This window comes from Mucor velutinosus, assembly GCF_035048745.1.
Source record: "Mucor velutinosus strain NIH1002 chromosome Unknown tig00001564, whole genome shotgun sequence".
NCBI classification, from domain to species: domain Eukaryota; kingdom Fungi; phylum Mucoromycota; class Mucoromycetes; order Mucorales; family Mucoraceae; genus Mucor; species Mucor velutinosus.
In genome coordinates this window covers 2,838,495-3,270,676 of record NW_027041906.1, presented here as the reverse complement: position 1 = coordinate 3,270,676, position 432,182 = coordinate 2,838,495, and the positions used below count along the sequence as shown (strand labels likewise).

Genomic DNA, 432,182 nt, shown 5'->3' with positions numbered 1-432,182 from the left:
GTATTCGGATTTTGTAATACAGGTGAGCACCATCATCATTCTGGTTTGCATTGGGTAATGACATAACAAGGATATACTAGACGGGTATTCGATCATAATTCACTTCATTGAAAAGCAAGCATGGAATTGTATTTACGATGCGTTTTTGCAAGGATGATGTGTATAAAAATCGTATGTTTAAATGCCACCCACATCACACTCAAAACTTTAAACATTGCAAAGGTACAGCAAGAGGTACCACAACCAGCCTCAACTTACACACAGTGATATACTACTTATGCTATTAGCTCTATCGAGTGCTCGTGAAATGAACTTGTAGAAGCGCTGTATTTGCAGTATCAACCAGCAAATCTTGCGATGAAAGCTGTTCTTCTGCTCTACATGTGTTCGCATTTGACAAAGCAAACACGAGCTTTCTACTATACGATAGGGTTTTTTCAGGAACAGAGTAACAAGCTATTTGTATGCTTATAGCACGACATCTGTGATAAAAGATTATGAAAGGGGGATCGAAACTCCCGTTCCTGATCGAACGCGCACGATGAGCTGACAGCATTGCAATATTCACTTACTGCATACTCATCGGGTTGTTTGATTCAGCAAAAATTGAAATAAACTTCCCTTGTACTTCATACCATCCTTAAATCCTAGGGATATAGGCATTGAGGAGATTAAGCAATTAAAGTTATAAACTCGCAAGAGAAACAGGATTTGTCTGTAGCATATTGCTGCAGTAATAAAACAGGCATAGTGGCTTTCATCATAGGCACTATTTGCTGATCAAAAAAGCATATCAAACCTTGCATGCTCGCTTATTGTTGTGTTTGTTTATATACATATAATCTTATTCGAAGCTGAAGGAATGGAATGTTGAAAGAATAAACGTGTCAATTACGATTAAGTTTACAACTCTCTTCTCTCTTCATTTCTAAGTTTCCAAGATTAAATCGATTGCTACCACTGCTACAATCTTGTCCTTGATCTCCTCCGTATTGGCTGCCGGGCAAATATTAGGATCACCTGAAGTTTGGGAATGTGATGCCCCAGGTACAGAAGGTTATTTCATCTCGGAAGATGAGGTATCATTCGACCAAGCTGCTGCTGCTTGTGCAAGCTCTGGCGGTATAGTGGCCGATATCACCAATCAAAACTTCTTGTTTGCTACAGATATGATATTGAGTTGTGTAGGAGAAAATGAAAATGCCTGGATTGGGTGAGTATACACCTTGATAAATGAAATGGGCCCATTCTTAATATCTTGTCCAGCTCTTTGGATTATAATCCAGCCAATCCTCAAGTGCGCGGCTGCTTGGCTATATATGTGTGATTCTCTGGCCCTGGTGGTGGCATTGATCTGGAGTGCGGTGATACTCGTTATGCATTGTGTATGGAACCTGGCAGAAGACACACAAACATCGGCCGTGTCCGCAATTATGGTGCCTGCAATGCAACCCAAACAGTTACAGTGACCCAGACATTAGTGCCACAATTTAGTGGCATCTATAATATACGCTATACGATCCCTGCTAGCAATAATGCGGATGTTACATACTATGGATCTGCCTCAGAGATGGAAACTGAAAATGCCACTACTGTGGTATCAGGGGAGCCTTTTGTCTATACCATACAAACGGTGCTTAGCAACAGTGGAAGTATTGAAAGTTTGAACCCTGCGCCCTCCACCACTTTGGTATCAGATGTACAACCCACTAACTTTGTCTACACTTTCAGCAAGATTCTTCCAGAGAGTGATGCAGGCCAATCAGGCAGCAGTGTACCTGCCGCTCCTTCATTGCAGCAGATTTCCACATACACTCATACTAATAAAGTATTGTTGGTTACTTTCAAAGAATCTCGTCCAATTTGCAATGTATCCAGGATTTTTGGCCAGACTGATCCAATTTTCAGGAACAATCGAGATGCAATCAGTCTCCAAAATGGCATGCCATGCATGATGTTTCTTTATTCGTTTGATAATGAGTTTCTCTATGTTTCCACACAATAATTTACTTTGTCCTTGAAGTGTGCAGTAATCTAAATAGGGTGTTTAAACAGCATATGCCTTCTTGCCATGTTCCTGTGCAAAATATCAATATACGGCTTCCTGTTTATGTGTTCCTCATTCACTTACACTAATGACACAAATATGATCCAAATCACGGAAGTATTCGTTGTAATCCAAAGCATAACCTACGACAAATTCATCAGGGATGGAGAAACCGACGTAATCAGGAATATAGCCGTTGCTTTTAGGTGTCTTCTTGACCAACAAACTGGTCACCTTGACAGATTTGGGAGAGAAGGTTTTTAATTTCTTCAACAATTGGACCATGGTGGCACCCGTATCAATGATATCTTCGACAATCAAAAGGTTCTATAGAGCATACATGGCACATCAGTATATATTTAGCCACCTTACAACCCATGAAACCACACTATTTACCTTTCCTTTGAATTCATTGCACTCCTCATCAGTGATAGACATGGTAACACCCTCTGATTTATCGTTCTTGTATGACTTTACGCGAATGAATTCCAAACTCAAAGGAATTGTCTTACCATCCTTGTTAGTCAACTTCTTTACAGCATTGACGAGATCAGCAAAGTATTGATGACCACCCTTCAAGATACAGCAGACAACTAAAGGTCCAGTAGCTTCTTCAACAATCAGACGGGCCAACTTGTTGACTCTGTCCATAATGACACCATGAGGGATCAAGATGGAGGAAACATCTTGTTCGTAGTGAGTAGGAATCACGAAATGGTCGAGAGAATAGTGGTTTTTCTCGGTTGTAACATCGATCCACTGAGAGGAGTCCATAGGCATTTTGATGGTTTTGTTGTTGCTGTGTGTAGTAAAGAGAAAGGACTTGAATGTGGAGAGAGCCTTCCCATGTCAAAGAAATTTTTTTGTACATTGGAAGAGAGAAAAAAAAGTGACTCGCTCGAATACATGTCCATTAGGTGAGCCATCATGGATCATACTGGCTTGTTCTTGTAGAGAATGTCCACTGATCTGTCTTGTTCTCTACCTGTGGAATCACGGCGCACTGAACCAAATTGTGGTGCTTTGATTTTAAAAAAAAAACTACTTAATTTAGAGTCGTTTTGATGGCATGAAGGTCATTTTACCATTTTGTTGAAATGTAAATCATGCGCTCACGATTTGAGGAGATGTGGAATCCCCACAATCTTGAAGTTTTGTGGCAATAGACTGGTAGCAGATATCATTGGAAGAGATTGTTAATTGTAGTTGGTTTTCTGAAAACATTCAGCATATACTGTCAAAGTTTGAAATGCCCTTATAAAATCAAATTGGTGCCTAGTGCAATGCTTGTGAGATTTAACGTTGCAAACATAAAAAAAAAATAGCCAATGTGTACTGTAAACAGACATTCTATATTGCCGTGCATCTATTCTAGATATAAATCATTGCTAAACAGTTAAAAGTGGATCTATAATTACTACGTTCAGAGTAGATCACAATAGATGGAGGTTAATCTGTCTCAGAGTATAATGCAACTAACAGTTTTATCAGCCAAGGATTACAGCGGCAATAATTGACATCTCATGTTGAAAGTGACATACACGATGACTTCAAGTAAAGCCAACGACCTATTCCTTTGGGATTAACCCAGTCGATTATGTTGATCTGAGGAGGTCTGGTTGTGTAGTTTGAGCACATTAAATGAGGCCGTGAATTGTATAGTGCAGTGCGGCTCGTTCTAAATGCTAATAATCAATCTGAAAAAGGATTTGATCGTTGATGTTCTATGATGCCACTCTTTTTCTTTTGATTGTATGCAACAATCGACAATGTATCAGACAAACAACAAATAAATAAGTTGCCTAACCAAATGTCAAGCATTACAGGGATGCGGGAAAGCGTCCTACTTGCCAAATCAAGTTTAAAATCTAGTCTTGTAAGGTTCAGCCAAAACTTCGAAAATGGTAAAAATATGCAGATCTAAGCTGATAATCTTTGAGACGGACCATCTCTGGCGTATTTTGTTTCTTAATATAATTTAAACTTTTGGTGTATATTCTTATAATTTGCGATATCTTCAACACAGACTTGTGTATCGAAATTTTCAACTATATCCAAGGAAATGCACTCTTTTGCACAAACAAGGCAAGGATGAGAAACAGGAAATAATATTGTATCAAATGACACATGTTCTTTAATCTACATGCTTGTAAATTCGCTTAATTTTCGCAACTATTCTTTAGCAAATTCTCACACAAATTGAGCCATCTTCAAGTTACGGTCTTTGACCATAATGAGACATTGGGTATTCAGGGACTTATAATCGAACAGGATATTGGCTCCTGCATAACTAACAAGTTTTTTTTTCTATAGCCTTTGTTTATAAATTAATGGGTGAGTATTTTAGTCAAGTTTTACAATACATGATATAAATATTCTCATTATTGAAAGTGTCAATAGAGCGTGCACGCACTTGACATCTTTAGTTTAGGTTAATTCATGCACGCTAATAAGTGTTTATTCGCACACAAATGATTGCCTTTTGTCGCAATGATTTGTTGAGCACGTTCATGTTCTTGTGGATAGTTGTATAGTCTTGTTATACAACCTTTGGTAAGAAGAATAAATTACTAAAAGAGAAGCACTACACTGCACTGCCTTGCGTTACTCCTGAGATTTTAATTTGAAGATGGGGCTTATTTTCCACATGCCACCATTACACATCATATATATATATATTTGGTAAAGGGCACTCTACATTGCTCACTCTGTGTAAACAAATCAAGATGGCGTTTGAAATACGTAACGGCGTTTATCAGTGTACCTTCCTTGTGTATTTATAGCTGATTTTGCTGATCATTCGTTTATCATCCTAATTGCATTCAAAGGCAATTTATGATGAGATACACATCCGGCGCTGAAGAACCTTTTTGCTGGGCTGTACCTGCATACGCATATACCGTAACTGCAAATCCTGCAAGGTACGAATTCTAGACTTTGATGTCAATTACTAGAAAGCTGCTTGATTACAACAGGAAGACTTATGGACGTTTCTAGTCTAATCAACTGCCAAAAACGGGTATTTTGGAAGGGTTGCTGTAACACAGTGAAATATAGAAAAACATTACTTTACACAAGCTTATCGTGTTGGTGCTGTTTCTTGGTACTTTATTTTGCCCGTTGAAATCCATGTCAGAGTAATGTAGTGGCGTAAATGTAGATAATTTTGCTATGAATACATACTCGAAAAGCAAATGACCACAGGTTATGTTGGACAAATTCAATGTCGTAATGTATACATGTTGACTTGTGTATACTGTTACAAAGTAAATGTACATTCGACATGTGTGTATGACAAAAAGCTCTAATGTGTCATATTCTGAGATTTTTCCTGGCTTTTCAAATGTGTATCGCTTTGTCATCAAAATGAGCCTTGACCTCTTCCTGCGGCAAAGCCTATCGATGGGCTATCACTTCTTTTGCTCAGTACAATCAAAATCGAATGAGATGGAGGGAGAGAGACATGATTTGTAAAGCACATGTATGGGATGCCTGATTTGTACATTTTGGCTGTGATAATGCATGTATTTGTCTTCTATACGCCATATTATTGAGAGGTATCCGATCTAAGAGTACCATTAACTGAGCTACGACTATAAAATATAGAGTTACATTACTAGCCTGAACAATCGAGAGGAGATGTACTTTTTTGGTATCGTCAATAGACGGTATAGGGGTCCTGTTTATTTTCTCAAATCCGTGCAAAACGCACCTATAGGACTATAGAAGTAGAAGTGCGATTTTGTGTAGTTTGTTTAGCTATCAAATGGATATGTGTAGCAACACCCTTGCCTAAATCCGTATGAATAGTGAAGACATGCAACAAACAGCCAAACATATTTGATTAAAACAAAGGGACTCAATTCATGATCCAAATTGAATCACATAGGACTTGATCTCTTTAGTTGAGCAACAGACATGAGCTGTAGTCTAATGCAAATCCATTTACTTTATTCTCTTCATGCATCTATATTCATTATCAAAGCATTATTTACGATATGTGGTAATGAATCAGAAGAAAAACGTAGGTTTTAAGTGCATACTCCTTTATAATCTAAATTAGATGAGATCTTACCACTAAAAACTGACATTCTTGTTGACAAAAAATCAATCTGTGAAAAATCTTCCTTAGCACCTTGAACGCTAAGTCTGTTTCATTCTTGTTTCAAGGAACTGTAAACAAACAAAAAACCAGAAAATGTTGCACAGTATTTACAAAGTGTGCTGTCAAGTATCCAAATCTGCAATAAAAAATAATATTTGCTGCAGATGCTCTGTAGAAATGAATAATGAAAAGAATATACCATGCTTATCAAGTAGAAGGAGATATAGAGAGAGGGGGAATACAGAAAAAAGCACAGAGATATCGAAATCTCGGGAAGAGCTATACAATGAATTCTTGATTTAATTAACATCTTTGTAAAGAATATAGACTGTGAAAAGAGGAGCATAGCAAATAGTCAATATCTTGAAAGCGGTCTTTGACCATATATAGTCAGATCTTAAGGAGTTGCTCAAAGCGTAATAAACAACAAAAGCATTTTATGTATCTTAGGAGAGATGAGAAGCTGGGGAACGGGTTGAAAAAAAGGGGGAGGGGAGGACGCTACAGCTACTAACCACCTAAAATAATATTAAGCTTTCAATTTTACAACTAGTGGAAGCATTTCGATTGGACGGATGATCACTTTGTACTTCAAACAAATTCCCTCTGCAAAAATAGAATAAATAGAGCCAGATCTTGACCCTCGTTCAATTTCTTGTGTATAACAACCTTTGATAACACTGAAAAAAAAAATGACCAAAATCAATGATAGCTTCAAGTATCAACAGCAACAACAACGACCACAGCCCCAAATTCCAAGACCCTTAAACTGCTTCTTGATGTACCGTCTTGAGAAACAAAAGGAGATCGTTGCCAAATGTCCAACCGCAAATCATCGTGATATCTCCAAAATCATCGCTAAATGGTGGCAGGAAGCAAGTGATGAGGAGAAGGAACCTTTCCGTGAGAGAGCTAGAATTGCAAAGCAAGAGCATAACGCATTGTAAGTAGCACATCTTTCTCTCTCTCCTAATTTGACATCATTATTCATGCCGTACATTTAGGTATCCAGATTATAAATATGCCCCAAAGAAGAAGATGACTCCAAAGCGGGTTTACATTCGCAGAAACAAGAAGCAGCAATTCACCTCCCGTGCAAAGGAAAATAATGTACTCATGGAAATCATTTATGAAGATCCTACTGCTTTGAAGCATCTCTCGCCATCCGACATCAAGAGCAAGAAGACTACCAGTGCTCCTACACCATCGAGAGCTTATGAGCCTCTGTGCCCTGTATCTGACTATTCCGCAACTCAAGTCAACGTTGAAGGCGAAGATGTCTGCTACAGCTCTTCCTGGTCTGCCACTCCTCCAATGTCTTTTGCGTCCTACCACTCCTCTGTTACTACTCCATTTGATTCTCCTCATGTGAGTCCTTACTCGGATTACAGTGAGTTTGACATTTCTAGCCCAGTATCTTCTTGTGAAACTGCTGGTTATTACTCTCCATCTTCAACAACAACAGCAACGACACCTTTCTCTTGTGATAATCTCAACTGCGACAACACGCCCTTTAGTATACTTGATTCGCCTTTTATCAGCGACTCAAACGCTTATGCCACCGATATGAACTACGATATGGGAATGATTGATTACTTTCACTTTGGTCATTCCAACATGGGCAACATCAACAATGTCTTTAAACCTGCCACCACTCAAGAATTCAGCTGGACCGAATCTTGTGAAGCTCTTACTACTACAGAGCAATACCCATTGTGTAATATGACGCAGCAAGTATATGATCCTCCAGTCGAATATATCAACCCTGCTCTTTTGCAATTAATTTAATCAAGGAGAAAAAGCTACATCAACAACCACAATGAAAAAAAAAATAGCACTGACAGCTAATTAATAGTTTACAAACAACAACAATATTTTCTCTCTACATATGACCCTAACGGCCGTTATCTTATTCCTCTCTATATACCACTTTTACATTTATATACTCATATTACCTATGATGCACACTTTTTTTTTTCACTCTTCTTATATACACCTTTTCATACATTATGCGGCTCATTTTTTAGCTGTTCACATAGCACGTACAATGATAATAGATTCTCATAGATTACAACAAATTTAATAAACAAACTAATATCTGTTCCTTTTCATACCTTATTTGAACCTAATTTTTTTTTTAAATTTTGAGATTGAAGATCTGAAGAAACGTCGAATATATGGCCAGTGCTTTAAAGATCATCGAGATCAGTCTTCAAGCACAAATAAGGGCTCATACTCGAGTTGTAAAAGCTTATAATTTCATATCCCACAAAATTCGCATCTAAATGAGCAGCTTGAGATGACTATAGCTTCGATTATGAGAGTATAAACAGTAAAAGCAAAATATAGCAGTTTATTTAAGCTATACCACGTTTCAATTCGCAGCACCCTTCATATTAGATTCAAAAACGTTGGTTGCATTGAAAAAAAATGCATTTTGCCAGCCAAAACTGATTTAATCTCCGGTCTTATTTTTCTCTCTTGAAATGGAAGTTTTTGATCAAGTTTCGACTTCTTTGATCTATTTTGCAAGATTCGATTATGTGAAATGTGATGATTCTTCGAGACTTGCTTAAGCTTTCTTGGAGTACTTTTCAAGGCGCATCTAATGGTGCCGATTAAAGTAAGTGGTTTGAACTAGTTTATTGAGCAATTTATGAAAATATAAAATGAGGTTTTTGATGAAAATGTAGAGATTTTACATATGAAGGTCCCACAAACGTGGTTTCAGGCTTTGCTTTGGATCGAGACAAACATTTTGGTTTGACATATGCCGTAGTAAAAGTCTTCATTTTGGAGGTCAAAAACGCGATCGTTTGATTTTCGACAAAAACCATGGGGTATCACTCATGGTTTTTGGTCGATTTTCAACGATCCTAAAAAAAAGTTGAGCAAAGGTGTCAGACAGTTAGTGCCATATTAGAGCAACTGTTTGGTACTATTCTGACAGTCTAAAACGGCTTCTAACTCGAGAAATCACTACTCAAATGCGCACAAATTTTGCTGTGGTTTGCATATCTGTGAGTAGTAAGAGGCATTGTTAATACCCAGCTTACTTGTATATGTATTCTTCCCATTGCAACAGAGGTAGTGCATCGTAAAATAATCGGATTCACAGTCAGATATCGTTTATAGAAGTAAGAATGGTTGGTTAAACAATGAAATCCCAACTCTGATGGTTAATCATACAGCAGTGGTTTTGAGCGATGTGTCCCTGTCTTTGTGCATCAAGTCTGAGAGTAATTCATGATTGAAAAGTCAAAGAAAACGATATGGATAGTACTGCTATCTCTGGAAAAAAAGAGGACAATATAATTTGGTCTCTTTAAAACTGGCTATAAAGTGCTAGGAAATGCTTGTTTGGGATTTACATTGTAACTTTCTTTAATGTAGATTGCTCATTTACAAGGTATTTCATTATGCTAGATAATAAAGCTTTACATAAGTGTATCTGCTTTGAGCCTATATATCATTATTTATACAAGAAAGTAAAAATGCATCTAATCCAACATTGGGTAGCATTGATCTATAGGGGGGCTTTACCGTAGCGAAGCAAAAGTGCAAAGTCATGGTATTCTGGCGTTTAAATCAATACTTGGTAGTATTGATCTATATGAAGGCTTGATCTCAGCGAAGTGAAGGTTCAAAACCATAGTATTCACCAGCAAATTCGAGTTTTTATTTCCATTGTTAATAAGCTTACCAGCAACATGTCGCATCAAAATTTGCATGAATCAGTTTTACCGAAATCAATATGCCTCCTATTCGAATTAGGAGTTGCACAGGCTATAGAACTGCCCTTCCAGAAGACTTCAGCTACCAAAGATAGGATTCATGCCGTGTAAATAAAAGCTATAAAGCAATACATAACCAAGTTTGACAACTTTCAAGCCTTCATATATTGACATGTAGATCTTTATGAACCACTGGAGTGACACCAAACAATTGTACCTGAGTAGTAGTAACTTCCTGACACCTTTGCTCAACTTTTTGGGCCGAAAAAAAACATGGCCAAAAATCGATTAAAAAGCATGAGGGGTACCTCATGGTTTTTTACGAAAATCAAACGTTCGCGTTTTTCACCTTGAAAACAAAGACTTTTACTATGGTATACGAGCCTTTCAGCACTTCGGGTGGTTTCCTGACCTACGCTTCGCTTCGGTGGAAACCAACCTACGTTCAAACGGCTCGCGCTGCCGCGGGCCTTTGGCTAATATCCCAAAATTAATATAGCTAAAATGTTAGAAGAGGAACCCTGATTGTTGATTGATATATAATCACTAATCATATGAGTGTTTATGCTTCGGATGGTTCTCACCGAAGCGTAGCGAAGGTAGAGAACCAACCTGCGCAGCGGCAGCTCGTGCTACTGATTGCTCTTGCGTATTTTATCAAAATACTGCTACTTTCATTTTGACCCTCCACTTACACATAGTAACCCTTCATATTATCTGTGGATCTGATTCTTATGTGATGTTCTACATCCATATACACGTAGCTACTTCATATACGGGCAAGCAGCATACTGGTATTCCCACTTTTTAGTCCTTAGTGTCCCTAATACAGCAAAGTATGAGTGCATTTGAGCTGAATTTTCTTGCGTTCAAGGCCGTTTTAGATCGTCAGAATAGCCCCAAATGGTTGCTTTCATCTGGCAGTTCCTTTCTGACACTTTTGCTCGACTTTTTGGGGACCAAAAAAACATGGTCAAAAATCGACCAAAAAGCATGAGGTATCCCTCATGGTTTTCATCGAAAATCAAACGATCGCATTTTTCATCTTGAAAATGAAGACTTTTACTATAGTATATCTTGAATCAAAATGTTTCTATCAATCCAAAGCAACCTCTGAAATTATCTTTGTGGGACTTTGATATGTAAAATTTCGACATTTTGGCCATAAATCTCTTTTCATATTTTTACAAATCATTCAATAAGTGATTTCAAAACATCTATTTTACTTAGTACCATTGGAAGCGCCTTGAAAAGTACTCCAGGAAAGCTTAAGGAAGCATGGGGTGATTATCATACTTCACTTAGTCGAATCTGCAAAAATAGCTCGATCGAGTCCAGGATCATCAAAATTTGTCCAATCTGGAACAGACTATGATTCTGGGTTTGAATTAATTTTGGCTGGTAGGGCCAGCTGGAAAACTCATGCCCTTTTCATAAGGCAATACAGTAGTAAATGCCCTCGAAGCGTATAGAAAGTAGGTGGAAGGTCATAGCACTATCGTTTATAATGATATTTTATTGCCTTCTATATCGTTCATAATGATATTTTATTGCATTCTATATTTAATAACGTTAGTCTGGACATTGACAATGCATGGGTTGCATAAAATGTCTGCAGTAAGTAATGAAATCTCTGAGGCTCTGAGACGTCGCTCAAATAAAACATTGACAGCATTGAGCAGAGGAAAGAGGGTAGAAATAACAGTGGTTTTTGTTGATTGATTGTAAAATCATTATTCTCATATGAGCCAGGACAGATAGATGCCTTGAAACTCAGGTTCCATATTAGGATTGTAAAGTGCAAAAGTACTGAACATTTATTATGTTATGATATGAGCCAGGACAGATAGATGCCTTGAAACTCAGGTTCCATATTAGGATTGTAAAGTGCAAAAGTACTGAACATTTATTATGTTATGATATGAGCCAGGACAGATAGATGCCTTGAAACTCAGGTTCCATATTAGGATTGTAAAGTGCAAAAGTACTGAACATTTATTATGTTATGATATGAGCCAGGACAGATAGATGCCTTGAAACTCAGGTTCCATATTAGGATTGTAAAGTGCAAAAGTACTGAACATTTATTATGTTATGATATGAGCCAGGACAGATAGATGCCTTGAAACTCAGGTTCCATATTAGGATTGTAAAGTGCAAAAGTACTGAACATTTATTATGTTATGATATGAGCCAGGACAGATAGATGCCTTGAAACTCAGGTTCCATATTAGGATTGTAAAGTGCAAAAGTACTGAACATTTATTATGTTATGATATGAGCCAGGACAGATAGATGCCTTGAAACTCAGGTTCCATATTAGGATTGTAAAGTGCAAAAGTACTGAACATTTATTATGTTATGATATGAGCCAGGACAGATAGATGCCTTGAAACTCAGGTTCCATATTAGGATTGTAAAGTGCAAAAGTACTGAACATTTATTATGTTATGATATGAGCCAGGACAGATAGATGCCTTGAAACTCAGGTTCCATATTAGGATTGTAAAGTGCAAAAGTACTGAACATTTATTATGTTATGATATCAAATCAAAATGTTTCTCTCGACCCAAAGCAACCTCTGAAACCGCTTTTTTGGGGTCTTCATATGCAAATTTCAACGTTTTGGCCAAAAACGTTATTTCATATTTTCTAAAATTGCTCAATAAGTTCAATCAAAATATTTATTTTATTTGGCACCATTGGAAACGCCTTGAAAAGTACTTCAAGAATGTATTAGGAAGCGTAGGGTGATCATTACAGCTTATATAGTCGAATCTCACAAAATAAATTAAAGAAGTCGAAAAAATACGAAATCTGTCCAATCTTAAAAATAAAAAACAGACTGAATTTGAATCGATTTTGGCGGCGGCTTGCTGCTGGCTGACCTAAATGCATTTCTGTTGATGATAATGATGATTGCAATTCTGATTAAATAAGGATTATTGAATTGAAGGGACAATTGCTTATCGCAAATACTTTTTTTTTTTTTTGGAAACTTTGCCTCATGAAAGTGTTTTTTGCAATGACAATATCTCAAAAAAGTCGCTGTAGATCTTACACAAGTCCTGCATTTACTTACGACCAGCTTTATGTCGCCATCTTATTAAGAGCATCAGCAGGAGTGAATGATATGACAATTTTATTATCAGAAAATGGCGATTGTGATGTACAAATGCTACATGAAACTTGAATTTTCTTTCACATTGTCCCAATAATAAGCTTTGTTTGATATCAGTGTAAGCAAAAAGGATGCTAGGAGAGATACCTCCTCTCCTCCTCCTGGCTCTGACATAACCTTTCTTTCTAATAATGGATTGTTTAAAATCAACTTAATATACCAAAATGTTATAATATCTGATTTAAAATGTCTTTGGCGAGAGCCCACAGCGCGACGCTGACATCGAGCGTAGCGAGATAGATGGGCTAGTCATTAGTATATTAATAATGCCTTTGATGATTGAGTTTGCTGAATGAAGCAATCAACAAATGCTCCTCGAACCTTACACTATGGTACTGATGTATGCATAAACTGATTTTAACAAGGCGTTTGTTCTACCGTGACTGACCATCAATGATCAAAGAGCTTTGTCAAGTTACTAGATATTATTTCTTTGTTTCGTTCTTTCTTTAAAAACCATCAGCAATGTCGAAACAACTGGCTACGATTGAGCATCTTGCACAGCGACTTGTTGTAGCCAACGAAAACCCTCTTCTAAATGAACAAACCATACTACAAATCATCAAGGATTTGGGAACAGAACTCATGTCAAATTTAGCAGAAAAGAACGTTGGTAAATATCGCCAGTGGTTTTGCATGTTGCATAATTTTCTTTTAAACATTCCCCCACCCCCATTTAGATATCGTGTGCTCCATCTTGTTTAAAGGCGATGGACCCATGTATAGTTTCCTCATCAAATGCAAAAATGCAAAGACTGGAGATTTGGCATCTGCTGTAACCAAAGCGCTCGGGATATTGAGCGTCTTTACTGAAGAACGTCAAAAGCAATTTCAGAAATACGCCAACAAATTAATGGTAATTTGGGGATTATCAGAGGTGCGAATATGGGTGCTAATACAAGTTATATAGAAAATTGCAAAGAATATTGCTATGACAGGTGGCAATTCAAACGCAAAGGTAGCAGCATTCGAGGTCATAATGGTGCTCATCAAAGATTCGAACAAGTACGATACCAGTGGTTTTGACATTGTAAACATATACAAAGAGTACGATCCAGGCACCTTATTAGAGGATAGATACTGATGATTTCCATACAATAGTTTTAGCAATGACTACTGTACATCAGGAAAAACAGCTACTGTCAAAGCCAAGATTATTGAATTGTTGGGCTCCATTGCGCGATATCATCCAAAGGTTGTAGAAAAGCAGCAGCTTGAACAATTGAAGCGATGGTGCTTTGAAAGTTTATTGCTGCAAGCCAGCAACACACAGAAATTTGAGCACCAGACGTCTCAAGGCTGTCTCAACTGTCTCAATTCCTTGATCTGTCGAAGAGATGTCGAACTCGTACCCAAAAACTCGAATGAAAGCGAAAAATTGTTCCACATTATGCTCAGAATTTTGCAGAACATGCAAGATACGAACCGATATGGAGCACCTATTGCTGCGATGGGCTTGTTTACTCGACATGCAAGGCTGTTTTCCAACTTGTTGCTTCCAAATTCTGAGAAGTTGTATATTTGCTTATACACTTGGGCGGGACATCACAATAATGAAGCGAGCAAGAACGGATTACTGGCATTTGAAGAGTTCATCAAAGAGGTAGTGTATATGGAGATTGTGGTGTTGGAGTGGATATTAACTGCGAATACTAGTTATCCACTGTGCTGTATCACAATATCCAAGGAGAACGGGAGTTGCAGACGTTTTTTGTGAGTATCCAGAAGCATGCCTAATAGACACCATCATATTCATACTATCGTAGACATTCATGGGACGATTCAACGACATTCTCAAACAAGCAGACAGTGTAGACGACATGTACAAAGTATCCATTGCAATCCGCAGTGTTGGCTATTTCGCCAAAATCTTGACCAAAGTGAAGAATGCAGATGTGGAAGCTTTGAGAAAGAGCCTTGTCAAGATCAGCGAATGGCTGTATTCCGATACCAACAGCAAACAAACCGAATACATTCGTCATTTGCCAGCTTTCATCAAGGCTTATACTTCCTTTGCACAAACTATGAATGCCATTCCTGGAAACCTCCTCAACACACTTGGCCACATGTGCAAAATATTCATCGAGCAAATTCCTTATGCCACAGGTTATTTGAGACGAAGTGGCTGCTCCAATATCTATCAGTTGCTGCTCATGTTGTACAAGAAGGGCGAGGGCCTGGGTCGAAGCTTTACCAATTCATTATGTACGTGTTGGCATTGGTGGAGGTATTGGGTTACTGACATTCCCTCTAGTTGAAAAAGCATTGACATATACAGCAACCAACATTACCATGCCTAACGAAGATCCTGGCCCGGTGTACAAGAAGTTGTTGTATTTCTGGAAAGTCATCTTGGACAAGACGCAATACACTACCTGGGGCGTAAAGACAGAGAATTTCGACGGCGATGACGATAATCTGTATCCAGACAAGGAAGATAAGCCCACAGCTCACATGAAGAAAGAGTTACAAAACATGCTCTACGATATCTTTATCTCCAACATGATGAAGCTCATTCAGCAGCTCAACTTGAATGTAGCCGTCAGCAAGAAAAAGACAACGACAACGACAACGACGGAAGACGAGGACGGCGGCACAGAGGATCAAGTCAACATCGTTTCTAATTTGCGTCCAGTCAATCATAAGGATTTTATCTTGTTTCAGAATCTAGTGGATTTCTGGACTACCATTGTCAAGGACATTGACAACAAACGACTGATGCACTGGGTATATATCTTTGGTGCTGCCTTGATTGAATTGAGCGAACTGCATCCCATGGTCAGTGGTTTTTACCGCATGCTGTCCGAGATTTTAGTGATTTGTGAACAGAAGCAACAGTTTGCTGGATGCGAAGTTTACTTTACCCGTGCCAATGCGGTTACAGCAGCACAAAGCCATGCCAACAAGCCCTCTGAATATGTGACCTACCTTGTCTACAGAGAGTACCTGAAGGAAGTGTGGCATCGACTGCAACAATTTACAGACGAGTTATTGGCATCTAGTCTGCGCTTAATCCTTGCCTACCCTACTGAATTCTTTGATGTCAATGAGTTGATCACACCCCTTGAAAAGGCGCTTCGGATCGGCATCACATACCATCCTTTAGCCACAGTAGCCATGGACAGCTTGGATAAAATGCTAGATCCTAACCTCAATTATGACATTAACAAACACTTTTTGTCACGCATCTTGCCCTGTATCAATGAGTACCTCTTGATTGGCGTAGTCAATTTCACAGAGCAGGAAGCAGAGACCAAAAAGACCTTCAAGGTACTTACAGCCGCTGAGAGAAGGTACAGAATGGTGCACACAAGAGCCACGTCGGATGAAATTGGTGTCGAGAAGCAAGAGTATGCCAATTTGCCTGAACTCCAACGTCGCATGTTGCAGTTTTTGGGTAGACTGGGTGGTAAGAACAAGCAGTTGTTGGCACAAGGCAAAGACGCTATAGAGGACAATGGTATGCTTGCTTGGGATCCAGTCAAGAAGCTCAAGTTGCGAGTGCCATTCTTGACCGTCAAAGTGGATATTTACCTAGACGAATTTTTGCCGCGTATCTGTGAGCTGGCTGAATCCTCGCCTGACAGACAAGTAAAGATTGCCGCGTGTGAGTTGTTGCATGGCCTCGTCACCTACATGATTGGCAACAGTGCATTTGCTGCAAAGACCACCAAAGCCTCAGCGGAATCGCTGTACCACAGATACTATGAACGCGTGTTTCCAGTCATGCTCAAGCTGGCTAATGATGCAGACCCTATTACAAGAGACATGTACCGGCTCTTTTACAACCAAATCATTCATTGGCTCACCAACAATGCGCATGCGGATAACCCAGAGACACTCACTCTTTTACAATCCTTGTTGGATGCTTCCTGCGATACAGATGCTGGTCTTCGCGAGTACGGTGCTGATTGCATTCGTGAGTTTGTTACATGGTCTATCAAGCAGACATCCAGATCCACAGACGGCGCTCAAAACATCAAGTCTTTGCTCAAACGACTGTACAACTTGATGGCCAGCCCCAGTGCTGCGAAACGCTATGGCGCTTCCTTGGTGTTCAACCGTATTTACCGTCAGTTCAGAGAAGAACGTGCGTTGGTGGATGAATACACGATTGAAATCTTGGGCCAGCTCTTCTTGAGTCTAAAGATGGCAGAGGCAGATCACCCTTCCATTGGTACACGCAATCAAATTACAGAGGCCATTACTCATATTACGAGAATCATCAAGAAAAAGGCTGATGTCTTTTTAAGAGGGAATCACGCATCACGTAGACCCTTTATTGGCGCCAGTGAGGTGGCCGCTTTACCACAGCTGGTGCGCTGGACGTTTACTGAAGGGGGCTCTTTGCAGCGCAACTATGTCAAGTTTTGTATCAGCTTCTTTTCAGAATTTGTTGTACTGTTGCCTGGCATCAAGACGAGCAAGCAATGGGTCTCACAAGAGCTGCATGGTAATGCTGACTTTTTGGTGGATATCTTTGAGACAGATCACTTGAAGCCCCCTTCCATGATTTCGGAAGAAGAAGAGGTCCATATTGTCAGTATCTATCTCAACTGGATCAAGCGATTGAACAGTACACTGGATGCGTATGTCTGGCTCATTGAGCGCGATGTTGTTCACTCTCGTGATATTTTGGAGACGCACTCCTCTCATCTCATGCTGGCGATTGCTTTCTTTATCGAAAACAAGCCTGAAGACTACTTGGAAGACACGCTGAAAGTCCACCTGGCAGAAAAAAGCAAGATCAAGTCCATCTACACCTACATTTCAGTGCGTTTGATATACTTTTTCGACCTTGTGTTTGGACCCAAGGGCAGTGACGATTGCTTTAGATATGTGGAACGCGTTTTGTCAGACACGCTGTACCACAAGCACTTTATGGACATGGTTGCTAAGGCCCTGTTATTGCCTAAAGACACGTCAGAAACTATCCAGTCTCATCAAGACAATGTCATCACTCAGTCAGGTACAAAGCGTATGTTTGAGATTTCACAGCGCTACATCTCCACCATGATAGCCAAGAGACCCACCAGCTTCATTGACCAACTGACGCCATCCATCAGTTCTACATTGATCACCAACAAGGTGGACTTGGCTATGGATACAGCAAGACCTATGGAACGGTCCGCTCTGATAGAAATGAGTCAAACAGTCGATGCCATCAAGTATCTACAGTCTATTCAAGCGCTGGACAAGGTCTGTCAACAGGCAGCAGCATTAGACACACAGTATCCAAACAGTGCACTCGCCTATTGTGAGACGCTCCTCAGGAACTTTTTAGCCGGCTGTAAATCTGCTCAGGAACCCCTACTCATCAAGCTTCTGGGCAACATGGCCACCATCTGCTTTGCTCAGCCTGGATTTGCAGAGACACACTGTGAGGTATTTCTGACATTTTCAATCCCTACCAAACGGACTGCCCACAAGGAGAAGATTGAGATCTTTCAAAAGTTTGACAAGCATGTCGCTGAATCCATCACAACTCATCTAGACGTTTTTTCAGCCTTGTTTAAAAAGTATCTGAATTTGGCCACGGACCCAGAAGAGGATACTTACAAGACGATACATGGTTATATCATGGCCTTGTTTGAATATCTTGAAGCCAACAGATTCCCTGACAGAAAGCTGGTATGGAGTTTGACAGATTATGTAAGTGTCCGTTGTGAGGGAAGTGCTGGGTGAGGAGACTAAACATAATTATATGTAGCTGATAAAAGACGAAAGTTTGTTGCGGACAATGTAAGTTGTATAGTAAACACTATTAGACGCAAACTAACATCTTGATAACAGTGTCACTCAATGGAGCAACGAAGATCAACAAGCCCTGGATGTCATCTCTTTATTCAAAAGACTATTTGGCGCTGATCCTGCTTTCATGTCAAGATCCAGAGGAAAGCCTGTTTTTAGTCTCATATGGGACGTGTTCATCAGCTTCTTGAGATACAAAAGCTTTAGTGTTCGTCTGGCTGCGCTTGATCTACTTCCAGTCTTTGTCTGCCTGAATGAGGATGATGTCAAAATTGTATGCATAAAATAGGAAAATGCAAGTTTGTCAGTATCTAATCCTTTTACCTCTTACTTCAGATCATGCACGAAGTGGCAGTGAATTACATTGACCAACTCCCTCGAGTTCAAGGCAAACAGCACATTCGACAAGGCACTTCAGAGTAAAGCAGCATTACCATTCCGAAATAAATGCGCATACTCACTTGTTTGCAAATAGATACAACATGATCACCAGTACCTTGGACAAACTACTGGTTCCTATGGTCACATTCAAATCAGTGGCGTTGTTCAACCTTCTTATGGTGACATTTGTCAAGGAAGCTGATCACGTCCACAAGGATGTCATGGAGTCGAGCATCAAGAGTTTCTCCAATGGCTTGGGTCTCAAGAGCTTTTTGGACATTACGGGGGCTCTCATGGAGTAAGTTTGGTTTTAACGATGTTCTGTCCATGCACTCATCTACTATTTATATAGCTTTTTCAAGGACCCACAATACAGCATCGCCCACAAACAGAACATTACCGAGGTGCTGCTTGTCCTCATTAAAGGCGCAAATAATGGCCATGTCATTGCCTTTTTCAAGGAACATGTGAGCTACATTTTTGGCGTAGTCAGCCAGCCTGTTGATGTGTACACAGCTTCGCTTGACGATCTGTACATGAAGGCCAACTGTCTCTGTTTTATGCAAGCTTACTTCAATCTCATTCCAGAAACGGTAGTTGATCGCCGCAAGGAGTTGGACAATGTATCAGACAATTACAAAGAAATCCGAAGCTTTAAAACAGTCAGAAAGGAAATGAAAGCCTTACTCAAGGTCTTGTATGAAGGGCTGAAGCAAGATGTGACAAGATTGGTTCCCCAGAGACGCGAGGCTATATTCACATTTCATCGAGAAGCGGTCAGCGCTTTCGGTACTTGGGTGATGCGTGTGGAAAAAAGAGAGAAAACCTATGATGCTGTGTTTCGCATAGGAACCAGCGAGTACATTTGGGATGTGTTGGTGGATCCTGAGGTGCTCATTCATCTCGACTCGCAGTTTTCACAGCCAGTACTCAGGACAAAGTTGGACGCGTTTGTCAATCGCAAAGAAAAGAGCAAGGAGAGCCCCAATATCTATTATATGGAGTCAATGGATATCACGGGAAGCAGGTAAGGAGATTTGCAGGGTGTATATACAAAAAGCACTCATTGCTTGCCATCTAGTTTGTCTCAGCAAAGCTTTTCTCAAGTTGTGTTGGAAGAAAATCAACAACCCAATGACCAAGATGCGGACATGGAGGGCGGCGCAACGGTTGAAGTTACTCAATCAAGTGAACCAACAAAGGAGGCAAGCAAAAAGGACACTGAAGATAGGATGGTTGATCTTGACCAACTGAATCGCAATACATTCATGCCTGTGCTGACAGAAATGATCAAAACACTGAGCGAATCCAAAGATGAACAGAACATCACGGAAGCTGATGAGGAAAACATGCCCTCTTGGATGCTTGGCTTGCACTTTGCCTTTGATCACTATCAGTTACCACTTCACGACAAGACCAAATACACTAGACAAGTATACATTGCAAAGCTCATCACCAACTATCCCGACGCCTTTGAAAAATACGCACATGAATGGATTTTGCCCTTGCTGAGATTTGTGGTTAAAGGCTATTTGTTTGGTGAGCCCATCAACTATCTTGTGCATGATATATGTGTCATCCTCGGTGCGTGGGGTGTATACACGTTCAACACTGAGGCAAAGAAAACGGCTCCACCACATTTGCAGCATCTTTACAGACACACGGTGCCTGAGGATTTCCCAAAAGCATTATACAGCTGTTTAGATTACTTGATGCAACACGCCTATCATCCCAATCATAATGTACAGGCAGATAATATCGATGTAATTAAGACATTGTTTGAGAATTGGGGAACAAAAGAAGTTGTGCCAACAGTAAGTACTTGTTAAATCATTTGAAGAGGCTGTAATCTGACCCTTGTATATAGAAAACAATCTACCAGCAATTCACTCATCCTCAGAGCGATTACCGCAAAAACATCATTGGCCTTGAGCTGGCTGCTTTGTGCTATAGTAACAATTGCCATGTGTACAATAGCAAACGTCCTCAAGACCTCTATGACTTACCAGAGGAAAAGTTTTTCGTGGATCTGGCGGATAATCTGATAATGCGAGGTACCAGTACCTCTGTTCTGCGATCCTATACAGCCGAGGTAATGTGCTGTATGTGTGAATGGGTAGCAGTATATGCTCAACAGCGTTTGTTATAGTTGATGGGGTGGTCCTTAGAATTCATTGCAAATAATGGCAACACTCGCTTGTACGAGACACTGCGTGATATATACAGACAAAAGGTAACTTGCATAGCATGGTATTCACTGGAATGCTCATCCACAGTTTCTCCCATAGTTTGTTGAGTTTGCCAACAGCAAAAGCTTCAACTTGACACAATACTTTCGCTGTATCAATCGATTGATTATCCATAACAAAGATATTCCTTACTCCATACTGCACAATGTCTCTCTCATGCTCTACAATGCAACCCAGGATGAAAAAGTAGAGGGATTAAAGTTCATTGAAAAGTGTTACCATACAGATGAAGAGTTCAATAGCTGCCTGTACAACACACTCAAGCAAGCTGGACTCAACCGCATGTTTACCAGTAACGACGAGAATCTTCAGTTGGCCGCACTCAAGGTGGTAGACACGTATTTTGATCATTTTAAAATGGATGAAGTCGATTCTATCTTTCGAATGACTGGAACAGTATTTCCTGAGCACCAGAATGATGACTGCAGAGTAAGCGCAAGGCCTCCTTTGTCTACCTTGTAACTGACTCACTCCCTACACAGGCCACCTACTACAGTTTTGTCAGAAAAACGTATGCAAAAGCAAGTTCAAGAGACAGGGTCAAGTCAAAAGCCAAGGCTCAACTGTTTAGAGGTCTCATTGACAAAAAGACAGAGATTGCGCTTGACATCTTTCACTTTGTGACACGAGACTTTGGCATTGGTGACAACATTCGAGAAACCCTCAAGACGATCACAGGCGACATGTACATCAGTGACACAGAAGACATCTACTTGCTGTACGCCACTCGTATGATCCTGGAAAACACCAAAAAGACTTTTGATTTCAATGAGCCCATCTTTCAGAACTCATTGACAGGCAGCAACACTGACGATGTTTACCGCAAGTTTGATACCACTTGGCATACATCTTCGTCTATGCAGCCACTGTTTGTTGAATCTCAAACAAAGGCCGTAAGTACAGTCTAGTTGGACCTTATGGTGTGCAACGTACTCACTGGAATCCCTTCCCCCCCAGAAAAAACTGAATTTGGACGATATCGAAGCCAACCTGAAAAAAACGCAATCGCAAATGGATTTCACACAAACAGCGGGCAGCCATGAGTCGTTGACAAAGACGTTCAATCCTGCTAGTCAAGATGACGGTGCGTTTATGATTTACGACGATGACGATGCCACCAAGACGGACAGGTAAGTGACAAAGCAGACTGATATTGGAAAGCAAAAAGCACTCAACGCCCAATCTCAAGCCAACTCTTGGAAAAGAAGAACAAGACCAAGAAAGACAAATACAAGTTTCGTCGCCATAATGGTGGATCTGTAGCTGCCCTCAATCGTATGTATGCGGATAGATACGAGAGATTGCGAAAGAGAAAAGAAACGTTGAGCAACCAGAAGGTGGAAGCCAACGAGAAGCAGGTTGTCATGATACGTTCCTACAGAGAAGGCGAGATTCCAGATGTCAAGATTGCGCACAAGGATCTGCTGCTGCCATTGGAGGTGCTTGCTACTGCCGATTACAATATCTCTCGCTTGCTGTACAGTAGTCTTGCTGTCAGTATTTTGAATGAAATGAAGGACGTCTCGTCAGATCAAGAGTACTATGCTTATCAGGACGAATTTATTGAGATGATCATCAAGAATTTGGCCACGAGTGAACTGTATTTTACGCCTACGATTGGCTCCTTTTTGCGCATCATCTTTGAGCTCGGCGCCTGTGTACCTGCTCTGCTTATCAAGGTAGCCAGCAGCAAGAGTGACAACCATCACATTGGTATCGCTATCCTCGAAAATCAACTCATGTATGGAGACCGCGATGAGCGACCTGCCAAGCGAAGCAGTAAGCTGACACCATCATTGGAGAAATGGATCCATCTGTCACTGTTGTATGAGCACATTGATGAATTGGAGATCTTTGAAAATGTGTATCTGACCAACGTCGCTGACAATGACAAGGTCAGACAGGCACTGCGCTATCAGATCGAGGGCAACTTTGCAGTGGCATTTAACAGCTTTGATGAAGCGTTGCAGCAAGTAGGCTCAGCAGTAGATGATACGGAATACAACCTTTGGCAAGAGCAAATGCTGTTTTGCAGAACACAATTAGGCCAGTGGGATCGTATTGGTTCTGACACCAGAGATGCGTTGGGCGACAAGTGGGATTTACTGTGGAGCGAGAAAGAAGACCCCTATCTCGAGTACTTTATTCGAAGTTACTCCAAGGCGGGCGATGAGCGCATCATGACAGGAGAGGAATGGAAAGTGTTCCGTCAGGCAGAGAGAGACAAGAAGATGGAACTTCAGAACGCAGGCGAGTCGAGAAAGGATGTGGAGAAGAAACTTAAAGAGTGGGTGGTCGAAAAGAGGGCATGGCTGCCAAACGAAGTCAACCCCATATTCCAATTTTTAGACGATGCGTACAAGAACCCTGCTCATAAGGAGAAGCTGTTGAACAGATTTGCATGTGGTAAGTCGGCTAGGGTGATGGCGTTTAGATCTGTTTCTGACGCTGTATTTGTTAGATTGGTCCATGGTAAAGATACTTCGCAAGGAATACAATATGGGCAGATTGTTCATTGGAAGATCGTATGATGCACTGCTCTCGGCTTGGACAACATTGCACCCTTTAGCACATACGAGTCGTTTAGCCAGACTTTCGCAATTACAAAGAGTAAGTACGCAAATACAATAACTGACCAGCTACTCACATGTGCTTCTCAATAGACGGTCGAAACGGAGGATTATCTTGAACTGCACAAAAAGATCGAAGAAAAGACAGCTGTGCGTCAAGACATTCGCACCTTCCTCAAGGCGCTTTCATTGAGACATCCTGACAGCCAAAATGATCGCATGGATGTCTGGCATGAGATTTTGTGGTCTCGACTTGAGTATCTCAAAGATCTCAGTCAACCCAAGGACGAGTCGTGTAAGTTACAATATCAAAAGATGTCTTCCAACTGACTGATACAGTGGTTATAGTATCCAATGAGCTCAGCGCAGCCCAAAATCAGTTTGTCAATATCACTGAGGACACAGCCATCAGACAGCACAATATAAGTATTCTGCCCACCATCCGAAAGTACTATGATGATTCAGCCAGATATATGAAAGACATCAACAGCATCCGCTACTTGCAGATCAACTTTGCTGGGAAGAGTCTGAGCGGCAAGGCACTTCCATTTGAGAAGCTGCTGATGAAATCATTCGACAGCAAAGCAGCACCACATGCCAGCAACCAGCAACAATGTGAGCAAAAGTTGATACTTGCAGCATCGTTTGATATCTTGAAACAAGAATTGATTGCTGAGCCTCGACTGTTGCAAAAGGCACTGGAGAGTCGAAATAGCGGCTTACCTAAATTTGTTGCCAAAAACAACCTGAGTGCCATCATTCAAAACCCCAAGACGCTGGTCAATCATCTGGAAGTGCTTGGATTCAACACACTGATAGAAGCAAAGCAACTTGTGAGTAGCCAAACTGCACAGAGAGCTGACTATTTGTGGAAATTGGGAAGATATTGTGACGAATCTTTGCACATGTTACAAGAGGATACGGATACAATCAAGCCCAGTATTGATCCTGTGAAATACACTGACATTGTGATTAGACATTACTTTGAAGCCATGGATTTGGGCCATCTAGAAGCGTCCAATTACTTTCCTCGTTTGCTAGAGTTGATCGAATTGTATCCCGAGACTGGAGAGACCTTCAAAGCATGTGTAAGTAGGCGCTGCTATGTACACTGTACGATACTAACTGTTTGATGGGCATAGTCGCTGCAATTTAGTGCTACCTGGAAGTACATTAGATGGATCCCACAGCTGGTGTCTTCCATGAACGGCCCTATTGCTCCCTACATCTTACCTGCCATTCAAAGATTAGCAGAGACCTATCCCAATGCCTTGTACTATCCTATACAAGTCTCCTGCGAGATTTATGAATTGAGAAAGAGCGCATTGCCGAAGGACATTTGCGATGCTATTGAAAGAATTATGCATATAATCAAATCGCCCATTTTGGAGGAATTCTCAAACGAGCTGAGGCGTTTGACTGATCCCTACCACATTATCAAAGATTTCCTTGCGTACATCAAGGTGAGTTACTACATATAATCAAGCAATGACACACTGCACTAACAAACACACTGCAGAGTGATTTGGCCAACAAGAATGTGCCTCAATCATTCATCACGTCCAAGTACAATGGATTCTATCAACTCATATTAAACAACTATAGTGAGCGACTGGGTACAATTCCAAAGAAACAGGCCGCCAAATTTGCAAACTACTTCATCAGAAGCTTTGGTGAAAATGGTAGCAGGATTAGCATGCTCACAGAAAAAGACATAGCTGAGCTGGAGAGATTCTGTCGAGAGAAGATCAACACAAGCTACGACCCTAGCGAAGAAAGGAACCTAAAGTCTTATTCACCATGGCTCAATGCCTTCAAAAGCATTGAACACGATCAAGAACTTGAGATTCCAGGTCAGTACGATGGATTATCCAAGCCGTATCCCGAGTTACATGCCAAAGTCGCTTCTGTCGACCCTACACTGCTGGTCATGCAATCCATGCGTAGACCCAAGCGTATCAAGATCTACGGCACAGATGAAAAGGAATACTTGTTCCTGGTCAAAGGCGGTGAAGATTTAAGATTGGATGAACGCATTGAACAAGCATTCAGTGTGATGAATGATGCAGTCAAGAAGAACAAGTTTTGCTCCAGTCAAAATATCCAGATTGCTACTTACAAGGTCATCCCCATGGCATCCAGCTTGGGTATCATCGAATGGGTAGAGAACACCAAGCCCCTGAAGGCGTGCATGGAAGAACAAGGTTCTCGGGAACTGCTGATCAGTGCCAAACGAAAGTACAGTCGATGGATCACATCCAACAAGAGAAACTCCAAAAACCTTGCCGAAAGATACCATGCGGCATTTGCTCAGCCCAGAGATACTATCGTGAACAATTTCAAGGAGGCTGAAGCATCTGTGCCTGCTAATTTGGTCAGAGATTACCTGTTTAAACTAGCATCTTCTCCTGAAGCCTTCCTGTTCTCCCGAAAGGAGTTTGCATACAGTTTGGCGTGTATCTCTATCTTTGGTTACATTATGGGTATTGGTGACCGACACATGGACAATTTCTTGGTAGACTTAAAGAGGTAACTAATGTTAGATTGGTGCATCAAAAGTGCTCACATGGTGTTTATAGTGGTCGTTTGATACCAATTGATTTTGGATATGCTTTTGGTGTAGCTTCGGAATTGTTGCCGATCCCGGAAATTGTTCCGTTTAGATTGACGCGCCAATTGGTCGCTGTCTTGGAGCCACTTGGTATATCTGGCATCTTGGAAAATGCAATGACACAGATCCTCAGTGGTAAGTATTTGATAATACCATTTGAGCATGGTATGATGACTAACATGGCAATCTCTCCTTAGCTGTCCAAGCCGAAAAGGAGTTGCTATTGAACATCATGACTGTATTCGTCAAGGAGCCTCATTTGGAATGGAAACAAGTAGCCAAGAGACAGAGCAAATTACAAAGTACGTTACTGTAGTAGCATTTGGATGATGAGACGACTGATGGCATTACATTGTATATAGAACAAGATGAAGGAAAAGGCAGTAGCACCGCATCTTCTACAGATAAGTCAAGTTCTCTGGATCAAGATATTGCTTGGTACCCGCAAAGCAAGATCAACATTGTCAAAAGCAAGCTGAACAAAGGGAACCCTGCTAGTAAGTTGCTCTGTCATTGGAAAAAAGAGAGCACTAAACAAACTAAAACGAATCAGGCATTGCCATCACTGAATTGACAAATGGGCATCGCAACAAAGGCTATTGCAGGGACTTGATTGCCATTGCTAAAGGTGTGTCAAATATAGATATCAGAGCTGATGCTGCTGATATATGCAAAGACACAAATGAGCAAGTACGCTGCTTGATCAATCAAGCAACGGACCCCAGAATTTTAGGTATAGCGTATGAAGGCTGGGCACCATTTTATTGATAAATTGAAAATTGCTGCTACGAATAAAGATAGGATGGGTAAAAGTTTCCTTCAAGTGGTATCTATTCAGGCAATCAATTTATCCGTGCGATTGAAGTACGATTAGTACATGTAGTATACAAAGGCGTTTTAATCATGCTGACTCTGTTGTGCGTTATGGAGACTCTTTGAATGCAAGCGTTGGGTCCTATTGATGTCCTGTGTTCGGTACATGCATATAGTGTTTGATTCATGTTGCGGCTATATAGTTTATGTTTACAGTTTGTAATCAGCAAATGCATTTGCATTGTGTACATGACTTGATGCTACATCAGCCTGCATGTTTTGCTGATTCACATTGTTTTGTAAACTAGCCGTGTAGCATGCATTAATCCCAAATCATGCATTTGGATTGCTGGTGTGCAGATGCATTCTTAACTGGAGAATCTCATTCTTTCAGCATTGCATCAGCATTGCAAAAAGTCATCATGTTTGATCAATACAATGAGATGCTTAGGGTGCTTATGCACTATCGCTGAAACCATGAATGACTCCATCATCTGTTTGCTCGGAGAGTTAGTCCTGCTTATTCCCTTCTCTGCCTCGCAGTAATGGGACAAACCAATGGCACGCCTAAATCGCTGTGGCCAATTATTCACGAAATTCATCTTTCATGGACATTATCAGATCAAGCTTGCCATGCTGACGAGTCACAGATTATATGATTGGCATCAATCATTCATATAAAGCCATCCATCTTTTTTTCATTTCCCATTTTGTACTTCTTTTTCTTTTCTATTTTTAATTTCTCGAGGGAAATATAACCGAGATGCTTCCTCCACCAATTAATTTTCCAAAATGGGTCAAGGAAAACTCGAATAAACTGCAACCACCAGTGAACAATTTCCTGCTCTTCAAAGGACAGGACACCATTATCATGGTTGTAGGCGGACCCAACAAGCGCACAGATTATCACATCAATGAAACAGAGGTAAAGTAGGCTATATCCCCCCCCCCTCCCACACGCTGAATACAACGGAATGACTCATGTCTGAGATTTTCATACGACAAAAAGGAATGGTTTTACCAAGTCAAAGGTAATTTGACAATCAAGGTGGTGGACGATGGTGTGTTTAGGGACATTGAAGTGGAAGAGGGTGACATGTTCCTTCTGCCTCGTAAGTTTAATGAAACTTGACATCTGTGGCACTTGTACATCCACTAATTCTCCTCCCTCCTCCATGTGATATCAACAGCCAACACACCTCATAATCCAGTTCGCTATCAAGATACCATTGGCATTGTTGTCGAAAGGGTCCGGTTATCCCATCATATTGGTAAGCTGTCTGTTGGGATTTTCATCTTGATACAAATATTTATGTTCAGTGTAACATGGATGAGAGAGAGAGAGAGGAACAACAAAAAAAAAAAAAAAAAAAAAAAAAAAAGGGGAGGGGGAGAAGATATCAATGACTAATCTAATTTTCATAGATTCTTTGAGATGGTATTGTGAAAAAGAGAATTGCAGAGAAATTGTATATCAGGAGTCGTTTCACTGTGTGGATCTTGGTACACAATTAAAACCAGTGATTGAAAGATTTGCAGAGAGCGAGGCATTGAGAACTTGCAAGAAATGTGGACATTTGAACTCGCACAAATAAGAGAGACAGGGAGTCTACCTTTTACATATAACCCAAAGACGCAGCTATTATCATCTTAATATTTATCAAAATCTAACCTACAACACAACCCACCCACCTCTTATATACATCATACATTAAACAAAAGGCGTTCATGTTACATACTATTGATAGACATCGCAACAGACATATTACATCTGGCCTCTTCTTTATGAAATGGGGCTGCAAATATTCCAGCCTGAATGCAAACAAGCTTGAAACCTGGACAATTCAATTCATGCTTGCACACATGTACATATTATTTGCTCCACATGAACGCAGTTTTGCAGCAACGTATAATCACTAGATTTGATGATGGTCGTTCCAACTTTTCCAACATAGGTTGTTGAGTCTGTAGGGCTTGCATGAGTTACGACTACTCAGTGGCGCTCAATACAACTGCGATCATGAGCTGCAGATAGTGTTAGCACGATGTTTGGAAGACCAAATGCTGTAGGGGAGATGTTTATGTACTTGACATATGAGCGATTTCTTGCAGACTTTTAATCGTGGTGTATAAGCGGATTTTTCGTGCTTCTCAAGATAGATCCTGTAGCAACCTTCTGCGTATAATCATATATGAAGGATGAAAACTCCAACGTGCTTCCATTCAAAATGTGAAAGACTGAATATGTTTATTTTCATAATAGGTACCGTTGCTGTTTCTATCATCAGCAACACAGACAGAATAAATATGATAGTATAGTACAAAAATGCAGATTGCTTCAAATGTATAACATCTAAGATAATACACGCATGGCCATTTCGAAACTACATAAGCAAGATGAGTATACTCAAGTAACGCCCAGTTCAACCCAATCAACTTACCCCATAAAAGTAACTGCATTGACAGGAGCAGCACGAAGCAAACAGGGACCAATACCTCTAAAGAAACCAGCAGCACCTTCCTTGGCAAATGTCTTGCGAGCACAGTCTAAGGCAGAAGAGTATTTCTTGGTTTGAGGAGTGAAGCCATCTGTTTGCAACTTGGACTTGATGGCATCCATAGGATAAATAGTGAACCACATGGCATAACCAGCAGCAGCACCGAAAGCACAGACCTTCCAGGTAGGTAATTCGGAGCGCTTCTCTAAGTTGTTCTTCTTCATAGCCTCTTGAACGAGGAATTCATAAGCCAAGAAGTAGGCACCATAACCTTGGAACTCACGAGCCATGGTAATGGCTTGGCCCTTATAGATACCTCTGATACCATGAGCATTGTAGATTTGACGAATGCAATCAATAGGACCACTGAATCCAGTTCCTGTCTGAACTTGAAGTCTTGTACGGATGTGTTCCACAGGGCCTGATACAAATGAGTTGGCGAGACCACTAGCAGCACCAGCCAAGTAGAGTTGGCTGTTGCTGAGGAACTCTCCCTTCTTGTTGACACTAGCAAAATGACGCTTCATGGCCTCAAGTACGACAAATTGAATAGATACACAAGCACCGATACCCACTAAAGGCGTCATAGTACCCTGAAACCATTAAAATTGTTAAATGTTGCCCATTATAGTAACATTTAACCCCTTTCCCCCCCCCCACATTACCTTGTAAAATCCGGCAAGTCCTTCCTGTGCACGAGTCTTCTTGACACAGTCCATCATACCAGAGTAGACTGGATTCGTGGTTGATTGTGTTTGGAGACGCTACATGTTTTGGTTAGTGATCTGTACATATCCTGGCTTACAATCTGAAAGCCAAAATCTCATGTTTTTACTCACGACTTTCACCGTGTCAAAAGGCTAAAAAAAAATTAGATGTTGGTTCTTGTTAGTCATTTCTCTCAATTGACACCAAAAGCACCACTGTATAAATACCTGACCGAAAAGAACTTGAGCGATACCGCCTACAGTTCCACTGATACAATCCTTTACGGCTTGCGACATTCTGATCAGGAAATGACGAATATGAGTTTCAAATCAGAGATCATTGCCAGTGAGCTGTTGCTATTCTACTACTCACCCTGGCTGGATGTCATTGATCTCAATCTTTTCTGCGGTTAATGAAGCCATATCAGATAGTATTCTACTAGTGGAAGACGAAAATAAAGTAAAGTTCGAAGAAGGAAAGAAGAAAGAAAAGAGAGAGATGATAGGCAAAAGTCGAATATGTATCAACATTTTTTTCTTTGATGTCGATCTTTGCAACTCAGTCTTGAAGGTATAAATGGTATCTAGAATTATACCAAATCACGTTTTCTTCTTCATCACAGTTCTGTCAAAATATAAGGCATTTGTCACACGTTTGCTCTCGACATCTATCATGGTCAATGCTAGCATTTACTGGCGACAGCAGTCTGCTCGATGATTAAGCACTATACAATTAAGATAAGCTGCGAATGCATTTCACTAGCAGCAACTTCCAAATCACCTAAAATAAACTGTTTGCCATGAAGAAATATATATATATACAAAGTACTGTAAGAGTACATATAACATTATCTGCATAGGAAACAAGGACAACGAAATAGAAACTATTTATAGTATTCACTATGATGCGTAGGAATGGCAGAGGTCAACCTTGGCTGGTACGAAGTGCTATAGGCGACAGGGGAGCGTAACAAAGACGCTGTATTAGTGACCAATTCATGACATAACTCCAATGGGAGCAGAGCATCATTGCATTTCGTGAAGATTGTTTGGCAGTTGAAAATGACAAACTCTGTATATAACGAACAAATAGTCATTAGGAGAGGCCATAATGCTCACAGTTGACAACGATCCTTCTTGCAACATGCCCACCTTATATAAATCATTGTCTGTCAATTTTATGAGCTATAAGTATATGAAATAAACCGCAATAGATATCTCTGTTATGTCAGTTTCTGCTATAGTCGATTTTCAGAGACAAAAGAGAAGAAATAAATGTATTGTACATCATTGTTTTTGCATCAGGAAACTTGATAAATGCGGCCAAATACCGTTGGTTCCTTTCATGCTGATAAATTAAAAGAAAACCAAAAGCATACTCCAAAAAAGAGCAACTTTTGAGCGATTCCTAAGCTTGAATTGTATATTCTTATTTGGATCGATTTTATTCCAAATCGACATTTTTGGAATTTAACAATCTTTTAAGAATTTTTGCGTCCCAATGAAAATACTAATAAACCTCAACAGGTGTTATTACAAAATATATACATTCGAGTGTGCTCTACGTTATGGTATTTTTTGTTTTTTTTAATACCGTTGGAGATTACATAGATAATGTCAAAAAACCGCTCTTCCAGTTTATTGAGGAAAGTCCAAAAATCTGGCTCTCATGCTCCAAACAAACGTTTTCATATGATAAAGACGACGTTTAGATACAATTTCATCTAATACATGTCTTGGTAAAAGTCTCGTTTTCGACCGAAAAAAAAACCGCACTTGTCTAATTTGCGATTTTTTCCTGGCAACTACCAGGCCAAAATCGTCAGATTTTGAGGTAGAAAAAAAGTTCCCAAAATGTTGCACATTGGTTGCAGATCAAATCTACTACCCTGTACCACTCGTTTGGTACCATCTTCAGCTTTGAAAATGGCTTTTACCTACGAGAATTTGACATACAAATCATAAAAATATTGGCTTTTGGTGGTTTTTGTGGTTCAAGACTTGATTCTAGAGCATTGAAAGTAGTATGTTCCTATAGCAATCTGTAGCGAAAAAGGCGATGGTGTGGTTAGACTTTAGATCGGATAGGTTTTTTTGTTGCAGAAAAATAAATGATTTTCGAAATAAGCCAACGTTGAGTAGTGGTGAGCTTCATATAAGAACCTGTTAATGCCAAGTGATGGCGAGCCATGGATGGATGGACTAAGTGTTGGAAAACGTTGTATATTGAAAATCGCTTGGCGATATCTTGCTTCAATGTGATTTGGCAAAGATTTGAAGCTGTGTTGCGTATTTCAGCAAAAGGGGGATGGGGATGGGAGATTGATTTTTCACGCCCCATGTTGATGCTAGAGACTTGATATCAGAGCAGTTATATGCCCACCCTGAGATGTTGTCAAATATATGAACGAAGTAGCCAATATATATAAAAAACACACAGTATGTGTCGACAATATTATTGGTACAACTGCCAATTCAACCAGGCTTTTTCTCTATTGACTAAATTTTGCTTCCCTTTGTCTGCTTTATAAAATGAGACCTCGATTGGGCCACCTACTATTACGATACTTCCTGTCAAAAGTTGGGTTTTCAACCCCCAACTTGGAGTTTACTACAGTAGAGAAACGTCCAAAAGTTGCTCAAGGTTGTAAAGTGAATCCAGGGCGTGCGTTGACTAATGAAGGCGCACAAAGAAGAACTTATATGCACCATTGCAGCAAAACTGGTTAGGTTTGAGCGATTGACTTTGGACAATCTGGCTGGGGCTGACCTTTTCGGCAGTGTAGGTCCGTGAAACCATTTAGAGTCGACTTCACTACAATTTCTTGCTGTTGAATATGGTATTACAGAGTTTGTAGGTATCATAAACCTCTATTCGCTCGACTCTGATACAAAATATCGTTGTTTGCTTCCCCCGTTGTGCTGACACCAACTCAAACTGTAATGTTTAAGCCATTTCTCTTTAAACATGAGTTTTTAACATTGTGGATAGGCTTTAAGTCCAGTTTCACGGCTAGATATGGCCTCTCTATCGTGGACAACCATCAAAAGTGTCCTGCTAACCTAATAAGCATCTCGTCCAATCTGAGCAGGTTGTTAGATTCAGATTTGCATAATATCATTGGTCCTCAAGTTATGAAATTACCGTATTCGTGTATTTCAAAAAGAGAGACCTCCTGAGCCTCAGAATTAGAATAAAAGCGTCGATCGCTTAAGCGTTGAGTTCCGTACAATGCAGAGCATCGGAGACATCATACAGTGCTTTAATTTATTTACTTTTTCGGCGACACAGCCTACTACGCCTTACGTTTACGTCAAATTCTGTCCAAATCTAACTATTCTCAAACATAGATAGCTCATGCTACAAACCATTTTGGACGCTTGGAGTAGCACCAAACAGCTCCCCTTGGTTGCGGATTACTTCCTAAAGCTTTATCTCATTTTTTTTTGGGTCATTGCAAACCCATGAAAATCCTCATTTTTTCATGTGCACTGGTAAGGGAAAAATCTTAAAAATCAAACGATCGTGTTTTTTACCCCAAAAATGAAGACTTTTTCTATAATACATATTAGATCAGATTGATTGTAAAGATGGAACGCAACACTGGAAATACTTTCTATGAGGTTTGATATGCTAAATTTTGACATATCCACGAAAAACCTATTCTCTTATTTTTGCAAATTGCTCATTACTTTCGGTCTGAAAACTGAATGTAATTAACACCATTCGATGCGGCCTTTTTAGTCCTTTAAAGGTATATTAGGAAGTTGGGTATGATAACGAGAGTTTTCATAGTCAAGTTTGACAAAAACGTTCAAAGGATGTCAAATCAAGTCAAGTTTGAACAAGAAAACACCCACTGCACAAATTCAAATTAAATCGCCGCAATTACGGCTGCTACGGTACAAGATTGAGACTAAATCTACTGGGCGTGACGTCGGATAGTGCGTCCTCTCATTCTTCTATATCATCGTTTTTTTTTGCCTTTTTTTTGCAAAGCGCGTTTAGCATGAAACCATGGCTGTTTTGGAAACTGTTTGATTGAGGATAACACTCTAGCTTCTGATAACACTGCCTTGTACTGTTAAAAAGACTTGATGTTGCTTCTTCAAAGTGGAATATATAGGTACCATTCGATAACGAGCAGAGAAAGATGTAGAACAAGCATTAATCGAATTTGTTTATTATTAGGTTTCGATAATTGCTTTGCCTGATTGACATAGGTGCTGCTGCCATTACTTCTCTGCTACCTCTGCTGTTTGCTTCTTTGGTTTATCATGTCTGGTGATTGCTTCTTTGGCCTTTGTCTGGTCTCTGCTGGTGGCATTGTTCGTTCCTCGGTTTGTCTATGATGCTGGTGTTGCTGCTACTGCTGCTAATATGGTCTTTCCTGGTCTACTGTCTTTGGTGCATGCTCTTTGGTTTATATCCGATGGTTTCGAACCCTAGGTCTATCTGTGGATGTAGTAAGTGGTAAGTATCTTTTTTTCTTCTGGTAGCAATGATAAAAGACTTCTTTGAACGTTTATATTATTGCTTCCTTTCTCGTGATAATGCATTCATGATGTTTGCCTTGTTGCGCTTTTTTCTTTTTTTTTCTTTTGTTGGTAGTATTTCCTCTGTTGTAGCTTTACATGAAACAACACTAGTCTTTATGTTGTATTGCATACTGATAATACCACTGTTGCTTTTGCAGTTGTGCGTATTTGTGCCATGTTGCTTTACATCCGACTATTACTACCATGCGCGTTGCTCATGTATGCATTTTTATTGCAAGAACAACGAGCTTTTTTGAGCATCTTTGATGTTGTATTTGATATGCTTTTCTTTTACTCGCTTTGCGTGAGTGTCTCTTTTTTGCCTACATACTACTATACCCTTACAGTAGTATGTTCTTTTCTTCATTATTTTATTTTTATTATGTTTCTTTGAAGCATGCCTTTTTTTTTACGTTGTGTGGATGTGCCTATCCCTGAAGCTCAACAAGACTTTATCCGAGGCTAGGAGGTAGATAGGCTGCCTTCACTTGGTTATCACTACTTACTTTAGTGATGATTGAGGGTCTCAATGCCAGAATTTAGAGCTAGGTGGTGTAAGTAAGACATGCTCTAGCACCTGAGGGAAATTTGATGATAGCAGCGGCTATATTGCTATTATAGCGGCGCTTAAAATTTTGCCTCACATCATAACAGGGGGAAACCCTCGCAAAATTTTTTTCAGGTCAGCGGAGTTTTCAAGCAATCTGATTGGCTCGGAGGTCGAAGCAGCGAAGGGGTACAAGTAGTTGATTTTTTACTGATCTGTCATTTACCATAATTATATGTTTGTAATAAAATGGTGTCCAAAAAGATTAAAATCTTGTTTTATTCCATAGTAAGTTAAAGTGCAGTTGCTCAATCTGGCGTTTATTATACCGTTTGATGTCAGGAGCATCTTTCATATTTACCATGTGGACAAAACTAATACAGTATATGTATATTTTAGCATGGTGTTGTTAATGATGATGTTGTTCCACAGTAGTATTATATTCTGGTCATCCAGCCACTACGATATTTAGAATTACACAGTGGAAATACAAGTAGAACCGAATATATTTATTAAGTTATTCCAGGATTGAATGAGGATTAAACTCGTGTAACTTTCGAGGGTATTTATAGTTATTTGAAAGTACAGCAGCAGTAGGACCTTGATCTTATATCCGGGATGTATGTGTCTTGAACTAGTTAACGAAGATGTGCTGTGTGAAAGCTTATGTACCATCAGTCAGGAACGAGCAACAATGAGGATCCAGAATAGAATGTTCTTCATAGCAAATTTGACGGAAGAAGAACATTTGTCAGAATTGAAACCCGCTTTCAGGGACGATAGGCCATAGAGTACCACACTTCAGGAACCAGGATATTGATTAGTCATTCGATGGCACCACTCTTATTCCTTTGCACTGTCTGAATAAAGAGATCTCAATATACCACGCATCTCTGCTCCTGCTCAAATCTTCTTATATATTATACAACGCATAATACATTCGCCTCTCAGATATAATCTATATCGTAAACAGCTACTACAGGCAAATTTTGGCTAAAAATCGATGATTTTGCAGGACAACAATTCTGGTCATATCTCAAGAAAGACGCATTATATTCAGATAAAATAAGTATTATCCAATAGCTATATTATGGATCTGTCATGATATGAGAATTGTAAGTTCGAAATGTGCCCTCCCTTTACAATTTCACTCAAATTCACAACCGTGAGTGAGAAAACTTGACATACAATTCCGAATAGAGTTATATAAGTCGCGTAACTTGATAAAGGGTCGAAATGCGCAAAGAATGAAGCCACACATTCAAGTGATGCTATAGCTTGTACACAACTATGCTTGGCTTTTATATAGTTTGGAGGTTCTTCAAAGGGATACGTACTGAATTCGAGCCACTTCACCTATAGTACTGTTCATTGTGTGAAAACAAGAAAACAAAACTTTCCCATCTAAATTTGAATGAATCATCGATCTCTTGATGAAGACTTACTGCAACGGCATGCTAATCGCAAAGGTTCTAGCTACAATACATATTTGTATTTTCAATATTTGATTGACCAGATGTTAGATGATCTTGAATGCAAAAGTACAAGTAGAATTCCTGATTACAGAGGTTCCGTGCGACTCTCTGTTACCGTTGCTGTTTTTTGTTTTCAAACACGCAGATCTCTTGGGGTTTCTGGTCTTGACAAAAATGAACGCAGAGAATACTCTGTGCCTTTCAAGTAATTACCAAGCATGTATTGTCAAATGAAATTCTAGGGAGCTTACTATTATATTAGCGATATTGCCGTAGAACAGGCAAGAGCACAGAGGCAAGAAACAGGCAATTAATAGGCTTCAAGAATATACGTGAAATAAAAAGATCACGTTGTCGTTGTAATAGTAAGGAAAACAGGATGTACGATATACGAATTGCTCTATCTTCTCTTTTGAATGTAAAACAAACGAATTTCTTCATTTTTAGTATGCTTGAATCTGCTGCAAATTTTTTATAAGAAGAGGCTTTCAATCCTTTTGACTGATGTGAGTATTAGTTGAATCACCTTGATCGGATCAGTAAACACTCATCAATTCAATTTTGAGTCTCTTATTCGGCTGCAACATTAGAAGCAGATGATGGCTGAGGAGACTCAAGGCTATACTCATGCTTAATGTCCATCTGTTGTGTAACTCACACACCGTATAGATGAATAAGATTAGAGAAGCAAAGGACACGGACAACATTAGTAAATGAATCAGATCAAATCGTGAATGTCGTTTGGGTGTGACATGTCCAATCATACATGTGCTACAATAAACTTGTACTTTCGCAGCTTGTACTTTTCTCTTTTTTTTTTCCTGTTTGGCTTCAAATCTTTAAGTCAAATAAAATCATGTACATAAAGAAGGAGAGAAGTACACCTTGTATTGGTAATACTCGTAGTTTATACTGTCGAGAGTGTCACTAAAAGTACTGATGTAGAATGTAGAAACCAACGTCGCAAATGTATTCGTTCCAGTTTAGATGCTGATTGCCTCAGATGTGAAAAGCTTGGCGAAGCATGTCAACAACCAACACAATCCGGAGAAGAGCACAAGGATTTTGATGCATTGAAGAATCAGGTAAACCAACTTGAGAAAGCCGTTGCATTTATGGAAGAACAGTTGCAGATACATCACAACTATGACAGCAGCAGTTATAGCAATTATGACGGTACACTTGTTCGTAGTGAGAAACAACCATTACCTGAGGTGTCAAACAGAATGATCCAAAGTTTATTCCACACCTGGAAAGTCAAGATCCAGAATGGCACATTTCAGATAGAAACAGGCATTCAAAATATAAGCGAGCTGCTACAGTTTCACCCATCCATAACCTATCTATCGCCCTTAAGCCAGTATTACACCAGTGAATCATCCACCACAGCACCATGGAGTTCCAATGGTAGCAGCTACAGCGATGATAACTCGAGTGATTTCTATAGGGGATGCAATGCTGGTATCGTCATGCGGTTTGGAAGAGAGGGTATAGCCAGTCTAATCCCAAGCACCATCAAGATCCTGACACGGTGCATGAAAACAAGGCTTGTCAATTCACCCGCCACAAACACAATCACACTGCCAAATGCCTTGTTACTGGATCCAAAAGCATTGGTTAATCAACTTTTAGATATATATTTTGAATGCCACAATAAATACAATCCACTGGTGCACGAGCCAACGCATCGAGCTAAACTAGCCACGATAGAGGACCCCCTGACGGATCTTGTTACCCTGGGTATCTGTTCCTACGTCTGCTCAGCTGCCTGCAAACACCTACAACTTCCTTTAAAAGAAAGACGCACGATGGGCGACTACTTCCATGCAAAGGCACGAAGCATCATTATGGACCAGTTCGATCAACCCGAAAAGAGGCTAGAAAACGTCATGGGCATCAATTTGCTCATTGAATACATGCATATGACATTCAAGTTTGACGAGTGCCGTCAATTGCTGGCGATGGCCTTTCAGATTTTACTCGACTTACGGAACGACTATCCCGAATTTAGAACCATTGGTGTCAATGCCTGCTTTGAGGGAGGGCCACACTCTGGATATTACACATTTACGAAATGTGAGGGCCCTATCACCGATGTGAATAAGATGCTGTTTACACGGCATGTCACCATTTCACTCTGGTTCAACCTTTTGATGGATTATATGGCTGATGACATTGCCGACAGTGAGTGTCTGCATTTCCCTATCTGGAAGTACATGGCTGATGAACCAGAGGAGACCAAGCGATCTGTGCAAGCCCAGAACTGGGCCATCAACCTGTATAACCATCCATTTGTGATGAATTTCTCGGTGAGTGTCAATGGGCCACATCGATGCATTTGATGCTGACAATGCTTATGCAGAAACAAACCCTTCGTGTGCTTATGGGAAGAACGTGCACTCTTAGTTTGGAATCAATCGTCAAGCTGGAAACCGTGTTGCGAGAATGGGCCATGGCATTGCCAGCAGAATTCCGTCTTTGCAATAATCTCTATGATAAGGAAGCATGTTATGAAGCAATCGACCAAACAACCGACTCTGTAGTATTGATCACATTTATACATTTTCATATATTTCATGTCAGCATCTATTCTTGTCTGCTACAGCCAAAATCACTGCATGGCGAGAGTCAACAGCCGCTTCTGTCTTGGGTGCAAGAACACTCGCTAAAAAAAGCACTGAGAAGCTGTCAGTTGGCATTGTATGCCATCCACCGTTTGACCATGGCCGAGACGAATTCTTGTGAGTATATCTATAGACTACATCTACTCATATACTAAAAAGGATTTCTCCGTATAGGCAGCTACAAATTGTGTGCCAGTGAGTTTCTGTTCAGTGCACTGGATGTGTTAGCATTGCTGGCGCTGTCACCCAATATGCACATTGCTAAAGAAGCTCGTCCAATAATGAGGTCCTGCTTGAACGAATTAGATACCAACCTCCTCTCGATCCGATTCCGTGTGCAATCAAACTACTCAAAGGGCCCCACTACCTTTAACCTGTCCGAGCTCTTGAATGGTGGTAAATTCGATGTTGATTATTATGATCAATTCCCTCATCCTTGGCTTGAGATGATGTATGATGCCAGTCGTTACATTACTGCAGAATAAAATACGACGCTTGATTCATCAGTGCACATGATGGCTAAACAGGAAAGAGAGATTGCGATTGTTCGGAACATACAGGAGCTTGTCCTGCTAAAGTCGATGGATTTTATTGAGAATGACACATAATGTTTTCGCAGTAAGAGTTATCCATTGAACGCGATCTGTTAAGCTTAATTTTTTTTGAAATCTGCGGAATCAGGGTCTGGAGAGTTGCGCCGAAGTTATTCTCAGTGAGGAGATTTGAGCCGAAGTTGCTGAGATTGGCACTGACGTATTTTCCATAGAATCCGTTTTGAACGTGCTGTGCTACAATCCTGCTTTGATATAAATACAGCGACGCTCATCAATGCAAATCAAGAATCCTCACTTTTTACCTTTTACTTGTAAATATGGCAGATCAAAGCCTATCCTCCCGATCATCTTTTACTAGTCAAACTATCGATACAGAAAAGGAACATCGGAGTCATTCCACACACCCAGACCCTTTGCACCGAAATAACAATGATGAGAAATTGCAGACGCAGGAGATCGAAGCGATAGCAATGAAAACACTGAAATTTGCTGACAACCTCGAATCACAAGACAATGGCAAGAGCAAGAAGCCAAAGAAAGAGAAAGAGTCTGCTGTCCCTATTTACAGATTATTTCGATTTGCTACTCCCCTTGAAGCGCTTATGATTTTTTGTGCCTGTATCCTCTCTGCCGGCGTTGGTGCTGTGCAGCCCATCTCTATCATTGTATTTGGCAAATTCATGGGCACGCTGAGTGCTTCAATTGCTTCTCAAGACTGGGCAACGTTAGCACGCGAAGCACAGCCTCTAATCCTGACATTTGTATACATGGCTACGGGTAACCTGTTTGGAGCTTACATTACAAACTGTCTGTGGGTGCTCACTGGTAAGAACCAAGTGCGTCGTATTCGTTGTCTGTATGTACATGCTGTTCTCCGTCAAGACATGGGTTGGTTTGATAAAGCAGAGGACGGCTCCCTTACTACCCGATTAGCAGCTGGTACGCAATTGATTCAAGATGGTATCAGCGAAAAATTTGGCTATTTGGTCATGTGCATAGGTATATCTAAGAGGTAGCATTCATTTAAGCTTGATTGCTGATTCTTCTATATAATAGGGCAATTCATTGCAGGTTTCATCATCAGTTTTGTCAAGGGCTGGAGATTAGCTGGTAAGCCCATATCATAGTACTGTAGACTTTTGGTATTAACAAATGAACCTAGTTGTAATGCTTGCTACTGTTCCTTTGATGGCGCTTGTTGGCGGTGCTATTGATTACTTGATTACAAAGTATACACTCAGGGCCCAAGATTCCTATGCGCATGCAGGCAGTGTCGCAGAACAAGTGTTTGCTGGTATTCGCACCGTGTATTCGTTCTCACTACAAAAGAGATTTGCTGATCTATATGAGATCAGGCTGGAGAAGGCTATGAAGGACGGCATCAAACGTGGTTTAGCCCTGGGTATTGGATTTGGCGTGTTTATGTAAGACCATTGTATATCCGATTCATTCATACATTAACGCTACTAAATTACAAAGGCTCATCTTGTTTGGCACCTACGGTCTTTCCTTTTGGTATGGCTCCAAGTTGACACGAGACGGTGTGATGACTGGCGAAGACGTGCTCATCGTCCAATTTGCAATGATTATGGGCGCCATGGCACTTTTGATGGTTCCTCAAAATTTGGTGGCAGTGAGCAGTGCTTGCGGTGCAGCTTACCGAATCTTTAGCACTATTGATCGTGTACCTGCCATTGATGTAGATGCTCCTAATGGTGTCGTACTTGACAAGCTCAAAGGCGAGATTGAATTCAAAGATGTCAAGTTTAGTTACCCTACGCGTCCTGATATCACCATCTTGAAGCAGCTTAATCTCAAGATCAAGCCTGGTATGACTGTAGCCTTTTGTGGACCTTCGGGCTCTGGTAAATCTACGAGTGTTCAGCTCTTGCAACGTTTTTATGACCCGTTGGAAGGTGCTGTGCTTATTGACGGCAAAGATCTCAAGGAATACAACGTGGCATGGCTTCGTAGTCAGATTGGTGTTGTGAGGTAAGTTATGAATCATTAGCAGCTTAGACTTGCTCGTGTCTTGACATAAATTGTAGTCAAGAGCCTGTTTTATTCAATTCAACAATCAAGCAAAATTTACTGATGGGTGTCACTGAAGAAGTGACAAACGATGAAATTGTTGCTGCATGCAAGAAATCTAACTGCCATGCCTTCATCTCTGAGCTTCCCGATGGCTATGAAACAATCGTTGGCCAATTTGGTGGTATGCTGTCTGGTGGCCAGAAGCAACGAATTGCCATTGCTCGAGCTATTCTCAAGAATCCTTCGATTCTTTTGTTGGACGAGGTAAAGTAGACATTGCAATACTCTCCAAATGTACAGTAACTAACACCATGTGTCCCATAGGCTACGTCTGCTCTAGATACTCAATCAGAGCGCTTGGTGCAATCTGCACTAGACGCTGCTGCTGCCGATCGCACTACTATCGTAATTGCCCATCGTCTGTCTACCATTAGAAATGCTGATCTTATTGTCGTCATGCAAGCAGGTGATTTGATTGAGCAAGGCAACCACAACGACCTCTTGAAATTGAATGGTGTGTATGCTGATTTGGTTCGAAAGCAAGAGATTGCCACTAGCAAAGTGGGAGAGGCTGTCCATGAACCTGATGCTGACGAACTACTGCAACGTGAACAACTGGCACTTGCTGTTGAGAAGCAACGCGCCGATGATGCCTTGGTCAACGAAAAGGAAACCAATGTCAACCTGTTCAAGATCACCAGTCGTGCTTCTGTGGATGTCTATGAACTCAAGCTTCGAAAAGAAAGACAGGAGCGTAAAGATACAAAGAAAGAAAAGGCGCCTCTGGGCAAGGTTCTGAAGCAAATGTATCCTGAATGGCCTATGTTAGCTCTGGGTATATTGGGTGCTATTATTGCTGGTGCTATCTTTCCTTGCTTCTCTCTAGTTTTTGCTCGCGTGGTCTCTGATCTCATTAATCCTAATCTCGGCTCGCCTGGACCCATGCAAGGCACCAATCTGTACTCCTTCCTATTTCTTGTCATTGCTATTGTAGCTTTCATTGGTTTTACACTACAGTATGCCGCCTTTGAAATGGCTGGTGAGCGATACACAAAACGTCTTCGCGCCAACATCTTTCGTGCTCTCATCAAGATGGAAGTCGCTTTCCATGATCATCCCGATAATTCACTGGGCGCTCTGACCTCCAAGCTTGCTATAGACTCCAAGAATGTCAATGACCTGGTAACCAAGACCATGGGCGATGTCACTCAGATGATTGTCACTGCCATCACTGGTTTGGCAATTGCGTTTTCTCAGAGCTGGATGTTGACCCTGATTGTCTTGTGTATCTCTCCCTTTATTGCTTTCGGTGCCTTTTTTGAAGCCCAAGTGGAAGTCGGGTTTGAAGACGCAACCCGTTCAGCTAATGAGCAGAGCGGTGAAGTGGCCGGCGAAGCCATCAAGGAAATCCGCATAGTAGCTGGTCTCAACAAGCAATCTCACTTTGAAAGCAAGTACTACCAAGCTACCGCATATCCACACAAGCTGGCTCAGCGAAAGGCCTTCAAATCGTCTGTAGGTTACGCTCTGCAACAGGCAGTTACCCTCTATGCCTATGCTATCGCCTTTTATGCCGGTGTTCAACTCATGTTACGCCATGGCCTTGCGTATGATAAAATGTTTACTTGTATGATGGCTATCATGATTACGGCTCAAGGTGTGGGTCGTGCTTTCATGTTCATGACCACCTACGCTAAAGCCAAGTACTCGTCTATCGCTGCCTTCAATATCCTTGAGCGTCAGCCTCTCATTGATCCTGAGTTTGAAGGCATTGAACCATCTCGTTCTCTAATCACGGGCCACGTTGATCTGGAAGACATCACTTTCCGTTATCCTTCTCGTCCTGATATCTCCATCTTTGATGGCGAATTCAATTTTTATAGTAAAGCTGGCCAAACCATAGCCCTCGTTGGTCCAAGTGGTTGTGGTAAGTCAACCACTATCGGCATGCTTCAGCGATGGTATGATCCTGTTGCTGGTTCGGTGCGCTTGGATGACACTAACGTCAAGAGCTATTCCCTTGGTAATCTCCGTAGCCATATGGCCCTAGTTCAACAGGAGCCTGTCCTTTTTGACATGAGTATTTTGGATAACATCAAGTTTGGCGTCGATGATGGCATTGAAGTCTCGCAACAACAAGTGGAAAGCGCGTGTAAAGCAGCCAATATCCACAACTTTATCGTTTCCCTGCCTGATAAATATGCGACTAGAGTAGGAGACAAAGCGAGCCAGCTTTCAGGAGGCCAAAAGCAAAGAGTTGCTATTGCCCGAGCATTGATTCGCAAGCCCAAGGTGCTTTTGTTAGACGAAGCTACGTCGGCATTAGACAGTGAAAGTGAGAAACTCGTACAGCAAGCCATTGATAGCATCCTGGAAGAAGGAGGCCGCACAACTATTACTATTGCTCACCGCCTCTCCACAATTCAAAATGCTGATCTCATTTGTGTCGTCAAGGGCGGTCGTGTCATTGAACAAGGTACACATTGGGAGCTGTTAGACCTGAAGGGCGTTTACTTTGATTTGGTGCGCCAGCAATCATTGAATGCTCATTAAATAAAGAATAGATACAATGTTGATTGATTTGTGTCTTTTTTTTTCAAATATCCATACATCACCAGTACGCGTTAGATGTGAACATGGTTCCTGTAGAAGCATTTGACTCAAGTATCTTATGATCAGCCATTGGAAAATGAAATGGTCACTGTCAAGGCAAAAGTGTCGCGATGATAAATGTGGATGATGTTTTAAAATGTCGCGTTTTGCGATTTAGACAGTTTTTTTCTCTCTCTCTCTCTCTCTCTCTTTCTTTCTTTCATCTCGCATATCAAAAGCAGCACACGCTCTGTAGTTGTCAAGATCATGGGAATCGAGAAATACTTTTCAAAGAAGCCAGTATGTACATATACAATTTGTTTGGAGAAGCATTCAGCCTTACAATCGCTTGTGTTAGGCCACTGAAAAGAAACCAGCAACCACATCTGCTCCTGCTCGCAAGAGGAAAGCTACTGGTAAAGCCTTTTAAACATGGCATTTCAATCAACAATACATCATACTCAGGCATCTTTCTCCCCTGTAGAAGAATTCGACCAAGATCAGGATGATGATTTGTAAGGCATTGGTTATCTTAAACAACGCAGATGCCGTCTTTTATGCGTAGATCACTGATACATATTTCATTTATCTAGCCAACCTTCCTTAGTTTCAAAGCCTGTTTCCAAAGGGAGTAGTGATAAAAAGTAAGAAATAGATACTATTTCCACAGAATATAACAGTGGATTGACATCCTCATGTAGTGCTGTTGATCCAAAGGCATTCTTTGGCGGATCCAAGGTGACATCCAAAAAGCCCACAGCAACCACATCAACTGTAACCAAAGCAACTGAATCAAAGCCCAAAGAATCTGCTATTAAAACCACCAAGCCAGCAACCAAGGCATCAACATCTAAATTGAACCCTGTTATCAAACTTAAATCAGCAACCAAACGCAAAGCACCTGTAGCGTCCAGTACTAAAAAGAAGCGTTCCAATGATGACAGTGAAGATGATTTCAAAGATGATGGTACTAATAGCGACGACGATGATTTTGAGGATGATCATGATGCTAGCCATGATGAAGATGATTTCGAAGACGAGCCTGAAGAAGAGACTCGCCCTCAAAAGAAATCCAAGAAATCTAGTTCACCCGTACCCACCAAAAAACCCGCAGCCAAGAAGGCAGCACCTTCCAAGATCCAAAAAGAGGTGGATGTGGATGCTACAGAAGTTGAAGAGAAGCCCAAAAAGAAGAATTACTTTGCCATGTTGAAGAGTCAAGAGCCTCCTAAAGCTTTAGGCACTCGTCCTGAACCAGTCGGTGCTCCCAACTGTTTTGCAGGAATGACATTTGTTATCTCTGGCCAGTATGAAACATTGACAAAAGAACAAACCAAGGATATCATAATGAGATATGGCGGGTAATGCAGCATTGAACAAGCAATAGAGTCTTGTGCTGATACTTGTAATAGACGAGTTACTTCAGCTGTCAGTGGTAAAACGACCTATCTCTGTTACGGAAGAGATGCCGGTGAGACAAAATTAGCCAAAGCCAAGACCTTAAACACCAAGTTGCTTGATGAAGATGCCTTTTATCATCTTGTTGAGTCATCCAGCGAAAAGAAGGCTGTTCCCATTGTCTCACCCATGCCTGCTAAAGCTACATCCGTTGCTGCCAAAGCTAAAATAGCCACTGTTCCAACGTAAGTCTTCTTGAATGATGGCTCACACAAAATACTAACTGCGATGCATAGTCCAACTAAAGAGGCAAACCAAACACAATTATGGACTGAAAAGTACAAGCCAACTGAAATCAAAGACATTGTTGGTAATAAGGAGATGGTGCGTCGTATCAACGAATGGCTTGAACACTGGCAACAAAACTACTCTCGAGGATTTGAGAATTCTGGTGATAACATAAGCGACTATAGCGCTATTTTGCTTAGTGGTCCTCCTGGTATCGGTAAAACCACAACAGCTACGGTCGTTGCCAATACCAACGGTTATGAGCCTCTCGAGTTCAATGCAAGTGATGTTCGCAGCAAGAAGGTTTTGGAAGAAAGCATTACTGAAATGATGGATAACCATACCATGACTGAATTTTTCCAGCCCAATGGCAAGGATGGAGCAGCAGGAAAGAAGGTAGGTGTCTCTGTGGAGAGGACATGAGAGTGGCACTGTGTCTAATCAAGACACCAAACATCAGAAGGCTGCTGAGCCTAGATTGCTCAAGGGTAAAAAGGTCGTGTTGATCATGGATGAAGTTGATGGCATGTCTGCTGGTGATCGTGGTGGAGCAGCAGAGTTGGCTCAGCTTATCAGAAAAAGCAAGATTCCAGTCATTTGTATATGTAACGATTCGAGATCACAAAAGGTCGCTCCCTTATTGAGAGTATGCTTTGAAGCCAAATTCAGAAGGTACAAGCTATTAAAAAACGTGGTGTCAAACAAAAAAGTTAATGCCATCCTTGTAGAACACCTGCTGCCCAAATTCGTTCTAGAATCCTGACCATTGCATACAAGTAGGACAAAATCTATCGCGTTTCTATATTGCAATATATACTCATTTCTACATCAAATTGATAGGGAGGGTCTTCAACTTCAGCCTAATGCAGTGGACGAATTGGTCGATTCGACTCAAAATGATATCAGACAAGTCATTAACATTTTGTCTACTTATCGCCTAAAAGAAGCTGGTATGGACTACGACCAAGCCAAAAAAGTGTAAGTTGCTCTTGGGTTTGATCAGGCAGGGTCGTTGTTGACATGTGTATCACTTGCAGTGGCAAAGCGAATCAAAAGCATTCCATCCTTGGCTTGTTTGATATTCCCGGCGAGCTCATCACATCTGGAGGTTGGAGATCAAAGACTTTGACTGAAAAGTACGAGATCTATTTCCACGATTATGCTCTCTCGTCTCTGATGATTCAGGTGGGTTCTATGTGGATATCACATCGTGTTTCAAACTGACAGAGGTTGAACCTAGGAAAATTACTTGAAAAGCACACCTGAATTGGCCACCTCACAGACAGGCAATCCAAAAGAAAGAGATTGCAATGAGATGGATTTAATTGCAAAGGCAGCTGACGCTATTGCCGATGGCGATCTCGTCGATACCATGATTCACGGGTGAGTATGCAAATCTTTCCACTTTATTGAAATGGCACTCATCCATATGTATTTTGCAGCACTGTTCAACATTGGTCTCTCATGCCAGTTCATTCCATCTTTTCATGTGTTCGACCAGCAAGTTACATCAGAGGACAAGTCAGAACCAGATACGGTTTTCCTGGGTAAGAGAGCATATACAGCACCTCCTTATCAACACTTACATTGTATGCTATAGATGGCTTGGTCAAAACTCAAAGGCACAAAAGTTTGGTCGATCATTGAGCGATGTACAAACTCGCATGCGATTGAAGGCATCCGGAGACAAGTTTGAAATTAGACAGAATTATATCCCTACACTGAATGATCGTATATTTGGACAGTTGAATGAGGTTTGTTCGTAGATGGTGGTGGTGTAACAAGAACTAATTTTTGAGATTATATTATTTTAGGACAACTTTGAAGGCGCGATAGAAGTGATGGATGCTTATCATCTAGACAGAGAAAATGTCGATGCTCTTAGCGACTTGACATTTGCCCCTGCAGGAAAGCACCCCATGCAACAGGTTCCCAGCAAAACCAAAACTGCATTTACAAGAGCGTAAGTTTGACACTGTTCTTATAAGATGAAAGACTCACAGTTTGGTCATAGCTACAATGCTCAATCGCATCCCATCTTGTTCCAAATTGGCGGGGCCCCAATCAAACGCTCTGTTTCTGGACCTAGAGAAGATGCAGTAGGCACTATTGTCGAGGATGACGAGCCTATTGGTGATGATTTATCAGAGGACGAAGAGGAAACTACAAGCGAACAAGACTTGCAAGAAATCAAAAAGTACTTGAAGGAAGTACCCAAGAAGAAGAAGGCTGCTGCTGCCTCAGGAAGTGGTCGTGGAACAAGCAAGAAATTAAAAACCAAAAAATAATGTTGTGGTTACATCTATTCACCTTTTATATTCTGTGTAATGCTAGAGCCAAGTTTTATTTTCTTTTTTCTATATAAAACATCTGTTTGCCAACATGTATTTAAACCAGCAATAAAAAAAAATCACATCTACAGTTGTACTTGACGATTGAATTCACTTCAAATCAAGCCACAAGGTTTTAACCTCTTTATAAATCCCAGCTCACAGGGGATTTTCCAGAACGAATATGACATTAAAGACAAAGAGATGGTGTAACTTGAATGTCTGGAATAGGTAAATGATAGCTGCCTCCTTATATATAAATTTGGGTCCACATCGTTTTTAGTTTAATTTGCCTTTTTCTTCTGTTTTTCCCTCTTTTTTCCTCCCTCTCCATATCAGACCCGTTCAACATGGCTATTGATTCATTTCTATCAACGCATTCAAGCAAACTAAAGAGCCTGGATACGCCCATGATCTGGCTGGGTATGTACTTTTTCTTCAACCTGTCCCTGACACTGTACAACAAGATCATCTTGGCACTGTACGATTTCCCATTTCCTTGGACATTAACAGCAATCCATACGTTCTGTGGTGCTGTTGGATCTTATATTTTCTGGAAGGGTGATTTGTTTCAACCCGCAAAGTTGGGAGATCAAGAAAACATGGTTATGCTTGCCTTTTCGGTCTTGTACACAATTAATATTGCCATCAGTAATGTATCTCTGTAAGTTTATTTACTTGATTTGATCCCATGTGTATATGAGATACTGACTGTTCACTTTGAATAGCAATCTCGTCACCGTTCCCGTAAGTACATTTCATCCGTATTGAAGAGGCCTCATGCTCATACGATAATCATTGCAGTTTCATCAAGTTGTTCGTGCAATGACCCCTGTTTTCACAGTAATGTTGTCCATCTTGTTTCTGAAAAAGTCGTATTCCACCATGACCTACATTTCCTTGTTGCCTGTAAGTATGCTGTCTGGGAGAGTGGATCGATCTGTGCATCAACGCAGAAGAGAGAGAAAGAGTGAAATGCTGAAAATTGATCTGTAGGTTGTTCTCGGTGTTGCATTTGCTACATTTGGTGAATACAACTACACTCGATTAGGCTTTGTGTTGACTGTATTAGGTACAGTACTGGCAGCCATCAAGACAGTGGTGACCAACAGAGTCCAAGTGGGCCGTCTCAAGTTGCATCCTTTGGATCTCTTGTTGCGCATGTCTCCATTGGCGTTTGTTCAAACCATGGTTTATTCTTACGTTACTGGTGAAATGGCCGAGGTTACTGAATTTTGTCGCACTCGATTGACCATGTCTCTCTGCTTTGCATTGTTGATCAATGGTGTCATGGCCTTCTTTTTGAACGTAGTCAGTTTTACCGCCAACAAAAAGACCAGTGCTTTGACCATGACAGTAGCTGGAAATGTAAAGCAGGTTCTTTCCATTATTTTGGCTGTGATCATCTTTAATTTGAATATTACATTTACCAACTTGATTGGAATCATGTTGACATTGGCTGGTGGCGCATGGTATACGTAAGTTTGGCTGTTGTATATATAAGATACGAATTTGGGAAACTAACGCTGGACATACATTAGAAACGTGAGTATGCAAGAAAAGGCCAACTCGAAAAAGGTTACCGATTTACCCATTGTGAAAGAAGGTGTTGATAGCAAAATGTTGAGATAAACTGCAGAGCATGTTGAAGGCAGCTAAATTACTATCACAATTTAAATCTTGAACAAACAATTTTGCATTTTACTGTTATGATTTCCCTCATTTGCACTCATTTTTACATATATATACTACAATTCACCACTTTAGAAGAGAAAAAGAAATAAACTTGACTCGTACAAAACCAAGTATTCAATTCACTCGAGGGCTGAATCCCAGTGCATCCAAAACCTTTCCCCTTGATTTACTCCACATGTGAGACATACTCCAGACATTGAACCCCTCTGTCGTGTAGGTGTGTGTTAAAGTAATTTATTGATATAATCAACCTAATGTAGCAGGCATGATTTGAAATGTATAAAACTTAAATAAACTTAGTTTTCGTAGAACAAAGAGTGGATGGAGTGGCTACGAGCAACAGTCTTGACACCACGGGGGAACCACAAAGCGATTTCCTTCTCGGCGTTCTCAACAGAGTCAGAACCGTGACAGATGTTACGTCCAACTTCAATACAGAAATCGCCACGGATGGTACCAGGGGCAGAGGCCAAAGGGTTGGTCTCACCGAGCCTACATGGACGCATCAGTATGACAACTCACCTCAAAAAGGGGGTAAACTTCAACTTACATCTTTCTACCAGTCTTGACGGCATCCTTACCAGTCCAAACCATACCAACAACGGGGCCGGAGGACATGTATTCAATCAAAGAAGGGAAGAAACCCTTACCCTTGAGGTCACAGTACTAAAGAAATGCCAATCATTTAGTCTCATATTCCTTGCTTGCTGCCATGTCAACTTACGTGTTCCTCGAGGAGTTCCTTGGTAGGGTGGATCAACTCAAGAGCAGTGAGTTGGAAACCACGTTGTTCGAAACGCTTGATAATTTCACCAACGATACCGCGCTCAACGCCATCGGGCTTAACCATGATATAAGTACGCTCCATTTTTAATAAGTTTTATAGGATTTCTTGTAGAAGAAAAGAGAAAAAGAGGGCGAAGTTTTATGTTTGATTTTATACTAGCCCCCCTCCTTCCCAGCTTAGGATGAAAAAATTTTCTCTTCAAATCAACCAGCAACGTCGGTTAGTCCGAAGAGAATGGTGTAACAGTGTGTTACTAAACATCGCGATTGACAACAAGAAGCAGTACTCTATCGTCGTTAAGGTTAAAGACTTGGATTTACTTGTAAAACAGGCAATAATCGAGTAGATGAGTTGCTTGTATTGCAGTCATTCTACAAGATTTATCGAAATGAAAAGATTATTGATATGGGAATAGATACAACAATAGGTTGAATTATACGTCGACTGCCATTTGACTATCACTGGATGCCGAAGGATTACTTGCATTTAGCGAGCATAGAGACGAAAGCGAGCTTCCTTGGCAAAATTATCTTCTCTGCTATAAGGAGGCTCAGAGTATTTTAGTACTGACGCCTAGAGAGGTAGATGTTTCCCTATCATAAATATCAGACATATCAGCATGGCTCGAATTGCCACTTGCGTTCACTGTGTGCTCAGGGCAGGTGTATGGTATATAACATAAAATGAAATGTCAGACCCTACCAGAATTGAACTTGCAGACATATAACTTGCTAAATTTTGAGCATGGCATGGTGATTATAATGTATTTAGTCGGTTGAAATCAAGCTCTCGGGTTTACTAAAACTCAAAAGGCATGGCTTATTTAAAAGCGATATAAATCAAATTATGAGGAATACTTTAGAACTCCTGCCCAAGGCCTTCTTTAAGATTGCACAATCCTTTTGTGAGTTATTAAATGGTATGTTGCACTGGCTGAATCTAGCATTAAGACGGTGTTAATACTTCAAAACTCCATTTTGAATGGCCCAAGTCTCAAAACCGGAAATACTTTCGTACATCCCGAATCTTTGATATGAGGTAGAGGTTGACAAACCTTGAAATTGACACAACATGCTGGAAATCAACGATAAAAGACACATGCTTGACGAAGCGTTTAGCACTGGGAGGAGCTAATACCGAGTGTACTATCGTATCTATATAATAAATTGTAATGATCCACATTACATATGTTTCAATCATGCAGATTGAAACATTAACATAGTATATAAATAGCCTTTTTTTTGACAGGTATTGAACATTAATGAAAATATATGTCATTACTTCTTACTATTATACTTTTATTACAATAAATCCACACTTAATCTTAATTCTACTTGTCCAATAATATCTACATATATTTTATAAAGTAAGTGTTGCTCAAGGTTAAGGATCTACAAATAGTAACACCAACCTGCCCATTAATAGTATATCTGTCTTCCACACTACAAGGTCATTGTACTCCACATTACATAAATCTCTTGGCATAATGAACTCAATAAACATCCCTCATATAAATCTCTGTAATCGATACCAGATCAAATAATTGCATCTTCTCTTATTTCGAATAGAGAAGAACTTATATTGTAACAGTTTGGATACCCTTTTATTACAAACATACAATTATGATAAATGACAGATCAGTAAAAAATCAACTACTTGTACCCCTTCGCTGCTTCGACCTCCGAGCCAATCAGATTGCTTGAAAACTCCGCTGACCTGAAAAAAATTTTGCGAGGGTTTCCCCCTGTTATGATGTGAGGCAAAATTTTAAGCGCCGCTATAATAGCAATATAGCCGCTGCTATCATCAAACTTCCCCCAGGTGCTAGAGCATGCCTTACTTACACCACCTAGCTTTTAGATTCTGACGTTGAGACCCTCAATCATCACTAAAGTAAGTAGCGATAACCAAGTGGAGGCGGCCTATCTACCTCCTAGCCTCGGATAAAGTCTTGTTGAGCTTCAGGGATAGGCACATCCACACAACGTAAAAAAAAGGCATGCTTCAAAGAAACATAACAAAAATAAAATAATGAAGAAAAGAACATACTACTATAAGAGTATAGTAGTATGTAGGCAAAAAAGAGGCACTCACATGAAAGCGAGTCAAAGAAAAAGCATAACAAACAAAACATCAAAGATGTTTAAAAAGAGCTTTCTGTTGTTGCAACAAAAATGCATACATGAGCAAGGTGCATGATAATAGTCTGATGCAAAGGAACACAAACACACATAGTTGTATGAGCAACGATAGTATAAGTATGTAATGCAACATAATGACTAATGTTGTTTCATGTGAAGCCACAGAGGCAACACAAACAACAATCCACGGCCATATAACAAAGTAGTATTACAGCGGCAATACAGATATATAGCAGTGCATCATGCCTGTTGTTCGTACATAGGAAGCAACAACATTGCAAACATCCATTGAGCTGATGATCATATCACAGCCAACGAAAGAAAAAGAAAGCGCAACAAAGAAAACATCATGAATGCATTATCATGAGAAAGGAAGCAATAACAAAAACGTCCATAGAAGCTTTATGTCATTGCGACCAAAAGAAAAAAGATACTTACGATTTACCACAGCCACAAATAGACTTGAGAATACAGAGCCACCGGAGATACACCAGAGAACGAGCATACACCACAGATAGTAGACCAAAGGAGACCAGATTAGCGGCAGCAACCCCATCAGCAGCAACCCCAGCAAGACCAGCAGCAAGACCATCAGAAATACCAGCAGCAGCAAGACCAGCAAGAACATCAGCAGCAGCAACAACAGCAGCGTAGAAATACCGAAGAACGCGTGACACCGGAGACCAGGCAAAGATTAACGAAGCAACCGCCAGAGATAGAGACCAAAAAATCAGCTAACAAACATAATAAACCAAAGAAGCAAATAGCAGAGAAGTAATGGCAGCAACACCCACGTCTAACAGGAAGAAGAATAACCAAAATCTAATAAACAAATACAATTAGTGTTAATTCTATGCCTTCCAGTGCTCGCTATCGAATGGTACCTACTATATTCCATTTTAAAGAAGCAATATCAAGTATAACAGTGCAAGACCATGTTATCGGAAGCTAGAGTGTTATTCTCATTCAAAAGGATTCCAAAACCAATATGGTTTGATACTACATGCGTTTTGCAAAGGGAAAAAAAACGAGGGCATGGAAAAATGAGAGGGCATCTTATCCGACGTCACGTCCAGTAGATTTAGTCTCAGTCTTGTATCGTAGCAGCCGTAAATGCGGCAATTTAATTTGAAATTGTGCAGTGGTATCTTCGTGTTCAACCTGGTCTTGATCTTCTCACATCCTTCCAACGTTTTTGCTGCATTTGACTATGAAAACTGTCGTTGTCACACTAAACTCTCTAATACATCTCTAAAGAACTAAAAAAGCTGCATCGAATGGTGCTAATTACATTCAGTTTTTAGACTGAAGATAATGAGCAATTTGTGAAAATATGAAAACAGGTTTTCTGCGAATATGTCAATATTTAGCATATACAAGTCTCATAGAAAAAGCTTCCAATGTTGCATTTCATCTGTTGTGCCAGAAGGGCTACAACTGTCTATAAAGATTAAGGTATTCTTGATGGGTAGATATGTCTGTGTTGTGCAACAACATGGACAAGCTATGATAATTGAAGTGCATCTCAGCTATCTAAATACTGAGGCTCACCAGATGTGATAAGCGCTGTACAAGATAAATTGCTACTTTGGCATTCAGAACTTATTATAAATAGAATTACTCTTGTCTTCATCAATAATCCTTTTATTCTTTGTGTTTAACAAATATTATAAAAACAAGAAAAGACTTATTTGAATAAGATCAGACACAAAAAACTAAAGATTTATTGATGAAGACAAGCGTTATTCTATTTATACTAAGTTCTGAATGCCAAAGTAGCAATTTATCTTGTACAGCGCTTATCACATCTGGTGAACCTCAGCATTTAGATAGCTGAGATGCACTTCAATTATCATAGCTTGTCCATTTGGTTGCACAACACAGACATATCTACCTTGTGGAATTTGAGGCTTGATAGGCTAAAATTCACGGAAAAAAAAGAATAAAAAAACAGTAATGTCAACTTGATAAAGGTATATTTTATTACCAAACTGACAGGTGTAAAGTAAAACTGAAGTCTCTCTACTGGCCAGATAGATGATCCTTCTTATATACTATAACAATGGATAAAAGTTCGATTAATTAGATTGACAAATAAGTCAACTCAGATCAACTAATGTCGAATTATGCTAAAAGACAACTCCAGCAAGCTAATCATGATTTAGCTTTTGCCTGGATGAATAACTAGACTCTCATCCGAAGTACCCTGATCTATCCTTTCTATAAGGATAATTAATATCGATCTAGTAGCATGTATCCGATAGGTACAGTCTTCTTAGTCTATATTAATAGTACATATCTGAGTGCATATCGCTGAGCATACATCTTTAGCATGTATCTGGATATATGACATGTCTATAGCATATCGTATGCATGTCTATAGCATGTCTCATATATAGTACAAGTCTGTAGTACATAAAGTATCTGTAGCTAGTATCACGGATATAAGCATGTGTCTTATAGCGTGGATCATAAAGTGCACATCTGAAGCAACAAGCTCATATTGCATTAATCTTGGTGCTTATCCAGATATGGTAAACATCCGTAGTCAATAATGTCGGAATACAAGTATAAGTCTATAGCGCCATCCATGTCCGTGGTGCCATCTATAGCCTATATCTTATATAGTATGAATCTTATAGTACTAGCGTATCTGAAGTCCATATCTTCTTACAGTATAAATCAATATCGTACATCTAATCCAGCGTACATACAGTTTATATCTAAATCTGGTAACTGGATGAACTGTCGGAATGCAGATCATAGTGGCTGTATTCCACGCCTTAATCCTTATAGACAGTTGTAGCCCTTCTGGCACAACAATATTGAACATTTTTTATAAGCTACAAATAATAATAATCTTTTTATTCCTTGTGCTTAACAGGTTTGTTTTTGTCGATTTTTGTATCGCGAAATATGCAGGTATTATGAATCTCTGTTCGCTCGATTTTGATACAAGATTTCATTGTCTGATTCCCCAATCGTTCTGACAACGATTCAACCTGTCTCGTAGTAGTAGTCATTTTTCTTTAATTATAATGGTTCAACGTTATTGAGAAGAATAGACTTTAAGTTTAGTTGTACGGCTAAGCATAATATACTTATTGTAGACCACCATCAAAAGTGTCCTGCTGACTTGATGTGCATCTCTTTCAACTCGAGCAATTTGTTGGATTCAGGTTTACATAATAATACCATCGACGATCAAGCTATAAAATCACTGTACTCGCGCATTTCAAAAAGAGATACCTCCTGAGCCTTAGAATTAGAATAAAAGCGTCAATTGCGTAGACGTTGAGTTTTGTACAGTGCAGAACATTAGAGACATCAAACCATGCTTTAGTTTCTTTGCTATTTCGGTAACAGAACCACATACGCCTTATTTTCAAGTCAAATTCTGTCCAAATTTAGCTATTTTCAAGCTGGAATAACTTATGCCACAATGCGTTTTAAGCGCTTAGTTTAGCACCAAACGATTTCCCTTGGCCACGCTTTACTTACTGATGCTTTATTTCAAAAATTTTTAGGTCATTGCAAATCGATGAAAATCCTCATTTTTTCATGTGTATTGGTAAAGGAAAAATCTTAAAAATCAAACGATCGTGTTTTTTACCCCAAAAATGAAGACTTTTCCTATAATACATATTAGATCAGATTGATTGTAAAGATGGAACACAACACTGGAAAAACTTTCTATGAGGTTTGATATGCTAAATTTTGACATATCCACGGAAAACATATTCTCATATTTTTGCAAATTGCTCATTACTTTCGGTCTGAAAACTGAATGTAATTAACACCATTCGATGCGGCCTTTTTAGTCCTTTAAAGGTATATTAGGAAGTTGGGTATGATAACGAGAGTTTTCATAGTCAAGTTTGACAAAAACGTTCAAAGGATGTCAAATCAAGTCAAGTTTGAACAAGAAAACACCCACTGCACAAATTCAAATTAAATCGCCGCAATTACGGCTGCTACGGTACAGGAATGAGACTAAATCTACTGGCCGTGACGTCGGATAGTGCGTCCTCTCATTCTTCTATATCATCGTTTTTTTTTTACCTTTTTTACCTTTTTTTGCAAAGCGCGTTTAGCTGAAACCATGGCTGTTTTGGAAACTGTTTGATTGAGAATAACACTCTAGCTTCTGATAACACTGCCTTGTACTGTTAAAAAGACTTGATGTTGCTTCTTCAAAGTGGAATATATAGGTACCATTCGATAACGAGCAGAGAAAGATGTAGAACAAGCATTAATCGAATTTGTTTATTATTAGGTTTCGATAATTGCTTTGCCTGATTGACATAGGTGCTGCTGCCATTACTTCTCTGCTACCTCTGCTGTTTGCTTCTTTGGTTTATCATGTCTGGTGATTGCTTCTTTGGCCTTTGTCTGGTCTCTGCTGGTGGCATTGTTCGTTCCTCGGTTTGTCTATGGTGCTGGTGTTGCTGCTATTGCTGCTAATATGGTCTTTCCTGGTCTACTGTCTTTGGTGCATGCTCTTTGGTTTATATCCGATGGTTTCGAACCCTAGGTCTATCTGTGGATGTAGTAAGTGGTAAGTATCTTTTTTTCTTCTGGTAGCAATGATAAAAGACTTCTTTGAACGTTTATATTATTGCTTCCTTTCTCGTGATAATGCATTCATGATGTTTGCCTTGTTGCGCTTTTTTCTTTTTTTTCTTTTGTTGGTAGTATTTCCTCTGTTGTAGCTTTACATGAAACAACACTAGTCTTTATGTTGTATTGCATACTGATAATACCACTGTTGCTTTTGCAGTTGTGCGTATTTGTGCCATGTTGCTTTACATCCGACTATTACTACCATGCGCGTTGCTCATGTATGCATTTTTATTGCAAGAACAACGAGCTTTTTTGAGCATCTTTGATGTTGTATTTGATATGCTTTTCTTTTACTCGCTTTGTGTGAGTGTCTCTTTTTTGCCTACATACTACTATACCCTTACAGTAGTATGTTCTTTTCTTCATTATTTTATTTTTGTTATGTTTCTTTGAAGCATGCCTTTTTTTTACGTTGTGTGGATGTGCCTATCCCTGAAGCTCAACAAGACTCTATCCGAGACTAGGAGGTAGATAGGCTGTCTCCACTTGGTTATCGCTACTTACTTTAGTGATGATTGAGGGTCTCAACGTCAGAATCTAAAAGCTAGGTGGTGTAAGTAAGGCATGCTCTAGCACCTGGGGGAAGTTTGATGATAGCAGCGGCTGTATTGCTATTATAGCGGCGCTTAAAATTTTGCCTCACATCATAACAGGGGGAAACCCTCGCAAAATTTTTTTCAGGTCAGCGGAGTTTTCAAGCAATCTGATTGGCTCGGAGGTCGAAGCAGCGAAGGGGTACAAGTAGTTGATTTTTTACTGATCTGTCATTTACCATAATTATATGTTTGTAATAAAATGGTGTCCAAAAAGATTAAAATCTTGTTTTATTCCATAGTAAGTTAAAGTGCAGTTGTTCAATCTGGCATTCGTTATACCGTTTGATGCCAGGAATGTCTTTTAAATTATATAAGCACTTAAGCACAGAACTTTTTCACGTTATTGTTGCTAGGACAGTGATGCTTTTTGTTCAATCACCTTGATAAGTTGTTACTTTCGAGTTATTGATAGATACTAAATATGTCGGTGAGCCTTAATACGGTTAAGCTAGCAGATGGTTCCAGCCATGTTTGATCTGCGCTTGAACAATTGCGTCTGAGTAAATTAGATGAGAATCTGTATTCTAGATGGTGTCTATATCAAGGCTGCTTCTTTGTGATCATTACTGCACATGATCTGCGAGTTAAATTACAATTGCTACTAGATCTGGTAGATCTGGTAGTGTACATAATAGCAATCTGTAGATACGTGATCTAATCTTACATTATTAATGTTGATTAGAAATCGAGAACAATATGTTTTGCAACAATGAAAATAAGACTATTTTGAATGTCAAATTTGACAAAAATTGCTTCACTGGTTCAGTTGGTAAAGCGCCATTACCATTTAACTAGTAAGCGTTTCGCTTTAGGGTATATATATACTCTCATTGCTTAAAAATACCCGTCGTCCATTACCTTGGGAGCTGAACATTTTCAGTATCAAGTGCCTGGCCAAGGATGCTTTAACATGCATCTACCATATATTTCATTTTTGTGGGGTGCCACTCTTAACCATACATCAGGTCTTGGATATATAAACCAATTCTGGATTCTAACTTTTGGATCGTCCTAAATCGAGTAGTGAAATATCGATGCCAGAGCATTGAAAGTAACATGTTCCTATGCTATTTACTTTTTTTAAAGAACGGTGGTGCGATTGGACTTCAGATAAAAGAAGCTGTCGTTGAGGAATTTGCTAATTTTGAATTCTGCAAATTTCGAGTAAATGCTACTACTAGTAAAAGTCAATGGATTACTCTATAAATGTTGAATGTATGTCTGGTGAAAGTTGCCGAGGGTACTTTGTTTGACTGCGGTGTACTTGATGTGGGCTTGTTGAGAACGATGTTGACGAGTTACAGTGTAAAACAGTAAAAATAGTTAGTCTTCGAAGGTTTGTAGCTCTAGGGTTTCTTGAGGAGCGAGCCCATTCTGACCTTCTGAATTATCCAGCAAAAACCTTGATCCATTCTTCGATCGCTCAATACCATCAGATGTGTACTAAAAAGAAGTTGGCTTGTTTTTTTTATAACTGCTAGTGTCCTTAGAGTACATCATCCAACGAAGACGCAAGCCTTTTTGTTGGTTGTCATTATGAAGGAGATTATGCATTGTTAATCAAGCAAAGATGATCAGAATCTTAGATCACCACCATATTCACTAACAATTAAAAAATACTACTGGGTCTAGTAATAAAAATACCTAACCATCTTGCAACCAAATGACTAATTCATATTGATGTGCCTTCCCATTTGTCGAGTGTGATCAGTAGATGCTCGAGTGGAGTGTAATTATTTTCATGCCTTGCCTTTCCAAGAGTCACATTAGCTAGACTTTTCAATTGATTTTAGCTCGCTTTGCAATGTCGTTTTTCAAGTAGATTGTACACAATTCAACATGTCTGGTTTCGTAAGTTGATGGTAAAATGATCATTTGAGAAGCATTCACTGACATCCATATAAACAGGACGACGATCTATCTAAAATGCTGCCAAAATCCCTTGGTCAAAAGAGCAAAAATAGCAACAGCAACAGTACAGCCGCCGCAGACGCAGACTGGGATGCCTTACGTGCATTTATGCCAAGTTCGTTTGGAAAACAAGAGCAAAAGAAGGACGTCTCTTTCGAATATGAAAAGACCAAACGTGAAGATGCTGTTGCTGCTGCTTCGAAGCAAGCCAGGAAGAAGGAAAAAGATACCACCAACAATGCAAAAAATAAATCTGACGATTCTGACAACGATTCAGACGATGATTCAGACAATGATCCAGAGTATACTTCATCAGACGTATTGCCCACATCACACGAAATTAAGCTCAGTGACCATCATCGCACTGTATCCGCATTGACCTTGGATCCATCTGGCACTCGACTTGTATCTGGCAGCTACGATTACGACATGAAATTTTGGGATTTTGCAGGCATGGATCGATCATTCAAGCCATTCCGTACGGTCCAGCCTTGTGGAGAGCATCAAATTCACAACTTGCAGTATTCTTTATCCGGGGATACCATCCTGGTGATCTCTGGAAGTGCTCGTGCAAAGATTTTTGATCGAGATGGTATCGAAAAAGCAGAATTCGCCAAGGGAGATCCCTACATTCGTGATTTGCGACATACAGACGGCCATGTAGGTGCTTTGACAAGTGGATTCTGGCATCCTAGCGACAAACAAACGTTTGCCACATCATCACAAGATGGCACGATTCGAGAATGGGATGTAGAACGCACAAGAAAACAAAAGACCACCGTTGTATACAAGTCTCGTGAAAGAGGTGGTCGGTCTCCTTGCACAGCACTTGCTTATACAGGTGATGCAAAGTATCTAGCCGGTGCTTATCAAGACGGTACCGTGCAAATTTGGGATACAAAGGGTAATCATATTCGTCCTGCAATTGCTATTGCAGATGCACATCAAAAGGGGTCAGAGACGTCTTGTATATTATTCTCAAGAGATAACAGAACCATGGTGACAAGAGGCGGTGACGACTCTGTCAAGTGTAAGTCTTCAAGTGGATAACGAGTATATTTAATGGCTAATATGTCTATAGTATGGGATCTTCGCAATGCCAAAAAACCCGTGAAAGCTGCATATAATTTGGATATTGTCAATCCAGAAGCCAATGTCATATTCAGTCCTGATGAAAAGCTAATCCTAACAGGCACTGCTTGTCCGAAGGGTAAGGGCCACGGTCAATTGGTATTCTTGAACAGAGAAACGCTTGAAGTTGAGCAATCCACAAGTAAGTGTATTCATGGATCTATGCAAAGCCGTGTACTGATTTGCTCTTGCAGATGTCACGCAATCCAGCGTTGTCAAGGTCTTATGGCATCCCCGTATCAATCAGATTATGACAGGCAGCGCAGATGGCATTGTCACTGTATTTTACAGCCCCACTCATTCATCTCGCGGTGCCAAATTACCCATCGTCAAAGCTGCCAAGAAGAGAGCAGTGGATGATTATGAAATTGATAGACCTATTTTGACTCCTCATGCACTGCCAATGTTCAAGGATGAAGAGAGAACATCCAAGAGAAGAAGAGACAAATTGCGTAAAGATCCTGTTGCATCTCACCGTCCAGGTAAGTGGTGGAAAAGGCCATCTTTTCTTAAGCGTTTACTAATCATGCGAAACAGACCTGCCTGTCAGCGGCCATGGTAAGGGCGGAAGAGTCAACATGAATCAACAACAAGCTGTTATCAAGACATTTGCCAAAGACACAACCAGAGATGAAGATCCCAGAGAAGCCCTTCTTAAATACGCTGATTTGGCCGAGAACGATCCACTTTGGGTATCCAATGGTAAGTGGAAATCAGCGATGCAATGGTCGCAACATATACCAACGACTATTTTTAGTGTATAAAAAGACCCAACCTGATCCAGTGTTCCAAGAAGATGATGAAGAGGAAGAAACCAAATAGACATTTCATTCTCTTGTTTCATGCGCCGTCTGTAAAATAGTTGCCCATATTTCCAAGTTTCATTCAAAGTTACTCTTCTCTTTTTCGTTACTAAATAAAAGCACACTACATATGCCTTCCACTGCAGTAGCGACACCTGCTGATGCCACTACCATCAACCACAGAACTAATGCGACTGATAAAGACACAAAGCACATTCCTCTACTATCGAGAGATTTTGAGAGCTTGACCAACATTGATGATATAAGGGAATGCCTTCGACTACTAGACGAGGAGGAAACACGTATCGACGTTTCGCTCGACGATATGCTTGCAAAAGAAACATCGCTAGAACAATCACTGGATGCGCTTAATGCACTGAGGTTTGTTATGGCGAATCTTGCATGCGAACAGCGCTCCAACTAATACTTGCCAATACAACACAGGCCACAGTTAGGAACGCTCAAGGCCAAATCAGCGCGAGTGATTGGCACTGTAGACAAGACATCCAGACTTGCAGAAGTTATCAGCGACAAAGTTAGACAACTAGATCAGGAACAATCGAAAGCTAGACAAGCCATTCAATATGTGGAAGACGTGCAAGAATTGAAGTTTTGTGTAGCGAGTTTACAAGAAGCAATTCAACAAAAGGAATACGACGAAGCTGCAGTGCTGTTACAAAGAGCATCCAAAATTGATCCAGCCATCTTGAATGGGTCACTAGCAGAGTTCACAGTGGTAAGATATGTCACTGCTTGTATTGAATCAAGGCTAAATGTCAAGGCAGTCGACATCCGAGAATCCAGATCACCCAGCAAAGACATTGGCAGACGCAAAGACAAATCTATTTGCCATCTTTTCCAACAAATTTGACGATGCAGTGGCACAGAGAAATCAAGCTGATATCACTCGGTATTTCAAGCTGTTTCCTCTCATCAACTGCCAAACGGAGGGATTGGACAAATATTCGAGATTTGTATGTAATATCATCAAAGCAAGATGTGCAGAGGAACTCAAGACAGGACTCAGTAAGGATACGAGCATGCGTGCGCTTGGATGGACTAAGCTGATTTTTTGCTTGATTACTAGTTGCGGCACCCACCTACTTTGCTGATGCATTGACGCGATTATTCGAGAATATCGCTGTGATCATTGACCAGCACCAACCTCTGGTCGAGCAGCACTATGGAAAGGGCAAGATGCTGCGAGTGATACAGCGATTACAGGAGGAGAGCGATGTGCAAAGTGTCATTATCCTGGATAGGTTTCTGAAGGCTCGCAAACTAGAGTCAAAAGTAAGTTGGCATGGCCACAGACAAGGGAGACGCGGCTCACATGATGAATAGTTGGTCGAGATTCAAGTTTTGCTCATTGCCATGATGCGCAACAGTGCCACCTACCCAGTGAGCCGACCAGGGGCACCTTCTCCTCAATCACCACAAGCAGAGACAGAATCCACCAATCCACTGGTTGAGCCTCGCCAATTGGATGCCAATCTGTATGAACTGTCATTGATCAGTCAACGAAGTGTACTATTCAACAGTTTCATGAACGAAAGAGCTAGCGATGAAATGGATGTCCTGGAGTCGGATGACAATGAAAAGGAACTGGTCATGAAGGGCAAAGACAGCAAGTTCTATGGTGCCAACGGTCTGCTGCTCTCTTCTGGATTGACCAAACGAGTAAGAGAGTTGATGAGTTCGTACCTGGTGATTGACGAGTACCTGCTGAAGAAGAGCATCGACAAGGCCATGAAACTAGATGACTATGATCCCGCGACTTCGCAGACATCCACTAGTGTGGACGACGTGTTCTTTATTCTCAAGACAGTGATGAAGCGTTGTATATCCACATATGAGCCTGAAGTTGTGTCATCCACTGTGCGAACCACAACCAAGATTTTGGAGATTGGATACTTGAACTTGTTCCAGCAAAAGATGTCGACTGTGTTCACAACTTACGATACAACAGGACGCAATGCAGAAAGAGCAATCGAAATGGCCAAAATCAGCTACATGGTGATTTTGAACAATCTGGATGTCAGTGCTGATTATACCCATCGGTTAGCAAAAGAGGTGGAGCCAAACATCGCCAGTGGCATTTGGTTGGATGAAGAGAACGATGTCAAGAGAACATTGGGGTACATTCAGAATTTCGAGGAATTCGCAGATAAATTCAAGCAGTTACTTCAAGTAAGAATGGCAGATTCTTGGTGAATGCCCCCATTGGCTTGTTGCTAACGTGTATATAGAATGGTATTGAGCAACTCATGAATCAAATATTAAAGCCTAGAATCAGACCTTTGTTTCAAGAAGCCTACAAAGAGGTGAAATATGTACTCGAGGAAGAAGAATACAACGAGGCAGACATAGAGGAGCGATTTGTCAAGCGATTCAGGCGAGGCTTTGAGAGCCTGATCAGCATTTACAGACGCACATTGACAGACAGCAACTTTAGTGCCTTGATGGGACTATTACTGGAAGCATTGACGGCACAATGGGAGAGAATTGTGTTCCAAACCAGATTCAATCAGTATGGCGCACTGAGATTTGACAAGGACTTGCGTTCAGTTATCCACTACCTGTCTACGCTTACTGAATGGCTATCGCGAGACAGGTTTACAAGATTGAATCAAATGTCCATTTTACTGAATTTTGAAGAGGTGAGTTTTTGCGGATCAGAAATCAGGACATGCGTACTCATTCTTGATCCATTCTAGCCTTCTGAGATCTATGATTTCTGGGGACAAAAGGCTGGTCCTGTCAGCTGGAGACTTACAGTGACAGAAGTCAAGAAAATTCTAGCTTTGCGATTAGACTTTGATGCAGATGAAGTTGCTAATTTGCTTCCAAAAAGCAGCAATTAGAATAAAAAGCGTGACACAAAATGTATTTTTAAAAACTTTTCTTTTTACCTTTCATCAGAAAGATGGCCATCGTCAGTTACCGCGAAACTGTAATAGACATATACACTTTCGACTTGATTGACCTCTCTGATTCGTTTTCCTATAGTTGAGCGAAGTGTTATACACAATTGAGGATCCCAATAGCCCCATTGAAAAGGAAGAGATTCCAGCAAAGCAGATTTTAGCTTCGCAGCCTTTACTCGTGGAAATCTATCAATACAAGAACGACGTTACAATCGAGACACGTCTAGACAACAGAATTCAAAAGTATGACCAACTCTCTAGAAAATCACAGCACATGATCATTGATTACTTTGAAGTGGGTCATTGTACGTGCTCTGATGCCCACCAAACTATAAAACAGAGGTATTGACATCTTGTACTAGATAAGGAGGGCATGCAGCTGATAGAGAACCAAGTCGCATCGCACAAGAAACCACCGTTGTAAGCCAAACTAGAACACCTTGACAATGTATATACTCACTCCTCGTCTTTTGCAGCAACATCTTGATTACATTGATCAACTTCATCTTGCAGCCCAAGAACGAGCTACGAAACAAAGACAAATTGGTCAAGCATTGGTTGGAATGCAAGCGAGCACATGCGCTTCTCTTGGATATACTGAGCCTGTATGGACCCGACATCTACTTGCCAGTGTTTAACGAATTCAGATCATTCGAACTCATATCCAGCAAAGACAAAAACAGCCTGCACGATGATATTTACGAGCTATTGAATACCAAGCGACTAAGCGAATACAGAGATTTCTGGAATTTCACAGACAGAGTGCTATCAGCCACTACCACAGATCTAGAGACGAGATGCAGTGGTTTGGTCTTGGATTTCTTTGTCAATGTGCTGCAAATCGATCTCAAGTCAAGAGTGCATTGTGAATCCGAGGTCATGAAGTCCATTTTCATGCGCACTTTAAAGCGAGATGCCCTCAACAAGCTTAGTAAATTTGACCACTACCTCAAGCTGTTATTACGTGATTTTCCAAACCAAAACGAAGATCTGTTTCATTTGACAGGCGACATTTTAAACATGGCAAGGGAAACATCGTTTGACAGGCAAACAAGCATGGCTGACATGAATCTTAGATCATCACCGTATCCAGCTTTGACAAGGTATCCAGCGTGGAGGATCTGGTCTCTCAGACATACATCCACTTTCAAGAGATGACAACGGACGCCTCCCAGCAATTTATGCAAATCATCAAATACCCATCCTTTATCTTAGCTCTTTGCGATTTAGCACTTGCAGATGCAGACGTCTCAATGGTGCCTGAGGAACACAGGCACTATCGTAAACAAAAGCACAGACCTCTCACATTACAAAAGCTGTTCCTTTACGCATTCAAAACACTGCCCCTGCAGCCAGACAACCTGGAAAGCATTTACCGTCATATTGCCGTGGTGTCTAAATACTGTATGTGTGTCTTGTCAACAGCAACTGTCAGCCACAAGAGAGACAATACAGAGACCAACACTGCATTTCCTAGCGATCAATTAGAGTTGCTCATTGGTGAAAAAGACGAGGTGATGGTGGACTGGGAGAATACCATTGAGAAGCTGTTGCGTGATAACAAGTTTACTGGTGACTTACCAACATTGGCCAAGATTCGTTGGTCCATGAAGATGGTCAAAATAACACTGACTGAGTATTTCTAGTCTTTGGATAGAATTTAATAAAAGAGAAAGCTCTGCTGTAGCGTTGTTGGAGCAGTATACCGATATGTTTGCATATGTTTGCATATGTGCAAGCTGTCTTTACAAGCAGCATTAATAGATATTTCACATGGATGGAATGTATCTTTCCTGTTCATTGAGTTCGTTTGAATAGCTCAAATGCTCTGTGACCGTGCCCAGTGCAATTGAAATGAAAAAAAATCGTACTCCAGCCATGAAATGTTGTGTTTCTTCAATATTCAACATGTCTACATTAGCATTGGATCAGTTATTGAACAACAAGAAGTCTTCTTCATTCATCTTTATCAATGACACAATTCGCTTGTCTGCTCTACCCATTTTAGCAGACATTGGTAAACGCGCACTCACCGATGACAAATCGCTAGTAGTTCTTTTGACAGAAACATCACCCAGAGCATGGCGTGAACGCTTTCCCGTGGATAAACGAAACAACATATGCATCATTGATTGCTATTCCGATCCCCATGGTTGGGATGACGATGTAGAGAAGCACGCTGATAATAATACCATTCAAGTAAAGAACATCAAGGACATGGAAAAGCGTATTTTGTCACCTATAATGAAGAAAGTGCTGGAATCACCCAACTGCACAATCCTCGTTGACTCAATCACTCCATTGGCAATGATCTCTCAGCATAGAGCCTACCAACTTGTCAAGGCATTGGAATCATTGACGACTGGTGAGTACATGGTACTTATTGCCAGTGTGTGTTATTAATGCACATCCACAGATGCCATTCGTTTAGCTGTTGGCTATCATTCTGATGTCAAGCTAGTGTCCAAGACTGGATTAGCTTTACAGGATTCACTCAATAGACTTGCATCAGTCATCATTAAATTAGAGGCATTGAAGGAGCGTACAGCATTCGAGACACAAGCTGCATTGACTGGATTTGTGCCTCAAGACACATTTTCTTATTTGACCATCACATCCAATTGCTTGACGAAGGGAGGTATCGCACATATCGAATGGAGAAAGAAGAGCGGGAAAGTGCAGTATGAATCCAATGGGTTCATCATGCAACCAGACACTGGATTACTGCAAGTTGTCGCTGCTAATCAACTGACATTGGAGAAGGAGGAGGAGCCAGAGCCAGAGGCCATGGAAGTTGACAAGAAATCAGATCCTACAGCCAACCTGTCGTTTAATCTGTCTCTGACTGACGAGCAACGTAAGACCAAGGAGAACCTAGTGCTACCATTCATGAAGGCACAGCAGTTGGAAGTGTCCGTGGAGGAGGAAAAGAAGAACAGTGGTCTGATCTACTATGACCCTGATGCAGCAGACGATTTTGATGATGAGGATCCTGATGATGATTTAGACATTTAAATAATATAAGCTTCTGTATTTACAGTAACAATAAACAGTTGAGGTAGCAAAGCAAAGCAAAAAAAAAATTAATCTGCCTCAAGAGAATGAGAAGCTATTACTTTGGTCATCTATATACATCAAGGTCAATCGGAAGCCTATACATGAGAGGGTTCATCTCTCTTGGACGGCTCTTAACATCAAGAAGGGCGACAAAGGGTTAGCGCTAGCAACATGTATGGGGACCAAGTCAAGCTCTGGCAATCTAGCAATTGCTTGAAGCTGATGGCATCTTGTCTGTCGCAAATCGAGCTGAGTAGACAACCTGGGAATAGCTTGGGTATCTCAATGCTTGTGTTTACATTGGCATTGACGGAAATGGATAAACAATTCTACAGGGAATGTGGTACAGTATCGGTCTACTAGCCCTCCGCAATTCGGTCTGTTGGCATGCTTCTTGGCTCACTATTTCTTGGCTGTCGCACAATGCCAGATCAAGATGGCTTATGTATCGTATCAACAAACATATAGAATCACTCTCTTCTAATGGCCCACAGTGGCTCGAAAGTATAAAAAAATAACTTTTAAGCAAGATGATCTATGATTTTATGACTGACAACCACTCACAAGGAGATGATGGGGATTTTTTACCACCAATGCGACGAATCAAAGCAGTAAATCAGATTTCTGTATCACGCTGTCTACTACAAATAGCCAAAATCATTTCTCACCCATTTTCATTTTTCATATATGAATTCATCTTTTTCTTTTCGATAGTTTAACAGATTCATACTAGAGATCAGAAAAATTAATAGAAATATGCAATTTGCTCAAGAAAATCCAGGCACGGATCAAACAATAGTATCAAATGATACTGCTGGACACCTGTCAAATCCAGAAAAGTTAGAATCTCACGTTGTAGAAACGGAAGACGTTGAGGATATTCGAGTAGCAACGAACAGTGTTGACAGCTCTGAACTGACAGCAAAGATAGGTAAACTCCACCGTCGATCCCATGCCGATCATTTTGAATTGATTAGCAACAAATCATCATAGACGCCTTGGCTCCATTTGAAAAAGATGCAGAGAAAGCCTCGGTTCAGTTGCCTTCAGCTACGGAAGAAGAAGAAGGACCCGATGGTGGCTATGGATGGTTTGTCGTCCTCGGAGCATTTGCAGTACAGATCACAAGCTTTGGTGTAGTTTCCAGCTGGTAAATGTAAACAGAATCTCATCAATACATGCCTACTAATCGGAAATTTTGTCTATTCTCGCCTCATTTTCTGTATTCAGGGGTAAGTTTCCCACAAACCGCAGTATATTTTGCAGAAATAATTGAGCCTTGATTCAAACAGGTGTTATGCAAGACTATTACCATCAAAATCTATTTGCGGATAACCCCAAGGCTTTAGTGGACCTCAGTTTTGTAGGCACCTTGGCCTTGGTCTTTATCAACGGCTCCAGTCCTATTGTGCAATACTTTGTTGCTCGATTTGGCCTTCGTCCTGTGATGATTGTGGGCACGCTGTTCATTACGCTTGCCTTGGAAATGGCTGGATTTGCTAGTCAAGTAAGCATTCGTACCTACCATATTGAACTATGTAATCTAATTGTGTATGACTTGCATGTGTAGATTTGGCACTTGTATTTAACGCAAGGTATACTGTTTGGCGTTGGTGCTTCTTGCATGTACGGGACGGTAATGTCAGTGACACCGCAGTGGTTTACAAAGAACAGAGGTGTTGCATTAGGCATTGTTGCAAGCGGCTCTGGCATTGGTGGTCTCCTGGTTCCTTTCATCGTAACACCATTGAATAGCAATTTGAGGCCTGGATGGACGTATCGCATCTTGGGCTTCATCTGTTTGTTTTGCGATGTTATTGCTTGTATTTGCGTCAAGGAAAGAATTGTTCGCAAAAAGGAAAAGAAAAGCTTTTTTAAAATCATTGATGTTAGTGTGCTCAACAATGTCAATTTCCTCCTGTTCATCATTGCATCAGATATTTCATTGCTGGGATATTTTGTGCCATTTTTTTTCTTGCCTGGTAAGTGGAATCTAATCTCTTGCAGGCACATACTTATCAATCTTATTGGCTGCTGCAGCGTATGCCACTTACTTGGGATTGTCTGATTCTCAGGGATCGTCGCTAATTGCTGTTTGTTCTGCTATGAATTTTGTGGGTCGTTTGGCTTCAGGGTACGATCTCAAACTAATGTAATTGAAAACTGGCCTTTAATGTCAATGGATACAGTGTTTTAGCTGATCGCGCTGGACGCATCAACTCCAACATCACATTTACTCTATTAACAACTATCAGTTGCTTCTTTATTTGGACATTTGCATTTGACTATGGTTCGTTGATGGGTTTCGCTGTTGTGTTTGGATTTGGATGTGGTTCGTATGTTACTTTGATGTCACCTATTTCTGCAAGCTTGTTGGGCATGGAAAAGCTGGCTTCTGGTTTGTCCCTGCTGATGTTTTTGAACATGTTCCCTGTATTTGGAACCAACATCTCCAGTGCGATTGAAGCCGGCGTCAGTTCTCAGCCTTTTCTCTCTTACAAACTGTTCTCTGGTGTTGCTTGGCTATTGGGAACTCTGCTACTAGTTTTTTTGAAAGTTAGAATTAACAAAAATCCTTTTGCAAAGGTTTAGCAGCTTAGAAGGCTCCCTCATATATCCTTTCTACCAATATATACTGAAATCTTAAGTTTAACGTGCATAGTTCACTTAAAATATTGCATTAATAACCTATAGCTATGGATCTGACTCTTTTAAGACGCTTCACGTCTGTGTTAATGAAGGCAATATATCTACAGGCACACAACCTCTTTACAATTACGTCCTATTATTCAAAAACGTAAAACACAACGTAAATGGGGTGTATTTGAACCGTGATTTCTCGTGGTGGAAGTCGTTTTAGACTGCCAGAATAGCGCCAAACCATTGCTCTCAACTAGCACTTGCTTCCTGATGCCTTTGCTCAACTTTTTTGGGATCGTCAAAAAAGCATGAGATACCACATGGATTTCGTTGAAAATCAAACGATCGCGTTTTTGGCCACCAAAACAACGACTTCTACTATAACATATATTAAGTTGAAATGTTTCTCTCGATCCAAAGCAACCCCTGAAACCACTTTGGTGGGACCTCCACATGTAAAATCTCAACATTTTCGCCGAAAACCTCATTTTATATCTTCAATAATTGCTCAGTAAGTTTGTTCAAAGCAGCTCTTTTATTTATTACCATTGGATGCGCCTTGAAAAGTACTCCAAGAAAGCTTAAGGATGTATAAGAAAATTAGCACGATTTGTATAGTCGACTCTTGCAAAATAGGTCTTTTTTTTTAAATTTTGTTTATTGATTGATTCGCGTACACTGTGAGTAATAGGTCAGAGTGAAGAGGCGAGTGCAATTTAGATAAAGAATTGGATAACTATAAGCTAAAATATGAAGAATAATATACTAAACTAAACTATATAAAAAAAAACTATCTAATAATTGGCTTTGGATTACAGGAGGGAATGGCACTGATCTTCCGCAATGGTCTGACGAACACTGGTTCGAATACTGGCCAATATCGCTGTATGGTCCATAGGAACATTGTCATAGATGAACCTCATGTGGGCAAGCCACAGTTGACCAAGGGTGATGATGAGGATTCGGAAAGGCTTGATTCCAGCAATTTGGCAATACCAAACATTGGAGAAATCAAGTTGCAGAAGAGCCTCTTTAATATCTAGAATCGAGGTGGTAGGCCACAGAAATGCAAAATAGGTCGACCAAGTCGAAAATAGCCAAAAACTTTCATTTTGAGCGCGAGAAATAGTGAATGGAGATTGAATTGATTTTGGCTGGAGAAAGTTAATGCTATGCTCCTCTGGAGGGCAATTGATGCCGTTGAAAGCTTATGAAGTGCATTGCGAGTTAAAAAAAAAGATACTGAAATTCAGCCAGAATATTCTTTATTACTCCTGCTGAGTATTTTTCATAGCTGATAGATACAATTGCTTTCAGCTGCTCACTTCAAGGCGAGTCCTAATGCTAAATGTACATGGGCACCCTTTTCAAATTGCACATCTGATTCTTAAAGGGAGACTCGCCCGAAACTAAGGGCCAATTCTTTTGACAATGATGCCGTACATTCAAACCGGCGAAACAATGCGAATATGTTCACTGCGTCTATCATTCTCATTTACCGTCGTCTCCTCGAACAAAAATGCCAGGAATATAGCAGATATTTTCTGTATTTCACAACAAACAATGGTACTACAAATCAAATTGCAAGATGGACAAGCAATAATCTTTTTCACTTGCCAATATCAAGCTATGAAGAAGAAGGGCAATGCCTTGAATCAGCAATGATGACTCAGCATTTAACAAGATTTTTGCACATCATTTGCTCGTTGAGGCCAGCTAAAGGCGGGTAAGGCGGCCCGGATCAGATCTCTAACTTGCTTTGTGTGTTCCCATTGTCATGAGTTACTGAAAACGGGTAATCAATTTCACAATTGAATCGTATCTGGTCTGTACTACGTTTGTATCTCCTTGGGTTCGGGGATAAACATTTTGTGATTTGGTATATTTGCCTTGTACTGTTACCCTTCTTTGCTTTATCTTTCTCTCTGTCTCTCCCTTGCAACCTGCACAACCACAAATCAAATTGAGATATGAGATTCTTTCTTCATGCATTGGATTTGCCATCCAAATAGCCGCTTGCTTTTTGTTTAATGACAATCTGTTGATTCGGAATTTAGCAGCCTACAGACGTAAACAAGATGATCTATACTTCTGTCATGACTGACAACCACTCATACGACGCTAAAAGTTTTCAGATTGCGCGACGATGGAGTATTTTTCCACGAATCTAACGAATCAAGGCAATGTATCAAATGTGTATATCTAAACTTCTGTATCACATATACTACATAAATTCAGAATTCCTTGTTCTTGACGATTATTAATATAGACAAGAGAGCCTTTTTTCCTCTCTTTTTTTCTCTTCTCTTTCATATAAAAACCATCGAAAAAAAAAGAAAAGAAACACCAATCTTTTCTTTATTTCGCATTGTCAAAGTTTAACTCAAATCACTCTTCCAAGCCAAATCAAATCAAAAAAGACATGGCATATGTTGAAGAAAACTTAATCCAGAATCAATCAACTTCTTTCAATGATAAAGAAGGTCTTTCATCTGATAAGAAATTGGAATCCAATGTCATTGAAGCTGAGGGTATCAATGATGTTCAAGAAGCAGGAAGCTCTGCTAGCTCTGATCTGACAGCTAGAACAGGTAAATCACATTGCTCATTTTTGTTTGTGGGCAAGGTTGACCAATTTCTTTTAGACACCTTGACTGAAAAAGATGTAGAGAAAGGTTCTGCTCAATTGCCTCCTGTTGTAGACGACGAAGGCCCTGATGGTGGCTATGGATGGCTCGTCGTTTTGGGAGCGTTTGCTGTTCAGATTACCAGTTTTGGTGTTGTTTCTAGTTGGTAAATACAGGCAGATTCTTTCAAATATATGTTTACTCATTGCACATTGAACATTATCAGGGGTAAATCAAAAGCGAGAACGCATGTATTGCATATGCTTGGAGATGTGTATAACTAATGTATTGCTTTGTAACAGGTGTCATGCAAGACTATTTTCACCAACACTTGTTTGCTGATAACCCCAAGGCTTTAGTGGACCTCAGTTTTGTAGGCACCTTGGCCTTGGTCTTTATCAACGGCTCCAGTCCTATTGTGCAATACTTTGTTGCTCGATTTGGCCTTCGTCCTGTGATGATTGTGGGCACGCTGTTCATTACGCTTGCCTTGGAAATGGCTGGATTTGCTAGTCAGGTAAGATTTCTCCCAACCCAACCCCCCCCCCCCCAGACAAATGCCGCAGCGCTTGGATGGACAAGAGCTGCAGAACTCGTCAAGGCTAACAACCGTTCCTATAGATCTGGCACTTGTATTTAACTCAGGGCATCTTGTTTGGAATGGGCGCATCGTGTATGTACGGTACAGTGATGGCAGTTACTCCTCAATGGTTTACAAAGAACAGAGGCGTTGCATTGGGTATTGTAGCAGGTGGTTCTGGTATTGGCGGTCTTGTGGTGCCTTTTATTGTGACACCACTCAATAGAAACTTGGGTCCAGGATGGACTTACCGCATTTTGGGCTTCATTTGCCTGTTCTGTGATATCATTGCCTGTATCTTTGTCAAGGAGAGAATTGTCCGCAAGAAGGAAAAGAAGAGCTTCTCGCAAATCATTGATTTCAGCGTGCTTAAAAACGTCAACTTTCTCATCTTTAGTGTTGCATCTGACATTGGTTTGTTTGGCTATTTTGTGCCATTCTTCTTTTTACCAGGTTTGTGGCATCCAGACTTTTGTGTGTGTATGTGTTTGATACTGATTGTTTTTGTTGATTGATATAGCTGATGCTACCTATCTTGGCTTGTCTGACTCGCAAGGATCTTCACTTATCGCTGTCTGTTCAGCTATGAATTTCCTTGGCCGTTTAGCTGCAGGGTAATGTAGTACATCTTGATCTAATGATAGTTGCCCCGTCTAATCCAAACGATGATGCAGTGCTTTTGCAGATCGAGCTGGACGACTTAATTCCAACATCACCTTCACCTTGCTTACAGCCATCAGTTGCTTGCTTATTTGGACATTTGCATTTGATTATGGATCTTTGATGGGTTTTGCTGCCGTGTTTGGTTTTGGTTGTGGCTCATACTTTGCTTTGATGTCTCCTATTGCTGCAAGTCTGCTTGGCATGGAGAGATTCCCTTCTGGTCTATCCTTGTTGCTCTTTTTGAACATGATCCCAGTTTTTGGATCCAACATTGCTAGTGCCATTGAGACTGGCGTCAGCTCTGCTCCCTTCTTTTCCTACAAAATGTTTGCTGGTGTTGCTTGGTTGGTTGGTGCAATCCTCTTGATCTTTTTGAAGTTTAAGATTAACAAGCATCCTTTTGTAAAGATCTAACATCTAACTGAATAAAACCTCATATTCACGAAGGGATAGTCATGGTTTCACGGGAGAGGAGCCCTTGAGTACAGGCATTTGCAAACAAAAGCAGAACGCGATGCAACATTGGCTTGAGAGTGGCATTTCGCATTTATTTATCCGTTCCTGACTCTGAAGCGGCTTTCAGGGGTAACTTGAAATTCAACATTTCTACATTTGAACAATCACCCCTTTTCTACGAATCCCTCTATAGGCCTTCGACATCCTTTCGAATCCTTTGAAATAGAGTAAATGTCTGGCTTTTGTGTCAAAAAAATGAAATTGCATCAAGAAATGGCTCAACTGTATTTGTCATTCAAACAGATTGTGCGCGTCAGCGATATTGATCACTAGAAAAGGCGTTGGTAGTAGCAAAGGTGCATTGGTAATACTATCAACAGCCATTTCAATGTGGACTTTACGCAAATCCAAACATCCTACCCACCATCATATGAGCTACCAAATTTCAGTCATAGTCTATTACTACCTGTATTCGCACCCAATTTAGCATCACCCCCAAAAACGGGTCTATTTCCAGTCATTTCTCTTTCATCGGTTTTCAACTCTTCTCACACACACACACACATTTACAGACGAGAAAATGCCAGAGCAGTTATCCACCGTAGTGATTGAACCTACCGCAACCCATACAGCCACTGTGATATGGTTGCATGGATTAGGAGATTCAGGTGTAGGATGGCTATTCTTAACAGAGGAATTGGGCTCCAGATTTCCTTACATTAAATGGATATTACCAAATGCGTGAGTTTCCGTCCCTGTTTCATCGCAAGGAAAAGAGCTGCTGTTACTGATGCACACACTTATGAAACAGGCCACTAAAGTCAATTACATCCTTTGGAGAAGGTGCCTTGGTGAATGCATGGTTCAATATCAATAGTTTTGAAAAGAAGGCGCATCTAGAAAAGATTGATGAGGAGGGCATGCTTGAGTCTGTGGGACTAGGTACGTGAAGCAAGTACGTATTTGCTTGAAACCCTACTCATATAGCATCAATACAGTGGATCAATTGATTCAAAATGAACGAAATCAGGGTGTGCCAAGTCAGCGCATCTTGCTGGGCGGTTTCAGTCAAGGTAAACTCTGGGATAGATGGTTTAAATATAGAAATCTGACTGAAACACGTATAGGATGTGTCATTTCCCTGTTGACCGCAGTGTCTACACCTCATCAGTTGGCTGGCGTGGTGGCATGCAGTGGATGGCTTGCCCTGGGCGAAAAATTGGACAGTGTAAGTTGCGTGGATGATGGGGATTGGATCGGCAGTTTGATTCACACCAAACCCCTAGTTTGGCTCTGACATGAACAAGCAAATCCCTATTCTGATGTGCCATGGAGAGGAAGATGCAGTTGTTGCATTTCGATTTGGCAGAGCCACTGCTAAATACTTGACTAAAAAAGGGTACTCGATCCAATTCAACGGCTATCCAGACCTTGCGCATGCTGCTGACCCTAAAGAAATCGCTGATATTAGTGAGTTTATTGCGAAATGTTTGCCTGTGATTAGTAAACTCTAATACGACCTGTGTAACGTTACCTACAACACCATTATACAATTAAACTATTTGCTGTTTAAATGATTTGCGTAAAAAGTGGGGGGTGTTTTTGTTGTCAATGAATAAAGGGTGTATCTCTGGTCAAGACTACAACAAAATAGGTGAGAGATTCTCCTCAAATTCCATCCCAAAGATGTGCCTTGTTTATTGCTTGGACAATGCGTTGTTGTCGACACTGATAGCATTCTTGTTCTAGATTTAGAGTTTTTCTGTTCCTTCTGTTCTTGGGCCGTGTTGAGTCTGATGAGCTACGCAAGCTCAGTAACTCAGCCGTAGTCGGATCATGATTTACATTGTTACTCATTGTCTATGTTGGGACGCAAGGTTCAATAAGAAATGAGTTATATATAGTGATTTGGAGGAGCAGCAATCTGTAATATATTTAGTACAGCCGAATCAAACCTCATCATTTATAAAGACTTAGCTATCACACATTTTCCCTCCTTTCCCTCTTCATAAATTAACATCGTTATAGTGATTATGAAAGTCCGTGCTTGTGCATGACGATGATGGATTGTGGGTCGTATCATCGTAGCTGAACTGCCGATCAGATCCTTCATAATGATCGGTATTGAATATACAGAACTCGATGTATTGACTCATTTAACAATAAGATGGATTGCTGATTTAGCGATGATAATTTAGTATAAATAAGATGTGCTTGAATCAATTAATAAATCTATAAGTTTTCGCATCTGGCTACTTTTAAGTCTTTCTTTTGGTATCTATCTTAATTGGTTAATGTTGCATCTGTTGATACAACCGGCCGTTTAGCCCACCTATAAAAGGCTTGCTCTTGTATATTAAAGGCATTCTCTTTTCTCCCGTTTACTCTGCACAATGACCGTTTATACACTTTTAGAAGAACAGGCCGCTCGACAGAAACCCTCCTACAAAAAATGGTGCATCATTGGCATCAGCTTAACCGCTGTGGCAGTAGCTGGTTACTTTGTATTCACATACCCATCCATTGAAAGTGACCACGATGCTGTGCCAGAGGTGAATACCCCCATTCCAGCCAGATCCATCAACTTTACTGTGCCCACACAAAAACAGCTCTACTTTGTGGACCTGGACAAATACACCATTGAAGACAACCTCATCCAGGCGTTCCAAAAGAACATTGCCGATCATATCAAGCAGATCACCATTGAGAAGCTGCTGCAATTGCACTACAAGAACCAAACAGCTGTAGCCTGGAAGGATCGCTGGCTCAGCCAAACCACCACTGCAGACAAGACAGCCTTTTCTTGCGACAACCAGCCATTACCATACCCCATTCTTCGCCATCTGGCAAAAGAGTACTTTCCCATCCAGAATGCAGACAGCTTTTACGACGACGGCGATGATACAGGATTTAATTACGCTCGGCCCACGCTGATCCTGCCATACGCAAAGCAACCCAAATTGGTTCAGGGTCAGGAGCTATGCATCCGCATCATGGTGCCATATAGGAACGTCGGCAAGGACGATATCCACCGCCTGCTGTACCGACCCTACCCCCAAAACAATGCTCAGCTTTCCAGCCCATGGTGGGACACCATGATGACCACGCTGACCGACAAGGCCACCAATGCTAGTATACCTATTCATATGCAGCCCTGGCGTGAACATCGCATTTTGCGCCAACGAGCTCGAGATCTCAAACAGGTCAACAACCAGATCCCAGAGTGGGCACGACTGAGAGAGGATGAGCTGTATGAGAGAGAGCGTATGCACATTTACGAGGCGCAGATCAACCTGCCTCACCAAGGATCTTGGGAATTGTCCAGTATATTGGAGTTTGTCGAAGCACGTTACAATTTCGAATATGGGCCTGTCTCACCCTACTCACCAATCCAGATACCTGTGTTCCCCACTGGTCTTGAATATATAAATATCACCTCTAATGCGGCACCAAAGCAGAAGCAACCCAAGGGTAATCAGGACATTCTGGAGCAACACCTAGCACTGCCTCTCTGTAAAGGCTTCAATAACCCTGGACGATGGCTGCCGTTCCCTAAAAATAGCTCTTATTCAGGCGAGGCTGCATTAGCGCAAGTGGCAGGTCTAACTCGAGATGGTAAATACTGGGCTCCGTATTCATGTCGTTTGCGCCACCTCTCGTACGAGCAATTTAACCGTTGTGCCTCCAAGAAGTATGCTCGAGGTATCAATCTCTATGGTGACTCCAACATCCGCAGATCCATCAAAAAGTTCTTGAGCCATGGCCAATGGTGCAAGAATTGGGAGCAGCACATCACATCACCCCTCTTGCCTGACAATGAAAAGCCCATCATCAACTCGTCTTACATGGCACGTCGTGATGAGCCAGCAACCATATTCGACGATGGAAGCTACGCATCGCCCAAGGACTACAGATACACCGAAGAGTCACAGACACGCAGTTGCTATTGTGAGGATTTCAGTGAGAATCATTGGAACAGAGAATGGTTTGATCCCATGGCTAGACGGTTTGATCTCGTCTACAGCAACAATGAAACAGAGTCAAAGGCATTGGGCATCACGGAATGGGACGACAAGCCTGCCAATGGATCCACTGTACAGGCTCACAAGGATAGTTTCCGTGTGAGCTCCTACAAGTGGGATGGCCTCACCTACCTCAATATTCCCAGCTGGGATGAAGCTGTGCCCACCAGTCCTCGCGATGTGGATGTGGCCATCTTCTCTCTGGGTAACTGGGACGCTGCCTTTGCCGAGCTGGAGCCCTTTTTAAAGGATGTCGATCGTCTGATCCGCCAAATCAAGGAGTTTTATGACCTCACCAAAACCAAGGTGATCTACCGCACAGCGCAGTATTACTGTTGTAGAATTGATGTCTCTGAACGCACTCGCCAAGTGAGTGGTCCCAGAATGGAGTCATTTGAACAGGAGGTGCAAACTCGCTTCAAGAACGAATTGAAGGCTGACATCTGGGACACGTATACACTGGGAGAGAGCAGAACATGGGATGAAAAGATCATTGGTATTACCTGTCCCTCCAACCATGTGCCAGCTGATCAAGTAGACATTGAAAATCAAATTTTAATGAATGGTCTTTGCAATCTTTAGATTTCTGTATTAATAAAATTACACTATATATGATACACAACATGTTCCTCCTGGTTTTATTGACCATGTACAACAGGCTCTCCATTCTCTGTCAAGGCATGATGGCCAATATCAATCAATTTGTTGTCAGATTTGCGAACCACTGTGAATTCAACCGTAGTCCATTTCTGACCTCCACGTTTTGAAATGAAATGAACTCGAGCCACCTCGCCTGTATTTACTCTTTCGTCAGTGACGCTCTACAATGCCCAATTCTCAAAAAAAAAAAAAAAAAAAAAAAAAAAAAAAAAAGACTTACCAGTGGATCCCTTGACATCAAATCCAATGTCGATTTTGCCTTTCAAGTGGTTGACAGTACCACTAATCCAAGGCCATGAATCTGCATAATCAACATGATCACCTACAAGCGCAATGACACGAGGATCATAACGCACCATAAAGAGAGTGCCATGAACTACACTGCTTGATAGTCGCTGATGATTTAAAGCAGCTCCAAGGCCAACGGCCCAAACAACAGCACCTACACCAACACCTGTCCATAACCAACGTCTTTTGGAAGGTGGTGGGGGCTTGGGTAACTCACGCTCAACGACGACAGTTTTGGATGCGAATTGACGACGGCTTGTTGAACTCAAGAGTGTGCGTGCTAAAGGACGAGCAGATGCTAGTCGAGATGATAAGAATGACATGTTATGAAAAGGTGGAGTGGTTTAAAATGTGTTGCTACCCATGAAGCTTCCAACATTTGGAATGGCACGACATTTGACTGGGATTCATGGTCACATTTGGACCCCAGTGTGGTGTACCAGCAACATTGGAGAGCTTATAGAAGCCCTCCTGATGGCTTTTGACATACCAACACCAAGTGGGTATCATTGCTTTGGCAGAGTGTGTCTGACATCGTTGGTTTTTGGCTACAAATGACGGGGGGTTTTTTTTACGTCAATTAGCCTAGCATGTCTAGATTTTGACAATGCCCAGCTATAAAACATGTCATTGGGTTCCAAGATGTTTTGATTTAGCTTGAAATGACTAGTCTAATGAGGGCAAGCATACACTTGAGCAACCCAAACCGCAATGAAGAAAGCTCTTCAAGTCAATGTGTATACGCTTTGCGTTATTCACTTGATGGCTAAACAGGTATAAAATGACTGAGAGGTTCCTGATTCATTCAGGTCCAAGATTGCTTAAATGCTTGAAGCTCTTGTGTGTTGGGGTCGTGTTGTAACCGATTAGAGTGTATCCTTTTGCCTTCCATTCGTTTATGTATGTATGAACATTTGGAATAGTGCTCAGGGCACTTTTTGCCATCTCGTCTATGAACTTACATTCAACATGTGTTCTATCCTCTCATGTAAGTTAACTCTACCACGAGATTTCGATTCGAGAAAGCTTCCATTTATTTGGCAGCCCTTACCACATCATAGTACCATCAAATCTGTGGAATATATACAACATGATGCCCTTATATTTAGCTGTCATGGATTATTGAGGCTAAATCGCACTTTGAGGGTTAATTATATCAGCAAAAGTAGGATGCATTCTATGTATGAAGAGCTTATTTTGATGGCGCAGACATCATAGCAGTGCATCATTAGCGTTCATTTTGATTGATCTCAGCCCACGATTGCGACATGGAAAACCAGGTTCAAATCATGCCATGTTCACACTTTGGATCAGTTCATGTCGAGTTGACTGTAGACACACATGATACATTTCCGACATGTATCTGGCTTGACATCATGTCATAAAGGAGCACAGATGCTACACGGCACGGTCCATGCTGAGCGAGAACGTGCAGTAGATTTTATGAATGCGCGTTATTTACGTCAGTTGAGAATGGTAACTATTTCAATATGTCATTTCTCAATGTGCATTATGTCATATTTCTCCACACACACACACACACACACACACACACACACACACACACACACAGCACAATGTTAAGATCCGATCAGTTCCCAGCAGAAACATTTGGATGATCGTAAAAAACAAATTTTGCATATAAATAGGAGGTAACAGCCAACACAAATCCAGTAAATCGCCCTTTTCTTTCTGAAAACCCAACCACACAAATATACAAAAATGTCTGATACTACCAAGAACCAACAAGCACAAGATATCGATGCCATGACACATCCTTCCGTCTACAGAGACACCGTGAACGGCAAAAAGTGCGAAAAGATTGATAATGGATTCAAATGCTCCAACACTGACAAGACCAAGCAAGACACTGAGGACTGGGATTTGTATCCTCAAATGATTCGCAAGGTCGAAAACGAAGGCACTGCCAAGGATGTGCAACATCTCCATGACTTGGAGCACACAATTAGTAAATAAGTGTAGCTTGTAAACATTTCTTTTTATTTTTCTGTACATAATGATGCTAATAAATACAGCGCGTGCTTACATGCCAGTTAAATCCTCTCTCTCTTTAACCGTTCGTCTCGCTTTCGCTTCCATGTTTCTTTGATGACCTTGCGCACTTTCTCCAAGTTATCCTTGACATTGGCCTCTGCTAATCCGTGCAATTTATTAACTTGCTCACTGCTGTAAACAAAGTTCCATGTGGAGCAGAACTCTGCTGTTTGAGGATCAAACTCGGGATCGTAGTTTTCATTGACGATGAGAGGGAAATAGACAAGGGTGATGGGGTTTGTATTCTCGGGATAGCTTGTGGTGGTGGCGGATGTATCATCGTCTCTGCTGGATGGGATGGTTTCTGAAGAGCTTGATGCGAACACGGTGCATGTGTCGAGAGCGTATTTAGGCTTTTTTGGCTCTTGCTTGCTGTCCTCCGTAGTTGATGGCTTCTTTTGGTGCTCGACTTTGACAGGGTCCGCATCTGACTTTTCCGATTCATGCGGTTCCTCTTCCTTTTGAGGCCAACCAGCACCCACGGGCCACCCTTTGATACCGCGACGTTTGACATAGCCTTCTGCACGGTCAAAGTAAGGAGCTTCTTGGATATCTGCACTTAAATCAATAGCAAGGATAATGTCCACATCCCGACCTTGTCTCAATAGAGGATAGAAGGGCAAGTTGTTGTCCATGCCCGCGTCCATCAAGCCGATCAATTCAGATTCCACTAGACTTTCAGATCGTAGCACTTCCTCTTTATCTTGAGACGCGTCCTTGCTTTGCACAGTGGTCGACATTTTGTAGAATGGATTAGGGAAGGATGCAGGCGAGATGGGGTGAATGGTAGAGACAGATGCCTGGTAGCTGTTTATCATCTCGTCTGCTTTTTCAATGGCGGATGCGGGTAGCAGTAATCGGATTTCTTGGTAGAAGTGTGCCAGACTAGCCACAAATGCGGAGCCAAACATGCCCATCAGTATACCGAGACTCTGCTCAGGAAGTCTTTCTGTGTTTTTGCCATTCTCGAATTTTCTTCCAAATGCCCAGATAGGAATCCAGGCTACAGATGGAATATGTTGGATCAGATGATGCGTTAGACAAGAAATGCATCGGCTTACCATTGATCTCTTCGCTGCCCATATCATAGGGTGTAAACTCAAACCACTGATACAAATCATTCGTCTCTTGGGCGGCTTCTTGTTTTTGCTGCTCTTCATTTTCGTCATCTTCTACTTCCTTTCTTTCTTCAGCCTTGTCCTCGTTGCCATCCTGTGTCTCTGCTTGGGCGTCGTCGCTCTTGGTATCGTCAGCTTCCACATGTTCAAAGGGCTCGTCTTCTTCTTCACCATCATCCACCTTTTGACATGGCTCCAGACCCTGCTTGGAAGACACAGTTGCAGCTTTGGTGATGCTGGCTAACTCCACTTCATGTCTGACAGCACAATAGATTGGCATGGGCAATGATCCATCTTGGAAATAATCCTTTTGCATGGAAAGTTTGATCTCGTTCTTCTTGAGTAAACGAGGCTTCACTTCAGCGCCATCATCTTCGTGTACCGTGCCTGATTGCGTATGGTCGTCCTTGTTCTTTAGACCCAATTCAGATGGATCCTCAATGCTTTCAGTGTAAGAATGAGCATCATTTTCCATCATTCTTTCACTCTTCTCCTTGTCGGGAGGTGCAACGGTGACCTTCTTTGCGAGCAGCGTGCCACCTAGTAGCATGCCAAAGATGTCCACTAAGCTGATGCTTCCATTTTGCTGGTAATAACGCTGAACAACACCGTGCAACAGGATTTTGGCATTGTGGCGAGATGCATTGAGCACCGTTAAAAAGTTGGATAGGTTGGCAATGTGTGTATGGATGCGACTGGTGAGATGGTCTTTGAGGGTATCCACAGATGCATTGGTCAGAGGACTGTAGAATTGGGACATGGCCCATGTGGATCCAGAGACGCCTGCCATGTACAAGACACAGTCGAGAATGCCTGTTTCGTTGAGTGCATGCAAATAGCCGGAGCAAGCCACCATGGCTCGATATCCACCACCACTGTATACATAAATGAGTACATGGTCAACCTAAATCACTGCTTAAGCAGCTCACCTTGATGCAATGCCAATGTTGGGAATATCTTCAATCTCGACTTCATGTTCATCCACGCCAATGAAGAATGCAAAAGCTGCTCTCATCTTTTGCTTTCTTGCCTCTGTAAACTGGATTTCTTCTTCGGACAATGCTTGGCCTGTTCTCACATAGGCATCCTGCTCGATTTCTGGGTGCATTTCAGGGTTGTCATCTTCTTGTATCGACTCTCGTACAATATTTCTAAACTCTTCCAAGGACAAAAACTCCCAAAACGAATTGTACATTTCTCGAATGGTTTCAAACTGGCTCTGAAAGTTGGGATACAATGATGCCATCTGCTCTTTGAGTTCTTCTATGGATGTGGGGATGAATCCGGGTATGTAGTCAGATGGAGAATAGCTCGAGTTGAAAAGGCTGCTTAAAAAGTTGTCGGCACTGTCATCAATCAGGTTGAGGGAGCTTGGCAAGGAGGCGACGAAATCGTTGTAGAGCGAGTTGTCGTCAATGGTGGCTGCGAGCTTTTTATCAGCAAGTTGGATGGATTTCTTCGTGTTACTCTTGCTGCTCTTGTATCTGCTGTAGTAAACACTGCCGAGCACAGACACACTGATAAGAGTGACAAGAGCTACCTTGGATCGAGTAGAGATGCTGGATGTAACGTTTTTGCTCATGTCGATAGAATTAAGCTTTTTTCTTAAAAACTGGAGATAGACAGGGGTTGATGGAAAAAGAAAGCTGATCAAGTAGGAGAAAAAGAATGGCGATCTTGTTCTTATGCATCTGAAACCACCACACAAAAGCGGCAGCGTCAGGAACGTTCTGATGCCGCTTGAACGTGCCAGCATGACGACATGGACGCCTGGCATTTATGTCATTTTGCTACACAAATTGTAACATGGATCCAATGGTTCAGTTTTTTCATATGAAAACAAGACGTCTAGATCTTTTTTCCGCAGTTTTTGTAGCAACAGACTGATTACATGTTTGGGGCAAATCACCAGCAGATGGCTATTTTGTGATTTTCAAAATGACAAATGAATCTACACACAAATCAAGCAATCAGAGAGTACATCATACGATCTATCTCGCTCTGCTCGATGTTGGCGTCGCCCTGTGGGCTCTCGACAAAGACATTTTAAATTAGTTATAATAAAATTTTAGTATACCAAGTAGATTTTAAACAATCAATCATTAGGTTATATCAGAACTAGAAAGTGGAGAAGAGGAGATATCTCTCTCAGCACCCTTTTTGTTTATACACTGATATCAAACGAAGCCTATTATTAATGAGACAATATGAAAGAAAATTCAGGTTTTATGCAGTATTTGTACATTACAATCGTCATTTTCTGATAGTAGAGTTGTTGTACCATTCGCTGCTGTTGCTGCTGCTCTTAATAAGATGGCGACATAACGCGGGTCATAAGTAAATACAGGTCTTGTGTAAAATCTACAGCGACTTTTTAGAGGTACTGTCATTGCAAAAGGCAGCTTCATGAGGCAAAGCTCCACAAAAAAAGTCTTTGCGCTAAGCAACTGTCCTTTCAATTCCATGATCTCCATTTAATCAGCATCGCAATCATCATTGTCATCATCAGAAAAGCATTTAGGTCAGCCAGCAGCAGCGCCGCCGCTAAAATTGATTCACGCTCAGATCCTTTTTTTTTTCTGTTCAAGATTGGACAGATTTTGTCTTTTGCCGACTTCTTTAATCTATTCTATGGTATTCGACTACATAAACTGTAATGATCACCCTACGCTTCCTAGTACATTCTTGAAGTACTTTTCAAGGCGCTTCCAATAGTGCCAAGTAAAATAGATATTTTGACTGAACTTATTGAGCAATTCAATAAAATTTGAAATGAGGCTTTTAGCGAAAATAGCCATATTTTGCATATGAAGACCCCAAAAAAGCGGTTTTAGAGGTTGCTTTGGATCGAGAGAAACATTTTGATTTGATATATACCGTAGTAAAAGTCTTTGTTTTCAAGGTGAACAATGCGATCGTTTGATTTTCGTCAAAAACCATGAGGGGTACCTCATGGTTTTTGGTCGATTTTTGGCCATGTTTTTTTTTGGCCGAAAAAGTTGAGCAAAGATGTCAGGAAGTTACTACTACTCAAGTACAATTGTTTGGCGTCATTCCGGTGGCTCATAAAGGTCTACATGTCAAGATATGAAGGCTTGAAAACTGTCAAATGTGGTTATGTTTTGTTGTATAGCTTTTATTTACACAGCATGAATTACATCTTTGGTAGCTGCAGTTTACTGGAAGGGCAGTTCTACAGCCTGTGCAGCTTCTAATGCTAGTAGGAGGCATATTGATTTTGGTAGAGCTTATTCATGCAAATTTTGATGCGCTTTGTTGCTGGTAAGCTTGACAATAAAGGAAATGAAAAACCGAATATGCTGCTTGAATACTATGGTTGTGCATATTCGCTTCGTTACAATCAAGCCCTCGTATATATTAATGCTATCAAATGCTGAATTTGATGCTTAGTTGTCATAGGTTTGCACCTTTGCATTGTTGCGATCCAACCCTCATATAGATCAATGTTACCACTTATTGAATTAGATGCATTATTATGTTCTTGTATATAGTGAAAATGGAAGTCAAGAATTCTTGCGTTTGTGGTCCTTTGATCCAACTCTGGACACTCTTGCTAAGACCCTCCACCCTTTGGTCCTTGGGTATTGTCAAGTTTCTGTTGGCCTTTCAATGGAAGCAAGCTCTCACTAAAAGGGCTGACAAGACCAAGCTGCAGGATGTCTTGGCTATCTATGGCAACTGCAAAGCATACTCTCGTTTGGTGGCAATGACCTTCTTGCTTTGACCATTAGATGCTTCGATCTCGTTGGTTCCCTCTCCTCTATATAAGAAATATCAACTAGGGTGTTGAAGGTTACCTGTCTACGATTGACCAAATCATCGCTGATCGCCACGCTGCCTGCAGGGTCTTGTACAACTACTGCATCCAAAACAAAGCCGATCCTGCGTTTGTTTCCATTGCTCCCAAGACATATTTCCTCGCACATCTGGTGGCTGGCATTCATCGCTTTGGTCCTGCGGTAAATTTTGAGAGAGAGCACGGTGAACAGCACAACAAGTCCATCTGCGAGAAGATTGTTCGTACTAGTCGCCAAGTAGTATCGAGAGATGTTGCTGTCAATGTTGTAGTCTACCTTGTTCATATTCAGTTTGAAATTTAGGCTCTTCATATGTCAGAATGAACGAAGCTAAATGCTAGCGCATCAATCATCAGCATTGCATTGCTTGATCAGTTGTAGACACCTCTCTATCCAACCATTGCAAGCACACACGATTTGCATTGTCAAAATACGCGATATCATCATCTACAGCCATCCAACGGCATCTTGGCGCGAAAATTTATTCAAAAAAAAATCCAAAAAAGGATGTATGTGTGTACATTATGGGTGATTTTATGTATATAAGAGAGAGAGAGATATGTATATAATTTGCAAGTGTTTTTACTTCTTCTTGCCAAAAGTCAAAGGGTCGCCAATGTTCTTTCCTCTCAACTTGATACCAAGAGCACGCTCCATCTTACCGAGGACATTTTGGTTGGGGATAGCCTTACCAGACTCATATTCGTTGACAACTTGAGGCTTCTCGTTGATGAGTTGGGCCAAATCCTTTTGAGTAATGTTCTTTTCTTGACGGCCCTTTTGAATGGCCTTACCAACGGAGACATCGACACGAGGAGGAGGAGCAACATCGTTTTCACGATCAATCTTTGCAATACGACGATGATCGGTATCAGCATGACTCGAGTTGGTCAAAGTAGACTTTTTGTCAGTGATAATGGAAGCGCCAGCCTAGTAAGTCATGGCTGTTGGTTTCCTCATCTCAACACGTAAAAATCACTTCTATTACTTACTCTTCTGGCAGCATTGATTTCGGTATCAGAGCGAGTGACCTTGGCCTTTGCAGGATCACGCTTACGGAGAATAGTAGTTTTATCCCAATCTACATCCATCCAAAGCACCCTCTATTAATGCTCCCATTCCATTGCCATGCTCACAAACCAAACTTACCAGACATATTTAGAGATTTATAAAAAAGTGAGTTATATTTGAAGAAGAAGAAAAAATTTCTGGCCGCAGTTTTACGCTCAATTAAATATCAAAATCTACTGACACTAGAGTACCAATGAAATCGAGTCAACAGCTGTTGGTCTTGGAAAGCCATGGAAAGATCTCGCTGCAATTTAATATACTATATTGCTACTACGCCTCTTTGCGCTTTATAATTCAGGGCACACATTGTTTATTTTCTGACAGTTTTAGCTCTCTCAACAAAATAACGAGCTTCTTTGGCTCGATGGATAATGGCTCCACGCATCGTGCCTCTTTTAAGTAACTTGCCGCCTTTTTGAACGGGGATGTTTCTACGTCTTTCATCTCTTCTTTTTTTGAACAGCTCTCTTCTATCGCGAATCTCCTCGTCACTCACTCTTGTTGCTGATGCGTATTGTAGATATGTGCCGTCAATCAGCTTGTGACAATCCACCATGCGTTTTGGCATATTTTGAATCACTTGAAAGACCTCTAATGGATCATGTACAGCCATGATTTCGTTTTCATTCAGTTTGAATATGCCCAGTGCAACTCGAAACAGCACCTTTTGTCCATCACTGCAAAACGAGATGTTGATTAAGACTCTGATCAGCACGCTATCCGCCGCAGCATCCACTTACTAGAACAAGCAATCCCACACACGCAGCACACTCTACATACAGTTGGATGAATAAGCAAAAAAAAAATGGCATGGAAACATGGCTTCCAATCACTAGTTACCTCAATTGGCAGAATGTTGATGAACAGTGTCAGAAACCAATGGCTTGTCACCAAAGAACAAGTGGGCATGCCGGTTCCTTCCTGTTCCTCACACTCCCAAAACGACTTTCCTTCAGACATTCTATTCCACAAATGAGGAAATCTCTCAGAGATCAGAATCATGAGTACATTCTGATCCACGTTTGCGCCTTCCATGGTGACATCGTAGGTATTGGGTGACAGTATATCGTTGATCAACGTAACGAATGTCCAGAACGCTTCTTCTTCGTCCATGAATAGCAGCAGCATGCCAGCAATGTAATTCAGTGATTGACAGTAGCCAATGGAGGGTGTGTAGATGGAGAAGGCAAGTAAAACTCGTCGTAGCGATTTGATGATTGGTATATTCATTTTCTCCTCTGGTGTGCTGTTGTTGTTTTGACAGTGTGATTCAGGGCGAAATCTGTTGTTTTCGGGAAAGGTACGATGTAAATCTAATACTGTCTGTCAGCTGCGTGTGCCTGTTTGATCCAGTGCATCTGTCCACACTATACCTCTCTCAATGATATCAAGATTCTCGTTTTGGCTTCCTATCGCTTCTGCTTGTTGCACTATATCATAATACACGCCCTTGTTTGCGTCCATTTTCGCCTTGGCTCCACTATAATGCAGCCAAGCCTAGCAAGAGCGAGATTGAGTACATGTATTCATGCGAAACGGATGCCATTGACCGACCTGTCCTCTCAATTCGGGTGGAATGCCCTTTCGGATATAGCGTTTGACTGTATGAATATGAGTGCGCTGTTGATTTGCAAACGACATGAACATTTACTTTTACTGCTTCTTGCTGGCCATTGATCATCATTCTCTGCTAGTAGTTGTCGCCATTTCAATGATCTTCGCTTCATAATTGGCGCATAATAGTTCTCAAACCCATTAAAAGCATCTTCAGAAATCCATTGAGAGCTCTTGAGAAAACCGTATTGATCTCTATGTGACATGTGTGCGATATAAGATTTGAATCCGCATGATTGCTAATGGATGACATACCTCTGTCCTGTCTGTTTTTGAGGAGGAGGGTAAATTGCATTTGAGCCATCGTCATACAATTGCTGATTGCTATGTGTAGTCGTTGTGCTGCTACTTCTACTACCAAGGATTGTACCGAATACCCCTCCACCACCTCCTTGGGATCCTCCTTTATCCAAAGAGCTACCATGTGCCCCCTTCCTTGTGTTTTTACGTGAAATAACAAGCTTTTCTTTGAATGAATTTGCAAGGGATCTGTTGTGTTCTTCAGCAGATAATGGAGTCGGTGAGTCTAATGGATGTTTGGTATGAGTAAACCTGTGTGTGCCCACCAACTACCTGACCGACTTACCAACTAAAGTAGTATTGGCGTCTAATTGATGTGTGGAAATAGCAGCTACTGGTATTTGCGGATTTCCATGGTATAGAGAGTCAGTGTCATCGTCGTTTTCTTCTGAGCCTGATTCATCGATGGAAGAAGCACCGCCTACATGATGGTGTGAACTGACTTGTAAAAAGTTGCTATGAGAAGCTTTTGCTTTGATGCGTTGTTGTTGTTGGCGATGTCTGTTCTGATGGGAGTCAAAGCTTGGTCTTCTTCTACTGGCATTGGGTGATGGTGTAGTATTGAACAAGGAATCAGATTGTTGTCTGCGGACAGCTGGATGATTGAATGATGAGGAGCGGGCACGACCATTGTACTTCTTGAGATATTGCTGCTCGTCCACGGTTGCTTCTGACCGAGATGGAAAAGACATTTATAACCAGTAAGTGTGTGTATATGTATCAGGGAACAGGGAACAGGTCTAAGCAAACACCAGCACAAGAAACAGAGAGAGAGAGAGAGAGAGAAAAGAGAAGAAAAAAAAAAGGGAGAAGGGCTTCTGACAATTTAGGTTAATATTAGGGAGATTGGCAACAGAAGACGAGAAAGAACCACTCAGTGACGGTTTGTTAGTGCAAGTTTACTGTCTACAACAAGCTCCATTCAACACAACACAGCACATTAAGCACTCGGAGTCATGGTTGTACATGATATGATTTTATTCGTCTGCATGGCAAATGTACAAATCAAGTAAATGAAAGCTGCTTCCAAGTAGTACAAATCATTCTTGTTTGCCCGTCCGTTTTTTAATGCCCTAGTTGACTAGATCAAATGTCATTTTTGTCATTACAATGGATACGATCCTGTAGATAAAGATGCAGATGAATAGATCTCTGTACCAATAAATGGCCAGGAGATGCTTCTCTCTGCGCGTTGATATGATTAGCATGTAGCTTTAGTCATTTGCCATTTGTTTACATTATGCATTTAATTATCTAAATTAATTTTGGGGCTAGAAGTATCTGTGTAAAGATCATACTTGACAAATCAAGGAACCTTCCAACGGGTCATGTACATGTTCCATTTCCCTTTTCATGTCGTACGCTGTATAATAGACAGTCTACCACCTGGAATTTGGGTCGGGCCGCTTGCATTATATAGACAAATAAAGAAAAGAGTATGGTTCTTTGCACCAATTTGCTCGTTCTTGAACTCATTATCAATGTAACGCCTTTTAGAATATAAGTTTTGGCTCCTTGAATTTATGATCAGCGTGTGTCTCACCAAGAATTCTTGAAATGAGGCGGTCTATAGACAAAAGGAAGTGTCCTCAAAGGACCTATTTCAACACCACTGAGAGCAATACGTTCGTTCTGATCTGCATTCCAATCGTTTATCCAGTGATCTGATTTGACGCAGAATACATCTATTTGTAAAACAGAATTCCAATAGAAGTTTATAGTATGGACTTTGGATACACTAGAGTCAACATTCGAGGCATCATGTACAATCTGAAATAGGGTGACAGCCTGCATTTCATATTAGGTGTCGCTTTTGCAAGAGCATTTTACAACATTCGAAAACACAAAAGTGCAAAACAACAGCAAAATGTTGTATTGAGTCTATGCTATAGTACTTCTCGACTCATAATGCCCCTCTTACCAGCTTTTAACAGCGTCAATTACCTTCAGGATGGGTATGGCATTGATTTTGCCAGCCAAAAGTGGCTAAATCTCCGACGCAATATTTTTGTCTGAATTTGGTGATTTTTGTTCACATTTCGACTTTTTTGATCTATTTTGCTAGATTCGACTATAGAAACTGTGATAATCAGCCCATACTTTCTAAAGCAATCTAGGAGTACTTTTCAAGGCGCTTCTAATGGCACTGTTTATAATAGGTGTCTTGAACAAACTTATTGAGCAATGTTTGAAAATAGGAAACAAGGTTTTTGGCCAAAATGTCGAGATTTTACATACTAAGGCCTTACAAATAAGGTTTCAGGGGCTGCCTTGGATCTAGAGGAACATTTTGATTCAATATATGCTATAGTAAAACTCTTCATTTTCATAGTGAAAAATGCGATTGTTTGATTTTCAATGAAAATCATGAGGTATCCCTCGCGGTTTTTGGTCGATTTTTGGTCGATTTTCGACGATCTCAAAACAGTTGAGCAAAGGTACCGGCAAGCACCAGCCAGTCGAAAGTGATCGTTTGGTGCTACTTAGAAGGTCTAAAACGGCTCCTGACGCGAGAAATCACGGCCCAAATACTTCCAAATTTCGCTGTGGTATGCATTTTTTGAAGAGTTGGAGACAATACGAATAGGCTATCTGCCCGTATATGAATTGTTTCCATAGACACAGACGTGGAACATTGTTGAAGAGTCAAATTCACATTTACACGTCGTCTATAGAGAAACCAAAGGGGTAAAAAAAAATCAAACGTTTAGTGTATAGTAGTAGATCAGTTCAATTAGTATCAATAGATATATTGCACCAAGCATTTTTTGAAGCTTTTCTATACAAGTTTGCTTTTTCGCAAGATGAGCACATGGGTCCGAAAAGAACTATTGAATTGAAATTGTGGCCATGTGGAAATTACAGTAAAACCAAATGTATATGCATCCAAGCTTTGAACCGATGCTGGCTGTTAGACTTCAGAGTCTCTTGTTTCTTTTCTGCATTCTACACACTTGGAACGTTACTGTATCTCTCTCTCCTGCTTGACGAAGCGCAATCTCGTTTAGGATCATGAATTAAGCGAGATACATGACTTCAACTGAAATTTTCATTTTTTATGTCCAAAGGATCAAGGCAAATGGCTGGCAGTACAGTAAAATGAATTGTTCGCATCATCAAGTTGCATTTATGCTAAGCAATGGCCTTTCTTATTCTTGATGATGTGTAACGACCTTTGGCACGTGAAATCTAGAGTTTATAATTACATCCCACGGTGGAAAGGCAACAAAAGGGCCTATAAATCTTTTTTCCGTTGTTTCGGCCACTTCTTTCTTTGTAAAACAAAAGAGAGACAATGCAAAGAGCTTTAAGAAGAGGTCTTGCTCTTCAAAGACACCATTTTTCTATTGTTCAGGAAAATCAGATCATTCGTAGACAGCATTCCAAAGTACAAGCAACAGCAGCAACAGCAACAGCGACACCCTCTAGATCGACACCTTTCGAAAGTGGGTACCAGATTAACTTACAGCTTTACCTTGTCTCATACTAACAATTACACAGTTTTTAATACTGGCAAACATAGAAATTCTGACATGCTCTCCAATCGACTGCATATACAAGAATTATTAGAGAAGATTACTGAAAAGACCAACAACCTGCCACCACCTATATTTACTGAGAAATGTTGCGAGTTTTACAAGCAATTAGATAAGGTACGCCGTAGGAGTGTATGGTGATAATACGTATACTAAGATGATATACGTATAGAATGGCAAATTGGAGTTTTTTGATGTGCTTTCCAAGGAATTTGGTATGCAAAGGCGATGTTGACACAGCTAGAGGCAATCAATAACCTTTCGTTCAAATTAGACGTTGATCGAGAGAATTCATTAAAGCAAGCAAGAGAATACATTAATGCAAAAAGCAAGAGCGATGCTACTCAGGTAATTACCGCACACTTCAAATTGGCATGAAGGCTGCGATCACTCATACATTAGAGACTAGATAGAAAAGAATTTGCAATACTTTTTAGAGCCCAAATACAACATATTCCTAGACAGAATTCATCAATTACCTAACGGGCTCAAGTTTCTGGCAGATATGAGAGCCGATTTACTCGTGAGTAATCACTGAATGGCGGCGAGATGACATCGTTTCATTGAGACTTTAAGTTGCAGGATTTGATGGGACCAAGAGGGAGCGCCACATACAACGAATACATCAGTCTAGAACAAGATATTCGGCTTAAGCTTAAGAAATATGTCATTGGATTTCTCAAGTTGGAAAGGATTACATGGGAAAATAGCTCAGCTGCATTGCTTGAAAAGGTAAATAAGAAATGACAGACAAGGAAGAGGAGAGAAAGAGAACATCGTCGTTGAATGATATGATTAGATTTGCTCATATGAAGCAGTGCATCAAGTCAAGGATTGGAAGGATATCAAGAGACGCTTAGAGCCGGATCGTCGAGTGTATGCGTTTTTCGAGAATAATATACCCAACGAACCGCTTGTATTCGTACATGTTGCTCTTTTGCCATCACTGGCGAACTCTGTCCAAGCCATCCTGGAAGCACCGAGTCCAACAAGGCAAGATTTGCATCCTAACAACTTTGAGTATGCTATATGCTACTCAATCACAACACAGCAAGGATTAGGTGGCATCAATTTAGGCAATTACCTGATCAAGCAAGCAGTGGATGATTTGCAAAGGCACTTTCCAATGCTCAAAGTGTTTGCTACATTAAGCCCAATGCCAGGATATAGACAATGGCTGACGAGTCATGTAGACAATGATCCTACCATTCAAGCAGAGTTGGAGCATATATTAGACTGGAAGAAAGTAGGTGTTTACAAACGAAAGATTGTACAAAGATGACACTCATTTTGGGCCTCAGAAACTGAGTAGATTCAACAGTAAAGACCAAGAAGAACTGAAAGATCCCTTGATGCGCTTATGCTCGAGATACATATTATCGGAGAAGCGTGTAGGCAACAATGCCCTAGATCCAGTAGCCAACTTCCATTTGAGAAACGGTGCTTGTGCGCACCAAATCCATTGGCTGGCCGATACATCCGAGAAGGGCATTCGAGATTCATTTGGCATCATGATCAACTACAATTACATTACTGACAGACTAGAGAGCAATCATCGCTTGTATCAAAAGAACGGTACTATTTCTATAAGTGAGCCAAGTTCAGTATCAGCGGGCGAAGAGAGTTGGCTATCTCAATGGATTGCCCGAAAGCATCAATAAATAAAAATAAAAAAAATAAAAAAATAAAAAAACTATGCTTTATTGATATGTAGTAAATAATTGTGGTATACTATCAAGCGTCTTAAAACCAATAGTAGCGAATAAGAAGCACAGTGAGGATAACAAGAGCAATAGCAACAGGAGGACCGTATTTACGATACAGTGCTTGCAAGTTCAAATGACGAGCTTTATCTTTAAACATCTTTGCACTATCCTTTAACTCGCCAGAAATGGTGCTCATGCGATCCAAACTATCACCACGCCATAATAAATCCTCCATGTTCTTGGTCATGATACGAGTAACATCTTGCAAATCTTCGTTTAGCTTTGTCAAATTGCTTTGAGTTCGGGTATCTTGATAAATTCTCTTTGTCTTTTGCATAAAAGTATCTGATAGCATCATCATGATTTAATAGTGATTCTCCATGATATGTATAAATGTGTTCTTACCAAATTTGACAAATGCATACGGTCTCAATCCAGGCTTATCGACTTCATTACCGTAACTCATGTTGAATTCCTTGGCTAATTCTTCCAAATAGCTGAAAGCAAGCTTGCGAGGATAGGATTGCTCACAGATGCAAAGGTAACAAACGCTGCCTTCGATGATGTAACTATGGCATGCAACATAAGACACCCTCCATAGGTCCGTGCTCTCCATTTACTTACTGAAAGACATATTTTCCAGATTCAATAGAACAACGAGGCTCAGAGTTGATGTTTAAACGTTTAAAGATGGTCTTGGCTTGACCTTTGTATTCGGCCAACTCTGTTTCAACCTACAATATGTTGGTATTTCTTGCATCTTTTTTAGAAGGCGCGACACTACCTGCTCATCATCCATGCTAGCAGCCAAGGGAAGTCCATCCGAGATTCGTGCAATAATAGTAGTTTTGACCATCTTTTGTTGATTTATATGTATTGGAAGAAGAGAAAAAGGACTAGAACAGTGCGCGACCGGTTGATTTTGTCGGTTTGAGAAAATTAAATATCGTTTTGCCACGTTGAAAAGCAATGTCAAACGCTTGGGTAAATGTCGCAACATGGAGCATGTGGTTTATTCAAATAACTAGGTAATGAATAAACATTCATTCCATTGATCGAAACCAAAGATGAAAAAACTGGAAACCAAGGCAATAGCAATTACGAAATGCCCTTTTGCATTTTGACTTTTATTCATTTACATGATTCTCGATGATTTCCAAAGATTTAATACGTATAAACAAAGCATAATGGCTGTACTCCACATGGATCCCATCATAGATATACTTTTGTTTGCTGGCATGTTTATTAAAAGTGCTAATATTGGTAATCTATGCCATTCAATCAATGGCTGGTCAAGTAGGTGAGAGCAGCAACCACATCGTTCTTGTTGCTTCTCAAAGTCGACTCTGCCTCTGCTTTGGTGATTTGCATTTCTTTCATCTACAAGAGAAACAGTGTCAACAAGGTGTCTCGAGTCTGTCTTGGTTATTCTAACTATTTACCAAAAGATCAACATCGGCTTTATTGACAGGTGCCGCAGATGTCTTGACTCTATACAAATGTCAGTAGCGTGTTTTGGACATGACCGAATGGTGCAGCTTACTGAGTGGCCTTTCTGTGTTGGTTAGCTAGCTCTTGCAATTCTACCAGGAACTAAAAGGAGTCAATCCATTGGGTTCAGTCTGATATAAAAATGAAAATGTACCTTGGCGAGTTTATCGGCAGCTTGTTGGCGAAGAGAAAGTTCATCATTGACAGCGTTTACTTTTTTAGCGTCGCCATGGGAATGAGAATGCGAGCCGTGGTCGTGATTACAGTTGGAATGGTCGTGGTGGTCGTGAGACATGATGTATCTGAATGATGAATAGAAAAATAAAAAGTTACAGGTAAAACAATGTGGGTCTTCCTCTTTAGTGCCCTTCAACACACAATGTCGCAGGCAGTCAAAAGCAGTGTCTATCAGCCAATCAAACAGCCTATGAACAAATGCTAGCAAGCTACCACCAACGCGTAAGAGAGAATACGATTCAACATGGCATGAAAACACATGCACTTTTTTGATTTGAACATTTCACATCCAATGTACCTTACATTCTAATTGTCACCTAATTTCCCCTTCCAGATTTCATGCGTACATTTTATTTAATTAAACAGATTCAAGAGATACAAAAAGAAAAAAAAAAAAAAAAAAACTTAGGCGGTGGCATTGACATCTTCCTCGTTCTCTCTCTTCTTGAGAACCAAAGGCTCACCAGTGATACGGCGCCACATGTCATGAACATCATCACAGACTGTCTCAAAGTGAGAAGTAGCATCATAAGAGCGAGAAATGTAGACATTATCCTGCTTGCCATCTTCAATAGGGACCTCTAAAGGAGATTCATGGACGAATCTATAGGATGTAATCAAACCATCAATCACTATCCTGCATATACCCAGATTTCCCTCTACTTACACATCTTGAATGGGGCCTAAAAGCTTCAAACCTTCCTTGATTTCTTCTTGAGGGTTAGAGGTTTCAACAATGGTAGACACAATAGCCAAATAGTAACCCTTGGCACAGACCATATGAGCATCACTGACACAGGCAATGTAAATATCGTGCTTGCGACCCACTTGACTTTGGGGAATAACAATTTGACAAGAATCACTGTCATTTGTGCTGGGAATAGGATGTGTCAAAAGACAGATGGCACGAACAACAGAACCAACCTTCTTGACATTGAGAGGTGCATAAGAAGGATCACAGATAACCATCTTGGCATTGACGGTCTCACCATTAGCCTTGACACCAGTTACCTTGCCTTGATCGTTATAAACCAGCTCCTTGGCATCTGTGTTTAACATGTAGGTACCACCGTAAACAGCGGAAAGTCTATCTCACTGTTAGCCACTATCGAGAACACTCTATCAACAACACTTACCTGGCAAAAGCTTGAGGCAAATCACCAAGACCGTACAAGGGATAAATGTAAGGGGATTTACCATAGCGAAGCACAGAAGCAGCGTACAATCTGACCTTTTCAATGGTGTCACGAGCAGTTTGATTGAGATAGCTATCATCCAAATGAAGAGCCATGGCATGACCAATGAACTCTTGGGTGCCAGTGCTCAAACCGAACTTTTTGTAGACTTCGGTTACTGTGTTACGATCAATATCAAGACCTTGATGCGTGGCAGGTTCGTTGTCCTTGTAAGCTTCGGCCCAAACCAAAAAGTTTTTCATACGACGCTTCTCGAAAATGCCCATCAAAGGAGATGAAAGAGCCTCGGCGGCATTAGCAGGCACTTTGCTCACACGGCCGCCACTGTAGACATAGGAACCAGCAATTTGCTTGAATTCAAGATAACGAGTAACGTCAGTGTGGGTCAAGAAGCGCACAATTTCGCCGTTAGCCATCATGAATTTAGGGATCAAATCAATGTTCCATTCGCGATCACGGCCCAAGCTCTCAGGAGCCTTTTGGCCAGGTCTAAACTTGCTGTAAAACTATATACGCTTACATGTTGAGTCCTTTGGGGTCTCGTTCAAGGATAATGGATACCTACTTGAGTCAAGTTTAAAGAGGCAGATTCAGCACCGTAATAATCGTTACGATCCATGTGGAGCACCTTCTTGCCATCCACGGAGAGAAGACCAGATAAGATACATTCAGTCAAACCTGTGCCTAAAACAATAACGTCGTAATCTGTATCCTACAGATGTGCCAAACCTGTCAGCACTGAGCCCCTTTTCTAGTTCCACTAGCTTACCATTTTATATCAGATGTCTTTAATGATTGAAAGATGTGTGAGAGAGAGAAAAAGAAGAGAAATGAACCTACAGATGGAAAGGATATAAATTGCACTATGACGTGTTTCAATTACCACTTGGCCAATGATGAACTGTACGCATCTCTTGACCCAGTTCCGCAAATCAGAAAGTGATTGGAAACTAGGGAGCTGCTAACCAGCAAATTGCATGAATCATGCTATTTGGAGCCACACATGATCTAGTTCAAATTGGTAAAAAAAAAAAAAAAAAAAAAGGAGGTGGGATAGAGCAGCATCCGTGTACTGCTTATCTCTATTACTGCCAGGCCAGGCTCCCATCCTTACATGATGTTCAATGTCTCGCGGTGTTTCATCGCATTATACAGAGAGACATCATGTTCTATATAAACCCCCGGGTGGAAAATATATATTTCAACCTCTTTTCTTTAGAACTCTCGCTCTCCATAGACACGCACACATTATGACGACTGCAGCAGCCAAAGACAATTTTGTTCGCGTTGTATCGTTTGATACAATGACAGATAAGGATCTCCCCAACTATTCATTCACATTGAGAGCAAGATCACAGACATACAAGCGTACCAGACGCTCGAGAACATTCATGGTGGCTACTGATTTAGCAAATTACAGTGAATATGCGCTCACATGGGCTACAGATGTAAGCAGTGGCTGCAATGACAATTTGCTCGAGAATTGACTGATTTCAACTAGGAAATCATGGATGATGGTGATGAATTGATCGTATTGCGGGTGGTTACTGTTGATATGAATGGTAAGCGCTCTCTTATCTCTGCTACATGTGCCATGAATGTCAAACTATTGAATAGATAAAAAGGCAAATCTCGCAAGTCTATTGGAACACGAAGCCAAGCAATCCAGAGACAAAGCAAATCAGGTCATGAAGAGGATCCTGAAAAACAGTGGCGAGGAAAAGGCAGTAAGTGGTGGATGAACACGACGGATGGAGAGTGTATATTTACAAGAGGCATGCACAGATAAGCGTAGTCATTGAATTCGTCATTGGCAAGGTGCAAGAAACGATCCAACACATGATTACCATGTATCAACCATCGCTCTTGATTGTGGGCACAAGAGGTCTCTCTGAGTTCAAGGGCATGCTCCTCAACAGCGTGTCTAAATACTGTCTCCAGCATTCACCAGTACCAGTGGCTGTGGTCAGACCAGAAGATAAAATCAATAAAGCAAAGAAATTGGGTGGATTAATGCGTATCAGTAGTGCAGGAAGCGCTACTGGTAACACAAGCGAAGAGGACAACAACACAGCCGAAGATGAACGCACAGAGAAAAAGCTTAATAAACTCTCGTTATCTAGCGGTTGGAAGAGATCAAAAGATCGCTCCAGATCAGCTTCTCCCAACACTAGCAATTAATAAATCATGTTCTTTTCTGTATGTGCTGGTTCTCTTGGTGTAACTGCTTTATCTTGTTATTGATGGTGGCATTTCAATCCAACCCCCAGAGTGACACACAACAGATAAATATATAAAGCCCTAAAAAAATATAAGGCAATTTGAGCCTTCCTCTTTCTTTACTACCTCCACTACCACCACAATGATGGTTAAACTCGTCTCTTTCATTTCAGCAGGCTGCCTACTTTTCAGTGGCCTTGTCTCTGCTGCACTATCAGTAGATCAAGATCGTCGCATTGTGGCATTGGGTGATTTACACGGTGATCTAGCAAATACACTGGAAATCCTCAAGTTTTCAAACATCATTGATCAAGACAACCACTGGATTGGTGGTGATACCATCTTTGTTCAAACCGTATGTGCTCTCCAGCAGTAAACATATGTACCATTTACTCATCTGGAGGCTTGTAGGGCGATGTTCTGGATAGAGGATTAGACACCATCAAGCTGTATGATCTTTTGCAGAATTTGCGTGATGAAGCACCATTGCAAGGTGGACTTGTCATTCCTCTCTTGGGCAACCACGAGCTAATGAACTTGGTGGGCGATTGGCGATACGTGTATCCAGGAGAACCAGAGACATTTGGTGGATTGGAAGCTCGCAAAAAGGCCTTTGAAAAGGATGGGTTTATTGGAGAATACCTCAAATTGCTCAACATCACCACCAAAGTAGGCAGCACTGTATTTTGTCACGGCGGCATTACACCACACTTTAGTCGATTGGGCATCAACTGGATCAACGACAAGACACACGAAACCATAGTGACCTACATGGAATCCCAGGGTCGTCGTGGTAAATCGCATGGTATTTTTGGTGGTGTGGGGCCTACTTGGTACAGAGGATATGCACTAGAGGAGGAGGAGGAAATTTGCAGTGTGTTGGATGAAGCATTAGAGCTCTTGGAAGCCAATCGCATGGTGGTTGGGCATACTGTGCAGCATGATGGAGCTATTCGCACGCGTTGTAACGGCAAGGTCATTTTGATTGACATTGGCATCTCAAGAGCATACAACAGCGGCAAAGGGGCATTGGAAATCCGTGGAAATGAGGTCAATGCCCTGTACGCAGACAAACGGGTGAAGTTGGAGTCTCCTCCTCCGTACGCGGGTAGAGCGCCATCGGAATCAGCAAAAGCAAACAAGCATGACCATGAAGAACTATAGAACAATAATAAAAAGAGGCTATTTATTAAACAACTAAGCATTGACTACAGCTGTATGCTTGATGGATCTGGATACATTATCAAACAATCTTTCAATATCGGGAGAACAACGAATAAACTCATGATCCCAAAATTTGGGATCCTTGATAAGTTCAATGAACGAGGCCAGCAATCCCCAAGGATGAGGTCTGTTCACAATTAAACGCTCCAAGAGCACTCTAGTTACTTGCTCTTTGACAGCCTCAGATTGACGGGAGAACAGATGAAGGAATGCAGCACTAAAGAAGCAAGTATGGCTGTTGGGATAACGCAAGTGATCTGCAATGGCACTCAACAAAGTGTAGCGACCTATAACAATGTATAAGTACATGAACAATCTACTGGTCACATGCTTTTACTTTTACCTTCTGATTCCAAAGTGGAGAGCAAATGATCGTAGGCTATGACGGCAGGCGCTTCTGCAATAGCGACATCCTTCCATGGGGCACATTTGGTTCCAATATACAAGACGAAAGCACAGAGCATATCTGCATTGTGGCTGTCGACCTCATGCTCGGTAGCGGCTGCAGCGTTGATTTGACTATCCAAGACCTGGAAGAAAGCAGCGTCCTTGTTTTCAACAAATGCATCAATCTTAGCCTTGAACCCGTTCTCATTTAGAATGTCAGCATAGCTTTGATCAAACACAGGATCCTCTGCTGATTCAGGAATCAATTCCAGCTTGAGATCAGGCGTGAAGGGATCAGGCAAATGCATGACACGAGGGAACGCACTGAGAATCAAGTTGCGAAGTTGCACGCATGAATGAGGAATGGCCTGAGCAAAGATAATGTAATTGCTACACAGGAACTCGGGGAAATCGTGCAGCAAGACAACTAGGACACGCAAAGTACCACGGTAGAACATTTTAGTCGCATGAGGAAGCTCTTGCAGCTTCAAGAGAGGGCCTAAGAACTTGAGCAAGGCAGTGATGAGTTTTTGGCACAGCATAGCACCATTGCTGTCATTGGCCACCAACAATTGAGGCAGGAAGGAGCGACAAGAGATCAACTGAAGCCATGAGAAGGCAAACCCAGGGAAATTGCTGGGTTGCAGCGTGTACAAGGCATCACTGAACGTGATGAGAGCGCTGGCGTCGATGGATTTGGTACGGATCTTGCTGATTTCATTAAAGAGAGAGGCAAACAGTCTCAAGAAGGGCTTTTGATTGAACTCGACGCCTCTGTTTTGATGGTGATGCGATAATACGAGAATCATGACAGACAGAGCGTCGTTCAACAGCTTGACCTTGGCCTTGTCAGACGTCTTTTCTTCAATCACCATGGTAGAGACCAGCTTGGTAAAGGAGTCAATCAGATGCACCATGCGACGATGATGCAGCGAACTGACAGAGCGGAAGGCTAGATAATGGTTGACACAGGTTTCGGTGCAGAGTCTAAAGAAGAAACAACGGCAGTCTTCATCCTTGGTGATATCCATCACACGCTGAGCCAAAGAACGGAAGATGTCGTCTGTCGCCATGGGGTGCTGACATAAACGGATCCATTCAGCCAAGAGCATGCGCAATTCAAGACAATCCATGTCTTGCTTGATCTCCTTATAGGGCTCTTCAATCAGCTTCTTGAGATCATTGATCAGAGAGACAACGGCAGCAGGAGCCTCGTCGTTTTGAACCAGCTTGTACAGAGAGGACACGGTCAGGATGTGGTCCTCCAGGAAGGTAATGGGGCTTTGAGACAGCAGACAGATGCGCATCAAGTTGGCAGCAAACTCAATCACGCTGTCCGCCTTGATGTTGATCAGTTTAGCGAGCTGTACGTCGTATTCCTCCAAGGGCAAGAGCTCATAACGAATCAGCATGGACACAGCAGGTGCATTGTACTTGCGCTCATCATCGGCGTAGATCAACCACGACAGCGTCTCCTTGGTCACTTCACCAGAGATCTCAAACAAAGACTGCAAGAACATGGTGTACACCTCCAATGCAAATGCAGTTGTGCTTTGATACAGCATGAGCACCACCTTTTCCACAAAGGTAATCATGGTCTGCAAAGGAGAGGGGCTTTGAGAAACGAGCAAAGGTATTTGACGGATCAATAGACAAATGTCGTGATTGGGTGGTAGTTGAGAAATCGCATGGATGCCTGATTGACGAATCAAACGGTCCAATTCCAGCAGCATTTGCTCTAATTTAGCGTTCAAGAGATTCGAGTTGCTAGCAAGAGCAGGGCTAGGTGATTCGCTGCCCATGAAGGCTTGCTGAGGAGGTAGCTGATGAGGAGGCAAATGATGATTGATTGCTTCAGGGTGGAAATGAGCAGGCGACAATTGCTGTTGGAGTTGCTGTTGATGGTGTTGTTGTTGCTGAACAGCGAGGAAGGAGCGTTGATCAAAGCTCTCATACAATCGGAATTGCTCAGGGCTAATACCATTACTAGGACGCAAAGGCTCAGGCAATTGAACAGAGTGAGGAGCACCCTTCAAACTCAAGACATCAAAAAATTGTTCACCGTTGCCTTGCTGTTGTTGTTGCTGCTTGCGATACGCTAAACGACTGGCATAAGCAGGTGCTAAAGCGCGGTCCACGTCCTCCAACGCCTTGATCTTGGTCAATTGATCAATATACATACAGAGCACTTCTATGTTTTCATTGGCAATAGTAGAAGCAATCTCTTCAGCGAGTTGCTCGGGAAGTCCATTCTGAGCCAAATTGGCACAAATAACAGTAATGATACCAGTACATAGAGGTTCCTTGCAAGTGACAACAGATAGGCTACAAGCCAAAGGTTGCGCCATGGCATGAGCAGCACGCTGCAAGCGGCTTTCATCTGGCTCAGTAGCAAAGTCCTTCAAGATGAGCTCCTTGGTAGACATGGCAGCAATGTTGGCAGAGGTGGTAATGATGGGGGGCACTACTTCAGAGAAAGCTTCAGAAACACCAGCAAAGATGGTCGCTTTAATGACAGGATGTTGGTTCATTAGTTGACCGATGGCAGGGTTGATTTGAAGCTTGGCCAACACAGGCGTGATATCGATATCTTGACGCACCTCTTGAGCAGCAATAGCAGGACTGGTCAGTGAGCTGGGCATGCCCATAGGTGGTGGTTGCAAAGGCGCTTCTTCCACAGCCGTCTTGTTGGAAGTATCATGGATCGATTTTTGAGACGTAGCAGGGGAATTGGCGACACTGGCAGCCTTGTCAGCAGCAGCAACAGAGATGCCGGGAGGTCCGTTCTTGCCCATCAAAGAAGTAGGCTCAATCTCATTCAAGTCCAGGTTCAATGTCTTGTACAAGATTTCAATTTCAAACTTGAGGTTCAATTTGAGGCCTTCCGTCCAGTACAGTTCAGCAAGCACCTTTAAACTGCCCATCAACCAAGGGTTTGGAGGCTTGAAAATTTTGCTATGGACTGCGTGTTGCAACACCTTGCATGTCAATGGAATAGCAACTACAAGCTGGTTCTTTTCGTAGGCGCTCACGAGCAGATCCTTGAATGAGAGATCTTTATGACGAATAGGCTTGTTCTTTGCAATGGTCAATCGACCCAACCAAGTGCCCAGATTCTTGAGTAAGTTTCTGTCAGAAGAAGACTTGACAATGTTGTCCGATCGCAACAGTAGGTGAATGTTGAGGTAGGTCTCTTCAATGACGGTGTCTGTTAGATGCTGCATTTCGAGTTCGTCCAAAAGAGCAGCGTACAGTTCGTGGTTATTGGGCTCGATACTGACACGACGCACCACCAAGTAATGGCTGAACCATCCCCACGTTGATTTATGTAGCAGCTGCTTCAGTTCCACAGTCTTGCTTCGCATATTGGTAGCAGACAAGTTGTTAATCAGAAAAGACACTCGTTCCTGAACCTTATCAGGCGGATCTTGGTACGATTGCTTGGAGGTGCTCTGCAACAAGATGGCGACATTGAGCGCAGCATCGGCAGATCGTTCAGCTGTCGTATCTCCTCCTCCTCCTCCGGTTCCAGTAGCTGAAGCAGGAGCATTGGCATTGGACATGGTGGGAGTTGACATTTTAGGCGAGGACGATGAAGAAGGCGATGTGTCGAGTCCCATCATCTTTCCTTCAGGGTCTTTTTGTGCCAATTGTTTCAATGTCATTGCAATACTTTCCACAATGGTAGGGAATCCACGCAAACCCTCAATTTTAGACAGCAAAAGAGTGTACTGAGGCCATTCATGCAATCGACCACGGAATTGAGCCAACGCTTGGATACCAAAATTGAACATTTTGGATCCAACAGGGTACTTGAGAGCATCCAGGATGAGCTTGAGTGTCATGCGTAGCTGAGCGTACATGATGAGACGTTGATTGATCAAAAGACCCAGCAATTCACCAGTTGCCATCAATTCATTCTCGGGATATTGACTAAAGAAGCGAGCCTCATCAAGCTATATCCACAATAGGTTAATCACTGCTTACACGTCAACTGCTCCATACGGCTTACCAAAGTGTGAGTAGTACAAGAAAAGAAGTTGGCCTGCCTTTGATCTTTTGAGGAACGGCATGCGTTCAACACCGAGGCAAATCGACTAGCACTGATATCTTTGGTGTACAGTCTCTCGAAATACAAGCGCACCATCTCCTCCACTTCGTCTGAGTAATTTCGCTCGTTTTCTGCAGGCTCTCCTACACTCAAACCAGCCGGCTTCTTTTCCATTTGGCCTCGATTGTCGTTCAATTGAGGGTAAAGTTGAGTGTACAATTGACTCAATTTCGTGAGTTTGGCTGTCTCGGCAGGAGGTAAAGGTCTCTCAGACAGGATGCGAAAGAAGATGCGAATCACTTCCATGGATAGCTGCAGGGTTGGAATCACATTAGCGCCTGATTGTCGAGCCATCTCTATAGCACACTTCTTTTCCAAGAAATTCACACATTCGCCGAAAAAGGCGAAACCATCCTTTGCCAATCTCTCCATTAACCATTTTTCCAAATTCAAATTTTGTCGGCGAGCAGCCAGTGAGGCCAAATCCAGTGTAAAAAAGGGAACATCCGTCTTTAAGATATGAACTACAATCTATTTTAAGCGCAAGTCAGAGCAATTCTTTCAAATAGCATTTGACGCTTACCTTTGCTTCTTGTGCAATGTCTAAAATACGAGAAACAGATGTTGGATCCTTTTTGTACATCTCAAAGAAACCTTCCAGCAATAGATTGGGTTGAACATGCCAGAGTAATCGAATCACAAGTGGTGAGTTGACATGGCCGATGAGAAAGATGTTGAGAAGTTTGGGTAAAAGTGTGCGATGTAATTCATTCTTAATGGGCTGCTCCATTTTCACAGTGAGTCTCGCTGTTTAGCAATGCTATCTCTACTCAATTTACCTGTATCTGTGCCAAGCCAATCATCAGTAACTCGGGCGCTTGAATAGCTAATCTATCCATTAGCACTTTGACATCCTCTGAGGCCACGGTTCCAGCTAAATCCATGATGGCCTCTAATAGCCCCAAACAGTTCAGCTGTTGTGAAGCCAGTTGCGTGGCTGCCTGACGCATACTGATAGGTAGAATAGGAATTAACTCTTTTGGAATCACTTTTTTGGTGGGCGTTTGATTCATATCCAATAACTCGGGTGAAGCGTAGACCATATGATATAAAACGCTGAGTTGACCTCGAACATGCATCCATGGTTGAAGAAAAATGCCAACAGGAAAGGGCTCGTCCTATGTTGAGATCCCATGATTAACCTCTGTTTCGTTTCAAACACACTCTACTGAAAGTACCTTGTGTGCATATTTCCAAGATAAAACAAGTATTTTCAACCCCATGGGATCATACAGCATAAATTCCACTTGATCTAGTTTTGCCAATACAGCTACCCAATTTAAATTAGGATTCTAAATCAAGATCATGTTAGGGTATTGTTTACTCGGATGGCTACGAAAAAGACGTGGGGCCCACCTTGTTTAAAGCTGCTTTTACAAAGTTTTCAATGTTCCAAGTGTGTCCTTCTGCGCTTCCTTGAAGTTTAGCATGCGATCTAATAAGCATGGCTAAAGCTCTTGAGATTGATTCCTCTGATACTTGGACGTTTTCCATGACCTGCATGGCGTTATTTAAGGTAGATAAACTGCCATAGCCTTCATCGAATAGCTTTTTTCCCAGTGAAAGGGTTTCTTGTGAGGTGGATTTCGTCGTCATTTTCGTTTGTGCTCAAATGTTGTTGTTGTCTAAATGATACGGTTGTTGTTGATGGTTTTATTGTCGTCGTCAATGATAGATGGCTTTCTCCTTTGTATTTCTGTAATATGTAGAGAAGAAAAAGAACTACTAAATTAGTTTTTTTTTACGCGCGGTTGTGATTTACTGGCAATTTTTTTTTTCTTTATGTAGGACACCACATCGTAAACAATTTCCATGTACGTCATCTAGAGAATTGATATGGTGAAACACGCACCTTAAATGTGTATCCTATACTGTACAAGATGTGAAGGCATTCATCTACTTAATGTGTGAAGATATAAAGAGCACCGAGATACGTCGATAATAGAAGTTAATCGACCCTGATTGCTGCGTATACTATAATACAGCTGCTTCTCATTTCGCCGTTGATGTGATTTTGTTAACTTTTGATTGAATATAAAGTCATGCTAATAAAGGTTATATGGTCTAAGGATTTTAGTCAGCTGCTTGCTTCGCGTAGGTGCTTTTTGACTGAATGCATTTAAGATGCATTAGAGAAATGCAGTCTGAGCACAACGAACCATTTTAGTAATGTTCAACATTAACAACATGCCATTTGTTTTTAGTTCATCCATTGATTGATCTTAGCATCAATGGGATCAAGGCATTTAGCTTAGTGTTTATGATACCTACCCAATAGCATAATGTCAAAAAGTTAGAAATATTTATACAGCATAGAGTAAGATGCTTGGAGCTCAATCAAACGAAATTCCAGAACCTTTGTATTGGATATGAAGAAGTATTATCATACTCTTGATTTTGATGTCAGTTTTATGCTAACGATACATACTCAAGAAGAAAGTTTCTTATTAAATTAGGTTCAAAAAACTACATATACATGCTTTATAAGGTAATTGCATAGGAAATTTCTTTGGCAATGCGTAGAACTGCACATGCACCTGTTCAAAATCCCTATCAAGCTTTTCTACATGGAATGAAATCAACTGTTTCGCTGACTAAAAGTAACGCCTTTCTCATGCACCAACCTAAAAAGAAGAAGGATTATTGTCTTCTAAAGGGCAAAATTTATGGTAAGCCCTAGAGCAGTAACATGATATAAACACAGAATTATCTTGTTTGCTCAAGATGACTCTCCAAAAAATATTTAGTGCAAGTTAACCAGGAACATATTACTGAGACATATGCATGTCGAGCTGGTACCTTACGTTAGAAAGCCGCCTTGCATGGAAGCTGTAGATTGCAAAAAATGGTCGAAAATTTAATGGATCGGTGCTTAGACGAAAGTGAATTGACAGCTTCTCAGCAAAGCATTGCAGTGGTTCGACATGTGGAAATGGTAATATTGCTAGTTTCCCAATGGCAAAATATTTGTTGGAAAACTTTTAATAAAGAACGTAGTATTGCAGCGTTCGTCAGATAGAACTTATTCCACTTCATGTCATATTATTACCCAATTGACACCATGAGATTATAATTGCAGTTACCACTGGGAACTCTTCAAGCTATATTGTCAAGCAGCGTCAGTATACCAGATCTTTAAACTAGCAAACGATAGCAGTTCAAAAGCAACTACTGCCTCATTCGAACATTGTATGCAAATAGAAGGCAACCGTAATTTCCAACTTCGATAGCGGGGGTTTTGGTTTCAAACCCCGCTATTGCCAAGATGACGATGGTGCAAACGAAATTTGCGTAGGTAGCATGGTTGTTGAGAAAATGGAGATTTTAGAAAATAGTTAATTTTAATAGATGCTGCTAGTAAAACTTTTTAAATTACTATATGAATGTGGGATATATGTGCAGTGAAAGTTGTAGAGGGTACTTTGGTTGAGTAGGGCATGTTTGATGTGGGTTTATTGAAGGGGATGTCGATGAGTAATAACGGAAAATGTTCCAGATGACCGATTTTCAAAGGGCCATACCTCTGTATTTTACAAAGTAAATGAGAGCTTCAAACTTAATAGCTTCTGTTTCTTTTTCAATTATCTATACGATGGTATGGTTATTATAGATAAAAAAAAAAGAATACCCCCTGCTTGTAGCTCATAAAATATATAATTTCAGCAAATTTATGAAGGGAACGTACATTTGGTACTTAAAACCCTCATATTATAATGGATATAACGTAGAGCTATCGAATGGCCTTTGTTTTGTGCGAATCCAGTGAATATTTGTCGAGATATGGTCAAAAAAGGGTATCATGCAAAATCATGGATTTTTCTTCAAAATCTACGTGTGATAGCAAGCAAAAAATCTGTTGACGATTTTTTGGTCAGGACAAGATTGTCAATATTTCATGATAGAGTCATGCCAGAGCTTCAAGCAATAGCTCATTCGATAGGAAATTTTTTGATTTACAATGTGTAGTAATGCTTAACAAAATGTTTTGATAACAGATACTGATTAATCTTTTGAAAACGGTCAAAAAACTGCAAAAACAATCGCATCAAATATCAGGTGAACAATGTACACCAGAGACTTGAAACAAATATCATTGTATTCTCCTTTGAATTCTCTACAAGTTTCATATAAGTTTGAAGGGGTGTTTACTATCAAGAAACGCGTAATTTTAAGGTCGATAGATTTCGGAATCCTATGGATCATCATTCAGAATAATAGAAATTGAATCTCCGTTTAGCCTTGGCATGTGTACACAACACATGTATGCATTTGACTGAGCATTTTAAAAATTGGAGCGTACAAAAAGGGCCATATTAACTTGCTAGTTTCAAGTTATCAATAGATACTTGACATGATGGAGAATTTTGCTTTTAAGGTTAGATAGTTGTAGCTTGCTTTTTTCGATAATAATAAGATTTGCAATTTAAAGCATGCATATTCCCCCGCTTAAAAATAGCATCTCCAATGTTAATTATCTCATGAAGTATGCATTTCCAGTATAATGTTTCCACTAAGAAGTTGCTCCAATATTATTATTCTACAACATATTTAAGTTTGATGAGATTCTAATTTTTTCACCTATGAAGACCTAGATGTACAAAATGTTTTTTGATTTTGAGGTTTTCAACTTTTGGACGATCAAACGTCAATTTTCGAAAAAGTGATGCTAGAGCTTTGAAAGTAGCATGTTCTTATATCAGTTTTTTGCCAAGATGACGATTGTGCAAACGAAATTTGCGTAGGTAGCATGGTTGTTGAGAAAATGGAGATTTTAGAAAATAGTTAATTTTAAATAGATGCTGCTAGTAAAACTTTTTAAATTACTATATACGGTATATATGAAGAAGTTATTTGGCTATTCGCTGCTTCAGTTTGGTTGAGAATATATTTAAATGTATTTATATCATTTAAAATATGGTTGAACGTTAAATTCTCGAATGCATCAATTTATTAACCTAGAGAGCTTTTGAAGAACGTAGCATATACCTGCAAAAAGTGCATAAATACTTTGCCACCTCCAGGGCGATATATGGCAATAAAGCCAGAAGTTGTCGTAATATATATATATATATATATATATAGGCAAGCGGAATATTCAAATAAAAATATTCAATTTTTATATCGTCTTGTGAGATGAATCCAATAGGTAGAGTTAACAAAGAAATAGAGTGTAACTAATACTTAGTGATTATGTTGAAAGATGCTGTTTATTGAATGCATTTACAACTTATATTTATACTATTTCTACGATCAATAATTACTTAATCAATGTAACTTTCGAGTAGATATAATACTTGATGTAGCAACTGATAATCAAATCAATGCCTGCTATCAGTTTCCAGAACCTTCGAGTATACGCTGGCGCCTTTTAATCGCTTTCTTCAAATCTGGCTTAAACCTAAATTTAGGCACGACATTTATGTCAGGGTTAAAGGGTATTCTGATAGTGATTTAGATCTGCAGGATATTATTGACAGGCTAAATACAAACAAGAATAAGAAGCGCAGGTTTAAAACCTAGAGCGCCAGCTACCAGGAACATCAAACAGCGATTAACTTGGATAGCACACAATATTACACAAGCTACATTGGATAAAACCGATATCCAAATCTAATAGTAATAAAGACAACATTTTATCCATTCAACTAAAAGGCTATAACATCTTCCTGCACACTCTTCATATCTACTTCCTTATACATCTCGATCAGATCTCAGATTGCATATACTATCTGTATATATAAGCGTCTGACATTTATGTCGTTTACAATATATATGGATGGTATATATGTATACAATATTAGATGAGATGATAAAGATATTCTTTATTCAATTCAATCAAAACACTGTTTATATCCTAGCTATAGATTACGGCTGACGTCAGTTACTACCGTTAGCTTCTGCTTCTTTCTAAATTGTCTGCGGACCGGAATGGTTGGCTTAAACACTCGCCTCTTATTGGCATTGTGCCGCAATATGGCTTTAGGTACCAGCCGATCAAATATATCAATGACATTTACAGGAATTGCTTTATTAGCTCAGTTTAGTATTGTTTTTTTTATTTATCTACAAATGTAATCAACTGCGGAATCGGTATGATCATATATTGCAAGACTAACAGTGATTCGGCGGGAAAAAGCATGTTTTTAAATTAAAGGTTAGGGGAGCTGCTAAAAGGGAGGGGACGACCAATAAAGTAAACGGCATCAAAACCCACCAGAGAGGAGGAGAAACAGAGGGAGGAATAGCAATGGCCGCGCCGCAAGACGGGGGAGACAAACCGGACTCAAGGTAGAAACCGGCCAGACGCACCGCAGCACACCTAAACGTGCAAACACAAATACCGAGTAACATGCCAGGTTAGAAAGGCGGAAAATATGGATGCGAAGGTGGGAATCGAACCCACGACCTCTCGGCATACTGACTGCTTCCGCATGAAGCTCTAACCAAGTGAGCCATTCAAGCATCCATGCTTTATTAGCTCAGTTGGTAGAGCGTCAGACTTTTAATCTGAATGTCACGGGTTCGAGCCCCGTATAAAGCTTTTGTTTTTGAAAAAGTAATTTTTTTTTTATTTTTTTAATCTGTGGGACGTTATTAAGCGATTTTATTATATTTGATATTTGGTTTTGATTTGATTGTGATGTTACAAGTGAGCCTTCCCTTTGTAACTAGATCTTAATTCAATTTTTAATTTTTGCCCCTAGATCATTTTCAATAAATTGTTGCCTACATTATCTGAAACTCTATCTTTCTCAAAGTGTTATCATTTGTCCATTTTACTTTAGAATCCTCAACAATCAACTTGGAACGTATAGAATCAATCAAAAGTAAAGCACACCTGTGCAACTACATATCAAAATAGAACTTAATTTAACCCAATTGCACTTTCAGTCTTCGGCAGTAACTATTATCCACAACAATGTTACACTTTTAACAGATGTCAAATAGGTCAAACAGTTATTTCTTTCTATATCGTTCTTTTAACTAAAAGGTCATCTCAATTCAACAACTTTCGATATACAAATTGCTTCTGAATAGTTTATCAAGTTATTTTCAACAATCTCAACTGCAAAATTAGATGGAATGTTTTGTTTAAACAACAAAATAATGTGAGATCCTATACATTTTGATCTATACTCATCCACGTCTATCTGTTTATTTCCATTATTATCATTTACATTACTAATCTGCCATCAATTATTCTCTACTTATTTGTTAAAATTAGAACGTGGGCCCAAACCACAGAGAAAACTATTTACGTTAGAGATCTTAACAAAACATACATCCTTTAAGTGGAAAATATTTAAACATCAATTGGTATAAGTACATTCAATCCAATAGACAAAATAAAAGCTTCATCTTACTCTACTATAAAAGCTTAGGCTTGTTTGCTCTTTGTATTCTTCGATTAAACTTATATCTTTGTAAGATCCCTCAAATCTGTCATTTACTTTTATTAATATTGATTCGTTGTACTTTTTATACAGCCTCTACTTTGTTCTACTTTCGTATATTTGCTCTCTTGTATAGTTGGACAGCTATAAACCTAGTGCTCATTCTATAGACAGATCTGTATTGGCTCATTTATTTGTACCTTTTGGATTACTTCATTAAACGGTTCTAGTTACTACAAATCACTTTTTTCTAACAGCAGCGTCAGCAACCCTCTTGTGCATTGGTGGAAGCATCGGAAGCATTTGTCACTATCTATTTGCAACAACAAGTTTATCAGATCTAGATTATACAAGCATAGTTGCTTTACTGATCGATTTGCTTATAAAAATTAAAATGGCAGTAATGTGAGTAGTAAATGCAGTGAAATCAGGTTTGAATAGATTTCACAAAAAAAAAAAATAGTAAAATACAATAGAAATCAACTGTATTTTATTTGTGTATAAAATGAACTGAAGATCCTGGAATTGAGTAAAAAAAGAAGAGTATTGATACATTTGCAACTAGCTTGTAGGATTAGTGATGTTAGAGAGCAATAGGTGCTGCTATTGCGATATCTGGGAAATGTTGTTGATGTTAGATTTAAAGTGGTAATCAATGCAAGAGCACTGGCCATAAGGGTCGATTTGAATAACCTTGATGGTTTAAAGTGTGATGTTTGTTATTGAAGTATGGAACCCTTTATCTGGGATATTGTGCAACTATGGAAGCAGGGCATAGTTGTCATATTTGAATATGCTTGTTATTGATTTGATTTTATTTGGATAAAGATACCATCACTTATTACGACCATCATGGGTGTGATTGAATACACTGTGATCAGGAGTGACTTATTCACACGATGTGCGATATAAGCATGTATCTTTATTTTGGTATGTTTAAATGGTTGTTGATATACATTTGAGCGCTTTTATTAATAGATCCAAATAGCATGAATTTGAATGAGTGCTATTTGGTGAATTTCGGTTTTCAATCAAGTTGCGTTTGGGTGGCTATTTCATTACAGTAAAAAAGCATTTTAGTTAGCCAGCAGCGCCAAAGTATATTTAAACACAGAACATCTTTCCTGCTCAAGATTGGTCAGATTGTGCCTTTTTTCGACTTGATCAATCTATTTTGCAAGATTCGACTATGTGAAATGTGATGATTCTTCGAGACTTCCTTAAGCTTTCCTGGAGTACTTTTCAAGTCGCATCTAAAGGTGCAAATTAAAATAGATGTTTTGAACTAGCTTATTGAGCAGTTTATGAAAATATAAAATGAGGTTTTTGACGAAAATATCGAGATTTTACATATGGGGATCCCTCAAACGTGGTTTCAGAGGTTGCTTTGGATCGAGAGAAACATTTTGATTCAAGATATACTATAGTAAAAGTCTTCATTATCAAGGTCAAAAATGCGATCGTTTAATTTTCGATGAAAACCATGAGGGATACCTCATGCTTTTTTGGCCATGTTTTTTTTGGGTTCCCAAAAAGTTGAGCAAAGGTATCAGAAAGCTACTGCTACTCGAGTACAATTATTTGGCGACATTTCGGTGGCTCAGAAAGGTCTACATGTCAACTCATGAATGCTTAAAAGTTGCTGTATTTCATATATTTGCTTGCCAATAGGCGTGTTTTTGTTATGACACAAAAGCGTAAAGACATCGTATGCATTAATATGTATCATAGCATAATGATAAAGGATATATGTATCTTTATCTTATACTGTAGTGTCTCCTAAAAGTGAAAAACCTTTCCGGATAACCTACTCAAGCAGTGAGATCTGATAAGTACCGCTCATCAGAGATAAAAGCAGTGCCCATCTCTTTAATCATACATCATAAAAAAAGAGTGTATATCCACTGTAATAAGGCGTCAAACGAAAGGTTGTTAATATACGGCCTTATAATCTTTTGCTGATGTGAACCTATGCAGTATAAAATAGATGTGAACCAAAGGGTGGAATCTTCAACTTGAGTACTCATTGAAATGAGTACATTCTAATCAATAATAATGCTTTACCGTCATATGCTGTGATGAGCGCTAATCGAACCTCAAGATAGACATGTAAGGCAGCTGTTGATATCTCACATTAAAGAGCAACATACATTTGGCTCAATATCTTAGGATTATACAAAAGAAAGCTAAAGTTCCACTACAAAATCATCTCGTAATGGCATAAATGTCTTCAATAGAGTCTGTACATGCCAAGAGTGTCGCTCGTTGTACAATTATGATGAGAAACAGCCTTCAAATCCGACATCCCAAACACAATAACAGACGAGAAGGGGTAGATCATGGATGTACCTGATTCAACGAAATCCCAAAAACAAAATGAAGGCCATAGTACAGTATTAACCATCAAGGAGAAAGCTCAAAGAGTTATCTTTTATGCCTCTCCTACTACATGTCAGAGAAGATGACCAAAGAGCTAAAAAAAAAGAAACATTGCATTGAAAACTCAAATGCAAGAAAATGTGACCCCACTGCTTACCAACAATTACAATAAAAATTCATAATCTCAGTGTTATCTAAACAGATGATTTACTAACGTAATGTTCAACTTGTCATCAGGCAATTGCATTACTTGATGATCCATCTGTGTCATCGTCCATGGATTTGAAATTAAAATGGCCTGATCTGACAATGGCAACTGACAGTTGTCCTACTAAAGGTGACGTCTTCAAGTTGAAAATATCCCATGCTTGCAACATCAGTAACAAATTGGATCGGGGAGACGAATCTGAAAAAAACAATAATTTCGACCCACCTTTACCCCTTCTCTTTGTGCCAACATCCATCTCTCTCCCCTCTCTTTATATAAATAAAAATGGCTTCTCGTATTCTCAACTCTCAAGTCGCTGCTTCCATCAAGCGCGCTGGTGTTCGTTTCCAATCCACCGCTGTTGATGGTGGCTTCACCGCCGAGCGTGATGCCATCAAGCACCATGCTGCTGGTAAATAATCTCTAATGTCTAATTTGAATATGTATTGACCAACATGAATGCTAGATGCTGCTGGTACCTGGAAGAAGATCTCCATCTTTGTCACTATTCCTTGGTAAGATCATCAAATGTACAGATATTTCGACTGGCCAACTAAATATAGACACCTTGTTAGTCTTGCCGCTGCTAGTTTCAACGCCTACAACCTTTACGAAGCTCACCACGAACATCAAAAGCACCACCCCAAGGAGTGGGTCAAGTACCCTTATATCAACTTCCGTGCTCGTGATTACTTCTGGGGTAAGGAGTCTCTCTTCTTCAACCCTGATGTCAATCTCTCTGCTCAAGAGGAATAAGCTACTCGACACTCTTAAATAATTATCTACATCTCGCTCAGACATAAAATAAATGGACACAACAGGATTAGAAAATAATAAATCTATTATTTTGGAAGAATCAAGATTGGTTTCATATTAATAAATTTTACAGAAACGCTTCAACCAAAGACCACTTGACTTATCTTTGAATGAAACAATGGGTCGTCTTGACACAGCAGCATAACTCGATACCAGTGATGTAATAGACAAACAAAAAACCTACTCAAATCAGGGTTTCATCAACATACCATGTGTGCTCAAAATGTGCAAATACAACAAGAAATGCTCACATTACATATCTAAAGAATGAAGACCAAGCCATTCATTTAAAAAAGGAGATTTTCATCATCGTTGTCAAATGTCGTCTTTACTTCTCTTTTACAACACATCTGCAAAATGATTTCATACACCCTCCGAAAATGGATGTTCATTATTGCACTAATCTCCATTACAGTAAGTATCTTTAGACAGTGTATATAGGACAATGTCTAATAGATCCGCAAGTGCATCGCTGCCCTGTTGATTTTGCAAGTGATCTGCAGTAGCAGCAACATCAGTACCTCTGTTTATGACCAACAATTTCATAACACACAAAGCATTGAAATTATGCAGTCTTTTCACATCCAAACAGAATGGCTCCACCTGTCTGTAGTCATCTTGTACACTACTGGTCTTGTCATTACAAGTACAGCATATATTCATTGGGTATTAGATCAACTTGATTTGATGATACCATTTCTAATCACTGTACTAACGGTTTGCAGTATTTCGTTCCTCTAGCCGTATTCATCGGCATCCAATGGATATATTCTACCTTTACACTATTGGATCGAGATAATTATATCAAGGATCAGCTGCAATTATCATGGCAAGCAGCTTACAAGGACAATGTGCTTATATTGGAAAACATTCAAAATCAATGGAATTGCCAAGGTTTTAGTACCACTTTTGATGAGCCTGCTTTCACCTCGACTGAAAATGTGGATACTGCTTGCTACCCTATATTATCAGAGACATTTGGGTCCACTATCTACATTTGGGGCATTGGACTATGGGCTGTCAAAGTGATTCAGGTAAGTTTCTTGAGTTGAGTGATACAGCATTTGGTAACAGTGGGAAATCTGATAGATTATTGGTTTAATGGCATGCTATGCCCTTTATATCCACGCTCATCACGAATTTAAACAAAACGATGAAGAGCGAGGTGCTATTCAGCTACCAGAGCATAATTCCGACATTGAAGAGTACACTGACAGTGATGATGACGATGACGATGATGCAGCTACCATTGTGGTGTTACCATTCACACATGTCAATGAAAAGCAGCCTGTACAAAATCATGGCGAATACCCCTTTTGATACCAGTAATTAATAAACAAGCAATCATGATTACATGTAGCATTTCTTTTTACATAAAGACAAGACTTAAATATATAAAAATATACTATTGTTTGCGTCAAGAAAGAGGAAATATACTGTATATGAAAATTAAAATGTGAGCATGGGCAGGTGTGCGAGCGAGTGAGCAAATCAGTTTACTTGAAGTGAAAATATATAAAAAGAAAGAGAGGATATGTATTCAATGAGTTAAACAAAGAAAAGGAAAGGAAAAAGAGAATAAACATTTTTTAAGCATTGATAGGATCATAGCTCCAAATTCTGGCGCGATTATCACCAGAACCTGTAGCAAAGAGAGGTCTTCCCGATGGGCTAATGGCAACAGAAATGACTGCAAAAGATAGTGTCAATACAATGCAATTACAGACAATACGATTGAAACTTACCAGAGTTTTTGTGTCCTTGCAACATGAATTGTGTTTGACCGGTACGAGGGTCCCAGAATTGCACGCCACGATCCTTGGAGCCGGAAACCACCCAACGACCATCTGGAGTACAACCGACAGAGAGAACAAAGTCTTTATGGCCACTAAAGGTCATTTTACAAGGACCTTTGCTTCTGTCTCTATCCATACCCATACCACGACCTTCGTTGGTGCCCAACTGCCATAATTTGAGTGTCTTATCTAAACTACCACTCACAAGCATTTTACCGTCTGGCATAAAAGCAACAGAGTAAACGCTATCCTTATGGCCTTCCAATCTTTCAAAAAGCACACCAGACTGTGTATCCCAGATTCTGACCATTTTATCCAAACTAGCAGCAGCAATGACACGACCATCGGGCGAGAAAGCGACACTCGTCACTCCAGGATCCTTTTGATCATGATCTGTAATGCGAAGCACATGAAGACATTTGCCGTCTGCCATACTCCAAATTCGTGCTGTGCAATCACCAGAACCAGATGCAATCATACGCCCATCACGACTAAAGTCTAGAGAGTAGATGTCTTGTTGATGGCCTACAAGAATGTTTCTAATGCGTTTCTTTTGAATGTCCCAGATTCTAATTTGCATGTCCTCTGCTCCTGTGGCAAGGTAATTGCCATCAGGACTGAAGCAAACGGAGCGAATGTACAAATCTCCTTCAATCTTGATATTGTCGTCTTGCAAGACACTATTCAGGTAAAAAGTCAGCAAAAAAGCAGCTCTAATCAACGCTTTAAAAAAGGAGACTTACGCAACTCTTTGTGATGTGGCAACATCATAGATAAATGTAGCACGGTTACAACCAGCGGCAAGATAGCGGCCATCTGCACTAAATTTAACACAACAAACGACGCTGGGATGATCCAATGTATGAACTAAATCCACCTTCAATTGGCGAGATGTCTTGGGGTTGAATAGTGCAAACCAATCTTGACCTTCCACTTTCATGTTGGCTGGTACGCTTTCGGGATCAACATCAGCTAAACCTCCCTGTTGTTGTGCGTTTGTTGTAGAAGGACTGGCAATCTTGTTGTTAGGTGGAGCACCGGCACCGCGAGGCACCATGGCAGTATTTACAGTTTGGGGTGGAGTAGGTACAGATGAAGTAGATTTACGTTTCATGTTGGGTGAGTCTTGAGAAGGTTGCTGTTGAGGAGGTGGAGGGCCCGCTGATGAACCGGGACGGTTGGGATAGTTGCCGCCATATCCGTTACCCCACTCTTGTTGCTGTTGCTGTCTCTGCTGCTGCTGAGGATGAGCAGACGCAGGTGGTGTCGGTATACCTCGATTAGGTGATTGACCATAGCCAGCATTAGGTGGTTGCTGTTGTAATGGAGGTGGAGGAGCATTGGAGCCACCGTTCATGTAAGCGCCTGCTGAGGAATTGGCAACTGCAGAGGGAGGAGGAGGTTGAGATGATGGATTATAGCCATGTTGAGGTGGAGGCACTTGTTGAGGTCCATTGGGCGATTGCTCGGCCATCTGAGGTGGAGCAACAAGGCCTGGAGGCCCTTGATTGCCATGGGCGTTCATGATGCCACCAAAGTAATTGGAGCCAGGCCCAATGTTGGGAGGTGGTGGTTGATGTGATTGTTGTTGTTGCTGAGGATGGGGTGGTTGCTGCTGCTGCTGTTGTTGCTGCTGCTGCTGAGGGTGAGGTGGTTGCTGAGGATGACCAGACAAAGGCATGCCAGGATGTCCACCACGACTTTCAATTTGCTGACGAAGCCTTGCAATTTCATCCTCGTAACTGCAGAAACGCGAAAACTCAGCATCGTGTTGTCATGATGGCTCTATCAGTACTTACTGCTTCTTTTGGCTCTGTTGAGTGCGCTCAAGCTCTAATAAACTTTGTTGAAAACTGTTCATTTCAGAGATTTGTTGATTCACTGTATAGACATTTAGTGTACGACATCAAGCACTTGATATATCATTACTTTACTCTTGTGTTCGAAATCGTCTCTCTGCGATTTACAGACATACAATTCCTGAGCCAATTGGTCAAATTCACCTCGTATCGAGTCCAACATTTCAACGACACGGCTTTGTGGCGCAGGTACCATGGGACGATGGTTATAGACTGACATTTTTCTTGAAAGGAGATACACAAAGAAGAACTACACAACAATGATTCCAGTTAGAACATCAACATGAAAGCGCGTCCTTTTAGTTATGGACGCTTTCGTGTGGTGGTAACAGAGTCGAACCTTTTGCTACTGTTTCTTGTCACTTGGAAGAGGCAGGATGTGTGGTTTTTACTTTGTAAAGAGGTCTTGAAGTTGATAGAATTACAGAAATAATATGATTAATATCAATTCCTAGTGTTGTTTCTTTCTTTCACTATACGAATGAAATTGAAGAATTTGGACGAGAGAAATTTGTGCAAATTAATCCAGTGTAGTATCAATAAAAGGGAAAACAGGAAACAGAAGAGGAAAAGAGAGAGAAAGAAGGAAAAGAGAGGGAAAGGAAAACAACAAAAAGAGAAAATTTTAGAATACAAGAAAACTACGAGGGGGTGTGCAAATCTTTTTTTAAGGCGCACAACCTTCTTTTCACCACATCACACATAAAAGGTCCTCTTCCATCTCACCTCTCCCCCCCCATAGAAGCCTCATGTGAGCTTGATATGATACATATTTCTCACTCCCCCCCCCCAATGTCCAGTTGCGATCATTGACCCTTATTTTCTTTTTTAATACATTTGCTGTTGTCTTGAAATTCATTTACCGTGAAACTTGTAATGATTGAATTAGGTTTTAGCTCTCAGTCCATTAGAGTCATGACTGATCTGTGGCTCATCGTGATTAGAAGCATGAAGCATGAGTAAATGCTGCTTCAAGCTGTTGATATACTATCAATTATTGATTTGCTGATGTTTAAATGTATAGCAAAACCGTATTGTTGTTGTACAACGGCATTTGTCCGATTTTACAAGGTAAATATAGACATGTAATGTGGGTTTCTCTTGCTTGGAAAACCTCTGAACAGTCTTGTACAACGTAAATCTCTCTTTCTTTAGCTCAATGGAAGACTAGCAAAGAGAAAAGACTGTAAGATTCTGGAGTATCAATCAGAGTCAAATGCTGGATGCAGCTTTTATCAATCACATTTGTTAATGTACCTCTTTTATACAGTTTCCTAATGAAAACAGTTTTTACATGCATTAGTACGTATTTGAGTTTGAAAAGCCAACCCTAAATTGCATGTGTTGATGCCTACATTTGAGCATTTGCAAGGACGCATTGAAGAGGGAATGTTCCAGTGTTGATCGGCTCAGTGTATAGTTTTTATATATAAATCGGATAAATGATCAAGCCAGATTATTGATGGGTACCTGGAAAGATGGCATTGGCCAATGTCCTGATCTATTTTGTGATACTTTGCTACGCAGATGTTCAGTCATTTATACGAGACACCCTCGGAAGCACAATCATACTTTTCAAACATCGGACATCTACATCATGAAATGAGTCAGTTCCTGAGAGAATTTTTCATGTTGTTGGGTGGAAGAAGATTTGACTCTGTACAACTCTACGGAAAATCAAGCAGTCTAGTACAAACAAGTAAGGTTTGCATGTTGCACTTAACCTTAAGTAAGATACTTTACTGTAAATGGTTACTCTAGTCTTAGAATCACCATCTCCCAAAACAGTACACATCACATGTAACATGAAATCTAGAACGCACTGCTGATTCATCTCAAGCATAAAGCCCCTCTGCAGTCTTGTGGGATATTAATTCACTGATGCAGGTTCCCTCAGCAAGAATTTGGAGGTCACTTGGATTATAGATCTTTCGGCTTTTGATGAAATCGGGCATCTCGATATCCAAAATGTCGATTTTTGTGGTTGGATCTGTCAAGAGACACTCAGAGATACTTGACACATGTAAAGTTAATAATAGCTTAAAATATTATATGATAAATTCAGCTATTTATTGCCACCCTCTTATTTTCTGAGATTTTTGTTCCCCTGAACAATATTATCCATATATTTGAAACAAGCAAGTTTTATGGAACTTTTCCAATTTTTCTAGGACTGATATGGCGCGTTTTCGATTTATATATTCTTTGGCATCCTGTAATTAATATGAGCACAATAGATCAGAACTATATCAAGGATAAGTAGGCTGCCCTGAGCATTGTATGCAAACCATTCTCTGTTGACAGTGGGTCTGAGAGTGTCAAATCCCCGATAGATCCGCAAACCATCAAACACAATAGGAGAATTTGGCTAATATAAAAAAAGTAGACATTCAAATTGAGTGCTTTCTTACCAAGAATCGTACTTCTTTCTGAATATCACTATGCTACACATTGACAATCATATTATAATAAATGTTCAGTCCCTAGGCACTTTTACAACCCTCATATGGAGAGTTTCCAGGCATCTGTCAGGCCTGGCTCACATGTGATTAACGATTTTACAACCAATCAACAAAAACCACTTTATTTCTATCCTCTGCTCAATGCTGTCAACGTTTTCTTTGAACGACAATCTAAAGCCTCAGAGATTTCCCTACTTACTGCAGACATGTTATGCAGCCCATGAATTGTCAGTGTCTATATACGTTATTAAATATAGAACGCAAAAAAATAGCATGATTAACGATAGTGCTATGGCTTGCCACCTATTGTCCATACGCTTCAAGGACATTGAGTTTGCCAGTCAGCTCCACCAGCCAAAATTAATTCAAGCCCAGATTAATATTCTGTTCCAGATTGGCCAAATTTCAATAGTTTTGAACTCGATTGAACTATTTTAGCAGATTCGACTAAGTAAGGTATACTGATCATTCTATGCACCTTTAAGCTTTCTTGGAGTGCTTTTCAAGGCGCATTCAATGATACCAAATAAGATAGTTGTTTTGAATAAACTTACTGAATAATTTACGAAAATATGAAAATAGGTTTCTGGCCAAAAAGTCGAAACTTTAAATGTCAAAGTCCCACAAAGATGATTCCAGGCGTTACGTTGAATCGATAGAAACATTTTGAATTAAGATATATCATAGTAAAAGTCTTCGTTATCAAGGTGAAAAGTGCGATCGTTTGATTTTCGATGAAAACCATGAGGGGTACCTCATGCTTTTTGGTCGATTCTTGGCCATGTTTTTTTGGTCCCCAAAAAGTTGAGCAAAGGTGTCAGAAAGTAACTGTTAGATGAGAGCAATTGTTTGGTGCTATTCTGACCATCTAAAACGGCCTTGAACGGAAGAAAACTCAGTTCAAATGCACTCAGATTTTGCTGTATCAGGGGCACTAAGGAATAAAAAGGGGAAATACCGGTATACTGCTTGCCCGTATATGAAGTAGTTACGCGTATATGGATGTAGAGCATCACATAAGAATCAGATTCATAGATAATATAAAGGATTTTTATATGTAAGTAGAGGGACAAAATGAAAGTAGCAGTATTTTGTTAAGATGAGCAAGGGCAATCGGTAGCGCGAACTGCCGCTGTGTAGGTTGGTTTCCACCCGAAGTGTCGAAAGGCTCGTATTCAATAATATGATTCACTGTTAATATCAATTTTAGCTAACCAAGAGACATATATTACCTAGTTCATTAGATGTGTAATCAACACCGAGAGTGATCAGGAGTACAGATACGTCGTTTGAATAAAAGCAATTATTATTTCACAGTGTCATCTAAAACCAATTGATTTATATATCACAGGAGATGTGATTCTCGCTTTTAATTCTGTGATACAGGTCCCTTCTGAAGACAGAAATTGAAATCAGTTCAAGGCAATCAATTAAAGTTTATGAAAAATGATATCATCATTTGCATTTCTGATAATATAATGAGGAATTGCAACCTCTCACAAGACAGACATTGCCAATCCGTATACCTTCAAAAAAAATAAGCTTTTCAGGTTAGATTCAATTTCAATGCTTTTTGTGTTCAGGAAATTCGTATCGAAAGAAGGAGAGAAGCAAACTGCTAGAGTGGTTATATATAGAGTCATGTTTTAAGCTAACAAGTAGGGTGATACGACAAAGCAGAGGCCTCTAACAGTCATGAACAAAAACTTTCTGGGATCGACCATGTGCTTCTAAAGTCTAATCAATTCATTAATAATGTTATCGACACAAAAACATCAACTTAAGGTAAATGACTGAGCGTCTGTGCTTCCTTTTTGTATTGCCAAAACATGATTGAGAAATCATGCGATTCATTTGACAGAATGGGGCCATGGTATTCATTTAAAACAACTTATTAGGTATACCGACGATGTTGTCTACGTGGTACTAGCTTCTTTTTTTTTTTTTTTTTTTTTTTTTTTTTTTTTTTAAAAAAAAAGATTTTCAGTTGACAAAGGAAAGAAGTTAATCTGCGGTGCGCACTTCTCCTTAAATGTGATCACATCAATTGCGCTTTTCACGGCAATGCTATACTGATTGATGTGTATTAAAAGACACATGGAACTGCAAGCACCGACTGCTGTATGCAGACACATACATGACTACATGGGACATTTAGTTTTTGCATTGAAACAAACAAACAAAAGATTTCCAGCATAGAAAGAGAAAAGGTGGCTGAGCGTCTTGGAAAAGAGTTCATGGTTGAAAATATATGGGAACCCCTTTGTATTCCTAAATTAACACAGTTGACAAAATAAATAATAATAAATATAGTATGTACTCTACAGTTTGTATGATTAAGGAGCATCTGCCTTTGCTCGTTTTAAAGTTTAATCGTTTTGATACATAAAAACCATCAACTACTTTCTCTTGTTTTCCTTTCTTCCTCTCTGATTACATACATTAGAAACAAGCTTTAGGCCTGCTTCAATTTAATTTCCCTCTAGACAATGATAAGCAGCAATCAATCAACTTTTCAAGAGTCTACGGCAGCTCCTTTGTTTCCTGATAGGTATATAAATACATTTCCTGGACTTATTATGCTCGTTTTTCTTTCATTCTTCTCATATTCTTTGTAGTTCGTCTTATTCTATCCAAGAAAACCCTCATCAATTGTATCATCATCATCACCATCAACGCTATCACCGCCAGAGCTATTACCACTCACCGTCTTCAACAACAACAACGATCAATAGTCCACTTTCAAGTCCTCAGATCCTGAATCACTACTCCACCACATCATCTCCTTACTGCTCTTTAACAGAGCTCTATCCAACAAATCAATCCATCTCATCCATGCTTTCATTATCGTCACCTTCGCCACCTTCAAATTCCTTGCCTGCGAATAGCTTCAATCAGAGCAATCATAATAATGCTAGGTATGTTGTGTAATCCGGAAAGTAATCCGATCAAAAAGTGCACGAAACATGAATCGTGTAACCCACGCAGAACTTGCATTGGGGAGAGGAAAAAAAAGCTGTTATATAAACATTACTTTGACCTGTACCACTGACCACATTCTATTATCGTGTTTAGTGTAATTCGTTATGATGTAGCCTTAGAAGGTATATAGACAAGCTTCATTTGAGTCAAACAGGCTAATTCAAATCCAATAGCTCCAACGGCAGCATCTCAGAAATTAGAAGAGCCACCTCTAACTTACCTCAATAAAGGTATGACTCCAGCAACTGTAAAGACACAAGCATTACATAACTTCATTTTGAACAGGCCAATACTACAACATCACCCTTAAAGACAAGGACCGTTATGACGGTGATATCATCAGCACAGTAGTCATCACATTTCATGATGAGAGCCATCGAGTAAGTGCAACAGATTACTGGAAATTCTGGTTGACTCAGCAGAAAGACGGAGAGGATGCAAGAGCAGTTGAATTAGGTACTTGAAAAGCACTTAACCTCGTACAAACACTAACAAGTATCTATAGATTTGTCAAGATCGAGTGGAGCACAAGCCATAGAGGGCAGACATTTCGACCGTGTTTCATTTCGATGGAATGGCAAATTAGGTGCTTCCGTGCATATTCGCTTCAATTGCTTGTCTACAGATTTCTCAAGAATCAAAGGTGTCAAGGGCATTCCTTTGCGTCTACAAATAGAAAGTGAACAGGCACATCCATTCGTCACAGCAACTGCTACTACTTCGCATCATCTACGTCAACATCTCCATCAACATCCTTACATCGAAAAGACATATTGCCGTATCAAGCTGTTCCGTGATAAGGTATACATCAAAGCTGTTACCTGGTATACATTAGACTCATCCATTTTTTTTTCTAGGGTGCTGAAAGAAAAAACAAGGACGATGCAAAGCACATTGAGCGTCAACTGGAAAAACTACGGGGCAAAAGTGGTGAGCCACATCCTCTATGGCTAGCTTTCTCTCCAACATCTCCTATCACTCTTTTCGGCGAACTTGTCCCACCTGAAGACGATGAAACTCATCACCAACAACTGCAATCATTGTTTGACGAACGAAACACGCTCCCATCTGCTTCACCGGTCGGTGGTCATCTTCCCCATCATGCACCTGGCAATAGCAGTGCTAGTAACAATATCCATTTGCCACCTCCTGTTCCTACAAAGCGCAGCTTCAGTAATTTAAGTAGTAGTTCAAGCGACATGAACACATTTGCTGCTAATCTTCCAGGCGGACCGCCTATTGGACTTGATCCCACATACATACCGCAACGAAGACGCCGTGTAGCCAGTAAGTTTGTATCAGCTTTTATACATTTCCAAATGCTAATGGTTTATCTCTTTAAAAGAACTCAGTGTGTTGGTCAAATTCCATTCTTGTGAGGTTTATAGAGCAATCTATCTGGAACATCTGACAGTCAAAGAGCTCATTGAAAAGATTATCCAACGCATGAATATCAGCATGTCTGTATCAAATGTTCTTCGCAAGACCACGGGAAAAAACAATAAGTCAATGCTCGTCAAGGTAGAAGATGATGTTATACAAGACATGTCCGAACAGCAAGATATATTGCTCGAAACGGAAGCTGATCCTGATAATGAAAATGCAATCAATCTCATTCTAAACTTTTAGTTGAACGAATATTCTATAAAGACAGTATGTGTCTTTTTCTCGTAAATAGCTCTACCATAATGAAATGTTTATACCAATTAATTCAATCGCTAGTAATAGGTTACTTCATATGCACAATCAATGTGCAATGAAATAAATTGATCACATTGTTACACTTTGAAATATAAACAAAATATATGAGTGGGTGTAGTTGAGGATCACCAACAAACAGAGATTCAATCTAGAGGGTTATGCATTGTTTGTGTCGTATACTACATAATGTTACCTCTGTTCGAAGCGTTTTATTAGATTATGGTAAAAAGTTCATAGTCTATCTTATATATGCTTCTCAAATACGACTATATTAAGTGTAATCAACAGAGCCTGGCATTTCAAGACGGACCCAATGACTACATTCATCACGGAGTTGCGTAGAAATTTATGTCTCCTGCTAATATATGGTACTGTATTGTTTTTTTATAACTCATCATTACGCGTGAAAGCTATTCATAAACCACCTATAATTGTAGATCTAACTCTTGGAATACGATGCTCCAAATCTATCAGTTTGCAAACAGCCAGACATCATATGCGTATTAACTCATACTATTCAAAAGTATGTAAAACACAGCAAAAATCGGACGTATTTGAACCGTGTTTTCTCGCGTTGAAAGCCGTTTTAGACTGCCAGAATAGCATCATACAATTCCTCTCATCCAGCAGTTACTTCCTGACACCTTTGCTCAACTTTTTTGGGATCATCAAAAATCGACCAAAAAGCTTGAGGTATCCCTCATGATTTTCATTGAAAATCAAACGATCGCATTTTTGGCACCAAAAATGAAGACCTCTACTATGGCATATATCAAGTTAAAATGTTCCTCTTGATCCAACGCAACCTCTGAAACTTTGTTTGCGAGATTTTGATAAGTAAAATCTCTACATTTTGGCCAAAAATCCAATTTCATATTTTCTAGCATTGCTCAATAAGTTCACTCAAAGCATATATTATACTTGGTACCATTGGGTGCGCCTTGAAAAGTACTTCTAGATTGCTTTAGAAAGTATAGGATGATCATCATAGTTTGTATAGTCAAATATGGCAAAATAGATCAAAGAAGTCGAAATTCAATCAGAAAGATCTATTTTTTGATTAGTCGGAGATTCAATCAGCTTTGGTGGTGGCTGGCGATAATATATGCATTTCTCTCAACGCAATCAATGTTTCTGAAGCTGATAATAAGATAATTATGCATTGGAATCACTATATTTTGAGTATTTACTTTTTCTTGTATCTTATGCATAGTATGTTTAAATCTTAAACGGTTCTCAAAGTCCAATGTCATAGTACACATACACTAGTCTCCGCAAGAGCTACCTTGAAGTACCACCCGAGCCGTCTGATGGACATTCCGTGCCTGATGCAGCTACAAGATCTTATTAATAACGAGTTCAAAGCTGGTTCACACATGCAAAACCCATAAACTTCGTTCAGATATCATTAAAAGATATATCAATTCCTTTTTGATAGTTTTTAATTTTATTGTAAATCAGTTATAGAGTAAATAAATATAAAAAAAGGCTATTTCAGCAATCTTTTTAATTTTTATATTTTAGTTGGTGTTGTTGCTATTGCATTTATTGGGAACCCATTTCCTTAGCGAGCTCTTCAGCACGCTTTTGAACATCGTTGATATCACCTTGCATGTAGAAAGCAGATTCGGGCAAGTTATCGTGCTTACCACCCAAGATTTCTTGGAAAGAACGGATGGTATCAGCGAGCTTGACGAGACGACCTTCGTAACCAGTGAAGACTTGAGCGACAGCGAAGGGTTGAGACAAGAAACGTTGAATCTTACGAGCACGTTCGACAACGAGCTTATCTTCTTCGGAAAGTTCATCCATACCCAAAATAGCAATGATATCTTGGAGAGACTTGTAGTTTTGGAGGATTTGTTGAACTTCAGTGGCAACCTTGTAGTGCTCATCACCGACAATACGGGGATCGAGGATACGAGACTTGGAATCAAGAGGATCGACAGCGGGGTAGATACCCAATTCAGCGATGGAACGAGACAAGACAGTGGTGGCATCCAAGTGAGCAAAAGTGGTGGCGGGAGCAGGATCGGTCAAATCATCAGCAGGGACGTAGACAGCTTGGACGGAGGTAATGGAACCGTTCTTGGTAGTAGTAATACGCTCTTGCATACCACCCATATCAGTGGAAAGGGTGGGTTGGTAACCGACAGCGGAAGGAATACGACCCAAAAGGGCAGATACCTCAGAACCAGCTTGGGTGAATCTGAAAATGTTATCAATGAAAAGCAAGACATCTTGACCCTCATCGTCACGGAAGTATTCAGCAATAGTCAAACCGGTCAAAGCAACACGGGCACGAGCTCCTGGGGGTTCGTTCATTTGACCAAAGACAAGAGCACACTTGGACTCGCCTTCCAATTGAATGACACCAGTTTCAATCATTTCATGGTACAAATCGTTACCCTCACGAGTACGTTCACCGACACCACAGAAGATGGAGTAACCACCGTGAGCCTTGGCAATGTTGTTGATCAATTCTTGAATCAAGACAGTCTTACCGACACCAGCACCACCGAAAAGACCAATCTTACCACCACGAGCATAAGGAGCGAGCAAATCGACAACCTTGATACCAGTCTCGAGAATTTCGGGAGTGGGGGATTGGTCGACGAATTCAGGAGCTTCAGCGTGGATAGGACGGTGAGTCTTAGCGTCAATGGGACCACGTTCATCAATGGGTTCACCGATAACGTTGATGATACGACCAAGGACCTCCTTACCAACGGGAATGGTAATAGGAGCGCCAGTATCAACAACCTTTTGACCACGGACGAGACCTAGTTATCATTGCATTAGCCAATCGTATCTATAACATCTAATCAGATTTACAGTTGTTTACCTTCGGTACCATCCATAGCAATAGTACGGACGGTGTTCTCACCCAAATGTTGAGAAACTTCAAGAACAAGACGTCCACCGGAGTGGTCCTTGACTTCGAGAGCGTTCAAAATAGCAGGCAAGTTGTCTTGTTCGAATTGGACATCAACGACAGCACCAATAACGGAACTATATGAATACATTAGCATTTGACGTTTCAATCGACATTTCTCCATATATGCAGTTTGCGTGTATGTATTGATTTCTTACCGAATTTGACCAGCACTAGCAGCGGTAGCATAAGTACGAGCTGTTATGATTGTTGATGTTGTTGTTGTTTGTTAGAAATCAAAATAACCAGGGTTGAAAAATCAAAAATCAAAAACTAAACAATACCTGAACGAGCAGCTTGGGCAGCCAAGGGGTTGGCTTGAAGACGGAAGGTGCTTGAAGCAACACGACCGAGAGCACGAGAAATAAACATAGCTTAAATACCGAGGGAAAGGGGTGAAAAAAGGATTTTTGGAACGGTAAAAGGCTTAATTCCTTTTTTTTTCTCTTGTTCATCCCCCCCATCTTGTTCACTTTTTTACACCCCTCCCCGTTTTTTAGACGCTTTTGGGCCTTGATTTCAAAATTCTATTACGTGAATACCCAAGCGGGGGAGGACTGAGTGCCAATAACATCACTAACCAAGTAGCAAACCACAAGGGGTGTTGAGGGGGGTGGTTGTTCTTCACTGAGTGTTAAATTTGACATGGTTGTGGAGAAGGCAGATGGTTTCTGTTTTAGGCTTTTGTATGAAATTTCAATCTAATGTCCTTGAGTTTGAGTGTCATTTCTGTCAGATCACAAAATCAATTCGTTGCCATGGCAACAGAATAAAGACTGTATACATATGAGATTTGATCTGTTAGCAAGTCAATCTGCATTTACTAGCAATATATCATGAATTCATGACCTTTCTTCAACAAGATGTAGCATTGACAGGGTTTTCTGACGTCACCTAGTGTCCTTCTCTCGCCCCCTAATCACTTGTATTTTGAAAGTCCAACTTGATCAAAATGACCACCACCCAAATTTTTTGTAAACCAAATAAGCAAAATAACAAAAAGGAATACCTTCAACTTTTTCTCTTCACCGAAAATATCTTTTTATTGTAAAATGAACGTTCTCGCCAAGTCTGCTCGTGCTGCCATCAAGCCTCTCGCCATGGGTAAATATCAATTTGGCTAGACATGTAAATATTCACAGAGCTCATATCATCAATCTAGCTCGTTTCTACGCTACTGAAGCTCCTGCTGCTTCCGAAGCTCTTCGTTTGACCTTCGTTGTCCCTCACAAGGTAAATCATAGCAGACTTCAACAACTCAATCATTCAGCATATCAGCAAACTTATCTAATATACACAAAAATTATCTACATAGGCTATCTACAAGGCCACTGACGTTCAACAAGTTAACTTGGCTGCCACCTCTGGTGATATGGGTATTCTCGCTAATCACGTTCCTACCATTGAACAATTGAACCCTGGTGTCGTTGAAGTTGTTGAGACCGCTGAACTCACCAAGAAATTCTTTGGTAAAGATCTAGAAATGTTGACATTGGACACCGTTTTGAGCTGTTAAACTTACCCCTGTATATTTTTCATTTTTCAACAGTTTCTGGTGGTTTTGCCACTATCAACCCTGATAACTCTCTCAACATCAACGCTGTTGAGGCTTTCCCTCTTGAAGAACTTTCTCTCGAGGTAAATTATAGTTTGGATTGAATTTGGATTTTGATGTGGGGTAGTGAAGGAGGAATATCAAGAGTATTAACTCGCAATTCTTTCTGTATGTAGCGTGTTCAAGCTGGTCTCGCTGAAGCTCAACGTCAAGCTGGTGCCGCTGCCTCTGATAAGGAGAAGGCTGCTGCCAAGATCGAGGTCGAGGTCTATGAAGCTCTCCAAAGCGCTTTGTCCAAGTAAATTGTATAATACAAACCAAATCAAACAAACTTCCCTTTAGGATCAAAATCTATTATTAAAATACAATTAAAAAGATATGTAAAGAATGTGTGTCGTCTGTCATGTATCTTTGTCTAGAAAGCAGAATTAAAGCGAAGTTGATATCTCTCATTTACAATAAAAAAACTATACTCTTCACTAGTCCACTTGTTATTGAAGGATGCCGACCGGATTTACTGACGATAATCAATAAAGAGCACAAAGCCATGCATAAAACTTGAGTGCACAACACTGCATCTAGGTAACATTGTGCCTTACCATCATTACTTTGTATGGATTACCGAGGTACAGTTTGGGCACATTACATTTCGGCGTCCAGATATGTATGTATGTGCATGGTAGTGATAGCAGATAGTTGATTTGAATAGCATCGTGATTTGATCTCGTACTCTTTATATGATCCAAGTAACCAATCTAATCTATCAAGGTGGAGGATATCTGATAAATAAAACCTTCATAGAATGTTCAGTGAGTGGAAGGCAAAGCATGTGGTTGAGACGTCGATAACATTCTACATCTTTGACAGTGTCCAAAACTTATCAATCGCAATCGTTTCCTGATGCACAATGCAATAGGTAGTGTCAAGAAGAGACGCCATTATCAAGTATAGTTGTTATGAATAAATTCTTGATTAAAAATGTTAGCAAGTTTCATTTCCACTTATGCGAAATAGCTGGGAAGTTGGTACTGTCAAATCGTCCGTATTCCTATCCTGTAGCAGAATACATTTTACTGCCCTGCAAGCAAATAGCATACTTGTATTTTCTCTTACTATTCAAAAGTATGTAAAACACAGCAAAAATCGGACGTATTTGAACCGTGTTTTCTCGCGTTAAAAGCCGTTTTAGACTGCCAGAATAGCATCATACAATTCCTCTCATCCAGTAGTTACTTCCTGACACCTTTGCTCAACTTTTTTGGGATCATCAAAAATCGACCAAAAAGCTTGAGGTATCCCTCATGATTTTCATTGAAAATGAAACGATCGCATTTTTGGCACCAAAAATGAAGACCTCTACTATGGCATATATCAAGTTAAAATGTTCCTCTTGATCCAACGCAACCTCTGAAACTTTGTTTGCGAGATTTTGATAAGTAAAATCTCTACATTTTGGCCAAAAATCCAATTTCATATTTTCTAGCATTGCTCAATAAGCTCATTCAAAACACATATTATACTTGGTACCATTGAGTGCGCCTTGAAAAGTACTCCAAGAGTGCTTTAGAAAGTATAGGATGATCATCACAGTTTGTATAGTCAAATCTGGCGAAATAAGTCGAAGAAGTCGAAATTTGAATAAAACTCCATATGCAGACAAAAAGTAACGTCGGAGAATCAACCAATTTTGGCCAGTAAAATGCTTCTGATAGAAGCAATGAATGTCTTCAAAGCTAATACAAAGTAGATTGCGAATCGAGATGTACATTCGTCTAGCCTAAATATATTCTTTTGGTTTGTTTGTGCAGTTTTATATCTATTAGCACCATTTACTCAGGCTTACCACAGAACATCTGCAAGCTCAATTTGCTTATTAGGGCCTTGAATGCCCAGATACCAGAGATTAGCTATTTCATGATTCCTACAATACACGATCGGCTATGAAGGGCAATCTTTCAATATAACAATTCCACAGACAATATACAAATGCTTTGCGTATTATCGAATACTGATCGTCTGTCTTAAATCAAACTGATGCTGAAAGATGAAACAATTTAACAGCTCGTGCTTCTTGCAATATCTAAATAGAAAACAATACACCATAACTGGCTCAGTCAGAAACCTCGTACCATACTCAAGTATAGCAATTCAAATTCTAAGGAGGCCATGGCCGATTCATTTGAATAGCCGCGCATATTGACAGAACAATGGTCTTTGTATGTCTTCTCCAAGAGATGCACTTTCTGAAATACTTTGTAACAAAAGGAGCAGCAAATCTCTTAAACACGATGCGCAGACCTTAAATCAAATGTAAATAAATAGTTTGATCATTCGGTTACTAAATTTTCAACGAAAATTAGAGTTCTCACAAAGGAACTGAAGACCGAGAAATGAATGGCATCTAAGCATTGAAATCACCGCCATTCTATTGTGTTAAATAAATCAAGCTGAATCAAACAAGCATGCTGTGTTTCTTTCCAATTTTCTTCACACAAATAACTCTTAACTACCTTACCAGAAGATGGCCCCTCAACACACAGTCTACGATGTCATTGTCTGTGGTGCTGGTCCTGTAGGCTTATTCTTTGCCTATCAAATGATTATGCAAGGCCATTCAGTCTACATCTGCGATCAAAAGAAAAGACCTACATCTCAAAGCAGAGCATTCTTTGTCACTGCTCGCTCATTGGAGATCTTTGAAAACAAGGGCATTGCTCATCGTCTTTTGCAGGAGGCATATGTGTTACGTGGTGCTCAATTGTTCATTGAAGGTTGTGAGGTAATTCATTCAATTTATATCTGACATTTCATATCACTAAACTTCTCTCTCAAATAGACCACTTCCATTGAAGCGGACGATGTTGGCGAAACCATATTCCCTCAATTGACAAGCATTCCTCAGTCCAGAACCGAGAGTGTCCTTGCCTCACTGATTGAGGAGCAAGCTAATATCCATTGGAATACCAAGCTGGAATCATACACAACAGGCGATGACAGCGAACTTGTTACTGCCTTCATTGTACATGGAGATGGCAAAACAAAAGAGACAATCCAAGGCAAATACATTATCGGCGCTGATGGTACACACTCTACTGTGCGACAGCTGGATTCAACATGGACATACGAGGGTTATTCTGCGAATACACAATTTGCACTGGCTGATGTAATGCTCTCCGGCCCTAGTTTGAGCGCTGTAAAGGACAAGTTCAACATATTTTACCATTCTGAAGGCATGGTGCTCTTAATACCTATCAATTATGATCATAGCAACCGCAAAAGCAATCTGTTTCGAATTATTGCAAACAAGGGGCCCTATGAGAAGCGAGCCACATCCAAAGAAGACGACACTATTACTCATGGCATTTGTGAGGACGATGCTGAGCACCTATCAATAGAGGAAGTGAATGAAATCTTGAAAACCAGAGCTGATTCACTGGATTTAACTGCCAGTGATCCCGCTTGGCTGACACATTTCTACATCAATGAAAGAAAGGCTAATGGTTTTCGTCGCAGGAAAGCTTTCCTAATCGGAGGTAGGTACAGAGATCGTTCCAAAAGCGCTCCTTTACTGAATCGGCTTCTTTAGATGCCGCTCACTGTCATTCACCTGTTGGAGGTCAAGGCATGAATTTAGGTTTACAAGACGGTAAGTATCGACCTATATTTGCATGAGCCAGACTCTAATTTGCTGTCATTGTATACTTAGCTGACAATCTTGCCTGGAAAATGTCTCTTGTTTTGAAAGGCTCAACATCGAACGCTGAATTACTTCTGAGCTCGTACTCAATTGAGGTAAATTAGATTTTGAAATTTGGTGAGATATTTTTTGCCAACTAACGTTGCATGATATAGCGGGAGCCGGTTGCTGAAAATGTAATTAGCCAGACTGGCAACGCCACAGAGCTTGCAATGAGTGTCAGTTTTGTTATGGGTAATACTTATTGTGATGGCGATTATGCCAACTTATTGACAGGATATGACCATGTAGCTATCTTTAGGTACTTTGTATCGTCCTCCACATTCAGCATGTCAAAATTGAAGGAATACGGCATGTCTACATTGCTTCAGGTAAACGTAGGCTACAGATAGACAAGAATACGCTGCTGACTTGACTTGTAGTTACATTTAGCTCTTGAAGCCTCCTCCCCACTAGTCAACAAGGTACCTGAGCCTCCTCTGCTAGAGGCAGGCAAATTCCTACCAGAAACAGCTTTACTTTTAAAGAGGTCAATAGCTAATGATGGCCCTGAGCATTTACTCGAACGCAAGACACTCCACCAAATCGTCAGTAACACAGGCAAACACACTGCTCTTTGGATCAGCACACATTCTGCTTCATACACTTCCTCTTCATTGACGTCTTTATTCTGGGGTAAGCTTCAGACCAGCTTTGGAAATTCCATCAGACCTGTCATTGTAGAATCCATGTGGCATGTGCCTGAATACAGCTTGGCCAACGATATTGAAGTCAAGATTTCAGAGTTGTGTGAGAATGATGAACAGAGAATAGTTATCGCTGAGAAGCTAGAATCAGAAAACTTCTGGGTTGAATATCAGCCTTCAAGCACATACGACTCCATCACAAAAATGGTTGGGCTTCAGGCACATTTGGATAAATGCTCAACAGACACAGAATACCCACCATCTGCTCTTGTGATCGTTCGTCCTGATCTGTATGTTGCCCACTCGACTCTCGTAACCACTGAAGAAGATATCGACAGAGCATTCGAATTTCTACAGACATACTTGATATAACACTAATTTCTACTAATAAACTAATAGCCAATACTATTATACATCCATGTCACTAGGCACATTGTTTCATTGTTCTCAGCTTTCTAAATTGCTGTTGTAGTGGCTCGATAACTCTTAAATGTACAGTCTAATTTATTACCTCCAAATGTTAAAGCTACTCTTTCCTGATATGAAGAACAAACTCATACTGGAAGTGTTGATGCGTTTGCTTTCCTCTAGGCACACTAGCTTGTAAAAACTCTTCCAATTCCTCATGCGTTGCTTGTCTAAATATCTCTGGATCAATTTTGGGTATAAACGTGTCGCATGGAATAGGCTTCGAGCTGTAAACATTCGTCAAAAGCACATGTGTGCATTCAGGGCGTAGGATGCTCTGACGGTAGATCTGTTCGCCTCCGAGCACAAAAATCCGGCCATCTTCTTTTACTATTCTACTAGCCAATTCAAATGCATGGTCCAAGCTTGGTACTAATTCAGCTATAGGAGAAGGCTCACTTGAATACCGAGTCAAGATTAGTGTTTGTGCACATGATTCGACCCTCCATGCCACCTACATCTCATAATCCTTGTCCCTCGAGACAATCACATTGTATCTATGAAACAAAGGTACACGCAACATGGGCCTTGATTCATACGAATTTCTGCCCATCACCATCACGTTGCTCCAGACAGTAGTGTCGTCTGAGATCTGAGGCTCTCCAAACTGACCATTGTACGCTTTTGATGTTGTCTCTTCGAAGAATTTCCAATCACCAGGGATGCTCCATGGCAAACCATTGTCATAGCCGATGCCTCCATTTTCTGCCAGAGCAGCAGCCATGAAGATGAAAGGCTTTTTCTCGTCTGCTGTCATCTTGGATCAACCTGTATGAAAGAAATAGACAGGAACAGCCGCAAGGGAGGGGGGGGGGGTGGGAGGGTTATGCTCCATTTAAGCACCACACACATACAAGAGATGTCTGAATATGACCAATCAAATGTATGCACATTCAACACAAAACTTCGGGTAGCCAAATACATGTGTCGTCGAAGTTATATCAGTAGAGAGGATTGCCAACACACATTCATACTTATTTTACTCTTTGTTCATCTCTTGTAAAGGAAACAAAAAACAGAAAAGTTTAGCTACCTTTTCACCACTATTTGAATCCTTTCTTTACTCGAGATACTATCAAGAAATCACACGATGGCAACCGACCTTTGCTACACGCTCGTTTATCAAGACGACGCGACAGAAACACCCTCACTTCAAGACTTTCAAAGAGCCTTTGAAAAGGGCTCTGATGACACTCGTATTGAAACAATGAAGAAGCTGCTTGTCATCATGTTGAACGGCGACCCTATGGAGAAGCTCTTGTTGCATGTCATCCGTTTTGTGCTGCCCTCTAGAAACAAGCAGCTGAAGAAGCTGTTGCAGTTTTATTGGGAAATCTGTCCCAAGACAAAGCCAGATGGCAAGCTCAAAGATGAGTTTATTCTAGTCTGGTAAGTGTCTCTATGTGTGCATCTATAGCACGGCGAATCTAACATGCCTTATCGCTGTAGTAATGCGCTTATGAACGATCTTCAGCATCCCAACGAATACATTCGAGGCTCGACCCTTCGTTTCTTGTGCAAAATCAAGGAAGCTGAAGTGCTCGAACCACTTGTGCCTTCTGTCAGAGCTTGTTTGGTAATAGATAAACGCAGAGTCAGTGCAGCAACGCAACCACTAACTGACATCAACCACAGGAACATCGCCATTCTTATGTCAGAAAGAATGCCGTTTTTGCTATTGGCGCCATCTTCAAGGCCTTTGATCACCTCTTTCCTGATGCACCTGAAGTAGTTCAATCATTTTTGCTCTCAGTAAGTCGCAGCGAGTCTAACCGTACCATCGTTTACTGACACGCAACATTAGGAGGCAGACATGACCTGTAGACGCAATGCTTTTGTTGTATTGTGCAATGTCGATCAACCTCTCGCTGTTCAATATCTCTTGCAAGTGATTGATTCTATCCCTACATTCGACGAATTATTACAGTTAGCTGTTATCGAGTTGATTCGTAAAGACTCCAAGGTCAGCTCTGCAAACAAGGTAAGCGATTTTGGAGTGTATTGCTACATGATAATAACACAAGGCATCTTACAGGCTGCTTACATCCGCTGTTTATCTGAGCTCTTGGCAGCCGCTTCTCACTCTGTGAAATACGAAGCTGCTGCTGTGCTCTTGTACTTGACCACTAGTCCTGCCGCTGTCAAAGGTAACCATCCAGCGAAACCATGAATGACAATAGACACTAACTGTTTAATCCAGCCGCTGCTTCATGTTATATCGAACTTATCGTCAAGGAATCAGACAACAATGTCAAGTTGATTGTACTCGACAGACTCGAAGAAATCAGAAACAAGCATGATCGTGTGTTGGATGATTTGGTCATGGATATTCTTCAAGTTTTGTCCAGGTAACTTATTATATGCTGCATCAGGCATGGAAATTAATGCGTTTTATATCATCAGTCCTGATATTGAAGTGCGTCGCAAGGCTATTCGTATTGCCTTGGAGATGGTTTCTTCCAGAAACGTCCAAGAAGTTGTGCTCTTCCTCAAGAAGGAGTTATCCAAGACACAAGATGATGCTTATGAAAAGGTACAGTTGCATGAATCCTCGATGATGAAAAGCACATATTGATCACATCTATGTAGAACACCGAATATCGCCAGCTGCTGATTCAATCCATTCACACGTGTGCTATCAAATTCTCAGAAGTCGCCGCCAATGTTGTTCATGTGCTTATGGAGTTCTTGGGCGATTCCAACAACCCAGCAGCTGTCGATGTAGTTGCCTTTGTACGTGAGGTCGTTGAAAAGTTCCCTGGGTTGAGAGAATCTATTTTGGAAAAGTTGCTGGATACATTTGCTGATATGAAGTCAGGAAAGGTGTTCCGTGGTGCACTTTGGATCATTGGTGAGTACTGTGAAAGTATAAAGGAGATTGACGATGCCTGGAAGCAAATTCGTCATGCTTTGGGCGAGATCCCATTGTTAGCATCAGAGCAAAAGCTGTTGGACGCTACTGAGGCAGCTGATAACGAGGAAGAAAAGACTGACAAGGCTGCTGTTCCATCGGGTGCTGCTGCTCCTCGTCGCATTCTTGCTGATGGTACATACGCTACCGAGAGTGCCTATACTGAATCCTCTGCATCTGCATCCAGATTAGAGGCTGTCAAGGCTGCCAAGAAACCACCACTTCGATCTCTCTTACTTGCTGGCGATTACTTTCTTGGTACCGTTCTATCCACTGCTATCACCAAGTTGGTGCTTCGTTATAACAAGATTGCCTCGGACGCATCCCTCGCCAATGCTCGCAAGGCTGAGGCCATGTTGATTATGACCAGTATTTTGCGTATCGGTCAGTCCAAGTTCGTTGCTTTTGAAATTGATGAAGATTCATACGATCGCATCATGCAAGACTTGCGCATCGTGGGTACTGCTGGTCAAAGCGAAGAAATCAGCACTGTCTACTTGCAAGATACTCGCGAGGTGTACGCGAAGCAACTTCAAGCTGAGGACAAGCGTTTAGCTGATGCCAAGGCCGAAAGTGAAGCCAGTGTTCAAGTTCAAGTCGACGATGCTATTGCCTTTCGTCAATTCTCCAAGAAGTCTGGCGGTGCTACTGATGAGTATGACCAAGACCTCTCTCGCGCTACTGGATCGCTTGATGATAAGGATGATCTAATGTCCAAATTGAATCGTATTGTGCAATTGACCGGTTTCTCTGATAAGGTATACGCCGAAGCTGTCGTCAATGTTCATCAATACGACATTTTGATGGACGTTTTGATTGTGAATCAAACAAACGAGACCTTGCAAAATTTGACAGTCGAATTTGCCACCCTGGGTGATCTCAAGCTTGTTGATCGTCCTGCTACACACAACTTGGCTCCTCACTCTTTCTTGACAGTCAAGGCACCCATCAAGGTCTCTTCCACTGAAACAGGCGTCATTTTCGGTAATATTGTCTACGACTCACATGGATCCACCGAGAACTGCGTTGTTTTGAATGACATTCATATCGACATTATGGACTACATCAACCCTGCCTACTGTAACGAGACTCAGTTCCGTTCCATGTGGACTGAATTCGAATGGGAGAACAAGGTCAATGTTAATACCAATGTTGGGTAAGTGCTGATGGTTTGAATATGGAATGACCTTGACATTTAATATATCTTTTATTCAGTGATCTGAGAGGTTACTTGCAGCATATTATGGATTCTACCAACATGAGCTGTTTAACACCCAAGAAGCAATTAGAAGGAGACTGTGGCTTCTTGTCTGCTAATATGTATGCCAGAAGTATCTTTGGTGAAGACGCACTAGCAAATTTGAGTATCGAAAAGAACGGAGATGGACCCATTACTGGTCATATTCGTATCCGCTCAAAGACTCAAGGCATTGCATTAAGTCTTGGTGATAAAATCACATTAGCACAAAAGACAGTTGCTTAAGCAAAATTATACAGTTTATATCTCTTCTCTTTTCCCCTCTTCTTTATCTACCCTTATTGTCATAAATCAAAATAAACTCACACGTAATAATATTTTGTTTCAATTCATGTTTATTTTGATTCAGGACTCAAGTGCTTTTATGGAAATCAGCAGCACGCATGTCAACATAACGATATTTGAATATTAGTAAGAGCATATCCATTACCATGTCCTTCTCCCCAATATAGACGCGCAACACTTCAGTAATTTGCAGTTTGTTTAAAACACAAGCTTTGTAAATGAACAAACTAAGGCGGTTTGTCGTATTACCAAAAACCTAGCGTTGTTGGTTGTCATGATTTATACTAATTGAGGTTCATGCGGCGTTTTAGCAATAACGAAGCAAATCAGTCAATGCATCATTGGTCTTCACAAATGTATAAAAGAGCATGACATTTAGCGTAGTAGCCTCATTACTCAATCAGCTCTCAATAATAATACTATCAATTTCAATGAAATTTACTCTTCACCTTTCCGTTTTGGCCGCTGCTGTTACTTTGATTTCCATGGTGTCCGCCGCTCCTGGCCAAAAGCCATGTCATGCCCTCTCGGAGGCACATGCTAACGCTGTTTGTAAAGAATACTGTGGCTCTACTGGATACATTCTCGGCGAATGTGGCTCAGAAGGTATCTGTATCTGCAACAACAAGACGACTACTGTCAAAGTGCATCATACTACTCCACATACTTCACATTCCCTGACTCCTGGTGCCTCTGCTTCCAAGGTTTCCACTACATACCATCACTCTACTCAGAAATACACCAGCAAAATACGTTCAAGTGCCTTCAAAAAGCATTCAAAATCTATTTCCACCATCTCTCATACAAGAACTAACAGCAAGCGCCACAGATCAACCAAGACCACCACTACTTACAAGACCGTCAATACGACCATTACCAAAACAATCACCATGAAAGCTTCCGAAGTCTCGGCTCTTGCTGATCATGCCAGCTCTAAGAGCAAGAGAAGAGTAGCAACTGTTTACACAACTGTACCTCGTCGTCGTCATGATTAGAAGATACCCATTACGGTTATTGAAAAATTGAAACGCGAACAATTGACAGCTCTAAAAATTAGCAGCACTAAAAATTGGTATTGGGCCCTTTAATGGCAGAGAAAAGATTTAGAGCATTACTACCGATGAGCCCTATAAAATAAACTATTCGATCACCTTTCAACGTGTAATGAGTGGAAACATAAAGATAACCTGGCTACCAACATAGCTCATACGCTTGCTATTAGCCTGATTTTTCTTCATTTGGGGGTTTAGCCATCCTTTACAGGCAACAGCCATAATGAATGCACACATGCTCTACTTATTAAATGTACGTGGTTGTGATCACAAGCAAAGTACTTTTTGTTTGAATAATAATGCTTTCAAAGAAATTGATGTCACTCTTCTCCTTTTTGCCGTAATAAACACGGTTGCGTCTTATGGACCTTAGAGCATTACCTGTAAGTGAATAGCATTGAGATCAGCATGCAGCCATTTACTAACATTTAACAGTTCGGATTTCAATTTGTAGTAACTGTACAGCAAATGTTTATATAGGTACTCTACTCCCCATGATCGTATTCCCTCCAAACAAGTTGTTATACCTTCCCTTGATGCAACTTACTTACTCCCAAATAGATGCTCACTCAATACATTGATCTGTGCCGACTCTGCTATAAACATTGATTGCCAATGCCAACTTTTACGGCATAAAGCGATTCAAGAGTTACCCTGTCGTGACTATGGTTTGTGCTGTTTCTTGTAGAAAGCTGATGCGATTCCTTTCCTATCCATTCATCTTTTGTAAAGAACAATGTCAAAAGCACCAGAAAACAAGCCAACGCCAATAACAGAGGGGCAAGATGTTGTACCTAAAAAGAACAGACATATTATCACACCATTAGAAGAACAACAGGAGAAATTAAACCGCCTGTTCCAAAAGATTGATAAACCAGTATACATTCCTGAAAGACCTGTCGAGAAGAATGAACTTCAAGCACCCAAGGACTTTGTACGCAATGTGTCAGGTAATCAACAAGAGTAAATGCTTGATACACATTACCTGTATTGATGCCTGAGGATAGGTTCTAGCGCTGGTGCTGGTAGTGGTGATTTCCATGTATACAGAGCCCAGAGAAGACGTGAATACGCTCGTATGAAGAACATGGATGATCAAGAACGAAAAGTAAGACGACTTGTAGGCATTGATTTGACAGTATATTAATAGTTTTTTATTACTAGGAAAGGGAGGATAACGAATATAGTGAGAAATTACGACGTCTTCGTGAAGAGGATGAAGAACGCACAGCAAAGAAAAGAGCAAAGCGTCAAAAACGTAATAAAAATAAGAAATCAGCAGATAAAGATAGTAGTAAGAATAAAGAATAAAAATAGAAGAACATAATTTTTTTAAGTGGAAAGAGAGAGAGAGAGAGAGAGAATCGAGGGCATATAAATGTACATAAGGGGAAAAAAGGTAAATTAACATAAGAGTGAATGAATGTGATTTGGGTATACAAAATTATCGTTTAGACTGTGGTATTAGAAAGTAGTACTTTATATGGTGGAGTTGTAGTTGTAGGGTGGTTGTTGATTATGTTCTTGTACAGTAGTTGGTTTTTGACGCTTTCAGGCTGAGGTAATTAGGATGAGGAGGTTTTGTCACTGTGGTCCAATTTATCCATCCAGTCTTCTGGAATGACAGGAACCAGCAAGATGCGTTCCTTCTGAGACCATCCACCTGCATGTGATAGTTGAGCTGTTGTAGGAACAAAGAAGGGCAGCATGAATCTAGAATCCTTCGTTTCATTGATTTCCTCCTTGTATTCTTCTTCTTCTTCGCTGTTGTGCTTCTTGTCATCTTGCTCTTGCTGCTTCTTTTCCTCTGCGGCATTGACAGCAGGCTTTTCTTCAACCATGTTAAAGATGCTTCCCATAATCTCACTTCCACAGTTTGACAGAGATCTTCTGAGTTGTTGACTGACAGGGATGCTCTTGCGTCTTCTTTCAAAGGATCTTGATTGTCTGGCTTGCTTCAACCGGATGGTCTCGTCGACGGTTGAATTGACCAGCTTTTCGATTTCTTCGGGGATTCGCTGTTCATTCGTTTCATAGCGATAGTTCATGACACAGCGCTTGATTTGAAGTGGGTTGATGGTGTCAAACATTTTGACGGTGGATTGGAAACTTGCTGGTGTGTCCAATTGGGATACACATTGCAGTAACTGAACGAGTTGAATAGAAGGGTTCAAATAGGAGATCAAACTGGGGGGCAAATGGTTATGACGGATCCATTCTTCAAGTGCAGACAGGTTCATGCGCACTTGCACTGCTTTGGAGCGACACAGGTACTTCTTCTTGGACAAGATGTGGTTGAACAATTCGCACGACAAAAAGTGGAAAAACTGAGCGAGTGCTTGAATGATGATGGTGGAATGCACCTCGTAGGATTGGAGCACATAAAATGTCGAAGAGAATAGTTGAGTGATGGTTTTAGGAGAGATGACTCGGGTGGGCAGTTCATTCGTGGCAGTCGTAGCTGCTGTCATTGTCGATGAGTTGGTGTTACTGCGTTGCATCTGCGAGCCGTCTTCTGACTTTCTGCTGCTCGTGCTGCGTCTGAAAAACCGCTGCCAGTCGTCTACGAAATTGACATCCTCGAAGCCAGAGATGGGATCATGTTCCAACATGGCTGGTTCCAAGATTTGAGCAATGCGCTTGCCAATGTCGTTGACCATGTAGTTGTAGGTTTCGGACACAAGTTCAGATAATCGAAGCTGGTATTCTGCTGTGGCCACAACGAGCTCTGCGTCCTTCTTGAGGTAGTACAAGAGGCGAGTAATGTTGGTCATCCAATAAGACAAGATATGCACATTTTGTGTGTTGTTCTATGTTTGCACTGTAAGTATACAAAAGAAAATAGGGCAAATGCAAGCATACCTTGATATTGTTACTGATTCGATGCAAAGCACCTTCCATCACATCCTCTGCTAATTCAGAGCTGGAAAAGTAATGGGCAAATCGAGCACTCAAAAAGACGACGTTGGCAGGTAAGAAAATTTCCTGCACATTGCGTACAGGCAGAGTAAGCTTTGTGATTACTGTATCAAGAATGTAAGGGAGATCATCTGCAGCGAACACAAACATCTGATCAGGCATACATCTGTCCCAGTTGAATTCTATTTCTTTGTCTTGCTCCTCATCCTCGTCCTCCTCATCATCATCGCCGTCGTCGTCACCGTATGGACCATGCTGCTCCCCGTCCTCCTCGTCAGCATCATCGTTGTCCTTGTCATAATTCAAAAACTCTTCGATCAGCTTGGGTCTGCATTCGTTATCATGAGAGAGAAAGTTTTCATAGTTTTCTTCAGTGGAGTATTGGTAGTAGCGATCACAATCACCAGCGTTCGATGAAGTTGAGCTTCTGTTGTCTGCATTGTAACCCATGATGCTGGATGTAGATGAAATACTATCGCGAGGATTGTACAGAATGTCTGCAATCTTTTGTGAATCATTCTTGACGAAATCAAAGACAGTTCTTCCTTTGGCTGACTTGGTTTGAGCTGAAGCACCGTTCTCAAGCAAGAGTTTAACCAAACTTTCATGATTGTTGGTAGTAGCCCACATCAATGCAGTCCAACCATCTATGCAATGGAAAAAAAAAAAAAAATAGTCAGCATCAATGTTTTCATGAGTGCGATCGCCCCAAGTAATCAAGGAGTTTGTTTATCTAATTGCCTATCTATCTATTGTCTACTTTTGATGTGTGTTTCTCTCTCTCTTATCCCCCGCCTCAATTTTCCTCCTGAACTCCCTTGATTCCCTCTCTTCTTTCTCGATAACCAATAGTGCACAAAAAAAGCGGTTACTTACGTGAGTCTTGGTTATCCAGTTTTGCTCCTGCCAACAATAAAGCTTGGGCAATTTCAAATTTTCCAAAACATGCAGCGTAAATTAAAGCGGTTGTATTATCCTCATCTTTGCCATCAATGTCGATCAATGGATTCTTCAAAAATTCATTCACTTTCTCCACATTTCCGCTGGAAACTGACTTGAGAAACAGTTTGTTCAGCATGTGCTTCTTCTCCTCCAACGTCAAGTCAGTGCGTTCAGAGATTTGAGCTTGGTCCTGTTCCATGAAATCAGCGTCATTGGTAGCTGTTGAAGTGCTTGAGTTGTCGGAGAGGCTGATGCGATTGCCAAGTATTTCGGAAAGTTGTTTGTAGCTCTCTGCAAAATGTCGAGACATTTCGTTGCTGGACATGTTCTCAAACTGCTTTCTCATGGCTTCTTGGTCAATTTCTGGTGGTGGAGTTGATAGTTCATTCATATTTGTAGTGCTGGTCATAGTCATTGTATTAGAAATCATTAGAAATTTTGCTGGTTGCAATTGTTTGTTTGGATGAGGCTGATGAAAGAGAAAATCAGTCTTTTTTTTTTCTTCTTCTATGCAAACAGAGGAAAAGAAAAGAGGGAATCAAGGATTCAAAAAAAGAGAAATTTTATGAAAAAAGAAAAAAAAAAAAAGGGGGGGGGGTTAGACAACTGTGAAAAAAAGAGAGGGAAAAAGAAGAAATATCAAATTAGAGAGAGAGAGAGCAACGGAGGCCAAATCAATCTAAGGGTGCACAAAAGCATTGCCATGTGTTTATCTGTTGTCTTCATATTTCAGAATGACATGAATTCCAATTTCATAAACTAAATCTCTCTTTTTGTCAGAAACCCACATGGCAAATTACTAGAAATCGCCCATGCCATCACTTTAAATGATTAAGATCATCCTACTCTTTCGCTCTCCTTGTCTTCTTGAATCTCCTTTCAATGTTGTGGTATATCTCATCATTGACATTTTACTATCCTCAGCAAACATGCTATATTAAGAACCATCGCTAATCTAAATGAGACATATCGCCCGAGTAAATATTATATGAATTAATTGTTTATCAACAACAAAAAGGGCACAGACAAAGAAAATGCATCATCGCCATCAAAAATATTTGGACCTTCAAGTATTGCAATCACCTCAAAGTACAGTGTGGGCTATTGAAATTAGTTTACTATTCAGGTTGTACAATACATTTCAACTTGATATTTGAACCACTTCATGATCTAGAACAGCGTATACATGATAAGCATGGATTTGTATATAGGATCGACGATCAACCTACAGAAAAGAGGAGGCACTTGTGGTAGTCAAATATCGTCTTCTCCAGATAACATTAGTCTGTGCCTCGTCAACTTCTCCTGATTAAATGTAGAGCAGAGTATTTTACATCATTGTTATGTACAATACATTCCTCAGCATCTTGAAATTACATTTGGTTGCATGTAAATAATCAATGTATAGACAACAGTTTGCTTTTTTTTTTTTTCGTAAAAATACGCAAACTTTATGTAGCCCAAGCTGATTTCACACAAGTCTACATGTGCTCTCTTAAGAGTTATACCATATTATGCAAAATAAAAAGGGATTTATTACAAGTCGGCTCTGGTTTGTTTAAGAATCTGTTGCAATAACAGCCTTTATTGCTTGATATTGGCTCATTCATGTGGTTTTGTGGATCAGAAACTAAATTTCAACCCAGATTGTGTGCCTGAATTTCTTTTTGCAGGATCCAGAAATAAGTTTGTACCTTATTCAAAATCAAACTAAAAGCACAATCACTTTTGTAAACATGCTTATCAGCATATACCAAGTGTTTTTAAGCTTTTTAAGCATCAAACAAACAACTTATATTTGGTCGTTTATCAGCAAACAATCGATGATCATGCATCAAGTGAAATTTTTGCGATCTATCGTCATATGGGGGATTTTAATGATAGTCAATGTAGATACATGTAAATAGAATCTATTGAATAGCGCAGATATTGTTGCCATTGCTATTAGCATTGAGCTTATGGCGGGTATCATCATCATGGTCAGTATCATGATCGTCGTCATCATCTTGTTTTACTTTTGGTAAGGACACAACAACGGGAATGAACTTTTTTCCAGTAGCAGCATGGTCTTGTTCATCCTTTTTCACGGTGCGTCTTCTGCGAGATCCATCTGCCATGGGGCGATTCAACTTTTCCGCAGCAGGTTGGTATCCTTTGGAAGCAGCTTTACCAAAATATTCCAAAGCGCGAGGGAAATCAGGTGCAACACCAATACCGTCCTCGTAATATTTACTACATTGGTGGATGTAAGTTGATACGCAGAAGCAAAAATAGACGTTTCCTCTTACCCTAATACATATTCAGCTTGGTCAAAGCCGAGATCAGCTGAACGCTTGCACCATTTGAAAGCAGTGTCCTTTTGGATAGCGAGTAAACCTGAAATACCTTGAGAATAGATACGAGAGAGATCTAGCATAGCACCCGCATGATTGACTTCTGCTGCCTTCATGTAATGCTGATATGCTTGCCACGAATCTTGAAGCTGTCCTAGCATGCCAGTTTCAGACACTTGTCCCATGAAATAGATGGCGTCAGGGTATCCGTGATGAGCTGACTTCTTGAGATATTTAAGAGCTAAACTGTAGTTCACTTTTTCCTTGGTGTTGTGAATAGGCGTCTTTGATGCTTCATCAACATATCTGAAAGATGAGAGATTTAGTACGATGGATTGTTACTAGTAGTATAAGCTTCCTATTCTACCTTTGAATTCCAATGCGATCAAACTCATTAGCGTAGATACAGCCGAGGACAAAAGCAGGCTCTGCACAGGCAGAATCATTCATGTCAGCTGCCTGCTTTAGATATTGCATTCCTTTAATGAGGTCTTTCTTCTTCTTTAACTGGCCACGCAGTAAGATTTTAGCCATTTTCTAATTTTGCAAGATGAATATACTGGCTACATGTTTACCAAGGATGGCAAAAACTTACATAAATAGATAGTGTGTGCTGTTCTTTTGCGCCTTTTTCATAACATTGGATAGCCTTTGCAAAGTTACCTCGCTTTTTCCATAGATGAGCCAGCTCATAGTGGGCTTCAGTCCAACCGCCTTTGGATGCTCTCAAGAAACACTTGAACGCCTTGGTTTCTTGCGCTTTTTCGTAGCCCTTGAGAACGCAATCTTCGGCCTGTGGGCCGAGCAGATACCAGCGACCTTTGATGAACAGGGCTTCGGGCTTCCCAGCCTTTGCTAGACGTTCAATCCAGTAGCCAGCCTCGGATAAAAGTCGATGTCTTGTTTGAGCAGGTGTTTCTTGCAAATGTCTTTTTGTGTTTGTCAAGTTGGCGTCATGATTGCCATGATTGGTGCTACCGGCATTACTACTACTTGCCATAGAGATGGGCGCAATCTTGTTAGATGGTTGTGTTGTACTATGTTTGTCGTACAATTTGGAGATTTGAAGCAGATATTTAGCATATGTCAGTTGAGTTTCGTCATTGCGCGTCTTGAGAGCCATACGACGGTAGAGTTTGGTGTTTGATCTGATGTTGATTAGACTACAAGATGCAATACTAAGCGAGTATTTGGTAGATGCTGGACCTGGCGCTTCTTGTAAATGAGAATCTGTGCTGCTGATGGCTATAGCATCTGATGCAGACGACGCTACAGACTGAATGTTCCCATGTACATTAAAGTACTGCTCCGCTTGGCTCATGTTGCGACCGTTAGCGTCAGTAGTAGCTTCATTACCAATGGAAGACTCCAACGAGATTTCATCTGGAACTTGAGCAGTGTAAATAGCCAAGTTGGGAATTGAACCTGTCGAGATACGGCTGATAATCTTCTTGTTGTTGCCGTTGCTTGCCATAGAGAAGGAGCTCTTGGAGTTGGATGTATCCCAAGGCGAGGGAATTCGAGGTGTAGATACAGAAGAGGCACTTGCAGGTTGATCAAAGTACTTTTCAGCAGCAGAAAAAGCATATGAAGGATCTTCTTCCTCTTGTTGCTGTTGCTCATCAAACTCATTTGCGGCTGTCAGCAGTGGCATTGAGTTGCAGTGTCTTTGTAACTTGTGCTCATTGGAAGAGGAGGTGGATGTGGATGGTCCCGGTCTTTGGTTACACGTATTCAGGGACGTTGTGGAAGTAGATGCCGGATGATAGGAAAAGGAAGAGACCGAATAGGAGGGGGTAGACAGACTACTACTACTATTGCTACTGCTGGATGTAGTAGTGGTATTTAGAGATGTGTCTTTTTCTATTTTGTCGTTAAAGGATAAGAATGTGGCAGCGATCTGAGCACAAGCAGCACCGTTATCTTGCTCATTGCTAGCGTGGACAGGCGTAGTGCGATTTGAGAATTGATTCAACTTTTGGAGCAATATGGAATTTGAATGAGGCGCTTCTTCCTGATCCTCTACAGAGCAAACCTCTTCTTTGGATATCTTCCTTTGTAGCATAGTGGTTTTGATCTGTTGAGAGGCAGTGATCTCCTCGCTGGGTGGCTCATATGGTTTTTCAAAGTGAGTTTCTAATGGTAGCAATCCATTCTTGAGAAAAGGCACAGGTACACTCATGGAGGACTCTATTTTTAGGCTATCGGATCGAGTGATCAATGTGGTGGCAGTAGGGGAAGATCTCGTTGTGGTTGTGCTATTTTTAAACGATGTTTTCCATTCCTGATTCGAATCAAACACATTGTTGCATTGATTCCAGTTGTTGTAGTAGTACTGCTGTGGTGGTGCATAGTAATAAGCATTTGAATCATGGTGGTAAGGTTGAGGTGCTGCTGCTGCCTGTGTCAATAGCAGGTCATTATGCATCATCTGAGGAGATTCAACCACTGCCGTTGTTATCCATGATGGCCCAGGCACAATGGGCGTTGAATGTCGGTGCTTTTGCTGATCTACAGTTAATTTTGGAATCTTTGGCAGAGGCTTTTTCTTTTGCACTGTTTCAGTTGGCGTGGTTTGATGCATCATATCTGTGAATTGATTAGTGCCAACTTGATAGTGTATGCAGTACATGTCATACCTTCTTGTTGTGAATGAGTGGAAGCAATTTGCAACATGATGAATGCCTGATGAGGGAGTTAAGTGAAAAAGTGATAATACCAATTTATTTCGTATTTATACGGTATATAAAGAATTCATCAAAATAATGTCTAAATTTGTAAAGACTTTGGCAGTGATGTTTTCGATTAGAAAAGGAAATGTTGTAACCTTTACTGGATTTGGACATGTTTTCACAATACTTTTATATTATCGTCATCAGTGTGTGGTATTATATTTTAGTGAGTTATAATAGAGAGAGAGAGAGAGAGAGAGGAACAGGGTATAATATCAGTGTCACCTACTGCTGTGGTTGCTGTTGCTTGTAGTAGCATTTATCACATACTCTTTGTTGCTGTGCTGCTAATACACTCACTGACTCCAATGTGCTTTCAGGGTCCTGCAAGATATCAGAAGGATTCAAAAATACCTTCCAAGGCGAGCATTTGTCACACACGACCAGACCACATTTTCGGCAGTGATGCCGTCTTGAAAAGAGGCCAAACTTTCGAGTGCACACCCTGCATGATTTGGCGTCCATATCAGACTCCCAGGCATGCTCCTCCTGCGGCTCTGTGAAGAGATCCACCGTGTTCATTCGTTGTGGTGGCCAGTATTCAGGGCCGCTGCTGGTCCAAGGGTTGTTGTTTTCATCGTGTTGATTTAAATGGCTAAAATTATCCTCATGTAATTGCTGTTGTGCCACAGGAAAAGGTACCTCGATGTCCTCTGCTTCTTCTTCTTCTTCTTCTTCAACCTTATTCTTCAGCCTATCAATTTGTACCAGGTAAGATTTGACCAGTGTCGATGCTTGAAGTTTTCTGAATTCATTGGTATCGTCTAGAGAGTTCAGTTGTTAGGACGGCATGCTCATCATACACACTTTTGCCAGTACTTACTCTGAATAGATATGTTCAACAGCTTGACTGCTTGGTTATACTTTTCCAGATTATGCTTTATAGTTTGAACGGTGTTACCATGATTGGCGTCGTCTTCGGTCGCATCACCCGACTTGATAGTCTGGTGGATGATATTCTCAGCCTGCAAGAGGTAATCCTCTTGCTCTTGTTGGCTGATCTCTTGATCTTCCTCCTCCTCATCGTCATTAGCAAAGGTGACATTTTCTCCCCGATGACTTCCCTTGGTCAAATCCATTCTTCTCTTCATAACTCGTACCCATCTTCTGCGTCTCACCCAATTGTACCCACTTGTTGGTGCTACAGGCGTCCATGCATCGTCATCATCGCTGAATGATTTTGAATATTGCCATCCTGACGTCGGGTCCACGCGAGGGTTGCTGTAATCCAGTTGCCAATCTGTAAGCCAGAACCAGTTGGATAAATTACTGATGCGATGGTTGTTGGTCGATGTTGCTGGTAATGCTACCATGTCTTTGGCTGACGGTGTGCCAGAGGGATGCAATGACCAAGGCCCTCTCGTATCTGCCTTTGTCAAGTAGGTCTCACTGAATTGGGGTCTTGAGAGACCCAGTAAGGATGTTGATCTCTGATTTTCATGTAAAATGACAATGACAGTGACATGAAATTCCAGTAGATCATAGGTAGCACCAAACATGGAGGCACGCTTATTGCTTGGGTTCAATACGCCTATCAGTGACGCTTCATTAAGTGGCATTTCTCGCAGAGAGAGAGAGAGCTTGCAGCTTACCTTCCGTGTGCTGTAGATGCCACCATCTTCTACCTGCCTTTTCCAGCATCTCACAGATGTAGGATTCTCCAGCTGCTGCACTCACATCGTAGGCAGCCTCGCCGAAATTGTTCTTAATCAGTGGGTTTGCATGAGCTTCGTCCAACAGATATTCTACAATGGACATGTATCCCTTGGATGCAGCATTGACTGCCATGTTAAAGATCAGTTTATATGCACCAAACACATGTACAATATCCAACTTACTCAGCGGAGTGTGTCCCATTTTGCTTCTAACGTCCACTTTTGCCTTTCGATCTACTAATAATCTGACAATTCTGAAATAACCTCGTGAACAGGCATTGTGCAATGCAGTCCAGCCATCCTTGTCTTTCTGATGTATATTGGCATTACTGTCCAGTAGATATTCTACAACATGATAATGGCCATTGTACGCAGCTTTTAACAGGGCAGTCTGTAACCATGTCTTGTCAGTAAAGTCATAAATGACGCGCTGCTCCTCCTGGAAACCTACCTCGCCTTCTTTATCTGTAGAATCTACTCGAACGGCGTATTCTTCAACAAGACATTGTATGATTTTCAGGTGGCCCCTTGAAGCAGCGAAATGCAAACAAGTCAATCCAGTTGCTGGGTGAGGATCGTTGACTGCTTGGAGCTGATCAGGTACCATTTGAAGAAACTGTCTCAATAAGGCCAGGTTGCCAGAGAGCGCTACAGATCTCAGCGTTTTGTGCTCTTTAGATTTGCTTGGACTGCGCTTGAATGCAGCGTTTGAAGCAGGTGCGTTCGTTACAGTGTGGACGGGATTGATGTGTGGCAATTTCAGGAACTTGTTGTGTGAATAGCCATAGTACTTGTGGACTTCGCCGGGTACAGCAGGTGTACAGAAATCAATGACTGAAGTCATGGTTGCAAGTGAAAGGAAGAAAGAAGCGCGCAATGGATGCTTGAGTGTGTAGTTTATACAAAAGAGAAAGAGAAAAAGAAGTGTATAGCTCAAAATCAAGGAGTGAAAAATTATAGCATTTAAACATCATCCAATAAAATAGAGAAAAACGATGCCGTGTAACATGTAGAAAAGCCTATGTGGAAGTGATCCATAATACCACATGCCCTAAGTCTAATGCAATTTGATTGCCATTCACTCGTAGCGCATCTGCAAGTTGGTAAATGTACATGTAACGTGGTACCTGATGGGTAAGTTAAATATCGAAGACTAATCATACTATTCATCAGGTTGATGCTTCAAGATGAAACCGGGCCTATCACCAGCAGCTTTTAAATGGTACCTGAACACTACTGCCTCTAGTACATCTGCAAACTGGAGACAGTTCAGTGGACTAATAAAGGCACCGCAATTGATCTTGGAAGGTGATTTTATTTATCTGTTGATTAAAAAAGCTACAATCTGTGCAAACGAAATCATGCAATGTCCATAATTTTTGTGAAATGTCTTCTACACCAGTGACTGAAAGTACTCGGTGATATCAACCTTGGCATGCATGTCATCTACATTCAATTCAAGGCAGTCAAGCGATTTGCAGTATATACGGAGAGTAGTGGTGGTGTCGAGACAAACTGCGTATTCAGCATTAGATATTGGAAGACTATTTGGACAATTAGGCTGTATTTTGAATATGGCGGTTTTGTTATCTTGCAAGCTGAGCATAACATGAATTTCATCAATTGGTTTAATCTGTCCTCCAAGAGAAGAAGGAATCAAACGAGAGTATCCAATATGAGCATTATTGAGTGTGTTATTCAGCAATGTTCTCACTTTTGTCGATGGCATTGAAATGTTGGTTGTTTTCGTTTCATCTTTAACTACATAGCAGTTGGAGAAAATAAGATCATTGATTGTATGAAAAGCACTGTTCAGAAAAAAGAACTGCCTCGGGGCGTACATTGGCACCAGCAATCTCCAATCTACTCAATTGCCTTCTTTGAAATGGTTGCGGTGCTGTTGTCTTGAATGTACGGATACTGTGTGCTCTACATTTTATCTTATCCACTTCACGTGCCTGATTTAATGCCATGAAAAAAATCTCTGATTCAAGAACACACATATAATCCCAATCTTCATCAGCGAAATCATCATCCTCATAGGCTTGTACAGAAGTTACCTGGAGATCTGTTACAAAACTGCCAATTTCCTTCAGAATCTGAACATGTGCGCTGCATGCTGGAAAATTGCCTAGACGCTTACAGGTGGATTCGAGATTTAGTGATGGGCTGCTGATCTTGGTTTACCCGGCTTTCTAAAATACTACCGTCTTCATAGAGGTGCTTATGTGATTCTCCAACAAACATGAGCTGGAACACGTTTTTATCGCCTTTCAAGATGTCGAGACATGGGAAAATATACTGAAAGTTGTTTTGATCCTTCAAGTTATAACTTGATATATTGCTAATTGCTCTGGAAATACGCTCGTCTTCTTTGTTTTGATCGCGGAAGTAGCTTGATTCCATCTTCAAGTACTTCATTTTGGAATATTTATATACCAGATATTCGATTAAGGAAGGATTATGATCAGTGTCCTTTGATAGGTTGATGGCGATTGCATTTTGATTGATTTCTACGCTTTGCTTCATCCATTCAATAGTTTCTTCCATTGGCCAATTATTGCCACTTATTATTATATCGAAATCATAGCTACCAGTTCCAATCTCTTGCAAATGGCGGGCCTTACCAAGTATCGATTCGACATGAGGCAGATTTTCAAAATGGCAATTTAGGATAATCCTCGATAACTGATTAAATTTCTCCAATCCATCGAATGTAAAGTATTCATTCTCTTCATCAGTCGGAATGCCGATAGTTTCAATAGAATCTCTGAATAGTTTTTGTCAGTTGCATCAATGTTATTTAAACAGCTCTACTCAAAAATGCACATTTGATATACTAACTATCGTTTATACATATCAATGCTTGTAGTTGTTCTGGCACATTTTACTAAGTCGCAAAGCAACTTGAGTTTAGGGCGAGTAACTTCAATTTAGGGAATCTTGTCTAAAATGTAATTATTTATTTAGTGAATCAAAAATCACTATCGTGATGCACAAGCTTTTAAAGGCTCTTGGGCAAACGGGATATCCTACCGCCTCCAAGGCTCTGACTCCTTTACAATCCTCTATGTTCAAGATATTGAAAAGAATCTGTATGTGGGCAGACATTATACTTGTGCCGCTTTTTACTACTCAAAAGTGTGCAAACCACAGCAAACTGTGGGTATATTTGACTAAAATTTCTCGAGTTAGAGGCCGCTTTAGGCCATTAGAATAGTACCATACAATTCCTCTCATCCAGCAGTTACTTCTTGATACGTTTGCTCAGCTTTTTTGGGATCATCAAAAATCGACCAAAAAGCTTGAGTGATACCTCATGATTTTCATCGAAAATCAAACGATCGCATTTTTGACACCAAAAATGAAGACCTCTACTATGGCATATATCAAGTTAAAACGTTCCTCTTGATCCAGCGCAACCTCTGAAACTTTGTTTATGAGACATTTCTATGTAAAATCTAGATATTTTGGCCAAAAGCCTCATTTCATATTTTTATACATTGCTCAATAAGCTTAGTCAAAACACCGTTTGGAATTAATGCCATTAAATGCGCCTTGCAAAGTACTTCAAGAAAGCTTAAAGGTGCATGGGATAATTAGCATAATTTACATAGTCAAATCGTACAAAATAATTTAAAGAAGTCGAAATTTAATCAGAAAGTCTCTATTTCAGGCAAAAAAAAAAGGAGGTTTCGGAGTTATAATTGTTTTTTTGTGGTGGTGATGGTAGGTGGTTGGCGGCAGCAGCGGCTGCCAAGGTCAATGCCATACTCTGTTCGAAGGTAATCGACGCTGTTGAAGCTCATACAAAGCATATTTCGAATTGAAAAGTACTTAAAAGTAGCCCGGAGGCTCTTTTTTCTTCTTCAACTCTCATTTTTGATAGGATTAATTGTAACGAATGAGAATCCTGTTCATGCCACTACTATTTGATAAACATCACAGCTATTTTACATTGTCAACTCTGTTCTCAAGTATATTAGTAACCAGTCAATCTATCTCGCTACACTCAATGCCGGCGTTGTTCTGCGGGCTATCGCCGAAGGCATTTTAGATCAGATGTAATAAAACTTTGGTATATCAAGTAGAATTTAAGCAATCAATTGTTAGTAAAGGAAAAGCAAGATCAGAGCCAGGAGGAGGAGAGGAGGTATCTCCCTCAGCATTATTTTTGCTAGCACCGATATTAAGCGAAGCCTATTATTAAGACGATGTGAAAGAAGTTTTGTGCAGCATTTGTACACTACAATCTCCATTTCCTAATCATACTATTCATTGCTGCTGATGCTCTTAATAGATGGCGACATAAAGCTGGTCATAAGTAAATACAGGAATTGTATCAGATCTACAGCAGCTTTTTTTTGAGATACTGTCATTGCAATAGACACCTTTATGAGGCAAAAATTACCATAAAAGTATTTGGACTAAGTAAGTGTCCTTTCAATTCCATGATCCCCATTTAATCAGTATTGCAATCATTATTGTCCTCATCAGAAAGGGGTTTGGACCAGCCAGCAGCAGCGTCGCCTGCAGCCGCCGCCAAAATTGGTTTAAACGCAGCTTATTTTTTTCTGTTCAAGATTGGACAGATTTTGTCATTTTTCGACTTCTTTAATCTATTTTATGGTATCCGACTATATAAATTGTGATGATCACCCTACGCTTCCTAATACATTCTTGAAGTACTTTTCAAGGTGCTTCCAATGATGTTAGTTGTGATATGTGTTTTGAATGAACTTATTGAGCAATTTGATAAAATTTAAAATGAGGTTTTTAGCGAAAATAACCATAATTTACATATGAAAACCTCATAAAAGAGGTTTCAGAGGTTGCTTTGGATCGACAGAAACATTTTGATCCAATATATGCCATAGTAAAAGTCTCCATTTTCAAGGTAAGAAATGCGATCGTTTGATTTTCGATGAAAACCATGAGGTATCCCTCATGCTTTTTGGTTGATTTTTAACCATGTTTTTTGGGTCCTAAAAAAGTTGAGCAAAGGTGTCAGGATGTTACTACTACTCAAGTACAATTGTTTGGCATCATTCCGGTGGCTCAGAACGGTCTACATGTCAAGATATGAAGGCTTGAAAGCTGTAGAATTTGGTTATGTATTGCTTTATAGAGTATATTTATACGGCATAAATCACATCTTTGGTAGCTGCAATTTACTGGAAAGGCAGTGCTGTAACTTGAACAATTTTTAATTCGAATAGGAGGCATATTGATTTTGGTAAGACTAATCCGTGCAAGTTTTGATGCGCTATGTTGTTGGTAAGCTTATTAACAATGGAAATGAAAACCAAAATTTGCTGCTTGAACACTATGGTTTCGCACCTTCACTTCGCTATGGTGGTAAAACCGTCTCATAAGTCCATGTTACCAAATGTTGAATTAGATGCGTTATGTTCTTGGTGGATGGGCGTAGCACCTCCTCCAAACTTCCTTCTCAATGCCGGCTTTGCCGGTGGGTTATTCACCTTGTACAGTACTCAATTCTTTAAATTTTGAAAGAATATGATTTGTTTGTCTTTTTTTTTTTTTTTTTTTTTTTTTTTTTTTTTTGAATGCTCTCAAGTATATTTATGATATTTACAGTAGAACTAGTAATAGTATATTTCAAATCTATAGTACACTCCCATAATCAACCTTTCTACGGGTATGCTAATCCGTCCATATATTGAAGAATTTAGGGGCGAGTCCTTTCCATTATAATGGGTATGCTTTCCCCAAATTTAATAAGCCTTGCGCTGTAGAAAACTTCAGCTCCAAGTTACGGTAATGCCAGCGTCAATAGCAAAGATTTATCAATTGACAGAAATCAAAAAATGCCGTGTTATATGCATCAGTGAACTTGCGAACATGATACCTAGTGTGGACAATAAATCAGAGTTTTCACATCTTTCTTACTAACAATAGTGCCAACGTCCCTTTTTTGATTTTACAGTTCATTCCCAGTAAATTAAACTTCTTTTGCATAGTTACATGAAACAATAAAAGATAAGCTGATGCATGTAATTAACACAGACAAGACTGAAACAGCAATTTATACCAGAATTCCATACTTATTGTTGTGCAAAGGTTGTCATCAATTGACACCTCACACAAACCTCGAGGTGGGAAACTATTCTCTTCCCCTGAGAAATTATAGCTAATAAGCTTGTTGCCTTACAAAGCTGAGTTAATATAGAGAACCACCATTGTGGTAGTTCCAGTGTAGATCAAGCCGTGGAAATTTCCAAATAGCTGTTATTCTGTATACTTTAGGATGCAGAGGACTCAAATCAAGCGAGAAAAATCCAAATTTTCAATGATTTCTGGGCTGCCCTGAAGGATCGACATGGCATATCCATATCAGATCAGGCAGCACTCAAGCTTTTTAAGCGTCTAGTTTCCAGGTAGATCAAGAAACCTTGCACCTAATTATAAAACTATTCAATGCACATTCACAGAAATCTAAATCTATTTATCGATTTGGTAATAATTCAACTGGGGAAGACGAAAACTCAACTCAGGTTCAACAGAATGCAACAAGACCTTACTCTGTATAGACAAAACTCCGTCGTTCATTTAATAATAAAGAGGAATCGAAAATAACACTCTCTTTCACAATTCGCTCTTTAGTCTCCCTTCTTCTCCTTCTTTCTGAGTCTTTCTTTTGACAAAAGGAGACCTTTCACCTTAAATGTATTTGATATTCGCTCTTTTCATTACAGTTCTGATAGACGTTGCATTTTCAGCCATTCCGACTCCGAATCAGCAGTTGAGAAACACCACCACATCACAAACACCAGTATACAACATTGGTGTTATATTTCCCAATGCAACAGACGTTAAAAAAGACGACCCGAGTTTGGGCGATATGATTGTCACTAGCGAGCTAGCTATCCAGCTAGCAAACGAAGCCATAAAGAAGAGCAACATCTTGCCCGGTAGGAATGTTGCATTGCTCCATCAATTCACTCGATGATTTACATAAAAAAAAATGCTAGATGTTCAGCTTAATTTCACTCGCTACTACTCTGATGAATCTAATCCTGGTAAAACAGCCTGGGCAGCAGTGAACATGGTGGAGAATGGAGTCGAGTAAGCATCAAAACTACAGAAAAATTTGTCCTCGCCCTTGCAATTTAGTATCTCATATTACTCTAGTGCTGTTATAGGTGATATGATATCATCCATGACTGAAGCATCAGCATCTATTTCTGGCATTTGGCAAATACCACAATGCTCTTGTGCTTCAGCATCGTATAGTTTGACCGACAAGAGCGTATATCCCTACTTTTTTCGAACAGTGGGAAGTGTTGTACTCTATGGCGAATCATTGGTGGATTGGGTCGACAGTATGGGGTGGAGTATGTTTGCTCTGATTTACACGAATGATGCAGTGGGACAACAAGTTTTGCATTCCATGTTGAATCAAGCAGACAAGCATAAAATTACCGCAATGGCCCAAATTCCACTGTATAGCTTGACTGATGAGCAGATTGAAGGTATGTCGCAAGCATTGACATGCTCCAAAACTTGTATTCTGAATTGTATACATTTTTATAGAATCACTTTCCACGTTGGAATCTTCAGGGTCTCGTGTAGTTATTTTGGCAGATTCAAACACAAACGATCAGATAGCTATCCTTGATAAAGCCATGTAAGTTATCGAAAAAAAGCATGCTAACTTGATTTGATATCTTAACAATTGTTTACATCCATAGGAAGATGGGATTGTTAACAAAAGGTTGGGTGTGGATATTGACAAACGACGTTTCTCCTGTGCTACAAGAGATTATCAGCTCCAGAGAAGAATTAGCCATGTATGACGGACTCATGTTTATTAGTGGATTATGGGATTGTAGGTATAAAACAAACTCATTGTCCTACGAGTCAGTTAACAGCGATTCTTTATCAAAGTGAGTGGAGAGCCCAGTTATGACAGCTTAAACCAAATCTGGCAGAATCAACGTGTTCCTAAGGATTTGTAAGACCCTTGTATAACAGAAATTGACAACGAAATACATGCTGATAGCAAACTCGTATTAATAGTAATCATCCAGACGAATGGAATAAGACAGGACTCAGTTATAATGCTCCCCAAGCGTATGCATGTACAGAATTACTTGCTAGAGGACTTGACCATGTGGGTATCTCCACTGACATTCAAACGACCAGTCAACTCATATCCAGTAGGCTTTAAATACTTATCCCGGCGGTAGATCAGCAGGTTTATCTGATTTATCTAAAGGAACGTTCAATTCTTCAAGGATGACACCTGAATTCTACAACTTGAATTATACTGGACCAGCTGGTACGAATTACAAAGACGATCATGTATAATGTATGACAAGTCTAACCTGATCTTTTCATGTAGGCTATATGGGGTTTTCAGATACTGGTAAACAATGAATTATACTCAGTATGTTATACCTTCTAATGTGTGTACTTTCTATATAGGTGATCTTCAGTCTGGGTAGGTATAACATGTCTGCTGTATACCAAACACCTAACATGTTGTATAGCTACTTTCAGATCCTCTACATGTTGAACGGCTCCTCTGTGCCATATGCCACTGTTAAACTGAATAAATTTGAGTTCATCCCAGACACAAAGATCATATATCTTGGTCATACAACTCAAAAACCGATGGATATGATACCTAGATATGGTAAGACTTGCGAACCTTATATACCTTCCAGAATAACTTTAATTGCTTACCCACGAAATAAGCCCTGAATCCCACAGTCCAACAGGCTACTGGTATTGTTATGGTTGTTATCTGCGGTTTAGGTCTTTTGTGCTCTAAAATCATGATGGTATTTATCTTTTGGTTCCGCCACCTAAAGCCTATCATGGTATCCAGCCCCATCTTTTGCTATCTGCAACTAATTGGTATATCACTGACTTATATCTCAGTGCTGCTCTATCTCGAGAAGCCAAATGTTGCGAAATGTATTGCTCGGCAAATCATTTTAGTCATCGGGTTTGCCCTTGTCATTGGCAGTATCATAGCCAAAAACTACAGGTGAGTTTTATTAGAAAAAATCTCAATACTGATATACTAATAGATGCACATTAGAATCTATCGCATGTAAGATCCATCTTTGCCACATTACGAATAGTTTATTGAAGGATATTGTCTAGTTTTCAGAATGTGTTTACTGTTCGTACATCTCGGTTAAAGTCATATTATCTATGTCGTTTGGTTGCTTTAGTTCTCATCATAGGGCTTGCTCCTCTCATTGTTTGGTACGCTGCTTTCCCTATGCAAGTATCGGATGTCATGATCTCCTCTTCAACATACTGCTGGCTGTGTACTTACCCTACCGTTACGAAAGGAAATTGGGGCCATATCAATATTGCAGAGTTGATTGTGCTGATTTGGTGTGCACTGCTAATCATTGTAGCTGCTTTTCTGGCCTTCAAGGTACGGTTGCATACCATGCTAATCAAGATCATATGACTAATAACTTCTAAAGACACGAAACGTAAATAGAAAATGGTCAGAAACGACACAAATTGCCTATGTGAGCTAGTATGTGTTGCGTGCCTGAATGCCACCGCATGATCCCATTTACTGATTTTTTTCCTATTATAGCAATGCTGGGTTAGCTGCGTGTGTTGCGTCTCCCAGCTTCTTTATCCCTATAGAAAGCTTTGTAACATCCATTTTTCTCAAGATCTCTAGCGTGTTATTTGCGGCAACATTCACGCTGATTGTCTTGTTCCTGCCCAAGTTTCTGCTGATCGTTCGACACATTATCAAGAGCAACAAAAAGTTCAGTCTGTATCGAATGAACACAGAGAGCCATGCAGAACTCACAAAGCAATCGCATTCCGAGTCCTTGGATGAGAACCTAAACTTGAATCTAGTAGCAAAGAATATGCTTGATTTTACCGTGAAGGCACACGAGGGCATGCTGCCGGTCAAGAAATTAGCAAGATTTGAATTCTTTTCCATTTGGGAACTGAAGCATATTGTCTTGGTGCCAATGAAGCGATTCTTTATCCTCTCCACCGTAAGTATTTGTGACATCGCTATTGGCAATAATTACTAAGTATCTTACAGAAGTCTGGCATGAATGCGACAATGCATCATTACATCGATTGGGAGAGATTACCAACGAAAAACGAGAACCATCATACCTTTAGTGTTCGCACAGCTACTGGCTTGACCTTTATGTTTCAGGTCAGCGATCGTGAGGCGCTGGATAGATGGCTCAAATGGTTTGAAGGAGTAGATACCTCACCCAACAGAGGACGGCATGCGCCCATACCAGTAACCGAACAACATCCCCAAAGTAGTAGCGACAGTAGGTCTGATTCTGGGGAAAAATCATCGATCAACCACGACCTGTCCATGCCAAAGATGCAATCAGCAACGTTTGGAGGAGTTAATGATTCATCAAGCATGATACCAAACAGCGCTTCTTTCTTCAACTACACTGCCGATTTCTATACGCCCATGTCTTACTCGGATACCCACCATCAATTGCAAAGTGTAGATAACTCCAACTCTGCGATATATAATAACCGTTCTTCTTCAGTGTACAGCAGCAATATTCCCCATAATAACTATACCACTACTAGTAATAGGAGTGATTTACCCATGGCCAGCAATTCATTTGGCGTTGTCAATCACTCTTCTTCTTGGCAAAGATATCCTTAATCTATAGCTCAAGATAAACTGTACATATACCCATCTCGTTTCAATAAAGTTTCTTGTTTAATTGTAATCTGAAAATGTACAGGAATTTATTCGTGTACAGACATGCAGTATGTTGGATGATCAATGTTGTGTGTGTGTGTGTGTGTGTGTGTGTGTGTGTGGATTAGGAGAGATTAATCAGGGGTATACATTAGAAGGAGAAAATTGCTAGCTCAATGGCACTGTATATCACGACTCGCATTTAATTTACCATTTCCAAATATCAAATGTCCAAAACCTGCTCCTAACACTGTTGCAATCATCAAATACCCATTGTATGTCATGAACACAAGCATCAACCAGAAACTGATGGCGACAAGCACAGCATAGATAATAGATCTCAAAACGTGATGCTTGCTGGAACGTCTATAGCTGATAGTGAGTCTCTCATCCCACCCTCCAGTTACATCGCCCTTACCTAGCTAAAATCATATCCTTTCTCAAGAAGCAGACTGAATCTGAGGTTGTAGTGACATTGGCGCTTTCATACCCATCTTCAGTATGACCACCCACCAATGTTTGCTGGTCGGATAGTTTCTTTTTGTCTGCTTGAGACCATTGATCTTGTAAAGTCATTGTCCAGACACGTAGATATTCGTATCCTGCTGCAATACAGAATACAACAATACATGATATCAGCATCTCAACAGCATTGTGAATATGCCAGCTCTCGAAAACAACGCAGACGTTGTTTATTTGCCAGTTGAAAAGCATCTACAATGGGCATCTGCTTTAGACGACAGCCAGCATGATACAGTATTGGTACCTTACATTCATTGAGCAGCTCGCCTCTGGCATATCGTGGCCTGGCATTGCGTGACCCTCGTGTCCTGACATACTTGACATGTCGTGATTGCCTGGCATCATGTGTCCTTCGTGTCCTTCCATTGTCGATAAATTACAAAAGAGAAAAATGAATTAAAAGCTGGCACAGTTGTTCTAAATCACTACCGGCTATTAAAAAAAGCCAGCTACCCAATGGTCATATTTCAAGAAAAAAAAAAAAAAAAAAAAAAAAAAAACTCCATGCATGGTCCAAACCTGAGATATATGACAATATCTCAAAGGGCCAATTTACTGATAGATGTAATGAAGAATCTCTTGAAATCCAAACTAAAAACGACCACTTAAAAGACTTTTTAAATGCAATCCGTACAACATTTGCTTCAGCAATAGCCAAAGATCAGCTACTGTGCTACATGTACGAAAAAGTGGGAATTCTTTTCGTTGAAGAAGGCCCCCTTTGTTTCTTCTTCATTACTGGCCCCTCAAATGTTGACTATATTGTATTGGATCAAAACAAAACCTCAAGACAGAGAGTAGTTACCCAAGTTTCCGTCGCAAAATCATCAGTAAAGCGCCAATGCCAGCTGAATATAGTCAGCAGAAAAGGCTGTACCGCTGTACTGCCCCAAGCAAAGTACAAATTTAGGAGTCATTGTGGTAAAGGAGTAAACCAGCAGTAACCTCATCATTCGCAAGATCTAGTCCTGAAAATGTCTCTGAAGCTCTTATTTTGCCTATTGATGCATGAGAAATCTCCCGGTTTACGATTTGTCATTGAGATGTGCAATATATTAGATTTGAATGTTCTCTCAACTCATTCAACAGAATACCCTATAAATAATACTTTTCCTTACACAAGCGTGGCTGGAGCGATCATTGCTGCCAACATACGGGCAGATAGTGTATACGTTTTACCTCATACTTATCAAAAGTCTGCAAAACACTGCAAGATTTGGGCAAATTTGAGCCATGATTTCTCATGATAGGAGCCTTTTTAAGCCGTCAGAATAACACCATACAATTCCTCTCATCCAGCAGTTACTTCTTGATACGTTTGCTCAGCTTTTTTGGGATCATCAAAAATCGACCAAAAAGCTTGAGTGATACCTCATGATTTTCATCGAAAATCAAACGATCGCATTTTTGACACCAAAAATGAAGACCTCTACTATGGCATATATCAAGTTAAAACGTTCCTCTTGATCCAGCGCAACCTCTGAAACTTTGTTTATGAGACATTTCTATGTAAAATCTAGATATTTTGGCCAAAAGCCTCATTTCATATTTTTATACATTGCTCAATAAGCTTAGTCAAAACACCGTTTGGAATTAATGCCATTAAATGCGCCTTGCAAAGTACTTCAAGAAAGCTTAAAGGTGCATGGGATAATTAGCATAATTTACATAGTCAAATCGTACAAAATAGTTTAAAAAAGTCGAAAATTGATGGGAAATCAACAAATCGGGACAAAAGGAAATATAGCGGAGTATGCGTTTGTTTTGGCTGGCAAACTGCATTTCTTGTGAAAGTAACCGCTTTTTGTGAAGCTAATGGACAGGGGATTGCTGATTGGAAGGCACTATGACTAAGTTTTGATAGTTTCAACTGTATTCTTGACACAAGTATATATTTGATGGACTCCTTCATTGCACATTGTTTGTTCATGAGCAAATCCTAATGCGAAATGGCAAATTGTCACACTGTCGAAATGGTATACGATACTTTGAGTGGGAAGTTGATGGTATCAAATGCAAAAATCGACGAATTACACGTAAACAGATATTTGAAGCTCTTGTCGTATTAATACGGGCTAATATTTCGAAGTATCACTATTATGCAATTGATTGATATCTTCTGAACCAATGAAAGGAGCAAGTGCAACATTGGAATTAGCTTGGGAGGGAGTCGTGAGAAGCACAAGCGTACTATGGACATCAATTTGTTTTGATAATATGTGTATGTATGTTTGTGTGTGAGAAAAGCCCATCAGCAAGAAGCGTGAAACTACCCGCATGACCAAACATCAACACTATAAATAAGGAGTGAAAAATACAACAAACATTCCTATTTTTCTTATTGATACATCTTTATACCACCCCACTCTATCACACTCTCATCATGGTCTTTATGCAATTCATGCGTCAAAATCTTGCTTTGGCTCCTCTCTTTGCCATTGCTGGTGCCGGCTGTGCTGCCGCTGTTACGTAAGTACTAAAATTACATTGATTGGGCTCAATTAACTAACGTGCGTTCAATTCAAACAGATATCCACGTAAGAAAAACACTTGATGTAGCACACGAGATGTTGAATCTTGGGTTACTAACGTACACTTCTATATAGTCTACTTGCTTAAGACTCATCCTGAAATCCAAATTGACAAGAAGAATAACCCATACCCTTGGCAAAGTGTCCAACAACACCAAAACATCAAGGTAAGTACTATATATCCGAGTGTGAAAATGGGCCTTGTGCTGATTGAGTATGATAGTTGATCAATGCAACTCCTGCTTTCTATGAAGGTCGCAGAGAGCTTAAGCGCCCTCAATACTAAGCTTCTCCTATGTATATACATACACACGTTTTGCCAATACTCATGAATGAAAATATACACAAATAAAATCAGCCATCCCGTTTGCCCACAGAAAACATCCCAATTTAAAGCTGTGGTACATACTCACATTAAGCACTTGCTTGATGGATTACGTATCATATCATGCGTGTGACATTACTTCAATTGAACAACCAACTCCCTTAATTTCACGTCGTAAACATATTAAGACTATGAAGCTAAACTCTAATTTATTATCCATCGGGAATGATGTAAGGCTGTCGTGGACACACCAAGTAAAAGTACATATTCTCAATATGCCACTGTCAGCAGACAGTCTATGTACTTGTAGGAAAACATGGGTAACATGCTGAACATATGTATCTAATAAGTGACATCAAAACTGAGGGTCAATGAGAAAAAAAAACATTCAAGAAAAGTGCATCCAGACATGCTCGCAAAGAAAGATTCAGGGGTAAAATGTTACATCCTATAAATTTTGGCTGTGAAGAGTTATCCAAACATCAAACCGTCAACTTCTCCATTTCACTGTTGATACGATTACAGGTACCAATGGTTTCAGTAACAGGGGACACAGTAGTGCTACTTGTGCATTCGTAGCCACATAGCTTCAGTGTGAAGACGTACCCAGTCAACATTTCATGGAAGAATCAGGGATTTACATCTGGGCGAACAGAAATTAATAGCAATGGAACTAATGCTACATTGATCCATTGCCAAAAAAAAGCGTAAACTGTCATCCGTGCTAGGTTTTGAATAAGATCTAAAATATATATTGCTATTGCATACATGCAACTAAACTGGGTTTTTTATTGCTCTTTGCAGCATTTGCTGCTCGAGCCTTGCTTTAGCCTCCGCCTATACCCGTTTGTTCTGTGACCAAATGTGCAGTTTATTGAGAAAATGAACAGAGCTCTTTCTCTATTATCTACACAATCGAGCGTTTCTAGCAACGCACAACCTCTGTTGAAGCGGTTAGAACGTGTTTACAAAGCAAGGCTATTTACAGGAAGAGTCAGACAACGCACAGAACAAGCCACCGCCATATTTCCTCCTCAACTTTACCACCAGCAATCTTTCACCTGTTTATTCGCGTTTGCTTTTCCTTCCGTAATAACCATGTCAAATCCTATCTCGCATTGCCTTGCGAGACTCAATCTAGAAGACGACATCAAAGTAAAGCAGAGAACAGAAGAGTTTCATGGTCAATTATCCAGTGTGCCAGCAAAGTTTTTCGATAGTGGCCCCAATCTCAAAATTGTTGTGTGCATTCAATTAGCTTATGAGAGGTACGAACGGATAACATCAGCATGCATAACAGTAATTGAACAAACGCCATCATTACCTATAGCCTTGGAAATCTGGATTGGGACGTTGGATTGGGCTCTCGATTGGCAGGTTGTAGCACTCCAGCATACGAAAAAGCGCTCAGTCTATGCCGCAAACGACTCGACATTCGTCCAACTGTTACTTTTGATGCACTGACTATAGCATTAGGCTCTAGTACGATGCTGACTCCTGTCCAGGAACTATGGGACAACTTTGTGCAAGAGTACCCCAAAAAATTCACAGGCGTTGACAGGAGAAATGCGATACAAGACCTCGAGATGGCCGCCTGGAAAGGTGCTGCTGTCTTTTGCTGTGCCAAGGCTCATGGAGTAAGCGTATCAGTATCTGAGCGCGTATCATTGTATGGCTGACAGACTATATATATATAGGACGCTTTGTCCAAGGATAGGCTTCATACACTTTGCTTTTGCACCAAACCTGAATTGAGCCAGTGCATCAAAACTGTCGAGAGAACCTGCCTTACCAAATTGAATGAACTGAAAGTTAGATCTCGCAAATCTTTACGCAATACACAAACTCGCACGCCCAAAAAAGAGGCGAAAGAGAAGAAAGCAGAAACGAGCACTCCACAACCTATGGATATTGATCACACATCAAACGAGGCAAATAATCAACAGGAAGCGGCACCCAGCCCTATTGTAGAATCAAGAAGCTCGCGGAAAGCAGTAGACGATCAAAAGAAAGCAGCAAGCATCCAACAGAAAAGCCCAATCGATCAACGAAAGATTCCAAGTGTACAACAGAAAAGCCCGAGCATTCAACAGAAAGAGGCAAGCACCCAGCAGAAACTTCCAACCGTCAAGGCCAGCAAGCCAAAGCCCAAGAGAAAGGAGTCAGAAATGGATGCAAGTGTGGACAACGTATCCAAGAAAAAGACCAGGACAGTGTCAGGCATTGTCTCTATGATCAATGAGCAAGATTATACAACCAGCAAGAAGTTTCTGGAATTTTGTCAGTGGAAATCTACAATGATTGATCAGCTACAGCGTGCAAGTTAAATTCTCCTTTTTTTTTGTCTCCGTCCCTTTTGCACTGCTACAAAAGATACCCCCCCCCCCCCCTCAGCTAAACATTTATACATTTTGATGAGATTTACATTTGATATACTGCGATTTTAATGACGCTCCTATTCTCTCTCTCTCTCTCTCTCTCTCTCTCTTTCTTTTGGTAGCTTATTTTTACCCGATTTATACGAGATTATGCTACTATAATTGTTTATATGGATTTCAGATAGACGGCACATTTAACGGGATGTGATGTGAATGTATGTATTGATGTAGACACTATTGTCTTTAGTGACGGCAATAAATACTACTTTGCTAGTAACATTCCTCCCCTTTTCCTTTTAAACCAGACTTATAACTAGTTAAATACAATTCGCATCAGCATCTGGCTCTTTCCTTTACTCACTGTTTGATTCCATCTCTTTTCACACATGTCTTTAAACCATACAATATCGCTGACTGAACACTCAACCAGGACATTTTCAGAAATCGAACATGAATATTCTACACAACCGTTCGTTTCATCAGCCGATAGAAGAACCGCAGTGGAAGATGACATCCAACTCAAGCCGTATCCACCTAGTTATACAACACAAGTCATTGAAAAGAGCAAGGCCAGCAGCCATCCAGATAACGATTCCATCATGTCGAAAAAGAAGCGACGCTGGTTTGTATTCAGAAGGATTGCCTATATCGTCATCATGAACGCAGCTATTCCCATTGCCCTGTATTATATATTGAAAGAACATTTGCCTGCTGTGTGGGCATTGGTGTTATCGAGCACGCCTACCATGATATCGGTCATCGTCCAGGCCATGTTCATGAAGCGAATTGACTCTATCGGTGTAGCAGTTATATTTGGTAAACACCATTAGGCACCATGAGGTCATACAGTGTAAGCTGATCATCAACTGTAGGTTTTATATTATCAGTTGTTTTGGCAGTGTTAAATGGAGATCCAAAAATGCTGCTGTTGAGAGAATCCTTTGTGTAAGTGTTTGTTTTTTGCGATCTACATGTACTCCACTGACAAGCCTCCCTTATACAAACAGCACGGCAGGCGTCGGTGTGGTCTGTGCCATCACCCTGCTACCCATCCGTTACAAATCGTTTGTTTTAAAACCAGTGCTGTACTACTTGGCGAGTGATCTCATTCCACTCAAGCCAGTGCAATTTCAGGATCCAGCCAAACCACCACAGAAACGCATGGATTTCTACTGGCATCATTCGGCATTCTGCAGATTTCATTTTAGACTTTTGACAGCCATAGATGTCGTTATTTTAGAACTGGAGTTTGGGTTGAAGCTATTCTACATTTTGCGATTTGACATCGACACCGTGGTCGTTTTGAGCAACTCAACATTATCGGTTATTGGCATCATTGTAAGCTTGTCGACTATTGGGTACATAATGCAAATCAGAAAGCGCCTAAGAAAGGATGAACCACAAATGTTGCAAGAGGCTATGGCGGTTTCTTAATCATATCGCCTCGAGCGGATGCAGATCTCCAATTGTATAGAGTTTTATATTGGGGTTTTTAGATGATTTATCGCTGTTCCTATTTCTTCTTCTTTTCCTTCACTCTTTTTTCCTCTCTTCAATTTTCTTACTATATTACTGTTGTACATTAAACCATATTAAACAGGCCAGAAAAAAAAAGAGACCATCATGACCATGACAATGTACAATATCAACAAAAAGAGCTGTCGGTTTTTAGTTGGGCTGCTGTTCATGGCAGTGCTGGTGTATCTGTTTCAAGCGGGCACATTCAGCAAGAGCACATTCATGACAAAAGGATCTTCAGAGACTACTAATTTATCGAATTGGGATGCCACCAGCAACAATAGAAGCGCTCAGGTTGACATCATCCAGCAGCAACAGCGACCTAATGAAAAGGCCTTTGTTACATTCTTGTGTGATGATGTGATGGTCAGTGGAACCTCAACATTTCCAAATATAAATCTTATTTACCTGTTTTAATAGGGCGAGGCAACCGAAGTGCTGGTCTACTCTCTTAAACAGACCAACACCAAACATGATATCGTTGTGTTGGTACTGGATGATGTGACACAGATGGTTAGAAGCAGACTAGAATATCTTGGCGCAAAGATCATTAATGTCGATCAGGTAATTTAAATTTGTCACTAGTATCAATCGTTTACTTGACATATAAATAGATCAAGTATCCTTGGGATTCCAGTTCCGCTAGAAGAAAAGGTTTCAACAAGGCCTGTCGATATTCCAAGCTAAATCTATGGAATTTGACGCAATATGACAAGGTTTGTATATGCTGCAATCACAGAGTGCATCATGCTAATGCACGGAGGGTTTTAGGTGGTATTTTTGGATGCAGATACAATGGTTGTGAATGTAAGTGAAATGTTGGGTCTGTCACAAACCTTGAGATTGACTTGCAATCTCTCAGAACATCGATGAACTCTTTGGCTATCCTCAATTCACGGCTGCTGTTGATATCGGTGGTGTATTGAACACGGGTGTGTTTGTTGCTGAACCCAATGCCGAGACCTACAAGGACATCATGGCTACTTATGAGAATGCACCCAGTTACAACAAGGGAGACCAAGGTTTCTTAAATTACTATTTTAATCAGACAGCGAATCCATTGCCTGGTAATTACAACTTGATGATCAAATTTACCGTAAGTAGCGCGCTCGCTCTCATCATTATCTTTGCGGACCAGCAATCTAATCTTGTTCCCAATTATAGCATTTCTCAACACTAGCCTCTGAGTTTGTCACCAAGAATACTGTCAAGGTTTTACATTTTACCAGCGAAACGAAGCCTTGGAATTTTTACTTTTTGCATCAACGTGAATGGAGAGAGAATTACGACGGATACCTGTTTGGCTTATGGACTCGATCTCTTCGCAACATGCGCTCTCAATTGATAGAAGGCGGCTTATGGACATCCACCAACGACTGGGAAAACAAGGGTCGTGTAGCAAACATCTGTGATCGCCGTCTCAAGAGCAATTATGGACGCAGATACCCAAGAAAGAATCAATTCACTGTTATCGTCACACTCAACAAGCCTTCCATCAACAAGCAGTATTTAGAGCAGATGCTGCGCATGTACGCATCCTCCAAGAAGGTCCATCAAATATTTATCAATGGAAACTCAATCAAGGATCAGCACGGCGAACGATTTAGTTTGAATCAAGCATATCTCCGTAGTCTGAAGCTTCGCAAGCCTGTCAAAGCCGTTGCTCGTGGGTCCTACAACACCGTGAATTGGAAGTTCAGCCCTATTCAAGGCATTACCACTGATGCCGTCTATCTAGCAGATGAAAATGTAAGTGTGCATTTTGGTCACAGATGGACAACGTCTCACATTATCAAACAGATCATCACATCACTTGAAGATCTTGAATTTGCCTATGATTTGTGGAAAAAAAATATGGATTCCATTGTTGGGTTCAAATCAGATGCCCACAGCCTACAAACCGCTACCAACAGCTATACATTTGTAGAAAATGTTGATAGTGCCAGTCGCTACAGTATGATCAGCAACAACATGTTTTTGAAATCTGACTTTTTGTACGGTTATACGTGTATCATGCCCGAGGAAATCCATCAATACATCGATACATACCCAACATGTCGCGATATTGCTATCAATATGCTTGTGAGTGGACAAACTGGCTCAAGTCCCATCTTGGTGAAGGCTGATTATGTGTTTGAATTCGAAGACAACCATCCTCAAACCATTCGTCAACGCTCTCAATGCATCAACGAATTGTCTGCCCTGTTCAACGGTAAGAATCCACTCAACTTAAATAATGAGGTTGTGTCCAAGATGTCGCCAGACCAAGTGAATACACCAGCGTCTTGGGATACTTGGGCTTCTAGTATAGCGGCTATCAAGGCAGAGAAGAATTCAGCATAAATATCATTTCCCATTCACACTTATAGAACATCCCCTCCTCTTTATTACAATAAAAACATGTATAAATATCTCACACAGTGTGCTTCGGCTACACAGTTGCTGGATAACCCATCACATGACACTATATCATCAAAACGGTTTCAATCCCGAGCCATGCCACACCGTCATTGGTTCTCACAGCAAGATATCTTTGCGTTATATCTCTGTACTTTAGACTCTCGATGTGTTTTGAATGAGCCAAACTAGCTCAGGACAAAAGTCTATAATGATTGAAAGCAGAAACAGGTCTCTGGGCCTCTGTCTTACGAGATGATTGTTTGTTTGTCGAGTCAAAGCAAACATTCTAAAACATCAAATCATAATCATCATTGGGCCGATACACTTGGTAATTGGGGAGCACAGATAGCGAAAAATATCATCATAAGGGTCTTGTAATCAACATCCATTTTTCTATCGCTCCACATCCAAATTTGTCAAGTTTCCTTATCTCCTCGGCTTGATTTAGCACTTGCTCCTTAAGAGCACAAAGGATGATAATGAATCTCAAGTTTCTTTTTTTCTCTCTTCCTTGTTTTCACTTACACTAAGACACCAATGGCTGTATTCTTTAAAAAAGACGCCTTTGGAATGATTCTAGATAGAAAAAAGGTACAGGAGAAATGGACCTCGCAGTTTTTTTTTTTTGCTGTGCGCATGAATTATGAACAAATTTCTCACAGCAATTCTGTTCTTTTTCTTTTGTTCCACTTGATTTCGAATCCTATAGAGCAAAGACATGGTAGTCAAGCATCAAGCCAAAGAATCTACCATTGCCGAATCCATTTTGTCATTGTTCAATTCCTATCTGGGGATCAAACATGCAAAAATGAGACAGCCAAATCATCATAAAAATTTGTTTGTCAGTAGTGGAGGAGGTTTACGACCGCACACACCAACGAGAACGACAGATGCTTACATTACACCACAGACTGTAACTGCTCCAATCACCATTATAGACGATCGACATGACGATCCTCAAGATTGGGCATATCTTAGTAAAAGCGAATCAACCATCTCATCGGCTGGATCCAGCTGGAGTTCAATGCATAGCAATTCTGTAAATCGTCATCATCAGGCCAGCATTAGCTCGATAACATTGTCTGAAATACTGTGCGACCACTACGTACAAACACATTCATCGAATCCATTGAATCAAGAACCGGTGCCTTTAGAGACTTATAGGGTGTTTGAGGCATCTCGTCGCAATTCGGCATCATCCCATCATTCAAATAGCAGCGATAGCTTAACAAGTCCAAATGAAGATGACGATGACGATGATGATGAAAGCTGGTTTATATGGGACAGCCTACAAAAGACCAAAGAGTGGATTCAGGTAGTCGATGAGGAGCTATTCTTACCCAAAGAGAAAGTGACAACAGAGGTGACAATTGCAGTACAGCCAAAATCAAGAGGCATCCGAGCCAATTCAGCCCATTTGCGCATGATTGTAGCTGAAGTCAATATGATGCGTGCTAACAAAATTGTCTGTCCCCTGCGAGCTCGAGGATCACTGCCTGCAAGACTCGATGCATTCACATATAATACACCTAGTCCACTCTCAGATTGATCATACCTTATACCCCTACCATGACTCTCAACTTTTAAAAATAAAGAAGCTCATTATATACACGGTCTATTTTGAGGATATAAAAAAGATCTATTATATTCGCTTCTGTTAGATGTATGTTGCTCAACATCAAGCATAGTAATTTAGCACTTTGGTATTAGTTAGTAATGCCAGTCAATTTTCAAACTACTAATTTGCTCTGGGTGCTTAGTGCAGTGTCAAGAATTCGTTTGATTCTCATGTTGATTTTTCTCGAGTAGCTTGCTGAAATCACTATAGATGTATACATGGACTTTGCCAACGTTTGTCGCTGCAGCGAACACTCAACCATTGGGTCAATGACGGCTTTCAACGCATACAGGCGATGGACCGCTTGAGAGACATGAAGCGTGTATCCTACGGTCTTGACTCAGTTACTATTGATTTGCCACCTAAACCATTATCTAATATATATACTGTAAAACATTCAAAAAAGAAGACAAGCCGATCATATCCTTTCAAAATCTTAAAGAATTGTGTACCGTACAAGGTGAATAAAACCATCGGCAAAGCCGGCAATTGAGAGGGGGTTTGGGGGTAGAACATAGCGCATCTAATTCAACATTTGATAGCACTGATTTATAGGGGGGGGGGGGTACCGTAGTGAAGCAAAGGTGCAAAGCCATGGTAATAAGGCGTTTAATCCAACACTCGGTAACATTGATCTATATGAGGGCTTGATCGCAGCGAAGCAAAGGTGCAAACCTATGACAATTAAGCATCCAATTCAGCATTTGATAGCATTGGTTTATACGAGGGCTTGATTGTAGCGAAGCGAATATGCAAAATCATAGTATCTAAGCAGCAAATTCGGATTTTCATTTCCATTTTTAATAAACATACCAACAACATAGCGCATCAAAATTTGCCATGAATTAGCTTTACCAAAATCAATATGCCTTCTGTTCAAATTAGAAATTACACAGGCTATAGAACTACTCTTCCAGAAGGTTTCAGCTACCGAAGAAGTGGTTCATGCTGTATAAATAAACTTTATAAAGCAATACACAACCAAATTTGACAGCTTTCAAGCCTTCATATCTTGGCATGTAGACCTTTCTGAGCCACCGGAATAATGCCAAACAATTGTACTTGAGTAGTAGTAACATCCTGACACCTTTGCTCAACTTTATTAGGACCTAAAAAACATGGTCAAAAATCAACCAAAAAGCATGAGGGATACCTCATGGTTTTCATCGAAAATCAAACGATCGCATTTTTCACCTTGAAAATGAAGACTTCTACTATGGTATATATTGAATCAAAATGTTCCTTTCGATCCAAAGCAACCCCGGAAACCTCTTTTATGAGGTTTTCATATGTAAATTATGGTTATTTTCGCTAAGAACCTCATTTCAAATTTTACCAAATTGCTCAATAAGTTCATTCAAAACACATATCACAACTAACATCATTGGAAGCACCTTGAAAAGTACTTCAAGAATGTATTAGGAAGCGTAGGGTGATCATCACAATTTATATAGTCGGATACCATAAAATAGATTAAAGAAGTCGAAAAAAGACAAAATCTATCCAATCTTGAACAGAAAAAAAATGAACTGAGTTTAAATTAATTTTGGCAAACAGGCTTCGCTGCTGCTGGCTGACCCAAATACCTTTCTGATGATGACATTGATGATTGCGATGCTGATTAAATGAGGACAATGGAGTGGAAAGCACAACTGAATAGTCCGAATACCTTTTTTGGGGAGCTTTGCCACATAAAAGTGTCTTTTACAATGACAATATCTCAAAAAAGTCGCTATAGACCTTACACAAGTCCTATATTTACTTATGACCAGCTTTGTGTCGCCATCTTATTAAGAGCATCAGCAGCAGTGAGTGATATGACAGTTCTACCATTAGAAAATGACGATTGTGATTTACAAATGCTGCATAAAATTTGAATTTTCTTTCACATTGTCCCAGTAATAGGCTTCATTTGATATCAGTGTAAGCAAAAGAATGCTGAGGGAGATGCCTCCTTTCCTCCTCCTGGCTCTGATATAACCTTTCCTTTTACTAACTAATAATTGGCTGTATAAAATCTAATTGATATACCAAAATGCTAGAATATCTGGTTTAAAATGTCTTCAGTGAGAGCTCTCAGGGCGACGCCGACATCGAGCGTAGCGAGATAGATCGGCTAGTATAAAAGAAAACGATTCAATAGATTGGAAATAGCTGATTCAGTAACTCAACCTGCTGTATTTCATACATTGGGTCATATCTTCCATGCTATTGATATATTGACACTTTCATATTGCTACATCGAGAGAGATCCAACGAGCACAGCAAGCATTTATATGCCATCAATAAAAGTAGGAAAGCTCTCAAAGTACCATGAAATTCAACTTTACTGTCAGCCTTGGTGCTTTTCACGAGCTTCAGCAGAAAATCGCACTGTCATAAGACACTTATGTGATGATCAATCTTCAGCAAGGCGAAACTCTTTATTTCATGGTCAAGCCGTTATGCAGCGATGTTCAGCAGGTGTCCTTTGTTGAATACGTTAATTGCCATAGAATTCCTCTTCATTTTCAATCTTTTGTCAATAGATCGCAAGCGCCATATTCAAACTCGGTCAAATTTGTTCTAACGTTAATGTCAAAAAGTACTGTAAAGCGCTTGATGTAACATTTGATGATAGGAAAGTGTAAATCAGGAACAGAGCTGCTTGTACAACTCGTTGCTTTTGAACAATTTACTCAATAAAATCAAAACAGGATACCGGCAGCTATTAGTGATACTGTAATTGTTCTTGTAAATATCAACACCAACATTAATTGAGGCATGATGTCAATGCTTAGGTCCACCTGCAAGGACATTTTATAAACCATCGCCTACAGCCGCTGCCGCCCTCCAAAATTAATTCAAAATTCGCTTGACATTCTGACTTGATTTGTTAATTCTAAAACGTTTTGAGCAAAATTCGATCTATTTTGCCAAAATTGACTATATAATTTGTGGTGATCATCCCATACTTCCTAATGCATTTATGGAGTACTCTTTTAAGGCGCTTCTAATGGTGCCAACGATAATAGATGTTTTTAATAAATTTGTCGAGCAATTTTGGAAAATTTAAGTTTAGGATTTTGGGGAAAATGTCGTGATTTTACATATGAAGGCCTCGTAAACAAAGTTTCAGCGGTTACTTTGGATCCATAAGATTTCATTTTGATTCAATATATATTTTAGCAAAAGTCTTCATTTTTGAGGTGAAAAACGCAATCATTTGATTTTCGATGAAAATCATGAGGTATCACTCATGCTTTTTGGCCGATTTTTGGTGATCCCAAAAAAGTTGAGCAAAGGTGTCAGAAAGTAACTGTTGGATGAGAGGAATTGTACAGTATTCTGTTATTCTGACGGCTCAAAAAGGCTTCTATCACGAGAAATCACGGCTCAAATTCACCCAAATTTCGCTGCGGTTTGCATATGTTTGAGTAGTTGGAGGTAATGTGAGTAGGCTATCTGTTTGTATATGAGTTGTATCCATTGCGACAAACATAGAGCATCGTAGTAGAGGCAGATGTACAGCTGCAGGTTGTCTATAAAGTTTTCCAGATGATGGTAGACAATCGAAAAACGAGAATTGTGTATAGGTTGATAGGATCCAGGCCAAAGTTCTGTTCTATCAAGTCTGATTTTACGTAAGATTTACCCTCTAAAGAGCTGAATGCTCCTCACTGAACTCAAAGATATATTGTAACAAACTAATCTTGTCTTTATTCGCGCAATATATTTGCCTATGTTCATATTTCACTAATCTCTGTATTTCTCAAATAATGCTGTGGCGTTCACAAAATCCACATTTCCGCCAGAAAGAACAACGCCAATGCGTTTAATGCCCTGTTCCCTAACCATACGTCTGAAGTCCTGGTTATAGAGAGTGACAGCAACACCTACAGCGCCACTTGCTTCCACACAAAGCTTTGTACGGCCCCACATCAACTCCATGGCATTGATAATTTCCTTTTCAGATGCCGTAAACACATCATCCACATGCTTGAAGATTTCAGAATAGGGAATATCTCCCAAATTTGTTAATAATCCATCGGCTACAGACACTGAAGCGGCATTGGTTAAGCGTTGCTTGGATTTAAACGTTCTGTAACAATCGTTGACCAATTCAGGTTCTGCAGCAAATACTTTGATATCGGGCTTCAAGGATTTTGCAGCAATAGCACATCCAGTCAACATGCCTCCACCGCCCACTTGCACCAAGATGGCATCCAAATCCTCGACCTGGGAGAGAAGCTCAAGCGCAATGGTGCCTTGACCTGCAATGACATTGGGATTGTTGAATGGATGAATGAAAAAGGCGTTTTTCTCCACTCTAAGCTTTTCAGCCTACACAAAAAGATTATTTATTTGCTGATCACAGTATCGCGCATTCACACAACTTACGGCTGCTTCACGAGCAGATTGAAAAGGCTCACATTCCACCACATGAGCTCCGTATCCTCGGACTGCAATCTTTTTGATTTCTGGTGTGGTTGTTGGCATCACAACGTAGGCAGGAATACCTCTACTCCTAGCAGCCAAAGCAATTGCTTGAGCATGATTACCACTGGAATGGGCAACAACTCCATTTGCAGCCTCTTGATCCGTCAAAAGAGCAACAGCGTTACTAGCGCCTCTAAACTTGAATGCTGGAGACATACGCCTGTCAGCTTGATCTGCCCCTTAGCAGCTCTGTACCGACTTACATCCAGTTTTCTGTAGCAATTCACACTTGAAGAACACCTCAACTGGGTGATCCTCCACGGATGCCAAGGTATTGATGGCAGTGCTTGATTGCACAGGGGTACGGTGTACATTGATACGCTCTGCTGCTTGAAGGATATGATCAATGGTGATGTTAATTGTCATTTTATAAGAGAGATAAAAAGATAAGTAGACGATGGTGTAAAAAAAAAAAAAAAAAAAAAACGGATTGCATTTTATATCTGTGGTAAGCAGAGTGGCACAATCAACGGTGAATAAATAAGAGTCAGAGATGGAGATGGTATTAGTCTCATCAGATGAGCTGTCCTCCATTCAAGCTACTGTGGGATCTGACAGAATTACCGCTTTAATGGTGAGAGCATAGCTGCGGCGGCCGTTGGTGCAACTGAGCTGCTTGTTTCCAGGCCCTCTCAGCCATCATGAGCAAAATGAAGACGTTCGTTCAATCGGATATAACGCCACACCCAAATGATGTCTTTGCCTGGCAAATTTGTAAGCGAGTATTTTTGTTAGCTACTGTCTTGAAGAAGCCTAACCATCTACCTCTTACAAGCCATGATTGTTGCACCAGTTTCCATGTCAATTTCAAACAGAGGCTTCTTCAGTGGCTCATCATTATTGTCAATAGAGCACCGCTATCATGCAGTTTTTACACTCACCGCATACATTGATCAATTTGCGTCTCCGTTATCAGTCTGTGTGTGTGTGCAACACTTATTTCGTTTTGTTTTCTCCTCCTTCATTTCTTATTCTCTATCTCTCATCAACATGTCTTGCCAAGCACGTCTATGTAGAGAAATTATCAAGGAAGAATTTGGCAGCTATCCTGCGGTAACCACTTGCTTGAATTTATAACAGTGAAAAAGACGCGCTGATAGTCTCTCTTAGCTGATTGCCAATTTGCTCTTACTGAAGGGACGTTTGACCTTGCCAGATCTAGTCAGGTTCAGTCGGTTCAAGGCAAAGCATGTGCGAGAATGCCTTGTTGTGCTTATACAGCATGGCGTCATGTATTTCTCAGAACCTACAACGGATTCAGCGAAATCAGATGCTCCTACGTATTATGAAATTGATCCAGAGAAGATATTAATGAGACTTCGAATGGGGCGTATCATGCGCATTTCTGAAGAGCATTATGGAAAGCCAGTAGGTTGAGTGGCTTTGTGTATTGCAGCATATACTCAAGAGACATTCATTAGGGATCTGCTATATGCAAACTGCTGTTCTTATACGGAAGAGTGCGGTTGAGCCAAGTATTGCAGTGGGCAAAGGTCAACGACGAAAAGCAAAAAGACGGTACATATGACGAAAAGGGATCGGCGTGGCACTTACTGACACAATGGCATAGAGTCAGCATACCTGAGGGCATTCACATTGATGGCTCAGGAACAATTCATTGTAGCTGTATTACCTCAGCACAGCCGATCGGTCACTGACAGATACATGGAAGCAGAGGAAAAAGAGCTTGAAAAGTACACCATCATCACGTCAGGAGACGCAAAACATATCAAAGAAATAGCCAAGGCAAACACAGATGCCATATATCATCAGGAAGAGTTTGTCGGCATGGTAAGTCAGCCGTAGCGCGTATTTGATCTACCGGCTCATTGTATTCAGAAACGACGAGCAAGTGATACATTGCAATCAGAGGCCAAGGTAAGTTTGGCACACAGACACATGAAGAGAGGCAGAGGTGCTGACAAGACGGACGATTAGCGTCGGGCCCAAGAAGCAGGAGACTACACATTTGAAACAGAGGAGGAGAAGTTGGAATCTCAGGGACGAAAGGTACGTATCAAGTTCTTTTGAAAGAAATCTTAACTCAACTTGTGTCCAACATAGAAAAGCAAACCTTTGCTGTTTGACATTGATCCCAATGTGTTCTTTGGATTGAACTATAATCGATACAACATATACTTTCGAAACCATGTAGGAGACACAGGGCTAGAATGAAAATGCGGGTCGATACTGAACATTGGCTTCATTAGATGGTTGTAGAGTTCGCTACAGATAGAATCAACCGCACAGCAGGCGTTGTCATCAAGACATTCTTCAGGCATGGAAAGGAGAAACTAAAAGACATCAAGGACGACTATTCACGTATGTTTTCTTGTAACCAGCTGTTCCTTACCTCATCACTAACGCTCAATACACAGCTGCTGCAACACCTTCACACATTGCCAATATGCTAGATGCCGATGTGTTTCAACGAGACGACTTGCTACTGGACCTAGCACCTGGCAGTGGCAAAAGGAAAGAATTGCCAGATGTCAGTCAAGTAGTGAACGGATACTTTCAACTGCTTTTGTCAGACAATGCAGGGTTTCTCAAGAGACGAGACGAACTTGGCGCCAATCAATACGCTGTCAACTTTCAGCGCGTGCGACAGTTCATGAAGCGGCACTTATTTGAAGGCCTCTTGAAGGAGCGTTTCGGCATTGCGTCGTGTCGCATTGTTCGCATCTTGCTGGAGAAGGGAAAATTGGAAGAATCGCAAATACAGAAGTTGGCCATGCTGCCACCCAAAGACGTCCGATTCAAGCTAGATATGCTGCTGACACATGGCATTGTGGATATTCAAGAGGTGCCTCGATCTGCTGACCGCGCTACCAGTCGCTCATTTCATCTGTGGTTTGTGTCAATTGACAAGTGCTTTGAGGCATTGATCACAGATATTTATCGCACCGTCACAAACCTGCAACAACGCAAAAATGAGGAGCTTGTCAGACGATCTCGACTGTTGGAAAAGTTGGGTCGAATTGACGTGCTTGCCAACATGGAGTTGCTGAATGAAATCGATAAAGCAGAAGTCGGCAAGATGGACGCTATTGTGTCAAGAATTGAAATAGCCAAAGATCGCTTGGACGCCATGCTGATGATCCTTCGAGACTTTTAACAGTTCTCCAACAACATTCGCGTTGCTTGAAAACAGAAAAAACTTGACACGGCGAGTCACCTGGGTTCCTCTTTTGATTGTCTCTTTCATACCTCTCTTCTTTTACTTGTATTGCAAATTCTCTAATAAATAATCACCATAGTACAACCCACCGCCCTCCAAGTTTGGCATGTATAGAATAGCACACAAAGGAATTTTGGCATCCATTCGACCCAGATGTATCGCATTAAAGCCAATACAATCCAATGCCATCCTGTTTCAGCAGCGTAGTAACGCAACACAGCAGATCATCCCCAGGACCGAATCGACAGAACGCACTTCCAGCATGATCAAGTTTCTCTATCAGCACAAGCAAAGACCTATCCCCACTGCAGACAAGCATGTGATTGTGACCAATTGTCCTCATTGTGTCAAACTACGAAAGAACAGTTTTGCTGCGTACCTGGACCTCCACAAAGGGACTTATCACTGCAAGACATGTAGAGCCAAAGGCGGATTTCCCGAGTTCTCCAAGCTACTATTGAAAAAGATGGAATCTCCCCAACACAATGATTATGCCATCTTGTCGACCAGCAATATATTGAGTAGTAGCAACAATGCAAAGCATACATTTACCAGATCACAAGCTGAGATTGACAGTTATGCACAGAACCTCATCCACGATGAAGCCACGTTGCAGAAAATAGAGTCAGAACATCATATCAACAAGGACACATTACGGGCATTTGGCGTGGGCATCACCTCGATCAATGACGGTAAAACACCCTGCCTGACATTTCCACAGACGACGTTGACCTACAAGGAAGTGGAGGGCGACTTTAAAATGGATACAGTGCGGCTCAAGTTGTGCGATCTTGACAACCCCGCACATGTTGTTCAATTGGATCCACCTACCAGTGGTAAAGAGAACACGGAAGGATTATTTGGCTATCAAACAGCCTCGTACCAGGACGATACTGTGATACTCACCCGTCGAGAATTTGACGCCATGGCCGCTCATCAAGCGACTGGATTGCCAGCCATCTCGATTCCCTCTGCCAACTACCAGCTTCAAGAATCCGTGTTGCCCTTGCTGGATCGATTCAGTCGTATTTATCTGTGGTTGGATGATGATGTGGATGGACAGATTGCAGCAGAGCGATTTGCTCGCAAAATTGGAGAGCATAAATGTCTGCTGATCAACACAAGACAAGGTGAGTTGGAGGGCCCCGTCAATGCCCATGATGCTTTGGTGGCAGGCAAAGATTTGCAACATATAGTCGCTGCGGCACGAGGTATCAAGCACGACCAAATTGTGGATTTCCGAGATCTGCGTGAAGAAGTGTACAATGAAGTGCTGCATCCAGAACAAACGCGCGGTGTCCAGAGTAAAGACTTGCCGACATTGAGCAACATTACCAAGGGCCATCGGGCAGGCGAATTGACCATTTTGACAGGCCCTACGGGTGCAGGCAAAACCACCATCATCAGTCAACTGAGCTTGGATTACTGCAAATCAGGCGTACCTACCTTATGGGGATCCTTTGAAATCATGAACAAGCGACTGGCCAAAAAGATGCTGTATCAATTTGCAGAAAAGGACATTAGTCTGAATCCCAAGGAATTTGATGAAATTGCAGATAGATTTGAGCAGGTAAAAAAAAAAAAAGAAAAAAAAAAAAAGAAAAAAAGATGAGCAAGTGGGGGCTGTATGAGATGTCTTCTGACACAGTAAGGCAACTAGTTGCCCTTGTACTTTTTGAAATTCTTTAGCAGCACAGCCATCAGCGATGTCCTTAAGGCATGCCATCATGCAGTGTACGCCTACGACGTCCGCCACATTGTATTGGACAACTTGCAGTTCATGCTATCACAACAAGGAGGAAACAGTCTAGACAAGTGGGATCTTCAGGACAATGCCATTGCAGAGATCCGCAAGTTTGCTACACAACAAGATGTGCATATCACATTGGTGGTGCATCCTCGTAAAGACAGTGGTGCCAATGAAGAACTCGACATTCACTCCATCTTTGGTAGTGCCAAAGTGACACAGGAAGCAGACAATGTCATTATTATACAAAAGTCTCGAGAGGACAGACGCTCCCTGGATGTCAAAAAGAATCGTTTTGATGGCACATTGGGCTACGTGCCTTATAAATTCGACAAGCAAACCTTCAAGATCCACGAACTCTCGCCTGAAGAACTACGCAAAGCCAAGAATGAAAAGTTCAAGTATGGAAGTACGTCTGTCAGGCTTCAAAGAAGCAAATAAACACCAGAGCCAATTCCATAAAGTGTATGAGGAGATGGAATGTCTTTATTAATACAAGGAGGAAAGAGAGGAGAAGGGAGGGGAGGGGGGGATTTCTATAAAATGTACAAAAAATCTATATATACTACTTTGGTGTTGGTGATGGTGATGGCTGTTGATCCCATTTGTTCAATGTCAACTTGAGTTCTTTCAAGCCAGGCTGTGTGATGGGCAATGTAAAATCATCGATCAATTGCCGTGCCTTGGATATCTGTCCTTGACGGTACGCTGATCTGGCCAGATACCACACCGTTTTTTCATCCATCACTACGCCTTTACTTTTAAGCAACTCGACCACCTTTTCAGCCGCCACGAGATCCTTGTTCAAGACAGCCAATCCACGCACCATGATGTTCATTGTCACCAGCGTGGGCCTCAGTTTCTTGATTTCTACAGCTTCGTTCAACAGTTGAAAAACTTGCTTTGGTATCTGGTTCTTGTACGTCTTTGATTTGTGATAGTGTAAAAAGTAAAAGTCCATCATCATGTTGTACGTGTTCATCTCAGAAAGAGGACTATCGCCATGCTGCACTGGTATTTGGGCTCGGTTCTTGTTGCTGATGATGGAATCAAACAGGGAACGTGTCTTTTGGAGGTTTTTGTTATCTTTGGATCGCACGAAGCCATATAAAATGACAGACTGCAGTACATTGTTGGAGCGCAGCTCTTGTTGCTCTAGCTTGTCGTAGAGAGCGCTGATTTGTTTCAAGTCAATCTTATCAGAGTGGCGTATGAGGCCATGGATCACGGTGGTAAAACTGACGATATCGGGTTCGGGTATGCTGTCAGTAGTAATCATGGACGTCAATACATGCTGTGCGCTTTCAATTCGGCCTTGCTGACAAAGAGATCGCAGCAGTAGATTATAAGCGTAGGTCGAGAGTTTGGTTTTCAGTCCAAGTGTTGTTTTTAGCAGATCGGCAGCGGCAATCGTCTTGTGTTGATCCAGTAATGCTGATGTGCCCGCATTTAAAAACTCTTCCTGCTTGGTGGATAAAGGCACAATAGCCGACACTCGATCAAATGCTCGAGTCAATTCGGGTTGATTGGGATTGACACACAACGCTCTGAACAAGATGCGTAGGGTAACAGGGGTAGGTGTGATCCCTTGCTTCTTCATTAGATCCAGCCATTGCTCCAATGTGTTCCATTCCTTGCGCTGTATCGCATGCTTGATGAACGTGTTGAGCGTAGCGTGATTAGGCTGAGCACCCTCGTCTACCATATCTTGATACATCCTTAATCCAGGCACGTCTGCTCCTTCCTGGTTCAGTCGCATCCTTAGCAAAATGTTATACGATGCTGTATCCGGTCTCAAATTGCGTTCCTTCATCATGCTGAATATCAGTCGCATGTGTTGGTATTCCTCGAGGTCTTGACAGGTGTTCAATGCAGCATTGTAGAATGGCATGACATTGGCTGAAGCGCCCTTTTCAGGCAGAGCGTTGATGATGGGCACTATATCTCGGTTAATGACATATTTTTTCAGCAAGATGGATTTCAGAATCTCCAATTGCAGATACAAGTAGTGATTGTTCCAAATCTCTAGCACACGATGAATAGTGGGTACTGGCCAGTAAGCTGCAGCGTCTACTGTCACTCGCACTAGATCTCTGTCATATCCTCTGGCCTTTGCTATTGAGCCCAAAAGATCGGCCAGTTGCTCGGGCGATTGCTTTGACAAGCGTCTATAATAGGATTTTGCCTGTCTGGTTGTGTATTTCTTAGTGAGCACCGAGAATAGCTCTGAATGTGTCTCGGAGAAGGGAGCGTCTTGTTTGTTGTGTAATTGATGTGGTGTGGTGGTAAAGTGTCGAGTGATGGATGGTGCTACTGGGCGAGGGTGTGTTGCTAAAATGCCAGGGTATTTGGATGGACCATAGGAGGATGGCTTTAGTTTGTGCAGAGTAAAAAGAGGTTGATATTTTCTAGAGCATAAACAGGAACGAAATACCATTCCTTATACATGCTGTTTCTTTCAGCCTTTGTTGTTTTTGTTGAATAAATATGAAAGAGAAGGAAGGAGCGTATTGTTTCAATTTTTTTCTTTTGCCATGTCTGTTCTCCCCCCGCCACAGACTACTACTGCTTGCTGCTGCCAATGAATGACAAGTCAAGACAGCGCCCCCATAAACGTGCTACTAGTGGTTTGACCCTGGGCTAGGCACGTCATATGCTTGTAAATAAGGTGGTAGTATTGGAACTCAAAAAACAAGCCGACGTTGCCAACATTGGATCTCTGTTAAATGTCTAGTAGTAGGCATTCTAAGAACCTTATCCATGTAAGGCATTGCATCATGAATGAGGACATATGACGATGACGATCATCTTGAATAGAGAGGCAATGGCATGTCAATATCCAATGCGCTACATGCCTCGACTGTCAAGCATGGCGATCTACAGGTATACTGCAAGCATGTCAGATTGTTCTCTATGAGAATTGAACAAACGAAAATGCCAATGAGCTCTATCAAGTCTATATACATCCAAATGCACACATCCTGAGACATTTATGGTAGCATTTAAGATTTTGCATCTCAAAAGATCAGTAATTATGAGAGCTTCATTTAGTGAGCATCATCTCTGATTCAGGCCAAATCAGTTTACGGGCGAGCCTCAGACGAATCTCCACCAGGACTCACATCTGATAGAATGATACTATTACTAAACATATATCCCAAGATGAGACCTGCATTCCAATCAACATAATGCCCTCACTCTCTCACTCTCTCTCTCTCTCTCTCTGGAATCAGATCGAATGTCGATTTGCTCAGTACCATGGCAGCAACAAAACGATATTCATATTACAATCTTGAGCAAGACAGCTACCGCTATCAATTAAAAAGAGTGCGCCCTTAACAATATAGTTATGGTCTGAATATCAGCAGAAAGATGGTAGTGTAACACTGGAAATCAGGGCCATTGACGAATAGTAGTAAGCGGGCGAAAGTTTAATAAACAAGCTCTCTTTATATTTTGTCCTCTCTTTCTCTCTCTCTCTCTCTCACTTTTTCTTCTCTGTAAACATATGTATCTTGTTGGTTAACTCAACATGACGATAGAAAGGTATTTATGAATGACATATTAAAGACTCATTTGTTCAGGGCTGACATCCTCTGTTTGACTCATAGTGATCTTATTGATACGCATCATGCCCCGCAAAACAACGACATCCATGCTGCAACCATCAACCAAGCAGGAGAAGACGAGGAGGAAATCAAAGCGGGAACAGTGGCCATGGTTGCAGAACAAGACGACATCACTACCGCCACAGATATCAAAGTAATAGAGTGTATACAGAATGTGCAATGGGCTATTTGACTGATCAAATGCGAGTAGTTGTTAGAAGCTCGAAGCGCTATATTGCTGTTAAAGAATGATGCCTATGCCAGTCGACATGAATCCACAATGTGGATTCTAGATCATATGTTTCGACCATTGACAACACGCGATTATAATGTATGTGAGCATGCCCAATGCCATTGTATCTAGAGATTAATCTAAAGGTGCATAGGATTATCAATTTCTACTTTTATCAGCCAGTATGAAACCAGCATGGGAAAGGAAGAAATATCAGCCACCTTTACAGCAACAGCAGCAAGAGGGTCATCTTACTGCTCTTCATCATCAGCATCAAATCGCATCTTGTTCAGGAACAACTACCAATGAAGCAACACCAACCCCGCCATCATCCTCTTGTTCATCCATGCAGCCATTGGCTTCAGCAGCATCGAACCGCCACCACAACAAAGTGTACATCATCACGCCTCGTACTCGCATTTTGACAGTATCCAAAGAGCATTGTATGGTGTTTGTAATTGATCTGAGTTCCAGTTTAGCCACCATTGAAACCAGCACTGGCAAGGTCATGATTGGCAGTGCCTTTACTGTGTTGGAAAATATCATCCAGGGCCTTGTCAAGCCATTCTCGATTTATACGTCAGATACATCACCTCCCATTGTGGTAAGCATGTGGTTTTGACGGAAGAATGCTTGTCAAACTGACGCTTGTATCCTAGATGGAATACATGATTCGGATCACAGTGATTGCGGAATGCTCGCAATTTGGATCCAACATGAATGTCATACCCATTCTAGCAGAATACCCCACCATGCGAGTGCTTTTACAAAACGCACATGTTTCTATCAGCAATGTCACATCGATATTGAGAACTCTTAAAGAGATGATTGACGCATTTAAAAAGGATTTGGGCAAATTTCGCAAAAACCTCACCATCAAGCGATCCAAGATGGGATACGAACTGGACGTCAGAGAAGATCATGCCCAATCTGTGGCTGAAAGCGTAGAATCCAACTTTAAGCTTCAAAATGCGCTGGATTCACCTACATCAGCAACAGCAGCAGCAACAGCAATAGCAGCCAAATCTCGCAAAGGATCGCTGAGTGGTAGTAGCAGACCGAATCAGCCGCCCACTCGACATACCCGAAACAAGTCGATATCGTCCAAACAACAGCCCAAGAAATCGGATACCCATCACACTACACACCATGCGACGAACAAGAAAGCCACGAATACAAGCTCCAACACACATCACCAGCATCATCATCATCATCATCATCATAGACATTCATCTTCCTCTTTATCAGCAACCACCACCGAGGCGGGCCCCACGAGAAGAACCAATGCAAAAGATAAAAAAGATGTGTGGGGTGTTGGCAAAACAGGCAGTAGTTTATCCTACATATTACGAGCAGGATCCTTTGCACTGAGTCTGCTGCCCAAACACAGCGGGCAACCCTCCTTGATTTTACTGACAGATGGAGTGGTGAAATCCAACATACAAGATGAATCTGTGATCCGGCACTTGACAGCGGAGCATATTGCTTGTAGTGTGGTTCAAATTGGCCAAGACAAAGGCTTCTTTCCAGGCCTCAATTTTGGGTTTGTGCCTGATAACGAGATTTTGGAATTTGTAGCTCAAGCAACCAATGGCAACTTTTCATTTGCAGAACATTGTCCCTCTGTCATAGAGGACATCAGTAGTAACAATGTGATGGAGGACCTCTTTTTTATGCCGCCGAATATCTACCACCATCGCTACATGTTGAAAGAAGTCAATTTGGATCATGCCCATACGTCTCGATTACTGCGAAAGAACAAGGAGAGCAACAACAGCCAAAACAAGGCAACCGACAATGATGCCTCTTCAGCAGACAACACAGCCTCGTTGCAGTCCAATGGTGTTGGCACCGTGACGCCTGGCACAGTGCCTCATTTCGGGCGAAGAGCGTTTCCTTGGGATCCCATGTCCATCCCTATTGCCGAGGATCTAGGAAAACTCAAGTTCAAAGAATACTTTCTCCCTACAGAATGCTGGCATTTCATGCGAGCCAGACTTCGACAGGGCTTTGTGTTGCAATCTGTGTCCTTTATCGATGAACCTAAATCAGCTGCCTTAACCAAATCTGTTAGCACGCTCAAACAACAACCTCATACGGTAGAGGGACTACCCAACTTTCAAAGAAAACAAAACGTTGTGATTGTCTTTATACTGCGCTGGCAGCCCAACATCACTGTTCAGTACTCTATCAAAGCCCTGTGGACATCCTCACTACGATATCATTTAAAATCCATGTCACTGACACAGGAAAAACTGATGAATATACCAGAGGAGCCACCCAACATGCTGGATAACGACAATATCTTTAGTTGTATGCGAGCGCCCAAGGCAGAAATCGTGATCAAATCTACCTCCACTTTTTCGCACATGCTGCATAACTGGGATCAGTTTCAGAGAAGAAGCCAGATGATGGCAGTGCAAGGTGGCCATTCCACCATTGATTTAGCAAGCGCGCCAGGGTTTATCAAAGTTGGCAAGATGAAGCGGTTGTTGGAGCGGTTGGCAGATACGGACAGCATGTTAAAGCAGCTGGTGCAGTTTAATATCGCTGACAAGGGACAGCATGCAGCAATGTCTTCTCAGCATGATTACAACAATAGTAGCCTGGATGCTGGTATCATGGAGTGGTCATCTCGGTTGAACTTTATCCAAAAGTTCAGTTCTCACTGGGCCAAATTGGAGCGATCTGAACTGCGTGTGTTTAATGCCTGTTGGTACGATGAACACGACTTTAATGTGATTATCGGCGATGCAACAGACTACTGTAAAGCGAACGCTACGATGATGATGAATGCGATGGATGTTGACCAGGTACAAACTGCGTTGAACGTAATATACGATAAACTGCACCGATGGTCTACGTTTATAAGCGAAGATCAGCAAGTATACATCAAGCTGCTCAATGTGGGTGAGACTATTAGGCACACATCTATCGTGGATACTACTACTAGTAGCAGAAACAACAACAAGCGACTTTCTGGCATGTATAACAATGCATCTCACAGCAGCAGCAAAAAACACATTGTACCTCAATTCTGCGAAGTCAGAGTGGTAAGAGAAACAGACCGTGTGCTGTTGATCAAGCTGATGTTTTTCAATGCGGATATACGTCTTGGTCGTTCTGTAGTGGAGGAACTGCAAGACCTTCTGCAATCCAATCCCATACTGGACAGTGTACAGACACTCAACGTCAAGGGTCCAAGCAGCAGTATTGCAGAAGACGAGTACTACCTGGATACCAGCACCATGACTACAGTAACAAAGCGACCCTTGTCCAGCCTGATGATGAGAGACTGCTCTCATTTCTTGCCTGCTGGACAGCAAGCAGGAGGGCTGTTGGACATCTCTACCAACAAACTCAATAGCCAAAAGAATAGCAGCAGCAAGGCACTATGGTCTGTCAGTCCCAGTATGCAATTGACAGGCGAGTTTCTTGTTCGCAACTACTTGTATCAGTATACGTGGCACTGGGATACTCAAGATGTCCTCAATGACAAGCAAGTGTTCCACCGCTATTTCTCACCCATCATCCATCTGGCGTTTGATCATATCATGGCTGTTCGCTTGGAGCAGGTAAAGTATAGACACTGTCATCTCTGCATGTCTCCTTTACTTACCAGAATATGCCGCACTGTAGAAATGGAGCCTGATCTCTTTCAACAAATCGTTTGCCCATTTCTACAAGGAGGTCAGCTTTACTAATGAAGGCAGCCATACGACACACATCTGTTACTCTGCTCAGTATTTCATCTGGAAAGACGTGCCCAAGAAACGCATCTCGACAGAACTATGGCTGGAACCCATGTATGATCAAACACGGAAGTTGTACGACGCGATCAAGGCCGAGATCTTTGACAAGGACAAGAGCATCTTGTCGCAACTGATTACATTCGACATCATGTATCTGTTTGGTAAGAGTGCTACAGCCTCTATCGCACATACATTATCAGAGCATCTCATGGAGATGGAGGATGAGACGAGAGGTGTGACCAAATGGATGCACAAGACGTCTCTGTTCAATATGACATCTGCATTGAAATTGGGGCAGTTCTTGTTTGCTCTCTATCCATGTCCCAATTACAATCGCCATTTTCATCCAGAGGGAAGTGATTCTGTCGTGGTAGAACAACAACAGCAGCAACAACAGCAGCAACAACAACAGCAGCAACAACAACAGCAGCAACAACAGCAGCATCAAGAGGGTCTCGCCCCAGAATCTTTTGAAAGTGCTGCCACCTACATTCGCCGACGCAATGGCGCCTTTGCCCCCAGTACAACACCCACCACCACTACGCCCACAGGCACATCTCGTTCCCGCACCGTATCTAGATTCAGTCCCATTGGATCGCCATTAACAACTTCCCGAACACCATTAGCATGGCACAGCGACAAGGGCAGCACGACATGCACGTGCCCTCGACCTGATGAACTGTTTTGCACAGAGAAAGACGACATTTCCAAGCTGCGGCCTGTCTTGCGCGACATGGCATTACTTCATTACTATGTAGAACAATCGTTGTCTGCAGTGACGGATCGCAGTATGTCCCTGAACAAGGCTACAACGCATGATGACTTTTGGCCTGCCCTCATGAAGGAGATCTTTGCGCAAGAAAACAATATTGGCGCACATGCAAGCACGTTGTTTGTGGCACAGAACTTTCGTGATTTACAATGCTTTATCAAGCTGTTTGATCCCTCTGTCTTTATTGTCATTCTGATTCCTCGACTGGATGCGATTGTCAAGGGTCTCTGCAAACTGGATCATGTTGCGGGTGCTGTATCCCCGTTTGAGCATATGGGGCTGACAATGTTTGAATGCCAACGTCAAGACAAAGCCATGCACAATCACCACTACGATGTGAATCATCACATCAAGGTCAAGCCTATTGATTTCAACTCGTCCAAGGACTGGCTAGAGAGTCTTCGATCTACACTAAGACCCAGCTTATCCAGGGGCTACTTGTCTGGCACAGCTTTGATCAATGAAGCCCTGTCAGATCGCACACTACGCTTAATGCAGGACATCGCCCAAGTGTATTCCAGAAGCTTTGTCAAATCCATCTTTACCTGTCTTTTGCATGGCAGAGCAGTGGATTCAGAAGACTTTGAAAAGGTGCTCGAGATTTGTGACGAATCCAACCTGGATATTGACTTGACGGGTTATTTAAACGTGCAAACACTGCTCAAACGACGATCAAGAACAAGCGAAGAAGAACTCGTCTCTGCCAATCAACGCTTCATCTCTGTCTTGGGCCACTACTTTGAACCTGTGATCATCTCAAACACCAAATGGTCCAACATGTACTGCTACCGTCCTCCGTTTGCTAAAGTCGGCCAAAAGCTGGGCTTGTCTCTGTCGTCCGGTGAGAAGCCAAGCAATTTGGCTGATGTGGTAGTGTGCGCTCAAAACCCTCTGTTTGTTCGTCTAGATTGTACGTTGCGCAAACCAGCAGCATCCGGTATTGGGTTCGAAGAAATCACTTTCCCGCTTAAAAATCTTCCTGTTTTGTACAAAGGAGAGACAGAGAGCGGCATTGCGTACAATTATGAACCTGAGTCAATTGGCACCAAGTTTTCTCCTGTGGGCTCTGCTGACGGCACTACAGCGACGTTGCATTTAGTGTGTATGACGCTGCCTCAATCCGAATACGATCCTCCCAATGCCTTGTTTTCGCACAAGTCAGGCTGTCCAGCAGACAGTGCAGTGCATCATCAAGCGTAAGTCTATTTGGATACATGTGAATTGGAATGCTAAATTTGTATATAGATCCTTCTTGGATGCCGAGAAAACACATCGCGCCAGACTGCCTTCTCTGAGTCAAGACAAGCAAGACGCATTAGTAGAGACAGAGGCTAGACTGACATGGCTATTTACAGAGGAAATCATGCACGGCTTGCTGCGATCAGGCCCCATCACGCAAAACGTTATTCGCTACATTGAGGCTCAATTGAAAAAGAAGAACCCGTTTGTCGATTTCCCAACTACCATGTTTATCCCACTCGCCTTTGTCAAAAACCAACGAGACAGCCGTCGCATGTTCTTTGAGCAGCTGGAGAAGCACGACAAGACACCCTATCGATTGGTGCGTGTAGGCGATTGCTTTTATGCCAGCGATAATGGATCCAGCTCATTCGCCCTGCCATCAGACCTACTTGTGGAGAGAGAAGCGGATAAACAAGGTCAAGAAGAGGAGGACGAGATGGATGAAACGATATCCCTGTTTGATGGCGAAGGACTGAACATTACAACAGATAGACGCAAAAACACCAACAGCAAGAGAAACAGCGTTAGCGACAGTGGCATTGTACATGATGAAGAAAAGGAGGAGCAACAAAGTGATGAGTTCTGTCAAGGATTAGGTATCAGTATATTAGAACCCGAGACGCCGGATGAAGATGACAGCCATGCTGTCAAACCCGAGCCTGTGAGACCTCAATTGTACTGGTTATTGTTAATACCTCAAGCACAAAATGTACAAATCTACTTTTACTCAAAGATGCAACAGGCTGTCAATCGCTCAGAAATCATCCGTGTCACTAAATCCATGGTAAATGAGGTCATGGAGAGGACCAACAAAATGTCATTATTGCAATACTTGCATGAAACGCGCCGATGCAGGTAAATGACTTTTGATGTGCACGCCAGCGACAGCGCCAATGCTAACTCTCCTTTTCATAGTAAATACCTCTTAGCTTCTGCCGAAGAAGAAAAGCCATTATATTCGTCTTGCGAGGAATCCAGTGACGAAGACGACTATGCTTTATCCACCGCTCTCCCTTCTACTACTACTACTACCATCAACACTACCGCCGCAACAACAGCAGGTAACAACCTTGTAGAGATTTTATCCACATCAGGTGAAGAAACCACCTTTTCACCCCCTAAAAAGTTCTTGCCTGGTCAATTCAGCTGCGATCTCGTGTTTACAAAGCGGTTTCCGCTTCACTGGCGATTAGCACCCAATGCAGCCTATAACAAGCTGATGACAGACACATTGCCTCCGTTCCTGGTGCAAAACAAGCCCGGTATGTTTGTGTGCTCGCATCAAGATGCTGTAGTCTATTGCTTTCTGTCAGAAGTGACGACCATGGTGCACAGTGCTACTTTGTCAGACAGCTTGAATCAGTCGTTCTTGAGCACAGGCAATGCAGATGACAGCAATGGTTACTACATGGCAAATCCAGAGTCTCCTTATGGCGGTGGTGTAGCATTGACCGCGGCAATGACCAATGAGTCGGACGTGGCATCCAATACTACAAGAGCACGGTATCCGTCGCATATGTACAACAACAAGCCGTCGCCTCAAGGAAGTATGACCAGTGAACGTCAACAGTTCAGTCCTCGTCAGAGCCCAAGTTTGACAGATGCAGGCGCCTCCGCCTCATCACCCATCGCTGGCAGAAAACCAGGCACAACACGACATTATGAAGGCCGAGAATTGCTGCTGGAAGTGTATGGCGTAGAGATGGATTACTACATTGTCGATGGTCTGGTGGAAATGATCAATTCTCGCATCACATCTGAAATCACACTGAAGGAAGTGCAGCAGTTTTTGGTACGCAATCCCAACTCAAAGCTCTCTCGTGCTGATATCGATTTCATATTGCCTGTTGACACGGAGCCCTTGGTGCACAGACAGCTTGGCGTGCCTTGTCTCATTGAGAATACAGTGCATTTTCTCAAGATCTTGCGCAAGAACTTGCTGACCGGATCCTCCTTGCATGTATTGCACTCGAATTACTTGCCTGCAGTGCTCAAGAAACAGCATGATTTGAGGTACTCTAGCTATGACTTTAGCAGCAACAACGGCAACAGAGTGCTGGATGAAAGCGGGCCTCGCTCTTCCTCTGCCACGACAGATGAATGGTCCTGTTTGGACTTTGCATTCTACTACAACTATCTCAATAGAGCACCTGGCACATATTTGCCCTTTGAGCAAAAGATTGGTGAAGGTGTTGCTGGTATCTGCTTGTCTGTGCTGGACAATCAAGACATTGCCTACAGACGAATCATCTCAGAGCAAGTAAGCTCATCGAATGCAGACCTTAGTGACTTGGATACTAGTCGACTGATATCATGCTTGACTTCCAAATTTGAGGACACATCTGATTGTGGTGAAAAGGTCAAGATCAGCATCGATATTTGGTCGCATTGCAAGATCAACGTGGACCAAATTTACAGGTACATTTACGATTCGTTCAGGCAGAGTATCTGTGATTACATTATCGAAAATACCGTGTCATGTCTGCCTCTGGTCAAGTACGATGACGATGAGTTCAAGTCGTTGTCTACCTTGCTGGTATTTGCTCTCAAAAAGGCGGCTGAGTGGGAGAGCTCTACTGTCAAGCAGTCCGTGCAGTCGATCAAGATAGCTCCTTGGTATCTGGATGGCATCACCATGCAACTCAAGTCGGACCTCGTCGATATCCATCCATCTTTGGATCCCATTGTCGCCCGAGCTGTCATGACATCTGCCTTGCTCGATGATGATGATAACGAAAAGAAGGACCATACAGAAAACTTTAAACTCTACAATCCCAGCTTGGATAGACCGCGTGCCAGAAAAGACAGCAAGGATAGTCTGGTAGCTCAGTTATCTATCAAGACGGGTCAGAGTGCCTTGTGGAATAGCAAGGGCCAACCACAAGACAGAAAACTGGTCGAGATACCTACATTTGACAACAAAAACTACCGCTATCTTGTTATCAGTGGCTTGCCTGAACAAAACATCCATCATTTCCCTTCGTCCACATCGACTAGCTTCCGAAGATCCAGTGCTGAGGCTGTCGCAGCAGAGCCAAATCACCGTCTTCATGGCCGTGGTATCTATTTTGGCAGTATGGGAACCATCAATGCGATTGGTGAAGACGACGTCCTTCATCCAAGCCTTCATTTGCACAAGACAGACTCCTTCAGCAGCAGTCGACGAGACGACAATGCTAGTTTGCATAGTCGACAAGAGTCGTTGGCATCCAGTATCACAAAGGCACTACCATCTTCTTCGTCCAATGTGTACCCCAAGCAACAGCCCAAACCAATTGAACAGTTCAGCAAAGACTATCCTCATCAGCATAGCTTTATCGTATTCACCATAGATTCAGATGCACTGTGTATTTACGCTTACAACTGCTCGGATCAGTTTGTGGAGCACATTTACAATGCCACCATGAAGAACGTGCTCCAACAAGAGACCAGACACATGGGGTTGAACAACATCTTGCACCAAAAGCTAGGTCTGTTCCATCATTCAGACACCATGATCAACATCCTATCTCGCAACTTGCAAGAGTCTGCGCCATCAGACATGATAACACCACCCGCTTTGGTGCCTGCGACACCACTGCTTCAACACAGTGCCATCACGCAAGTGCAACAGATAGCAGCAGCAGCAGCAGCAACCAACATCACGGGAAGATCCTCGCCCGGTTTAGCCAATACCATTGGACGACTCGTTCAAATGGATTCTTCCTCGTCTATTCCGTCCATTGATAGCCTTGGCAACAACAGCGAAAGAAGGTTCAGCGGCAAAGCAGCTGCATCCACTACGCCTGCGGCTCCTGTGGCTGTGGCCGATTTTGAGAGCCTGCAACACCTTGTTACTAACAATTACGAGTACAAGAATCGCGCTTCTCGCATGATACAAGCTGCCAGACTCGGCCCCACGGATAAACCGCCACTACAACATTCAGCCTCTGTCTTGGATATCTACGACAATGCCAACTTATGCAAATCATACATTAATGGTAATGGAGCAACTACAACTGATCCAGCAGGAGCCGTGTTCACAGCTGTTCGAGGAGCAGATGCCAATACAGTGCTGCGAGATGTCTATGCTGATTCCACAGAGGATAACCGCAACTGGTACGATAAAGACTACTTGTTACGACACGGTGAGCCGTACCTTGAAATGTACCTTGCCAGATCAAAGCCATTAGCAGCACATGAAAAGGCATTTAAAGTGTACACTAAATGGGCAGATCAGTATTACGGCCCTGGACATACAAAGACGATCGATGAAATGATGACCGTGGATGAACTCAAGCAGATCCTCAAGGCATCTCGACTGCTGCATTTCTGCCGAACACCATTGATCTTTTCTGGTACCAACTCGCCCAATTCATTAGAACTGTCCAACAATTATATCGCTAGTGTGGCTAATGGAACAGCAGCAGCAACAGCAGGCACCTTGGGAGGAGTAGGGGGAGTAGGGTACGAGTCATTGTTCAACAAGTCGACCGTCTCCAAGAGTGAGGAAATGACAGCATGGTATGAAAGACTGTCCCGAGGCTTTATGAGGGAATATGCTTCGTATTTGGAGAGCATTGGGATGCATTTGATCGTGTATGGCCCCTCCAATGATCAGCAAGACGAAATAGAAGCCTATCTGTCCAGCTTTACCATCACAGAGGACTATGCTGTCAATTCTCCTGTGGTCTATCTACTCCAGGTATTTGAGGGCGGCTCCATCATGTGTGAAGTGCGTTTGACTGGCGCCTTTGTCTCTGTCACGCTGTACACACTGCACCGTCGCTACGGCCGTTTGCAATTCTCGCCCTATTCACACCAACGCAAGCGCAAGGAAATTGGAAGAGAAAACTTTCAAAACTTCATGACCGAATGCGATCAGTTCAAGCAGCGTATTCACGTCAATTCGTTTGTGTTTGACTTCCACTTGAGATATATTCAACGCAGCTTGGATGATGTGGAGTTACTGCCTCCCAACTTGAATTTGCTGAGCATCATCAAGAACACGGTGTCTGTCTATGATCGCCCTGCTATTTATGCTCGAAATCGCATCATCAATGGTTTGTATGAAGTGGCTGTGGACGATTCCCTGAGGGGACTGACAGCATGGTTTATGAATACGGGATCCAAGCTGGGGCTCAAGACGCTCAAGGTGGACAACGTGCCTGTTGCCTGTTTTGTTTCCTCGGATGATTTGACATTTGAAAGCAACCGGAACGTGAATGAAAACTACAGCAACGAGGATGCGCCTTTCAGGTACACGTTGATCATGTGTCCTGCAGATAAATCAAGCACGGGCAGATGGAAAGACAGTATCAGCGTCCATCGACAAGGCAGTTTTGACATGATGGGCTCCAGCTCTGTTCATAAAATAGTCAATGATCAAACACATGTGGGAGATGCTGATCTGTCACCCAAGATCCACCTGCAGTACTTCATTCTGGTTACGTACCGAGGTATGGATCGCTGTACTTCCACAGACCGATGCCAAAGAGCGTGGTCCAAAGTGCTTAAGGACAAGCCAAAACGATTCACCAACTTTTTGGATGAAGTGCTTTCGCCAGAAGCATTCACGCTAAATGATGTGTTTGAATCAGCCAAAAAGAAGATGGATCACATTGTCAACAAGGTAATGTAGAGTATGCGTGTGTGCGAGTTGTAAGTTTATGAGGATATTTAACTGATGCTAATGGTTAAATAGGCTGTACACTTTTTCCAACGGGAAGCACATTGGAACAAGCTGTATGAAATTGTGCGTCCTAATCTATCCAAGGAACTGCCTCAAGATCTGGTTCATTTAGCTTCGAAATTCAATCCTGTTCAGCTAGGCGACGTGGACCCTGCGTTCAACAAGTTTCTTGCGCTGAAAGGGGTCAACTGGAATGATGTGCTGGACAACCTGAAACTGTTCTACATGATGACTTGCGGCGACATTCATACCAAAGACACCAGACATGTATTTTTATTCATTCCTAACACCACCTTTTTTCATTTCGTGTATACACCAGGCGAGCAATGTCAAGTCAGTATCAACTCAAAGGAGGATCGCGGTAGCTCTGCCACAGCATTGACAGACGATGAAAAGTACTATGCTAGCAATCTAGCAACAAGCTTGTCTTACTACTTGTGGAAGCGTATTCGCTGATGAATGAACAGATAAATCAAATAAAACCAAATTCGTATTTTATGCAAATATTTATGCTTTATTGTTGTGAACGCTTGTTAATCCACATATTGAGCACAGCCAAAGGCACTGCAATAAACACCATTGGCACCTGTACAATCAATACACGCACCCAAAGCCTCTGTAGAACAAGGTTTGTCTTGAGCAGTATTACAGGCGGTTTCCAGTGACGAATTTGAACATGAAGAAGTCCCCATCTCTTTCTTAGCTTTACATCTCGCTTCATTCGCTGTATCACAGGGTCCAAATCTTTGTTGCAGCTGATCTGAAAGGACTTGGGACGGCTGGTAAACCAGATGGTGTTTGAGAAGAGGATGATGCATCTGCATCATTGGAACGGAGATCTACGTTGATAGAATTTCCCTCTGTGTCGATTTGAACATGCAGTGGCAAGTTGGAATTATCTGCAGCCGCAGGGACCTTTACGGGCGGAAATCCAATAGGAGGAACTTGATCTGTACCTGAATCAGCTACATCCTGCTTTGATTCACTGCTTGTGGAAGCATGCACTGAGAATACAAACAGGAAGGATACGATAAAGCAAGTAGCATATTTCATTTTTGACAATGATGAGGAAAGAAAGGCAGCAAGAGGATAAAAAGCAGCTGTCGCTTTGTTTATATAGCACTCTTATGGACGTGTCAATGTCTTTATCGTATTCCAGACTTTCTCGATCCAAGGAATGCCACACAACCACTTTCGTTTTATCATCGAATTATTTCTCCCTTTTGATATACAGGTATGGAACTATATTGACAAGCCGGCAAGCATTGTATCCAGATTGAAATATATACAGAAGCGTGTGTTTTTATTAAGCAGGAGGCAAGAAACTAGAGAATAGCACCACGCCAATCAACCCGTAGATAGCGAAGTAGCCTAGCACAACATTGGCCATCCATGTGTGTTTGCCCTCACAGAATCCTTTGATCCATAAATTCCCCACGTACCAATAAAGTGGTGGCACTGATGTAAAGAATCGAATAATGACTTGAATGTGCATGTTGGTTGTGGCAAATAGCAGTAGAAAAGCCCACAGGTACATGAATACAGCTAATCTGGGGCTGTAATAGCCGTCATTGGCATTGCCCTTGCTCTTCTTTATCCCCAATGTCCAGAATTCAATTGGATTATTATAGATATAAGCTTTCAATCCAGACACACTGAGAGCAATGATGGGTGCCGCAAGAACAAAATTGGGTATCTGCTTGACCTCGTAATACGACATGAATCCAACATCCCTGATAGTGAAATTCAGTATTCTATACGACCCATTGACGTCTCATGTCATACCAGTATTCCTTTTGAACAAATGAATAGATGAGTGGTATCTTGTCTGCACACCATGGTCTATCTAGCGAGCAAAACTCAGTGTATGCAAAGTATTGAAATAGAGCAAACCCGCTTGCTGTAGTCATTGTATATACAATGGACCGAACCAATCCAGTGACAAAGTTCTACTTGTAATGCATCAGTAGCGCTGTCAAATATACCACGCTTGATTTGCTTACCTTGCGACTGATCAAACGAATCCAGACCAAATCATAGAAAAAGAAGCCAGCATATACAATGGCATTGGATCTAACAGCAGATGCGATACCCCAAATCAATGCAGACTGCATGTACTTCTTTTCAATTACCCATCGCATACCAGTAAAAGTCATCAAAGCAAATATCGATTCGGTATAGAATGAGGACATGAACATAGCAGGTGGTGATAAGCAAAATGCAATAGAGGACACATAGGCTAATTGCTTGCTCTTTGGTAATACTGCTAATGTCAATCTACAGATATAATGTCATTAGTCAGGCGTGTACCCCAGCATGTACTGTAATTACTTTACTTGTATAAGGCACCTGCAGCTAATACAAATGATACATTGGCCACTGTAATGCCAGAGAGCAACAATGTGTATCTGCTGCCTAGCAGACTTTGAAGAGGCAAGAACACTACACTAGATGTCATTAGCCTTGTGCCCGCATTGCATTATATATCATATAACATACCTGTGTTTGCTAATAGTTTAGCGAGTAATGGCATCATAGGGAAGAATGCTGTCTCTTGCTCGAACACATATCCTTTCTCTGCAATATGTAAGAAATAAAGTGCATCCCAACGTAAGAACACGTTCAATACACACTTTGCTGATGCATCTAGTTGTATTTCTCCAGATGAGTCATAACTTCCAGTAAAAAAGTAGGTAGCTATTGCTAAACCGATCGTAACTAGACGAGAGATGATTGCAATAGAGTGTATTTGCTTTAACATGTCCTAAAAAACAGGTGCAATCACGAAAATCAAATTGCTGGTAGTGAATCAAGGTGTGGTGAATTAAGATGTGGTGGATTGAATATAGGCCAATGATGAAATTAGCAAATTAACTTTCCTCATAATTTTTTTTTCTCTAAAAAGCTGCTGAGCACGTTTGTTGAGTAAATGCAGTGCTTTGCTCAAGGTATCTCAATGTCTTCGCTTGAGTAAGTTTCTGCATTTTATACGGTTACCATATCAGGCACTGCTTCAATTATCAAATGGGTGATGGTGATATCATCCGTGCTGGGCTTTCAAACTAATATCATTTGATTGAATGCGAGGTTGATTCACTCTTTCTTCGTTCATTTTCCATCTTCAAAATCTCTATCCGTCTAGTATGAGCAGTTCAAAGGATACAATATCATCCAGATAATCGAGAAGGTGACTCTCATCCAGTACTCTGTTGCTAACAATTAACAATGGAAAGCAATTGAAAGCCGTTCTGCGGTGGTTCCCCTTTCCTGGCAAAACAAAGAGCTCCTCATCAAAGTTTTCGAGGTTTTTGCATGTCTCCATCAAGAACTACAGGCACAGGAAAAAGTCATCAAGGAATTGAAAATGAAACACATTGGACTAAACAAAGTCGTTGATGGAGAAAGAGTTGTTGATAGTTTACTTCAAAAATAGCTTTTGTCTTTATGCACAGTATTTAATACAGAAGACGGCATTAATGCTAGTTTGAACAGTTAATGGTATCCTTATTATTCTCTTTACTCTATACGTAACAAGCAAACGCCTGAAATCATACCCCGTTAAATGCCAACTATGATTTGCCATATCTATTCAAGCATCTTTTGTCTCGAATAAATGTGATAAACATAAAAAGAGCTATATATTACAAGACGCTCTGAGAACTTATTTGGTGTTGTTGTCTCATTATTACAGCGGATCTCGTTGGTATAATAATATATTGAAAATCACATTGCCAATGCAAAAATTGGATGTTCTCAAGCCACTCCTTCTTGTTGTATAATAACTCCATCCATATATGTACTGTATTGACTTTTTGACAATCAATATGCCTCCTATTCGAATTAGAAGTTGCATAGGCTGCAGAACTTCCCTTCCAAAAGATTTCAGTTACTAGAGATGTGATTCATGTCGTATAAATAAAAGCTATACAACCAAATTTGGCAGTTTTCAAGCCTTCATATCTTGACATATAGACCTTTCTGGGCCACTGGATTAACGCCAAACAATTGTACTTTAGTAGTAACTTCCTGACACCTTTGCTCTACTTTTTGGGGACCCAAAATACATGGCCAAAAATCGACCAAAAAGCATGAGGGGGTACCTCATGATTTTCATCAAAAATCAAACGATCGCATTTTTCACCTTGAAAATGAAGACTTCTACTATGGTATATATTGAATCAAAGTAATTCTCTCGATCCAAAGCAACCCCTGAAACCTCTTTTATGAGGCTTTCATATGCAAATTATGGTTATTTTCGCTAAAAACCTCATTTCAAATTTTACCAAATTGCTCAATAAGTTCATTCAAAACACATATTACACAAGTCCTGTATTTACTTATGACCAGCTCTATGTCGCCATCTTATTAAGAGCATCAGCAGTAGCGAATGATATGACAATTCTACCATCAGAAAGTGGAGACTGTGGTGTACGAATGCTGCATAAAACTTGAATTTTCGTTCACATCATTTCAATAATAGACTTCGTTTAATACCAATGTAAGCCAAAAGGGTGCTGAGGGAGATCCCTACTCTCCTCCTCCTGGCTCTATATAACCTTTCTTTTACTAACTAATAATTGATTGCTTAAAATCTACTTGGTATACCAAAATTTTATTATATCTGATCTAAAATGTCTTCAGTGAGAACCCGCCGATACCGAGCGTAGCGAGATAGATCAGCTAGTAAAAATTAAATATCCCAAAAATACATCATTTTTGTAGCAATCTCGATATTTGCCTTTCATACTGGCTATCCCACCCTCTCATTGAGATGGCAGCAGCAAATAACAAGCAAGCTATTGAATCAAAATGTCCCATAAACTTGACTCATCCTGTACTGGGAAGGCATTATTATCAGTAACCAGCCAAAAATCATCAAGATTTAAGTTGAGAGTATCCACTGACATGATGCTCCACCTTTTACAAATGACATTTGACAAGCCACCATATAGAGGGAGCCAATTGAACAGGACTGTTGCTAAATTTTTTTCAACTCTCAGAAGGTCCCCGAAGTCCATTACTATCAGCGTCAAGGCAACGCAAATTTTTTTTCTTCCTCTTTCGTTTCTCTACGTAAAATATCATTGTAAGTGTCATTTTTTCCAACTGTAAGAGGAGGAGTAGATAGATTTTGCCATCGAATGACGGGGGGAATCACGCGATTAAACGAGACAATAATGAGAGGAACATCATTCAACATTGGACATTGTGGACTAAATCTTACCATCGCATTAGAAAATGAGTGCCGATTTGGTCTGGGCTATCATCAAGAACAACAACTCTTTCCTCGTTAAGCGTCAACACGTTCAGTTCTCCTCTGAACCCGCTAACTTGATGAACGTCAACTCCTTCAAGTACTCTGGTCTTGCCAACTACAAGGTAAAATTTAACTATATAGAGTTGGTGGATGTGATATTCAATGGTATGAATTAGACTGTCTCTGTTCTCCCTGCTGCCCGTGGTGTCCGTGTTACCACCCGCAAGGCCAACAAGCAAAACTCCCCCAAGAAGTCCATCAACACTGTTGTCATTGCCAAGACCCGTCGTCAAACTTCCAAGTCTGTTGCTAACTTGATCGCCAAGAGCAAGTACAGACCTGATCTCCGTGCTGTAAGTGTTTATTGATGAAATTTGCGAGATGGCACCATGATGTTGACCTGTATTTGTTTTTGATCCAAATAGGCTGCCGTTGCCCGTGCTTCTGCTCTTCTTTCCACTCAACAACCCAAGAAGGTTCATGCCAAGCGTGAGTCCAAGGGTCCTCGTGCTCAAAAGAACTAAGTTTTTGCGCGTAATATACAACAGAAAATGAACTTGATGAATTCTCTTTATTTTTGCTAATAAAATCCAGGGATTTACATATGGAGTAAAATTAAGTAGTGTATTTATTCTGTGCCTGATGAAAGAAGCAGAAATAATAGTAGTTGTATTAGTGTTTAATGTGGCTTGTTGCCATGTAGTAAAGCGGGGTTCTTGTGTAAATGTAAAAAGTAAATTAAGATATGTACGATGGTAGTGAGTATTAGGGATGAAGGGGGAGTCGAATGGAAAGGAGGAAGTGAAGATCTAGTTTATGAGTGCTTCTTACTGCCAGGCATGAGGTGGTCCATCAAATAATGAAACGACACTCTTCCATAATGCGAGTCTTGAAAATGAAGAAACAAGAACCACACCACTAGATGATTTGTCGAAAAATAGATCCAATGTGTATACTTGATGCCATACAGAAAGGCGTAGATAACAATATAGTACATGATTACATATGTTACGACACTCCAAAATCTAAACACAATGAATATCAGTGTTCCAAAGACAATAGCCTACCAACACACGCTACCTGTTCTTTTGACGTGGTAACATCTTGTGGTTGCCTGTCAAAATTTCGATGTATATCATAAAGGGTGCAATAGCCATGACACTATGATCGGATGAGAAGGGCACAAACCAATGCACTGATATGTTTCTGATCCAAACCAGCAGAATGGGCAGATTGAACGGCAACAGTGTAAAGAATAGTAATAATATCGAAAACATGAAATTGTAGCGATTGGATCTTTGATCATCCGAGCGATTTGGCTGTAAGAAGCAAGTTAGCAAAAATAACGCGTTTGACATTGTTATTGAGCATTACCGAAACCTTTGATCTGACAAGTGCTCTAACACAGGTAACTATATGAACGAGAAAGGCAACTACAAACACAAACTGGTAAGGTATGAATGTGGCTACCAGTAAGAACAAGATCAAGGTTGTCACAGCCCGTCTCTGAAACTGCTGCTGCCTCGTTTCGTGGCTGCGAGAGGGCCAACTAGTCAATCCACATTGCTTTGATAAGAAGGCTGATGCATGAGCAGCGATACGAAGGGCGCCATCTACTATCAGCCATAGCAAACTCACCACGCCCACGCTCATGGCCAAACCAGCGAGCGGTATCCACCAAAAGAAGCCATCTGTATTTCCAGTCATGATATCCTGCCAAGAGAGCTTGGATGAAGGCAAATACCACAGATCGTCGAATGTGTAGTGCGTAGACGGCGATGTGCATTGTGCAATACTGCAGAGGGCCACACACATCATCACCAAAGGAAACGATCGCTGAAAGCAGAAGGATAATCCCTGGCCAAAATGGGGATAGATACCTATCAAAGTATAAGGGCATGCTTGTGCGGTTTGTAATGAAAAACTTACCTGTGTCGTTATAGCATTTGATTTGAGCAGCAAACACCAGCATGACAGTGATAAAAGAGAACGTAGCCAGCATAATGCCATTACGAAAGCCTAGTCTTCCCGCACTGCCGTACCAGTCAATGGAAAGGTCCAGCTGCAATGGTTCAGGACATGTAGGATCCATCCACAGCTGAAATGAGAGGCCGTTTTGATCGATATCACGTGAATTGCTGACAATGGATGCAAATGCAGTGCGGCCATGGATAGAGACGTCTGTTTCTGCTTGATTGTTATCTGCTAGATTGACATAAAACTTGGATTCATGCATGGTAGAGATGGACTGTCTAAGGAACGGTGCAAAGTGAGTAGGGTAGTTGCGGCAGTGTGGTCTGGACACCTTTAAATGGTATGCCAAGATGGGGCTTTCTATGGATGGAATGCGGATGCTAGTAAATAGGCCAGGGCCAGTCTTGACATGCACGCCTTCCAGCGCGATGGACAGCATGGATTGTCGAATCACTTGACTGTGCGTGCTCTTTTTGAAGGGCTCTACCACCAAGAATCCGCCACGCTGACCTCCCTTGTCAATGATCGCCAAATAAGAGTAGGCGCCCATTTCTCTGAACTCAACGCTTGCGAATGAAAACGTATTACCAGAAAATGGGGACACGTCGTTCTGCGTTGAAGCAGGGATAGGCACAGCGATTGGGTTTGTAGATCGACAAGCAACACGTGTTGCATTGCTAACGTATCCGTCCACCTTGGAGCACAGCATCAATTCAAACCTGCCGCTGTATCCGATGGCACTGTCAGACAAGATGGAAAATGCATCCGCATTGGCTACTGTGGGCAGCAGTATGATGTTGGCTGCGGGCTCCTGGCCAATGACCCATCTCTCGCCTGGCTTTAGAAAGAGACCCTCGTTTGGCTGAAGGTTGTAAAACGTGAGGTTACCTAAACAAAATAGTTGAGTTGTGCTTCATCTTTGTGCGACACTGCTGGGTTCAATCAACACCTACCTAGCTCCACATCCGAACCATCTCCTTTACGGTCCTCAAGGCCACTCAGAAAGGCATGTCGCATGATCTGCATACGGTCTTCCAAGGGCTTTGTCTGTGTTCCTCGTCTGACATCTACCAAGTCTAGCAATGTCTTTGATACAACTTTGACTAACTGGTTGCACGTCAAAATTGAAACATGATCTGCCCCTGTCCAAACATGCGGTACGGCTGTTGAGAAGACGGTAAATCCGTGCGTTGCTGGAACAATCGAACCCATATTAGTAGAGTCACTGCATACAGTATTATCCAGTGTGCCTCCTGCCATGGAAATAATCGAAATATCCCGAAGAGACACATGTGGTGGAGGCGGGTATTTGTGGCTGTCGTCCACTTGCTGATCGTGGTGCGAGAACCCTTCCTGCCAAAAGTGATTGATGTCGTCGTATAGCTGTGATATTTGCCAGTCAAATGGCACTGGCGGCAGCATGTGGGGTGTAGACATGGTGATGATGGTGTTGATGGTGCCGTGCTGGTAGTTGCTCATGGTGAACATGGTGCGAGCCACGATGCCACCCATCGAGTGGCCGATGATGATAACGGATGTTGGGTCTGGAAGCTTGGTCTCTGCGTCGTATTTTCGAGTCTGTGGGTACAATTTGAGAATATAGTCTATAGCGTCGTTCAAATATTCTGCTTGCTCTAATATTGATTGTCCATGTAGCGCTGAAAATTCCTCATGAAAATCCACTATAGCTATGTAAGTCAGCCTGCTCAGCCTGTGGCATCTCCCTGTGCTGCTTTACCTGTAAAAAAGTCCAGGTTACGGACGCCTTGCTGCCATTTCTCAGCATCATGGACATAGTTTCTATAGTAATAAAATGCGGATTCTGCTGCCAAGGATCTGACTTGTTTATAGCTGCCAGCGTGTCCATGAATGAAGAGGACTGGCACGCCAGTTGGCTGTGGAAGAAAGTGTGAGCATCCAAGCCAAATCCCTCTTCTATCCATTGTCTTACTTGATCAGAAAAGTCCACTCCTTTCTCTCGATACAGATACAAGCCGTATTTTCCTGCAAACCGAGTCATTTCGCTATCAAAATTAGTTTGCTTGATATATTCTGGTCGCATGTAGCTGGTTTGACATCCAGAAACGTCTCTTTGATGATGCTGGAATGAGTCCAGCATAATGTAGATGGAAGCCAAACTGAACAATATCAGAGCAGTTAGCAGTAGTTTGCTTGTCGTCCTGATTCGGTACAGTCGTGGTAGTGATGCACGATTCATGGTAGTTGGTGAGGAGGGCGGTGACGGTGAGGAACCGGGCGAAGAGGACATGATTAGATTGTTGCGTTGCTTTGTATCAAAATAGTGGTCATCCGCTGCGTCTATCCGTAGCTGAGGGTGCGATTTCTCTGTTTTTATACAAGAATTACTAGTTTTCTCTAGCAGATTGGTATCGTTCATATATAATTAAAGAGAAAGCAACCCAAATTAATTGGGTATTCATTTAATTATCAGGCAAAGCTTGACCTCTAGGTGACTCTTTTTCTCATGCTACAAAAGACATGTCAAATGCTTATGGTCTAGTAGGAAACAATCTTTCAAGTTTTTGTGAGTAATTTGGATAGATGGACGGTTGTAGTATTGGTGCTGTTATAGGTGTCTCATTACAAGAGGTTTAAATGATATGGATGCTCAGGAAACTGTGATACATGTTACATTTAGAGGTTTCCATCATTGTCATCATTTTTGAAAGAGTATTCAATGGAAGCTGCTTGCTGGTGATGCTGTAATTACACGAAGCTCTCTTCTAATTGATTCTTTACGCAAACTCCCAAAAGAGCCGTTGCAAATGCACAGATCATCCAAAATTCCACCTCTTACAAATGTCGTACCGTATTAAATGACTGATAAAATCCACAATGATACCATTCCTGACGTCTACAAAGGAAGATTCATGTCTTTGAGTTTTGTACAATGTATAGGTCCTTTGATACAGGTCTGATGATATGAATGCTAGCTTAGAAATAGCCTCAAATCCTTGGTAACTGAAGTGGGGCCCTCTTGTTATATTGTTTGAGATGAGCCAGGCAACTTTCATGGCGCTGCTCGCCTAGTATATTCAGGAACACTTGTCTGGGTTGATAAAACCTGACCAGAAACAATTATGAGATGTAGTAGCACAAAGTAGTTCCACATGGGGATTGCCCCTGCTCTTCTAATGTCAGACACGTTCCTATCACTGTCAGCATTGCCAGAAAGACTGGCTGGTAATTCAAAATACAGATGCAAATGACATTGCCCCCCTTAGCAAGACGCAATACTCTTATCAAACATCATTTGCCATTGAGAGCCAAGTATTTTTCATGATGAAAACTCAATGTGCACATGGCATCAATTGCAAATGACGAATTGATTTACTGAAACGACGATAGAAAACAGCCCAAATAGTAGCGTATCACCACAGCTTACAAACAGAATTCTGCAACTATTGTTTATACGTGAAATACGGATTATTTATGATGTTTTAAGATGATTTTTTATATTTGCCTTTTGAAAAAGAATTCTCCCATTGGATAAGCAACGACACAAACTTATCAAGAAGGGTCTTTTTTTTAGTGTGTTTTTTTTTGCAAGCATCCAGATTTATACCTATATATACCACTATGAAAAATTTTCCCCTTTTTCTTTTCTCTCAGGATATACTATAGCTAAAAATGTCACAACCACAAAGAGGAGGTGTACCTAATTACATGGACAATGTCATGTCAAGATTTGGCCATCACTTGTCTCCAAATCAACGAACATTTATATCAGAATCAATGGTGCCTACTTTGCAATCAGCAAAACCAGGCAGCTATGAATTGCCCTACGAAGCTTCCTCAGCAGCCATTATACAACCTCACATTCATTCAGCTGGTACCACCAATAAAGTAATCAATTCATATGACGCTTCTGTAGACATGAAAACCTAGAGCACACCTATACCTTTGTCATATGGACATTTTATCATTATTTATATACAAATCAATGAATATACTACATTTCATTCATTATCTCATTCCCGAATAAACTGCAAGAATATCTCTGTACTGATCGCTTTCTACATTTTGTGCAAGACAACAAACCTTTGCTTGATCATATTCTGAACATCTACATTTGTAGGTGTTGCAATCTAGCTTGAGGATCCTTGACTCAGGCTATTGATCTCGCTTTGATCATTTGATGTATGATGCAATAGCTGCTAATGTTGCAAATACCAAGTGAAATATTTGCTGCCTTGAAGAACATATGGCCCATAAATGTAGTCCAGGACGTTCATGTTACCAAATTACTGAAGATGGCTTTCAGATGTGAAATGAATATATATTCAATAGGTGTATCGCATAACCATATCCCACCTCAACAGCATACAATACGACTTTGATGGCTTCTTTAGTAGTTTATTCTTCCAATGCTATCGCCTTAAGTCTGTGATAAGTTTGTACAGAAACTCCTTGAGAAACTGTGGCAACCACTTCAATTTGTAGGGGTATTTCGATAGCACTACCCTTTCAATCAGACACTATCGACAGCTTGTTCAAAGATCTGAGTAAGACATTTATTTGTTTATGAATTTTCAGTATAGAAGCTCAAATTTGTCACAAACATCATCATAACATAATAAATCTTCAGTCCCTAGACACTTTTACAACCCTCATATGGAAACTGAATTTTCAGGCATCTGTCAGGCCTGGCTCGTATATGATTAATGATTTTACAATCAATCAACAAAAACCACTTTAATTTTGCCATCTTTCCTCTGTTCAATGCTGTCAATAACACTTTCCTTGAACGACGACCCGAAGCCTCAGAGATTTCCCTATTTACTGAAGACATGTTATGCAGCCCATGAATCGTCAATGTCCAGACTAACGTTATTAAATATAGAATTTAAAAAACTAGCATAATAAACGGTAGTATTATGGCTTGCCACCTACTTTCCATACGCTTCAAGAGCATCTATTACTGTATAGCCTTATGAAAAGGGCATTGAGTTTGTCAGCCAGCCCCACCAGTCAAAAATAATTCAAACGCAGATTCATAGGTTGTTCCAGATTGGCTAAATCTTGATAGTTTTCGACTCGATTGAACTATTCTTGCAGATGCGACTAAGTAAAATATGATTATCATCTTAAGCTTCTTTATGCTTTACTGGAGTGCTTTTCAAGGCGCATTCAATGGTACCAAATAAGAAAGATGTTTTGAATAAACTTATCAAGTAATCTACAAAAATATGAAAAGAGGTTTTTGGCCAAAAAGCCGAAATTTTACATAGCAAGGTCCCACAACGATGATTTCAGCGGTTACGTTAGATTGATAGAAACGTTTTGATTCAAGATATACCATAGTAAAAGTTTTCATTATCAAGGTCAAAAACGCGAATGTTTGATTTCTGATGAAAACCATGAGGGATACCTCATGCTTTTTGGTCGTTTTTTGCTCATGATTTTTTAGTCCCCAAAAAGTTGAGCAAAGATGTCAGAAAGTAACTGCCAGATGAGAGCAACCGTTTGATGCTATTCTGACAACTTAAAACAGCATTGAACGCGAGAAAACGCGGCTCAAATGCACTCAGGTTTTGCTGTATCAGGGAGACTATGGATTGAAAAGAGGAAATACCAGTATGCTGCTTGCCCGTATAGAAGTAGCTACGTGTATATGGATGTAGAGCATCATATAAGAATCAGATCCACAGATAATATAAAGGGGTTTTATGTGTAAGTGGTGGGTCAAATTGAAAGTAGCAGTATTTTGATAAGATACGCAAGAGCAATCAATAGCACGAACTGCCGCTACGTATGTTGACCCTCACCAAGGCGAAGCGAAGGTAGAGAATCATCCGAAGCATAGACTTATATGGTTAGTGATTTTGTATCAATCAACAATCAGGGTTCTTCTAACATTTTAGCTATATTAATTTTGTGATATTAGCCAAAGGCTCGTGTTGATAATGAATGTATGTAAAATATTTAATGAAATATAGTATATAGCATTAACAGTATGTAATCAAGAGCATATAGGCCGTTTGTACCCGTACGTTATGTGAAATGATAGCAAGTGACACTCTTACATGGCAGCAACATGGCGATATCTTGCGTGAAGATTACTTTCTTGTTGTGGCTGTGGCTGTTGCTGCAATCTTGGCTGCAGCCACTTTTTTAATAACGCTCCTGATAGCGATGTTGAGTTTTTGGAAGTGGCAGTGATGATGGATGTAAATGAACATTGTGATTTAGAGCGACGAAGAAAGATTTGCTGCTGCTGTTGTTGCTGCTGCTGTTGATAATCATGAACCCGATTGCGTTTGCTTTTGTACTCTGAAAATTGCTGTCGCATTTGATCTTCCAGACACAATAGAGCTCTTTCGATACCCACAATATGAGACGCATGTATCTTGGCATCATTGGCTTCTTTATCAATCTGCTGATGCTTCTTTCTCTTCTTGAGATCCCAGTCGGAAAATTCTCTCTCTACCATATCGCACACACAATGGATCTGTTCATGTTCTTTTGCTGTGACCCAGACATCTGATTCTACCAACTGGTTTAGTTTGTCGTGGACCTTGGCGACTTCTGTTACAGCTTTGGCAAGGTGATTTCTAATTCTGAAGAGGCCCCGCTCATGTTGCTGCACTCGTTTCTGCTGTTCTTGCAGTAGTTTCAGACGGTGCTCTCTCATCTTTCGTAGCTCGAGATAGTGTTCATATAGTATACAGGCCTGCTGCTGTTTTGATGATGGTAATGTTGGCGTGTTCATGATCAATAAAAGAGACAAGGAGGAGAGAAAGAAAGAGAGAGAGGATCATTATATCCACATCCATGATGACACTCATGATTTATATCAATTTTTCTATAATGACAAGTTAAGCTACAAACTTGCTGTTTGTTTGGTAAATGTAATTTCCTCTTTCTTGGTTGCTACTGCTTTACTGCTATGAAAGAGGAGACAATGAAGCACTGCCTGATGTCAATCAAACGGGAATTTTTCAACATGTATGTACACTTGTTGTATGTATAGTTACAGAACTTGAACCCATCTACACAAGTAAAACAACACATCAGTATAAATAAACCATAATCCAGAAGAAAAAAAAGGGGTCTTCCTTTCTCAAAGACCAAACGATAATGGCAAGAAAAAAGAGACATCCCTCTTTCCCCCCCCATTATAATTATGTTTATTGTTGTTTCTTATTGATGAACAGGTAAGAATACAAACCTATTGTGATTGGGATGACCCTCCTTGCTGTTATTATCGTCATCTTGGTCGTCATCGTCGTCGTCATCTTCATAGTCTTTGGGAACCCATAGATTGAAGCGGCGTGATGTTGAATTTCGATGTGTGGATTGAGGTTTATCTGATATTCTGCTCGAGTATCCGTCTGCCAGGATTTTGTCCGTGTTTACAGTGGTCGTGGTTGTAGCAGGCGTCCATGGTTTGATGGGTGAAGCATTGTTGGTGTAAAAGGAGGAAGGGGCGGTGTTGGTATTGATTGTCGCTGATGTGTATTTGTGCTTCATTATGGACGATGAGAATGGCGCAGGCGTTCTACATCTTCTACTTTCAGGTCTTTTGGCCTCTATTATTTCATGACCATGATCCATTTGATGCGGGAAATGGGGTGGTGCCCATTTGATGAGTTGGTTGCCATAATGAGGTATACGGTCTATACTGAATCCATTGTTAGTCGGGCCCACTTGAGCAGTCGCTGTAGAAGCCGTCACTGTAGTAGCCGTGGTAGGTGGGCGATGGTGATGCTGCTGCTGTTGCTGGTGGTGGTAGTCGTTGTGGTGAGGATGGTGGTGATGATGATGCAGAGGGTGATGGCTTAATCTTCGACTATGTGTGTCTTCTTCATGGCCATAGGAGTATCTTTTGCTTGAAGTGGAGACAGATGGTTTAGCATTGGAAGAGGAGACGTGTTCCACAGCAGGAGTACTGGGCCTCAATTGCTGATGAGCTGCATAGTTGTACTTGTTCCATACATGCGATGAGTTGGGTCGATCTGTAACTGGATGCACCTTTTGATGCGAGCTGTATATAGGTCTGCTTTGAGTCAGCCAGGCATTACTTTCTACGGCGGACTCCGTGTCATGCAAGAAGCGATCGACATGAGTTGCACGGGAACTGGATAATCTATTATCGTCTCTGATAGCAGAGCATAATCGACCATGACGAGACACTGGATGATCTGTATTCCAATCAGGGCATATTTGGTAGGGTGATTGGGGTATAGGCAATAGATCGAGCGGGGTAATATCCTTGAGGATGGCTGACGGCGTCTTTTTGACAGTAGAATGATCAGGTGGCGTAACGGGCTCATTGAGCGCTGCTACTGATGGCACAATGGTATGCTCTGGTTCGTCTGTTTCAGAAAAGAAGACATGTCTCAATGCAGTGTCAGCAGACCATCTTTGGCACGGATTGAAGAAGAGAAAATGCCGGATGAGATCAAGCATGGATTCAGTTGCGTTTGGAATGACTGATTCCAATGGTTTTGGTGAGAGCTGTTCTTTGTCTTGTTACTTCAATTTGCAATTAAACCACGAGATGTGTATTGAAACGTACCTGAGGAAATTTAAACCCTATTTTATACGCCAATTTCACCCCTTCTTTCCATTCTCCACCGCCATCCAGGATCGAAATGGTGGATGTCGTGCTTGTGTTGATGGCTCGGAGGTCTGTATTCAGGTCTTTTGCCTTCTTTCTTGCAAATCCAGGACTCAGTCTCTTTTCTTGTCGTACTACCTTGCTCTTTTGGCCCACAATTTTGTTTCCGGGACTTCCTAATATCTCACAAATACGGTATATTTGATCAATTTCCGATTCACCCGGAAATAGAGGTTCAAGGGTAATAAGTTCTGCAAATATTGCGCCAATGGCCCATAAATCGACAGGTGCAGAATATTCTGTAGAGCGCAATAGCACTTCGGGTGCTCGATACCTATGACATCTTCAGTATAAGGTGGCTATTGAATGCGGCTCTTTGAAGTTTACCATCTCGTACTAACGTATTCTGTATAGGGTGGTTTGCTTTTTAATTCTCTAGCTAGACCGAAATCAGCAAGTTTGATGATTGGTCGTCCAACTGAATAGTCTAATAACAGATTTTCAGGCTTCATGTCTCTGTGGAATACTTGATGGCTGTGTATATGCGAAACAGCTGATAATATTTGGTGTCTGAATGCGCGGGATGGAGCAAATGTGAATAGGGGTGGAGATGGCTATCGTGTGTAGGCACTTACAGTATGTTTCTTAGTTCGCAGTGATTGAACGGCAAGTTGTGGTGTCTCCTTTCTCGCATGAGCTGGTACAGATTACCGCCATCCATATACTCCATGATAAAAGACAAATCGCATGTTGTGGGTGATAGAAAACTGTCATACAATTGCACAATATTGATGTGAGGAGGTATGAGATCCAGTAGCTTGGGCTCGAATTGGCCTTGGCAATCTTCAATCGTGTTGTATTTCTTCTTCATCACCTTTACAGCAACCTGGTAATAAAACAGTGTGATGGTCAGCTTACGCTTAGGCTACCCCGCATTTTCGCTTTTTAGAACCCACAACTTTATGGCTAATTTTGTTCTGTGCTTTGTGAACTGTGCCGAAGGAGCCATCGCCTATTTGTTCTATGAAATCATAAGCATCATGCGGCGATCCCAAGTGAGTCATTTCTCTCTTATTGTATCTTGTATTGGAAAAGATGAAAATACAAAAGAAAGAAAAGAAAAAGGAAAAAGGGAAAAGAAAGGGAAACAAATGGGTTCTTTCAAGCGGGAGGGGAAAATGGATCAAATGAGGGTAACTGTGTGTTGTCCCTGTTTTGCATACATTTCATGTTGTAGGACGCATAAATATATTTAGCGTGAATCATCATATTTATGAGCAAATCGAACCATAAAATTTGGGGGGGGGGGGAAGACATTCATCGAATGATTTATTCTTTTGATACATTCGAATCTGCAACAGAATCACTGCCTTCACCTTCAAACATACGGTAGGCATCGTTCATCTGGTTGAGCATACGTAATAGGATGTAGAAGAAAGAGATCAGCACACAATAATTAGACCCTATCCCGGATAAATTATACCTGCTGTTCGAGAGTATCCTTTTTATGTCCATCCGTATAGTGACGCAGCAATTCAAATGCGATAGTGCACCAATATTGACCTTGTGGCTCTGATCTGCGGCATGCTTGTCAATACCGACATGTTATGAGCAAGCACTGTACATCACCTACTTTAAGTAACATGTGATTCCTTCATTCCAAGCAACAACAATCAGGTAATACAGCTCATTTTGGGGATAAGTTGCCTAAAAATTGGCAGTTGTTGGAAAATCATCGTCTCATTACTCTTTTGAAAAAAAGCTTACTTACACGCTGATACACTTTTTGGTTGATGATCTGGGACATGCACTGATACAAATCGATAGATACTTTTCTCTTCAATGCTACAGATACCAAGATGCGTGTCCATTTTGCATAATCATTAATATTTGCCTGAATAAGCCTAGCTGATGCGTGTAGTTTCTATGTCATTGGCATCAGTCTATGCTATTCACATATGCCTATTTGTAATATCCATGTAGCTTCATACCTTTAGGACGAGAAAAGCACCTGACATCAAACCCATAAGTTGCTTGTTTTTTTTTCCCATTTCAAAAATCACTTACAATCCATAGGACATTCAGGATGGAGTAGTACAATGCCTATATTAGATCAATAACATGGCAGATCAACTGTAGATTTATTGTGTTACCTGCCATGCGCTCTAGTAAAGCATAGGAGCACTCGGGTAAACTTTCTATGGTCTACCGTGTTGGGTTGTTTGTTAGCATAGCTTTCGGCTTGCTATGCCAGCTGTATGCCCTACCTCAAATAATGTATAGGCCATGTCAAAGTCGCCCTGATGTGTGTATATTTCCAGCTCAAATACACTAGCAAGCATGCTAATCGCGTCATTGTTGCTGTCCTTCTTGACAGTCTGAAGCATGTCAACCACTGTTTGACTATTGGCATTCATAGCATGACACCAGCCCTCTCCTTTCTACATGCACTTTATGAGCATATAAGCATCAGCAGGCAGTCTAGTACAAACCTCCAAAGCATTGTTGTACATGAGAATGTAAGATGCTGTAAAGAGAAATGTGCGTACTCGATCTTGCTCTTTGGTAAAGTAGGAGATGTTGTCGAAATACGAAAATAGCTATATAGCAAAAATGAGCACTTGCTTGGTAAAGACACGCTTACAAGTACCTCACTAATCACATCAAACAAGCGCATTCCTTCGGTGTTTTTGCCTGCACTAAAGCAGAATAGACCGAGATTCCATGACGTCTGCAGCATCCATTCGAGATCAGTCATAAGTTTGCAATTGACCTTGTTGTCGTTTATTCCAGGTATGAACTTGTTCATGTCAATGTTTCCCAGCAGAGTAATGACTATACGCATATTAAGCTACAACATCTCAATGTCGAATAATATTGCTGTCTTACCAGAAAGCATGTAATCAGCAATGGATTTAAAGTCGAGTTTTCTATATTTTAGCATTAATATTCAAAAAAAAAAAGAATCCACTCATATCATCGCATTTACTTTGTTGTAGATTTTCCATCGTTTTTGATCTCTTCATACACTGTAGTTTTTATATGAACCAAGCATCTACGCAATTTCAGATAAAAGGAGGGACCATCTTGCAGACACAGACTCACCTTAAAACCCACACAAACACATTGACCTGCAAACACTGAGCATTATACAAAGCGTCTGTATCTCCATCTTCGTTGACATTGTTTGCCGTGTAATAATTTGTAATATACCCCATGACGACTCCCAAGATGGAGCTCTTTTTGCCGTATTGATAACAGTACTCCAAGATGTCGACAAAATATCGAGGCTGAAACGAAGATGACTCAATAACGTCTTCCATAATGCCACTCAACACTAGCAGACCATGTAAATAACTGCGCATGTTTGATTCCTGATTCAATATACAAACACTCATCTTGAGGCAGTGTTGTCTGCATCAATCCATACTTGAGTAGCAAAATAAAGTCTTCAGTAGTCCAGTTCGATGGGTCTTGGTGACACCTTTTCATACACTGATAAGCAGAATAAGGATCATTGCTTTCAACATGGCAAAATGAGAGTTTTCTAGATGCAAGCGTTGTAGGCCTGGAGATTTTTCTAAATCAAAAAATGCTTACTTTGCTAATATAATTGCATTATCCGTCCCGTGAAATGTGGATTGTGTTGCAGTATAAGCATGGCGATACCATGGTAGGGCATCTTTGTAATTGCGTCTCTATGTAGTATGCTCATGGCATTAGTTAACATGCCACACATAGCACTTCAATGTACTCACATTGTAAAAGAAATCACCTGTTCTCCACAAGACAATTTGAATAGCATTTAGATCATCCTCTTCAATGTCCTCTTTGATAAGAAATACAGCTGTAGGCAGCAGTGTTAGGTGGCTACACAAGAGATGATGTTTGACCTTACCATCCATAGAGGAACGAATGACATCGTCATTGCATTGCGCTGAAGATTTACTGTTTTCAATCGTCAGTTCCGATAGTATGAATATCTTGCACAAGTAGAGCGTGCTACTGTCAACAGAAGTTCCCATCAAATTGTTTTCTGCCCTGTGAATCAATAGGTCCAGTCCATCCATAATGGTCGATAGGCTACAATCAAAGGTTAGTATGTACTCCTAAGTAACAGGCTCCTTAAAATGCCATCTCATACCTGATATTTCGATTTTGATTCAGTTTGCGTACAGTAGCAACCAGTCTGTGCGCACGTATTAGCACTCATCTTTATAAAATGTCTTTGGTAATGTACATGTTCAGTTCATCCACAGCAATGACAACATTTTCAACCATTTTGAAGTATTCTACATATCAATATGTCAATCTCATATCAATAGCAGCCATCACACATCACTTACCAGCTTGTAACGCCTTGTGAAGAGACTCGCTTAATAGAGAAACCGCTTTGAGCTGGATATGTATTCTGGATAGATAGAATCTCGTATCGGTTTTCATGCTCTAATTGAGCGCTCCATATGAGTATTAAAATGCTTGATGCTGAAGATCTTACCCTACTTGAGAAAATATTTCGTCGAATGTCGCTAATGCACTTTTCATGGCTTCACATCGTAAGATATGGGTATCCTTTTCGCACACGTGTACTGTAAAAATAACTTAGCGGCAATTCCGATATGTCACAGGATGAAACTCACTAATCAGGTCTAGTAAAGCTATCTACGTATAGAACTGCTTCAGCTTATTGTGGTAATCATAATATGAACCATATTCTTACATGAAGGTACTTTGGCAGCGAGACGCTTCCCTTGCAATTCAGAATCTTAGCAAGCGCATCAAACACCCAAGTAAGCACATCTACGGATGATTTAGACACTGACTTTGACATACTTGTCGCAGTATCGAGAACCAAATAACTGAGATAGGCGACCTAGACAAATATTTAGCTTCCATTCTTAAGAACTGACAGAATACAACACCTACCTCATTACATTTGTCGCTTGAAGACATGGAAAGCACAAGATGAGTGGCCTTTTCAAAGAACTCTGTGCATTCAGGCCATTTTTCAGAATGAGAAGCCTATTTAGTCATGTCAATAAGGTCAGCACTTTGCTCACCAAGGTATACATACGTATTCTGACTGATATATGTAACATTTGATAATATCTCTGATGCAACAATCCGGTAAATCACTGTTCAAATCAATGTCGTTGTACTTTTTCATCTCTTTGATCAGTTTCTCTTCAATGTAGATGATATTATCAGAATCTAACAAGCGTTAGTTTTTGTTCTCTTTCAACTGATGAGACATACCTAACCAGGTTTTGAATAATGCCGTAATAATATGCAAGTAAGTCCATGAATTGGTGTCCTTCCATTGCTGGTCTCTACACAGGACATTGAAGCAGATGTCTTTTACTAGTATATACCTGAGTCAGTCCATAGGAAACAACCTGCCATATATCACCTCTCTAAGTACATGTGGCTACAATGGATAGCTTTTGTGTGTTTTTGGTATTGATGAGCAGAACCATCTCTATTGTCATGTTCCATAGCTTCAATGCTTACAAGACCGTATTAGAAGCGGTATCGTTGCACTGATGCTCAACTCATCTTACCGTATTGTGTTAGTTTTCTGCTTTCATCGTCGTTTTCAGCAGCTTCCAGTTGCTTTGACCTGTCCCATATCCTTTTAATGAATGCTTGGTTGTCAATTAGATTGGTAGCATTCAACGAAGACAGTAGATCCTCTAAAAAGTCTATCATTACGAATGAGTATTCTGACCATTTACACTGAGGAACCACATGAAGCTGGTATTACATGTCAACTGTTTTTGATGCATGATTCAGATGTAGGAACAAGAGAGAGAAGAAAGGTCCGTTTACATCCCCGCATTTAAAGGATCCGGTGTTTTAGAGCCATCAAATCCAAAAAGCCACCAACTTGCAAGGGGTGGAGAAGAAAAAAAAAAAAGACCAGCCAAATTAGCCCAGGTTCTTTTTTTTTTTCATTGCTTTCGTTCAACCTATACACAATCCAACATGTCGAAAAAGACCCAAGCAGCTGAAGTCCTTGTCAAGCTTTTAGTTGGTGCTGGTAAGGCATCACCCTCACCACCTGTTGGTCCTGCATTGGGTGCTCGTGGTGTCAAATCCATGGATTTCTGTAAACAATTCAACGATAAAACCAAGCACATTGTGACAGATACACCTTTACCTACTGTCATCACCATCAAGCCCGATCGTACCTTTACATTCGTTGTCAAATCTCCACCCACAACATATTTCCTCAAGAGAGCTGCTGGTATTACAAAGGGTGCTCAAACACCTGGTACTGAAGTCGTCGGTTCTATCAGTTTAAAGCACATTTACGAAATCGCTAAAATCAAGCAACAAGACGCCAATTTGAAGCATTTGTCACTGGAGAGCATCTCTAGCAGTATCATTGGTGTTGCAAAGAGTGTTGGTATTCAAGTTGTTCACTAATTATTAGATCTGTCCCTGTTTTTATCCACCCAACAACCCCCCCCATGCCCTCCCTTCCACCTCCAACTTAACTGTATTATATAGGAAAACTCACATCTACACAGCACAAGCTATTGTATTCTATTGACGAAATAAAACGTTGATAGTTATTACCAACAGGATAGGGTTTTGCGACCAATTGAATGAGGATGCTATTTTATGCGAGACAGGAACTTAGATTATACTAGTTGCATGGATGTTGCTGTAATTATAGGCTGTATACGAGAGTGTGGGGATCGATGGAGTTTTATATTCGGGATCGATCCTCTTTGTTTCATGCTAATAGACTTTATGAGACGTTAGATTTGCCGCTGTAAGCAGCATTTTATTAAAGGTTTCTGCTGGATTGTTGCATCTCTAAAAGTTGCTTCGGTACAATATATGGATATCGGGATATCAACTTGTCATTCCTTCATACTTCGATACCTTCAATATACTCTTGAAGTCTGCAAAGTATTTATACTGTTGATTTCATTACATTGATCAGAATACAGGCATCTCTCATCTTGTCTTTGTTCGACACAATTTCAAATCAAACTCTTATCTCATCCGCAGAACGAGCAATTAGAGTCAAATGACTTTGTCAGAAATAATTGTGCCGTACATGAGCATCATCACTTGATTACACACGCCATTGATCACAATTTCAATGTCAAATATGCCCATTTGATGTAATTATAAAAATGGGCGTTCATGCACAAAGTTGTTTCTTTTCTTGTGGTGCAATCTGGACCCTACATCTTGCATATTTACAATCATGATGCTCTATCGCACATGGAAAGCGTGCTGGTGCGATAAGCGGGATGCAACCGATACAATTGCCATGAGTGCTAGACACAGATATACTCTATATTGACACAACGCTTAACACAATGGACTGGTCCATGCTCATCATCAAAAGCAGCATTGATGCATTATTGCGATAGCAACTAACACGATTGATTTATTGCAGATATTTTTTTTTCAAAAAAGGTACATGGTATTTAGCAGTTACAGTACAGTGCCTATAAGTTTTTGCTCAGGTTATCAGGGGGTATCATTTGGAGAGCCTTGAAAACCAACGATACCAATTTCATTATTTTTGAATGGCAGGCCTTTGCGAATTCGAATGGGAGGTGGTGATGCTGTTGTGCTTGATGAAACACCACTTTTTTCATCTCTTGCATGATGCTGTGCTGTCATTGGAGACGCATCTGTATAATGAACAAGAAGCAAAGTGATGATGATCAACATCAAGGAACAAGACGATAATTTCATGCCGTGCATTAAAAGTATAGAGTCAAGGAAGAGAAGAGAAGAATGAGCAGAATACACAAATGTCAATCAAGTTCTTATTTAAATAGATATTCGCATTTTTTCAGGGCTAAAACTACAATAAACATAAAAAAAAGGGGGGGGGGGAGCGTATAACACTTTGATAAAACCAAGTGGTTATCATATGCAAGATGTCAGTGATCATCGGAATAGCTCGATTACTTGGTTAAGCATCAAAATACATACGTCGTCTAACATATACTGTAAAACTTTGAAACGAGCATAGCGAGATGGCATCTAATTCAACATTTGGTAACATTGACTTATAATAAAGTTTTACCATAGCAAGACGAAGGTGCAAAACCATAGTGCTCAAGCAGCAAATTCGGGTTTTCATTTCCATTGTTAATAAGCTTACCAGCAACATTGCGCATCAAAATTTGCATGAATCAGCTTTACCAAAATCAATATGCCTCCTATTCGAATTAAAAATTGCTCAAGCTACAGAAATGCCTTTCCAGTTATAGAACTGTCTTCCCAGTTACAGAACTGCCTTTCCAGTAAATTGCAGCTACTAAAGATGTGATTTATGCCGTGTAAATAAACTCTATAAAGCAACACATAACCAAATTTGACAGCTTTCAAGCCTTTATATCTCGACATTTAAATATTTATGAGTCACCGGAATGGCGCCAAACAATTGTATTTGATTAGTAGTAACTTTCTGACACCTTTGCTCAACTTTTTGGGGACCCAAAATACATGGCCAAAAACCGACCAAAAATCATGAGGGGTACCTCATGGTTTTCATCGAAAATCAAACGATCGCATTTTTAACCTCCAAAATGAAGACATTTACTATGACATATATTACATCAAAATGTCTGTTTCGATCGAAAGCAATCCGTGAAACTTTGTTTATGAGACTCTCACATGTAAAATCTCGACATTTTCGCTAAAAACCTCGTTTTATATTTTCACAAATTGCTCAATAAGCCTAGCCAAAACACGCACCTTAATTACTACCATTAGATGCTCCTTGAAAAGTACTCTAAGAAAGCTTAAGGAAGTCTGCAAGAATTATCACATTTCATATAGTCGAATCTCACAAAATAGTTCAAAAAAAGTCGAAATTGGATCAAAAAAATTCCTATTTCGAGCGAGAAAATCAATGTCGGAGATACAACTGGTTTTGGCGGCGGCGACGGCTGGCAATATCAATGCTGAGAGTAACCCATGCTGTTGAAAGCTCTTGAGAAGGCACTGCAGATTAAAAAATACAACAAATCAACTCGAGGATTGTTTTGACGCAAGCTTTACAAGTTTGTTTTCTTAAAATGAGACTTTTAATGCGAAATTTAAACTTGCTACTATTTGTTTATACGTGTGTTACTAGGAATAGTCTGCTTTATTAATGTGTATTCGTGGGCAGAGTTGTAGGAGTGATGCGTATGCCACGTACAGTGTGATAAGAGAATGTATAATATATAAATGCATTTGACTATGACAAGATTTGAAGAATTAACTATAGTCTCCAGGTACAATTCGAAGACATCCATGTGTGGATATCCCAATATTGCAATCTGATTTGTATTGACAGCATCGAATACAAAATGTTTCGCTATCCGGCTCAATCAAATTAACCCAATGCTTCAATCCATTACAAGTGCCATGAGGGAGGTTCTAATACGCCAATAGCATCAATATCTCATTTTACAGTAGCTGGCTTCTGACTTACCTTGTTGTCATATTGACCTCCTCCATCCTCAGTCAAGATATCATACGCGGTATGATTGATCCGACCAGTGACCTGGACATAGGTAGCGGTTCGGTAAAAGTGAGCAGATTTGATAAACCCATCAGGGAAGCAACCAGCATATTGTTTTGTCACGGTGCAAAATGGATCAGCATCATTTTCAGTAGCAGATACAGATTGTCCAGGATGAGGAGGCAAATAGGTACAGAAATCAGAGTTGGAATTGACAGCAATGTCTACACCAGTGCCACGCTTTGTTTTGATGTGAAATGGGATGGCAAATGCGGATTGAAATGATACTACAAACAATATGAATGCCAATTGCATGGTATAGAGAAATGTGCATAATAGTATATAACTTTACTAAAAGCTCATGTAGCACCTATTTATACAAACATCCATCGCCAGTCCGTCGTTATATTTCGGATTTCCTCCTGTCAGGAGGTTGGTTATGCATTTGAATACCTCGTATTCGTGGTGGTCACAAACAATAGCCCAACCCCACGGCTTGTTAAATCATGGTTCGGATGTGCTTTTTCAACCCCCCCTTCACCCCTTTTCTCCTTTCCCTCATATTTCACACATGTCGAAAGTTGGTAAAGCTTTAGCAGTTTCATTTGGTGCGCTAGCAGGTGGTGCAGCCGGTTTTTATGTCTTGGAAATGTACAAAATCAAGTCAAAGGTAGGAAATTAAGATTTGTTCATCCTTGTAAAAAAAAAAAAAAAAAAAAGTGAGCTAATTGAATATGATATCTAATAGGAGAAGAGATTAGCTATGCTTTTAGAAAAGAAGAAGGAATACGAAAGCATACAAGGAGGAGAAAGCTCATCATCACTCTAACGATGAAGGACACAATCTCTATTTATACACAATCACTCATACAGATAGACAGCTTGAATTGGTTTCATTTACGGAATGATGGAGACGATACAGTGGGCATACACCTTATAGCAAGGCTGAATCGTCATATATCCCGGGATGCAACCTCTATATATCATTTCTATTTATTTAAGCAAATAAACCCACGCCATTGACTATAGACTTTCTCTCTCATTTGATCCTTATCAATTTCTATCTTGTCAAAAGCTGATGTTTAAAGCATCGGGCTCCAACAAGTCTGTATCCCGGATGTCACATATAAAGCAGTTGCTAGGGTAAAAAAATATTTGCATTTTCGTCTTGTTTGCCCCCCCCCCAATCATACATCATGCTGTCCAGAGCACATTTATTGAGACGCTCTCAAATGTTGAATAGACAATCTCCCTTGCTAAACATACTGACAAGGACATTTGCTTCCAGGTAATGTCTTTTCGAGGTGCAATTGACATGTTGTATTAACGGTGTGTTGTAGAGGACTCCAGGAAGAGAGAACCAAACAGGTCATTGAGGAAATCAAGAAATTAGAATACCAACTCGAATCCAAATCAAAGCAGGTATGTTGGCTATACCAATCTATCAAGAATATCACTCGCTGATCCTGACAAATTCCTTAGAAATATGCTTCCTTCGAAAGAGTGAATGAGGAGGACATTGCCTCCGTCTACAAGGAATTGGCAGCCCCTATACCTGTCAAACCTAAAATCAGCAGCGACTATTTGGAGAAATTGCGAATCAAGTTTTTGGATACTCGTCAACAACAGCAGCAGATTGGAGGCGATCAACAGGCTGCTCTATTAGCTCAACTGCCCAGTGATGCCAGTGCCGAGACCTCCAAAGATGCACCCACAACTACCACTACTGCGGAAACGGTTCAAAGTCTGACCGTGCAAGATTTTGAGCAATTGATCTACGCCAACGCATTAGCAAAGAGACCTGTGGAAGCAGAGAAAGCATTTGACTTGATGACCAGCTACAACATTACGCCTAGCCTGAGATCAGTGAATCACTTGATGGATGCCTATGCCAGTGCTAAGGATGTCGAGAAAACAGTAGCCACTTTTAAGAAACTGGATGAGCTCGGCATGAAACCAGACATTTATACATACGGCACCCTGGTAAAGGCCTTTGTCACCAACAAACGTTTGGATGATGCATTTGTGATCTTTGAAAAAATGAAGGATGCGTCCATCATTCCATCTCAAGTAGGATCCCTTTCCATTGACACCTTGCATGGAAAAAAAAAACTAACATACACACATATAGCCGATTTTCTCAAATCTGATCAGTGGATGTTTAAAAGCAAACAGGGTGGAAAAAGCATGGGAAGTGTTTGATGCAATGCGACTGTCCTATCACCAGCCCGATGAAGTGAGTTTTACATTGATGCTTCATGCTTGTGCCAAGGTAAGTTTGTCTGTAGAATGGCGCTTGAATAGGTAACTTATAGAATGCTGGTGTTGTAGAGAGGAGAAGTGGAGCGTGCATTGAACTTGTTTGAAGACATGGCGGGATATCAGCTGTACCCAACAGACGTTACTTTCAATGTTCTCATCAACGCTTGCGCTAAACGGCCCGATTATTACGACGAAGCTTTCAGTTTATTGGATCAGATGCAAACGAGCTATGGATTCCAGCCCGACAAGATCACATACAACACACTCTTGACTGCATGTGCGAGAAAGAAGGATTTGAAGCAAGCTCGACTTATTCTACAAAGCATGTGGCAGGATGTTGAAAAGAATGGCAGTGAATCTTTACTGAAACCGGATAGCACAACCTACACCAACCTGTTTTGGTGTTATGCTAGCTATCATCCAACAGCAGTGCCTCAAGACCAACATCAACCCAAGTCGACAACAGCGTCTATCACAGCATTATCCACTGAGCGTCATTTATTGCCTGTCAATGTCCCTAGCAAACGTTCGCTGGTTGTCAAGGAGGCAGAATGGTTGTTTAAGCAGATCGAGCAAGACGTGGAGATGACACCTGCCTTGTTGACATCTTATTTAACTTTGCACATTTCTCAAAAGCAGACCTCCAAATGCGTAGATATTTACACCAAACTGTTTGACCAACATAGCGTTGAAAAGAATGCATTTACCTATCAACAAATGCTTCAATTATGCTACAATACCAAGGACAAGACACTGGCTTGGAAAGTGTGGGAGGATTATCAAGACTTTCTGGAGTCAAGAGCCAAGCAATTTGACGAGGCCCATGCTTCCAGTGAGATTGAGAGGAAGGCGATAGAGGCGGAAAAGAACGCACTTGCCATTAAAGAAGGATGGAAAGATTACCAGCAGCAACACATGGCTGTGCTGATGGCCAATACGTTAGCAAGGTAACTATTCATGTCTACACACTCACACGAACTATATACTAAAATAAGCAAATATTTAGATCAAATGACACGGAAAATGCATTGAGTCTATTAACAAGTGAACTACGTCGTTCGTCTAGTCTACACGCTCCTCGTCTGCGTGAAATGATGCCAGTTTACAACAAATGTATCCAGCTAGAAGACGAGCAAACCAAGAAGGAGCTCGTCCGTATTTGTATTCAAGACCTTAAACGCCCTGGAAATTCCAAGTATAGGCGGGTCAATAGAACTGACTAGAAGATGTGTATAATACTGAATTGATATATATTCCCCCCTCCCTCCTCTCTTCCTTCATACATGTACCATAAAATAAACAACTTAGATGAATGTTGAAATGTAAAGTGCTGTACATGATGCCTTGACGTTTTGAAACGTTCTCGAAAGATCCAAACTTTGAGTTTATGCTCGATGGAATCATTGTAGTTTTCGCTGGGAAGTTGCCATTGTTCATCCTGTCTTGATATCTATAATAGATATTGTGCTCTATTGACTCAAATATAATACAAGGACATTCTTGCATGAATGTGAGGCTCCACATCGCTGTTCAACGGAAAGCTAGCTTATTGGTTTACAGCCCCCCCCCCCCTAGTGGTATCGGCCTACTCCATGGCGTGCTTGTGTACATTAGTTGTCTTGAGTTAAATGTCAATCTTCCTGTTTGTGTCAAGGAAAATGGGTCGTTTTCTAATGAAAGAGCATGAACTAAACTCTTCTTTTTCGCGGATTTATATGGAGTTTATCTTGTATAAACTGGAAAAAAAAAAGCTTATTCCGCCTGTCTCTATGATACCATGAAAAGCTTTTACCTTACGTTTGCGTGCGCAAACCATTGTAAATGCACATTTGTCATGGTATTTGAGTCGATGCACTTCTTCTACACCTTGCCATGAGAGTTCTCTCAGGCAATATGAAAGAGAAATTAGTGTGAAACCAATAAGCGTCATTGCATCCACAATTTCACGGTGCTATAGTAAAAAAGTTGATTTATTTATATTGATTGTGATCATACGATGCAAATGTTTAGCATGTACAGCGCTGTGAACTGAATGAGGAGGGGGTTGGGGCCGCTGTCTCTCGAATCAGAGGTTTGAACCTAAAATGCCAATCAGTTTCTTTGCATAAATTGTTCCCATCTCTTAAAAAAGAAAGAAACATCACAAGATTTATGTGAGAACAAAAGAGACAGAGGGCGTTATGAGCGAGGAAAGTATAAATGCAGGCGAAATTGAGCCTCTTTTTTCTTTCTATATTATATATTTCATTATATATATATATATAAACCTGTTATTCAAAATGCCAATGGTCAAGAATCTTGAGAACGTTCATCAGGAGTTGATGGATATTGCCAGAGAATCCAACCGTCTGTCTCATACCAAATACACTTCTGATGATGTTGAAAAGCTCCAAAACAGACTTCGTCAAATTGACTCTCAATACAATGAAGGCACTTTTAGCAATCCTGAAATGAACTCTGGCCGTTACGAAGAAGATGGCAATGCCCAGGTGGTCCATGAACTCGAAAAGGTTCACAACACGCTTCATCGTATGCTCTCTCGCATTGATTAAACTGAAAGAAGAAGAACAGAAGAACATTGTATATATATAAGTCTTCTCAAGAACATCATTTTACCTCTCCCCGTTGTCTATTTTCACTCCCATGATGAATTCTGGTTCTCTCTCTCTCTCTCTTTCTCTTTCTCTCTCTCTCCCTCTCATTCAAGGTCAACATACACACACACACACACGCCTACCTTTTTTTTTTTTACAAACAAATAAATAAATAAGCAATTTTAAACAGCAGAATGCACCTTTCTTCTCTCTATCAAACTATAACTGTTCAATATGAGTAACTGGAACATGGATGGCTTGCAAGAAAACATGAGTAAAGTTGCTGACATGTTGTGCGATTCTGCACTACCTTGGAAACTAATCTTGTTCATCCAGAAAACTTGAATGTAGATAGTTCCGATAAAGATTCTGAATGGGATAAACCTGCAAAACTTCAATCAAATGACACCAGGTAACGATTTATCATTCAATTACTCAACCAGTCCTGTTGAACTAAAAGGCGCGTCAATGGCAGATGGAGCGCTCGTGTGGATAAAGCAGGTGATTGGGGTAATCGTCCATTAACGGCGCAAGATTTTGAGGGTCGCAATCAACACCAACAGTGTGACAGGAGAGGGGGGTATCAACAAGGAAGAGGTCAAGGCAGAGGCGAATATCAACAAAACTATCAGCGTGGTGGCGACAGAGGAGGCAGAGGAGGAGGCAGTTATCAGCAACAACCATCTAGAGGTGGTAGAGGCAGAGGGAGCTACCAACAACAACAGCCTCGGCGACAACAACAAAATAATTGGCATCAACATCAATCTATCAACAACAGTCAAACAGGCTGGAATACTCCATCAAAGGACGACACTGCTTGGGATCAAAGGCTTACTAGTACATCTTCTTGGGACGCATCACCTTCAAATAGCAGTGCTGACACTTTCTCTACCTGGGATCAAAAGCCCTCAGAATCTCAGTCATCTTGGGATCAACAACCTCAAGCTACCACGACAAAACCTTCTTCATCTGGCTGGGATGCCAAGCCTGCTACCAGTTCTTGGGCTGCTCAAGCAACTCAAGCATCTACATCTGTATCACAAGCACCAGCAACAAAATCAGCCACTCAGCAGCACGAGGATGATGGCTGGAATACGCCTACAGAATCAAACAACAGCGGTCAATGGGGTGCCATGACCATGGACAGTTTAGGGTGGACAGACAAAGGAAAGAAACCCAAAGATACAATTGAGCCTGGTCAAGGTATATGGAAGGATGGCGTGCATCAACTGGGAGAAGAAAGCGAAGAGGCCAAGATCAAGTTGTTTGGCACAGCCACAGGTCATGAAAGCGTTCATTCGGGTATCAACTTTGACAAGTATGAAAACATCCCCGTAGAAACCAAGGGGCAGAATGTACCTGAGGGTATTACTGAGGTAAGCTTTCAATGCAGCAGCTTAATGTGCTGCCTATAATAACATGATGCTAGTTCTCCAACTCTGGTCTTGACAAACACTTGCTGGAGAACATCCAGCACGCTCGTTACACCACACCTACACCTGTTCAAAAACACTCTATTCCCATCGTCATGCAACATCATGATTTAATGGCCTGTGCTCAGACTGGCTCTGGAAAGACAGCTGGCTTTTTGTTCCCCATCTTGTCTGCCATGTTCACAAACGGCCCCTTGGAGGATCCAAAGGAGCCTCGTGTCAAGCAAGGCTATCAATCTTATAAAAAGGCATACCCTCAGGTACTGATTTTAGCTCCTACCAGAGAGCTGGCCTCTCAAATTTACAACGAAGCACGCAAGTTTTGCTACAGATCCTATGTGAGACCTTGTGTTGCGTATGGTGGTGCTGATATTCAGAGACAGTTGCGTTTGATTGACCGTGGATGCCACTTATTGGTAGCTACTCCTGGTCGTCTCGTCGACATCTTGGAGCGTCGTCGATTGTCGTTTCAGAATATTCAATATTTGGTGCTAGACGAAGCAGATCGCATGCTGGACATGGGGTTTGAGCCTCAGGTGCGTCGTATTGTCCAAGGTGAAGACATGCCTCCACCGGCAAAGCGTCAAACCTTGATGTTCTCTGCTACCTTTCCCGACAATATTCAGAAACTGGCCAGTGATTTTATGAACGAATATGTGTTTTTATCGGTGGGTCGTGTAGGTGCTACATCTGAAAATATCACTCAAAAGATTGAGCTTGTGCGTGATGAAGAAAAGCGTCCTCGCTTATTGGAGATCTTGAAACAAGACAAGGATGCCCAAGGCCTGACGTTGATCTTTACAGAAACCAAACGTATGGCGGATACTGTGTGCTCATTCTTGAACGACAATCACCTGCCCGCCACTGCTATCCATGGTGACAGAATTCAGAGTGAACGTGAAGCCGCCTTGGACTCATTCAGAAAGGGCATCACACCCATCATGGTGGCTACTGCTGTTGCAGCAAGAGGTTTGGATATCCCCAATGTCACACATGTCATTTCGTTTGATTTACCTAGTGACATTGATGATTACGTTCATCGCATTGGTCGTACTGGTCGTGCAGGAAATACAGGTATCGCTACTGCATTTTTCACCAATGGAAACCGTTTCATGTCAAAACCCATGGTCAAGCTTTTGCAAGACGCCAAGCAAGAGGTGCCTGGATGGTTATTGAGCATGAGCCAAGACAGCGGCAATGACCCTTCCAACTTCCAACCTACGCATGATAGAAGACGACCCAGACGAAGAGATGATGACGATGATATTGGGCCTCGTGTCAGCTCATTCAGAGTGCAATGGTAATAACAAAAAAACAACGACTGAAAAATGTATGCATTGAAATAAACGAATATGATGTTTACAAGCCTATTTGAAATATTTCCGTTTCCATTGTACAAAACATGCTAAGGAGGTTTATTTAGTTCAAGAATGCTCGTTTGATATTTATATTGCGTTATGCTTGACATCACGGTCGTATTGCTCTTTGTTTCTCTATTTCCTTTATACAGCATGCCATATAACTATCAGAGAATAGCTACACTTTTTGTCTTTTCTCTGTTGATTCTCCAGATATTGGCCGCAACATCCGTTCAAGAAGCTAATACAGGCAAGAAGCTTACATTGACTTTTGATGAGGTCAATAAAAAGATAACTGCAATAACAACAGAGCCTACTCAAACATCCTCCACTGACACTGGCTTGGAAGCTGATGCTGGTGCTGGTACTCCTGAGAAGGATGGAAAGAAGGACAAGATCGAACCTCAGCAAGTCAAGCCGCAATACGATGAAACAGATGAAGAAGAAGAATATGAGGAAATTGAGATTATTTCAGAGGAGGAGGATGCCATGCTCGACGAAGAGGATCCCATGCTCGACGAAGAGGATCCCATGCACGAAGAACAGGATGCCATGCTCGAAGAACAGGATCCCATGCACGAAGAACAGGATTCCATGCTCGAAGAACAGGATTCCATGCACGAAGAACAGGATTCCATGCTTGAAGAACAGGATCCCATGCACGAAGAACAGGATCCCATGCTCGGAGAACAGGATCCCATGCTCGGAGAACAGGATCCCATGCTCGGAGAAGAGGATATGATGGGTGATGAAACGTTGGAAAATCCTCCACCTCCTCAAGAAATAGAGCCATTTGTTGACGAAGAGGCTGAACCCTCCATTACTGTTGACGCTGCTTCAGCATCGGCATCCTTGTACGATGAAGGTGTGTCTAGAGATAGACTATCGGAAAATTTAGTAGTACTAACATAGATTGTACTAGATGCCATCTCTGCACATACCCTCAACCTCCTGCAATCCTCATCAACAAGACCCGCTGTAGCTCAAGTAACAGGCTGTAAAACTCAAGGACAAATTGCATTGACATATGTAGGTTTATATATTGAGCAGCCGGCCTATAGCTCTACTAAATCTATTGAATAGAGCGAAGGACCTAGTGATGTAACAGCAAAGATCGTCCGTCAATTGGCCAAGGCTGATGCTCGCGCCAATTTCTTTGTCAATGCAACATGGCTCTACACTCAACAATATGCCATGGTAGTACAAAACGTTTACAATGCAGGCCATTTCATTGGCATGACATACCGCGTGCCGAATGACAATTCCTCGGCTCTCACTGATGAAGATATTCGTATCGACATCCTGAACAATGCTCATATCATTGAGACCCTGATCAATGTTGCACCCAAGTATGTCCGCCTCCATTACACTGAAGAGAAGGATGTTCGCACAGAAGGCATTTTGAGGGATCTGGGCTTTATCATTGTTGGCTACAATTTGGACAGTCAGGACTACATGAAGAAGGAAGCTACTGGCGCTAATTCAATTCAAGAGATTTACTCGGAAACATTCAAGAAATACAAGGACACTTATGATGCCAAGGGTTCATTCATTTCGATTCAGTATGATTTACCTTATACTGGATCTCTGAATGCTGTGTCTCGCATCATTAACACCATTGATGAAGAGGGTTACACCATGGTGCGATTGGATGGCTGTCTAAATGACCCCAAGCCATATAAACGATGTAAGTTTTGTTAAAGCTCTTGCTTTCTTCAAATCATATTCATCGTCATCTCATTTTTATTTTTACAAATAGTTGCCAACAGCACAGAATACGTTGGGGACAAATTCTCATTTCAGTCAGCCGGTTATCATCAAGGTCAAAAATCAATTGTACTAGATGCTGCTGATGCTGCTGATATTGAGGAGGATGAGTTCAAGATCCAAGGATTAGAAACAAGTCAAGCCGCTGCTCAGTTGGCTCCATTCATGACAGCTACTCTTTGCATCGTCGGTGCCATCTTCACACTGTTCTTCTAGTTTCCTCTTTTTTTTAAATAAAGTAATTTCGCAATTGAGCATAAAATCTGCGCCAGTTTGTACAAGCGTACAGTATTAGCTTTCCAAAGCAATATTCATCTTCATGATGGTATAACATGATTAATTTTGCCGTCATGGTAGCAAAAAAAAATACGTGACAAAAGCATAATAATCTCTGATTCTGATACGAAATATGTAATTGTGAAGGTTTGCATCTAAAATATGTGCACAAATGAATCATATCTAAGTACAGTGGTAGGATTAGATGTTAGATAATGTGCACATAAAATAACATCAAAATCACATCTTTCGTAGAGAAAAATATGTAATGTTCATGTAATTTGATGTAAGTTATAAAAAGAGCAAGGGTTAGTGTTTCCATGCTACATGAAAGCTATTTACACCTCTTGAATCCACCGATAGTATCTCCAACCTATGGGGTACTATGTTAGTTGGTTGGATCTCTATCAATCGTCTTTGATGGATCGATAGATCACAATGAAGTCGACAATTACATCAAGCAATTTCCATAGGAAATACAACAGTGGATATATTAGCGATACTAGCTACAGATACATTATGTAATACAGACTTGTACTATATATGAGATATGCTATGGACATACACACGATATGCAATATATCCAGGTACATGTTAAAGATGTACACTCAGCGATGTAATACACTCAAATGTGTAGTACTATTACTGACATGGGCTAGATAAACTGTATCTATTGGATACATGCTAATAGATTGATATTAATAATCCTCATACAAAGGATAGATCAAGGTACTTCGGATAAGAGTCTAAATATTCGTCTAGACAAAGCGAAATCATGCTTAGTTTGCTGGAATTGCTTTTAGTATGAATAGACAGTAATTGATTTTATTTGATTTGAATGGTATGTCCATTCTCATTAATAGGACTTTTATCCATGTTTAAAGTTTATAAGGAGGCTCACCTACCTTGCTAGTAGTAGTAGAGATTCCTCAGTTTACTGCTCTCCACCTGCCAGTTTGACAGTATGGTATTTTTTTTTTCAAATTCTACAGAACGGTTTAATGGATGACAGAGCAAATACTGTAGGGGGAAAAACTGTCCTGTTCGTTTAAAATTTTGTCTTTCTGCATTAGTTTTTAGTCATCTCCTTGTATACGAAGTCGAGATATATATATCGTTTGAATGAGAGAAGGTAGTGCTATCTATACATAATTATGACTTTTTCAAAAACTGAAATCGAATGATTTTATTGTTTAAAAATAAAGAAAAATGTACATTTTATTATAAAATCATTAATAGTGAGTTGAACCACCTTTGCTCTTGATAAGAGCCTTGGTTCGGGCAGGCATACTATCAATATATTTTTGGCACTCTTTTTCTGTTATTTTGTACTGTTAAGCACAAAGAATAAAAGGATTATTATTTGTAGCTTATAAAAAACGTTCGATACTATAAAAACAAGAAAAGACTTATTTGAATAAGATCAGACACAAAAGCTAAAGATTTATTGATGAAGACAAGAGTTACTCTATTTATACCAAGTTCTGAATGCCAAAATAGCAACTTATCTTGTACAACGCTTATCACATCTGGTGAACCTCAGTGTTTAGATGGCTGAGATGCACTTCAATTTTCATAGCTTGTCCATGTTGTTGCACAACACAGACATATCTACCCATCAAGAATACCTTAATCTTTATAGACAGTTGTAGCCCTTCTGGCACAACACTTGTGTTAAACGAGCAGGCATAATGAAAGTTTTGAAAAAAAAATATGAAAGCAAAGAAATAAAGAAAAAATATGAGAAAACTAGCTTCTTTTATACTTTTAAAATGCTCCTGGGGTATTAAATATCATGAGCATACCGCAGGTAGTTTTTTAGATCTCTCCGATACGTTTATTGGAAGTAAAGATATCAACGATTTTATATCATTTAGAATTACCCACCTAACAGTTTTGACACTTCCCACTTTGGCTAGTTATACTGGGATTAAAATATAGTCCAACCATAAGTTTTTTACGTTACTGTAATTCCTGTTAGCTGTTCTGTCGAACGCAGTATGGGAGGTATTTTCTTTTTGAGTTTTGGCAATACACTGGGTAAAAGTCAAGATTATTTGAACGAACGGGACAGTTTTTCCCCCTATAGTAGTTGCTGCAGTCTAGATTACCTTTGAAAAAGAACTTGAGTTGTATATATTTAGATAACCTTTTATTACAAACATAAAACTATGATAATAAACGACAAATACATACAAAACCGACTGGTTGTAGACCTTCGTTGTTTCAACCTCTTAGCCAATCAGATTGCTTGAAAACTCCGCTGACTAAAAAAAATTTTTGCGAGGGTTTCCCCCTGTCTTGATGTGAGGCAAAATTTTAAGCTCCGCTATATATAGCAATATAGCTGTTACTATCATCAAATTCCCCTCAGGTGCTAGAGCATGCCTTACTTACACCACCTAGCTTTAGATTCTGGCATTGAGACCCTCAATCATCACTAAAGTAAGTAGTGATAATCAAGTGGAGGCGGCCTATCTACCTCCTAGCCTCGGATAAAGTCTTGTTGAGCTTCAGGGATAGGCACATCCACGCAACGTAAAGAAGGTATGCTTCAAAGAAACATAATAATAATAAAAGAATGAAGAAAAGAACATACTACTATAAGAGTATAGTAGTATGTAGGCAAAAAAAGAGGCACTCACATGAAAGCGAGTCAAAGAAAAGCATAACAAACAAAACATCAAAGATGTTCAAAAGAGCTCGCTGTTGTTGCAACAAAAATGCATACATGAGCAAGGTGCATGATAATAGTCTGATGCAAAGGAACACAAACACACATAGTTGTATGAGCAACAGTAGTATAAGTGTGTAATGCAACAAAAAGACTAATATTGTTTCATGTGAAGCCACAGAGGCAACACAAACAACAATCCACGGCCATATAACAAAGTAGTATTACAGCGGCAATACAGATATATAGCAGTGCATCATGCCTGTTGTTCGTACATAGGAAGCAACAACATTGCAAGCATCCGTTGAGCTGATCATATCACAGCCAACAAACGAAAAAGAAAGCGCAACAAAGAAAACATCATGAATGCATCATCATGAGAAAGGAAGCAATAACAAAAACGTCCAAAGAAGAAGCTTTATGTCATTGAGACCACCAGAAGAAAAAAGATACTTACGACTTACCACAGCCACAAATAGACTTGAGAATACAGAGCCACCGGAGATACACCAGAGAACGAGCATACAACACAGATAGTAGATGAAAGGAGACCAGACTAGCGGCAGCAGCACCATCAGCAGCACCATCAAGAAGAGCAGCAACAGCAACACCAGCAACAGCAACAGCAACAGCAGCAGCAACAGCAGCAGCAACAGCAGCAGCAACAGCAACACCAGCAACAGCAACAGCAACAGCAACAGCAACACCAGCAACAGCAACAGCAACAGCAACAGCAACACCAGCAACAGCAACACCAGCAACAGCAACACCAGCAACAGCAACACCAGCAACAGCAACACCAGCAACAGCAACACCAGCAGCATGGAAATACCGAAGAACGACTGACGCCGGAGACCAGGCAAAGATTAACGAAGCAACCGCCAGAGATAGAGACCAAAGAAGCAGCTAACAGACATAATAAACCAAAGAAGCAAACAGCAGAAGTAGCAGAGAAGTAATGGCAGCAACACCCACGTCTAACAGGAAGAAGAATAACCAAAATCTAATAAACAAATACAATTAGTGTTAATTCTATGCCTTCCAGTGCTCGCTATCGAATGGTACCTACTATATTCCATTTTAAAGAAGCAATATCAAGTACCTTTAGCAGTGCAAGACCGTGTTATCAGAAGCTAGAGTGTTGTTTTTAATCAAAAGGATTCCAAAACCAATATGATTTGATACTGCATGCGTTTTGCAAAGGGGAAAAAAAACGAGGGCATGGAAAAATGAGAGGGAACCCTATCCGACGTCACGTCCAGTAGGTTTAGTCTCAGTCTTATACCGTAGCAGCCGTACATGCGGCAATTTAATTTGAAATTGTGCAGTGGTATTTTCGTGTTCAAACTGGTCTTGATCTCACATCCTTCCAACGTTTTTGCTGAATTTGACTATAAAAACTGTCGTTGTCACACTAAACTTTCTAATACATCTTTAAAGAACTAAAAAAGCTGCATCGAATGGTGCTAATTACATTTAGTTTTTAGACCGAAAATAATGAGCAATTTGCGAAAATATGAAAACAGGTTTTCTGCGAATATGTCAAGATTTAGTGCATTGATTACAACTTTAAATCAAACATCAGCAACATTTGCCAGATATCGCAATAGCAGCACCTATTACTCTCTATCATCGTTAATCCTACAAGCTAGTTGCAAATGTATAAATACTCTTCTTTGTTTACTCAATTCCAGGATCTTCAGTTCATTTTATACACAAATAAAATACAGTTGATTTCTATTGTATCTTACTATTACTTTATTTTTTTTGTGAGATCCATTTTAACCCAATTTCACTGCAACAGACATATCTACCCATCAAGAATACCTTAAACCTTAAGGCACTTGTAGCCCTTGTTGAGGATATAGATCATCTCTGAGAGGCAAATGTATTAGGCGTCGTTTATTACATAAGAGGATCTGAGAATGAGCTGAGATGCATAGTAGAAGTGAGAGGTCTTTATTCAAGCAGCACGAAGGAACATGAGTGGTGCCATCAAATGGCTAATCTATATCCTGGTTCCTAGAGAGTGGTAGCCTATGGCCTTTCGTCCCTGGAAGTGGGTTTCAATTCCGACAAATGTTCTTCCGTCAAAGCTATTAGGAAGAACATTCTATTCTGGATCATCTTTGTTGTTTATCCTTGACTGGTGGTTCATGAGTTCTGATGCAGCACATCCTCGTTACTGGTTCAAGGCTTATACAATTATCCCGCATTCAAGATCAAGGTCCTATTGCTGCGGCACTGTCAAATAACTATAAATACCTTTGATATCTACACTAGTTTTGATCCCTATTCAATCTTGGAATAACATAATAAATATATTCAGTTCTAATTGTATTTACTCTGTCTATATTTTGTTATTCTAAACATTTTTTACAATTAATTACTGTACCTCTATATATTGCATTATATTATCCCAATCCTAAATCAAGAATGTCTGCTGGTTCTGTGTCCTCTAATTCTACTGCTGGTTCAGCAAATGGTTCGATTCAAGTCCCTGGGGCTACTGCGGCTGGTCTTCCTGTTATGCTGGAAGATTTCGATCTCAATCCTTCTATGGATGGTCTTACCGAGGTTCTGTCTCAAGACGGTCAAGTGCTTGATGAAGACGAATTGATGGCTGAACTTGGTGGTGGTTCTTCGGCTTTGTCTGCGTTTGAGCCTCTGGAGAGTGTGAGTGGAGAGGTTGGATCTGGGGGGAAGTCCGCAGCTGAGCCATTGAGTGAGGCGATGGAAGCAAGTGAAGAAGCTTCATTAGAGCATGCGTTGAAGGCATTACGTGAAGAAAATGCGAAACTGTTGAAGGTGGTAGCAACGGCACCTACTGCGAGAGAGCGTCATGAGGCTTTGCGAGTGATTAGCAGCAATAAGGATGCGATTGTGGAATTGCGTAGCTATCGGGATGTGGTCAAGCCCAAGACAAGTGCGATGAGTCGTGGAATGATGCGTAGTGAAAATTTGGCTCTGAATCGTCGCGATTTACCCAAATTCCAGTTGGCTTCTGCAGCGGTGAAGGCTTTTCCCAACGAAGAAGTGTTTGAGAGCGTAGATCATTACTTGCGTACTTTTGAGAGCATCTTGAATTCATCATCGTTGGACTTGGAAGCGCAGTGGGCCAAGTTACTTCCGTTGTGTATGCCCAATGGGGATCGTGCGTGGGTCGACAAGACTTTGTTGAAGTGCAGCTCGTGGTGGGAAGCGAAGCAAGTGTTCTCTAGACGCTTTGGGTCTGCAGTGATTACTCGTCGCAATACGGATTTAGTGTTTACGATGGTGATGAGTGCGTCTGAATCCATTATGGATTACTCGTGTCGATTCCAGCAAGCAGTGTACAATGCGGGCCTCCAGTTGGATGATCCAAGAGTGGCTGATCGCTTCATGGCGTCGTTAATCTTGCCGGTACAAACGGCTGTGCGCATTACCTTGGTGAGAGAACAAGGCACTGAGTCGTGGACAGTGGATCGAATTACCCAAGTGGCGCGCGATGTGTTGGGAGATGACAACCGTTTCTATGCGCATGCAACAGCTTTGCTGCCAGGTGCTGCGGTGAATGAGGTGGGGTCTGCGAGTGAGGATCGTCAAGAGCGTCGTGGGTACCAAAGATCGTCAAGAGGGATGTCATCAAGTGGAAGACGTAACTATGGAGGGTTCAAGCGAGTGGAGAGTAGTGGTGGAACCAAGAAGTATCATTGTAAGCAGCATGGTCCGAATGATTCCCATGGATCTAAGGAGTGTCAGTTTTTGAAGTTCGAGAAGGCCAGGAGTGAAGGCAAATGCGTGAAGTGTTGGAAGCCATTTGAAAGAGGACATGATTGCGGCACTCGTCGTCCTCCTGGGGTTGGTCCGTCCAACACGGCTCTGAATCATGAGGTCTTCGCGGCAAGTGTGGTTACCAAGGACAATGAGTCGTCGTCCTCGCCAGGGGCATCAGCTTCGAGGGATGCCAATGCAGACGATGCCAATAGTGTCGCTGATCAAGATCAGCTGATGAGTGAGTTGGCTTTCCAATGTAAGTTGCCTAGTGTGAATGTGAACAAAGCAGAAACTAATTACTTTGCGTTGTTGACCCCGTTGTTGATATGTGTAGAATCTAAGAATATCAAGGTCATTGGCAAGGTGGACACCGGGTCCCAAATTAGTTGTATTAGTTTGAAGTTTCTAATAAATGTGCTTAAGATCAAAAAAGTGAGAAAAGTTGATGGGTACCTGAAATTTTTATCGAAGTCTGTGAAGCGAGTGGCAATGACATTTCCATTGAAATTTAAATATGCTAATGGCATTGTATTTGAACATGCATTAGAAGTGGTTCCGTTTGAGCAAGGGTTGGACTTTGATGTCCTGTTGGGAGTAGATGTGTTGCCAAAGATGAATATTGGGCTTACTGGTGTGGCGTTTCGCATCGACAGTGAGCATCAGCATTCAGATGCTACAGAACATAATGAAAGAATGTTTGAGAATATCAATTTGGACTTTGAGGGCAAACATTTAGAGGCGGATAACTCACCTGCGGGTACTGAGGAAGAGCGTCAGGAGTTTAAGACATATATGAGCGAAGCCTTAAAGAGAAATGAAGAGATACCTATCGAGTCGTGTTGTCCATTGCCAGAAGCTATAGTGAAATTACCTACAAAAGAAGGAGCGACGGCGCATCGTCGTCCCTATCCGATTGCTGAGTCGTTGAAGCCTGTAGTAGAGAGACAAATTCAAAAGTGGTTGGATACCAAGACGATCGGACGTTCGAGAATCAATTCGTCCTTTAATAGCCCTTTGCTGGTAGTACCAAAGCGTGACAAGTTGGGAAATGTAGTGGATCATCGTGTGTGTCTGGATGTGCGTTTGTTGAATAGTATTTTGCCACCTCCCTACAATTTCCCAATTCCTTTAGTAAAAGACATCTTTGAGAACTTGAGTGGTATGAAGTATTTTGGGACCACGGATTTGAAGGATGCTTACCACAGATTTCCCATTGAAAAAGAGAGCCAATTTAAATGTAGCTTTAGTTTTAACGGCCAAGGATATTATTTCTTGAAGGCTTGTTTTGGATTATGCCAGCTGCCAAGCCAGTATCAATTTACACTATCTACGTTGCTAGCAGGATTGCAACAAGTGCGTGACGAGTCAGGACGAGTGGTATCTACTACGCAGAATTTTCTAGACGATATCATTATCGCTGGCGTGGATTTTGAGCATTACAAGGTAGCCGTAAAAACGGTGATTGATCGGCTTACAGAGGCAAAATTGATTTTACAGCCGAGCAAGTGCCATTTTATGCAGAAGAGGTTTAATGACAAGCATATGCTCGTGGACATTCCAGTGGGTGCGCATGTGATGGTAAAGATACGTCAACGACCAAGCAAGTTGAGTCCCATTTATGATGGTCCATATACGGTCATTCGTAGAAATCAAGGCGGGTCATACGAGTTGAAGGATGAAATGAATGAGATTCTTCATCGCAACTATGTACCATCCGAGCTAAAGGTGGTGAACATAGATGAAAAGGCCATTGATGATGAGTATTTCGAAATTGAGGCGATTCGAGATCATAGGGGCAAAGCAGCGAATCGTGAGTATCTCATCAAATGGAAGGGCTATGGTGAACGCATGTGTTCGTGGATAACTGCAGAAGATGTATCGGATCCCCATATTTTGCAAAGATATTGGCAAAAGCATGTGCAGCTGCAGAAGCAAGAAGAAGGACGCATCCGAGAGCGAGTGGCTCAAATGCCGAGTAAGCAACAGAGGAAACGCGCTGCCACTGGGGAAGCAGATCAGGCGGGGGCTCCTCAATCCCCAGCGAAGCGGCGTCGGGCCACTTATGTTAGGAAGAAGACAGGATAAGTGGGAAGGTGAGCGACAGTGGGGACGAGGTAAGAGTGGTGATCGAGAGGGTGTTGTCATGTGTTGTGGTAGCAGTGTACCTTTTTACCTGATCATTGTTTTTTTTTCCCATTGGGTTTTACATTGATTGGGATGTTTTAATGGCCATTGTTCCGAATTCATGATAACACATAGGAAGTATTTCAACGAGCCAAGCTTGTTTGATCTATCTCCTGTGATGTAGTGTTTATCGAATCGACAATTCTTGCAGTATTATCGATTCTGGTGGGGACGAATGTTGAGGATATAGATCATCTCTGAGAGGCAAATGTATTAGGCGTCGTTTATTACATAAGAGGATCTGAGAATGAGCTGAGATGCATAGTAGAAGTGAGAGGTCTTTATTCAAGCAGCACGAAGGAACATGAGTGGTGCCATCAAATGGCTAATCTATATCCTGGTTCCTAGAGAGTGGTAGCCTATGGCCTTTCGTCCCTGGAAGTGGGTTTCAATTCCGACAAATGTTCTTCCGTCAAAGCTATTAGGAAGAACATTCTATCCTGGATCATCTTTGTTGTTTATCCTTGACTGGTGGTTCATGAGTTCTGATGCAGCACATCCTCGTTACTGGTTCAAGGCTTATACAATTATCCCGCATTCAAGATCAAGGTCCTATTGCTGCGGCACTGTCAAATAACTATAAATACCTTTGATATCTACACTAGTTTTGATCCCTATTCAATCTTGGAATAACATAATAAATATATTCAGTTCTAATTGTATTTACTCTGTCTATATTTTGTTATTCTAAACAGCCCTTCTGGTGCAATATATTCTATTCTGGGCCACCTCTGTTTTCTGTTCCTAACTGGTTATCTATGAGCTCTTACGCAGCACATCTTTGTTAACTGGTTCAAGGCTTATACAATCTTTCCACTTCAAGATTTAGGCCCTGTTGCTGCGGCACCCTCGAATAATTATATATACCTTCAAAATTTACCCTAGTTTTAATACTCATTCAATCCTGGATTATCATAATAAATATATTCAGTTGTAATTTTATTTTCTCTGTCTATATTTCGTTGTTATTATATTAGACATGCTCTACAAAATGAGACTTCGTCTCGATACCTACAGCAATACTAGGTATGTGGAATACATCCACTATGATCTGCATTCCGACAGTTCATCCAGTTACCAGATTTAGATATAAACTGTATGTACACTGGATTAGATGTACGATATCGATTTATACTATAAGAAGATATGGACTTCAGATACGCTAGTACTATAAGATTCATACTATATAAGATATAGGCTATAGATGGCACCACGGACATGGATGGCACTATAGACTTATACTTGTATTCCGACATTGACTACGGATGTTTGCCATATCTGAATAAGCACCAAGATTAATGCAATATGAGCTTGTTGCTTCAGATGTGCACTTCATGATCCACGCTATAAGACACATGCTTATATCCGTGATACTAGCTACAGATACGTTATGTACTACAGACTTGTACTATATATGAGACATGCTATAGACATGCATACGATATGCTATAGACATGCATACGATATGCTATAGACATGCCATATATCCAGATACATGCTAAAGATGTATGCTTAGCGATATACACTCAGATATGTACTATTAATATAGACTAAGAAGACTGTACCTATCGGATACATGCTACTAGATCGATATTAATTATCCTTATGGAAAGGATAGATCAGGGTACTTTGGATGAGAGTCTAATCATTCATCCAGACAGAGCTAAATCATGATTAGCTTGCTGGAGTTGTCTTTTAGCATGATTAGACATTAGTTGATCTGAGTTGACTTATTTGTCAATCTAATTAATAGAACTTTTATCCATTGTTATAGTATATAAGAAGGATCATCTACCTGGCCAGTAGAGAGACTTCAGTTTTACTTTACACCTGTCAGTTTGATAGTAAAACATACCTTTATCAAGCTGACTTTACTGTTTTTTTTATTCTTTTTTTTCCGTGAATTTTAGAGTATCAAGCCTCAAATTCCACAAGGTAGTTTCCAGAGTCTGTTTTTTGGTTCCCAAATTTGGAGCTGACACGATATAAAAGGAAATAGCTTATTTCCTGTTACGGAAGATTAGCCTTGAGTCATGTCGGTTACTGAAAGTCTTGCTTCTATTGATAGGTTTGAGGAGGTAATCATGGTCAAATTGATGGACGAGACTTGTTGACAGCTCGCAATTTGGATTTACCTCCTCGTCCTACAATAGAAGCATGCACTTTTAGTGCACCACAGTCCAAGGCTAGCCATAATTCATCATTCCCATCCTTTCAATTCACCACCCTAAACATTCCATCCCTCTAAATGATATTTACAACCGCAAACAATACATATCAGTGCCAATCTAAACACATTCTATCCTTTCCAGCCTTCTGAAAATAATATAAATATGTTGCATACAAGCATGCATCTTAGGCTACATTCACTTTCTCCTCAAGCCACCTTTTACAGTGTAGTAGCATAGATGATGTTTATCGTATCACATCACATCTATGTTTACAAGTCCAGTCAATTGTGTGTGCACAGGTGCCTCAGGAACTACAATACATTCAATCTCCCCAATGTCAAGATATCGAGATCCACCTACACTACATGAAACATATCGACTTAGGTGGCCTCTCAACAAGCTATACCAACAATCCATATGGCCCCAGTGGCCTGCTATTTATATACCATCTCAACGTAGTAGTCATTGACCAGTGATCTACCATATTTAATCAAGCTAGATGCCATGTAATAAAGAAGCTCTTTGCTTTCGTTTTAGATACAGTTGACAACTGATTATTATCATCGACTTATTATTACGAATTCATCAAAATAGCCCATCCAAGACATTTAAAATAAAAAACTCATCTTTCCTTCTTATTTTACATTGTTGATATCAGTTACATTAGATTTGATCTATTGTCATATCTGCACGCTGTGTTACTGTGATTGTAAGTGCGATAATGATGATTGTAGAGAGAATCAAGTGGATAACATTTATTAATATGGCTTTAATTCATTTAATGTTATATAGCCTATTACATATATTTCAATCCAAATTAATCCGAGAAGAAGGATCCATTTTTGATCAAACCGATCAAACATCTGAACATTCTCTCTTTGCTGTTTCAGAGTTTCGCATGACAAAAATACAACTTTCTTCAATGACAATAGTACAGAAGCTTCCATAAGGTCCTTCTCAAGTCTATAAAATAAGTCCCGGATGTCCATTGACTAATGCTGGAGCAAAACAAAAAATTTTATATGTGCCACTACTATAGCAAAAAATAGCGTTCGAGTGATTGATTCTGGATAATTTGCCTTTTCGGCTTTGCAGCTCCGTGAAACCATTCAAACCCGATTCTAATACAGTCTGTGAATGTAGTCCTTTGTATCATAATACAAATTATACATACCTCGGGTCTCTATTCGCTCAAATTTAAAACAAAACTGCGTTGTTTGCTCCCCCTCTCCCCTCATTGCGCTTACAACGACTCAGCGTGTCAGGTAGTATCAGCCATTTCCCCTGAATTATGAGTGTCCAACATTGTAAATAGATTCTTAAATCTAGCTTTACGGCTAGATACGGTGTCTCTGTCGTGGACGACCATCAAAAATATCCTGCTAACCTGATGAGCATTTACTTCAGTCCGAGCAAGTCGTTAGCTTCAAATTTGCATCATAATATTATTGACGCTCAAGTACCAAGATAACTGTCATCGCACATTTCAAGAAGCAAGATCTGAGCGTTGGAATTGGAATAAAAGCGCCTATTACTTGGAAATTGAGTTCTGTACAATGCAGAACATCTGGTTCATGAGATAAAAGCGCAATTTACTTACTCTTCTGGCAATGCAACCCAATACACTTTTGATTAGGCCGAACTCTGTTCAAATCTAGCCATTTTCAGGCACAAATAGCTCAAGCCACAAAGCGTTTTGAGCGCTTGGAATAGCATTACATGCCTCCTCTTGATCACTCTTTATTACCTGACGCTTAATCTCAAAACTTTTTGGGTCATTGCAAATTCATGAAAATCCTCGTTTTTCCATGAGTATTAGCAAGGGAAAATTCTTGAAAATCAAACGATCGCGTTTTTCACCCCAAAAATGAAGACTCCTTCTATAATATATATTAGATCAAATTGATTGTAAGGATGAAATGCAACATTGGAAGCTCTTTCTATGAGACTTGTATATGTTAAATCTTGACATATTCGCAGAAAACCTGTTTTCATATTTTCGCAAATTGCTCATTATTTTCGGTCTAAAAACTAAATGTAATTAGCACCATTCGATGCAGCTTTTTTAGTTCTTTAAAGATGTATTAGAAAGTTTAGTGTGACAACGACAGTTTTCATAGTCAAATTCAGCAAAAACGTTGGAAGGATGTGAGATCAAGACCAGTTTGAACACGAAAATACCACTGCACAATTTCAAATTAAATTGCCGCATGTACGGCTGCTACGGTATAAGACTGAGACTAAACCTACTGGACGTGACGTCGGATAGGGTTCCCTCTCATTTTTCCATGCCCTCGTTTTTTTTCCCCTTTGCAAAACGCATGCAGTATCAAATCATATTGGTTTTGGAATCCTTTTGATTAAAAACAACACTCTAGCTTCTGATAACACGGTCTTGCACTGCTAAAGGTACTTGATATTGCTTCTTTAAAATGGAATATAGTAGGTACCATTCGATAGCGAGCACTGGAAGGCATAGAATTAACACTAATTGTATTTGTTTATTAGATTTTGGTTATTCTTCTTCCTGTTAGACGTGGGTGTTGCTGCCATTACTTCTCTGCTACTTCTGCTGTTTGCTTCTTTGGTTTATTATGTCTGTTAGCTGCTTCTTTGGTCTCTATCTCTGGCGGTTGCTTCGTTAATCTTTGCCTGGTCTCCGGCGTCAGTCGTTCTTCGGTATTTCCATGCTGCTGGTGTTGCTGTTGCTGGTGTTGCTGTTGCTGCTGTTGCTGTTGCTGGTGTTGCTGTTGCTGTTGCTGTTGCTGTTGCTGTTGCTGTTGCTGTTGCTGTTGCTGTTGTTCTTGATGGTGCTGCTGATGGTGCTGCTGCCGCTAGTCTGGTCTCCTTTCATCTACTATCTGTGGTGTATGCTCGTTCTCTGGTGTATCTCCGGTGGCTCTGTATTCTCAAGTCTATTTGTGGCTGTGGTAAGTCGTAAGTATCTTTTTTCTTCTGGTGGTCTCAATGACATAAAGCTTCTTCTTTGGACGTTTTTGTTATTGCTTCCTTTCTCATGATGATGCATTCATGATGTTTTCTTTGTTGCGCTTTCTTTTTCGTTTGTTGGCTGTGATATGATCAGCTCAACGGATGCTTGCAATGTTGTTGCTTCGTATGTACGAACAACAGGCATGATGCACTGCTATATATCTGTATTGCCGCTGTAATACTACTTTGTTATATGGCCGTGGATTGTTGTTTGTGTTGCCTCTGTGGCTTCACATGAAACAATATTAGTCTTTTTGTTGCATTACACACTTATACTACTGTTGCTCATACAACTATGTGTGTTTGTGTTCCTTTGCATCAGACTATTATCATGCACCTTGCTCATGTATGCATTTTTGTTGCAACAACAGCGAGCTCTTTTGAACATCTTTGATGTTTTGTTTGTTATGCTTTTCTTTGACTCGCTTTCATGTGAGTGCCTCTTTTTTTGCCTACATACTACTATACTCTTATAGTAGTATGTTCTTTTCTTCATTCTTTTATTATTATTATGTTTCTTTGAAGCATACCTTCTTTACGTTGCGTGGATGTGCCTATCCCTGAAGCTCAACAAGACTTTATCCGAGGCTAGGAGGTAGATAGGCCGCCTCCACTTGATTATCACTACTTACTTTAGTGATGATTGAGGGTCTCAATGCCAGAATCTAAAGCTAGGTGGTGTAAGTAAGGCATGCTCTAGCACCTGAGGGAAATTTGATGATAGTAACAGCTATATTACTATATATAGCGGAGCTTAAAATTTTGCCTCACATCAAAACAGGGGGAAACCCTCGCAAAATTTTTTTTTGGTCAGCGGAGTTTTCAAGCAATCTGATTGGCTAAGAGGTTGAAACAACGAAGGTCTACAACCAGTCGGCTTTGTATGTATTTGTCATTTATTATCATGGTTTTGTGTTTAATAAAAGGTGCCCAAATAGATACAGTTTAAAACTTTGACGTATCGTTGTTAAGCACAAAGAATAAAAGGATTATTATTTGTAGCTTATAAAAAATGTTCGATATTATAAAAACAAGAAAAGATTTATTTGAATAAGATCAGACACAAAAGCTAAAGATTTATTGATGAAGACAAGAGTTATTCAATTTATACCAAGTTCTGAATGCCAAAGTAGCAACTTATCTTGTACAACGCTTATCACATCTGGTGAACCTCAGTATTTAGATGGCTGAGATGCACTTCAATTTTCATAGCTTATCCATGTTGTTGCACAACACAGACATATCTACCCATCAAGAATACCTTAATCTTTATAGACAGTTGAAGCCCTTCTGGCACAACAATCATATCCAAACCGAATTTCGAAGTGTGAAGAAACAGTCAGTTCAAGCACAGATCACATCAGATCATAAGCTTTGGCATGAAATATAGATTCAGTTACGATCGTAGTTATGGCATGTTCTTCAGGATAATTGATTGAATCTATTATCCTCCTATTACTTAAATGATCGGCGCCTTATCCTCACATTAAATACCTCAGTTTGAATAGTATATAAACCCTCTTATTTCCAATGTAATAAACGATATTCCTTACCTGATTAATTTCATACTCTTTTTTTTTTGCAAATGATTTATTTCTGATAAATCATTCTTTATTCAACAGTAATTTAGGGCGCGGCAACTATTTGATCTGGCACTTATTACACAGTCTCATGTGAGGAATGCTGTAATAAGATAGCCACCTAAAAACAACATCATTGAATGTCAAGCTTCATCATCAATGAATTTCTATTGTATTTTACTGGTACTTTAAACCCGATATCACTACAAGGCGGTGGCCTATCAACATTATGTTAATGCGATGGAAGATGCTTCAAGTAAACCAAGAATGATCATTGGAAGTTGATCATTTTTCATATCTCAATTCAGAAATGGCAATACAAGTGGTGGCGCCAAGTGCATGTTATATTCAATCAATGATTCCTCGCAACGGATGGTCATAGCGATGGGAACTGTTGTGATCAGATAATTTGTGTGCGTCTATTCCGTATTTGACATGTTATATATTATTTCAGCAAGATCCCGGATCTTTCCAATTGTTTATAAATGCACAAAAGTTTATTCATTCTTTTTCTCTATTAATACAGCATCATTTGCTCTCAGTTTGTTTGTAATGCGAAGATATGAATCAACCAAACCAATAAGTGGAATGAAAAAGTAAGGAGAGTAGAGCATGAGCAGAATGTTGCGTTGAAAATCTTCTAAACCAAACGATTTGTTGAAAGCAATTTCAGCAAGACAAGGCACCACAGTGGTCATCACATGTGCACAGTACACTATGGCGAAAAGAAAATGAGTCGTCTATCCATAAGCCATTGACTGGGATCTACAAACCTGCTAATGGCAAGCGAACCCAAGATTTGTCTACAAGCACAATCAAACAAACATCAGCACATGGCACTCTCCATCAGCAACTCGATTTACCTTTGAATACACCATAAGTAGCAAAAAAGAAGAATGGAAGCTGTAAAAAAGCTTCACAGAGCGAAAAGCTCTTGAACCACCATTTGACGGGAATGGTTTTATTCATAAAAGGATCATTTAACAAGGCCATGTAGGATCCATGCAACTGTTGGAAGAATGTAGGAACGATCCAGTCAGGATACAGTGGCTGTAAATCGAAAAGGATGGTGATAGGAATATGAGTGCTAAAGTACAAGAACAAGACCCAGTCCACAGGTCTGTTCATAATAGGGTCCATCTCCTGAGCGAATGTATCGACATGAGGTGCCACTATTTTCACAGCCGGTTCTGCGAATCTCTCTACCCTGCCGTAAACTCTGTTGCCCCAGTTGACCACGACTTCGACCTTGTCCAAGAATGAATCCCAACCCATAGTAATGATATCGTATGTACAAAAAAATAAAAGAGTGTTTCTGAATGAAAAAATCTTGCTTTTAATTTATGACTCTAGTGTGAAACCCTGCCCGCATTTTCCCAGTAGCTCAAAAGTTGATTAACTGTCACTGAAAAAGGATTGCATTGATGAAATGGACTATCAAACAAACTTGCTAATGAAATGCGTGTCTGGGTCCTGCTTTATTTCTAACTATCCATGCTATAGGCCCCAAGATGTGATGGATGGCCCCTATTATTAACTTCAATTACTAACTCCAGCTATTAACTATATTTCATCCGTCCATGTCATCAACTATCATTGCTGGTTGACAATGATCTCAGAAATTGCTTCCAGTGCCTAAACACACAGATGAGTTAGGACTACAAATCAGCTGCTGTCATCCATCACCTTACCATTTTAATGTGTGCTCTGATTTTATCTGCTTCTGCTGTGTGTTTGTCTGCAAGTCTAGTTTTCGAGTACACTGTCAAATGGCATGTCTCTTCCTCCAACTATTCCATACGCTACCCTTGCAAATGTATCACTTTCTTCTCTATAAACTTCTTTGCCTCGTCCAGTGTGAATTGGACATGAAATCCAAATCCAACATTGACGTAGATGTATTTAGTATCAGGTCTATAGAACAGCATGAGTCATTGTCGATTCCCAATGTACTTGACAGCAAGTTGCTTACACGTGAGCTTGAACAAAAAACTGTGATCCAAGATCCACCATCGTCTTCAATTCACCTAGTTTGTTGTCTTGAATGGTCTCGATTTGTGTGTTTAATTTTTGGCTACGAGTTGATGTCAATGTGAGTGTTTATGGTAGCTTTGTCTATCACCCACTATTCCGAAATGCTGTTAAAGATAAGATCTCGCTCGTCTAGTTCCTTTTTTAACGATGGTTTCAACTTTAGTGCTATAAATTCGTCGTATTTCTTGATCAATGCACCCAAATCTTGCTTGACTGTATCCTCCATGTTGTGTAGTAGTTGAAAAAGACTATGCTAAATTCAAATTGAAGATTTTTTTTTTTTTTATGATGAAAATGCTTTTGAATAACCGCCTCTTTCGGATGAAATCATGCTGCAATGATAGGCAAACAGATGTCTGATAAAGGAGAGGCATTGCCGTAATGAACAACTTTGGAAGCTTGTACAAACAATGCTCGGTTAGATCGAGTGCGGTCAATAGGCAACTGATAGCCATGCACTGCGGATCCATCTTAATTTCGCCCTAATGAGATCTGTATAAATATTAGAACTTCGACAGCAAATTGTGTGGACAAAATACACTTCTTTTTTCAAATTTATAAAAACTTTTACTTTATGCATCGTAGAATGATGAAGTTTATTGGTAATTTCCAAGGGCTGCTTACGCATTACGTTCCATGCTAATAATTCATCTAGACATCGGCGCTAATATGACTGATCCCATGTACAGAGGGTTATACCGTGGCAAACAAGCCCATGCAGGTAACAGAGGAATCAGAGGAGTACGAGAGAAGCGTGCTAACATCAAGGTATCAAGATGATCTTGCGCTTGTTCTAAAGCGTGCACGCGAAGGAGGCGTTGAGAGGATCATTATTACAGGCACTAATCTGGAGGAATCAAAGGAAGCCATTGAAGCCATTCAGAGTAGTGATGAAGGTGTGTTGGTTAAGGGCTGATGTATGTCTCGACACTGACACCAAATTACAGCCAGGGGATTCCTGTACTCGACTGTTGGTTGCCATCCCACTCGCAGCTCTGAATTCGAAAAGCATAAAGATGGACCACAGGCCTATTACGATGAGCTCTTGAACTTGGCTACTAGCTCTAAAAGTGTTGTAGCCATTGGTGAATGTGGGCTCGATTACGATCGTCTTCATTTCTGCGATAAAGAGACCCAGAAGAAATACTTTGCTGTCCAGTTTGATCTTGCTGAAAAGACCCAATTGCCTATGTTTTTACATAATCGCAATACGGGTAACGATTTCTTGGAGTTGGTAAAAGCTAATCGTCATAAATTCAAGCATGGCGTAGTGCACTCATTCACAGGTAGTCTAGAAGAGATGCAGATGTTGGTTGACCTGGACCTATACATTGGCGTCAACGGATGTTCCATGAAGACTGCTGAAAACCTAGAGGTAGTTAAGGCTATTCCTCAAGATAAGTTGGTGATTGAAACAGATGCTCCTTGGTGTGATATTCGCCCTACGCATGCCTCCTATGCTCATTTAAAGAATGTGAGTTCTGACGAAATGAAGGTATACTCTCCTCCTAGCAAAAAGAAGGAAAAGTTTGAAATGGGATGCATGGTCAAGAGCAGAAATGAGCCTTGTACATTGGGCCTCGTTTTGCACGCTGTTGCATCAATCCGTAATATGGATCCAGTGGAACTGTCAGAGATCATTTGGAAGAATACCTGTACCGTGTTTGATACATTAGAATAGATGTAGGTTTGGTTGTTTTTTTATTATATCAGTAAAAAAAAATATATATATATTTAAAGATAAAGACCCTCAGGAGTGCCTTCACTCTTTCTATACAGGACCTTCTCCTTTGCCTTACGGAAATCTTCGGCAACAACCTTCATACGACGTTCACGCAATGCCATTAAACCAGCCTCTGTACAGATGGCCTATGATTGAATAGAGTCAGCACTGTATCGTCATTTCTCACAAAACTATCAAAGCTTACCTTGATATCAGCGCCCGATAAATCATCCTTTGACATGACAAATTCCTCCAAATCAACATCATCAGCCAGAGTCATCCTTGAGGTGTGAATGTTGAAAATTCTACGCTTGGTCTTGACATCAGGCAAGGGGAACTCAATCTTACGATCAATACGACCAGGACGAATCAATGCAGGATCCAAACTGTCAATCTTGTTTGTTGCCATAATGACCTTGACATCACCTCTTGAATCGAAACCATCCAACTGATTTAGTAATTCCAACATGGTACGTTGAATTTCACGTTCACCACCCGAAGTCGAATCGTAACGCTTTGTACCCACAGCATCGATTTCGTCAATAAAGACAATAGCAGGTGCATTCTCCTCAGCGACACGGAACAATTCACGCACCAATTTAGGGCCATCACCCAGGTATTTTTGAATCAATTCTGAACCCACGATACGCAAGAACGTAGCGCTGGTTTGGTTAGCAACAGCCTTTGCCAGCAAGGTTTTACCGGTACCAGGAACACCGTACAAGATAACACCCTTGGGAGGCTTGATACCCATCTCTTCGTATAATTCAGGATGTGTTAAAGGCAACTCGACTGCTTCCTTGATTTCTTGCACTTGTTGCTCAAGACCACCAATGTCTGCATAAGATTCAGTAGGTGCCTTTTCCAACTTCATCACGCTGACCATAGGGTCAGTATCATCGCCGAGAACACCAACAACAGACATGGTCTTGTGGTGCAAAAGAACGCTACATCCAGGTTCCAGCAAATCTTTATCGACAAAACTCATGACAGAGACGTAGTATTCGGGTCCAGTAGCTGAAGATACAATAACATGGTCATCATCAATGATTTCCTCTAATGAACCAACTGTCATTGGAGAACCACGCAAGTCGTCCACACGTGTTCTTTCTTCTTGATCTCTTTCTTCTTGAGGCTTGAGTCGTTCTTGGTTCTGTACAAATTCCTCTTCGAGTAACAAGTAATCCTTGATACGTTCCATTTTGAGCATCTTGAGACGACAACGTGTGGTAGGGAAAACTAATCAAGGGGACATGTCAGTCTGCATATGAGTCCTGTAGAAGAGGATCAGATGAATGTGTACCTTGAGGTAATTTGGCAGTTGTATCAGGTCCTCTCTTCTTCTTTTTGCCTACACGAGTAGGAACAGGAGGCTCCCACTTCTTCTTCTTATCCTTATCCTACCGTCCACTTTGTTAACACACTGCCTCGTTCTCGCATTATCAATCCGTGATGATGGTGCTGCTTTACCTTGTCTTTCTTGTCATTGCCTCTAGGCATACCTGATTGAGAATTACCCTACTCATTGGCATGTTTAGTATGCGTCATAGCCTCCTCTTGCCAGCGATGATGTATTACCATTTTGTATTGTTATCTGATTATGATTAGAAAAAGAGAAAAAAAAAAGGTAAAGAGCAGATGAATGGACAGTTGTGCTTGATAAATAGTCTGCGCGTCCAAAATTCGTCACCAAACTATGGTACGTCAGCTATGTGACCATTCACACTGGCTGCAATGGAGCCATTACGGTGCCTCCACTGACATTGGACATCATGTCACTGTCTCCTATGCTGTTGCTGTCAAGTGCTCTTTCTTGAGCATGTGTACTAGGTCGTTAGAAATGAATGGAGGGCCTTTTGTTGGTAAATGTTGCAAATAATCAGTGATTAATACGCTCATTGCAGAAAGAGGTATTGCATTGAATGTTTTCTGGGCTCGAATCTGCTTGGGTCTTGCCTGTTTCCCATTGGCATCAATCTTGTCAATCAAACCCAAGGATCAAAATGCCAATACGATAAAGAACACTCTTAGGAGTGTACTATAACAGCTGTATCACATAATATTGATGCATAGAGACATTGTAGAGCGTAGATCTTGCACATTGCTTTCTTTGGGGATGGCCAAAATCCAACATTTCATTTCAGATTCCATGTGCCTAGTCATGAATGGCCATAATCCACCTCGCCCTATGCGTGAGTATTCAGGTCATGAAAAGCAAAGCACTTTTATGAAATGGCAGCGCGGCTGTTCAGCATTTACTTGACGCATGGCATGTGGGGTAATTGTATTGGAGTGAGATACTAGCAGGGCTTGTACCAAATGTCCATCATTTCATGAAGATTGATAGCAATCATTTGCTAGCATTGAATCATTACTAATTTACAAGTAAATGAGTTCATGTAAGCTAGTGCTTCGATGGCATGTTCAACAGTTCTACCTACTGCCATCGTCAGCGAGCATATGTGATGTAGTCTCAATAAAGGTCACTATCATGGAGAGGGAGCCGCACTCCGCCATGGAATTGCCATGATTCGCGAGTAATCGCTTTTGTTCAAATCTTTTTCTCCAGCACATACACACACACACACACACAAACACAATACAATGTGAGCAAGAAAAAAGCGCCTTCACTCGTCTATACATCACTCACGCTTGAACAATGTAGGGCACCCAAGAAGAGCACAAAGAAATCACATTTTGGAAAGAAGGTGAGTGCAATGTTTTCTTTCAAAACCAACGCATTCTTACACTGTTTGACCTAGTCAAACTTATCCGAGAGCGAAGAAGAGTATGAAGGACCACTCAACTTGCTTTTGGCAAAGAAGCCGTTCAAAAACCCCAACTACAAGACAGTGAAAAAGAACAAAAACCTAAAGCAAATCTTGACAATGGAACGAGACAAAGTATATGCGCTCGATGTCCCTACTTGTAAGTGTGCTTGCTGGCAGCCCTTTGAATAGAATGATTCACCAATTCAAACATGGTATGTATAGATGAAAACATTGAATGCGCACCATCAGTGCTACCACAAAAGAAATATTGCGACATCACTGGATTGAATGCGAAATACACAGACCCCAAGACTGGATTACGATATCACAATGCCGAGATCTATCAATTCATTCGCACATTGGGTGTGCCAAATGTACAAGCTTATTTAGCCAGCAGAAATGCTGCTGTTGTGCTCAAGTAGTCAATAAAAGCATTTATTTGAAAATGACAGTGTGGTCCTCATCATCCGAACCGTCCTCCTACAGTGCCACAGTCAGTCCTTGGATCAAACGCCGGTGTCCACAACGCCACTTACCATATCGTAGCCTGCGACAGCTCGGTCGATCAAATCTCTCATATCATCACTTCGACCAACGACATAATCCTCGACTGTTGACTTTGCGTTATTTTGGATCCTAATTGCAAATTGGTGTATCAGGCAAGGAGAATATCCCCCCCATATGTTGAGCACCTCTACCTTGGATCAGCTCCAGCATCAATCAGTATATCCACCATGTTGAGCGCAACTTCTGGATCCTCTTCATACTGCACTGCTAAATGCAGCGGTGTGTTGCCTTCCTTTTTGTTCTTGAGATTGACATGGATAGTAGGCATCTTTAGCAGTAATTCCATGCATGTCAGTGATCCAAAGCGAGCTCTAATTTCGCAAATAATGAATCAACCGTGCATGCTCTCCTTTGGCAGTTGTATTTACGTGTAATGAAGAGCTGTATCACCTAAATCGTCAGTGTGATTGATGTCAAAATCGCCTTCCTTGACGATATCCTCCAACATTTCATCTAGATCGTTTCTGCAAGCTGCCAACATGAGGTCATCTGTTACAGTCTCTTTAGTATCGTTGGTGCGCGTGATAGTGTCTTTGATAGACTCACTGTCGGTTGTTTTCTCTTCGTCAGCCATCATCCTTTGTTATGGTCGTCTGAAAGAAGTGCGCTTAAACAAACATGTGAGGAAATAAAAGCTTGTCACTGATTGATTGGGAGTCAAAAGCAAGCAAGTGGTACAACATTCCCCTTTGGCTGTTGATGAGCGATGGAATACTGCACCAAAGCGATCAGGAAATAAGACTGACTGCATGATGGCAGTTCATCTCGATGGTATCAAGTGGGTGCTGCAGGCGCTGATTGCTGGCATATTTGGAACCAACAAACAATCCAGATGCCATTTGATGAGTGCAAATTTCTTTGTGTAATGTGGAAGCGGTGTACATCAGACCAATATATATGGATTTTGCCTATTTTTAAGTTATCCACATCAATGAATCCCTTTTCCTCTCTTTTTTTTTTCCTTTTCTTTCCAAGCACACACACACACCCACATGTCGCATAGTAATCGCCATTCTTACAAGGCTGACCCCTACAGAGCAGTAAGAAAGCCTCCCAGTCCAGGTAAGCATGCCATATTCCTCTCTGTCTTTTTGCGCAAAGGCAATCTTGTCTAAAAATACCGCAAACAGATGGCTACTACGATTCTCCTAGTCTGCACTCTGATCAATATCACTCAAGATCACCCTCAGAGAGCAGCACCTCCAAATTAGCCACACCCATAGTAGCAACAGCAGCAGTAAATCAGGACCCCTATGCACCCAAATCACATCATCACAAAAAGAAGAAAAAGTACAAGCCTTCTTCAGCGACGACGACGACGACGACGACGACAATGATGGAAGGAGAAAAGAGAGCAAATTCATACTTACCGTACTCAAACCACAATCGAAACCCCTACGACCCTGTGGAACCCATTTACTTGGATCAAGACGACGATTACCTACCTAGCTTCAATTCGCCAGGCCAATATCGCTCATCATCACATCAGGGCAGAGGCCCTGTAGGCTCTATTCTGCAAGATAATATCGTGATGGATATGATGAGCGATCATCACCACAACAACGACGATGACTATCAAACAAAACCCCATTTGGAGCAAATACAACTACCACCTATCAAAAAGAAAAAGTGGTATGCACGATGCGGCGGTAGTGGCAAGAAATTGCTCATCATTGTGTTTGTGCTTATCATTGCTGTGGCTGTCATCACCTATTTTGTATGGCCAAGAACACCTACATTGCAATACCTCAGTGCTGGCTTAGTTGAAGGCACGCAACCCGTCTACAACGACACACTGATGGTCGCAGAATGGAATGTTAATTTCACCGTGATCAATGACGATAGTTTTATACCTACCAACATACAAAACTTGGCTGTCAATGTCATTGAAAATGGCTCGGGCGATGTCTTTGGTAGGGGGAATTCAGGGCATCTCATGTTGCAAGCAAGGCCCAAAGACAGACAAACCATTACGATACCCATTTCCATCAATTTTCAACGAGACGCAACGAATCCAGCAATTAAAGCCTTATTGACCGCTTGCAAGATCAAGGAGGTGGATTCAGCAAATGCACCGAAACAAAGCTTGAGTCTTACGTTTGAGATTGTGTATTACATTGCTGGTATAGTATGGCATCCTGTAGCAAGAGTGTTTCCAACTGCGTATTTCGATTGTCCTTCTTGAATAAAACCTTTAAACTGTAATAAACCTACTCTGATGATCTGACTACTGCACCCTGTTTAGTTCAAATTCGCCATTGTGCCTTTCATGAAAAGAAGCTTCCATTCTGGACATGCCAAACTACCCTTCACTTCACACTGCAACAAAAAATATAGCTCGAGCTCATTCATATCAATCATTTTAGCACCTGAGCTATATTCTGCTTATTTTTTTATTTTTTTTTTTTTTTTGGGGGGGGGGGGGCAAGGTGGAAGACGCATGCATCTGGTCTAGATCAAAAATGACATAAATGCAAGCTGAATAGAAGGGCTTACACATCAGACGCATCAGCCCTGCATTAGGTTTGCATTTTTTGATCTGTGGATTTTGCATTTTGAAGCACGATTTGCTAAACCAAGGATGGACGTCAATGGTTTGTTTCTACAACTCTTTGATACACTTGCTCGAAAAAATACTCTTCTAATCAGTACATCAAAGAGACATGCACATAAACACCCCTTTCTGCTATACAAATGCCAGCATGTGCTGCGTGCATGTCAGACTCTCGTAAGCAAGAATTTTGGATGCAACACATGAAATTTTGCGTGAAAACCCGAGAGCATCTTAGTTTCAGGTTACAATGAATTGATTGCTTGCATCTGAATGCATTCAAAAAGGCTATAAATATAGATATATAAGCTTTCGCGGACATTTGAGCGTGCTTGTACTGCGCAAGAGCTCTGTGAAGTCATATCCTTTCAATGTTCGAGCCTCTTCTCCACACTTTAGAAAGGAGGGAATCTTCTCACCCTCAGCAAAAGAAAGCCTGCGCTCTATACACAATAATACAGGCCGAGACCACGCTAGCAGCATCATCTGCCTATAATGCAATAGATGTTGCGCATTCGATCGAGACAATCACATGAATCGCATGTTTGTAGTCTGCCATCTAGATGAACAGGCCATTATCTTATCAAAATCGGCCCAAGATGCATAATGTTTCGTTGTGTACTACAAGCAGGTAGAGTGTTCTGCTCTACAGCAACGTTACATTTGACACAAAAGAAGAAATTTCCAACAGAATTGCGAATAAGTAATGTGCACGTTTCTTTTTAATGTCATTTTATACTCTTTCACTCCTGATTTCTCCGCATTTTACAGCGAATATGCCGAATGGAACAACAGACACAACATCTTGGTATGAACAGATGGCGGCAGATGATGCTAGATGCATGATTTATACAGCTTTTAGTATATGACAACTTGGCTGTCTGGCTATAAACGATCCATTCATTCAAAAGGACCAACGTTTGCCTTTGGAAAGGGTCGATCCGTGTTAGATCAGACATATTTAATTTAAACCTGTACACTTGTCCATGTCTGATCCGATCAGATATACCCCGTACATGTATATTGCGTAGTGATATCTCATTGCTTATTTGCTACTGTTGTTGATCTGATACCATGCAATCAGGAAAAATGCACAAACATAGGAAATCATTGATGGCAGTAACAATTTCCATGATCTCGACACAACATGGTAGGAATCCGTATCTTTCGTCTATTCGAAGCAGAAATTGGAATGAATCGTGGTACAAAATATACCTTGTAAAAATACCCTAACCAGCAGACGAGTTACACAGAACGGTTTTCAATTTTCTGATCCCTGGCTTGCCCGCCCTCTTTCATGAGATTGGTGGCAAGCTAAAATCGGCGTGCTTTTGACTGGTCAATGAGATTTTCTTTTTACATAAACGCACTAGTGAGCCTCACATCATCCCATGTTATTATGGTATATATAAGGGTCCCTTTTTTTTTTTTTTCCCTCTTTCTTTTTCCCTTTTTCTTCTTTTCTTTATCTCTCTCTCTCTCTTTAAACATGATAAGCGCTTTTGGTAAAAGTATCGATTTAAAGATCAATGTTCAGTCTGATGAAATTGTACTACTGGGCCACGCAAATGAAGCTGCAGGAAAAATGCTTCAGGGATCTTTAATTTTAAATATCTCTGAGCCTATCAAAGTCAAATCAGTCAACCTGTCATTTGTAGGCAAAATGAAGGTATCATGGTCAGAAGGTAAGTCTGCAGTAAGGGTGTCAATGGCATGGATGCTGATGCATTGGAGACGAATAGGAGTGGGCCATCATCAGCATTATCACAAGCAAGAACGCACCATTTTATCTCACGCTTGGGAATTTGTCAAACCCCAACTGATTTCTCCAACAGCAAACAGTAGTCAGAACGCAACTCCACACAAAAAGAGCACCATTCTATCAGCTGGACAGCACAAGTGGGATTTTGAACTGCTGTTGCCTGGCAATCTAGCACAAACGTTGGATTCTGATGTGGGTAGTGTCAGTTACCGCTTGAAGGCCACCATTGAGCGCTCAGCATTTGTCCAAAACACAATCAAGAAGCGCAACATTCGCATTGTCAGATGCATCCTGCCCTCACAGTTTGAACTGGTGCAGTCATTGGAAATCCACAACACGTGGGCTCAAAAAATGGTGTATGATATCAGTGTGCCCTCCAAACTGTATGCATTCAACGACACCATTCCCATCTCATTCAAGATTCTGCCCATCGCTTCACATCTGCGAGTACATGCGATAATGGCTTCCATCAAGGAGTACTGTACATACACTGCCAACGGCCATACAAAGACAGACACTCGCATTGTTCGTTTGGTCAGAGTCGATCATCCCTTCTCGGAAGCAGTATCCACTACAGCATCGCCACCTACTTGGGATCGTGTGCTTGATCTTCCAGTACCCTCCAAGTCTCCCGTCATATTCGCTGATGCTGAAAATGACATGATCCGTATTCGACATCGACTCAAGTTTGTTATCTCACTAGCAAATGCAGATGGTCACATCTCAGAGCTCCGTTGTGCAGTACAAATCATTGTAGTGGAATCATTTGCAGTGACAGAGGAATTAACAACATTACCAGCGTATGATGAATCATGGCGATCTGTGCCCTATGATCCCCATGTTGTAGAGCAACTTCGTACAAGAACCTCCATTTCAGAGGCAGGCACAAATGAGCCTATCGTATCGGCTGGTGTGGGGTTATCATCTACTCGAGAGTTACAAGACTCACGACAGCCTGTTAGCATCACGGGTTGGTCTCGCATGCTGTCGTTATCATCAGCAGTGGCTGTACCAGACAGAATTAGCGAAGAGTTGGAGGAGAGATCATCGTCTGACTTGACAGCACATTCAAGGCCAATGACAATTCCAGGTTCCAACAGCGGCAGTAGACATCATTCAAGAAGACCTTCCATGGACTTTGAGGAGAGTAGCGCAGGTGATTTGGATATACTAGAAGAAAACTCATCATCACCGAGTCGACCCTTGTGGTGGAATGGTGTTGATCTAGGCAAGGTGCCCTCATATCGCAGTGTATCTACCCTGAATCAAGACTTGTTTTCAGCCTCATTACCACCCGCTTATGATTCTTTGGCAGCAGCATTCGCAAACGCATCACCTCGTAGACATTAATCGCCCATTCTCACAACACTTTTTATCTTGCAAACATATCCGTATCATTTCTTTTTTTCATTTAATGCATGCATTCTTTCAGTAGTTTATTCAGTCTCTATATATACATCCCTATCATTATCCTAATAATTAAATGCATCATCTTTTTCATTTGGCTTATAAATCACTGTTGTTATAAGGATCTCGCGTGTTGGGTATGTGTGATATTCTAGGTAGTTTTGTTTGCTTCGTTGTTTGCTTTTTTTTTTTTTTTTGTATTAAAGCTTCATTGTTTGCCTTGTTGAGTTCATTGGGTGTGCTTGGTTTATCTATTGACAGTGCATCTTCTGTTAACAGAAAGGAAAGCCTTGTTTTGATAGATGGACCGTCTTTGCTTGATATAACGGATATGCAGTCATCACTATCGCAAATCGTGTCAATGATGTTTCGCAATTGAGATTCTGAACCTCGAGCTGAGCAAGCAATATCACCTTTTCTTCTTTTTTCTCTAGTGTCCTTTTCTGCTTGTTCTACCTTGTCTTGTGCTAATTGATAATGTCTCCTCAAGCCCTGAGACTCTTCTTTTGAAAGTGTCGCGCTGTCTTTTCAATCCTGTTGAAATTTGATGTGTTGATTGAGCTTTTTTTTTTTTTTTTTTTTTTTATAGATATGTCTTTGCATCAGGTTGGCCTGCTTCCTGTGCTTTTTGAAACCACTGAATTGATATATCCAGGGCAAAAATGAGACTTCCGTTCAGGTACATGATGCCGAGATGTAGTAGCCCATTTTTGTTGTCCTTCTCTGCTGATTTATTGTAGTATTCTACGGCTTCTGTGTCATCCTATAAGGCTCCAAGTCCATTCTCAAATAGTTACCCAATATTGTCGTTTGCCATTGAGTTGCCTTGGTATAGTGCTTTCAGATGGAAACCCATAGCCTTTTTATAGTCTGTATTCGCTCCAAGTCCCTTCTTATACATACGTCCAATGTTGTTGTAAGCTCCACCAGTTTTATCTCAATCTGCAACTCTTGTGAACCAAGTCAGTGCTTTGGTATAGTCTTGCGGTCGCTATGTCCTTCATGATAGAGTAATCCAATGCATATTGTGCTGACACATGGTCATTTTCTGCTGCAATTTTGAACCATAAATAGGCCATTTTGTAACCTCATCCTGATATCCGATGTTGTATAGAGTAGCTGTGCTGTATTGCAGATCTGCTCAATGCCAATTCCATTGCGGTAGCATACTCCAATGTTTCTTCTGACACTGATAGTATCATTTTCAGATGCCTTCATCTACCATCCTAATGCAGACTCATTGTCTTTTGGGACACCTTTGCCATGCATGTACATGATACCCAGAATGTATTGAGCGTCTTTATGCTCGCACTCGGCAGCAATGTCGAAGAACATCAGTGAGTTTTTGTATTCACCTTTACGATAGTAAAAGAGGCTAGTTCTGTAAAAAACTTTTACTTTTCACTACTCGTGGCGATTAATAAAAAAAAAGCTCAACAAACTTATCTTGTACGCACCTTTAGTTTTTTTTTTTTCACGATCCTCTTTATTACTAGCTGTATTGAGTAGTTGTATCAATGTTTACCTACAAACTGGTACAATAAAACCAATGAGACAGAATGAAAGAATTCTCAGGGAGGAAAAAGAAATGATAGTAATATGGGATTTGGGAACATAGATGAGTAAGTGAATCAACCAAGACACGGCGATGAGCTGTTACAAGTTGCACTATGGAATATCTGACAAGGTATCACAATCACTATTTACAGCAATATTGTACGCTTGTCATAAATTATAGAACAAAGGCTTTCAATAGATGGTGAATCACCTAGAAATCATTCTAAAATAAGCAAAAGCTGTATGCTCGTCTTGGTTGCTCTTGATTTGTATCTAAAGTAAAACTCACCTGCTTACTCAACATTCCAAATTTACAGACAGTGTCGCCAAACAGCTATCTCAGTTGCTCTGTGTAAGGTTGTATTGCTTGATATGCATATATAGCCCGCTATAAGCGTAGTGCACAATCTTCTTGGGTAAGAGAATGTACCTGTAAAGGATATTCCTGCAAAACGTTTGCAAGAGCAGTTCATTGGATGCCGATTGAGTGCAACGTTGGAAAAAGCGTTAGATCACGTCTTGCAGATTATAAAAAAAGTGGGGTCTTTCGCGTCTCACTTTTCTCTTTTCTTCATCATTTGCTCTTGTTTCTAATCAATTGAAAATGGACCCTTTGGATGTGATTAAGGAAAGCCTTTTTTTACGAGGTAAGTATCCATGATATCGTAAGCAAATGTGAAGCTAACCATTCATGCATTGACGTTCAAGACTATTGGATCAGCCAGGAACCTCTCAGTTGGGAAGCCATTGGATATCTCACCAGTTTGATTGAGAAAGCTCCAACCACAGACAAGCGCAGTGCATTTTACAACTTATCTCAAGATCTGGAGAAACTGTACACAGCATTCATTGATGACAGTTTAGTGAAGAAACATATACAAGGAATCAAGAAAAGCCTCAACTTATCAAGTGGCCGTGGTGTTATCAATGAGTTCTGGGAGAAGCATGCTACTACCTTGAAGGATTTATCTCTCAAGAACAGAACTAGCCAATCTGTTGTACTTAGCTCAATGATGAAAACTGCCGCATTTGCTGCTGCGTCTGCTGCTGATGCCCATTCTTCCTCATCTACTGCTATTTTTGCTGATACTGCCCACTCGCCCTCGTCATCTGCTGCTGCTACTGCTCACTCATCATCGTCATCTGCTGTTGATACTGCTCACTCATCATCGTCATCTGCTGCTGCTGCTACGCAATTCTCCACAAATAAGCGAAGCGATCAGACCCATATCGAAACCAGGAGACAGAAAAGACGCAGCCAACAGTCGAATAATGATATTAGTGAATCGGACAACTTTTTTGTTGCCGGCCAAGACGCAAGTGTTGGTACTATTATTAAAAAGGGAGCCATTGACATGCATTCAAAACTACTCTTGAAACAAGCTCTGACTGCACGACAACGCAAGATTATGACCAACGGCCTCTCTTCCATAGTGGACCTCTCTGACAATTCCCTCGCCTCGCAAAGAAGCCTGTTCACAGAATCCGAATGGTCTGAACTACAGCTGTTGTTTGATGAAAGGCTCAAGATTGTTCCTATTGATCTGAATGAAAGAGTCAAGGATGTGATCATTATTGTTGGTGGTACTTTAGGCTTGTCTGGTGACTATGATTGCTGTATATCGCTGGTAAAAAAGGAAGTTAAGAAATCAAGCTGTGATCTTACTATTGCTGCTCTCACCTTTTTTTTTTTAAAAAAAAAAATTTGTTTATTGATTGATTCGCGTACACTGAGAGTAATAGGTCAGAGTGAAGAGGCGAGTGCAATTTAGATAAAGAATTGGGTAACTATAAGCTAAAATATGAAGAATAATATACTAAACTAAACTATATAAAAAAAAAAACTATCTAATAATTGGCTTTGGATTACAGGAGGGAATGGCACTGATCTTCCGCAATGGTCTGACGAACACTGGTTCGAATACTGGCCAATATCGCTGTATGGTCCATAGGAACATTGTCATAGATGAACCTCATGTGGGCAAGCCACAGTTGACCAAGGGTGATGATGAGGATTCGGAAAGGCTTGATTCCAGCAATTTGGCAATACCAAACGTTGGAGAAATCAAGTTGCAGAAGAGCCTCTTTAATATCTAGAATCGAGGTGGTAGGCCACAGAAACTCGAAGATGACTCCCTGCCAAACTTTCTCTTTAGAAGGACAATGAAAGAGGAGGTGACTTGGGGAATCGTTCATAGACAAACAAACTGGACAGAGAGGAGACTCAAAGACTTTGGGCATAATAAAATGCAAAAATCGACGGTGAGGAATTCGACCCAGAATGAGACGGTATATCACATTACGTTGGACAGTGGTAAGAGACAGGGACCAAAAAAATTTCCAGCTGGACGCAGAGATTTTGCGCAATGCCAAAGGAGAGACCACAGACGAAAGGACAGCCCGACGAAATGCCTTAGCCGAGGCCTGAACATTACCAAGAGGTTGATCATCAAGGAGACGAAACTGCTCAATCAAAGGAGCAAATGAGACGACTGAATCCTCTAAAGGAGCTGGGCTACAGACTGGCTCGAAGTAAGGTTGAAACTGTAATTTCCCTGTCGCTAGGCCTTTGAACACTGTGGAGGGAGTTCTTTTCCAGGTGAGCAGAGAGGGGTCGCGAGTATCCTTCCAATGGACGAAATTGAGCCGGGAATCATACTGAAAAACGTCGGCCACCATCATTTCTTTGACACGAAGAGGAAGCACGAAGCTGGAGGAGGGAGGGACAAACACTGCAGCCTGCAGTGGCAACGCCATAGCAGTAGCTGTATTAATGCGGGCAGAGCCAAAAGAACGAGGGAGATAATCAACAGCACGATATATCATATCCACAGTGCCAGTTCGTTGTTTCAGTAACCCTTGAGAACGAGACGAGGGAAAAAGCAAAGGGATTTGGTGAAATTGGCAGTTGTTAACATTTCGAATGTGATGGCTGAGAAGAGATGACACAGGATGGGCATCAATGGTGGATTGATCATACACCAACAAAGGTTGCAACCATCGAAAGTACAACGCCGAAGCTTGTAGCTGGATGTCGATCACCCCGAGACCACCTTGTTCCTTTGGAAGAGTCCAGACAGACCATGGGATGACGGGGAATATGTTCTTTCTCAAAAATTGTATGGCAAGAGATCTCAGCTGTTTGAAGTCTGCCAGAGTCAACGGAGTAACCCGTAGGATGTACCAAAGTTTGGAGAGCAAAAGAGAGTTCAAGACAGTAGCTCGACCGACAACCGACAGTGATCGAGTAGAATGTATTTGAGTGGCAATTTTGATCTTTGTTACCAGCGAGCCCATGAAGTTGACACGTTGGAGACGACTTTGAACCAAAGGAAACCCCAAATAGATTAAAGGTACATCATCTTCGACGGAATGTAGATGATTGATGTGGATTTGAGCCAACGAGGTCTCCCAAATATCCCATGTATCTCTGCCAGATACCGAAAAAGCCTCCACCTTATCGTAGTTGAATTTGGCATTGGAAGCGCCGCAATACCTGGACATATGTATTTGCAACCGAGCGAGATCAGCAGAATCATGGACAAATACCAAGGCATCATCAGCATAACAAAGAAGCTTGGTTCGTTCAGTTCCCATAAGGTACCCTTGGAATTGACGATCGTTAATAATGGCCAACAAGAAGGGTTCAAAAGCTAGATTGTATAGGATTGGAGACAGTGGATCACCCTGCTTCAAACCTCTCAGTTTCGCCACTTCGGACGATAAGTGTCCATTGAGGTTGATGCGAATCAGGTTGTCACCCATTAACTTGTAGATGCATTTCACCAAAGGACGGGGAAGCCAAATTTCAGCAAGACGTGCCGAAGGTAGTCTAAATTTACACGATCATATGCCTTTTCTTGATCAAGGAGAAGGCCAATATCAGCATCCAAAGAGCCAAATGTAGGATCGTCGTCCCGTTGTTCCGCAACTGTCCATTTTCGTTGTGCGTCTTCCATGATTAGTTGACAAATCATACCATTTTCAGCAATATATCGTCCTGGAATGAATCCTAACTGGTGGCGGCTGATAAGCTGGGTAGAGACGTCCATGATACGCCGGTTGATGCATCGAGTAAAAAGCTTGTAATCCGAGTTGGCCAAGGATAAAGGTCGATAGTTTTTCATGTGAGTTGGATCGCCTTTCTTGTACAAAAGACACATAATGGTTTCGTTCCAAGATTTAGGAAACTTACCCTTCTGTAGAGCTGTGTTGAATACATCGGTGACAAGGGCATGCAACGGAGGATATTTCAAAACCTTGCTGCTCTCACCATCCTGAAAGCGTTATTGAAAATCATGAAAAAGTACCCTCACATGTTGATCAAGCCACCAAGCAAAAAAGTGACAGAAAGTGATTACCTTCAATGCATCTGGTCTCGAATCCTTGAAGCAATGTTCCCCCCTGAAAAAAATATCATTAGAATCAAAAGTGGTGAATCGGTCAACTCGGCAAGCAATATCAACAAGAACGAACAATATAATGGTGCCAGCTATATCAAGTCATCGAAGATTGATTTCCGTCTCTTGGTTGATGTTCATAATGATCAGATTGATGTAGGTGCTGGTGAATGTGCTTTGAACAATGCCGATGATAAAGCTATCACTGACGAGGGGAAATTGACTCGCGAGACAAAGGATGCTCTGGACGAAATCATCAAATTAGTACCTGAAGATCTGAATGACGCTACCTGTTGGGGAATGCAATTTGCTGGCTCGCACTGTACGATGACTTCCATTCATCTTGAATCTCAAGGATTGTACGTAAACATGCATAGGCATGAATTTAATATCCCATCATCATATTCTTCGCTGGAGAATTTCGGTCCCACAATTGCTTGGCTGTTGACTATGAGGCAGCACATGTTGCGCTTGGACGAGATTATCAAGAGACACAAAACCCCAGAACACTCAAATTGCGTGTCTTTCAACAGACGTCAGGCCCACTCTCCAAATCACAAGCTGTCGTACATCCGTGATACCTACTACACGCCACCTCGCAACCATAAGTCCAAGCTTCCCATGTTCATGTTTAGAAATGCTCCAGCATCAACACCGGAGTCATCAGCTGCTCCAAGAGCTCCAAGTCAAGCATCGAACACAGCTATTACCATCGTCCCTGGTGAACCGGATAAAAATGGTTATATTGATCAACGCAACGGAACATATTATAACATCCACACCAAGAAGCTGTACGATTACCATCCTCTCATCGATACAAACGTAAATGAGGAAGACGACGATTAATAGCCAACTTATTTCCCACCGCCACCAACAAACACTCAATACCAATACTCTCAATATTAATCACCACTGGCTTATGAGCAATCAACTTGCATGGATTGCAAAATTGGAGTGTGCAAACTATTGTACTTAACTTGTTTGTGTCGCATCTCAATCAAGCAACATCCAAGACAATGTTAAGTTTACTGGCGAATAAAAATTCATATATTACAAATGGCACCTGTCTTTAACTTGATCGACATGAATTTTAAAAAATAACACACACCAAATAAAATGCAATGAGTGTCGTGTCTGCATTGATTCCCCCATCATCAAAATGAAGCACATCTCGAGTATGCACGAAAAAAAATACTGCTTTCATTGCTCAAAAAGACATTATACATGATTAAATATCAATATAATGTTTCTCGCTGCTTTATATAATGAGAGATAATAATTTTCACTATATATACTGTAAAACATTCAAAAAAAGTAGACAAACAAATCATATCCTTTCATAATTTTAAAGAATTGTGTGCTGTACAAGGTGAATAAAACCACCGGCAAAGCCGGTAATGGGGAGGGTGTTTGGGGGAAGAACATAACGCGTCTAATTCAACACTTGATAGCATTGATTTATAGGGGGTTTTACCGCAGCGAAACAAAGGCGCAAAACCATGGTAATAAGGCGTCTAATTCAACACTTGGTAGCATTGATCTATATGAGGGCTTAATTGCATCTATCAAAGGTGTGATTCATACCTTGAAAATAAAAGCTATAAAGCAATACATAACCAAATTTGACAGCTTTCAAGCTTTCATATATTGACATGTAAACCGTTCTGAGCCACCGGAATAATGCCAAACAATTTTACTTGAGTAGTAGTAACATCCTGACACCTTTGCTCAACTTTTTGAGGACCCAAAAAACATGGTCAAAAATCGACCAAAAAGCATGAGGTACCCCTCATGATTTTCATTGAAAATAAAACGATCGCATTTTTCACCTTGATAATGAAGACTTTTACTATAGTATATCTTGAATCAAAATGTTTCTATCGATCGAAAGCAACCTCTGAAATCATCTTCGTGGGACTTTGATATGTAAAATTTCGACTTTTTGGCCAGAAACCTCTTTTCATATTTTTACAAATCATTCAATAAGTTTATTCAAAACATCTATATAATTTGGCACCATTGGAAGCGCCTTGAAAAGTACTTCAAGAATGTATTAGGAAGCATAGAGTGATCATTACAGTTTATATAGTCGAGTATCACAGAATAGATTAAAGAAGTCGAAGAAATGAAATCTGTCCAATCTTGAATGAGTTCACATGTCTCACTAGTTTTGGAGCTCAGGCCAAATTTATAAACGTGACGTGATGGGATTGAAGGATAAACGCATTCCTTTCTTTTTTTTTTCCTTTAATATATAAAATCTTCCGCCTAGCAGAGTTGGGAATGCCAATTGTTGGCACTAGTTTACTTCATTTTCTACATGCTTACACGAGCTATGACCTGCGCCAGTTAATAGCTGCCGAGACAAGCTCTTTCTTCCGCCATTAAGAGTATCAGAGCTACGGCTCGCTTATTGAAGCAAGAAAGAGGTGGGAATGCCAATTGTTGACATTAGCTCGATATGAACACTCAGAGTATAGACAGGAGCAGTAAGTTGTTTTGGTAGTATAGACTATAAATGATGATCTAATTTTTTTTTGTCAATGGGAGATCCAATGTAAGCTCTGCCTTTCCAAACCAAGAACGGCTCGCTTATTAAAGCAAAAAAGATAACTATGATGCGTTAATGGGCAATGCATACTCAATGCAATATACACGTACTTGAGAATATTCAAATGCTAGCTTAGTTATCAAATGTGTTAACATATATCTTGGTATAAATAAACTAACTATCTGCCCACGTTAATGCTCGGAGGGATCCATTGTTTTACCCATTGTTTTAATTATTCTATGTGTGTGGTTCGTTTTCAATAAAAAAAATAGTAATATCAACTAATCCACTTTATTTCATTGCTCCATGCTATGCGTATTACTACAATTAGCGTCAAGATTGTACGATTTCTGATTATGCCATTTGGGGGTTTATACTTGGAGTATCATGTGCAATTCTAGGATTAAGCTCATTTTCATGAAACTGTTTTTATAGAACATATTATAAGAGAAATACGATTTCATGGATACGTGAATACTCTACAAAACTACTATACATATCACGTCCTCTATTCATATTCAGTGCGCTAGATATGTTAATAAGAAGGCTATACCAACTTGTATAAAGGTTTTAAAAATGTTCCATTTGCATGTAAATCACAAAATACAAATCATATACAGGATATGTTCGTCAATGCTGCATTTGAGGTGAATTCTATATACTGGCTCAGAGAGAGTCCTCAACGTGTTATTCAATGTCATGAACATGAATAACTATCTATGATACCCGATCGACTTAAGTATGTGTCTCATTACTTATTTAAAAAAATTACTGCATTAAATTGTGTGATTGAATGTATGTTATGGAGTGAGCGAGCGCCAGTGTCTCTGTGGTGTTTATACTCTGTTTGCACTTCTTAAATCCTCGGATGGCGTCTCCAACCTATGGGGCATTATGTTAGTTGGTCGGATCTCTATCAATCGTCTTTGATGGATCGATAGATCACAATGAAATCGACAATTATATCAAGCAATTTCCATAGGAAATACAACACTGGATATGAGCAATCGTCGGCCCTATCTGTTAATAACAGCCCTAATAATCCATGTGTCCTATTTCTTTCTTCTGTGAGCAATTCAAGTGTCTAGCCATCATTAATAGTTGGAATGTTACCTTGATGATGTGTGGATGAATATACAGGCCCAAGTTCGTAATAAGATTGGTATCAACGACAGTGACAAGCCTTCCTTCAGGAAATCTGAATCTACATCTGTCAATCTCAACTCTTAAATCTTTCATGCGTTGTACAGCATCTCTTCGCGAATTTGAATGGATTATGCACATGGTTCACGGTTTGCTTTGTGTTTCGTTCATTGAGTCCAATGAACCTATCCAACGCTCTAGCAGTGGAGATTCAAACGCTTTCCTGGCTTGAAGAATGTTGTTAGTAGCGCTGTATTGACTGGTTATTAGAGTTTTGATTGAATAAATGGCTGCATTCGCATGATGGGCACCTTACGTAGTGTAAAGTCAATATGATGGACTGCAGGACCACTAGCAAGATTAATATGGAATGGAGAGAGACATATACTTTTAGGGACTAGGTGAACGAATATAGCATGCTCTGCACTGCTTTGTATGACGCTGAATGATTGAATGCTGCTACCACTAGAGCGGACAGGTCTATATTCTTGCTGTAGTAATAAACAAACCCACATTTTGTGAGTAATCAGAAAAACATCTATTATAGCACCAATACAGGCCTATCCACTCTTTTAGAAGCAGCATCAAACCATTCAACCATCATGCAAAGTATTGTATTCGCTCAACACATACATACTACTAATACTATAGTATAATAATACACTAAACGATCAATCTCGTTACGCTCGATGACGGCGTCCCCCTGCCGTCTCTCGCCGAAGACATTTCAAATCAGAGATAATAAGGGGGGGAAGTGTGCACTGGATTAGATTTACGATATGAATTTATACTATAAGAATGATATGAACTTCAGATAAATTAGTACTACAAGATTCATACTATATAAGATGTAGGCTATAGATGGCACCACGGGCGTGGATAGTGCTATAAACTTATACTTGTATTCCGATATTGACTACGGATGTTTGTCGCGTCATATTTGGGTAAACACTAAGAACAATGTAATATGAGCTGGCTGCTTCAAATGTGCACTTCATGGTTCGCACTACAAGACACATGCTTATATTAGCGATACTAGCTACAGATACATTATGTAATACAGACTTGTACTATATATGAGATATGCTATGGACATACACACGATATGCAATATATCCAGGTACATGTTAAAGATGTACACTCAGCGATGTAATACACTCAAATGTGTAGTACTATTACTGACATGGGCTAGATAAACTGTATCTATTGGATACATGCTAATAGATTGATATTAATAATCCTCATACAAAGGATAGATCAAGGTACTTCGGATAAGAGCCTAAATATTCGTCTAGACAAAGCGAAATCATGCTTAGTTTGCTGGAGTTGCTTTTAGTATGAATAGACAGTAATTGATTTTATTTGATTTGAATGTTATGTCCATTCTCATTAATAGGACTTTTATCCATGTTTAAAGTTTATAAGGAGGCTCACCTACCTTGCTAGTAGTAGTAGAGATTCCTCAGTTTACTGCTCTCCACCTGCCAGTTTGACAGTATGGTATTTTTTTTTTCAAATTCTACAGAACGGTTTAATGGATGACAGAGCAAATACTGTAGGGGGAAAAACTGTCCTGTTCGTTTAAAATTTTGTCTTTCTGCATTAGTTTTTAGTCATCTCCTTGTATACGAAGTCGAGATATATATATCGTTTGAATGAGAGAAGGTAGTGCTATCTATACATAATTATGACTTTTTCAAAAACTGAAATCGAATGATTTTATTGTTTAAAAATAAAGAAAAATGTACATTTTATTATAAAATCATTAATAGTGAGTTGAACCACCTTTGCTCTTGATAAGAGCCTTGGTTCGGGCAGGCATACTATCAATATATTTTTGGCACTCTTTTTCTGTTATTTTGTACTGTTAAGCACAAAGAATAAAAGGATTATTATTTGTAGCTTATAAAAAACGTTCGATACTATAAAAACAAGAAAAGACTTATTTGAATAAGATCAGACACAAAAGCTAAAGATTTATTGATGAAGACAAGAGTTACTCTATTTATACCAAGTTCTGAATGCCAAAATAGCAACTTATCTTGCACAACGCTTATCACATCTGGTGAACCTCAGTGTTTAGATGGCTGAGATGCACTTCAATTTTCATAGCTTGTCCATGTTGTTGCACAACACAGACATATCTACCCATCAAGAATACCTTAATCTTTATAGACAGTTGTAGCCCTTCTGGCACAACACTTGTGTTAAACGAGCAGGCATAATGAAAGTTTTGAAAAAAAAATATGAAAGCAAAGAAATAAAGAAAAAATATGAGAAAACTAGCTTCTTTTATACTTTTAAAATGCTCCTGGGGTATTAAATATCATGAGCATACCGCAGGTAGTTTTTTAGATCTCTCCGATACGTTTATTGGAAGTAAAGATATCAACGATTTTATATCATCTAGAATTACCCACCTAACAGTTTTGACACTTCCCACTTTGGCTAGTTATACTGGGATTAAAATATAGTCCAACCATAAGTTTTTTACGTTACTGTAATTCCTGTTAGCTGTGTTGTATTCACACATATAACTGTTCCTGAATCATAATGTCGTAGATTGAATTGAGCAATAAACTATGCACATATGGAGCATATGTAAATAAGCTGTTCAACATGTAAACGATAATCATGATATTCACATAAGCTAAGTTTCGATAAGCTATTCTCTATATGTCAAAAGATAGCAGATAAGGAATGTAAGTAATTAACGTTGCCAAGAGCTACTAAAGATATTTAGACTGATCATCTATATCTGAAATAATTACCATTTAGCATAAGTGAGGATTGACACTAAAACTTAGCATGAGAACACCATTCTAGACGGGTGTGTAAGCAATCCATAAATCATACATATAAATAGCAGTAGACATTCACCCTTCCCTTTTCTCTCTATCTGATTTTACTGAAAATAAAAAGACATATCCATTCTCACGTATTTCAGACAGTTACAACAAGCTGTTCTGTCGAACGCAGTATGGGAGGTATTTTCTTTTTGAGTTTTGGCAATACACTGGGTAAAAGTCAAGATTATTTGAACGAACGGGACAGTTTTTCCCCCTATAGTAGTTGCTGCAGTCTAGATTACCTTTGAAAAAGAACTTGAGTTGTATATATTTAGATAACCTTTTATTACAAACATAAAACTATGATAATAAACGACAAATACATACAAAACCGACTGGTTGTAGACCTTCGTTGTTTCAACCTCTTAGCCAATCAGATTGCTTGAAAACTCCGCTGACCAAAAAAAATTTTGCGAGGGTTTCCCCCTGTTTTGATGTGAGGCAAAATTTTAAGCTCCGCTGTATATAGCAATATAGCTGTTACTATCATCAAATTCCCCTCAGGTGCTAGAGCATGCCTTACTTACACCACCTAGCTTTAGATTCTGGCATTGAGACCCTCAATCATCACTAAAGTAAGTAGTGATAATCAAGTGGAGGCGGCCTATCTACCTCCTAGCCTCGGATAAAGTCTTGTTGAGCTTCAGGGATAGGCACATCCACGCAACATAAAGAAGGTATGCTTCAAAGAAACATAATAATAATAAAAGAATGAAGAAAAGAACATACTACTATAAGAGTATAGTAGTATGTAGGCAAAAAAAGAGGCACTCACATGAAAGCGAGTCAAAGAAAAGCATAACAAACAAAACATCAAAGATGTTCAAAAGAGCTCGCTGTTGTTGCAACAAAAATGCATACATGAGCAAGGTGCATGATAATAGTCTGATGCAAAGGAACACAAACACACATAGTTGTATGAGCAATAGTAGTATAAGTGTGTAATGCAACAAAAAGACTAATATTGTTTCATGTGAAGCCACAGAGGCAACACAAACAACAATCCACGGCCATATAACAAAGTAGTATTACAGCGGCAATACAGATATATAGCAGTGCATCATGCCTGTTGTTTGTACATAGGAAGCAACAACATTGCAAGCATCCGTTGAGCTGATCATATCACAGCCAACAAAAGAAAAAGAAAGCGCAACAAAGAAAACATCATGAATGCATTATCATGAGAAAGGAAGCAATAACAAAAACGTCCATAGAAGCTTTATGTCATTGCGACCAGAAGAAAAAAGATACTTACGACTTACCACAGCCACAAATAGACTTGAGAATACAGAGCCACCGGAGATACACCAGAGAACGAGCATACACCACAGACAGTAGACCAAAGGAGACCAGACTAGCGGCAGCAGCACCATCAGCAACACCAGCAGCAACACCATCAAGAACAGCAGCAACAGCAACAGCAACACCAGCAACAGCAACACCAGCAACAGCAACACCAGCAACAGCAACACCAGCAACAGCAACACCAGCAACAGCAACACCAGCAACAGCAACACCAGCAACAGCAACACCAGCAACAGCAACACCAGCAACAGCAACACCAGCAGCAACACCAGCAGCAGCAACAGCAGCAACAACAGCAGCGTGGAAATACCGAAGAACGGCTGACACCGGAGACCAGGCAAAGATTAACGAAGCAACCGCCAGAGATAGAGACCAAAGAAGCAGCTAACAGACATAATAAACCAAAGAAGCAAACAGCAGAAGTAGCAGAGAAGTAATGGCAGCAACACCCACGTCTAACAGGAAGAAGAATAACCAAAATCTAATAAACAAATACAATTAGTGTTAATTCTATGCCTTCCAGTGCTCGCTATCGAATGGTACCTACTATATTCCATTTTAAAGAAGCAATATCAAGTACCTTTAGCAGTGCAAGACCGTGTTATCAGAAGCTAGAGTGTTATTTTTAATCAAAAGGATTCCAAAACCAATATGGTTTGATACTGCATGCGTTTTGCAAAGGGGGAAAAAAACGAGGGCATGGAAAAATGAGAGGGAACCCTATCCGACGTCACGTCCAGTAGATTTAGTCTCAGTCTTGTACCGTAGCAGCCGTAAATGCGGTAATTTAATTTGAAGTTGTGCAGTGGTATTTTCGTGTTCAAACTGGTCTTGATCTCACATCCTTCCAACGTTTTTGCTGAATTTGACTATGAAAACTGTCGTTGTCACACTAAACTTTCTAATACTTCTTTAAAGAACTAAAAAAGCTGCATCGAATGGTGCTGATTACATTTAGTTTTTAGACCGAAAATAATGAGCAATTTGCGAAAATATGAAAACAGGTTTTCTGCGAATATGTCAAGGTTTAGCATATATAAGTCTCATAGAAAAAGCTTCCAATGTTGCATTTCATCCTTACAATCAATTTGATCTAATATATATTATAGAAGGAGTCTTCATTTTTGGGGTGAAAAACGCGATCGTTTGATTTTCAAGAATTTTCCCTTGCTAATACTCATGGAAAAACGAGGATTTTTATGAATTTGCAACCACCCAAAAAAAAATTGAGATAAAGCATCAGGAAGTAAAGCGTGGCCAAGAGGAGCCGTTTGGTGCTTTTCCAAGCGCTTAAAACGCGTTGTGACATGAGTTATTCGTGCTTGAAAATGGCTAGTGTGGAGTTTGAGGCTTGATAGACTAAAATTCACGGAGAAAAAAAGAATAAAAAAACAGTAATGTCAACTTGATAAAGGTATGTTTTATTATCAAACTGACAGGTGTAAAGTAAACTGAAGTCTCTCTACTGGCCAGGTAGATGATCCTTCTTATATACTATAACAATGGATAAAAGTTCTATTAATTAGATTGACAAATAAGTCAATTTAGATCAACTAATGTCTAATCATGCTAAAAGACAACTCCAGCAAGCTAATCATGATTTAGCTTTGCCTGGATGAATGATTAGACTCTCATCCAAAGTACCCTGATCTATCCTTTCTATAAGAATAACATCGATCTAGTAGCATGTATCCGATAGGTACAGTCTATTTAGTCTATATCAATAGTACATATCTGAGTGTATATCGCTAAGCATACATCTTTAGCATGTATCTGGATATATGGCATGTCTATAGCATATCGTATGCATGTCTATAGCATGTCTCATATATAGTACAAGTCTGTAGTACATAAAGTATCTGTAGCTAGTATCACGGATATAAGCATGTGTCTTATAGCGTGGATCATAAAGTGCACATCTGAAGCAACAAGCTCATATTGCATTAATCTTGGTGCCTATCCAGATATGGTAAACATCCGTAGTCAATGTCGGAATACAAGTATAAGTCTATAGTGCCATCCATGTCCGTGGTGCCATCTATAGCCTATATCTTATACAGTATGAATCTTATAGTACTAGCGTATCTGAAGTCCATATCTTCTTATAGTATAAATCGATATCGTACATCTAATCCAGTGTACATACAGTTTATATCTAAATCTGGTAACTGGATGAACTGTCGGAATGCAGATCATAGTGGATGTATTCCACACCGACAATGGGTTTAACCTAGACGAAATCATGGATTGGCCACCCCAAAGTCCCGATCTTAATCCCATTGAACATGTCTGGCATCTCCTAAAGCTTCGTCTTAATAAGTAACCCACTAGGCCCTCTACAAAAGAAAAATTAGAGCGGCGTATTAACATTTAGTGGTACAAAATAACAGAAAAAGAGTGCCAGAAATATATTGATAGTATGCCTGCCCGAATCAAGGCTGCCATCAAGAGCAAAGGTGGTTCAACTCACTATTAATGATTTTATAATAAAATTGTTAAGCACAAAGAATAAAAGGATTATTATTTGTAGCTTATAAAAAATGTTCGATATTATAAAAACAAGAAAAGACTTATTTGAATAAGATCAGACACAAAAACTAAAGATTTATTGATGAAGACAAGAGTTATTCTATTTATACTAAGTTCTGAATGCCAAAGTAGCAATTTATCTTGTACAACGCTTATCACATCTGGTGAACCTCAGTATTTAGATAGCTGAGATGCACTTCACTTATCATAGCTTGTCCATGTTGTTGCACAACACAGACATATCTACCCATCAAGAATACCTTAATCTTTATAGACAGTTGTAGCCCTTCTGGCACAACAAAAATGTACGTTTTTCTATATTTATTTTTTAACCAATAAAATCATTGGATTTTAGTTTTTGAAAAAGTTATAATTATGTATAGATAGCACTAATTTCTCTCATTCAAACGATATATATTTCGACTTTGTATACAAAGAAATGACCAAAAACTTGTGCAAAAAGACAAAATTTTAAACGAACGGGACAGTTTTTCCCCCTACAGTACTATACTCCTATAGCAGTATGTTCTTTTCTTCTTTCTTTTTTTATTATTATGTTTCTTTGAAGCATACCTTTTTCTTACGTTATGTGGATGTGTCTATCCCTGAAGCTCAACAAGACTCTATCCGAGACTAGGAGGTAGATAGGCTGCCTTCACTTGGTTATCACTACTTACTTTAGTGATGATTGAGGGTCTCAATGCCAGAATTTAGAGCTAGGTGGTGTAAGTAAGGCATGCTCTAGCACCTGAGAGAAATTTGATGATAGCAGCGGCTATATTGCTATTATAGCGGCGCTTAAAATTTTGCCTCACATCAAAACAGGGGGAAACCCTCGCAAATTTTGTTTTAGGTCAGCGGAGTTTTCAAGCGATTTGATTGGCTCAGAGGTTTAGGGACCGAAGGATTCTAGCTAGTTGATCTCCTATTGAGCTTTCATCTTTAATGAGTTTATATTTGTAATAAAAGAGTATCCAAATAGACCTGTAATGAAATAGCCACCCAAACGCAACTTGATTGAAAACCGAAATTCATCAAATAGCACTCATTCAAATTAATGCTATTTGGATTTATTAATAAAAGCGCTAAAGTGTACATCAACAACCATTTAAACATACTAAAAGATACACGCTTATATCGCACATCGTGTGAATGAATTGTTGTAAATCTGAAAGTACATGAGAATGGATATAAGTGTAATGAAATAGCCACCCAAACGCAACTTAATTGAAAACCAAAGTTCATCAAATAGCACTCATTCAAATTCATGCTATTTGGATCTATTAATGAAAGCGCTCAAATGTACATCAAAAAACCATTTAAAATTACTAAAGTAAAGATACACGCTTATATCGCACGTCGTGTGAATGAATCACTCCTGATCACAGTGTATTCAATCACACCCATGATGGTCGTAATAAGTGATGGTATCTTTATCCAAAAAAGAATCAAATCAATAAGCATATTCAAATATGACAACTATGCCCTGCTGCCATAGTTGCACAATATCCCAGATAAAGGATTCCATACTTTAATAACAAACATCACACTTTAAACCATCAAGGTTACATTAAATCATGCTATGACGATAGCTCACCCAAGCCCATCAAGGTTACTCAAATCGACCCTTATGGCCAGTGCTCTTGCATTGATTAACACTTTAAATCAAACATCAACAACATTTGCCAGATATCGCAATAGCAGAACCTATTGCTCTCTATCGTCACTAATCCTACAAGCTAGATGCAAATGTATAAATACTGTGGAATACATCCACTATGATCTGCATTCCGACAGTTCATCCAGTTACCAGATTTAGATATAAACTGTATGTACACTGGATTAGATGTACGATATCGATTTATACTATGATCATGAGAAGATATGGACTTCAGATACGCTAGTACTATAAGATTCATACTATATAAGATATAGGCTATAGATGGCACCACGGACATGGATGGCACTATAGACTTATACTTGTATTCCGACATTGACTACGGATGTTTACCATATCTGGATAGGCACCAAGATTAATGCAATATGAGCTTGTTGCTTCAGATGTGCACTTCATGATCCACGCTATAAGACACATGCTTATATCCGTGATACTAGCTACAGATACTTTATGTACTACAGACTTGTACTATATATGAGACATGCTATAGACATGCATACGATATGCTATAGACATGCCATATATCCAGATACATGCTAAAGATGTATGCTTAGCGATATACACTCAGATATGTACTATTAATATAGACTAAGAAGACTGTACCTATCGGATACATGCTACTAGATCGATATTAATTATCCTTATGGAAAGGATAGATCAGGGTACTTCGGATGAGAGTCTAATTATTCATCCAGACAGAGCTAAATCATGATTAGCTTGCTGGAGTTGTCTTTTAGCATGATTAGACATTAGTTGATCTGAGTTGACTTATTTGTCAATCTAATTAATAGAACTTTTATCCATTGTTATAGTATATAAGAAGGATCATCTACCTGGCCAGTAGAGAGACTTCAGTTTTACTTTACACCTGTCAGTTTGATAATAAAATATACCTTTATCAAGTTGACATTACTGTTTTTTTTTATTCTTTTTTTTCCGTGAATTTTAGTCTATCAAGCCTCAAATTCCACATTTTTTTCAACTCAAAGGTTATCACTTTTACACTTTATCTTATACTCTACATTTTATTATTCTACTTTAAAAACTATTTTTATCATGTCTCACAACCAATACAACGCTACTGAAAACACTCAAGAGGATATTGCTCAAGACTCTGTCCGTGTTTCTTCTCCTTATGACTCATCTATGCAAGTGGATGAGCACGCTCAACTTTCTGCAGTTGATCATCTTCTCAAGAAGATTGACACTGCTCAGGCTCGCTTGGATCAGATCCATCGTAACGCTGGTGATACTTACACTGAGGATGAACGCTTGGCGGCTGATGAAGCATCTGCGTCTGTCGAATGGCTCAGCAAGCAAGTCAGTGCCATTACTAAGAGGGCTGATTCCAAAGCAAGACCTGTCAATCTCAATGAGATCCCTCGTTTCCAGGTGGTAGGACAAGCTAAGCATTGGCCTGACCATCCTCGATTCACCACAGTCGATCATTTCTTCAGTGCTTTTGAGAACGTCATCAGAGCATCCGGTAATGAAGTAAATTTGGTTTGGAAACGCCACGTGCCTGTTTCACTGCCATTTGACTTCGAATCATGGACCAAGAATGATCTTCTGGCATGTAATGATTGGGATCAAGCCAAGGCATTGTTCCGCAAACATTTTGGTGCTCCCATCAACTCTGAGGAATCCATGGCCAAACTCTTCAGCATGCGCATGAAGAACAATGATACTCTACAGGACTATACGAATAAGTTCATGAAGTACGTCAAGGATTGTGGCTTCCCTCCTAACAGCAACATGTTAGCCAAGTTCTATCAGTTCACGCTGTTACGCAAGAATCAGCAAATGATGGTCAACCAAATGTCCGTCAAGCATGGTTTCAACCACAAATGGACTATCAACGAGATCTATGAGTGTGTGTTGCCTTTGTTCCTTGTTGACGAGCAAAATCGTGGTGATGATGATGTTGAGGTCGACATCAGAGGTAAGCGTAAGGGTGGTTCTGGTGGTTCTGGTTCAAGAACAAAGATGGCAAGGGTATCTGCCACTGGGTATTTCTGTGCGAAGCATGGCGGGAGCAATGCCAACCACAACACCATTGACTGTAAGTCAAGATTGAAGCACTTTGGCTCTGACAACAAGCCTAACCGGGCTACTACTGCTGCTCCGTATTCTATGAATTCCTCATCCTCTGATCCCAAAACCTGCAACTTTTGTGGTAAGCCCCGTGCTTACGGTCATCGTTGTCAAGAGTTCTACGACTGGAAGAAGGAGAGAGAATCAAGGAAGAACATTGGTGTGCATACTGTACAAACAACCACTGTTCGCAAGGACAACAAGTCTGGTTCTGGTTCTGAGACCAACGATGTTACCATGGAAAGTAGCACTGATTCTGACATTGGTGATGCTGTTGGAGATGTCACCATGGAGGAAATAGATGCTTGCTTGGACGAGATTGAAGCAGAGGATGCCTCGCTCAACTGTAAGTCTAATGTGAAAAATGTACCTGAAAGTTTCAATCCATTTCAGTTACTGACTCCTATTATTTTAGAGAGCAAAGAAGGAAAACCAGTCCGTTTGATCGCGAAAGTAGATACGGGATCAGATTCCACCTTCTTAAATAAAAACATTTTTCACAATAAATTACTATTCACTTCCCAAGATATTATTTCTGTTGAAGGCAATTTGAACTTTCTGAGTCATTCAGTAAAGAGATTGGGTAAAACACCAGCTATCAAGATAAGATATCTTAATGACATTGCATTTGATCACTCGTTTGAGCTATCCAATTTTATTCAGGACCTAGGCGATTTTGATGTGCTACTGGGTGTAGACACATTGAGTCGACTTAGAATTGGGCTAACTGGCGTTGCTCACAAGTTTGCTGATATTGGACATCTTACAGAGGAAGAGAAATCAGAGCTTCTTGAAAGCATCGATTTCGAAAATGTCAATTTTGATACTAAACATTCTATTGATCCAGAAACCGCATCAATCTTTGAATCCCAAGCTGAGGAGAATAAGTATATGAGCAACATCCAAGATGCTATTGATGAGAATCAGAGAATCAAGCCTGGAACGTTTTGTAACGTGCCTGAATCTGAGATCACTATACCAATCAAGGAGAATGTTGATTACTACGTCAAGCAATATCCGATCGCACATCATGCAATGCCCGAAATCGAAAAGCAATTGAATGAATGGCTGGATGCAGGAATTGTAGAACAGTGTAGACCTAACGGCTTATTCAACAGCCCTCTCATTGCAGTATCAAAGAAGGACAATGATGGCAAACCCACCAAAACACGAGTTTGTATGGATGTGCGGAGGATCAACCAGCATATGCCCAACAATACAAACCAATTTGAGATACCAAATATACAGGATATCTTCACCCGGATCAAGCAGAAGGGGACAATATTTTCGAAAATCGATCTGAAAAACGCATATTTTTCATTTAGAATTTCTGACATATCAAGAAATGTGCTTTTGTTCAATTTTAGAGGAAAATCGTATAGATGGTTAGGCTGCTGTTTCGGGTTGCGCCCAATCACATCTGTCTTTAGCTCTGTCATGAACATTTTGTTTTCTGATATGCCCAACGTGGAGGTCTATGTGGACGACCTATGCCTCGTATCTTCATCCTTATCCAGTCATTGCGAATTGATTAAGGAGGTGCTGAGACGCTTGACACATGCCAACTTAAAGATTGGTGTTGAAAAGTGCTCCTGGTTTCGATCTAGCATCTACTTGCTAGGCTTTGTAGTTGGTCCTCATGTTTCCAAGGTTGACATGCGACGTCTCTCTGACATTGATCATTGGGGTCCATGCAAATCTGCCAAACAGGTTAAACAACTAGCTGGTGTTATTTCATATTTGAGACCACACATCCCAAATCTGTCAAAACTGATGGCGCCTATTGATGCTCTACGAAATGATCCAGATGCTGGTAGCAAATGGACTGAGGAGCACACCAAACGACTTGAGATTATCAAGAAGGTCTTGTTATCTGAAGCTTTACTGACTGCACCAGACATGAATAAGAAATTTTATCTTGAATGTGATGCTAGCTTATATGCAGTTGCAGTCATTTTGACGCAGCGCGACGATCAAGGACGCACAGTCTATGTGGCGATGTTGAGCAAATCTCTGACCAAATCCCAACAGAACTGGCCTGTCCTGAGACGAGAACTGTATGCCGTGTTATTCGGTTTAGTTCGTTTGCGACCCTTATTGTACGGGCATCCTGAGATTGAGGTTATGACAGATCATCGAGCTCTGATTTATATCTACACATGTAAATGTCCTACTAGAGTCATTCAAAATTACATGGAGATTTTAAACGAGTATCCCCAACTGCAATTCACTCATATCAAGGGCTTAGACAACATCTTACCTGACAAACTTAGTCGCTTGTATGAACCTTTAGAAGATCATACAGAGCTGGCGGGAGACAGTGATAAGAAAATTGCTAAATTACAAAAGAATATCATGAGAAGCAAAGGCTCCAAGAAACGATTCATTGACAACAATAAGCAAACAAAGCATTATCCAACCAAGAACAAAGTAGTCTATAACAAAGACAAGCACTTGAATGTACTTGCTATGAAGATCAAGGAGGGCAATTATGAAAGCGTTGCTTACATTGCACCACCTGACAATGAGAGAGACCAACTGCTTCGTGAAACTCATGAATTTGGACACTTTGGTGCCGCTAGTATTGTCAAGAAACTACATGAAGAAGGTATTCATTGGACAGGTCTATATGATGATGCAAAGGCAATTTGTCAATCATGTATGGAATGTGCAAGACATAATGTAGTTCAAAAGGGTTACCATGAACTGAGAAACGTTGTAGCGTATGGTCCATTTGATCATATAGGCATTGACTTTCTTGGTCCGTTAACTCCAACCAACAATGGCAATATATATATATTAGTTGTATGCGACATTTGCACCAGATTTATTATAACTCGTGCATTGCCCAACAAACAAACCGATACTGTCGCTAGAGCTCTGACTACCATCTTTGGAGACTTTGGCGTAGTACAAATACTACAATCTGATAATGGACGTGAATTCAAGAGTGCTTTGATGAGCGAGATCGGTAAAGCACTTGGCATCAATCAAAGATACTCTACGGCTTTCCACGCTAGGGGCAATGGTGCATCCGAATCAGGTGTTAAAAATATTCTTAATGCACTTCGTAAGATGGTCAGTGAACACATCTATGACTGGGACTCGGTTCTACCTGGAACTCAACTGGCTATAAACACAAAAATTAGGTATCGCACTGAGAGTGCACCTTTTCAATTGATGTTTGCTAGACCATTGAATAGATTCGTAGACTACGATGATCCTAAGATCAAGGACAACTTACCAAAGAAGCCAATGACTCTCGGTGAGCTACGCAAGAAGGCAGAGATTATGAACCAGGTTGTCTTTCCAGCTATTAACCAAAGAACACAACGCATTATTGAAGAGCAAGCAACGCGATTCAATAAGCATCACAAGATTACACACTTCAAAGTTGGTGATTGGGTTATGGTAAGACTTCCGCATAGAGAAAGCAAACTTGAGGCCGCTTATGATGGACCTTATCAAGTTGTTCAAAAGAAAAGATCTACATATGTGTTGAAAGACGATATGAATGAACTACTACATCGCGACTATGTGCCATCTGAATTGAAGCTGGTAGCAATCGACGAGTCTATCATCGAACAAGAAGTATATGAGGTTGACGAGATCAGAGCGCATCGTGGTCCTGAACACAATAGAGAGTATTTGGTAAAATGGAAGACATTTGGAGAAGCTGTCAACTCCTGGGAAACTGCTGCATCGTTCAACAACCCTCAAACCATTCGTAAGTACTGGGCAAAGATCAAGGAATACGAGCTGCTTGAGAAGAGAAGACAGGCACTAAATAGTGACACTGCTTCCTCCAAATCAAAGCGTAAGCGTGATGATTCTGACAAGCGTTTGAGAGGCTCTAAGAGACTCAACGTTGCAGAACAGTAAAGTGATGTTTGTCATGGGATATATCAGGGCAACATGCAAATTGCAGTAGCACCTTTAGACTATCACATTGCGTTATATCTTTGTCAGCGAATGCGAAATACAGATCATTGATCGTTTACATAATTCTTTGAATTAGTCAACATGCGTTGAAACTGGTGGGGGCAAATGTGGAATACATCCACTATGATCTGCATTCCGACAGTTCATCCAGTTACCAGATTTAGATATAAACTGTATGTACACTGGATTAGATGTACGATATCGATTTATACTATGATCATGAGAAGATATGGACTTCAGATACGCTAGTACTATAAGATTCATACTATATAAGATATAGGCTATAGATGGCACCACGGACATGGATGGCACTATAGACTTATACTTGTATTCCGACATTGACTACGGATGTTTACCATATCTGGATAGGCACCAAGATTAATGCAATATGAGCTTGTTGCTTCAGATGTGCACTTCATGATCCACGCTATAAGACACATGCTTATATCCGTGATACTAGCTACAGATACTTTATGTACTACAGACTTGTACTATATATGAGACATGCTATAGACATGCATACGATATGCTATAGACATGCCATATATCCAGATACATGCTAAAGATGTATGCTTAGCGATATACACTCAGATATGTACTATTAATATAGACTAAGAAGACTGTACCTATCGGATACATGCTACTAGATCGATATTAATTATCCTTATGGAAAGGATAGATCAGGGTACTTCGGATGAGAGTCTAATTATTCATCCAGACAGAGCTAAATCATGATTAGCTTGCTGGAGTTGTCTTTTAGCATGATTAGACATTAGTTGATCTGAGTTGACTTATTTGTCAATCTAATTAATAGAACTTTTATCCATTGTTATAGTATATAAGAAGGATCATCTACCTGGCCAGTAGAGAGACTTCAGTTTTACTTTACACCTGTCAGTTTGATAATAAAATATACCTTTATCAAGTTGACATTACTGTTTTTTTTTATTCTTTTTTTTCCGTGAATTTTAGTCTATCAAGCCTCAAATTCCACAAATACTCTTCTTTTTTTACTCAATTCCAGGATCTTCAGTTCATTTTATACACAAAATAAAATACAGTTGATTTCTATTGTATTTTACTATTGCTTTATTTTTTTTGTGAAATCTATTTAAACCTGATTTCACTGCAATAAGTTTATTTTCGTAAAATCAGATGAAGAGGAGAGGGAAGAGTGAATGTCTACTGCTATTTATATGTATGATTTATGGATTGCTTACACACCCGTCTAGAATGGTGTTCTCATGCTAAGTTTTAGTGTCAATCCTCACTTATGCTAAATGGTAATTATTTCAGATATAGATGATCAGTCTAAATATCTTTAGTTGCTCTTGGCAACGTTAATTACTTACATTCCTTATCTGCTATCTTTTGACATATAGAGAATAGCTCACTGAAACTTAGCTTATGTGAATATCATGGTTATCGTTTACATGTTGATACAGTTTATTTACATATGCTCCATATGTGCATAGTTTATTACTGAATTCAATCTACGATCTTGTGATTCAGGAACAGTTAGATGTGTGAATACAACATGTTATGTGGGAGGTTATATCGGTACAGCAGTACATTAGGTAACAGGTTTTGAAAATATCAATGTCTCCTTGCCCAACATGCGTCGTTTATCATTGATTTCCAACATGTTTTCATTTCATGAGCTGCTATCTTTTGCTCATATCGTATTTTGAATATATAAAATTGGTATCAATTTAAGCATTTGGGTCATCGAAAATGTTTTAAAATGTTGATGTTAGAACTTCGAGCGTAGCATGTTCCTATAACCAAACCTTGAGGATGCGCTGCGTAAGAGCTCATAGATCACCAGTCATGAGTAAACAACAGAGATGATTCAGGATAGAATGTTCTTACTAGTAGATTTGACGGGAGAACATCTGTCAGAATTGAAACCCGCTTTCAGGGACGAAAGGTCATAGGCTATTACATTTTAGGAACCAGGATGTAGATTAGCTATTTGATGGCACCTCTTATGTTCCCTTGCAATGTTTAAATAAAGCGATCCCAATATACTGTGCATCTCTGATCCTGCTCAGTCGTTCTCATGTATTATACGATGTATAGTACATTTACCTCTCAGATATGATGATCTATATCCTCAACACAAACACTACTATTTTTAAAATCTTGGTTTCGCTACACTTTCCTTGCTTGTTATTGATAACTTGCTTCGTTGTGGTGGTTTGGCAAAGGGTCAAAGGCTTGTTGCGTATTCTGCCAAAAGAGGGAGGAACAGCTCTTTCTAGCCCCATGTTGATGTTAGAGACTTCATATCAAGACGACTATATACCCACTCCGAGGGGTTGCTAAACATATGAGCTGATTTTCAGTTGCTGCATTGTTTGTCAAATAATCAATAAGCGGTTCTAAATACAGCATTCTTCAACATCAGGTCCATCGATCAATCACGGGTAATCACTTTCAATTAAGAGACTTTTATATAAGCTTATCACTCAAAATTGGCTTATTTCGAAATTCTTCTATGTGTCAGCGATAATCTATCCAATTTAAAAGCTAATTACACCATCGTCATTTTTTTTGGTTTTGGTTTTGGTTTCTAGCAAAATTTGGCCCTAGTAGTATGATACTTTCAAAGCTCTAGCATCAATACCTTCAAACTCTATTTTGTATGATTCAAGCATCAACATCGAAAATTGTTTTTTACATTTAGAGCCTGATGTTAAAGAATAGCACCTTACAAGAGTTCAATTCTTTTGAAGTGCCTTTCTCATTTAAAGAGCTCAATATCGAAAGTTGTCATTCAAGCTGATACTAGATTGGAGCATTTTATCCCATCATCTTTATTCTCATTATTGTCGAGCAACGTACACCTAGAGGAGCCTTTGAGTGACTCTGTTTAAAGCATTTAAATCATGACAATTGTGGGGTTGCACGACAAGATTCGCATTTCTTTCTTCGTCAACAGCAAAATGGCACAACAGCAATCAGTGGCGATACTAGGTGGAGGTATATCTGGCCTATCAGCAGCTTACTATCTCTCAAAATCATCACCCAAAACCAAGATTTTGCTTATAGAGGGATCCAAACGAGTTGGAGGCTGGATAAAAAGTCAAAGAGTGTTACCCGGATTTCACGCCTCTCTTCCTTTCCTTACAAAACCAACCGATGACAATGTATTATTTGAAGTTGGGCCTAGAAGCTTAAGACCTGTGGGTGCTGGTGGAGCTGCTATACTTGGCATGGTAAACAGACCTGTCGAAATGAGCGAATTACGAGATACTAACAAGTGAATATAGGCCAACGACTTACAATTGCATAACGACATGCTATTTGTAAGTAAATCGGATCCTTCAGCAAAGAATCGATACATTTACTACAATGATCAAGTCAATACATTGCCCAACTCATTGTCGTCGCTATTACTCAAACAACCGCCCGTCTTTAAGAGTGTAATCAAATCCATTCTATCCGAGCCGTTTGTCCAGCCTGGATCTGGTCAAGATGAGTCGTTGTATTCCTTTATTGCACGTCGATTCAACGATCACATTGCACTGAATTTAGTAGGTGCAATCACACATGGTATCTATGCAGGTGATGCAAAGCAACTCTCGGTGAAATCCACTATGCGCATGCTGTACGATGCAGAGCAAGCCAATGGGAGTGTTGTCAAGAGCATGCTGTCATCCAAACCATCCGCTCCAATCCCCCCAGCAGAGCAAGCTATCTTGAATGAGTTAGCAGACCCCAACATGGCTAAAACTACTAGCGTATTTGGGTTCAAGAACGGAACAGAGACTCTAACAACGCAACTCAAGCAATGGCTTCAACAGCAACCCAATGTCACCCTGATCACTGATAAACAGGTCAAGAAGATGGATAAAACGGCTGATGGTAACCGCATGAAAATCTATTCCGAAGAAGCCTCGGTTACTGTGGATCATGTCATTTCTACTATACCCTCACGAAAGCTGGATCCTTTATTAACCAAGCACAACGCACTCGTCCATCTCAGCGCAAACCCATCTGTCAATGTGGCGGTCGTCAATTTTGCTTTCGAAAAAGAGGACGCAGATCTGAAGTATAATGGATTTGGATTCCTGACGCCACATCCCGATTCAGCATATCAGTTACCTGTGCCTGGTATTTTGGGCGTTGTGTTTGATTCCAATGCCATGCACGGCCAAGAAAACGAACGAAATAGTAAGTTGGTCAAGATGACAGTAATGATGGGTGGACACATGTGGAACTCGACTTTTGGTGGTGTTCAACCAAGTCAAGTGGATCCAGCAAGTGCATTGGAGACAGCCAGCAAAGCATTGAGCGCGTATTTAGGCATTCAGCAAAAGCCGAAATTCAGCATGGCGAACGTGCTGCAAGAGTGCATCCCTCAATACATTGTAGGACATGAATCCAGGCTAGGCGAATTACATCAAGACATCAAGCAGAAATACAGCCACTTATTGAGTGTGACAGGCGCAAGTTACTTGGGCGTCAGTGTACCAGATTGTGTCAAGAACAGTAGACTGTTAGTCAATGATTTATTAGATAAAGGTGCACTAGGCACAAGAGAAAATATCATTACTGGTTTAAACAAGGTTGTTTTATAAAAATAAATTAGAGCTACTCTGTAACAGAGTATACTTTATAATGCGTCTCATGGCTGTTGGAGAGATTGACATTGTCAGTCTTGACAGTCAAATAGCTATCAGTACCAACATCACGCACATGATGATGGCCATCATGCAGTTGGAAGTACCAAGAGGTGCCCTTACATTCACCGAGATCAAGACCGCTTCCCCAGACATTCAAACAGACAGAAGGGTTTGCAACAGATTGTATCTTGAATTGCTTGTCATTGCCCGTCTTGATCAAAGTGAACAGGGCATTCTTTGCAAAAGTAGGCTTGCCATCACGCTTTTGAAGCTTTTGAACTTCCATCTTCTTGGAGTCCGTGGACAAATGGAGAACCATGCCGTCAGCGGTTTGGAAGGCGAGCTTACGGCCCTCAGTGACAGCACCACGAATGAGACGAGCACCTGCTTCCACAGTAGGGTATACTTGCTTACCGTATGGAGGACTTGTCTTGGGAGAAGTGATGATGAGTTCACACATCTCGGTAGGAGCCCATTTACCAAGGACTTGAGCGGGTTTGGGAACAGCCTCAAAAGTAGGGATAGAGTAATCAGGGTTCTCGAAATCAAAAGCATTGATCAAGTTGGAAGAGGTAGAACGAGCCCAAGGAGAGATGTTGTCGGCAGGAGCGAGGTATTTGCCAGTGGCATTGTCCTTACCAACCCATTCTTCCATAAACTTGAGTGTGGAGGTATGGTCTGAGACTTCACTAAAGACATTACCACCGCGAGTCCAGGGAGAGACAATGACCATAGGCACACGAGGACCAAAACCAATAGGCACCTTATTACCGTCAAACTTGTCAGTAACCCATTCGCTGCTAGGTGCTTGAGGAGGAATGACATGATCAAAGTAGCCTCCAGACTCATCGTAATTGATAAACAAGGCAGTATCCTTCCAGTTTTTACCCTTCATGACAGCATTGACTACTTGTTGTTGAAGCCACGAACCAGCCAAAGGAGTATTGTTGGGATGCTCTGACAATTCAGTAGGGCCCACAATAATGGAAAAGGCAGGCAAAGTACCAGCAGCAGCAGCATCGTAAAAAGCTTGCAGACCAAGGAACCCAACGCCCTTGTTCTTCTCGGCACCAGCAGGCAGGCTTTGCCAGTGCTTGAACCAAGCCAATGGGTTGTCATCAAAGTTATCCTTGTCTTGATACACTTGCCAAGTGGTATTGGCCTTGGTCAACATTTCAGGGTAAGTGGTCCATTCAAGGGGAGTACTCTCTGTGTTGTCTTCAAGCACAAGGTCGTTGGGACCACCTCTGTTGGTACCAGACATCCAGACAACACGATTAGGATTAGTAGGGCCAGTGACAGATTGAAAGTACATGTCTGCAATAGTGAATTCGTCAGCAAGACTGTAAAGGAAAGGAATCTGGGATCTGTTGAGATAGCCCATGGAGTTGGGTGAGTTGCCATCAGGCCAGTTATTGTTCTTGCCATTGTTCAAAGCCTTGTGGTTGGCAAGCCAATCGTTGGAGCCACCGGCAGTACAACCAGCACGTTTACCTTCAAGATGATAAGGCAAAAGATACTTGGTGCCGTTCTTGACATCAGTGCTCTTGGAGCAAGGCTGGTAGAGCAAGTTGAGACCGTTGTCCTGGATGCCAATGTTGGGATCAGCGAAACCACGAACACCAGACATGGTACCGTAATAGTTATCAAAGGAGCGGTTTTCCTATAAGTTATTGATGAGATACACTGTTGAATCAATTGTGTCTGAATAACGCTTACCTGCATGAAATAAACAACATGCTTGATCTTTTCCAAACCAGGAACACGAGTGGCACTCGTAGCATCAGCAGCAGAAACTTTGGTAGCGTGAGCTGTAGGAGCAGCATCAACAACAACTGAGCAGGTAGCCATGACCAATATGGTAATAGCTGTCGAGATGGACAACGAGTTTAACATTGAAAAAGTGAATGTAATGGGTGAGTGGATGAGGTTAATCAGGGTGAACACCAACAGCTCGTATTTATATCAAAAATTGACATTGGATAATGCGAATGCTAATATAAAAAACCATCCATGCGTTCTGTCTATGTAGCACGATGTATACTACCCGATCATTCGGTGTGGTAGGCGTTAGATGGTGAATGCTGCTCTATGTTAGCATGATTGGTTTGATGGCCATTAAAATGACGCTTACAATCCTTGGTAATCATATAATGACTATAGTAGGCTACTGGCAATGAAATCGAGTGAACTCTTGTATATTTTGAAGACATGCACACGTGTGCATCAACAATATATCTGAAATGACACCATCTGTTTTTAAGGGTAAAAAAGACGAGATAAGCATACTGTCAGTGTAACGCATCCCTCGATCAAGGCAAACCATGATGTTACATGGCTTCAAAGATATATACCAGGATAAAACGATGGATATCACTGGTGCAATCTGCAGCAGTAATACCAGTACATGTTATAAAGGGGAGGTTTCCGCTTTAATATCGGCAAGCGTCGGGTAGACATGTAGCATGGTCTTTGGCTACTTTGATAAATAAGCAAGGCCAATCTCGTTCCCAAAGCACAGACATTTTTGCCTCGCATAAATTCACTATTAATGGCATACTTTTTTAGACAAAATGCCCTGAAATTGCATCTCTTTTTACAAGCTCTTGTAATAACAATCGGGTGACATGCTTAATAATTGCTCTGCTTGTAACAATTGCAGAATGTGATTCATCTAATAAGTAAAAGATGCGGCAATTACAGAAACCAACAATGCAACTAAAAAGTTCACTAATGCATTTTGGCATAACATGTATCACCCTATTTTTTGTTGTATACGGTATAGAAGGATGTATGCTAATGGTTATTTGCATGATTGGCTTGATTGCCCTGGTTGCAGTAACACTGTAATTAGGACATGATTGTTTATATTACCTGTTTGTAATGATTAACTTACCAAACAAGGTTATTCCCTCTCTTCGTCTCTAAAAGGGTATTGTTACTAGCTTCAAGCAAGAAACAAGAGCTAATAGACATTCGACGGTATCTCTCTGAAGTGTGCACGTGTGGGCAAATGCCACTCCAAGGATGTAGCATTCAGGATGAACATAATTCACCCCCAGATAAGCGCACTGTTTGTGTAACGCATGGGCAGTAATGAACAGATTGATTAGTATGATGAGGAAAAGGTAAATAGCGCTAGTTTTAGAAATATATAATTTGATGGCACACTATAACATGCACATTAATGATCCATTATGATTTGATCGAAAACTGAATATATATATAAAATACCGCGCTGTTATATGTTGATGGCACAAACTATCTCTCTTTTCTTTTTCTCATTCTACTACATTACGCATGAAATCTCACACAGAAGATTATCAATTACTGCCCAAATACCACCATCATCATCATAGCATAGATGAAGCAAGAGATGAGGAATACAGGCTTAGTAGCAGTGGCAGCAGTGGTTCCTCCATGACATTGGATGAAGAAAAAGAAAGAATTCCTCATCGCACACTTCTCAAAGGCGTCAAAGAGCACGTTGAAGAGCATTTCGAACGACCAGAACTTGTGCGTGATTGTATATTGGGTCTATCTGACGGCTTAACTGTTCCTTTTGCTCTTGCCGCTGGTCTCTCGAGTTTAGGTGATAGTCGCATTGTAATCTACGGTGGATTAGCAGAGCTGGTATCTGGTGCTATTTCCATGGGATTAGGCGGTTACTTGGCTGCTAAATCAGAGGCAGATCATTACCATACAGAGCGTGAGCGAGAGGCAAGGGAAGTCGAGTTGTATCCAGATGAAGAAGAGGAGGAAATCATTGAGCTGTTTGAACCCTATGGCTTGGATCGTGAATCCATGGAACCCATGATGGTGCGCTTTAGACAAAATTCAGAGAAATTTGTGGATTTCATGATGAAGTTTGAATTGAATCTAGAATTACCTGATCCCAATCGAAGCTGGGTAAGCCTCTCTCTCTCTCTTGTACACTAAAAAAAATTCGTGCTAAAATAATGAAATGTAGATCTCTGCTCTTACCATTGGCTTATCCTATCTATTTGGTGGCTTGATTCCTCTGTTGCCCTATGTCTTTATTCAAAATACATCAAATGCCCTGTACACATCTTGTCTGGTCACATCACTGACACTCTTTTGCTTTGGCTATCTCAAGAGCATCTATCTGCGACCAAAACAAGCGTTGATCGGAGCCATACAGACATTGGCGATTGGTGCAGTAGCCGCTGCATTTAGTTATGGTATTGTTGCTTTTTTTAACGCTGCAAATGGTGGTGAATCGGCTGTGGAAAAACTATGATAAATTATTTGCACCATCATCTGCTGCAACAATTATAAATATCCCTTGTCCTAAAGAGCAAGAGAAGGGGTTGCATTTGTACATTATTTAAACCTGACATGTCTATTCAATAAAATACCTCGGTTGCCATGGCGACGCATTTCCTTTTTCTTGACACACAGTTTTGTTGATCTCTGATCTACCGTGGTCTCCCTGCTTTGCTTTGTTTGACATGATGCCATGTTTTAAAATGACAACAGGTTTTATGTATGTACAAAAAAAAAGTCTTGGCAGGACACTAAAAATTGATGAATAGAATAGAACGGATTAGCGGTGATTCGGGCAATGTAACTTGCGTGCACACTCGTCAAACACAAAAAGGATATCATCATTATACAGCTTAAGCTTTTAATTTTCAATCATTATTATCACCCCCCTCATTTTTTTAATTTTCCTTTCCTTCGCTTTTCTTCTCTTTCTCTCCCTTCTTTTACCTGAAAAAGAAATGATATTTCTATCCATTGTGATAACAGTATGTCTGTTGTATGCTCATACGGTGACATGTCTCTATTGCGTCAAACATACATCAAGACATGGTGGATACAGTGCGCTAGACACATGCAAAATCAACAAGAATCGACCTATAGCAGCAGCAGCTTTATCCAACAAGATGGACACTTCCACACAGCAAAACAACTTGACATTTGACTTGACTTGTAAGGCAAGTGCGTCTGAATGCCAAGGTGTGAGCGCAACATTATTCAAGGCAACGGATATTATTTCTGATGTATTTCAGTTCGAAACGCCTTTGGTCATCAATGCATCCTATGTCAGTTTCTGTCAAGAGTACCAAGATTGCCATCATGATGCGAAATATGCCTCTATTGGTCAAGCATATCCATCGATATCCTATGTCATGACGGATAACACTGATAAAATGACTCGCTTGTATCCGCAACCACTACTCAAACAATATACAAACATGAGTGTGAAACCATCTTGGACGCAATACGACATTGAAGCACAATTTAATAACGAAATCAATTGGTATTTTGTGGTAAGTCGCTTGAGTAACTTTGTAAGTGTGTTTTCGTATATTGATCTAGCCCTGTATGACGCTCTAGAACAACGACGATCCCATTCAAAGCTCACAAACTGATTTTTTACGAAATGTGATTCATGAATTGATCCACGGCCTCGGTTTCATGACATCCTGGAGCGACGATTTCTATGAGGCGATTTTGCCGCTTTTCGATAGTGGCAAATTAGAGCATTTTATCACACCCACATTACTAGCACAGACCAGTAATCACCAACTCATGTCAGACTACAGCTCCAATCAACCATTTTGGGGCTTTGTCGAATTTCCCTTTGATAAATATATACATTACAAAAGCAACACCACCAATAATTACACCTCTTTTGCAAGCATCACACAGCAACTCAACCATTTCAGTAGCTCCAATACTACCTTTCGCAATATGGTCGATTTAGCCAACGCATGGTATAATTCGGACGAATATACATTTTCCAAACGATTGTACACAAAAACGGTGACTTTTTTAGATGTCTTGGCAGTAATCGATAATGAACCACTGCTATTCCTTGAAACATCAGTCAACCCATTCTCATCGGGCTCCTCTTTGTGTCACGTTGATCAATCTCAATACTTGAATACAACTGAATATCTGATGGTGTATCTGGCAAATGCAGGTGTCGGCATTACTCAGCTGGATCAAGTGTTTCCTCAGGGCCCTGTTGGTCCTAAACTGCTCAAGGTGATGGCGACATTAGGTTACAAGGTCAAGAACAACAACAATACCGACAGACCTTCTCTCAGCTACTGGACACCTCCACAGGGCCTGGTCGGCACTGATTCCAATCCTTCACCGTCGCTTTCCGTTGTTACAGCGGGTCCTGCTCGAATGCCCACTTCATCATACACCACATCCACTGGGGGGTCCACATCCACAAATCAATCCAAATCATCCTCCTCGCCCGCGGCAATACCACAGTATTGGCATCCACTCTTACTCTGTATCATCACTACTACTTTATCCCTGTGTATATAATATACCTCATTCTCGCATATACACTACCATACTACCTATAATTTCTGTACATTTTTTACTCGTCATTGTGTATCACCAAATAGAGCAAAAACAAACATTATGCAACGATAAAATCAAACACTAATAAATTAATTCCTGTTCCTTTTTCTCTTGCTATTTCTTATAAAATGCGTCTTGTTGTGGTGTGGGCCACACTGCTGCTTTTAGCTGCCGTAAGCTGTATAAGTGCGTTCAATGCGTCTGCTGTCTCAAAGGACTATGACAATGATCGCATTATACGCGTTATTGATATGAGCACCAGCGTAATCAAGGAGGAAGTTGGCATCAGGGCAAATTATCTCGGCTCAGAGCCCACACGAACCTATCATTTCGTGTTGCCTGCTGTGCTCCATGACAATGTTGCGTCCATGGAAGCATTTCTCAAGCACAAATCAAAGGATGCATTGGCCATGGCGTTTGCTGGGTTTGATCAGGAACAGTAAGTGCGATTTGCCTGGGTCACTAGTCGTTTCAAATGTATAACTTGTGCACATGCACAGACAACTTTACGTTTACGAGATTCAACTACACGAGCCTCTTGAATACAACAACCAGGTGAAACTAGGCGTCAAGCTTACGTACACCCATCAGATTTATCCTCTGCCCGCAAGAATACCGCAAGTATCCAAGCAGCATGTCATCTATGCCAATAATATCTTTATGTTATCACCATACCATACCAGCGATATCAAGACCACATTCACGTAAGCTTTTTTACCAGTTTAAAACAAGGACGTTTTAGTAATAGTTTTGGGTATCTAGCTTTCCTACAGCAAATATCGTGTCATTCAAAGGCGGTGAGCCCCACCATCAAGGACAACAAACACAAAACAGCATTGTGTATGGCCCATTCAGCGACATTCCGCCTTTGCATGCCAGTGCTTGTAGCTTTCACTATGAATACAAGAGCCCCATTGTCACGATCACTGATTTGAAACGACATGTGCAAGTATCTCATTGGGGAGGAAAGATATCCGTGGAGGAAACTTACGCTGCTCGACATGATGGTGCAGAGTAAGTGCTGATAGCATTTGAAAGAGACTCTAGCGACTTATACGGCACAACACTAGATTGGACAAGAAATTCAGTCGACTACAATATCAATTGACTTCTCATGTTCTGGATCAAACTAATGTCCTCACAAGCTTGGTTTTTGATTTGCCCACTTCTGCAGAAGGTGTTTACTTTCGTGATGAAGTTGGTAATGTATCTACATCACATTTCAGACGAGAAAAGACAAAGTCAGTGCTAGAAATCATTCCGCGATTCCCTCTGTTTGGAGGTTGGGGCACTACGTTTTACTTTGGTTATGACGCAGCTTTGAAGGATTTTGTACACCTTGTCAAGGGGAAATACATGCTCAAACTCGATTTTGTGAACAATGTCAGGGATATGACAGCGGATCAAGTGGAGCTCATGGTGGTCTTGCCTGAAGGAGCGAGGTAAGTATCGTGGTGTACGTAATGCCGGTTGTTGAAAGCTGATCCCAAGGTATACAGCCGTATTGAAGTGACCCCACCATCCACATTTGATATGGACAAGATTGAGCAAGCCAAGTATTACACTTATTTTGACTCAACGGGTCGCCCTGCTGTCGTATTCCACAAGGAGAATGTCATTTCAGAGCACGAGCGTCCTATCTTGGTGAGTTCATAGCGTTTTGCCACTCTTAAATTCACACTCATGTGTATCTTGTAGATCTCTTACGAGTATTCAACCGCCAGATTACTACAAAAACCTGCGATTGCATCCCTCGGCTTCTTTTTGGTATCCTTGATCAGCATTCTCGTTTCCAAAGTTCCCTGGAAGATTGGTTATGAACAGGAGAAGATTACTACCACCCAATTACACAAGCATGAACCTAGTGTCATCATCAAGAAAACCGCTACCGCTCATGTTGCTACCAGAAAGAGAAGTGCTACACCTGCATCTCGCGAATCAAGTCCATTTCCTGTATTTGTGGATGAGAATGCCATTGCTGCCAATACGAGAGCACGAAAATCACATGCTGAGCCTGTTTTACTTGAGGATACCATGCCTAAAAAGTTGACGTCAGCAGCAAGAAGCAAGAAGGTAAGTGTCCTGGAATGAGCAACAATAGCATACCTGACAATATCCACACAGAGAAAATCTAGCAAAAAAGCTGGAAATTAGGAAGCGTTGACAGTTCTGAATAAAGAAGCTTTTTATTTTGTTGTATCGGAAAAGGGGACTATTTACTAGGTCCAACATGGTGGACATAAACAAAGGGAAAGGGTGAGATAATTACAAGATTTTATTACATGGCATCACCAGCGACTTTAGCCATCAAGGGAGTAGCAGCACATGCGTTGGATGCCAAATGCAGAGAGGCAGAGGACAGTCTACGTGATGACTCAGAGGTGAAGGGTGAAAGAGCTTCTCTAGCATCCAGAATCTATGAAAATAATGTCAGTGAATCAAGGCTATAAGCCAACCAAATAATAGCACTTACTCTTTTAGCGAGACGAGCTACACACTTGTCTGTGGCAACCACTTCCCAGGCGAATTCCACCTTGTAAGCAAGCTTGATACATTTGGCCAAATGCTTGGATTCGACTTCACCCATACCCACGTACTCTTCTTCAGCAGTAAAAGGAATGATGTCCTTGTTATTGCCCAGTGTATGTTGCACCCATCTAAGAACACGTTGCTTGGTCGTATCCAAATCAATGATAGAGGGAGCAACAGGAGCCTTGATTTCAAAGGGAGTAGACACGGCCATCACATTGTGCTTGTTGTCATGTTGATATCTAAACTCATACTTGCCCACCTTCCAAGGTAGCTGAGATGCGCCAAAAGTAACTATACCTTGAGTCAAAGCAGGTGTTTCAGGGGGGAAGATGGTATCACCAGATTCACCATGTTTAGCAGCATTAGTCCAATGCCATAAACCACGAGAACTAATGTTGGTGATGTGTTTGCTCTTGTTGGCACCGACTTCAAAGATACCAATCCAATCTTGAGGACCATGGTTTTCAGGTGCTGTCCATTCTACAGTGATGGGCTGGCCCATTTCGAATACATTGCTCTTGGTGCTGTTGCTGGTCAACTTGACAGCGTATTTGGATAAATCAAATGTGCTAATATCGCTTGCTGTTAATGGAATAACGCGCGAACGAGATGTTTCGAGCAGCTGCTTGGTCTCTGACAAAACTTCTTGCAAACGAGGACGTGCTGCATCCACAATGTCTCCAACGGCATCCTTGGTTTCCTCCACTGCCTTTTCCACTTTCTCGACAGTTTCCTTGACGATACGCTCCACATTGTGAGTGCTGTCTTGATTTTCGCGAATGAGTTTGGCAATTTCTTGTTGTAGTTTCTCGGGAATGGTTTTAGGAATAGCAATAGCGGCTGATTTGAGTGTCTTTGTCAAGCCTGCTTCTTTACGGATTTGATCTCCATACAGTTTACGCATGTGAGGACTAGTCGAGTGTTAGTGTTGCTCCATAAACCACATCTACGCATTACTTACTCTTCCACATATTGAAGAAACAAGACGTTACAGATCTGAGAGAACAAGGCCAAGGCAAAGATGGTGCCATTGTTAGCAATTAGTGTCATACCCCAGAAGGCAGCGTGGCCCATGATCTTTTCAGGGTTGTTCAAGAATCTGTAGATACCAGTATACAGTAATTCAGATTGATGATCGTCCATGAAGAAGTCGCCATAGAACCAACCGAAATCACCAATGACTTGGTGGATAGAGACAGATGTCCAGATATGAAGAGAGACAAAGGTGAGGCCAAGAGTGTGTCTGAGCAAGGTGGTACCGTAAGCCCAATTATCAGGCAATGTGTATGTTTTCCAGCAAGCAATAAAGAAGGTAACATAGGTCATACATAATGTGAGGTTGTAGATACTAACACCATCTCGACTCGATTAGCCAAAACCCAATGTACATGATGTGTATATGCACGCTTACCTCTTCCAGTTTTGAAATGCTTCGTGCACGCTGCCACCCCATTTAATGAAATGGCGTGTAAAGAACTTGTTGTTGGATTGAGAGCGAAGGATAGCACCGTTGCCAAGAGAATGGATCGCACGCCAAAAGAATGCTTGTACAATCGAAATGGCGATACCAATCTTGCCGGGAATCAAGAGAGGGGTGATGATGGCGTACGCCACCAACATGGCAGCAACGAAGTCAGTGGCTCTGAACAGGTCAAAGTTTTTAAAGACAATGAGATCTCTGGTGTAACTATAGATGGTGGAAGTAGTGGTGCTAGTAGCATCGTGGGTGGTGGACAAGGAAGAGGAAGGACGCTTCAAAGCAGGTGGTGGGTTGTAGATTTTATCAATGTCTAACAAAACGATGCGTGAGTTATGCCATCATGTAAGTATCGCATCAAGACACACTTACGAGGTGTTTCAACCAAAATGAGAAATGCAAATTGAAGAGCATGAGCAGCAATACTGACAAACAAAACTGTATAGCTTGCACACAACAGAGAGATGCCGTAATATCCAAAATAACCAATGGAGTACATGGGATGAGGAGCCATCTCGAACACACCGTCAAATGTAAGCGATTGCTCGATTAAAAAGAAGAAATCACCCCAATCTATGGAAATTGCACATATAAATTGTTACTATAAGTTCAAGTTACACCACAAAGCAAGTAAACAAAGAAATCACTTACACCAAGCAAAGTCTTTGACGACTCTTTGCGCATCAATCTTGACCCAGATGTTGAACACAATTAAAAAGATACCGCCCAACCATCTCAGAGTGTCGCCCAAAAAGATGGACGATTGTGGCGATGTGTTGAACCAAGACAGGGCAAAGCAGACATAGGTAGTAAAGTCGTTCATCAAGATCAAGTCTACTAATTGTCTGTACAACATCCAAGTGTTATATTCAATAGGAGCCGTCTATATAAATAATTAGTGTGTGTTCTGTGGCATTATGCTAGATAGAACTTACAGCAAAATCATAATCATCGCCCATCTTGATGCTCAATTGGCGTTGAAGCCAATGGTATGCTCTGGGGTTTGCCTCACGATCAAAGAGATGGTACTTTTTAGCCAAGCGAACGAGGCCTCGACTATCAGATTGATATTTAAGCAAGACACCTAATCCAGCATTGTACGCCAAGCGCCAGAAGAAGAAGATAAAGATGAACAATGGACGCTTAATCCAGGATGGCAACAAGAAGAAGAGGCTAATCTGAAACGCCATGGTGCCTAGTGTGATCCAGTCAAAGACTCCCTTCTTTTGCTTGGGATTCAACAGATTAGCAACCATCTCACGGGTGAGAGGTACTCGAAAAACTATTTTTTTTAAAAAAAAAAAAGAGAGAAAGGGTGAGCCTTCTTTGAAGCTCTTGAGAGGGAAACCAAAGTACATACCTTTGCCATCAGGGGTTTTTCCATAAGAGTACCGCATGTCTTTTTTAATGTCGCCGAGGTATTCATCGTTGACTGAGGAAGATGACATGGTATCGCTACTGGTATCATCCTCAATAGTGGTCTTTGTGTCTCTACGACGTATCTCGTAATCCATCCTCGATGTTGTGTTATTTTGTTGAAAAAATAAGTAAAGAGGGAGGAGAAAAAGAAGAGAAGAAATATATAAATGTCAAGTTGCCTCCATGATTAAATTGATGGATCACAGACAAGAAATGAAGGTTTGAATGGAGCTGGTCTGTATGCGCGCACGTGAATATAACAGTCAGTCTTCCTATAGCACAGGAATTGAGAGAGACGCAATGATAGCAATAAAAAATAGATGGGGTCTTTTCGTTCATTGTAACACTGCAACACTGGATATCACTCCATTACTTATGGATCTAGAGCCAATCAATCCCAAACAAGTTTTTTAGGTTTTATTGTAGGGCAAATGTATGCGGACCACCAAATATAGTGCTGTAAGATCTGTTAGAACAACCAAATACATGAATTGGTATTTGGCAATCAAAATAAATAGCCTCCATCTATGAAGCAGTATGGTGGTATGGATGGAATTTATCCTGAAAGATGGGTTCATTTGTATTTGAGGTACTCTCGGTGATCAATTCAATTTTGAGATAGCATTGTAGTTTTACTAAAAGGCGAGCAATAAGTATGTGGCATCATCATCAGTCTTTTCAATGATCGCACTTGCTGGCCGATGTCTGAAATTCTAGGGATTCACCGATTGGCACAGCTAATTGAAATGAAACCCTCTTATCATATCTACAAAAGGCACGATGACCAGCATGCCGTTTTCTTGATACGCGAGCTATGTATTGTGGCTGTCTAGAAGCAATGGATCCATCTACCACTTTATAGCTTTCCAAATAGATTGAACTTTGTGTATTTACATGTCTGTCATGAGACTCAATGTTTATGTTATTTACTTTGGTGGAATATTACCTGAATTGTTGGTATGACAGCATCCTCGAAATCAATGTTGTCCTAGATAGGTTTTTGTAATCTGAGCAATGTATTGATGAAATGAAGCCATGCTACTCTTTTATGTTTTTACAAATATCAAGCGTGGCTGATATTCTTTGAGTAAGATGTTGTAATCATCTGCTTATATCGGGTTTGCCCCGTATGCTTATATCTGTAGTACGAGATATAGCTCGTCGGCAAGATTTGCCAGGCAACTTATACTTATCTCTTTGCTTTTCTTCGTCCTGGCGATGTTCATGTAAATCGTTTTGTTCCTGCATTATCTTATCTTGGCTGCTGGTTTCTCTAGCAACCCATCAATATACTCTTTGAACCCTTGGCGGCATTTCATGTTTTACCGTAAGAAGGATATCCGAGCAGCAATTACTAGAGTTTGACTTGATTGAGATGAACTTTTTCCGAGCACTAGTGCCATCTGTAAACGAATAAGATGATGACGATTTCATGGGAATAGTGATAATAAAAGCTTGATCCGCATAACTAGTTTCAGGGCACATTAGGTCATAAACTGGTCTAATACCATCTTCTACAATACCACCGCCATCATGATAAGATTTAGTATTTTCGTGCCCAAGCATTTACAGCTCTATCGTCATCGTCGCCATTATATTTACTGGAAATCTTTAACATATATACTGGAAAACTAGAACACAAAAGCGTCGTCGCAGCCAATCAGAGATTAAAAAATCCTCTCCCAAGAACATAACGCATCTAATTCAGACAATTTCTTGCCTGCTATTTGGCTGTGAATTGAGTGGTTTTTGGTTTCAAGGCAACATTTGGTAACATTGGCCTTGAGTAGGCTTTACCGTAGCAAAGCGAATATGCAAAACCATAATATGTAAGCAGCAAATTCGGGTTTTCATTTCCATTGTTAATAAGCTTACCAACAACATAGTGCATCAAAACTTGTATGAATTAGCTATACCAGAATCTGTATGCCTCCTATTCGAATTAGGAGTTGCACAGGCTGTATAACTGCCCCTCCAGAAGATTTCAGCTACCAAAGTTATGATTCATGCCGTGTAAATAAAAGCTACGCAGCAAAAGCATAACCAAATATGACAGCTTTCAAGCCTTCATATCTTGACATGTAGACATTTCTGAGCCACTGGAGTGACACTAAATAATTGCTCTCGATTAGTACTTATTTCCTGACACCTTTGCTCAGCTTTTTGGGGATCAAAAAAACATGACCGAAAATCGACCAAAAAGCATGAGGTACTCCTCACGGTTTTCATCGAAAATCAAACGATCGTGTTTTTCACCTTGAAAATGAAGACTTTTATTATGGTAGATATTGAATCAAAATGTTTCTCTCGATCCAAAGCAACCTATGAAATCATTTTTATGAAGCTTTCATATGCAAAATTTCGACATTTTGGCCAAAAGCTGTATTTTATATTTTTTGGAATTGCTCAACAAGTTCAGTCAAAACATCTATTTTACTTGACACCATTGGAAGCGCCTTGAAAAGTACTTCAAGGATGTATTAGGAAGCGTAGGGTGATCATTACAGTTTATATAGTCGAATACTATAGAATAGATTTAAGAAGTCGACAAAAGACGAAATCTGTCCAATCTTGAGCATAAAAAAATATACTGAGTTTGAATAAATTTTGGTGGTGGCATTGTTGCTGGCTGACCCAAAAAGTTGAGCAAAGGTGTCAGGAAATAAGTACTAATCGAGAGCAATTATTTAGTGTCACTCCAGTGGCTCAGAAATGTCTACATGTCAAGATATGAAGGCTTGAAAGCTGTCATATTTGGTTATGCTTTTGCTGCGTAGCTTTTATTTACACGGCATGAATCATAACTTTGGTAGCTGAAATCCTCTGGAGGGGCAGTTATATAGCCTGTGCAACTCCTAATTCGAATAGGAGGCATACAGATTCTGGTATAGCTAATTCATACAAGTTTTGATGCACTATGTTGTTGGTAAGCTTATTAACAATGGAAATGAAAACCCGAATTTGCTGCTTACATATTATGGTTTTGCATATTCGCTTCGCTACAATTAAGTCCTCGTATAGAACAATGCTATCAAATGGTAGATTGGGTGCTTAGTTGTCATAGATTGTACCTTTGCTTCGCTGCGATCAAGCCCTCATATAGATCAATGCTACCAAGTGTTAGATTAGATGCGTTATGTTCTTTTCCCAAACCCCCTTCCCATTGCCGGCTTTGCCGGTGGTTTTATTCGCCTTGTACGGCACACAATTCTTTAAAACATTGAAAGAATATGATCGGTTTGTCTACTTTTTTTGAATGCTTTGCAGTATATATAGTGAAGATACACTATTTAGAGAGTCTATACATTACACCAAGGAACAACCACAGATGGTCGATTTATTGGATGTGTCAACCTGCAGGCTATATTCTAAGGAACCTAAAGCCTCGCCTACCATCTACAGGCGTCCACGCATAAGCATCCTCGTCAAAACCAGCTACCAACCATTGTAATTTTTCATTCTAATTTATATAAATAAACTATTTTCCTTAATCATATGATTGAAAGAAAAATAGATTAAAAAGAGAGAGAGAGGAGACAGAGTAGTCTGAATTGAGTTACCAGTAGAACCGGTCTCATGTATTGCACTTCATAGCATTACCACCCACAGGCCATTACAGTAAACAAACTCGAACCAACCCATCAGAAGCTCTTGCAAGCTCCTTCAACGGTACTAACGGTCCAAGATGATATATTTTCTGGTAGCACTGCCCCCATTTTCACAGGTTATCCAGCAAAGACATTTAGCGGTTTTCCTCAGACCTTCCCACGGGTAAGATTAAAGAACAAGAGTCTTTTAGTATGTTTGCCCGTATACATAAGCTTGCCACCTCTCTTTCTGAAGAAAAAAGAAAAACAGGACAGAATACCATGAAATCCTCAGATTATATACCACTACCCAGCACATGGAAGCGAAAAAATTTTCCATCATGGCTATTTTCTAGGTCACATTGTAGGACTGTTGGCAAACTTGGCCTATAAATTTGAGAAAAAAGTCTGCAAATGATGGTTTCTCTTTAATTCGATCTTAAATAACAAATGCTCTGAGAGACGTTTGTATTTTTGAAATGATTTCGATCATTGATTCAAAAATATAGTCTTCTTGGGTATAAGAACGAAATAAAAAGACGGTCGTATCTATTCGATGTGTAGTTTAATCCATCTGCCATTGAGCTCGAAGGCTAGTCTACATTTTTAAATTTTTTGAAAAAAAAAAAAAAGAAAATATTTGAGGCTTATTTGATTCGTCTTTATTTTTTGAGCTGCCCCTGTGGCCTGTCAATTTTACGGGAGCTCAAATCGCTCATAATGATATGATGTAGATGATCTGATCAAAACTGCTCTCACATTATCAACGTTAACTTTTTGGATCGGTAATGTTTCCCGTTTCATTTCATTGCGTTAGCCTTATCCATCAACTCAAGGGCAATTTTTGGCACTCATCCTTCAGCTTATGCAATGATGATGACCCAACAAAGTGGAAAGATCTAAAAATTTAGGCGCAATTAAGGTTGTCAGTACGCAAGCGTGTAGAACACATTTGGGATCGGAAACCTCTACCGAGCAGCTATGGAGGTGTCTTGTTGGCCGTATATCACTTGAGATGTTATTGTTACAAGCCTGATTCGCACACTAAATCAAAGATGAGCTGATGTGGTTTGTGTCAATCATGTGTTGGCTACCTTGATTGTTTTACAAACTAATTCCAAATGTTTATTGATGTTAATCTCGATTGCATTGGCTGTACTTGAGTAAATTATAGATCCCTGTAGCTTCAATCTTTAAGTTATTTTTATTAACCTCAAAGCCACTTGCACAAACGAGCCATTTGATTTGAATGGAAGAGTTTTTTTTTTTAAAGTTTCGGATGCTCACACAGTGTTTAATGTCTCATACAGACAGCCATGCTCCCCACGCCATTTATTCAAAATACATGGAAAATCTCGTCATGATATGCAGTCTTTAAGAAATCATCTGGTTCTCATTGCTAGGAATACAGATTGAAGATAAGCAGGATGGGTATCATTGCCCACCCCATATTCCTCAGTTGATGTAGATCATGGCTACATTTAGAAGATCTCATCGTCCTCAAAGCAACCTAGCCATATATCAATGCACAACCACCGACGTTACACTGCTGATTTTAGCTAAGAACGGTACTTTACAAATAAGCTTAGAAGAATTTCTTATAGAGGCATAGTGGTTTACGTAGGTTTTGTCAAAAAGATAGCTATTGGCATTTGTATGCTATATAAATGAGCTCATGCATTTGCATATCCTGATATGTAAACAAATGCATTTTATGACATCTTTCGCCAAATATTTTGCTCGAGTCATATCTAATTTGAGAGAGTAATCAAAATCTCAATTTTGAGCTATCATGATACACATTTGGACAATTTTATACATAACTTAAATATGTGTGATACAAATGAAAAGACAGATCATTCTCATTAATTACCTGTTTGATCACATTGGTTTAAGGCAACAAGCTATAGACTTATGTGAACATGGGTCATCTTTAGGTAACGTTATAAACTCTCGTACACTTGGGTCTCAACAATTCAATTAGTTTAGGGCCAAACATTCAAGGGATGTGTTAAGCTTTTTTTTTCGAATGAGTGTACATCAAACCATGCCCCGTATTGTTACTTTAGATGAGAGGAAGAGTAAATGGACAAGTAACCTCTTCAATGAAATATTAAGCATCCTGCATATAAGTGTATTAAATGCCACAGGGATGTGTCATTTGTTCGTTACTCTGCATCGCTACTATTGACATCCGACAGTGCTACTCTAATATTTAATCGGAATGAGATGTCCATGTGTGTTGATTAGGTACAGTTAAGCTTGCTTTATTGAGTCTTAAGAGAGGGCATATAGGGAATACAATCATAAATAAAAAAGAAGCATAGAAGTTGACTATAGTTGAATGAAATCATACAAAAGGGTGTGTATACTAAAGAAAAGAAAATAGGAATAAAGAAATCATAAAATTGTTGATATGAATAGGGAATCAAAGCTAGGCATAAAGACACTTGAAGGAGCAATGTTTGATTGAACCGTTGAGGAGGGCAAGTAAGCCAAACTACCAGTGCACTGTTACAAAATGTATTGATGATTTATACTGTTTCTATTGCTGCTACTATATCTATAAGATTGCTCTTGATGAAAGTAAGCAGGAGTAGATTGCTGGGTATAATCAGGAATACGATAGATTGGTTTATCTGCCATCATACATGCTGAATTAGCAGGAGGAAAAGGCTTGTACATGATAAAATCATGGCTGCCGCTTCTTGTTTGTTGAAAGCTCTCGGTGGGTGATGGTAATGGAGACTCTACATCAGAATCATAGCTACTCGAAGTGGGAGAACTAAGCGGAGATTGCTGTCCTATTACTGCCAAGGTAGTAGTGATAGTAGTAGGAGCGGTAGCAGTGGTAGTAGAGGGCATTTTAGCTGTTGATGCAGCGTTCATACTATAAAGAAAGGTTAGATTTTCTTCTCAGTAGAGTAATTTGGTTAAAGACTTACTCGTAGGACTTCCATTTCGGATCATGACATCTTTGATGTCTTGACAAGGTGGTTTTACGAGTGAATGATTTGCCGCAATCCATGAATAAACACACGTACGGTCTTTTACCCGTATGAGTACGGCGATGCCTGGCCAAAGAGGAGCTCTGATATTTATATGAATTGTTAATAAGCTGCCTACTTTATAAAGACAATCAAAAACTTACATCGCTGAATGATTTGCCGCACATTGGATATTCACAAACATGAGGGCGCTCTCCAGTATGAGTACGATAGTGAACTGTCAATGCTGATCTCTGGATAAACTGCTTTCCACATGTTGGCCACTTGCAATGATAAGGACGTTCTCCGGTGTGAATGCGGATGTGTCTTGAGAGATCGGAACGACGAGAAAACGACTTCGAACATTCGGCCCAGGTACAGCTGAAGGGCTTTTCTTCGATTACAGGGTCGTTTAGTAGATTTCGAATGTCCATAACGTATTAGAGGAACTTTTGTATAAATAGATGTGTTGGTTGGTAATTTGATTTGTACTTGTATGTTTGGGCTTAGGGAGGATATTATTTATTGCAATTACAAATTGTATTTGGCAGTTCTTATGATTTGATGCTTAAAAATATAATAGCAGAAAGAAAATCGTTTGAAAAAAAAAGGAAAAGAGAAAGAAGAAAGAGAGTTTTTTTTGTGGAGAGAAGTTAAAGGTTTTACATCATATTTATATTCGAAAATTTGATAAATATCAAGGAGATACCGATTTCCAAGTTGAGAAATATGGCCTGTACCACAAGAAAATACCACCTTTTACATATTCTCGCTCGATTCTCCACTTTTACTTGTATCTCTTGCTTGTTTTTTTCCTGGAGATGTACTTTGGTTTCAAGTAAGTGGTGAATGTCGTTTTGGTTTTATCAGATAAAACTCTTCGTTTGGATGTCAAATTATTCTACCTATTTCAATTTCATTCTCCAGGCATTGAAATTGCCTTAAATGTGCTTTTGCATCGTGAAATATCTATTTTGTTGTCAATTTAGATTTGGCGTTTAAACATGGTAAAAAATTAAGACCAATTAATTAATGTAAGTCTGCAAGAAATGAAATCCGTTCGAGATACAAAGCGTAGGTCACTGCCACGTTTTTTATTGTTGCCATATTGTAATACAATAAAAACGACACATATCTATATAATCATATTATTGCATTTTTGACTTTTCAATGTTATTTTTCTTCACAAAAATGCACGAGCCATGAAGAATATAATGATAAGGAGACCAGATGTCCAGAACACACTAGCTCATTCAACATAAATTGGCAAGCACACACTCTGCTTTCGGAGTACGATTTTGCAAACATTACCCCTGAATGAATCAAATTACATTAGCCGCATAACTCATGATTTTTCCAGATAGTCAGATGGATATTTTGACTATAATTGATTGCATGAATTTTGATTGAAATTGCATTGAGTATATATGTAGTATGCACACACGGCATCTGAATGAAGAGATGGAAAAAATGTTTGACAAATATGATACATCTAAATCCAGTCAAAAAGGAAAGTGGCATTGCGTTACACTGACCATTTAAAATGCTACTTGCATGTACCCGCGTTGCTCTAATAATGATGCAAGCGGTCCCGCATTGGATATTTTTTTTAAAAATAGGGATCATAGAGTTCTAAAGTTTCAACATTCATATGAGAATTTCATTATAAATCTACGTAATCCAATGGCATTGTCTTCATGAATGGGGGTTTTTGAATGAGGGCAGAAAACAACGCACATCATTTTGAATTATTTGGATATTCAGGTACACAAACTGTCAAGCGACGTAGCATCTCCTTGACTTGCTATTGGATGGAAGATCAAATTTGGATATAGTGTTGTTCACAAGGCTATAAAGAAGAATATCAAAAGAATCATCTCCCCTCCAAGACCTAAATAAAGATTCATTCTCAATCAAATTATTGCTTGTATACCTCTCTTTGAACCCTTTATTTTTTTGTTTAATGAAAGGGACCTTTAAAGTTAATTTCTAATCTTTTCATCTTGATGTGAGAAGAACACTAAAAGTAATTTTCCTAACTTAAATGTCATTAATATATATATATATTACGATGATAAATTTCACTAATGCAGAAGCATCAATACATTGATGGTCTTACAATTATGTATACAAAGATAGAACTATCTCATCAGATGAGCAGGAAAGTGAGAATTGGACAGCGGACAAATGATCATCAAAATTCCACATGGCATGTACAAAATCAAAAGAGAGTACCAATCAAATGGTGGAAACTGAGCCAAATTTGAAAAACGAGGTAAGATCAACGAACACAAAGACGTAATAAGAGAAAGCCCTTGGGTTTTTAATTAGGTTCTTTTGTATAAAATTTGTTCGTCCGCACATCGGTTTACCAATCATTTGATCGAGATAAAGGTGCTCTCCTCGACAGAATACATTTGAGAAATATCTTGTTCTACTGAGAAGTGAGCATGTTGAAAACACTCAGAGATTTCCGTAATCATACCGGTAAAGCAAGCTGAAACGCGCGCTTCCCTATCACTACCAAAAACTAGAGAGAGTTTGTTTCAATTGTATTTGGTGCTAACTGATCTGAATCTATAGTTTCTTTAGTACCTATTTGTCTTTAATGACATCAAGCATTTAGCGAGTTTAGACATTTAGATGATGAGCCGCCATGAATTTAGTACAAATGAAACAATTTAAAGCGTTGCGATATGCTTGACACTACGTTTTAATTCAAGGTGCTTCCAATGTTTTGAAGCGACAGAAGTCAAGAAAGACTAGATATCCAGGGCGAAACAGGTACAATCTATCGTTGAAGAACTTTCATTAGGATGCGATTAACCAAAAAATTCAACTTGACAGTAATTTCAACGAGTTGATTGGAAGCTTGTACCAATACAAGTAATGCTATTTTAGCTGTCAGGCTTTGCATATATGCAAGGTCAAATACTATTCAAATTGCGTGTTAGTGTCGTAAGAAACGCTTTATAAATCATGATTGCAATCTCATGAAATCTAGCGAGTACAGACGGTGCCTCTTTTGACCTCTCCTTTCTGATAGTCATATAGCATGGTACAGATTTGATCTTGTTGCTGTTGACTGTAAGCTATGGTTTCAACAGCAGCAGCAACAGCGCTTTGAATTCTGTCTGCCCAAGTACAAAATTCATGTTGAGATGTAGTAGTAGCCGAGAATTAAAGACCATGTCGTACTAATCCCGCTTCGTGTGTTCAATCGTGTTTCTGGTAATGTCTAAACAAGATGCAAACTTCCTATCACGTCTGAAATGACAAGCGTGCATTACAACCGCCATCACTTCACTAATAAGCTCCATCATTGTGCTATGATACAGCGATACAACAGTACCACTCAATCTAATATTTCCAGCTGAATTCTTATATATAATAACATGCTCTGAATCTAGATGAATGCATACAATATCCTTACCCCTTTGTATCGTAACAAAAACGCGCCTATTGACAAGTAAATGTAAGAAACACAGCCAAATTTGACAGCTTTCAAGCCTTCATATCTTGATATGTAGACCTTTCTGAACCACTGGAGTGACACTAAATAATTGCTCTCGATTAGTACTTGCTTCCTGACACCTTTGCTCAACTTTTTGGGTCAGCCAGCAACAATGCCACCACCAAAATTTATTCAAACTCAGTATATTTTTTTATGCTCAAGATTGGACAGATTTTGTCTTTTGTCGACTTCTTAAATCTATTCTATAGTATTCGACTATATAAGCTGTAATGATCACCCTACGCTTCCTAATACATCCTTGAAGTACTTTTCAAGGCGCTTCCAATGGTGTCAAGTAAAATAGATGTTTTGACTGAACTTGTTGAGCAATTCCAAAAAATATGAAATACGGCTTTTGGCCAAAATGTCGAAATTTTGCATATGAAAGCTTCATAAAAATAATTTCATAGGTTGCTTTGGATCGAGAGAAACATTTTGATTCAATATCTACCATAATAAAAGTCTTCATTTTCAAGGTGAAAAACACGATCGTTTGATTTTCGATGAAAACTTTTTTTTTGGTGGATAATATTAAAGACTTTATTAATAATCTGGCGCCCAATAAAGGCTTTAAGTGTATCAAAATACGAGACAAGTGTATGTGAACAAGGTGGCTTGCAAGAGAAAACTAGAGTGATAATAACTACATAACAACTGTAGACGGAGGGAGATGTTTGTCCCAACACAAACTACCAGGCGAAACCAGACCGGATAGACTTCAAGATTGTAACTTCAGTGGAGATAGTTTTAATGGCTATCTCTCCGCGCGGGCAACCTTGTGTCTCGATTGCGCAGCTCACGACTGAAACGCTTCAGGTGCGAAAACCACTCTGACAGCGATCCCGAAGGGCATTTTCAATGAAAACCATGAGGAGTACCTCATGGTTTGAGCTCAATTTTCGACGATCCCAAAAAAAGTTGAGCAATGATATCAAAAAGTAAGTGCTAGTTGAGGGCAATGATTTGGCGTTATTCCAGCGGCCTAAAACGGCTCCTAACGCGAGAAATCACGGCTCAAATGCATCCAAATTTTGATGTGTTTTGCATACTTCCAAGTAGTAAGAGGTAATGCAAATAGGCTGGCTGCCTTTATATGAGCTTTTTCATTGATACAGTCGTGGAGCACCGCAAAAGAGTCAGATACACGGTTTCATATGATTAATGAAAGGGTTCTCAAGCGAAATGGAAAGGATGAGAAGTAAATGTCAGTATATATTGGTTGGCCCACTTATGCCCTTTGTAAACGGCTTCCAAGAAACATTTGAAGGTGCTGTGTACATGGAAAACATAAAAGGCATTACGGTAGTTCGAAAAGAATCTCCATTGGTGGACAATTTTTGAATTCCAATATATCAGGCGCATATTCGACATCAAGACATACACTGTTCATTTTATGCCCCTTGTTTGCAAATCACTCGAACATTGATTGCATATAAGCATTTCCATTGGTGTAAATGAGATATTCATTACGGTGCAATTCGTTGTTGTCGACATAATCGATCTGTAGAGCAAAGAATTACGCCCCCTTTTTTGCGTGTAATTAAATGCAGGTAGGCCAGAACAATGAATCGCCCAACTCTTGTTCGAGTAAGGGAGACGATCGCGTTTTCTTTCCTCATGGTTACATGACATATGCAAAGTAACGCTACTTTAAGGCACAAATCCAGAGGCCGAGGTTGTTCTATGATCGTTTAAAACTGGTTCCAGACTATGGCAGGGCATGGGAGATGGGCATCCTGCTTTTCAAACATGTGTTTCATATACGTAGCTAATCAAGAGTGATATTCACAACAATCAAAGATAGAGTGTTTGATGCATCTCATTAGTTTGTAGTCTAGTTTTTGTAATTACAATTTCGACATGAACGAACAATGAACCATTGTCTAAGTCATACGGGGCTGTAGCATGTTACAAAGAGGGGTAAAGGCGTTGATTTGATGCTGGCATATTTACAAGTTGTTTATTATTAGAATTAGGTTTTATTTGTATTGTGATCAAAGAGATCAGGAACCGAGATTAAGAGGTTGCTTTTATGTAGTAAGTATGTATAAGTATATGTGCTGGTTTTTTTTTTGTACAGATTATATGGAGATGGTATCAAATTAGGAAAGTTGCAGTGCTCCGAGTGGAACATCATCATCGTCGTCGTCCTCTTGCTCATCGTGCTGGTGTACCAATCCTCTCATTGCTTGTGGTACCCGACGATGAGGTGGGATGCGACAAGTGATATGAATTGGTAAAATTTGGACATGTTGATTTGGTGTCTGTGTATATACAATGGTAGATGAGCCAAAAGAGGGTCGCTTTCGCTTTTGTTGGAAATACATTGGCGGCAGCTTCTTGGAGCGTTTAGGACGATAGAGCGATCCCAGCTTGTCAGGATTGAAGGGCACACGTTTTGATGGAGCAACATAGTGATGGTTTGTGTTACTTGTGAGGTCTGGAAAGGCAAGCTTCTCCAGGTCATCCCAAAAGTGCCTGACATGAATCATATCACCCAAACGAGTCAGCTTGCTATGGTTAGGTCGGAGTTTTTGACAGGTTGATCGATACAGTGATGCTCTTTGCGAAATTGTAGGAACTGTGTTGTGGATAGAGTGAGCCTGGTCATAGTAATTGACTCGGGATCGAATGTCTGTGTCGCGAAAGTGGGCTGTGTCCATCAAAATAAGCTTTCTCTTTCTGGAAGGCGACAATGCAGCCAGAGATGTTGAGGAGGATATCCACACTTTAGCCCAAGCTGTGAACTGCGTCAAGAAATTGGAAGCAGTTGGGCGAGCTGTATAAGATGAATTGTAGCGATGATGTTGACTGACTAGCATTTGACTTATGGGAAACATAAAAAGGAGTCAGATGAAATGTAGACTTGATTGATTTATATACTTTTTTCTTTGTGCAATCTGAAAATCAAAAAGTTATTTCTGTCTATTTACACGTTTCTCATTGCAACACATAGAAACCACCTGCAAAATGGTATTAATAGAAATTGTTCGTGTTATTTTTAAATCTGTGATATATCTGATACATATTTTTACATGGAAAAGCAATCAAGTCGAATGGCAGGGTCATGTTGCATATTTTATGACACTTCCAGGTTCTCATCATTTCTCACTATTGATAGTAGCACAACCAAGCCATGATAACCAATCATGAAAGGATGTATAGCATACAACCAAACGCATTGCGCCAGCCCTGAGGCCCTCATATTGCAATGAGATCATTTCTCCGTGAAATGACAATGATGAACAATATACAATGTTCCGTAAACAAGCCTTTCACTACCGATCCTTGAGCACAGTTTATAGTAATTGCTTTGTAAATGTTCACTCCAGCCACAGCTATCTTCAACAGTGGGCCGCTGCTTTAAAATACAGCTTAAATATTCATAGCAGCCATCGAATTTACCATTCAAACCCCCAGTCGCATTTTCATCTCCATTGTTAAACCATGTCTAAAGCAGCCAAGGCCACATTGACAGCATCTATCGTATTCTGCTGTGCTTCTGTATTTGGTGTGCACTATATACAAAACGAAGAGAAGGAGGTAGAGTATGATTCAAGACTGTATACAGCAACTAGAATATAAATCATGTTTTGCAGAATTTAAGAGCTGGCGTGTTGCGTGATGATGAACGCAGAAAGAAGAAGGAGCAACAGACACTCAACATGAGGGAGCTGAAGGAGCAGCAAGAATTACATGAAGCCTTACTGAAAACTCAAGAAGTATCAAATCTGCCATCGAGTGAACCTATATCAGAAGACGACTAAATGCGCAATGTTGCAATGATAATAGTAGATATCATCAATAGCTCTTCAAGAGACATATTATATTTATGGCATGTATCAATATTAAACAACCATTCAATTCACTGTAACTTGCCGTGTCTCTTTTGCATTTACTGTACATATTATGGTAGCCATTGTAGTCTGGAGGATCAGATCAAATGTCTCCTGGACTCCACTGTCAGCAGCTCTGATACATCAAAAAAGCTGCTTGCTCTTCACTGCTCTTTTTACACAGATATACACCAAAAAGAAGTATAGTATGATAATGAGAAAAAGGTACATGAGCGATACCAATTTTATTCATATAAAAAAAAAAAGGGGGAGGTAGAGGGTGCCTTCATCAATTTTCATTGATTTAAGCGCTTTCGTCCTTCTGGAAGACGTAGGTCAAATGGCATTTACCACAGTATTGACGATCCTTGTGCTTGGCCATGAAGACACCAGCACCGCAAGTGGCGTTAGGACACTCACGACGGAGACGAGTAATCTTGCCAGATTCATCGACCTTGTACATCTTCAAGATAGCCAACTTGACCTTGGTACGCTTGTGCTTGATCTTCTTGGGAGTAGTGTAGGTCTTCTTCTTTCTCTTCTTACCACCACCCAACAATTCAGCGTTCAAGTTCAAGGTGTTGTTGTTACCAATACCATAAGCAGAGAGCTCACCATCAACAAGGGGCTTACCAGCAAAGGACAAGAGTTGAGCATCGGCAGAGAGACCCTCACGCTCTTGGATCATGGACTTGACAACAGCAACAGAAGAGTTGGAAGAGACATCAAGGGCAAGAGTGTTACCCTGAAGAGACTTGACAAAGACTTGCATGTTTAAAATGGATTCAGATAACTCGATTATTTTTCAACAAATATCAATTGTAGTGCAGAAAAAGAATCTATCATTGCGCTGTTAAATCCATGCTCTTTCTTCTCTAATGAGGTTTGCAGAGATACCAACCTTCCTCACTATCTGGTTTAAATGAAAACTAGGAAAGATCAAGAGACATTTGCAAGATTTTGATGGATATATACCTCGTAAAAATTTTTACAGACATTCTTCTAATTGGTCGTAGGATGCGATGACATGGCTTAACTACCCACCACGTGTTTTCCAGTAGCAACCAAAGCTCCTTTTCAAACCGTTGCTCATATGTTTTTGATATGAAATTCAGTCAATGGAATTTGTACTTTTTACTGTGTAATTCGTTGCGATTTTAAATAAAAATGCCATCAGGTTTGTAAAGAGTTGCGAGTGGTCGATGACAAGCAGCTCAAACTGCTCTACATGATGTAGGATACGCGAGTAGTGCACAACACAAGAGAGAACATACACCGAAAAGAAAGAGATCTAGAAGTAGAAGTGGCGGTTTAGACAATGACCTCAACTACGTCGATGAAGATAGCGAATTATCATCTGGAGATGATGCGTTGATTGCTAGCGACATAGAGACTCATCATTACGAACCATCAGGAGCGCAGCACACTAGAAAGAGAGGTCGCCCAAAGACACACTACACGAACGAACGAAGCAAACCTCAAGCGTCAACTTCAGCAGCAGCATTATCATCCCACAACTATATCCCACCAGCGCTTCCAAGTGGATATGAAAGTGATCATGATCCATCTGGAGAAATGAAAGTAGACAAGTATGGTCGATTACTAGGAGGTAAATTTCAAGCATAGCAACCGTTATCCAGTGAACGCTAATGCAGAATCCGCCACGCACAGGTCGCGAATATCGTGTTCCAACTTTTACATTGCCAACCAGAGACAACACACTATTCATGTTTTCAAAAGACCCTGCAGCACTTTTAGGATTCCGTGATAGTTTTGTATTTCTCAAGAAGAACGTCAAGCTTATTAAAGTACACATTGACAATACAGAGAAGGGATACTTGGTAGACTCCAACATGCTGAGATCAACATTTCGTACTCGTGAAATTTCAGTGGTAACAGCTCGTTCTGTATACAAACAGTTTGGACATCGCATTGTGCGTAAAGGACGTAAAGGCAGAGACGATTACTATTATACCGATGAAGTAGATGAGGAGGAGGACATCCAGTCAGAAGAGGAACAGACCGCCAAAGATTTGACAGACAAACCAACACCTTTATTGCCTTTGATCGAGATCGGAAGAAACAACTTGGCTCACAAGCCTACACCACAGGACGCCCATATCACGGATTTGAACTATTTGCATAATGCTGCTGTTTCAGCTAGACAATTCAACTCATCCTTGTTTGCGTATCGTCGTGCCAACCCAACGAATTACGACTTGTTGACCAATGTGTATCAAATACCTGCAAATCGACAAACGCTGAGGGATACTGGTTTGATCCTGCCCGCGGAAAAGAAGGACGACGCACCTACAACAAACGAAAATACCCCCCAAAATGTCGCTGCTGCTATCAACAATGGTGGTGTAATGGACGTAAACGCTGGCTTTGGACAACATCAATTGCAGCAGCAACAGCAACAGCAACATGTATAGCTTTTTTTTTCTATTTTTATTAAATTTGTTTGATTATTCTAGTTTTATATGCGTGTATGGTCCTCTTCTTTACAATCCCAATGTCTTTCTTGCATTTTCAGCTACAATCTCGTTATAACGTTCACGATCTGTTCTCCAAATTTTCTAAAAATTCACGTTTAGGTTATACAAATCACAATATTCCAATAAATACAAAGGGCCAACTTACACATGCATCGATATTAGCACCACTTTCATCATTGGGTTCTACCAACACAGATTGATCAATCACTGTTCACACTGCCCACGGCTGATCTCTGCTTACCTGCCAACATGCTAACAACACTCAACAGGATCTTTTCAACACTTTGAACAGGACTCCATCGCTCTGAACTACTTTCATACATGTTGGGATCATCTCCAGGAGGATGTAGAATAGAGATACACACAGTGCCATTTTGGTATACATTGGGGTGAAAGAAATCGCAGGTGAATCTCATGGTGGGTGGGCTTAGAGGATAGTCTTTGGGAAAAGTAAGCGTTGCTGGGAACAATCCTCCTTCGAAAGGAGTACCTTCAGGTCCACTATATAGAAGAAAGTTTACTACATGTATCAACTTGTTGTAGTATTCGCTTTGTTTACGCAATAAGGGCTTCCCACTCAAAAAAGTTATTTTCATCAACAGGGCCTACATGATTATGTTAGCGTTGAATGTCTGAGCAAGCTCTTTCTAAAGAAACATACCTGCAGTGATGCCCTCAGGTGCGTTCAATGTCAACTCTATGTAGTTCATGTTGGTCAGAACTTCGATTCGAAATGAACACGACGTATGCAAGCGATGAGTACCTCTGTATTCAGTCATGAGACGTTTCAAAGCTGTTGAGCCTGCAGTTCTATTAGCATACATGTTGTTGAATTGAATGGATGAATTATAAAAAAATAAAGAGCGAAGATAAAGGAAACAAAAAGAATAAAACGATCAAGCCAACATTTACATTTCACTACTGCTACTTTATAAGCCAATCCTGATTGGCTCTGCAGGCCAAGCTGAAGAAGTGGGAAATTCCAATTTGCAACTACGTGGTGTGATGCAAGGCATTCATGGCAGCAACTACGGAAAACTACAGGAGACCCGCTAGAAGATCACACAATGATACTTCTATAATGCTAAGAAATTACTATAAAACAGGACATGTAGTTGACTTAATCACTTGAATGAATCAGATAAACACTATGGCTTATTCAAAAAGCCCAAATTGTTTGCTAGCCTTGCATTTTACATAATGATTGACATCAGCATCAATAATTTCAGTCAAATAGCCACAAAAAGCCACTAGTTTGTCATAAAAATTAGGATTAGAACATGCAATTATATATTGAAAGACTTGGAGCGCCTATCTTACACTTCATATTAAGATACGCATTTAGATAAGCCATATGCAACGAGTAAGCCTAGGTACTAAAAACAAAATTACGCAACAAAAACAAAATATATTTGAAATACCAAGTTATAGTACTTTTCAACTTACAGTTCCTTTCCTTATAGCTTCAAAGATATGTATTGTATTCATCAGAAAGACATGTTGGCAGCCATGCCAAAACTTATTTTAATCTCCGATTACTTCTCTCGTGTCAAGATTGGCCAAATTTTGATTAAAACCGACCTGTTTGATCTATTTTGCAAAGTTTGACTATGTAAATTGTGATTATCATCCCATGCTTCTTAATACATCTTAAGAGTACTTTTCGTCCCACATCTAATAGTACCATTCAAAGCAAGTGTTTTGAATAAGCATATTGAGCTATAATAAAAAATACTAAATGAGGTTTTTGGCCAAAATGTTGAGATTTTACATTTGAACATCTCGTAAACAAAGTTTCAGGGGTTGCTTTTGATCGAGACAGACGCTTCGATGTACTATATGCCATAGTAAAAGTCTTCATTTTAGTTGTCAAAAACGCGATCGTTTGATTTTCGATGAAAACCATGAGGTACCCCTCATGCTTTTTGATCGAATTTTGTCCATATTTTTTTGATCCCCAAAACGTTGAGTAATGGTGGCAATAAGTAACTGCCAGAAGAGAGCAATTGTTTGGTGCTATTCTGACCATCTAAAACGGGCTCAAACGCAAGAAAACGCAGCTCAAATGCACTCAGTTTTTGCTGTATCAGGTACACTAAAGACTAGAAAGGGGAAATACTAGTATGCTGCTCGCCCGTGTATGAAGTAGCTACGTGTATATGGATGTAGAGCATCACATCAGAACCAGATCCGCAGATAATATGAAGGGGTTTCATGTGTAAATAGAAAGTAGCAGTATTTTGATAAGATACGCAAGGATAATCGGTAGCGCGAGCTGCGGCTGCGCAGGTTGGTTCTCACCGAAGCAAAGCAAAGGTAGAGGCCCATCCGAAGCATAAACATTTATATCATATAATAATCATTATTCCAACCCGAGTGCCAGAAAGAATTGTAGAGGATTCTTATTCTATTTGGACAACTTTATTCTTTTGCCTAAGTAATAAGTGCTGTAGTTTTTTATCTAACCTTCAGTTCCGAACTAGCATGCTGATGGTATACGCTTCCTTCCGGGTTTCAAGTCGAAAAAGCAGATCTGGATTGTAGGAGCATTTATGCTTTTGCAATGCAACGTTTTACCTGCCGAAAACGTGTCCAATTATCTAGCTTCCACGACAAAGCTTAGCTCAAGCATGAAGGTGGAGTACAAAGCTTGTTATAAATCAACAAATGGGACTCTTTTTCGAGTGATTAATAATACAATATGAATTAATAGCTCTCAATGGATATAGATCTTTAGTCAATGATGAGAACGTAGAGTGAATAGACTTGCTGATTTTGATAGTATTTAGACCCAATATGCTACATCAAGACTTGCTTTGCGTTTAATAAAACTTCAGCATTTGTAATTGGTTTCATTACTGTAGATGATTTCTTTCGCTTTCAATACGCAGATATCAATCATCTCTTGTCGCACTTATACTTAAGGTCTAGCAGACAATAGGGGTTCCCTTCTCCTTTTACTAGCTAATAATATCCTTCCAGGCTTTGGAAATCCCATCTTTATGATTTATACAAGATCCTTCATAGGCCGGGATCAGATCGGTCTTCATATACCACACTTGGGACCTGCCTGACCATTGCTATGAAAGATGGTATACCTGAAAGAAGGCCCAATGATTTTCTACAAACTTTATAGTATTCAACTATTGGGGATATTCTGCATCTCTCACAGACGTTTGGTCTGTTTGCTAAGCATGTTTGTCATCAACTGCATCTTGTTTGTCTGTCATTGATGGAATCGAGTTACACCAACAAGCCCATTTCTGGTGATCTCGACTCAATGGATCCAACATATTGATATTCTGTTGAAATACAAACAATATCTTTCTATAAATCAACACTATTACGACCCAGGGTATTAGTGAAAATCGATTCTGATCCACTGCTATTCAAGTCATCTGAAGCTCTTCTACCCTTAAATATAATGTTATTTAACCTCTCAATTGGATCAATAGCAATGTTAAAGCTGGAAAAACTCTAAAGAAATATATAAATATATAAATATATAAATAGAAAATAACAAATTATCGCTTCTATCTGTTCCTGAGGATTGATTTCACATGGATACCGCTTGTTAGGTATATAAAGACTTGATTTGATTGCCTTTAACTCTTTTTCACTTCTCTATACAATCAAATCAACAAAATGCCTTTCAAATCATTCATATCTGTGCAGCTATTAGAACCAACCATCTATGTCGAGCCTATTTCTAACTCTAATCTCGTGATCCGGGGAACCATCAACATTAACTTGTCAAGCACAACAATTGTGAAATCCATTTCTGTCCGATTTGATGGTAAAATGAAAACCAAGAATTACATTTCTAGCTCTGCGAGTGCTGGCGGATTCGCACAGAAGAGATCTATAGCTCACCATTGTCTAGTCTTGTATCCTGTCGAGGAGCAAACTGACACCAACTGTCCTCTTATCTTGAAAGCAGGTCTTACACACTATGGTTTCGAAATGCAAGTACCATCCAAACTGCCTGAAACCGTTGATTGCTCGGATGTCAAGGTGAACTATCATGTTACTGCTGTCATGGAATATGAAAGCAATTCCTTCTTGCGTGTGGGCCGTAGTAGTACCGCCCAGAGTTGTGCAAAGCAAGATGTGTGCATCGTGCGCTTACCCTCTGGCAATCTTTTTTTCGGTAGCAATACATGCGAATTCATTGATTCTCGAACACATACATCTGATTGGCTTGAGTATCAAGTGTTGGTGGACAAGAAGTCTATCGCACTCGGCTCAGAATTGCCCATCACATTTCGTATGATGCCTGTTCGTGAGGAGGTCTCTGTGGAAGGTGTCAATGTTCAAATATTAGAGCGACGGGATGTATTTAGAAAGTCTACTCGCACAAGCTATGCAGTGCAATCACTTTTAACTGCTGCCACAAATGAAACAGAAATACCTAAAACTGCACTGCCCGAGCTTTGGGAAGGTACCATCCGATACAGTATTCTTGTAGGGAAATCTCTCGTTCACTCAACACTGGCAAATTCCGACTTTGATATCAAGCACACCTTGCTTGTCTCCATTGTTCTCTCGGCCCCCGGCGGTATTGCTGGCCGTATGCGAAAACGGGTAACATTTCAGTCTAAAATCGACCTCTTGAATGAAGCAGTAGGTAAGCTGGGATCACTCAAAGTGCCTACCTATGATTCTCCTCCTCCATTTGATGATTCAACCTTTGTATACGGCGAGTATGATCGCAAGTTTACTGATCCAATTGCTTATTCTGATATTCATAACAACGAGCACAATTAACACGACTGTGTCATAGATATATGCTCTTAATTCTGTATATAATAAACTTGTGAACAACTAGCTATGTTTCTCATTTTCTTTTTACACTGATATTGGATGGCTATCGTCATTTCTACGCTTGAAATAACGAGAAAGAACGCCCTATACGCATATAAAAAAAACACCCTTTATATTTGCGCACACTATTCATCTTCAACCACGCAGTTCCATTCTTGTGCTTCATGAAACTGCATTGTATTTTGTTCAACACAGTATCGCATTGTTTTGATCCGTGCCCTGAGCATAGCAGATTTCTATTACGACCCTTTAATTGGATGTACAGCGCATGCTGAACAATGCTCGCTTTTACTTTACAACGTATACCATTTAGACATAACGAGGTCATCCCTTTTTCAACTACAAATGGTATACATTTCAAAGAATTATCGGTAAAATTTGCGTATAGTTAGCTATAAGAAGCGCTCAGTTATTCATCAAATCAAATACTTGAAAGACCTAAATAGCAACTGATTCGCTGGCAGCTACAATATAATATGGTATGAGAAGGTCGGCAAGATTGCTGAGGTACTTGTTGAGATCGCTGATACTTATGATGGCTATTTCCTTGGGATATAGGTCAATGGTATCTAGAAGCATCCTTTGACTCTGCCACTGAAAGCTTGCAAGCGCGAATGATAGCTTCATCCGGGTTTCGCCTTTTAGTGGTCATATCTAAAGGCGTAATTCGTTTGCTTGCGGTGAGGGAAGTATCACACAAGCCGGTTCATCATCTGCCGATATGACTTTTGGTAGTATAATTGATTTCTAGGCGGTTGCAAGTGATTTCGGTTGCCAATTATCCAGATTTATACATTTAATGATATCTTCGTCTGCACAACAAGTAATTGCCGCAGCTGTGTTTGTCAAAAGCAAGATCGAGTTTCTGTACAATCAAAGTCGCTTACCTGACACGTAAAGCATGTTCTTTGATAATGTGAGTCCTTTTTGCGTTTGGTCTCAGAGACTTTGTTACAGGGTGAGCATACCAATGAAAATTAAAATCTTTCTTTTCTCAACAACTGTGCAACCTACGCAAATTTCGATTACACCATCGTTTAGAGGGCAAAAAATTGGCATAAGAACATGCTAGTCTCATGGCTCTAGTATCAATATTTAGAAAATCGATTTTTGATCGTCCAAAAGTCGAAAACCTCAGAATCAAAAAATATTTTGTACATCCAGGTCCTCATAAGTGAAAAAATTAGAATCATATAAAACTAAAATATGTTGTAGAATAATGATATTGGAGCAACTTCTAAGTGGAAACATTATATTGGAAATGTCTGCTTCATGAGATAATCAACATTGGAGATGCTATTTTTAAGTGGGGGAATATGCATGCTTTAAATTGCAAATCTTATTATTATCGAACAAAGCAAGCTACAACTATCTAACCTTAAAAGCAAAATTCTCCAACATGTCAAGTATCTATTGATAACTTGACACTAGCAAGTTAATATAGCCCTTTTCGTACGCTCCGATTTTTAAAATACTTGGTCAAACGCATGCTTGTGGTGTGGTGTACGCTTGCAAAGGTTAAACGGAGATTGAAATTTTCTGTTCTGAATGATGGTCCATGAGAGTCCTAAATCTATCGACTTTAAAATTACTTGATTCTTGATAGTAACCATCCCCTCAAACTTATATGAAACTTGTGAAGAATTCAAAGGAAAATACAATGGTATCTATATCAAGTGTTTGGTGTATATTGTTCAACTGATATTTGATGAGATAATTTTTGCGATTTTTTGACAGTTTTCTAAAGTATAGTCGGTTTCTGTTATCAAGGCATCATGTTAGGCATTGCTAAATATTGTAAGACACTGATGCATTTAGTATTATCTTTAAAGTTACATATTTTTTTACAGCCATAGTAAGCCTGGTGTTGGGAGTTAGGGATGTCTCATCAGTGGCGAGATTTCTTTGGACGCCACAACATAAAAGATTTATTGTAAGAAAGTGTCAATGAACATTCACTATCATCAGAAATGTGCAAGAGCTCACCTTTGATATATTATTGATGGAATCCTCTGATTTTACTAGTTGACAAACAAGCCGATTCATCAACAACTATCTTCTGTGAACGAGCACCCTCTCCATGCTTCAATATATGAACTGCAATGGCACGAAAAATGGCTGCACCCTATAAGGTATAAAGTTATCACCCTCAAGTAAAGTATGTTGTAGATTATTAATGTTTGGCTAGACACATTTTTCTGGAAAGACCCAGTGGTTCTTTCCATGGCCTTGATCAGCGAGCGAAGGGCCAGTGTACGGTTGGCATGCAAAGATTATAAGCACTGGCAGAGTTAAACTTGCTTCTTAATTGCCACAGTAAGTAGACAGAGGCCAATGCTGAGGTTGCTGGCGTTTCTGGTGCAGTTGACATCGTCCATGCTTCTTTTAAGCTTTCCATCTCCACATAGGTTATTATCCCAAGTGAATCAGCAGTTGTATTTAATTGAAAAAAAGAGGCACTTTGAGCTGATAGAGATTAATAAAAGCATCATCAATCAGTTGAATACAACAACTTATCAACAACAGTGAAAGCAAATATGGCATGTTGAGATTTTACTTCACCACATCCCACTGTCTGACGGAGATGAGCACCATCCTCTCGCATAAGCAGATCACAAATGCAATTTATCACAGCAATTGGTGTTTGGCAGTTTCCCTCAGATAATGCCATACCTTGACTCTGTATTGCATATCTTATTCACTTTATAAGATCAAAAAAAAAAGTTTGCCAAGTATAAGAAAAAAAGGCAAAGGTTTAAGCAATGTATTCAATCAGTAATGGACATTGAGCAGCACTGCAATGCGCTACAAGCTTCATATAGAACGGTCCTCGTCATTCAATGCTTGGCACAGTATAGCGCCCGAATAACTGAATTTACCAGCTATTAAGAGGGGTCCCTATATGTGCCCGTTTTTGTAAGTATCTACTGAAGAAAAGAAACCAACTGCCTACAAGCATAAACCGAAAGACTTGGGATCTCCTTTCCATTTTTCCATGCTACGTAGGACAAGCCACTTTAAGCTCCTTTTTGGGGATGATTGGGAAAAGTTTAAGAGGAGGGGAGGGTGGTTAAAAAGAGTAGATTTTTCCTTCCGTGCATTTCTTTTACTTTCTTTTTCAATTACAACACACCTTACACTTTAGAATGGGCATTTTTGGTGGATTCAGCAACAACAACAGCACTAATGAAGAGAGCACATTAGATGATGTTTACTCTCCTTCATCCGCTGGAAGTTTACCAGAAGAGAACTTTGGAGACAACAGCTTTGAAAAGATCCCCGATTTCATGTCAAGTGTCACTTACGATGCTAACCGACTTCAGCCTGTCGCATTACAAGGAGGTCTTGATTTCTTGCAAGTGGAAGGAGAGCCAACAGGAAATGGTATGGGTGGTGCATCGCTTGCTCCTTCCAGAGGTTGGTCGGATGATTTGTGTTATGGTACTGGCACCACATATCTGGCTGGTTTGACATTGGGTGGTGCTTTTGGTATGGCAGAAGGATTGAAAAAGAGTTCGGGTGCTCCCAACATGAAGGTACGTCTCAACACGACGCTGAATTCCATCACACGTCGGGGCCCTGGTATTGGCAATTCGTTGGGTGTCATTGCTATGATCTATAACGGCACAACTGCCATGATTGATGCTCAACGTGGACAACACGATGTATTCAACAGTTTGGCTGGTGGTGCTGTTTCTGGAGCCATTTTTAAATCGACTGCTGGCCCTCGTGCTGCCTTGGTATCTGCTGGTGTCTGTGCTGGTGTCGCTGGTGCATGGTCCTTGCTCGTTTCCACCTTTACCGACAATTAAATTTAAAATCAAAACATACCACTTTTACACAAAATCAACAACCCTCCCTTCTCCACTGTATGATATATGTTTCTTGTATAGATACAACATTTTTCTTTCTACTGTACAATAATATACACACGGGGATCCCTCTTTAAACAATGGACCCCGTTAAAAACATTTTAATATCCTTGTCAAATGTTTGCACAGAAGCTGATAGTTGATGTTTTTATTCAATGAGCGACCACTCGCTTAGTGTGACACAAAAAGGAGTATAGCATGAATTTCTCTACTCTTCATCTACCCATTCGTCATGATTGATATGATCCTCTTCTTCTTCCTCTTCATCCTCAGTGAAGCCATCAGAGACGCTTGCTGAATCATAGTAGTAATCCTCAGGATCTACCTCTTGTTGTTGCTGTTGTAAAAATTGTTCATGTGCTTCCTGCTCCAAGGGTTCTCGACTATTGTCAAATTCCATGTCATTTGTTTCTCCATTCAACATACGCATTCTATCTTCCATGGTGATTTCCCTCACAAGGTATCCCTCTGAATCTCGTCGCACTAATTTCGGCCCTTCAGAGGTTTGTTCTTGCTCAATTCGTTCAATGAATGATGGTCCCAAATCTTTGAGATCTCGTGGTGGCCAACTATACGGTATCAATGGATCTAACCAACATGTTAGTTTGTATCTTTCAAACAACATGGATCTACTATACCCGTGTTTTGCTTGACAGCATACTTTAACCCGTCGCCTTTCGGTGGAGATGGCCATACCCACAGCAATGGATTGTCTCCCAACACAGAACATATATTCTTATAAAATCCGACATCAAAGGGGAATTCAACCTGCGCCGTTCACACATGTCAATCGATGGTCTCATCTACATCTAAAACTACTTACAGGATCAATCTTTCGTCTGTTAATCAACCTCTTTGTCTTCGTTCTCTCCCAGCCTTCAATCGTTGTTTGTCCCTTGAAAAGACAGTAGCTATGATAGAGTGCCAGCACACCAACAGCCAGCAGCACAATGCCAACAAGTAAGATGTCAATGACAATCATCACCACCTCAGAGGTGCCTGGTTTCACGATCACCTAAGGACTGGGTCAATCAATCAGTCTACCTATGCGTGTTTATGTGTATTACCCATGGATTATTCCAGGCATCCAAAATCCGCTGCAGTCTCCATAGCAACAGATAGCAGCCATACGTACAACAGCCAATGACTGAATATACAAAGCGCACAAAATGGCTGTAATTTCCAAATCCTACGCAATTTCCAATCCACGGACAATGATGATCCATCCTCAGTACGCATTTTCCACAGTGCTTGCAATGATGTGCTCGAGGCGGTTTGTAAGCATCGCATTTTCTGCAGAAACGCGGTCCAGTGATGCCAACTCTGATCACTGCATCTTCATCTGGATTCAAGACAGAAAACGGCGGTTCCTATACGCTGTGTTAGCCATGTTGTTGCCTAGATCCTTCAATACATTTACCCATCCTTCTGGTGTGTGTCCTGGATCAGTTGTACATGCTAAATAGTAGTTGACATAGAGTGAAGCGAGGAATATGTTCATTGGCAAAAGTATTTTTTGTGCTCGGAAACTGGTCCATCCTCCAAGAGCAGGCCCCAGAATATAAAAGTTGGCAGTTGTTTGCAAGTAGGTGATGAGGATAGCGACAAACGCTACTATTAGTCTCTCGGGAATGGCTTCTAGAAGTGCCATTTTTCTATTATGTACAAAAAAAAAAAAAAAAAAAAAAAGAGAAAGAGAGAGAAAGCAAAGTGCTTTTTATTGTTCATGCCACTCCTTTTATTCATTTTATCGGCCGTTGTATTTCGGCGGGAGGGCAGCAGTAACATGAACAGCAAATTATCAAAACCAATGTAAGCAGGCAAATCAAGGTGGCATTTTATTTTACGATGATATTCAAAGAGAGGCTCCAGTTCATCAAGCAACGACTACAGAACCTCTTGCAATTTATTCAAGATGCCTTGGCAAAGAGAAGCAGAACACAAGAGGCCATGCTGAAGAGAAACAGCACTTGGCTCTGTCTTTTGATCCCAAAGTTTACCCGACACATACCAACGATCCATATCTTTTGACTCGAATGAAAAGATCCAAGTCTCCATGGATTTTAGCAGATCAGCAAATTGATCAATAGGCGTGAACTTGAACTGTTGTGCCACTTTGATGGGTTTCATGCCTTCATGCAATGTCACTTGTTGTTGCTGTGGTGGTGCTTGGGCGAGATAGGGCTGTGGTGCAATGAATGTATCGACGGATGTGGTACGAGAAGAATAGTACAAGTGGTGGTATGCTGCATCTGATACACAAATGGTCGCCTTGTCCGTGAATCGAATGTCAATGGCGTGCATGGCAGAGAAGATAACGCGCACTGAATCATAGGCACGTGGTATAATCGATACTTTGCCAATATCACCCTTTTGAGCACATTCAACCTCCAGGCGCTCCAGACAAGCCATCAGAGGCAGCGTTTGAAACAAAATCTAGCTGGTTGTTAGCATTCTCTCCAGTTAAACTGTATATCACACACTTACCTGTACGAAATAGATCAAATCCTTCTTGTCGTTCAACACATCCCTCAAGAAACTAGCGATTCTCCAGTGTGGATTGCGTGAGTTCAAGGTGGGCAGTGCTGTAGGTTTTGCCTTGTTCGTATCATCGGTCGTACCAAGTTCGATATTGTATTGTCGTGGGTGTCCTTTACCCGTTGATGACCATTGGATTGTGCATATAAAATCCTATGAAAAGCCATGTTAATTCACATTCTAACGACAACGCTTACAGGAACACTCACTTTAGCATAAGAAAATGACAGCTCTTGCAGGTTTGTAGCATTAATTGACAATTGCTCGCTGTACTTTTCAAACCAACGCGAGGACACTATGAATGAATACATGTCAGTCAAGGGTTTCTGATGATATAAGCTCACTTACTTTGTCTCGTCAGATTGGCCATCATAAAGATCCTTTCCCAATCCATCAAAAATCTGTCAATGCAAGTATCGATATGGGGGTAGGTAAAGGACAGGACATTGGTCGATTTGTCCAGAGAGATGTGGTCGCCAAGATCGTTTCCTTGCAGCTGTAAATGCTTCCAATCAAACTTCTCCTGCACAACAACATAGCAATCACCACGACCGCAATCCCACCATCCAAATGATCGAATTAGCACATCGTTTTTCAGCGAAGGTAACAGCTTCTCTATCCACGGTATTGTCTCTATGGGGTTTTCGCGTTTGGTGCCGTCGTCAGCAAAGTGATAAGCACATGTTTTAAGCAGGTCCCGTTGAGATACACACACAACTTCCATCTTGTCAGCAGCTGGATGGTTCATGACTTGCGTCTCCATGCTAGACAGTGATTGCAGCAGTGGTCGCATGTGGTATTTTAAAGATCCCTTGAATGATTGCAGTTGCAATTCAATCATACGGTTCGTAATGTAAGCTCTGCATAACGAGTCTAGTTTTGCCAGAAAGCGCAAATCAACAGAAAGACTACCCAACATGGTCAGCAAATCAGTCATCCCCTTCAAATAAGCTACTTACTTGTCAATCTTGGGCAAGAAAGCAGCCTCGCTCTCATCCCTTCGCATGGATACGCGCCGTCTCTTCATGTCTGTGTGTATGGTGGATGGTGCATCCCCTTCGCCAACCTCTATCTTTCGTTTATGTGCGTTTGCTGTCGTTGTTGTTGTGGAGGTGTATGCATCTTCTATGTTTTTACTTGTAGTAGGTAATTTATCAGCAAATTGATCTTTCCAAACTTGATTGCAGTCGAAATGCGCCAGATCCACAATCGCTTGATAAAGACCGTTTTGATCATATGTTTTACTACAAATGAGATTAGTCTTTTTGCACTTTTCCCCTTCTGCCTTTCCTTCATCTATGCAAAACCATACTTTATACAACAAAGCCAGGCTTTGAACTCGTTTTTCACCGTTGCAATGATAAAATACCAGTCTTCGAACTGTGAAAACTGGAGAAACATACAATGGGATGGATATTTAGAACTGCCCGTAGAGGCTGTGGTGGTAGTGGTGGAAGTGGTGGTAGTGGTGGTGGTGGCGGAAGCAGTAGCATCTGACAGAACGTCGCCAAATAGCTTCTGCAAGTCTTCAGGACGAAGATTCATTTGTGAAGGGTGATAAGGCTGTAGGTTGAGCTGTTTAGCAAGTGCAATGACTTCACGAACGACTACTTCGGATCGTAGCCATAATAAATGACGTGCAATATCTTGAGGGTCGTTGTTGAGTCTGTCTTCTAGCCCTCTTAATTTGACTAGAATTGATAGAGAATTAGTATATAATGACAAATATCCACCACATTGCTCTTACAATCGCCTTCGCTGCAGCCATCGCCTGCCTCTGAAGCTTTGACTCGACCTGTGCGAGCATCGCATTCAATGCTGATGTACCTCTGATGACGATAACGCACCACCAATGAAGGTGTGCTATCTGAGGGCTCTATCATTTCAATAGTCAGCATGCAAGTAGCATCGACCTACTTTTGGTTGCTACGTTACCATCCACTAATGTAAACTGAGAGCCACCTCGACTTTCCTCCTCTGCCAAATGCAGCCCATTTTCCTCCAAGAAATCCTTTTGTGAAATCAGCAGTTCTCTAAATCTATCGATAATGCATTTGCCGTGGTAGTTGGTGACATGCAAAACGAGCTGCTCCAAGTTCAAATTTGCAGAATCCAGTAATTTTTTCTCGGTATGAAGGTCGGCAGTATCATCCCAAAGCACGTCCAGACAGTTTTTAGGATATTTCAGCGACGACAGCACTCGTGGTTGTTCATTTGCACTTAGATCAGATAATGCAATCGAGGCACCAATACCTGCTTTTTGAACCAGCCCCTTTAATTCATCACGAACTGCAACAGCTACATTCTCGGGTTGCGGTTGCTGATCCGGATGACTGACACTGATTTCCAAAACTGTACTTTTGATGCCTTTTGAGTTTGCTTGTGGACGAGCCCAGTGAGAAGCAGGTGAACCACCACGCCAATAGACAACAGTGAGTTTTGTTCTGTCTTGGTTCATTTGCACTTTTAGTTGGTTCATCCACCGGGTCTTTGAGAGCATGGCTGCTTGGATATATAGGATTTCCAGTTGCATGTTGAGACAGCAAAGATGGAGGTAATCGTACATGTTGACAAGAGGGAAAAATAGTTTAGTAGGTTCATCTGGATTGGGCGGCACAAGTTGCTTTTGTGCATTGACACGAAGATGTTGCTTTTGGCTGTCGTTTAGCGAGATATCGACGTCCTCTGATGCCCCACCCACTGAAGTAGCCTGAACAAATACATCCAACGACACAATCCACCATCGACGATCGTTACTGTGTCCCATCAACGTCAATGCCACCTCGAATTCGTTCTTTATTGAAAAGTAAATTCTGCCGTTTTCTGTGGTTTATACAGCAAATGAGTGCCACAGTAAGCTTACTGACGGTCAACAAAAGGTACTTACCAATTCGGTATTTTCGCATTGGCGAGGGCAATACTTCGGTCGTGAACATGCGCATTCGGATAACATCATTCATATTTTGGAAGGTTTCCAGCACTTCTTCATCTGTCAACGGTGTCGGTGTCAACATGTCCTAAGAGATCAGGCATCAGTTTGGCTGTCCAATTTATCAACATCAGCACATTACTTTGATCTTTGTAGGCATGCGTTGGTACGTTCCTGTGGTCAGCACATCCACGGCGGTAGGTATATCGAAATTCCTCAATCTAGCTGCTGGTAGTTCAGTGTAAATCTTGTGAAGAAAATCGACGGTGGAGGTGAATATTTGATTTTGATTTGCTAGAAATGCCATGATATTCTGTTGATATTTTGTTAGCTCATCTCGTGTTCAAGTCTGATTGTCATTTGAAAGAGGGAGGATTTACCTGACACATTTGTATGTCGTTGGCATTTTCGGCCCATTTGACAAGGACAAGCAACTTGAGAAACTGCTTTCTCACAAATGTCGTGTAGGTCAATATCTGTCGTTTCTTTTCCACTTCGCTCATGGAGGGTAGTCTAAATTGGAGATGCTCAGTTACATTGAACAAAGACTATAGGCGCATCGTGTCCTTACGTTTCAGTCAATGTGATGAGATCAGCGTGTGCCTTGTGGATCAGTTTTCCAATCAATGCCTTCAAAGGCACCATGCTGGCCATTTCCACAGGCAAAACTACCTTTTCCTCATTTTCGTTGTTGCTGGTCATTGTCTTGGTGGTCTCCTGAACAGCATTCAAGGGCTTTCCATTTATTTCTTCGTGTTTGGTGTATCCATTTGTCTTTGTTGATTCTATCTCTTCTGTAGGTGGCAATATAGGCGGCATACTCTTTTTTTTTTTATAAACAAAGAAAGACAAGAAATGGTTATTTCGCGAAAAAAAAAGAAAGCAAAATGGACACCAAGAAAATGAAAAAGGTCGGCTTCTATTCTCTTCGCCAAAATATGAAAGCGAGACAAGCTCAAATCTACGTCACCGTCCTTCATCTCCTCCAAGCATATTTGAGTATTAGAAAGCTGTGTGCATGGATGGCGAGATCTGAAAGAATCTGTAGGATCATAACGATCGAGAGAAATAGCATTCGAACTCATGGTATTATTATGGGATTAAAGTTCATTTCGATCAATCTGTCATGAGCTTTTCTGTGTAAATTTTTTTTCTTTTTTCTCGACAAAATCCTCAAAATAGCCACAATAGTGAACTCTCTCCTGTTACAAAATAACTTTAGCAAAAAAGTGCTCTGCCTTTCTCTCGTTTTCCTTCTGAAAACAATCACATTTGTATACATTTATAAAAATCACAAGAATGGTATTCTGGAAAGTAAAAGATACAGGAGCATTGCATTGGTATAATGCAAAATATATTAAAATTTACGAGTGTTTATGCTTCGGATGGTTCTCTACCTTTGCTTTGCTTCGGTGAGAACCAACCTGCGCAGCGGCATCTCGTGCTACTGATTGCTCTTGCGTATCTTATCAGAATGCTGCTACTTTCGTGTTGACCTCTACTTACAAATAAAACTCTTTTATCTTATCTGTGGATCTGATTCTTATGTGATGCTCTACATCCATATACACTAGCTATTTCATATACGTGCAAATATCATAAAGATAGTATCCCTTTTTAATCAAGAGTGTGCCTAATACAGCAAAATCTGAGCGCATTTGAGCTGCGTTTTCTCGCGTTCAAGGCCGTTTTAGATCGCCAGAATAGCACCAAACAATTACTCTCATCTGGCAGTTACTTTCTGACACCTTTGCTCAACTTTTTGGGGATCAAAAAATATGGACAAAAATCGACCAAAAAGCATGAGGTACCCCTCATGGTTTTCATTGAAAATCAAACGATTGCATTTTTAACCTTGATAATGAAGACTTTTGCTATGGTATATATTAATTCAAAATGTTTCTATCGATCTAACGTAACCCCTAAAATCATCTTTGTGAGACTTTGATATGGGAAATCTCGACTTTTTGGCCAGAAACCTCATTTTATATTTTCGCAAATTACTCGATAAATTTATTCAAGACAATTATGTTACTTGGTACTATTGGATGCGCCTTGAAAAGTACTTCAAGAATGTATTAGGAAACATCGGGTGAACACCACAATTTATATAGTCGAATATCACAAAATAGTTCGATCAAGTCGAGAACCATCAAGTTTTGGTCAATCTGGAACAGACAAAGAGTCTGGGTTTTAATTGATTTTGGCTGGTGGGGCCAGCTGGCAAACTCAATGCCCTTTTCATAGGGCAATACCGTAATATACGCCCTTGAAGCGTATGGAAAGTAGATGGCAACTCATAACACTATCGTTCATTATGCTATTTTCTTGCATTTTATATTTAATAACGTTAATCTGAACATTGACGATTCATGGGCTGCGTAAGATGTCTGCAGTAAGTAGTGAAATCTCTGAGGCTCCTAGACGTCGTTTAAAGAAAACATTGACAGCATTGAGCAGAGGAAAGAGGGTAGAAATATCTGACGTTTTTGCTGATTGATTGTAAAATCATTAATCATATATGAGCCAGGCTTGACAGATGCCTAGAAACTCAGTTTCCATACTAGTGTTGTAAAAGTGTCTAAGGACTGAACGTTTATTATGATACGATATGTAATCAGGTATACAAACCATACCGCAACTACTCATATGCAATCCATTTTGTACAGTCCCTTGATAATGGCCCTACCGATTTGTCTCTGCGCCAACCCTCCTATGCTCGGCCATGCATTCTGTATCGCAAAGTGCGGCTACATCTACGACTTTTCGTTGAAAGGATGTCTTCCAGCTGCTGTGGGCACGTTTTTTTTGGCTGTCTCTTCACATTTCTGTCGGTAAGGAAACTGAGCCTTGGTAGACTGATTCAAAAGGTGTCAACCAAGGTACAAAAGACATTTGATGCCATGTCAAAAGCCACCAGTAAAGGAGGTCTCAAAATGGCCCTTTTGATACGTTTGTGCCCTCTTCCTTGGCAAGTATCTAGCTCTGTTTTATCATTCTGTGATTCGGTCAGCTATAAAACCTATTGTTTAGCAACGTTATTTGCACCCTTAAAAACAAGCTTGGAGGTTTGGATTGGATCACAATTAGCGGCATTGACTAATGCTACCTTACCTCCTGAAGCTCGCAAAGTTGCAATGATTACAGTGGATATTTGGGTGTATCGGTTGACCATAGGGAAGGTTAAAGAGATGCAAGGTCGCATTTACGTTGACAACGAGGACCAGATGGCCTTTTTAAACTATGAAGAGGAAGATAATAATGAGCTGTAATCGTCATTGGTGAAAGTGCTAGCTATCGTGTAGATTTCATGATTCTGAGCGATAATTTCTTTTCCATCAACAAACTACATATCGAAACTATAAAAAGAACTTTAGCATAACCTCTGAAGCAAAAAATCCTGTGATTTGAATAAATTGTCATTACCCTTACCAAAAATAATATAAGCTAGCACTTCCTGGGCTTATTTACCTTGAATGAAGCGAACATACATTGAAAATTATTTAATTCCGGGTATCACATATGAATATGTAGCAGCTAGTTTAACTATTGTCATAGCCAAACTTTTTACATTTTGCAAATCTAGAAATAAATAATCACCACATGCATAAAGCCTCTTTGCAACCGAACTCAGAAGAGGCTATTTCATTTATCCTAGCACAGCCATTAGAAAATATAAAAAGGCAAATAGCTCCAGAATTTATGAAGCATACAGATGTTGGCAACCGTTAACAACTTGTACTTTATGGTATTTCCTACATCATATCTAATTCTGATTTCTACTATAATATAGATCGGTCGTACTCAACGATCAATGGCTTTAAGTATACAAGATCTATCCGAGAGGCAATATGGAGGCTAACCAGGTCTTGTTTTCATCAGAGGCGCACAATCTTTTAGTGTGTATTCCAATTCGAATTTAGATTTCGCTGTGACCCCATAATACAAAACCTGTTAATTACGAGCACTTAAGCGTAACAGGTCGATGGATCAGATGTTGGAAAGTGTTATATTCAAAACCACTTGGTGCTAACTTGCTTTGTTGTGGTATGGCAAAGGTTTAAAACTGTGTTGCGCATTTTACGAAAAGGGAAGAACAGCTATTTCAAAGTCTAGGTTGATGGTAAACCCTTTATATTAGGACCATTATATACCAAGTTAAGAGCTTGCTAAACATATACTTTTAGTTGCTATTATATTGATTATCAAATAAGTAAGTGAATGAGATATAACGAAACCACTATAGAAAAATCAGTGTTTCGACGCCATTATAGGTACAACTGCCAATTCAACTAGGCTTCTTCTCTATCAGTAGCTAAATGTGGTTTCCCATGGTTTGCTCTACAAAATGAAACCTCGTTTTGGCTTCTACGATGCTTCCTTGTAAAAATTGGTTTTTTGACCCTCAAAATGGAGGTTACAGTAGTGGCAAGCACACGTCTTTCTTTAATAATAGCACCGAGACGTCCATGCGGCGCTCAACTCTGGTAAATAATTTTGGGCGTAGAATGGCTGATAGCAATACACTGCAAGGATTTCATATGCCCCATTGTAGCAAACGCTAGCCTTGATCCGATCGATTTTGGACGGTTTTGGTTAGGGTCGACCTAATGGGCACTGCAAATCCGCGAGAGCTAATACTACGACTTCAGCTGAGATTTTAAACCATAGATGCTTTTGGGTCTGCACAATTGATAATGCTATAAGTGGGGTAGTGCAGCTTCAGTAATCATTTCTCTTAAAAAACCTCCAAAATATAGTATGAAAACATAGGCTTCTTATTTGAATATAAATTGTAAATACACTATCAAGATTGGTATCATTCTAAACAAATTTTTATTCTGCATCAAGTTACGTGGCTAATATGACTCTATCGTCAATAATTGGACCACTTCTCTGCTTAAAGTTCATAAAATACACGATTCTGAGAAAAAATCATGAAGGGAACGTACATTGAAAGCCAAAAGCCCTCACAACCTGACAGATTCAAAGTAAAGCTATCGAATGGTCTCTGTCTTAATTGACTATAATGCGTCTTTTTTTGAGATAAGATCAGTTTTTTTTCGTGCAAAATTGGCCAAAATCGGCCGTCTTTGGATAAGCACCAAGATCAATGCAATATGAGCTTGTTGCTTCAGATGTGCACTTCATGATCCACGCTATAAGACACATGCATATATCCGAGATACTAGCTACAGATACTTTATGTACTACAGACTTGTATTATATATGAGACATGCTGTAGACATGCATACAATATGCTATAGACATACCATATATCCAGATACATGCTAAAGATGTATGCTCAGTGATATACACTTAGATATGTACTACCGATATAGACTAAATAGACTGTACCTATCGGATACATGCTACTAGATCGATGTTATCCTTATAGAAAGGATAGATCAGGGTACTTTGGATAAGAGTCTAAATATTCATCCAGACAGAACTAAATCATGATTAGCTTGCTGGAGTTGTCTTTTAGCATGATTAGACATTAGTTGATCTGAGTTGACTTATTTGTTAATCTAATTAATAGAACTTTTATCCATTGTTATAGTATATAAGAAGGATCATCTACCTGGCCAGTAGAGAGACTTCAGTTTACTTTACACCTGTCAGTTTGATAATAAAATATACCTTTATCAAGTTGACATTACTGTTTTTTTATTCTTTTTTTCTCCGTGAATTTTTGTCTATCAAGCCTCAGACTCCACACTAGCCATTTTCAAGCACGAAGAACTCATGCCACAACGCGTTTTAAGCGCTTGGAAAAGCACCAAACGGCTCCTCTTGGCCACGCTTTACTTCCTGATGCTTTATCTCAATTTTTTTTTGGGTGGTTGCAAATTCATAAAAATCCTCGTTTTTCCATGAGTATTAGCAAGGGAAAATTCTTGAAAATCAAACGATCGCGTTTTTCACCTCAAAAATGAAGGCTTTTTCTACAATATATATTAGATCAAATTGATTGTAAGGATGAAATGCAACATTGGAAGCTCTTTCTATGAGACTTGTATATGCTAAATTTTGATATATTCGCAGAAAACCTGTTTTCATATTTTCGCAAATTGCTCATTATTTTCGGTCTAAAACTGAATGTAATCAGCACCATTCGATGCAGCTTTTTTAGTTCTTTAAAGACGTATTAGAAAGTTTAGTGTGACAACGACAGTTTTCATAGTCAAATTCAGCAAAAAGGTTAGAAGGATGTGAGATCAAGACCAGTTTGAACACGAAAATACCACTGCACAATTTCAAACTAAATTGCCGCATTTACGGCTGCTGCGGTACAAGGCTGAGACTAAATCTACTGGACGTGACGTCGGATAGGGTGCCCTCTCATCTTTCCATGCCCTCGTTTTTTTTCCCTTTGGCACAACGCATGTAGTATCAAACCATACTGGTTTTGGAATCCTTTTGAATGAAAATAACACTCTGGCTTCTGATAACAAGGTCTTGCACTGTTAAAAATGCTTGATACTGCTTCTTTGAAGTGGAATATAGTAGGTACAATTCGATAACGAGCACTGCAAGGCGTAGAATTAACACCAATTGTATTTGTTTGTTAGGTTTGGTTATTCTTCTTCCTGTTAGACGTGGGTGTTGCTGCCATTACTTCTCGTCTGTTTCTGTTGTTTGCTTCTTTGGTTTAATATGTCTGGTAGCTGCTTCTTTGGTTTCTATCTCTGGTGGCTGCTTTGTTAATCTTTGCCTGGTCTCTGGTGTCACTCGTTCTTTGGTATTTTCACACTGTTGTTGTTGCTGCTGTTGTTGCTGATAGTGTTGCTGATAGTGTTGCTGCTGGTGTTGCTGCTGCTGGTATTTCTGATGATACTGCTGCTGCTGTTGCTCATGGTAATGCTGCTGATGGTGCTGCTGCCGCTATTCTGGTTTCCTTTGGTCTACTATCTGTGGTGTATGTTCGTTCTCTGGTGTATCTCCGGTGGCTTCGTATTCTCTGGTCTATCTGTGGATGTGGTAAGTGGTAAGTAGCTTCTTTCCTCTGGTCGCAATGATATAAAACTTCTTTGAACATTTATATCATGGCTTCCTTTCTCGTGATAATGCATTCATGATGTTTGCCTTGTTGCGCTTTTTTCTTCTTTTTCTTTTGTTGGTAGTGTTTCCTCTGTAGCTTTACATGAAACAATATTAGTCGTTATGTTGTATTGCAAACTTATAATACCATTGTTGCTTTTGCAGTTGTGCGTATTTGTGCCATGTTGCTTTACATCCGACTATTACTACCATGCGCGTTGCTCATGTATGCGTTTTTCTTGCAACAGCAACGAGCTTTGTTGGACATCTTTGAGGTTGTGTTTGATATGCTTTTTTTTTGACTCGCTTCGTGTGAGTGTCTCTTTTTTGCCTGCATACTACTACATTCCTATAGTAGTATGTTCGTTTCTTCATTATTTTTATTATTGTTATGTTTCTTTGAAGCATACCTTTTTTACGTTGTGTGGATGTGCCTATCCCTGAAGCTCAACAAGACTTTATCCGAGGCTAGGAGGTAGATAGGCCGCCTCCACTTGGTTATCGCTACTTACTTTAGTGATGATTGAGGGTCTCAATGCCAGAATCTAAAAGCTAGATGGTGTAAGTAAGGCATGCTCTAGCACCTGAGGGAGATTTGATGATAGTAACAGCTATATTGCTATATATAGCGGCGCTTAAAATTTTGCCTCACATCAAAACAGGGGGAAACCCTCGCAAATTTTTTTTAGGTCAGCGGAGTTTTTAAGCAATCTGATTGGCTCAGAAGTTGAAGTGGCGAAGGGTTACAACTTGTTGATTTCCTACTATTGATCTATCAATAAATATGATTTTGTGTTTGTAGTAAAAGGGTATCTAAATGGATACAATTTAAGTTCTTCTTTATTCAGAGATAAGGCAAGATGCAATTATTCGATCTGGCATATAAAAAAGTTTTATGCAAGGAATATTCTTTAACAATTTCACTATTTTGTGAGGAAAGCTTCATAATAAATACTACTCCAGGACAGTAGTGGTGTTTGTATTGTTGCTAAAAAAGTATTACTCTGGCCAATCCACTACCGGAGAACCGTTCTAATTGTTGAAAACTGTAGTGCAACGCTATATGCTTTAAGATGTGGTATACCTTTTCCTCGGCCATAAATGCATAAGGCTATGATAGATTTATTTGATTTCACAATATCTTTGCAGACGAATTGCCTGTATGAGCCCAATGAATCTGTCAGACAGTTGCAGTTGTATCACTTGCGGCATTGATGTTGGGCTGCTACCTGCGATAGAAAGACGCCCTAACAAAAGTAATTTCGATTTCGAGATTGGGGCCATCCCAACTCGAATTTTGAAATGTTGATGCTAGAGCTTTGAAAGTAGCATGTTCCTATGAGAACCTGTTGTCTACAGGTGGTTACGAGTAATAGATCAATGGATGCAATATTTTGAAACGCTGTATTGAAAACTGCTTGGTTATAACTAGCTTCGTCGTGATCTAGCAAAGTGTTGTTGTTGAAAATAAGAAATGATAAGCCAATTTTGACTAATGAGCTCCATATGAAAACCTGTTAATTACCAGTAGTTCCAAGTAATGGATCGATAGATGCAAAGTTGGGAAACGTTGTATTCAATATTGTCTGTTAATATTTTGCTTCACTGTAGTTTGGCAAACGTGCTAAACTATGATGCGCATCTCACGAAGAAGGGGAAGGGGGAGGAACAGCTTTTTCGCGTCTCATGTTGATGCTAAAGGCTTCATATCAGGAAGGTTATATGCTCACTTTGAGGGGTTATCAAGCATATAAAGACGCTTTTAGTCGTTACATTGGTTACCAAATAACTAAGCGAGTACAGTTTAACGAAACCAAATTGTAATCCTTTGGCAGACTCAGTCTTACATTTTGACATAATAACACATTCTTTTGTATATGTTTTTTCAAGCGGTCGACTGTAAAGCTATGTCTCTACATGCGATATGATATTTGTACTTGAAATGAGCAGTGCAGCTTGTATTTCTAACGATACTTCTGTAGTGTAATGGTGGCAACGATGATGTGCTTTAGCATGGCATTGATTTGATCTTGTTGCTGTTGACTATGCGCTATGATTTTCACAACAGCAGCAGCAGCAGCAATTTGAATGCTGTTTGCGCAATCACGCAATCCATGTTGAGATGTAGTGGTAGTAGCCGAGGGTTGGAGGTCATATTGTACAAATCCTGCTCTGTTTATTTAATCATGTTTCTGGTAATATTTATGCAGATCTGTAAATGCCTAGGTAAGAAAATATCAAGCGTTATCATGATGATACTAAAAATATGATTGACTCAGAGCATCTAGTCTATGAATGCCCGTCTATGGAAAAGACATGTATGCACTCTTGATAGACGATGGATGAATGCATACGCACACATCACTTTGTACCAGACAAACACTGATCATTGTATTTGTGATGACAGTTGCAAAAGTGTATTACTGTATATGCAATGGATTAAAGGAGAGAAAGAAGGCCAAGAAAACAAGCAAAATTAAGATTATATACAAAATTGCTACAAAGGCTTTACTGAGACCAACCCAAGAACGCCCACCAAGCAAGGCCAACAGTGAAATAGACAATCAGGTAGAACAAGGCCATTTGGAAGCCCACGATGAACCACTTTGATCTTGCAACATAGCCAGGTACGTAGTACATGGCCGCCGTGCCAGTAGAAAAGTTGGTCATGCAGCCTCCCAGTGCACCAAAATACGATAAGAAGGCAGTCAATATCATGGGTTGAGCACCCAATGCGTGGCCAGCATCCAGAAATGTAGCTACGAAAGCGACAGTATGAGCACTCAGCGAAGAGAACATGAATGTTGTCAGAAAGTAGGAGATGGCAAGACTAGGGACAGGGGGCAAATTGAAATGTTGGATAGCAAAAGAAATCTTATGTCCAAGAAACGAGGATGCTCCTGCTTCTGAGAGCTGCTGAGCGATAGTAACAAATCCTCCCAGCCAAAAGAGTGTGTCCCACTAAGAGAAGAGTATGGTGAGTTTCATAGGCCAACTTGGCATGACGCATCAATGACTTACTGCATTCGTATTACCAGATACATCCTTCCATGTAATGGTACCCATATGTAAGAGAGAAGCAATACCAAGTAATGCAACTAGTGTAGCGTCCAAGTGCGTCATTTCTGATGTTACCCACAAACCAAGACATCCCAACAGCACAACACAGAGTTGCTGTGTAAACTATTAGCACATTTACCTCTACCTGATGCATTGATACGTACCCATTCTTTGACAGAAACAGGGCCCATTTTGTGCAATTCTATCTGAGCATGTTGAATCACATTTTCGCCTCCTCTTGCATGCTTTCCCCTTGTCGGAGTGTCCGTATTCAGGCCTAAACTCCAGCGAATAATTAGAGGGATGCAGAGAGCACAGAAAAGAGACGGTACAATGCTGCCTTGAATCCAAGTCATGAAGCCAAAGTTAATTTCAGGAAACAATTGGTTTGCCTTTGCTACAACAATGGGATTTGCAGCCATTCCTGAACATACAAAGAGGTAAGCATCACTCTTAACTTTTGGGATGTGCTATAATGCATAGTTGCATACATCTAAAATTAAGATTAGCTTACCTGTAAGGTACATGGAGGCAGATAAAAGATTTGCATGGTTGCCAACCAGGATCAAAAAGGCACCAATCTCAGGATTTGTATCTGGTGTGGATCCCAAAGTAGTAGTAATTGAATGGACAACAGGCAACACAATGCCTCCGCCTCTAGCCGTATTACTAGGAATGAATGGTGCCAAGATGAGCTCTATAAAGGAGGCTTTAGCTTTTAGCAGTCAATGGGTTTAGCAATAAGGCATGTACCTGATATCACGATAGCATAGGCAAGGCCTAGTGTGTGTTTGCCAAATACCTTGATCATCACCAAGGACACTCGCCGTCCAAGATTGGTCACTTGCACAGCTTTGCCGAGATGAAAGGCAGCGAAAATAAGCCAAACCACAGAACTCGAGAAACCCTCCAAAGACTGCTTGAATGATTCTTTGCCTGCTTTGCACTCAAACAGATCACCCGTCAGAGGGTTCGTCTCACCGCACAATCGACACTCTGTTAGGAAGCCTGTTGCGTGATCCACACATTCAAAAGAATGTGTCAGAGCCAACAAGATCAGGCCAGTCAATACTAGCATGGATATATCGACAGATGTTGTAATCAATGCAAAGATACAACTACAAACAAGCACGTCAATACACGGCGCTTTCTTCTGGTTTGGTTGCTGTGTGCGTACCTGGAAAATACAGCGAGCAAATGGATAGCTGTCAAAGTGAGTTCTTCGCTGGGTGTAACACCAAACCAGATTGTTGCACCGAGCAGCAGAGACGGTAATAAAGCAAATGTTCTGTTTTTAGATAATTTTGTCCATGTAGAATCTAGATTTTCAGATGGATCTATGAGTTGAGAGTGCCTTAAACTGCTGACACTGCCAATCATTACCTTTCTTCACCGCAATGTCATTCGACGACAGCAATGCAGTGATCTCTGTTGCTGGAGGGAGGTTATCGCGGGAATTGATGTCCACATCAATTGCTTGATAATGACTGACCATGATTTTTAGAAAAGAAGAGAAATACAAAAAGAAATCCAGAAATGAAATGCTAGCTCATATTTAAGCAAATGAAAATATGCAGTTAATACGTTTGCCACAGAGTATAGAAACAGAGGAGATGCAGGGGAGAGACACTGGAAAGCGAAAGTTTAGAATAATCCCTGCTTTCAAAAAACAAACGTATCATGTAATAGCCATCATGGTTCATTTGGTTGTTCAATTCTAATTGACCCTTACACAGTGACACAAATAATGAAATTGAGGAAGTTATCCGCATGGATTCGTGTTACTAAGAAGTATTATTTTTACAACCTTTTAATGATATAAACTTGCATATTCTTTCTTTTTCATCTTTCTACAAGAAAAACAAGATGCAGCCATCTGTGCATGCACCCATTTTACAACGGAAGCATTCAACTGCACATTACTTTACGAACGGCACAGTGTATATTCTTGGCGGCATTGAGTTGGACGCCTTGACAAATAACCACTCTTTGATAGCCCTGCGTCTCGACAAAAAGAATTTTTCCCTTCATTCCAATGCACCAGCAGCAGCAGACTCGCCTGATTTTGACTATCCAACCATTGCTGGCCATACCTCCCATGTAGTGAATGATGCTATCATCTCTGTTTTAGGCCTGCCATTACTGCAAGATCAAGCAGCATCTCCTTTGCCCCTCGTCAGCCTACCACCCTCGGCTCAACCACGTCTCAATATTACACACTTGCCAAATCCGAGATATCTCCATACATCTGTCTTACTTAATCAGACCCTCCATGTCATTGGTGGAAAAGACGCAACAACACACGAACAGGTCAGTGATGTGATGTGGAGCTATTCGTTTGCTTCTCGATCCTGGACACACCAACAACGAGCTGCTAAACACAACAGTATGTCGGGCCATATTACCATTGTGTACCACCAATGGTTGATTTCTTGTTTTGGGGAGAATACAAACAGTCAATTGATTTCGCAGTGTACTTGGTTAGATACAGTCAGCTTCGATATCACTCAGCAGCAGATATCACCACAGATTGAAGAATGGCCGACTGCACGTAAATATGCAAGTATGACTTCACTCACCAGCACCACACATGTCTTATTTGGTGGTCAAAATAACACTGCTATCCTCGACGACATGTGGTTCCTGGATATCAATGCACCCTTCGATATGAAATGGACCAAAACCAACACACTGACAAACTATAAACGATCAGCCCACGCAAGTGCATTGATAGATGAAAATGTGATATTGTATTACGGAGGACAGGATAGTCCCTCTTCTTTAGCAGCCGACCCAATTTACTTTAACATCACTAATAAGGAATGGATGCTCGCTACAAATCAAAATTCAAACCCTCAGACAAACTTGGGTGTTGATCTCGATAACAACTCGACTGGACAAAACGAGCGAAACGGGATCAGCGGCGGCACCATTGCTGGCATTCTGATCGGTATTGCTTGTATTCTCGGTTTAGGCATTGCCTATTTTGTGTGGAGAAGAAGAAATCAACGTCGTCGTCAAAATCTAAATCAGAGCAGAGCTGCAAGATTCAGTCAATCTCCACCATCACAACAACACTATCCAGAAAAGACTGCCAACAGATCATCCGCTTTTCATTATACTTCATCTTCTATTGTAGATGACGATAACGAGAAGAACACTCATAAGCTTCAAGGAGCTGGACTAAAAGAAGGAGGAGCCAATTTCATCAGTCTCCCTGAACTAGCACTCTACAATAATAGTAACCGCATTAGCACCATTTCTCTTGGTACTGAATTTCACTTTTCAGCAGAAGAGTACCGTCGTCAATCACATCATTCTACAGCCTCCTCTGCTGTTGCTGCTGCTTCAGCTTCATCATCGTTAGGACTACAGCACACTATACCCAAATTAGAATTCAACGATCATAGCACTACCACTAAAAGCGATACATCCGACAGCAACAAGTATGAACTGGAGCCACAACAGCTTCAAATGGAGCCATTGACAGAAGGAAAATCAGTCAGCTATAAACGAAGAGGAAGCACTGGATTCAATCGACTTACACTGAACCTCTTTGGCAGTAGTAGTAACGCAGCAACAGACCCACGGCATCCCCAAGACACCAAGAAAAATCGAAGCTCCAGCCTATTCCAGCTGCGATCCTCTCGTTTACTACAACCAAACACACCAACAACGCCCAACATGACAGACAACCGTTATCCTCACCTGCAATCTCGAGTCTCTCTCAGTGCAAAATCGGTTTCCTCGGTGCAATGGGTCGGATTCAATGATAATATGGATGGATGGCGTGACAGTACAGGATCATCACTGCACTTGGCAGTGACAAATGCGCAGAGATCAAGCATGTACCATAGCGACAGTAGCGCACAATCCACGCCAAAGAGCCCCATGTTTCCTCAATATCTAAAAGATTCAGCCATACAACATCAGATGTTTGGGCAAGAGAGCAGCACACGATCATCGCCTGACATGAGCAAGCATTCTTCAACAGCAACATCAGACATGAAAAATCAAATTGTGTAGGCAAAATTAATCACTCAACGTAGAAACAAGAGATACACAGCTCATCATACGTGATCGCTTAATAAATACACACAAAGTTTTCTGGTTGTTGTGCAAAGCAATTCTTGATCTGCAAAACAAAAACTTGATATTCCGCATTGAGATTCGCATTTGGATGAGCAACTTATTGCAAATGTCCTTATCAGATGTAGAAATTTGCAACTGAGACGCCAGAAAGTAGTTGGACTAGACTTAGCACTCTTTATTTCGTAATCGTCTTCTTGTTAACTCCAAAGCATAGACTGCCTTCATGAGGAAGGCATTTTGGCAGCCAAAATCATTTAATCTTCGGTATCGATTTTTTCGCTGGAAATGGGAATTTTTTGATCAAATTTCGACTTCTTTGAACTATTTTGCGAGGTTCGACTATATAAAATGTGATGATTCCTTCAGACATCCTTAAGCTTTCTTGGTGTACTTTTCAAGGCGCATCTAACGGTAATAATTAAAAGTTGTGTTTTGGCCAAGCTTATGGAGCAATTTATAATTTCATAAATTGAGGGTTTTGACGAAAATGTCAAGATTTTACATATGAAAGTATCATAAACATAGCTTCACAGGGTGCTTTGGATTGAGACAAACATTTTGATATAATATATGTCATAGCAGATGCCTCCATTTTGCAGGTCAAAAACGCGATTGTTTGATTTTCGGCAAAATCCATGAGGTATCTACTCATGCTTTTTGGTTGATTTTTGACGTTCCCAAAAAAGTTGAGCAAAAGTGTCAGAAAGTAAGTGCTAGAAGAGAGCAATCGTTTGGTGCCATTCTGGCAGTCTAAAACGGCTTCTAACACGAGAAAACACAACTACAATGCACCTAAATTTTGCTGTGATTTATCTATTTTTTTAATAGTTAAAGGTATACAATTATGCTGTCTACCAATATATGAATTGCTTTCATTGGTACAGATGTGTAGCTTGCATTAATAGCAGATTCTCTAACAAAGCCAGGTTAATTACAACCATTGCTTGTCTAAATGCCGCACTCAAAACCGCAGATAATGCAATTTGTGCTTTTCTTTTGATCTGGATTGAAGAAACTCACGAACATTTACAACCATTGCCTACAAGGCCTTATCCAGGCACTACTTTTCACAAAGATGATTGATCATATCATATTGCGAATCAAAGTTCACCTCTTGATGAATCGTGTTTGATTGAATTTTTTTTACAGATGCTGAATGAAACTCTCTCTCTCTCTCTCTCTCTCTCTCTCTATTTCCTTAATGACTGATAAATTATATCGCATGCCACTGGAGATATGGATCAATGCATTTCAACATTGCAATACAACAGATATGTGTCAGTAAAATCAGCCTATTTCAACACTGCATTCTTTGCGGCATTGATTGACGCAGCTAAGAGCTTGAACGACACAAATCTCAGGCTCAAGAGACTTCCTTCATCAAAAACGACAAGATATACGATGGATGTTACACCAATGCAGCTCACATTTTCAGCCAACCTCTCAGAGAGTTGAAAATTCTACACACAATTCTTTTATCATGGACATCAAGAGCTTCAATCTTCCATCTCAAGTATTTGCGCATTAAATGGTATACCACACAATATAACTGCTAGCTTCAAATACAGTTATATCAGGTATAAGCGAGGATTACGGTGCTTCAATGGTAGCGGAAACCAGCATAAAAGACATCGAGATGCTCCATTTGGATATCGCATTAGATTAACAGTTATCAAGTACTGTATTAAGAGACATCCTGGAGCATCTCCGAACAATGCTTAATGACCGCTACAGCGTTTATAAGCTCTTTGGATGTACTAATGCCTGGAACTCAACGTGTACCTGACAATGCTTACTTTTTACCATATTCTCGACAACTCTCCCATTTTGAAGCACTTGGAACTCGAGATACAACGATACAGTATGGAGATATTATTGCAAACGCCTAATGGTAGACGCTGAAAATTGAATTTACTGAAATCGACACTCAAGTGCTGCCCTAGATAGGTCAGCGACCACCTTATTTGCATCTGTAACTGTTCAATGCTCGATGAGCAGCAACAACATCAAGACCATGGGCACATCAATAGATCACACAGTTCTCTCGCCTTCTTATACGTAGCAGTTGATGGTGAAACATTTTCTGATGTGGATCGCTTGGGAGATGTGCTGAAAAACGGTTATACTTACCAAGTCTGTGCTTTTGAATAAAAATCGAATGACATACCATGGTATTGTCTCTCAAAAAGGACGAGAAAGACGGAAGGTAGCCAATACATATGATTCAAGTGTTGTAGCTAGCAGCGCTACTAACGACTCTTAAAAAGAGCAATCAAAACTAGATCAAAGTAAATGCTCTAGCTCTATCTTGCTGATCAAGCTGTTAGTGATACATCATCAACGTTAACTTGATGTGAGGACTTAAATTCCTCAACTTGGGGTAATATACTAATGATCAATGCCACTCCAATCAACTCCGGTTCAATATCTCGCACCATCATGACGCTGAGGTCTTGTCACTCACACATTGCAAAGCAACATTGCAACGCGCGGGCACTTCCCACATTGCCAATTGTATAACAAAGGGTCTGAATTAATTCCCTTTTTCTCTTTCTTTTTCCTTTTTGCTGTTTGTCAACATAAAATCCTTCTTTATATAGTAAGTTTTCATTAGTTGTAGCATGCACCCTTTCAGTGAGTAACAAGGATATAGTTACGCGATAGCAATTTACAACGAGAAGGCGGCGCATTAAGAAAGAGGGGAAATTTTATACAGATATACCATTCAAACAACTACAACAACACACAAAATGAACATGCTATGGCAGGCCTCGAGGAGGGGTCTGTCCTTTATTTACCTGCTCTTGATCAGTCTGTTATTATTAAAAGGGGTATCAACTCAAACTGTACAGAAAACAGGGTTCGATAAGACTCCAAACAAGTTTTTCTACTTCAAAGATTCACAGGTAAAGAGAGATGGAGGAAAGGGAATGGCTATTTTGAGAGAATGCTAAGCTCACTGTTTTTTTCAACAGGTTGTTCTTTGGCTCGATGCATCAGCACATACCCTATATCGTTCCGAGAATCAAGGCAAACAGTGGGAGAAAGTGAAAGATGTTGGTCAAGATGAGGCCAACTTCTTGTATGAACATCCCTTTGATAGCGATAGAGTAAGGCTTTTGAAAAATATAACGAATGCTTGGCGTGAGTACTTACGGTACGTAGGCTTATATCATTGGCAAAAGCAAAAGACATTGGAAGACAACCGATAAGGGAAAATCATGGCAGGAATTTTCTACACCTGTAGAGCCCGCTGCTGTTGGACCTCATCTCTCATTCCACGCTGAACGACCTGGTTATATCTTGTTCACCGGATTCAAGTGTAAATTGGGTTCTTGGACAGGTGTTGACTGTCATGACGAGGTAGGTTTGCTATATAATATGGCATCCAGTTTCCATGCTGACCGATCGCAATAGACTCATTACACACTCAACAATTTCGAAGAACTGACGTTATTGCGCACACACACCACCACCTGTATTTGGAGCTTATCCAGCCCTCGCTTTGAAAATGCTCCTGTTAAGGAAATCATGTGCGTTGAATCACCTACAAAATCTGGACTGACCAGCGTCTTGAACCCGGATGAATTCCGCCTCGTTCAGACTGAGGATTTCTTCCACACGGAGAAGGTCGTCGATTTCAACACGGGTAGACCAGTAAAGGGCGTCATTGCTGTCAGCGCCATCAATCGTTTTATTGTCGCTGTCGTCAAGCCATCACCCGACAAGTTGGATATGGTGTTTTACATTTCTCAAGACGGTGAAAACTGGCATGAAGCTATTTTCCCAGAAGGTGCTAATTTGCATGAAAAGTCGTTCACCATTGTTGAAAGTCCTGGCGCTTCTCTCATGATTGATGTACTGGGCGGTGGCACAGATCAATTTGGTTCCATGTATAAATCCAATTCCAACGGCACTTTTTTCATCAAGAGTCTGGAAAACACCAACAGAAATGTCATGGGCTATATTGATTTCGAGCGCATCCAAGGCGTGGAAGGCATTTTGATCGCCAATGTCATTATGAACCCTCGACAGGTAGAATCTCAAGGCGTGGGCAAGGAAGTGCGTACACGTATGAGTTTTGATGATGGCGCCAGTTGGAAGGATTTGGCTGTCGTAAAGGACATGAATGGTAACAATATGAGATGCTCAGACAGAGATTGTGCGCTTCATTTGCACTCGGTAACATCAAACCACAATACGGGGCAAGTGTCCTCTGCCGAGTCTGCTGTCGGTGTCATGATGGGCGTAGGCAACTATGGTGCCAATCTGCTGGAGTATGATGAATGCGATACTTTCCTATCAGAGGATTATGGTTTGACTTGGAGAATGGTCCGTGAGGGTGCTCACAAGTATGAATTTGGCGATATGGGTACTTTGTTGGTGCTTGTGGATGATGAAAAGGAAACTGATCATGTTTGGTGGAGCAAGAATCGTGGCCAAACCTGGTAAGTGTAAGGATCAGTTGAAGCATGCACAAAGCACTCAATCTCCACTTGTAGGGATAAACTCGATCTCGGTATCTCTATTCGCGCTCGCATGCTGACCACGGATCCAGAATCCTCTTCTCGCAACTTTTTGTTAGTCGGCAGCTCTGTTCGCTCCTCCTCGGATGCTAAAGTCCAAGCCATCCAACTCGACTTTGCCAACGTGTTCTCCCGCCAATGTGAACTGAACGAAAAGGATGAAAACAAGAGTGATTATGAACGCTTTGTAGCGCGTGATATCACCAGTGGTCCTGACTGTTTGATGGGTCATGAGCAGATCTTTTACCGTCGTAAAGCAGATCGTGATTGCTACGTGGGCCGTGATTACCAAGACCCCATTGTCGAACTAAAGGATTGTCCTTGCACGCGTGCTGATTACGAATGCGATTACAACTTTATGCGCAACCCAGATGGCTCTTGTACCCGTGTGGGTCCTGATCGTATCTCGGAAGACGTCTGTCGCTCCAAGGACGATTTCTATCCTGGGTCCAGCGGCTATCGTCTAATCCCTGGTAATACATGTGTTTTGGGCAACGGAACTCCTTTGGACGAGCCTGTGGACCGCAAATGCAGTGAGAATATTGCCGGTATCACTCCCAACCCTGCAACGCCTGGCCATGGTAATGACATGGCGAAACCCTCTGACGACACCATCTCCAAGTATACTATCGTATTCGATGATGATATTGAACAGTTTATATATTTCCGTGATTCTGAAGTTATTTTGATCCGTCTTCAAAATGGCGAGTTGTGGCGATCCAGCAACCAAGGTGTCAAGTGGGAGTCTGTGCTCAAGGAGAATGGCCGAGTGACTAACGTGGTCTTACATGAATTTGACAACCACCGTGCGTATGCCTTCTTGGAAGACGGTATTCACTTGACGGATGATCAAGGTGCTTCTTGGCGTACCATCAAGCTTCCATTGCCTCCCAGTCGTCGTACCAGCAATGCCCTGGATTTCCATCCTCAAGAAAGAGATTGGCTTTTGTTTGTGGGCGAATCCAACGACCCCGAACCTCATTCTGAAGCATTCATCTCTCGTAACCATGGCAACAGCTGGGATTCCCTCGACATGTATGTGGAAAAGTGTATCTTTGGCCGTGATTCCAAGTACGATATTGAAAAGGAAACCATCTTCTGCTCTGCATATGACAAGAATCGCATTGGGGGTGATTTGAGACTATTGCGCACCACGGATTGGGGCCGCACCACTGAATCCTACTTTGACAATGTGGTCGAGTTCTTTGTGGTAGAGGACTTTATGGCTGTCGCATCCAGTAACAAGGGCGATCTCACCCTGTTTGTCAGTGTCAATGGCAAGACATTTGCTGAAGCTCAGTTCCCTCCTGACCAATACATCAACCGCAATACATTTACCGTACTGCAATCTACCACTCACGCCATCTTGCTCAACATTTTCAAATCCACTGGATTTGGCACTGCTTACGGTTCACTCTACAAGTCAAATGAGAACGGCACGTTTTATCATCTCGCTCTTGATAACACCAATGGCGATGCTTCTGGATACGTTGATTTTGAAAAGATCCAAAGCGTAGATGGCATCATTCTTGCTAACCAAGTGTGGAATGCTGATGACTTGGTTGGCAGCCCTGAAAAGACCAAGAAGGTGCGCACCATGATCAGTTGGGATGATGGAGGCATCTGGCAGCCTCTTCAGCCACCCAAGAACTTTGATTGCTCCACCAAGGAATGCACGCTCAACCTGCACAGTCGCACAGATATTCATGGTCCTGGTGCCATCTTCTCTTCCTCTGGTGCTCCTGGTCTTGCTATGGGCGTCGGCAATGTAGGTGCTTCTATGAACGCCTACACTGAAAGCGACACTTTCTTGACCCGCGATGGTGGCCATACCTGGACCATGATCCAAGAAGGCGAGCATTTTTACGAGTTTGGTGATCAAGGCTCCATTTTGGTACTAATCAACGACGAAAAGCCTACCAAGGAGCTCTTGTATTCATGGGATCAAGGAGAAACGTGGCATTTCTTTGAATTCAGTGCGGATGAGATCCGTGTCAACACGCTTACCACAGACCCCAAGTCTTCCACGCTCAAATTTGTTATCATTGGTCATTCTCGCGGTGTAGAGCGCGCGCAAGTGGTGATTACGGTTGATTTTTCAGAAACCAAGCAACGCAAATGTGTGATTGACAAGCACAATGACGAAAAGAGCGACTTTGAGCGCTGGATTCCTAAAGATGACGATGGCGATGATGCATGCTTGCTCGGTAAAAAGACAGCGCACTGGCGTCGCAAGAAAGACAGAGTGTGTATCGTCAATGCGCAATTCCAAGAACCCGAAATCATTACTGAAAACTGTGAATGTCGTGACATTGATTTTGAATGCGAGTTTGGCTTCTGGCGCAATGAAGAGAACGAGTGCGTGTTCAAGGGACGTCATCCTGATAGACCACCTAAATGCGAAGCTGGAAGCACCTTTAGAGGACGCTCTGGCTACAAGAAGAACGCCAAGAGTACCTGTTCTGGCGGCATCAACCTCGAGGATCAAAAGGAATGGCCCTGCGGTACAACAGGCGGTATTCTCTCCAGCTCCACAGAGTTCACTGATCGTGTGGTAGACTACATTTACTTTACTGACACAGATCGTGTTATTGTACGTACGCAAGATGGCAAAATCTGGCGCAGCGACAATGATGGCTACAGCTGGAAGGAGCTATTCTCTGGACACAAGGTCATTGCAATCTACCAAAACCCTCACTTTGATCAACGTGCCTTCTTTATCACTGAGGGAACCACTCATTTTGTAACCAGCGATAAAGCATCCAACTTTGATGAAATCAGGACGCCTATTCCACCTCTCACCTATCTCTTTGGCTCTGTCATGAGTTTCCACAACGATGATCCTGATTATGTACTTTATTTGGGCGAAAAGAACTGCGACGCCCTTGCCAGCAACTGCCATTCGGAAGCCTTTTACTCTCGTGATCATGGTCGTAGCTGGGCCTCCATTGGCACCTACATGCGTAGCTGTATCTGGGGCAGAGAAGGCGCTATTGATGCTACTCACCGCAATTCTATCTTCTGTGAGCAGTACCGCGAGCAATCTGGCAACCAGTTGACTCTTGCTGGCAACACGGTTCAGTTTGTTTCCTCTCAAAACTATTTCCACGACAAGAAGGTTTTGTTTGAAGACATTGTGGGCGTCACTGTGTTTGGCAAGTACATGGTTGTTGCTGCTTCCAAGAACGGCGGCGCCAATCTTCGTTTGCACGTCAGTTTGGATGGTGATATCTTTGCTGCTGCCTCCTTTCCTGCTTCCTTTGACCTCTCTCCCGAGGCCTTCACTATCATGGAATCTGCCAACTCCATGTGGATCCATGTGTCGACCAACACACACAGAGGCAGTGAATATGGTACCATCTTTACCTCCAACTCCAATGGTACTTACTATGTCACTTCACTTGAGAATGCCAATCGCAATGAAATGGGTATTGTCGACTTTGAAAAGATGCAAGGCATTGAGGGCATTGCCATTGCTAATGTGGTGAGCAATCCTGGCCAAGCCAACAAGGGCGATCCCAAGAAGCTGGTGACTCGAAAGACGGCAGATGCTGGTGGTCATTGGAGCTTATTGGCACCTCCTCACAAGGACAGCAAGGGCCAAGCATATGACTGCCACGGTGCTGATTGCGCTTTGCACTTGCACTGTTACTCTGAGCGACAAAACTCGCGTGATCTGTTTAGTTTGTCCAGTGCAGTCGGTCTCATGGTGGGCGTTGGTAATGTCGGCACCAGCCTGTCTGCTTATCGTGATGGCGACATGTTTTTGACGCGCGATGCTGGCAAGACATGGAACGAAATTGAGAAGGGTGCTCATCTTTGGGAATTCGCTGATCAGGGTGCCTTGTTGATCTTGGTCGATAATGAACAACCTACTAACGTCCTCAAGTACACGACAAACGAAGGCATGACATGGAACATGTTTGAATTTGCCAAGCGCGGTGAAAAGGTCATTATTGAGGATATCATTACTCAACCTGATGGCACCAGCCAGAAATACGTCTTGTTTGGCTTAAAGAACGGCAAGTCTGTTGCTTTCCACGTCGATTTCAGCTCACTGCATCCTACAAAATGTATCTTGGACAGCGATCATCCCAATGATGACGATTTCGAGCTATGGAGCCCTGAAGATACAAGAGGTGAGCAGTGTCTATTTGGTAGAGAAACCAAGTATTTCCGTCGTATTCAGGACCGTGATTGCTACATTGGCGAAAAGTTGGTTCAGCCCAGAGAAATTGTGCGTAATTGTACCTGTACTGAAGAAGACTATGAATGGTAAAAGTTTGCCCTGAAAGCACTGAAACTACATCACATCTAACACCTCTAAATTATACGTAGTGATTTCAACTTTGTTCGTGATTCCAACAACAAGTGTGTTTTGGTGCCTGGATACTCTCCTCTGGAGCCTACGTGCGATGGTACGAGAGATTTTTACTACACACCTACTGGGTAAGTTGCGCATTCATGTATACACGAATACACGCTTACATGGCTGTTATTAGCTATCGTAAGATTGCTGCTTCCACTTGTCAAGGGGGCAAAGAGCTTGAAAAGATTGGTGCTGAGCAAATGTGGTGTCCTGGTGCCAGTCATTCAGGTGGTGGATGGGTTGCCTTCATTTTTGCACCCATCATCGCAGCTGGTCTAGTGTTTGCTGCACTGCACTACCGCAAACGTGGTGGATTTGGGTAAGTAAAAGAGAAAAAGCACATTAAAACTGTTACTCATCTATCATTCACACACATGTACAGTCGTATTCGACTTCCTGACGGCACGCAACAAATGGGTTCAAACTTCTTATCCAGCCCTATTATTACCAAGATAGCTGCTGCTGCTGTGGTTATTCCCGTTGCCATTATTGGCATCCTTTCCCGTATTCAATTACCTCGATCACTATCTGATATCAACTTGTTTAGTAATTGGCATTTACCCTCATTCATGTCTAGACGACGTGGTGGTGTTGGCTATACTGCTTTGGGTCAAGATGAACACACAGATGTTCTGTTAGAGGATTATGATGGATCAGAGGAGCATTTGATTGATGAGGCTGATGAGTTTGACGATGCAGATGAATTCTAAAACATCTACTCTATACACACGATGCTTGTTATCTTATAAAATTCTATACATGCTACATATCTTATGAATCTTGACTCTATTCGTTAAGGCTTAGCTATTCTCTATACTGTTGGGCGAAGAGTGCCTATAGATTGAATAAACATGATGACATGGAAAACAATGAAGCATCATTAAGTAATTTGTCATTCTAGAGCAAGACCAAGCATGTTCCTTGATTTGCTATCCACGGGAGCTTCTCAGAGATGATACACACGCTATTTCTCTTCTGTAAACTCTTTGTACGTAATGCATTGTTCAAATTATATTGCTATGACAGGTGTCTGTATAGAATTATTGCACTTTTAAGGCCGGAGGAGCCGATAGAGACTTTTTAGACAGTACAATTGCATCATATTGCTTTGATATGTCCAATGGTTGGTGTGAATAATGCATTGCAAACACCCTTTGACAAGGTATAGATATACAGGGCATTGTGCTATGGGTGAGAAATCTCCCATCATTTTACACCAACATGTATCTCAAACCAGCATCTACTCACATCGTTCTCATTTATTCTTCTGATTTAGAAGAAAAAGGACCACAGCTGTTATATGTCCATAAGCACAACCTTCCTGGTAACAACAGCATCGAAGGGTAGCATTTCTGTTTAGCCATGCCACAGGATATCACGAGAAAGCCCCATTCTATTATAAAGAAATTCAAGGGCCAGCTTCGCGATCAAAGAGAGTATGGTCAGACTGACATCACTTTTATATATTACTGCCCAGGAACGTTCAGCGGTCTGTGCCTATCTGAACCTCCTGTGCGAGCTTCAATCAAAGAGGCCATTTCTGGTTCACAGATGGTGGCCAAGGGTTTCCAGAAAAGAATAGAGGAATGGGAGGTGACCGAAGTGTTGCATGAATCGCTTTTGTCAAAGGAATTTTATAAGACACTTCATCCAGAAGGTTTTGAACTGTATGCAAGTTACGGGTTGCATGAAACGGATGATCATATATTCAAGCTGAAGTGTGCAAGAAGATCTAAATAAATCATCTTTGGAAACAGTTTCGACGAATCTTATATATGTAGCAAAGCGATCAAAGGGCTCACCATACCAGCGCAATTCTTACTTGCGACAGTCTACCTTTTGCATCCGAAACCTGGAAACTCAATAGCAATTTGCTCAGATTGGATGTTTCGAAGGGCACTCACATGCTCCTTATTGAACAACCTGATGTGGTCATTCCGCACTTGTTGAACTAAACAAAGTGTAGTTACTAAAAGCGAAAAGAGTTTTCCCAAAGCTATGATTTCATACTTGATAAGTTATAATAACATTTTTTAATAAATAAATAAATAAATACAATATACATTTGATTTAGTTTTTGGGTGTGAAAACCAAGGGCTCTTCACAGTTGGTAACAGCGATGTTGGCAATACTAGAAACAGGATGTGGCTTCTTTCCACTGACAGTATCAAAGTCATAGTTCTTCAAGAGATAAACAAGAGACATCATGATTTCTTGAATAGCAAAGAAACGGCCTATAGATCATTGAACGGTGAGTATTCACTTGATAAATCAAAAGCACATTATTATGATTACCTGGACATAAATGTTTACCCATACCAAACGTAAGGAAATCTCTAGCAGGAGCAGAACAAGGCTTGTTGTTGGACATGTCAGGGTTCATCTCCTCGATAGATGAACGACCAGCAGTTTCACCAAAGTTCATTTGACGTGTAGTAGTGTGAATCATGCGTCCCTTGGGTACTTGATAACCGTTGTAATAGGTATAATCATGCATGACCTTCTTTTGCACGGCCAATCTGTCCACACTTTGACGAAGTGATTCACGCACAAAGTTATTCAAGAAGGGCATATCCAGCAAGTTTTGATGAGTGACCCGAGCTTTGCCAGGAGTAACACGGTTGATTTCTTCCAATAGCCTTTGCTTGAGATCAGGACGAGCAATCAACCAGTAGATGCAGTAACTTAAATTGGTGGATGTCGTGTGGACAGCAGCGAAAGCGATCATCAAGACATTGTGAGCGAGCTCCTCCTCAGAGAACAGTGTTTCCTTGCCATCTTCATCGACGTGAACATACTCGGCTAGACCATACAAAAAATCGCGCTCGAGCTCATCTTCTTTACCAGCTTCTTTAGCAAGTCTCTGCTTTTCACGACGCTCGGCAATCATAGGCATGACGTATTTCTCCATGACATGGTGGTGCTTGTAAGATGTTTGCAAGAAGGGTAAAATGTAAGAGTGCATGAATTTGGGAAGGAGTACAAAGTAAGATATATTGCCAATAATGTCGCCCGTAAATTGAGCAAAAGATTGAATGACTTCTGTGTTGGTTGCAATCTCTTCGCCGATCAAGGAGCCAACACTCATGTAGGCAACGTAGTTTTGAAAAAAGATGCTGGGTTTCTTGACAATGGTAGGCTCATTGGACTTGAGTAATACATTGGCACCTCGCTCTAAACCCTCTTGAATGGTGGGAATCAACAAAGGCACTCGTTGGCTAGTAAGTACTGCTCGAACAACAACAGCATTGGCTTTGGATGACAAGATCATTTCTCTGTCTGTGAATAAGTAGTTGAGATGAAGCATGTCTATTATCAAAAGAGTCAGCCAATTACTTGTGTGGCGCATGAATACAGGTGATAGAAACACAAACCATTAACAATGCCTTCGTTGAGAGATAAATCATTTGATTCTGCCTTGAATGTCTCTTCAGCACACTTTTTGCTGGTAACAGTAATTGTTTTGCCCATTAAATTGATGTCGTAGATTTCGCCATAGTTCTTATTGCACCAGTCCACAAACTTGAAGGGCGAAGCCATGAGATACAAGGTGTGGCCCAGCAAAGGCAACCCGTAAGGTACATAGGGTGGCAGGTTCAGCTTTTGTCGTTTCGCATTGACATAAGCCTTGAGATTGTACAGTGTCACAAATGCAGCAGCCCCGACGAATATCAACTCATTTCTAGATGCACGCTTGTAAAATTCTTCTAATTTATGAGTCAAAGGCAAGTTTTGAATGAGTCTAATAGCATTATGAATAGGTGTTGATTGACTGATTGTTTGCAAATAGTCCATCTTGTAAGTGTAGAATATAAATTGGAGATGGAAGAGAAGAAAAGAGTTGGGCATGCCACGAAATCGTCGCTTTTTATAGACGATGAACAATAGATGTTTTCTTCGGGGCGAGGGAGACCGAGCCTATCATAATGTGTTTGTTACATGCGCAATATAAACAGGCAAGCCTATCATGTACACTAGTACTCGTAATATATTTCCAGTTCATTACTCGGTTCTCCATTTCATGGGATATCAACTGCATTTGCTATATATATATATGCTATCTTATGTAACCTTATTGCTTAAAATGTAAACGATTCCAGCAATTAATACTAGGCAGTGTTACCATTATTGCTCTCGGTACTCGGCCCCCCGTGAAAAGAATGCTCATCCATTGGCTTATGGAGTGTGTGTTTTGGCCCTGATCCATGGAAAAATACAAGTTTTATCCACTTTCCCGATCAATGAACGTGCATATCCGACATAGTATGGATAAAAGAACTATTCCATTTGATTGATTTTCAGTGCTGAATACATAGAAGGCATCAATGCATAGTAGAAATTTGTACCTACTCACTTTAAAGTCTCTACATGTGGACCAGATACACTACAGCCGTCTTGAAGCACAAGATCTAAGGTTTTGGTTATGTAATACCAGTCTCGCTATGGTGAAATGTATATATTTATTGCACTCAGTAAAAGGTAAAACGAGAGAAACCAGCAAACAAGGCTCACATTAGGCCAATATGAGCACATGCAATAACAAATACGATAAGCAAACAGCCCTATCTGAAATCAGAAAATCCACCTTGAAAACTGGCGAGTTATAGCAATCGGTATTGTTTCATTCCCCTTTTTTTTTTCTACAATAGAATAGCATCATTCTTGTTGTGTTGTTGTTTCACTGCAGTCAATTGGCTGGATTGGCATAATTTCATTGTCCATGTGTAAGCAGCAAAAGTCGCAGCATTTGAAGGGAAGGCCCTTAAGATTGTTGGTGTAAGCCCTCTGAAAAAGATGCGCCATCCCTCATTTCGATAGGAGCTTTTTATGCAGTCTATAAAGCCTTTGTATCTTTCAGGTTCGGATTGAATACGTGTTTTTACAACATCTACAGGGCAAATGCAAGTTTAACTTGTGTAAATCGAGTTTGTATGTGCAACTAGATCTGCGTTTACCTGCAAAATACGTTGAGCACCAGGCAACAATACCAGCAGATCCGCCTGCTAAAATTATTTTGGGACCAGACAGCTCATAGGTGCTATTGTTGATGCTGTTTGGATCGGATGTGGTCATAATTCTGCAAATAAATTCATAGGTGAGGAAGTAAGGTCCAAAGCTGAGCTCTCGTAGCGTTGTGGGTAGCATGCCTTTAAAGCAGTACCGGATTCCACCTGTTGTATACAAGTTTTTTAGACAATCAATGGGGCCCTTTATTGCAGTTACTTGTGTTTGGCTTTGTAATTGCACTTTGACTAATTCCATTGGACATGTTACAAAGCTATTAAATGAATGAGTCATGACGAACAAAGCTTTATAGCAAGAGTACATTGCTACCTTGTAATGACACCAGCACCCATTCCAGCAAAGAGTACATGCCGTAAAGGTGGCAGTTGCTCTGATGAACTTGAACTGTCCTTATCATATTCTTGCTGATATTGCATCAAAGATGTGTATGACCCAAAGACGAGGGCATTTACACCAGCAACACCCACCTAGTATGAATAGTCAGCTTGTGTAGTTGCCATGTTAAAATCATTCAACTTACGGCAGGAGAGGCCTGAATTCACGTTGATAAGAAAAATATTAGTTTATCTATCTTATCTATTTAAGGACATATCTATACTACCATTCCCTTGTAGAGACCTACAAACTGTAATATACAAATGGCATAAATAAGCAGATCTCTTTTTAGCGTTTCATTCAAATACTAACTTTTTCTTGTTTGATTGTTGTAATAAAGCAGTTCCACGTGCCTTTATATCTAGAAGCCAACTCTCGAGATTGCAATCTTACTTTGACTATAGTAAGTGTTTAGATACAAGATATGATATGGTCAGAATCGTTATGCGATATACCTGTGTCTATAAGTGTGTGTGTGTGTGTGTGTGTGTGTGTATTTGTGTATGTGTATAATAACATGATTAGAATTGACGTTTCGTATCAACCATGGAAATGCAATTTGTTATTACCAAACGGATGACCCACTGCTAAACCCGCTAAACCTAAAAACCAATGTGGTCAACAAGGTCGAAAACAAAATGGTGGAGCGAGTCATCAATTACCTCCAAATAAGCCCGAGATGACGCTATCCAGAGTATTTACATTAGGTTTTTCAGCTATAGTAAGTATGAGTAAAGCGTATATGTGAGTAGATCAACGAGTACCAACGTATTTCATCAACATCCAACATGTTTGTTTCGTTTTTAAAAGAGGTGAAAAAAAAAAGAAAAGAAAAGAAAAGAAGAAAAGAAAAGAAAGAGAAGATCAAGATGCAACATGTCGAAATTTATACCTGCCGTGGTTCTGGTGATATCTACTTGTGCTTTGGCTGTTGCTGCTGCTGCTGCTGCTGCTGCAAGGTAACCAATATGCTAGTGCAGGAGAGAGTAATGTCAAAATAGAAGCAAAATTCCCACGAATTTTGAATTTGTCCCCACGCTTGCTTGCCAACAGTGGACAAAACAAATAAATGGGAGAAAATTACTATATTTGTAGTTGATGCTAGTATTGTTATAAATTATAGAGCGTAATAGAGAAAGCTGTGACCTTTGATGAAAGGACTGGAAGGTGAAAGGAAAGCGAAATTTGACGCGAATCCAGTGATGAGTACAAGATAATGGCAAGTACACATCCGCTTGTCTCACGTAACGAACGGGTGTATAAAGTACTATAAAAAACTGAACCGCAAACAGCTATTTACCTTCTTCAGCACCTGCAATCGATATGACCTTGTGCTTGGCTATCAATGACTGTAGATCAGCAATCTCAAAAATCATGCAGATTGCTAGCATTCGTTGGTCGGTCAACTGTAGTTTGGACGCCGTTATAAATAGCAGCATGATGAAATCGATCCTATTATCATCACACTAGCAATGAGAGTGAAACAACATTGTGAATGCTGAATGATTGAAATCAGGTACAATTCCGAGCTCTGTGCCTGCTTTACATTTCAAGTATTATACTAGTGCAACAGCATCCAATGCTGTGGCAATGTTCATGTATTCGCATCCTCCTACAGCTATCTCCGTTTATTAGGACTCGTCTAAATGTGTATATACTATTCATCAACCTCGTGGCTATATCAATTCCACATAATTTGCAGGAAACTAAAGCAAAACATTGTGTTAGCATTCAAATCTCTGTATAAAATGACAATAGTGTCTACTCACAGATCCAAGTTGTCCATTCAATCTACCTGTCCACCAATCTTCCTGACTTTCAGTCTTTTCAGTAACTGTGATGATATCACCTGCTTGGAATGTCAAATCACCCTCCTGCTCACTTGTAAACGCATACAATGCTCTCGCTCTTTGGGGTTTGGAATGTTGGCTTGGTGGAGGAGGTGGTGGCGGCACAGCCACGCTCTTTTTGATATCTCTACTAAAACTAAGTTGCTGACCTTCATATAATGGTGGTGGCACTGCTTGCTTGTAATCAGGTTTACTGTATGTCGTGTTATTAGTGTAATTAGAAGCAGCGCTGTTGCTGTAGTTGTTATTAATGTTGTATGTAGGAATAGGGCTTGGTGGTGGGTGCGGCTGATAGGGAACTGACGGAGCCGTGTTGTGCTTGTATAGTTGATCCTGTTGTGGTGCAGGCGGAGCAATCATAGGTGCACCGTAACCACCTGCCACTTGTCGCACGCCAGGAATGCGTAGCGTACCTGGTGCAGAGATAGACGTACTTTTATACGTATTTCCTTTACTTTCTTCATGCTGAATGGTACGTTGATACATGGCGCCTGTACTACCCAGTGTGTGAAATTTAGCATTGAGAGCACGATACAATGAGTCGGCTTCACGAGGAGGCGCTACAGTGCCATTCAGTAATTCCTTTGCAGTAACACGCTCCCCATATAACTTCTCGTTGGCGTCGTTACGAGTAAAGATGACTGATCCTTCCAATGACACACCTGCAAACAACCCTCTGGTTTTGCTGTAAGAGTAAATGGCTGAAATATGCTTTAATGTGGCTGATCCAGATGCCTCGGCGTTTCGTCCAACAGGTCCAGCAGCGACTATCATTCACACTGTAAGCATATACTATACCGATCTCGATTTATCTTGTACCCCTACTTACTGGACACATTGCCGCCTAATGTAATATTACCAAAATGACTGAATGTCTTCACAGCTTCTTTGGTGTTGAGTACAAGCACAAAATCGGTCAGCTCGGCACCTAATTTATCGGGATTAATACGTCTGTATGCGCTTAAAAAAAAAAGCCTATTTGGTATTACCAATCTGCCCACCAGCACCCATACCGCCTGTTATAATTGCTGAAGGTGCAGACCATGCTAGTATAAATCAAGGATGAGTTTTCTACATTCTGCAATTACACCATTCAAGATCCGCAATCAGATCCTTACATCCGTCAGGTAATCTAATCAAGGTATATGAGTACAATTAGATGTAAGCATGGGCTTGCTATCTTACCTAGCTACGACTAGACCACTGCCTGCTCTTCCAGAAAAGAGAAACCCAGCCTTCAACACAGTGAAGATGGCCAAACCTTGTGCCTTTTCCAAGATCGAGCTAGGAATAATTTTATCAAGACCTTCTCCTGGGTCTATGACACAGTCGTTCTCTCAGTATCCTCTTCCTTATTAACGCTTGCCATAGTTCTTACCGACAAATGCATTCAGGATCTTTGTGGCTTTCTTGCACTCACCTAGCAAGGATATCAAATCGAGTCAAATCAATTAAATCAACAACACTCACAAGCATGATCTTACCGGCCAAACTTGTTGGCAAGGGTGAGTTGATGGAAGTAGGCATTGAAAACTTCTTTTTCATTTTGAATGCTTGTGATAGATAGCAGAGAAAAGAGAAAAGCACGGAAAACTTTTTTTGCAGCTTGTTTTATACCTTGTGTTTCTTGAATCCCGTTTTAAGTCCCAGATCTCTTGTCATCTCTGTATAGACTCGGCATCAACTCGCCATTGCAGCCAAGATACAGTCTCTCCTGGTACAGTATATCATATGGAATAGCCATGCTAAGCCCCATGCCAAGAAAAGGTTATAACATTGGAAAGACATGTTGACACATTTGCTCACATCATCCAGAACAATAGCGGAACCAAATGTACAGCTTTTGGCATTTGAGTACCTTCAAGTGTATCGCAGCGAGAATATCACACAGCGTGACGCATTATCATTCGTTAAGAACGCTTTATCTCGTTTCAAAACATTGTTTTTTTCCCTCTCTCTTTCAAGTAAACCAACATGCCAGAGCCTACGAAAGAACAAATCCAAACCATCTTTAGAAAACTCAAGCAAAACCGCTACAACAAGGTGGGTCTTTCTGCTCTCTTTTTCTCTAGATGTTCATCATGTAACTCATTTTTCATTTATAAAGGCATGCTTTGACTGCAACGCAAAGAATCCCAACTGGGCTTCTGTTTCATTTGGTGTTTACATTTGTACCGATTGCTCATCTGCTCACCGCAACCTGGGTGTTCATATCAGTTTTGTTCGGTAAGGGTTTCAGTGAAGAAACCAATGGGTACCATACTAAGCCTCTCTCTCTCTCTCTCTCTCAAATAGATCCACTGTGCTCGATTCTTGGAGCTGGGAACAACTTCGCATGATGAAGATGGGTGGCAATCAAGCTGCTTCAGAGTTCTTTTCAAAGAACGGTGGCAGCATGAACACCAATGATGCTAGAATGAAATATACTAGCAGAACCGGACAACAATACAAGGAGCTGTTGGCCAAAAGAACTGCTGAAGATGCTGCTGCGTAAGTGGGATTTATGCAAAATGCAACAAAACTCTAAATCCATGTGATCATTTAGCAATCCAAGAACTGTGGTGATTGATATTTACGATGGCGCAGATTCTGGCATTGAGGAGCCTCCTGCTACACCTCTTCCGCCTATTCAAGAGCCTCAACAGCAGCCAGAGCCCATCAACATCATCAAAGAGGACAGCATCAGCATCACGCCTGTTGAAGAGGATAAACCCGAAACACCTGTGGTTGAAGCAAAGGCACCTGTTGCCAAGGTAATCACACCTACTGCGCGCGCAGCACGCTCTTCTGTTGGTGGCGCTCGTGGTCCTCGCAAGTCTGCAAAATCAGGTAAACTTGGCATCAAAAAGGCACCCGTCAACTTCAATTTTGAGGCTGCTGAAGCTCAGGCAAAGCAAGATTTGGAGCGCAACATCAAATACGGCCAGGACGAAGACGAAGAGACAGAGAAAAGCGACAACGACATTTCCTCATCACCATATACTGCTGATGCTGCTACCAGTAAGCCACTCTCTTCTCGACTAGCCTATATGGACACCAACAGCAAAAACAAAGAAGATGAATACGAAAAGCTTGGATTTGGCATGAGTCGTATGAACATGGATGATAAAAAGAGCAGCATCTCTATGCCATCTCAAAGATCGTATCAGCAACAAGAGGACGATAGTCGAACCGCTCGAGACAAGTTTGGATCTGCAAAGGCTATTTCGTCTGATCAGTACTTTGGCAGAAACGAATACGACCCTGCTATTTCTGCTGCTGAATCCAGTCGATTGTCTCAATTCACCAGCGCCAAGGCTATTTCGTCCGATCAGTATTTTGGCAGAGAGTCTGATATGGACGATCAAAGAAGCAGATCTTATAGCAACAGCAATGATATGGTGTCACTCGGTGATTGGGATAATGTACAGGATCAAGCCGTAGCTATGGCAAGAAAGTTTGTTGATCAAGCTGCGCTGGATTTAGATGCTGTCAAGGATTTGGCTGAAAATGCTACTAGTAAAGTCAGAAACTATTTTAATGCGTAATTTCATTATACAAACTGTGTATATTCCCATTTATTAAAACTATGTAATTTGAATGAAAATGATGTTTATGCATGTAAAAAAGAAATCTAGGCTTCTTGCTTGTACAAGGATAGTCAACCATCAGAATTTGATATTCAAAGTGATTGTACAAGCAACCTTTTTTCATAAAACTTTCAAAGAGCTAGCTTTCAATAAGTGTGCTCGATAGAAGCAATGGTGGTATCCTTCCCATTGTGCCCAAGACATCTTATCACTCAAGCAAGAGGTAAATGCTATGGCAGCACATTTAATCACGTAGATAGTGCTATCAACTATCTACAACAACTGAATGAAGTATTTAATCAATTGTAATGAAAGCTGGTATTTCACTGAGCCTGGACTCATAGACTATACACATAAAAATTAGCATTGAGAAGAATGGATCTGCAAACTATTATATACAAATCAGCAAGGGGAAAGGTAATGCCTGACTACTGCAATGAATATATTCTTGGTATAATGATACTAGCCGACCTATCTCGCTACGCTCGATGTCGGCGTCGCCCTGCGAGCTCTCGTCAAAGACATTTTAAATCAGATATATTAAAATTTTGGTATATCAAGTAGTGTTTAAACAATTTGTTATTATTATTAGTTAGTAAAAGAAAGGTTATATTAGAGCCACCAGGAGGAGGAGAGGAGGTATCTCCCTCAGCATCCTTTTTGCTTACACTGATATCAAACAAAGCCTATTATTGAGACGATATGAAAGAAAATTCAAGTTTTATGCAGCATTTGTACATCATAATCGTCATTTTCTGATAATAGAATTGCCATATCATTCGCTGCTGCTGATGCTCTTAATAGATAACGACATATAGCTGGTGATAAGTAAATATAGGACTTGTGCAAGATTTACAGCCACTTTTTTGAGATATTGCCATTGCAAAAGACATATTCATGAGGCAAAGCTCCCCGAAAAAAGTATTTGTGCTTTTCAATTGTCCTTTTAATTCCATGATCCTCATTCAATCAGCATCGCAATCATCCTTGTCATCAACAGAAACGTATTTAGGTCAGCCAGCATTAGCGAAGCCTGCCAAAATTAATTTAAGCTCAGTTTTTTTTTTTTTGTTTAAGATTGGACAGATGTTGTTTTTTTTCGACTTCTTTAATCTGTTTTGTGATATTCGACTATGCAAATTGTGATAATCACCCCGCTTCCTACTACATTCTTGAAGTACTTTTCAAAGCGCTTCCAATGGTGTTAACTGTAATAAGTGTTTTGACTGAAATTATTGAGCAATTTAATAAAATTTGAAATGAGGTTTTTAGCGAAAATAACCATATTTTGCATATGAAAGCCTCATACAAGTAGTTTCAGAGGTTGCTTTGGATCGAGAGAAACGTTTTGATTTAATATTTACCATAATAAAAGTCTTCATTTTCAAGATGAAAAACGCGATCATTTAATTTTCGATGAAAACCATGAGGTATCCCTCATGCTTTTTGGTCGATTTTTGGCTATGTTTTTTTGACCCAAAAAGTTGAGCAAAGGTGTCAGGAAGTACTAATCGAGAACAATTATTTAGTGTCACTCCAGTGGCTCAGAAAGGTCTACATGTCAAGATATGGAGGTTTGAAAGCTGTCAAATTTAGTTATGTATTGCTTTATAGCTTTTATTTACACGGCATGAATCATATCTTTGGTAGCTGAAATTCTTTTAGAAGGGCAGTTCTATAGCCTGTGCAACTCCTAATTCAAATAGGAGGCATATTGATTTTGGTAAAGCTAATTCATGCAGATTTTGATGCGCTACGTTACTGGTAAGCTTATTAACAATGGAAATGAAAACCCGAATTTGCTGCTTAGATACTATGGTTTTGCATATTCGCTTCGCTACAATCAAGCCCTCGTATAGATCCATGGTATTAAATACTGGATTGGATGCTTAGTTGCCATATATTTGCACTTTTGCTTTGCAGCGATCAAGCCCTCATATAGATCTATGTTACCAAGTATTGGATTAGACGCTTTATTACCATAGCTTTGCACCTTTGCTTTGCTACGGTAAAACCCCCCTATAAATTAATGCTATCAAGTGTTGAATTAGACGCGTTATCCTCTCCCCCCAAACCCTCTCCCATTGCCGGCTTTGCCAGTGGTTTTATTCATCTTGTACGGTACACAATTCTTTAAAATTTTGAAAGAACATGATTTGTTTGTCTACTTTTTTCGAACGTTTTACAGTATATATAGTGGTAGATTAGATTTAGATATAGTGAAGATTAAGAAGGCTTGTCTCGCATATCTTTTACTTAATGATGGCTATGCTTTTTATTAAAATTATTGCTGATAGTAGGAGCACGCCATAGGAGCAATGGCGACTACGGCCATTACAATCTTCTTGAGCAAAATAGACACTACGGTATTGCGATGTGGCTCAGAGGATTGTTTCTCGACGCTATTGACTTGTTTGGTTTTACTAAATGTCACTGTTTCAAATCTAGCAGTTGCTACATTGAATTGTTTAGAGAGCACCACATACGACATGATGACTAAAAGATCCTGGTACGTTTTATGGCTCTTGGTGATGCAGTAGCTTTCTCTGGCTGCCTTAGCTGTGTTATAGTTGATCCAGCCAAGTCTTTCAATCTTTTCCTTTGTAAGATGCTTCTTCAATAATTTGATAAAAGTGCTGTCTGATGATAACGCAGAGTAGGACTGATGGTTAATGCCTTCATAGACGTCTGTTGTCACATAGGGTTTAACCGCTTCTCTCAGGATCCATTTATCGATAAGCGTTCCATCCTTTTCAGCCTTGATTTTGACAGAGGGAGGGAGGCTATTCACGTAATCGCAGAGTTGGTGGTCCAGAAAAGGAATACGGACCTCTACAGAATGAGCCATTGCAGAACGATCACTGAAAGAACTCAACACATGATTTGCAAGCACGGTTGTACATTGAACGCTCATTGCTGTATGAAGAGGATGACACTTGTTGTTTGCGTTATTGCGTGATATACCATTCAATGCTTCTGCCACGGTGAGAGCAGGATCTCGATGGCTGTATTTCTTTATTGCTTCTTCAGAGTAAAATGACCGTGCCAGAGTGATGCTTGTTTCCAGAAAGGCAGGGGCAGTTGAGCCATTCAGCATGCTGCCAGTTACGTGTTTTCTTCCAATGTTGTTCTCTGTAGTGTTCATTTTCTGCGCAGGTGCTGCTCTTTCATCATTGGATACTGAACCAAAGCCATCAGGTACACTACTGCCAGCTTCTCGAGGGTAGTCTTTGATGAAATGAGGGTGTCCAGCAAAGTGCTCGTCAGCCCCGTCACCAGTGAGCATCACCTTGTAGCCTTGATCTCTGACCAATTTCGAAAGCATAAATCTTCCTACACCGTATAAGTTCAAATGAGGTTGCTCCACATACCATATCGACTCTTCAGATTTATCCAGGAGGCCTTCTTCAGACACTTGCAGTATCTCTAAATCAGCATCACAAAGCTCGGCTGTTCTTTTAACAATCGTATTCTCATTCAATTCATTACCACCCGCAATAGCAAGGGAAAATGCTTTGATCTTCTCTTTTGAGTTGGTTTCTTTTCTGATTTGCTTCACAATGCCAGCAATGCAACACGTATTCACATTGTCGTCAAGATAAATTCCCACAGCTACATTTCCCTCCAACCGCTGCTTGACAGCATCCACTAAATGGACTTGGACGCCTTTGATCATGGCCTCGACAGTGCGAGTGTCCTGGATAAGTTTGTTTGCATACTTTTGACACCAATAAGGTCTGATTTGTATACTTCCAGCAGACGAAGCAACCATGTAATGAGCAGTTGGCAGCTTATTAACACCCTTGAAAACTGTTCTGCAATCAAACATCACGCCATTGTTCATCAAAGAATCAACATCCCATTCTGGTTGCCATCCTAACGGAAGAAAAGCCTTGATTTCACTTGCTACCAAGAGCGCTCCCTTGACTATAGTATAATACAGAGGCTTGGCACCAAATCTATCCCTCGCCAAGACGAAGCGACTTTTTCTGGCGTCCCAGATACAAACAGCAAACTCGCCACGCAGATGGTCCAAAAAAAGAGAGGCCGTATTCCTGATACAAACACAGAGCAATCTCACTATCGCTTTCGGTTTTGAACTGGTAGCCCTTTGCTTGAAGCTTGCTTTTGATACGCTTGTAATCGTAAAGTTCACCATTCACAACGACATGAATATCACTTTCTTGATTAGAGAGAGGCTGCTGACCGTTATCCGTGCCTACGACGGATAGTTGAACATAGCCAAGGCCTGCATTACGATCCATTAGCATTTGATCATTCTATGTAATGAGAGAACCGTTTACCTATACGACCACATGCCGAGAAATATATGCCTATGGAATCTGGCCCATGGTGGTTGATATACTCGAGAGACTTGCTGAGATTTTCATCGTCAAGCACAGCCTTATTTTGACTTGAATCAAACTGAAAGTAGCAAGCGATTCCACCCATTTTTAAAAGAAAACAATTGTACAAGAGAAGAAGAGTGACGAAAGCAGGATTCCTCCTATATACCAGCACTAAAATGCATCAGCATCGTGTAAATACGCAATGCGCATTAACTTTCTACTAATGCTGCAATGCGCATTATCTTTCTACTAATGCATGCAATATACAGTTCTGATATCATAAAAGTGTTCTATCTTGTATTCTACGTTGCCATGAGGGCCAGCCGTATATGGCTCTTCTAGAAACTGAGAAGAACTGGCTTGATACATACACATTGGTCGATAGTAGGTGTGCCCCTGAAAGGTATGCAGGTGTACAGCATCGTTATCTACAGAAGTAGTTTATAATATCATCAGTCTGCAAGAAACAAATGTGGTCTCTATATATTCTGAAATGAAGCAACATGGAGACACTTAGAAAACGACAAACATTCGCATGATTTGAAGCAACGCAAAACGTTATGGCCATTGCCGCCAGTATATGAAATAAACTCCTTATCAATTGCTTTTAGTATACAAATCTCTATTTTTATTATTCATTTATCGCAATTCACTAGCCAACAAGGCAGGGTTTTCAATCAGGTTCTTCCAGTGGTTGCCAAAGCGTGCGATGGTAGCGCCGTCAATCACACGATGATCGGCCGACCAACTCACTGGCATCACTTGCTTTGCAACAATATTATCATTAGCATCGAAACGAGGTAATTTCTGCATTTTTCCCAATGCGACAATAGCCAATTCAGAAGACACAATGACAGGGTTTGCATATGTGCCGCCAATGGTGCCGATGTTGGAGAGAGTGATGGTGCCTCCCTTCATGTCAGCCATGGGAATGGCATTCTTCTTGCCTAGTTCTGACAAACGATGGATTTCAGAGGCAATTTCAAAGATGGTCTTGTCTTGTACATTCTTGATGTTGGGGACAACCAGACCTTGAGGTGTGTCCATAGCAATGCCAATGTTATGAGAGGGTCTGTAGGTAATATTGATGGAATTCACATCGTCCAAGTTGCCAGAGAGCTTGGCGTTCATCAGAGGGTAGTGATGAAGAGCAATAGACAGACATTTGACAAAGATGGGCAAGTAAGTCATCTTGGTGAAGGGGTAGCGATCGGGATGGCTGGAGATGTGCTTGTTCAAAGCAGCACGGTACTTGGTAGTAGCATCAATCTCGATATCATCCTTGTATCCCAGTTGGGGAATGCTGAGCGATTGTGTCATGGACTTGAACATGGCCTTTTGGACCATACTGAGTGATTGAGAGGTAGTAGCAGAATCACTAGCATTGGCGCTTTGATGGCTCTCTATTTTATACGACACAGTATGAGTGATACATGATACACTTTTCCTTGCTCAGCTCACATCACCTTGATTGATATCCTCTGCCGTCGTTGAACCAAAGTTCAAAATGTCCTCCTTCAAAACTCTGCCATCCTTGCCAGTGCCTGTTACACTTGAAATTTCAATTCCCTTATCCTTGGCCAATTTTCTCACGGCTGGAGTTGCGAGAACGGAGCCAGAAGATGTCGAAGCATTGTTGTCTGATCTATTCATGAAGCCAGCTTCCTCCTGTGCGGGTTGTTGAATGGCCACGTCAGGCACAGATTCAGCAGCTTGAGGGGCAGCAGCCACCTGATCATCGCCTTCGTCTGTCTCAATATCCACCAAGGGAGATCCGACCTTGGCAATATCATTCAATCCATGGTGCAATTTCAAAATTTTGCCAGCGTATCTTGAGGAAATCTCGACAGATGCTTTATCTGATTGCACCTCGCAAATCTTGTCGAATTCAGCTACTGTAGACCCGGGCTCCACAAACCTAACATCATTGCCTTCAGTTTCAAATACTGACCTGAGCTTCCTTCTGTCCAGCTTACCATTGAATCACCTCGCACTCGGTAATACCTTCGCCAATATCGGCCAAAAGAAAAGGCTTGATAGCTTCTCTAGCAACAGCGGCATGAAAACTACGAGCAAATCGATGGTACTTGTGAGGCTATTGGAGCAAGATTCAGCTTTTGGCTATACTATGGAAAACAAAAGATGTTTCTTACCGTGAGAAATAGTTTGCTTGAAGGACGGCAACGTGTCAAAGGGGAAGAAGACGAGACAACGGAGGATGAAATGGATTTGAATGATCTCAAGTACATGATGCTTTTGTTGATTTATAAGATAGATCTTTGAATGTCTCGGGTGATTGAAAGCTGATAGACAATGGCCCTGAATGTCAAAAGATGCTGTGATGATGGAAGAACAACCAACATCGTTGGGGATCTAAACACAATATAAAAAGGTCATTGCCGTGGGAAACTTTGTACAAGCTTATGATGGGACTACTTCTGGATGTTCTCGTTCAACTTACATTGGGGTCACATGAGGCTATACTCTATAATATAGTGGGTGTATATGCCCAAGGTTGTGATGTAAGATGCCTTCCGAATGGCCGGAATCTGGCCATGTTGGCATGGCAGCAGCGTTTTGTGCGCCATAAGGCCTGCAGATCTGAGGGTCTACTCCATGGCGCTATTGTTATCAACTGAATGATTCTGATCTATTAATTATGCCCGAAAGCAATCTCTCATCCATCAGACTACAGCAATAGCCATTATTAGCGGAAATTGAATCACTGTATACACTGCTTCGATATGTGAAGGAATCGTTAGTGATTCAATGTAGCAATCTTCACGATTGGATCAATCCATTCATGAAATTGAGTGTTTTCAGCATTGCTTGGGCCTTTTCAAGCCATCCAATGGATGACTTACACTTTGCGCATGCCAGATCTGCAAAGGTGTAGCCTCAAGAGACATCTATACCCTAAAGAGTCACCTTCAGCAGCTATTTCGAGTCCAAATCCAGTATACGTGACGTCGCGGCAGAGATGTAAGAGTATAGAATGCTTTGTAATGCATTGAAAAAATTGTTTTTTTCCTCTTTCTTCTTCTTTTTGCTGTTCAAGTCAAACATATCGAGTATACACAATGAATCTGTTCCAAACTACTCCTGCAGAAACCCATTTAGTTCAATTCAATGCTGGAAAATGTATAGTGGATGGTACTTGGATTAAGCCTGACACCAGAAAGGGGTAAGATGGTTGTAGTCACTGCAATACGGATAGCAACTAACACGACAACTACGCATTGTAGGCAAGTTTACATGGATCAGGTACAGTGGACACACTAGAACTCTTGATTAGTGCGCTGACATGCGATGGATATAGGGCGAAGATAGATTATTGCACCTGTACTGGAAGGAACGCAAAAACCAATCCGTTGCAGAAGATGTAAGCTGACTTAGAGAGAGAGATCACTATGATGAGCACTTTTTTAATACAATGTACATTCAGGATCTCATCATATTTCCTGATGAAGCTGAATTTCGCCAAATCACTCAATGTACAACTGGCCGTGTTTATCTGTTACAGTTCAAAACATCAAATGAACGTCATTTCTACTGGATGCAAAGCAAAACCGACGAAAAGGATAAGGAGATTGTTGAGCGTGTGAATGAGCTGATTCGTGATCCTGATGCCAACATGAATGCTGCTTCTGACATGGATGAATCTAGCTCTCATGCAGAATTAATGCGACTCTTGAACGGTGTCGAAAGTCAAGGTAAACTGTGGTAGATGAGATGGGATTGCCTCGTGTACTAAATGTGTGATTTAGATCCCAACATTACTCCCGAGAACCTCTTGCAGTTTTTAAATAGTATGAATGGGTATGTACAGTGTTTATGGGTATATAAATAGCAGCACTCTTATCCAGCAATCCTCTAGATCTGGTGATACACAAGACGAAGATGATGAGGATGATGAGGATGAGTCCATGGAAACAGCAACCACTACTCCTGCTGCTGCTGCTGCTGCTTCCACAGCTACTACTCATGCTTCAGCAGCCGAGCCCACCACCAGTGTGTCTGAGCAGACTCCTGCTGCTCCTGCTGCTGCCCCCTCTTCTGAAGCTCCTGCTGCCTCTACAGCACATGTTCCTGTTGCCACTCCACAGCAATCCAACGAACAATTGGAGCAACTCCGCCAAATGCTTGCCAATGTCAGACCTGCTGGTGAGTATCGACATTTTACTAGTATTACTGACCCCCACATCAACCTATACTCACATTTGAAATAGAAGCATCAGCACCTATCGCATTAAGTGACATTTTGACAACACAATCCCTTACTCCCTTATTGAATGACCCAGAGATTTGTGCATCATTATTCCCCTTTTTACCAGAGGAATCAGAACGATCAGCAGAAGAAGTGAGACAGGTTGTAAAAAGTCCTCAGTTCAGTCAAGCATTGCAAAGTTTGAGTGCTGCTCTTCAGACAGGACAGCTTGGACCTTTATTATCTCAATTGGGCTTGGATCCTTCTGCTGGTAACAGTGTTGAGTCATTCTTAATAGCCATTGGAGAGCAAGCCAAGCAGAAAAAGAATGGCGATGCCATGGAAGAGTAACACGAAACAACATGATAGAAACATTAGACCGAAGCAACATAACATAATAAATTTACTGTCCCTATACACTTTCGCAGCCCCAAAAATGATAAAAGTTGATCTCTTGCAAGGATTTCAGTGGATTGGCATTATTAAATGCCAGTCTTCAAAAGAAAATAACATGGCTTAAGGTAGTACTATATATCTCGTCGCCTATTCTCCATTGTTGGCTTCAAAAGCATCTATTATTGCATTGAGTTTGCCAGCCTGCCTCAGCAGCCGCCAGAATTAATTCCAACTCAGACTCTTAGTCTACTCCAGATTGGCCCAATCTAAATATTTTTTCGACTTGATTGATCTATTCTGCCAGATTCGATTATAATCATACTATGCTTCTTTAAGCTATCTTGGAGTGCTTTTCAATGCGCACCTAATGGTATCAAGTAAGATAGACATTTTGATTAAACTTATTGAGTAATTTATGGAAATATGAAAAAGAGGTTTCTGGCCAAAACGTTGAGATTTTCCATATCAATGTCCCACAAAGATGATTTCAGGAGTTGCGTTGGATCGAGAGAAACATTTTGATTTAATATCTACCATAATAAAAGTCTTCGTTTTCAAGGTAAAAAACGCGATCGTTTGATTTCCGGTGAAAGCCATGAGGTACCCCTCATGCTTTTTGGTCGAATTTCATTCATGTTTCTTTGATCCCAAAAAGTTGAGCAAACGTGTCAGAAAGTAACTGCCAGATGAGAGCAATTGTTTGGTGCTATTCTGACGATCTAAAACGGCCTTGAGCGCGAGAAAACGTGGCTCAAATGCATTTAGATTTTGCTGTACTAGGGATACTAAGGGCTAAAAAGGGGAAATATCTGTATGATACTTGCCCGTATATGAAGTAGCTGCGTGTATATAGATTTAGAGCATCACATAAGAATCAGGTCCACAGATAATATGAAGGAGTTTCATGTGTCAGTGGAGGGTTAAAATGAAAGTAGCAGCATTTTGATAAGATACACAAGGGCAATCGGTAGCGCAAGCTGCCACTGCGCAGGTTGGTTCTTACCGAAGCGAAGCGAAGGTAGAGAGCCGTCCGAAGTGTAGACACACTTGTATTTGATAGTATTTAAATAAATGAAAAGTGCTTTATTTCTTATAACGCTGGTATTTTTTAATCAATTCAGGTGCTTCTTCTAAAACAATCATCTTGCCCTGAATCATGTGTGTAGTGATATGGCAATGCACTGCCCAGAAACCTGGGTTGTCCTATGTAGCGAGAAATGTCAGCACAACAATGATTTATCACAACTCCTTTATGTATGTGTACTTACAGCAATAAATCTCACTTTAGTCCACCCACAGCCATCGGTATCATTCGTAGGGAGCGAGGGATAAGCAGAAGTCGTGTCTCTGAAGATGGGGAATTCAAAGTTTCGAATATCCTTGTCTCTCGCATGTTCGTATTTGCCTTCGCCAGACGCAATCAAGTAATGAGAATGACCATGTGTATGCCAAGGATGGATCAAACAACCGCCGACAGCATTGACCGTGTTTTGAAATACCAAATCAATCGTTTCATTGGCCATGATAGGATAGGTATCTAAAAGAGGGTTGTATTCAAGGTTGGCTGCCATCTTGGTTTGCTTGCTGGAATCGTATTTTAGTAATCTAGGCACGGGGGATTGAGATATGATACGGTTGTTCACCATGTAGCGTGTGGTATTATCGTCCATTTTCATGTAGCTGGTGGAAAGTTCAATTGTTCGTACATCTTTGTGGTCTAGAATGGGGCTTCGAGGCGCTAAAGGCTTGATATTGTGATAGAACCAATCTGGTTGATCGATCTTGGGGAATGCTGGTAGATCCACATAGATTTTTTCTTCCCTGAAAGGGCGACCACCACCGCCTCCGCCACCTCTGCCACCGCCTTGGCCGCCTGGACGACCTTGGCCGCCTGGGCGACCTTGACCACCACCTTGACCACCACCTTGACCACCACCTTGACCGCCTTGTTCGCCTTGAGCACCACCTTGGCCGCCGAGTCCTTGTCCACTAGGGCCACCAGGGCCATCAGGGCCACTAAGGACACCTTTGTTACCTTGAGCATCTTTCTTAAGGCATCGCTTCTTCTTGCCATTTCCAGCCTTAGGCTTTGGTGGTTCAATGGGAGCAGCCTTGGTATCCTTGGCATGAAAATCTTGTACATTGACCTGTTGATCTTGATCTTGATAATTAGAAGGACAGTCTTGGTCATGGTAATCACCGAGCCATTCAGCGCGAGGTTCAAGAGAATGAGGTTCCAACGAATGTTGATCCCACCTGTGGATTGGCTTAAACAAGTTGGTGTGCATTGAATCCAAAGTCGTCTTTTTGGATGGGGCTGTGTAGCGGATATAACCAAACCCGTTTTCTGTAATACCATGTCCTCGTTGACGCCAAACATAGCTAGTACCAATAGCAAATGTGGTACCAGGTGGGTGATCTCCGGTTTGCAGCAATGCCGAATAACGTTGACCTGGGGCCACTTCCAAGAAGGACGTATTGTAGGGATGTGTCAGTTCACCGTCGATTTCAATCAATGTCATGTTGTGATCCTTGACACCTATAGCCAATGTTCTGAAAGTAGTTGCTCCAATGATGCGCAAGCGATATGCAGTGTTTGGCTCAACATCAAATGTGGTGTAGCCTTGACAGTTCTGTTCGGACAGGCCACTGACATTGGGATCAAAGATAGTGCGGCCATTGATAAGAATGCTGTCAGCTCCATGGTCGAATCTGAACTGGTCGCTCAAGTAGTAATCTTCACGGTTCTTGAGGTCGTCATGCCACCATTCGCTCACCTGCAAAATCAAATCCTTCTTGTACTTGTAAGGACCTGCCTGAAGCTCGGCTCGTTGAGAGGCGGGGTTGGCTTTATCAGATTCATAAACAATAAAAGCACCCTTGACGGAATCATCCTGTAACCCCACATGCGCATGATAAAAATACGTGCCTGCTTGCTCATGCACTTTGAACTTGTGCAAATAAGTATTGTTGGGTGAAATAGCGTGCTGCGTGATGCCTGGTACGCCATCTGCCTCCACTGTTCCGATCTGTCGAATGCCGTGATAATGGATACTGGTGTTATGGGACTGAACAAGATTCCGGACAAGGATTTCGACTTCATCTCCTTGATTGACATGAATGGCTGGTCCAGGGAATTGCCCATTCACAAGCGGCACAGAGTAGCCTTGAAGATAGCAATCTGGGTTCAAATAAGTGGATGTGATGTTGAATTCATACTGGTGTAGTTTCGCCTGAGTCAAAGTGATGAGAGTAGTAATATACAATGGAATCAACAAATGTTTCCTCATGATACGAATTGGAGTAAGGTCAAAGTGGTTCATGGAATAAATTGCCGTGTGCCCTTTATATATGCTTTTTTTTCTCTATATATTTCCTAAATCTACATTGCTGCTAAAAATTGTAACGTTAAGAGCGCAATGCTGATGGCGATCCACACCCACACATTCTTCTTTATTTCCGTCACTGCGTCTCTCCCTGTTTGGTTCTTTCCCAAACATTGCTCTTTTCTCCTCGTTTAACCTATATTTATTATCATCATAAATATCAACAATAAAAGTGCACATCTAAAATAAAATGGCCTGATTTAAACCAATCAGTCAATACCAAACTCGTTTTAACCCTATTTTTGTGTTTTCATCTGGTCCTTTGAAACTCCCGCACTCGTTTTTCCGTGTAACAAAATTTTCTTGATTCATCTTTTTTTTCCCTGTTTCCTTTCTTTCTCTCGTTCTCTCTCTCTTTTCTCTCTCTTTTCTCTCTCTTTTCTCTCATATCCAAATATCACCTCACTTGATTCTAGCATTCGATTTGCAAGATAATCTTTATTGATAATGGAAAAACTATCGCAAAGCATACCAGATAAATCCAGTAGCCATAGTGCTACATCCACAGCAAGCACGATCGTAGGTGTTCACTATCAAGTGGGCAAGAAAGTCGGTGAAGGCAGCTTTGGTGTCATCTACGAGGGTAAATAACATCAGAATGCCATTGCGTCTGTTTTCATCGCATGCCAACATTGAATTGTATTGATAGGTGTTAATCTACTGAACAACCAACCAGTGGCCATCAAGTTCGAGCCTCGAAAGAGCGATGTGCCTCAGGTAATTTTGCTTTCTATGACGGCAACACATGAATCATCAATTAAATGTTTCGATTTCATAGCTACGAGATGAGCATAGATCATATAAAATCATGGCAGGATCTCGTAAGAAAACAATACAAACTAGATGCGATGATCATAAAACTAAATGAAGTTTATCAGCCGGTGTTCCGAATGCATATTATTTTGGCCATGAAGGACTTCACAATGTGCTCGTTATCGATTTGCTAGGCCCAAGTTTGGAAGATCTATTCGACATGTGCAACCGCAAACTATCTATCAAAACTGTTGCAATGGTGGCAAAACAAATGGTGAGCCCCTTTCAGTTACGCTTGCTGAGATGTTTGCTCATCTATTTTATTTAGATCTCTCGTGTTCAAAGCGTCCACGAACGTAATTTGATTTACAGAGACATCAAACCTGACAACTTCTTGATTGGACGACCGGGAACAAAATACGCAAACATGGTCTTTTTGGTCGACTATGGCATGGCCAAATCCTACCGTGATCCAAAGACAAAAAAGCATATTCCTTACAGGGAGCGCAGGAGCTTGTCAGGAACTGCAAGATACATGAGTATCAATACTCATTTGGGAAGAGGTATGTATTCTAACACACCATTTATTTTTATCGAGAATCTCCTTTTATTAAAGGAAAAACTCCTTTATCTATAGAGCAATCAAGACGTGATGATTTAGAAGCTCTGGGCCATGTTTTCATGTACTTTTTGAGAGGCTCCTTACCGTGGCAGGGATTGAAAGCAGCAACCAACAAGCAAAAGTATGAAAAGATTGGAGAGAAAAAGCAAACAACAGCAGTGAAAGACCTTTGTGGAGGTTTTCCAGGTACATTTCAAATCAGAATAACGATGATTTGCCCTTTTTTTGACAGCAATCTTTTTTTGCTTCTTTGTAGAGGAATTTGGCATCTATCTTCAATACGTCAGAAAATTAGGCTTTGAGGAAACTCCAGACTATGACTTCTTGAGAGAGCTCTTTGACAAGGTTTTAGAACGTCAAAATGAACAAGATGATGGCGTATACGACTGGATGTTGCTGAACGAAGGAAAAGGATGGGAGGTAATTTTTACAACACCAACAATGAAATCCAAAAGGAGATTATTAAATCCTTGCTCTATCCTATTTAGAATCGATTCAAACAATTGAAGGAAGCTCGTGCTAGAAGATCAGGACATCATCACCAATCTCAACCAAAACATCAAAACAGTAGAAGAACAAGAACACCCACTGCTCACGATCGCAGCAAACCTACCGCGATTCAAGCAAACAACAATGATATGCCATCTGTACCTGCTTATGTGCCCCTCAATGACCCCAAAAAATCCAATGCGAATGAACGAAAGGAAAAGCATGGTTTTTGGAAAAATGTTGTTGGTTTTTTAACTTGTACAGGAAGCCACCATGATTAGAATTTATTATATTATTACGCATAACTTTTTACATATTAAAAAAATACCCCCCTTTCTCTTTGCTCTTTTTGTAGGTGGTGTTGTGTTGAAACGTGTGTCTGTGTGTGCGCCATCACTCCCCTTTTTACCATTTTCTTGCACCTAATATAAATTTCTCGTTCTGATCGTCCATCGTTACACGGATATCATCATGGAACGATCTATAATGATGTACACCATTTATTAGATTAAACATGTCTATCGTCATGGATACAATTTAAGTTTGATGATCCGCACCATCTCCATACATTTGCTCATTGTACAGCAGAATTGAATATAAAGTGAATTCTACATATCTCAAGAGAAAGATATATTGCTACCTGGATTTGGAACCACAGCATGTGCATATGCAAACTTATCCGCCAAATTTAATCATCAAAGCGAGGATACGCAAATGCACAAAAACAACGTGCAGCCTAATATCGCTTGTTTCATTACAATCTCCATCCAAATGACGCTGAGTATTGCTGTACATCGCATCAGCTGCTGTATCGCACATAGCTATATTCTGACCAAAGCGAACAAATACGCTGCCTTGAAATGAATCTGCTATCATTCAAGTTCGGGATCTCGACGCTGAAAATGATGATATGCCAACTGTGCAGTCGTTATTGCCGCTGATGCTTGATTAGATCCATCCTTTCAGCGAGTTGGGAATGCTTTTATAAAGTCTCATTGAGGCCCGATGATACCGTGTCGACTATTAACAAGGAGTGATGATATGAAGATGAGACGCACACTACATATGGATTGCATTTGTCTCTTCATACATCATTCGTTGAAGGACTTTCAGGCAGCATTTTGTGTTTATGTACAGAAAAACGACGACATCTATCTCCTCATGAACACTGCCTTGTACCTTGGATACAAAATGTTGCGATAATAAAATACAAGATAGGAAAAGACCTCCAAAGCTTTTGTGTATCTGTAAAAACGGTCCTAAATGGCTTGCTCTTTCATTCCTGAAGAGAGTGTGTATACCTTGAAATCATCGCTCTCAAGTTTTTTTTCCCCTTTTTCTCTTTTTCATCTCTTTTGAATTCTCTGAAATTCAATTTTGAAATTCGCATTGAAAGTAGCTTGTTTCTATACCAGTTTTTTGCCCTTTAAACGATGGAGCAATTGGATTTTAGATAGGGTGCGTTGATGTTGAGAAAGCAGAGATTTTTGAAATTTGCAAATTTTGAGCAGGTGCTACTAATAAAAGTCAATGAATTACTATATGAATGCAGGTTGTATGTCTAGTAAAATTTGTAGAGGATAGTTTGGTTGATTAGGGAATGTTGTATTTGGGCTTGCTGAGAACGATGTCGATGAGTAATGAGGAAAAAGAGTAAAAATGGACAAATTTCAAAGGGCCGTACCGGTTGATTGCACAAAGTGAACATGAGCTTAAAGCTTAATAGCTTCTGTTTCTTTTTCAATTCTCTATACGATGGTATAGTTATTATAGAAAAATAAAAAAAAAAGTTGGATATCCCCTGCTTGTAGCTCATAAAATATAAAATTTTGAGCAAATTTATCAAGGGAACGTACATCTGGTACTTTAAACCCTCATATTATAATAGATATAACGTGGAGCTATCGAATGGTCTTTGTTTTGTGTAAATCCAGGGAGTATTTGTCGAGATATGGTCAAAAAAGGGTATCATGCAAAATCATGGATTTTCCTTCAAAATCTGCCTGTGATAGCAAGCAAAAAAACTGGGTGACCTTTTTTTGGTCAGGACATTATTGTCGATATTTTATGATAGAGTCATGCCAGAGCTTCAAGCAATAGCTCATTCGATAGGAAATTTTTGGTTCTATAATGTTTAGTAATGCTTAACAAAATGTTTTGATAACAGAAGCCGACTAAACTTTAGAAAACAGTCAAAAAATTGCAAAAAACAATCGTACCAAATACCAGGTGAACAATTTACACCAGAGACTTGATATAAATACCATTGTATTTTCCTTTGAATTCTTTACAAGTTTCATATAGGCTTGAAGGGGTGTTTACTATCAAGAAACGCGTAATCTTAAGGTCGATAGATTTCGGAACCCCATGGATCATCATTCAGAACAATAGAAATTGAATCTCCGTTTAGCCTTGGCATGTGCACACGACACATGTATGCATTTGACTGAGCATTTTAAAAATTGGAGCGTACGAAAAGGGCCATATTAACTTGCTAGTTACAAGTTATCAATAGATACTTGACATATGGGGTTTGCAACCCCCAAATTGGAGTTTACAGTGGCAAAAACACGTTTTTTTTAGTAGCACCACGGAATCGCCTGTGTGGTGCTCAAGTTAATGAAATAAGCTTGGAGTATGATATCATTAAAAGCAGTGCATAAAAAAGGTTTTATTTGCGCCATTGTAGCAAATGTTAGCCTTGAGCGACTGTTTTCGACAATATAGCATGAGTTGACTATTGGGCGTTGTGGATCTTTGAGAACTGATGCTACATATTGGAGTAAGACCTCAAACAACAGACAATTCTTAGGTCTACACAGCAAGTAGTGTTACAGTTAACTTTGTACAGACCTAGCAGTGCATGTGTTTCTTTGAAATCCCTCAAAATATGTGAGAAGCAGGCTTGCCTGAATACAACTTGTACCATATTTATCAAGCTTGGTATCATTTGATGCGCATTTTAGTTCTCTACAAAGTTACTATGGGCCGGAAGTAACGTTTACTATGTGTAATATCAGTATGCCTCAGAACAGATGAAAGTGAGGATGTAGTACATAGAATTGAATGTTCGCATTCAAGCATTTGACACTACAACTATAAGCTTTTGGTCTAACGAATCATGCTTTATATATATATATATATATATATAGCAACATTGGATCAACGATTCATTCTTTGAAAGGGTGAAGTAAGCGAATGCACTTCGTGCCATTAAAATTTATGATGGAGGTATTCATTTCTACTTCACTACAGGTAATCGCGGACCCACTGACAGGAGCGGCAACAGCAACCTCCACAATGAGTTTTTCCTGTCAGTTCTGCATGAGCTTTGCACTCTTTTAAGGAATTCAGTTGTTTTCAACGGTGGATGTAATCACAGGTCCATATGATCGTATGATATATGATATATAGATTTGATGGAATGCTCAGCTTATTCAATGCCGAAGCCTTTATTAGATTTTATAAATAATTTTGTAGTCAATCTAAACAGCCACATATCCTCCAGTGCCACGACGATGTGACATGACGGAATCGACAATATGAGCAAAGAGATCCTATCAAAAAGCAGTGAGTAACAGGGACAACTTAGTATTTGGATATACCTACTCTGATAAGATAAGGGAGATCAAACCAAAATTCTGTAATATGGGCAGTGTACATATTAGATAATTACAGCTCCATGCAATGATCCATCCATAATGCTTACCACGATGAGGAATAAGATCAAGTCCTCTAGCATTGTACATTTTAAAATTGTAGAAAGCACCACCAACAAAATAAACAGCAGCCAATACAAATACAATAGTGAAAAAGATGCCAATGCCTGACATACCCTTCTTCTCGTTATCGTTGGGGTTGGAAGGAGGGGGGTTGGTTTTTTTGTCGTCGTCGGGTTTCTTTTCGCCCGCTTTAGTACTATAAGTTCGAGATTAGACTACTTTGATCCGCCTATTTAGACATTGTATACACATACGCGCAGGCAAACACGGTCTTCCATTGAAGCGTCAGGACGTCATGATTGTATGAAACGACAGTAGGATTAGATGGCTTGTCCTACAGCCCATGTATGAGTATCTCCGTTTCTAACGAACCCACTGTCTTGTTCTATTACCTTTGATTCACTTTCATCGCACTCTAAAAAGACTTGAGCTGATTGAGGTCTGTTGGCCCAGGTACCACCATTCAATGACAAAATATATTGATAGCCGCCTATAAGAAAATTTGCGTCAACAATTCCTCATCCTCCATCCTCTATCTGAAATTCTCATCCTTACTCTTTGTAGCATCATCTTCAGGTTTGATGGGCTTAAATTCGGTATTATCCTTACTGCATCGATTGTAAATCAAATCATGTCAAATCCCACACTCATCATGAAACTTACTTTTCGGCAATGGGTTGGATATAATCAACGCTCTTTGTTTCGCCCCTGGTATGAATGATTCTTCTACAAATAAGCTACTCTCCTTCCGTGTTAAGAAAAGCTTATCCTATTTTCGCAAAGGCAGATGATCACTTACCGTATCCTTTCCACAAAAATCTTGAGTATTTTCACCTGGCACTGGGAGACTATCACATAAATTCACTTGAACTTCAGTAGTGGTAACAGTAGGAGGCGTTTTTTCGTCATGAGAGATAGTGAATACACTGTATAGATCCATAAATGTCAGCATATATATCATTACACGTAATGATGATGATGGTGATAGTACTTGTTCAATTTAGATAAATCCAGCTGTAAATCTTTATCTGCAATGGGCTTGAAGCCAGATTGACAGTAGGGTTGGATAGCCAAAGCAGCGCCTGAAAACAAGATCAAGGCTAAATTGAATGAGCTTTTCATGATGATGATTTATTAGAGAAATATATACGTTAAACGAAAAAAAAAAAGCGGGTCTAGCATCAAGAGCAACTGCTCAAACACACCCGCCCTAATGTGACGTTAATCCCTGTGAAGGTGTTTGCGCTTGTTACTTGGTAATCCACCTCCAGGTTGATTCCAAGAGAGATACGATTCATCACCTAATTTTCTTGGTCGAATCAAGTGTCTAATCGTGAATAAGAGGCCCAGCAAAATACACAAAGCGCCAATAGCCATGTAAGCAATGCCAAGATATGGATTGCGACCTCCCATAGCAGTAGTCGTTGTTAAAACGAGCCATTTTTGACCACCATATTGCAGCGTATCAAAATCTAAAAACGACGTGTTAAAGCGACCTGTATCTCCACTTGCATCTCATAAACTACTTACTGGAATCTATCGATATTCTCCATCGACCTGCTTGGAGATCTTGCGTATCATTTCTTGCCCAAATTTTACGAAAATCAGGTAATGCAGCCACGTGCATCCAAACCATAAAGCGTTCTTGAGTGGATAAATTTGGCGGAGGGTATTCATCCGTGTACTGCCCATTAGGATAACGAAGAGCCCAATTTGGTGGCGGTGCAATCTCTGATGTTTGGTACTTTGTAGGACCATACTTTTGTTGATCGGATGGCCATGCGATATTGTGTGGACTCAATACATAGGTTTGAGGTGTTTGGGAATCGACAGAAATCAAGTCAGACGCAGTATCTGAACCAAGATGATTAGACATGAGGAAATTTGACATTTCTAAATTAATTTTTACCATTAAACATTGAGTTGGCGATCAATCCACATGGAAAAATAGCTTTTCCAGCATCATTGAAAGCTAAAGGATCGCAATTTGTTCTAAGGGTGCTGGGTGAAACTACGTTACCCTGTAATTGAGTAGCGTCGAAATTCTTAATGTATTGTCTATGATTTTGATAGAATTCTGTCAGTCTGTAATACAAGAAAACAGGACCCTTCATGGTAGTGGGAATGGTAAAATCAATTGTGCAGCGAGGGATATTTAGATTGTTGGGATTGCCCCATGTTGGATCCAGGAAGCTGCTCTCGTTTCTGTATGAGTATACTGGCGCTTGCATGGCTGATGCATTGAAGTTTTTATCGGACACTTGATAATCGTAAAGGCTTGGCGCTAAGTAGACTGGACTTGTGTATTGCTGACAATATGAATAATTGATCATTATCTGGTCAACCTATCAATTGAAAAGAAATGTGAGCAAGCCATGTATTGCTATCAGTTCAACTATTACTTTATTACTATTCCACCATAATAAACCACCTGCTGGGCAAAATATGATGCCAATTATAAATAGTGTAGGCAGCACTGTTCTTGGTGTTAAGACGGGTTGCCAAGCTGGTAATCTCTGCTGTCTAAATTCACCATCTAATTATCAGTGAATGAAATGTGAGAACCATGATATTCACATCTCAATTCAATTCTACCTTTGGGTCTTCTCAATTTCTTTTCTTCTTGCGACTTCCCTTCAGCTTCTTCTTTTGTCATAGTCGTTGTGTACAAAAAATTAAAGGTAGATGAACGAACAGAATATCAAGAACAGAAAAATGAAATTAGAATTTGTAGCAGACGATGGCATATTGGTTTCCGACACGGCCTTTTCCCTTTCATCAAGTCACTCTCTGCTTTGATATAGTGTGCTCGTTCGGGAAGTTTTGTGTCTGCTATGCAACTGTACCATGACATCTTATGACTAGTTTGCGTTGAAGCTGTGAATGCTCCAAGCAAGGCAATTATTCACATCAACTATCTTGGAGCACAAGGAAATCAATGGAATAGAATCAACCATGTAAACGCTTTAGAACTAGTTTATCTTCATTAACTGGTAGATTCCCTCTTGCCAAGGATAGCAAAACGAATCAAATTACCCTCTTTGTACTAGCTAGCCAATCAGAGAGCATATTGATACAATTACAACCAATCATATCCCTTCATTTTTTTTCCAAAAAAGGAAAGTTGGAGTAGTTGATTTCAGATGAGTATTTGGATCAAAATCCATTGTGTATTGGATAATATAGGATAAAGAAAGCTATTTAGTAAAGAGGCCATTGGGTAAAGAAACAAATAGACTACTTTTAAGTGGCTATTATGTGTCTAAAGGCTCCTTGAAAAGACAAGTTTTCCTAGACATATGGGTCAGCCAGCAGCAGCGACGCACGCCAAATTAATTCAAATGCCGTTTATTTTTTCTGTCTAAGATTGGCCAAATTGTGTCCTTTTTCGACTCGATCCAACTATTTTGCAAGATTCGACTATAAAAATTGTGATGATCCTCATGCTTCCTAATGCGACATCTAAAGGACTTTAATTAAAACCTGGAGCTCGACTCCCCTACAAAAAAAAAATGCTTCCTTATGCATTCTTGTAGTACTTTTCAAGGCGCTTCCAATGGTGCTAATTGTAACAGGTGTCTTGAATAAAACTATTGAGCAATTTCAGAAAATATGAAATATGGTTTTTGGCTAAAATGTCGAAATTTTGCATATGAAAGCCTCATAACAGTGGTTTCATAGGTTGCTTTGGATCGAGAGAAACATTTTGATTTAATATCTACCATAATAAAAGTCTTCGTTTTCAAGGTGAAAAACGCGATCGTTTGATTTTCGTCAAAAGCTATGAGGTATCTCATGCTTTTTGGTCGATTTTTGGCTATGTTTTTTTTTTGACCCAAAAAATTGAGCAAAGGTGTCAGGAAGTAAGTACTAATCGAGAGCAATTATTTAGTGTCACTCCAGTGGCTCAGAAAGGTCTACATGTCAAGATATGAAGGTTTGAAAGCTGTCAAATTTAGTTATGTATTGCTCTATAGCTTTTATATACGTAGCATGAATCACATCTTCGATAGATGGCTGAAATTCTTTAGAAAGGCAGTTCTGCAGCCTGGTTGGTACGTTAGCCACTCCCAAAATAAGCTCATATTGTTTAGCCATAAACAAAGAAATAATAGATAATAAACATCAAAATACATGCGCGCATGGATGTAAGTGTGAGAAAAAAATCAATTGATCTATTCAGCTTTTGTTTCGCTCAACCACAGCATATAAATAATTATTTAGAACACGTTGATGATCCTCTCCTTCACTTCTTCTTCTCGCTTTCAAGATGAAACTACTACAAAGCAATCAACTTTCTGAGGCCATAAAGGTAGCTGAAGCTTGGGAAGGATTTGTCAAGACAAAATATGGCAGCAAAAATGAAAACAAAGAGACATCTGCTTTCCGTGATTACGAGGTTGCCGATCAAGAGCAGCCTCTGGTGGCAGCATTTTACAAGGAAAACCATGCCAAGCAATCATTAGCTCATGTGTTGGAAAAAAAGAAGCTTTATGGTGATTTGAATCATGGCGAAATGGGTATTTGGGAAGCACTTGAACTGATGAACACTTTGGTGGATGAATCGGATCCAGATACACAATTGTCTCAAATCGCACATGCTCTTCAATCAGCAGAAGCCGCTAGGAGAGATAATCAACCAAGATGGATGATTTTAACAGCTCTTATTCATGATTTGGGCAAGTATCTGTTTTTTTTGGGTGAGCCGCAATGGACGGTAAGTCATGATCCCTATGGGAGTGGTCTATTGGGCTGTCGAATCTGATTCAAATGTATAGGTGGTGGGTGATACATTTCCCGTTGGATGTGGATTCTCTGACAAGATTGTATATGCACACTACCTCAAGGAGAATCCAGACTACCATCATCCAGTGTATTCGACTCGGTATGGCATCTACAGTCCTCATTGTGGGTTGGAGAATGTGCATCTTAGTTATGGCCATGATGAATACTTTTACCATGTTGTCAAGGATTATTTACCTCTGGAGGCTGCTTATATTATTCGCCACCATTCATTCTACTCTTGCCATACCGAAGGCCAATATTCTTGGTTGCTGAATAAGCACGATGTGGAGATGATGAAATGGGTAAAGGTCTTCAATCAATATGATCTCTATTCAAAAGCAGACAGTGAACCCGATGTCAACCAGCTGAAGCCTTTTTACACGGAATTGATTAAAGAGTTCTTTCCCTACAAGATCAAGTGGTAGTTTGTAATAAAAGATGATGGCCGCTTTGAATCGCTGATAATGTATGAATATGCTTCTCAAAGTTTAGCACATTGGTTTGAAGGCTGATCTTCAACTATAAATATCTCATTTGAACACATGAAAAAACATGCATTTTCAAATAGCATGTAAAAGAAGATTGTGTAGAATATATATAAAGAGTTTTTATTTTGTACATTGGATTGACTATACATAAGTTGATGAATTGAAATATTCTACACAGAGACAACAGCGACAGAGATGGAATCCGTGTCCTTCTTTCTAGTAGATGCTGATGTTGATGTTGAAATGGACTGTTGTTGTTGTACCTTATGAGCCATAGCAGGTGATACGTTGACTGCAGTGGAGGCTCCTGTTTTCGGTCGAAGGAGAGCCAAGGAGCTCGATTTCCTTAGTTTCACATTGCTGTTATTGGTATGATCCACTGCAAGACTATCATTACTACTACTATGTTCACTGCTGGTACTGTCTTGTGAATACGTGATTTGTATGTTTGATAATGAATCACATGTGAGCGAAGAGGATGTGGATGGTGTCACAATGAGGTTGGTATCTTCAGATAATACATGCGATATAGCACGATCTTCGACGAGTGAGCAAGGTGATGAACTGAGGACTGAAGAATCATCTGCTGGGGATGTGGATAGATAGGAAGAAGGAGCTGTTGTATCATGATGGTTGTTTGGATGTTGAATTGCAATCTGACCCATGAGTGATGAGGGTGATGTTGTTATTGTTGGCTGTTGGTGTTTATCAGCAGGTATCAATATGGGGGAATTGTGGTTTTGATGGGTATCTAATGGTTGTTGTAATAACGTAGGTGCGCTCGCGTTGGATATATGATCGCTGTCTTTGTCTACTACGGCATGGCTACGTAATTTAGAAGGTGGTGGCATTCGGTCTGGTACATTGGAGAACAGCACGGGTAGTGATTTCGCTGTCGTCAGTAATGCCTCATCCGCTTTGTGTCTATCTTTGCGAGCCTTCTTGATATTGGCGGGTGGTGTAGGTAATGGCGGTGATGTAGACAAGGTATCATCCATTGTCTTGGTGGCCTTGTCTTTTTCTTCTGATGTTGTTTTTTCAGTTGGTTGTTGTGATGTTGATGGTGGTACCTCAAAAATGCCTCCCACCCCATCTGTTGGGAAGAAGGTAATATCATCAAAGTGAGGCAGCACCATGGTCTCCATGATAAACTCTTGTATCTTGGTCTCAATCGCCTTGACAACCACTGAATAGCCTACTCGCTTCTCCCAGACCACAGGCTCCACTTTCCATTCCATTTTTGGACATTCATAAAAAGCATACCAGAACCGATTTGTAGGAGGCTCCTTGATCTTGATCAGTAGTTTGCCTTGGATCTCTTTCAGTGTGATGCCCAACACAAGATCTACAGTGAGCGGCCTCAGCAAATCCGAGTATTTCCATTTGAGTACCGTCTCAATCTCAATGCGAAAACCACCATCATATTGCATGTGTGCCTCTGCTGTGAGCTCACCTGTGGGACTAAGGCCAAGCAGCTTGGGCTGCGTAAAACGGGGTAATGAATGGCCTGGATCTACAGATCGAACCGTAATTTCGCCCAGAAAGGGGGGTCTCTTTGCATTAATTTTGTCCAATTTTGTAATCACCTTCTTGTACAAGGCGTCCTTGATGTCCTGCGTCCGATACACACCAAAGAAGATTCTACCCAGGATGGCATTCAGCCACTGTGTCTGGAAATGATGCTCATCACTATGCACCATGGTAATCAAGTGATTCATGGCGGACTGGTCAAATCGAGTATTGTCATGCTTGAATTCGTTTCTAGGCAATGTGGACTTGGATGCACGCAAAAAGGCAAAGAACCAGTCTTCCTTATCGATGCATTTATGGCAGTTGATGTAGTAGGCAGCATCGGCGTCGGCTTGTTGTAGCTTGATTAAATGGGGCTTGCTATACAGTTCGTAGTCCTGGAGTCCTGGTGGGTGCATTTGGACAGTGTGGTTGCAGAGATTGATAACTCCTTTACAATCCAATTGTTTCTCAGAGTCGTACAAGTAAAGCGTATTGTATTTGAGGACAGAGAAGTAAACATTGGCATTCTCTCTCTTGCTGGCTTTACCAGAGATGTAGTTCTTGACCATATCACCGATTGAGGCATCGGGTAGTGATTGGTCTTCATCCCGAGACACCCGCAGCCATCCCACTTTATATAGATGTCCCGTACTACTCTCGTTTTCGCTCTTGTCCTGTGTCTTGTTTTCGGTTGATATCTTTTGGCTGTAGATAAATAGTTTGTCATGTACAATGTAAATGATGTACAGTGTGATGGCGGTAATTGGTAGCAGCGTAAGTCCACCTAGCACATAGGCAAACAGGAATCGAAAGGATATGATCATGGATGATGCAACTGCATACACTAGCAAGAAAAAAAAAAAAAAAAAAAAAAAAAAAGATACAGAGAAAAAGAGGCAGGGCGTAAAACTACCTTTATGATAATTGAAGCTCGTGCTTGTGACCGCATGGGATGCTCATGGCAAACTTCCCTTAATATGGATGATACATTTGTGGTTACTCCTCATTTTGGTTCGGGAATCATTGGTTGATTGTTGTTGTTTGTTCAAATTAAAGGGTTTTATTTTGTTTGAAATAAATGCTATAAGTAAAGTGTAAATAATGTTAGGTCTCTGTAATAGCCAATGCCTCTGTGACAATATTAATCTGTGGAGGTGCTGGTGGAGATGGTTGCGGTGAAGAAGAAGAAGAAGAGGTTGATGATGATGCTGGTGATGTGGTTGTATGAGGGTGACAGTACTTTCTCAATGCTTCTGCCAGTACTTTTTGATTCAGCGGTTTTGTAAGGTAGCCATCCATGCCTGCATTCAAGCATATTTGTTTGGCACTCTCCTGCACATCTGCTGTTAAAGCAACAATTGGAAGTTTGTTTGTTCGCTCTTCTTCCTTTTCAATTTCTCTGATGCGCTTGGTGGCAGCTACACCGTCGCACTTGGGCATGTGATGATCAAAGAATGCCATGACAAAATATCCGTCTGGCTGATTGTTCCAGTTATTCACTGCTTCCAGACCGTTGTTGGCACACTCCACTTGGAACCCAAGTCGGGTAAGTTGTTTGAGCAGCAATTTCTGTGCAACAGGATTGTCTATAAATGACATAATTGTGATTAATAAACTTGCTATCATCTCTCTGTCTCTCTCTCTCTTACCTTCAGCAATCAAGATGTGCATTGTGCTAAATAAGCTTCGTTCTTCATCTGTGATCAGTTTGACGTTATTTGACTTTACATTGTTGGCCATTGGACTGGGCATCTTCTTGTTGAGCACCTCACCAATGGTACGCAGCAGTTTGACACGTCTCAAGGGCACAGCCATGCGAATGGCCTTGCAGGACAGCTTCTGGTTTGAGATGTGCTCAATCAGTCCAGAGCCAGACTTGTTGACGATGCCGCCAGCAGGGTAGTTCATGATGATGATCAAGCAGTCCTTGTTGACCTTGCTAGCCTCTTCCAGCCAGGCTGAGGAGAATGAGTGATGGTCTGGGTTCATGAACAGGCCTACGATAATCACATCGTACTTGGTCTTGGCCAGCAGTTTCTTGAACTCATAAATCTGCTGTACACCGTCCACATGCATGCCAGGCAAGAGGAAACGAATCATGTCTGTAGTGGCAACATACTTGGAGATAGCCAATACCTTGAGCGAGGACAGACAACGTGCAAGCGCCGTGCGTTCGTCGTAGTAGCCATCATGCTGAATGCTTTTTGTGGGCTGTGCACGAAGCTTGGATACTCTGACACTAAAGTAGAAATCAGACCCCTTTCCAGGCACACTTGAGACATTAATGGAGCCAGACATGAGTTCAACCAGCTGCAAACAAATAGAGAGACCGAGACCTGTGCCGCCGTACTTTCGAGTCGTACTGCCGTCCACTTGAGAAAAGGGTTCAAACAGCACCTTTCTCTGCTCGTCGCTGATGCCAATACCCGTGTCAATGACTTCAAACAAGAGCGCCACTTGATCACCTGCTTCTTTGCCGTTGGGCTGATGTGTGGTATCCAGCGAGCATTGAATACGGATCTCGCCCTCGTGTGTAAATTTGATAGCATTGCCCAGCAGATTGATCAGCACTTGACGCAGCCTGTTTCCATCAGCCATCACAACAGGGGGCACATTCTCGGCAACCATGTAAGCGATATTGATGCTCTTTTGAATGGCCATAGCAATCAGCATTTCCACCACATCAGCAATCAGATCCTCCACTACAACGGGCGCTAAATCCAGTGTCACCTTGCCAGCTTGCAGCTTGGAGAAGTTTAGCAGGTCGTCAATAATCTGCAGCAGAATCTCACAAGACTCCTTGGCCGTCTTGACCAAATCACGCTGTTCAGGATCCAGTTCAGTTTCTGCCAACAGGGAGATCATACCGTAAAAGCCAGAGAAGGGGGTGCGGATTTCATGACTCATGTTGGCCAAAAAGATCTCTCTGAGACGAGTGGCGCGTACAGCTGCTTCTTTGCTCTTGCGTGCATCTTCCAGCGCCTTCTTTTGCATCTCAATCATGCGCATGTTGGCCATAGTGACACGCTGTACTGACTTGAACAGGAATGCATTGGTGATGGAGATACCCATTTGCTGACACAGTAAGCTGAGCACAGTAATATGGCGTTGTGTAAAGATGCCACTGGAGCCTTCCAGGAACACACATCCAGCCAGTGCAGTCTTGTGGATGATGGGCATACAAATAACTGATTTCCCGCCAACACGTTCGTACCAGGGGCCCACGGCAAATCGAGAGTCTTGCTCTACATTGTGAATAAAGATGCTCTCGCTCGTATTGATGGTGTGGTGAATGATGCGACTGGACACCAATTCGTCGTGTTCCGCCAAGGGTCGAGGAGGGTCAAATGTCATGGATCCGTCCTGTTGGCTTCCATAAGCACACATGCCATACTTTTCTTCCTTGACAATGATGGCACCGCAATCAGCACCCGAATTCTCCAAAATGATGGACATCATTGACTTGAGTAGGCTGTCAAACTTGACTTCAGACGAGATGACTTGCGAACTCTTGAGAATGGAGGCCATGTCAAGAATGTCCAGTGTCAGCAGGGTTTGTTCAGTTGTGACAGGAGGGATTGTCTCTGAAATGAAGGGCTCGTTCATTGAGTTGATGGGGCCCACGGAAGAAGTGCTCCAAGTGCCTTGAGGGCCCAAGAAAGGGAAGGGATCCGTTTGCACACCCGCTTCATGCGACTCTACACGGTCGTCTTCGTATTCAGCCAACAGATTGCTATACTTGGAATTCAAATGCTGAGCTTTGCCATAAGAGCCGTGGTTGAGATAGAGATTGACAGACTTCTTGAGCATACCATACGCAGCATTCTTGAAACCAGTGCGATAATAGAAGCCACCAGCGTATTCATGACAGATACAGAGTTCCAGGTACCAGCCACCTTCACGACTTTGATCGATGGCATTCTCGTAGAGCTGGAGAGCCTTACCAACGTCACTCGTCATTGTAGCAGTAATCTCTGCTTCCACCAAAGTATACCACATGAGATAGTTGATGCGAGAATGCTCGGTCCACGGTTTCAGCATGGCTTGATTTGTCTGGACTTGCTCGAAATACACGTCGACTTCTTCTTGAGTCATGGTGTCGCGTTCAGTGCGGATCTTCTCCAAGATGGCAAGCGATTGCAGATAGACAAACATGCGGGTATGACGATGGCAGGGATGATTGTGCGCGCCACGGTGACACATGTAGCCAACAGCAATAGCATAATCGTAGTGGCCATACAGCACCAGAGGGAGCATACGGAAGGAGTCATACCAATTCAAGGGGACGTTGATGTTGGCACTCTGCTTGCAACTTTCAGCAATAAAGTGCCTGTCATTGAAGCCGTCATCGCCGTCAAAGATCTCTTCGGCAGAGCTGTTGAATGTGTGGCCCTGAAGCGCCTTGATGACACGAATGATAGACATAATCAAAATGTTGGTATCAGCAGAAGAGGACCAGGCATGGATATCATCGTAGCAGCTTTCTGCTTCCGCCAAGGTATTTGATAAGCAAGAGCCCGTGTAGAACATGGTATCTGCTATATGCAAATGGGAAAAGGAAGCGTAGATGCGATCACCAGCCGACATGGAGTACCTCAGACTTTGATTGAACCAAGGGATGGCCTCACGATGATGGTGCTTCCACATGTTGAGAAAGATGCTGTACAGACAAATGGCACGACCCTTTTCATTGTTGCTGCCATACTTTTCAGCCAACACACAGCCAGCAGCACCAATTTCCTCGCCAAAAGAGAACTCTTGGTAGTACTCGACACAGCAGAGACCCAAGAAGGTCAGCGCAATACCCGTGGTAGATGTCATACCGTCTATCAGAGAAAGGTAGACCAACTTAGCAGCCAAGTAGAACATTTCAGTTTGGTTTCCAAGCCAGTAAGCAGCAGTGCACATTTCCTCGATAATCACCATAACTGCCTTGAGTTTGGGATCATCACAAGGACCCATTTTACACATCTCATCTACGCCCATTTCACGGATCATGCTAATGACCTTGGTATAGACGTTATGGAGCTCCTCACGCGTGTTGAAAAAGTTGAAATCGTCCAGCTGCAGTTCTGCAAGACAGTTGCGCAAAGCTTGAGCACCCTCTTCATGCATTTGACGCGAAAAGAAGTACTTGTGTTGAATGCGGTAGGCTGTAACACGGTCCATCGGATCAGACGTATGGCTAAATATGGCGTCCAAATACGCTTCTGTCGTGTCATATTCACCGACAATCCAACTCAATGACACGGCGTTGGTATACAAGTAGTGCGTACGAGCATAGTCATCTCCTTCCCAAGCACGGTCGCCTAGCAATGCAATGGCAGCCTTGTAATAGCCAAATGCCATCTTGTGAGCACCAGAAGCACGTGCCTTGTTACCAGCTTCATACAAGATGTCTCTGTAGCAAGACTTGTGATCCAGCTCGCACACCAAGTTGAGACACTTGAGCAAGTGGTCGGCAATAAGAAAGCTATCAGCACTCTCGTCTATTGTCATTGCAAGTTTAGTAGGGTTACTCAAATGTATATCATGTGTGGATGCTTACCGTGCAACAGATATTTAGCAATTTTAAAGTGAATCTTCTCGCGACTCTTGGGGTTAGCCAGTTCCATGGCAGCTTGAGAGTATCTATCATGCGACCATTTGAACTCGTCACTTTCCAACGGCATGATGTAGCCTTCTTGTAGAGCAGCTTGCAGACCATTAATAGGGTCCCTAGGCTTGTGGTGAGATCGCAGCGCACGAGATACGTCTTTGGCGTTCGTAGAAGCGACACTGCTGCTGGATCCGCTTGTGCTGTGAGAAAACCTGATGAGCGGGTGCAAAGAACCGTTCATATGATGACGCCCAGAAGAGCTTGTAGAGGCAGCATCATCGTCTCCAGCATGTGAGGTTGTATCGGATGAAGCAGCATCATTGTCAGAGAACTCAGATTCAGGATCTGAATGAAGCATCAAGTATTTCACAGTATTCCACGAAAAAGTGTCACCTACAAAAGAGGCCCATTTCAAGAGACGTTGACCGTCCAAAGGCAGCTCTTTGAGTCGATTCACCAAGAAGCTAATGTCGAGTTCAGCATCACGATCTGCACCATCCCGTGTCATGATGGCCTGTTGGATATCGGCTAGATTGTAGTCCCATTCGTTTTCTTCCCAATTGAAAAAGATGAGCCTCTTCTTTTCAAGCGTGGCCAGCAGCTGTGAAGTGTAAAAAGCGTTTCCTCGTGTCTTTTTGTAGACAATATCGGCTAAGGGTAGGATGGAGTCTCGGTCTAAGTCCAAGGGGCGATGAAGTGCATCGCTGATATAATCTACCACAGAATCAAAATCGAGGGCGTCAATGCGAAGATGATGAACGGTGGCGTAGTCGTTGATCAGTAGTTTGTCCAATATATCGGTGGCTTCTTGATCTCGATAAGCCATGAAAATCAAAATCTTAAGACGAGATCCAATCATGCTTTCAATCAACTCTAATGAAGGTTCATCTGCCAGGTGTAAATCATCCAAAAACTATGCAGTCCTTGTGTAAGTTCACAGCTTATTGAATGTATAGGGTAAGTCTTACCAAGGTCACCATACGCCATTGAGCTAGCGCACGAAACACTTCAACAAACAGATTGTGGAATCGGATGCGAGTCTCGACATTATCCAAGTGAATTTGATCTATAGGTTCTTCCGAGTCTTCGCTATCAACGGGATCCAATAATGGCTTCAATTCAGGCACCAAATCAGCCAATAATTCGATTTTGCAAAATTGCGAGCCTAAATGTGATTTGAGATGGTTGTAGAACACATGGATATCGTCTTCTGATTCAGACAGGATTTGTTGCAAGATTTGGGATAATGATTTCAGAATACAGCTGTAAGGAACCTTGTGTCTTGAGTCGAATTTAGAGGTGGCTACATAGCTAAGAGATCACATAATCAGTACAATGCATATCAATGGTAAGCCTCAACCAAACTTACCCATGTTGTCTTGCTACGTTTTGTACAGCATTGAATACAGTGGATTTACCAACACCGCCAGGACCAGCAATGGACACAATTTCAACACCTTGTTTGCTGGAATGGGGTCTTCCATTATTACTAGACATATCGCTTCCATCAAATCCACTGCAATAGCTTGGCGAAGCGTTTGACTTTGGACCAGCACCCACTGTGCCACCCAAGGCACTGCCTTCATTGGTTGAGAGCCTGTCGCTCAAGCCATCACTCACACTTGCGTTGCTTGCATGAAAATCACCTCCACTGGTAATCGTGGGCATAGTAGAACCTGTGGAATAGGACTTGTCACGACGATTTCTAATTGATTTATATACACCAGCAACACGTTGTATGATATAGGTCATTTCACTAATGATCCCTTGACGGCCATAGATAGTTTTAGGTAAGGTGAAGACAGAGGCAACATCTCTTTCTGCAAGTGGAAAAGATTCGACCACCTAGTGTTGTGTTTAGAGCGTGTATAACGATGACAACATGTTGAATCATACTTACTTCAACACAGGATTCAGAGGCGTACTTTAAGCGTTTTAAGCATTCTTTCAGATCAGCGCGAATACCATATGCACTACTATATCTATCGTCAGGAGACTGATCATTTAAAAGTTTAGTATCATGACGCTATCCCAAACAAAAATCCACGAGTCTACCTTGTTTGTCATCTTCTCAACAATGCGTGCTATCACTTCAGGCACTTCCAACTGAATTTCATGAATCAAAGGTACTTTTCGACTCAAAATGCCGTTCAAGATCTCCAATGGTCCGCCGTCAAATGGATTTCTGCCTGTCAACAGCACAAAGAATACGATACCCAATGAATAAATATCAGATCGGTGATCAGGCACGTAGGTTGTACGCCCAGTTTGTTCTGGACTCATGTAGACTAAGAGATTCTTCAACATGTCCATTGAATCCTTGTTGGTGGCTGTCTTTCTCCATCCCTCACTCGTCAAGTAGGTTTCCAATGATTTTGTACCAGAGCCAAAATTCCACATTTTCACTCGAGACGCATCTTCTCCAGTCCATTGAAAGGCAGACAATCGAACTTCTCCGTGAACAACATTGTTGCGATGTATAAATTCCAAACAGTCTGTGCATTTGATGGCAAATCGAAGGAATGTACCGAGATCATAGGTCGGTCCGTTGCTCGGTAATCCCGCAGAAGGCAATGGCTGGTAGCAGAAACTGTCCACAGATTCGAGTTGTGATTGTCTATATCGTTTTTTGTCGTCATAATTATTAAGGGTGGTATCGCTGCCATTGACGGATGAGGAGCTCTTTTCAGAACTGGCTGTGTATTTCGAGTTGGATTCGTCAGATTGTCGTCGACTGAATTCAAGATAGTTTTGTCCCTCGTCTGCGTAAATGACAATGGTGAGTCCGCTTGGTAAATGAATGTATTCCAACGGTCGAACTAGATCAAAAAAAAAAAAGAAAGAAAGATGAGGTGAGAATGAGTTATCAATCAAAGGAGCGAGGGGCAACCAAATGTCAAGTTGAGGGTCCGCCGTTTGTTTGAAATCTATGGATAATTACCTAAAAAAGATGATCCATCACTCAATTGATATAGTCTCTTCATAATGTAGTATTCTCTTTCTAATCGTAATGAGTTTGGCGATACTTTTGCTACGACAGGTTTCTTATTGGAGATTCTACACGTAGGCAGCAAGTCAATAAGAATGGTATATCAGAAGCAGCCGAGATTATCATACCTGTAACCAAATACTATGTCTACATTTTCGCCATGAGCTAGGCTAGGTACTGGAGCTGCTCTGAAATGATAGTTTGGAATCTGCAAAGCATCCCCGAGAAGACTGAACCCAGTTGAGTCGGTATATGACCCTGTTGACCCTGAGTTGGACATGATTATATCAAATGTTGTTGTAGAATTAAATGGAGTAGTAGATGTACAGAGGAAAAAAAAATGCTAAAAAATACTAAAAAAAAAGTGAGAGAAAGTAGAGGAAAAGGGGAAATTTGGGTTATAGAAAATCTTCCTGGAAATAATAACTTTCGAGCCGTTGTTCAGAAAAAAAAAATAGACAAGGTTCTGTGGAACAAATGAAAGATTTCTTTTGGCCCATTTCGTTCGTAGTTGATAATTCATATAGTGTTCCCCCCCCCCTCTTTTTTTTTTTTCTTCTATTTGCCCCGCACAACCACACACACAATGGGAGATGCTTGTGTCTCCGTAGTCATTTCCTATTTTTTATCATCGAAATATGAATATCTAACAACTAGCAGTATCTAGGAGTGAGGTCAGGTTAGAAAAAAAGGTGATAAATCACTGCAAGTATTGACAATAATATATCCAAAGGCTTGGTATACATTTCCTTTTATTTTAGCCCCTAATTTCGGTTGAACTTTTCATTTGATGATGAAAATTGCATTCTGCTATTTGCGGTACACAACCACAACATGTAGCCATCTCCTCTCCTCTCTTTCGAATCCATTGAAACTCCATATAAGCATCTTTATTTAGTTAGGAATGGCAATTACAGAGATGTGACGAAAGAATGCCATAGAACAAAATTTCTTTTTTTCCTTGCCTCCTTTCAATGGATGATTCCAGCACTGACCACTCGAGATTGGTCAAATTTTGCCTTTGATAGTTTGAATGAAGATCCTTGGGTAGGATTTACTTTAACGGTGTTATTTGTAAAATCAGCCCAGAAACTGTCAACGTCCTCTTCGAATGTAGCATTCATGTTGGATACGACCTACACAGAATGTCAAAATCCAATGCTGTATGCATGGGGCCTCTGATCTCTACCTCTTGTCTACCGTCTTGCACAATTTGCATTACAGTCTCTGTATTTTGCTGTTGTAAATAGCCTTCCACATCTGTATCTTGAATAGGCTGTCGATGCTCCTCTAAACCGCCCAAATGAATTGTGCCCAATTCCTTAATCAATACTTGAGTATTGACTCCACCTTGTGCCAAGAAATAATGTCTAATAACATCTTGTTAGCACTGCAATGCTTTGATGGATCTGTAACATACGCTCTTATATCAGTCTTTTCATCGCTCGTTGCAGTCTTTGCAGAGAGCTTCTGTGTTTGAGAATCAATTTGGTTCAAGCCTCTCTCGATGGATGGTAATTCTTGTGGAAGGATCTTGCTGTTTGTGAGTTTGGATCGCTCCAGAATTTGTTTTAATGATGCGGGTTGCTTATCAGCGGTATTCTTTGTAGTATTATTTGTGCTATCCATGGTATTCTAGAAATTGTTAATGAGAAAATCTCATAGCGCGACTAGGCAGATGTATGAAAAATGTTGAGCACTGCAGGCAGGCTCATCTCCACCACAGAAGGCAGTACCAAACGTCACACTGTGTGAAATGAAATGCTCTGGATGATCAAGGAACCAGAATCTTTATTTGACAGTTATGAAACAAGGTACACTTCTATTTTCCATCGTGTCAAACAGCTATTGACATCATACTATGAGATGATCCTATTTTGGCCCAATAGCGCTATAAGATCAAATGGATTAATTTCAATTCGTATTTGCAAACAAAAGATGTCTCATTACTTACCATTTGATAGGGTATACCTCCCATTTCTCCCAAACCTTTGCCTTGTAATAAGGATCTTGAATAATCATTTCGTCAATTTCTTCAACTGATTTGGCGGCTAATAACAGAACGCTTCCCTTCATTTTACTTGACTGATAGCCATTTCAATTAGCTAATGTTTTTACTGAACAATCTGCCATGCTTACCTCATGATTGTCCAAGATGGCACCGCCAACGAGCAGATTTCCTTCACTTTCAGCCTTCAAAGCACCTTGTAAATGTTGATCGCGAACGCTCAAGCGACGATTTAATGCTTCAGAATCAGTGTAATCATGAAGCACGACCATGAAATGATGCTTGTCTGCCATTTTTTTTTTTTTTTTTTTTTTTGAAATCTGTTAGCAAGAGAAAAAAACCCCCCAGGATGGGAACAAATTTAAACTTACTTTGAATAAGGGCACTCGATGAGAAACATCTGGAGTTATTCGAATAGATCTTTCGAGCCAAGTTGAACATATTGCAAACAAGATAAAATGAGTAAAGAGAAAGCAGAGCAACGTGTGAAAATTAAACATGATACACTTTATTACAGTTCTGCGGGGGAATAAATTAGATTTTACAAGATATATCTATAGGTACGTTCGCCAATGCCGCCCTCTCTATCAATCTGCTTGTTCAGCTTGGACAGATGGATTCTTAGAATAAAGGCGCTGACAGCAGCAAGCAGCATGGCGGCACCATTGATCATATTGGATCCAATGTACCTTGGTGCATCTGATGGCCAACCAGAGTACAATGCAAATGTACAAATCAGGGCACCGAAATTAGCTATAGAAGACACAATACCTGTTGCAGATGCCACGGCAACGGGATCCTCCTTTGAATTAGCTGTCCATGCCATACTCTAAACGCTATATCAGTATGAGATCAATGAACAGACCACTCAAGCGCTTACCAATGGCACGGTAGGATATGTGCCTCCTGCAACTACCATCAATCCAAAATAACGAGCTCCAATGGGTCTAGCAAAACTCAAGATACAGAATCCAATGAATGACACACACGATGCTCCAATGATGAACCAGCTGCGACTGTGGTAATGATCACTCAATCTCGTCACCACATAGACCATGATCATACCAAACACAAAGGGCGGAATACTCATTAAACTCACTTGAATTGAGTTGAATGTGCCAATCTGTTGAACAATCTTGGGTAGAAAGTAGCCCAGAGATGTAGCAGCCATGACAGGTGTAAAATACAAAACGCAGAATAACCACACCTTGAAATCCCTGAGCTCTCCAAAGACTTGCTTCAAATTTCGCTTCATGTTGCGCTCTTCTACAGTTTCGACCGTCTTGGCCTGCTGTGTTGATGATTCCAATCTTCTCTTGACGCGTGCTCGTTCGTCTTCATTCAGAAAGCGGGTTGATTTCTCGGGTGTTGATGGCAAGTAGAATATGGTAGCGAGCCCAAATAGAGCGGACACAACGCCTGATATCAAAAACAGCCATTGCCAACCATACAAACCTCCCTTGGTGTCAATCAGTTGTATGCCTGCTGATATAAGGCCTCCTACAGCACCCGATGCAGGGCCAGCAAGGTAAGTGACACCGATTCTGGTAGAGATCTCTTGAGGTTTGTACCAAAGGGTGTTGTAAAAAGCTAAACCCAAAGTGTGAATTCACTGGCAGCTGTTGTGCTCATGTTTAACTTACTGATGCCTAAATGCACAATAAGAATCAGCGTTAGTTGAAGGGTGATCCATTTTGCATGAATTAGCAATGTTACCTGGCCAAAACCCAGCTTCAAACACTCCCAACAAGAAACGCAGCAGATAGAAATGCCATGGTTTGGAGATGGCAGCCATGCAACCTGTAACAATACTCCAAGTGACCATGATGCGAGCAATCCATAATGCAGGATTGACGTGAGCCATCATCAGATTAGAAGGCACTTCAAACACCTATCATTCAGAGTGAGGTTAGATGCAGGATTCTACATGTATGTAAAACCTTACAATGTATGCAACGTAGAATAGACCAAGGCCAATGTTGTTTTGTTGAGCTGTTAGTCCGGCTGTATCCATCAATGTGTGTCCTTGATCTTTATTCATCGTCATGGCATAACCAACATTGGATCGATCTTCCACAGACAAGAAATACAAACAAAACACCCAGGGAACAATACGCCAATCTAGTTTCTTGAGCAACTTTTTTTCTCGGTCTAAATCGAGTTGTTCATCCTTGTCGCTTGATTCATGGATGACGATATCTTCTGGGGTGTTTCCTGCGCTTCTTTGCCGAATTTCAAGCTTGGTCGACTCGTTGTTTTTGGAATTCATGGTTCAGGTAATAGCCAAGAAGTTTTTTTTTTCTCGAATGTTTTGTTTTGCCGATGATTGTACTCACACATTACCCTACTTCATCACTAATTACTAGTCACTACTGAAAGATGCCCGAGAAAAGCACCCAATGTCTGTGATTATGTGCCAAGAGTAAGCTTCTTTGCAGGGAACGCACAAGGCTGTCAACGGCAAGAAGTTAAGTATTCGTTCGTCTGACTGATTTAAGCTTTTTCATCCAAGCATATTCGCTTTTCGCACAAATTGATTTGCGTTTTATTCTGGATCAATCCCATTGATCTGGAATAAGGAGCATGACCCCTATCTGATTTCGCTTACCTTTATTGTAAAGACTGACGCACCATGTTGATAGCATCACCAACATGAAAATGGCCAGGTTGTTCTGCATATGTAATCCCATGGATACAAAATCCACCAGATGCAACCCAATCACCTTTCCACTCAATTGTTTGAATGGTCTTGTTGATGGAAAAAGAGAACATTACACAAGCTCGCGTCTTGTGCTGTTTACTTGCAACTGACTGATGTAAAAACATGAGAACGTAGTACAGCGTATCAATGGTTACATCCAGTCTTTAAAACAAAGAATCTAGATTTCATCTCGATATGATGGTTCAAGAACCTATTTCTTGCTACCATCATGTGCATCATTGAAAAATTAACCCAGTATTCGCTACAACACACATTGCTCATCCAGTGAATTTTTTTTTGAAATAGGCTTAGAAGCAGACAGCCTAGGCTATTACTAGGGCATATCTCGAAAGGAGAAATGGACACACATTCTATTTAGGAGTATGGTCGTCTGCCAATTGGTGCGACCATTTAACGTCATTTCAAATGGGTGTTGCTTTGGGGGTGTAGCACAAATATATTTTTAATATTTTACTTGATTTGTATCAAACGAAAGGCTCTTTGGCACTGCACAATTGAGGGTCGATACTCTTGACGGTAGTAAGAAAAAAGAGAGAAAACATATACATCTATACAATATGAAACCGTCTCAACAGATCCACCTACCTACTACGGTAATCTCGGCAAATATTAATAAGCGTAGGGTTTACATCTCTACTTTTTTACAGCGCAATATAACCTTAATTGACAGCTCCATAAAAGGGCTGTTCCAGGCTTTTAACATTTAGAGTATAGCCTTCTCTACAAAATCTCGATAAGCCAAACAAAAGGAAATTGAGGATCCTCTAGACAATCATAAAAGATCGATCGTTTATTATAGTATCCTACATGGAATAGAAATGGGTGTAACCCGAGAAAAATCTTTACTATTACAAATACATGTAAATCGAAGACAGAAGCCTTCATAATGGCCTTTTTTTAAACCAAAACCCTGGCCAAATCTTTGCAGCGATCGCTGATCCGCCATGCCAAATATATCTAGCTTTTGGCAAAGAATTGTGATGATGTCGAGCTTGTCATGCACGATTATGAAACACAAATGGGTAATCGCTTGTCGCATCTGAACAAACAGTATTCCTTGGCCTGATCTATATTTGCAGCATTCAGTGGTGCACTTCACTGCGTGCAGAGTATTACGGACATGTAAGCCAGTGTGTCATATCCATGATCTTTTGCTAAACTGCGAGTTACGGAAGCCATCATACTACTATTCAATGTGAATGTATAATTGCGAGTACTGTGATGATAGCTCATACAGCAAACGAGTTCCTGGATACACTTACAGCCAAACAGCTATGTATCACTAGAATAAGCTTAATTTAGTGTTTTCATGGCGTCATTTTTTTAGCTTTCAACACATTCTAGAGCATTGGTAGCATCATATCTTCAACGCGAGCGGTTGTGAATTTGATGATCTTAAGAGATACTAAAGGCTATAAAAACCAAATGTTGCCAGATTCCGCATATTTTTGAATAACAACATGACATCTCGGCACAAAACGTATGTCGGTAACAGCGATTCGGAATCAATGTACGCTGTAAAAATATTCACAATTTGTCTGTAGGACAACTTTGACTCTATATCGATCCAAATTTCTTTTCTCAGGTATCCTATTAAGCCGATCAATCTCGTTATGCTCGATGAAGACGTCTCCCTGCGGGCTCCCGCCAAAGTTATTTCAAAACAGAGATAATAAAAGTCTCACGATCATCATTGGCATCATCATTGTCATCATCAGAAAGGTATTTGGGTCAGCCAGCAGCAAGCCGCCACCACCAGAATTGATTCAAACTCAGTTTATTATTTTCTGTTCAAAATTGGACAGATTTTGTCTTTTTCGACTTCTTTAATCTATTCTGTCATCTTTTTCGCATGTCAGACACTAGTCAAGTACATCAACGTTCCTCGCAAGCTGAAACTGCGGCTCCACTGTTGTGGACTCATGTGGTTAACTCACGCCGCAAAGGGAACAACAGACAACAACAATCCATCGTCTCTTTCAATCCCACTATCGTCAAACGACCTGTAACGGAAGCAGAGGCCTCGCAACAGGCCATCAATGGGGATACTTCGCCACCTCCTCAGGCGGTTATCCGTCCATTCCTCAAAGGCGTGGAACAGGATTCCGTCTTCATCGATCTGACACCTATCAAGGATCGCAATCTCTTGAACAAGGCCCTTCTTCAATTCAACGAAGCCTCTAATGCTGAAGACATGTATGAAGAATTTCTTGGATACCGGAAACAACCTCGACACTACCTCAACCATGCCTTCTTGGAAACCATGTGGCTGCCCAACAGCGAAGGTCGTAAGACTCTCATTGAAGAAGGTATCACTCTAGAGGATGGCACCTTTGTGAAAGGGTTTGCCTCGTACCATGCTGATGCTACGATTGTGAAACTGACCCTGGAGAATCTTCCTTTCTTGCCTGCCCTTCAGTTGAAGGAGGAAATGGCTGCCCGACTTTCTGCGTTCGGGGATGTCTTGGATCACGGCATCTCGAGAACTGATGGGATCTATCAAGGAGAAGGTTATGCTACACTTAATCTAACGGTTCCTTCCAGCCCTGGTTATGAATGTCAAGAGTTACATCCCGTTGGGAAATCTTGCCCTGGCCATCGCCATTTGGAGAAACTCAGCCGTGTCATTGTCTGGGATTTGACAGCTTCGGATCAAAGAAAAGTTTTACTCCAATGGGATCAAATGCCGGCTTTCTGTCGTAATTGTCAGAGCTCTGAACACTGTCGGGCTGATTGTCCTGACTACAAGAAGTGGGTCCGCTGCCATCATTGCAATGAAACTGGACATGTGGTGAAGAACTGCAGTCGCAATGACAGCCCAAACAAGGTCCGTGCGGTGGAAAACACTCCTGCCAAACCCCGAAAGGGCTCTCAGGTGGCCAAAGAGGGTAAAAAGGGTACTCAGGGTGGCTCCAAAGTAACTCCTGGTGGTGCTCCAGTTGGAAACAAAGGTAATGCCCAAGGAAAAGGCCAGGATGTTGCATCTGGTGGTTCCCAAGGTGATTCCGATAATCGAATTGCTGCTACCCAGCAAGGTAGCACTCAAGGTGACGCTGATAGTCAAACAGGTGCTAGAAAGCAGGTAGTTGATAGAGATGTTCAAATGGATGATCTTCCAAAACTCCAAGTTAAAGAAGTCGATGGGAAAGGGGCTTCCAATGATATTATCATGTACGACTCTTCTACCCATTCTGCTAATGAACGAGAGGAGCGCCCTGAACGCCCTGCGAAGAAGATCGGTAAATTTAATGGCGCGGATGATGTTAGTTCTGCCAAACAACAAGCTGCATCTAATGAAGTAGAGACTGGACACCAACTCGGCTTGACAGGCCCTCCTTCACCTCCCCAACATTAATATGATTAATCAGCAAAATACAGTGAAAATAGCCACCCTCAATTGCCGTGGCCTAAAAAAAACAGATAACACCAAAAAAAGACAACAATTTATTAGATATCTTCGAACATTAGGATATGACATCTTAGTGCTTCAAGAAACACATGCAACAGACAACACATTTATAGACATACTCAACACTCAATTTACTTGCAAGTCGAGTCTTTGGACTCAACATTGCGGCATCATTTCCCTCAACACTCACTACTCACTCAAACACATCTCAGAAGGCATTGATGGGGGTCGATTTATCTTGGCTTCCCTTCATCTTACTCGAGACCTGGAAAATTCACCCAATTCACCACCAATAGCAACAATACTTAATATTTACGGCCGTGCGTCCGCTCACACCGACCGATCAGCGTTCTATTCAGAACTCATTGGCACACAAATTGTCAAAGAAACTATTACTACTACAACAAACACCGTCTTTATCATGGGAGACTTCAACTACCAGTACAAGGATCGTCGAGTCGATGGCACCCTCACCAGTGCACCAGTAGAATGGACCGATCTACTCGATGATTACTTTATTGACGTTTTTGGGGAAGACAAACACAACACATGGCATAGTGGAAACAATTCAGGGATTCTGGATTACATCTTTTGTAGTTCAAACGCCCATCATCTAGTCACTAGCACCAACCAGCAGTATCTGTCTCCTGCCTGGACCGACCATGAACTCTTGGGATTCTCTTTTCGATATCAAGATGCGAATGGCCGTGGCCCTGGTAACTGGAAGGCAAATCCGTTCTTGGCTTGCAACAAAACATTTAGGAAGGCATTGGCAGAATTCCTCATTGATAGTGAGGCGCGTCTGGCAGAAATCAAGCGTTTCTCCACTCCCCAACAACAATGGGATTGGATCAAAGCCGAAGTAAAGATGTTTATCAAACAGTATCAAATGGAGGATTTGAACTGGCGGAAACAACAGCTACACCGACTGCTATCAAAGAGAAACAAGATGATGCGGCATAAGAAGACAAGAGGCTTGGTTTTTCAAGGCTTGGACACGGTTAATCAACAGATTCAATCTCTCCAGCACTCTCTTGCAGAAATAGAGATCTTGAAGGCAGGAAAATTTTGGCGGGAACATGGTGAGAAATCTCCAGGCTTCCTGAAGCGCTCTGTGGTGTCTCGAGAAAATCGTCGTTCAATTGTGGAACTCAGGAACCCTACAACTGGCGATCTATGTCAAGATCAACCTAGTATCTCCAACATTGCTACCAACTTTTACACTTCACTGTTCACACCGGAGGCTCTGGATTCAACCTCCCTCAGTGTTATAATTCGCAACATCCCAGGTCATTTGAAGCTCAACAGCGAGCAGCAGGAATCATTGATGATGCCGATTGATGTGGAGGAACTCTTGACCGATAGCAAGCAGACTCGTCGTTTGAGTAGTCCTGGACCTGATGGATTACCTTATGAAATCCTGTACTTGGTAATGAAATTTCCACCGTTCCATGATCTCATCCAATTAGTCTACAATGAAGCTTTAAAGAAGGGTAAGTTCCCGCCATCTTGGAACGAATCCGTCATGTGTCTGCTTTACAAGAAAGGCGATCCAGCTGAAATGAAGAACTACCGTCCTCTGTCTCTGGCTAATTCAGACTACAAGCTCTTCACTCGCAATATCAACCGTCGAATCATGGAAGTCTCTTCCAACTTGATCAGCCGACATCAGCTTGGGTTTATTCCTGGTCGATTCATTGCTGAAAATGGAATGATCTGCCAGCTCCTAATGGAAGATGCTCAACGGAAATGGTCCATCGCTGAACAACAGGAAAATGATCCTTCCTTTAACACTTTGGATTATGACATCGGTCTTCTTCTGGATCAAGAAAAGGCATACGATCGGGTGAACTTGGAATATTTGAGGAAGGTATTGGGGAAATTTGGGTTTCCTCGCCCTATTATCAAGTGTATCTCCAAGTTGATGGGTGACAACCTCATACGTATCAACATCAATGGCCATCTGTCAACTGAAGTGGCGAAACTTCGAGGCTTGAAGCAGGGGGATCCTCTCTCTCCTGTACTGTACAACTTGGCATTTGAACCTTTTCTGCTTGCAATCCTGCATGATCGCCAATTTCAAGGCTACTTGATGGGTACTGCACGAACAAAACTCCTGTGCTATGCTGATGACGCTTTGGTGTTTATCCATGACTCCAATGATTTGACTCGGTTACAGCTCCATATGGCTCGTTACTGTGCTGCCTCCAACGCCAAGTTCAATAATGCCAAGGTGGAAGCCTTTTCAGTGTCTGGTCGGGATACATGGGATATGTGGGATGGTCCATTATCACAAATGGGTATCACACATCTCCATTCTGTTGAGGACGATGAACCGTTGACCTATCTGGGATTTCCTCTCGTCCAAAGTAGGATTCAGCGAGTTCACTTTATGGGTGCTTTGGTAACAAAGATCAAAACTGCCATCCAGATTCATTCTGGTCGCTCCCTGTCGGTCGTTGGAAAGGCTACAGTGCTGAACTCTCTTTTGCTCTCCAAGCTATGGTACATCCTGCGTGTTACGCCTTTGACTCAAGCTGACTTCAAGCAGCTGCGTTCTCTGGCTATTCAGTTCTTGAGAAGAAACATCTTCCCCGTCATCCCTTGGAAGGTGTGGACTCTACCAAAGGACAAAGGTGGTCTCGGTGTTGTAGACATCCAAATACAAGCTTCAGCTTTGTATTTTCGTTGGCTCCACCCAATACTGGTTCAAGATCAAGATGTCATAGATTCCCATCCTGTGTCGTACCTCTTAAGCTACCACATTCGCAATGTTAATGGTTACCCCCACCATCAAATCCCGCTGCTATTTCCCTCTGCTCGTCGTACTAAGGGGTTGAAAAAGCAACGCACGGGAACTGTCGATATGTTATATCGTACAGTTGACTATCTTCCTAAGTCGTTTGATGCGGCACCGATCAATTCTGCAACTGCCATGGCTCTTCCATTACAGGCGGCTTTCTATGTTCCTCCATCCTCCTCACTGGTTGTTCCTCTTAAAGTCAAAGAGATGATGGTTTCTGATGTATTTCAGTACGATGCCCGGCTTAACTTTGTACATTGGAGAGACACTCGTGACCCTTCCCTCCTCAGGTGGAAGAGAGCTCCTTCGACAGTGTTCAGAGGCCTCGCATCTGGCACTCTTAAATTCCAGCCCTACTTCCTCCCAGTGTGTAATCCAGCCCCTGTAGTAGATCCTGGAGTCTCTTTTGCGCCGCTGGTGGATCAATTTTGTCTGCACGATGGCCAATCCCTTAGAAACGCTCAGGCTTCCGCCAAAACATTTCGTCTGTCTGTACTGTCGTCGGTGGAACAGCCCTTGGTCTTGCAAAATGTCTCTGCTGCTAATTGGAAATTCTTTTGGTCCCTGTCTCTTACCTACATTCAACGTAATGTGATATACCGATTCATCGCAGGCTGTATCCCTTCTAGAAGCAGATTACACTACATGATGCCTGCATTTTTCGAGTCCCACAATTGTCCTGTCTGCTTGTCCCCCAATGAAACTGCCAGCCACCTGCTCTTTGACTGTCCATCCAAAGAAAAGGTATGGCAAGGCGTCATTTTTGAGTTCCTATGGCCCACCACGTCCATCACTGACATCAAAGAGGCTCTTCTGTCCCTAGACTTTTCAGATATCTGGTACTCCCAAGTCAAAGGCATCCATCCATACAGAATCCTACTCATCACCCTGTCTCAAATATGGCTAGCCCATATGCGCTTTGTTTTTGACGGCACTATCTTTGTCCCTGAGGCGATTCTGGTACATATCCACTCCACTGTCCGACAGACAGTGGATGAAGATCAAATCCATTCCCTCTTGTAATTTAGATAGTTAGATAGTTCCTTTTGTTAGTTTAGTTTAGTTTCCATTTATATTTATATTTTTTTCATTTCTCAATTGCACCCGCCTCTTCACTCTGACCTATTACTCTTAGTGTACGCGGCTCAATCAATAAACACAATTTTAAAAAAAAAAAAAAATCTATTCTGTGATATTTGACTATATAAATTGTGATAATCACCCTACGCTTCTTAATACATTCTTGAAGTACTTTTCAAGGCGCTTCTAATGGTGTCGACTGAAATAAGTGTTTTGAATGAAATTATTGTGCAATTTGGTAAAGTATAAAATGAGGTTTTTACCGAAAATAGCCATATTTTGCATATGAAAACCTCATAAAAGTGGTTTCAGAGGTTGCTTTGGATCCAAAGAAACATTTTGATCCTATACATATCATAGCAAAAGTCTTCATTTTCAAGGTCAAAAATGCGATCGTTTGATTTTCAATGAAAACCATGAGGTATCCCTCATGCTTTTTGGTCGATTTTTGGCCATGTTTTTTAAGTCTCCAAAATGTTGAGCAAAGGTGTCAGGAAGTTACTACTACTCAAGTACAATTGTTGGGTGTCATTCCGGTGGCTCAGAAAGGCCTACATGTCAAGATATGAAGGCCTGAAATCTGGTAAATTTGGTTGAAATCTTGCTTTATGGCTTTTACTTACACGGTATGAATCACATCTTTGATAGCTGAAATCTTCTGGAAGGGCAGTTCTGCATCCTGTGCAACTTCTAATTCAAATAGGAGGTATAGTAATTCTGGTAACACTAATTTATGCAAATTTTGATAGGTTATGTTGTTGGTAAACTTGATAATAATGGAAATGAAAAACCAAATTTGCTACTTGAGTATTATGATTTTGCACCTTCGCTTCGCTTCGATCAAGCCCTCATATAGATCAATGTTACCAAGTGTTGGATTAGATGCCTGATTACCATGGCTTTGTGCCTTTACTTCGGTACAGTAAAACCCCCCTATAAATCAATGCTATCAAGTGTTGAATTAGATGCGTTATGTTCTTGTATATTATACAATATGTACTATAACTTTACTTGCTATGCCACATGGGGACCGTTCGTTATCCACTTTAACTGTGGACCTGACTCTTTTGCAATGCCTCGCGTTTGTACCTATAAAAAACATGCATAAGAGGGCAGACAAACTACCGCCATTACCTCCAACATCACAAAAATATGAAAACCACAGCAAATTTGGATGCATTTAAGTAGCAATTTCTCGTGTTGGAGGCCGTTTTAGACGGTCAGAATAGCGCCAAATAGTTGCCCTCATCTAGCATTCACTTACTGACACCTTTGCTCCACTTTTTGTGGACCCAAAAAACATGGCCAAAAATCAACCAAAAAGCATGAGGTACCCCTCATGGTTTTCATCAAAAATCAAACGATCGCGTTTTTGGTCACCAAAAATACGACTTTTACTATGCCATATATTGAATCAAAAGATTTGTCCCAACTCAAGGCAGCCCCTGAAACTTCATCTGCGAAGCTATCGTATGTAAAATCTCGACATTCTCGCCAAAAACCTCAATTCATATTTTGTCAGATTGCTCTATAAGCTTACTCAAAACACCAGTTATAACTAGCACCATTGGATGCGGCTTGAGAAGTGTTTTTAGAATGCATTAGGAAGTATTTTTTTTGTAGGGGAATCGAGTTCCAGGTTTCATTTAAAGTCCTTTAGATGTCATACTGAGGGATAGAAAAGACTGTTGGTGGACCCAATGTCTGCAATGAAGGGGAATAAGGTATATTTTGAAACTAAATTGAGAAGGAAATCTACTACTAATAAGGTGCAACACGTAGAGCCAATACAATCCTGCGAGAATCGTCAAAATATAGATAATGGATGAGCACAAAACACCAAACGAGGACATCAGTACTACGTCAAAATAATCAAACAACATGCGTTCATCAGGATTCGAACTTGGGGCCTACATTTGGCATGGTGTACGCCTTAACCGACTCTGCCCAACCGCCAGGGGCGCATTAGGAAGTATGTGATGATCATCAAAGTTTACATAGTCAAATCAGGTAAAATAGATAAAAGAAGACCAAAACCTGGCCCATCTTCGATAAAAGAAAAAGAGTCGGAGTCTTACCCAATTTTGGCTGCCAAACTGCCTTTTGATGAAAGCAATTGACGTTTTTACGGTTAATACGAAGGATATTGCGAATTAAAAAGCACTATAGCTTAGCTTTTCTATTTTTATGCTTTTTTCGTTGATTTTCGTAGCTGCAAGAATTCATTTGTGGCAAATCGCTTATTCAAATGTGAAGCCTAATTTGAAATGCTATGATGATAAATATCATTTGTGATGGCATAATGGTCCTGGCTATCTTATGTTATCAGACGCTCTCAGTAAATTAATACCATAAACATCAAATAAATAAGCCAAAGAATAAATTATTCAGCGAAAATTTATGGCTAGCTTTGACATGATGTGTTCTCTGCAGACTAGTCAAGAAGTCAGAGACAGACCTGAACATCACTGTAAGTTTTTTCCTGTTGTTTCACAGATGAATGCATATAGAAAGTAGCGAGGCACAGAACTATTATTCGCAAAGTGATTTAATCAACTGACGTATTTCGCTCAAGTTTTGGGAATATCGAGTTTTCTCCTTTTCTTTCTTTGTTTGCACACATGAAATTAGAATACAATGCTGGCCTGGAAGCAGCATATGTCCCTGGAAGACATTGTTCATCTTTGGGACAAACTGGACCTTTTTACCCATTTCAGGAAGTATGTATGCTACCTTTCTTTAGCAAACCTGATCCTTTATCTAAACACGTACGATAGTAAGATTGGATAGTTAAATACAAGAGATGTATTGTCCAAGGATAGTGATTGTGCAGGTATGCGCTGCCTTGCTTTTACTTTGATGAATGTAGTAGCTTATTGATCGTTATGGATTAGGAAGCGCTCATGATAGCAGAAACATCGCCATCATTAGTGATGCTAATTTATGCAGCGTGTCTAGATAAGCGCAACAAAATTCCTTTCATAGGTTTCCTTCTGGCTCTATTCGTTCTTATATTCAAGGTGGCAACAGTCGGTTGTGTCAAGCATAGAACAGTTGGGGCTAAGTATGCATTTTATGATTCGATTATAAATGTCAGTGTGTATGCAACTGGAAAACACGCAACAGGCCAGCTTGACGAGAGCTTAATGTGGGCGCACTTGGCTGAAAATATTGTGCTCATCATATGGTAATGTGGGCATTATTATGTGAGTTTAGTGTCGTTTTTGATACCACAACCTGGCAACGGTTCACAGCAAAGCACACAAGTAGTTGCACTGATAGTATTCAGCAGAAGGATTTACCATTAGATGACACAATTAGCGTTACAAGAAGTTTGCCATCGTATTTATTCGGATACTGTATCGCCTTACTCCTATACCCCAAAGCAAATGAATTTACCGCCTGCATATGAAGATGATTCTGGTAATGATAGCTATACAAGACATAATTTGACTTAACCTAAGCCGGCATTTCTAGGACAACATTGAATTATATGGAGCATATTTATCACCATCAGCACATAACGTAGAGTCACGAACGAAATAGCGAGGAATCCATAGGCTTTGATGTTGATGATGAGAAAAGCCGAGCAAAAAGTATTAGGAACAATTGTATTATTCAATAAATAAAGAGAATAGATACAGCAGCGGCAATGTAGATCAAAAGGTTCAAGTGGAGATGTGTTGTTCAATGCTAACATTGGAAACGACTTGATAGCAGTTTAGCACATTTACATGAAACATCAATGCGCAGACTATTAAATACATGCGCTTGTATAGTAATCAGCTTTTATATTAGGTGTGTGGGGACAAATCAATATACTCCAATTATTATGGTATACCAATTTGTGCCCATCTTGCTCAACAAGCAGTGCGACGTTTATGCACAAGGGCCTTCTTATATGTACAAGACATGAATTTTGAAGCAAGAAAAAACATCTGGCCTTAATCCCATACGCCAATGCTGTACCAAGCAGTCAATACAAATCCTACAACGCGCCCTTCATCTCTTGTACATCTGCAAAATTTGAACGTGGTAGTATACTGTTTTGAGATTTTCGTTGCATTGGAACCATTGTTCAATGTTAGACACATGCCATTGACAGCATTTTCAGATTAATTGTTTGTTTGATTTGATATCTCGACTGCAATTGGAAATTCACTGGCCATAAAGACCCTTGAAACACAGATTTGAACGCTCTGAATGGTTTTAAGGGTCGAACTTAATGTAGGAACTCGATTTACTGCTCTCCAAACGCCGAGAATTGTCTCAATCTGATTTAGAAAGGTGATGAACGACGATCCTATGATCTTGCGGTATAATATAACCCTCCTACATGCATCAAAGTGGAACTAATGCATCAGAAATCCTTCCTTTGGGCTTTAGAAACCTTACGATGGTATTGCCTACATCTAAAATAGTCTTAGATTTGAATAGACACATTGATATAAATATAGATCAGCACAAAAATAAGGGATTTTAACGGGTCATCGTTACCATAAAAGAGTATGAGGGGAAGAGGGCCGCATCTACATTGCCGCTTTACATAAACCATTGTTTTTACCTATTCCCACGAACAAACCAAACAAGCCGATTAATTTTTTTTTTTTTTTTTTTTTACGAAAGACAGTGATTTATTTTGATTGTGATATATAAAAGAGAGGCAGGAATATACAAAAAAAGGGAATTAGAAAGCGAGATTATGTAATAACGAATGTAAGGGGAATATAGAGAATATATAATATACAGGACAAGAATTACAAACTTATCTCGGAGAGATTAAGATTAGTAGCAAGTATGTGCGCATGAATTGTCATGCACTTTTTTGTGCGTGTGTGTTTTGAGGTTCTGTATGATGTACAAAATAGGTAATATTGGATTATATCATTGTCTTAACGAGCAGCTTGAATAGTAAACTTGGGAGAAGCATTACCAGAGTTACCCATAAGAACGATGATATAGGAAGTTTTGGTTTCGAGATCAGCAGGCAAGGTAATGGTCTGAGAACCGGCGTTCAATGCGAAATCCTTGGCAAGATCACCAAACTTGAGATGCTCGTTGTAGGGATCATTGTTTTCGAGGTAACCCAACTTGATTGTACCTTTGTAACCATCGGGAATAGGAACTTGTTTACCAGTGCCATCGTTGTAGGTAGTTTCCCACTTGACAACGTAAGATTGACCAGCTCTCCACTTGGTGCCTGAGTTGGGTGTGGTAATCTTGGGGTTGATGACAAGAGCGCTTGCCATTGACAAGAGGAAAGCAAAGAGGAATAAGATGCTGGTTGTAGTCTTGTTGAACATTTTGAATTGTTGTTATAGAATTATTGATATTTGATATGAATAATGGAGAAAAAAGAAAGGAAATGTTGAAATTCTCGTCTTATTTATAGACGAAAAAAAAAAGGTACGTGCATGAATGAAAATGGAAAAATCCTTTAGCCCAAACATCAATGATGATGCTGATTATTTTGAAACACTAGCATATTTTACCAGTCAGTCGTAAAACCTTATAGTTATTTTAACCGTTTGGGTGTGTGTTGCTATATTTAAAAAACAACGCCTTGCCGTTTATATCACCTGTATATCATTTTTCCATCACAAGATGCTCTGTTCTTTCTATTATTCTACCAGACAAGCCAAGCAATGTTAATATACAAAGTAATAAAGAGCATTTTCTGGGGTTATGAAGAATTAAAGGGTTGCATAAATTTCGAGTGGATAAACTGCTGGTAAAGCAGAATTATGCTTGGGGCTTTTACCTGGATGTTCTGCATACTGTACGCTGGCCAAAATCAAAGTTCAAAATCCCATCCCCTGTGTGTTGTTTGCAATTTTTTTTTTCAGCCCAAAAAATAACATTGAAATTATAATTTTTTTAGACACGACAACAACAACAGCAACAACAACAAGCCCAAACGAGGCTGACAGACAGCATATTTGACAATAGATCACTTTTTAGCTTAGCATTTTGAAACATTTCATCCCTCCATTTTGGATTTTCCATCTTGCTGAATTAAGGGGGAGATAAATTTGAATTCAAAGGGTGATCTTACATCACCAATTGAATAGCTTAGATACATACGAAACTCACTCTCTGACCACACTGACAAACGAGTTAATAAAGTCTCCTAAATGAATTACGCTATACAGTTTATCTCCCCTCCTTTTTCAGATCTATAGTACGAGTAATTATTAAATCATATTGCCACTATTTGCCATCATTTTGATAGGCGTATAGCGTGGAATATTTAGGATTGAATATGGTTAAACCTTGTAGCATGAATACAATTCATGCAAATACAGTTTTCCTGCAAGCTCAATTAAACTTTTTTGACGTACAACTATGGTGAAAACCACGGAAAAATGATTTGCTTGATAGTCATCGATGACCCAGGGAACTTTCCATCATTTTTGTCGATATCTTGTCCAGATATGAAGAACGCGTAAAATGCACATCAAATCCATGATGTCGAATGACCATTTCCATGTCGTACACGCATATATAGATATACACACGACACATGCGTCCGTAGTAATTATCCAGGATGAGTAGCCAATGTATATAAAGGCTCTCGTCTATCATTCTGGGCAAAATAGAATGTTGTCGATCCATGGCTGGATTTGATTTATTTGAGCGTAGGTAGAATGTTGTCATAATGCTGTTCTTAATTAAAAAAGTTGCCAAATCGAATCTTATGATTAGCTCATTTTATGTACTATAAAGAGGAAATAATGGGCTGAAATTAAGTCTATACATGTACATTACACTACATCAAAGCCTGTCAACACGATTCAAAAGTCGTCATTGACAATCAATGTTGCCATGTTTCGTGGTGCTTAGTATTTGGAACGCATTCAAGTGAATAATGACATAGTGCTCGCACTGAGTTGAATAAATGGTGCGAATGAAATCAAGAAGGCTTATCATGACATGGAAATTACACGCTGGATTTGCTTGGCAACCACGCCGCATTCTTTGTGACAATATAGTGCGACTTTTTGACTTGAGCTCTTAGCAGGTCATGGGAGTCAAGAACGATGTCGCACAAGATGCATACCAAATACAACCATTGGAAATGGATCTAGTGTTTTCAAATGTGATCATTATTGTATCAAAACAAACAGAATGATTTATGCTTGCTCTTCAACATACATACAAGCTAAGCCTTAGACTTTCTGTCCTTTTCGTAAATAAGACCATTCTCGGCTTTAAATGTATATGTATTCGAACCAGGATCATGCCACTCCGCGAATGTTATTTCTAGGATTTCTATATGATGTCTTTTCGTCTAGGAGATCAGTGAGGCTGCTAGACCTGTTCTTTACTATGAAAAATGAACTAGTAATAGAGTTGAAATAAGAAATACCGATCAATACTTGATTTTACCAACAAAGAACCACTGCAAAATGTGATCACTGGTGTGCAGAATATCCTGTAGAGATCATGCATCTACCAACGGTATGTACAAACCAATGCGTTCTATAGGGCGTGCGACAACAAATCAGGAGCGGTTACAAAAAATCACTCCATATAAAGAGGCAGTCTTTATTGCTGCAATAGATTCAAATTTGTTGTCTCCTGCGTTGGACTTTGACGTAAAATAATCAGCCACATCCTAGCAATATACACCAAAGTTTCACTTTCAAATTTTCTATTACTAAGCAAAGCCCTTCATAAGCAACCTGTAGCAGCAAAATTGGCTCTTCTAAGATACTTTGCAACTGTATTATAGAAAAAATTTATATACAAGCAGTTAGCCTATTTGCATTACCTCCAGCCTCACAAAAATATGAAAACCACAGCAAATTTGGATGCATTTAAGTAGCAATTTCTCGTGTTGGAGGCCGTTTTAGACGGTCAGAATAGCACCAAATAGTTGCCCTCATCTAGCATTCACTTACTGACACCTTTGCTCCACTTTTTGTGGACCCAAAAAACATGGCCAAAAATCAACCAAAAAGCATGAGGTACCCCTCATGGTTTTCATCAAAAATCAAACGATCGCGTTTTTGGTCACCAAAAATACGACTTTTGCTATGCCATATATTGAATCAAAAGATTTGTCCCAACTCAAGGCAGCCCCTGAAACTTTATCTGTGAAGCTATCATATGTAAAATCTCGACATTCTCGCCAAAAACCTCATTTCATATTTTGTCAAATTGCTCATTAAGTTTGTGATGAACATCAATTTTAAATAGCACCATCGGATGCGGCTTAAAAAGCACTCCAAGAAAATTTAAAGGAGTATGAGATAATTACCACAACTTTAATAGTCAAATTGAACAAAATAGGTCGAGCAAGTCGAAAATCGACTGAAATTAACAAATAAATCTTTTTTTTTGTTTATCTGAGTTTGAACGGTTTTTTGGCTGGCAGGCTCAATTGGCATTGTTTTTCGTATCATACGTTGCTTCTGGAATGAGTTTTGGCACTTCTTGCTGATTAGATTAAAGAAATGCTGGGAAATTATATGTCTACAAGTGAATGTAGGCGAGATTCATCTCTTTCCTTGAATTCTATCGATAATAGGTATTGTGAGTTCTGTTCCTCAGATCATGTCGTTTGTATGGCATTGAGACATCATGCTGTTCAGGCACCATCCGACCAAGAGCACAATCTGATTGAGAATTACATGCATGATTAGGTGGACATTGCGTTGGCTTATCTGAATGGCTAATCAATTGAGCATAGTTATCATGAGAAGCTGACTGCCGTATCCCTAGTAGACTTGACAGTTCCCTTGCGATACTAAGGAAAAAAAGCGTTTATAGATTGCAAGGCATTTCATAGTTTGAATCAAAGTAAAAAGTTTCGCTTTCTACAATCACATGCACTCCAACTGTTCGTATCAATTTTCAATCAATGGAAATTGTACCATATTTTTTCAAGAAGCCCAATTACTTGGAAAATGGCCAGTATTTGGAAGCATCACAAGCCTGAATGATCATAAGATCAAGATGGTTTCCACGAATGATAGTAATGGTGCTTGAAACAGAAAATGCGTATTTTCTTGTGGTATTCCATTAGTCAAAGACATTTTAAACAAAATACACTTATCGATTTGTGAGTTTCGTAAAACGCCAATCCAACTATAGCATTTGCAGATAACATGCACTGCAATAATCGTACAGCGACTTTAAATGGAAAGATCCATAGATTGCAAGCTGATTTCAAGAGAATGCCATCTACTAGAAAAAACGTACCATGGCAAAATTTATTTTAAACTTTGATGAAATACACAAGCTTAATTCCTTTCAATTTTAGTCAACCCTAAATGTAGGTACAACGCTAATTGATTTATATTGGATCATGTACCTTGGCTAATGCTTTATACCATTAGTTGTTTTATGATTTAGTACATTTTTGAAACTATAAAAAGACTGTTACACGCGTATTGTATAATGTAAACACATTGCTTGAAAAAACATGATATGATTTTTTTTTGAGAAAGCAAAATGCTGCGAATGGAAAGCAATCTCTAGTTTCCCTTTTCTTTTCTTTCCTCACTTTCTCATCCTGTTTGAAAATAAATGGATTGATATATTTTGCAATAAACAATAAGTGTATATAACTAATGACAGCGTACATTTCTTTTAGATGTACGCAACAATCGAATAAATATTACAAAGAAAGGGTATGCAATTGTTCTTTGAGCGTGTGTGGATGTGCTGGATAGATTATAAGGGGGGATAAATAGAGAGAGAGAATACTAATATACAATTTTACAGCCAATTACTAAAAGATGAGGTTGATGCATTTGCAGCCAATGCTTGGTTTGATGATGCACAATCAGCAGCACGAGAGCAGTTGTTCTTCAAGGAGCATTCAGCAATACTACGAATACCACCACATGTGTTGTTGCTATCAAAAGACAATGTCTGCTTCTTGAGCAATAACTTTTGCTGCCTTTTTTCTTGCTGTTTCTTCTTGACACTTGCACCGGCGCCACCACAGCATTTACCGCCATTCTTTTCCTTGTTCACACCACCACAACAGCCATCCTTGCCCTTGTTTGCAGGAGAACACGATGCACCGCCGTCATTGGAGCTACACTGGCAATTGGATGCATCTTCGATTTCGTCTTCTTCAACCACCACCTGATCCACAATGGTTTGTCGACGCTTGTGGTCCTCCATAGTGTCTCTTGTCTGTTTTGCACGCTCCTTCTCGGTTAGTGTAGGTTTGTCGAGATACACCAGCTTGATAAAGTTGCCAAAATCACAGGCTAAGCCAGCACCATCCAAAGGAATGACATGTCGCACCGCAGAGAAAGGTAAGTTTTCGCTTGCTTCCAGATTTTCTTCCTCCAAGTCGTCATTCTCATCATCAAAATTTTTAGCATCGTCATCCTGCTCGTTGATGTGAGCATGAATGCCCTTGTATCTCAGTTGGTCCTTGACATGGGCAGCGGAAGCAGTAGCAACACCATGATTTGAACCAGCAGATGATGGTGATGAAGTAAACAAGCCAAGCAATGTGCCTCTCAAGACTTGTGTGGCCTTTTGTGAGTCTTCATCCTTGTCGGCCAGCGGAGCTAATGCTGTGTTTTGTTGATCATCGTCCAGATTGAATGTTTCAATAGGAATCTTCATAGTGCTGACATTGCCATCCTCTTTAGACACAGAGGGATCATAGTACTGTAAAGAAGCAAACCAGGCCTCCCATTCACCATTACCGTGTTTCTTTTGCGACCTGTCATTGTTGTGCAATGAACTGATACGATGACGACGAACACCTGCCAAGATCTTATCACAAAAGACGATATCACGACCAGCGGGTTGATCAATTTTACCAAGGAAGGTAGGCTTCAAAGGAATATAGGCATCTCCAGCTAATTGCTCAATGTCCAATAGCTCCAATAAGTCGTCCTTGAAGGCATTGCTGTTGTTGCTAACTACAGCAGCGATAGGTGCACGGGCAGTAACATGTCTCTTCTTGACAGTTGGACTATGGCCGCCTTGTTGCGAGGAGCGACGTCTTCTATTAGTAGTAGCAGACTTATGCAGTAGAATATCACTGGCGCCGTCATCGCTGTTACTGATAGAAGACTTGCGATGCTTGTACTGCTTGCGATGATAGTCTTTTGTGCACAATGTACAAGAGCCTTCATGGCCATTGTCAGAACGTTCCAAGCGCCAAGCATGCACCTTGTTATCCATGGCACTGGAAGCAATCAAGAAACCGTTACCAAAGCAGGTATCACAGCCACGACAAAGGCCTGGCCCGTTCTCTACTTCACAGTAGCGTGTCACCACCACTTGATAGATGGCGCCACGATGATCAGACGCAGTATGACGAGAGAGAGACGAGAGCGACGAATCAGAGGAATCATCATCATCAGAGCTATCGCTTACATCGTGGCTGCTCATGTGTGTTGAAAATTTGGAGAATTTGCGGATAGGGCCACCTGCATTGCCTACACTAAAATCAGACGCAACAGAGGCAGCCGAAGACATGCTTTGAAATGATGCGGATGTCATCTTGCCCAAAGACAATGCACACACAGATTCACCTGTTTCAAAGTTCCATACCTTGACAGAACCATCACTGCAACCCGTGACCAGAACACCCATGCCACCGACAGGCTGTTCAGTAGCGATACATGTAACAGGGCTATTCAACTTGATCGTATAGACAAGCGTCCATTTCGCTGGTTGATGGTGATCCATGCCGTCTGCTTGGTCTTGTGTCATGGAAGAGAACGCAATGAATCGACGATCCCAACACTTGACAGTGCCGTCCTTGGAGGCAGTAAAGACCCAAGTAACACCAAGCTTGCGATGAGGAGCTTTGGAGTCCACGACATGCACTTGAATAATATCCTTTGTGTGGCCCGTCTTGATTGTTTGGACGCATTCACCAGACAAAATGTTCCATTCATGGAGATTACCGCTTTTATGAGCAGAGACAAGGTAGTTTTGAGACGCTTCCACGTCAGGAGAAGTAGAAGAGCGACAGCGAGCAGCAGCTTCGGCAACCAGGGGATGGCAGAACTCAGTAATGACACCTATAAAGGCGATGCACAAGATACGATCCACGGGTTTCTTGCGAGCACCATGACCGCTAGGCAAAGTCGCATTGGACGAGGCAGTGGAGAATACAAAGCTGCTATAGCTCAAGGTAGGAGAATTTGATTCACTCAAATTGCCGTTGAGTCTGTTGCGCATGGTGCTGTTGTGGGATTGCTCTTCGTGCACTTCCACAGAGGGCATTTGAGGGTGCACGTCCATCTCGCGAACAAGGGTTCCATTGCTCACGTTCCAAACGCGAATCAGCCCATCATCACAGGCAGCAGCAACCCATTTGTTGCCTTGATCAATCTTGACGAGACGAGCTTTGGAAAGGTAATTCTTGGACAAGGAGATGGGGCGTTGTAGCTGTTGTTGTTGTTGGGATTCTTGCTGTTGCTGATGTTGTTGGCGGAGTGATTTCCTACCAAGCCCCTTCTTCTTGCTGCTGTTGGACGGATAAAAGATGGGGTTCAAAAGAGACTGAAGCATGCCACCGCGCGAAGGATACAACTTGTCAAGTCGAGCCATCCAAGTAGCCTTCTTACTATCGACATTCCATAGCACAATACGACCATCTTGGCCACAAGAGACCAGGCTTTGCTTTGCGTTCGAATCCAAGTTTTGTATATCAGCAATATGTTGGTTTATCAAAGTACGCACTTGCACAGTTTTGACATTGGCACGGTACTGCTGTTGATTAAAGATGTTCTGTACAGTGATAGCGCCACGGTGATGAATACCGTCTGCATCATACTCCTTGATGCCGCCTTCAGATGTTGGGCCCTTGACCCAGGTAAAGTACATGCGCTTCAGATACTGCGTGGGATAGCAGCGAATTAGGTACAAAAAGAACTGGTTGAAGCAGTGGATCAGAAGAGGGACCAGCCATTGTTTGCGCCATTTGGGCGTCATCCAAGTGATAATACCAATCATGACCAGGCAGAGGATCAAGATGGGGATGTTGATGCTGAGGACAAACACCAACAGGCTTTGCAAAAGAGACAAGACGAATCTGCGGAAACGAGATGGACGATACTCGGTTTTATAGTGGATGGCCTTTGATTTGACCTGGTATAGTTGTTGCAGGAAATCAAGATGCTGCTGGACACGATGGATATCGTTGTCGACAATGAACAGTTCAGGAGGCTGGATCTGGAGCCAGGTGATGTCTTTCTGTGGGTTGACAGTGGACCAAAATTGATCTGACAACTGGTTCAAGTCTGGTAGGAACTTTTCTGGTGTCATCAATGCACTGGGCACACTGGCAAGTCGACTGCTGTGGTTATGGCGATAATGATCTTTTGACACAAACAATGATAGTAAGAGAACGATTAAACAAAGCTAAATAAGACGCATGTTAGATACAACGACACATTCGACAAGAGCCACAGCTAACATACCATAAAGGCGCAGAACACTCGATGCGTCTTAAACTCTTTGCACTCAGCACATGATTTGGCATCTTCTTTGTTTGCTGTATCTTGGATTGGACAGAAGTCAGATTGAATTCTTTCTTTGTCGTGATCAAAGCTTGCCAATTCATGTAATCGCTTGGACATTTGACGGTCATCTAAATCAGCCAACTATACGAATTATGATAGAAGCATGAGTAATAGAAGCATTCAAGCTGAGCTATGCCCACAATTACCTCAACGCGTTTGATATCAATGGATAGCACAGCAATAACAAATGTTAATTCCAGGACGTAGTCTACAATCAAAGCGACCTTTGCAAATGTGCAAAACTCCTTGACAAGGTCAGTGTCCATGTGTGTACCCACAGTGAGAATGAGCAGTTCAGCAATTAACGTAGCCGTCATAGGAACACCGACACTTTGCAAGCCTATTTATACAGAATGAGATGCTGCGAGAAAAAAAAAAACAACGCAATTGGATGATGCCGCTCACCTCTGCTTATCTTTTCCTTGACAATCATATCGCAGCCAGCGTACAAAACTGCATTTGTCAGCAAAAAGATGTTCTCCAGACAGCCAATGTTAACGACGAGCAGCAGCAGATACCAAGGCACAGAGTGGAATGAGATCCCGAGTTTGTCAAAAATACCCCAAGTGGTGGTGAAACATGCAATCGTTAAAAACACAGCCGCTAAACCAAATGTATACCCAGACTTGACCAAATTCGATTTTCCAAATGCCATTGATACCAAGAAGAAGGCGATAATGTAAGCAACAATGGAGAATTGGACATTGTAGGGTATGTCGTATGGGAACAAGTTAAACTATAATCAAAGGCTTCAGTTTTTCTTTTCCAGCATCCATCAGGAAATTCAGGGGGTGGGGTTAAAGTTACCTTGTATTGAATCATATGCGGCACTGTATTTGATAAAGAAGACCATAAAATGCCGTCTCTGTCATGATGCTGCTGGACATCCAAAACATCAAATTTTGATTTGACTTCTTGCAGGATTTTGTTCCAAATAGTCAGCGTATCTCCACTTTGTTGTGTCTGATTCAACACAAATGTCAATAAAACTGCGTCAGCTTTGATAAATTTGCCTTGCTGATCGAATGTTGCATTGGAGTAGACACTGTACGGATGCGTTTCGTATGAATGGTCGCTATTGTCCAATTTCGTATTCAATGTCCAATCAAGTTCATTTTGAAATGCCATAAATGGTGGGGCATGTATCAAGCAGTGGCCGTGATGTTTGTAGCATATCGTTGCCAGAGAAACAGGAGCAGAACTGCTGCTGACAGTGACCATGGTAGTCGTGATGCTTTCATAGATTTGTTTTGCCAGTTGGATTAATTCGTAATTTACTGATTCATCTGGTCGAGAAATTCGAATTTGTTCCGTTAATAAATAATTTGTGGGTGAGTTTCTTGATAAACTGAAATTGTTGAATTGAACGTGAGCTGATGCATGCCAACACTGCGCATCTAGTGAGGTTGCTATGTGTGTTGATGGTATATTGTTATGTAAAGTTGGCGCTACGACGTCACTGAAGTATTTGGATACAAGAGGTATAGAAAAGAATGATATGAAAGATAAAGAAAATAGCAGTAATAGGTTGGTTCGAGATGCTACTAATTTTCCATACTCATAGTATTGATTTGATAGTATCTTTACTATCCTATTGGCAGCCCGGATAGGCATTTAATGTGTTGTTTCAATGAATGAAAAAAGAAGGTTGAGGTCTTTTTTTTTTTTTTTTTTTTTTTTTTTCTTGGTAGCAAAAAGACAAAAAGATAAAGTGTATAATAAAAAAGAAGGAGAAAGAACAAAAAAGGTGGGGGGGTTGAAAGAAATTTTTGTTATTAAATAAATCAACTAGAATTTCTCATTTTCTTACTCGGGTTTAACAACCTTGTCCAATGGGTTCCTTGATTCAAGCCAATTCGGTGTCACCCTGAATTTTTGGCTGTAAGCAATCTCTCCTAGATTTGTTAAAAGGCTCCTGATTGATCTATTTCTCTCTTTTTCTCTCTTGCTTTCATCAAAAATGTCGACTAGTACTAATAATAGAAATTCTTCATGGGCCATACCGAAAGCGGTCTCTCATTTCATGTCCATCAAGGCAAAACATCAAAGCACAAACCCTAGAGTCGATGGTGGAGAAGTGCTAGGAGCGACAGGAGCAGATGGAACACCGACACCAACTCAACATTCTACAGCTTCTCCTTTGCTTGAAACTCATTTTCCTCATTCTGATCACTACTCAGACAGACTCAAAGTATTTGTTGGTACCTGGAACATGTATGGCAGATTACTGCCTATTGATCTTTCCACATTTTTGACGAAAAATGAGATTTTGCAAAACACAACGCCAAAGAATTTCAGTCTAGATGGCTCTGCTACACATCCATACCACTTGCTAGTGATAGGAACTCAAGAATGTGAAAGAGATATATCTGAATCTCTCTTTTATCCTTCAAAAGAGGTTTGGGAAAAGAGACTCTCGGATTACCTCGGCTCTCATTACAGATTAGTAAAGACCGAAACGTTGGCTGCATTGCACGTTGCTGTATTTGTTTGGATGCCTGTTTCCTACCTGGTAAAAGATGTCCAGTCTGAATCTATAAAGACAGGTTGGGCTAATATGGTTGGGTGAGTATGTAAAGTGGATGATTTGGCAAGCATGCTATTAACACTTTTGCCTCTGTACGCAGAAATAAGGGTGCTGTAGCCATCTCTATTTTGTTTGGTTCGAGATCCTTGTTATTTATAAATTGTCATCTTCGAGGTATAAAAATATAGAAAGAGGGCATGTATGTACATGTTGGCATATTCACATCTCTCATCTAGCTCATCAGACCAAATTAACCGAGAGAAATGCAAACATACAAAGAATACTGTACGAGCTAAAAATGCCAAGCTTCAAAACTGGGAAAAACAAAAAGAAGCCTTGTACGTAATGGCATTTGATACGCACCAACAAAGTCTAACTGCCATATGGTAGATCCCTCTGTTATAGATCAGTTCGACCACGTTTTCTTATTCGGTGATACAAATTACCGCATTAACGCCGAGAGGCCCTTTGTATTTGAAGCTTTAAAACAAGGAGATTACAATGTACGTAATGAATATATGGGAAAAAAACAAGTATTAAATAGCATCATATACACAGACTTTATTAGAATATGATCAACTCTCTGTAGAGAGAAGAACAGAAGGCTCACCCTTGGCTTTCTTCCAGGAACACCCTATCCAATTTCCTCCTACATACAAACTAGACACAGTCATCGCTGGCGCATCAGCTGTTGTTGCTGCTGCTGCTGCTATCACTGTAGACGACTCCAACATTTCATACCCACTATCTCGCTCATCGACTCGGCCTTCTCACATCAACCCTAATAATACCACCACTGTCTCGCTTACTACGTCTTCGACATCCTCATTACCTACGCCCACCAGTGCCAAACTAGTCGCCACAAAAGAATCAATAAAAGCAACTATACAAAATACCAAAAGTAAATCTGTTACTAGCATAAAGCGTCGACTGAGCAGCAAAAAGAAAATTGTCTCTCCAGCATCTACTGACAATATACCCCAAGAAAATACCAATTATGAAGACGACGATGATGATAGCAGCCACAAGAATGGCATCTCCATGTGTGATTCCAAAATAGCCCTCATAGATTTACCTAATACCATATTGTGTTACGACAGTTCAGAGAAACAACGCGTGCCTAGTTGGACCGATCGAATTCTTTGGTGCGATCGTGCTTCCACGCATCATATTGCTCCACCTTCTTTGCCCACCAACACCAAGAACAACAAGAAAAAGAAGAGAAATTCCAACAATACCAAATCTTTGTTATCCTCATTAGGTCTTCGAAACAGAAGACAGTTCACCCGAGACACAGTTTGCTATTCGTATGACGCCGTTTTGCATGATTCTTTACTGGGTGTCAGTGACCATATGCCAGTGATTGCAGTCTTTGGCATTTGGTTTGATGAATGGACACCTGCACATCAAAAGATTATCCGATTGCCCTTGAAAAAGAACCCTACTATACAAAGCACGCATACTGTTAAACATAAAAAGTCAAAAACAAAGAAGAGAATATGGTGGCAACGCCTTTTTGGTTAATCTGCACTCTTGTATCACAAAATTAATAAATTAGAAAATCTTCTTCACTATATACACTGGAAAACTATGTTTTTACAAGCCAATCACATTCTTTCAAATATAATTCTAAAGAATTGAGAGCTGGACAAAGGTCAGCCCCTTCACCAAGAACGTAAAAATGCATCTAATTCAACACTTGATAGCATTGATTTATAGGGGGGTTTTACTGTAGCGAAGTAAAGGCACAAAGCCATGGTAATCAGGCATCTAATCCAACACTTGGTACCATTGATCTATATGAGGGCTTGATCGAAGCGAAGCGAAGATGCAAAATCATAATACTCAAGCAGCAAATTTGGTTTTTCATTTCCATTATTATCAAGCTTACCAACAACATAACGTATCAAAATTTGCATAAATTAGTGTTACCAGAATTACTATACCTCCTATTTGAATTAGAAGTTGCACAGGATACAGAACTGCCTTTCCAGAAGACTTCAGCTATCAAAGATATGATTCATACCGTATAAGTAAAAGCCATAAAGCAAGATTTCAACCAAATTTACCAGATTTCAGGCCTTCATATCTTGACATGTAGACCTTTCTGAGCCACTGGAATGACACCCAACAATTGTACTTGAGTAGTAGTAACTTCCTGACACCTTTGCTCAACATTTTGGAGACCTAAAAAACATGGCCAAAAATCGACCAAAAAGCATGAGGGATACCTCATGGTTTTCATCGAAAATCAAACGATCGCATTTTTGACCTTGAA

At 40.7% G+C, this 432,182-nt stretch overlaps 129 protein-coding genes and 1 non-coding gene across 130 annotated transcripts; 71 read left to right on the top strand and 59 right to left on the bottom strand.

The window, feature by feature from the left end:
- Positions 1-2,047: 2,047 nt before the first annotated feature.
- On the bottom strand, positions 2,048-2,827 carry KGD1_2 (2-oxoglutarate dehydrogenase E1 component; the record flags this gene model as incomplete). The annotated part of the gene is made up of 3 exons (XM_064830544.1): positions 2,048-2,077; positions 2,132-2,374; positions 2,444-2,827. 3 exons carry the CDS (start codon positions 2,825-2,827, stop codon positions 2,048-2,050), a joined length of 657 nt encoding a protein of 218 aa, XP_064683046.1.
- Positions 2,828-6,844: 4,017 nt separating this feature from the next.
- On the top strand, positions 6,845-7,940 carry ATC70_011350 (uncharacterized protein; the record flags this gene model as incomplete). Its single annotated transcript, XM_064830543.1, has 2 exons — positions 6,845-7,095; positions 7,157-7,940. 2 exons carry the CDS (start codon positions 6,845-6,847, stop codon positions 7,938-7,940), a joined length of 1,035 nt encoding a protein of 344 aa, XP_064683045.1.
- Positions 7,941-13,532: 5,592 nt separating this feature from the next.
- On the top strand, positions 13,533-27,397 carry ATC70_011349 (uncharacterized protein; the record flags this gene model as incomplete). Its single annotated transcript, XM_064830542.1, has 28 exons — positions 13,533-13,680; positions 13,748-13,923; positions 13,978-14,114; positions 14,169-14,670; positions 14,724-14,780; positions 14,834-15,272; positions 15,322-18,719; positions 18,778-18,809; positions 18,861-19,092; positions 19,155-19,237; positions 19,294-19,497; positions 19,552-20,226; positions 20,281-21,013; positions 21,067-21,291; positions 21,349-21,432; positions 21,488-21,877; positions 21,931-22,341; positions 22,406-22,578; positions 22,638-23,854; positions 23,910-24,058; positions 24,112-24,313; positions 24,367-25,106; positions 25,161-25,481; positions 25,538-26,547; positions 26,598-26,764; positions 26,827-26,931; positions 26,992-27,126; positions 27,183-27,397. 28 exons carry the CDS (start codon positions 13,533-13,535, stop codon positions 27,395-27,397), a joined length of 12,360 nt encoding a protein of 4,119 aa, XP_064683044.1.
- Positions 27,398-28,205: 808 nt separating this feature from the next.
- On the top strand, positions 28,206-29,037 carry ATC70_011348 (uncharacterized protein; the record flags this gene model as incomplete). The annotated part of the gene is made up of 4 exons (XM_064830541.1): positions 28,206-28,367; positions 28,452-28,554; positions 28,633-28,713; positions 28,868-29,037. 4 exons carry the CDS (start codon positions 28,206-28,208, stop codon positions 29,035-29,037), a joined length of 516 nt encoding a protein of 171 aa, XP_064683043.1.
- Positions 29,038-29,795: 758 nt separating this feature from the next.
- On the bottom strand, positions 29,796-31,070 carry ATC70_011347 (uncharacterized protein; the record flags this gene model as incomplete). Its single annotated transcript, XM_064830540.1, has 6 exons — positions 29,796-29,826; positions 29,884-30,533; positions 30,606-30,704; positions 30,780-30,800; positions 30,876-30,945; positions 31,021-31,070. 6 exons carry the CDS (start codon positions 31,068-31,070, stop codon positions 29,796-29,798), a joined length of 921 nt encoding a protein of 306 aa, XP_064683042.1.
- A 6,994-nt stretch (positions 31,071-38,064) lies between these two features.
- On the top strand, positions 38,065-40,317 carry ATC70_011346 (uncharacterized protein; the record flags this gene model as incomplete). The annotated part of the gene is made up of 4 exons (XM_064830539.1): positions 38,065-38,101; positions 38,154-39,517; positions 39,571-39,949; positions 40,007-40,317. The coding sequence occupies 4 exons, from the start codon at positions 38,065-38,067 to the stop codon at positions 40,315-40,317; spliced, it is 2,091 nt and encodes a 696-aa protein (XP_064683041.1).
- Positions 40,318-40,703: 386 nt separating this feature from the next.
- On the top strand, positions 40,704-44,973 carry ATC70_011345 (uncharacterized protein; the record flags this gene model as incomplete). Its single annotated transcript, XM_064830538.1, has 6 exons — positions 40,704-41,385; positions 41,443-41,496; positions 41,549-41,810; positions 41,866-42,378; positions 42,435-42,684; positions 42,745-44,973. 6 exons carry the CDS (start codon positions 40,704-40,706, stop codon positions 44,971-44,973), a joined length of 3,990 nt encoding a protein of 1,329 aa, XP_064683040.1.
- Positions 44,974-45,279: 306 nt separating this feature from the next.
- Positions 45,280-48,986, top strand: ATC70_011344 (uncharacterized protein; the record flags this gene model as incomplete). Its single annotated transcript, XM_064830537.1, has 16 exons — positions 45,280-45,312; positions 45,371-45,428; positions 45,497-45,527; positions 45,606-45,656; positions 45,714-46,373; positions 46,425-46,655; positions 46,707-47,094; positions 47,159-47,370; positions 47,427-47,474; positions 47,539-47,676; positions 47,736-47,883; positions 47,939-48,081; positions 48,141-48,245; positions 48,299-48,452; positions 48,513-48,661; positions 48,713-48,986. 16 exons carry the CDS (start codon positions 45,280-45,282, stop codon positions 48,984-48,986), a joined length of 2,823 nt encoding a protein of 940 aa, XP_064683039.1.
- A 392-nt stretch (positions 48,987-49,378) lies between these two features.
- Positions 49,379-50,660, top strand: ATC70_011343 (uncharacterized protein; the record flags this gene model as incomplete). The annotated part of the gene is made up of 5 exons (XM_064830536.1): positions 49,379-49,692; positions 49,757-49,775; positions 49,833-49,937; positions 50,025-50,506; positions 50,570-50,660. 5 exons carry the CDS (start codon positions 49,379-49,381, stop codon positions 50,658-50,660), a joined length of 1,011 nt encoding a protein of 336 aa, XP_064683038.1.
- Positions 50,661-51,019: 359 nt separating this feature from the next.
- On the bottom strand, positions 51,020-51,591 carry ATC70_011342 (uncharacterized protein; the record flags this gene model as incomplete). The annotated part of the gene is made up of 3 exons (XM_064830535.1): positions 51,020-51,215; positions 51,274-51,389; positions 51,448-51,591. The coding sequence occupies 3 exons, from the start codon at positions 51,589-51,591 to the stop codon at positions 51,020-51,022; spliced, it is 456 nt and encodes a 151-aa protein (XP_064683037.1).
- Positions 51,592-60,709: 9,118 nt separating this feature from the next.
- ATC70_011341 (uncharacterized protein) lies at positions 60,710-62,734 on the top strand (the record flags this gene model as incomplete). The annotated part of the gene is made up of 6 exons (XM_064830534.1): positions 60,710-60,721; positions 60,779-61,811; positions 61,863-62,054; positions 62,107-62,394; positions 62,450-62,614; positions 62,670-62,734. The coding sequence occupies 6 exons, from the start codon at positions 60,710-60,712 to the stop codon at positions 62,732-62,734; spliced, it is 1,755 nt and encodes a 584-aa protein (XP_064683036.1).
- Positions 62,735-62,845: 111 nt separating this feature from the next.
- Positions 62,846-65,579, top strand: ATC70_011340 (uncharacterized protein; the record flags this gene model as incomplete). The annotated part of the gene is made up of 7 exons (XM_064830533.1): positions 62,846-63,096; positions 63,160-63,451; positions 63,501-63,741; positions 63,803-64,008; positions 64,060-64,905; positions 64,965-65,375; positions 65,433-65,579. The coding sequence occupies 7 exons, from the start codon at positions 62,846-62,848 to the stop codon at positions 65,577-65,579; spliced, it is 2,394 nt and encodes a 797-aa protein (XP_064683035.1).
- A 62-nt stretch (positions 65,580-65,641) lies between these two features.
- ATC70_011339 (uncharacterized protein) lies at positions 65,642-67,288 on the top strand (the record flags this gene model as incomplete). Its single annotated transcript, XM_064830532.1, has 5 exons — positions 65,642-65,668; positions 65,725-65,947; positions 66,005-66,062; positions 66,119-66,665; positions 66,719-67,288. 5 exons carry the CDS (start codon positions 65,642-65,644, stop codon positions 67,286-67,288), a joined length of 1,425 nt encoding a protein of 474 aa, XP_064683034.1.
- Positions 67,289-67,550: 262 nt separating this feature from the next.
- Positions 67,551-68,657, top strand: ATC70_011338 (uncharacterized protein; the record flags this gene model as incomplete). The annotated part of the gene is made up of 2 exons (XM_064830531.1): positions 67,551-68,007; positions 68,059-68,657. The coding sequence occupies 2 exons, from the start codon at positions 67,551-67,553 to the stop codon at positions 68,655-68,657; spliced, it is 1,056 nt and encodes a 351-aa protein (XP_064683033.1).
- A 798-nt stretch (positions 68,658-69,455) lies between these two features.
- ATC70_011337 (uncharacterized protein) lies at positions 69,456-69,853 on the top strand (the record flags this gene model as incomplete). The annotated part of the gene is made up of 2 exons (XM_064830530.1): positions 69,456-69,630; positions 69,693-69,853. 2 exons carry the CDS (start codon positions 69,456-69,458, stop codon positions 69,851-69,853), a joined length of 336 nt encoding a protein of 111 aa, XP_064683032.1.
- A 143-nt stretch (positions 69,854-69,996) lies between these two features.
- On the top strand, positions 69,997-71,291 carry ATC70_011336 (uncharacterized protein; the record flags this gene model as incomplete). Its single annotated transcript, XM_064830529.1, has 4 exons — positions 69,997-70,206; positions 70,270-70,681; positions 70,740-70,833; positions 70,889-71,291. 4 exons carry the CDS (start codon positions 69,997-69,999, stop codon positions 71,289-71,291), a joined length of 1,119 nt encoding a protein of 372 aa, XP_064683031.1.
- A 2,470-nt stretch (positions 71,292-73,761) lies between these two features.
- ATC70_011335 (Aa_trans domain-containing protein) lies at positions 73,762-74,136 on the top strand (the record flags this gene model as incomplete). The annotated part of the gene is made up of 2 exons (XM_064830528.1): positions 73,762-73,930; positions 73,985-74,136. The coding sequence occupies 2 exons, from the start codon at positions 73,762-73,764 to the stop codon at positions 74,134-74,136; spliced, it is 321 nt and encodes a 106-aa protein (XP_064683030.1).
- A 24-nt stretch (positions 74,137-74,160) lies between these two features.
- ARL2 (ADP-ribosylation factor-like protein 2) lies at positions 74,161-75,623 on the top strand (the record flags this gene model as incomplete). Its single annotated transcript, XM_064830527.1, has 5 exons — positions 74,161-74,194; positions 74,269-74,483; positions 74,588-74,999; positions 75,067-75,160; positions 75,221-75,623. 5 exons carry the CDS (start codon positions 74,161-74,163, stop codon positions 75,621-75,623), a joined length of 1,158 nt encoding a protein of 385 aa, XP_064683029.1.
- A 622-nt stretch (positions 75,624-76,245) lies between these two features.
- On the top strand, positions 76,246-77,179 carry sif3 (Sad1-interacting factor 3; the record flags this gene model as incomplete). The annotated part of the gene is made up of 5 exons (XM_064830526.1): positions 76,246-76,406; positions 76,477-76,607; positions 76,664-76,738; positions 76,793-76,893; positions 76,952-77,179. 5 exons carry the CDS (start codon positions 76,246-76,248, stop codon positions 77,177-77,179), a joined length of 696 nt encoding a protein of 231 aa, XP_064683028.1.
- An 879-nt stretch (positions 77,180-78,058) lies between these two features.
- Positions 78,059-80,269, top strand: FKS1_2 (1,3-beta-D-glucan synthase; the record flags this gene model as incomplete). The annotated part of the gene is made up of 1 exon (XM_064830525.1): positions 78,059-80,269. The coding sequence occupies one exon, from the start codon at positions 78,059-78,061 to the stop codon at positions 80,267-80,269; it is 2,211 nt and encodes a 736-aa protein (XP_064683027.1).
- A 56-nt stretch (positions 80,270-80,325) lies between these two features.
- TIM50 (mitochondrial inner membrane protein required for protein import) lies at positions 80,326-80,958 on the bottom strand (the record flags this gene model as incomplete). Its single annotated transcript, XM_064830524.1, has 2 exons — positions 80,326-80,480; positions 80,568-80,958. The coding sequence occupies 2 exons, from the start codon at positions 80,956-80,958 to the stop codon at positions 80,326-80,328; spliced, it is 546 nt and encodes a 181-aa protein (XP_064683026.1).
- A 1,399-nt stretch (positions 80,959-82,357) lies between these two features.
- On the top strand, positions 82,358-82,612 carry ATC70_011330 (uncharacterized protein; the record flags this gene model as incomplete). Its single annotated transcript, XM_064830523.1, has 1 exon — positions 82,358-82,612. One exon carries the CDS (start codon positions 82,358-82,360, stop codon positions 82,610-82,612), a length of 255 nt encoding a protein of 84 aa, XP_064683025.1.
- A 77-nt stretch (positions 82,613-82,689) lies between these two features.
- Positions 82,690-85,390, bottom strand: ATC70_011329 (uncharacterized protein; the record flags this gene model as incomplete). The annotated part of the gene is made up of 3 exons (XM_064830522.1): positions 82,690-83,693; positions 83,752-84,683; positions 84,738-85,390. The coding sequence occupies 3 exons, from the start codon at positions 85,388-85,390 to the stop codon at positions 82,690-82,692; spliced, it is 2,589 nt and encodes an 862-aa protein (XP_064683024.1).
- Positions 85,391-87,325: 1,935 nt separating this feature from the next.
- Positions 87,326-87,929, top strand: ATC70_011328 (uncharacterized protein; the record flags this gene model as incomplete). The annotated part of the gene is made up of 2 exons (XM_064830521.1): positions 87,326-87,529; positions 87,612-87,929. 2 exons carry the CDS (start codon positions 87,326-87,328, stop codon positions 87,927-87,929), a joined length of 522 nt encoding a protein of 173 aa, XP_064683023.1.
- Positions 87,930-88,208: 279 nt separating this feature from the next.
- ATC70_011327 (uncharacterized protein) lies at positions 88,209-88,782 on the bottom strand (the record flags this gene model as incomplete). Its single annotated transcript, XM_064830520.1, has 3 exons — positions 88,209-88,556; positions 88,619-88,707; positions 88,776-88,782. 3 exons carry the CDS (start codon positions 88,780-88,782, stop codon positions 88,209-88,211), a joined length of 444 nt encoding a protein of 147 aa, XP_064683022.1.
- A 225-nt stretch (positions 88,783-89,007) lies between these two features.
- On the bottom strand, positions 89,008-91,303 carry ATC70_011326 (MFS domain-containing protein; the record flags this gene model as incomplete). The annotated part of the gene is made up of 8 exons (XM_064830519.1): positions 89,008-89,374; positions 89,438-89,469; positions 89,538-90,010; positions 90,071-90,194; positions 90,252-90,298; positions 90,349-90,506; positions 90,567-90,837; positions 90,898-91,303. 8 exons carry the CDS (start codon positions 91,301-91,303, stop codon positions 89,008-89,010), a joined length of 1,878 nt encoding a protein of 625 aa, XP_064683021.1.
- A 2,603-nt stretch (positions 91,304-93,906) lies between these two features.
- On the top strand, positions 93,907-95,808 carry ATC70_011325 (uncharacterized protein; the record flags this gene model as incomplete). The annotated part of the gene is made up of 8 exons (XM_064830518.1): positions 93,907-94,057; positions 94,113-94,264; positions 94,320-94,362; positions 94,422-94,495; positions 94,557-94,670; positions 94,730-94,879; positions 94,947-95,393; positions 95,449-95,808. 8 exons carry the CDS (start codon positions 93,907-93,909, stop codon positions 95,806-95,808), a joined length of 1,491 nt encoding a protein of 496 aa, XP_064683020.1.
- An 82-nt stretch (positions 95,809-95,890) lies between these two features.
- On the bottom strand, positions 95,891-96,709 carry ATC70_011324 (uncharacterized protein; the record flags this gene model as incomplete). The annotated part of the gene is made up of 4 exons (XM_064830517.1): positions 95,891-96,198; positions 96,259-96,422; positions 96,478-96,587; positions 96,638-96,709. 4 exons carry the CDS (start codon positions 96,707-96,709, stop codon positions 95,891-95,893), a joined length of 654 nt encoding a protein of 217 aa, XP_064683019.1.
- A 425-nt stretch (positions 96,710-97,134) lies between these two features.
- ATC70_011323 (uncharacterized protein) lies at positions 97,135-97,639 on the bottom strand (the record flags this gene model as incomplete). Its single annotated transcript, XM_064830516.1, has 4 exons — positions 97,135-97,233; positions 97,296-97,344; positions 97,397-97,446; positions 97,499-97,639. 4 exons carry the CDS (start codon positions 97,637-97,639, stop codon positions 97,135-97,137), a joined length of 339 nt encoding a protein of 112 aa, XP_064683018.1.
- Positions 97,640-97,986: 347 nt separating this feature from the next.
- ATC70_011322 (uncharacterized protein) lies at positions 97,987-99,549 on the bottom strand (the record flags this gene model as incomplete). The annotated part of the gene is made up of 5 exons (XM_064830515.1): positions 97,987-98,185; positions 98,249-98,668; positions 98,718-99,283; positions 99,343-99,489; positions 99,547-99,549. The coding sequence occupies 5 exons, from the start codon at positions 99,547-99,549 to the stop codon at positions 97,987-97,989; spliced, it is 1,335 nt and encodes a 444-aa protein (XP_064683017.1).
- A 478-nt stretch (positions 99,550-100,027) lies between these two features.
- On the top strand, positions 100,028-100,958 carry ATC70_011321 (uncharacterized protein; the record flags this gene model as incomplete). The annotated part of the gene is made up of 4 exons (XM_064830514.1): positions 100,028-100,225; positions 100,279-100,339; positions 100,395-100,504; positions 100,563-100,958. The coding sequence occupies 4 exons, from the start codon at positions 100,028-100,030 to the stop codon at positions 100,956-100,958; spliced, it is 765 nt and encodes a 254-aa protein (XP_064683016.1).
- Positions 100,959-101,139: 181 nt separating this feature from the next.
- On the top strand, positions 101,140-102,161 carry SGT1 (Cochaperone protein; the record flags this gene model as incomplete). The annotated part of the gene is made up of 2 exons (XM_064830513.1): positions 101,140-101,352; positions 101,409-102,161. The coding sequence occupies 2 exons, from the start codon at positions 101,140-101,142 to the stop codon at positions 102,159-102,161; spliced, it is 966 nt and encodes a 321-aa protein (XP_064683015.1).
- Positions 102,162-102,194: 33 nt separating this feature from the next.
- ATC70_011319 (uncharacterized protein) lies at positions 102,195-108,315 on the bottom strand (the record flags this gene model as incomplete). Its single annotated transcript, XM_064830512.1, has 7 exons — positions 102,195-102,508; positions 102,565-106,564; positions 106,621-107,190; positions 107,243-107,440; positions 107,499-107,837; positions 107,898-108,011; positions 108,076-108,315. 7 exons carry the CDS (start codon positions 108,313-108,315, stop codon positions 102,195-102,197), a joined length of 5,775 nt encoding a protein of 1,924 aa, XP_064683014.1.
- A 4,872-nt stretch (positions 108,316-113,187) lies between these two features.
- Positions 113,188-113,260, top strand: ATC70_011318. Its single transcript has one exon. It is a non-coding gene; the product is annotated as a tRNA-Lys (tRNA).
- Positions 113,261-116,985: 3,725 nt separating this feature from the next.
- On the top strand, positions 116,986-117,456 carry LRA2 (L-rhamnono-gamma-lactonase; the record flags this gene model as incomplete). The annotated part of the gene is made up of 3 exons (XM_064830511.1): positions 116,986-117,112; positions 117,167-117,215; positions 117,276-117,456. The coding sequence occupies 3 exons, from the start codon at positions 116,986-116,988 to the stop codon at positions 117,454-117,456; spliced, it is 357 nt and encodes a 118-aa protein (XP_064683013.1).
- A 417-nt stretch (positions 117,457-117,873) lies between these two features.
- ATC70_011316 (uncharacterized protein) lies at positions 117,874-118,836 on the top strand (the record flags this gene model as incomplete). Its single annotated transcript, XM_064830510.1, has 4 exons — positions 117,874-117,930; positions 117,982-118,182; positions 118,242-118,550; positions 118,606-118,836. The coding sequence occupies 4 exons, from the start codon at positions 117,874-117,876 to the stop codon at positions 118,834-118,836; spliced, it is 798 nt and encodes a 265-aa protein (XP_064683012.1).
- A 269-nt stretch (positions 118,837-119,105) lies between these two features.
- RPS22_2 (40S ribosomal protein S22) lies at positions 119,106-121,391 on the bottom strand (the record flags this gene model as incomplete). The annotated part of the gene is made up of 5 exons (XM_064830509.1): positions 119,106-119,206; positions 119,262-119,992; positions 120,056-121,054; positions 121,112-121,193; positions 121,247-121,391. 5 exons carry the CDS (start codon positions 121,389-121,391, stop codon positions 119,106-119,108), a joined length of 2,058 nt encoding a protein of 685 aa, XP_064683011.1.
- Positions 121,392-126,122: 4,731 nt separating this feature from the next.
- Positions 126,123-128,244, top strand: TPO3 (spermine transporter; the record flags this gene model as incomplete). The annotated part of the gene is made up of 8 exons (XM_064830508.1): positions 126,123-126,184; positions 126,252-126,551; positions 126,709-126,737; positions 126,789-126,845; positions 126,901-127,071; positions 127,121-127,416; positions 127,473-127,902; positions 127,961-128,244. 8 exons carry the CDS (start codon positions 126,123-126,125, stop codon positions 128,242-128,244), a joined length of 1,629 nt encoding a protein of 542 aa, XP_064683010.1.
- Positions 128,245-129,861: 1,617 nt separating this feature from the next.
- On the bottom strand, positions 129,862-131,623 carry ATC70_011313 (uncharacterized protein; the record flags this gene model as incomplete). The annotated part of the gene is made up of 4 exons (XM_064830507.1): positions 129,862-131,099; positions 131,162-131,328; positions 131,410-131,449; positions 131,536-131,623. 4 exons carry the CDS (start codon positions 131,621-131,623, stop codon positions 129,862-129,864), a joined length of 1,533 nt encoding a protein of 510 aa, XP_064683009.1.
- A 680-nt stretch (positions 131,624-132,303) lies between these two features.
- Positions 132,304-133,108, top strand: ATC70_011312 (uncharacterized protein; the record flags this gene model as incomplete). The annotated part of the gene is made up of 5 exons (XM_064830506.1): positions 132,304-132,355; positions 132,414-132,484; positions 132,567-132,720; positions 132,801-132,889; positions 132,983-133,108. The coding sequence occupies 5 exons, from the start codon at positions 132,304-132,306 to the stop codon at positions 133,106-133,108; spliced, it is 492 nt and encodes a 163-aa protein (XP_064683008.1).
- A 2,219-nt stretch (positions 133,109-135,327) lies between these two features.
- On the top strand, positions 135,328-137,561 carry LYS9 (saccharopine dehydrogenase (NADP+, L-glutamate-forming); the record flags this gene model as incomplete). The annotated part of the gene is made up of 6 exons (XM_064830505.1): positions 135,328-135,585; positions 135,643-136,339; positions 136,393-136,452; positions 136,513-136,598; positions 136,659-136,874; positions 136,926-137,561. 6 exons carry the CDS (start codon positions 135,328-135,330, stop codon positions 137,559-137,561), a joined length of 1,953 nt encoding a protein of 650 aa, XP_064683007.1.
- Positions 137,562-137,715: 154 nt separating this feature from the next.
- ATC70_011310 (N-acetyltransferase domain-containing protein) lies at positions 137,716-138,414 on the bottom strand (the record flags this gene model as incomplete). The annotated part of the gene is made up of 2 exons (XM_064830504.1): positions 137,716-138,055; positions 138,116-138,414. The coding sequence occupies 2 exons, from the start codon at positions 138,412-138,414 to the stop codon at positions 137,716-137,718; spliced, it is 639 nt and encodes a 212-aa protein (XP_064683006.1).
- Positions 138,415-138,747: 333 nt separating this feature from the next.
- ATC70_011309 (uncharacterized protein) lies at positions 138,748-142,051 on the top strand (the record flags this gene model as incomplete). Its single annotated transcript, XM_064830503.1, has 9 exons — positions 138,748-139,046; positions 139,107-139,233; positions 139,293-139,409; positions 139,462-139,638; positions 139,693-139,804; positions 139,858-140,005; positions 140,061-140,190; positions 140,247-141,724; positions 141,784-142,051. The coding sequence occupies 9 exons, from the start codon at positions 138,748-138,750 to the stop codon at positions 142,049-142,051; spliced, it is 2,856 nt and encodes a 951-aa protein (XP_064683005.1).
- A 491-nt stretch (positions 142,052-142,542) lies between these two features.
- On the top strand, positions 142,543-143,106 carry MET5_2 (Sulfite reductase [NADPH] subunit beta; the record flags this gene model as incomplete). The annotated part of the gene is made up of 1 exon (XM_064830502.1): positions 142,543-143,106. The coding sequence occupies one exon, from the start codon at positions 142,543-142,545 to the stop codon at positions 143,104-143,106; it is 564 nt and encodes a 187-aa protein (XP_064683004.1).
- A 793-nt stretch (positions 143,107-143,899) lies between these two features.
- ATC70_011307 (uncharacterized protein) lies at positions 143,900-144,474 on the top strand (the record flags this gene model as incomplete). Its single annotated transcript, XM_064830501.1, has 3 exons — positions 143,900-144,113; positions 144,171-144,271; positions 144,328-144,474. The coding sequence occupies 3 exons, from the start codon at positions 143,900-143,902 to the stop codon at positions 144,472-144,474; spliced, it is 462 nt and encodes a 153-aa protein (XP_064683003.1).
- A 254-nt stretch (positions 144,475-144,728) lies between these two features.
- NDH51 (NADH dehydrogenase [ubiquinone] flavoprotein 1, mitochondrial) lies at positions 144,729-147,439 on the bottom strand (the record flags this gene model as incomplete). Its single annotated transcript, XM_064830500.1, has 3 exons — positions 144,729-145,973; positions 146,026-146,729; positions 146,959-147,439. The coding sequence occupies 3 exons, from the start codon at positions 147,437-147,439 to the stop codon at positions 144,729-144,731; spliced, it is 2,430 nt and encodes an 809-aa protein (XP_064683002.1).
- A 1,495-nt stretch (positions 147,440-148,934) lies between these two features.
- Positions 148,935-151,944, bottom strand: BGL2_2 (glycoside hydrolase 3 protein; the record flags this gene model as incomplete). The annotated part of the gene is made up of 4 exons (XM_064830499.1): positions 148,935-149,256; positions 149,313-149,663; positions 149,725-149,894; positions 149,953-151,944. 4 exons carry the CDS (start codon positions 151,942-151,944, stop codon positions 148,935-148,937), a joined length of 2,835 nt encoding a protein of 944 aa, XP_064683001.1.
- Positions 151,945-152,314: 370 nt separating this feature from the next.
- Positions 152,315-154,588, bottom strand: BUD7_3 (bud site selection protein; the record flags this gene model as incomplete). Its single annotated transcript, XM_064830498.1, has 3 exons — positions 152,315-152,853; positions 152,913-153,620; positions 153,682-154,588. The coding sequence occupies 3 exons, from the start codon at positions 154,586-154,588 to the stop codon at positions 152,315-152,317; spliced, it is 2,154 nt and encodes a 717-aa protein (XP_064683000.1).
- A 1,295-nt stretch (positions 154,589-155,883) lies between these two features.
- On the bottom strand, positions 155,884-156,294 carry BUD7_2 (bud site selection protein; the record flags this gene model as incomplete). Its single annotated transcript, XM_064830497.1, has 1 exon — positions 155,884-156,294. The coding sequence occupies one exon, from the start codon at positions 156,292-156,294 to the stop codon at positions 155,884-155,886; it is 411 nt and encodes a 136-aa protein (XP_064682999.1).
- A 4,138-nt stretch (positions 156,295-160,432) lies between these two features.
- On the top strand, positions 160,433-164,407 carry SUL2_5 (Sulfate permease 2; the record flags this gene model as incomplete). The annotated part of the gene is made up of 17 exons (XM_064830496.1): positions 160,433-160,679; positions 160,740-160,833; positions 160,900-161,240; positions 161,302-161,395; positions 161,460-161,596; positions 161,656-161,722; positions 161,788-161,881; positions 161,932-162,049; positions 162,113-162,136; positions 162,196-162,211; positions 162,261-162,406; positions 162,469-162,763; positions 162,818-162,829; positions 162,883-163,165; positions 163,218-163,273; positions 163,337-163,757; positions 163,808-164,407. 17 exons carry the CDS (start codon positions 160,433-160,435, stop codon positions 164,405-164,407), a joined length of 3,045 nt encoding a protein of 1,014 aa, XP_064682998.1.
- A 212-nt stretch (positions 164,408-164,619) lies between these two features.
- NRC2_4 (serine/threonine protein kinase, AGC) lies at positions 164,620-165,334 on the bottom strand (the record flags this gene model as incomplete). The annotated part of the gene is made up of 3 exons (XM_064830495.1): positions 164,620-164,812; positions 164,865-165,160; positions 165,218-165,334. 3 exons carry the CDS (start codon positions 165,332-165,334, stop codon positions 164,620-164,622), a joined length of 606 nt encoding a protein of 201 aa, XP_064682997.1.
- Positions 165,335-167,351: 2,017 nt separating this feature from the next.
- Positions 167,352-167,785, top strand: ATC70_011300 (uncharacterized protein; the record flags this gene model as incomplete). The annotated part of the gene is made up of 4 exons (XM_064830494.1): positions 167,352-167,437; positions 167,498-167,505; positions 167,575-167,666; positions 167,723-167,785. 4 exons carry the CDS (start codon positions 167,352-167,354, stop codon positions 167,783-167,785), a joined length of 249 nt encoding a protein of 82 aa, XP_064682996.1.
- A 1,137-nt stretch (positions 167,786-168,922) lies between these two features.
- On the top strand, positions 168,923-170,151 carry ATC70_011299 (uncharacterized protein; the record flags this gene model as incomplete). Its single annotated transcript, XM_064830493.1, has 3 exons — positions 168,923-169,092; positions 169,155-169,461; positions 169,522-170,151. 3 exons carry the CDS (start codon positions 168,923-168,925, stop codon positions 170,149-170,151), a joined length of 1,107 nt encoding a protein of 368 aa, XP_064682995.1.
- Positions 170,152-170,588: 437 nt separating this feature from the next.
- ATC70_011298 (uncharacterized protein) lies at positions 170,589-171,636 on the top strand (the record flags this gene model as incomplete). Its single annotated transcript, XM_064830492.1, has 3 exons — positions 170,589-171,018; positions 171,075-171,147; positions 171,210-171,636. The coding sequence occupies 3 exons, from the start codon at positions 170,589-170,591 to the stop codon at positions 171,634-171,636; spliced, it is 930 nt and encodes a 309-aa protein (XP_064682994.1).
- Positions 171,637-171,825: 189 nt separating this feature from the next.
- On the top strand, positions 171,826-174,063 carry DNF1_2 (phospholipid transporting ATPase; the record flags this gene model as incomplete). Its single annotated transcript, XM_064830491.1, has 7 exons — positions 171,826-172,086; positions 172,141-172,284; positions 172,335-172,436; positions 172,492-172,527; positions 172,583-172,816; positions 172,885-173,469; positions 173,521-174,063. 7 exons carry the CDS (start codon positions 171,826-171,828, stop codon positions 174,061-174,063), a joined length of 1,905 nt encoding a protein of 634 aa, XP_064682993.1.
- Positions 174,064-174,838: 775 nt separating this feature from the next.
- Positions 174,839-175,669, top strand: ATC70_011296 (uncharacterized protein; the record flags this gene model as incomplete). Its single annotated transcript, XM_064830490.1, has 1 exon — positions 174,839-175,669. One exon carries the CDS (start codon positions 174,839-174,841, stop codon positions 175,667-175,669), a length of 831 nt encoding a protein of 276 aa, XP_064682992.1.
- Positions 175,670-179,473: 3,804 nt separating this feature from the next.
- On the bottom strand, positions 179,474-180,583 carry ATC70_011295 (uncharacterized protein; the record flags this gene model as incomplete). The annotated part of the gene is made up of 3 exons (XM_064830489.1): positions 179,474-180,061; positions 180,119-180,363; positions 180,421-180,583. 3 exons carry the CDS (start codon positions 180,581-180,583, stop codon positions 179,474-179,476), a joined length of 996 nt encoding a protein of 331 aa, XP_064682991.1.
- Positions 180,584-181,207: 624 nt separating this feature from the next.
- Positions 181,208-183,335, top strand: ATC70_011294 (uncharacterized protein; the record flags this gene model as incomplete). Its single annotated transcript, XM_064830488.1, has 9 exons — positions 181,208-181,270; positions 181,328-181,585; positions 181,639-181,735; positions 181,788-182,008; positions 182,057-182,095; positions 182,156-182,227; positions 182,282-182,368; positions 182,428-182,539; positions 182,596-183,335. 9 exons carry the CDS (start codon positions 181,208-181,210, stop codon positions 183,333-183,335), a joined length of 1,689 nt encoding a protein of 562 aa, XP_064682990.1.
- A 169-nt stretch (positions 183,336-183,504) lies between these two features.
- PWP2 (U3 snoRNP protein) lies at positions 183,505-185,586 on the top strand (the record flags this gene model as incomplete). The annotated part of the gene is made up of 2 exons (XM_064830487.1): positions 183,505-184,968; positions 185,059-185,586. 2 exons carry the CDS (start codon positions 183,505-183,507, stop codon positions 185,584-185,586), a joined length of 1,992 nt encoding a protein of 663 aa, XP_064682989.1.
- Positions 185,587-185,710: 124 nt separating this feature from the next.
- On the bottom strand, positions 185,711-187,582 carry ATC70_011292 (uncharacterized protein; the record flags this gene model as incomplete). Its single annotated transcript, XM_064830486.1, has 1 exon — positions 185,711-187,582. The coding sequence occupies one exon, from the start codon at positions 187,580-187,582 to the stop codon at positions 185,711-185,713; it is 1,872 nt and encodes a 623-aa protein (XP_064682988.1).
- A 1,095-nt stretch (positions 187,583-188,677) lies between these two features.
- ATC70_011291 (uncharacterized protein) lies at positions 188,678-200,878 on the top strand (the record flags this gene model as incomplete). The annotated part of the gene is made up of 9 exons (XM_064830485.1): positions 188,678-188,691; positions 188,757-188,907; positions 188,965-189,084; positions 189,140-189,589; positions 189,645-192,560; positions 192,625-194,705; positions 194,755-195,606; positions 195,667-200,362; positions 200,435-200,878. The coding sequence occupies 9 exons, from the start codon at positions 188,678-188,680 to the stop codon at positions 200,876-200,878; spliced, it is 11,724 nt and encodes a 3,907-aa protein (XP_064682987.1).
- A 273-nt stretch (positions 200,879-201,151) lies between these two features.
- Positions 201,152-201,475, bottom strand: ATC70_011290 (uncharacterized protein; the record flags this gene model as incomplete). The annotated part of the gene is made up of 1 exon (XM_064830484.1): positions 201,152-201,475. One exon carries the CDS (start codon positions 201,473-201,475, stop codon positions 201,152-201,154), a length of 324 nt encoding a protein of 107 aa, XP_064682986.1.
- A 253-nt stretch (positions 201,476-201,728) lies between these two features.
- On the bottom strand, positions 201,729-202,958 carry ATC70_011289 (uncharacterized protein; the record flags this gene model as incomplete). The annotated part of the gene is made up of 5 exons (XM_064830483.1): positions 201,729-202,155; positions 202,208-202,371; positions 202,426-202,699; positions 202,759-202,864; positions 202,922-202,958. 5 exons carry the CDS (start codon positions 202,956-202,958, stop codon positions 201,729-201,731), a joined length of 1,008 nt encoding a protein of 335 aa, XP_064682985.1.
- Positions 202,959-205,660: 2,702 nt separating this feature from the next.
- On the top strand, positions 205,661-206,203 carry ATC70_011288 (uncharacterized protein; the record flags this gene model as incomplete). The annotated part of the gene is made up of 3 exons (XM_064830482.1): positions 205,661-205,801; positions 205,856-206,032; positions 206,105-206,203. 3 exons carry the CDS (start codon positions 205,661-205,663, stop codon positions 206,201-206,203), a joined length of 417 nt encoding a protein of 138 aa, XP_064682984.1.
- Positions 206,204-206,493: 290 nt separating this feature from the next.
- Positions 206,494-209,922, bottom strand: DBP8 (putative RNA helicase; the record flags this gene model as incomplete). Its single annotated transcript, XM_064830481.1, has 7 exons — positions 206,494-206,704; positions 206,760-206,998; positions 207,054-207,559; positions 207,609-208,541; positions 208,607-209,335; positions 209,392-209,548; positions 209,605-209,922. The coding sequence occupies 7 exons, from the start codon at positions 209,920-209,922 to the stop codon at positions 206,494-206,496; spliced, it is 3,093 nt and encodes a 1,030-aa protein (XP_064682983.1).
- A 1,382-nt stretch (positions 209,923-211,304) lies between these two features.
- On the top strand, positions 211,305-211,562 carry PRM10_6 (pheromone-regulated protein prm10; the record flags this gene model as incomplete). The annotated part of the gene is made up of 1 exon (XM_064830480.1): positions 211,305-211,562. One exon carries the CDS (start codon positions 211,305-211,307, stop codon positions 211,560-211,562), a length of 258 nt encoding a protein of 85 aa, XP_064682982.1.
- A 2,134-nt stretch (positions 211,563-213,696) lies between these two features.
- On the bottom strand, positions 213,697-214,386 carry PCL7_6 (cyclin-like protein interacting with PHO85; the record flags this gene model as incomplete). Its single annotated transcript, XM_064830479.1, has 1 exon — positions 213,697-214,386. One exon carries the CDS (start codon positions 214,384-214,386, stop codon positions 213,697-213,699), a length of 690 nt encoding a protein of 229 aa, XP_064682981.1.
- Positions 214,387-214,817: 431 nt separating this feature from the next.
- Positions 214,818-217,301, bottom strand: TWF1 (Twinfilin-1; the record flags this gene model as incomplete). The annotated part of the gene is made up of 5 exons (XM_064830478.1): positions 214,818-216,134; positions 216,196-216,571; positions 216,625-216,807; positions 216,873-217,123; positions 217,194-217,301. 5 exons carry the CDS (start codon positions 217,299-217,301, stop codon positions 214,818-214,820), a joined length of 2,235 nt encoding a protein of 744 aa, XP_064682980.1.
- A 413-nt stretch (positions 217,302-217,714) lies between these two features.
- ATC70_011283 (uncharacterized protein) lies at positions 217,715-220,307 on the bottom strand (the record flags this gene model as incomplete). The annotated part of the gene is made up of 15 exons (XM_064830477.1): positions 217,715-217,814; positions 217,871-217,944; positions 218,009-218,161; positions 218,229-218,248; positions 218,305-218,340; positions 218,391-218,442; positions 218,505-218,678; positions 218,730-218,837; positions 218,888-219,072; positions 219,127-219,167; positions 219,343-219,574; positions 219,630-219,784; positions 219,838-219,935; positions 219,996-220,084; positions 220,136-220,307. The coding sequence occupies 15 exons, from the start codon at positions 220,305-220,307 to the stop codon at positions 217,715-217,717; spliced, it is 1,689 nt and encodes a 562-aa protein (XP_064682979.1).
- A 145-nt stretch (positions 220,308-220,452) lies between these two features.
- Positions 220,453-221,946, bottom strand: PGK1_2 (phosphoglycerate kinase; the record flags this gene model as incomplete). The annotated part of the gene is made up of 9 exons (XM_064830476.1): positions 220,453-220,529; positions 220,584-220,683; positions 220,741-220,826; positions 220,878-220,899; positions 220,958-221,110; positions 221,164-221,259; positions 221,312-221,448; positions 221,494-221,598; positions 221,799-221,946. 9 exons carry the CDS (start codon positions 221,944-221,946, stop codon positions 220,453-220,455), a joined length of 924 nt encoding a protein of 307 aa, XP_064682978.1.
- A 276-nt stretch (positions 221,947-222,222) lies between these two features.
- Positions 222,223-222,666, top strand: ATC70_011281 (uncharacterized protein; the record flags this gene model as incomplete). The annotated part of the gene is made up of 1 exon (XM_064830475.1): positions 222,223-222,666. The coding sequence occupies one exon, from the start codon at positions 222,223-222,225 to the stop codon at positions 222,664-222,666; it is 444 nt and encodes a 147-aa protein (XP_064682977.1).
- Positions 222,667-225,480: 2,814 nt separating this feature from the next.
- On the bottom strand, positions 225,481-226,042 carry ATC70_011280 (uncharacterized protein; the record flags this gene model as incomplete). The annotated part of the gene is made up of 2 exons (XM_064830474.1): positions 225,481-225,642; positions 225,698-226,042. 2 exons carry the CDS (start codon positions 226,040-226,042, stop codon positions 225,481-225,483), a joined length of 507 nt encoding a protein of 168 aa, XP_064682976.1.
- Positions 226,043-226,923: 881 nt separating this feature from the next.
- On the top strand, positions 226,924-229,212 carry ATC70_011279 (uncharacterized protein; the record flags this gene model as incomplete). The annotated part of the gene is made up of 6 exons (XM_064830473.1): positions 226,924-227,015; positions 227,068-227,149; positions 227,210-227,797; positions 227,859-227,999; positions 228,059-228,936; positions 228,996-229,212. 6 exons carry the CDS (start codon positions 226,924-226,926, stop codon positions 229,210-229,212), a joined length of 1,998 nt encoding a protein of 665 aa, XP_064682975.1.
- Positions 229,213-230,268: 1,056 nt separating this feature from the next.
- ATC70_011278 (uncharacterized protein) lies at positions 230,269-230,541 on the top strand (the record flags this gene model as incomplete). The annotated part of the gene is made up of 1 exon (XM_064830472.1): positions 230,269-230,541. The coding sequence occupies one exon, from the start codon at positions 230,269-230,271 to the stop codon at positions 230,539-230,541; it is 273 nt and encodes a 90-aa protein (XP_064682974.1).
- Positions 230,542-230,817: 276 nt separating this feature from the next.
- ATC70_011277 (uncharacterized protein) lies at positions 230,818-233,320 on the top strand (the record flags this gene model as incomplete). Its single annotated transcript, XM_064830471.1, has 4 exons — positions 230,818-230,857; positions 230,920-230,995; positions 231,044-231,959; positions 232,013-233,320. The coding sequence occupies 4 exons, from the start codon at positions 230,818-230,820 to the stop codon at positions 233,318-233,320; spliced, it is 2,340 nt and encodes a 779-aa protein (XP_064682973.1).
- A 207-nt stretch (positions 233,321-233,527) lies between these two features.
- Positions 233,528-235,357, top strand: ATC70_011276 (uncharacterized protein; the record flags this gene model as incomplete). Its single annotated transcript, XM_064830470.1, has 4 exons — positions 233,528-234,239; positions 234,297-234,403; positions 234,458-235,061; positions 235,134-235,357. The coding sequence occupies 4 exons, from the start codon at positions 233,528-233,530 to the stop codon at positions 235,355-235,357; spliced, it is 1,647 nt and encodes a 548-aa protein (XP_064682972.1).
- A 5,170-nt stretch (positions 235,358-240,527) lies between these two features.
- ATC70_011275 (uncharacterized protein) lies at positions 240,528-243,932 on the top strand (the record flags this gene model as incomplete). Its single annotated transcript, XM_064830469.1, has 1 exon — positions 240,528-243,932. One exon carries the CDS (start codon positions 240,528-240,530, stop codon positions 243,930-243,932), a length of 3,405 nt encoding a protein of 1,134 aa, XP_064682971.1.
- A 7,338-nt stretch (positions 243,933-251,270) lies between these two features.
- On the bottom strand, positions 251,271-252,048 carry ATC70_011274 (uncharacterized protein; the record flags this gene model as incomplete). Its single annotated transcript, XM_064830468.1, has 3 exons — positions 251,271-251,488; positions 251,547-251,576; positions 251,637-252,048. 3 exons carry the CDS (start codon positions 252,046-252,048, stop codon positions 251,271-251,273), a joined length of 660 nt encoding a protein of 219 aa, XP_064682970.1.
- A 318-nt stretch (positions 252,049-252,366) lies between these two features.
- Positions 252,367-253,033, bottom strand: SUR2_2 (Sphingolipid C4-hydroxylase sur2; the record flags this gene model as incomplete). The annotated part of the gene is made up of 5 exons (XM_064830467.1): positions 252,367-252,408; positions 252,465-252,519; positions 252,580-252,687; positions 252,746-252,847; positions 252,900-253,033. The coding sequence occupies 5 exons, from the start codon at positions 253,031-253,033 to the stop codon at positions 252,367-252,369; spliced, it is 441 nt and encodes a 146-aa protein (XP_064682969.1).
- Positions 253,034-253,381: 348 nt separating this feature from the next.
- LDB17 (pre-rRNA processing) lies at positions 253,382-254,488 on the top strand (the record flags this gene model as incomplete). Its single annotated transcript, XM_064830466.1, has 4 exons — positions 253,382-253,409; positions 253,463-253,528; positions 253,584-253,703; positions 253,755-254,488. The coding sequence occupies 4 exons, from the start codon at positions 253,382-253,384 to the stop codon at positions 254,486-254,488; spliced, it is 948 nt and encodes a 315-aa protein (XP_064682968.1).
- A 53-nt stretch (positions 254,489-254,541) lies between these two features.
- Positions 254,542-256,111, bottom strand: ATC70_011271 (Cytochrome b5 heme-binding domain-containing protein; the record flags this gene model as incomplete). Its single annotated transcript, XM_064830465.1, has 5 exons — positions 254,542-254,676; positions 254,736-255,769; positions 255,834-255,930; positions 256,001-256,048; positions 256,109-256,111. 5 exons carry the CDS (start codon positions 256,109-256,111, stop codon positions 254,542-254,544), a joined length of 1,317 nt encoding a protein of 438 aa, XP_064682967.1.
- A 535-nt stretch (positions 256,112-256,646) lies between these two features.
- On the top strand, positions 256,647-257,723 carry ATC70_011270 (uncharacterized protein; the record flags this gene model as incomplete). The annotated part of the gene is made up of 5 exons (XM_064830464.1): positions 256,647-256,722; positions 257,100-257,136; positions 257,196-257,238; positions 257,293-257,458; positions 257,524-257,723. The coding sequence occupies 5 exons, from the start codon at positions 256,647-256,649 to the stop codon at positions 257,721-257,723; spliced, it is 522 nt and encodes a 173-aa protein (XP_064682966.1).
- Positions 257,724-257,736: 13 nt separating this feature from the next.
- On the bottom strand, positions 257,737-258,445 carry ATC70_011269 (uncharacterized protein; the record flags this gene model as incomplete). Its single annotated transcript, XM_064830463.1, has 5 exons — positions 257,737-257,781; positions 257,838-257,937; positions 258,000-258,179; positions 258,237-258,357; positions 258,415-258,445. 5 exons carry the CDS (start codon positions 258,443-258,445, stop codon positions 257,737-257,739), a joined length of 477 nt encoding a protein of 158 aa, XP_064682965.1.
- Positions 258,446-258,860: 415 nt separating this feature from the next.
- Positions 258,861-260,053, top strand: ATC70_011268 (uncharacterized protein; the record flags this gene model as incomplete). Its single annotated transcript, XM_064830462.1, has 2 exons — positions 258,861-258,930; positions 258,999-260,053. The coding sequence occupies 2 exons, from the start codon at positions 258,861-258,863 to the stop codon at positions 260,051-260,053; spliced, it is 1,125 nt and encodes a 374-aa protein (XP_064682964.1).
- A 1,855-nt stretch (positions 260,054-261,908) lies between these two features.
- On the top strand, positions 261,909-263,531 carry ATC70_011267 (uncharacterized protein; the record flags this gene model as incomplete). The annotated part of the gene is made up of 2 exons (XM_064830461.1): positions 261,909-262,104; positions 262,162-263,531. The coding sequence occupies 2 exons, from the start codon at positions 261,909-261,911 to the stop codon at positions 263,529-263,531; spliced, it is 1,566 nt and encodes a 521-aa protein (XP_064682963.1).
- A 2,218-nt stretch (positions 263,532-265,749) lies between these two features.
- Positions 265,750-266,921, top strand: ATC70_011266 (uncharacterized protein; the record flags this gene model as incomplete). The annotated part of the gene is made up of 3 exons (XM_064830460.1): positions 265,750-265,792; positions 265,854-266,773; positions 266,889-266,921. The coding sequence occupies 3 exons, from the start codon at positions 265,750-265,752 to the stop codon at positions 266,919-266,921; spliced, it is 996 nt and encodes a 331-aa protein (XP_064682962.1).
- A 90-nt stretch (positions 266,922-267,011) lies between these two features.
- On the bottom strand, positions 267,012-268,910 carry ATC70_011265 (uncharacterized protein; the record flags this gene model as incomplete). The annotated part of the gene is made up of 1 exon (XM_064830459.1): positions 267,012-268,910. One exon carries the CDS (start codon positions 268,908-268,910, stop codon positions 267,012-267,014), a length of 1,899 nt encoding a protein of 632 aa, XP_064682961.1.
- A 17-nt stretch (positions 268,911-268,927) lies between these two features.
- ATC70_011264 (uncharacterized protein) lies at positions 268,928-269,382 on the bottom strand (the record flags this gene model as incomplete). The annotated part of the gene is made up of 2 exons (XM_064830458.1): positions 268,928-269,290; positions 269,341-269,382. The coding sequence occupies 2 exons, from the start codon at positions 269,380-269,382 to the stop codon at positions 268,928-268,930; spliced, it is 405 nt and encodes a 134-aa protein (XP_064682960.1).
- Positions 269,383-269,443: 61 nt separating this feature from the next.
- KAE1_2 (putative tRNA threonylcarbamoyladenosine biosynthesis protein kae1) lies at positions 269,444-270,391 on the top strand (the record flags this gene model as incomplete). The annotated part of the gene is made up of 1 exon (XM_064830457.1): positions 269,444-270,391. One exon carries the CDS (start codon positions 269,444-269,446, stop codon positions 270,389-270,391), a length of 948 nt encoding a protein of 315 aa, XP_064682959.1.
- Positions 270,392-282,656: 12,265 nt separating this feature from the next.
- Positions 282,657-287,576, top strand: KAE1_1 (putative tRNA threonylcarbamoyladenosine biosynthesis protein kae1; the record flags this gene model as incomplete). The annotated part of the gene is made up of 1 exon (XM_064830456.1): positions 282,657-287,576. The coding sequence occupies one exon, from the start codon at positions 282,657-282,659 to the stop codon at positions 287,574-287,576; it is 4,920 nt and encodes a 1,639-aa protein (XP_064682958.1).
- A 2,951-nt stretch (positions 287,577-290,527) lies between these two features.
- hsp10_2 (mitochondrial heat shock protein Hsp10) lies at positions 290,528-292,222 on the top strand (the record flags this gene model as incomplete). The annotated part of the gene is made up of 2 exons (XM_064830455.1): positions 290,528-290,857; positions 290,912-292,222. 2 exons carry the CDS (start codon positions 290,528-290,530, stop codon positions 292,220-292,222), a joined length of 1,641 nt encoding a protein of 546 aa, XP_064682957.1.
- A 13-nt stretch (positions 292,223-292,235) lies between these two features.
- On the bottom strand, positions 292,236-294,163 carry sge1_4 (Global transcription regulator sge1; the record flags this gene model as incomplete). The annotated part of the gene is made up of 2 exons (XM_064830454.1): positions 292,236-293,930; positions 293,987-294,163. The coding sequence occupies 2 exons, from the start codon at positions 294,161-294,163 to the stop codon at positions 292,236-292,238; spliced, it is 1,872 nt and encodes a 623-aa protein (XP_064682956.1).
- Positions 294,164-295,567: 1,404 nt separating this feature from the next.
- On the top strand, positions 295,568-296,528 carry SSF1 (rRNA-binding ribosome biosynthesis protein; the record flags this gene model as incomplete). The annotated part of the gene is made up of 2 exons (XM_064830453.1): positions 295,568-296,176; positions 296,238-296,528. The coding sequence occupies 2 exons, from the start codon at positions 295,568-295,570 to the stop codon at positions 296,526-296,528; spliced, it is 900 nt and encodes a 299-aa protein (XP_064682955.1).
- A 484-nt stretch (positions 296,529-297,012) lies between these two features.
- On the top strand, positions 297,013-298,579 carry ATC70_011258 (uncharacterized protein; the record flags this gene model as incomplete). The annotated part of the gene is made up of 2 exons (XM_064830452.1): positions 297,013-297,564; positions 297,632-298,579. The coding sequence occupies 2 exons, from the start codon at positions 297,013-297,015 to the stop codon at positions 298,577-298,579; spliced, it is 1,500 nt and encodes a 499-aa protein (XP_064682954.1).
- A 167-nt stretch (positions 298,580-298,746) lies between these two features.
- On the top strand, positions 298,747-300,772 carry ATC70_011257 (uncharacterized protein; the record flags this gene model as incomplete). The annotated part of the gene is made up of 7 exons (XM_064830451.1): positions 298,747-299,057; positions 299,119-299,322; positions 299,381-299,632; positions 299,689-300,060; positions 300,118-300,262; positions 300,317-300,691; positions 300,743-300,772. 7 exons carry the CDS (start codon positions 298,747-298,749, stop codon positions 300,770-300,772), a joined length of 1,689 nt encoding a protein of 562 aa, XP_064682953.1.
- A 124-nt stretch (positions 300,773-300,896) lies between these two features.
- On the bottom strand, positions 300,897-304,141 carry ATC70_011256 (uncharacterized protein; the record flags this gene model as incomplete). Its single annotated transcript, XM_064830450.1, has 8 exons — positions 300,897-301,034; positions 301,092-302,061; positions 302,112-302,498; positions 302,562-302,940; positions 303,000-303,200; positions 303,279-303,510; positions 303,563-303,909; positions 303,988-304,141. 8 exons carry the CDS (start codon positions 304,139-304,141, stop codon positions 300,897-300,899), a joined length of 2,808 nt encoding a protein of 935 aa, XP_064682952.1.
- Positions 304,142-310,147: 6,006 nt separating this feature from the next.
- On the bottom strand, positions 310,148-311,054 carry ATC70_011255 (uncharacterized protein; the record flags this gene model as incomplete). The annotated part of the gene is made up of 3 exons (XM_064830449.1): positions 310,148-310,523; positions 310,579-310,724; positions 310,785-311,054. 3 exons carry the CDS (start codon positions 311,052-311,054, stop codon positions 310,148-310,150), a joined length of 792 nt encoding a protein of 263 aa, XP_064682951.1.
- Positions 311,055-316,236: 5,182 nt separating this feature from the next.
- On the bottom strand, positions 316,237-316,956 carry ATC70_011254 (uncharacterized protein; the record flags this gene model as incomplete). The annotated part of the gene is made up of 1 exon (XM_064830448.1): positions 316,237-316,956. The coding sequence occupies one exon, from the start codon at positions 316,954-316,956 to the stop codon at positions 316,237-316,239; it is 720 nt and encodes a 239-aa protein (XP_064682950.1).
- Positions 316,957-317,581: 625 nt separating this feature from the next.
- On the top strand, positions 317,582-317,901 carry ATC70_011253 (uncharacterized protein; the record flags this gene model as incomplete). Its single annotated transcript, XM_064830447.1, has 2 exons — positions 317,582-317,677; positions 317,734-317,901. The coding sequence occupies 2 exons, from the start codon at positions 317,582-317,584 to the stop codon at positions 317,899-317,901; spliced, it is 264 nt and encodes an 87-aa protein (XP_064682949.1).
- Positions 317,902-318,274: 373 nt separating this feature from the next.
- ATC70_011252 (uncharacterized protein) lies at positions 318,275-318,742 on the bottom strand (the record flags this gene model as incomplete). Its single annotated transcript, XM_064830446.1, has 1 exon — positions 318,275-318,742. One exon carries the CDS (start codon positions 318,740-318,742, stop codon positions 318,275-318,277), a length of 468 nt encoding a protein of 155 aa, XP_064682948.1.
- A 395-nt stretch (positions 318,743-319,137) lies between these two features.
- ATC70_011251 (uncharacterized protein) lies at positions 319,138-320,405 on the top strand (the record flags this gene model as incomplete). The annotated part of the gene is made up of 3 exons (XM_064830445.1): positions 319,138-319,147; positions 319,208-319,579; positions 319,642-320,405. 3 exons carry the CDS (start codon positions 319,138-319,140, stop codon positions 320,403-320,405), a joined length of 1,146 nt encoding a protein of 381 aa, XP_064682947.1.
- A 69-nt stretch (positions 320,406-320,474) lies between these two features.
- On the bottom strand, positions 320,475-321,292 carry ATC70_011250 (uncharacterized protein; the record flags this gene model as incomplete). Its single annotated transcript, XM_064830444.1, has 6 exons — positions 320,475-320,549; positions 320,614-320,651; positions 320,710-320,969; positions 321,028-321,073; positions 321,130-321,165; positions 321,232-321,292. The coding sequence occupies 6 exons, from the start codon at positions 321,290-321,292 to the stop codon at positions 320,475-320,477; spliced, it is 516 nt and encodes a 171-aa protein (XP_064682946.1).
- Positions 321,293-324,113: 2,821 nt separating this feature from the next.
- On the top strand, positions 324,114-325,235 carry LTE1_3 (Guanine nucleotide exchange factor lte1; the record flags this gene model as incomplete). Its single annotated transcript, XM_064830443.1, has 1 exon — positions 324,114-325,235. The coding sequence occupies one exon, from the start codon at positions 324,114-324,116 to the stop codon at positions 325,233-325,235; it is 1,122 nt and encodes a 373-aa protein (XP_064682945.1).
- Positions 325,236-328,438: 3,203 nt separating this feature from the next.
- On the top strand, positions 328,439-329,104 carry COA4_2 (Cytochrome oxidase assembly factor 4; the record flags this gene model as incomplete). The annotated part of the gene is made up of 1 exon (XM_064830442.1): positions 328,439-329,104. One exon carries the CDS (start codon positions 328,439-328,441, stop codon positions 329,102-329,104), a length of 666 nt encoding a protein of 221 aa, XP_064682944.1.
- Positions 329,105-329,372: 268 nt separating this feature from the next.
- COA4_1 (Cytochrome oxidase assembly factor 4) lies at positions 329,373-330,815 on the bottom strand (the record flags this gene model as incomplete). The annotated part of the gene is made up of 5 exons (XM_064830441.1): positions 329,373-329,752; positions 329,803-329,932; positions 329,988-330,179; positions 330,232-330,534; positions 330,585-330,815. The coding sequence occupies 5 exons, from the start codon at positions 330,813-330,815 to the stop codon at positions 329,373-329,375; spliced, it is 1,236 nt and encodes a 411-aa protein (XP_064682943.1).
- A 236-nt stretch (positions 330,816-331,051) lies between these two features.
- Positions 331,052-335,450, bottom strand: clc1_2 (Clathrin light chain; the record flags this gene model as incomplete). The annotated part of the gene is made up of 12 exons (XM_064830440.1): positions 331,052-331,600; positions 331,652-331,855; positions 331,912-331,997; positions 332,051-332,610; positions 332,662-332,946; positions 333,015-333,393; positions 333,450-333,578; positions 333,638-334,525; positions 334,590-334,719; positions 334,774-334,944; positions 335,012-335,144; positions 335,203-335,450. 12 exons carry the CDS (start codon positions 335,448-335,450, stop codon positions 331,052-331,054), a joined length of 3,762 nt encoding a protein of 1,253 aa, XP_064682942.1.
- An 8,733-nt stretch (positions 335,451-344,183) lies between these two features.
- DNAJC1 (DnaJ subfamily C member 1) lies at positions 344,184-346,230 on the bottom strand (the record flags this gene model as incomplete). Its single annotated transcript, XM_064830439.1, has 7 exons — positions 344,184-344,636; positions 344,697-344,849; positions 344,900-345,192; positions 345,250-345,432; positions 345,489-345,853; positions 345,913-346,054; positions 346,119-346,230. The coding sequence occupies 7 exons, from the start codon at positions 346,228-346,230 to the stop codon at positions 344,184-344,186; spliced, it is 1,701 nt and encodes a 566-aa protein (XP_064682941.1).
- A 371-nt stretch (positions 346,231-346,601) lies between these two features.
- ATC70_011244 (uncharacterized protein) lies at positions 346,602-348,761 on the top strand (the record flags this gene model as incomplete). The annotated part of the gene is made up of 1 exon (XM_064830438.1): positions 346,602-348,761. The coding sequence occupies one exon, from the start codon at positions 346,602-346,604 to the stop codon at positions 348,759-348,761; it is 2,160 nt and encodes a 719-aa protein (XP_064682940.1).
- Positions 348,762-351,577: 2,816 nt separating this feature from the next.
- On the top strand, positions 351,578-358,432 carry SST2_5 (AMSH/STAMBP protein ubiquitin specific-protease; the record flags this gene model as incomplete). Its single annotated transcript, XM_064830437.1, has 8 exons — positions 351,578-351,733; positions 351,803-351,937; positions 351,993-352,190; positions 352,245-353,275; positions 353,330-357,628; positions 357,692-357,802; positions 357,856-358,041; positions 358,105-358,432. 8 exons carry the CDS (start codon positions 351,578-351,580, stop codon positions 358,430-358,432), a joined length of 6,444 nt encoding a protein of 2,147 aa, XP_064682939.1.
- A 1,360-nt stretch (positions 358,433-359,792) lies between these two features.
- Positions 359,793-361,517, bottom strand: ATC70_011242 (uncharacterized protein; the record flags this gene model as incomplete). Its single annotated transcript, XM_064830436.1, has 3 exons — positions 359,793-359,956; positions 360,018-361,031; positions 361,097-361,517. 3 exons carry the CDS (start codon positions 361,515-361,517, stop codon positions 359,793-359,795), a joined length of 1,599 nt encoding a protein of 532 aa, XP_064682938.1.
- Positions 361,518-362,362: 845 nt separating this feature from the next.
- NAG1_7 (Glucosamine-6-phosphate isomerase (Glucosamine-6-phosphate deaminase) (GNPDA) (GlcN6P deaminase)) lies at positions 362,363-363,912 on the bottom strand (the record flags this gene model as incomplete). The annotated part of the gene is made up of 9 exons (XM_064830435.1): positions 362,363-362,610; positions 362,678-363,000; positions 363,057-363,214; positions 363,268-363,279; positions 363,349-363,372; positions 363,435-363,520; positions 363,692-363,724; positions 363,785-363,838; positions 363,891-363,912. 9 exons carry the CDS (start codon positions 363,910-363,912, stop codon positions 362,363-362,365), a joined length of 960 nt encoding a protein of 319 aa, XP_064682937.1.
- Positions 363,913-364,798: 886 nt separating this feature from the next.
- On the bottom strand, positions 364,799-366,517 carry ATC70_011240 (uncharacterized protein; the record flags this gene model as incomplete). The annotated part of the gene is made up of 8 exons (XM_064830434.1): positions 364,799-364,828; positions 364,892-365,739; positions 365,802-365,900; positions 365,962-366,018; positions 366,091-366,104; positions 366,158-366,290; positions 366,351-366,392; positions 366,457-366,517. The coding sequence occupies 8 exons, from the start codon at positions 366,515-366,517 to the stop codon at positions 364,799-364,801; spliced, it is 1,284 nt and encodes a 427-aa protein (XP_064682936.1).
- Positions 366,518-366,946: 429 nt separating this feature from the next.
- ATC70_011239 (uncharacterized protein) lies at positions 366,947-368,499 on the top strand (the record flags this gene model as incomplete). Its single annotated transcript, XM_064830433.1, has 4 exons — positions 366,947-367,015; positions 367,080-367,198; positions 367,268-367,462; positions 367,518-368,499. 4 exons carry the CDS (start codon positions 366,947-366,949, stop codon positions 368,497-368,499), a joined length of 1,365 nt encoding a protein of 454 aa, XP_064682935.1.
- A 2,326-nt stretch (positions 368,500-370,825) lies between these two features.
- On the bottom strand, positions 370,826-372,993 carry ATC70_011238 (uncharacterized protein; the record flags this gene model as incomplete). Its single annotated transcript, XM_064830432.1, has 3 exons — positions 370,826-372,468; positions 372,608-372,790; positions 372,846-372,993. The coding sequence occupies 3 exons, from the start codon at positions 372,991-372,993 to the stop codon at positions 370,826-370,828; spliced, it is 1,974 nt and encodes a 657-aa protein (XP_064682934.1).
- A 536-nt stretch (positions 372,994-373,529) lies between these two features.
- Positions 373,530-375,139, bottom strand: ATC70_011237 (uncharacterized protein; the record flags this gene model as incomplete). The annotated part of the gene is made up of 4 exons (XM_064830431.1): positions 373,530-374,293; positions 374,357-374,808; positions 374,867-374,985; positions 375,044-375,139. The coding sequence occupies 4 exons, from the start codon at positions 375,137-375,139 to the stop codon at positions 373,530-373,532; spliced, it is 1,431 nt and encodes a 476-aa protein (XP_064682933.1).
- A 3,437-nt stretch (positions 375,140-378,576) lies between these two features.
- ATC70_011236 (uncharacterized protein) lies at positions 378,577-380,816 on the bottom strand (the record flags this gene model as incomplete). Its single annotated transcript, XM_064830430.1, has 2 exons — positions 378,577-378,696; positions 378,762-380,816. 2 exons carry the CDS (start codon positions 380,814-380,816, stop codon positions 378,577-378,579), a joined length of 2,175 nt encoding a protein of 724 aa, XP_064682932.1.
- A 510-nt stretch (positions 380,817-381,326) lies between these two features.
- ATC70_011235 (uncharacterized protein) lies at positions 381,327-383,024 on the top strand (the record flags this gene model as incomplete). Its single annotated transcript, XM_064830429.1, has 8 exons — positions 381,327-381,462; positions 381,529-381,596; positions 381,658-381,700; positions 381,758-381,906; positions 381,961-382,195; positions 382,270-382,440; positions 382,511-382,674; positions 382,743-383,024. 8 exons carry the CDS (start codon positions 381,327-381,329, stop codon positions 383,022-383,024), a joined length of 1,248 nt encoding a protein of 415 aa, XP_064682931.1.
- A 3,204-nt stretch (positions 383,025-386,228) lies between these two features.
- rga8_3 (Rho-GTPase-activating protein 8) lies at positions 386,229-387,587 on the bottom strand (the record flags this gene model as incomplete). The annotated part of the gene is made up of 9 exons (XM_064830428.1): positions 386,229-386,300; positions 386,353-386,384; positions 386,453-386,661; positions 386,720-386,799; positions 386,858-386,955; positions 387,021-387,073; positions 387,129-387,202; positions 387,265-387,391; positions 387,457-387,587. The coding sequence occupies 9 exons, from the start codon at positions 387,585-387,587 to the stop codon at positions 386,229-386,231; spliced, it is 876 nt and encodes a 291-aa protein (XP_064682930.1).
- A 99-nt stretch (positions 387,588-387,686) lies between these two features.
- ATC70_011233 (uncharacterized protein) lies at positions 387,687-389,121 on the bottom strand (the record flags this gene model as incomplete). Its single annotated transcript, XM_064830427.1, has 5 exons — positions 387,687-387,937; positions 387,996-388,319; positions 388,375-388,810; positions 388,868-389,001; positions 389,061-389,121. The coding sequence occupies 5 exons, from the start codon at positions 389,119-389,121 to the stop codon at positions 387,687-387,689; spliced, it is 1,206 nt and encodes a 401-aa protein (XP_064682929.1).
- Positions 389,122-390,735: 1,614 nt separating this feature from the next.
- Positions 390,736-391,675, top strand: ATC70_011232 (uncharacterized protein; the record flags this gene model as incomplete). The annotated part of the gene is made up of 2 exons (XM_064830426.1): positions 390,736-391,182; positions 391,244-391,675. 2 exons carry the CDS (start codon positions 390,736-390,738, stop codon positions 391,673-391,675), a joined length of 879 nt encoding a protein of 292 aa, XP_064682928.1.
- Positions 391,676-391,908: 233 nt separating this feature from the next.
- On the bottom strand, positions 391,909-394,074 carry ATC70_011231 (uncharacterized protein; the record flags this gene model as incomplete). Its single annotated transcript, XM_064830425.1, has 1 exon — positions 391,909-394,074. The coding sequence occupies one exon, from the start codon at positions 394,072-394,074 to the stop codon at positions 391,909-391,911; it is 2,166 nt and encodes a 721-aa protein (XP_064682927.1).
- A 280-nt stretch (positions 394,075-394,354) lies between these two features.
- Positions 394,355-402,118, bottom strand: ATC70_011230 (uncharacterized protein; the record flags this gene model as incomplete). The annotated part of the gene is made up of 9 exons (XM_064830424.1): positions 394,355-394,836; positions 394,900-398,739; positions 398,799-399,762; positions 399,818-400,160; positions 400,219-400,694; positions 400,750-400,845; positions 400,905-401,668; positions 401,791-401,906; positions 401,967-402,118. The coding sequence occupies 9 exons, from the start codon at positions 402,116-402,118 to the stop codon at positions 394,355-394,357; spliced, it is 7,233 nt and encodes a 2,410-aa protein (XP_064682926.1).
- Positions 402,119-402,809: 691 nt separating this feature from the next.
- ATC70_011229 (uncharacterized protein) lies at positions 402,810-403,467 on the bottom strand (the record flags this gene model as incomplete). The annotated part of the gene is made up of 3 exons (XM_064830423.1): positions 402,810-402,974; positions 403,028-403,208; positions 403,259-403,467. The coding sequence occupies 3 exons, from the start codon at positions 403,465-403,467 to the stop codon at positions 402,810-402,812; spliced, it is 555 nt and encodes a 184-aa protein (XP_064682925.1).
- Positions 403,468-403,710: 243 nt separating this feature from the next.
- Positions 403,711-404,118, bottom strand: nob1 (20S-pre-rRNA D-site endonuclease nob1; the record flags this gene model as incomplete). Its single annotated transcript, XM_064830422.1, has 3 exons — positions 403,711-403,729; positions 403,793-403,923; positions 403,978-404,118. The coding sequence occupies 3 exons, from the start codon at positions 404,116-404,118 to the stop codon at positions 403,711-403,713; spliced, it is 291 nt and encodes a 96-aa protein (XP_064682924.1).
- Positions 404,119-404,387: 269 nt separating this feature from the next.
- Positions 404,388-406,115, bottom strand: ATC70_011227 (uncharacterized protein; the record flags this gene model as incomplete). Its single annotated transcript, XM_064830421.1, has 5 exons — positions 404,388-404,675; positions 404,727-405,436; positions 405,490-405,495; positions 405,563-405,737; positions 405,792-406,115. The coding sequence occupies 5 exons, from the start codon at positions 406,113-406,115 to the stop codon at positions 404,388-404,390; spliced, it is 1,503 nt and encodes a 500-aa protein (XP_064682923.1).
- A 2,305-nt stretch (positions 406,116-408,420) lies between these two features.
- Positions 408,421-409,923, top strand: LYS1_2 (Saccharopine dehydrogenase; the record flags this gene model as incomplete). The annotated part of the gene is made up of 1 exon (XM_064830420.1): positions 408,421-409,923. The coding sequence occupies one exon, from the start codon at positions 408,421-408,423 to the stop codon at positions 409,921-409,923; it is 1,503 nt and encodes a 500-aa protein (XP_064682922.1).
- A 475-nt stretch (positions 409,924-410,398) lies between these two features.
- On the top strand, positions 410,399-413,803 carry NAG1_6 (Glucosamine-6-phosphate isomerase (Glucosamine-6-phosphate deaminase) (GNPDA) (GlcN6P deaminase); the record flags this gene model as incomplete). The annotated part of the gene is made up of 1 exon (XM_064830419.1): positions 410,399-413,803. One exon carries the CDS (start codon positions 410,399-410,401, stop codon positions 413,801-413,803), a length of 3,405 nt encoding a protein of 1,134 aa, XP_064682921.1.
- Positions 413,804-418,752: 4,949 nt separating this feature from the next.
- Positions 418,753-419,163, bottom strand: ATC70_011224 (uncharacterized protein; the record flags this gene model as incomplete). Its single annotated transcript, XM_064830418.1, has 1 exon — positions 418,753-419,163. The coding sequence occupies one exon, from the start codon at positions 419,161-419,163 to the stop codon at positions 418,753-418,755; it is 411 nt and encodes a 136-aa protein (XP_064682920.1).
- Positions 419,164-423,586: 4,423 nt separating this feature from the next.
- On the bottom strand, positions 423,587-428,598 carry ATC70_011223 (uncharacterized protein; the record flags this gene model as incomplete). The annotated part of the gene is made up of 5 exons (XM_064830417.1): positions 423,587-427,216; positions 427,276-427,458; positions 427,524-427,717; positions 427,783-428,113; positions 428,185-428,598. The coding sequence occupies 5 exons, from the start codon at positions 428,596-428,598 to the stop codon at positions 423,587-423,589; spliced, it is 4,752 nt and encodes a 1,583-aa protein (XP_064682919.1).
- A 739-nt stretch (positions 428,599-429,337) lies between these two features.
- Positions 429,338-431,428, top strand: HSE1 (ESCRT-0 subunit protein hse1; the record flags this gene model as incomplete). The annotated part of the gene is made up of 5 exons (XM_064830416.1): positions 429,338-429,942; positions 430,005-430,078; positions 430,141-430,242; positions 430,295-430,407; positions 430,463-431,428. 5 exons carry the CDS (start codon positions 429,338-429,340, stop codon positions 431,426-431,428), a joined length of 1,860 nt encoding a protein of 619 aa, XP_064682918.1.
- Positions 431,429-432,182: the final 754 nt, after the last annotated feature.